This window comes from Equus przewalskii, chromosome X (genome assembly GCF_037783145.1).
Source record: "Equus przewalskii isolate Varuska chromosome X, EquPr2, whole genome shotgun sequence".
Lineage (NCBI taxonomy): Eukaryota > Metazoa > Chordata > Mammalia > Perissodactyla > Equidae > Equus > Equus przewalskii.
In genome coordinates, this window is record NC_091863.1 from 88,285,067 (window position 1) to 88,861,782 (window position 576,716).

The 576,716-nt window shown below is 41.8% G+C and overlaps 3 protein-coding genes and 1 long non-coding RNA gene across 12 annotated transcripts; 2 read left to right on the forward strand and 2 right to left on the reverse strand.

Moving 5' to 3' along the window:
- Positions 1–141,625: 141,625 nt before the first annotated feature.
- On the forward strand, positions 141,626–398,441 carry TMEM164 (transmembrane protein 164). Of its 6 annotated transcripts, none has more exons than XM_070603868.1 (8): positions 141,983–142,144; positions 142,508–143,173; positions 210,424–210,473; positions 237,933–237,999; positions 276,213–276,291; positions 302,205–302,305; positions 387,154–387,248; positions 396,274–398,441. In XM_070603868.1, the coding sequence occupies exons 2-8, from the start codon at positions 142,781–142,783 to the stop codon at positions 396,275–396,277; spliced, it is 789 nt and encodes a 262-aa protein (XP_070459969.1). In that variant the 5' UTR covers positions 141,983–142,144; positions 142,508–142,780; the 3' UTR covers positions 396,278–398,441. The 6 variants fall into 6 exon arrangements, with proteins under 6 accessions (XP_070459970.1, XP_070459968.1, XP_070459967.1 ...); XM_070603865.1 differs by lacking the exon at positions 396,274–398,441 and adding an exon at positions 389,882–390,442; XM_070603867.1 differs by lacking the exons at positions 141,983–142,144; positions 387,154–387,248; positions 396,274–398,441 and adding exons at positions 141,627–141,766; positions 304,006–308,549.
- AMMECR1 (AMMECR nuclear protein 1) lies at positions 324,617–432,136 on the reverse strand. Its single transcript, XM_008532590.2, has 6 exons — positions 431,544–432,136; positions 382,227–382,337; positions 348,830–348,944; positions 333,144–333,234; positions 331,630–331,726; positions 324,617–328,989 (listed from the first exon to the last, which is right to left on the reverse strand). The coding sequence occupies exons 1-6, from the start codon at positions 432,014–432,016 to the stop codon at positions 328,875–328,877; spliced, it is 1,002 nt and encodes a 333-aa protein (XP_008530812.2). The 5' UTR covers positions 432,017–432,136; the 3' UTR covers positions 324,617–328,874.
- Positions 432,137–464,757: 32,621 nt separating this feature from the next.
- On the reverse strand, positions 464,758–541,511 carry LOC139080943 (uncharacterized). Its single transcript, XR_011535833.1, has 3 exons — positions 541,133–541,511; positions 528,231–528,347; positions 464,758–465,039 (listed from the first exon to the last, which is right to left on the reverse strand). It is a non-coding gene; the product is annotated as an uncharacterized lncRNA (long non-coding RNA).
- On the forward strand, positions 479,091–558,257 carry RTL9 (retrotransposon Gag like 9). 4 transcript variants are annotated; one of them, XM_070603864.1, is made up of 4 exons: positions 479,091–479,302; positions 546,871–546,986; positions 552,421–556,596; positions 557,151–558,257. In XM_070603864.1, the coding sequence occupies exons 3-4, from the start codon at positions 552,487–552,489 to the stop codon at positions 557,265–557,267; spliced, it is 4,227 nt and encodes a 1,408-aa protein (XP_070459965.1). In that variant the 5' UTR covers positions 479,091–479,302; positions 546,871–546,986; positions 552,421–552,486; the 3' UTR covers positions 557,268–558,257. The 4 variants fall into 4 exon arrangements, with proteins under 4 accessions (XP_070459965.1, XP_008530809.2, XP_070459964.1 ...); XM_008532587.2 differs by having other exon boundaries at positions 479,124–479,302; positions 546,841–546,986; XM_070603863.1 differs by lacking the exon at positions 479,091–479,302 and adding an exon at positions 509,370–509,439 and having other exon boundaries at positions 546,833–546,986.
- Positions 558,258–576,716: the final 18,459 nt, after the last annotated feature.

Below are 576,716 nucleotides of genomic sequence, written 5' to 3' on the forward strand. Positions count from 1 at the left end.
AAATGAGAAAAGCAAGGGCTCTCAAGTAAAGCAATTGCCCCAAAGTCTCTAGGCTACTAAGACACAGAGCCAGAACTTGAGCCTAGGGGCCTGGCCCTGGAGTCCATATCCTTAACCACAGAGAGAAAGTTTAGTGCTTAAATGTGAGTGAATGTTCTGACCCTAGATCTGAGAGAGTCCTTTGATCAATTCTCTCCTTCCAGGGCAAATATTCTGACATGTAGCTCTCTGGAAAGGGGAGGAAGGAGAGAAGGAAGTAGAATATGAGATGTTGCGCACTGCCTCTTGTCTCTTTCTCTACCTCTTACTCCTAGGCATGTGCTTAGCTTTGGCTGGGATTGGCACAGTCTAGTCTGGCAAAAGTCTTGGAGGCTGGTACTGCAGCTTTCACAAGCTCTTTGAGTGCAAGCCTTAAGCTGCCTGTGTTTCTTTGTGGCTGTATCATGGATTTGTTGCTACTTGCCAACCACCATTCCTTCTCATATAACAGGGTTTCATGGGGCCACTCATACTTTTGGAGGACAGTATACAAACTTTGAGCTTAGGAGGGAGGATTTTTGGTAAGAGACAGCAAAGGAGGAAGTGACTCACAAACGAAATTTTTTAGCTGGTCAGAACATTCTGTCTGATGCATTTGACCACTGATATAGTAAGGAAGGAGTCTATCATCCTTATCTTCAAAAACAAAAGCTGCTTGGGGTAACTATCATGCTTTCCACTGAAACAAATTTCACCATCAGAAACCTTCTGGGATTGACTCCTGGACAAAATTGCAGTCATGTGTGCCCAGAATCTCATCATAGATTTAAGCTATAATGAAGGAACTTTGCTTTACCAGCACAATCCAGGAGCTGTACTAAATATTCAATGACAGGTCAGGTCTCAGAACATAGCCTGTCTACTTGCAAAGAAACAATAACCATTAAACACAGCCTTTCTAGGACAACGTGGATGACTGTCTCATATTCACACAGCTGCAATGTGATAGATTGAAGTGGGAGAACCACAACCTGGGTGGACAGAAAAAATGCTATAAAGATGTGCCAAGTCATGATTTTAAAAGATAAGACTGCAGTTGCCAGGGAAAACTCCAACAGATGGAATACTGGATATGCCATCGTTAGAACTAGGGCTGCTGCTCTTTCTAAGGAAGGGCATTGAGAGGACCGGGGGACGAAGAGCTTCAAGCTGAAACTAGAGACCAAAGGACAACCTTATATATGGAGTGTGGATAATGCTAATGGGTCAATGGGCATAGATCTTCATATATAGCTGTGTAGGGGTATACATGACAGCTCAAGAAACCAAACAGTGACTACCATAAAGAGTATTAATGATTAACATACAGAATAATACAATCAAATTACTTAGAATTAAATTAAAATGCTTACTGACCACCAACTATAGACCTTGCTAGCTTCAACATAAGAAAGCGAAGACAAACGGAAATGTTGCAAATTAGCTATGATTTTCATCTTTTCAGGGAAGGCTTGTGATCACCTTTAAAGAAAAAGGAAGGAAATAATAAGTTCCCATCTGGGAACTAAGAATGTGAAACAAGGTTCTTTTAGAATGAAGGTTTGAAAAAAAAGTAATGTTATTTTTTTATCTATATCCACCTACAATTTTCTGCAAAGAATTTTACAGGGTTATTAAAATAACTATCTGACCAGTTGCCCTACCTCTCTAGTCTTGTGTACCAGAGGTTCTTAACTTGGAGCTTTAGAGGGCCTATGGACCCCTTGAGATTATATGCAGAACTTTGTGTGTTTATGTGTGTATTTGTGAACATGTGCACATTTTTCCATAAAGAAAGATTGTTCTTCTTTTTTAATATTTGCTGGGTAAACTTGACATTAGTTGGTATTTTTTCTTTTAACCATGACATATTTACCATCAGTGTAATTAAGATATACATTTCTGGCCAGAATAGCATGTATGAAAAAAAAACCATAGAAGATGTAGACTTAACAATTTCTGGATCCTGTGGCTCAGGAAGAAGAATTTGTCTCAATATGGTTCCAAATCATATCTGGCTGAGGAAGAAAGAAGATGAACCTACACCTAAAAATCACCTATTATGTGCCAGGCACTACCGTTCATTTCCTGATTCAACAAATATTTATTGAGTGGCTACTATGTTTCCACACATTATTTTCTTTCTTAACTCCCACGCGATAAGTATTATTTTCCATATTTTATGGATGAGGAACTGAAAGTTCAGAGAGGTTAATTGCTCAAGGTCAAACAGGAAATGTTACAGTGGGATTTGAACCTTGGCCTTGACGGACTCAAGGCATGAAATGCTGCCCTTAACCCCATTTTACAAATGAAAACATTAAGGCCTAGAGAGGCAAAATAGTTGACTGGATGTCATAAGTTAACAAGGTAGTGGGAACTACTCAAGGCTGCTTCAGGCTTCTGCTCTCTGGATAAGACCAACTAAGGAACCAGCACCCATGACCTGTATCTGGGGCTCTGCCAAGCACCCTGGCACTGCTCAGGTTCTTTCTCTAGAACAGCCATGCCCCTATGCTCTTGTTTCCAGCAGAATTGATGCTATTAGATTACAGGCTTCCCTGGGTAAAGTGACAAATGGTTTTTTCAACCTGCCAGCTGCCTTACAGAATCACCCAAGGCAGACTTTCATAACAGGGCAAACTAAAAGAGTCAGCTGTTGGTCACACTATTGTTTGACTTCACATTTTGGCCTACTACCAGGTTGTGATGGAGGAGTCTGGCTTTTGGCTAGCCTTTCCTGATTTGTAATTGATCAGTCTCTCCCCTTTAGCTGCCCCGTGGAAACTGTAGACAGTATTTGATACCTATTTCTTAAATTAGGGCTACTTTTAGTCCAAGTCACTGTTCTTCACGCCAGATCTGTTAAAGGATATAGGCTTTGATGATCAAAGCTCCCGTGAGTGTCATTAGAACCCAGGAGTGCTCATGCAGAGGAAGTAGAGGAGAATGCTTCGGGCCCTCCCTGAGAATATAGGAGTTTTATAATGCTTCATTGATCAGACAGAGCTGTTAGCCCCAACTTACAGAGGCTAATGGTGAAAGTCTCGACGCAGCAATCACCTCCTCTTAGGATCACAGTTATATGCCCACACTCATACCCACACTTCTACTGTACTCATGGCAATGGTGGGGTTGTAAGTAAGAGACTCTTCTGTCTCCTACATATGACAGCAGTCCTGATTTTCCCAGTGCTAGTTCTTGCTTGTGTAGTCCCCTGGAGTCTCCTGCCTCAGCTCTCCAAACAAGATTCCAGGGGAATGCAGAAAAGAATTCTTACTTTTCCACGCCTTAATATGAAATGAAAATGGTGGGGTCATTGAGTGAGACCTACAGGTAGATTGCCCAGGACCATGTACCTCCAAAAGAACAACCTTGGGCCGTAAGAGGATTGTAGATCCCAAAGCAAATAACCAAAAAGGCAGGAGTTAGACATTTCCTGGGCTGAGGACATCATTGGCACCCTTTGGAATGTTGACCAGTTACAAATCATTACCATTAAGATAAGAATACCTTGTTTACTGTACCATATCCTTTTTGCCTCTAAGATTTCTCAGAAACACTGCTACATTTACGAAACTGCTGGGTATACTTCCTTGGAAGCCTGAACAATCTAAGTACAACCTTGCTAAACGACAATCTTGAAAAATCCAGGGTCGTCTTGATATCAAACCTCTTAATCTCAAATTTGTGTGCTTGATGTGCAGTAATCCAAACACTGAGACATCAGTGCTTGGAGATAGAGAAAGCTTTCTTTGAAATGGCCAAGATGAGAAGGTGGGAGCATGGGTTCTCTCAACTCTGTCTCAACAAGAGAAGAAAGCAGGGGGTTTTATAGAGCTAAGGGGTGTGGCAGGAGGAGAATGGGAGAAACAAAGGGGTAATCCATGCTTCTTTCACTCCTGATAAGCCCCTGGGCAATCTGACTTCTGGGTGTGGACAGCAGCTGTGGGCTGGTTATCTGGTGATCCTTGAAGGTATTCCCTTTCTTCTGTAAAACAAGCTCATAAATCCTTGTGACTCTTGACTTACCCCTCAGTTAACTAAGAAACAGCAAATTGACAAGATCAACTTCTTTTAATAACAAGGTGAAAAGGTAATCTTATTGAATACTTATAATAACCCCCAGGTAGTGGCTTAAATCTATTTCTAGAAACCTGTTCCACCAGAAGTTTTCACTCTGGGTGTGGTCAGCACTCTTGGTTTTCTTTTCTTTTCTTTTTTTTTTAAAGATTTTATTTTTTTCCTTTTTCTCCCCAAAGGCCCCCGGTACATAGTTGTATATTCTTAGTTGTGGGTCCTTCCAGTTGTGGCATGTGGGACGCTGCCTCAGCGTGGCTTGATGAGCAGTGCCATGTCCACACCCAGGATTTGAACCAACGAAACGCTGGGCCGCCTGCAGCAGAGCATGCGAACTTAACCACTCGGCCACGGGGCCAGCCCCTCTTGGTTTTCCAATAACAAACTCGATCCCCTCTATCCCAGCCCCTGTGTCTATGATCATTGCCCAGACTAGCTGGTTGACAAACCAATATGCACATCATTTGATCAGGCCCTTGCTTTTAAAATTAGGTGTTAGAACAACTTTACAGAAAAATGGAACTCAAGTCTCTCAATTTTGAGAGGAGAAAGCCAACCAGTCTTTCAACTTCTACTTCTCCAGAGTTGTGTTCACTGCAGAGATGGGGGGTGGTGGAGGCAGAGAGATTTAAACATGATTTCTTAGATGCTCTGAAGATTTGTTCAGCATCTCTGAGATCTAAACTTAGTGATAACTTGAGTGTTGCATTTCATCCTGGTGGCCACCTCAAGATTCCAGTGGCTGGTAAACAGGGTCAAGTTCCATAATCTTGACTCCATTCTTCAAGTCAACAGGCACTCATTGTGTGTCTTCTGGGTACAAGGCACGTTGTCTGCTGAATATAGATCTGCAAACATATTTGTTCTCACTTTTTTGGGGATAGGATCTCTTCCTCTACTTGCTGTTTCTCACAACCAAGCCAGAATAGATAAACAGGATGATTTCTACTATGTGCAGGGAAAATCTATCTGAACTTTCTACTCAGCACGTGGCTTAGCATTTCATGGAACTTATCCAGATCTCATGGAAGAGGTGGTACTGGGTCTGATTCATAGAGGAAATTTTAGCTGAATTGTACAGTAAGTGAAACAAGTATTTTATGTCTGAAAAGCCAGGATTTTCCAAACCCAGATATATGAGAGTATTTTTATGTATGGGCTCTGATAACACTATCATTCACCCATTAGATTCAAGGACACTGAATTTTTGCCTCAGATAATTGCACATCTGAACACTAGGTGTATGTGGTAATTCTTAATTATGAATCCAACATTGATATATAATTGCCAAAGACTCTGGGGACATTTCACTAGAAAATATGAACCTTAAATTTGCAATTTACATCATTTATTCAGTTGGCAGGCAGAAATTAGAGTTGAAAGTGAAGAGTTCAGGAATTCTGAGTACACCAGAGACGACAAGTATCTTTCAAGTAGAAGAACCTAGTGGGATAGGAAGGTACCCACCTTACCTCATCCTACTATTTTGCTCAGACAAAGACCTCTTTGGAAAGCCAGGGAAAAGGTCAAATGACTTCTGGGCAAAGTTCCTTTAGAAATTCATTCTTTGGCCATGCTCCTTGCTTTTGCAAGATCATTGTGCAATCCCATGATTTAGGAGAGGCAGCTGTTGGAGAAATGTCATGGGGCATCGCTTGAGTGTGTATGTGTGAGAGTCCCACTTGGTATATGCGGCCCAAGTTCCAGGAAGGAAAGATTCCTTTACTCAATGGAATTCTATTAACATGTAAGCCTAGACCTCAGGTTCAGCGGGCAAAGTAAGTCATAAAGCAGCGTGGACTAGATGTTACCATAGCCCTCCCCTGTACTACCACTTTTGTTCCCACTTTTTTTAGGTAATTCCTTGGTATAAGGAGTGGGGAGCAGACAGAAAGAGATGTCCTTGAAAGGTGTGCTCTATGTGTTTATATGGAGCACCTCACTTTCCCCTCTTACTTTCTCTGCTTTCACTAACCTTCATCCTCACGTCTAAGCTTAACCCAGACAATCATTTGGGGAATAAAACCATGAGTCACTTTGAAAAGCATTCCTTCAGGGGATCCTTAATGCAGTCTGCAGCTCGAACCAGTTAGTTTGTTATCCTCAGCACTATGGCTGACTTTGAAAACTTTGCTAGGTCTTCTGACTCATATCTTTCACAGCAGCTTTTGAGCAGATAATACTCATGGCCCAAGGCACAGAAGCTCAGGTCCACGGGGCTGTCTTGGCAGAAAAGAAGTCAAAGGATTGTTCATGTTCATTATCCATCAGGGTCCAGGAACCAGTCTCCTCTTTGTCCAAAATAACTAGCGTCTGTGCCAGAATAATTCTTCATTTACATGCCGCCCCCAGTGAACTATGGATCCACATACTCCTCCTCATACGGAAGTATGTTTATCCAAATTGAATGTGGCAAATAAACATGGAGAGGAGGCTTGAAGGCCAAAGAAGGTGAGGGGTTCTCATGACGGGGTCTCATGGAGCAAAAGTAGGGGGGGCTCAAAGGAAGGGGAGGCTGCCGTATCTAAGCAGTCAACCTCAATTCAGCTACTAACTATAATGTATTCATGAGCACATTGATCTTTTTTTACCTCCTGCTGGTGAAGCCTCCAGTTTATTTGCCCTCCACCCGCTCCACCCTCACCCCACTCCACCCCATCCCCATCCCACCAACCACCTGGTCTCTGCTGCTGGGTGGGAACTCCCAGAGTGCAGGGGTCAGGGCAATCACCCCATTAGCCATACCCTTGGGACAGTTTGGGTCACTGCCCTTTCAAAAAGGCATACCTAACAGAAGGGGAGGGATTGGAGGACTGTAGAAAGAGATTAAGAGCACAGGAGGGGGAGGGGCTGCCATATGGCAGAAAGGAGGCATGATTAAAAAGATTAGCTGCCATTCCATCAGAAAGGCTGGGGTTGGGGAGATGCATTAGAAAGCTATAAAATCACAAAGAGCCTTGTGGAGCGAATAATGAGTGCCAAAAGAGAAAAGGGGAAGAATCCCCCTTAACTTTATGAGGTGAGTTTAAGCCAAATTAAGGGAAGTCTGATTTTACACAGTGGGGAGGAAATTTAGAGCATCCATTACCATGAGAAATGGTACTAGCTGGCAATATAAGTCACATCCCCCAAAAGGCATAGAAAGATTCACTATTAACAAACCCACAATGGATTATTAGAGGAAAGGGAGTGATATCCAAGAGGCTAACCTCAGGCCTCCCTCAACCTATCGTTGGAGCCTCTGTGAAAGATAAGACTCGTGAGCTGAAGAAGGGAGCTGGCCCAGCCTTTTCCATTCTTAGGTTCTTGTGCAATGTAGTGAAGATCTGTTTGCATTCCCAACACCTTTGGTTTCTAGATCTTCCACCTGGAGAGGAATCAACCTACTGAAAATTATATTTTCTAGATGTCATCTAAAGATTTTCCAAATCAAATTTCTATAACCTACTATGTTATAAATGACTTTGAATTTAGAGCCTAAAGATCAGTTATACAAACCTCTAGCCCAGGTCGTAACAGTAATTAGTCTGGGCCCAAGCGAAATCAGGCTCAAAGACCTAAGAATCTGAATAAAAGTGGAAACCCACAACACGTTCACTTTTACTAAAGTGAAGGGAAGGATTGGGGCAGTTACCTGACTCTTTGGAAAAGCTCCACAGGCAAATATGAGCAAGATGAGCTGCTCTCCTCAGGAAATTATCACTGCTTCAGGTCACCGGGTGGTAAGTAGCAAATGGAAAGACAAAAGGAGGGACTTATTCTCACCTTGTCACTGTCTCTGCCTCTGTGTGTGTGTGTGTGTGTGTCTCTCTCTCTCTCTCTCTCACACACACACACACACACACACACACACACACAATGCCTAGCACCTGGGAATGGCGAGAGCAGATATTCAGTGAGGAACTACTTATCTTCTGGTGTGTGAATTCTACCTTGTCACAGGTAATCCCAGAAATATGTTAGCCAGTCAACCAAATGGTATTCAAACCTCAGAATGTCCCCACACAACTGCATGATGTTTACGATGCCCTTTTAGGGTCGACTGCACTATAACAACTTTTAGATGTAACAGAATTTGGATACTTTCCTGGGGCTGTTTTTACACTGGCTAGGACATTTTTTAGTCACTTGAAGTAGCTGCCAAAGGAGAAATTAAAAATGGATGGATAGTTTTGGTTGATTTTAAGGAACTGGCAAGGAGCCTGTTGAAAGCGCAACTTCACTTTGCTCTTCAGATGTATTGCCAAAGGCAATGCCATTACCTTTGCTGGGGGGCAAAACCAGTTAGTTTCGGTCAAGCAAGCTGTTAGGAGCAATGCCTGAACACTGTAGCTGAGAAATAGAATTTTTACTAAGAATTCCAGGAAGCCAAGAGGTTTCTGGGTAATGTATAAATTACAGAAGAAAAATCTACGCTTTTCAGACCAAATATTTCCTCCCCAGTGATGTAATAAGGCCAATAGGGCATGGGGCCTTTTGTCTCTTCAAGTTGCTTTAAATTGTCCATTTAAAGACCTAATATTGTATCAGAAATTCCCTTTCCGAAGCCCCCAAGAAATGAGTAGGAGAAGGGAAACTCTGTTCTTGGATCAAAGCTATTAAGGAGCTGCCTCTTTACGACCTAGGTACTTTCTCTCTCCAGGAGGGGGTCCTTGCTCTTCACAAATGCCCCCTGGCACTTCTTCTCCTTCTTTTTTTTGCTGAGGAAGATTGGCCCTGAGTGAACATCTGTTGCCAATCTTCCTCTTTTTGCTGGAGGAAGATTCACCCTGAGCTAACATCTGTGCCAATCTTTCTCTATCTTGTATGTGAGTTGCCGTCACAGCATGGCTGCCGATGAGTGGTGTAGATCTGTGCCTGGGAACCAAACTCGGGCTGCCAAAGTGGAGCACACTGAATTTAACCACCAGGACATGGTGCCAGCCCCCCCACCAGGACTTCTTGAAGTCAGCTTTCTTCCCAGCACCTTGCATTACCAGGAGCTCAATGTGCACCAGAAAATGCATTTCTGTTAACTTCATGTCTTTGTGTCTGTTCCTGACATCATCTTTATTCTCATCAGTAACATGGATCCTTAAATGAAAAAATCATTGTTATAGAGCCAGCCTTGATGGCCTAAAAGTTAAAGTTCGGCGTGCTCTGCTTCAGTGGCCCAGGTTCGGTTCCCAGATGTGGAGCCGCACCACTGTCAGTGGACATGCTGTGGTGGTGGCTCGCACAGAAGAACTGGAAGGACTTACAACTAGAGTGTACATCTACATACTGGGGCTTTGGGGAGGAAAAAAAAGAGAGAGAGGAAGATTGGAAACAGATGTAAGCTCAGGGAGAAGCTTTCCTAGCAAAAAAAAACAAAAACAAAAAACATTGATATACATGTTAGTTGTACAAAAATAACCACACACAAAAGCATAAAGAAGAAAATTCTAAGTAGCTGTACATTCACTGCTCTCAGATTACCACCATGTACCATGCAGTGGTTTTAATTTTTCCAAAATTCCCAACTATGCCCTTTCACACTTCCTTCCTCCATGGGGTGGGAGCACCCTAGTGCCATCTCAATCTGATCCATGATATTGTAGTAACTTCTGGCCATTAAAACAGGCCCATTCTGGTTCTTAAGGCTTAGCTCCCTTTGTTTTGCAACTTTAATCTCCTATTTGGTTGACAGCTCTCCTCTTCCTCACGCCGTCCCTCTGCTCCTCGCCCTGCCTTCTTTGTGGTGGTGCTTAACCTTCTGATGTTGGGGTCAGAAGAAGAAAGGAAGAAATCAGTTCACTACTGTGGAGGCTACCACTTACTACCTCTCCGCAGCAAGCCTGAGTCCAGCTGCTGCTGAGGAGCTCAGTGCTGAGCAGCTCCACCAGGCACTCATGTCCCCTGCATCTCCCAGCTTGTGGCCTCCTTCTGCATTCCTCTAATGCATATGCCTTTTGGCTCTAGCGAGTGTGTGTGTGTGTGTGTGTGTGTTTGTGTATGTGTGTGTTTTGGGGGGAGCTGGAAAACATGTAGCTCCCAATCTCCTCCAAGGCTTTGGCTCCCATACCTCTTAGGAACCAGAAATTCAAGGAGAAAGTATTTACTTCTCTTCACCTGGCAGTCCCTTGGATTCTAAAGTTCTCAACCCCTTTCCAGTGGCACTAAGCCTGGTCTTCAAAGCTGGACTGGTGGCTAAGCAAATGTCTAACCACTGTGATTCTCTGAGGCCTCCCTTCTGTGGTGTGCTGGAGCCAGCTCATCACAAACTCATAAAATGGATTGTTAAATTTTCAGGAAATGTGTTAGCCAGTTAATATCAAATTGATAGCTTGAAATTGGCCATGGTGGGAGTGTTTACACTACAAAGATACCTCCAGTGGGTTGTTAAACCTTGATCAGTATATCATTGCCTCCTTTCCACCAAAGGGAGGGGACGTAGGAATGGGGATCATCTCTCATCATCACTGCAGTTCCCAAAAGGCACCCTCTATTTTCCCTTCAATCCAGCTTTAGGTGGGTGGCTGGAGTGGAGGTGAAAATAGGGCCCGTTCAGCTGAAATGGGACCTCTGTTAAGTAGCCCTGTGGAAGGTAGCTGGCCTCAACAACTAGGACTATTAGATTGTTTTTAATGGCTACCTACCATTTCATTGTATCAATACCCCATGATTTTTAAAATTAATGTCATTTTAGACATTTAGGTTATTTTGCACTATGATAAACAATGGTGTAAAGAACATACTTCTATACAAATCTTTGTGTTTGATGAAGTAAGCCCTCAATAAATGGTGGCTATTATTACTAGGATGATGATGATGATTTGTTTTCTCCCCAAAGCCCCAGTACATAGTTGTATATCCTAGTTGCAAGTCCTTCTAGTTCTTTGTGGGCTGTTGCCACAGCATGACTTGATGAGCGGTGTGTAGGTCCGCACCCAGAATCTGAAGCAGCGAACCCCGGGCTGCTGAAGTGGAGCATGTGAGCTTAACCACTATGCTGCCAGGCCAGCCCCAAGGATGATGATGAATTTTAGGTGGGGTCACCAGGCTCAGCTGGTAAGGAGAACACTAAACAGCACCCCCTTCCTCTTTCTCATCAACACCCTTAATGCTGGCAGTCAGGCTTATATCCCTCAGGCAGAAAATTGGAAGATTCCTCTCTGGGGAATTTGATCGCCGTAAGTGTAAAGGTCCACAGATACTGACATGTGTAGGGTTTGTCAATGAATTGCTCTGGTCCACCTCAGGACATAAGGCCCACGAGTCAATAATTGCCCAAACACAGCTGTTCACTTGCCTCACTGCTATACGCAAATGAATGGTTAAGGATAATCAAATGTTGGAGAAAAATTTTCAACAGAAAAAAAGAGACCAAAACAAACATTGAACCAAGAAACTGGGAAGAAATTGAAACAATGCAGGGAACAGATGAAGCCACAAAACAAACCCTATAATTAATATTCTCAGAGAAATGCATGGATGCATTGTAGACATGAAACATCCACTGATGCTGGAAACGAAACGAAAAAGGAACACTCTGAGAACAAGAACGAGCTCTTGAAAATTCAAACTATTAGAGTAAAATTGTTTTTAATTCAGTAGATAGAAGCTACATTTAAATAAATCTCCTGGGGCCGGCCCAGTGGCTCAGCGGTTAAGTGGACACATTCCGCTTTGGCTGCCCGGGGTTCGCCGGTTCGGATCCCGGGTGCGGACATGGCACCGCTTGGCACGCCATGCTGTGGTAGGCGTCCCACATATAAAGTAGAGGAAGATGGGCACGGATGTTAGCTCAGGGCCAGTCTTCCTCAGCAAAAAGAGGAGGATTGGCAGTAGATGTTAGCTCAGGGCTAATCTTCCTCAAAAAAATAAAAAAATAAAATAAAGTCTGCAAATAAATCTCCCAGCATGCAGAACAAAATGGCAAAGAGGTGGGAAATAGAGACAAGATAGGAGAATGAGAGAGCCATTATCCATTAGGAGCTCCCAGAGAGAGAACAGAAAAAATGGAGGAGGAGAAATAATTAAAGACAGAATAAAAGAATTCTTTTCCCCAACTGAAGGAAATGAATTACCAGATTTGAGGGCCAATTATGTATCCAGTACAATGACTGTAAGACACATGGCAAGGCACATTGTCATGAAATTTAAGCATACCAGGGATAGGGTTTCAAAAAATTTACCTCCCATCAACCCTTTCTCAGGAAGCCACTGGGATATGTGCTCCATCAAGACAAGGGAGCAGTCAGGGGAAGACAGGGGATCCAAGAAACAGCGTCCTACACAGGAGACTGATGAAGAAAATTCCCAGGACAAAGGTGAAAGGAAAGCCCAGGAAGACAACTGTGCTGCAGGCTAGAGACAGGTAGATGGAGGGTTCTGGAAGGATACGTCCAGGAAAAAGATGGAACCATCAGATTACCTGATGTGTTGACCATATTGAGAAGTTTCAGAGTCCTTTTGGTAAGTTTGGGGTTGGATCAGTAGTGACAAACACATAAAAACTATCCTAGTGAAAAAGGACATCATTATTAACTACAAGAAAAACAGGAGAGACACGTATATGCAAGGACGGGGAAGGGTTGCAAGGGAGTTAAATCATTATATTCCATACAGGAAGTGAATAGAGAATGCTTAAAATGGAAAAATCAAGAAATAGCACTATAAACTGTAATTCAGGAATTTAGAGTTAAATACCAAAATAAACCCAAAAACTAACCAAGAAAAATGAGAGTGGTTGCCTCCTAGAGAGGGGCACAGGGACTGGGAAGTGTGGAGGTTGCTCTGTCTTCAGTGTAGGACTCCTGTACTATCTGTTCAACTATGTGCATTTGTTGCTTTGATAATAACAGTAACTGCTGAGAAGGTATTTTGTGAGGTTTAAATAATATAATGCAGGTAAAGCTCTGAGCGCACCACTTGGAGTATATATATATGTTACTATTGAAAGTCTCTGTTATATAAAAGGTACTAAAATTTTTTAAAGTGCAAAGTTGTTATAACAGTAGCTACAGAAAGCTATAATCAGGAAGGTCCATCGCCTGTATATCGTGGTCAAAGTCATGTGATTCTTGGTCTTTCAGCCGTTTGGGATTATTAAGGTTACTTCCCATATTCTATTCTCATACAAAACTGAGAGCTTGCTTTACTATCACTTCTGTTATTTTCCTTCCTTGTAAATTCATTTCCTCCAAGGTTGGGAGCCAAGAAAGATATCTATGGTTTTGTTCCTCTGTTATTTAGCCTTGGAAGTGAAATGTGCTACTGCAAAATAAATGATGTGGCTTTGTTTTGTAGATGTTTTGCACATGATACCCTGATTCCTTAAAGGAGATGTCTCAGACTGGGGGGAGTTTTCTCCAGCATTGCAAAGGTGCTGGTGCTTCCATCCCCAGGGCTGAAGACACTGGCTCTCCCTGATAGCCGAGCCATCAAATCTCTGGACTGTCAGGTTAAGTGAGTGGAATCTGGATGAAGAGCTTGAGTACCCTATGATCTCCACATCTGGAAGTGTAACTGGGGAAGTTTTTTTTCCATGAGACTCCTCCCTATCTGGGGGTTTTTAGCTTTGTATTATTTGTTGTTTAATTGTTTGGCTTTTTCTTCTTCCCATTTAATTGCATACTGGTACCACAGTTTGAGACAGTCTGATTTTGATGAAAGGTCTAGTCACACATAGACAGGATAACCTGCCTTATACCACAACCTAATAGAAAGTTTATAGAATAAAGACAGCATATAGATGCTTTGTGGTATCTGATAAGAGCCCTGACTTGGGAATCAAATGGTCCTGAGTTTGAGTCTCAGTTCTACAACTTACTGTCCCCTTAAGCAAGTTACTTAACCTCTCTATGCCTCAGTTTTCTCAAACTGGTAAAAGGGGATAATAATAACATCCACTCTCTAAGATTCGCGTGAGGACTAGTTGAGCTACAGCATGTAAATTGCTTCACATAGTCCCTGATGCATACTGAGCACTGAGAAAATGCTAAGCAGTTGTCTGTATTCATCTTGCCTCCTTGGGAAGTGCAGCAATTCCTTTCTGTTTCAGATATGGGAATGGAAAGGTACTGATCAAGCCTAAAGTCTCTTTACGTATCATCTGAACAGGAAAAATACAAAAGCTAAAGGAAGCCCAAAATTACCAAAAATACTTTTTATTTCTTCAACCTGGTGAAAGAAAAGCTGCTTTCTTAAATTTATCTGATTTCTCACTGCACCGCTGGTGCCCACTAGTGGCAAAATGCGTGAAATTGCCTCGTTTCTCTCAGTGCATTTTTAAACTAACAAGGCAATATGTGAGCTCTAAATTCGAAATGGGAGATCATTCTTGAAACTGTAGTTGTGCTGCTTTTTAAACCGTGACTCAGATAAAAGTGCCCCATATTTCAGGTGTGTTTCTCCTGTAAAACTCTTGTCTGTGAGCGCACTTTAGATTGGGATTCTCTCAGTAGACAGAGCTGAAAATACAGGATGAACTAACGAAGAACTGACAAGGCACCAGTACTTAAACCTAAAAGAACGCCATGCCACATCAATAGGAACCACACGAGGACTGTGCAACTCGCACTGCAGATCGGCCCCAGCAGCTCAGGGATGCCTTTGATGCAGAAAATAACATTTCCCAGCCTGCACTGGGGACTTCTTGGAAAAGCCACTGGAAGTTGTATTAATTATTCCGCAAATTATTTTTATATTTTATTTTAAAACCAAATCACTTAGATTGGCTCTTTCTAACTGAATGCTTGAGAGAGACTTCAAAGAGGTCACGACAGCTACATTTTAATTCGAAGACAATCACGAAAACTTCTAATTTGGATCACCATGCAACATCCAGTCTGAGGAAAAAAGAAAAGGGCATTTCTGATTCCAGAGGCTTAAGTAATTTCTTGTGTAAAAGTTGTATTAAATGTTTAGTCAAAAAGAATGACCTCCGTGTGGTTTCATGTATTTCTCTGTTTCTTCCTCCTAATCTTTTCCTTCCTTGTGCCTTTTACTCTATCTGTTGCCACTCCTTTCCCTATACCGCCCTCAAATCAACTCAGCTTTATTTCACAAGGTTGGGTTTGGAAGTCAGATTCCAAGTTTCCTGAGACACCACCCCCACACAATCAGTTAATTAACATCGCCATTACATAGTATATTTCAGAAAATGTGACTCAATAACCATAGTTGCCGTGGTTTCAGAGCTTCTAGGAAGGGAGTCGCCTTTCTTGGCTCAGCTCTGAAATATGCTCCCAAGCGTGTCCAATTTTGCTTTCGCTTTGTTGGACAATGCAGCCTACGCCATACTTGCTACAGCTGTCACATTGCCTAAGACCTCGATCATCTTGTCTACATTTCTGCGTGTTTGGCAAGTGAATATAAGAACCTACTGTACCCAGTAAATAGTGTCCTGTACCCATCACGTACTGAGCACAGAATGTACTGGAGTGTTTTAATGGGGCACAGTGTTTTAGCTGTGGGGATCATCTAAGAAAACTTCCAGTCAATGAGCTGAGTAACTTCTGTTAATGCAGTTTTGGGAACTGGTTTTGCAATTTCAAATATGAGCCTCCCAAACCCCTACCAAAACGTGCTGCTACTCTGTCTGCCATGGATCTTGATGATAGCAAACACAACTAAGAAAGGAAACACCAACCAAGAAACAGGTCCTAGATCTCCCAAAACACAACTGAAGAAAGCTAGAGGATACAAAGGTATAAAACTTGTCCGTTATAAAGTCTAAGCTTACTTATAAAGATAACATCTTGAACAGAAATTATGTCTTCTGAGCCTTTGGTATCTTATCCCATAGCCAGAAAAGTGCTTGCAACCAACTCAAGTGAGCACGGACAGATGGACTTGATTGGCTCTCTCTCAGTTTCAGGAAAATTGGCAGTTACTGAAATGGTTGTGGAATTCAGGGACCAGGTTCAGCTCATCAGGCAGCAGGTTCCCCACTTTAGGGAAGTGCAGAGGTCAGCTCACTTTCCTATGACGTCAGCAGCATTTTAACAGCTGTTTACAACAAGAGCAAGATCCTGAAAGGCTTTCTGAACCCTCAAAGAAAGAATCAGCCATGCTCAGTAGAATTTTAATGTTAAATATGTTTGATTGCCTTTCTATTCTTTTTAAATTGGTAATTGTCATACAGGACACAAGCTGTTCCAAGCTTACAAATAAAGCCTGTTCCAAAAATATCTTAGTAAATAGTTATTTTGAACTCAGATCCCATTTTCCCAAGAATAAGTGATAACTAGGTTCCAAGTCCAGCCCACAAAAGCTAATTTAACCTTTAATGGTGGTGAAATGCTGAATCTTGGCCAAAGAAAACAGCAGAAAGTGGTTGTAGCAAAACCAATAATTAAATGAAGCAGAAGGAAAATCGAATAATTATTTTTCTCTGTTTTTCTCAAATGATATTGCTCGAAGAACAGCAAGTCTAATTATAGGAGGATGGGGGAAAAGGTGGAGACTTTTTGACATTTTAAATGGGGAGTCCTCTGGGCTTGCTGAGGGGCTATAGCACTTGCCGACCCTGGTGCCTTATTATGTTTTACTGTTAACCTTCCTCAGATATTTTTGAGTTAGGTTCATGTTATTCAAGAGTTAACCCGACTCCTTGTTAGAGCAGCTAAATGAGATGACATCGGTGAAATCCTCTTGCCTCTTGTACAGTGCCAAGCCCAGAGCTGGGGCAGGCAGCTTGTGATTAACGAACCCTGGGCAACTCTGAGCTATGGCAGCAGATATTAAGTCTGGATTTAGGTAGCATTTCCCAAGAGGTGGTTCACAAACCCCAGGGTTTTACATCATTAAAGGCAGTAATGGCATCTTTTTTCAATTTCTATTTACAAAGTCAATATTTAAAATTATTTAAAAGCACTCATTTTAAAAGAAAACAGTTTGATAAACTCCAGGACATAGCTAGTGAGCCCACGTGGCAGCTTGTGGATCTTGGACAATGACACTCAAACACATCGCTCACCTCGTTTATCACTTCACTACTGACCTCTTGGTTTGATGATTGTACAGTTTTAAGTTGTTTTTGTTTAAAGTCAAGTATTGTTCCATTTATGCCTACAGTGGATTATTGCCTAATAGACAAGAAGCATAAGAGAAGATTGCTGTTGAAATATAAGTGACTAAGGATGATAAGAATGGTAGCAATTTTGAAAATTGTCTTTTATGGGCTGAATTACGTTACCCCCAAATTCCTATGTTGAAGTCCTAACTCAAAGTACTTCAGAATATGACTGTGTTTGCAGAAGGGTCCTTTCAAGAAGTAACTATGTTAAAGTGAGGCCATTAGGGTTGGCCCTAACCCAGTACGACTAGTGTCCTTAGAAAAAGATGAGATTTGGACACAGCAGGAAGACCACGGGAAGACGCAGGTGGAAGATGGCCATTTACAAACCAAGGAGACAGGACTCAGAAGACAACCTGGCCGAGACATTGATCTTAGGCTTCCAGCCTCCAGAACTATGAGACGATAAATTTCTGTTGTTTAAACTACCCAGTCTGCGGTACTTTGTTATGGCAGCCCTGGCTGACTAAGACACTGTCTGAAGCTGCTCTTTACCAGACTCTTAAGTAACAACATCTGAGCAAAATAACCATACAGTGTACGCTAAGCTCTCTCTCTTGCTTCAAAAATCAATGGCAGGACCAGCCCAGTGGCACAGCAGTTAAGTGCCCACGTTCCGCTTCGGCAGCCTGGGGTTGACTGGTTCGGATCCTGGGTGTGGACATGGCACCACTTGGCATGCCATATTGTGGTAGGCGTCCCACATAGAAATAGAGGAAGACGGGCACGGATGTTAGCTCAGGGCCAGTCTTCCTCAGCAAAAAGAGGAGGATTGGCAGCAGTTAGCTCAGGGCTAATCTTCCTCAAAAAAAAGAAAATCAATGGCAAAACTGGAAGTCTAGTGATAATTGTATACAATTTGGCTCTACATTTATTGGGGGGAAAAAGAATAAATACATTTGCTCTGTTGTTTGTGTAGAAGATGTGGAGAAATGACAGTATTATTTTCCAATGTCATCACTTAGAAACAAAATACTGAAATTACGTAAATAAGTGAATTTATTTTTATAGTACAAAATATAAGAATTTCAAACATCGTGACATGAAAGCAGTTTTTGTCTATTTTTAATGTCATCACACGTAGTTAAATTGCTTTTGACATTTTAATATACATTCAGTCCCCAGACAAAACATACTGGAATGTCGTGTTTAGATGCATTTGTCAATAAATCATGTTTTGTTTTGCATACTTTAAACAGCATGCATCACTCAAATAAGATCAATCAATTTTTTCCTATAATTTGAATAATATTAAATGTTGCATTAAAATGTACTTTAAAGTGTGATTTCTGTGATAGGAAGCCTCTGTGGGCTAGACCTAGTGACTTGCTTCTAAGTAACACAATATGGCAAAAGTGGTGGGATTTTTCTTCCAAGATTGGGTTACAAAAAGAGGATGACTTTTGCCTTGCTTACTCTTGCTGCATTTCTCACTCTCATTCTCTTTCTCTCTCCCTTGATCACTCTGAAGGAAGCCAGCTGCCATGTTGTGAGCTATGAGTTGCCTTATGGAGAAGTCCACACAGCAAGGAACTGACGTCTGGCCAACAGCCAAAAAGGAACTGAATCCTTCTAACAATCCCATGAGTGAATTTCGAAGCAGACCCTGCCCCTGTTGAGCCTTCAAGTGAGGCCATAGGCCCTGGCCCAGGCCTGGATTGCAGCCTTGGGAGAGACCCTGAGCCAGAAGCAACCAACCAAGCTCCGCCCGGATTCCTAACCCACAGACACCGTGAGATCATAAATGTTGTTTTAATTTCGGGGTAATTTGTCCTGAAGCAATAAATAACCAATACAATCTTCACTAATAAAAGGATCTAAAATATACATGTTTTTTGCTAAGAATCAGTTTTTGTTATATATCATCAAGAGAAAGAGAAAATATTTCAACAGTTTCTCAAAAGGATTTAGGAGATTATATATTAACATAAAAGAGATACAGTGCCTTCCTTTTCTGGAGAACCTTTGGGTTGTACTAGTCAGGAATGATTACAAAGGGAACGGTCATTTCCCCTAGGCCAGGGTTACCTGGAGGTGCTGGTTAAAAGTGCAGATTCCTGATGCCTACTGGCAAGTACTGGATAAAAAGATCTAGATCACCAGATCAGAAGATCTACCGGGCTAGGCCTAGAAATCTGCATTTTAACAATTCCCACCCCACCAAGTGAATCCAGTCTTCACTGAAATGTGAGAATTATTGTTGTTCAGATAGGCCTGGCTTCTCAAGCCTGGCCGTGCATCAGACTCATCTTGGGAGTTTATGCAACCCTGTGTTCTACTCCAGACACTTTGGATCTGAGTCTCTGAAGATGCATCAAGGAATCTGTATCATTAAGCCTGCTTAGTTAGTGCTGAAGCAATGTCCTAAGGACCAGCCTGGCTTGGCCAGCAAATGTCAACAAATCATCCTTGGCTTGTGCCACCCACCTGTCTTGTCCTAATACACTCACTTGAAAACAGTGCTTATACTAAGTATTCCAGATCTTATCTGTCCTTAGCAGAACCCACCCACAGCTCAGGTCACATGCACTAAGGGAGAGAACAGAAGCCTGGCCTTTGGGAAAAAGCCCTTGGGCTACAAGTGACAAAATTCAATGATGGTAGAGTAGGAGTAAAGAACATAAATGAATATTCCACACATCCCACCACAGTTCTGGAGAGATCCACAACTCAGGTCTCATGGAACATGGGAGAAAACAAGGACTCTGTGACAAACAGTATCTGGAAATCAATGTTCTCAAAGGTGGCCTGATGATGCCTGGGTACCAGGCCATTTGGCCTTTTTAGTAATTGGCCCCTGGCCTCTTCTTTCTCTATTATATCCCAGTGAACAGGCCGATGAGATCTGTGATAGCAACAAAACAAGCACCATTTCTGGAATCTTGCTACAGTCAAGTCCTACGTTGCAGACTTAACATGCATCAACTCAGTCAATACTCACAATAACCCTGTAAGCCAAGTACATCTATAGTCTCCATTTTATACACGAGAAAACTAAGAGAGAGGTTGAGTATCTTGCCCCCGTATCACAAAGCTAGAAGGTGGCAGAATTTGGATTCACAAGTACGTCTATCTGCCTCCAGAGGCTGGGACCTTAAGCACCAGCTTTTTTTTATTTACATGATGGGAGATTTGTCACCTTTGGCTAAGGCCTTCATGACTGAGGCTAACAACAGCTACAGCTGGGGGTGTTTCTTTTATGCTAGTTTCAGGGCTTCCCCAGGGTAGGTGTCAAGTTGACCTCAGCTGCCTCCCAGGCCCCCTGCAAGCCCCAAAGGTCGTTTAGAATGGCTCATTCTCCTAGATCCCGCATCCTGGTCTGGTTATGGGGACAGGATGAAGGGCCCCAGAGTAGCCTCTAAACTCTCCCTGGGAGTCTCAAAGTTCCCCATCCCTGGATCTGCTCCCTGGGATACTGGCATTCTTGAGACTCCAGGCCATTCTCCAGGGACTAATAGTCTTGTGTTCCCCACCTTAGTTAATAGTTTGTTCCAGGAACAAGCTGAGACTCATAATTAGCTATGACAGCAACTTGGGGGCCATGGCTGGCCATTGCACAGTGGGGATAAAAGGCAGGGGAGAAGTTTACCCCACAGTGTCAGTGGGCAGGTAACTCATCCCCTCTCAGAGAGAGAAACCAACTCTGGTGCTTCTCTCCAGGGCAGGATCAGAAATAACTCCACTGGGCTTGGGGAACCTGACTTCGCTTGCTCTCTGTTGGTCAGGGCCATGCAGCTGGGCACCCTGGCTGCAAGAATCCTTCCCTGCTAGCCAACCCTCAAAGGCCCATTGGAAAATGGCTTTTGTGGACCAGGAGATCCAAGAGCCTATAGGAGAAGATTTTGGGAGTTCTGAGACCCTCATACTTGGGGAGAACAGTGTTTGCAATAGCTCATTTCCTAGGCTCTGGAAGCAAGGGTGCATTGAAGATGACTTTAGCAAGGACTAGAGGAGAGGCCCCTCAGACTTATGGGACCCAACAGGTAGATTTCCCCTGACCTGAGGGTTTTCTGAGACAGCACCTACCCATAGCCACCCTCTTCCTGGATTCAGAAAAAGGAACAGAATTAGGTCTCATGGGTCTGGGAGACTAGCTGAATATACATAAAAGCCCGTGCAAGGCAAGGGGTTCTTAAGTCTTGGAGTTAACTGGGGTCTGTCCTACCTCCCTGAGGAAATTCTCAGTGATTGTCTTTAGGACCCCAGGGACATCACAAAAAAAATTATTGAGAGACCAAGGGCATCCTGGATAGAGTATTCTGAAAATAAGATTAGGTCAAAGGTCATAGGACAGGGTCAAGCATCAGGGGCTAAGGCCAAGTTGGAGTTTCCTGGGGGCTCCCTGCAAGCTTTTGGGGACCTGAGAGGATATAGCTCACTTCCTGATGGTTGCCTTCAGCATCAGGGAAGGCTAACTTTTAGCATATTGGAGCCTGGGAGCTAATCTTACTGGCAGCTCCTGGGTTCCTTCACATCCGTCGCTCTCGACGCCCAGTTATGCACTGCCTAAAGTGAGACGGGCCTCAGGGACAGCATTTCGGAGGGAAGGGTCTGGGAAGAACTGAGTGTGGAAACTTGGGGGATATTTGGGACATTGGGGGGTGAGCAGCTACTGTTTCTAGTGGTGGTGCTTCCAGAATTTCTGGGTTGTCCTCAGATGACATATGGGGAGAGGGCCCCAGGTATGTGTACTGCTCCTAAAAGGAAGAAAGGAGGGAAGAGGCCTTGAGGTAGCTAGACCCTAGGCTAAACCCTAAGTAACCCTGCCCAGTGTTAGTTCACAGTCTAGGAATTGTTTTAGAGCAAAATACAGCAGACACTGCAGTGACCAGGAATGTGTGCATGCGTGTGCGCATGTGTGTGTACGTAGGTACATTCCTAGTTTCTATGTCCCCAACTCAGGTGATGGTAACTAGGACAAATCTCAGTTAAAGCAGCACCTTGGATTGGGGGTAAGAACCATTTCCTACCATTTTGGATACGTGTTACCTGCATTCGCCGTTTGACTAACCTCTTGCACCTAACTTGTTGCTATAGATTTACGGGATTATGGGATTTGGTTATGGGACCTGCTGGGTCTAATTAAAGTTTTAGGACTCCTAGGAGACCAGCTGTGGTTCGCACAGACTGGATCTTTACAAATGCTCTTGCTGAGTGTACTCCAAGCTCCGTGGCACTGAAGACTCAGTTGCTTGCATTGAATGCTCCAGAGGTCACTGCATAGCTTTGGTATTTGTCCTTTCTGTCCCAGATCCTCAGTCATAAATGTATTGAATTTCATTAGAAGACACTCCCTCGCTAAAGAACTCAAAAGCTGAAGTGATTGTCCTTCCCTGGCTTGTGGCCCCCGTGTGACATGAGTTCTGCACACAGAGCACCTCCCTTTGCTGACTGGAGTGCAGCCTTGGAAAGGGGGCACTGGTCCTGAGGGGAAGGGACAAGGTTTCTGCGAGGGGCCAGAAGAAAGGAGGAGTAAATGGGAGAAGAGACACTCAATCAGGTCCCACGGGATCACCTAATACCACTCGGACCCTGGTGGCTTCTCAGCCCTCATCTCTCACCCTGCTTCCTGCTGGACATGTCCACCTAGAAGTCCCATCGGCATCCCAAACCCAACACGTCCAAGCCAAACTTGTTACCTGTCTCCACTTATTCCCCTGACAACTAATAGTCTTGTGTTCCTGATCTCAGTTAACAGTATCACCTCCCTGGAATGTCAGGATCATTGTCACCTTTTCCCTCTCCTTGACCCTCCATGACACCCAGCGCTGTGGTTTGTTTGTTGTTTTCTTCAATATCCATCTCAAGTCGCCTTGTCCAGGAAGATTTTTCTGATGAGTTTCACCCAACTCTGCTCCTTTCTTTTGCTTGCCCTCCCCTGAGCAATCCTGTGGTTGTAATTTCTGCAAGAGTACCACTGCAGTGATTCTGTCTACAAGAAACCTAGGGAAATAGGCTCTTCCAAAATCCCCCTCCCATGCAAATGGTGAGTCTTTAGGAGAGGAATTCCATCTCTAGTTCTATTTCTTTCACCAACATTGCTCTTTCCGGTTTGTAAACATTTCCTCCAAATTAGGAGTATGCTCTAACTCACTGACTCATGACTTGAGATCACAGATGAAAGCATATCTTTAGCCTCTACACTGCTCCTAAACCCCAGAAGTGTTTAGGCTCTGAAAATAAGAGTTACTCAACAGTGTCTTAGAGGGAAATCTGTTCTTCTCACTCTTCTAATTAACTAACACGTGTATTGAGTAAGGAACTGGGTTAAGCATGGTGGCAGCATATAAAAAGAATAAGCCACAGTTCCTGATGTTCAAGTTCGTGAGTCTTCTTCACCAGGAGCGACTGTAGCATAGTTCAACAAATGGGAGTTCAGTGGGCATTCTTTCAGAGGGCAGTATACAGCGAGGTGGCTAAAAGCGTGGGCTCAGGCATGAAATAGACCTGGATCAAATCTTGTCTCTATGGCTTATGGACCATGTAACATTAGCCATGTCACTTATCCTCTCCAAGCCTCAGTTTGCTCATCTGTATAATGGGGATAATAATAGTTCCTATTTCATAGGGTCGTGTGAGGATTACGTGAGTCAATTCTTGGCAGAGTCAGTGCTTTATGAATGCTGGTGATTATTATTATTTTCCTCTTATTCTCTTCCACATATAAGAGCCATGTCTTTCCCCTATTGTGCTAAGATGTAGGGAATTCTGCAGGAAGCCAGGCCTGGGGAAGCTAGGAGCTCATCGGCCAAGAGAGGCAATAGTGACCAAGAGGACCAGAATGGCAGATTCAGCCAAAGCATCCTACATCCTTACAAACATCAAACATTAAGAAGCCTAGTAGAGTTGGAGAGGTTGTGGAGAAAAAGGAACCCTCACACACTGTTGGTGGGAATGCAAACTGGTGCAGCCACTATGAAAAACAGTATGGAGATTTCTCAAAAAGTTAAAAATAGAAATATCTTATGACCCAGCCGTCCCACTACTGGGTATCTATCCTAAGAACCTGAAATCAGCAATCCCAAGAGTCCCACGCACCCCTATGTTCATCGCAGCATTATTTACAATAGCCAAGACGTGGAACCAACCTAAATGCCCAGAAACTGATGATTGGATAAAGAAGATATGGTATATATACACAATGGAATACTACTCAGCCATAAAAAAGGACAAAATTGTTCCATTCGTATCAACATGGATGGACCTCGAGGGTATTATGTTAAGCGAAATAAGCCAGACAGAGATAGACGAGCTCTATATGACTCCACTCATAGGTGGAAGTTAACATATAGACAAGGAGAACTGATGGGTGGTTACCAGGGGAAAGGGGGGGTGGGGGGAGGGCACAAAGAGGGAAGTGGTGTACCCACAACATGACTAACAATAATGTACAACTGAACTTTCACAAGGTTGTAATCTATCATAATCTTAATAAAAAAAAGAAGCCTACTAGAATAGTTGCAGGGCATGACGGCAAGGAAAGAATGTGTGACTGAACTAGCTTGCTGGCCTGCTTTCACCTGCCCCCGCCTTCCCACCAAACTCCACCCCGGACTTTGGCAAGGCCCAATCTCAAGTAAGCCTGGCCCAGAGGCAGCAGGGGTAACAGTAACTTTTAGCCAGGGAGAGTACAGACAGGGCCAAGAAACCAGTGTATTTCTCTCCGGCAAAGACGGTTTCCGGATGTGCCTGCGACAGGATACACGATTTGCTGACCACAAATTCTGCAAGTTTACATTGTAAGGGTTGCTTTTTCAAACTTGCAACATTTTGAATAAACCTGAGTGGGAGATTGAGTCACAAGTTTACTTTGTAATCAATAATCTCATGGACACATTTTGTCCTTTCATTGCTCAATTTCTATCCCTGAGTCAATAACAACCCCTCCTTTCGGTCCTGTGGTGACTTTCAATCAACTTTGAGGTTTAGCATTCTTCATTCCAACTGGATCACACGGCCAAAGTGGATGCTGTCATTCAGTAAGTGGAAAGCAGCTGTTTTCAGGCACTGGCCTGGCCAGGATGGAAAGTAGTGCTGCTGTCTGGTAAAAGAAAGCTATGCCTCCATGGCATGTAAAAAGCGTCAGTACTTTTGACTCACAGTCTCCAAATAAAATATCATGCAAAACCCATATTTTACTCACGTAATAGTTGTCTTCATATATTGTTCATAAGGCTAATTTGATTGCTGAAAATAAGCACAGTTAAAATACATGTAACTCTTATGCTAACTAACTTTACTCCCCTGGCCCCTCATGCATTTTCAACGTTCTGCCTCTTCTTCCGTTGAAACAAATGAGCTCTTATCTTTTTAAATTTAGCATTTTATTATCTGAAAATGTCAAACATATACAAAAGTTAGACAGATTAGTATTATAAACTATATGTATAAACTATAAACTATACTATAAACTAAACTATAAACCTATGTACTCATTGCCCAGTTTTAACAATCATCAATGTTTTGCTATTCTTGTTTCATCTAGCCAACCCTCTCCCTAAATTAAAAAAAAAATTTTTTTGGAGAAAAGCAAAATTTTAAAGTAAATATCAGACATTATGTTATTTCACTAATAAATAAGTCAGTACGTATCTCTAAGAGATTAAGTGTTTTTTTTAAAGCATAATCATAATTCCAGTTATAAGATAAATAAATCCTGGAGATGTAATGTACAGCATGGTGACTATAGTTACTAATACTGTACCGTATATTTGAAAGTTGCTAAGAGAGTAGATCTTAAAAGTTCTCATCACAAGAAACAAATTGTAACTATGTGTAATGATGGATGTGTTAACTAAACTTATTGTGGTAATCATTTCGCTATATATACATATATCAAATCATTATGTTGTACACTTTAAACCACTTTAAATTGATATGATGTTTTTTTGAAGAAGAAGATTAGCCCTGAGCTAACTACAGCCAGTCCTCCTCTTTTTGCTGAGGAAGACTGGCCCTGAGCTAACATCCGTGCCCATCTTCCTCTACTTTATATGTGGGACACTGACCACAGCACGGCATGCCAAGTGGTGCCATGTCTGCACCCGGGATCCAAACCGGCAAACCCTGGGCCACCGAGAAGTGGAACTTGGGCACTTAACCTCTGTGCCACCAGGCCGGCCCCATGACTCAATGTTATGTTTTTGAGAAAGATTAGCCCTGAGCTAACATCTGCTGCCAATCCTCCTCTTTTGGCTGACGGAGACTGGCCCTGAGCTAACATCCGTGCCCATCTTCCTCTATTTTATATGTGGGAAGCCTACCACAGCATGGCTTTTTGCCATGCGATGCCATGTCCACACCCAGGATCTGAACTGATGCACCCCTGGCTGCCGAAGTAGAATATGTGAACTTAACCGCTGTGCCACCAGCCGGCCCCTAAATTGATACAATGTTATATGTCGATTACAACTCACTAAGACTGGAAAAAAGCATAATCACAGTACCACACTGAATAAAATTAACAGTAATTGTTCAATGTCAGTTAATACTTAGTCCAATTTCACTTTTCCTTTGTTGAAAAAGCTCTGCTCCTGAAAAGATGTTTGAAATGAGGGCTTGAAGGTTCTGAGATGGGACATGACTTGCCCAAGGTCTTAGAGCCAGTTAATGAAAGAGTTGTGATTAGAATCCAGGTCTCTTGATCCACTGTCCAGTGCTCTTTTTGCCTTCTAAGTGGTTCTCTCTGCTTTCTATTTTCCGCTTACCACCTCTGATTGTCTTTCCTAACTTTCTTCCCTTTCCGTCTGAGAATAGTTGCCATTTTGTATTTTAGGGTGAAAAAAGCAACAATAAGAAATAGGATCACAATGTTAGAAATCATGGTTATTCTACATGTTTCAACTGAAGATTTGGCAGCAAATCAATGCCAGAGCTGAATACTAACTGGCTTAGATGACATTGGCAAACTCCTGTTCACATATCAAAGCCAGTGACATTCCAATGTTTCTGTCCGTACATGTTTGCTCTTCTTCTGAGTGCACTGCTTCAGCATTTGGATACTTGGGAACTTTGCTGATACTTGCCCAGGATTCTAGCCCTTCTTGAATCAGTGACACACCCCGTTGCATGCAAACAAAAGGGACGTTGTAGGGAGCAGACCAAATGCACTACAGACGTGCATAGAGGATTAACAAGTAAAGCTCTTAATAGCAGCTGCCTATTAGGGATTGCTGGAGGCCAGGCAGGTGGACCCCAAAGGTCAAGGGAATGGTCCAGGGAAAGCAGGGCTGAACATGCCCTGCAGGAATTCTGTGTAAAGATCAGTAGAGCTAGAGTCCTGGCCCTGTGTAGGGGAGTCTGTGAGATTATAAGTGGGCAGAGTGTGACATGCCAGATGTGTTTGGCAGAGGAATATGAATTTTTATGCTAACTCTAAATAAACAAATCAACAAAGTGCAAAGCCAACCCATGATCAAATAGTTAGAAATGTAAAATAAAGTCCTATTAAACCTTGGGTTTCTGTATCTTTTCTTTGGACAGACATCTCCATGAGATGTTTGCAAGATTTCAGCTTTTTGCCTCATTGTGGTATTTAACCTAAAAGAAATGCAGCTGCTACGTTGGCCTGAAACCAACTTGGGCCAACTGCTTAGAAAGCAGATCTACCAGGACACCACCCCTTAAGCCAGGCTGTTGGTGGGCTCCAGTCAGCCTGGGTGATGACAAGTGAGATTTGGGCAACACTTATGTTCTTAGATTTTTGGTAGCAGCTGAAAATCATTGACTGTAGGTGAGGAAGAAGAAGGCAGGCTGACTTCCTAACTGGTTAGAATGTAAAAATTAGACAGTAATGGGGCAGGCCCAGTGGCACAGCAGTTAACTGCACACGTTCTGCTTCTCGGCAGCCCGGGGTTTGCTGGTTTGGATCCCGGGTATGGACATGGCGCCACTTGGCAAAAGCCATGCTGTGGTAGGCATCCCACATATAAAGTAGCGGAAGATGGGCACGGATGTTAGCTCAGGGCCAGTCTTCCTCAGCAGAAAGAGGAGGATAGGCAGTAGATTTTATCTCAGGGCTAATCTTCCTCAAAAAAAAAAAAAATTAGACAGTAACAAACCAAAGGTATGTTCAAATAACCTTGCTGTCCTATAATTCTAAAGCCAAGCTGTTTCTCAGACCAGTCATTTCCCACCAGTGAAGTACTGTGTAATTTAGTCCAGTCTGATTATGCTACAAAATCAGGGAGAAACAGAGACTTAAACATCTGCCATTTACCCAAAATGGTTGTTAGTCTAGCTCCTATTGAAGGCTAGAACTCAAGCTTTTTGATTCCTCATTCTTTTTACTACATAATGAGTAACCTCTCTCTGCCTTCGTTTCCTCATCTGTTAAATGAGATAATGATAGTTCTTTCTTCATAGAATTTTTTGTGAGGTTTCAATGAGTTAAAACATATAAGTTCTCAGTAAACATAATTATTTATTCACTCATTTATCCATCCTCTTACAAATATTTGTTTACTACCTACCATGTATGTACACAGGAAGGAGGCCGTATGGGGTAATACACAAAGTTAAGACAGGCTCCTTCCTTCAGAAAACTTACAATCTTATGGGGAAGGCAAGACAACTTCATGAATCTCTGACGGAGTCTGTGTTAAACGAGTAAAACAATACAGGCTGTGAGAAGTCAGGAGAAGACATAAATTCTAGCTAACTTTTCCTCTTCTTTAAGATACCTCAGGTTTCACCTCCTCCAGGAAGACTTCTTTCCTTGATGTCTCTCTTCATCTCACCCCTAAACTCTGCTACATGTTTCTCCTCTGTTCTTCCATAATATCCTAGGCACAATACTCTCATTCATGCTCCATGCCGCTGTAAATAGTCTATTTCTCTGTCTCCCCCACTAGACTGTGAGTGTTTTAAGAACCAAAGCCACAGTCTAGGGGCCGGCCCCATGGCCAAGTGGTTAAGTTCGCGAGCTCCACTTCGGTGGCCCAGGGTTTCGCCAGTCTGAATCTTGGGCGCGGACATGGCACCGCTCATCAAGCCATGCTGAGGCGGTGTCCGACATGCCACAACGAGAAGGACCCACAACTAAAAATACACAACTGTGTACTGGGGGGCTTTGGGGAGAAAAAGGAAAAATTAAAAACAGATCTTTTTAAAAAGAAAAGCAGAACCATGGTCTATTCATCTCCATATCCTGAGGACATTGCACAACATCTGGAACACAGCAGGTGGTCAACTGTGTTGAATGAATAGGAATTTGCTGTAATGAACAAAGTTTACTGCAAAGAGGGCCATAAAACGTGGGTTCTGATCCTAGCTCTTCTACTAACCCAAGCTCTCTGGACTTTAGTTTCCTCATCTGAGATACACAAGAGTTGAACCAAATGACCTGCAAGTGTGCTTCTAGCCCCACCATTCTGTACCTATTTCTTCTTTTCATGTCATGGAACATCTAGGGGCTGAGCTATGATTGCACATCTCTTCCCTACATTGAATGCAGGTTAAAAATTGCAGTGAAAACACTGTAGGATCTCAGGGACTTTTAGTTTTCTTTCCAAAATTCCTGGGTTGAAAAGTAATCTTTCTAGATCATGTTAACAGGAAGAGGAGATACTAGAACAATAAACACGTGTACGGTTGCTTGTGGTGTGTATTTCTTTTTGGCTATGTGAAAACATATGACTATTCGTAACAATAACAACAAAGACAATGTGTATCTCAATATGACGTTATCTTCCTTCCTCTTTCTAGGAAGGCCTGTCTTAGTGCCTTTCCTCTCCGGGAAGCTTCAGCTCAGTAGTTACCATGTTTCACTTTTTGCGAAAGAATTAACTAAGTATACGAAAGTCATTCTGACCCAGGAAAACCACAAACTTACCTTTGTTTATCCCTCTGCTTTCTGCGACTTTCGTTTTCATCCCTAATCCAGCCTCTCTGGCTCAGCTGCTCACATGCTTCAATGCCCTGGAGTTCTCATTCCTGACCTTTTCACCCTTGGCCCCATGCACTACCTTTCATCCATTGAATATATTTACCCATTCATCAGCATTCATTAAACATCTACTTTCTATCAGGGCCAAGGAATGGATCTCAGAAAGCTTCACAGAGAAGACATTTGAGCTGGGTCTTGAAGGAGAATAGGAATTTGCTGGGGATGGGGTGGGGGTGGGGGTGAATAAAGAAGCATTATCGTGGGCAAACAACATGTACAAAGACAATGGCACACAAAACAACATATGTAGGGGCTCTGTAAGTAATTCAGGATACCTAGGGCATGTGGAAAGGGTTGGAGGTGATGTTGGAAAAGTGAACAGAGGACAAATAACGAAGGGTCTTGTATGCTGTACTAAGGGTTTAGGTTTTATCCAACAGATTATAGGGAGCCATTGAAAACTTTTTAGGTAGGAGATTCGAAATGAGATTTACATTTAGAAAAATCACCGTGGCAGTAGAATTAATTAACAATTAATTAATTCCTTGGAGAGGAAGACAACTAATAGGAGGAGGACTTGTCAAAACGCTATGCAATATTCTAGGTGAAAGAGAGAGGCCTGAGCCAAAGCCACGGCAATGGAAGTGAATAAAAATGGACAGCCGGGCACGTGAGTTGGGGCATTTATTTAGGAGGTAGGCAAGAAGACCTTGTAACTGATGAAATGAAAGAGATGAGGGAGATGGTTCTGACTCAGTTGATTGGCCGGGTGGCAGTGCTGTTTATTAGAACTGGGGACACAGGAGAAATCAGGCTTGAGGGAAAAGCAACAAGACACATTTTGGACATCTTGGGTGCAAAAGGGATTCTTCCAAGTTCTGTTAGACAAACAGCACCTGAAAGAAAGGTGAACAACTTCCAAGTAGCTTAATGAGAAATTGCATGATTTCGTATGACTAATAAAACTGAAGATCAAGTTAATACGGATTACCTGATTTTTCAGTGAAAAGTCTATTGCATTTAGAAATCTTCATTCATTTTAAAAGGAATTTTAGAAACCAAAGCTTTTATAAAACTGGAATGCATATAAGAAAAGAAACACATTATCATGACCCTATTAAGCTTCTCCTGTATAGCTTTTTAGCTGTGTTGCATGAAACAAGTCGGCCAGCCCTTTGCTCTTCATTATAAAGCCTTTTTTCCAGAGACTTAGAGCCAGCTCAATTAGCTATGCTGATGGAAAGAAGAATAGCACAAGTAATTGAAAACCGCAGACAATTCAAAGCTCCATGGGCAGCTCCTAGGAAAAATGTGGCCTCCTGCAGTGCTTTGGAGCCCTGAGTTGACCTCACTGGCAGATACAAGTGGTCTGGCGGTGACCTTCATGGAAAGTTTATGTTCTAGAAAGTCTAAGTTTATAAGTAGGAGGTAAGAGAAAACAGTGGGAGGAAGTAATAACATAATAACAATGAAGCATGAAATTAAGATAAAAAGACTGTTCATTGTTATTATCAAACAGCTATTGATGAGAGTTGTATTATTTGAGAGAGCAAAGGGTGAAAACTGAAATATAACAGTGAGTGACTAAGAAAACAAAGACAGAGCTACACACTGCTTTTTCGAGTTACAACTAGATAGAGTCATATGTTTTCATGTAGCTCAAAGGGTCTCTAGACCTGTAAATTGAGGTTTTCTTCTTTGAAAAATGCGGTACTCTGAAAAATGCCTGGACTTCCGATCTTTAGACAAAATTAAAACACATTTGGAAATAATCACATGTTTCCAAATTGGAAATCTTTCTAAGAAGAGCAGTGTTAGTCCGCTATATCTTTGTCTGGGGAAGGACAGAGAAGTCGTGTGATAAACTGACTTGACTCTGATAATCAGTCATTTGCATAAAACAAATGGTACAAGTGTTGGGGAGAAGGGGAGAGGGAGGGTTATCTGTGGAGTTTTTTTCTCTTGGGTCTTAGTAGGAAAATTAGATCAAGATTTATATGCAAAAGGTTTTCCTAACTTACTTCAATTTGCCTGCATATGCCCCTATTTGAGAAGAGAAACTTAAAAAAAAATCAAGATGCAAAACTGAATAGGTATGAACTCCAAGATGATAACTCATTAACGTTTCATAAGAAGTCAGAGTTGCCTGTGCAACATTTTCATATGCATGCTAATACCTTCTCCACACAACTTTGCATTTCAGAGAAGTTAAAGATGTCTTTTTGGAAGTCCTGTTTGAAATTACTGGTTGAATATTTTTAAGCCTTGAACAAGCAAGTTTGGGGTACAGCCTTGGGTGCACAGTAGGGGCCTGGCAGGGGGAGTAGGGGCTGTTTTCTAGAGATTCCTTCAAGGTGATTGATTCTCCCAAGTCTAATCATCTCTTCAAAAGTTTCAAGTAGATAGTCCCAAAGAACAGAAGAAAAGCAATCACAGGTATAAATGTAGACAAATATGTCACAACCATTTCTTTTCTAATGTATTCCTAGTGATTACAATAAGACATAAAGCTGTGTGGAGCAAAACAAACCAACTGAAGAAGGATAAACTTAGATATGAAGTTTAAAACGATGCAAAAGAGCACTATACATTGTTTATGGATGCGTGCGCATGTAGCAAAAGTGCAAAAACCTGCATGGGTCTGAGAATCTCTACATTCAGGACTTCTGCCGAGTAGGGGGTTGAGGTTAAGAGAATATACAGAAGCTACACTTGTATCTGTTAGTTTTTTTGTAAATGTGGTTGACATGTAACATGTACCCCCCTCCCCCAAAAAACGAGCACAAAATAAAAGGGAACAGCTCAATAAATGTTCGCAAAGTGCACCTGTGTAACCAGTGCTGTATCTGTAGTTTGGATTCTTAAGCTAGGTGGTAGGTATGCGAGCGTTGGTTATATTTTCTATACTCTTTATATGCCTGAAATATTTAATTTAAAGGGTTGTTTTTACCCCCAAAGGGCCCCAAGTGGTTAGACTACTAATCCTTTAAATTGTCTTCCAGTAGTAAAAGTTTATGAAAATCCAATCAAAAATAGGATCTTAGGGCATAGCTGAAAACCATGATTGCTACAAGTTACGTCATTTGTCACTTTAATGTATAGTACAGTCATGGGCTGCATAATGACGTTTCAGTCAAGAACGAATGGCATACACAGCAGCGGTCCCATAAAATTAGTACCATATAGCCCAGGTGTGTAGGTGTGCAGTAGGCTATACTGTGTAGGTTTGTATAAGTAGTGTAGGGGAGGAAGAAATTTTCCTCTACCCCTCTGGGTTCTTCTGGCTGGTCTACAAATTATATTGATATGAGACAGATTACCAGGAGAAAAACAAATAAAAGTTTAATAACATGAATCTATGGGATAAAACCCAAGAAACCCGAGTAACGTGCCAAGATGGCTGAAGCCCTCACCTTAAACAGCACCTTCAACTAAAGACAAAAGTGGATGTCAGGGGTGGGGAGGGTCAGGGACTTTAAAGGGAACGAAGGCAATTCACAGGTAGGTGAAAAGGAGCAAAAATTTGGAAAACAAGTGTTTCTTTGGCCAAACAGAGAAGAACATAGAGGAGGACCCAACAAACAGGCTTTTCTAGGTTCCCCCCCTGCCTATCACCTAGTTCATGTTATGCTAAGGTGATAGCTTCCCAAGACAGGTTTTCTTATCTGAATCCTTTTAGGCAGTTAAGGAGGAAGTAACAAGAAAAACTTTCTGAGTGTTTTGCTTCTTGAAAATAAGCAGTGTAAAATCATCTTCATGTTAAAGAGACACATTTTGAGGTGGCAAATTTTTTCCCTTTCAGTACATTTTATGATGTTTACACAGTAACAAAATTGCCTAATGGGGCATTTCTCAGAATGTATCCCTGTCGTTAAGCAAAGCATGACTGTATACTACCAAAATGTAAAGAATTGTAGTGACTTAGATCCAATGGAAGGGAATTTAATGTATACAGGGGCGATCCCGCCTTTTTGGTTCCAGAGCCACCTCCCATCTCAACCCTGAATATCTGCATAGTTGATAGGGGGTTCTGTTGCCTGTTTCTAGAGAATACCCCATCTCCTCCACTGACCAAAGGACAATCAGACTGGGAAAAGGAACTTGGGCTCAAGACTGTTTTAGCTTGGGTGCTACCCACGCTGCCCTCTGCTGGTGGAAGACTTAACTTGTAGGTGACCAGTTGCGGCGTTCTTTTCCTGCTATCCATCTAGGCCATCCCCAATTTATAAACATGGTGTGCATGTTGAAATATGTTGTTTACAGCTTGCCTGCATTTTCCCGTAAACAGAAGCACTGTTTCACATAGCGGTTGAGCCCCTAGTGTCATCCTCCCAAATCCATAAAGTAATCAAAACCTACCCATGTTTCGACGGAAAGTGCTTTCAACTAGGATCAAGTGTTCACCAAATGTCTCCTGTGTGCAAGGCACTGCAGGGCTACCAATGTGATTCAGACAGAGTCCTTGCCTCTAAGAAAGTTATTTATCTTGTCAGGGGAGATAAAATATTAATTTGAGTGACTGTAAGAGGCAGACTATTTGAAGCGCTACTTGGAGGGTTACACACGAAGGATAGTGAAAATCAAAAAGGAAGATACCACGTCTGGGGAGCAGAAGCCAGGGAAGGCTTTAAGAAAGCAGTGGAATGTGAGACGAACGATAGCAGTAAACTGGTAGGGTGTTTCAAGGAGATGGAACAACATAAGCAAAGGCATGGAAATAAGAAAACATGAGATGTGGCCTAGAAATGGCGAATCATCCCTCCTGTTGAGCCAGAGTGTTAGGGGAGTATCCAGATACACAACTTGAAGATCGCACGCGATCTTGACAGCAGGAACAGGAATAACCTCCTTCTCCTACCCTCTGTTTGGAGCTGGACAATGACCCCTCTAGTTCAGGTGAGGCAGGGTGAGGGGGTGAAGATGGGGAGACTAGCAGGTTGAAGGCTGTGAGTTGCTGGGGAAAGAACTCTGGGATATGCAATAAGCTTGTGCATTTGGAGGAGAAGCTCTAGGTGAGGACCGGAAAATGAGCAAGAGGTAGGGAACAGACCCCAGGGTTGCCCCACTTTCTCCCCTTCTGCCTGCCTTCCCCTTTCTCCTCTCTCTCACCTCTGGCCAGCCCAAGAGACTGACACTGAAACAGCGAGAGGGTGAGGTGGGGAAACTTCAGTGGTGGCAGGACTGGCAGAGTAGGATACGGTTCTCTTTCCTTTCTTTCTCTCCCTTGACACTGCCATCTACTGCTGAGAGGGGTTGGGGTGGTCCTGGTGGTGGTGGGGAGTGGTGGGGAGTTGAGACTAGTTGTAGAAGGCAGTGGTTAAAAGGGATTTTCACTTGGTTCTTCTTCACCTTTTGGAAGTCGGTCTTTGTCACTGCTGGCCCTGCCAGGCCCCAGGTCCTAGGCCTGCCATGAGGGAGAAATGGAGAAGGAGGTGGGCATCCTCCAGTAATGCAGCTGGGGTGGCAGTTCGTAGGTAGCAGGCCTATGTGGTTAGTCACACATACATCAAAGAGGCTTCCCACCTCTTTCTTCTATGTAAGCGTAGAGGAAGATTTATTGCTACAGTTGGAACGTTCCCTGTATAGGATGACAGAGCAACCTACCATCACCAGAGAGGCGAAGGAGGCATAAGTTTCAAACTCAATTTGATAACAGTAATGATAGTAATAAAAAGGCTAGCATTTGTGGAGGGAATGCTATGTGGCAGGCACTGAACATTCCTTATCTCATTTAATCCTCACAGTACAAGCAGTACGGATGCCAGCCCTGAGGTCAAGCCAATCTGAGTTTGAAATCTTAGCCCTGTCACTTAGTAGCTCAAGCACAGAGTAAGAACTCAATAAATATGCAATAAACATTAATCAATTAACCAATCAATTGATATTAATATTAATTAATACCACAATGTATGTGTGCACACATACACACTCCTATGAAGTAGGTACCATTATTATCTTCATCTGATAAATAAGAAAGTTGAACTCCCTAAGGAATTTGTACACAGCTACTAAGAGGTAGAACCTGAATTCAAAATCAGTTGTCAGGACAGAGTTTCTGTTTGGGCTGATAAAAAAGTTCTGGAAATGGATAGTAGTGATGGTTGCACAGCATTGTGAATATGCTTAATGCTGCTGAATTGGACACTTGCAAATGGTTAAAATGGTAAATTTTATGTTGTGTATATTTGACCACGCATACCCAAACCAAAAAAGAAACACCCAGTCATCAGAAGCTGGGGTCTTAACCACTGTGTTATATACACTGCCTCCCAATGAACATCGAGTGCCTATTGTTCATAAGACTCTTCAGGGGAGGAGGGAGGGCAAAAGGGGTGATTAGGCTCACATGTGAGGGGATGCACTATAATTAGTTTTCGGGTGGTGAACATGATGTAATCTACACAGAATTCGAAATATATTATGATGTATATCCAAAAATAAACAGATAAATGGAGGAGAAACAAAAACAAAAACAAAACAAAACACATTAACAAAGTCTAAAAAAAAAAAAGACTCTTCAATGTTATAACTAGATTTGCATTCAAAATATATCTGGTCAAACTGAAAGCCCAGAAATAAAACCACACATCTATGGACAGCTGATCTTCAACAAAGGAGCTGAGAACATACAATGGAGAAAAGAGAGTCTCTTCAACAAATGGTGTCGGGAAAACTGGACAGCCACATGTAAAAGAATGAAAACTGACTATTCTTTTATGCCATTCACAAAACCAAACTCAAAATGGATCAAAGACTTAAAGGTAAGACCTGAAAACATAAGACTTCTGGAAGAAAATATAGGCAGTACATTCTTTGACATCAGTCTTAAAAGGATCTTTTCGGACACCGTGTCATCTCAGACAAGGGAAACAATAAAAAGAAGAAACAAATGGGGCTTCATCAGACTAAAGAGCTTCTTCAAGGCAAGGGAAAACAGGATTGAAACAAAAACGCAACCCACCAAACTGGGAAAAGATATTTGCAAATCATATATCTGAGAAAGGGTTCATCTCCATAATATATAAAGAACTCACACAACTCAACAACAAAAAATCAAACAACCTGATCAAAAAATGGGCAGGGGATATGAACAGACATTTCTCCAAAGAAGATATATGGGTGGCCAATAGTCATGTGAAAAGATGCTTATCATCACTGACCATCAGGGAAATGCAAATGAAAACTACACTAAGATATCACCTTACACCCATTAGAATGACTAAAGTAATGAAGACAAAAAAATAACAAATGTTGGAGAGGTTGTGGAGAAAAAGGAACCCTCATACACTGCTGGTGGGAATGCAAACTGGTGCAGCCACTATGGAAAACAGTATGGAGTTTTCTCAAAAAATTAAAAATACAAATACCGTATGTCCCAGCTATCCCACTCTTGGGTATCTATCCAAAGAACTTGAAATCAGCAATTCAAAGACACCCATGCACCCCTATGTTCATTTCAGCATTATTCACAATAGCCAAGACATGGAAGCAACCTAAAACCTATGGAAGCCCATCAACTGATGATTGGATAAAGAAGATATGGTATTATATGTATACAATGGAATACTACTCAGCCATAAAAAAGGATAAAATCGTCCCATTCACAACAACATGGATGGACCTCGAGGGTATTATGCTAAGTGAAATAAGCCAGATAGAGAAAGATAATCTCTGTGTGACTCCAATCATATGTGGAAGATAAACAAACACGTGGACAAAGAGATTAGTGGTTATCAGGGGAAAGGGGGGATGGGTGGTGGGCACAAAGGGTGAAGTGATGCACCTATAATATGACTGACAAATAATATTGTACAATTGAAATTTCATAAGGTTGTAAACTATCATAACCTCAATAGAAAATAAAAATAATATATATAAAAAAGACCTCTGGCCAAATATCACATCTGCTTCTTACTTGTGTTATCAGTGAGTGACTAAGACTTGTCTGGGTTTTCTTGGTCAGAAAGGGGAACCACGTTTTATGCAAGGCCCTCTCCAAGCGTTCCCATCACGTGCAGACACACAGATCCTGATTATGTTGCTGACTGATCTTGGGGAGAGGGGACCCAGGCAGTTTTGAGCCTCTGACAGGGAGGGCAATTAAGGTTTGAGCCAGTTTACCCATTGCTGGTTACTCCTTTTACCAAAGTGAAATGAGGCAGCTACTGGGTTGGAACTTCTAAAGGGAAGTGAGACAGCTAAGGGCAGGGGAACTTGAGGAGGGCCTCCTTGGAAAGAGGAAGGAAGATGAGCTCATATTGAGATAAACCATATTGGGGGGATTAAAACTAGACAAAGCCAGTGTTTTTACGTACCACAGAAAAGAAATGCACACCACAAGCAATCCTGGTACCTACTTTTCCTACAGAAGTGATCACTCTTTTACACAAGTTTCTTTGGAAAGAAAGCCAAAATCCCCACCACCCTCTTTGGTCCTTCTGTGGTTCTTTGCCATACTCAGTGGAGAGATACTCAATAATAGCTGAGTCCCAGGTACAGCATGACACTGTAAGAGAAGATGACACCTGAGGAAATTCACCCTCCTTCCCATTTTCCAGACCACCACCCCCATCCTCTCAATTTCCCTAAAGCTGTCACTAGGTGTGTCCCAGAATGGAGCAGTATAACCAGCGGATGCTGCCCTCTGTTGGAAAGCCAGCCTTGTCAGAGGCTGCACAGCCAGACTTGATTGCTAAAAGCCCTTTTGCGTGTTAATGGTTTGAAGCTCATAACACACGTTCACAATTCATGGTGCCAGGCTGCCCCCCGAAGTGCATTTATCCTGAAAGGAGGATGTGCAGAATACTTTGCCAGGGCACAAGGCAAAACAAGTCCACTACTCCCTCTACACAGGATAGAGTGTCCATATAGCCTAGAGGAGAAGTACAGAGTGCCTCACTGTTATTTTCTCCATCCTGGCCCTGTTAACTAGGCTCAGTCTGTCCAGAGTACAGGCACAGGACAACCCAGCTGGGGGCATTGGATGCCTGTGTTCTTGATTACACTCCTTCAGCTCCACTTCAGCAGTCTTATTTCTGTGCACCTTGGTTCTCTAAGCCCCAATTGACTCAGCACATACGCTCAGAATGCTCCCCTCTGTCTCTTGCTTCTGTGCCCCATTTTAGCCACGTCCCTCCATCTAGATCTCAGCCAGCTCTCTTAAATTCTGTTATTTTCCCCACAGCCTGATGCTCTTACCTTCTGCCATCCCTTTGGACTGAATTGACCTGTTTCCTAGGGCAGGGGATACCAGATACATATTACCCAGTCAGATGCAGTTCTTTTTTTTTTTTTCTTAAGGATTTTATTTTTCCTTTTTCTCCCAAAGCCCCCCAGTACATAGTTGTGTAGTTTTAGTTGGGGGTCCTTCTAATTGTGGCATGTAGGACACCATCTCAGCATGGCTTGATGAGCCGTGCCATGTCCACGCCCAGGGTCTGAACCGGCGAAACCCTGGGCCGCAGAAGCAGGGCGAGTGAACTTAACCACTCTGCCATAGGGCTGGCCCATCAGATGCAGCTCTTATCCTCTGGTCTGTGCTTCAGTGCCAGGCAAGGAGGCTTGGGAACTATTCTCACGATCATCTTGACCTGTCCCTTCACCACCTTTAGTACTGCCACCTGACAGATTAACAAGGGAACCCACTAGACTCAGATTGCTCAGGTATAATTATGACTGGAAACACAGGGTTCTAAGGGTCCTAAAGGAACACTGCATAAATCATACTCCCTGTTTGCCAGCTGGCAGCAAGACAATACAGAGGCACCATTTTGGCAAGCAAGAATATATTAAAATTATGCTGGAATGATGTGGTCTAGGCTAGAATTTTTCAGATTTCCAAACTGCTTTAAGAAATATCCCATGGCTCTACCTGCCAACATATAATCAAGTCTGCATGAAACTGGGTTTGTTTTGCCTCCTTAAGCAGTAGCTGCCACAGGTGGGGTGAAATGAACCGGCAGCACAATTCTTCAAAGTCTCAAAGGGATCAATGTGCAATGAATTTCCCAGACCAGCTGAGCCCAGGAGCCTCTGGGAGCTTACAGATTTTACCTGAACGTGAAGGCTGCCCCACATGTCCTGGGCGTATCAGATCCTCCCATGCGGAGCTCAAAAGAAGGCAGAATTTATGTAATTGGCTGCCCCCTGGTGTCTTCAGAGCAGCAACGACAGCAGGCAGGACAGCTAAGCTTTTACTAGCTACGGCACCAGGGCGGCAGGGTTTGTGCCCGACATTAAGGTGCCAGGCTAAGATAATGTGGGACTGAAATTCAGCCCGTCCTCTCCTCACCGAGCCTTGTGCCCTGCACAGGGCTGCTTCCACCAAGAGGTGGACTTCTTTTTCTAATTCATCTGCCCAAAGGGGCCATCTTTTTCGAATCCTCATTTAGAAATCTCCATGGTGCTTGAGATTTCTGGTTGCTAAAGGCATCATATAGGCTACTTACAATAAGCCACACAGTCAGCATGTACTAAACCTATGGGAGCACAATGTCTATTTCTGAAAATTCACTTGTCTTATAAGAATAGCTCAGGGTCGGGGGGGGGGGGAAGGTGTGGAAGGTGCAAAGAGGAACAGAAAATGTCTAGGTCTTGTCCTATACCTTGGGTACCCTCAGGAGCCTTGAGAAGTCTCATGTCCCAAATCTTAGTTCAGCATCTCTGCTGTACATCTGACTGGAGCCCACTTTTGCATGAGTGGACACCACCAGTGGATGCCCCTGTTATGGTGCCAGCGTCCCTGAACCTAAAATCCTAATTGGCAACAATTGGCTAGAGCCAAACAGGGGCAAATTCTTTGATATGGGTCACAGGCTCACCAGTTAATTAAGGCTGTTTCACTATTTTACCTGCCTTGCTCCTAGAGACAGTTGAGTTAGTAACTCCTGTGACATAGATCAGGAAGGGCAGAGAAGGTAAAAGTGGCACCTAGGCCAAAGCACACACACAGTCATGTGTGGCAGAGACTGCCCATCAAAATCCATTTGCCTCTTCCTCTACAACAATAGTTGTAGGCCCAGGGTTCACTGGTTTGGATCCCGGGTGCGGACATGGCACCGCTTGGCACACCATGCTGTGGTAGGTGTCCCACATATAAAGTAGAGGAAGATGGGCATGGATGTTAGCTCAGGGCTAGTATTCCTCAATGAAAAGAAGAGGATTGGCAGCAGTTAGCTCAGGGCTAATCTTCCTCAAAAAAAAAAAAAAAAAAAAGAGGAAAGCTATTTGCCTGGTGCCCAGTTGTGGCATTCCAGCCTCCAAAAGGCCTGCTTGCCTATACCCCAGTTTCAACCCAGCCAGAACCTACACCCTCAAAACCAAAGCCTAATCTATGGCATCCTTCCCAAGGAGGATCCAGGCCTCATAACTTCCCCCTTTATATCTATCTCCAGGAAGTGGTGCTAGTCAAAGCCCATTTCCCAGTGTGGAAATGAGAGCCATTAGTGATCAACTCGCACTTTGAGGTCCAGGAGCACAGTTCTTAGGAGCCCAACACCCCCAGTCTTTAGATCACAGCATCCAAGAGAAGCCAAGGCAGACCCTAAAATTTAGCTTATGCCAGAAGAAGACCACTTTCTTCAAGCAGCTACATTTTTCCTATCCCATACTCAGGAGGCAGCCCAAGCCACTGAGAAGACACTGTCATTGAAAAGCTAGAATAACAGAGACAGTAGAATTGGGCCCTTTCTGGAAAATCCTCTGGCCCGAGGACTTCATAGTCATCCATCCAGCTATGAGCTTCTGTCAGCCCTACCTCCAAAATATATCCTGAATGCACCCACTTCTCTCCATCTTCACTCGCTTCCAATCCAAACTACCAGAATTTCTTGCTACAATGGTAGCAATACAGAAATGCTGGTTTACCACAATGGTCCCCCTGCTCCCACCCTTGCCCCTCCACACAGCAGCCAGAAGGATTCGTTAAAATATAAATCAGTTCATGTGACTCCCCTCCAAGGGCTTCCACTAAGTGCTCATCCACTAAGCTCCAACAATGCTGGCCTTCTTTCAAATTGAATTTTTTTACTGAGATAATTGCAGAATTACCTGCAGTTGTAAAAATAATACAGAGTTTTGCAAAACTATGATATCACAACCAGGATATTGACATTGATACAATCCACTAATACTGTTCAGATTTCCTTAGTTTTACTTGTGTTCACTTGTGTGTGTGTGTGTCTGTGTTTAGTTACCCGTGTAGGTTTATCTATCCACCACCACAGTCAAGACACTGAACAGCGACGTCATCACAAGGAACTGTTGTATTGTTCCTTTAATAACCACACTCACTTCCTTCTCCTGCCCACTTCCTTAACCCTGGGCAGGAACTAATCTGTTCTCCATTTCTATAATTTTGTCATTTTGAGAGCATTATGTGGATGGCATCATACAGTATGTTACTTTTAGAATTGTTTTTTTCATTCAGGATAATTTTCTGGAGATTCATTCATGCTGTTGCTTGTATCCGTAATTTGTTCCTTTTTATTGCTGAGTTGTATTCCATGGTATGGATGTTCCTCAGGTTAAACATTCACCCGTTGAAGGGCATTTGTGTTGTTTACAAACATTCATGTCCAGGTCCTGTGTAAATGTAAATTTTCATTTGTTTCAGATAAATGCTCAAGAGTGCCATTGTTAGGTCACCTTGTAAGAACATGTTTAATTTTTTCAAGAAATTGCCAAATTGTTTTCTAGAGTGATTGTGCCATTTTATTTTCCCACCAGCAATGTCGGAGTGATCCAGTTTCTCCACATCCTTGCCAACATTTGGTGTTGTCACTATTTTTTAGTTTAGCCATTCTGATAGGTATGTAGTGATATCTCATTGTGGTTGTGATTTGCATTTCCTTGATGGTTAATGATGCAGAATATCTTTCCATATGCTTATTTATCATCTGTATATTCTTTTCAGTGAACTGTCTGTACTTGTTTTTGCCCATTTTCTAACTGGATTTATTTAATGTTGAGTTTTGAGAGCTCTCTCTGTTTCCTAGATATGAGTCCTTTGTCAGATATCAGTTGACAAATATTTTCTCCTAATCTGTAGCTTGTCTTTTTGTTCTCTCCCTTGAGCTTTCACAGAGCAAAAGTTTTTTAAAACTTTGATAAGATCCAAATTATCCATTTTTCCTTTTATGAATTGTGCTTTGGGGACTAAGTCTAAGACTCGTTCCCTTGCCCTCAATCCCAGAGATTGTCTTCTATGATTTTTTCTAAGAGTTTTGTAGTTTTACATTTTACATTTAAGTCTATGATTCATCTTGAGTTAATTTTTGCATACGCTGTAAGATTTAGGTTGAGGATGGTTTTGGGTTTTTTTGTTTTTCTGCTGTAGGATTTCCAATTGCTCCAGTACCATTTGTTGAAGACATTATTCTTCCTCCATTGAACTGCATCTGTACCTTTGTCAAAATCAATCGGACATATTTGTGTGAGCCTGTTTCTAGATTCCCTATTCTGTTTTATTGATCTGTATTCTGATCCAGTGGTCTATGTATCTAGCCCTCCACCAATATCACACTGTTGTTAATTACTATAACAATATAGTAAGCCTTAATATCAGGTAGTGTGAATCCTCCCACATTGTTCTTCTTTGTCAAGATTGTTTTAGCTATTTTGGCACCTGTGCCTTTCCATATAAATTTTAGAATAAGTGTCTATGTCTACAAAAAACTTTTCTGGGATTTTGATAGGACTTCATTAAACCTAAACATCAATTTGGGGAGAATGTACTATGTTGAGTCTGTCAATTCATGAACATGGTATGTCTCCCCATTTATTTAGGTCTTCTTTGATTTCTCTCATCATTGTAATTTTCAGCATACAGATCTTGTACATATTTTGTTAAGTATATACCTAAGTATTTCATTTTCTTTAGGGTCATTGTAAATGCTATTGTGTTTTTAATTCCAGTTTCTTTATGTTCATTGTTAGTATATCCAAACACTATTGATTTTTGCACATTGATCTTGTATCCCACAACCTTTCTGAATTTGTTTTTAGTCCTAGATGTTTTTTGTTTTTTGTAGATTCCTTATTTTCTACATAGCAAAGCATGTCATGAAAAGAGAAATAAAACCAATTCTTTTCCAACATGTATGCCTTTTAATGTCTGTTTCTTACCTTATTGCAGTGGCTAGAACTACAGTACCATCTTGAATAAGAGTGGTGAGAGACAACATGCTCTCCTTGTTCCTGATCTTAGGAGGAAAGCATTCTGTCTTTCACCATTAAGTATAGTATTAGCTTTATGTTTTTATCTCTGTAGAGAGATAAAGAGGTAGATGCTTTTTATCATGTTGAGCTAATTTCTCTCTATTCCTAACTTCCTCAGAGTTTCTTTTTTTTATTATGAATGGGTGTTGGATTTTATCAATTGTTATTGCTACAGCAATTGATGTGATCACATAATTATTCTTCTTTAGCCTGTCTATACGATGAATTACATCGATTGGTTTTTGAATGGTAAACCCCTCCCCCTTGAATATTTGGAATAAATCTCACTTGGTCATGGTGTGTAATTCTTTTTATACATTCTTGGATTTGGCTTTCTAATATTTTTTAAAGGATATCTATGTCTAGATTCATGAGAGATTTTGGTTTGTAGTTTTCTTTTTTTGTACCGTCTTTGTAGGGTTTTTGTATCAGGGTAATACTGGCTTCATAAAATGAGTTGAGAAGTGATCCCTGCTTTTTTATTTTCTGGAAGAGATTGTATAAATTTAGTGTTAATTCTTCCTTAAATGTTTGGTAGAATTCTCCAGTAGTACTATCCGGGCCTGAAAAATCTTTTCAGGAGCTTTTTAATCATAAATTAAATTTCTTTAATGGTTATAGGGCTATTGAGATTCTCTATTTCATCTTGGTTAAGTTTCAATAGTTTGTGAGTTTTAAAGAATGAGTCCATTTCTTCTAAACTGTCAAATTTATGAAAATATAGTTGTTCAAAGTATCCACTTATCTTTTTTTTTATTGAGTTAATGATAGATTACAATCTTGTGAAATTTCAGTTGTACATTAATGTTTGTCATTCATGCTGTAGGTGCACCACTTCACCCTTTGTGCCCACCCCCCACCCCACCTTTCCCCTGGTAGCCACTAATCTGTTCTCTTTGTCCAAATTTTTAAATTCCTCATACGAGTGGAGTCATACAGAGATTGTCCTTCTCTAACTGGCTTATTTCACTTAACATAATTCCCTCAAGGTCCATCCATGTTATTGAAAATGGAATGATTTTGTTCTGTTTTGCACTTGAGTAGTATTCCATTGTATATATATAACACATCTTCTTTATCCATTCATCTGTTGATGGGCACTTAGGTTGCTTCCATGTCTTGGCTATTGTAAATAATGCTGCAATGAACGTTGGGGTGCATAGGACTTTTGGAATTGCTGACTTCAAGCTCTTTGGATAGATACCCAGTAGTGGAATGGCTGGATCATATGGTAGTTCTATTTTTAATTTTTTGAGGAATCTCCATACTGTTTTCCATAGTGGCTGCACCACTGTGCATTCCCACCAGCAGTGTATGAGGGTTCCTTTTTCTCTATAACCTCTCCAACATTTGTTACTATTAGATTTAGATATTTTTGTCATTCTAATGGGTGCAAGGTGATATCTTAGTGTAGTTTTGATTTGCATTTCCCTGATGATCAGCGATGATGAGCATCTTTTCATGTGCCTATTGGCCATCCGTATATCTTCTTTGGAGAAATGTCTGTTCATGTCTCCAGCCCATTTTTTGATTGGGTTGTTTGATTTTTTTGTTGTTGAGTTGTGTGAGTTCTTTATATATTATGGATATTAAGCCTTTGTCAGATATATGACTTGCAAATATTTTTTCCCAGTTAGTGGGGTTTTTTTTGTTTCAATCCTGTTTTCATTTGCCTTGAAGAAGCTCTTTAGTCTCATGAAGTCCCATTTGTTTATTCTTTCTATTGTTTCCCGTCTCTGAGAAGACGTAGTGTCCGAAAAGATCCTTTTAATACTGATGTCAAAGAGTGTACTGTCTACGTTTCCTTCTAGAAGCCTTATGGTTTCAGGTCTCACCTTTAGGTCTTTGATCCATTTTGAGTTTATTTTGGTGAATGGTGAGAAAGATGGTCAATTTTCATTCTTTTACATATGGCTTTCCAGTTATCCCAGCACTATTTGTTGAAAAGACTTTCTTTTCTCCATCATATGCTCTCAGCTCCTTTGTCGAAGATAAGCTGTCCATAGATGTGTGGTTTTATTTCTGAGCTTTCGATTCTGTCCCATTGATCTGTGCACCTGTTTTTGTACTAGTACCATGCTGTTTTGATAACTGTAGCTTTGTAGTAAGTTTTGAAGTCAGGGATTGTGATGCCTCCCGTTTTGTTCTTTTTTCTCAGGATTGCTTTAGCAATTCACGGTCTTTTGTTGCCCCATATGTATTTTAGGATTCTTTGTTCTAATTCTGTAAAGAATGTCATTGGGATTCTGATTGGGATGGCGTTGAATCTGTAGATTGCTTTAGGTAGAATGGACATTTTAACTATGTTTATTCTTCCAATCCATGTACATGGAATGTCTTTCCATCTCTTTTGTCATCGTCCAACTCTCTCAGAAAGGCCTTGTAATTTTCATTATATAGGTCCTTCACTTCATTAGTTAAATTTACCCTGAGGTATTTTATTCTTTTTGTTGTGATTGTGAATGGTATTGTGTTCTTGAGTTCTTTTTCTGTTAGTTCATTATTAGAATATAGAAATGCTACTGATTTATGCAAATTGATTTTATACCCTGCAACTTTGCTGTAGTCGTTGATTACTTCTAAGAGTTTTCCAATGGATTCTTTGGGGTTTTCTATATATAAGAGGAATCTCCATACTGAGCATGTCGTGTGCAAACAGCGAGAGTTTCACTTCTTCCCTCCCTATTTGGATTCCTTTTATTCCTTTTTCTTGCCTGATTGCTCTGGCCAGGACTTCCAGTACTATGTTAAATAAGAGTGGTGATAGAGGGCATCCTTGTCTCATTCCTGTTTTCAGGGGGATGGTGCTCAGTTTTTGCCCATTGAGTATGATGTTGGCTGTGGGTTTGTCATACATGGCCTTTATTATGTTGAGGTAGTTCCCTTCTATGCCCATTTTGTTCAGAGTTTTTATCATAAATGGCTGTTGGATCTTGTCAAATGTTTTCTCTGCATCTATTGAGATGATCATGTGGTTTTTATTTCTCAGTTTGTTGATGTGGTGTATCATGTTGATTGATTTGCGGATGTTGAACCATCCCTGTGTCCCTGGTATGGATCCCACTTGATCATGATGTATGATCCTTTTGATGAATTGCTGAATTCTGGTTGCCAAAATTTTGTTTAGAATTTTTGCATCTATGTTCATCAGTGATATTGGCCTGTAGTTCTCTTTTTTCGTGGTGTCCTTGTCAGGTTTTGGTATCAGCGTGATGTTGGCCTCATAGAATGTGTTAGGAAGTGTTCCATCTTCCCTAATTTTTTGGAATAGCTTGAAAAGGATAGGTATTAAATCCTCTCTGAAAGTTTGGTAGAATTCCCCAAGAAAACCATCTGGTCCTGGGGTTTTATTCTTTGGGATGTTTTTGATTGCTGTTTCAATCTCTTTCCTTGTGATTGGTCTGTTCAAATTGTCTGCTTCTTCTTGAGTGAGCTTTGGGAGATTGTAGGAGTCCAGGAATTTATCCATTTCCTCTAGGTTATCCATTCTGTTGGCATATAGTTTTTTGTAGTATTCTCTTATAATCTGTTGAATTTCTGCAGAGTCTGTTGTTATTTCTCCTCTTTAATTTCTGATTTTGTTTATTTGAGCTTTCTCCCTTTTTTTCTTTGTAAGTCTGGCTAGGGGTTTGTCAATTTTATTTATCTTCTCAAAGAACCAGCTCTTTGTTTCATTGATCCTTTCTACTGCCTTTTTCGTTTCAGTAGTATTTATTTCTGCTCTGATTTTTATTATTTCTCTCCTGCTGCTGACTTTGGGCTTTATTTGTTCTTCTTTCTCTAGTTCAGTTAGGTGTAGTTTAAGATTGCTTATTTGGGATTTTTCTTGTTTGTTAAGATGTGCCTGTATTGTGATGAATTTTCCTCTTAATACAGCTTTTGCTGTATCCCATATGAGTTGGTATGGCATGTTATCATTTTCATTTGTTTCCAGGTATTTTTTGATTTTTTCTTTAATTTCTTCAATGATCCATTGCTTGTTCAGTAGTGTATTGTTTAGTCTCCACATCTTTGTGCCTTTCTCAGCTTTTTTCTTGTAATTAATTTCCAACCTTATAGCATTATGATCAGAGAAGATGCTTGTTATTATTTCAATTTTTTTAAATTTGTAGAGGCTTGCCTTTTTTCCCAACATATGGTCTCTCCTTGAGAATGTTCCATGTGCACTTGAGAAGAATGTGTAATCTGCTGTTTTAGGATGAAGTGATCTATATATGTCTAGTATGTCCAATTGTTTTAGTTTTGTATTTAGCTCCACTATTTCCTTGTTGATTTTCTGTCTGGATGATCTGTCCATTGATGTGAGTGGGGTGTTGAGGTCCCCTGCTATTATTGTGTTGTTTTTAACATCTTCCTTTAGGTCTGTTAATAGTTGCTTTATGAATCTTGGTGCTCCTGTGTTGGGTGCATAGATATTTATAAGTGTTATTTCTTCTTGATGAAGTGTCCCTTTGATCATTATATATTGTCCCTCTGTGTCTCTCTTTACCTGTCTTATTTTGAAATCCGCTTTGTCTGATATAAGAATTGCAACACCTGCTTTTTTCCTTGCTATTAGCTTGAAGTATTGTCCTCCACCTCTTCACTCTGAGCCTGTGTTTGTCCTTGGGACTGAGGTGTGTTTCCTGGAGGCAACAAATTGTTGGATCTTGTTCTTTAATCCATTTTGCCACTCTGTGTCTTTTTATTGGAGAGTTCAGTCCGTTTACATTGAGAGTGATTATTGATGTATGTGGACTTAATGCTGTCAATCTGTTGCTCATTATCTGGCTTTCCTGCTTTTCTCTTCCTGTGTGCTTTAGCCTACCCATTTGATACTGCAATTTCTTATGATGGCTTTCTTAGATTTTTCCTTATTTATGCTTTGTGGCTCTGTTCTGTTTTTTAGTTTAGTGACTACCCTGAAGTTTGTATTTAGAATCTCGTGTATAATATAGCCTATTCTCTGGTGGTCTCTTACTTACTTGGCCCAGACTGATTTAGTCCCTTTGCTCTTCCCCTCCTAAATTATTATTTTCATTTCTTATTCCAACTCGAGTTATGAGTTTGTAGTTAGAGTGATAAGATCGTCTTTGCTTTGGTAGTTTCCTTAGCTTTATCCTAATGCTATAGTTGAATATTTGCTATCCTATTCTGGTTCTATTTATCTGTCTCCCTACTCTGTGGTTTGTGATCCCTTTCTCCCTTTTTCCTTTTTTCAGGTATGAGAGCCTTCTTGAGGATTTCTTGTAGTGGAGGACTTTTGGTTACAAATTCCCTTAACTTTTGTTTGTCTGGAAAAGATTTAATTTCTCCCTCATATCAGAAGGATATTCTTGCTGGATAGAGTATTCTTGATGAAGAGTTTTATCTTTTAAAGTTTCAAATATGTCACTCCATTCTCTCCTAGCTTGTAAGGTTTCTGTAGAGAAATCCGCTGAAAGTCTGATAGGAATTCCGTTGTAGGTTATTTTCTTCTGTCTTGCTGCCCTGAGTATTCTTTCTTTGTCTTTCATTTTTGCCATTTGTACTACTATATGCCTTGCAGTAGGTCTTTTTACATTGACAAATCTAGGAGATCTGAAAGCTTTCTCCACACACATTTCTCCCTCAATCCCTAGACTTGGGAGGTTCTCTTCTATAATTTCATTAAGCATACTTTCTGCTCCATTTTCCTTTTCCACATTCTCAGGAATTCCTATGATCCTTAAATTCTTTCTCCTCATTGAATCTGCTGTTTCTCTAATACTTTCCTCATTCCTTTTAATCCTTAGTCTCTTTCTTCCTCTGTCTGGAGCCATTCAGCCTGTCTATCTTCGATTATGCTAATTTGCTCTTCTATGGAGTCTACCCAGGCATTCAGGGAATCCGTATTCTGTTTTATCTGGTCCATTGTGTTTTTCATCTCTAGTAATTCTGTTTGATTCTTCTTTATAATTTCAACCTCTTTTGTGAAGTAACTCCAGAACTCGTTGGCTTGTTTTTCTATCTTTGTCTCTGAATATGGCTGTCTGAACTCATTTTCACTTAGTTTACCTATTTCCAAGTCCTCAGGACTTAATTCTGTGTTTTTATTGTTTTCCTTCTGGTCTGGGGCTTTTATAAATTGCTGGATGGTAGGGGAGTGGTTTTTTCACATGGTGGTAGAATTCGGTTGCAGTTACAGCCTGTCACCACTAGATGGGGTCGAGAACCACACGCTCTGAGCTCTCCGCCTTTGGGCAAGATGGCGGTGCCCAGCGCGGTTTGCCGGGGAGAGGGGCGGTTTTTCTCGCTCACCGATCTGGATTTGGATCAGTTCTGTTCTCTGGTCTCCCGGGGCCCTGGGTTTATGGGGTCCCTGCACATGGAAGCTTTCCCCCGTGAGTGGGTTTCCACTGTACCGGTGGCGGGAGTCCTAGACGATCCCCCGGTTGTGCAGCCCCTTCCCCGCTCCTTCCCACACCTGCGGCAGTGATCCCAGACACTAGGGGAGGGAGCAAAGTTCTCTCCTACCGCTTTCCAGCTCCTCCGAGGCCGGCAGCAGCGTCTCCGTCCTCCGTCTTTTGATGCTATAGGTCTCTGAGTCCTGGCATTAGGTTTATTAGCTGAAATTCCGGGGTTTTTTTTCCAGTCCTTTGTTGTAGTTTGGAGGGGAGAGTGTCCCGGGTCAGCTCACCCCACCATTTTGCTCTGCCTACCTCCCAAGTATCCACTTATCTTTTTAATGACTGTAGAATCTGTAGTGATAGCCCCTATTTCATTGTTAATATTAGTGATTTGTGTATTTCTTTTCATTTTTGTCAATCTTGCTAAAGTTTTATCAATTTTATTAATTTTTTCCAAAAGAATTTGGTTTTTGTTTCATCAATTTTCTCTGTTGTTTTCCAATTTTAAATTTAATTGATTATTGCTCTTATCTTTATTATTTTCTTCCTTATGCTTGTTTTAGGTTTATTTTTCTCTCCTTTTTGGAAGTTTCTTGATTTTGGAGCTTAGGTTGTTGATTTGAGAATTTTTCTTACATATAATGTAAACAATTTCATGCTGTAACTTTCCCTATCAGCACTGTTCTACCCATAATCCACGTATTTTGATATATTGTATTTTTGTTCTTATTCAGTTCTGTATATTTGTTTGTTTTCTCTGAGACTTCCTCTTTGACCCATGGATTATTTAGAAGTGTGTTTTTTAAATTTTCCTGTTGTTGATTTATATTTTGATTCCATTATTGTCAGAGAATACACTATGTATGATTTGAATTATTTTAAATTTTTTGAGGTTTAGTTTTATGGCCCAGGATATGGTCTATCTTGTTGAATGTTCCATGGGTACTTGAAAAAAATGTGTATTCTGCTATTGTTGGATGGCGTGTTCTATATACATCAATTAGATACTGTTAGTTGATTTTGTTGTTCAGCTTTTCCAGATTCTTGATGATTTCTGTCTAGTAGATCTATCAGTTTCAGAGAGAGAGTGTTGAGGTCCTCAACTATAAATATGGACTTGTCTATTTCTCCTTTCAGCTCCACCAGCTTTTGCTTTGTGTGTATTGAGACTCTGTTGTTTTGTTTGTATACATCATTATTGTTATGTTTGCCTGGCAGATTGATCCTTTTATTTTGATGTAATGTCCATCATTGTCTCTAGTACTTTTCTTTGCTCAGACGTCTACTTTATCTGATATTAATCTGGCAACTCCTATTTTTTTTTACTAATGTCTATAGGGTATATCTTTTTTCCATTTTTTTTTACTTTCAACCTATCAATATTGTTGAATTTGAAGTGAGTTTCTTGTAATCAGCATATAGGTGTGCTATATTTTTTTATCCACTCTACAAATCTCTATCTTTTAGTTAGTCTATTTAGACGATTTTCATTTAAAGTAATAACAGATATGTTAGTGCTTAAGCCTTCCATTTTATTATTTGTTTTCTATCTGTTTCCTTTGGTTCTTCTTACTCTTCTTGCCTTCCTGAGGTTTGCTTGAATATTTTTAGGAGTCCATCTTGATTTTTTTTAAAGATTGGCACCTGAGCTAACAACTGTTGCCAATCTTTTTTTTCATTTTCTCCCCAAAACCCCCAGTACATAGTTGTATATTTTAGTGTGGGTCCTTCTAGTTGTGGCATGTGGGATGTTGCCTCAGTGTGGCCTGAGGAGTGGTGCCATGTCTGAGCCCAGGATCTGAACCAGCGAAACTCCAGGCTGCTGAGGTGGAGTGCACAAACTTAACCACTTGGCCATGGTGCCAGCCACCATCTTGATTTATTTATAGTGTTTTTGAGTATATCTCTTTGTTTAGTTTTCATAGTAGTTTTTCTGTATATTAGAATATAGATATGTGATTAATAATGTCAATCTACTGGTATGCTGTCCATTAGTACCAACACTTTACTACTGCAAGTGAAGTGTGGAAATTGCATTTCTATTTAGGCTCCTTCACCTTCCCTTCTTTTAATTATCACTGTCCTCAGTATTAGATGGTGTTACAATTTTTGTTTTAACCGTCAAATATGATTTATAAAACTAATGAGGAAAATTAAAATCTGATATATACAGCCATATTTTTGCTCTAGCTGTTGTTTCTTCTTCCTTCCTAATGCTCCAAGATCCCTTCTTTTTTTATTGAGTTCATAATAGTTTACAACATAGTGAGATTTCAGTTATACATTATTACTTGTCAGTCACCATATAAGTGCCCCCCTTCACCCCCTGTGTCCATCCCCCAGCCCCCTTCCCCTGGTAACCACTGAACTGTTCTTTTTGTCCATGCATATGTTTATCTTCCACATATGAGTGAAATCATCTGGTGTTTGTCTTTCTCCATCTGGCTTATTTTGCTTAACATAATACCCACCAGGTCTATCTATGTTGTTGCGAATGGGACAGTTTTGTCTTTTTTATGGCTGAGTAGTATTCTATTGTGTATATATACCACATCTTATTTATCTAATCATTGGTCGATGGGCACTTGGGTTGCTTCCACATCTTGGCTATTGCGAATAATGCTGCAACGAACATAGGGGTGAAAAGGTCACTTTGAATTGTTGATTTTAAGTCCTTTGGATAGATACCCAGTGGTGGGATAACTGGGTCATATGATATTTTTATTTTCGGTTTTTTGAGAAATCTCCATACTGTTTTCCACAGTGGCTGTGCTAGTTTGCATTCCCACCAACAGTGTATGAAGTTTCCCTTTTCTCCACGACCTCTCCAACATTTGTTGTTTTTTGTCTTAGTGATTATAGCCATTTTAACAGGTGTAGGGTGATATCTTAGTATAGTTTTGATTTGCATTTCCCTGGTGATTAGTGATGTTGAACATCTTTCAAGATCCCTTCTTTTACAATTTTCTTTCTATTTAAAGAACTTCCTTTAGCCTAATATTTAAGAGTAGGTCTGCTAGTGAAAATTCTTTTGGTTATCCTTCATCTGAAATTACTTTCATTTCTCCTTCATTCCTGAAGGATATTTTTGCCAGATATAGAATTTGCAGTTGACAGGTTTTTTTCTTCCAGCACTTGAAAAATGTTGTATCACTTGATTTCTGCCTTCCTGGTTTTAGATAAGAAATCTGATATAATTTGAATTGGTATTCTCCTATAGGTAATGCACGTTTTTCCTGTGGCTGCTTTCAAGATTTCTTCTTTTTCTTTAGTTTCAAAAGTTTTGGGGCTGGCCCTGTGGCCGAGTGGTTGAGTTCGCATGCTCTGCTTTGGTGGCCCAGAGTTTCGCCAGTTCAAATCCTGGGCATAGACATGGCACCGCTCATCAGGCCATGCTGGGGTGGCATCCCACATGCCACAACTAGAAGTACCCACAACTAAAAATACACACGACTATGTACCAGGGTGCTTTGGGGAGAAAAAGAAAAAATAAAATCTTAAAAAAAATTTTAATTGTGATGTGTCTTAACATGGATTTCTTTGGGTTTACCCTGTTTGGGCTTTGCTCAGTTTCTTGAATCTGTAGGTTTGTGTCCTTTGCCAAATGTGGGAAGTGTTCAGCTATTATTTTTTCACTCTTTCAGGTCTACTCTCTTTCTCCTCTCCTTCTGGGACTCCAATGATACAAATGTTGGATTCTTTTGTTATTGTCCCACAGTTCCTGAGAATTTGCTTATTTTTTTCAGTCTGTGTTCTCTCTGTTATTCAGAATGGGTAACTTCTACTGATCTGTCCTCAGGGTCACTGATTCTATCCTCTGTCATTGTCCCACTACTAGTGAGTCCATCCAGTGAATATTTCATTTCTGCAATGTATTTTTCAGTTCTATAATTTCCATGTGACTCTTCTTGTAGCTTCTATTTTTTGCCACAATTTTCTATTTTTTCTTTTGTTTCAGGAGAATTTGTATTATTGAAGCATCTTTCTGATGGTTACTTTAAAATCATTGTCAGATAATTCCAACATCTGATTAAACTCAATGTTGTTGTCAGTTGATTCTAATTTAAGTTATGATTTTTTTGGTTCTTGGTATGATGGTTGGTTTTCAATTGCATCTTGAACATGTTGTCTGTTATGTTAGGAGGCTTTGGGTCCTACATAAATCTTTCGATTTGTCAGGCAGTTAACAGTTAAACCCTGTTTAGGTTTAGCACACAGGTCCTAGCCTACTTTTGTAGACTGTGATTTCAATGGTAATTTAATTTTCAGAGTCTATGAAGTCAGCATCAGAGAGGTCCAACTGAGGTAGTGAGGTATCCATATCATGAGCAGAGCAGCAACAAGGAATCTAGGAATGTCCAAACAGGCAAATCCAAGAAAAGAGGGTAATTGGAGAGTCAGGGAAGGACTGGAAAAACTAAAAACAGGCTTCCAGTCTTTGGAATTGAGACAGAGGGCAGGGTAGGTAACAAGGCAGCGAGCCGGGTATCAAGTCTGGGCTTCAATGCGTACTTATCTTAGGAACAAAGCCCAAGTACCAGAGACAAGGTGAAAAGTTAACTTCTAAGCAGCTATATGAAGCTCCTTATCTAATGCCCTTTGTCTGACAGCACTACTGGTCTGGGGCAGAAGCTACCAGTAGGTAGGAAGTGTGAGAAGAGGAAGACTCTATGCAAGAAGGACCATAGTGTCATGGTTAAGAGGATGTGCTCTAGAGTCAGAAAGCCCTGGGTTTCAGGGCTGGCTCCATGTCTCACATGCTGTGTGGTCTTCAGCAAATTGCTGAGACTCTCTGAGCCTCCATTTCTACAAAGAAGAAAATAACAATAACACCTATCTATAGGCCTAGGTTAAGGATTGAATGAGTTCCTCCACAGAAAGAATTGAGCCCAGTGCCCAGCACATGGTAAGTGCTCAGTAAATGTGAGCTAAATTTCTTATCCCTTGCCTGACACTGACCTTGAATAGTGCTAGCACCTGCTCAGCAGCTCCATAATTAGTGACAGTGAAAACAGGAGATTTCATGGTTGTTTAGAAGTTATAAAATTTCATTCTAGGGAAAGTGCTCATTAATATTCTCACCACCATTTCTTACAGACTGCACCAGAGGCTGAGATTTATCTAATGTGAACAATTTAAAATAATAATTTCTGCAAGCATACATATAGCCAGCTTTCAATTAGCCACTCAAATGGAGAAGATCAGAGTCACGGGTAATCGAAAACTGCTGGATCCCAAGTTATCTCTGTTTGGCTTGGAAATGGACTGGATGACCTTCTTTTGCAGCACATTTGCCTTTTGGATTCTTTTCTGCTTTGGCTAATAACAAAATGAATTTACATTCTCCAAGCACACTGGCTGGCAGCAAGTGAAAGTGCACATAAATATTCTTGGGGAAAGGGGGAAGCTAAGATCATGATATCAAATTTGTTGCAGTGAAGAGAGGATTTACTACACATTTTTGTCAGTAGTTTTCAAAGTTTAGAGGAGATAAAACTCACATGGGGAATTTATTTAAAATGCACATTCACAGCGCCAACCCCTGAAATTTTGACTCGGTAGCTCGGGAGTGGGGCTCAGAACTGTGCTTTTCTTTTTTTACTTACTATGGTAAAAAAAATACATAGAATTAAGTTTACCGTCTTAACCATTTTAAGTATACAGTTCAGTGGTGTCAACTATATTCATATTATTGTGCTAGAGATCTTGAGAAGTTTTCATCTTGCAAAACTGAAACTCTATACGCACTAAATATTAATTCCCTCTTCTCTCTTTCCCCAGCCCTTGGCAATCACCTTTCTATTTACTATTTCTATGATTTTGACTACTTTAGATACTTCATATGAGTGGAATGATAACAACGTTTGTCCTTTTGTGACTGGCTTATTTGACTTAGTATAATATCCTCGAGTTTCATCCATGTTGTAGATGTGGCAGGATTTCCTTCCTTTTCAAGGGAGAATAATATTCCATTGTATGTATAGACCACATTTTCTTTATCCATCCACTTGTTTAAACTTCTAAAATCTTGAAAGTTTGTTGCCAAAATGGTCTAAGGAAATATCAAGATTTTGGGTAACTCCAGATTTCCCTTGTTGAATGACTTGGGGCCAGGGGTGGAGTCTGGCAGCCCATAAGCTGCTGTGACTGAGTAGCCTGTCTGAGTAAGAGAAGCACAGTTTAATGATGTAGCATTTCATGCTGCACTGGTCTGGGTTCAAATCCTGTCTCTGCCACTTGCTGGCTAAGTGATCTCAGGTAAGTTCTAAGTTCTTTGCCTCTGTGCTTCAGCCTCCTCATCTGTAACGTGGGGATAATGATAATATCTGCCTTGTAAGATTGTTCAAGCGTGGTAAAATCTAAGTTAATAGCTTTTAGCAACCACTCCAACACAGCCTAATTATTACTCTCCTTCAAGGTTGTTTGGATGGTGGATCATTTGCTCAGGATCAATCCTCTGAAGAGCCTAAGGGAGCTAGACTGATCAACTGGACCTTGCCCAGGACTGAGAGGTTTCCCGGGATGCATGACTTTGAGTGCTAAAACCAAGACAGTCCCACACAAATTGGGATGGTTGGTCACTCTAAAGGATGACTTCTTTGAGGTTCTTCAAGTACTTATTTACATACATTATTTTTACTGGTAAACAGCAGCTATAGGCCTTGGAGGACTTACTAATTCAACAAGAAATAATTGCTGAAATTCTACTTATCTATTGCTACTCCAGCTAAAATTTCTAACTTGGCCGACTTGGAGAGAAGTGCATGGGAGGGAGTACATTTCTAGGTTCCCTGGAATTCTCTATATCTGGGATGTGCCCAGCTAGCTATACTGTATATATTTATTTTCTTTTTCTTCTTTTTCTTTTCCCCAAAGCCCCCCAGTACATAGTTGCATATTCTAGTTGTAGGTCCCTCTGGTTGTGCTATGTGGGACGCCACCTCATCATGGCTTGGTGAGCAGTGCCACGTCCGTGCCCAGGATCTGAACCGGTGAAACCCTGGGCTGCTGAAGCAGAGCATACAAACTTAACCACTCTGTCAGAGGGCCGTCCTCACTTTGTTTTTTTAAGGTATGCTTTTTGGTGAGGAAGATTGGCCCTGAGCTAACATCTGCTGACAATCATCGTCTTTTTTTTTTTTCTCCACCAAACCCCAGGACACAGTTGTATATCCTACTTGTAAGTCCTTCTAGTTCTTCTATGTGGGATGTACCACAGCATGGTTTGGTGAGTGGTGTGTAGGTCTGTGGCCAGGATCCTAAGCGGCGAACCCCAGCCCGCTGAAGCAAAGTGTGCAAACTTCAGCATTACACCACCGGGCTGGCCCCTGTATATATTTCTTGATTTGGTGATATATTTCTTTCATAAAAATGCAAGTATATATTAACAGGCCTGGAGTAATCTTAAGACGCTATTTTGTGGCTCAATAAATGTTAGCTGGATGAACAAATGACTACCAATAAAAATGTCTTGACTTGAGTGTTTTAGAAACTTGATTTATGAAATTGGGAGATATGATTTGAAAGTTGTCTCCTTCTCAGACAGCAATTTCCTTCCTTGCACAGCACTAATTCTCTTTTAATGTGGCTTCCCAGAATGAAGGTATGATACAAGGCAGTCACTTACATTGCCTTGGTAGAAAGGCCTTTGGGATGCCTTTAAGGAGCATTTGTGGAGTTGCTGAATTTGGCTATCAAGTCATCCGAGAAGTGTATACATAAACATAAACGTATACATATACACATATATATATATATATAAACATATACATATACATTCATGTTACATCCTTCAACAACACCAAGCTAAAGTCACACATCACACCCAGCTATGTTCCAGGTGGGACTTGACCTTTGCTGTACATGCATTTTCATAGGATAGTGCTTTGGACCTGTCAGGGTGGTTGAGGGTCAAACTGGCTTTTCTTTTAAAGATCTTCTGTATTTTCTCAGACCAGAAGGATTGTCATCCTCCATTCACCACTAGATGGCACATCACTCAAAAAAAATCCTTCATTCAAAACAGATGTATTGAACCAATTTCCCACAATCACTTGAATACTGCCGTCATGAATTTTAGCCATAACATAGCATACTACTATCTAATGTTTTTAATATTTTTCTTTAAATTGGCTTAATTTTTAATATAAGTATGCCTAGTTTAGAAGTAAACTGGAAGATAAGGGGGAAAAAGAGACATATATACAGATGACAAACGCAATGGCCCCAGAGAGAAAGAGCTGCTCCAAATACTAAAGAGAAGGAATAATGGGTCTGGAGCTGGTGATACAGGACTCAAGGAACCAGGATGAATAGACAGCAGAAAGATGGAAGGTGCACGTGAGAAAGAAAGGATCTCAACACCGAGAGGGAAAAGCTGGGCAAGAGATAGGAGAGGAAGGCATAGAATCTGGGGGATGGGGAAGATCCGAGACGAATATACAAATGTTGGCATTAGAAGTTTGTGTAGGATGAGGCCGCCACTGAGTTAGGCAAGCCAGAGGCTGAAAGAAATGCGGAGTCTAAGGAAGAGGTGTAGGTGTGGGGGCTTAGGGGCCTGAGGAGGATAATGAGGTATGCCAGACACTCTTGGCTGCCTACCTAGTTTCCATCCTCCCTCCCTTTGGGGAACATTGGCAAACACTGTTCAGTAACCAAGCCCCAAATTGGGGCCCAATAGATCACATATTTACAATGGTTTACCTACCAACCTTGTGACCATGTGTGTTTTGGAATTCAGAATTGTTTGGATTTTATAAATGTAATACAAATATGTACCACACATTGGATAACAGACCCAATGTGGTCTGGGGCAACACCTCATGATCAAACATATTAATATTTCTAGGGGCCAGCCCAGTGGCACAGTGGTTAAGTTCGCACGTTCTGCTTCTCGGCGGCCCGGGGTTTGCCGTTCGGATCCTGGGTGCAGACATGGCACCACTTGGCAAGCCATGCTGTGGTAGGCATCCCACATACAAAGTAGAGGAAGATGGGCATGATGTTAGCTCAGGGCCAGGATTCCTTAGCAAAAAGAGGAGGACTGGCAGTAGTTAGCTCAGGGCTAATCTGCCTCAAAAAAAAAAAGAAAACATTAATATTTCTGCAGCAAAACGTATGATTTGTCACACTTTGTGGGACAGGTGCACCCCATGAAATAGCCTCAGGTCAGTTCAGGATAGGTTTTGTCACCAAAAGAATTTTGATGCGAAACTTAAAAAGAAACAGCCTCTTGACTTTCAGAGTCTTTGGGGCTGTGCATACTGCTTATGTCTTAATTTTGAAGCTGGGTCATGGACACAAGGGTGTCTGTCATAGTACCATTTATACCTTTTTGTATGTCTGCAATATTTTTAAGACCTTTGAATTAAATAGGCTCCTGTCTGTTCTGAGAGGGCGTGTGACACAGTACTAAGTTCATAGCAGGCTTGCTAAATTCTTGTTGAATTGAATCAACTTGATCTAGTCCTCCCAGACTGTTTGTTATTCCTGCCTTAGAAAAAGCAACAGATGCTCTGCTGGCTAGGGAGGTTAGTCTGGTTATGAATATAAATAAGAGTTAAGCCAAGACAAGGGCTGACCCTAGGAAAAATTCATTCTTTCTCTTATTCATTAATTCAGCAAATATTTATTGAGGATTACTATAAACTTAGCATCGTGCTAGAACCTGAGAAGTCGTGAGACGCACCACGTAAACAAAATTTCATCTCTACCATTGAGAAATTCAAGGTCTGGTGGAGGGGATGAGTTGCTCATACCTTCCTGTGATTTAATGGGCCTAATGCCACAGGAGAGGAACTGAGAGCAATGAAATCTCCCAGCAGATGTGCCCTCTGCCTGGCATATGGACACCTGTGTGTGCCTGGAGATGTTAACAGAGCAGCTGGGATTACTGCAGTCTGCGCACTGCTACCATCTAAAATGGCAATCTGCTCTCACTGCTCCCTAACCTAGAGGGGCTTGAGTTTTCTTGTAATTAGATTTCTGTGGTACCCAGAGCTTCCTCTGTACCCAAGAATGAGGGCAATGGAAGACCATGGTTAGGGGACTTCCGGCGCTTAATGAGTATCATCTTAGATGGTCCCCTGGGGCAAGTTATCATGGTCTCCTGCAGAATATTCTAAAACATCCCCTGACCTGACAGCCCCTCCTCTAGACAGGTCTTCCCTAATAATCCACTCAAGAAAATGTCCTCATAACTCTACAGTCCTCAGAGAAGAGTTTTCCTGGAGCCCAGAGGCAGCAGAAGTTCTCCAATGACTGAGGAATTTCGTTTACCTCTTCCTTGATCCTGGCCTAACTCAGCTCGGCCTGGGCCTACACTGTGATGTGGGCCACTAGATTTTTATCTGGAGATAATAAAGTTGACTTATGTATAGTACTTAAAATAGTACTTGGCACATAGTAAGCGCTGTTGCCATGTCCCTACTTCATAGGGTTGGTGTCAGGATTAAATGAGATTATCCTTGTAAAGTGCTTAGTACTCAATAAATCTTGGCTCCTATTATTTATTATTATCATCCTGGTCCAGAAGTACCCCAGTGCCCGTGAATTCCACCCCTGAGTCTAGTTCTCTAAGAAGCTGACGCCCGTGAGTTCAAACCTTCTGCTTGGGAAGAGGAGTTGGTACTCAACACCAAGGTCTATAAATGCCGTGGTGGGACACTCATAGCCTAGAGAAGGAGGCTGAGACAGGGACCCCTCCCCAAATTCCAGTGACATGACTCTCATGAAGATCACCAATGACCTCTTTCTTGGTAAATTCAGCTCTTAACTTCCATGACCTTTTTCTTTTAGCAGGCAGCATTGGCATTATTTTTTTTTTTTTTTGAGGAATATTAGCCCTGAGCTAACTGCTGCCAATCCTCCTCTTTTTGCTGAGGAAGGCTGGCCCTGAGCTAACATCCATGCCCATCTTCCTCTACTTTATATGTGGGATGCCTACCACAGCATAGCTTGCGAAGCAGTGCCATGTCCACACCTGGGATCCGAACCGGCGAACTCCGGGCTGCCGAAGCGGAATGTGTGCACTTAACCACTGTGCTACCGGGTCAGCCCGGCATTGGCATTATTGAGTCTTCCTTCTCTCTTTCGTGAGACATTGTATTGATTTATAAGACACCACATCCTCCAGGTTTTCTTCTTTCTCTCTGGCCACTCTTTCTACCTCTCCTTTGCAGGCACTTCTGCCTCCATCCTTCTCTTCACTGCTGGTGACCATCAGGGTTCTTTCCTAGGCAGCCTTCTCGTCTCACCAGACATATTGTCTCTTGGGTAATCTTATCCACACCCATGGCTTCAGTGACCCATATGCTGATGACTCCTAAATCTCTAGGCCAGACCTCTCTTCTGAGCTCCACACCCATAGATCCAGCTGCCACCTGGACCTTCCTGCATGGATGTCTTATAAGCATCTCAAACTCTACAAGGTCCTAATTCACCTCACCTCCACAAACAAAAGACCTTGCTCCTCCTCCTGTGTTCCCTATCTCCTTCTCCATCATTACCTACATCTAACTGATATGTAGATAGCTCTCCTTCTAGAGTATACCTTGCATGAATCCATTTCTCTCTGTTTCTGTCATGATCACCCTAATCCAGGCTACTGTCATCTCACACTAGTAACGTCTTTCTAATGGGCCTCCTTCCCTCCTGCTTTTCTCCTCTCTAGTCCACTCTCCACACTAAAGCTGGAAGGAGGGTTTGGAAACAGCAGAAATGATTAGGTCACTCAATTGCTTAAAATCTTTCAACAACTCCTCATGGTTTTTAGGTAATAATAATTGTAGCTTGTATTTATTTGGTACTTAATATGTGTCAGGCAATCCCCTGAGATACATATTGCCAACATCCAACGAAGAACTGAGGCCTAGCAACGACTATGTGAGTGAGCTTGAAACTGGATTATCCAGCCCCAGTCAAACCTTGAGACGACCGGCCCAGCCAACAGCTTGATCTCAATCTGAGCCCAAACTACCTAGATAAATCACTGCCAGATTCCTGGTCCTTAGAAACTATGTGAAATAATAAATGTTTGTTGTCTTAAGTCGCCAAATGTGGGGGAAATTTGTTACACAGTCAGATAACAAATATAGCACTCTAGTGTGTTACCTAAACTTTATCTGTTCATTCAACCAACAGATAACTATTTAATGAGTGCCAAATATGAAAAATATGAGTACCAAATTTGAAAACTACATCTCTGGCCACTCTCCCTTACCTTTTCTGTCCCATAACAGTGATAAGGAGCTATCCCTCAATCCCAAAGGTGACATGAGTTTCTATGTTTCTGTGCTTTTTGCTGCCTCTTTCTGAGCCTGGCTGCCTCCCAGTCTCGCTCGAAGTTGGGTTCCTGTATTCTTCCAATGTCAGTGACATGCTGCCTCTTTTGCTCCATTAACCCTTTGTACACACCTCTCTCCTGGCGTTTACCTCACCATAGTGTAATAGACCTTTTCCTTGTCCAACCAAACTGAACCTTGAGGGAGGAACTATGTCTCACTCATCTACGTATCCCAGTGCCTGCTTCAGGGTTTGCAGAATGAAGGAACAATGGGTGAATGAGTGTAAGCTCGAAGGAGGGCAGGGATCACTGTCTTCTTTGTTCACTGACGTATTCCAAACACCTAGCACAGTGCCTGCTACATAGTAAGTGCTCAAAAACTATCTGTTGAATGTTGCAGAAGGTATAATGGAGAAACAAATAAATGAATACAAAGCAAACAGCCCTTAAACGTATGAAAAGGTGCTCAACCACACTTATAATAAGTGTAAATTAAAACTACACTTACATACTATTTCCCTCTTAGACGATTTGCCAAAATCCAAAAGTCTGACAACACTCTGTTGTAAAGCAGGCAGAAACGAGCACTCCCATCCTTTGCTGTTGGGCATGCAAAAAGGTACGACCCTCATAGAGGGCGATTGGACAACATCTCGCAACAGTTTAAAAACATTTACCCTTCTGGGGATTTCTCTTACAGGTAGACTTTCACACTTATGAAACAACTCCTGTACAGGGTTATTCATGCCCACGTTGTGTACAACAGTGAAAGGTTGGAAACAATCCAAATGGTCATCTACAGGGAACTGGACAAATAAACTGTGGTACATCCTTACAATGTAGTATCATGCAGTTGTTAAAAAAGATGACTGAGGAAGCTATCTCTGTACCGATACTGAAGTAGCTCTATGATATACACTACAGTGAAGAAAGCAAAGTACAGAAAAGCATATATATATTATCCTATCTTCACAGAAGAAAGAAGGAAAATATGAAAAAGACATCCACCTATATTTGCACAAATATTAAAGGGTTATACGGGAAGTTAATAAACATGGCTACCTATTAGAGGCACGAGGACTGGACAAAGAGTGGGGTAAATTAAGACAGGGTGGGAGGAAGACTTCTTTATGTATCTCTTTGAAGTAGTTTTGAATTTTGAATCATGTGAATGTGGTGCTACCTATTTGAAAACATTAAGCTACAAGAAAAACAGCCCTGCTTTTAGCTAGTTACATACTTGAAAAAAGCAAACTCATTCCCTGAAATATATTAATGTGCTTCTCCCAAGCACATGTGCATTCAAATATGGAACTGAACCTGAAGCCAAAGAAATCAAACATAGACGGTGAAATTTCAAGCACATTCCTATTCCAACTTTACACAGGCCTGGCGTTTCCCAAGCACAGCCTCGGCCCCCATCCCCTGTTCACCCCCTGCCCACACATTCAGCAAGCAGCCCAGGAGGTAGGCTCCTACAAGCCAGGGCTAATAATACCAGGCCCCTCGTTGTCCCAGTATCTGCAAATGCTGTCTCTGGGTAGTGCAAACAAGTTTCTCTTGCTAATGGAGAATCAAGGCTTTCTGAAGAAATAGATGTGGAATAGAAACGTAGAAAAGTGCCATTGGCCTTCCAGAAACAGAAAAAAAAGAGAGGAAAAGAAAAGCTGTAGTCAGCCATTGATATCAAAGCCTCAGCAGTTTATTTGGTGCAAATCCCATGATCATGAATGTCTCAGAGCTGTAATTCTGTCTGATTACCCTGTGCTGTCAGCACGGTGGAAAAACCCAGAAGATTAATGTTTTGTGTGGCAATAAGGTGGCGGGCCTGCAACTCTGAGCTTATCGCCCATGAATCAGGAGCTGGGCCGAGAGGCTTCAAGAGACAGCGACACTTTATAATGATTTTTTGTGTGTGTTTGGAAAGATACCTGTCAAGCCCAGATTCATTAGTTTCTGCTGAGGTTAGCTTCTTCGGTAGTCAGGCCAAATCTCCCCGCACACAGTGCCCCTTCTTCAGTCTGTCTTACGGCATCGGGGTATCTGGGAGAAAGTGGTATGTGTATGTGAAGGGCAGGGAACAAGGCTGATTTGGGTATGAGCTCTGGTTTCTAACCTCTGTTGAAAGGCAGATGCCTCAGGAACTGTTGCAAAGCTGTTTCAAAGGGGAGTCAACTTCAATAGTTGCTTATAGTTCTTTCCCAGGTAACGGAAGGAAAGGGTGGCCCAATGAAAACAAGAATGACTGTTAAGTTGGTCTATCTCTTGACCTAAAGCATTAAAGTTACAGCACCTAGAATTTAAGTACAAACTTTGGAAATCTGCCCATTTAAATAGCAGTACTATCCAAAATGTGAATGTAGAGCTATGCTACATATAAGCTGTGTGATTTTGGAAAAGTTACTTAACCTCTCTGAGACTCAATCTCTCTATAAGATGAGGATAATAATACTCTCTAACAAGGTTGTCATGAGGATGAAATAAGATAAAGATATGCAGAGTGAGTGCCTGCATTATTAAATAGCGATCATTATTGCAGTTACCTAGGTTTCAGAAATTAACCCCACCACTTACTAAACATGTGACTTTGGGTAAATTACCCAACTTCTCTAAACTTCAGTTTTCACATCCATAAAAGAGAGATAATAATCTTCACCACCCTGTGAGGTAGGTGCCATTAAGCGCAGGTTAAGAACTTAGCAGAGTGCCTAGTATAGTAGTCATTCAAGAAATGAGAGCTAGTAGGAGTAGTAATAGGTGGAAGAGGAGGAGGAGGAAAGAAATGTGCATAAAAACTACAGGAAGAGAGATTTGGTTCAGGCAAAAGAACTTAGTGACTCAATATTTTTCAAAGTAAAAAACCATCTCACTCCTCTTCCCGTCCCCACCACACACACACACACATGCGCATGTGCACACACTTAAAAAATATGACTCTGGGGATGTGATGTACAGCAGGGTGACCATAGTTAAAAATACTGTATTGCATATGTGAAAGTTGCTAGGAGAGTAGATCTTAAAAGTCCTTATCACAAGAAAAAAATTTGTCACTATGTATGGGGCCAGGTGTTGACTGGATGACTTGTGGTGGTCATTTCGTAATATATACAAATATCAAATCATTACGTTGTATACTTGAGATTAACACAGTGTTCTGTGTCAATTGTACCTCAATAAAAAAAGAATCTATGACTCCAAACTCCTTAGCATTGTATTCAAAGCCTTTTAAGTCTCTGTCACCTTCATATTTTTCCAGTGTCATTGTCTTCACATTCCATACCTCTATGTTGCAGCTCAGACAGGAAGTCCCATAGTTCTCATGCCCTGAACTGCAACACTATTTGTACTATTATTATATGATTATTTATATTATTTATTTAGCATTTGCTGAATATGCTAAGCATCTTACATCTGTTATTCCTACTAGACTGTAAGCTCCATGAGGAGCAAGGCCACCATCTCTGTCTATTCACCACTCTATCCCTAGTATTAATCTCATCTTACAGAAAGAAACCAAGGCGTAACTACATTGTATAAAGTCATAAACCTCGGTTTGTCTGACTCCACAGGCTCTGCTGGGAGCCACTCTGTTGCCCAGCTTATCTTCACCAATGTGTATCATCCATTTTCATGCCTTCCTTCTTCTATTTGTGCTGCCTGGAATGTCCTTTTCTCCCCATCTGATAAACTCATCCTTTAAGACTCACTTCAAGATCCACTGTGTTGAGCGAGCCCTGATGGCCTAGCGGTTAAAGTCTGGCACTCTCACCGCTTTGATGGCCCGGGTTCGGTGCCCGGCCAGGGAGCCATACCACCTATCTGTCAGTTTCCATGCTGTGGTGGCGGCTCACACAGAAGACCTAAAAGGACCTACAACTAGGATATACAACCATGCACTGGGGCTGTGGGGAGGGAAAAAAAAGAGGAAAACTGGCAACAGATGTTAGCTCAGGGTGAATCCCTGCAACAAAAATTCATTGTCTCTTATAATTAATCTACTTTTTTATTTTTTTGAGGAAGACTAGCCCTGAGCTAACATCTACTGCCAATCCTCCTCTTTTTGCTGAGGAAGACTGGCCCTGAGCTAACATCCGTGCCCATCTTCCTCCACTTTACACGTGGGACACCTACCACAGCATGGCGTGCCAAGCAGTGCCATGTCCACGCTGGGGATCCGAACTGGCGAACACTAGGCCGTCGAAGTGGAACGTGCGAACTTAACCATGGCGCCACCGGGCTGGCCCCTAATCTACTTTTTATATTATACTTTATCCTGAAAAGTATTTGACACGGCTTTCAAAATGCATAAAATGGGAAAAAGACAAATAAATGATGAAATCATAGTACAAAGAAAATCAGAATTAGAAAAAGAAACAAAAATACAGTGAGGCAAGAGTCAACCAAAAAAAATGCCTGCGAAAAGATCCTTCTGTTCTTAGAGAGGTAGGCCATAAATTTATTTCTAAGATGGCTGGCAGCCAAGGCAAAGATAGAAACCTGATGAGTTACAGGATTTATATTGTCCATAGGTTAAACAAATACCCCCCACCTGCCACCATTTTTAAAAGAAGCTCAGTTTTTTGTGGGATTTGAGAGAAATACCTTCAGAGGGTTCTCAGAAAAGAAGATACTGTAAGATGTAGTGGGCAGTATTCTCCACAAGTCCTACGATGAATTTGATGGTGAACTGCTTCTTTTAATATCCCTCATTGCAAAACAATGGCTTCCTCGGAGAAATCTTTTCTACCACCCTCTGGAATAAGGCCCTTCTGTGTTCCCATAACATCTTGTTCTTCCTTCAGTCAGGTTACATTATAATTATTTGTATATCTATATTCCTTATCAGATTGAGAGCTTTTTGAGAAGAGGTACCACGTTTTGGTTATCCCTGTAAGTGTGCCTCAGTTTCCTTAACTGTAAAATGGAACTAATAATGGTACTTATCTCCTGGAGCTGTTAGGATGAGTAAATGAGTTGATGCACGCAAAATGCTTGGAACAGTGCCGGGCGCATGGTAAGCACGCAGTAAGTCTTAGCTACTGTTTTATCCTCAGCAAGGACACTGCCTGGCACCAGGCATTCAATCAATAGGTGTTGGACTCGTGCATCAGTGGATCAATGTGTGAGCCTAGGCTGGAAGCTTGTGGATCCTCTTTGCTTAGAGAGCTCTCAAACTGTGGAAGAAAATCATTAGTCTTAATTTGTTTACCCTCCTTAGGTCTTTACTCAAAGGTCACTTTTCAGTGAAGCTTTACCCTGACCCCACTATCTAAAACTACAACTCACCTCAAAACATTTCCTGGATCCCTTCCTGGCTTTATTTTTTGCCTTAGCTCTTCACACTATCCTAACATACTATAGGTTTGATTATTTATCACATTGATTCCTGCCCTTCCGCATTAGAATGTAAGCTCTATAAAGCCAGGGATGTTGTTTGTAGACAAGAACCTGGCATATAGTAGATGATCAATAAATATTGATTGAAAGCATAATTGTATAGAAACAAGGCAGGGTAGGGACTAGAATGAGGCAAGGGAAGTGCCTAGGGCACAACACTTAAGACGGCATTCACTCTCAGGACCGTGTGCCATGCCTGCCTGTACATGACCTTTAGCGTCAGTGCCACTTTACATTTTGCAGCCTAGGCACCCTAGTCATAGCCCTGAAGCAGAGACAGGACCAGATAACCTAGTTAGTTTCCAGCTAGTCCTAGGCAGTGGGGTGCTGGTAAACATTTATCAGTCAGCTCTTGGGGAGCGACAGCCCTGATTTGTAATGTTTGCCAATTTCTGTGTTGTAAATATTCCCACCATGGCCAATTTCCAGCTATCAACAAGAGGCATCTAAACACAGAGTAAGGAAACATGCTCAAACAGTTCTTGTGAGCTGGGGCAAGTTGACTCCAGCACACCACTGGCCAGGATTCTTGAACTTTTACTAAATGCAACCAGGGCCAGTGTGAAGGATGGCAAAGAGAAATTAAGAACAATGGGTGGGTCAGCATTACCCATCTCAACCACTAAAAAATAGTTCAGAAGCGCAGATCCTGAATGGAGGACTAGTGGTATCACTTTCAAATTATGAGGAATGAGAGGAGGGCATCTAGTGTTTTCTGAGGACTCTGAGCCAGTCCCTCTGCCAAGCACATAATCCCACAAAGTAGGTACAGTAGTCCCCCTTTATCTGCGAGGGATACGTTCCAAGACCACCCAGGGGATACCTGAAACCTTGGATGGTACTGAACCCTGTATGTACTATTTTTTTTCCCACACATACATACCTATGATAAAGTTTAATTTACAAATTAGGCACAGTAAGAGATTAACAACAACTAATAATAAAATACAATTATAACAATATACTGCAATAAAAGTTATGTGAATGTGGTCTCTCTCTCTCAGAATATCTTATTGTTCTGTACTCACCGTTCTTCTTGGGATGATGTGAGATGACACAGTGCCTATGTGATGAGATGAAATGAGGTGAATGACGTGGACGTTGTGACGTAGCATTATTTTTGGACCATGGTTGACAGTGGGTAACTGGAACTCCTGGGACCACTGTTCTACTATCACCCCCATTTTACAGATGAGGCAACTGAAGCATAAAGATGGTAAGTAACTTGCCTAAGGTCACACATGCAGCAAGTGGCAGAGTCAGGATTCAAAGGGAAGCTCGTTAGATTCCAAGGCCCATGTTTTCTCTCTTACAGAGCATAGTATGGTGCCACAGTCTCACAATATGGTGACATCTCCTAAGGTCTGTATTGAGAAGCTTCGGTAGGTCCAGGCATGTGTCACAGATTGTATTCCAGTGAATTCCCTTCTCCCTGTCTGCCAAGCTTCCACTAGCTCCAGAGGCCAGGGGGTGCAGCTGTCTTGTTTTCTATATTCAGTGACTAGCACAGTGCCTGGTGCATAGAAGGCATTCAATAAATAATGCTCTAAAGATGAAAGGAATGCAAAGAAGAAAAGAAGGGGGCAAAGAATAAACATTTGCCCCATGGATACTGTTTGTGCTTATGGATCACTTGAGAAGACTTTAGATGAGAACTTTGCATAGACAGCCCCAAGCAAATTCCCCTTTCCAACTTCTACTAATTAGATGAAATTAAAGCCAGGAGGGGATTCCTTCTTATCTGTTCTGCCAGAGAGTCACAAGAATATGGACTTTGGGGATGGATTCCAGGATTATCTTCAGTGCAGATTTGCTTTCCTAACCGTTGTGTGCATGGCTCGGTACTCTGTGCCCACTCCAGTGTGGGTGAATGGCAGGCAGCATTCAGGGGCATCCTAAGTGTCAGAGGAAACAGGCACAGGCTTCAAAATTCACATGACTAATCCCTTGAGTTGGCAATCCTTCTATGGGTAACTGAATAGTGACTAAATTTAGTTACAGGCGAAATTTCAGGACTCTTCCACCTAGGAGCCTTACTTGAACACCTTTCGTGAGATTTTTAAAAGAGATACAGAAGTTACCTCTAGGATGGGGGCTCCCTGGGCTCCTAATCATGAACATATAGTCAGTGCCAGGCCAACGTCTGCCCCAGCTTAAATATTCTGGACCGATTCAATGCCTGGAGTAGTATATTCTGATGGCCTCCAGCAGAGGTGACCCGCAGGCTGAAGGCATCCCAAAGATGTGTTTTGAGATGAGCTCAGCATTCTCAATATTTGAGAATTATTTTTTGGTAACTAGAATATATTAAAAAGCAATGTGATTTTCCCTTTAAAAACATCAGCTCTTTTGGTTTCTCTTGAAAATTTGGAAAGTCCGCCAACTCTCCGACTCATGCAGTCAGACATGCAGCAACAGTGGGCTGGAGCTGAGTAGCAGCGGCGCTGTTTAAACAGAGCATGCACTCTGTCCGTAATTCGCCTCTGTCCCACCACTTCCTCTTATCTGCTGGGCACTGAGGCAGGCTGTCAGCTGCAGCTTATTATCTCCCTTTGCACTGCTGTTTCATAATTTGGATGTGTTTCTCCTCTCCAGTTTGCCACGGAGACTAGCCCACCACACCCACTAGATTTATTTCTGTTGCCACCTGGCTCCTGTAGTCACTCAGTCTGTGTCTGAGTCTCAGACTCCCACTCTAAGGGCACAAGTCTGGTCTTAGACATAGGCAAGGTTTGTAGCTGCCAGCACTGATTGGTGGGACAAGTTGCCAACAGAAAGCCCCTATGCCTCAAAAATAGCTCCCCAGAGGCCTGCTTATCTGAAATTCATGTTATCAGTCACTTCTTAGGTTAAAGAGCTTAGTCTTCCCCTTTCGAAATGAAAACGTATTACTTGAGAGGGGCAACACCGTTGTGCTGTTATGCTAGTTTCCAGGAACATGAAGGGGAGAGGGTCTGCATCAGAAGGACCTGGGAAGGGATTTAGGATTGCTAACACTGGCTCAGGTTACTCAGCTAGGCTGTAGCCACAGAGAGAGGGGGAGAGAATGAGACATAGAACAAGTAAGCTGTGCAGAGGGGAGGGAATGAAGAGGTGCTCAGGGCCCGAGGGCACACCCAGGCCTGGCAGCGGGAGGCTCGTGTGGGTAGGAGAGGGATGGAAGGCGTCGCTCCAAAGGAGGAGAGAGATGTACAGAAAACCATCCGCCTTTTGTGGCCAGTGAACCCTTCAGAGAAAGAATGAATTCATTCTTTGGAAAAGATCGCTTGGTTGGGTGTAACTCACAGGTGGTGTGAAGGCCGGAACTCTATAAACAGATCTTCTCGCAGTTACCAGAGGCTATTTTTGATCCTTGCAACATCATACGCCGGGCAGACAGTGCCCCTGTTGGAAAGCACAGAGAGTCAAGCGACAGAGCAATTGGTAGCTCCCTGGAGAGAGGGCTCTTTTGTTTTTGTTGTTTCTTCTGCTCCCAGCACTGCCCCTTCACCATTCTCAGCCTGCAAGCCTGGCATTTATTACCTACAACCCCTCCCCAGCACCCTGGGGCCTTAGCAGTCTGTGTAAACCCAGGTTCGTGAAGCTTCTCCAGCAGCCAGGCAGCTGCCCAAACTAGCCCGTCTCCCACCCCCTCCCCTGCTTCTCCAGACACCAGCTGGATTCCAGGACTCTCCTGCTTCCTTCGCCTCACACCCCTCGCAGCCCTTCCTCACAGGCAGCTCTTTCTTGCTTCTCTGATCTGGGTTTGCTCACGGGAGCTTCAATTAGAATGGGCTCAGCTCTCCAGGGAAATGGCAGTTTTAACCCAGGCAGGACACCCTACCTGGAAAGTGGCGAGGCAGTGGAGAAAATGAGGAGAGTGGTTGCAGGTGGCAGGAGGGGACGGGAAAGGCAGGGGAAGGACTTTGCCTACCCTGATATTTGACTCCAGCTCTCTCCCTCTCACTGACTTCCAGCTCAGGGCACATCCCCTGTGCCTCTCCAAGAGCCCCCCAACCCCTACTTGCACACCACTGTTCAGAGGCCCAGCTCTTTCCCCCAAGTTGCCTCCTACTACCTGGGCACAGGCTGCATCACGCTGATTTACAGATTAGTCAGACGAACACTGAACACCCACCTCCCCTCAGCCTTGGCAGCTTGCATTTCCATGAGAGTGACAAGAAGCACGGAAATACTTATTATCTACTTTATTTTATATTGAAGCCAATCCTCCCAGGGCCCACACGACTCCCCTCCAGCAGTGGTAGGTACTTGGAGAGGCCACAGGAAGCTTTCAGGCCACTGGGAGTGCTTGGGAAGTGGTAATTTACTAAAGTTGGCCCTTGATTCCTCAGGTGAATTATCCACTTTGCAGATTATCTGCCAACAATGCCTTTCTCTAAACTGGCTTCCCCTGCCTCACAGTCGGTTTCTGAGCTGTCTTCTCCCCCTGCTGTCATGACAGCCTGTGGATGTGTGCTTAAGGAATGCAAACTTGAACATCTGCCTACGCAAAATGGAAATACGGAAGAAAATTGGCTGGGGGCTGCACAGTCCTCTAGTTCTTTCCTATACTGGCCAGAAATAATTTGGGGCCTTCGATTAAATCACAAGATTCTGAGTGCATACTATGTGCAAAGGCCCTAGGTTGATAGCTGGGGAGGAAGTACTTTTATTTGTCCTGCTTGGTTTCTTTTTGTTCCTTGGGGATCCCAGGGATAGAAGAGAGTAAATGTGAACGAAACAGATGCACCCATAATGCAAATTACAAATCGTCATCATCATCACAAAGATAGCTAACACTTAGATAGGATTTATCATGTGCCAGGCACAGTTCAAAGGGCTTTACATGCATGAACTCACTTAATTATCACAACTCTGATTTGAGATATTATTAACCCTGCTTTAGAGGCAAGGAAACTGAAGTACAGAAAGATTCAGTGACTTGCCTAAGGTCCCGCAGCAGGTACTCAGGCAGCCTTTATCCAGGGTTCACGGACTTGACACGACGCTAAACTGCCTCTCACTACGTACATTCATTTGTTGAAGTGTTCCATTGTGACAAATCGAAATGGCAAGCAACAGGATATATTGGAGTATATGAGGGAGACATTCGGTGTAAATCTAATTCAGCCTGACTTTGTTTTTCCAAAAGGGCCTGACATGGCCATCCAGCATGCATGGTATATCTGCTTTAAACATTTGCTATGGCAAGAACAAACGCCCTTAAGATGAAGGTGCAACTTCCCCCCACATTGGCATTTCCTTAAGGATAAGCATATTTCCCTAGGCTAGGAACTGATTGCTGTGCTCACATGTGACCACCCTACTCGAGACAACAGACCTGCCACCCTGCTGTGTCCACTGAGACAGCAGACCTACTACTTGCTGTGTCCATCAATCGCTGTGTCGACAGAGCAGTCTCGTGACTGTCGTAAGAGGGACATTTCAATCATATATGAAACATCCTCTTTGAGAGTATGTAACCACTCTGTACACCCCACTTCTTTGGTGCCCTTCCTTCCTTCGGGAAGAAAGGCCCCAGGCCATGGTTCTCACATTTTAGCTTAGAATAAAGTCACTCAAATTTTCATTTATAGATTGGTTATGGATTATTTTCGTCGGCAATTGTTACAGAACTACTCTCATACTTAATGGCTTAAAACAATAACCATTTTCCTTGTCACGGTTCTGTGGGTCAGGAATCCCAACACAGTATGAACAGCTTGTCTCTGCTCTATAGTATCTGAGCCTTAGCCGGGATGACTCAAACAGCTGGTCTGCTCAGGATGGCTTCAATGGGTTCCTATGTCTGGGGCCTCAGTTCTCACTGTCTACTGGGTGCCTGGCTTCTCCTCCACATGGCCTTTCCATGTGGCTAGCTTGGGCTTCCTCACAGCATGGTGGTCTCAGGGTAGTCAGGCTTCTCACACTGTAGCTGGCTGCCCCTGAGAAAATGCAGATGCTTTCAGGCCTCTGGAAAACTAGATCTGGAACTGGGTACACCATCACTTCTACCACATCCACTAAACAAAGTAAGACATGAGACCAGACCAGCTTCAAGAGGAGAAAAAACAGACTCTCCTCTTTGATGAATGGAGTGGCATGCAGGTACACGGAAATAATTAATTAATAGTGTCCATCTTTGGAGACTGCCACACGGTTTATATATAGAATATACACACCATTCATATTATGTTACAGAGATACGCTAATATATTACCTCATATGTTTGTATACACACACACAAATTGATGAAAAAAGCCAAAAATTACAGGTATTTTGCTAATACTCTGTAACCATTGATCCCACTTCAAGAAGTTTTCTGAGTGTTGGAATCCATTCCCAGGCCTGGATCCAATTAAGTGTTTCAGTGCCCCTTCCAGTAGCTCAGCCAGGTCTCCCAGACCCTAATAACTTAGAAGACCATGATTCTAGGGCTGACCCTGGGTCCTACTTGCATGGAATTGCTTCTTTCTTGTGAGACAGAAACCAGGGAAGCACCTCAAGCAGGGCTTTATCCCAGGGCAGGAACCCACTGGGACTCACACAGGGAAAATCAAGCAGCCTGGCAGACCCCATTCCCTCAAGTGAAACTTTCGCCATTGAAGATTGCTGGGGTGTAGCGTCAAGGGAGGGGAGTGGACAAAAGGAACTCAGGAAACCTGAATTTGTAATCCTGGTTCTGCTTCTCAGCATGTGAATGTGGGGCGGGGGTAGGGGGTGAGGGGGGGAGGGGGGTCCAGATAAGAAGGAGGCAGCCTAAAGGTATGGCAGGCATTTATTCAGGAGTTGTCATGTCACTCACTGCCTATAAACCCTAAATGGCCAAGAATAAAGTGATGCTTTATTTCCTCTCCCTCAGAGGTGCTTTTGTTATCTCCTCCTTCTTCCTTTTCAAAAGTGGCAGGGTCTTTGCCATAAAGTGCCACACTCCACTGCCATGCCCAACCTCTTCCCATTCTTAGCCTCGCCAACAACTTGTTCCTACTACTGATAGCTCATTCATTCATTTCGTGTTTATTGAGGGCTACTGTGTGCCTGGCACTGTTCCAGGCACTCAAGATACAGCAGTGAACAAATCAGACCAAAATACCTGTCCTCAGCAAGCCTACATTCTATTCAAAGGAAACAGATAATAAACTAAATAGGCAAAATACACAGCATGTTAGGTGACAAGTGCTGTTGGAGAAAAAGAAAAGAAGAAAAGAAGGTAGAGGTGCTGGGATGGTTGGGGGGTTACAATTTTAAATAGTGTGCACAGGGAAGGTCTCTCTGAGAAAGTGTCATCTGAGCAAAGACCCTAAAAAGGTGAGGGAGGGAGTTATGTTGAGAATAGACTCTAGAAGGAAAAAGACAGAAGCAAGGAGAACAGTTAGGAGGTATGGTAGATTGGACTATTGTTCTTAATTTTTCACTCTGTTCCTGTCATTGCATTGTATATGCATCTGCTTGCCATGTGACTTTGCAGTACTTCCTTCTAGAGCAGGCAAAATATATTGCAGCACCCCGTTGCTGCTGAACATAGCCACATGACTTGCTATGTCTAGTGGAATGTCAGTGGACATGATGCTAGCAGAGATTTTAAATGTTCCTGCCTGATTTAGCTTGGCCTCTTGTGCACCTGCCATCTGCTGTGAGAAGAACATGCCCCAGCTGGCTGCTGGTCCCAGAATGAAGAGCTACCCAGAAAGGATGTGAACTTGACTCTAGCCTGAAGCTGAGCCATTCCCACTGACCCAGAGACCCATGAGCAAGGAAAATAAATGCTGTGAGCAATTAACATTTGGGGGTTGTTTGGCAATATCATATAGCAATAGCTGACAGTTAGAGGAGGTCATGCAATAATCCAGCCAAGAGATGATGATGTTTTAGACCAAGGTGATAGCAGTGGAGATGATAGAACACGATCACATTCTGTGTATATTTTGAAGGCAGAATTGACAGGATTTGCTAACCAGTTGGATGTGGGGTATGAGAGAGAGACAGAGACAGAGGGAACATTCAAAGACAACTCCAAACAATTTGTCTTGAGCAACTGGAAAGAGAGAGTTACCATTTAATTAAATGGAAAAGGTTGAAAAGGTGGAGCAGGTTTCAGGGGGAGGGAATATCAGAAGTTCAGCTTTGGGCATGATGAGTCGGGCATTATTAGATTAGATGCCTCATAGTTCAGCGTTTCTCCCATGGTTCAGACTGTTCTGGGTTCTAGACTTTGAAAGAGTAGTGATAGCTCCACCTCCCTGAATTGTTTGGAAAGCTCCGAAGCCCCTATCCCAGCCTGACCTATCGTTCCATTTCCCCACCTAGCGGCAGTTTTGAAATTTCTGTGTTTAAAGAAAGCAATCTGTTTGAAAGGGGGATAGGGGACTTTTCTTAAAGCTGCTTTTGCATAAAAAGCACATGATTTTCACTTGGATTGTGTGCTACAAAGCAATGAAAAGAGCAATTTTTTCTAGAGATGTTTTTGTTTACGCATTACGTAAGATTGAGAAAATATCAATTTTCTATATCACATAATATGAACCAGGAGGAAGTTCTTTTGGCCAGTATCACAATACACATTAGAACGAAGCTTCCCAACAGCCAAGGGCCGCAGGGCGCCATTTATAGGATGATCTGCTTTGTTCCAGGGAGTGTGCCAGGTCTCGAGAATGTGGTGGTGCAGCATGTTGTATTGCTGTTTAAATTTTTTGTCCCCTATGCCTGAGGGTGTTTTATGCATCCCCATCCCCACTTAAATTCAGGAGTGACCATGCAACCTGCTTTGGCCAATGAAATGTGAGTGGAAGTGACTATGCCACTTCCAAGCAGATGCTTTCAGAGCCGTAGAATGATAACATTATGGTCTGTCTTCTCCCTGCCATGAGAACACCAATGTCTCAGATAGGGGCTACTCTGTGAACCTGGGTCCCAGAGTGAAGACACATGGAGCACAGCCATAACCAACCCACAGCCAACATGCAAGGTGAGCAAGAAATAGATCTTTGTTTTGGAGAGTCGTTTGTTACTGCAGCATAGCTTAGCCTAAACTGACTACTGCAAGTTGTAAATGAGACTGATGTGGTCATTGATCTCATGGACCTTACAGTTCAGTGAAGGAAGCAATAAATAAGTAAGGAAAATTAGAGAGAGAGAGAGAAAAAGTTATTGCAAGACATAGTATGTAGTAAAAGTAATTAATAGTGTGTGTGTGGCGTGTACCTACTTTATAGGTGGTCAGGTAAGGTAGGTTGCTAACCCTTGATCCACAGAGTGAAAAGCCAACCCTTCCTCTCTCCTTCTCTCTTCTCCATTTTCTCCCTTTTCCTCTTCTCTTTTCATTCCCTGCCATCAAGTCTCATCTATCTCACCTTCTCCCTTTCTCTCCATGATATTGTCTCCAGATTCTATCCTTTTCTTTCAACTCTCCACATTTGTATACATAGGCATATAGGCACAAATGTGTACATTCACATGCACTTACATACATGTACACACACACACAGTGGCCATGCTTTTGAGACTGAACTTGATAATCATAACCCTGGGAACCCTGCTTATCCTACCAGAACTGCTGCACTGCTTTAATTACAGCCATTATTCACAACACCTCGCACATTTTCTATCTTGTTGACAGTATTTGGGAAGCAGCAGCTGCTCCCTTACTTTCACATTGATTGCTACTGTTTTGCCTTGCAAAGGAATATTAAATATCGCAGTTAAACACAAATCTTCTTTAAGACGGTTTCTGCTCCCAGCCATTCAGATCCCGTCTCTGTCATTCGGCTGAGCTCTGCAGAGCACTCTCAGATAGGCTCCTCTGCTCGAGTTATTTCAAAATGTCTGGCTTTGACTTGATTACAGCCTCCTTCAAATCTCTTGACATTTCTGCGGCCTCTGCTGCTGCCTTCCTCTCCTATTTCCTCCCATCTGTCTCCAGACGACCCACCTCTCCCAGACCAACTCTCTGTGACCTTATTCATGAATTCCTTGTGGTTTTTCAGGACTCTGGGAAAATTGCTGCCCTGCACCCTAGCTCACTGCTCCTGTCATGACACGATTAGAAGTGCATTCCTTCACCTTAAGGCTTCCAGGCAAAGTGGTTTATACATTTTGTTTAAAGATCATAGACCTGTTAACTATCTGATCAGATCTATGACTGCTCTCCTTAGAAAAATGCACATATCCACAACATTCTGCATATGACTTCAGAGGATTCTTTTTTTTTCTTTTGAGGAAGTTCAGCCCTGAGCTAACTGCTGCCAATCCTCCTCTTTTTGCTGAGGAAGACTGGCCCTGAGCTAACATCCATGCCCATCTTCCTCTACTTTATACGTGGGTCGCCTACCACAGCATGGTGTGCTGAGTGGTGCCATGTCCGCACTCGGGATCTGAACTGATGAACCCCAGGCTGCCGAAGCAGAACGTGTGAACTTAACCGCTGCACCACCAGCTGGCCCCTGATTTCAGAGGATTCTTGAATTTCCTAAAGGCGATTCGTGCACAACTTCTCTAGGGATACAAGAGTCCAACGTGAGGTTAGCTGATGAGAGCACCAGTCTCCCTGGGAAGGGCCAGCATCCGTCAGTAGGAATGATTATAACGGATTCATTCCAGAGGCTTTAATAAAGAGGGTAACACAAGGATGCAGGCAATGTAGGTGACTTGAAAGGGTTGCCTAACTTCAATTCTTCCTTTCCTCCACTCTCTGCTTTCTACAGTCTGACCCAAGCTCAGGTTCTTTCTTCTCTACAGTTTTCTCTCAGAGAGCCTGATGCCCAAGGTCATCTCCCCATAGCATGCAGAATGGACCACGAGGCCTGAGATTTCCCGCATGTTTTGAAGTTCCAGGCCAGTTGTCAAGGCTGGACCAAGCACCCGCACTTTCCCTGAACCCATTCTGCTCATTTCTGAGATTTGTAGGAAGCATGTGCTTTCAACCCAAGGTTAGCCTGATGGTGTGGCAAGGATGGCAGTGGACACTGGCCTCTAGAGTTTAACCTCTGAGTATTTATTTACAGTTTTGGACTTATCCTGACCAATGTTGGAAAGCTGCTGATTTTTGTCCATGACTGGTGAGCTCTGACAAATGGAAAAAAGTAATGCAGATGGAAAACGGTGTGCTTCCTGCCCTAAAGGGTATTCTATAGCATCCCTTGATTTTCATAAATAAACAGGCAGATCTGGGATAAAAGGGTGGATATACAGAATTGCAGCTGAGGGGCTGGCCCGGTGGGGTAGTGGTTAAGTTCACACGCTCTGCTTTGGCCACCGGGTGCTTACCAGTTGGGATCCCGGGCATAGACCTACACACCACTCATCAATCCATGCTGTGGTGCATCCCACATAGAACTAGGAGGATTTACAACTAGGATATACAACTATGTACTGGGGCTTTGGGGAGAAGAAGAAAAAGAGGAAGATTGGCAACAGATGTTAGCTCAGGGCCAATCTTCCTCACCAAAAAAGCATTAAAAAAAAGAATTGCAGCTGAGAGACTGAACTGAATGAAAAAGAAAGGAGGAGTACTTTTATGGGACCTCACAAATGTAATTGAGGTGTTGGGGAGTGTGAATATTGAGGCTGATTGGCTGAGAACCGGAGGCTGTGGTGAAAAGGGCAGGGCATTTGGAGGGTTCCTAGCCTGTTATTAGCTCCGCAACCTTAGGCAAGTCACTTTTCCAGCCCGAGAGTCAGTTTCCTGGATGTCATACTCTGGTAGACCCATGACCCCTTCATCTCTAACTGCGTCATGCATATGCTTCCTGAAACTTCTCGCCCAATCAAACAAGTGGGGTGGCTGCCTGGTTCCTGATCTCTCTTCTCTTCAGGAGACATCATGGTGAAGTGGTTAAGGGCACAGGATCAGGGAGCAGACTGTCTGGCTTTCCCAGCACTAGCTGTGTGACTTCAGGCAAATCCCTTATGACAAATAAAAATGGCAAGCAATAGGATATATTGTAGTATATGAGGAAGCCATTTGATATAAACCTAATTCGGCCTGACTTTGTTTTTTCCAAAAGGGCCTGACTGTGGCTATTGAGCATGCGTTGTATATCTGCTTAGACATTTCCTATGGCCAGAACAAAGGCCCTTGAGATAAAGGTGCAACTTCCCCCCACATTAGCATTTCCTTAAGGATAAGCATTTTTCCTTAGGCTAGGAACTGATTGCTGCACTCACCTTTGACCACCCAGCTCACCTGTGACCACTCAGCTGGAGACAACAGACTGCCACCCTGCTGTGTTCGCTGAGACAGAAGACCTACCTGCTGTGTCAATCTCTGTGCTGACAGAGCAGTCTCGTGACTATTGTAAAAGGGACATTTCAATCCTATGTGAAACATCCTCTCTGGGGGTATATAACCAGTCTGTGCACCCCACTTCTTTGGTGCCCTTCCTTCGGGAAGAAAGGCCCCAGGTTATAATCCTCAGATTTAAGCTCAGAATAAACTCACCCATATTTTCATTTATAGATTGGTTATGGATTATTTTCGTCGACACTTATAATCTCTGTGAGCCTCAGTTTCCTCATCTGTAATAGGGGAATGCGAATAACTCCTCGGTAGGTTGTTGTGAGGCTTAAATGACAATATACATTAAATACTTCCGTCAGCCCCTGGCACATGGTAAGCACTCAATATGTGCTAGTCACGATTATTATTCCCTGAGAATGACCCCTTTTTAAAAAATTATTTTTTGAGGTCATAATGGTTTGTAACGTTGTGTAATTTCAGGTGTATAATATTATTTATCAATTTCTGTATAGACTGCATCATGCTTACCACCAATAATCTAATTTTTATCCATCACCATACATATGTGCCCCTTTATCCCTTATGCCCACTCCTCAACCCCCTTCCCCTCTGGTAACCACTAATCTGTTCTCCTTGTCCATGTGTTTGTGTATCTTCCACATATGAGTGAAATCAGGCAGTGTTTGTCTCCCTCTGCCTGGCTTATTTTACTTAATGTCATACCCTCAAGGTCCATCCTTATTGTTGCAAATGGGACCATTTTGTCTTTTTTTATGGCTGAGTAGTGGGAATGGCCCATTTTATACATAAAGGCAGAACCGCTCCTCCTCACAGCCATGCCTATGCTAAGTCACTCTGCCCTCCAGTCATAGTTGAATAAATCTGAGATAGATCCTTGGCTCGGATTGGGCTGATGAAATTCTCTTTCCAGGAAACAGGAGCTTTGAATGGACCAAGGCAGAGAGGATAAGCTGTTGGAGTTGTCACTTTAATGGCAACATGTTGGAGCAGAGATTGAAGACATGTTTTCTTTGGCCCTTATACTGTTATTCTTTTTTTAATGTGGATTAGTAGCCAATATTTAAAAACCAGGGAATGTCATATAACAACCCACAATTCTGGCTTTACTGGATCTGGCAGCGCTGGGCCAAATTCCTATATGATAAGAACCGGGTAGAGAGAAGCAGGAACTGCCCCAGGTCACTAAGGCCTACTTCAAGCCAGTTGGACTCCCAGGGTTTGTGATGCTCACTCCTCGAGGGCATGCTACTGAGGTGCCCTGGTTTCTGCTATTCCCAGGCCTTGATTGTTTCACTCCGCTTTTATTTCTGTGAGATACCCCAGTATCCCACAAAACATTCCCCTCAACACTTTGTACTCCCCTGAGCTACCTAGAGTGTCTGTTACAGCCAAAAGATACAGAGGCTATCAGAATGGCTGTACTCCCACTGCAGAGCCTCCAGTGAGCTCTCAATGTGACTGGTTCCAAAGAGCCGGCGAATTCCATGAAGTTGTCTTCAGACATTCACATTTAGTTCTCTGGTTGTTAAGGGTTGTAATCATAAATTTCTCTACCTGGAGTTTTTATCCATTAATATCTAAGAGAACATGTGTTCTGACCTGATTTTCACAGACAGATCTAAATTCAAACACTTGCTTCTATTCTTCCCGAAATTGCAGTTGTGTTTTTCAGGTCACATGTCTTAATCCGGGGGTTGAAAAATATACTTACCATCTACTTCAAAACCTAATAAATATTTTTTCATCATTTGAAGTAGCTCCGAAACATTAGGAGAGGGCATAATGAAACTACTTGAAATCAATTTTAAAATCTTTTAAAGCTCTGTTTAAAAGTGGTTTTCAATAGAAATCTTCTTGGACATGCATAATATTGTGTTCTTTCTGCCTGGAATGCACTACTGCCCTTCTCCACATGCAAACATTCTGCTCAGGCTTCAAGGCTCATCCCAAAGGCTACCTTTTAGGTAAAATTTCCCCAACCCACCTAGGGAGATTATTCACTTCCACCAGGGTACCCCCACAGCCCTTTGTATACCCGTTGATTACAGCCCTTGTCACACAATATTACGAATATTGGCTTACTTGTCTGTCTCTCGCACACAAAAGTGGGAGCTCTTGTCTGTGAGCTCCTTGAGGATAAAATTCATGCCTTAGTCGTCTTTGTATCCCCAGCACCTAGCTCATAGTAGATGCATCCCCAATGCTTGTCATATGGATGTTTTTTGTTGAATAAATTGAAGTTAGACCAGAAAAAATTCCTGAGAACGATGTTTCCATAGGATTTACATGGAGGCAAGGAAATGGATTACAAATACTGTATGGCATATATCTCCCACCCACCTAGGTGGGATATTTGGTGTCATGCAGACATGAAAAACAAATGGCATACATTGCAAAAAACTGGATTTTTTTGCACTGTGCAGATAGATTAAGAAAAAAGGATTAACTATTAGGAAGAGATGGAAAAAGTGTTGATGTATCAAAAATAACTATATTTCCAAAGTATAGAGTTTTATGAAAAATGTTAAAATTTTAAAAAATATTTTTTATAGGGGCCGGCCCCGTGGCCGAGTGGTTAAGTTTGCACACTCTGCTGCAGGCAGCCCAGTGTTTCGTCAGTTCGAATCCTGGGTGCGGACATGGCACCGCTCATCGAGCCATGCTGAGGCAGCATCCCACATGCCACAACTAGGAGGGCCCACAACTAAGAATATACAACTATGTACCGGGGGGCTTTGGGGAGAAAAAGGAAAAAAATAAAATCTTAAAAATATATATATTTTTTATATAAAAGTACATGTGCCTTCAATTGAGGGTGACTGATTAAGAAAGTTATAGGTTGCTAAAGCATATGAAAATAAAGTATGGATCAGAAATGGAGGCAGGCTCGTGGTAGAACATAAAAGTTTTAGAAATAACTTCAGAATGGGAAAACTTAGCCCAGAGGAAGAATGAAGACATGGATAGTCCGAAAGACCCAGAGTGGAATCCTCTTTCCTGGAGGCTAGAAAGTCAAAACTAAGCCATAAATAGCTCTATGAACTGAAGCCAACTGAATAAACCAGTTGAGTCTCTGCGAGAGGCATCTATGAGCAGCTAGAGACTTTATAAATGACTTTCCTTGGAGCCCAGGATAACTAGAGAAACTGAACACACCAAGATAAAAGAATGTGATAAGTCAGAAGGTGAATCTAGAGTTAAATTAAGCTGTTCTATACAACAGATAAGGGAGTGATAAAACCTTACATCTGATCATTTATTTGGCCAGGTTGTAGTCCTAAATATGATGCCAAAACTCTGTGATTGCAGAACCAGTGGGCTGGCGATCTCTAAAGACATATATTTTCATAAGTTGGTATGTGTGGTGGAGATTTTTGGGTGGAGGAGGCAGGGGCCTGAGGAGAGAAGAAAAGAATGGAAGGAATATTATTGTATGAGTTATCTATTGCTGCATAACAAATTAGCATAAACTTAACAGCTGAAAGCAACACACATTTACTATCTCACGGTATCTGAGAGTCAGGAATGTGGGTATGGCCTAACTGGGTCCTTTGTTTCAGGATCTCTCACAAGGCTGCAAAGTATCAGCCAGGCCTGGGTCTCATTGGGATGTTTGACTGGGAAAGGGTCCCCTTCCAAGTTCACATGGTTGTTGGCTTGATTCAGTTCTTCAAGGATTGTTGGATTGAGAGCTTCAGTTCCCTTCTGGCTGTGGAATAGAGACTTCTCTCAGTTCTTTGCCGTGTGGGTCTCTCCAACAGGTTGCTTGCTTTATCAAAGGACGCAAGCTGTGAAGTCAATAGAAAGAATCATTCAGCAAGACAGAGTTAAAAATCTAATGTAACATAATTACAGAAGTGACTTCCCACCACCTCTCTCATATTCTATTGGTTAGAAGCAAGTTACTAAGCCAGCCCACACCCAAGGGGAGAGGATTACAGAAGGATGTACCAGGAGATGGGGATTATTAAGGGCCATCTTAGAGTCTGTCCACCACAATTACTAGATCTGTGCTCTAGTGGTTCCGAAGAGATTGATTTTGAGTCCAGTTAGATCCAGGTGCTGGAAAAGCCATGTACTTTTTGTGATTCTGGGCATAAGGTGTGCTGCTTCATGGCTTAGGTGACAAAGTGAGTAGTCACAGAGTTGGAGAAAGACTAACCCTCCCCCTGCCTACCACTCTGCTAGACAACAGTGCCTTTCAGGATGGCCACCAGCAGAAGACAGCTGTGCATGATCCAGAGTGTTCTCATGGGGCCAGAAGCAATGACAAGAGGCCTCGATAAGAAACCTATAGTGAAAGGACATGAGAGGACACGTTTCTAAGACTACAGTGAAATGTCAATGGAGACTCACAAAAGTAACTGGGGGAGTCTTTGAGGGAAGGCTGAGTTCCTCTTTATGCATGTGTCTCTGAGAGCCTGTATATGTCTTTTGCACATTAAGTGCTCATGTGATCTCTTGATGAAGCCTCTAGTCCTATCTAAAACCAAATTCATTATCTTTTCTCTCAAATGAGCTCTTTGTCTAACTTCCCTATTTCTGACAATGGTCATTCAGGCTCAAAACCTTGGAATAACCCTCAACTCATTTGTGCTTTCCCAGAGTCACTGCTGCCAACCTACTGATAGTTCAGGCTGTCAATTTCATCTGTTACATCAGTTATCTTCTGTATCAGTTGTAATATAGGTTCAGCTGCAAGTGACAGAACACCCAAAATGACAGTGGCTTACAGAAGGTAGATGTTTATTTCTTGTGAATGTTAACATATGAAGTCCAGGGCCAGCAAAGGCTCTACAATCATTGGGATCCAGAGTTATTCCACCCTTTTGCTTGGCACTTCCCCACGCACAGTTTCTGTGCGTGGGCCAATGTCACATCATCATTCAAAAATGGTTGCTCCAGCTCCAGCCATCATATCTGCATTCCTGCCAGAAGAAAGAAAGAAAGACAGAAGTATCCTCCTTTGAAGGGTACTTCCTGAAAGTTGTATCCACCACCAAAACATAGCTTATAGCCCATTGGCCAGAACTTAGTCACATAACCACTCATAGCTCCAAGGGAAGATAGAAATACAAAATTTATTCTGGCAGCCATATTCCCAGTTAAAAGTTATGGGCTCTGTAATAAAGAAGAAAGAAAAGAGATACTGGGGGACAAGTATCAGTCTCTGTCTTAGACTATCAAACTGAAATTGTTCCAAACTTTCTCAACTCTAATTTAATTCTAAATTTAGAGATAGAAGAAGGACTTTAGAGATCATGTGTCACAACGTACATTTTACAGAAGAGGAAACTGTGATCCAAAGATGAGGTAACTTGCCCGTAGCAAGTTAATAGCAAACTTGAGATTAGAACCTGACAAATTCATCTTCGTAAAATCTCTTACAATTGTTGGGAGGAGCAAAGTATGGTTGAAAACCAGAGACCTGAGAGGTAAGAAGACTGAACTTGTCTCAGCCACGCCATTGGCAAGTTGTCTAATTCTCTCTTCGTCTTCATTACATTCTCTGTAATTACATATCTGTTACCCAGCAGCTCTTCCAGTATTACAGTTCTAGATGATTCTATGATCTTTTTTGTCATCCCACTACCACCTTTTTTTAATGGTGGTCTGTTGCCTGCTGAATTGAGGTATCTGAGACCCTCTACGATCAATCCCCAACCTACCTTTTCAGATATGTCCCCCATCCCCTCTGTGCACCACGTACTTATTATTCCCTGAATGCACCCCACACTTCCCCTTTGCCCCTTTGCTTACGCTATTCCCTTTGTTTGTAAAAAGACTGCCTCACCAGCCCCTTTCTTTGGCTATTAAAAATCTTCCCTATGTGTCAAGACCCATTTTTAGATAAATGCATAACACATGCATACATACAAACATGATTTGATACACTTATACATTGTGAAATGATACCACAATAAAGTTATCCACCACATCCATTACCTCACATAATCACCATTTCTGTGTGTGTGGTGAGAACATTTAAGATCTACTCTCTTAGCAACTTTCAAGTGTATAATATGGTATTGTTAAATATAACCACCATGTTGTACATTAGGTCCTCAGAACTTATTCATCTTATAACTGGAAGTTTGTACCCTTTGACCAACATGTCCCCATTTCCCCCACCCCCTAGCCCCTGGGAACCACCATTCTACCATCTGTTTCTGTGAGCTTGGCTTTTTTTTTTTAGGTTCCACATATAAATGAGAGCATACAGTATTTGTGTATTTCTGTTTGACTTATTTCATTTAGCATAATGACCTCAACTTCCAAGTTCCATCCATGTTGTCACAAAAGGCAAGATTTCCTTGTTTTTTTATGGCTGAATAATATTCCATTATATCTATATATCTATATACTATATCTCACATTTTCTTTATCCATTCATTCATCAATGGACACTTAGACTGGTTCCATGTCTTGGCTATTGTAAACAATGTTGCAGTGAACATGGGATTGCAGATATCTCTTGAGATAGTGATTCCATTTCCTTCAAATATGCATCCAGAAGTGGGATTGCTGGATCATGTGGTAGCTCTTTTATAAATTTTTTACGGAACCTCCATACTGTTTTCCATGCTGCCTGTATTAATTTACATTCCCAACAGCAGTGTACTAGTGTTCCCTTCTCTCTACATCCTCGCCAGCAATTGTTTTATCTCTTATTTTCTTGATGATAGCCATTCTAACAGGTGTGAGGTCATATCTCATTGTAGTTTTGATTTGCATTTCCCTGATGATTAGGGATGTTGAGCGTCTTTGATAAGTCTCTTAAATATCTACTAGTCTCTAGGCGTGACTTCTTTCTCTTCTTTTATTTTTTTGTAATTTATTTGTTGAACAATATGAGTAGTTTCTCCTGTAGAGTTTCCCACAGTTTGGATTAATGCCACCCTCTTGTGCCTTTCCTGGTTTCCTCAATGGGATATTATCTCTTCCTTCTAGGAACTCTTTTCCCCACAACAATTTCTTGCCCCTTAATGGTGTTGATTTAGCCTATTTTGTTTTTAAAGTATGAGTGTGTACTTGCTCTCCTGAATGAAGGAATAACACGTTACCTTTTCACCTCTGTGTGACATTCCAGCCCAACCCCAAGAGCCTAGACTTGTTTTTTGCAGACTAGGGACACTGTAATTTTTGTCAGACTGTTGAATTGATGTTTCGATGTCAGGGTGGCAGTTGAGCTATGGGCTTGCCCGACAGAGTGGGGAGGCTTGCTGTTTGGAAAGAAAGCCTTGCCCAGGAGGAAGAACGAGAAGGGTTATAAGTCTAGGCCCTGGAGTCAGACATACCAGGTGTTTGAGGCAAAATTTCACCATTTGCTGACTGGATGGTTTTGGGCAAATCATTAGGCTTCTCCATATTAGTCCTGGTTCTTAGTTGCAAGTAACAGAAACTGATTCCAGTTGATTTAAGAAAAGAATGAATTTTTTATAGTTTGCAGAATAATTGAGAGGAATGGAGAATAAGCTTCGAGGCAAAGAAGCCAAAAACAATATCCAGAACCACACCATGGACCTGTCCTGGTGAGGAAATCTCTGCCACCACTATCAACAACAACAACAACTTCAAGAACTAGGTGCCACAGCTTGCACGATTGGAGTTCCTGGTGATTCCCACCTTCAGGCAGAAGGCTGGAAGCAGTGCTGTTGATATCTGGAGACTGTTTAGAGACTGCATTTGGCCTCTTGGTGTTCTGACAATTTCATCTCATTGTGATCTAATGAATCAGAGTATAGTCAATTCCAGAATAGAGAATTTGGCAGGTCCTAGAATGAACGCCAAAGTCTTGATTCTACCATTTATCTCCCTACCAGAAGGAAGGCAAAAAAGAGCTCCAAGGGGTCGGCACTGTGGGTGAGTGGTTAAGTTCACGTGCTTCACTTCAGTGGTCCAGGGTTTCACTGGTTTGGATCCTGGGCACAGACATGGCGCCGCTCATCAGGCCACATTGAGGCAGCATCCCACATGCCACAATTAGAAGGACCCACAACTAAAATATATACAACTATGTACTGGGGGGGGATGTGGGGAGAAAAAGCAGAAAAGAAAAAAGAGCTCCATCCTCGAGCCAGCCCTGATGGTGGTTAAAGTTCAGCTTGCTCTGCTTTAGAGGCCCAGGTTCAGTTCCCAGGCGCCAACCACACCACCCTCTTTCAGTAGCCATGCTGTAACAGCGGGTCACATAGAAGAACTAGAAGAACTTACAACTAGAATATACAACTATGTACTGGGGCTTTGGAGAGGAAAAAAAAAGAGCTCCATCTTCCCCCATGGCGCTTCGGGAACTATTTTTAAGGTTCAAGACGTTCAGAAAACAACTTCTCAGTGTTGGATGCAGAGCCAGCACTGCCTACATCAAGGTTTTTATTCCTGTGATATAACTCTTCCCCATTTGGACGCCATTCTCTCCAAAGCTAATCTGATACCCTAATTTGATCTAGAGGTTAACGATTCATAAAGCATTGTTGTATAGTGTCTCCTCCCCCATTCTAATAAGAGTTATCAATTCATTAATTCATTCTTTCCTTCACTCATCGAACATTTATTGAACTTCCATTACACTCTAGGCACTGTGCTAGACATTGCAGACACAAGAGTGAAGTATAAAGACGTGGCACCTGTACTAATGGAGCTTACGGTCTGGTGAAGACAGACAAGCAAACACACAATTATAAAGAGGTGTATAGTGATTTTAAAATATGTTCACAAATCCTTATGTACTCTTCCTTTCAAGAGATGGAACTTAATTACCCTCCCCTTGAGTGTGGGTTGTTGGTCTTAGTGACTCACTTCTAACAAATAGAATGTGACAGAAGTAATGATGTGTGACTTCTGAGACTTGGTCATAGAGGCATTATAGTTTCTTTCCTTCCTCCTTTCTTGGATCACTTGCCCTGGGGGATGTCACTGCTATATTGTGATGATGCTCAAGAAGTCCTACATAAAGGTCTATAGTAAGGAACTGAGGCCTCCTGACAAAAACCATGTGAGTAAGCCCCCTTCTAAGCAGATCCTCCAGCCCCAGTCCAGCTTTCAGGTAACTACAATTGCAGTGAACATCTTGTCTACAACCTCATGTGAGATCCTAAGTCAGAATCACCTAGCTAAGCCCCTCCTGACCCACAGAAACTGTGAAATAATAAATGTTTGTTGTTTCAAGTCGCTAAGTTTCAGAGTAATTTGTTACAAAGCAATAGATAACTAATACAAGGTGTATAAATGCTATGAAAGAAGAACTACAGGGTGCTATGAAAACATCTAGTAGAGGATCTTAATCTAGTTTGGAGAGTCAAATATATTCTTACTGAAGGGTCAGTTAAGCTGTGACTTGAACAGAAAGGAGGAATTAGCCAGGATGTAGGGGTTGATGGAAAAGGAAAAGTATTCTGGGCACAGAGAAACTTATTGTGAAGGCAGAGAGAAGAAAGTAAGCATGATGTTTGAATTTAGTGGGAGTTAAGGAGATCAGTTAGAAGACACTTGCAGCCATTCAAATGTAAGAGGGTCGTGACCTGAAATAGGAGAGTGGCTGTAGAAGTGGTAAGAAGTAAATTGCTTTGAAAGTCGTTTGGGAGGTAGAATCAATAGATCTTGTCTACCCAGAGATTTGTTGGAAAGAAGTTGTAGAAACTCTCTTCTGATACCAATTTTCTCCTTGAAGATGAGATGAGGCCAACTGTTCAGGTGAGGGTGGAAGAAGTAGGGAGCTCAGTGCTCTGAAGGATACAGAGAAGATTTAAAATAGCTGGAGTTGTGAGTGGGAGAATGCTGAAAAGGGAAACATATTAGGACTGACAGACAGCATTGAGGACCCAGTTGAATTTGGAGACTACAGATTTACGGAAAAACCAATGCACACAATTGTTTGATTTTCTCTATGTTCAGCAGCCCAGGTGCAAGAGTGGGGAAGAACGTTACTTGAATTCACTCCAGGTTGGAGGTTTTGCCTGGGCAGCTCATACAGAAAGCAGAATAAGGCTTGTGTAAAGTTGGGAGTGTTCCACAATGGTATGTAAGCTGAGCAGAGAAAGAAATAAGGACAGGGAGGAGGCTGATAGATTGAGATGTGATATACACTGCAATGTGCAACCCAGATCACCTTTCAGTGAAAGACTTGTTGCCTCAGTTGCTGGGAACACTGTCACAAGCTGCCTTCAGCTGTGCTGCCAGGCCCTTCAGAGATTGCTTCACAGCTGCAGAATGCTAGCTGCCTTACTCAAAGGCACACCCCTTCCCCAGTGGCCCAAATCCAGTGACTGATTGAGACAGAGGAATAAAGGCCTGGCCATCTTGGCCCAACTCAGAATAACACTTAAGGGATTCCTCATGGGATTGATCAAGGTGGTCAGCGGGCCTGCACTGCGTCCCAACTTCTGCCCAATTCTGCTTCCTTCTCCTCTTTTATATAGGTAATAATCCCAAGGACACTTCTTTTCTTTTTTCTTTCTTAAAGACTTTATTTTCCTTTTTCTCCCCAAAGTCCCCCAGTACATAGTTGTATATTTTAGTTGTGGGTCCTCTGGGTGTGCTGTGTGGGATGCTGCAGCGTCAGCATGGCCCGATGAATGGTGCCATGTCTGTACCCAGGATGCGAACTGGCGAAACCCTGGGCCGTCAAAGTGGACGTGTGTGAACTTAACCACTCGGCCACCGGGCCAGACCCCAAGGACACTTCTTAATAAACATTCTGCACACTAAACTCCCTCTGAGAGTTTACTTCCTGAGGAAGCCAACCTGTGACATGGTGTCTGTGGACTGAGTCCCAGTGAGGATGAAGAACTAGTATACTGGGGGTAACTGAGTGAATTGGAGAGGTAGAAGGGTGTGGTCACAGGATGGGATGTCTTAATTTATGATGTCAGAGGTGGAACAATTCTGGATGATGATAAGGGCAAGAATGTGGCCAAGAGAGTGGACGGCTAAAGTGGGATGAAAGGCAGGGTCATTGAGGAGGTCACATGGACGTTGAGGTCACCAAGAATTCACTAATTCAACAGGTATTTATTGAGAATCTACTGTATTAGCTATTTATTTCTGTGCAACAAATTATCTTAAATTCTAGAGGCTTCAAATAATGAGCATTTATTATCTCTCAGGGTCTGTGGGTTAGGAATCTGAGCACGGCTTAGTTAGCTGCCTCTATCTCAGTGTCTTTCACAAGGCTGCAATCAAGGTGTTGGCCAGGGCTACATCTCAAGGCTTGACTAAGGGAGGATCCCCTTCCAATTCCCTTCTAAGCTCACTCACAGGGCTGCTGGCAGGCCTCAGAGCCTCTCTGACTGTTGACCAGTGGTATCAGTTCCTTGCTACATGGACTTTTCCAAAGAGCAGCTCACAACATAGCAGCTGGCTTCCCTCAGAGTGAGTGAGCAAAAGAGTGAGAGAGGGCATTCAAGATGGAAGCCAAAGTCTTTTGTAATCTAATCTCTGAAGTGACATCGTCATCTCTGCCGCATTCTATTTGCTAGAAGGGAGTAAGAGTTCAGTGCACAGTCAAGGAGAGGGGATTACACAAGGGCGTGAATAAGAGGAGGAGGGGATCAGGGGAGCCATCTTAGAGGCTGCCTACCACAGCTACTATGTGCAGGGAGCTAGTCTAGGTGCTAGAGACACAGCCATGACCAAGCGTTTTTTCTTAACACATTCAAATTGGGGAGACACACAAAAACGAGTAAACAGATCATTTAAGAATATGATATGTGCTATGAAAATAATAAAATAGGATAATGTGAAAGAAAGTGACTGGGTGGGGTGGAGTTATTTTATATAGAGTGGGCGAAGAATGCCCTTCTGAAGCAACATTTCAGCTGTGAATTGGAAGCATGAGAAGTAGTCATCCACACAAAAATTTGGAAGAAAAATTTCCCAGGCAGAAGGAAGAGCAAATGTAAGGAAGCTTAGGGAATGAGCTTGGTGAGTTGGCTAGTGCAGAGTGAGAGAAGCCAAGAACCCTAGAAAAGAGATCAGAGTAGGTGGAAGCCAGATAAATACACAGAGAGAAATACGGACTTTGTCATAAGAGCAATGGGTAGCCATTGGAGGATTTTAAGCAGATGAGAGACATGACCCAATTTATGTTTTAAAAATATCACTTTGTCTGCTGTAGGGAGAATGTAGACTGAGTTTTCGAAGTGCTGAGTGGAGATCCAGAAAGATGACAGGATTGGGATGGAGAGGAAGACAGAAAGGCAGGTGCCTACATGCTCGTTAAATAATGGGGACCTTGGAAGATGACGTAATGCACAAGGGGAAAACATGGCATTGCTGGCTAGAAGGATCTTCAAAGGAGTAGAGGTTTTGACATGAAGATGGAGGAGTAGTGGTCTGGAAGCAGTGCTGGAGAGCAAGGAGGACATCTATCCCAGCCCCTGGCTTGGACATGGTAGGTTGTGAGGGAATGAGCTGCCTCCCCTAGAGAGGCCTGCTTAGGAAGTAGGTCTCAGTTCAGGCCTCAGGAATAAGAACATTTGGCGAGGAGATCGATGCCTGAACCAGGTGGAGGAGTCCTTTTGTTATCTGGCATTACTGATCCATAGCAAAGATCATTCAGGATCCTTCTCTGATTTAGAGTACTCTCATCTCATTTCAGGCAGACAGAGACACTATAAATTCTGAGAATTCTGAGGTGAGTGTTAGCAAGATAGGCTGCTTTTTGAAATTGATTTGGGCTTTAGGCTTCAATCTTTGAAATTCCAATTAGTTTATTAGCCAACCACCCTTCGGAAATCTTCAACTGCTCTTCATCCTTCAACCTACTGCTTCGCTCTACATGACTCAGCTAGGAAAGCGCCACGGCCAGTTGCTCTGCTATTAAGCAGGCTTTGGTTCACCTGAGCTTCCTCTCCCTGCTGAGCAGCAGCGGGCTGTCCACCTCAATTTCCAAGCCCATGTTTATAGTATAGAGGGCTTAGATAAACTGTATCTATAAAGAGAATCACTGAATAGTTCTCAGGCTGGACTATCCTGTTTTTTCATCTCCCAAGCAAACCTGGCCTCCCAGTGTGCTCCCTGATACAGTCTGATCTGGGAATAAAACAAAATCAGTGTGTTAGCCTCATTTCTTGGAGACTCACATGTTAGGCCCATGTGATGGCCCCCAGTGTCTGGTACTCCCCTGAAATCACTGATTTCCCTTGGAGAAGACTCCCATGGGAACTGAAGGATCCCACCAGTTAACACAGGAAGGAACCCTCTAGCAGGGGTTAATTCAGACCTAGTGGGCCCCACATTTCAGTGTGTATCAGAGCCATCTGGGGAACTTGTCCAGGCAGGGGGGCCCAGAGATCCTGTTCAGTAGGTCTGGAGTGAAGCATAGGTCCTGGGCTTTCTAACAAGCTCCCCGAGTGACCCAGATGCTCAGGTTTGGGAAGTAGTACCCTAAGGAGCTCATGGATGGGCTTCAGGAACCTCACGGACCCCCAACACTCTATGCACATTGTGTGTTTGGTGCTTTTGTCCAAATACACATTTTGTCTCATATGTATTTTATGAGAAGAAATAGTTAGCAGACATTGGACAACAAAAGAGGCCAGTGGGTCCCCTGGGGAGGCTGCCTATAGGAGGGAAAAGTGCCACCAATACAAAGGAATGGTCCTATGGCCCCCGGAAAGCCAGAGCTGAGGTCTTGACAACCAAGTGACTGTTTCCCTTTAGCACACTCTTCTGTGAGAAAAATCAAATGCTAGTCCAGTCAGTGGTATAAACGGCCTATTCCAGCAAGACTCAGACCTCTACTAAAGCCTGCTCTGCGCATGAAGCACTTTACCCTTGAACAGCACTTTGTCCTCTTGGAGTGAGGATGTGCTTTGTTTGCACTTTAATGAAAGAAGAGAGCAAGAAAGAGTTAGGGGAGGAGAGAGGGAGAAGGAGGGAGAAATATTGAAAAGGTCATTTTTGATCTACACACCAAAAAAGATAAAGCTAGCTCCACTTGTGACTCTCCCTCTCCTTCACACACACACACACACACACACACACACACACACACACACACACACGCACAGCGGGATGCTGTTATGATTGACTGACCACATGGTATAATGAGAGACCTCAGTGCAGAAGCCTCATTTTCCCCATCAGTCACCCCACCTTTTAGCTTCATTTGAGACTTGAATCCTGAGGTTTGTCCTCTTTTGAATTTTCCTATCAGAATTTAAACACTCTACTTGGGGACTGAGACAAACTAGGGGGTCTTCACCCAGATCCATAGATTCCCCTAGGTTGTGGGATGCTTTATTATGGATCAGAATTACCAGACTGTTTTTTTTTTTTTAAGATTTTATTTTTTTCCTTTTTCTCCCCAAAGCCCCCCAGTACATAGTTGTATATTCTTCATTGTGGGTCCTTCTAGTTGTGGCATGTGGGACGCCGCCTCAGCATGGTTTGATGAGCAGTGCCATGTCCGCGCCCAGGATTTGAACTAACCAAACACTGTGCCGCCTGCAGCAGAGCACGAGAACTTAACCACTCGGCCATGGGCCAGCCCCTACCAGAATGTTTTTAAATGCAGATTCCATGGCCCCATCTATTTGCAAAGAGTCTGGTTCCCTCACTCTAGGTAGGGGCTCAGGAGTCTGCATTTTAAACAAGGTTCCCAAGAGATTCTGATACAGGTTCTCCTTGGGCCACATGTCCAAAAACTACTCTTCAGAAGGGTTGTAAACTCCTTGAAAGTAAATGTAAAGTTATAGATATGTTATATGTGAATATACTTCTGGGCATTGGGTACAGAGCTTTAATCAGATTCTAAAAGATTCTTTGACTTGAAAAAGGCAGATAATCACTAACCAGGTAATACCTTAGCAAGGAGTAGCAAAAATAAGATCCAGAATACAAAAGGCGAGACAAGAAGGAAAGAAACTTCCCTAGGCTGTACATAGAAGAAGGAAAACATCCTCAATAAAGTCACTTCAATACTTGCTCTGAGAAATGGGAGAAATTATAGGAAATATCATGACTAAAATGAAGGCTCTTTTTAAAAAAATTATTTTATTGAGGTTGTATTAGTTTATAACATTGTGTAATTTCAGATTACATTATTATATATCAGTTTCTGCATAGACTCCATTGTGCTCACCTGGGAAAAATACCTGCGACTGACATGACAAAGAGCTAATATCCTTTCTATATAAAGAGCTGCTGAAAATTAATAAAGAAAAGACCACTAAGCCAATAGAAAAACGGACAACAGATGTGAACAGTTCACAGAAAAGGAAAAACAAATGTCTCTTAAACATATGAAAAGATGCTCAACATTGATCATAATAAGAGAAATGCAATTTAATATTGCAGTGAGATCTTGTTTTTCATCTATCAGATTGAGGAATAAGAAAAAGTTTGATAACTCACTGTGCTGTGGGTGTGTAGATTGGAACATCTCTGTGGAGGGCAATTTGGCAATATGTATAAAAGTTACAAATGCTCACACTGTTTGATGCAGTCAGTCTACTTTTAGGAATTTACCATACAGATATATTCCCACATGTGTAAAGATTATTTATTAGCAAAAGATTATGGAAAACCTAAATATCTTGTCAAGAGGAAACTGGATAAATAATTGATGGTGTTCCATACAAAAGAACAGTATGCAGCTATAAAGTGGCTAGTCATTCTATGTGCTTATGGAAAGTGTCTCCAAGATGTATGGTTCTACAAAAAAGCAAGATGATGAACGATGTGTACGACATGCTGCCATTTGTGATAAGAGTATGTGCATATTTCCTTGTGTTTACATGGGCTCTCTCCTGCACAATACATAAGGAACTGTTAACAATGATTAGACAAGACAGGGTTTTGGAAGAAAACTTACTTTTTTATTTATATCGGTTTGCATCCTTTGGATGATGTATATTTATTTCCTATTAAAAATAGATAAAAAGCTTAAAAATTGAAACTAAAGCAAGCAAACAGGCTCTGGTTGCAGTGCGAAGGGTGGGTTAGCAGAATGAGAGACTGGAGTGGAGATTCTCCTCCAAGAAACATGGTCGCCAAGGAGAGAGGCTAGGCCACACAACTGCAGCCTCTGGCTCCAACCATGCCCGCCGTAAAGGCCAAAAATAGTTGATGGATGAATGGATGGGACACATCATATTTCTCAGGTGTGTTGGGGCGTGTAAATAAGATTGAGAACCACTGGACCACAGTTCCTCAACGTCCTCTCTACATCTTCAAATCTACTTCATCCTTCAAGGCCTGGTTCGCAGGCTAACTCCTCCATAGAGACTTGCATGGTCTCCCTCCGAGGCCCCAACCCCATCTCCTATGGGTTAAAGCTCATTTCTTTCCTCTGGGCTTTCACAGCATTTTCCTTATTATATTCTTATAGGATTGTATTTCAATCTGCTTTATGGTTTAGATACTAATTTGCATATCAATCTCTTCCAGTAGATTACGAAAACCTTAGTGGCTAGGACTCTCTCTTCCCCACCTCTGTCTGCACCCCTTAGTGCTAGCACCATGAATAGAGATGACCCACAGTAAAGGCAACACAGCCCTCCTTACAGGACACCCTGGGCAGGAGTGTGCTCTAGATTGTACCACAGGATTATAGCCACAAAAATAGGCCTTAACTGGGCCACCTTCCCAATGAGTCACTTGATTTACTCAGATGTTTGAAGGAATGTCTCTCACCAGCCAGCCAGGCACTAGCAGATAGGACTCAGCAAATAGCCTGCATTTCTTAGATATCCTTCCCAGTTTCGCCCGGCCTGGAGCAGAGCTGGTGCCTGTCTACTTCTCCTCCTTCCTCCCATGCCCATAGCAGGCTTCATTAACCAAGTGAACTCACTTTCCCATTCACCCCAGTTGTGGCCTCAAAATCCTTCTCAAAAGACAGCAGCTACCTACCAATCAGCTGGGATTGCCACACAAAGCAAAACCCATTTGCCATTCTAGCTCTTGACTATTCATACCTTATGGGGCAACGCCCTCTGCCAGCACATTACGGAAGCCCTCCCAAGGACATTGAGACTCAGACATATTTTAGGCCTGTAAGAGTTGTGATCAAGCCACTTGCAAACTTTGGACACTGATGGGAAAGTCCACTGGCCCTAGCAATGCTTATTTAAAACAAAATTATTTTATTTATTTATTTTTTGATGAGGAAGATTGGCCCTGAGCTAACATTTGTTGCCAATATTCCTCTTTTTGCTTGAGGATGATGGACCCTGAGCTAACATTTGTGCCAATCTTCCTCTACTTTGTATATGGGACACCGCCACAGCATGGCTTGATGAGCAGTTTGTAGGTCCACACCTGGGATCCGAGCCTGTGAACCCCAGTCAGCCAAAGCTGAGCACTTGAACTTAACCACTACGCCACCAGGCTGGCCCCCCTGGCAATGCTAAGCCTGACTGGTGAGCAAGCTTGCTCTGCTGCTACCCTGGAAGCAGACAGACCTCAGTTAACTAGAATCCAATTCTCAGCAACCTCAAATCACTGGAAACCTCCCTATCTTCCTCCTTTCTCCTACCTTCCTCCTCAATCAAAAAACGTACTCTACTTTTAGGAAGTAGAGGAAAAAGATAAGGAAGCAAACTCCTATCAGGATTTCTGTTTTAAAACAGCACTGTCAGAGTATGTCTGGAGGTCAGGCCACACTGGATCTAAGCCCCTGCATCCTTCTCTAGCGTGGCTTCTGCTCCCACTGGAACCAGTGGTGTTCACAGTTGTGACCTGTGAACCTGTAAGACACTCATCAGAGACTCAAACAATGGTCACACATTCATGATCTCCAGCAAACTACAGCCTGAGGGCCAAATCCAGCTCACTACTGTTTTTATAAATACAATTTTATCAGATCATATCTTTGCTAATTCATTTACATATCATCTATGGCTGCCTTCATGCCACAATGGCGGAATTTTATAGCTGCGACAGAGACCATATGGCTCATAAAGCCTAAAATATTTACTGTCTGGTCATTTACAGGAAGAGTTCACAGATCCCTGGCTTAGACCACTCTTGGAGCTGGTCCTAAGGGAAGCCAATACTGGCTGGGAAAAAGGAGTAGGTGAGTGGGAAAGCAGACTTAAATGCTCTTCATAGGCCTAGCCACCTTCCTACGGAACACAGAGCCAGAGAACTGGGTACTTCTGGGAGTGGGGATAGCGGTTAAAGTCAACGTGAGAAAGGATATGTTTGAAATGGTGTTTTTACGTACATGTCACAGAAGGTGTGTGATCTACAAGAGTGTTGGTACATTTCAGGCTGAATTGGAAGAGCTGCCCCCTCCCTTCTAACCCACAGGCACCTTCAACTGTCTAGTCCCAGGGAGGGCTTGAGGTTTGGTGTAGGGACAGCGTGGGATGCGACAGACAGGGAGAATTTCTTTAGACACTCCTCTCTTCTCTTTCGTCTCTCTCTGACCTCCTCTCTCTCTTTCCCTCAGTTAATTTAGGCAGTAACCTTGGAAGCCAGTTATTATGAAAACACCAATTCAGGGATGGTTTCTGGACCATAGATAAAAGGCTTAGCTAATAGAGACACAGACTATTAATTTGTTAGTTTTCTCTTTCTTTTCAATTGCTTTGACTGAGTGATAGCTGATTTTTCCAGATCACCAAATTGTAAACTTCCTTAAAAGAGGCCTTAAAAGAGGAATGGACTGAGGGCTGAAGACAAAGTGGTAATTTACACTCTGACTACATGAGACAACTGGGTTATATTCACACCAGGTCCATCCAGTCAGCTTGTGGGCTTTGTGAAGTTCCATTAATACGCAGACTGGAGTATGCTGTGGCCCTCAGCTGATAAGAGCTGAGTGGTCAGGCTGAATGAGAAGCTTTGGCAATGGTTTGCTCTGGTTTCTCAGGAAAACAGCTCTAACATTAAACAAAGAAGGCTGCTTGGAGGAAGTGATAGTGTGAAGGACCTTTAAGGGAAATGTCTGATGATCTGGTTCTCACCAAGCAGAAAAAGATACCAGAAGGAGGGAATGGCCTGGTCTAGAGCTTAGAAGAAAACTTGGGAAATAGAAATGGGAAGGCCTCAGATGTTGTTCTCAGTCAGGAAGGATACCAGAAATGAAACAGAACCTAGGGCCAGCTCTCTGGCTCTTGCCCACATTATGTTAGCCAGTAAATGTCCCAAAGTCTGCTCCCTCACTTAGGATGTTCTTGCTCTTTCCACTTCTCTGCCTGTCAAAACTGGCTCTCATAAATGGAACTGAGGTGTAGTAATTATAACTGAAGTGTGAAGGGTTGGGAAGGCTGAATGTATTATCTTTTCCAGGCAGATTTGTATTTTGATAAAACCAGTACTTCTTTCATAACGGGAATGCTGGTAGGAAGGGAGCTATCCAAAAGAGTTCTGGGGAGCAAAGAAGTTTACTCCATCCCCTGAAGTCATACCAACATTGCTGGAGCTCTCTCTGCTTCTGATTCATCACCCACACAATGGGAAGAATTGCATTGTTTGCTTCCCAATGTTGTTCTGAAGATTAAATAAGATAATTAATGCATATAAACTTAGCACAGTGCTTGGCACATAATAAGAATCCAACAAACGTTAGGACTTTATCTTGATGACACTGCCAACTCATCGTGCCAGCCCTGAGAAAAACAGATATTGTTCCCCTGGGTGCTTCCAGCCCTGGAATTACTGTATGTAGGTTGCACCTCCAATCATGCAATAAGCTAGAGAAGGTACGGAGAGGGAGCCTCCAATTCTCTTGGAGGCAAGGGCTGCAGCATAAGGGAATCCTAAACAGATTGCCTCTTTTCAATGGGAAAAGGTAAAGAAGATGCCATCAAAATGCATAATTCAAAAACATCCTGAAAGTGTGTGTGGGGAGACAGTATGGTATATTAGTTAAGGACTCGGGATTCTGGAGTTTGATAGACCAGCTTTTGAATCCTAGCTCTGCCACTTATTTGTTTTATGACCCTTATGATGTCACTGTAAAAATAAACAAAGACCAACCAAGTGAGAACAAACAAAGGCTATTTATTCTGAGCTTGCTGTAGCAAAGAGTCAGTCGCCGTCACTCAGGCTTAGGCAGATACTCAAAGGCAGGCAGAGGAGTGGGAAAGTTTTAAAGTGGAAAAAGGGATGGCTCAGTCTCCCCTGATTGGAAGCTGTTGGCCTGGGGAAGCTGTAGGCGGGCTAACTAGAAGCAGGGTATACTGTGGGATTGGCTAGAGGTGTATATTTGGCTTTCTCTGGTTGGTCCTAAGTTGGAAGTCAGGACAAACACTAGGGAAGCTGTCAGGTACTAATCAAGTACTGGGTCGATTGCTACAGGAAGTATAATTTGCCTTCCTGGATTGTTACTAGAGACAGCAGTCTGATTTCTTCCAGCCCTGAATTGTAGCAGGCCGCCTCCCTGGCCTGGTTATTGTAGATAAGAGGTTGGTTTCCTGGGCATTTGCTGCAAGTCGTGGGTCAAAGTTCTATTTTTATATATGGTTTGGACACTGTCCCTTTGTATATTCAGTCTCTCATCACTTAACTTCTCTGAGCCTCAATTTGAATGGATTATTAAGACTTTGATTTTGAAGATTAAATGAGATTTGTACGTAAACTATTTAGCATAGAATCTGGAACATAAGTGCTCAATACAAGTTAACCATTGTTTGGCTTGTTAACTATATCCTGAAATAAGAGAATTTATTGGAGTGGTAGTCCTCAGAGTATGAAGGAGGCAATGTTAGCAGGAAGAAAAGGAAAATCTAGTGCCCTGCAAAAAGTATGGAACACATAATCCACAACAAGAGCAAGAGCTAACATATATTAATGCTTTTCATGAGCCAGACTATTCCAAATAGATTAAGTGTATTGGCTCATTTAATCCTCATAACCACCCTACGAGGTGGATGCTACCAACATTGTCATCTTCATCCCACAGACAGAGGAGACTTTGGCACAGAGAGGTTAAGTAACTTGCCCAAGGTTATACAGCTAGTATGTGGAGCCAGGCAGTCTGTCAATAGTCTGTGCTCTTAACAATTCTGCTCTTCTCACCAGAGATTATACATGCTGAAATTAAAAACAACTCAAGAAAAGATTAGATTACAGACCTCAGCTATTTCTCCATGGACTAAATGAAGGGTAAGATGGGGATATTTAGGCTGTTTAGGACATCCTTAGTCTTTGAGGGTGATGTCAATTGAGGCCATCTCACACATGCCCCTCCCCATGCCCGCATTTACCTGTTTAAGTGTGACGTTATCCTCAATTGGAAGCCACTTCCTCAGACAAGTCTTTGCTGATCTTCAAGAGTATGTTAGACCCATCCCAACCCCAACTCCAACCCCCATACTTGCTCTAATTGATAAGGTATGAAATTATTTATTTAACTTCTGTCTCCCATACTAGGCGGGACGATTTAGTGGGTCAGTTTTGCATACCATTGCATCCCCATTCCGTAACACAGAGGTCAGCAACCTATGGCTTGTGGGCCAAATCTAGCCCAAATTCTGTTTTTGTAAATAAATTTATGTTGGCACACAGTCACACCAATTCATTTACATATTGTCCATGACTGTTCTCACGCTACAATGGCAGAGTTGAGTAGCTGCGACAGAGACCATATGGCCTGCAAAGCCTAAAAAATATTTACATTGTGGCCCTCTGTAGTAAAAGTTTGCCAACCCCTGGCTAGCTCATAGATACTCAACAGGTATTTGTTTAATGAATGAATATACTTATTATTCATTTATTTAACAAACATTTACAGAGTACTCACTATACTCAGACACTGTTGCAAGTGCGTTACAAATATTATCTCATTTATTCTTCACAACAACCCAATAAGATAGGTGGTATAATTATTCTCATTTTACGGAGGAAGAAACTGGGAAACAGAGAGGTTCAGTATCTTGCAGAAGGTTACACAGGTTGTGCTAACAGGGCTGATATGCAAAACTCAGGCATTCAGTCTCCAGAGTCCGTTCTCTCCGTGCCATGTAAACAGATCGTGGGTGGGACCCAGTTTTTCTGGTGTTCCGATGAGAGAATTGCTGAATGGTTTTGAGAAGGGGAAGGATGTGGTCAAAAGCAGCAAAAGGAGATAAAATGGTCTAAGTCCACGTACCCCCTAGGACTGGCTGATGACAAGGAGATGCTAAAAAATAAAAATTAGCAAAGCATGTTAGGCTCTCACCATAGCTATCAGAACCAAGCAAGTCCCCTCCCAAAAATGAGCCAGCGTTATTGTCTCCCTACGTGGGAGTGGTTAACACCACTGATTAAAGCTTCCAGTTCACTCTGAGGCTGGACCAGTTTGTTTTGCTCTGTTATGTGGCCAAATACTCCACCTCTCCTCCACCATAGCTAACCGTCTTCAAATGCACCCTGCTGTGGAACAAGGCAATAACAAGGGGTTGGTTTGGTGCAAATTCGTCCCCACTCCTGAAAAAATGAAAAGTGCATGAACTATGGTTGTCATAGTAAACGTTTCCTCTTCTTGTCTCCACACTGCCTTGGCTGTATCCCGGCTGCTAGTAGAGGGGGTCAGCAAATACCATCAAATTCAGTTATAACTCCAGAATGCAATCCTCGGCCACCAATGAGCCATTACTGCTGGCTTGGCTCCTCTGTGCTGTGCTGGAGGAAGTCAGCTTGTTGACAAGTCTTGGGAGACCTTGTTGCACATCACTGCGGGTGGGGAGTCAGCAGAAGTAGCTAGTTGTGAAAGAAAAGTCTGAGAGAGAGACCAAGAGAGTCTGTTCTTCTCTTCCTGGTAGGACAAACAGGATGCCAGAATACTATACTCGTCCTGGAGGCCTGGGCTGGGAGCCTGGGTTGAGCTTGGGGTTAGACCTGCCTGGGGGCTTCAGAGCTTGAAGCCAAAGGTGATCTGAAAGCCAGTGATCAAGGCAGAAGCTGAAAATTAAAACCAGGCAGACAGTCCAACTGAAGTGTCAATCCCAGAGGGCAGACCAAAGGGAGAGAATCTGGACTCTTCAATGCTCGTGAGAAAACCAGGCACAGCTGACCAGAGCAAGAGGGAAGCAGACAGTGAGTCAAAGGCAGAGCCTATGGGGATTCCCTGAGCTCTTGAGACGAGAGTTGCAGAAACTTTTTATTGGGTGGCTGGGTCTTGAGTAGGGATGACCCTCCTACCACCACCAAAGAAAGACAATAAAATGAAGTGATTAGGAGCACAGATTCTAGCATCAGACTGCCAGAATTTAAATCCCAACTGTGCTGTTTCTTAGCCGTGTGGCCCGTGGCTGGTCACTTAACCTACATAAGCTTCGGTTTCCATATCTGTAAAATGGAGATAAAAACACTGCAGCACCTACTTTGCAGAGTTGGAAAAATAGGTAAGATAACACGGCAAGTGCTTAGCACACATAAGCAATAAGTATTGCTTATTTTATTTCTGAAAGGGCATCAAATTGGCTCAGACAAAGGATAAAGGTAAGCCAGTTCCGGGCAAAACCTGCATATTGCCCACACACTGACTCAAAATCCACAAGCAGCTCCACTTAATAGGAGGAGGTGGTTGCACCACTGCTGCTGCTCCTGTGGCTGGCTCTGCAAAGGCACTGCTCTGCAGGCCAGCTGGCAGCAGAAGTGCAAGGCAAGTGAAATCACTCTTTGATCTCATCTTTCAGAGAGGGTTTTCTCTTTCCCAACAACCCTTATTCCTCCCAATGAGCAGGTCCTGCTAGCCTGACCCTGTGAGAAAGAAAAGCCACACAAATGTAGGTGCTGGAGACTGAATGTTTTCCACTGTCGAGACATATCAGGATTTCTCACAGAAGGCTTGGTCACATCACTGGAAGATGTAGGAAGGTAGAAAGTGAGGTATCGATTTGGAAGCCTTATAATTTCAGAGCGATGTGGGGCTGCTTGGTAGAGAAATTGTTAAGGAGAAGGCCCTACCTTACACTACAGACATCTTTGCCACCCCTCCTATTTTGCAAAGTGTTTAGGCCAGGTTTTTTCTAAGTATATTTTACTCGCCCTTACATCAGAATCTACTAGCGGAACTAGCTGAAAATGCAGATTCTGGACCCCTGGAGTTCTGACTCATTAAGTTCAGCATTTTTAACTAGCTCCCAAAAGAATTCTGTCTTTCTATTTTATTACGTAATTTTTGGAGAGATGATACATTTACTTGGTGCATAACTTGAAAAATATATAAATGAATAAACTGAAAGTCTTTCTTCATGCCTGTCCTCGGCTGTCCGGTTCCCACCTTATTCCAGCCTGATCTGCCGTGCAAACCTAGGTAAGCACTGCTACTCATTTCTTATGAATCCCTTCAGTTTCTTTATCAGATATGTTACCAGATATCAAACAATGGTAGATATATATTTTTCACTCCCCCTCCAAATGTTAGCACACTTTACACACTGTTCTGCATCTTTAACGTAACTTAAACATCTTGCCGTGTCTGTCATATAGAACTTCCTTACTAGTTTTCACAGCTGTATAGTATTCCATTATTTGGAGTTACCAGACCTTATTTCACCAGTCACTTTTTGATGGCCACATGGGTTGTTTCCAATCCTCTGCTAATTAATACAATCAAGGAATGTAATCAATTACCTTGTACCTGCATCATTTTCCAGATGTAGGATAAATTTCCAAAACTGGAGTTTCTTCTCTGGCTGATTTTGACACACACTGGAACTTAGGAACCACAAGCTTAGGGGTTGCTGATGTGGTAGGACTAATTTACATTTGATTAAGCCTTTATATTAAGATTCATAGAATGGCAGAGCTGGAGGGACACTTAGAGGTCTTCTTCTTCATTTTACGGATGAGGAGATCGATTCTCAGATGGGGAAGGAAATTGCTCAAGGTTACACAGCATATTGGCAGCAAAGCTGAGACTGGGACCCAGGTCTCCTTACTCCTAGGCCAGTGCTCTGCTGCCTGTGTATCATCAGTGAACAAATGTGGGGTGCAGCGTCATATGGTCTCCGGCTGGAGCAGACAGGGCACGCACTGGAAAGATAATGCAAGGTAGCCTGTGTGAAATACCAGATCTCTGCAGTCATGGAATGTAGACTTTCAGAGAATGTCAGAATTAAACAGGCAAACTGTTTACAAACTATTGTGAGTCACTGACCCCTTTCCAGCAAATGGAGAAAGGCCAATGGCTCCCTATGCATGTAATTTAATCCAAATTCTGGAAAAAGTAAAACCTTTAGGTTTCTGTGCAGCTTCTTTAATGGGCTTGCTGGAGAAGGGAAGGTGTAGCTTGTGACTTGTTACTGAAGACCAAACCACTAAGGGAGATGATTTGGGGTTGGTAAACCTCAACGGAGATGCAGCTCTTATTCTGTAGATCCATTTCACAATGTAGAGAAAGCCTCCTCGAACAAACCAAAGTCTTCAAAGAACAAGTGACCTCTCAAATTCCCCCTACCTCAGAATCTCTTCCCCAACATTAGCGATTTCTTTTTTCAGTTACGGCCTCTAGGAGACGCTTGCTATCTCTGTCACCTTTTATTCATCATGAAGGTGACTGGGGTGGTACTAAAGCAAACCTCATTAATCTCAAAGCTTTACAGACCCTTTTGTAGCAACTTCACCCTTGTTCTCACCACCTTAGCCAAATAAAAGGGAAGTGTGTGTGGGTGTGTGTGTGTGTGTTTTGAATCAAGTTAATCATTTTATGGAGTCTTGTGCAAAGAGGCGGGGCAGTTTGGCTGTTGTCCTTACGTCTGATCTCAGTGTAGAAGGAGCAACTATCCTAGTTGAAGAGTTCGGATGGTCATCAAGGGAGCCTGGGATTTTGAACTGTAGGGGCTGTGTGCGCCAGCCAGAGATGATGTGTTCTTTAGCCCATTATCAGCCACTCTACAGTTCTAATTTTGATGAGAACAAGACTATTGTTAAATGGAGTGCTCCTCACTTAACAGCTTAATCAACCATAGCTGTAACAGCCTCCCTTTTGTGTGGTCAGCAATCACTTTTGTCTCCTGCAATGGGGGAGTAGGAGAGAGAGCCTTTAGAAAGTAGCAGGTAGAAGTAGCCGAAAAAATTAAGTTGTACACTGTTTCCTTTAACTCTGAAACATATATGGCCTAATGGAACCCCGAGAGTCCAGAGCTGTGAGCCATTCACCCTCCATTTCCAAGCAAGAGGGTGAATTAGGATCTTGTCAGTCTTACAGTGTTTAGCCAAGAACTGCTTGATTGTTGAAATCATCTACCAGCTTTTCCCCAGGTCCTATATATACATTCTAGGACCCTACGCCACTCTTTCTGAAAGAACAGTCCTTGGAACGCATCTACCAGAATCATTCGGAAAGCTCGTTAAAAAGTGCTTCAACTCAGACTACTGAGTCAGAATCTCTAGCAGTTGAACCCAGTCATCTGAATTTTCCTCATGATTACTGGGTAAATTTGTTATACCATAACAGACACGAACTGCTGCCTGTACTATGAGAAGCCTTTGTTTGGGGGTTCCTATGCCTTCCGTTCAAGTAGGTTTCAGTGTTGTCAACACATATAAACACCATGATAATGGTACAGCATATGAACTGAGCACTTACTATATGCCAGTCACTGTGCTAAGTGCTTTGGACATTACCATTGCCTATTTCATCCTTGCAATTACCAAGTGAGGCCGGGGGTATTGTCTGTATCTCATAGATAAGAAAATCGAGGCTTGGAGAAGGGAAGGAAAAACAGCTTTATTAAAGTGGCAGAGTCAGGATTCGAACCTAGGTCTATCCATCTCCAAAGGCCATGATCTGAGCCATTACTACACCCTGCCTCCAACAATCATTCTAAAGCTGGTCCTAATCTTACTTAGTACTTCTTAAGGGACACCAAAAAATGGCAAGATGAGGAGTTGTCACTGTTATGGAGGAATGCAGCATATCTGTGACATCTTTTGTCACCAGATCTTTTTTTCAAATCTTCTTTCTCTGTCCTCATAGTCCATCTTTGCCACTCACTCCTGCTTGCTGAAGGTAAATATGACTCCTCCGCCTACCTGACCTTTCAGGGTACTGGACACTGATATTTGTTTGGGTTGATGCTCTGTTACACAAGTGAGTTAATTCAAAGCATGCTTTCCATATAATAGATGCTTGATGTACACTCTGAATGCTTGTACAACTGCCGACCTTGGAGACTCAGTGTTTGCTTCAGCCAAGTACTCCCCACTATGACAAGGTCAGAACTGGGTATTTTGTTGTGCACTTACGTTGATTCCCAGAAAAAAAACCCACAATTAAAAAAACTCATTATTAAACAAATTGTGTGTCACTATTTTACAGTTCAACTTACTGCTTCATAATATGGTTGGTTTTTAAAAACATCAGCCACCACAGTCCACCAGTATGCTGGCCTTCAAGGGGCTGCCACAGACCTGCTTTTAGAAACTGGCCTATCTGGAAACAAGGACAAGTTGAGTTCATTATTTTTAGAAAGGGCACTTATTGTTGGCCTCTAATAATGCCAAGTACAAAAATAAAGAGGATAGCCTCCCTGGTTGGTAACAGATGGCAACCCCAGTTAAATGGATAGTATTTGACAAGTCCTTTCTGCTTCTCTGTGTCTCATCTGAAATAGAAGGACCTTGGATGAGATGACAGATAAAGACCTTTCTGTCTCTAAACATTTAGAGCAAAACACCCAAAGTAGCCAACCTTCCAGAACAATCTTCCCACTAGTATTCCTATGAGTTAGTTACATGCTCAACTGTCCTAATAAAAGACCCCAAAATATTGTGGTTGAGACAAGATAGAAATTTATTTTTCATTCTCTTAATTGTCTAATAGGTGGTCCAGGGCTAGTGTGGAGGTCTGAAGATGTTAAGGGCACAGGCTCCTTCTATCTTGTAGCTTCCCCACGCTGTTAACATTCCAACTCACGGGCAGTGGAAAGCATGCTTCTTTCTTTTAAAGGCACAACTCAGAAGTTGCACGTATGACTTCCAGTTGAGACCTATTAGCTAAGAAACCAGTCACTAGGCCACAACTAGCTGCAAGGGCTGTTGGAAAACGCAATTTTTACCTAGGCTATCGTATCACGTAGGAAAACGTGAGAATAGATATTGTGGGGAGTCAACAAGCAGTCTCTGCCAGAGGACTATGTTATGAATGAACAATTTTTTTTATCTCCTTTTCCCTAAAGACTCCTTGGTTCACTGGATTGTTCCAAACTGGCTGTAACCAAACAAGAAGGTTCTTGATGAACTAGGTAGGACAGAGTCCCATGGTCTGCTGTGAAATGAGCCTGGGGCCAACCTCAAGTGGACTGTGGCTCCCAGAGGGGTAGAATATCTCCTCTCCAAGCTGCTATCATCTGTGAAGTCTGATCGAGTTGCTGGAGGGGTCACTGAGATCTTTGAATGGATTTCATCCTTCAGCTGAGTTCAAACCAGAGGCATCGTTTCTAGGGTATTGGTAAGAACTGGTTGCTGTTTTCCTTCTGGGTCCATTTATTCGTATCAACATACATGTTGTTTATCGGTATTGGGTATTATAAAGAGCATGGGTTTTGGTATCAGATCAGTGTGGCTTTGAGGAAATATTAACCATTCTGAGCTTTAGTTTCTTCACTTGTTAAAATGCAGTAAAATCATCTAATTCAAGGGATCATTGTAAGGATTATGTGAGTCAGGAATTATGAAATCACCCAGAACATTGCACATATTAGGCATTCAATAAATATTCTTTATATTAACACCAGTAACAGTATGAAATATTCCTATGTTTCGTTAAGTATGTGCCAGGCACTGTGCTAGTTTCTACATAAATAGCTGGTTCACGTGTACATTGTTAGTATCTGGGAGTCATAGAAAGCTCCTTTACAACTAGTTGCTTAATTAGGGCTTTGAGACTGAATGTGGATTATCGCTGTCACTTAACAGAAGAAACTTGCTGTGTGTCTAGCAAAGGGCTTTAATGGGGGGAGGGTACCAGGAGAGAGTAAACCAATGTCCCTAATTTGATGATAGTTTCCATTTCTTTCTTCCTTCAAAAAAATTCAATTAACTGAGTTTCCCTGCTTTTTTGACACTTCACCTGTCAGCCCTGTCAGAGAATATCTGGTATCTCAGAACTGTAAGTCTTAAAAGTCCTTAACATTCTTCCTCTCTGAAACATGCTACCTTTGAGATTGGTAGTAGTTCAAATACCAGCCAGCCATATACTGCCTGTGTGACCTTGGATAAGCCCCTTCTATCTCCTGAGCCTCACTTTCCTCATTTGTGAAATGAGTATATTAACAACACCCACTTCATAGGTCTGTTATAAGGACTGAATGAGATAATGCATGCAAACTCCTTAACAGGTGCTTGGCAAATGGTAATCAATAAATGTTAACTATTTTCATTCACGCATTAATGATTCACCCAATAAGTGTTTGTAAAGTGCTAGCAATGAGCTAGGTGCTGTGCCTTCCAAAACCTTCCAATCTCACTGGGAAGCCAAGACAAGATATACTCTATGAAATGTTAAATATAAAGCTGAATGTGATCTATGAAAAACAAAACAAGGCAAAGTCAAGGGAGGAAGAGATCACTGTGGGCCAGAGCAGTGTTTTGTAAACTTTCCTGGCTTGAGTCTCACTTCTGTCAAATGCTAGAGCCTTTTGTTGGATCACAATTTGAAAATCAGTGGCCTAGAGTGAATAAGACTTGGTTAAATAGAGGGGTAGGGACAGGTAGGAATGGAAGAAGGCTGGGACAGGTTGCGGCAGCCTTGAAATGGTCAGACAGAGAATTTGTTCTTGCTTGCTTTAGCTCAGAGCTTCCTAAACAGTGTACCAAGATTACATAAAAGCCCCCAGGCCAGTCATCTGGGCCTGCAAGCAGCCTGTTTGTGTGTTTCTCACGGGGTGCTATACAAATGTCTCCATTTTCTATGCCTGGCGTTCATTGCAAAGGTATGCACTTCTCTAGATTTCACAGCCCTCTTGCTGTTGGGTGGGGATTTGGAAGCATGTCCCACTGTCAGAGGGAAGAATAAAGAAACCTAGATTAGGAAACGGAGATTTTCTTCATGCCTGAGTCACACTGCGGAAGACCCAAATCCAGGGTCCCTCTGCCATCTTTCCGACTACCCAACTATGGCAAACAGCCACTACCACTCACTCCACTCTCTGTAAACCCAACCTTGTTTCTATTGACAACAGAAAGGAAAAACAGACGCAAAGCCCACCCACCCAAGCTAGCCCTATGCGAAAAGTCGTTGAAGATGGATCATAGTCTGGGCATCTGGAGCAAACTAGCAGGCTCTATTTATTGTAAAAAAAAAAAAATGTTGAATACATTTTCCTCTTCCCTAACCCTAAGTAAAGCTACCCTAGGGTTTCATGTCAGTGGTTTTGTATTTTATTAAACAAAATAAGCAATTGGTTCCTGCTTGACTGAGGTTTGATGGGCTTTCCAGAATTTTCTCTCCATAACTCTCCCCTTTCTTCCCTGTATTATCAGAGTTCTTGATTGTAAGCAGCAGAAACCAACTATAGCTAACTTAATCAAACAAAATAAAACATAAAATAAATTTTTGGAAAGGATGTTTGGGGAGGGGCTCCCAAAATCAAGGGGAGGTTGAACGGCAAGGCTCAGAAGATGACATGAACCAAAGGGATCCCAAAAGCCACCAGGAAACATGCACCTTTCCTCCTACAGGAACAGTCTTGCCAGGACACTGTTGGTGAGGCTGGGCATTGTCAAAACTACAGTGACTATATAATAATCATCCCCGGCTCTTGGTCAGTTGCTCCAGATTCTTCATCCAGAAGAGGGCGAGAGGACCTCTCTCCTCCACCTTCTGTAGTTGAGTCAGAGTACTGTGTCCCACCAATATCTCACATCTCAGATCTCCCTTCATGTAGGAAGAGGATGAATGGTGGACAGCAAACAAGTAAACCAACAAGCAAAGCAGTGTTCTTTAGAGCCTCCCACACAGTGTTTTTCAAACTGCAGGTGATAACACATTATTGAGTTGTGAGATTAATTTTGAGAGTGTCCAATTAGCTTTTTGCTTTAGTTTTCCACAGCTTCATTGAGGTATAATTAACATAATTGCACATATTTAAAGTATTAAAAAAGTATAAAGTTTGGTAAGCTTTGACATGTGTATATACCTATGAAAGTATCAACTCAATCAAAATAATGAATACACCAACGAACCCCCCAAAATTTCTTCAAGCCTTTTGGCAATCCCTTGCTCCTGCCTCACCCTGCTCTCTATCCTGCCTATGTCCTCAGGCAAACACTGGTCCAATTTCTGTCAACTATAAACTAATTTGTACTTGCCAGAATTCTATGTAAATGGAATCATATAGTATATACCTTTTTTGTGTATAAGTTCTTTCACTCAGCATAATTGTTTTGAGCTTCATCCTTGTTGCCTGTATCAATAGTTCATTCCCTTTGGTTGATGAATTGTATTCCATTGAATGGCTATAGCACAATTAGCTTTTCCATTCACCTTTAATGGACATTTGGGTTGGGTTTGTGTCAAACTTGACTAGATTATAGTCCTTAATGACTTTTGTTTTTATTTTTGCTGAGGAAGATCCACCCCGAGCTAACATCTGTGCCAATCTTCCTCTATTTTTTATGGGGTCACTGCCACAGCATGGCCTCTGATGAGTGGTGTAGGTCCACACCCGGAAACTGAACCTGGGTCATTGAAGTGGAGCATGCCAAACTTAATCACTAGGCCACAGGTTGGCCCTATAGTCCTTGATTACTGAATTAAACACAAATATAGGTATTGCTGCAAAGGTATTTTGTAGATGTGATTAATGTTCACAGTTGACTTTAGGTAAAGGAGATTATCCTAGATAATCTGGGTGGGCCTGATTTAATCAGTTAAAAGGCCTTAAGAGCAGAATTGCTATTTCCTTGAGGAAGAATAAATTCTGCCTGTGGAATGCAGCTTCAACCTTTGACATAAACCGTGATGTTATTGTATACCCTCTTTACCAAATTGAGGAAGTTCCCTTCCATTGCTAGTTTGCTGTGAGTCTTTGTCAGAAATGGATGTTGGATCTTATCAAATTGTTTTCCTGCATCTATTGAGTTGTTGTTAGTGCTGTTGAGTTGATTCTGACTTCTAGTGAGCCTGTGTACAGCACAGCAGAACTCTGCCTGGTCTCTTTGCACCGTCCTGTCAACCTCCGGCAGTATATCAGACAATGCTTTGTTGTTACTCATAGGGTTTCCATGGCCATTTTTTTTGGAAGTGAGTGATCAGGTCCTTCATCCTGGTCGGTCTTACTCTGGAAGCTCCACTGAAACCTGTCCACCATGGGTGACCCTGCTGGTATTTGAAATACTGGTGACATAGCTTTTAGCATCACAGCAGCACATCGCCACCACAGTACAACAAATGACAGATGTGTGGTGTGCTTCCCTGAGTGGGAAACGAATCTGCATTGCTGTGTTGAGAGCACCAAATCTTAAACACTAGACCACCAGGGCTGGCCTATTGAGATAATCATATGAGTTTTCATTTGGTAATATGGTGAATTACACTGACTGGTTTCCAAATATTAAACAAATCCTACATTTCTGAGATAAACTTTAGCTGGTCATAATGTGTTATCCTTTTTTCATATTATTGAATTCAATTTGCAAAAATTTGTTTTAGAATTTTTGCATCTAGGTTCAGGAGGGCTATTGGTCTATAGCTTTCTTTTCTTGGACCAACCTTGGTAATACTGTTCTCACAGAGTAAGTTTAGAAGATTTCCCTCCTCTTCAATTTCCTGGAAGGGTTTGGTAGGATTTATACTATTTCTTCCTTAAAACTTTGGTAGAATTCACCGGTGAAGCAATATGGGCCTGGAGTTGCCTTGTGGGAGTGGTTTTAACTACAAATTCAATTTCTTTAATAGATACGGTGCTATTAAGGTTATCTATTTCTTCTTGAGTGACTTTTCATAGATTGTATCTTTTAAGGAATTTGTGTTTTTCATTTAAGGTGTTGACTTTTTAGAAATAAAGTTATTCATAATATTCTCTTACTTTCCTTTTTTCTTTTAAAGATTTTATTTTTTTTCCTTTTTCTCCCCAAAGCCCCCCAGTACATAGTTGTATATTCTTCGTTGTGGGTCCTTCTAGTTGTGGCATGTGGGATGCTGCCTCAGTGTGGTTTGATGGGCACTGCCATGTCTGCGCCCAGGATTCGAACCAACGAAACACTGGGCCGCGTGCAGCAGAGTGCGCAAACTTGACCTCTCGGCCCCGGGGCCAGCCTCTCTTATTTTCCTTTTAATATCTATATTGATGTCAACTCTCTCATTAATTGGTAATTTGTCTCTTTAATTGGCAATTAATTGGCAATTTGGTGTTATATAAGGATCCAACTTCATTCTTTTGCATGTGGATATCCAATTTTCCTAGCAGTCATTTGTTGAAAAGACTGTTCTTTCCCCATCGAATACTCTTGGCACTAATCATTTGACCATTTATGCAAGTGTTCATTTCTGATCTCTCTCTATTCTATTCAGTGGGTCTATATGACTATCTTTATGCCGGTACCACACTGGGTTTTTTTGGTTTTTTTTTTTTGCCTTGTGATTATGAACTAGAAATTGCTCTAAGCTTGAGGGATACTTTGAAATAATTGCTGAACCGCTTTCTAGTATCCTGACATTTTATATTTTTCAGTACTACACTGTTTTGATGACTATAGCTCCATAGTAAGTTTTCAAATCAGGAAGTGTGAGTCTTCTAGGTTTGTTCCTTTTCAAGATCGTTTTGGCTATTCAGGTCCCTTGAGATTCCATATGACTTTCAGGATGGGTTTTTTTCATTTCTGCCAAAAGGCTTTGGGATTTTGATAGGGATTCCATTAAATCTCTAGATCACTCTGAGTAGTATTGACATCTTAACAATATTAAGTTTTCTAACAGTGTTAGGAAAACTGGATAACCACAGGTAAAAGAATGAAACTGGCTCCCTATCTTACACCATTCACAAAAATTAACTCAAAATGGATTAAACACTTAAATGTAAGACCTGAAATTATAAAAGTGCTAGAAGAAAACATAGAGAAAAAGCTCCCTGACATTGGTTTTGGCAATGATTTTTTGGCTATGACATCAAAAGCACAGGAAAAAAGGCAAAAACAAGTGGGAATACATCAAACTAAAAGTTTCTGTACTGCAAAGGAAACTACCAACAAAATGAAAAGGCAACCTATGGAATGGGAGAAAATATTTGCAAACCGTATGTCTGATAAGGGGTTAATATCTAAAATATATGAATAAATCATACAACTCAATGGCAAAACCCCCAAATAATCTGATTAAAAAATGGGCAAAGGATGTGCATAGACATTTTTCTGAAGAAGATATACAAATGAGTAAAAGGTACATGAAGAGATGTTCAACGTCACTAATCATGAGGCAAATGCAAATCAAAACCACAATGAGATATCACCTCCCACATGTTAGAACAGCTATCACAAAAAAGATAAGAGATAACAAATGTTGGCGAGGATGTGGAGGAAAGGGAACACTTGTATACTGCTGGGGGGGGAATGTGAATTGGTATGGCCATTATGGAAAACAGTATGGAAGTTCCCAAAAAATTTAAAAGTAGAACTACCATATGATCCAGCCATCTCATTTCTTGATATGTATCCAAAAAAAAAAAAATGAAATCAATATCTTGAAGAGATATCTGCACTCCCATGGTCATTGCAGCATTATTTACAATAGCCAAGACACAGAAATAGCCTAAGTGTCCATTGACAAATGAATGGATAAAGAAAATGTCATATGTATATGCAAAATGGAATATTATTCAGCCATAAAAAGAAGGCAATCCTGCCATTTGCCACAACATGGATGAACCCAGAGGGCATTGTGTTAAGTAAAATGAGCCAGACAGAGAAAGACAAATACTATATGGTATTACTTACATGTGGAATCTAAAAAAAATAGTCAAACTCGTAGAAACAGAGAGTAGAATGGTGGTTACCAGGGGGAGGGGAAGGGGGAAATGGGGAGATACTGGTCAACAGGTACAAACTTTAAGTTATAAAATGAATAAGTTTTGAGGATCAAATGTACAGCATGGTGACTACAGTTGATACTGTATCGTATACTTGAAATTTGCTAAGAGAGTAGCTCTCTTATGCATTCTTACCAAAGGGAAAAGTAAGGTATCTATATGAGGTGATGGATGCGTTAATTAACTTGATTTTGGTAATCATTTCACAATGTGTACATATATCAAATCATCACGTTGTACACTTTAAATATATACAATTTTGTTGTCAATTATACCTCAATAAAACTGGGGGAGGGAAGAGTTGACACCTAGAAATTGGATCCATTAAATCTCAGTGCCAACTCTTGATCGATCCCTAATAAATATTCCTGGAATGAAGGAAGAGATCCCCAGTAGTAGCTGAAAATTCCAATGTATATTTGGTGACTTGATGGAGTTTCCTCCAGATGAGACCAGAAGGACTATCTGAAAAGTTGCCAGCTATTGAATATAAGAATTGAAAATGGGAGGTATTTGCTGTTAACGGTCTTAACAAATTCTAGCAACGGTCTGGTTTTAACTGTATCTGCAAATGATACAAAAAGTATCTTTCACCTTGAGAATTCTCTGATTGTACATTGTTGCTTCAAGTGCTGGAACTTGGAATCCTTTTGTTTACACAATGCTGAGATACTCCTTACAAAATGTGCTTTTACTTCCATGACTTCGTGAAAGAGAGAACTTCAAGAAAAGAGAATTGCTGTCTAGTGGGCAACAAGGAGAAAGTTTTCAGATTTTGAGGGGAAATGTGCAAATGAGAGAAGAAAATGAGAAAAAGTCTTTTTTTTTGAAGATTAGCCCTGAGCTAACACCTGCTGTCAATCCTCTTTTTGCTGAGGAAGACTGGCCCTGAGCTAACATCCATGCCCATCTCCCTCTACTTTTTTATATGTGGGACGCCTTGCTAAGCGGTGTGTAGGTCCACACCTGTGATCCGAACCAGTGAACCCCGGGCTGCCAAAGCAGAATGTGCTAACTTAACTGCTACACCACTGGGCTGGCCCCCAAAAAAGTCATTTCAGATACAGAAAAAACAAGACATTCAAAATGTTCAGTGAACAGTTAATATGGTAGTTAACTATTCCCAATTTATTTCAAATAATTATCTGAAGGAAAAAAATTGTCTTCTAATCAATGAACACAGGATGTGTTTCCATTTATTTATGCTTTCTTTAATTTGTTTCAGCAATGTTATGTGGGGTTTTTTGTTTGCTTTTTTATTGAGGTATAATCAACATACAACATTATATTAGTTTCAGGTTTACAACATAATGATTCAACATTTGTATACACTGTGAAATGATCACCATAATAAGTCTAGTTACCATCCATCACCATACATAGTTACAAATTTTTTTCTTGTGATGAGACTCAATGTTTTGTTTTGAAAGATATTTTCACTCGGTGCAGAAATCGAAGTCGACAATTCTTTTCAACACTTTAAAGATATTGCTCCACTGTCCTCTCATTTGCGTTGTTCCTCGCGAAAAATTTGCTGTCTTCTTTATTTTTTTGTTTTTCGATACAGAACATGTTGTTCTTCCTCTGGCTGTGTTGAAAATTTTCTCTTTATCACTGGCTTTGAGCAATTTGATTATGATGTGCCTTGGCGTAGTTATCTTTGTATTTCTTCTGATTAAGGTTAGTTGAGCTTTTTGTATCTGTAGGTTTATAGTTTTAATCAAATTTGAAAAATTTGAGAATATTGTTTTTTCAAATATCTTTTCTTTCTCCCCACTTCTCTTTTTCCTTCAGGTATCTAATTACACATATTTTAGGCCACTTGAAGTAGTCCTATAGCTTATTGATGCTCTGTCATTTTTTAAAATTCTCTATTCTCTTTGTGTTTCATTTTGATTAGTTTCTATTGCTGTAATAGTTTACTTCTAAAATGGCTCCCAATAATCCCCACCTCCTGTTTTTATGTTCCTGTGTAGTCACCTCCCCTTGAGTGTGGGCTGGAACTAATGGCTTGCTTTTAATGAATAGAATAAGGCAAAAGTGGTGGGTTGTCTTTTCTAAGATTAGGTTATAAGACTGTGACTTCTGTCTTGCTCTCACTCTCTCTTTCTGGCTCTTCTTGCTTGCTTACTGTGATGAAGCATGCTGCCATGTTGTGAGCTACCCTACGGACAGACTCATGTGGCAGGAAATGAAGACAGCTTCTGACCAATAGCCATTGATGATCTGAGGCTGTCAGTCCAACAGCCCCTGAGGAACTATGTCCTGCTAACAGCCACATGAGTGAGCTTGGAAGCAGATCCTTCCCCAGTCAAGCCTTGAGATGACCGCAGCCTGTGAGAGATCTTGAAAGAGAGGACTCAGCTACGGTGTATCTGGATGTCCCACGTACAGAAACTATGAAATTGACCAAAGTTGAGGGGAAAAAAATGCTTTGCTGTGGGCTGTCGAAAAATTCAAGCATCACTTGGGTGGAGGCAGCCCCTTGTTTATAGAGCCTGTATTAGGTGCCAGTGGCACTACATGTATTATCTCTTTTAGTTCTCGACTACCCCCATTGTACAGATGAATATAATGAGTCATGCTGCTAGTGTGCGGCATAACCGAGATTCATACTCAAGTGTATCTAGCTACAAAGGGTACTGGCCCCTGTAGAAACAACATAGCAGTTGGAATCTTTGCCACTGGAATAAGGCAGAAGTGTGCTGAGACACAAAGTCCAACCTAGCATAAATACAAGTTTTGTTTTATATTGAATTGCCAAAAAAGAGATATCCGAATGGACACCACAATAGTGGATAGAGAGGGTCCAACATAATATCTACATAGACGGGGAATAAAACTGTGTGGGCTCATTGACTCAAAACAAAACCTGAGGTGACACACCCCCATCCAAGAAAACAGCTGAAAAGCCTGAACTGATCACTGTCTGGGGCCCTGGCTTATTATATGAACCTGATCACTTTAGAGAGGCAGGTAAACCAGTTCTAAGTCCATAAGCAAGACCTGAACAGATTGATTATTGATTGGATATCAAATCTGTACTATATCTAATATTACCACAGGAAAGAATTCTCAGGTAGATACTATAACCTGGCTTGAATGATAACCACAGGGGGTCAGAAGATGGCAAGTGCAGATCAACCAGGCAAGGAAGAAGGGAGCTGAGAAAGAGAGGGAGGGAAACATACACACACATGCACACACACATGCACACACGCACACACAGAAGCACTCAAGGTGAATCCACAACCAACATTCTAAAATCCAAATATTAAATAAAGACAACTAAGAAATAAACAATAGAAGATGTGTTACTCTAGAAGAAATCTGAGTGCAACAGATAATGCTATTAAACAAGCACATTGAGTCCTCAAAGAGATAAAGTACAGCATCCATACAAATAAGAAAATTTGAAACTCTATTCAACACATATGGATTAATAAGTGGAAATGTTAAATCATAGTAAATAAAAATATACGTAGTTATTTAAATAACTCAGTAGACACTATAATATTTAAGACAGTCACAGCTAAATAGAGAATTAAAGAACTAAAATAGAGAATATCACCCAGAATGCAGTATCAAAAAAAAAAAAAGGAATAAAACCATGAAAGAGCCAACAAAAGACATGAGAGTTATGTTGACAGGCTCTTACATATGTCTTAATGAAGTTTCAGAACAACAAAATAAAGGAGGTAATAGGAAAGCCCTTTCTTAGAGGAAAAATTAAGATTTTCCAGAAATACAATTATAAGAGTACGCTGATTAAAGGTACACACTATGTGCTGAGAGGGTTAAAAAAACAAACCAAAAAAAAATGAATGGCTTCCCAGCACTGTCAGGAGAAATGGTCTAAATGTGTAATTGTATGACCTTTTGTTAAGACCTTGGAAAGATCAAAGAAGTCAGGGTATTATTCAGTAACACCAAGGGCTCACTAAAGCAATTAAGTGTCTGCTTCACAGATTTTCTAATTGAACAATAGGGGCTCCAAGAAACTTAAGGGCATTGTCTCTCAGCTGGCTCAGCAGCGTTCCAAGGTAGAGAAGGGATTATCTTACAGAGATTTTTAATTATGTTTTTTGTCTAATGTAGTAAACTCTAATGAGATTCACAGAAGTCCTGCAAAGTTTTTGAGAAAACTCTATCAGCAGAAACACTGTTGGCTTCGACCAAAGAAAAAGAGACAGTACAAAATAAGGAGACAGGCCACAATTCCACCGGCAGTAAGTAGACTGAGAAAACTACTCATCTGCAAACATGTGCTACCTTTCCCGAAAAAGGAAGGAAGACTCAGAGGGTGAAACCAAGAGCCCAGAGGGTGCAGACAAGTGCCATGCAGAATTATTCTCAAGCCTCAAAACTTGTCACTTCCAACATTTGCCTGGTAGATTTCAGAATTACTATGGGCCGGTGACTCCTTTGTGCATTCCATTTCCTCCCATTTTGAACAGGGAAGTCTATAGCAGTTATCCCATGCCTGTTCCACCATTGTCTGTTGGGTGTTTATGTGGGAGTTAGGGGGAAGATAACTTGTCTCTTTGGTTTTACTGATCTTCATATTGAGAGGAACTGGTAATTATATATAAGGAAATAAATCTGAGGAACTTCAAGCACCCTGGATCTCATTTAGATAAAAAGATTTTGGGCTGAGTTGATGTTGTAATGAGATGAGATTTTAAGGAACCCGAAGAGCGGGTTAGTATACTTGGCCTGTGGAAGGGACATCAATGACTGAGGGCCAGAGGGCAGATGGTTCTAGACAGCTTCTGACTATAATCTCCACCTCCTGGTATTCATACTCTTCTGTAATCGCTTCCCTTTGAGTGTGGGTTGGATCTAGTGACTGGCCTCCAACAAACGGAATTCAGAAAAAGTGAAGGGATGTCACTTCTAATGTTAATTTATAAACATTGTAATGTCCACCTTGTTTGTACTCTTTCTGACTTGTTTGCTTGCTTGCTTGTTCTGATGATACAACCTGACATGCTGTGAGCTTTCACATGGAGAGGTTTACACGGCAAGAAACTGAGGGTGGCTTCTGGTCAACAGCTAGCAAGGAACTGAGGCCCTCAGCCCAACAGTCTGTGAGGAACTGAATTCTGACAACAACCAGTGAGTGAACTCAAAAGTGGATCCTGCCCCACTTGAACCTTGAGAGGACCAAGGCCCCAGCCAATACCTTGTTCACAGTCTTATGAGAGACCCTAAACTGGATGACTCAGGAAAATTGTATCTGAATTTCTGAGCCACAGAAACAGAGATAATAAATGCACACTGTTTTAAGCAGCTAAGTTTTGTGGTAATTTGTTACATAGCAATAGAAAACTAAAACAATTGGCATGTCTTCAAATTCACTATTTTTTTCTTCTGCAGTATCTAATTTGCTATTAATCCCATTCAGGGTATTTTTACAGTTCCTCATTTATTTCCTTATATCAGTACAGACTCATAGTTTTCTATTTAATTCAATGTGTTACAATCAGTTACTCTCCTTGTCTCTTTTAATGCATAAAATTTCCCACTTTTGCTGATGGGAGACCCTTCAAGCTGGCTTATATATCTTTTAACATGCCTCTATTATTTTTTGAGTACTTGCTTGCTTTTTAAAAGCACAATAACATTTTCCAGTCTTATCTTGTACTTTTCCTGCCACAGCTTTGGAATCAGCCATTTCTTGAAGGAGTCCCATTTCTTTTATTGGAGAATAGTGTTTAGAAGCCAAGATCTGTACGTGCATGTATACATATACATAAACATACACAAACGTATATACACACACATACACACTTACCTCTATATTTATTTCTATACCTAGTCATGCATATACTTACACCACGTGTGGTAAGCTGAATAATGACCCCAGACCCTGTGAATACATTCCTTTACATTGTAGAAGGAAATCTGCAGATGTGATTAAGTTAAACATCTTGAGATGAGGATATTTCCTGGATTATCTGGGTTGGCCCGATATAACCACAAGTATCCTTACAAGAGGAAGGCAGAGGGAGATTTGACGACAGAAAAAGGAGATGTGACGATGGAACCAGAGGTTAGGGTAATGCACTTTAAAGATAGAGGAAGGAGACCGTAATTGAAGGAAAGTAGATGACCTCTAGAAGCTGAAAAAAACAAGGAAACAGTTTATCCCCTGATGCCTCCAGAAGGAGTGTAGCCCTGCTGACACCTTGATTTTAGATTTCTGAGCTCCAGAACTCTAAGAGAATAAATCTGTGTTGTTTTAAGCCACTAAATTTGTGGTAATTTGTTACAGCAAGAAGTAACAAGTTCATATCAGTACCTCCAAGTCCAATCTCGTGCCACAAGGTTCATTCTGGCTCTGTCCTTTTCCTTGTTTGTAACTCCCTTCTCTGACAGTGAGAAATCTGACCCCCTTCATCCTTAATCTTCCTGTATGTAACCAAACTCCCATCTCCGCTATCACTGTTTCTCCCTGCACAAATTCCCTTCTCACCCTACATGTAACAGTGTGAATTAATCTCACAAACATTACAGTAAGCAAAAGAAGTCAGATACAAAGGAAGATAAACTTCTTGATTCCATTTAAATGGAGGTTGAGAATAGGCCATAATAATCAATGGTAGTACAAGTCAGAACAATGTTCCTCCTGACGTGGGGGTGTAAACTGGGAAGGGGCATGAGGAATGATGGAAGTGATCCATGTCTTAATCCACGTAGTGATTACATGGGTATATACAGACATAAAATTTCTTTGAGCTGTTCTCTTGTGATTAGGACATTTGATATGCTTTAATGTAGTATATGTCAGACATCATAAAAATATTTTTAAAAGTGTAACCACAATGTTTGCTTTCAGAAGCATTTTCTGATCTTAGAGGGTAGCTGTATTTTATTCCAAAGAGTCTTCATGAAGATTTTACAACATTCAAAACTCCAATAATGCAAGAATAATTCTGAAAAAGTCCAGTAGCAATCTCTGTTTACCAGTTAGAGTCACAATCATGTGGCAATGGTTAAGTACAGTTTAAAACGCCCTCTTTAAAACGCCATCATCTTTAAAATTATGTCATCCTTGACAAATTTTAATTTGGGGATTGAATTACATAAAATTGTGCCCACAAGGTGAGACTTTACGAATATTTTTCTATTTTGAAATCGCAACTTTGTATAACTCAATTTTTTAAATGAATAAAGGATTTTAAGGAACACTTCTCCAAAAAGGATACACCAGTGTCAAATAAGAACGTGAGAAGATGCTCAACATGACTAATCGTTAGGCAAATGAAAATCAAAACCACAATGAGATACCACTTCACATGCACTAGTATGGCTATAATTAAGAAGTTAGGGGCCAACCCCCGTAGGCGAGTGGTTAAGTTCGCACACTCCGCTTTGGTGGACCAGCGTTTTGCTGGTTCAGATCCTGTGGGCAGACATGGCACTACTCATCAGGCCACGTTGAGGTGGCATCCCATATTCCACAACTAGAAGGACCCACAACTAAAATATACAACTATGTACTGGGGAGGGTTTGGGGAAAAAAAGAAGAAAGAAAAAAGAAGAAGACTGGCAACAGTTGTTAGCTCAGGTGTCAATCTTAAAAAAAAAAGTTAAAAAGACAGATAATAACAAGTGTTGATGAGGATGTGGAGGTGTTGAAAGCTTCATACATTGCTGGTGGGAGTGTGCAGCCACTTTGGAAAGCAGTTGGCAGTTACTAAAAAAGTTAAATACAGTACAGAGTTACCATATGGCTCAACATGTCCACTCCTAGGTATATACCCAAGAGAACTGAAAATATATGTTCACACAAAAACTTGTGCATGAATGTTCATAGTAGTATTATTCAAAATAGCCCCAAATTGGAAATAACCCAAATGTACATCAATTTATGAATGGATAAACAAAATACAGTATACCCAGACAATGGAATATTATTTGGCTGTAAAAAGGAATGACGTACTAACACATGTTACAACGTGGGTGAATCTTGAAAAAGGTTGTTAAATGAAAGAAGCCAGACATAAAATATTATAAATTGCATGGTGCCATTCATATGAAATGTCCTGAATAGCCAAAGCCATAGACACTCCTGTGTATTTTTCTTTTGTCAAGAAAAAAATACGTTTGAAATTTTCCGTCAGCATATACAGATATACTTCATACTTTTCAACTGTGACATGGCAATCCATCATATAGTTCTGTGGTAATTTATATAGTCAATTCTCTATTAATAAAAACGTTGCTTCTCTTTATGTGTGAGTATATATTTGTGAGGGCCACTACAAATATAAAGAGGTTATTGACCAGTCTGAACACAGGGGGTTGAACAGGAAATGTTTTCTTCTCCAATTAATGTTTTAGATTAGCTCAAATCTCTGTCTCTTCCCTTCCCTTAAATCATGTCATGTGGGCAGCATCCCTGGTTTTCTAGCCAATTTTTTTATCACATCATGTTCATCCAGTCTTGTCCTATTTGATGTCTTCAATCTCAGGGTGCTTCCCCATGCCCCTCAGCTCAGGCAAGTCCTGTAGCCAGAGGGACTTGAGCTCTGTCCGTTCATCAGTCCTTCTCGCCCAAGACTTCTGATTACTCTAGAATGGGAACAGTGTGATGTTGTGATTAGAGGAAAGGGGTATGGTTACCTAGTGCAACTGCGGCAGATTTGGCCTCTTCTGTCCTCTGTCTGATAGGCATCCAAGTGCCTCTCACAGGCTCTTAAGTGTGTCATCCCTCATAGGTGTGATATTCTCCAGCTGGCTTTGTTCTGTTCCTACTCTTGGCTCCTGACCCTGATGGTTTTTTTCCCCCAATTATTATCATTATTATTTTTGGTTTTGAAGAATAGAATGGGAAATATTAGGGTAACTGCAGTATGTCAAAGTATTACTTCATGTAAATTTTGTGTAAGTTATGTACATGTGTGTATATGTATGCATTGCAGTGTAAAATCTATTTGTGATCTACAAAGTTAGGAAGCTACTCCTCTGAAAGTCAATGTGTGGAGGGAAGAGCATTGAGCCCAGGAGACCTGGTTTCTGTTCTTAGCCCTGCTATGAGCTTGCTGGTGACCTGCAGCGACTCTCTACTTCTCTTTGGACCTCATGCTCCTTTTCCAGCAAATGAAGAGGTTGGACTCTCATGTCCTCTCCAGCTCTTCCTTGTTGCAACAACAGGAACAACTAACACCTATGGAGCACTAACAATGTGCCAGGCGCTGTTCTAAGCACTTAATGTGCATCAAGTAATTTCATTCTTACCACAGTTCTGTGATGCAGCTGATTTTATTATCATCCCTGTTTACAGATGAGGAGATGAGGGCTAGAGAAGTTAACTGGCAGAGCTGGAATTTGGACTTGTGCCTGTCTGGCTCCAGAAGCCATGCTCATGTCCATACTGCTCCCGGTGTACAGCTCTGAGTCAGTAGGGCTACCCTGCTTTTTGGGCTCATTTTGAAGGAGAGATGTCGGACTCTCTTGGCCACTCTGCTCAGTGAGTTTCCAGGAACCTGGGGCTTAGTCACCTTCTTTTCAAAGGTCACTTGGAGCACACAGACTGGTGTGACATTTACAGTGTTAGGTTCTGGCTTCCTCAGGTTCCTCCTGCATTTCCTCTTATCTTATCAAGCGCATAGTTTTATAAACACCAGATTCCCTTTGTCCTCTTTTGTCATTCTCTTCCATCAATTCACTCGCAATAGATCTCTTTGCTATCTCTGCCTTCCCAATATTAGTTTAATATTCTTTGTATCCAACTGCTTTCTAGCCTGACAAATAAGAGAGAAATCAGAGTTTTTTTTTCAGTATCCCTGGCCAGTAATCGATATTAAATTTCCCCATTTTGGACCATGTCATTTAAAACAAAGCCCAATACACGTTCTGCCTCTTGGTGAATTCCTCATAGGAGCAGCATGTGATCTGCTTGGTTCCCTGTACCTAAAGCCCTCCTCTCTCCATGGTTCCTCCTTGGAGACTCTTGACCCCCAATATACAGGCCCAGTGAGTTCTGCCCCATCTGTGGGACCAATCCTGCCCTCTAGCAATTTAAAGATCTCTAATTCAATGCTAGGTTCAAGACAAGTCCTGCCATGATACGTGGTGATGACTTCAACCTTCATTCTGAGTCTAAGCCCCTATCTTCTATCTCTGCTCTGATTCTGGCCTTTTATTCCTGAGCTTCTGTTTGGGCCTTGACGATCCTCTGTAACTGGGAGTCTGCTTTGTTCTTTCCAGTCCTTTTCCTCCCCCTCCCCAGGCACTGGAATTCTCCAATGGCTGTGGCCTTGCAACCTTCCCTGATGCTCCCTGCCCAGCTGCATCTCTGAGTTCTCAGTGCCCTGTTTAACACACCTGTCAGGAAATCCTAAGCCTTGGTACCTTGAAGTTTGCTCCATCTGCTGTAATTAACCCTCTGTCTAGGCTGTGTTATATGAAAGGACAGGAGCCAAGTAGGCATTCCTATTTCCTTGACAGTGTGTTTTACACTAGGACCTTGTTCAATGTGTGGTCCCTGAACCAGCAGTACCAGCAGCACCTGGGAACTTTTTATTTTTTATTTTTTAAAAAATTATTTTGTTGGGGGCTGGCCCCGTGGCCGAGTGGTTAAGTTCGCGCGCTCCGCTGCAGGCGGCCCAGTGTTTCGTTGGTTCGAATCCTGGGCGCGGACATGGCACTGCTCATCAGACCACGCTGAGGCAGCGTCCCACATACCACAGCTAGAAGAACCCACAACAAAGAGTGTACAACTATGTACCGGGGGGCTTTGGGGAGAAAAAGGAAATAATAAAAATCTTTAAAAAAAAAATTATTTTGTTGAGGTCATAATGGTTTATAATATTGTGAAATTTCAGGTGTACATTATTATTTATCAGTTTCTGCATAGACTGCATCGTGCTCACCACCAATAGTCTAATTTTTATCCATCACCATACATATGTACCCCTTTACCCCTTTTGCTCATCCCCCAACCACCTTCTCTGATATCCACTAATTTGTTCTCTTTGTCCATGTATTTGTTTATCTTCCACATATGAGCAAAATCATGCAGTGTTTGTCTTTCTCTGCCTGGCTTACTTCAATTAACGTATTACCTTCAAGGTCCATCCATGTTGTTGCAAATGGGAAGATTTTGTCTTCTTTATGGCTGTGTAGTATTCCATTGTATATATATTGCCACATCTTCTTATTCATTCATCAGTCAATGGGCACCTGGGTTACTTCCACATCTTGACTATTGTGAATAATGCTGCAATGAACATAGAGGCACATAAGTCTCTTTGAATTGTTGATTTCAAGTTCTTTGGATAAATACCTAGTAGTGGGATAGCTGGGTTGTATGGTATTTCTATTTTTAATTTTTTGAGAAATCTCCATACTGTTTTTTATAGTGGCTACATCAGTTTGCATTCCCACTAGCAGTGTATGAGGGTTCCCTTTTCTCCACATCTTCTCTGGGAGCTTTTTAGAAATGCAGAAAATTAGGCCCCGCCCAAGACCTACTGGATGGGACTCTGCATTTTTTAAAAGATTTTTCTTAATTTTTCTTTTTTCTTCCAAAAGCCCCCTGGTACATAGTTGCGTATTTTCAGTTGTGGGTCCTTCTAGTTGTTGCATGTGGGATGCCGCCTCAGCATGGCCTGAGTAGCGGTGCCATGTCTACACCCAGGATCTGAACCGGCGAAACCCTGGGCCACCGAAGCAGAGTATGTGAACTTAACCACTCGGCCATGGGGCAGGCCCCAGGAATCTGCATTTTTAAAAGATCTGTTCTAGGGGTATCAGCTGATCCACTACCAATGGATCAAGTCAATGAAGCAACATTTAAATGTCTTTTGCTCATAGGAGCACTGACTCCACTGGAGTTTAAGCTCCACGAAGGGCAGGAAATTCATGCATCTTGTTCACTGTTGTATTTCCAGTGCCTAGAACTGTGCTTGGCAGATGGTAAGTGCTCAATAAATATCTGTTGAAGGAATGAGCAAATTAAAGGATGAAAGGATGAATTTTACCAACTAGGTGGCCTTGGAAAAGTTACTTAAATTCTCTGAGCCTCATCTTTTCCTTCATCTGTAAAGTAAAAATTCATATCCCTACTTCCAAGCATGAGGATCAGAAATAAAAAGCAGGTACAGAGCTGTCAATGTTTATTCTGATACAAAGGCTACTCTTTACTGAGATATGTATCCGTTTTATTTGGGGTGTCTTTTCAACTACTTTGCCGAAGCATTACTGAGGGCTTGTTTTATATGACACTATCTGTTTGGAAGAGTCTTGTTAGAGAGATTCATTCATCCATTTGCTCATTCATTTAGCAAATATCAATCAAGTACTATGTGCCCAGACACTATTCTGAGTGCTGGTGAGTAGAGTGGTGAATAAAACAAAGTCTTTGTTTCCAAGAAGTTTACACTGGGGGGAGACAGACATTAATCAACTAAAATTACAATATAGGAGATTGTGATATTTCGCAAGGGAAACAAAGAAGTGAGTAAGGACTCTCTCAGGAGGTAGCATTTGAGCAGAGACCTGCAGAAAGTGAAGGAGTGATCCATGTGGCTATCCAGGGAGAGAGTTTTCCAGGCAGAGGTATAGCCAGCGCAATGGCCCAAAAGTGGGAACATGTGTGGCATGTTTAAGGAACAGCAAAGAGACTAGTGTGAGTGGAGCGGAATGGGAAAATAGTAAGAATGTTAAGGAGGCCTAAATCATTAGCACTTTGCAGGTCATTATGTTGGCTTTGGCTCTTATGCTCAGTGAGATTGGGAGGCATGGGAGAATATTCAGTGAGGAACGACATGATCTAAATTAAATTTTAAGTAAGTCACTCCAGCTGCTGGGTTGAGTGAGAATAGACTTTAAGAGATTAGGGGAAGAAACAAGGAGACCAGCTGGGAGGCTGTTGCAGTAGTCAGGTGAGAGACGATGGCAGCCAGGATCAGGGTGGTAGTGATTGAGGTGGGAAGATCTGGTCTGATTCTGATGCTATTTTGAAGAAAAGTCTGATATGTTTTGCAGATTTCTTGAGTATGGGATGTGGGAGAATAAGGAGGAGTCAAGGTTGACTTCAAGGTTTTTGACTTCAGCAGTTGGAACGATGGAGCTGCCATCAACAGAGATGGGCAAGATTGGAGGAGAACCAGGTTTGTGGAGGGGCAATCAGGAATTCTGTTTGAATGTGTTACATTTAAGATGCCTATTAGATCTCCAAGAGGGAATGTTGACAGTTGGATAGATGCATCTTGAGTTGAGAGAAGTTTGAACCTCAGATACAAATTTGGAAATCTTCAATGTATCTATGGCTATGAAAGCCAAGAGACTGGATGAGATGTCCTAGGGGAAGAGTATAGAGAAGAGAAATAATCCAAGGTGTGAATTCTGGGGCACTCCAATGGCTAGAGGTTGGGAATGAGAGGAAAAATCAACAAAGGGCACTGAGTAGGAGCAGCCAGTGAGGTGGCTGGTGATAGAATGGTGTCCTGGAAGCCATGGGGAGAAAGTGTTTGAAGGAGGATGGAGGGTTCAACTGTTTAGAATGGTGATGAAATGTCAAACAAGATGAGGACTGAGACCTGACCATTTGATTTGACAACATGGAGGTTCATTTGTGAGCTTGAGAGAAGCTGTTTTGACGGAGTGATAGAGACAAAAGCCTGATTGATTGGGGATGATTCAAGAGAGAAGTGGAGAGGAATTAGAAACAGTGAATATAGACAGCTCTTGCAAGGAATTTTGTTGTATTGGGGAGAAGAGAAATGAGACAGAAGCTGGAGGGGAATGTGGGGTGAATGAAGGACTTTATTTTTAAAATTGTAGATACTGCATCATGTAGAGAGGAAGAAATTATTGATGCAAGAGAGTGAGAATTCCTGGGGCCATGTTCTTAAGCAGGTGAGAGGAGAGGAGATTAAGGGCACAAGTGGAGCTAGTAAGTGAAGGAGCCAGGATTTGAACCAGCTCTCCCTTACTTCAAAGCCTCTTACTCTCAAACACCATGCTACAGTGCTACCGAGACAATACCCATTAGGCATCTCCAGGCACTTGGTATTATGCTTTCCATCACCTACTCAGGCAACTGTCTTACTTAGGATTCAGGCCACCATTTTTACTTGCCTTTGATTAGGGGAAGGAATAAATCTATGAAACTTGACTTAAGCTTATCTTCTGATTCCCTAAAAGCCCTCCCTTCAGCCTTCTGATTTCGTTTGTCACTATATGAAAAAAAATGGGACTCCATAAGAGAGGCCAGTGACTGCTTGTTCTTATTTATAAGACTGTCCTAATGAGTAGAGAATACTAGTTATCTCCCTTCCATTTTTCCTTTCTCATCCTCTACAGACCTCTAATGTTGCTCTCACTGCTTGTTATAGCAATTCAAGAAGCTATAGTCATTTTCGCAGGTGTTTTTACACCTGCCCAAAGGAATAGGCAAGAATCTTGGCAGATGGGAGTGAGAAGGAGGGTGGAAAGCAGGGAAATGTCAGAGCCACCCTGTTGCAACTGTGCTTCTCTGTAGGGTTGGAGAACAGCCAAGGAAGTCCCCTTAGCACAGGCAAGTCATTTTGCCCACCTTCCCTCCTCTAGTCACAAGGCAGCTGGGTATAGATGTGTTACTCTGTGAGCCATTCAGTGTCGCTGGGATGTCTCGCCCCAGAGATGTGAGCCAACCCAGAGTAGGAGGGGCCGATGACGAGACACTGACGGAAACACCTGCCAAGTTTCCCAGTCAGGTGGCACTATTCAAACACTTTTAGGCTGTGTTTGAAAGTAAGCACAATTTTCTGGGCCGGGGAAAAGGAGAAATGGAAGGAGACAGGGTAAGGAAGAGAAAGAAGCTAAAAACAAGAGGGAAGGAGGGTGAAAGGCGTTTGGAGGGTTGTCAGAAGGAACAGGAAGTGAAAACCCAGCCTGGTCCTACTTATTTGGCCCCTTTAGTCATGTGTACTGGCTACAACAAAATAGAATTTCTGCCCTCCCCCCCTCGCCAGCTTGCACAAACACACACTTCAGTATGACACTTACGACTTTGAATGTTTACACGCGAGCAAGAAGAAAAGCCAGAAGTCATTTTTTTTGCTCTAAGTCTAAGTTATTCCTCTTGTCCTCTTCCTAGGTGTACAGGGCCTTCGACCAATATAGCTTCTAAGAACCACCTTGGCCAGCGTCCATAAAAATGCCATATATTAGAGAGCTCGGGTAGTGCAATTGGAGCACAGTATTATGGTTATTTATTTCTTAATCTAATCCTCTGCCTTTAGATGCTGGAAATGAGAATTAGTCAGAGTTTAATCTCTCCAGGGATGTTTTCTTTCCAGGCAAGCCTTGTCTGTCTCCTATAGAAAACAGGATGAAATCCAATCTTTTCATGATGTGATGGGAAAGGGAAAAAGAGAGAGAGAGAGAGAGAGAGAGGCTGACAGGGCTTGGAGAGGCCCAGAGGACGCAAATGGCCCTAGAAGGCTGATAAATCCTTTTTTCTAGAATCACCATTTTGGGGAGATCCCTTCTGGTTATAGTTGACATGACCATCCCAACCAGATGATGCGTTTGCATTAAAACAAGCTTCAGTTGTTGCAGTGGACCCAACTGAAGGGGAAAAAATGACATTGAGGGCAAAAAAGAGAATAAGCAACACCATGAGAAATCTTTCACTTTTCTCTCTGTATTTTTTGTCTCGTTTTTCTTCTTTCCTTCTGTTACCTTAAAACGACTGAATAGTAATAAGGGCATGATTTCTGCACCCAGAATCAAATTTCCTTTGACCTTTGAGGGAAACAGAACTTTTTGGATCCAATGATCCACTGAACTCTTTCTCTTAGAAACTCCATATTAAATCCTATATATAAAGATCTTCTTCTATTTGTTTTTTAAAAATTAAACTCCTAAAGGGGCACATTTGTGCTGTGACAGATGGCAACTAGACATTGAATGGTGAACGTGATGTAATATGTACAGAAGTCAAAATATAATGATGTACACCTGAAATTTATATAATGTTCTATATGAATGTTACCTCAAAAAAATTTTAAAAATTAAAAGATTAAACTCTTTATTTTGAAATAATTATAGATTCATGTGCAGTTGTAAGAAATCATACAGTGAGATCCTGTGTGCCCTTTACTCAGTTATTTACTTTTTAAAAAAAATAACTTTATTGAGGTATGATTGCCATACAAAAAGCTGTACATATTTAATGTATACAACTTGATGAATTTGGAGATAAGTATACACTCGTGAAATCATCACCACAATCAATGCCATAAACACATCCATCAACTCCAAAAGTTTCCTTTTACCTTCTTTATTTTTTGTGATAAGAACATTTAACATAAGATCTACCTTTTTAGCAAAATTTTAAGTATACAATACAGTATTGTTAACTGTAGGCATCATGTTGTACTATATTTGCTTTTAAAAGTCCAATTAGATTTTACTTTAGTGAACCCCTTCACTCTTCACCTGCATGGGTAAGTTCAGGTAACATTATGCCATACAACCTCTGAAGAACCAGGAAACGCTGTGTCCGAGATGGCCCACTCCAAAGGAGAAAATAGAAAGCTTCCATCTGAGTCTCACGTGGTCACTGCATCTTACTATTCACCTGCCTTGATGACAAATTGTACCTTTCTCTATATATAGTTCCTGCAAACTGTTCTAAGCCAGAGTAGAGGAAATAGCAAATGTGGAAAGGGATGGAATCTATAACTGTGCTGTGGACTAACAGTATCTCATGAACTATGTGGATCACTTGCATGCCACACGGCGTATCCCTCACAGGTGGGAGGAGGGCATCTGGAGATGAAATCTGGATGAAAGAACAGATGGAAGGTTGAGGAAGAGATGAGATGGAGGAAGGCAGCAGGAAGTGGCCCTGAACTTAAGGCTGTGCCACAAAGGGCAGTGCCAAGTCGGGGAGGCTCTGGGAAGAGGCTGGGGAGTATGGAGATAAACTAAGAATCTGAGTCTAAAATGTTCATTTTTGGAATCCCATGTGTATATATGTGATTAGCCTGCTAGGGGTCAACCCAAGGGCAAAATGGGGACTCTTATCTCTTATTCCTCTGTTCTTATTGTCTCTGTTTCCTTAGAAACAAATCTATCACTATCCGGAGAACCCTATCTAAGAGGGAACTGCTCTGAAGATATTCAATCCCCAAGGGTTTTGAAAGCAGATGCCAGCTATTCCAAATGAGTCCTTGAAAGAGCTAAATCACTTTCTGATTTGAAGCAGCAAGTAAAAAAGTCTACACATCTTTAATGGTAGGAAGTATAACCAAGTGCTCAAATGATTAAAATATTGTGATCAGGAGGCTGAGGTACTGGGCTCACACTCTGTCTGGCTCGTTTGCTTCTCGACTCCCCAATTCCAGATGGTAGAGACTGTGCTCCTGCCCACAGATTAGTCCTCCAGACCTAGTCAGTGATTTTGCAAGAACATGCCGCAGGTCATGTGAAACGCTGGGCAAGAGGCAGCGTGGTGTAGGGGTTAGCTGCTCCGGCTCTGCATTTAGATAGATCTGGCTTGGAAACTTACCCTTCCTCCTCTTATTACCAGTGGGTCTATAAGCAAATTACTTATTCTCTCTCTCTCTAAGCCTCCGTTTCCCGCCCCAGGGTCGAGATAATTTAGCACATAACTACTCAATAAATGATAGCTGTTATTATTTTTATTGTCGTTAATAACATTATTCTCAGGTGTAGATTGAGATCTAAGTGTAAATTTGGAAGTTGATTACTACTGCTATGCTTCCACTCAAGAATTCTCAGAAGAGATACAAATTCACCTGGCCCTGTACACTCTTTAACCCATTCCAGGAGGGGGTATTATTATCAATATCTCTTAGTAACCTCAAGTCAAATGAAATCTATCTCCTTTCCTCGATCTGACTCCACTGCAAGAACAATGAATCAAAGCTCTTGGCCTCCCCACAAGGGGCCCCGGATAGCTTTATCTACACTATAACAGGGATGAGATAGTACTCTGACTGCTTATCTTACAGAGTACCAGGTTAGGGTGGGGACGGGCCTGGAGCTGGAATGGATGCAGGAACAGCTCTCAGAATCCTCCAGGGGTTCCCGAGCTAGCTTTCCAAAACTGCTTTCAGCATATTGATTTCTGACAGCGTTGCACTTCAGGAAAAGAGCAACCACAAATGCCAGCTTGCCCACATCTCAAAATCAATCGCACATGTACCAGATGCTTGGTTTTCTTTCTTCTTCCTCCCCTGCAGGAAAGTGTATGGTTTCTAATAACACTCCTGCTATGTTGTGGATGGACAGGATGTCAGTTCCACCTGAGGCTGTAGAAGTGAAAGGGTATTCTACAGAAAATTGGCCCACTTGACCCATTTGGGGTAGATTTGATTTCTGCCTTAGGATTAAAACACAAATATCTGGAACTGAAAAGAGGGAAAATCCATAAAGCAAACAGTTATTGAGTGACTTATTTGCCAGACAGAGCGCTAGCTACTTTCCATATATATTACCTCGTTGATCCTCACAACCACCCCACAAGGTGGATACTGTGAATAACATATCACATATGAAGAAAACGGCTCTGAGAGGTTAAGTCACTTGCCTGGGGTTGCAAAAGCTCAACATTGGCAAGGAATTGAACCTACGTCTCCCTGACTTCAGGTCCAATTTGTTCATTTACTTTGTTATTGAAATATTGATTCATGAAATAAAGTCGATACTTGCTTTTATGTTAGTTTCAGCATCAGGGTCTTAAAATGTTTCTTGCAATATTCAACTTCCGCAAAAATGAGGGATGTGCATTTACACATTCTAGTGCTCGAAATACATGTTGTCTGTGAAATTTTAGCTATAAAATACCTGTTTGTACATATTACCTAGCACATGGTGGCCCACCATACATGTTTACTAAAAAAACAACAATAATAAAGGATGTGAGGAAATACAACAAGTAGAAATGAGCCTCTCTCAGGAAGATGCTGGGTCTTCCATCCTCCATGTACCTGTGAAGAGCTTAGCCTAGAATGAACCAGCTTATGTCTCTCTTCAATGGAGCGATTCCTTTGTTACTGTATTACAGTATGGATAGAAAAGAAACAAATGAGCCAGATATCCAAGATTCCAAACTGCAGCCTGAATTTGTAAGGCCAGTTCTTTCCAACATTCCCAATTATTTTCAAGGAATATTAAAGCTGGAAGAGAATTTAGAGGTGAGTGACTGAAATCTTTCTGATCCCAAATGAGAAAGCTGAGGCCCAAAGAAAGGGAGTGGCTAGCCCAAGCCAGTCAAATCCAACCCAGGTGGATTGGTTCTGCCCGTCTCCTCCTGTACTTTTAATGATATTATGACACTGTTGCCCAGCCAGGCTTGCCCAGGGCTGTGTCAAGGGCAGAGTGAGCAGCCCAAGTCCTGAAGAGTTCCCTGCTTTGCCTAGTATGCCACAGCAAGGTTTCAGTTTTGTCTGAGCCTGCGATATTTACCCACAGACCTTTCTTGGAACCCTTGGAAAAAAGACAACCACCTGACCACTTCATGATTTAAGTGCCCAAATAATGCCAAACTGAATTTCTGATGACAGAGTAAGTGGTAGCTTAGGACTACAAACCAAGAAAACATTTCCCCGCTGATAGCTGATTAATGCAATTAAAGTAAGGCTTACATTTAGAAGCTTGAGGAGGAATTTGTTAGTCTTGAACTTTTCTTCAACTTGGCTTGGGCTTTCTAGATTACAAATAAAAGGTTTAATAAGGTCAGTTTCTGTTCAAAGTTAGTTTACCCCAAACCAAAGACTCTTTTGTGGTGCTGTCACTGAAGTTTTTCTTTCTTTCCTTAGTATGTACCTGATATGTGTGGCTTCCCTGGTGAAAGCATGATTTTCCCATTATTTAAGATTTAATGAGAGTAATCATCTTTTGAATTTATATATCAGCAAGATTGCAAAGAGCCTCATGTGTATAACTTTATTTGCCCTGGGTATATTCTCGTGAAGCAGGGAGAGGTTGGACCTCTCTGCCAAATATAAGGAAAGCAAGAGATAAAGTCAGCTGGATGGCAAGCCAAGGACCTGAAGCTAGAACCTGTTTGTTTTTTTTCTCTGAACATAGTTTTTCATAACTAGTGGGTCAGGTTACTTATTAAGTGATACAGTGGGGAGCAAGTGAAAATCGCTTCTAGAGGGATCAAGTAGGTTAGAAGTCAGGGAGGCAAACAACAAAGCAAACAATCAAACAAAAAATCCACTAGATACTAGGGAACTGTGTGGAAAAGTTAGCTTGATGTCTGGAGAGTGCAGGAGACTTACAAATAAAGTTCAAAGGTCAAAGTTCAAGGTTACAGAAGAAAACCCTTAAAATAAAGCCAGGAAATAGAACACAAGGACTGTGATTCTCTGCCTCTCACAGCTCTGATTAACGAACTCTGCACATTGTGAGAGCTCAAGTTATTGTCGCCTCATGCTGGAGACCCTGAATGGAGAGAGCAAAGCTGTGTCTATGTGACTAAACCCATTCAAAATGGTTGTATGTTTTCTACTATGGGAAGAAGAGCTAGGACATAGCAATGGACTTAGAAAATCTAGAAATTGGACTTGCCTACAAAATAAAGAAAGAGGCTGGCATTAGCTCAGGGTGGAAGGATGAGGGAAGGAGAGGGAGAGTAGTTGTGTCCACTTTGTGTTATGGCATTCTAGACTCAGCTTTGATGGGGAGTATAGGGGAATATGAGGACTTTATTGACCTTGCCTAAAGCAGTGTTGCACCAGAAATGCCCTCCTCCCCTCCCACCAAGAATTAATCATGCTTGGGACCTTTCTGAAACTGGGAGGACCAGAAGTCTTCCTGGGGCTCCGAGAGTCCAGAGGCCAAGTTCATTGCGGCACACAACTTTCTCTGATTCCAGGAAGCTGTCTTCTCCCGCTTTCCAGATTGTATGAGGTTCATGTATTCCAAATGTCTTGCACAACTCAACAGAAATACAACATGGGGGCCCCATTGTTAATATCAGCTGTTGGAACATGGGTGGAACTATAGTGACGGGGTGGAGAAGGGCTTCCCGGTCACAGCAGTTCCAAGATCTGCAATTAAAGCCCTGAGCCCTGATGGGTCCCCGGTCTCATTAGTTTAGCATCTCCTACACTCTCTGTATTCATTTCCTGATATAGGAAGTGCTCTGATGAGCCTTGCGGACAGAAGGGTGAGCAAAATAAGCCAGACACAATAGAGTACATGCTGCATGATTCCACTTATGTGGCATTCAAGAATAGGTAAAACCAACCTATGGTGATAGAAATCAGAACAATGGTTGCCTCTGGGAGTGGGGAGTGTTGGAGTAGGGGGTGTCCCAAAAATCTGGGTAGTGATTACAGGGCTGTATGCAAATTCATGGAGCTGTAGTTAAGACTAAAAATGCATCTTAGCGTATGTAAGTTAACCCTCAATAAAAAAAACCGGACATTCAAAGAGCAGCGATCTCTTCATGGACAGCCGGCTCACCTATCAAGAGCCTCTGCCTGTGCTTCCCTAAGTGACATGACCTACTGATAGGCAATATTGTGTATAGGTTCATGTCACTGGCTTTAGAGTTAACAGATCTAGGATGAAGTCCCAGCTTTGATACTTACAGGCAGCACGACTTGAGCCTCTATTTTCTTATCTGTAAAATGAGGATCACAACAATAGTACCCACCTCTCAGGGTTGTTTGTCATGAGGTTTAAATGAGATACTATATGCAAGACCACTGAGCCACTTAATGGTGGTTGACCAGCCTTAGTTAAATTTTCTTTCTGTAGTGACCAGACCCATAGTAGTTCTCAATCTTGGTTTAAAAAAAAATGCTTATACGAAGGCCCTACTTCTGGAGCTTCTGATTGTGTTGGTCTGGACTGGGCCCCAAGAATCAGTGTTTTTAAATAGCTCCCAGTTGCTTCTAAAGTGTAGCCAGAGCTGACAACCACTGGGCTAGATTCACTCACAACTCCAGTCAAACACCACTTCTTCCTCCATGAAGATGTTCCTGGAAATTCCAGCTCCAGATGTTTTCTTTCTTTTCTGAACTTTAAAAAAAATTGTGGTATAACTGATATATGCAAAAGTGCAAAACTCTAAAGTGTGCAGCTCTATGAATGTTTCCATATGTGGGCACCCATGTAATACCACCCCGATCAACACAGAGCATTGTCAGCACTCCAGAAGGCTTCCTCCTCCTTGCCTGTCAGTACCAGCCAACGGTAACTGCTGTGGAGGAGGAAAAATGATTTTCCCTTTACCCTTCCAGGTTCTTGGCTGAGACCCCCCTGTAATGAAAAATCAACAGGAGAAAAACAGAAGTTTAACAGCATGTATACCTCCTGTATACACGGGAGAGGCCCAGGAAAACTGAGTAACTCCCGGAAATGGCCCAAGCCACCATCTTAAATATCATCTCCAGTTAAAGACAAAAGAAGATGTTGGGAGTGGGGGCAGTTATGGGAGGTTTCCAGAAAAAGCACAGTAAACAAGCACAGTACAGTTGTTAAGCAGAAGATCTAAGTCCATGCCTTCTCCACTGATAAGACTTTCTAGAGATTTAGTCATCCTTCTCTTCCCGGTAGGTACAGGGAGGGAGACACCCTTAAGAAATAGAGATTTTCCCTTAGAAATGTAAATGACTCTTGCAGAAAGGTAATTTCTACTCAGTTTTCAGAGCTTCTCCTATGTCTGTTGCTTTTTAAAAAATAATCGGCCTAAAATAATCCTTATGCCAAAGAGGCATATTTTGGGGGGCACATTCTGTTCCCCTTCACTGCCATGCTGACCTTTCTCCCCATAGATGAGTCTACCTGGTGTTGAAATACCCCTGAATTCTTCTTGCCCTCCTTGCCTGTGCAGCTCACTTGATACATGCAAGATTTGCTCTAGTGCCAACAGCTCTTCCCTGCTTGGCTTGTATTTGTACCTCCCTCATGTATTGTTATCTAACCTTCCTTGTTTGTAAGTCGTGTCTCCCTTGCTGGATTTTGATCTCCTTGTAGGCAGAGATTGCCCACATGTCTAGCATACTCCTATGCACATAATAGAGGCTCAGTAAATATTTGTGGAATGAATGCTGGTGTTGAAGGAGGGCGGAAAAAGAAGGAGTAAGCAGATAGATGAAGACACAAGGCTTCTCTCTTCATTCTCCTCCACATGCACCCGCATGCAGTTTATTTTTACTGATAACACTTCATATAATATTGGGATTGTGCATTATTTTTTGCTTGTGGGGTGATCACGTATGCATTGGACTTTCAGGTGAGATTGTGGGTAGAGGGACAGGAGTGGATTCAAAGAACACAAAAGTGCAAGAGGAGAAAAGGTCAGGTGGCCACGTCAAAGAGAAAGAGCTTGCTCTGGCACACGCTGTTGAACCCCTAGTTCTAGTCCTCACTCTGCCCACTAACTTGTGTGACGGTAGGTAAGTCACTTCACCTTTCTGAGTCTCAGTTTGTCCACGGTAACAGAGGTGATAATTTCTGACTCTTTGCACACCACAGGAGGTCAGCTGAGCTCACAGCTGGGAAGGCACTTTGGACAAAAGAATGTAGAGTATTGTCTCAACAGGCAGAGAAGCGGCACCTTTCACCAAACCGGGTAGATTAGCTTCCTGCTTTAAGATTCAAACATGACTTGATGAAAAGGCTGAGTCCCTAGAATCATAGAATATTAAAGCCAGCAGGTATCTTAGAAACCATTCTAGTCCAACCCCCTCATTTACCTGAATACACTGAAGCACAGAGAGAGGATTTTCCCCAAGGTCTCACTGAATGAAGTCTGGATTCTAGGCTCCCTTTTAACTGTGTGCTGTGAGGCTTTACTTAAAAAGCAAAGTTCATTTGCTCTCATTACTGTTTGGAGACAGGAAGCCTCTGGCCTGCGTCCCAGCAAGGAAACCATCAGGACATTTGTCTGAAGCTTTCTGAGTTTCTAAAATTCGACATGCCATTTCAGCTCAATTATTGCTTGCCTTTTACCTATGGGGACAACAATCTCCTAGTGTTTATTTAGTGCCTACCATGTTTACCACTCTGCCAGGTGCTGTGGGGGGTTTAGAAAAGATTAAGACCCATCACCTGCTGTCAAAGATCCGAATGTGGGAGACAGGACTAACAATGAGAGAACAATGGAAGGCAGCATGTGATTCAGAAGAAAATGAGTAGTGCAGGCAACAACTGCTATAGAAGTTCAGGGGCGGGAGAGAGCCCTGGGAGCTGGGGGTGGGGTTGGGGAGAGTGCAATTTCACGTGGGCTTTGAAGGATGGGTAGAATTGTTCACGCTGATGTGGAGGAGGGCCCTGAATTTGAGTGTTTGCACATGTGCAAGCATGCATGCACAGATGCAGAACTGGGTAACAAGAATGGGTAGCATTTATTGAGCATTTTCTATGCACCAGATACTATATTGTTCTACATAATTCAACTCATTTAAATGTGCATAATCCTAGGAATCAGATAATAGATAATCGATAGCCCTTCAATTAATAGTTGGAAATTGAGGCACAGACAGTTTGAGTAAGTTGCCCAAGGTGACACAGCAAGTAAAAGGCATAAATGGAATTAGAATTCAGGTCCTAAAAACACTTGGCTATGCTGTCTATGAAAAAGAGGAATTTGTGGCTCAGGTGAGGAAGCTGGCCTGGTTACAGTCATTAAAGACGGTCATTTTGCCAACAAATGGACCCTCTAGGCCAAAGTCCCAACTGAAGTTCAGCATGGAAACTGGAGGGATTAATGAAGCCATTTACTGAGCGCTATAACCTCATCCTGACTTCCTTGAAGATAGCAACTTGAGGTCTCCGGATGCTGCCTGTCATTACCAGGAACTCCACAGCTTTCTCTTTAATGTTCCCTGCTTATGTTGCAGAGGATTTAACAAAACACCTAAGGAGAATGAACGAGTGAGCCTCTGAATCAATTCTTGTTTGTTGTTGTTCTTTATTAATTAGCACTTAAAGAGCGTCAGGCCTATGGTAGATGCTGTACAAAGCTTGCAATTAGACAAGGCTATCTGGCTCTGAGGCTATATTTGTCAGGAAAACCAGACTTGGAAAGGATGGGAGGACAATGGCCTGATAATACAGTAGATTGTATTTTATGTTTTGAGCCTGGCTTGTAGCCAACACCCGAAAGTCTTTCCTAGGCAAGGTGCCTGTGTTTTTCTGGATATTCTCCTAATTCACTGTGAGTCTTCAACAAACATGAAACCAACATGAAGTAGATTTGGAGAACGTCCTTTTCTTGTTTCCTTGTCCCAAGAAAAGCAAATCACAGTCTATGGGTAGAAAGAAGCAGGGAAGAGGGGACCCTGTTTCAATCAGTCGCCTTTATCCAATTCTCGGGCACCTCCACACCCACTTTGTCCTGGCTGGCCTTTCAGTGGCAGGGCTCTTGGCCATGTGCAGCTCGGGAGGCAGCTGCTCCCCTGCCCAGAGTGAGGAGGGCGAGAGGTCAAGGGAAGCTGCTTTTCCTCCAGCTAGTCCGCGACGGATCGAAGGCGTGGCAGGAGAAGGGAGGGAGGGAGTGGCCGGGGTGAGTTTGAGGCCCGGGGTAAAGAGAGAAAGATACCAGAGCAAAGCAGGAACGGGAAGAACTGGGAAAAGGGAAATAGCCTCTGTCTAAGGCACTGAAGTGGGGAGTGGGACTGTAGCTAGAAATGTGAGAGAACATGCCTTCCTGGTCCTGCATGAGTCCACCGTTTCAGGGCAGAAAGGAGGAAACGCGAAGAGGAGGTCATTCCCAGCAAGCACCCCAAAGCAAAGCTTGCGCGGCTGCTCATCACTAGACAGGCTTATTCATTCCCACAGAACTTAGCGAGGGCCGCCTAAGCGCCTACTATGTGCCCGGTGTACAAAGAAACGCCCTAGAGAACCGGGTCAATCAAAAAGGCTTCACAGAGGAGGTGAATTCTGTATACGGTTGAGAAGGAAGGTGGATGTGCACGCGTGCAGGCTCGGAGTGCAGAATACGAGGCAGGCCAGAGAGGAGGGGAAGGAGGCGGAGATTGAGCCTCGAGGAGGGGGAGGGAGGAGGGAGAAGGGAGGGAGAGCCTTGGGGAGGGAGGGTGGGAGGTGTGAATGGTGGAAGGGGTGGGGGAAGTGAGGGAGGCTGAAGAGGGAAGGAGGCGAGGCGGGGTGGCCGTGGCCCAAGGGCGTCGGGGGGCGAGAGGCTGAGCCGGACGGGAGGAGGGAGTTGGCGACGGCGAGGGGGAGGAGAGAGGGAGGGGAAGAAGGAGGAAGCAAGCGCGGCGGCTGCAGGGGGAGGAAGACGGGGAGGAGGAGCCGTGCGCCGTGGCGGCTGCTGCGGCCGCCAGGGGAGCCGGGCGCGGGGCGCGGGGCGCGCGGGAGCCGAGCGGCCGCCCTAGCCGGGGCCGCGGGCCGCGCTGCCGGTGAGTGGAGCCCCGAGGGGCGCGGCGGCCCGTCCCCGGGGCCGGGCGGGAGGCGCGGGAAGATGCGGCGCCGGGGCGGAGGGAGGGCGCGGGCTGTAGCCCAGCCCCTGGCTGGCCCGGCCTCCCGCCCTCTCTCCCTCCCTCCCTCCCGGCTTCCTCCCTCCCCTGCCTGCGCGAGAGGGGCCGGTCCCGGGCGGGCCGCGGGCTGGGGGAGGTGCTGCCCGGAGGGCGGGCGTCTGGGGCCCGGGGGTGGAGCTGGGGGCTCGGGGGTGTACCTGGGGGCGGGAGGCTGGACCGGGACGGCTCTAAATTGGCTGGAGGGGCCCGTCGGTAGCGAAGTTCCTAGCTGGGGGCAAAGACGGCCACGCGGTTGCAGGAGTAAGAGATCCCCTGTGGCGAGTGCGCGAGACGCGGAGTCCGGCGTCCCGGTCATCCCCGTCGCCCCCCCCCCACCCCCCCGCACCTCCCCTCCCGCCTGCCCGGCCCCGCTAGGTCGTCTCCTGGCCTCTGCGTGTCCCCTCGCTCTCACCCTGGTTGCCCCCGGTTCGCTCCCGCGGCACTGCCGGGTCCGATCGGCCCTCGCCCTGACCCTCCCGGCCTCCGGCTTCCCCTGACCCCTGCTTGCTTCGCTCCTGCCCCTGTTCCCCTTTTCTTCCCTCGCTAGTTACCCCTCCCCGCTTCGTAATTCCCGATGCAATTGCCTCTTTGAGACCTTTTTTTTTTTCCTCTCCTTCCTTTTAGATTGGCCAACGGCTCGTTTCAACCCTGCCTCGTTGGTGGCCACTGGAGAAGCGCGGGGGGCTCCCCAGACAGCCGTGGGGACAAGTTAGAGCCAGCATTTTACCCCGGGCCTCGCGTGTAGCTTCCCCTGCCCTGCTCTAGGTGCCCCGGTGTCTGGAGGGGAGTGCGGGGGTGTGCCCTCGTACATGTCCCACCACCCGGGCAACCCTCTGGGGTCGTGTTCCATCTCGCTCTTGCTTCCTGCACGGTGGTCGAGGGGAACCACTTTGCATCATGTCCCGGTATAGCTACCAAAGTCTCCTGGACTGGCTCTATGGGGGCGTGGACCCCAGCTTTGCAGGCAATGGGGGCCCCGACTGTGCTGCCTTCCTTTCTTGGCAGCAGCGGCTGCTGGAAAGTGTGGTGGTCCTGACCCTGGCTCTGTTGGAGATCCTGGTGGCCCTGCGGCACATCCTGAGGCAGACGAAGGAGGACGGTAGGGGTGGCCGCCGTGGCTGCCAGCCAGAGCAGGTGACCCAGCGGCCAGAGGAAGGCAAGGAGAGCCTGAGCAAGAATCTGCTCTTAGTAGCCCTGTGCCTGACCTTCGGGGTGGAGGTGGGCTTTAAGTTCGCCACCAAGACCGTCATCTACCTGCTCAACCCCTGTCACCTGGTCACCATGATGCATGTGAGTGTGTTGACTTTTTCCTGGGCAGCCTCAGTGATAAGAGTCATTTGTGTGCTCAGGACACTTGGCAGTGTACAGCACCTTATCCCTGCGGGAAGTGGGAGCCTGAAAAATGATTTTGCAACGAATGGCTGTTTTTGTGTGGATTTCAGATTTGGCTTTCTTTCACCTTTGCACAATGTGTCAGCCCCACAGTGGAGTTGAGGAACACAGTACCGGAGCCCTAGGAACGACTGACACTCAGGCCGCCTGTTCCTCCCCTCCTAGCCCGGCCCCGCCTGGCCTTTCACAAGCAGGAAGTCCAACCCAGCCAGGTGCCCTTTCTGAATCACATCTGGGGACCATGGCCCAGCCCCCATGCCCCTGCTGCAGTTAATTTCCCAGAGGCCTGGTGACACTCTTTCTTGGAGATGGTCACTTAAAGTTCCTTGTCTCCTCTCCACCGTGGTACTTTGGGGAAATACTTTTATGGGTTTCTCTTAATGACTCTTTCCTTTGGGAGGTCTTGCTCTTAGGGTGAGCTCCGCCTTGGAGTGCTGGGGCGGTGGGGCAGCACCAAGCTCCCACTAAGTGCGCTCTGAGACAGGCCCCAGGCTGACTCATGAACTCTGGGCTGGTGATTTCTATCCGTGGTGAGAGGGTATTTATTTTTTGCAAGCCTCTCCATCTTACCACTCTTATTCTGTCTTCTGTGGTCATGGTCCAGGGGTGCTCAGAGAGCTAATTTCTTTATCTCCCATTAGTGGTGCTAAGAAAAACAAATAGCATTGAAAAGGAAAGTTGCCAGATACATAAAAATAATCTGGGTGAGGACCAAGAGTGAGATTGTCTTTCTGTACTCAGCCTGTGTGGAGAGATGTTCTAAAACTACAAATCATGGAGGAGGAGGAAGAGGAGAAAGGGAAAATCTTTTTTAGATTTCAGGCTGTGGAAAACCTGGTGTGTTTTATTCAGGGACGGTTTTGAAACCTATCATTAGCATCTTTATTTCTTTTATATTTGTAGAAGGTTATTCTCAGGAGACTTGTGACAACCCTGTGTGGGGCAGAAGGTTGAGATTATTATCTCCGTTTGATAGCCCGGGTGGGACCCAGGGAAGGGAGCTTGCTTGCTTGCAGCCAAAAGATGAATTAGCATCTGGGTTGGAAAACTAACCTGTCCTCTTTGAGGTTGCAGGCTGTCAGTGGAATGGCAGGGCAGTCTGTGGGGAGGCCGCGGCTGATCCGCATGGCACGCCTACTTGTGGCTTGGGTGCTTTCTAGCTCTATGTTCTAGGAACTGCTTTGATTGCAGGTTCCTGGCCTCAGTTTCCCAATCTGTAAAATTTGGTGAATGCCCTCAAGCCCCTTCCCATCTTGCAGATGTGGCAAAGAGGTGTGGATAGCTTTGGAATAATGAGGCTGTTCTTGACTGAGTGGTTGTAAGCATCTAGCAGGGCTGGAGTGGGCAGCATTTTTTTAAGAAAGGGCTTCTTGGGAAGTGATGCCATTCACAGAAAGCCCAGGGCTTTCCCAGCTAGACCTTCTGTGTAAATTTGAGCGTCTTTCATTTTTATGAATGGGCTTTTTTTTAAAGAGAGGAAACAACGCATTCAGCCGCCACGGTGCGAGGCTCTTGGGACAGGAGTGCTTTTTTTGGATGGCAGGTGGCGAGGGTCAGAGGGTGCCTCTTCTACAAAGAGGTGTTGAGGCCTCGGGCAACCACATATCTAGAAGGTCAACAAAGGACTAAATTCATCTTGACTGGGGCTGCTGCTCGTGTGATGATGTCAAACCTGGCAGCACCGTGGTTTTTAGTGGAAAGGCTTTTAGAGGCTTTTAGAAGACTCTGGAGACTTAGTTCTGGCTTTAAGTAGTTGTGTGACTTTGGCAAAAGTATTCTTCCTGGGCCTCAGTTTGCCCATCTGCAAAATGAGGCAGAGTTGCACTCCTAGCTCTTGACAGTCTATGTCCTGCGATTCTTTTCTCCATAAGCAGTGGCTGTGGCTGCAACAGAGCTGTTCTGTGAGTGCTTTTGGCCTCCTTTTGCGGAAAAATGGAGCTAGTTTCTTCTTGGCCGAGGTCAGGTAGCCTTGTTCATCTTTTCATCCTTGGTTGTATTTTGCTCCCTTTGTCTCCCCGGTAAAATAAACCTGAACAGGCCACCCTTGGGGACATGTGTAGATGATGATGGCATTTGGGGCTGGCTGCTGCAGAGAGATGGACGTTTGCGGGACTATGGGCTGATTCCTGTCACCTGGGCTTTTCTTTTGTCCAGCGGTTAGCTGTAACTTTGAAGCTATAGGGCGGGGGCGGAGAACGGAGTCATGCTGAGGAATTCTTGAGCCCGCCCAGGATTATGCTCCCTTGCCCTTTACTCCTAAGTCACTGCTTTGTGTCGTTTAAATAGTGACCTCTGGCTTACCAGGGTAGCCTTTGATGAATCCAACATCCTATACCCTACTTGCGGTTCTTCCTGGGCAGCAGGAATGTATGGATTTTTAAAGTTGGTGTGAGTCCTTCAAAAAACTTTAACAACAGATGATTAGAAACAATTTTCTGACTTGGTTGCAACAAAGACTAATGACAGTTAAGTATGGTTAATAATACCTTATGTTTATCTAGCACTTTACTGTTTATAAGGCACTTTCACATGCGTTATCTTATTTCTGGTTGTGATAGATTAGCGTGGCTCTGGAGAAAGAGATGTTGAAATATTTCCCATGACTGTATATCCCAAAGGGGAGACGTTGAGTACAAAGAAATGCTTTGGCAAGTGAATTAGCTGAACTAAGCTATATTATGGCAGTAAATTCTATGGAGTTCAGAGGTCCTGATAAGGAAGGGAAGATGTTAGCTGAAATGAAAGGGATAGCTTAGCAGAAACATTTCTGATATGTGTCTCTGAACAGAATGACTCAATTTTGGCTTCATAGAAAAACCCTGTTCCTCAGAGTCAGTGTCAATTTGTCTGTAACAAGGACAGTATTGCTCTAGGCCAGGAAATAGAAGAGTTGGAGGGAACTTGGTTCATCTCCCCATCTCCCGTTTTTCAGTCTATAAAATGTTTATTTCCAAGGCTTTGAAACATAGACCCTTATGATAGCCGTGCTGCCTTTGGGTGACTGCCAACTTTAGATGCATAAGGAAGGGCAGTTCTTGTGTCTGAGTTCTGTGCTTGATTAATATTCCTGCTGTCGGGTTTCTCTTTGGTCTCATCTGATTTCTCAAGGGCCCTGGGACTGTGGACTGATGGAAGCTTGTATGAGTGAAGCAGCATCTCCTCACATCATAGCTTAAGCCGGAGATGCTTGAGGGTTCTCAGGATTGGCAAGTACCAAGATTAACCCACCATCGTTAAACCCCTTGCTGAATATCAGTGGTGTTTACCAATTATACCAATAAGTATTTCTTCAAGCATGGCTAGTCCCCTTGAGCAAATTATTTTGGCAGGTATAGGTGACAGGCAATGAATTTACTGAATGCTTATGCTGTTTACCGAAAATCACCCAGCAGCAAGTTAGTGGCAGAGGTGGCTTTAAAACGAGCTGCTGCAGTGGGAATCTAGGCTTTAGCAGGAAGAGATTCTCATAGCTATATTTAAGTCCTAAAATCTACAGTTTCTCAGCAGAATGGTTAGAATTCCAGAGAATTTGACTGTATCTGTAAAGACTGGTGGTCTTAAATTAGTGGTCCTTTATCTCTCTAACGTCCAGTTATATTGTCTCTGTCTGAGGAACTCAACAAAAAGATCCCATTTTGGATGTCTTGTCCAACTGTTCAATTCCTGTTGGTTCTGTATGTGTCTGTCAACATCTCCTGGCTGGGCGCTGAACTCAGTGCGGCACAACATATGATGTTTAACCCTGGATGTCTGTGCGCCCAAGGCAGGCTGCATCCAGGCTGGCCGTTTGGCAAATAATAATTGATGCTATTGACCTTGGAGCCCCAATTCACTGGTTTTTAGCCAGTAATACTGAGTGAGCCCCATCCTTTTTTAAAGTTGCGATTGCTATTTGATTTTCTTTCTTCTTTGCAATACTGTATTAGAAGTCCGATTTCTACCAGATATGGCTTTCCTGCTTTTTGGTTCACTGTTTTTCTTACTTCCTCCTTCCTGAAAGTGTAGAATGGCACATATTCAAAACAGTTCTGAGCTTTTTGTGGCACCTTTTGGGACTAACTGAATATACACTGGTGTGTTCCATTGGCTCTGTGATGGATTTGTTTTAGAGAAAACCTGATGGATTGGAGAACTAGGGTTTTGGTACCCTCCCACCCCCACCGCCACACACACACTTGATTTCAGACCAGCCACATCTCCTCACCCCCATCTGTTGTCTGGAGCACTAATAATTGCTCCTGCTTGGAATTGACTTGGGTGGGTAATGGGTACAATGAGGGATCCAGCCATCTGCTGACAGCTTATCAGATGAACTGTGTCCTGTGTCATCAGTCCAGGGGGACACAAGGGGATGACGTTTATATGGGCCTCAGCAGTGAGGCATGACATTCCTTTTTAGTTTGTTTTATTCCCCCCCCCCAAGGAAATTTGCAGAGAATTTTTCCATCTTTCATTGTTACAGTCTTTTGGGGGCGTCCATTATAAAGAGAAGTGGTGTGGATTAAACAACCCACAGACAGCCCTGGGATTTAAAATTATGATGCTAGTTTTGCTCATGGCTTGCTGCAGGAACCTGAGCAAATTATTTAACCTTCTCCTGTCTCTGTCTACTCCAGGAAACGTACCAGATGGAAACAAAACATTTTAATCCTCTGAATAACTATGTGGTCACTTAAACAGAGAAGCTGGGCAAAGCTGTTCATAGCTGGCAGATGACCAATATATTTTTACCTCAGACTCAGAAACTGACAAACCTCAACTCCTTTTCACCTTTCTTGGTAGCTGTTAGAATCCATTCGTCATCATTTCTGTTGCTTTTCTCTGGATCCTTGCCCCTGCCTGTGTGCCTTTCTAATGCACAGCCTATAAAACTGGACGCTGTGACTCTTACCAGAGTCCAGCCCACACCCAGCGGAGAGGAAAGATTTACTTCTCAGCCTTTTCTTGCCATGCACCTGCTTATAGAACCCAGCATAGGGCTTGCTTTTAAGTAACAGTATGTTGCTGGCTCCTATTCAAGGGGCGACCCACAGGGTCCCTGGATTTTTGTCCCTTTGCCATAGATGTGCTGTCTTTGTGGGATTTGTCATGTGTTCCTCCCTTCTGTAGGTACTCCTCTTTGAAGATTCTCCTCTGTGAAACTTTCCAGATGACCCTGACCTGACTCCAGTTATTCCAGTCATTCTTGTTAGACCTTTTGTCCTCCTTTCCCAACCCTCTGAACACTCCTCAGACTATATGGTTCTTTGTGTGTGTGTGTGTGTGTGTGTGTGAGAGAGAGAGAGAGGAAGATTGGACCTGAGCTAACATCTGTGCCAATCTTCCTCTATTTTATGTGAGATGCTGCCACAGCATGGCTTGATGAGCAGTGCTAGGTCCACACAGGGGATCCGAACCAGCGAACCCCAGGCCACCCAAGTGGAGCGCATGAACTTAACCACTATGCCACCAGGCTGGCCCCACTATATGGCTCTTTAACATAAACTTTTGTACACATGCAGGTAATTTTGTAAGTGTTTGCTGGGTTGCTTGTTTTTGCATTTTGTTTAGTCTCCACCATTATCGTGAACACTTTTTTTTATGGAACAGAATAGTGTTTTTTTCTTTGTCATTCCCTGCAGAGTTTAATACAATACTGTACATGCACATTAATTGTTTAATGTGTACCTGGATAATGCTGACTGACTGACAGAGCTGAAATTTTTCTGCACTTTTTTCTTTTCCCTCTGGTGGCCCTGTCTGCATTCTCTTGAGGTCTCAAGGGCACAGTTCCTATGCCTCTTGTGCCCGTTAGGAGAATCTCCTGTCTGTTTTTTGAAATAGCCAGAGGAGAGAGGTGGTTTCAGCGCCAGCTCACACATCTTTTAGTTGAATTTCCATCACAAAGAGCTGGTTATTAGAACTGCAGCCCGCTCTCTGCCCAAAGTATCTGCTCGCTTTCATCCCAAGGAGGAAATGATGCTGTTGGATCTTGGTCTTAATCCCTTGGTAGACATGTGGACATGTACTTTCGTCTTTTCCTTCTTTAATATCCTATACATTTAAGAAAGTGTTATTAGGCTAGTGACTCACTTTCCACCTCTTTCTCCCCATCCGTATTTTTCAGTGGGTAGCTCATTGTCATCGTGCCTCATTGAAATACTCTCTGCAGGAAGAGCCAGGGTTCTCAGCTTATCCTGGTCTTTTGTATCTTTTTTTTTTTTTTACTTTATTTTCCCCCCAGCTTTATTGAGGTATATTTGACAAAGAAAATTGTAGATATTAAAGGGTACAACATGATGATTTGATAAATGTATACATTGTGAAAGGATTTTCCCAGTTGAGTTAATTAACACCTCCATGGTCTTTCATCTTTTGTTAAATTGAGAATATCTAGTCTTAGGTGCTTGTTTTCTGCCAGTAACTGGCTGAGTGGACATGAAGAGACTGGGTGTGAAGAGCAGTGATTCTTGAACTTTCTTTGTGAAAGATTCCCTTGGAAGCTTGTTATAATGCAAATGCCTGGCTCTCTACAAGGAGAGTCTGAGAAGGTGTAGGGCGAGGATGGGAATCTCTATTTATTACGAACTCTGGAATGTTGTGAGCCTTGGACCCCACTTTGAGAGATATTATCTGGTGGCTAAAGTATTAGATGGGAAGCTGGTTCAAATGCTCATCCTGACTGGCATGAATCTGGGTGGTCTGTGGGCAGGGCATTTAGTCTTCTGGCAGCACCTCGTGTTTCTGTAGGTGTTAAATAATGTGGCTGAAATTAGAGGTTGAGAGCCCTAAATTATTGTGAGGTGAATATTTAAGGTAGCTTTAGAGTTCCAGTGGCTTGTTTGGTAACTGGGAGTTCTGTCAATGGAGTATTTCAGCCAGGCCCCCTTCATCACCTTCCAGTCCTTCTACGTCCCTTCCCTTCCTTCCAGTCTCTAAGATTTTTGGTAACAAACAAGAGGAAATATTGACACATGGTTATTGCCCCCTAACTCTCTGTTTGCAGGACTCTTGTTTTAAATGCTCATGGGAATTTATCCATTCTTCCATTCATTCAGCAAACATTTATCAAATGCTTATTGTGTGTCAAACATTTTGCCAGGCGCTGGAGATTCTGAGACAAATAAGAAACATTCTTTGCCCTCATGTTGCTCACAGTTTAGATGAGACAGGCAAGAAAAGAGATCAACTAAATTACAATATACCGTTACAGTAACAGATTTGAACAAAGCACAGAGGACAGAGTGTCTTTTTTTTTTTCCTAGTGCTGCCCTCATGTTGCACACAGTTTAGATGAGACAGGCAATAAAAAGAGATCAACTAAATTACAATATAACATTACAGTAACAGATTTGAACAAAGCATAGAGGATAAAGTCTTTTTTTTTTCCTAGTGCAATTAAGGAAAGCTTCCTAGAGGAGGCAACATTTGAGCTGGCTCATGAAGGAGACACATTAGCGCCATGAGAGCACGGACCCTTGTTTGTCCTGTTTTCTGTTCTAGTGCCTCTTACAGGGCCTGGCTCATAGCAGGTGCTCAATAAACATGTATAACTGAATGACTAGGAGTTCGTTGGGTGTTGCAGGAAGGAAGGAAATATTAGGCATAGGAAACGATTTGTGAAAGGGCACACAGTTGCTTCCTCTTTCGCAGGAAAGCGGTTCAACTGTAACCTTGAGTTATTTGCATATTGCTATCTGGAAGATTTCTTCATATTTCTCCCCTTGCAAACCAACTAAAACTCTAGGAATGCTCTGTCATTTCTGGGCTGTTGATAAGACAACTGCAGTTGCTCACCAATCCTTGATAGGTGGCTTGTGAGATAGAGAATTGTGTTCTCTGTGCTGTCCCAAGGAGGGCCCACCCTGTCAAGGACAGACACACAGACCATTGATGAGAGTGAGCAGACATTAAATACAGGAAATGAGATAGCAGGCATCCCGCTATGACCACGAGAGGACTTTTAGTGGCTCATAGGATGGTTGCTGCCCTCACTAAGGTCCACAGCAGAACTGATGCAATGTGACCCTCTGCTTCTTTTTCCTGTTCCTTCTTCCCTGCTTCCAAGTCTCTCCACTGACCCAGCTATCCGAGCTTGCCTCCTTCTCAAATTCTCCAAGCTCCAGAACAATCCCGTCTGCAATTCAAAATGCCCATTTCAGCAGAGCAGGTGATATCCATAATGGAAGTAGGAAGAACTACTGTTCCATTTAAGAGGTTCATACTGAAGTGTGAATGGCTCATAGACTCATCTGGGCATGGGGGAGGGGATGAGTTTTATTTTATTTATTTTTTAATTTTTTTAAAGATTGGCACCTGAGCTGACATCTTTTGCCAATCTTCTTTTTGTTCCCTTCTCCCCAAAGCCCCCCAGTACATAGTTGTATATTCTAGTTGTAAGTGCTTCTGGTTGTGGCATGTGGGACGCCGCCTCCGCATGGCCTGATGAGCGGTGCTATGTCGGTGCCCAGGATCTGAACCAGTGAAAACCTGGGCCACCAAAGTGGAGCGTGAGAACTTAACCAATCAGCCACGGGGCCGCCCCTGGAGAATGAGTTTTTTTTTTTTTTAAAGATTTTTTATTTTTTCCTTTTTCTCCCCAAAGCCCCCTGGTACATAGTTGTGTATTCTTCGTTGTGGGTTCTTCTAGTTGTGGCATGTGGGACGCTGCCTCAGCGTGGTCCGATGAGCAGTGCCATGTCCGCGCCCAGGATTCGAACTAACGAAACACTGGGCCGCCTGCAGCGGAGCGCACGAACCTAAGCACTCGGCCACGGGGCCAGCCCCCCTGGAGAATGAGTTTTAAAAAGGGCCTTGTTATCCCAACTTGATCTCTAATTGGTGGGTGTGTCACAATGTTGTTGAGCAGGTGGCCTTTCCCATGTTCCTTGCCCAATTTTGGGCCTCTTTTCCACCTCCCCCACACGCCCAACCACAGAACTGGAGTTATCAGTGTCTTGCTTCCCTACTGGCTGACCCCCAGTGTAAGGCTCCCTCCAAGGTGCGTGGATACAGCAGTTCAATCCAAATGCCTGGGGATGAGTCCTCCTCTTCTTGGCACCAGCCCTCTCTGTTTACTCAGCTCTTTTCCAGGGAAAGAGCTACCAGCTCAACAGGGCATGGCTTGCACATCTGTCTGTGCGTGGTGTGTTTAGGAACTTGGACTTGTTGCCAGCCTGTGGTCCTGAAGGGGAGGGTAGGGGGATCCCTTGGTTGGCTCTGGTTTCTTTCTGCCTGAGGAAATGCCAGAGGGAGGAAGGGTAGGATGAGTCTTGTCCTGGGCTGGGTGGTTCTAAGGGAAGGGAATGGATGGCAGGAGCCAGGAGGTTAGAGACGATCGGCCTGTTGGCAGAAACAATCCAAGCTCTGCCCTGTGGGCAGGTGTTTCGGTGGGTAAAAGAGGGAGAAGCGAGATTATCTGGAGGAGAATGGAAGCATGAGCCCATTCTAATTGCATCCCGGTGCCTTCAATCTCCCTGTCTTCATCACACGTCAGCGATGGTATAAACTCAGGGTGTATTTTGCCTGTGAATTGAATCATCTGTGCCAATCGACCAGCTGTGTTTGCAGAAAGACTCTGACTGACTGTGCTCTGGCTGTTGCTAGCAAAGAGACATTTCATTCAGGTGCTGATTAAATAAGGCGCAGAGCCAGATTGCACATTAAGGTCCTTAACTATGGCTCTGGGAGCTCTGGGTAAACACTGTTAGATGCTCTGGACAGAGCGTGAGCAGAAGCTGCTGGATGTGAGGTGTTTTCTTCAGAAATCAAGTTGAGGGAACGGGAGTGAGGATACACTTGTAGAAAGAGTCGATCTTCTTTGCATAGATTAGTCAGATTGGAGTTGTTGGCATATACAGTACACGGAAGGGCCAGACAGGCTTCCTCACTGGCTTTTCCTTGCTAAATTCTCGCTGAGACACTGTAGGTTTGGATTGGGACACAGCAGGGAGCCTGATGAAGTAGGGCAGTTGAAATGCCTCCTTTTCCTAACGCAAGTTCAGCTTAATAGGTTAAGCTTTTGGATCATGTTTCCTGGGTTTGTATTTAAGCACCATCACCTCGTGACCTTAGCTATGTTACTTAACTGTTCTGAACCTCAGTTTCACTGACCTCGAAGATGGGAATCCTACTACTAGCTGCCTAATAGAGTTGTGGTGAAGATTAAATGAAATTATTTATTTTTAAGATTTTATTTTTCCTTTTTCTCCTAAAGCCCCCCGGTACATAGTTGTATATTTTAGTTGTGGGTCCTTCTAGATGTGGCATGTGGGACGCTGCCTCAGCATGGCCTGATGAGCGGTGCCATGTTTGCGCCCAGGATCTGAACCAGTGAAACCCCGGGCAGTTGAAGCAGAGTGTGCGAACTCAACCACTCGGCCACAGGGCCGGCCCCTAAACGAAATAATTTAAATCAAGCATTTAGCAGAAATTCTGGCTCATTGTGAGCACTGAATAAATGTTAGCAGTTTTTCCACAGTGGTGTTATTCCTGCTATATATCAAGGCAGCCGGGGCATACTGGGTAGGAGCACAGATTCTCGGATGGTAAAGGTCTGCGTTCAAATCCTCCCACTAGCTGTGTAGCCCTAGGCAGGTTACTTAACCTCTCTGAGCCTAGGTTTCCACATTTGTAAAACAATAACAATCATACCTACCCTGCACAGCTGTTGTGAGGATTAAATGAGAAAATGAGAAGTGACTGAGAAATGAGAAATGAGAAAAGACTAATGAAGCACTTAAGGTAGTACTGGCACATAGTAACCATTCAATAAATTTTAGCTGTGATGATGGTGATGCACTGACCATCATCATTATCATCATGGCGGCTGCTGCTGCAAGCTTGGGTGCCTACGTTGGGACAGGATGATAGGAATTAGATATAGGATGATAGCTTTAAGTATCTCACCCAAGAAAAGCTTCCCTGGCCTCTTTGTTTCATGCAGTGGGCAAAAAGATTGGTTCAGCGAAGTTGGCACCCATGTCATGTCTGTGGGGTAGGGTTCCCTGGCTGTTTGAGGCCTAAGGACAGCTTTGGGTAATTTGAAAGTTACCTCAAATCACCCAGTTCTTTCTGAAGAATTTGGAGGATTGGCTGTCCGTGGTAGGAAGCTTGGCTTTTAGGGACCTCTCACCTTCATTATCACTGCTCTTCATCAGTGGGCTGGCTCCAGGGTGCAAGCTATCTTGAGATTGGTAGCCTAGGAAACCAGTGAGCGCAGGACAGAAGTATGAAAGGAATGGTTTGGGGCTGGGCAGAGACAGGTGCGAGCGTTTAGTCTTCACTTTTCGCCACTAATTTCTTTTGAGTGAGGGGAGTGCAACTTTCTCAAGTGCCGCCCGTTATCAGGGTTAGATAATTATTGGAGGAGAAAGGGTAGCTCCCGGAGCTCCTAGGAGAAAGAGGTTTAAAGTAGACGAGTATCTTTGCTAAAGGAGCAGCACAGTGTGGTGGAAAATATGCCGCTTAGGGGAGTCGATTTTCATCGTGCCTTGCCTTACACATCAGCAATTGGGTAGAAAAAAAAATAGACACTTCTTCCTATATCTCTGGGATATGGGAAACCTCTCTCTTTTTCAAGACCCAGCTACACTCTCTTTTGGGGTTGACCTCCTCTGGGGCCTGAGCTGCCAGTCACTAGAGGAAGGCCTCCTTTAAGTGCAGCCTTCCAGGGACCAGGCCTGGGTCATGTGACTTCACAGCCTCGGGGTGGGGTTGCCCCCCCCACCAAGGCCATTGGAAAGCTTCCATGCATATTCCCAAGCATTGTTTGGAAGTCAGCAGTACCTTAGTCTTAGAGTTGAGAAATGAGAAGGCTAAGGTCATGTTTTCTGTAATAATAATCCCAGTTCCCTGGGACGTGCTGGCTTGGAGGGCATTTCTAAAACAAACAGCAACACTTAGAAATTAGCTGTGGAAGGTCACTCTTTCCAAGTCCTAGGGGGAGATTGTAACAAAGGGGCCTCTTCATATCACCACCTGTTCCTTGTCAATTTGCATTTGTTAAGAGTTTCCTTTTTTAAGTTCCAGGCACTTGAGTGTGCACGTGCCTGTCCAGCCCTTGATTCTCTCTGCAGGAATGGTGCTGAGGGTCATGTGCGTGAGGGCCTTGTTCCCTTCAGCACTTTTGCCCTTAGCTCCTGGGGCTGCCCTGCTGCTGGCTGCTGCTTCATGTGGGCATTTCTCCCTCCCCCCCCCCCCCCCCCCCCGAGCTCCCAGTCCTTGGAGGAATCTCAGGGCACCTGGAGGAAAAGAGCTGGTTTTACCTTTGATTTCTATTCCACCGCACAGCAGCTCCCTGGACCTTCCAGTTCAGCTCTCCTCAGAATAGCCCTGCAGCCAGCCCCAAGCCAAGGTCAGGTTTCCCTGCTTGTTTGTGGGCTTTCTGGCCAGTGAGCGAAGAGAATGGGTTGCCCCTCAGCCCTGTGGATGTCCTCCCAGGGGCTCTCAGGGGAGTGCTGTCTTGGACCTAGGAGGTAGGGGTGACCTTTAGGCTAAGGCTGCGTTAGATTTCTGGAATCAGAGGAATGTGAAGCCCGCCGCGTCACGGTGCCTCCTGACTGGCCGTGTTTGGCCATACCTCACAGCCGGTGCCGTGTTTGCTCAGATGGACACACGTGGAAACCAGGCTAGGATCATCTTCCCAAATCTCTGACTCCCTGCTTTGGGTCTGTTCTGAAAAACAATTTGCAAAGTACACTGTGGTCCGCACCAGTTGTTTTTTCATCCCCCTTTCCAAGGTCAGTTTGCAGTGAACTCAGGATTAATCCTGGCTCCTCCCACTTACATTTTCTCTTTATTTTCCTTTGGGGCTGGGTTCTCGCTTTCCAGTCATAACTATCCATCTACATTAAGGACAGTTGGTGCCACTGCTCATTTAGGGTCCCCCTCAGACCTTTTAAACACTGTAAACCTGGAACAAAGCTAGATATGCAAAAAATTGTCAAATTTAGGAGGAAGAGTTCACTATAATTTTTGATTATATGTGTACACTTGCTGAAAAATTAGGAGTAATAATTATACTTGTAACATTTTTGATCATGTTAATTATGCTCCAGGCACTGTGCTAAGTATACTGCCTGTATATTACCTAATTTGCAGCCTTCCACAAAGGTCATTTTTGTTTTATCTAATTCTTCTTTCCCTCGGTTCTAGTCGATTTTCCCTTTGGCAGACTATAGATACTGAAGAAAGTTTTCTAGCCGTACTTTCTCAGGTTTTTGAAATGCAGAATGATGTCAAGTCAGAGCTGAAAAAAACCCTCGGAGGTCCTCTAGTTCGCCACCTCCGTTGTGTTTTCAGATGGGCAAACAGACCCGGAAAGGTGAAGTGACTTGCCCAAAGTCACACAGCGAAATAGAAGCAGAGCCTGGTCTCCTGACTCCCAGTTCACTGTCTTTCTATACTACCGCACATGACCTCCTCCAGCCCTAACCATTCCAGCATAAAGCAGCTGGACTTTTATTCTTGCCCACTAGTAGAGAAACAAAAATCTTGAGTGTTTTGAGCATCGTTGTCTGTCGCAGCCTTGACAGTGAGGATCTCATGGCTGCAGGCCACCTCTCTACCTGACTGCTCTTTCAATGTGTTTTTCTCTCTGTTTCTTCTCTTCCACAGAGAAGCCTGGCCCCAGTGCCACCCTTGCTTGCTTCTTGGCCTGGGTAGGGGGTCCAGGGAGATGTGTGCTCACCAAATCTGTGTGTAGAGCCAGTGTGATCTGCCGCCAGCTCTTGGTGGTTTGGAAATGGGACCCATTCAGCTGGGGATCTGAGGTCATCACTTCTTTCCTCCAAGTGGAGACCTGCATCTGATCCTAGGGAAGCGTTGTATGAGGCTCCACAGCAAGAGACCCCTAACAGAACCCAGAGCATTTGTGTAGCAGAGGTGACAAAGGTCAAAGAGGCGAAAGGTCAAAATCTGCCAGCCCAGTGGGAGAGGTCCATTCATCTTGGTAAACAATGTGGAGTGGTAGAAAGAGCGCAGGATTAAGCATTAGCCAGACCTGGGTGTTGGTTGTAGGTTTCATCACTCACTGGTTGACAGAGCCTGGTAGTGTTAGCTAGTCACGTAGCCTCTCTGTGCCTGATCTTCTGTAATAAGACATAATAGAGCGGTAGTTAAGAGCGCAGGCTCTGGAGTCAGACTGGCCAGATTCAAATCCCAGCTCTGCTGCTTTCTAGCTGTGTGGCCTTGGGCAAATTAATTGACATCCCCAGGCTTGTTTTCCTACCTGTAAATTGGGGATAATAGTATCTACTTTCTGGCATTCTTGTGAGGATTAAATGCGTGGCTACATGTCAAGTATTTATTTTATTTTATTTTATTTTTTTTGATGAAGATTAGCCCTGAGCTAACATCTGCTGCCAATCTTCCTCTTTTTGCTTAGGAAGACTGGCCCTGAGCTACCATCCATACCCATCTTCCTCTGCTTTATTTATTTGTTTATTTTGAGGAGGATTAGCCCTGAGCTAACTACTGCCAGTCCTCCTCTTTTTTGCTTGGGAAGCCTGGCCCTGAGCTAACATCCGTGCCCATCTTCCTCTACTTTATACATGGGACACCTGCCACAGCATGGCTTGCCAAGTGGTGCCATGTCTGCACCTGGGATCCAAACCGGCGAAACCCGGACAGCTGAAGCGGAATGTGCGCACTTAACCACTGTGCCACCGGGCCGGCCCCATGTCAAATATTTAGAATATTGTCTGGTGCATAGCAAGTGCTTAATAAATATGAGTTATGGCTGTTAACATTTGTATGATAGGGATGATCTTTACCCATACCTCATAGGGTAAGCAGGAGAGAAATCAGGTATGTGAACATGGCTTGTAAACGGAAAACGCTATCTAAGTTGGACTATTCATCTGTTGAGGACCTTTTTTTTTTGGTGAGGAAGATAGTCCCTGAGCTAACATTTGTGCCAAGCTTCGTCTATTTTCTATGTGGGACACTGCCACAGCATGGCTTGATGAGTGGTGTCTATGTCCAGGCCTGGGATCTGAACCCATGAACCCTGGGCTGCCAAAGCAGAGTGCTCAAACTTAATCACTACGCCACCGGGCCGGTGCCTAATCATCTTTTGAGAGCACTAACATTCAAAGGTTTATTTGCCCATTGTTTCTAGGATCAGATATTAATGGATATTTCTTTGGTGATCTGGCAATAGGAAGAACAGTAGGTTTATATGTAGGGTTACATAAATGCTGGGGCTGTCAGGCAATGCATGTCCCGCGTTTTTCCTCCCAGTGTACTCAAGGGTACTTGAAAGCCATGAATCCCGAGTAAAGTGGTTGGGGGATCTGGAATGAAAAGCAGGCATTATGATGCTCTTCCCTCAATGCTCCTATCTTAGTTAATGTCACTGCAGTCTATCGAAGTGACCCAGGTTAAATCCCTTGAAATCTTGACACATTTCTGTTCCCCCCTCTTGCTCCCTTCCATCATCATAATCTCTGAGTCATTTTGATTCTGTCTTTCATTATCTCTTCCATCTGCTTTTTTATTCCTCTGCTGTAATTCATCTGGTTGTTTATCCTCTTCCTCCTCCACTTCTTCCTCCTCCTCATTATCATTATACGGCTTATTAGGGCAGCCTCCTGACTGATATTCCCTTCTCTAGTTATCTTCTTGCTTTGTCCATCCTTTACACTGCTGCAAGAATGATACAAGTAAAACACATGTTTGGTCATGCCATTCCCTTGCTTAAAAACCTTCAGTAACTCCCTATTGCCTTACACCTTATGCATATACCTTATGGTGCCCTGGGCCAGCTTTGCTAATCAATCATAGGCATGCCATCCCAACAAGTCTGCCTCTCGGTTCACAATCCCTTTTAGCATAGCATTTTAGGCAGCTACTATCAATCTGTTGGAGTTGGTACATAGACTAGGGCAGGCAAATACATAAACCCTTTAGACAAAACCTGAAGCTCTTATAAGATTCAGGATCTTCTCTGATCTTGGTCTTAACCTTTCTTTCCAGCCTTGTCCTCTAGCACATTCTTCCACATGTACACCATGCACTTCCTTGCTTCTCTTGAGTTTATAATTTGTTCATGCTGTACCTTCAGTCAGAAATATTCCTTTTTTTTCCTCTTCCTGTTGAGTTGCTAGTCCTCATTCAAGGCTCAGCCCAAACACTCCCTCTCGTGAAGCTTTCTTCAACCTTCATGCCAGATTTAGCCACTCTTGTCTATTTTAGCATGTCATTCCGCCTTGTATTAATTGTTTGTCTATCTTCCCCACTCCTTCGATTGTATGTTCCCTGAATGCAAGGTCTGTGTGTTTATTAGTGTTCTGTTCCCCACAGCATCCAGTGCATACTAGACTCCTCATTTTGAAAAAAAAATTGTCTAGTCCCGTCCCTTTGTTTTTCAGATGAAGAAACTGAGGCTTGTAGGAAAAGGTCATGAGTTCATTTTTGGATTTGTTGAGTTTCAGATGTTTGAGACATCGAGGCTGGAATGTCCATCAGGCAGTTGAGATGCAGGTTACGGCTAGAAATATAGATTTAGGAGGCATTTGTTTAGAGAAGATAAAGGAGGAGAAGACGAGACTATTATGCAAGCTAGGGAAGAGAAAGAAGAAATTATTCTGTAGAGTGCCTAGTTTTGAGGGTAGAAAAAAACTCAGTGAAGCAATCATCCAGGAAGTGCAAGGAGACCCAAGAGAGGAAGAAGCGTCAGGAAGCAGGAGCAGGTCCTCCATGTCATGTGATGCAAAGAGGTTGAGACTAAGGAGGACTTGAGAAAAGGCAATTGGAATTGGTGAGTACAGGCTGGTCCCGTGGCCAGCCCTCCACCCGCTTCGGAATAGTTGCCCTTGAAATGTTCCTGTGTGCAGAGTTGTGTGCAAGGACATTTATGGCGTCTGTTTTGATAAACAGAGAATGTTGGGCAGCAGCCCACCGGGAGCAGAATGGTGAATCTGGCCGGTGGAATACTGTGCAGCATTTAAGAGAGGCTAATCTCTGTGTTCAATTTGAAAGGTGTTCACAATATATTGTTAAAATTTAAAAAGCAAGTTGCAGAACAATATGTATGATAGAAACCTATTTTTCTAAGAAAACAAACTCTTTTATATGTGCATGTTTAGGAGCACATTGTAAATGTCTAGAAGAAGTATATCAAATAGTGGTTATTCCTGAGTGATTAGGGGAAGGGGGCACTCTCACTTTTTACTTAACACATTTCTGTATTGTTTGAATTTTGTGTAAGTACACATTTCTTTAATAATTAAGAAAAAATACTGTTTAAATGAAAGAAAGGAGATGATTGGCAGCCTGAGAGAACAGTTTCAGTAGAAGAGAGTCAGTGGGTGAAGGAAGCCAACTCACGAGAGAAGATTTGGCAACTGAGACGACGTCATGTGTTTGGGATGCTGTGCCTGTGTGGCTGGTGGAGGTGAGGCAGGGGGCTTGGAGAGACTACTGCGGGAATGAGGCAGCTGCCCCATGGCCAAGAGGTTCTGTTGAAAGGGGAGGGATAAGTAGAGGAATAGTGACGTGGACAAGAGGCAAGCAGAGGCAGATTAAGAAGGAATTAAAAAAGCAAACCAGTGTGTGTGTGTTTGTGTGTGTGTGTAGGGGGGTGGGAGAGAGGGTGGAAGGGGAGAGACTGGCTGAGTGCTGAGCTACAGAGGCAGTGGAGAGCACTCATAGATCTCCACTGTAAACATCAGTGTAGGCAGGGAGTAGGGCAGATAAGAAGGGACAAATTAATAGTCAATTTTGACAACAACAAACAAACAGAGAGACATACAGAACAGACTGGTGGTTACCAGAGGGGAAGCAGGGAGGGGAGAAGGCCAAACAGGCAAAAGGGCACATATGTATGGTGACGGATGGCAATTAGACTTTGGGTGGTGAACACAATGTGGTCTATACAGAAATCAAAATGTAATGACATACACCTGAAATTTATATAATGTTATAAACCAATGTGACCTCAATAATAAATAAATTAAAAAATAATATCAATTTTTTTCTTTGAGGAAGATCAGCCCTGAGCTAACTACTGCCAGTCCTCCTCTTTTTGCTGAGGAAGACTGGCCCTGAGCTAACATCCATGCCCATCTTCCTCTACTTTATACATGGGTCGCCTACCACAGCATGGCTTTTGCCAAGTGGTAGCATGTCCGCACCTGGGATCCGAACTGGTGAACCCCAGGCTGCCGAGAAGTGGAACGTGCGAACTTAACCTCTGCGCCACCAGGCTGGCCCCAATACATATCAATTTTAAGGGTAGAGAAGCTTCTCAAAAAGGCTGAGGTCTCAGGCCAGTTAAGCATCCAATAAATAGAATGGTTGGGGCATAGCTAATGGCCTTCTCTAACTGAGGGTTAAGAAAGCCCCTTTTCGTTGAAGTTTTAGTTGCCAAAAATGTTTTGGCAGTGGCAGAGTTATCTTAATGGCTCAGAGAATAGTCTGATGAGTGACCAAAATGAAATTTCTATGGCTCTTGCAGGCCTCCCAGTTATTTGCTGGATTTGTCACTTAAGTTTGGGAGTAGAAGTGCAGATGGAGAAGGTGGAGGCCAGGAGTCTCCAACCCTGGCTGCATCTTACAGTCGCTAAGGAAGCGTTTAAAAAAATACCAATGCCTGATCAAGTGGGCTTTATTCCAGGGATGCAGGGATGGTTCAACATCCATAAATTAATCAATGTGATACACCTCATTAACAAAATGAATAAAAATCACATGATAATCTCAATAGATGCAGAGAAAGCATTTGACAAAATACAGCATCCATTTATGATAAAAACTCTAAATAAAATCGGTATAGAAGAAAAATACCTCAATAAAGCTCATATATGACAAACCCACAGCTAATATCATTCTCAACAGAGAAAAACTGAAAGCTATCCCTCTAAGAATGTGAACCAGACAAGGATGCCCACTTTCACGACTCTTATTTAACATAGTATTGGAAGTCCTAGCAAGAGCAATCAGGCAAGAAAAAGAAATAAAAGGGATCCAAATTGGAAAAGAAGAAGTGAAACTGTCACTCTTTGCAGACAACATGATTTTATATATAGAAAACCGTAAAGAATCCACTAAAAACTTTTAGAAATAATAAATCAATACAGTCAAGTCGCAGAATTCAAAATCAACGTATCAAAATCAGTGGCGTTTCTATACACCAAGAATGAAGTAGAAGAAAGAGAAATTAAGAATACAATCCCATTTACAATTGAAACAAAATCATAAAATGCCTAGGAATAAACTTCACCAAAGAGGTGAAAGATCTGTTCACCGAAAACTATAAAACATTGTTGAAAGAAATTGAAGAAGACACAAAGAAATGGAAAGATATTCCATGCTCTTGGATTGGAAGAATTCACATTGTTAAAATGCCCATACTTCCTAAAGCAATCTATAGATTCAACGCAATCCTGATCAAAGTTCCAACAACATTTTTCACAGAAATAGAACAAAGAATCCTAAAATTTATATGGAACAAGAAAAGACCCCGAATAACCAAAGGAATCCTGAGGAAAAAGAACAAAGCTGGAGGTATCATACTCCCTGATTTCAAAATATACTACAAAGCCATAGTAACCAAAACAGCATGGTACTTGCACAAAAATAGACACACAGATCAATGGAACAGAATCGAGAGCCCAGAAATAAACCCACACATTTATGGACAGCTAATTTTCGACAAGGGAGCCAAGAGCACACAATGGAGAAAGGAGAGTCTCTTCAATAAATGGTGTTGGGAAGACTGGGCAGCCACGAGCAAAAGAATGAAAGTAGACCATTATCTTACACCATGCACAGAAATCAACTCACAATGGATTAAAGATTTGAATGTAAGACCCGAAACCATGAAACTTCTAGAAGAAAACATAGGCAGCATGCGCTTTGACATTGGTCTGAGCAGCATATCTTCAAGTACCATGTCTGACTGGGCAAGGGAAACAAAAGAAAAAATGAACAAGTGGGACTACATCAAACTAAAAAGTTTCTGCACAGCAAAGGAAACCATCAACAAAACGAAAAGACAACCTCACAATTGGGAGAAGATATTTGCAAACCACTTGTCAGATAAGGGGTTAATATCCAAAATATACAAAGAACTCGTATGTCTCAACAACAAAAAAAACAGCAATCCAATTAAAAAATAGGCAAAAGATCTGAACAGTGATTTCTCTAAAGAAGATATACAGATGGCCAACAGGCATGTGAAAACATGTTCAACATCATTAGCTATCAGGGAAATGCAAATCAAAACTACAATGAGGTATCACCTCACTCCGGTCAGAATGGCTATAATTAACAAGACAGGAAACAACAGGTGTTGGAGAGGATGTGGGGAGAAAGGAACTGTCATACACTGCTGGTGGGAGTGCAAACTGGTGCAGCCACTTTGGAAAACAGTATGGATTTTCCTCAAAAGGTTAAGAATAGAACTACCATACAATCCAGCTATTCCACTGCTGGGTATTTATCCAAAGAACATGAAAACATGAATGTGTAAAGATGCACGCACCCCTATGTTCATCACAGCATCATTCACAATAGCCAAGACTTGGAAGCAACCTAGGTGCCCATCAAAGGACGAATGGATACAGAAGATGTGGTATATATACACAATGGAATATGACTCAGCCATAAGAAATGATGAAATCTGGCCATTTGTGACAGCAGGGATGGACCTTGAGGGCTTTATGCAAAGTGAAATAAGTCAGAGGGAGAAAGTCAAATACCTATGATCTCACTCATAAGTAGGAGATAAAAACAACGACAAACACATAGCGACAAACACACATATAGCGTCAGAGATTGGATTGGTGGTTACCATGGGGGAAGGGGGGAAGGGAGGCGGAAGGGTGAAAGGGGAGATTAGGCACACATGTGTGGTGATGGCTTGTAATTAGTCTTTGGGTGGTGAACATGATGTAATCTCCACAGAATTCAAAATATATTACGATGTACATCTGAAAAAAAAAAAAACCCCAAAAAACAATGCCTGTTCCCTCTACCCCATTCTTATATAATTTTCTGGGCTGGGGCCTTGACATTAGCATTTTTAAGACTTCCTGAAGTGATTCTAATGTGTAGCCAGAATTAGGAATCCAAGTGTAGAAGACTGGATGAAATGTGTTCTGAAGCCTGAACTGGCCCTTAGAAGCTTGTGTGTTTGTGTGTGTGTAACAATATCTCAGTACATAGATTCCCTCGTCTGTATTCCCAAAGCCCTTGGGTGGGTAATCACTGGTAAAGTGCTCATCCCATTGCATGTTAGTTAGTTGCTAGCCTATTAGGAGAGATCTAAGATTTAAGATGTAAGAGTCAGGAGTTCCTTAATAATAGTAGCTGCATTTATGAGACCTCGCACTGGGCTGGGTTCACTGACTCACCCTGACTCGTACAGCTTGTAGGACGGGTGCCAGCACTAAGCCCAGGTCTGCCCCCTTTCCAGGACAGAGCAGAGCGCTGGCACCTAGGTGTTCAATCATTGTCATGTGAAGTGACAAGGAGCTCTGTTTTCTTGTGCAATGCCTCTCTTTATTAAAAGCCTAGGACTGGTAAAATCTGACATATTCAGGAACGTAGTGGGAGAGAGGTTCGAGGAGAACTGCCTGGCACGTGAGAAGTTTATGATATGCTGGGCGCTGTGCAGTGACTCTGTATCCCTTGACATGTATTATGCGATTACTCTGGGTCTAGCATCATACTAGGGACTGTGAAATCCACAAGAAATATCAGATATGGTTTCTGCTCCCCGGTGAGCTTATTATCAAGGCTCATTTGTAGTCTAATTACTGCATTTTTAGGTGGCAAGTTATGTGCAGAACTTAAACAGGAAAATGCTAGTGGTCAGAGGGCCTTTTGAGTTCCTGAAGTTCAGGCCCTTCATCTTGCAGCCAGCGACTGAAGCCCAAAGCAGGAAGCTACTTGCCCAAGGTCACAGCACTTGGGAATCGCAGAGCCAGGCTGGCATGCCAGGCCACCTCCCTTTGAGGTCCTTTTACACTGTTCTGTCACTCAGATGAAGGACAGGTGAACCTAATGGCCCATGTTAAAACTTTACCCAGAGTTCCATTTGTTGTTTCTGCTTCTGGGCTTCCTTATGGTTGAGGAGTGGGGTTTGATAACACTTTGTCTGGCGAGGGCCAGCACTGGTTATGGCAGGAATTATAGCTCAAGCCCAAGAGACCTGCAGATGGCCCATTTACCCTTGACTGAAACAGCCATTGACTCTGGGCCCTCACTTTTCTACTCTAAGGGGCGTTCCCAACCTTTGTGTGTTTATGACTTCTGCCTCAGTTGCTCCTTTTTTTTTTAACCTTTTGTGAAACTTACCTTAGAGGCAGGAGGTGCCTGTTTTTGTGTGCGGGCCTGAGAATTAGTGCAGTGGGGCAGGTGCCTAGTGGTGCTAGCCAGCATCGGGCTGGGTCTTTTTGCCCCGTTCCCTGTCAGTTCCCAAGTCCGAAATTCAGTTCCAAGTCTGGGGCTTTCTCTGAAGAGTCTGGAGTAATTGGCGGTAGAGATACTTCTCTTCCCAGAGCTCTTTCCCCACACAGACATCATTAGGGACCTGACAGCTCTGCCTTCTGGTGTGCTAGGTTATGGTAATAGTCGCAACTAATATTTAACGAACACTTAACCATGTACCAGGCACCCTGTGGGATTGATGCTATTATTGGCATTCCCATTTTACAGATGAGTATACTAGGATTCAGAGAGGTTAAGTAGCATGCCCGAGGCCACACAGCTGGAAGGTGGCCAAGCTGGTGTGGACATCTAAGTCTGGCTGACTCCAAAGCCAGTGTCATTAACTACTAGGCTAATAGAGTTTATCATTTAAAAAGATTACCAATTACATTTTTTGTATTGATGAAGAACAATCTGCCAATTTTCTGCAAGCCTATTTAAAGAACTAGTCAGAAGAAAAGAGTCTTGCATACAGGTCTGTTCTACTATGGGGTGGACTGTATCAGGAGACCTGCCAGTCGCCAGCACTGCGGGGTCAGCTAAGTCATTTCCCTTCTCTGGGATTCTCTTTCTGCATCTGTAAATGAGAGGGTTGGACCTGATGATATCTAAGCTAAGCTCGCTTCTAGTTTTGACATTTGGTGATACTTTGGTTTATTTCTCGCTTCCTGGCAGAATGGAAAAGTCAGAAGTGGATAAGGCACAAAATGCATCAGAAATGCACAAGTGGGGAAAATCTAACAGTGCTCCCAGGAGCTTTCTGGATGGGCCAGTTAACCTCAAATGGCTTAACTATGCTTGGACAGTTACACATTGTCTCAGTTTTCCCTCAGGAATTTATAAAGAAATGGAGTTTCTTTTCAATTAGCTCCTCACCCACATCAGAAAGTACTAGCTTTCTTTTATTTTTTTTCAAGGTTTTATTTTTCCTTTTTCTCCCAAAGCCCTCCCAGTACATAGTTGTGTATTTTTATTTGTGGGTCCTTCTAGTTGTGGCATGTGGAACGCCGCCTCAGCATGGCCTGATGAGCAGCATCATGTTTGCGTCCTGGAGTCGAACCGGCGAAATCCTGGGCTGCCAAAGCAGAGCACGCGAACTTAACCACTGGACCATAGGGCCGGCCCCTAGCTTTCTTTTTTTAATTATTTATTTTTATTGAAGTATAGTTAACATACAGTGTTATGTTAGTTTCGGGTGTACAACATAGTGATTCAACATTTACATACATTATGAAATGATCATGATAACCATTTAATAACCATCTGTTACCATATAAAGTTATTATAATATTATTAACTCTATTCCTTATGCTGTATATTACATCCCATGACTTATTTATTTTATAATTAGAATTTTATACCTCCTAATCCCCTTCACCTGTTTCACCCAACTCCCCACCCCCCAAGTACTAGCTTTCTTAAAGTGGCTGTTATTTAATTTCAGGCCTTGTAATCTCTAAAAGTATTTTTTTTCCCTTTTTCTCCCAAACGCCCCCCCCCCCCGGTACATAGTTCTGTATTTTTAGTTGTGGGTCCTTCTAGTTGTGGCATGTGGGACGCTGCCTCAGCATGGCTTGATGAGCGATGCCATGTCTGTGCCCAGGATCCGAACTGGCAAAACCCTGGGCTGCCATAGCGGAGCACGTGAACTTAACCACTCGGCCACAGGGCCAGACCCTCTAAAAGTATTTTTAAAGATCAAATAAAGACTGAAAGGTAACAGGGCACTTCAATGTGGGGTGCTTATATTTTATTGGTCTATGTTAGATTTACTAGAATTTGTGTTCTACTTTGCAAGAAGGCTTTGGGAGATAGTGGTTTCTAGAAGAGAAGCAATCGAAACAGCAGGTTGTGCATGTAACTTTTATCTCCCTTCAGAGTTTCAAAGCAGAGATACAGAACTAGGTCTAGTATAATTTACCTTTCATTTATCTGTTTTGTCATAAAAAATCATCTTGTATCAAGAACACTTAAGGTTAATCATCTATAAGACCTATGTGATGCTGTAGTTAGAACGGTAGCTTTGATCTTAAAAATATTTTTATGTTACTCTTGGAGTGTGTGGGTGTGTGTCTTGAACCTGGAAGCCCTTATTTTGGATGGTTTGTGTATCAGCGCGCATCAGGCAGGGCTCTGAAAGGCTGCCCCGAAAGCCAGGCTTTTCTCTCCTCTTCTGCCTGTTCAGATTAGGTACTCCCATTAGGAGGGACAAAATCATTTACCTGGGGACAGAAGGGGAAGCCCTGACAGGTGGGCTATGACGGCAGTGGTGCTTGGCACATAGTGCTGTGCAAATGTTAGCCTTCTGCTCGTTGGTCCCAGGTTAAAACCCTTGGGATACTCATCACCTGTGGGCAGTCGAGTCTGTTAGCCTGGCAGCGTTGCCATATGGAAGGAGTTAAAAGCCCCGGGGCATCAAAACCAAGCTGCATGCACATCCTATTCTTCACCTGGGGCTGGGTAAGCCGATAGGAGTACATTTTCTGGCTGTGAATATCCTGGTTTTCAGAAAAAGAGTGGGTGAAATGAGGCCACACAGCGGCAGTATTTCTGTGGGTATTTTTTAAAAATACTGCTCAGTCATGCCATGAAATGGCACCAGCATTTCATCTGGCTACATCACAAACACTAACTTGGATACCCTGCTGGTTTGCTGATTTTCAGTCTTCTGTTCGCATAATGATTATTTGCATTCCCATTCTAATTTTGGCCTCTGGTCTCAGAAGGAGAATTGAAATCCATAGCTTCATACGCGTAGTACCCACTTCCCTCTGTTTCAGGAAGTAGCTTCTTTTAGTACTTCTTTTCTGGCTTGGTGTAGGCTTTGGAGTCAGAGAGATCTGGGTTTGAAGCTACTTTCCATCGCTCATGAGCTGTGTGCCTTCAAGCAAGTTACCTAATCACGACCACCCTTGTTCCCATTTGTAAAAGGGGGCTTAAGAATTTTTTTTAAATTCTTCTCCCCAAAGCCCCCCAGTACATAGTTGTATATTCTAATTGTGAATGCCTCTGGGCGTGCCATGTGGGATGCCTCCTTAGCATGGCCTGATGAGCGGTGCCGTGTCCGCACCCGGGATCCGAACCGGTGAAACCCTGGGCTGCCAAAGTGCGCAAACTTAACCACTTGGCCACCGGGCCAGCCCCTTAAGAATTCTATCTACCCCATCAGGGTATGGAGAGAATTAAATGAGTTAATATTTGTGAAGCCCCAAGAGAAGTGCATGGTACATAGTAGGTGTTCAAAAAATAATAGTTACTGTCTTCCTCCTTCCCCCCAAGAAATGGAGCCAGTAACAACCACTTCTCTTCTCATGCCTCAGGAAGCTCTCCTGGCATTAGTCTGCCCTAAGGAGCTGAGGTGTGCCTTTTCTTTTGATGATGAAGAGTAGCCATCAGGAACTGTGGATTTCATTCTCATGGGGAGCTTGAAGTTGTTGATTTTTGCTGCCAGTTAAAGGGTTGGTAAGATTGGGGTGTAAATCTCCAGAGAAAGGGTGTGTGCTTCCACTAATTGCTCTGTAAACAGCGGGGTGTATGGGTAATGAGCTGCTTGTTGGGTGTGGGAGCTCAGTGCCCAGCCGAAGGGAAAACATGGCTGAGTTTCATTGGCTCCTGTGACAGGTGGCTCCCTGACTTTTTACCCTTGAGATGTCTTAGAGTCCAACAGTTAGAACCTTGGAACTCCGGGCAATAGGCCTATTAGCTACTTCTTCATAGTAATAATAACAGCTTGCATTTTTTTTAGCTCTTACTTTGCACCAGGCACTGTTCTATGTGCTTTATGCATATTAATTTACGTAATCCTCAGAAGAATTCTAAAAGGTAGGGCACAAAACAACTGAACAGCTTGCCCAAAGTCACACAGCTAGTGGTGGAGCTAGGTTTGGAAACCAGGCAGTCTGACACCAGAGTCCAGGGGCGTCACCAACTAGCCTGTACAGTCTCTAGTCATTTATTTTTTCTTTTTTAACTTAACAAGTTGTAATTGTTAGTTGCTGGTGTCTAGACATGCATCTGATTTTTGTTCATAATTTTTGTATTCAGCAACCTTGCTAAATACTTTTACATTAATTATAATTTATCTGAGGATTCTTTGGTTCTCTATGTTGGTAATCATAATCTGCAAATAATGAGACCTTTGTCTCTTCTTTTATAGCTGTTGTATTTTTTATATCTTTTTCTTGTACTGTTCTGGTTAAGACCTCTAGTATAATGTTTAATAGAAGTGGCAAGAGCGAGGACCCTTATCTTGTTCCCTGTCTTCAAGGATATGCTTTCAGGGTTTCACCATTAAGTACAATGTTTGCTGTAGGTTTTTTTATTGATACCCGTTATCAGATTATAGAAGTTCCCTTCTGTTTGAAGTTTGCTGAGTTGTTTTTTTAAAATCAGGAATGGATGATTCATTTTATCAAAGGCTTTTTCTTCATCTATTGAGGTGATTGTATTGCTTTTGTTATTTAATTTTTCAATGTGGCAAATTACATTGATTTTCTAATATTAAACCAACTTTGCATTACTGGAATCAAATCTCCTTGGTCATGATGCATTATCTTTCTTGTTGCTGGGTATGGTTTGCTGGTATTTGATTTGGTGTTGTTACTACTGTGTTCGTGAAGGAATCTGGCTCTAGTTTTCCTTTTTTTATACTGTCCCTGTCAGCTTTTGGTAATAAGTTTATGCTAGCTTCATAAAAAGGGTTGGGTAGTGCTTCCTCTTTTTCTGAACTCTGCGGTAGTTTCCATGAGATTGGAGTTATTTGTTTCTTGCATGCTTGCTTGCTGGTAGAACTATCTAGGCTTTAGTGTCTTCTTTCTGGGAAGATTTTGAACTACTACTGATTCAGTTTCTTTCATGATGATAGGAATTTTCAAGTATTCTATTTCTTCTTTAATCAGTGTTGGTAGTTTATGTTTTGCTAGGAATGTGACCATTTTGTCTAAATTTTTAAATTTATTGGTTTAAAATTGTTAGTAGCCTCAACACAAGAAACTGCAGAAAACACTACATAACTATGAAAACCAATTTAAAAAGATATATGCACCCCCATGTTCATTACAGCATTATTTACAATAGCCAAGATATGGAAAAAACCTAAGTGTCCATCGATGGATGAATGGATAAAGAAATTGTGATATATATATACATACACATACACACACTATGGAATATTATTCTATCATAAAAAAGAATAAAATCTTGCTATTTGTGGCAACATGGATGGACCCCAAGGGTATTTATGCTAAGTGAAATAAATCAGACAGAAAGACAAATACCGTATGATCTCTCCTGTATGTGGAATTTAAAAAAAACAATTAAGCTCATAGATACAGAGAAGAGATTGGTGGTTGCTAGAGGCAGGGGTGGGTGAGGAGGAGGAGAGGGGAGTGGGAATGTGGTGGGAGGTGGGAGAAATGAGTGAACTGTTTTTTTTTTTTTACTTCAAATGACTTATTTTAAGTACCAAAAAAAAGAAGCTGCAAATTTTAAACAGCCATCTTCCTTTTCATTTATAATATTATTTTAAAAAAATCAATCTCACTTGAAGTTTTTGTTTTATTTATCTTTTATAGGAAGCAATTTGGGCTTTGTTAATCCTCTCTATAGTATGTTAGTATTTTATTTTGTTAAATTCTGCTAATTTTTAAAATTTGTATCTTTCATATTTTGAGTTTTATCGCTTATTCTTTTTCTAACAAGTTGTATGCTTAGCTCATTTATTTTCAGGCTTTCTTTGACTTTAAACATTCTAAGCTAGAAATTTTGTGCTACCTCCTGCTTTAGCTAGATCCCACAAATTTTGATATGTAGTATTTTATTATGTTGTTCAGTTCTAAGCATTTTGTAATTTCCATTGTGATTTCTTAACCCATGGTCTGTTTAGAAGGATTAAAAGAATTTTTTGAACATTTTTTTTAGTTACCCTTTTGTTGTTGATTTCTAGCTTAATAACAGTGTGATCAGTGTGGTTTCTTTGAAATTTGTTGGGACTTGCTTTGTGGCCCAGCATGAGGCCAATGTCCACTAGATGAACCTTGTTAATTTTGCTGCTCTTACAGCCTTACCCAATTTTTTGTCTGCTTACTCTATCAATTGTTGGGCAAACTGTTAAAATTTAGCACCACAAAGCTGGATTTATCTATTTCTTCTTTTAGTACTGTCAACTTTTACTTTATATATTTTGAAGCTATGTTATTAGGTGTGGTAAGTTACTTTTTTACTTTTCTTTGTTACATTCATTGATCAAATGTTCAGCATAGGGGTTCCTATTGTAACTTAGCCTGTAGATAGATGAATAAGGGTGACTTGGTGAAAGCAAATCATCCCTCTAGGTTGGGTGGGTAAATTGGATTTTGAGCTCCAGGGAAGAAACACATTTAAAATCAGAATTGCACCTTCCCAGTTATAGAATTAAATTCTTAAAGCAATTTGACTTTGCCAAACAAAATTAACACCCTCATATCCTCAAGTGCCAGAGGCTTTTGTTATCATTAAAAAGGTTTTGAAAGCGAATATTCCTTTTGGGTTGGGTGAGAGGTTCACAAGGAGAGTTTTAATTCTCTTGGGCTTTATAAACATTACTCTTGGTTGGTCAGACAGGTTTCAGACCCTTAGGCATTCTTCTTCCTATTACCTAGCATTTTCTGTGGGACCTGGCCCAAATCTCATTACCTCTCTGCCTTTCAGATTCAATGGCTGTAATTATGTGGGTAGTACTCGTTTCACTTGTACCTGACAGGGGCGAGGTGTGCCGAAATTGAGATAATAGTTGCAAAGGGGTTCTAAATAATTCATCAGCTCCTCCACTCGCTGCAGAAAGAAAATAAAGTCTGTGGGAGACAAGTGCTCACAAGTATCCAGCAACAGAAATGATGGCAACGACTACACCTTTTATTAGATTTTCAAATAGATCAGACTACATGAAGCTGGAAGTCATACAGAGAGACAAATTACATTTGGTCGCATTTGGGTGGGAATCGAACTTTTCAGCTCCAGCTCGTGAGCCTAGTGGTACTGTGAAATCTCATTTTCAGGCTCTGTTAGGGCAGCCCCTGATTCTGATTGTATTTCCTAAATAAGCAATTGGAGCTAGTCCTCTTCACTAGAGAGTTTCAAAGAAGGGGTAAAGTGAGGCAGCTAGGACCCCTTGTTTTCAGCTGGCCTTTTCTTTAAATGCAATAATACTCCTTCTTTGTTTTTTAAAATAAGCTTTTATTTTTTGCTTATAGAAGTAACATATCATAAATTTAAAATTCTTACAAACACAGGAATGTAGAAAGAAAGGTGAAAGTTCCTGAGAATCCATCTCCCTCTCCCCATTTTCTTCTTTTTAAAGATCTGCGCTAATGTCAAAAGAATCTCCTTCCCACCCTCTGGTTGTTTCCTTCAAATTTGCTTTTCTCACAAAAGTGTAGTGCCAAAGAAATTCCAACCGAATGGGAGAGCCCTAGATTTTACAGACAATGGAAGCATGAAATACAGGTCAGGGCTTGAAGGAACTGGATTTGGAAACACCAATTATTCATCCATATTTAAAAATGGATAAATTACAAGGCAAGGAAGAAGATTTGAGGTACTCACACCCTGATCCAGCTGGGTTTATGTATATTGAGGGGATGGGTGGATAAGAGGCACAATCCAAATTAGATCATTTCTGTGAAGCTGCTTTGTAAACTGTAACATGCCCTACAAATGTGAGATTAGCATTAAGATTGGTGCTGACTCTGGGGTGGTCATGTGTGTTTGTCTAAACAGCTAATATCTGTCAGTGGGTCATTGCCCAAGGAACTCTCAAAAGGATATGCTGTGCTTCTGTTGTTACTTCTATTTGCAATTCCAAAGGTTTACTTGATTGCCCTCGGTAGCTTAATATATACTACATCAAAAGAGTAGAAAAACAGAACTCAACCTTAGAGAAGAAAGAGCAGAACAAGTGAAACTTACTAGTGATGTACACAGTTAAATAATCCACCTGATGTGGGGAATTAAAGAAGCATATAAGCATAACCTAGTACTGCCTCAAACACAATAAAGTGGGTGACAGCACTCTGTAAACTGTAAAGCTTGGTAACAATGCAAAGGATTGTTGTCGTCATGACTAGTGAGACTGGCTGTCACCCAGTGACTTAGCTTCCAGGCAGTTCCAGAGGTGTCCTATAAGCCCCTTTCCTATACAGGTGCTGGAAAGTGCCACAGAAATGCAGTCTCCTGATAGCTGTAAAAGCCAGGCACCTAAATTTAATAAGACGTTTGTCAAGAAGATGGAAGATAATGACCAATTTTTGGTAGACAGATAGGTGCCTGCCGAAACAAAGCCTGTATTGAACTATTTTGTAGTGGGAAGAAGCTATGACAACAAATTACTTATATTTGATTTAGAAGAAGGACAGCAGTACAGCTTAATGGTTCAGAAAGCTCACGAGAACAATTGTTGGCACCAGGTATATGTTAACATATAAAATGTTAAGGATGATCTGTTAAATAATTGAGCACCGCAGTGCATTCTGTCTTCTCTCTCTTGAACCAATACAATATAAATAAATTTTTAAAACACAGCCAGCAGAGTTACATGCAAATTGCTCTGTTTTATAAGGTACCCCAAATGAAATTCACAGCTTTAATTTGCTGAAATCCAAAAACAGTCATGTGTTTAAAAGAAAAAAAAAACCCAGAGACCTATTGACTGTGTTTTTATTCCTTCCAGACCTGAAATTGTGGTTGTTGGGAGTCGCTCATTCTGTAGATGATTAATCTTCTTTGTGATTGGCAGCGTGCTTATTTGAAAGGAAACTACTCTTCTGACTGTTTCCATCCTTTCACTGTGTTCATGCCTGAGACAATGAGTAAACAATAAACAGTAGTTTGTATGAACTGGTTCTTTGCAGTGCATCTGGGGAAGCAGGCCTGAGGCACGTGGTGGAGGCATAGAGAATCTGGAGAAAGCCTGTGAATATAGAGCCTTTCTCTGAGACAGCTCTTTCTTCTTTCTGAAGATAAAACCAAACAGATGGCTCGTATTCCTTGGAGATAGGTTTTAGGGTCTTCTTGACCATGTTCTAAGGGTGGGTAGATCTAGGGGTTCCTTGAGGGCTCTTGAGACAGAAGTTTCAAATACTTCCATTCTCTCCTTTGTACCTTTCCCTGCCCCTCCTTTCTCTTAACCCAATGTTATCTCCCTGTGTTCTTTGAGAACAGGAAAGTAAAGTAGGAGACAGGAAAAAGCTTGGAAAATGAAGGACTGACTTCAAGAAGACAGGAATACCACGCTAAACTTTCAAACTACCTCTCCAGGCAAAAGTCACACATTTGCATGTGGCCCCCTCCTTTCTTTGGAGGGAAAAATTTGATTGGTCATTCCTACAGGGAGGAGGCCATTTCATAGGGTTTATTCAGAGGGGGAAGTTTGAAAACCATAATAAGTCAAATCTCAAGTTAATCTTCCCCTTTTAATGAGGAGTGGCCCAGAATCATAGCTGTTAATGAATCACAGACTTTGCCTGGCATACAGTTTAAATTCCATCCTCTTAAATGATCTGGTGTTCTGTTTTTTGCTGGGGGGCATTGTGTCACATCATGTCCTCATGTCCCAGTCTCCTCAGAAATTTCTAGTGCTCCCAATTATTCACAAAATAAAATCTGAGGTTGTTAGCCTGTTCCTTGTGGCCCTTCACAGTGTGGAAATAGACCTTTTAGAAAAAGATTGCACAAGTAACATATTCGTTATAGAAAATTTGGAAAATATAAGGGTTGGCAAACGTTTTTTTGTAAAGGGCCAGATTGTCTCTGTCACTACTACTTAATTCTGCTCTTGTAGCATAAAATGAGCCACGGACAATGACCATATGTAAGCGAGGGTGTGTATTTGTGTTCCGATAAAACTTTATATACAAATCAGTCAGTGGGTCAGACTTGGTTTGTGGGCCATAGTTTGCTTTGAGCCCTGGTATAGACAATAAAAATCTTCCATAGTCCTGCTACCAAATGTTAATAATTTTGCTTATTTTCCTCCTTCTATTCATATTGTTTTACATGGTTGTGGCTATATATTCTATGCTACTAATTTTGTACTCTGATTTTTTTCACCTAACATTCTCATAAACATTTTCCATGTCATCTGAAACTTGTCAGAAGCATAATTGTTAATGGCTGTCTAATACTCCATCCTATAACTAAATTATTATTTACCTAATCATTTCCAATTGTTTTCTCGATTATAAATAACATGGCAAAAATACTGCTTTGTGCATAAATCTTTGTATTTCAGATTATCTTGTAGGCCATTTGCCTTGAAGTGAAATTATTGGCTCGGGGGTATGAATGTTTTTAAGGAGCTTGATATTGGCTTTCCAAAAGAGTAGTACCCATTTACATTCCCACCAGCAGTGTTACATACCCACCTCTTCCTTGCCAACAGATACTGTCACTAAAGCAAAATATTTTTAAAAATGGCAACTAAGTTAATATGTAATTCTTTGATTATTAGGGTGGTTGGAAAAAAATTTCAAATGATTGCTGATTAGCTGTCATAGTTCTTCTTTGCCTCACTCATCCGTAAATGTACCCTGGGCCTTAATTTGCTCCCCCTTTTTGCTCATACAGTTTTCCCCTTTCATCCTCTGCGCTCCTTGTGTCAAAATTCTATTCCTCCTCTAGGGCCTGATCCAGGTTTGAATTCGTCTCCATGGTCATGCAGTCCTGCCTTGTGCCTCCCACTCGTCTCATCTCTCTGCCCCATAGTGCCTCTCTTAGCCTTCCTCTCTTTCGACCTACTGTAGTTTTCTGTGTATGAGCTTTCTTCCCAGGGCAGGCACTGGGTCATGTTATCTGTATCGGCTCCAGATTCACATAGCAGAGGGCTTAGCATACAGTGGCCTGACTACTCTATTCATGCTTTGTTGAAAGGTTCCTGAGGTCTGCTGCATGTAACTTTAAAAAAAAAGCTGCGACATTACAGTTATCTGTGATATTCCCAGAACTGGTTGGGATCACTGATAGGAATGCTTTTCTGGTTACTTAAGATGGGCTATATCCCTAAGTCCTGTGTATTCCTTTTTCTGAAATCTGGATCCTCCAATTTTCCAAGTGATAATGCACAACAATTGTAGCACGCCTTAGGCTGCTCGTCTCTTGCATGGATAGTATGGTGCTATACTGCACCGTCCAGTAGAAGTTTCTGTGGTGATGGAAATGTTTGATAATTGTACTCTGCTGTACAGTAGCCGCTAGGCACATGTGGCTACTGCGCACTTGATAGGTAGTTACTGATGCGGGGTCGGTGAGCCGAGGAGTCGAAAGAAAGATTTCTTGGACTCTCAAGATCTGGCAGTAGTGCTCTTTTATTTAGAGAATAGTGTGGAATAGCATGGGGACAGGACCCATGGGCAGTCAGGCTGCTGCGTGGGGACAGGGCCCATGGGCAGGAGGAGCCACTGCTGCTGCCCTGAGTTGAGGGTTAGTGCTAATTTTGTAAGGCATGGGTATGTGAGTCATCTCTTTACAAGACAAAGGAAAGAACATGAAAAAAAGTTAAAATGCTATCAGTGCAGGTGGGGTCTGGTCACTGGGTGATCCCATGACTTTTAGACAAGAATCAAATTGGATTAAGTAAAGGTCAGAAGCCACCACCCTAAATCAGTTACATGAGATTGCCAGACAGCAACCAACTCAAGTTCTTGCCTTCCCCATTAAGAGTTTCTAGGGACAAGGTCATCTCTCTTCTTCTTCCTGGTACAGAGAGGGAGGCACCTTTTACAGATAGAGATTTACCTTACAAATGTAAATGTGTCCCAACAAGGGCAAGTTCCATTCCTCAGAGCCTCCTTCCCTGTCCCAGTTTATCAAAAGCAATCAGCCCCAAACAATCCCGATGCCAAAGAGACATATCCTGGGGTGGCCAATTTCAGGTCCCTACAAGGTCATCCCTCCTTCCTTCACAAATGCAAGTATCTCTCAAAGAGCAAGCAAATTCCAGTCCTCGGAGCCTGCTTCTCATCTGCAGTTTTAAAATTAACCAGCGTAAAATCCTCATCAGTTACTGCAACTGAGGAACTGATTTTTCTCATTTTCTTTAATTTTAAATACTCTAAATGGAAATAGCTACATGTAGTGGTGGCTACCATATTGGACAGTGCAGGATCATATGCAATATTTAAAAGTACAGTCCCTTTGTTATGGCAAAGAGAAGCTCAGTATTTAAAGTAATCTACAGTTACATTGATGTTGTGGCTGCCTGGAATTTTGGAGAGGCAGCCCAGATCCTGGGAAGACCATGGAGAGAGAGGAAGCTGTGAATTTGCTTCAAAATGGAAACTGCCCCCAGTGGGAGATGTGTGTTGGGAGAAGAGGAGATAGTGCCGGGTTGGTAGGGTGGAGGCAGTGCGTGGCAAGCTGTATGTAATACCAAGAGGAGATGCTTGGACTCATGATACGGTCAATAATAAGGAAATATTAAAAATTCATGAGGAGGAGTGACTGATGAGAGTGGAGTTGCAAGGTCACCTCTGCCAGGGGCGTGCATGCAAGCTGCTGGGAGAGGATGTGAGTTATTGGCCCCTCCTTTATTGGATAGGGCTGGGCAGTAGTGATTCACCAACTCCATCAAAACCCAGCCACATCAGAAAACACAAATGATTTATTTTCACATTAGCTTCCTGTTATTGTGTGCCTTCCTGTGGCTTAGATACACGCCAGCATCAAGCGCCAAGGGCTTGTAGTTGGGAGGTGGGAGAGAATGGCCGCCGTTTGAGGGGAGACAGGCTGGTCACCGCTGCTTAGCCACAGTCAGAATTGCCCTCTGTGGCCTTGGGGCCTTGAAAGATGTGTCTTGCATGGCTCTCTGATCCTTGAGAAACAACCTGGGAAGTCACCCATTCTGTTCCCACTTGCCTGCTCCTTTAAGGGCCAGTCGCAAATTTCTACTTTTTTGTTAGAATATTTTTAATGTCATTTTTTTTTTTGAGGAAGATTAGCTATCTGCCACCAATCCTCCTCTTTTTGCTGAGGAAGACTGGCCCTGAGCTAACATCGTGCCCATCTTCCTCTATTTTATATGTGGGACACCTGCCACAGCATGGCTTGCCAAGTAGTGCGTAGGTCCACACCTGGGATCCGAACCAGTGAACCCTGGGCCACCAAAGTGGAGCGTGCAAACTTAACTGCTGCACCACTGGGTTGGCCCCTCATTGTTTTTTTTTTTAGACTTTCAAGTAAGTCAAACATTTATATTTCTTCCTTTTGTCTGCACCTTACTGCCCCTACCCTGTCCCTTTTTACATTGCTTATGTTTCCATAACTCTCTTGCAACTTTAGCAGATGGGCTTGATAATTGTCTTTGTTCTAAAGATCTGCCTCTGGACTCATTTCTAGGAAAAACGAAAGTGCTATCAAAGAGACTCTCCCTCTGCTCACACTCCCCAACATGCCCAGCTAAGGCAGCCACTCCCGTTCTCTACCCCACCTGGACTCCTAACCTCCAGGCCCAGCTTGCCTCAGGGAGACAGCCTAGCTCAGAAACAACCTCCCTTTTGGGAAAACATGTTCTAGTTAAGTCCTGACTGGAAGTCTTCAGAAACCACTGAGCCGGGTGGGGCCTTGGGAGACAGCTGATGGTTAAATCTCCATGTGTCAGCAGGCCTTGCAATTGAGAATAGAGTGCATCTGGGCTGGCCTGGTGGCGTAGCGGTTAAGTTCCAAAGTTCTGCTTCTCGGTGGCCTGGGGTTTGCCGGTTCGGATCCCAGGTGTGGACATGGCTCCACTTGGCATGCCATGCTGTGGTAGGCGACCCACATATAAAGTAGAGGAAGATGGGCATGGATGTTAGCTCAGAGCCAGGCTTCCTCAGCAAAAAAAGAGGAGGACTGGCAGTAGTTAGCTCAGGGCTAATCTTCCTCAAAAAAAAAAAAAGAGAGAATAGAGTGCCTCTTCTTCCACTCACAATTGAGGGGCCAGTTGTTGGGAGAAAAGGTGGCCCTGTGTGAGCCTCACCTCACCTCCTGCAGTTGAGATACAGCTGGAATAACTGGGAGAAGCACTTCTCTCCCAGCGTAGTGAAGCAGCTTCCTCACTGTGGCCCGGTTCAAGGAAAGAGAAAAGTGCTTGCCTCCAGTCACCGTGGGTGGGAAGGAGAAAATTAAAAAAAAAAAAGCTGCCTTGAGCTGTACACTTAAGATTTTTGCAAAAATCAATGTCTTTGATGTTTTCTATCCTGATCATGGATGTGGTATGGTTTAAGGGTTAAGAGCATGGGTTCTTGCAACACACACTATTCACTGAGAATGTACTATCTGCCACTAATTCTGCTGGATACTAGAACCGGACACTAGTAGATTAAAATTTTGGTTCTGCCAGTTGTTAGCTATTTGAGCTTGGGTGAGTTTCTTTGAACTTCAGTTTACCTGTCTGTGAAATTGGGGTAATAATGCCTACCTTGCATGGTTGTTGTAAGGAATAGGCACTGTGTGTACAGTACAGTTCCTGGGACCTAGTAAGGTCTCAATAAAAGGTCGTTGTTACTATTATTAAGGCAGTCCATTTATGTTTATAATAACCTCAAGTTTCAGCCTATTGATCCAATGTCCTTTTTCCCCATCCCTCAGCATGCTTGCTTTTGCCTTCCTGAAGCCACATAGCCTCAGAGTAAGAGACAGTGCGTGTGACGGATTTAATAAGAAAGATTTTCTTGATGGAAAGAGGGTTCCTAGGTATCAGATGACTGAGGAACGCTCTAGCGCTGCCTTTGCTGAGGAAGCCTAAGGTAATTGCCACTTCTCTGAGAGGTTTCTGCCCTGTCTGCAGGCCGGAGGTGGGGTGGGGGCAGATACTGATGACAGTGCTTCCTCCTGGCCTTTTCACGAGTAAGTTCCTGGGAAAATGGCCTCTCCGCTCTGCAGGTGAGTGGGTGGGTGGCTAGGGGATATTGTTTTTGAGTCAGGGAAATTGCATTCCATACTCAGGGGTCATGGTGGGGAGACCTGTTGAGATGCTCTCTTGGCCTGGCTTTAAGGAAAGCTTTCCAGGTGATCTCTTAATCTTCAGAAATAACACTGGAAATCAGTAATACTATCACCCTCCGTAGAAAACTGACTAGCTTTCACTTAGAAGAGTTGTGTTCTGGGGATTCAGTGAGTCTAGATTTTGATTTTCTGTACTAACCGGGCCAGAGTTTCTGAGAGGGACGCGTGTGGTGTGTGGATGAGGGGTCACGGGTGGCTCAGAGGGGAGGGATGGGTAGCACCAACATTGAAATCCCTGGGCAAGGCTGAGGGAGTTTCTGAGTCTGCTGTCCTAACAAGTGACTCTTGCAAACAAGAACAGGGCTGGATCATTGCAACCAGCTCGGACATATATTCATAGATATCAAAATTAAATGTTAAGAGGACCCCCCGGGAGAGCTACCCATGTTCTCTCCTTCAAATTTACTCATCTCTGTTGCTATTTCTTTTGTAAGAATGAGAAGAGATATATTCTTGAAAATCACTTGTGATACAAATCTATACGTTAAATCCTACTTTAAGTGCAGAAGGGCACGTTGCAAAAGTGAGGAATTCCATGGAGAGCCTCTTAGAAAAAATCCTGTGGTAGTGTGAATTCTAGCCTTCAAGTTTCTTGGTTGTTAAAACTTGATTTTAAGGTATTAGATTTGCTTCAAGCAGTTTACCTGTTTTACAGGATACAACCTCCTTTGAGTGAAACGACTGGATATGGTGCTTTATAAAATACTCAGGGAAATGGAACCAGTGTCGTGGTCTCCCTTGATCTAGGCCCCCAGAGACTAAGACCTCAGTGCTGTAGCAGCAACTCTGTTAGTTTGGTTAGTAGGCGGGTTCCCAGCAGCTTTTCCCTACTTTATTTGAAGAAGTTGTGTACAGTCACTTTTGATGATGACAATACAGGGTAATAAGATTTTAAAAAAAAGAAGAAGAGCTGGATGAACTCCTTGCTTGCTTCCCTCTGCTGGCCTTTGCCTTCTCTTGCTGGCTGAACCGCCTTCCTCCTACGCTCACCCACCCTCTGAGGTTACCTATTGCTTGGGCTCAGGTCCTGAGGCTTCGCAGCAACTCATCCCATTGCCTCTGAGGCTGGAGGACACACCCGAAACTGATATTTGGCTCCTAACTTTCAGCTTGATTTAAAGAGATGCCACTGCTAAGTGCCATTGGTTTTCCTGGATCCATATTATGAAGTTTGACTCTGACCCTTTGGGTAAAACACCCAGGCGAGCAACAGATTAAGTGGGAAATCTTTCCGTGAAACAGATCCATTTAATAGTATTATCTTGTAAATAAGCAACAAATATGAACAGCTCCCATCTCCTCACCCTTGCTAGCCATACAGCCAAAATGGGAAAGGAGATCATTTTTTGTTTCTTCGGTTTTGATTTTACTTCATGTGAATTCTCAGATCAGACACACCCCTGTTTGTATAGAAGTCCTAAAACATATTTGTTGTAATTGACCAATTTGGTTGTCCACAGTTCTTAGCCTCTATTTGGGTGGGTATCACCGATCTCCAATAGTTAGAGGTAGGTGAGGGCGATAGGTTTCCTCCCCATGATAAGTATATTACAGTGAAAGCAATTCAAACCAAATTCAGCCACAAACATTTAGTAATTAGGCACAAAACAGTCATAAAGCCTGATCTGTATGTCCAGAGATATTCCATCCCTTATTCTTTCCAACCGCTATCTTGTGTGAAAGGTTCACTGGAGGTAGACGTGGCAATATTCTAGTGGTAGGATTCAGCTTACCTTCTAATGAAAGGACACACCTGAATCTTCTGTTAAGTGTCTGAACATAAGATTTGTTGGGATTCCTGAGCCAAAGGTGCCCTTCCAAAGGGATGAGGGATGTTGGGCCAACCAGAGTCTTACATCCAATTCATGCGAAGGTGAGAGTGCCTGAATAATATTTCTAACTGATCCACCTATCTTGAACACCAAGAAGTTCCCCAATGAAATAGCATTTCTTTCTTCCTTTCTTTTTTTTTTTTTGCAGGGGAAGATTCGCCCTATGCTAACATCTGTGCCAATCTTCCTCCTTTTTGCTATCCCCTCAAAGCCCCAGTAGATAGTTTTGTATAGTTGTAAGTTCTTTTAGTTCTTGCCACTGCCACAGTATGGCTTCTGAAAGACAAGTGGTGTGGTTCTGTGCCTAGGAACTGAACCTGGGCCACCAAAGCAGAGCATGCTATACTAACTGCTAGGCTATCAGGGCTGGCTCTGAAATATCATGTTTAGTATTCATTGTTCTAATTAACAAACCATCTGAAGGATTTCATAGCTAAAGCATTTGAGTGTGGCTTTTTTTTCCATTTAAAAAAATTAATGTATATTTTACATACAGTAAAATTCACCCTTTTTAGGATACAGTTCCGTGACTGTATATTGCATATATACATTTTGACAAATGTATATACCGTAATCAAGAGAGAGAATGCTTCCATCACCACCAAAATTTCCCCATGATTTGCTTGTGGGTTTTTTTTTTTTGGTGAGGAAGATTGGCCCTGAGCTAACATCTGTGCCAGTCTTTCTCTATTTTGTATGTGGGATGCCTCCACAGTATGGCTGATGAGTGGAGTAGGTACACACATGGGATCTGAACCCTTGAACCCAGCTGCTGATGCGGGTCACGTGGAACCTGCACCACTCAGCCATGGGTCTGGCCTTGTGGGGTTTTTTTAAAGGAAAAAAGCAAACAGCTTTATTGAGATATAATTCATATACCATACAATTAACCCATTTAAAGTGTACAATTCAATGGTTTTTGGTATATTACATTATTCTTTTTTAAAATTTTGGTAAAATATATATAACAAAATTTGCCATTTTAACCATTTTAAGTGTACAATTTAGTGGCACTAATTCACAGTGTTCTGCAACCATCATCACTATTTGCAAGAGTTTTTCATCACCCCAAATAGAAACTCTGTATCCGTTAAGCATTAAGCAATAACTCCCCATTTCCTCCTCCCCTAGCCCCTGGGAACCACTGTTCTACTTTCTGTCTCTATGAATGTACCCCTTGGAAGTGAACTCATAAAATATTTGTCCTTTTATGTCTGGCTTATTTCACTTAGCACAATGTTTTCAAGGTTCACCCATGTTCTAGCACGTATCTGTACTTCATTCCTTTTTTAAAAAAGATTTTATTTATTTTTTTCTTCTTCTCCCCAAAGCCCCCCAGTACATAGTTGTATATTCTAGTTGTGGGTCCTTCTAGTTGTGGCATGTGGGATGCCGCCTCAGCATGGCTTGATGAGTGGTGCTAGGTGTGTGCCCAGGATCTGAACTGGCGAAACCCTGGGCCGCCGAAGCGGAGCGTGGGAACTTAACCACTTGGCCACCAGGCCCGCCCCAGTACTTCATTCCTTTTTAAGGCTGAATGATATTCCATTGTACGTATATACCACATTTTGTTTATCCATTCATCCATTGATAGACAATTGGGTGGCTTCTACTTTTTAGATATTGTGAATAACGCTGCTGTGAACATTGATGTACAAATATCTGAGTCTCTGTTTTTAATTCTTTTGGGTATATACCCAAGAGTGAATTGCTGGGTCAGATAGTAATTCTATGTTTAGCTTTTTGAAGAACTGCAGAATTGTTCCACAACGCCTGAGCCATTTTATCTTCCCACCAGTAATGGACGAGGGTTTCAATATCTCCACATCCTCTCCAGCACTTATTTCCATTTTTAAAATTACGGCCATCCTGGTAGGTGTCAAGTGGTATCTCATTGTGGTTTTGTTTTGCATTTCTTTGATGACTAAGGTTGAGCATCTTTTTATGTGCTCATTGGCTATTTGTATATCTTCTTTGGAGAAATGTCTGTTCAAGTCCTTTGCCCATTTTTTAAACTAAAAATGTTTGTCTTTTTGTTGTTGAGTTCTTGATTGTGGGCTTTGATTAGCGATTCCAATTGCTAACTAATCACCCCTGAAGTATGTATTCTCAATTGGAATTCCTCAAATGTTAACAGTGGTGTGCTGGTAAATGTTTAAAGTACTGATTTATATCATTTGCCAATTTCCATGGTCCATTTCAAGCAGCCAGTCTGTCCTCACTAAAGTAACAAAGGAGTCGGGAAGGGACACGCACAATCAACTCTTGCTAGCTAGTGCTATTGGGCTTCTAGCACACCACTGCATGTTAACTAACTGCCCTACAGTATAGAATAAAACTAACATACACACAAATGTATCACAGTGTCTATGCTGAAAGCATTTTAAATTAAATTGCAGACATTATAAATAAAAGTAAGTGGAAATTATTTTCAATTCTAACACTTTGGCACCCCCATTAAAAGTAAGAATAGCTACCACTTTTCGAGCACATCATATGCTAGACATGTTCCAAGGGTTTAATACATAAGATCAGTCAACATAGGAGGAACCTTAGCACAAGTTAGTGGTAGGCTGAGACTCGAACCAGGACTCCAGAGCCCCTGCGTTTGACCTCTGTGCCGCACTGCCTTCTGTCCTACCTGCAGGATTTACTTACTGAGTACTGACTACCATGAACAGTGAACGATTTTCTTCTAACCCCAGAGACGCTTCTTTGTTACTTTCTACTCTCCGGCCTCTCTAAAACCTATTCAAATTGGAAGTGAAAACTAAAGTTTTGTTGGAACCACTTATTGATGAACTGGTGGGGGTTAAAAATATCCTTTTCTTGGGACCGGCATGGTGGCGCAGTGGTTTAGTGACCACGTTCTGCTTTGGCAGCCTGGGGTTCACCGGTTCAGATCCCGGGTGTGGATGTGGCACTGTTTGGCACGCCATGCTGTGGTAGGCGTCCCACATATAAAGTAGAGGAAGATGTGCACGGATGTGAGCTCAGGGCCAGGCTTCCTCAGCAAAAAGAGGAGGATTGGCAGCAGTTAGCTCATGGCTAATCTTCCTCAAAAAAAAAAATCCTTTTCTTGACTGCAAAAAATATTTTGTAAGAAAAATTTAAGCAATTGAGGAATGGCAAAAATAGAAAGTGAAAATCCTCCATAATCCCATCTACTGGGGATAATCATTATTAACAGCTAGCATTTGTTCCTTTTCTTTACACATTCTTTTTTTACAAAAATGGGATGATTCCTTATACTCTGAAACTTTTTTCACTTGAAAATATATTTGGATCCCAATGCATATAGCACTACTTCATTCCTTTTAACAGCGACATAATAGCCCTCATGTGAAAGAAGTGTAAGGGATTTTTAAGGGCTATTTTGAAGAAGGGATGATAGATGGCACATGGGACCAAAAGGTTGATAACCACTGTTGGGTGCCAAAAACAGATCACCATTTTGTCTTCTCCCCCCTCCAGAGCTACCATAACTTACTTACCTGGAATAAGATGAAAAGCAATCAATATTGTTAAGAGTTACAGGAAAACAGTTAAATTAAGCTACTCAGGGATGATTGCGAGATAAGACTGCATATCGTATTCTTTCACTTGTCTTTAGAGTTTGCAGCTCTGGTCTTTGAAACCCTGTTTGGAATCCCTTCAACTCTAGTAGGCACTGCTCTGAGTTTGAGAAACATTGTTTTCAAGGCAATGCGACCTTTTAATTCCTCTTCATCTGTTACTCATTTTGCGAGATGTCTACCACCAGGTTTTCTTGTTCTGATGTGTGGGTTCTCAGTGTTGCTTTGTTTTCTCCTCTGTCCAGGCGCTTGTCACCAGCAAAGCTCCTATTGACTTTATCAGGTGTGGCATTTACTATTGTTGCAACTGGAAATTGATAGGAGAAAAGAAGGTTATCTAGGGGAAGGTTTAGCCAAGAAGTAGTAGAAGTGTCTGACAGCCATTATTAGGTGGCTGTCAAAATAGCATGCTTCCCTCCCTGGCATGTACCACTCTAGGGAATGAAATAATCCAAGAATGATAAGCTCTCAATTGCCATCTGTCGGTTTGTGACGCTGCTTGCCTTGTTCTAGTTAGCATTGAACACTGACCTCACATTGCGCTCGCAGAAACCTAGAGGAAGATAAGATGATCATAGGGTGTAAAGCAAACTGACTGAAGGCCTGCTGAGAGATGGGCTAAAGGTCAGTGGTGTCAATTTATCAGGAATTGTCTATCTCCTGCTCTCTTCTCCTTGCCTCTCTACCTCAGGGACTTGGCAGCATGGTCTTTTTTTCCCTGTGACACAACATATTTGCATTCTTTTACTGGTTTAAAGAAGTTAGTTTAGTAGACGTAGAGGGCCAAGACGTTTGGGTTGGGGTCAGATGCTGTCTTTTTTTCTTTTTTTTTTTTGAGGAAGATTAGCCCTGAGCTAACTACTGCCAGTCCTCCTCTTTTTTGCTGAGGAAGCCTGGCCCTGAGCTAACATCGTGCCTGTCTTCCTCTACTTTATACGTGAGACACCTACCACAGCATGGCGTGCCAAGCGGTGCCATGTCTGCACCCGGGATCCGAGCCAGCGAACCCCGGGCCGCCGAAAAGCGGAACATGCGAACTTGACCGCTGGCCAACGGGCCGGCCACTTTTTTTCTTAATTAAGAAGGTAAGAATATGAGTGTTGGAAGCTTGTGAGGGGACATGTCATTATCTTTCAAGTTACATGCTAAGCATCAGGCTTGTACATGTATATACCTTCTGGTCCATATCCCTTTCACAGATGTGCCAGCTGTGCTGGGGGCAGCAGCCATGAACTGTGCTAAGGACCCTGCTTCCCTGGCTAGGGTTGATTGGACTAAGAGTGGCCACCTGTCCCCCAAACAGCCCATCCATCACCTGGTGAACAACATGGGCTTGACAAGATGAGCTGGGCCATTCATCTTCCTCTCCTAGGAAATTAGAATTAGGAAGCTGAGAGAGTAAATAAGGCAGTTTGCAGCAGGGTTAAGAGCCAAAAGATGATGGGGAGGGGAGCAATCATGTCAGGCCACGTCCAAGATGGTGTTATGGGTAGATAGAAACCATGAGTAAACAGAGGAAGTCAGTAAGAGAGGAGTGGAGGTGCCCTGAGAGACAGAGCGGCTCTTCCACACAACCCCCTTGAACCCAGAACCATCCTCTAGTTCTCCCAAGGCTGAGATATGTCCTGCACTAGGACTCTGATGGGACACCTGCTTCCATACCATAAACCTCCCTTTTCCTGAGCCAGCTTAAGTAGGACTGTTTTCTTGCAATAAAAATTGTCAGACTACTACTTGTCTTTTTTTTTTTTTTTGAGAATAGTGAAAAAAGAAAGATGTGTTGGTGAGGATGTAGATAAATTAGAGTCCTTATATAATGTTGATGGGGATGCAAAATGGTGCAGCTGGCAAGGAAAACATTACGGGGATTCCTCAAAACATTAAAAATAGAACTAACATATGATCCAGCTATCCCACTTCTGGGTATTTATTCAAAATAATTGAAATCAGGATCTCAAAGAGATGTTAGCACCCCAATGTTCATTGCAACACTATTCACAATAGCCAAGATGTACAAACAACCTAAATGTCCATCGATGGATGAATGGATAAAGAAAATGTATATACATACAATGGAACATTATTCAGCCTTAAAAAAGGAGGATATCCTGTCATATGTGATGACATGGATGAACCTTGAGGATATTATGCTAAGTGGAATAAGCCAGTCACAGATGGACAAATACTGCATGATTCCACTTATATGAGGTATTTAAATAGTCAAACTTGTAGAATCAGAGAGTAGAATGGTGGTTACTAGGGGCTGGGAGGGAGGAATTACCAGGGGCTAGGAAATTGCTATTCAGTGGGCATAAAATTTCAATTATACAAGATGAACATGTTCTAGAGATCTGCTGTACAACATTGTGCCTGTAGTTAACAATACGGTATTGTACACTTAGAAAATTTGTTAAGAGGGTAGATCTCATGTTAACTGTTCTTACCACAATAAAATAAAATGCATTGTCAGACCAGATCTGGGCCCCTACCTTTACAACTGTAGACTTTTGGACTGAATCGACAACAGTTGCTTAACATTTATGGTTAACATTTAGTGCTGAAGATTGTTCTGGGTATTATGGGGAACAGTGGAAAAACACAGACACCTGATTATTTCTCTCAAGTTCAGTGCTGACGTTATGGGCTTTAAATCTGTGTTCCTGGCAAACAGTGAGAATGAAAAGAGGCAGGGATCCTGAATGTTCATTTATCGCCTCACAAGTTTCATCCAACAGGGGGCCTTCTTTATCCTATTTAACCCCTCAGTAGAATATTTGCCTTTCGTTTATTCCTCTTTCCAGTCAACTCTTGATTTTTCATGTAATAGAGGAAAGCATTAATGTGAATAATAGAAGGTGGCCCTACCTTGGCCTCTCTTCCTTGCCACAGCAGCACTGAGTTCCAGAAATGGAAACCAACTAGCAGAAGAGGTAAGGAGGCTGAAAGAAATTGGGGCAGGGCCAAACAAATGAACATTATTTCTCCTTCCACTTTTATACCTTCCTTCTAAATGGTCCCTGTTGAATTTCTTTTCTGGTGCCAGTAGGAGATTGCTGAAAAGGCAGTGCCATCTGCTTGATTGAAGTAAAAATATGGGAGTTTAAAAAACTAAAATACAGTTGGAGGCAAGTTGACTAGGATGCTGTGTTTTTCTCTCCCATCTATTTTACCCCGTCAGTGTTCCACATCGGAACCACACAGCTTTCTGATTGGCAACCATTATTCTCAGTTCAGGATTTTGGATTCAGCTAACTAAAATATCTACAGTGGGGTTTTTCAAAGTTTGGTTGTTGAGCTCGTTGCATCCGAGTCACATTAGGTGCTTGCTAAAAATGCTGGTTGCTGGGCCCTACCCCAGACCTCTTGAATCTAGATATGGGGGAGGGAAATTGACCTGGGGATGTAAATTTTAACCCACTCCTCTCCAGGTGATATGTATGCACACTCAACTCTGTAAAATGACCTGATGGGATTTGGAGGGTGTTTCTGGGAAATTTTCCCGACACTTCCATTTCCCTCACAATGAGTAGACCAAATGAGTGAGTGGGGAAAGTGGGGCATTCCAGGTGTCAGAGGGTGTTTATCGGAATGCAAACAGGTAAGGATCCTCTGTTGAAAGGAAAGTGAAGAAAAATGGAGATACCACCATGCAAAATTAGATGGCACTTAGCATTCAAATATCTGTAGAATTACTGCCTGGGTAATTGAGAGTTGATTGGGTCAGGACACAGGAAGATTGTAAGTTACAGTCTTGGTTTGCATCCATGTTTCCTTCTAAAGAGACCACCCTCTTCACCACTCCTGCGTTGTCTTTATTTAGAGTGAAAATAGCAAGTCATCTCCAACATATTTGGGGTTTTGTGGTAGTTTAAATATATAAATAGGCACTACATGATACCACTCAATGGTTGTACCTAAATATAACCCTACTAATCAAAATGAGGATATTGTGTTTATTTTAAGATGGTGGTTATAGTGTTCAGTCTTTTTTTTCAAACACTGGCTCTATGGAGTAAAGCAGGGCCTTGTATTAATTTCTTTCCAGGCGTTCCCCAACATCGGTGGAATGGGTTTTGTTTCATAAGTTTCTTTGGAAGTCTGTTTAGAACTCAGATTCTATTTTCCCATGGACACAATATTCTTGGGGGTCAGGTTCCCAGACCAGCTGGCAAAAGCTTGTTTAATCTAAAGTAGAATGGAAGTATGTACAGTCCCCCACCCCCTAGCCCCTAACTAGGATTCCAAATAGTGTTTTTAGGCGAAAAACACCAGGGTTTCAGACCTGTGATCCTAGGCACACATCCCAGCTTCGCTCTTTGAGCAGAATCATAGGGATTTATTGTTGGAGGGAACAATTTAAACTCCTTCACATGGCTTCCTAGGCCTTATGTGATGTGGGTTCTGCTCCCCTCTCCAGCATGATTTCTTGCCATGTTTCCCCTGTCACTATATTATCAAGGCAAAAGGAGCTACTTTGAATTCTTTGTAACCTCTAGGCCATTAAACCTTTACCCATGCTCTTCCCTCTGTCTGGAAGCTCCTCCCCCTGCCTACCGACCAATTGGTGGCTCTGTTATAGGCTCTCAAAACTCTGATCGCAGTTTTTATTATAGTGTAATTTGTGTCTTATGTCATTTCTCTTCCCTCTTGCGAGCCTGAATACTCCACAAAAGTAAAGACCATGTCTGTTTTACTCAGCTGTGCTATCCCCAGCACTTAGCTTTTGGTGGGTAGTAGTTTCTTAATAACTATATGGCAAGTGAATGAATGTTCTAGTCCAGGCATTCTCAGCCATTTTGTAGCTGCTATGCCCATGATGGATGGTCTTTGTATACTTAACAGACTAAGCTGAGGGGTGGATCAATAAGAAGATAATATTTGGGTTATGCAGAATTCCCAACTGCTGTGTCTGTAACTCACCTTTGCTCCCTGACTCAAGAAAGCATATCAGAATGCAAGTGAGAGAGTGAATCATCAGAGGGATAATGTACAAATGAATATATGTGCAAATAATTTGCAAACTTCAGTACTTTAACTATTATTCATAATAAATCACTTGCCTCACCTCTCTCACCTGATGAGACATACCCGTGGGCTGCTAAACCATGCAGAGAAGCACCAATCTGGTCCAACTCTCTTTTACAGATGTGGGCTCTGACATTTAGAGAGGGCAAGTGTCAGGAAGGAAAAATGTCTCCTCTACCCTGATAGGTTCTTCTGGCTGGTCTAATAATCAAATTGACATGAGACAGATTAACAGGAGAAAATCAAACAAAAGTTTAATAAAATGTATACCTCCTGTATGTAGGGGAGAGACCCAGAAAAACTGAGTAACTAGCCAAAATGGCCAAGGCCACCACCTTAAATACCATCTTCAGTGAAAGACAAAAGAAAATGTTGAGTGTGGAGGAGTCAGTTATGGGACGTATCCAGGAGAAGCACAGTAAACAAGGGTATGGTTGTCATGCAGAAGATTTAAGTAGTTGCTTTCTCTATGGGTAAGAGTTTCTAGAGGTTGAGTCGTCTTTCTCTTCCTGGTACAGTGAGGGAGACCCCCCTACAAATGTAAGTCTTTTACAAAGGTAGCTTCAACTTGATTTTCAGAGCTTCTCCCATGTCTGCTGTTTCTTACAAATAACCAGCCTAAAATAATCCGTGTGCTACAGAGACATATTTTCGGGTGACAAATTCTACTCCCCTTCACAAGCTTTTTGCCTGGGTCCCTACTTTAGTTAGCAGCTGTTCTGGGATCAGAGCCTAGGCTTCTGACTCCCAGGCTATTGTGGTTTCTTCCAGAGGTATACATTCTATAAATAGTCTGCATGCGGTGAAACATCTTGTCTTTCTGTGGATATTTGGGACAGTCTCAAATCACTTGACCAGGGTCACTAGTGGTAATCTATTGGGGGAAACAGGAGGGTGAAGTAATGCAGAAAGTGCATTCTGTAATTTAGGTTTGCTTCATTAGTGCTGGGCCTGGAGGAGAGCTAAGGGAGTACAGCTTACCCTAGGCACTGCGTACAGAATTGAGACATAACAGATAGCTTTTCGTTATTCTAGGATTCCACATGTGTAGAGAGTGTAGAACATGACTGAATGCTCAGTGGGTATTTCTTGATTATGCGATTTGCTGAAATCACTCTGCTGGTGTGGTGGTAATATCATTTAGAAGTTTTTATACCATCAAGCATTTAATTGGTAAGCATGTGGTTTGATAAATGTTGTTGTTAGTTTTATGTAGTTCCTATAGAGCTAGGAGGAGCCTTAAGGCCTTTTGGTTTGGGGCCTTGCCCCAGCTATTAAAAATTACATAGTACCTTAAATACCTGTTGCTTGATGTTATTTGCACTTCTCGTTATGACTCCTGTGGGTTTCTTCTGCTCAGAATAGAATCTGCCATAGGACTGAATTGAAGGACCCAGCCTAATGGGGTCACTTAAGTAATGTTCAAAGGCATTTAGGAGAAAGGCCACTGGAGAGGAAGGTTAACCAGTGCTTTTCCGGATGTAAGCCTGTGACCCAGGATTAGATTCTTGTGGAAGGTATGTGACTGGCTTGAGAGGACGGCATAGCTCATTTCTCCACTTCTAGTAGGACCTACTCCAGGAGTCCCACATCAGGCTGGTTATTTCTCCCTGTGATGAAGAAAATATCCAGCAGGTGGCTAATTAAAAACAGCATAAGCCCAAAAGCCAACCTCAAAGGCTTGTGAGAGCCAAGCATCCTTCCATTGGGCCACCCAAAGTCCTCAGAGATTGGTGGGCCAATATCATAATGAATAATAAAGGAAAGCTATTCATCGCGTCCCTTGAAGAAAAGGTAATGTATACCTTTGTATTCCCTCAAACTACCAGTAGTTTGCTCCATGGCAGTTTTGCTCTTTAATGTCACTCTGAATAAACTCACATCTGCCTGGACTGACAGAAATGGAATGAGCCTAGAAGAGCTATTCTTGAAGTCATGTATTTCCTTCACCCTTGTCACTACCAAACTACCCACGTCTGGGCCATTTGCATCTGCCTCAATTTCTCCTCATAACATGGGGCAAAAAACGTTTTGGTTCTAGGTACAATGCAAAGCTTCCTGGAGTGAACCAAATGTGGAAAGTGCTGTAATTTGAGGCAGTTTTCAGAACAGAGTCCCTTCTGATAAAGAAAGGCCCTTTTCTTTTCTTTCTTTCATTTTTTTTCATGTATGCCTCATCACATTTTGTCCAATTTCAGCTCATCACAGGCTGAATTTTTCTTTTGATGTCTGCTTTCCAGAATAGCCCCTGCCTGAAAAAGAGAACAAAAGGCCAACTTCGTGGCTTTCAATTTGCAGCGTCCCCAGCCCTTTCATCCATCTCAGTGCTTCTCTGGCTGGGAACAAAACCTGAGCTCCAGGGTCAGAGCACATACGGAGGAAGAGCACTTTTTAAAAGTCCAAGCACATGTGGGTTTCACGTTCATTGTCATTCTGCTTTATGATAGGATCAGGTGTAGGTGGGGAAGCGAGAGGGCTTGGAGGAAAAGAAAATGCTTTGTAACCTCTACAAAAGCAGACATTCCCATGTTTTTTAGAAGTTTAAGAAGAAAGCATGTTTTTAAGTATTGGATTTGCTAATTCAGGGTTGCTGTCTGTCTTGAGGGCATCTGTGTCGGGGTACCCAGTTTGGATGATGGAGCAGGAGTTCTAAGGGCTGGCATTCAGGTGCTCTCACACACCAGGCCTTTGTTCCCTAGTTTCCTGTCCATTTCTCAGTGCCTGCTTTTAGACTCCTCTCCTTTTCCTCTTCTGCTTCCTTTGTTTCAAATCACAGAAGACCTATCTCTTTGTGCTCCCAGCTTGTTGTCTTGGTTACAGGCTTCTTCAGCTTGCCTTTTTTTGAGGGGAATATAGTGCTTAAAGAAGAGTTTTAAGAATAGTACCTAAGGGCTCTTTCTCTATGGATAGTGGGGTAGTCAGGAGTGGGTAGCACTGTGGGCTCTACATTGAAATCACCTGGAACTCTCTGAAATACTACTGCCCAGGCCCCAGCCCCGACCAGCTGAGTCAGGGTCTTGAGGAGTGGGCCCCAGGAATTGCTATTTTATTATAAATAAACTGCGTAGGTGATTCTAATGTGCATTCAGTAGTAAGAATCATTGAGTTTTAGTAGCAAATCCAAACAGCTTCATTCTGGGCTGTTTGAGACAGGTGAGGAAAGTATGATCAACTTTTCTGTACCTTAGTTTTTCCTGCCTAGGAGATGGGACCAGTAACGTTTGATGAGTTAAAGAGGCCCACTGTGACTGACCCGTCATTGCTGTCACATACAGAAGAGAGGCACCGTCCCTTCAGAAAAATATCTAGTTATCTAGCTGGCTTGGTGTCTAGGCTGTACTAGTGGCTTGAGGCAGTCTCAGGGATTAAAATAAATCTTTCCAGTTGCTTGAAGGAAGGAGCTTATCTGTGGGGAGGGACAGCAGTTTCACTTTCTTTAGTACAGTTTGGACAGAACTTTATGGGTTTTTGAACTTGACCCAACTTCTAGCCAACTCCCTTCTCATACGCCAGGTGGTTAGCAGAGTTAGGCACTATATTTTTATTCCTTGTGAAATTGCCTTTTTAGTGTGTTTTTCTAACATAAAAGCAACACATGATCCAAACCTGAAACATCATGAGAATATGACACATAGCAAATAAAAGTCCCCTAGAAGTTGATTTCCCAGAGATAACCACTGTAAGCATGTTAGCTCTTCAGATTTTATGTTTGATTCGTTGTTATTTAAAAAAACCAAACAATTTGAAAGGAATAGAATAGCATGTGTGATTCCCTCTGGCATCTGACCCCTAATCTACTCTTCCTTCTCCCTGGAAACAAACCACCATTACCAGTTTCTTGGAAATCTTGAGAGGCACTATATGCATAAAGAAGGCTTAAGTATTTTAAAGTGACTTTTGATTAGATAACCAAGTCTATCCCTATACCATGGAGACATCTGTTTCATTTATTCATTCAGCAAATATCTGATAAACATCTTGTATGTTCCAGGTACTGCATTAGTTTCTGGATCTAGCATAAGGACCAGCACACAGCCACTGTCCTCTGGAGCTTACAGTCTAGCAGGGAAGATTGACATTTAAAAAAACACAGCTATTGTAAAATTAGAAATGGTGATGAGTGTTGTGAGGAAAAGAACAGAGTTTACATGCGTCACTTCCAAAATAGTGGATGAGTCCCCTTCCTCAATTTTCTGATACAGAGGTGTGGGTAAGGAGATTGGAAGCAGACTAACCCTCAGCCTTTATTCTTGACGGCAGTTTTCATCTTCTTTCCCACCAGAATTTTCATCTGACAAAATGGCCTGCTGAGAGTTAGGGTAATCTGCCAGCCAGCAGGACAGGCTGATTCAGGCACTAGGTGATAGGTACTTTTTTCACATTCTCATTTTATAGCTTAGCAGCACTGCAAGTGATAGGTATTCTTATTTCCCATTTTTAAAGACAAGAAAACAGAGGCTTAAAGAAATTAAAAAAAAAACCCCTCTCTTCTTTAAAAATACTCGTGATCCCCTCCTGTGTCTGCCCCCAAATCTTTGACCATAGTCACATAGCTCCTCGGCGGCAGAGTTCTGAAAACATGTGCTGGCCCACATGGCTGTGACCCTGACACAGTTGGTCCCCTTCCTGCAGAGAACTGGATACCGTCCATCCCTCCACGGGTTGACCTAGGCTCTGTTCCTTCAGAGTTGTCTGGAAGATTTTTAAGACAACCAGGTCATCCTGTTCTAAATATTTTTCTGGGATTGAGATCAAGGCAGCAGCGTGATCCTCTCTTAAATGGGTCAGAGGAGGAGGACTCCTGTGGCTCCCTGAAAGGTCAAGCCTCTCTGTGCTCATTGCTCCTTTTCCCTTCTCTTCCAGCTTGTGTCCTGGGCTGGAGTCTGGCCAGGGAGCAGGGTCACACTTGCACATGTTTCCTTGGAAACTTTTATGTGTCTGACACTGTGTTAGACACTTTGGGGAGTGGAGGCAGAGGAAGCTCTTCAAAAGACAAATTATCGTATGAGGGAGACAAAAGGGAGTATTGGCTACAAACACGATCTTTGGAATCAGACAGTTCTGGATTCAAGGCGATTCTTTGACTTATTAGTTTTGTGATCTGAGACAAGTTACTTAAGCTTTTGGTAGCTCATAGTTTTCTTATGTGTAAATGGAGGTGGGGTGGGGTTAGGAATAGCGCTTATCTCATGGGATTGTTAGGAATACATGAAACAATACATGTAAGGCGCATAGTAAGCACACAATAAAGAATAGTTCTTGCCATTATTATTATTATTAACGACAGTGGGAGGCTAACCGAGCAATAAGTGTATAGTACCAGTTAAGTACAAATGGAGTTCAGAAAAAGGAATGATCAATTTGAATGCGTTATCCGGGAAATCTCTGGAGAAGATGGAAGTGGAATGAAATATGCCGGGTAGAGCAAATATGAAAGTGGGAGGCTGAACTGAACTGGAAGGGAACAAAAGAAGGAACAAACCTATTATCTAGCATATTTGGACTCTGCTACCAGCTCACCTGTCTTCACAGCCAATGTCTCCAGTCCTTTTGGAGAGGATTGCTTGCACTTTAGAGCTGGTAGTCAGAGGGAGGCTGCAACTTGGTTTGTGGATTCAGAACCTGATTTTTATCAACTTACTCAGGGATGTTGGTTTCACACTCCCCAACCTTACAAAAAAGAGTTCTTGACAAACCACAAGGTGGATGAATGATGAGAGAGAGACCTGTATAGAGACAAAACACTGTGTCAGCCAGGCCATACCCTTACTGATAGTAAGGTTACCCTTTTGATAGTAAGGTTCCTGAAGCCAAAGCAAACAGAGGCTTGTCTGATAACCTAAAATTGGAACCTAACGGAGTTGAAGGGTCTCATGAAAGAGACCATGTAGATACTGTTAAAAAGACGAAATTCAGCCAAGTAGATTTGAAGATCTAATTGGCTTTATTAAGTGATTCATGATTTGGGCAGCGTCTCCTCTAGTAAGTGGAGCGATACTCTGAGGGGTTGTGAAAAGTGGAAGGTTTTTATAGGAAGGAGGGTGGGACGAGGGCGTTAGTAACAACAGCAAAGAGAGGATTATTTCAGGCCGAGTCATCTTATATTAGGGGGAAGGAAATGGCAGGGGTTCTGTGTGCAGATTACCTCACCACTGCAACTCAGGAAGTTTCATGTTGACTTGTATAAAGGTCATGTTCCTGGGAGGGGCTAAAAGTGTAATTAAGTCTTGGTTTGCTGTAGTAGAGGCCATTTGGGGCCTGTTCTTTCTTTTCTTTTTTTTTTTTTTTAACAGTACATCACATCTTTGTATTCACCAGGATGTGTATCCTTTTCTTTCACTACTGCTGGAGCAACATCAGTGACAATTTCTCTCTTGGATGTTCTTGTTTTCTAATCCCATGCAAACACTGTTTGTGTGCTATGACCATGTTATTCTTCTGAGTTTCTTGTTAATCTTCTTGATAAGATTTGGAAATAGCAAATATAGTTAACAGCAAAATAGTTACAATGATTCTCTCACTGAGTGCTCTTTTTGGGTTTGTTCCCAAATTCTAGTGATGTTTCCAAGCAGGGCTGCCACGAATGGCTATGCACTGCACAACCCTAGGAGAGGGTGCCATTCACATAGACTATAATTGAATGGCGCCACTAGGGTTGTGCAGTGCACAACCTACACAACTGTACTCGGCAGCCCTGGCATAATGTAATGTCAATGCTTTCTTTGTCGAGGACAGGGTTTGGGGAGAGGTAGAGAGTAGCAGTTTGGAATCATTCTCAGGGACTTAATAAGGGGGCTGAAGCAGTGAACAGCTTCTATGACTAGGAAAGGAAGAAAGAAGTGCAGTTGTGGCCTTGGGAGCATTATTCTCTGGCAGTGGCAGCCATTGTATGGGAGAACTACTTACCCTCATTCTTTCAGTAAATAATTTTGTGAGGGCTTACTATGTAAGGGTTGAAGAACATGGAAAGATTTGCATAGGAGGGAGCATTTGAACTGGGCCTTATGAGAGGAGCAGGATATAAACACGTAAAGATAAGTTGTGCGGAGAGAGTTCTAGGGGAAAGGAACAGCAAAAGGGGAGACAAAGATGGGAAACTGCATGGGGTATGTGGGAAGGGTGAATAATTCATTTTGGTTTGATAGAAAGGCATGTGAAAAAGAGCAGTGAGCGATAATGCTGGGTGGGGGTCAAATGATAATGGAGAAGGGAGGGACTTGAGTGCCAAATTAAGGAGTTAGGACTTTATTCAACAAGCAATAAGGAGCGATCTGAAGTTTGTTTTTTTTTTGGAAATAGTTTATTGAGGTAAAATTCACTTCCTGTGCAATTCGCCCATTTAAAGTGTTCAATCAGTGGTTTTAGTATAGCCACAGGTATGTGCAGCTACCACCACAGTCAGTTTAGAACATTTTCATCACCTCAAAAAGAAACTCGAAACCATTTAGCTGTCACTCCCCTGCCTGTCCTTCCCCTACCTCCCTTGCTCTAAGCAGCCACTAACCTGATTTCTGTCTCTATGCATTTGCCTCTGTTGGACATTTCACAAAATGGAGTCATATAATATATGGCATTTTTGACTGGCTTCTTTCACTTAGTATAACATTTTTAAGGTTCATCCATTTTGTAGCATGTATCCGTACTTCGTTCCTTTGTATAGCCAAGTAATATTCCATTGTATGGATATGCCATGTTTGTTTATCCAGTTGTCCATTGATGAGTATTTGGGGTATTTCCACCTTCTGACTATAAATGATGCTGCTGTGAACATCCAGGTATAAGTTTTTCTGTGGACATGTCTCCTGTGGATATATCCACAGGAGTGGAATGGCTGCGTCGTATGATAACTGTGTGTTTAACCTTTTGAGGACCTGCCAGACTCTCTTCTAATGTTGCAGCACCATTTTACATCCCTACCAATAGTGTGTGAGGTTTCCAGTTTCTCCACATCATCATGAACATTTGTGATTGTCTTATTGATTTTCGCCTGGCATTTGGGTGTGAAGTGGTAGTTCATGGTGGATTTGATTTACATTTATTTCCCTAATGACTAATGATGTTGAATACCTTTTCATGTGCATATTGGCCATTTGTATGTCTTCTTTGGAGAAATGTCTATTCAGATCCCTAGCCCACTTTTTTATTCTTTTTTTTTTTTTTTTGTGAGGAAGATTGGCCCTGAGCTAACATCTGTTGCCAATCTTCCTTTTTTTGCTTGAGGAAGATTGTTGCTGAGCTAACTATCTGTGCCAATCTTCCTGTTCTATGTGGGGTGCTGCCACAGTGTGGCTTGACACTTGGTGCTATGTCGGTGCCTGGGATCCAAACCTGCGAACCCCAGGCAACCAAAGCAGAGTGTGTGAACATAACCACTACACCACCAGGCCAGCCCTCTTAGCCCACTTTTTAACTGGGTATTTATCTTTTTATTTTTGAGCTTTAAGAGCTGTTTATGTATTCTGGATACTAGACCCTTATCAGAGATAGGATTTGCAAACATTTTCTCCCCTTCTTTAGGTTGTCCTTTTACTTTCTTGATAGTGTCCTTTGAAGCACAGAAGCTTTTGATTTTGGTCAAGTCCAGTTTACCTATTTTTTCTTTTGTTTTTTCTTTTGTTGCCCGTGCTTTTGTTGTCACATCTAAGAATCCATTGCCAAATCTGGGGTCATGAAGATTTACCACTTGGTTTACTTTTGTGAGTTTTATAGTTTTTGGTTTTACATTTAGGTCTTTGAGTGATTTTGAGTTAATTTTTATATATGGTTGTGAGCTAGGGTTACAGACTTCATTCTTATGCACGTGGAAATCCGGTTGTCCCTACATGATTTGCTGAAGAGACTCCTCCTTTCCCGTGAATGGTCATGGCATCTTTGTTGAAAATCACTTTTGAGGGTTTATTTTTGGGCTTCAGTTCTCTTCCATTAGTCTATATATCTATCCTTATGCCAGTAGCACACTGTCTTTATTACTCTTGCTTTGTAGTAAGTTTTGAAATCAGGTGGCGTGAGTCCTCCTACTTGTTCTTCTTTTCAAGATTCGTTTGGCTATTTGGAGTCCCTTGCAGTTCCATAAGAATTTTAGAATGAGCTCGTCAGTTTCTACAAAGAAGTCAGCCGAGATTCTGATAGGGATTGTCTTGAATCTGTCATCTGAAATTTTTAAGGAAGACTGTAACATGATCAGGGCTCTATTTTAAGAATAGGAATGTGACAATACTGTAGGGACTAGAGTGAGGAAGGGGAGAGACTGGAGAACTGCAGATAAGTTAGGAAACTATTCTAGTCCTTTAAGGAAAGGATAGGGACTGAGGTGGGAAAAAGATAATGAGGATGGATTCGAGATATACTGCAAAGGTTAAAAGTGTCAGGATGATAGGACTTGGGGACTGACTGCATGTAGGGGCTGAGAAAGAGGGGAGGCAGCAAACATAGCTCTGAGGTCTGAAGATAGGCTACGTGATTGGATAACAGTACTTTTTTTAGCTTTATATTTTAAAATGATTTTCGACTTACAGAAAGTTGTGAAGATACTACAGAGAATTCGCGTATACCCTTCACTCAACTTCCTCTAATGTTAACATCTTGCATAATCATGGTAAAATTATTAAAACTGAGAAATTAGCATTGGTGCTATGAACTAAACTATAGGCTTTATTCCAATTTCACCAGGTTTTCCAGAAATGTCCTTTTTCTGTTCCAGGATCCCACATTGCTTTTAGTTGTCGTGTCTTCTTGGTCTCCAATTCATGACAATTCCTCAGTCTTTTATTACCTTGACAATTTTAAAGAGGATTGGTCAGTTACTTTCTAGAATGTCCCTAATTTGGACCTATCTGATGTTTTTTCATGATTAGATTTGGGCAATTTCATGATTAGATTTGAGCAACTGGGCACAAATACCACAGAAGTGATGTTGTATCCTTCTTGGTGCATCGTATCAGAAGGTACGTGATGATATGATATGACTTATTACTGGTGATATTAACCTTGATCGGTCAGTTAAGGTGGTATCTGGCAGATCTCTCTGCTGTTAAGTTACTCTTTTCCCTTTGTAATTAACAATTATCTTGCTTGCAAAATGATAATACTAATTACTAATCATAGCATCTATCAGTGATTTTTGACTGCAACAGTTATTGCTGCAGTGTTTGTCTAATGGTGATTTTCTGTTTCTCTCATTCCTTCTACCTTTATCAGTTGGAATTCTGCTGTATGGAAGGGCTGTCTCTTCTCTCCTATCTTTTGAGGGCGCAGGTAGAGAGAGAAGAGGTTAGGGAAAGACAGTGACAAATTCAGATTTAGGCATGTTGGTCTGAGGTACCTGTGTGACATCCAGATGGAAATATCCAGAAAGCATTTGGCATCTGCATAGAAATAACAGTTGACGTTAAGATATTGGAGGCAAGTACTTTATTCTTTCCATTTTAGAAATGTGGAAACTGAGGTTCCGAGTGAAAACCTGAGGCATCGTGGGAAATAAAACGGGCAAGGCATCCAGGGGCCACATTGTTGAGGGCCTTGATTACCCTGCAAATGACCTTGGACTTTATAAAATGTCTCACCAATGCAAATTTAGGATTTGTAAGTAGGGAAAGATTGATAATCAGATCCTAGCTCTCAATCTCCTATAGCACTGTGTAACAACAGAGAGGCATTTAATATCCCAAGTAAATAAAATCTAAGCACCTGTGTTCTATAGGCTGTTGCAAAAAAAGGAGAAGTGTTGTCTGGAGTTATTGGAGAAGGCTTTGTGGAGGAAATGGAGCTTGCCACGGGCTTAGATAGAATTTGCGGTGAGAGGAGAAGAGAAAGGGCATCCTAGAAGGATGATGCTATCAATAGCTCATACTTATTTTATTCCTCACAGTGTGCGAGGCACTGAACCAAGCACTTCAAGCATTTCATCCTCACATCTACCCAATAAGATAGTACTATTGTAATCCCTGTCTATAGATGAGGAAACTGAGCCTAGATTGGTTAAGTATTCTTCTTGTAGGTAGCTGGAAAAGGGAAGTCAAATAATATATCAGAATCTTATTATGCAAGCGTGGAATTAGAACAAGTGAAGTTAGATGAATTGAAAGTTTCATATGAGCTGTTGCTGATGTAGCTCACAGTAGGAATGGATTTTCTATTAAGATCAGAATAATTATAGCTACTATGTATTGAGTGTTAGCTATGTGCTAGGCATTGTGCCAAGCGCTTTGCTTGCTTTATCTCATTTGATCCTCTTCAAAACCTTGTGAATTACATAGGTACTATTTTTATCCCTATTTTAGAGATGAAAATGCCTTCAATCTCTTGCTCAAGGTCACAGTGCTGGTGAGTGGCAGGACCGGCATGTGGACCCAAGTCTGTCTTGACTCTAAAGCCCACACTCTTAACCACTTAGTGATGCTTCCATCCTCTTAATAGGGATCAGTTTGCTAATGGGACAAGAAAACTTGATTTTTATGAGCTAAGGTTTTCTGGCTCCTAGGTAGTGCTTGGGTGTGGATTCTGCCAAATATGCCTTTGTGACGCTCTTTGTTCTATACCTCAATGGTTGACCAAACCCATGGTTTTTTTAGGTATAATTCAAGCACGTTGAAATCTGGTCTTTCAAGTCTGGGAACAGTTTGGCTTTAGGATGACCTTACAACTTTATTAATGTGTTATATGTTGATTTTAAAGCCTAACTCTTAGTAGGTACTCTTATTTCCATTTTGCCTCAATTCTTGAGGGAAGGCTCTTTGTAAACTCCTTATACTGACAAACTGTTGTAATTTCTCAGAAAGAGGCAAACAGAAGGAATTAATGGGAGGATAGAGGATGGCCATTAAACTGAAGGGTTCCTGGAGAAAATGATGCTTTGTTTTGTATTTGAAAGGTAAATAAGAATTAGCCAGAAGAGGAAAGGTGAGAAGACCATTCTGGAAGAGTGAATAGGATTAGCAATGATACAATTTCTAGATAGTGGAGATTTAAATTTTTAAAAATAAAATTATGAAAATATTAGGAAAACAATAGATGACTCTTTTGTAAAAGACTTTCAAAGCATGACATCAGAGACAGAAGCCATAAAGGAAATGACAAGTACGTCTGATTACGTAAAGATAAAAAAAAAGCTTCTGTACATCAAAAACTACCATAGGCAGAGCTACAACAATGACAACCTGGGAAAAACATTTGCAATGAATGTCAAATAGTCAGTATTAAATGTTGTTAAAACATAAATAGCTCTTACAACTCAATAAGAAAAAGAACATACCAGTGGAAAAATAGGCAAAGGCCACAGATGGTCACATCCCAAAAGAAGAAATATAGCCAAAAAACATGTTAGAAAATAGTTCAGCATCTTTGGTCATCGGAGACAAGCAAGTTAAAGCAATAAGTTGTGCTATTTGTGTTGTAGGGGAGGAAAAATAATTTCCCTCTACCCTTCTAGGTTCTTTGCTGAGACAAAAGAAAATTAAAAGATTAACAGGAGAAAAACAGAAGTTTGATAACATGTATACCTCCTATATACACGGGAAATACCCAGGAAAACTGAGTAACTCCCCAAAATGGCCCAAGTCACCACCTTAAATATCATCTCCAGCCAAAGACAAAAGAAGATGTAGGGGGCAATGATGGGAGGTTTCCAGGAAAAGCACAGTAAACAAGGGTATGGTGGTTATGCAGAAGATCTAAGTCCATGCCTTCTCCAATGATAAGAGTTTCTAGAGATTGAGTCATCCTCCTCTTCCTGGTGCAGGCAGAGAGGGGGACACCCTTACAAACGGAAATTTCCCTTATAAATGTCAATATCTTTTACAAAAGGATAACTTCTACTCAGTTTTCAGAGCTTCTCCTGTGTCTGCTAGTTTTTAAAACATAACCAGCTCAAAATAATTCCTATGCCAAAGAGACATTTTTAGGGGGGAGCAAAGTCTGCTTTCCTGCAGTGTTTTGTCTTTTGAAAAATGATAATGACCTGTTGGCTAGGTTGTAGCAGACCATATGTAACATTCTCATTTGTTGTTGGCAGGAGAATAAATTCAAAGAAATTTCCTGGAAGGCAATTTAGAATGATAGATTAAAAGCCTTAAAATGTTTATTCCTTTTAAAGACCTAGAAATTCTCCTTCTACAAACATAGACTGAGGAAATAGCAAAGGATCTGAAAACTTAGATATAACTTACATGGGCAACAGGAGGAGATGGGTTGAGTAAATTGTTGCACATCCGTATAATTGAATAAAATGAAGCTATTAGAAAATGAGGGTGTGGAAGCATGTTTATGACATGGAGTTTGTTGGGGATATAGTTTGCATTAATGCATGAGGCCACTATGCTGGAGAGAGATGGGGTCTGGAGTAGAGAAAGCCTTGCCTGCCATGCTAAGGAGTTTGAGTTTTTTCTGTAGTTACTGACGAGCCATTGAAGGATTTTAAATGGCCGATCAGAGCTGCATTTTTTCCCTCTTGTATCAGTGTGCTTGGAGGCCTGAGACCAGTAAAGAGATTATTGCAGTGGTCCAGGGAGAGACGATGAGTGCCCCAAAGTGTGGACAGTAGTGAATAGAGCCCCGGCTAGACTTTGGGCAGCCCAAAGAATGGATTTTTCCTGTGGTGGGTAATGGTTATAAGTACTTGTCCATAGGAATCCCCAAATAGCTGTGTGCTGTCATAGGAGGGGAAGCCAGGAGAACTGGAGCAAGAGGGCTGGGCCTGGGAAGATCTTGTGTCAGGCCAAACACCTCTCTCCTGTCCTTCTCGCACTCTTGTTTCCCTTTCATTTAGTTTTCCCATCCCCCTTCACTGCTTAATGTGGCTAGCCCTTCATTTAGGGTGGTCTGTTGTGACTGGCCCTCCTTCCCAATTACATTTCCCATAATACTAGCACTTCTTCCTGTGAACAAAAATTAAATTCTTTAGGCATTATGAAAATGGGAGTTTATTGACTTGAATGTTGAGGCGGAGCAGAAGTTGATGGGAGGCTGGACAATGATGCCAGTGAACTTGGGGCTGATATGACTGTGGAAAAGGAAAAGGAAGTGGGACAAGTGTGGCTGAGCTGTTGAGTAGGGAAGTTGGGAGCCTGGAATCAGAGCGGTTCAGCAGTAGAGGATGAACCGGTACAGCTGCTGGTGCCTAGACTAGGTGCTTAGCAAAGAGCTGAATTTACAAGTTTCTGGACAGGAGAACCTTTGAGTAGTACAGTGAACTTTTCTGAGGAAGCTGAGAGAGTGTGGTTTAGAATGGAACCTGTGGGTTTTTCCGAGAAAAAAACAGCCAAAAAAAGACCTCAGTTTTGTAAGGGTTCATGAATTGCAAGCACCCAGCTGACCTGGGAATGAGGCAGTTGGAGCTAAGACAAGCCTGTCTTTAGGGAATGCTGGACTCTGAAACCCATCTGTGTAAATATAATTTGCTGCCCAACTGTTACCGAATCAGGTTCATTTTGCCTGTATGAAGAGCCAATCACCAAGACTACAAGTTTGCAGCAGAGAAATGGTTTATTTACAAGGCAACCAATCAAGGAGATGGGAGAACAAATCTCAAATCCGCCTCCCCCACAAATGGAATTAGAGACGTTTATAGGATAAAGGGGCGGGGTGATCTGAAGTGTAGGAATAGATGATGGGAGATAAGGAGGAGTGAGGTAATTGATGACCTGCACAAGTGTAGTCAAGCTTCATGGCTCCTCATAGGACACATGTTCACAAAATGGTGGCATTACCATGATCTGAGGGTGGAGTTTTCAGCTCCTTGACATCAAAGGGTCACCTATCAGTCATCCCTGCAGGCCCAGTTGATGAGTTGGTGGTGTCAACTGGCCTGAAGTCCATTCTCAGTTCCTGAAAAACTTAAGCACCCCACCGGTTACCATGGTGACCCAAGCATCAGAGATGTTATCTATAGGGTGGGCCTTAATAATGCATTATCTAACTACCTTTTCAAACAGCCAACTAACTGTGGATAGGTAAAGCAAGTTGGCCCCCTGTTGGTTTCACAGTTAGGTTTGTGTTTTGAGATGTCTCACCTCGTAGAGAGTAGATCTTGTGAGCTGTGAGGTGGCACAGGTGTGGAGCCATTGGGCTGACTGCCTGTGTGCCATGGGGTCAAGGGGCAGGGCTAGAGTCTAAAGAAGAGAAACACTCGTGAGGCCTGGACTATGTCAGGTGTGAGATGGAAAGTGTTCTGATCTGGAAGTTAGGGGACCTGGGTTTTTGTTAGAAAGCTTGTCAGAGCCTTTTCCCTGGGTGTCTTCCTCTGTAAAATGGGATTTAATAACAAAGCCCTGCTTACCTCCCAGGTGATGGAAAAATGGAAGTGCTTTGTGGCATTTCTCTGTATGCTCCCTGCCCATGCCCTTTTCTTCAGGTGCTGAGCTGGGCAGATTTCAGCATGAATACAAAGTGCCAGGTTGGTGCCGAGATATGCTCAGATGCATTCTCATCTTCCTACCGTCCTTGTTTGCACTTGCAAGAGTCCTCTCTTCCCACTCTATTTGCAGCTAAAGGGATGGTTTAGCTTTCTGTCTGCTAGTCCAAAACACATGCTACCAAAATTTGGAGGCGATTGGCAGCTAACCAAGGGAGAAGAGCAGAGATATTCAGGCCAGGGCTGGGGGCCTTCGGACCTCTGAATTAAAATGCCATTTTCACGTGGCTTCTTTGGTTAATGCTGATTATGGATGTGGCTCCAGCATGGCAGAGCAGGGAGGTTCAACGTAATATCTTTGAAGTTGCTAAAGGAGGCCATGAGTTTACTGGAAATGGAATATGATGAATTTGGGGTCCTTTTTCAAATCTGCTGATTTGATATGTCTACATGTATCTGATTCAAAGATTGCTTGAAAAAGATACTTTTTATCCTGGTGATGGAAATAGACAGGCAATCAGATGAGAAAGGTCAAAGCGCTAGTTGGAATGACGTGGCCACATGAAAGTAACTGTTGGAAAACTTATTTACAATCAAGTCTAAATTAGCTGCCTCAAAAGGAGTTAGATCTATAATTGAATGGAGGATAATCCGAGAACTTACTGGGTTGGAACTGGAGACTTGCTTCCTTTAGGAGGTTTCTGGGCTTCTGGCATAGAGCTGTCATGGATCAGAACCAGTCAAATGGAGCTTTTATAAGGAAATCTGCCCTCAAGAATCTGCTCATCTCCTCTTGTCTGTGCGTCTAGAAAAGCACGAGTTAACTATGGGGCCCAGTGGCGCATTTTTACCTCTCTGTTTAGCATGTTGGAAGTATCTTGGGTATTCCAGAAGGTCAGGAAGGCTGCTGGCATGGCTCTGCGGGGACCCTAGAAGTATTGAGGACCTCCCCAAAGTGGTTGGGAGCCCCTGCCCACTCTGTGTACTGTAGCTTCTGAGGGTAGCCTTTGATGGGACTGATGCTGGGTAACTATGCACAGCCTCCAACTTGATCTCTTGCCTAAGGTGAGTAACTTCACTGCTGGGTCGGGGTAAAGAATACCAGCTTTGTTTCTTTCTTTCTTGGACTGCTCCTGAGGGCTGGGATGGGGAATTGGAGATAGGTCAATGAATGTTTAGATGATTGAAATTCCAAGTCACCAATCTTTATCCTAAGCCATTAAGGTCAGATGTATTTCAGAAGTCAGAATATTTTTATTTTAGAAATGCAATACGGTGCGTGTAGAGTATTTAACATATATCCCCAGTGGGATCTGGGACAGCACCCCATAATCAATACACTATTTTTATGGAAAATGTATGAATATTCACCATAAGTGGAATAAATAAAGTCTGTAAATAGCCACAGCTCAGTTCAAATCATGTTTTGCTACCAAATTAGCTTTGAAAAAAGCAGACTTTCAGTTTTTAGAGCTTTTTGAATTTGGTGATTGCTGATAAAGGGTTGTAGACCTGTAATTGTCATTGGATTTTCACTTTTAATCAAATTGGTCCACAGAGGGTAAAGGCACAACCTCAGAGGGGTTCTCTGATGAGGTATTGTGCAGGGGATGGACTCTTGGCTGTATTCCTTTCAAGACCCTTTCTCTTTTTCATTCTTCCTTCGCTTCATCTTGGCAGGGATTCAAGCAGGTTCAAGATATGTCTTTCCTTATAGAAGTTTTTCTTATAGTACCCTTTCCTTCTAAATGTAGACTCTGATGGAACTGAAGAAACAAATGCTTAAGAATGTACACATAGAGAAGCCAAACAAGTCCATAATGCTGATAATCTATATTAATAAGTGCCTATAACAAGATAGGGACACATATCAATGATTTTGTAAATCGTACCATTAAATCACTGTAGGTGAAGGAACTTCACAAACACGACTTTCATTCCTTTGTCAATCCTCAGTCCTGCTGAGTGTTTTTGATCCTGTAGTAGTTCAGGCCAAGGTCAAACATTTAGCATGTCTGGCTGCCAAGAGTGGTTGAATCTCCTGGGGTGTTAGTTAAGCATGCAGATTCCTGGAGTCCCAGACTTCTGGAATCATCATTCCTAATGGAGGAACCCAGGAATTTGCATATTTAACAAGCGCTCTTCAGGGGTTTCTTTGTTCCTCTTGAGAACCAGTGCTTTGAAGGTCAAACTGCCACAGTGGAGGTTTTAGAAGGCTCTAACCCAGGCCTAGGTAAAACCAAGTAGGATGGAACTGATTTGTCTCTTAGAAGGACAAGGTTCTCTTCATTTGCTTTGACCTGGGAGGAAAATAGAAGAGTAAAACCACATAGTCGTGCTTAGAAACAAACCAATCAAATGTGGAGGGGGGCGGAGAATTTTCCCTCTACCCTTCTATGTCCTTGACTGAGACTGCCCTGCAACAAAAGACAGATTAACAGGAGAAAAACAAACAGAAGTTTAATAACATGTATACCTCCTGTATACACAGGGGAGACCCAGGAAAACTGAGTAGCTCCCCCAGTTGGCCCAAGCCACTACCTTAAATACCATCTCCAGTTAAAGACAAAAGATGACGTGGGAGGGTGCAGTTATGGGAGGCTATCAGGAAAAGCACAGTAACCGAGGGTATGATTGTTATGCAGATGTAGGTCGTTGCCTTCTCCATTGATAAGAGTTTCTAGAGATTCAGTCACCCTTCTCTTGCTGGTACAGTACAGAGAGGGAGATACCCGTACAAATAGAGATTTTCCCTTATAAGTGTAAATGTCTCCTGCAAAAGGGTAACTTATACTCAGTTTTTACATCTTTTCCTGTGTCTGCTGATTCTTAAAAATAATCCTTATACCAAGCCAGCCCTGATGGCCTAGTGGTTAAAGTTTGACCTTCTCACCACTTCGGTGGCCTGGATCTGGTTCCCAGTTGCAGAACCACACCACCCGTACCCTTCTGTCAGTAGCCATGCTGTGGTGGCGGCTCACGTAGAACTAGAAGGACCTACAACTAGAATATATAACTATGCACTTGGGTTTTGGGGAGGAAAAAAACAAAAAGGAAGATTGGCAATAGGTGTTATCTCAGGGCTAATCTTTCCCAGAAAAAAAAAAAGAAAACACAACCCTAAAGTTGTTCTAGGAACACTCAGTGGAGATGTGTTATATTTAAAAAAGAAAATAATCCTTATGCCAAAGAGACATATCTTGGCATGGCAAATTCTGCTCCCCTTCAAAATCGAAGAGAAGTTTGGAGCCTGGGTTGGCAATATTGGTAGGGTTGCCAGATAAAATATAAGATGCCCAGTTAAATTTAAATTTCAAGTAAACGATGAATAATGTTTCAGTGTAAGTATGTTTCATGCAATATTTAGGATATACTTATACTAAAACATTATTCATTGTTTATCTGAAATTCAAATTTAATTGGGCATTTGTATTTTTATTTACTAAATCTGGCAGTGCTTGGATATTGATTAATCCCCCTTCCCCCATGGGAAGCACATCAGATGGTATTGTGTACTTGTCCTATGCTCAGAATCTATTTCTATTTGTCCTGGGTTAAAAGCTTCTGAGACTGGCTACCTGTGTCATATTGAACTTGAAGAGCTGAAAAATTGAGTCTTGTTCTAGAGGTTTAGAGGAAGTGTTCTAGAGGCCAAAAGGGCCTAAGAAAAGCTCTCCCCTTCTCCTACCCTCAAACACTCCCTCACTCTCCATCTCTCTTCCTCTCCCCCCTTACTATGACACGCACACACACAAACACGTAGATGCATGTGCAAACACAAACATGTTTAGAAAACCACCTGCTTGCCTTTTAAATTTTTATATTACATTTTTTGTGTGAGTTTGGTTATTAATTATTATTATGATTATTATGAAAGTAACATTGTCTCACTGCATCCAGCATTTCTCTTCATAACCAGACTTAATTCTTTTTCAATTGCAGATCTTTCTCCTGGCCTGCCCTCCATGTCCGGGAGCCATCGTCGTCTTCAAGTAAGGGAAAATTGTTTTTTGCTCTGTTGCCATTGCTATTCAGACTGTTTTGTCTGTTTGATAACAAAGGATGATGAGCACATTGTTGTGAGTGCCTTGGACCTGCACCACTTTGTCTCTGGGCTTCCTGAGGGACAAAAGTCTATGAGGGCACAGGGAAACATGGAAGTGTTATATGTGGAGTAATTTTTGTCAAGCCCTGACAATCCTTTTTAGCGATTCCTTGTGGTGGTGGGTTATGCATGAGGCATGCTCCCTTAGAAGGTTGCTGCCCTCCTAACGTTTCTCTTGAGAGCAACCTGGGGTCAGACAGCTTCCCTCCTTGCCAAAATCTCTGCATTGTGGTCCTGCTGCTCTTCCCTTGGAAGGGCTTTATTCTTGTGTTTTGATTTTGTTTTTCTTTTTCTGAAAGCGCAAATTAAAGTGAGGAGAAAAACATATCACCTTGTTACAAGTCCTGACTTTCTTAAAAATAACAAGCATCAAATCCATTAAAGTGTATTACAGGCAAATCATGTTTATCTGAAGGCAAGTTTGCTTGAATGAAATTCTCAAGAGTCCCAGAACCCTCATTTTAACCGTGAGTTGTGACCATCTCACTTATGAAGCCTTTTATTAGAGTTGCCCATGAGAAGCTAAATCGACCAAATTAATTTCATCTCTTTTCCCCTTCCCTGACCTCCATTTTGGAGCTGTTCCTGAGCAGTCAAATGGCTGCAAGCCAGAGGGAGGGGACAGGAAGTAAAGAGCCCAGCAGATCCTTGGATAATTGAGAGTGGTTTAAATGGCTTTCTGATTTACTTAAGTCATTAAAGTGTTAGGTAGGGGGAAAATATACCCCATTTGCTGCTTCAAATAGCTCCTTAGAATAGCCACTTAGTGTCTTGCCTTAGGTGAGTAGCTTTCTGCTAGCTGAGGGGGAATGGATCTTGATTTTGTACATCTGATACTTGCACAGCCCCTAAGCAGAAGGGGCATTTAACCCTGTTTCCCTCCTTTGGTTTCCCAAAATGAGCTCAATTTTTCAGTGTAATGTTTTTAAAATAACATTTATTGGTTTTATTTTATTATTATAAAAGGAACAATTCTCATTATGGAAAATGCAGAGACACATAAAGGAGAAAACAAACATCACTCCGAATCCTACCACCAAGAGATAATTTTGGTTATTGCCTTTCTTTTTGTAGTAAGCAGACATCGTAAGATAAGTTTTTTTACTGTATCTTTTCTAAATTTAATTTAATTTGTATATACATTTATACACATAAAATACATGAATATGATTGCTGGATTTATGTTTTTATTATAGTGGACCGTTTTTTTCCCTTTGTTTTGTTTGACCCCTACCCCTACCTTTCTCACCATCCCTGTATATCACCAAACCGGTATGAACCCTTCCATATTTTTCTCCATACTCATAGGGACACACCTACACAAATGGGTTTTGGAATATTTGGGTGTTTTTATTCACTGTTTGTTTTACAAAAATAGAATCCTGTATATGTTTTAATACATCGTGCTTTTTTCACTCAATATCTCATGGGAATCTATCAAAGTCTGTTAGTATAGCTCTTATTCTTTTACCAGGCTGCAAAATATTTCATAGATTCATAATAGTTTATTTAGCTATTCCCCTATTACGAACAATTACATGTATTCTTTCCAGATTTCTGCCACTATAATCAATCCTGAAATAAACATCATTGTGCGTATGCCCTTATTTAATAATATTTTATATATATATGCACATACAACTGTTTATATATAAATATATATATTTATGTTAAATACTTCCATATTGATTTACAAAAACAGGCAGTTATAATTCACTTTGCCCTTTTTTATGTAACATGTGAGATTACTCTTTTCTTCATATCCCTGCTGGCATAAGGCGTTATGGTTCTTTCATAATTTTGACAACTTAATGGATGTATCTCCTTGGCTAGTAATGAATTTCTGTATTATCTCGTATTTTTCTTTTCCAATTAAATTTGCTCGTTGAATTGTCTGTTCATATTATCTACCCATTTCCTGTGAATTTTTTATATTTTTCTTAATTTTTAAGACCTCTTTGTTTATTTCGGGTATTGGCTTTCTATCATCATTATAAATATCTTTTCCCAAGTCTGTATGTATTGACTTTGCTGCTGGTATATTTTTCCACGTAATTTTCAAAATTTTTTCATAATGTTTTGTTATATAGCTTCTAGATTCTCAGTCTTGGTTAAGACTATTTTCTTAAAGATGGATAATTAGTTGTACTGGTATAATATATTTAATAATCTGTACTTTTCCCTGTGAACTGAACTACCATCTTTGTCACCTATTAAAATTTTTATATATTAGGATCCATTTATGGATTCTCTTTTCTGCTTCTTCTATTTGTCTGTGCACCCAAATTGTGTTGATTTGATTGCGTTAGCTTAAAAATACATATTGTTTTGGTTATTCTTTGGCATTTTTTCTTATGTACAAATTTTAAGATCACTTTCATTCAATTTTCCCCACCAACCCTATTGGGATTCTAATTAAAATTGCATTAAGTTTCTATTTCAATCTTGTGAGAATTGATTTTTAAAATATTATGTAGCTTTTTTTAATCTAAGAAATGATATTTCTTTCCATCTGTTCAGATCTTGTTTTACACCTTTCTTGATACATTTGTTCCTAAAGAATTAATAGCTTTTTTGTCCATTATGAGTGGAATATTGTCCTCTTTTCTATTCCTAAATACTTATTGCTAGAAAAGGAAAATGTTATTGATTTTAAAAATATTTCTTATATCTAGCTATCCTGCCAAACTCTCTTGTTAGTTCTGGTAAATTTTGTTTTAATTTTACCCCTTTTTTGAATGGTTATACCAGTTATTTCATTTTCTTCTATTTTTACTTTTGCTAGAAACTCAAAGACAGAGTTCCATAAAAATGGTGCTGGTGGGCCACTCTGTCTAAAACCAGTTTTAAATAGAAATGTTTTTTGTGTCTCTCCATATTTGCTGTTGCTGTTTGTTAAATAGTCTATTATATTTAAATAGTTTCTGCATTTACTTAGAGAAATTTTAAAAGGGAATGGTTGCTGTATTTTATCACATGCTTTATCAGTGTCTGTTGATCATGTATTTTTTTCCATTTAATTTTTTATATAGTGAATTATGTCAATAGATTTTCTAATTTTGAACCACTCTTAAGTTACTGAAATAAGCCCTGCTGATCATAGTGTATTATTATTTTATTACATTGCTGGATTCTATTTGTCAATCTTTTATTTAGAATCTTGCCTCAGTATTCATGAGTGAGATTGGAGCCGTTCTTTTGGATTTTTTTGGTCAGGTTTAAGGGTTGAAATTATGGTGGCTATGTAAAATGAGCTCTAGAAGTTTCCTTTTTTTCCTCTGGCCTGGAATACTCTAATTACCCTTAGAATTACCCTTAGAAATTAGATAAAGCTCAATTGTGAAGCTTGTCTGGTCTTGGTGCCTTTTTCAGTTGGTAGACCCTTAATCACCTTTCATAATTAATATGATAATTAATCTATTTGAATCTTTTTGAGTCAATTTTGGTCGTTTGTATTTTGCTGGGAAATTATCCATTTCTTCTAAGTTTTCGGATTTGTTGCCATGAATTTAGTTGAGCATGTAGTATCCTCTTATTTTATAATTTTAAAAACTGTCTTCTCGTCTGTAGGCATGTCTTCTTTCTTGAGCTCAATCTTGTCTGTTGTTGTGTTCTGCCCCATATTTTATATTTTGGTCAGGTTAGTAAGCATGTTACCTATTTTTGATTGCTTTATAGAACCTGGTTGTGCATATATTTATCCTTTTTTACATTATTATATATATATTATATATATGTTACTTAATTTTCAGCTTCTCTATTGATTTCCTCTTCTTGTTGTTTTTCTAATGTCTCAAGATGTGCATTTATTCTTTTACTTTTTCTCTTCTTTTTGTTTAAGATTTTTATCTTTTCCTTTTTCTCCCAAAGCCCTCCGGTATATAGTTGTGTGTATTTTCAGTTGTGGGTCTTTCTAGTTGTGGCATGTGGGATGCTGCCTCAGCATGGCTTGATGAGCGGTGCCATGTCCATGCCCAGGATCCGAATCAGCAAAACCCTGGGCTGCCGAAGCGGAGTGTGTGAACTTAACCACTCGGTCACGGGGCCAGCCCCAAACTTTTTGTCTTATTTAATCATAGTTTTCTATTCTGCTTTGTTCACTTAATGATATCATAAGTTTTTCTCCATTTAGTTATAAACTCATTGTCCACATCATTTTTAAATTAAACTTTATATTTTGAAATAATTATATAATATATAATATTTCATATCATATTGCATCATATCATAATATAGATGCAGTTGTAAGAAAAATATGGAGAGATCCTGTATACTCTTTACCTAGTTTCCTCCAGGGGTAACCTCTTGCAAAACTGTAGTGCAATATCACAATCAGGGTATTGACATTGATACAGTCAAGATACAAAATAGTTCCATTAGCACGAGGGTCCTGTTGCCCTTTTATAGCCATACCCACTACCCTCCCACTTGTACCTTATCGCTGACCCATGGCTACTAATCTGTAATCCATGTTTATAAGTTTGTCATTTCAAGAATGTTATATAAATGGAATCATACAGCAATCACCTTTGGGGTTGGCGTTTTTTTTTTTTACCTTAGCATAACTCCTTGGAGATTTATCCAAGTTTTTACCTTGCACATCATTTTTCATGGGTACGTATTATTCCACTGTGTGGAAATACCATGTACAATGTGATGTTAAAAATCACTATTTTAGAAAGTAGACATCTCTTAAAATAACAACTCCACATTGCATTAGTATAGCTCATTACTGTTTTCAAAGTATATTGTCTTAAATGATCTCGTTGAATCCTTCCAATAATGCTGTGAGATAGGAAATACATTATCCACACTACCAATAAAGCAGTTGGGGCCAAGGGATATTAAATAACTTGGCTAAGATTACATAGTGGCAGGGTCTGGATTCCCATTCTTCCTTTTCCTGCTCATGCTCATAAATCAGGTTTGCTATGTGCCTAGGCATGGTGGGAAACACTTAACATGGATTATCTCATTGAATGCTTCCAACAAGCCTATGTGGGAGGTACAACTAGTATCCCCAGTTAGGTCAAGAAAACAGAGGTTCAGAAAGGTTAAGTGACTTAAGTGGCCTGTAAGTGGTACAGGGGGGATTTGATCCACTATCTCTCTGACTCCAGAGCCAGTGCTCCTAATCACTACCTTATGTTGCTTAAGTGAATATTTTCTGCTATCCTATTGTTATTTAAGGGGTTAAAACCATGAAAGCATCCCATTTAAAATCCCATAAATCTGAGTGTAGACAGATGGTCACTATTGTGGTCTTTAAGCCACTGTGTTCTGTGGGTTCATTGACTAGCACTGTATACTCATCTCCTGTTTTTTCTAATAGCCCTTTGCTGTGCCAGCAACACGTGAGTTTGTTTGCTTCCCAGCTAAGCAGAGGCTGGCATGTGCTTCGTGGAGGCATGCCCAGTCACTGCAGGAAAGGGGTATGGTGTGCCCGCTAGGCTGCATGTCTTATGCTGGGCAAGGGCTGGCAATTCTCTTTGTGATGGGGAAGGGGCAGGGTTCTCCACAGGGTTCCCTTGGTGCACTTGACAAGAGGGTTTGCCGGTCTTCTGGCTGGGTCCCAGTGTGCTTCATTTATATGCCCCTCAGTTGACATGGGCCTTGCTAATACTGCTCTAGAAATGCTGCCTCAGTGGAATGCATGCATCTGTACCGTGGGTCTAAGATTGAAAGGGGTTTCTACATGGCCCACCACCACAGTGACCTTGGGCATGGTACTCTTTTGATCTTTAACATCTCCAACTCTTGGAACTGCAGCCTGGCAGCCTTTGGCTTCTGAAGGCCTCTTATCCTGTTCTTGGCTCCTCATCTCTGTGGATGCTCATATAGTGGCACCAGAATTACTTGTTGTGTTGTGTCTGTTCATACTGTGCTGTTCTGTGTCTCTTTGAATCTGAGCCATTTTCTTTTTACTCATTTGGCTGTTTTGAGTGGTTCTTTCCTGAAGAGCTATCTACCAGTACCTTCAGTGTCCAAGGCACAGAATTCTTTCTCTCACTCAGGTTAGGGTAAAACCAATATATCCTTAGGGACCATCCTGTGCTTATTATCCTACTACTAACTTTGAAAAAAACTACCTGTCTCAATTACCTTTAGGGAGCATACCCAGTTCCGTAATATGAACCAACCTGCCTCACAGGTTCCTAATAAATAAGGTGCCCTTTGAAAATCTAAGGGAGAGTAAAGAGGGCCATTTTGCAATGTAGCCAGGTACTCCCCAGTTGCCCCCACGTCTCGCTGGTGGCTTCTTTTTTTCTTTCTCCTTGCTCTTTTCCTGAGTTTTTTTTTCCCTTCAAATTTCATTGTAGAAAATTCTAAATATGTATGTATTATGCTTATTACTCATTATATATTTTAATTTGTGAATTGTCACTTCATGTTCTCTTCCCAGTTTTTATACAGGTTTTTTTTTCTTCTTGTTGATCTGTATGATGTGTCCATATATAAAGAGTATTAATTCTTGATCACCTTTGCAGTAAATATTTTCCCTAGATTGCCTTTTAACTCGTTGATGATGCTTTTGATGTATATTTTAAGTTTTTATTGGTCAAATTGATTGGTTTTAGACCAATTTGGTTTAGATTGCCTTTAGACCATGGTAATTTCTTCCAGTGCTTTTATGCTTGCTACTGTCAAGAAGGGGAAAAATTCTTCCCCTGCCTTCCCTCCTTGGTTCTTTTGGCTGGTGGAATAATTAAAATGGCATAAGACGGAGTCACAGAAGAAAATCAAATTTAATTATGTACACATGGGAAATCCACATTAATATAAGAGATTTCAAAAACAGTCAGGCAAAATGAGGTATATATATGTTATTCTAGACTAAGGAGAAGGGGCTGAGTGTCTGAGATTTCAAAGGGAAGAATGAATTCACAAGAATGAGATATCTGGTGAACAAATGTTTGCCATGCCTTGCAGAGACAATGGGACATGGAGAGGACTTTGATCAAACAGGTCTTGCTGGGTTCCTCCCTATCTACCACATCTAGTTCATGCTCTACCATAGTTATCTATGGTGATAGCTCCTTCCTTGAACAGGTCATCTATCTAAATTCTTGTAGGCAATTATGGGAGAAGGTCAAAGTTTCTCCCTGAGTCTTTTGTTTCTTAAAAATAATCAGCCTAGGATACCAATACCGATCAAGCCAAGGAGACACATTTTGGGGTGGCAAATATCGCTGTGCTATGAAGAATTTTCCCATTCTAAGATCAGATAAAAAAATCTAGTTTTTCAATCATTTTTTAAATATTTAGCTGTCAGTTCATCTAGAATTCATTTTGTGAATGGTATGAGGTAAGGTTAGAACTTATATTTTCCCCCAAATTGTGGTTTATTTGAGCACCCTTTGTTGAATATCTATTTCCCTATGATTATTGTTGTTATATTTTTATCATACATAAATTCTTATGTATGGTAGGGTTTATTTTGGGGGCTTGTTGTACTATTCCATTGATGTCTCTGTTGAGTTCTCCACCAGTTTTGTACTCTTCTATTAGCAACAGCCAACAGGTCAGATTTCTCTTTGCTATTCTCCCCAGCCTCTTAATTTACCCATACCTTTTTCTTAGCTAGTCTGAACCATTTCTTTCCTTCTGAATGAACTTAGAATGTTTTTGTCATATTTCCCCTCAAATCCTACTAGTTTTGATTGGAATTACTTTAAACCTAAAATTTCATTAATGTCATTACAATATTGAGTCTCCCCATCCAGGAAAAGACATGGTAAATTTCTTAATTTATTCAAGTTTTCTTTTATGTTCTTTAGGGGTGTGTGTGTGTGTGTGTGTGTGTGTGTGTGTGTGTGTGTATCCCACATATTTCTCACTAAAGTCATTCCTGGACAGTTTGTCATTTATGATATCATTTTATTACATTTTCAAACTGGTTATTATTTGTACATTGGAAAGATTTGATTTCATATGTTTACTTTATATTTGGCCACCGTGCTTAACTCTTCTAATAGTTTTCACTTGCTTCCCTTGGATTATTTTGGAAATTAATGGTGTAAACTCCCATATGATAACTTTATCTTATTTTAAAGAGCAAAACTTTTTTCCCCTGCTTTGAGCCTGATTGTATTGGCTAGAACTTCCAGGACAATGTTAAATAATAGTGGTACCAGCAGGAATTCTTGCTTTGGTGCTGATTTTAGTGGAAATATTTCTAGTGTTTCACTATTAACTCTGATGTTGGTTGTTGGTTTCGATTAGATGTCCTTTATAATGATAAGGAATTATTCTTAAATTAGTAAGTCTTTTTTTAAAAATCAGGAACAGTTATTGAATTTAGCTGATGCTTTTTGAGAATCGGTTGAGAAGTTCATTCGGGTTTTCTCCTTTGACCTCCCCATTTAGTATGTTATATTAGTAGTGTTCCTCCTAACCACCTTTGTTGGATTTCTGAAGTCAGCTTTCCTTTTCCTCTGCGTGCTTGCAAGAGATTCAGATTTGGCTTCTGTACTGTGAATTTGATCAATTTTGCTCTTGCCATCTCCAATGTGGAATTTAATTCTGCTGCTACAATATGAATTTCTGTGTAATTCTTACTTGCTTTGCTGAGCTCTCTTTTCACGCCACTGTTGTCTTTCCTTCTCAATATGTTTCGTTTTGATGGCTTTCCATACCTGTTTCATAGAGTCCATATTTTCTCACATTCTGTTGAGGATGCAGTTTTGTAAAATATTTCTTCGGGTTCAGACACCAAATTCAGACTTTTGTGCTTCTTCCAAGTCTTCAGAATGATATGCATTTCCCTTCTGCTGCCAGAAGTTTTCATATTAACCATACTGGTTTTGGGGTATAATTTTACATATTCAAAGGAGGATTTATTTATGATTTGTCAAACAACCGCATATGTAGATTGCCTTTGACTATTCTCATGTTCTCTTTGGTATTGGTTAGAACCCCTTCTCAGCTCCACTCTTGGCGGTCAGATTGATGCACATAGCTTCTAGCCCATTTCCCAGTGTCTAGCAGCTTCATCTAGTGGGTTCTGCTGGACCCATGTGGAATTGCTTACCCCTACTACTAGGTTCTCTGATACTCTGAACAAATAAAGTATGTGAAAAACTACAACCTCCCACATGCATTGCTACCTGAGTTTTGCTTGTGAAGATTTGCACTCCTAGGGCACAGTGTGCCAGCACCAATGTCATCAATGCTGCCTTTTTGATTTTTTGAGAGTAGGAGTCTCCAAATGGATGTAGATCAGATTTGGGAGTTGTTGATTTCCTTTGCAAGCAGTCGCCCTGTAGTAGAGGCATGGTTGTCCAGTTTGCTGGTTACTAGATGAACTGTCGATTTCTAAGCCATGAGGCTGATAATGGCAGAAGGACTTGGTGTCTCCTTACCTTGTTTCAGGTTTCTGGGGGCTGCCGCATGAATTGGCCACAGATTGTTTTTTCTCATTTCAACATTAGCCTTATTGTTAATAGAGTTTTCTCCCAGATTCTGGTAATAGGATGACCATCAGTCTAAGTTTTCAGTGATTTGGGGAGTTTTATCTTTTTCTGTACCTCTGCAGGTATTTTAGTGGAAAGCTGGGAGATGTTGTGTGAGTGGCTGTTAGCCAAGTGCTATTTTAAACTAGAAATCTAGTGTGTCTTTTGGTTTAGAGCAGAGGTCAGCAATCTTTTTCTGTAAAGGGCCAAACAGTAAATATTTTGGATGTTGTAGGCCATATGATCTCTGTTTTAACTACATAACTATTGTTGTAGCGTGAATGCAGCCTAGATAATATGTAAACGAATGAGTTTGGCTATGTTTAATAAAACTTTATTTACAAAAGCAGAAGGACCTGATGAAAAAGTTCTAGAGCTGAATGATGGTGATGGTTGTACAACAATGTGCATGTACTTAATGCCGCTGATACTTAAAAATGGTTAAGATGGTAAATTTTTATGTTATATATATTTTACCAAGTCAAAAAAAACCACCCCAAATATAACAGGAGGACTATATTTTGCTGACCCTGAGTTTAGAACAATTAAACCTAGCCCTGAAAGAAAGATGAGGGAAGGGGAGAGAAGGGAGGGAAGGAGGAGGACATTACACGTGTACAACAGGATAGTGACCTTGTTACTAACTTTGAAGGCAGTGGGATAGATTTCTCCAGTACTTAAAAGGAATACCTTAGTAGGGGCGAGGTTCTGGAAAGCTGCAGTTTGTCCTGGTGACATCATTGTGGTCTTTAGGGATAGAGATATACAGAGTTCATAGCCACACTTTTTGGCATAAGGATCAGAGCAGGGATTTTCTATTTCTCCTGAGGCTTGGGAAACATCTGCAGCTGTCAGAAGTGTTCATATCAGATGCAACTTAAAAGGCAGTCAGTCCTTTCTTCTTGGTCACTGGTGATGCTTCCTGTAGATGATCTGGTCTCTTCCCACGTCTAGAAAATCCCAGCTTTTTAGTTATTAACCATAACAGACTCACTATACAAAAGAGCAGCCACTAGTGTGTCAGCTGTTTCTGTACCTCCTTGCCAAGATTCTTATGCCATCAGGACTCACTTGTCAGCTGGAGACCTGAGCCCTTTGCTTCTGGAAATAATGCTGCTCTCAGGACCCCAAGCCACATTTCTCTCAGTAGTATGGAGAGGATACTCCTACTTACCAGCTCCAGCCTTGGCAGCCCTCAGCTTGACCAAGACCTAGAAAGAGCTTGAAGTCTGACCATAGCCTCCCATCTGCTCAGGGGAGCAGGTGTCTGGTGTGTTTACTGCTGTTCTTGGAGCAGAGGTACTATGTCAGGGTCCATCTATATTATCCCCCCCATTGAAAGCCGAAGCTGGAGGAAAGCTAAGCTCTCTTTATCACAGCTGATAGGTAGGGCTGGGGCTGAAGATGCCACCATTCATGTGAACTGCAGGCCTGTGTCTGGGGGCAGCCTTGGGCAGCCCGGGGTGGTTCGAAATTTCCTGTTTCTGTTGGGTCTGCTAGCTAGGCTGAAGGAGGGAGGGTGTCCTCACCATGTTGTGGCAAGCATGGCCTCCTCCTTCCCAGCCCCCCTGGATCCCACAGAGGGTTCTGAGTGCAATCAACATCCTAGTTTTCAGTTTGCTCTTTGGCATCCTGGATGCTCTTTGTAGAAGAGGGTAAAATTCTTGGTTTCACAAGGAACTGGGAGCCTCTTAGAGAAGCCGGTCTTTTGGGACTCTCCTCTCTCTGAACTGGGGTATTTTGAAGGAATAAATGAAGGAAAAGGGAATGGCTGTTAAGATTTCCCTGGCTTTGAGTTGTGATCAGACAGTTTGGCTGCCTGTGAACACCCACTGCTTAACGTGCCTGGTTATCCAAGTGTGTGCTACAAGGGCGGGGGACTCGTGGAGTGAGTCACTAAGCATTGCAGTTTATATGGCAGAGCACTGTTCCCCCACCCCACCCTCGTAAGAAAAGTGCATAGCAGAGAGCTGGCGCACATCCTCTGCCTCAGGAAGTGTACAGTACACCACCCCCCATGCTGAAACCCTTAAATCTGCTCATTTTCATGTTACACATGGAGAGGAGTGGATCTCTGATGTAAGTGGGATTATTTGGTCATGAGTATCTGCTGACTCAGTCTGGAGAGGCTTTTGAAGGAGATGAGATGAAATTTCATCTGTGCTGCAGAGAGCAGGGGGTGCATTGCTGGATGGAGAGAGGACTGTAGGCCACGTGTGAACCAAGGTAGGCGAGAGAAGCATGGGGGTGGGTGAGGGGAATTAGGACAGCCTGACATATGATATTGGCATTGCAAGATTGATGCCCCATTGGCCTTTGGGCCACATGATATTATGAGAGTTCTGTAGCCCTGTGACCCTCTCTTTTTCTAGTTCCCATTTATTGTACTCTCAAATTTTTAAACAACAGGACTTTTCCCAGGGAGACGTGTATCTCTAGGACTGTCCTGAGTTCACAAGATGGGCTCAGGTTGAACCTGTTGTGTTGTAATGTGTCGGAATGGTTTTACCATCTCAGCACCCCCTTCTCAGTGCTCAACTGATCAGCTGCTCTGGAACCCAAAAATGAGCAGCCTTTTGGCACCTTCACCTTGGATGTACCTGCTTTTTGGCTTAGGTTTGGACTCATTACTGAAAAAGGCGATTGGGGGACTGACTCTGAACTGAGCAGCTTTATTAAGACAGTTCTTGGCAAGGGAGAGAAAGCCCTACACGTGAATGCTGCAGATTTAAAAGGGAAAGAGACTAGGAAACTAGAAGATTCATAATGAGTAAGCAGCAATTCAGGGAGACCCACTCCCTTTGTTATGCGGAATGCTGGTCTGGTGTCTGCTTTCCTAGAGCCATCTAACTGGCAGGTTGCTGGCTTTCACATACTTCCTTAATGCCTAGAAGAGGGAAGGAGCCTTCAGGCTGTTCACAGGACTCCTCCCCTTCCACACACAATAGAAGCGCCTTCCTCCCCACGTGTACATATTCAATTTTGTTCTCTCCTGGGAGCTTTGGCTTCTACAGTCTTGGTCCACATATTCTGATTCAGTGTTTTCATTTCCCCAAATCCTCTCCTGGAAGTCTCTCTGAAGGTTTCTAGAGGAGAGACTGCTGTTATTTTTTTTTCTTCTCTCAGGCTGCTCTGCTTTAAACTCTTGTTTGGATGCATGTCATGTCTGGGTAAAAGAAATGCTGGAGATTCAGATAACTTTTCCCATCTAGGGAAGCATGGAAAGCAGTACTCAGCAGAGAAATGGGGACTGACCATTTTGGGCCTCTTTTTTACTTTCTCAGCCCACCCAGTCATTACGGGAAGCCAAGTGAGGAATCTACTATGTTGTATGTTGGGCAAAAGCAATTCCAGAAAATAAATAAATAAAAAGCAGTGTAGCATAATAAATAAGGTTTGGGCAAGATATATACAGTGGGTAATGAAGAAGTAGAAATGTTTCATTCTCATTATAAAAGTAATCCATGGTCACTGTAAGGAAAACATCAAACATTACAGAAAGCAATAAAGAAGAAAATAAGAATAACTGATAATTCCTCTGTTAATATGATAGTATACAGTCACGTGTTTCTTGACGGTGGGCATGCGTTCTGAGAAATACCCTGTTAGGTCATTTTGTCGTTGTGTGAACATCAGAGTGTACTTACACAAACCTAGATGATACAGCCTACCATGCACCTAGGCTAAATGGTACTAATCTTAGGAGACTGTCATTGTATATGCGGTCTTTCGTTGACAGAAACATCATTATGTGGTGCATCACTGAAATTTCCTCCCAGTCTTCTGTGAGTAAATACCCATTTTTAAAAGTAAAATTGGGATTATTCTATGTATGCTACTTTATAATATATTAAAAATTAATATACCCTGGTCATTTCCCCATGTCATTAAGTATTCTTCTAAGCATGATTTCTAATGACTGCATAGTATTTCATTATTTGGATGAACATAATATGATGTATTTAAACAGTGCCCTCTTATTTGACCATCTCATCTTATCACTTTACTATCCATGCATTTACGTCACTGTTAGAATTAGGGTCCCAGGGAATGAAAATTGCTTTCATTCAGATAAGTAGAATTTCAGGATGAAAACTGCTTTCAGATAAGTAGCTCCTGTTATTAGTTGAGCACCTTCCAGATGAGGGCTTTGGCCAACTTCCTGAAAATCTAAGGAAAAAAAGTTCTGGTGCCTCTGCAGTTGTGTGGCCCCATTTGGTCCGGAACAAGGAAGTGGGAAACCACCAGTTGCAACCAGGGAATTATCTTTGTGCCTATACACAAAGCCAGCCAAGCTTTCCTGTTATACTTATTTGTTTTTCTTTGTTTTTTATTTTCCAACTTTTATTCTGAGAATTTTCAAACAGATGTAAATGTGAATAGGGCGGTAGACTGAACGCTTGTATTACCTCCACTTAGATTCAGCAGTTTTTGTCATGCTTTCTTAAAAGTGGGTTAAAAAAATGTAAGATCCTGACTGCATTCCCTGCTCTGTGACAGGCTTGTGCTCCAGGGCCTCACACAGTGGGCAAAAAAAGTACACTTTTAGTGCCAGCCCCAGTGGCCCAGTAGTTAAGTTTGGCACCCTCTGCTTTGGCGACCCAGGTTTCGTTCCCAAGTGGTGACCTACACCACTTGTCAGAGGACATGCTGTGGTGGCAGCTCACATACAAAAAGAAGATTGGCAATAGATGTTAGCTCAGGGTGAATCTTCCTCACCAAAAAAGGGGAAGATTGGCACAGATGTTAGCTTAGAGCAAATCTTCCTCAAAAAAAAAAATTGTACACTTTCAACCAAGGGCTATGGAAACAGAAGATGTATCAGAGGGGAAGGGCCCTGGGCTCTGGGATGGTGGAAATAGATCAATTGTTTTCATAATACAAATCATAGACAGTAAATCTCCATGTAGTTGCTGGCTGAAGTGGAAAGACTAGATCCAGATGTCCATTGACGTAACAGTGTATAAATAACTTTTTCTTTTTAAAGATTGGCACCTGAGCTAACATCTATTGCCAATCATTTTCTTTTTCTTTTTCTTCTTCTTCTCCCCAAGGCCCCGCTCCCAGTACATAGTTGTATATTCTAGTTGTAGGTCCTTCTGGCTGTGCTGTGTGGGATGCCGCCTCAGATGGCTTGATGAGTGGTGCTAGGTCCATGCCCAGGATCCGAACTGGCAAAACCCTGGGCCGCTGAAGCAGAGTGTTTGAACTTAACCACTTGGCCACAGGGCCAGCCCCAAATAACTTCTGATATATTTATACAATTGAATAATATACAACAGTGAAAAACAGATGAAATAGAGTTATAGTTATCAACATTGATAATTAGAAGAAGCCATGTTGAGTGAAAAATGTAATTTGCAGAAGGGTATATATATGTATATATATAGTATATCGTTTAATGGGATAAACATGAAACAACAATGTGTAAGGTTTGTGGATACATACAAATGTAATAAATGTATAAAAACATTAACAGGAAGGACTCCCACTACTTCAGAAGAAAGGTTCCCTCTGGTTAGGGAGTGGAGGAGCTGAATGGTATTCAGGAAGGGTATGCAGGGCTTCAACTGAATCAGTAATGTTCACAGTTGTTAAACCAGGATGGTGGGCACAGAGGTTCTCATATTATTTTTGTACTTTTATATATATTTGAAAACTTTAATGTACAAAAATGTGAAAAAGCATTGTTTAAAAGGTTTAGACTCTTGGATCCCTTGTTTGCTAGGCGTAAAAGCTGAGGCTGGGGGAATTCAGTGTTTTGCTTCTCATATATTTTTGAATTTTATTCAATTACCATACGGTAAAATTAACTTTTTTTGGTGTACAGTTCTAAGCGATTTTTTCCATTTTTTTATTATGGTAAAATACACATAACTTGAAATGTAACGTCTTAACCATTTTTAAGTATACAGTTCAGCGGTATTAAGTACATTCACATTGTTGTGCAGCCATCGCCACTATCTCTCTCCAGAATTCTTTTCATCTTGTAAAAACTGAAACTCAGTACCCAGTAAACAATAACTCCCATTCACTCCTCCTCCCAGCCCCTGGCAACCATCATTCTACTTTCTGTCCCTATGATTTTGGCTACTTTAGGTAGGTTCCTCATATAAATGGAATCATATAGTATTTGTCTTTTTGTGACTGACTTATTTCACTTAGCATAATGTCCTCAAGGTTCATCAGTTGTTGTACCAGGTGTCAGAATTTCTTTTTTAAGGAAGAATAATATTCCATTGTATGTATATAACACATTGTTTATCCATTCATCTGTTGATGGACACTTGGGTTGCATCCACATTTTAGCTATTGGGAATAAGGCTTCTATGAACATGGGTGTACAAACATCCCTTAGAGACCCTACTTTCAGTTTTTGGGGGCATATACCCAGAAGTGGAATTCCTGGATCATATGGTAATTCTGTTTTTAATTTTTTGAAGACCTGCTGTAATGTTTTCCACAGCAACTGTATCATTTTACATTCCCAGCAACAGTGTGCAAGAGTTCTAATTTCTCCATATCTTTGCCAACATTTGTTATTTTGTTTTTTTCTTGATAGTAGTCATTCTAATGATGTGAGATAGTATCTCATTGTGATTTTGATTTGCATTTCATTTTCTCATTTCCCTTGTGATTTCTTCTTTGATCCATTGGTTGTTTTAAGAGTGTCAATTAATTTTCACAACGTTGTGAATTTTCCCATTTTACTGCAGTTATTGATTTTCTAACTTTATCCTGTTGTCGCTAGATATTTTGTATGACATCTGTCTTGTTAAATCTATTCAGACTTAATTTGTCACCTAACATATGATCTATCCTGGAAAATGTCCCATGTACACTTGAGAAGAATGTGAATTCTCTCGTTGGATAGAGTGTTCTGTGTATGTCTGTTAGATCTAGACCTTCTTTGTCTCTAGTAAATTTTTTTTATTTATTGTTTATTTTGTCTGATATTAGTATAGCCTCCCCTGCGCACTTTTGATTATCATTTGCATGGAATGTCTTTTTCCATCCTTTTACTTTCAACCTTTTTTGTGTATTTGGATCTAATGTGAGTTTCTTGTAGACAACATATAATTGGATCACAGTTTTTTTTAATCCATTCTGCCAATTTCTGTCTTTCAATTGGAGAGTTTAATCCATTTACATTTAACGTATAATTACTGATAAGGAGGGCCTTCTGTCATTTTGCTACTTGTTTTCTATACACTTTATAAGTTTTTTCTCTAATTTCTTTCATTAGCTGTATTCTTTTGTGTTTAGTTGAGTTTTTGGTAGTGTTACAATATAATTTTCTTATCATTTCCTTTTGTGTATATTCTATAACTATTTTCTTTGTGCTTATCATGGGGATTACATTTAACATCCTAAAGTTATAATGTTTTACTTTGAATTTACATTAGCTTAATTTTAATAATATGCAAAATCTTTGTTCCTTTACAGTTTCATCCCCACCCCTTTCAGTTATTGATGTCACAAAATTATGTCTTTATACATGGTGTTCCCCACAACTTAAAGTAATCATTTTTAAATGCATTAGTCTCTTAAGTTATGTAGAAAGCAAAATGTGGAGTTACAAACCAGTTATAATAATACTAGCTTTTAGACTGATGTGTGTGTTTTTAAATGTGTTAATCTCTTAAATCATGTAGAAAGCAAAAAGTAGAGTTACAAACTGTTGTTATAATGATGCTAGCTCTTGTAATTGCCCACGTATTTACCTTTACTGGATGTTTATTTCTTCATACAGCTTCAAGTTACTGTCTAGTAGGTTTTCATTTTACCCTGCAGGACACACTTTAGCATTTTTTGCAGGGCAGGTCTAGTTGTAACAAACTCCCTCAGTTTTTGTTTTTCTGGAAATGTGTTAATTTCTCTTTCAATTTTGAAGGACAGTTTTGCTGGATATAGGCTTCTTGGTTGACAGGTTTTTTTTTTCTTTAAGCACTTTCAATGTATCAGCCCACTACCTTCTGGCTACAAATGTTTCTGATGAGAAATCTGCTGATAATCTTATTGAGCATCCTTTGTATGTGATGAGTCACTTCTCTCTTGCTGTTTTCAAGATTCTTTGTCTTTCAACAATTTGATTACAATGTGTTGCAGTGTGGATCTCTGAGTTCATCCTACTTGGAATTCGTTAAGTTTCTTGGATGGGTATAGTCATGTCTTTGATCAAATTTGGGAAGGTTTTTTTTTTTCGGATAATCTCTCTGCCCCTTTCCCTCTCTTTCCTCCTTTTGGGACTCCTATAATGCATATGTTGGTCCTCTTGATGGTGTTGCATAAGTCCCTTAGGCTCTGTTCACTTTTCTTCAATCTTTTTTTCTTTTTGTCCCTCTGACTTGATAATTTCAATTGTTTTATCTTCAAGTTCCCTGATTCTTTCTGCTGCCTGCTCATATCTGCCTTTCAGTTCCTCTAGTGAATTTTTCATTTGTGTTAATTTACTTTTCAGCTCTGGAGTTTCTTTTCCATTTTACTTTTTTTAGGTTTTCTGTCTTTTTATTGATAGTTCCATTTTGTTCATTTTCTTGACTTTCTCCATGTCTTCCTTTAGTTCTTTGAACATCTCTAAGTCTGTGTTTTAAAGTCTTTGTCTAGTAGATCTGCCATCTGGTCGTTCTTTGGGACATTTTCTTTTGGTTTATTTTTTTCCTTTTTAATAGCCATACTTTGCTAGTTCTTTGTATGCCTTGTGATTTTTTTGGTGAGAACTGAATCTTTGAATTTAATCATGTGATAACTCTGAAAGTCAGATTCTCCCCATTTCCCAGGATTTGCTGTTTTTTTGTTTTGTTTTGTTTTTGGTTATTATAGGCTGTCTCAAAGATGAGGATTAGCCTGAGGAGTAAATTTAAGGACTTCTTGGGTCTTTTCTCAGCCTATGCCTTTCCTTCGGCATGTGGAGTGATTTTCTCATTTCCCCTGTATATGTAGGTGCTTTTGAGTGTCCTAGTCTTTAACGTTTGGCTCCTCAAAGGGGAAAAAGGAAAATGAAGGGAGGCAAAAGTGCAGGTCCTTTAAATTCCTTAGAAGTCACATCAACTGGAGAGGGAGGGGCTTTTAACAATGGGGTGCGTGTGCGACAATGGCTGGTTGTCTCTGTCTGTACCTTCTGTTATCAGAAGCATCAATCAGAGCACAGATCCCCAATTTTTGGAGGACAGGATCTTACTGCCCACCCTGGCCTCCACAAGCTGTGTGTAAACTGCTCCAGGATCATGAGCACAGCTGCCTGCTACTTGACTGGGAGGTGAGAGATGGATAGCTGCTGCAGAGCTAAGAGCTGGAGTGGACTGAAATTAACCATGAGTTACTGTCTAAGCCTTCCCTTGGAAGTTGCAAGCTTCCAGTAGACTCCAGGGTTCCAAAAGTGTTACATCAGACAGATTTGCTCATGTAATTGTTGTCTTGGTGGGGAGACAGATTCCTGGTGCTTCTACTCTGACATCTCAGAATTCTCTCTTCCATGAGTTTTAACGCATGTATAGATTACTGTAACTATCACCAAAATCAGGGTATAGAGGAGTTCTGTCACTTCTAAAAATTACTTATGCTGTCACTTTAGAGTGATAGCCTCTCACATCCCTAAACCTTGGCAACTACTGATTAGTTCTCCTTCACTATAGTTTAGTTGTTTGGGAATGTCATATAAATAGAAACCTATAGTATATAACCTTTTGAGACTGGCTTTGTTTACTCAGCATAATGCCTTTGAGATTCATCCAAGTTTTTGCATGTATCAATCCTTCATTCCTTTTTATTGCTGAGTGGTTTTCCATGGTATGTATGAACCATAGTTTGTTTATCCATTCACCCACTGAGGGGCATCTGGGCTGATCCAGACTTTGGCTGCTATGAATAGAGTTGCTGTGAACATCTGTCTAAGGGTTTTTGTGTAAACCTAAGTTTTCATCTCAATAGGGTAAATTTCCAGGAGCAGAATTACTGGGCATACAATAAGAGTATTTTTAACTTCTAAAACTTTTCATAAACTTTAGAAGAAACCACCAAATTGTTTCCCAAATTGTTTTTACATTTCCACCAGTAGTGTATTATGAGAGTTCCAGTTTCTCCACAGTCTCTCCAACATTTGCTGTTCTTAGTATTTTTACTTTATCAATTCTAATAGGTGAAGAGTTATATCTTATTGTGATTTTAGATTGCATTTCCCTGATGGTGTGGATCATTTTTCCATATGCTTATTTGCCATCCATGTATCTTTTTTTGGTGAAGTGTTTGTTCAAGTTTTCTAACCTATTTTTTAATTGGGTTGGTTGTTTTCTTATTGTCGACTGTGAGTAGTCTTTGTATATTCTGGATAAAAACTCTTTGGTGGATATGTGATTTGAAAATATTTTATTTCATTCTGTAGCTTGTCTTTTTATTTTCTTCAAAGTGTCTTTCACAGAGTGAAATTTTAAAATTTTAAGTTCAGTTTATCATATTTTTTTGTTTAATATATTGAGTTTTTGTTGTCATGTTTAAGCAGTATTTACCTAAATAAAGGTCAAATTTTCTCCTATGTTTCCTTCTAAAAGATTTATAATTTTACATTTTTTATTTAGATTTATGACTTAGCTTTTATGTAAGTTGTGAGATTTAGGTTAAGTACATTATTTCATATATGATGTCCAGTTACTCTAACACTATTTGTTGAAAGGGCTGTGGTTTCTCCACTGACTTGCTTTTGCATTACTGTGAAAAATTAAACGATTATACCAATGTGAGTGTATTTCTGCACTATTCTGTTTCATTAATTGATGTGTCTTTTTTTGGCCAGTATTGCATTGTTTTCATTACTATAACTTTATAGTAAGCCCTAAAATCTGGTAATGTGATTCCTTCATCTTTCTTCTTCTTTTTCCACATAATTTTAGCTCCTACTTTCTTTTCCCTTCCATGTACATTTTAATAAATTTTTTTTTTTGAGGAAGATTAGCCCTGAGCTAACTACTGCCAGTCTTCCTCTTTTTCCTGAAGAAGCCTGGCCCTGAGCTAACATCCGTGCCCATCTTCCTCTACTTTATATGTGGGATGCCTACCACAGCATGGTGTGCCAAGTGGTGCCATGTCCAAACCCAGGATCTGAACCAGCAAACCCTGGGCCACCGAGAAGCGGAATGTGCTAACTTAACTGCTACGCCACTGGGCCAGCCCCCCAGATACATTTTAGAGTCGGTTTACCTGTCTCTACAAAATATCCTGCTAGGATCTGATCAGAATTACATTGACTCTATAGATTGTTTTGGTGAGAATTGACATCTTTCTTATGTTGAGGCTTTCAATCTTTGAATGTCATTTATCTGTCTATTTATTTAGATTTTCTCTGATTTCTTTTATCAACATTTTGCAGTTTGCAGTATACAGAGTCTGTAAATATTTTGTTAGATTTATACCTAAGTATTTGAGTTTTAGAGGGAGATATTATAAGTAGTATTTTTTAAAAATTTGTTTTCTGGGCTGACCCCATGGCTGAGTGGTTAAGTTTGCATGCTCCACTTTGGCAGCCCAGGGTTTCGCTGGTTCGGATCCTGGGTGCAGACGTGGCACAGCTTATCAAGCTGTGCTGAGGCAGCTTCCCACATAGCACAAGAAGGACCTTACAACTAGAATATACAGCTATGTACTGAGGGAACTTTGGGGAGAAGAAGATTGACAACAGATGGTAGCTCAGGTGCCAATCTAAAAAAAATTGTTTTCCAATTTTATGCTGCTATTATGTAGAAATGTTATTGATGTCTGCATGTTGATCTTGCAATCCTGCAACCTTGCTAAAATCACGTATTAGTTCTAGGAGCTTTTTTGTAGATTCCTTGGGATGTTCTACACATATAATCATCTTCTTTGCAAATAGCAGTTTTATTACTTTCTTTTCAATATCTATTATTTTTGTTGCCTTACTACACTGGCTAAGACTGCCAGTATGATGTTGAATTGGAGTGCTGAGAGTGGGCACCCTTTTCTTGTTCCTGATGTTAGTGCAAGGAGCATTCAGTCTTTCACCATTAAGTACAATGTTGGGCATAATATTTTTTAGATGTCCTTTATCAGATTGAGGAATTTCCCTACTAGTTCTAGTTTGTTGATATTTTTTTTATCATGAATAGATGTTGAATTTTGATAAATGCCTTTTCTGTACCAGTTAATATGATCATGCACTTTTTATTCTTTACACTGTTAGTTTGGTGGAATTCATTAATTGAATTTCAGATATTGAATCAACCTTTTATTACCACGACAAACTCCACTTGGTCATAGATTATTATTATTTTTATACTCCTGAATTTGATTTGATAACGTTTTATTGAAGATTTTTGTGTCTGTGTTTGTGAGGGATATAGTTTTAGTTTTGGTTTTCTTTCTTCTTTTTTTTTTTCTTTATTTGTCTAGTTTTGCAATCTGGGTAGTAATAGCCTCATAAAATGAGTTGAGAAATGTTTCCTTCTGTTCTATTTTCTGGACAAGATTATATAAATATTTGGTAGAATTGGTCACTGAAACCATCTGAGTCTGGAGATTTCTTAGAAGATTTTTAACTACAAATTCAAATTCTTTTAATAATTTATTTATTTATTTATTTACTTATTTTGAGGTAGATTAGCCCTGAGTTAACATCCGCTGGGAATCCTCCTCTTTTTGCTGAGGAAGACTGGCCCTGAGCTAACATCTGTGCCCATCTTCCTCTACTTTATATGCAGGATGCTTACCGCAACATGGCTTGATAAGCGGTGCATAGGTCCACGCCTGAGATCTGAAACGGGAAACCCTCGGCCACCAAAGGGGAGTGTAGAAACTTAACTGCTATGCCACTGGGCCAGCCCCAATGTCTTTTTTATTGAGATATAATTGACATATAACAGTATATTAGCTTCAGGTGTACAATATGATGATTTGATCTTTGTATCTATTGCGAAATGATCACCACAATAAGTCTAGTTAACATCCACCATCACACATAGTTACAAATTTGTTTTCTTGTGATGAGAATTTTTATGATCTGCTCTCTTAGCAACTTTCAAATATACAATACAGTATAATTAAATATAGTCACAATGCTGTACAGTATATCCTCCTGACTTATTTATTTTATAACTGGAAGTCTGTACCTTTTAACCATGTTCACCCATTTTGCCCATCCCCTCTGTCTCTGGCAACCACCAATCTGTTCTCTGTATCTGTGAGTTCGGATTTTTTTGTTTGCTTGTCTTTGCTTTTTAGATTCCACGTATAAGTGAGATCATACAGTTCTTGCCTTTTTCTGACTGATTTCACTTGACATAATGCCCTCGAGGTCTAGCCGTGTTGTCACAAATGGCAAAATTTCCTTCTTTCTTATGGCTGCATAATATTCCATTGTGTATATATTCAAATTTTTTAATAGGACTGTTTAGTTTTTCTATTTCATCCTGTTTGAGTTTTGGTAATTTGTCATTTTAGAGTAAATTCTTCATTTTATCTAACTTGTTAAATTTATCTGCATAGAAATGTTTGTATCTCCTTATTTTATCCTTTTAATTCCTGGGGGTCTATAGTGATATCCCTTCCTTCCTTCCTGATTTTGGTAATTTTTGTCATCTCTCTTTCTATCCATGTCATTCTACCTAGAGCTTTATCAATTGCATTGATTTTTCTCAAAGACAGGCTTTTGTTTTCATTGATTTTTCTCTATTGTTTTTGTTTTTAATTTCATTGATTTCTTGTCTTTATTATTTCATTCCTTCTGCTTGCTTTGGGTTTATTTTGCTCCTTTTTGTCTATATTCTTAAGATGGAAGCTTAGCTTAATGATTGGAGCCCATTCTTTTTTTCTAATATAAGAATTTCATGTTTTAAGCATCTCTCACATTTCTTTTTAAAGATTTTATTTCTTTTTTCCTTTTTCTCCCCAAAGTCCCCTGGTACATAGTTGTGTATTTTTAGTTGTGGGTCCTTCTAGTTGTGGCATGTGAGATGCCACCTCAGTATGGCCTGATGAGCAGTGCAATGTCTGCGCCCAGGATCCGAACCTTTGGTATATTTATTTTTATTTTTGTCCAGTTCAAAATATTTTATAATTTCCTTTGAGAATTCTTCTTTTGTGATTTTTTCTTTCCAGCCACTCATAGAACTTGTCATTTGTTCCATATCTTTTGGTTCTTGGTTGTTATCAAGTACTAAATTGAAATATAAGCCATCTTGTGAAGGTTTTTAATACCTTCATTTGTTGTTATGAATAATAATGTGATATTCATTTACATTACTTTGTTAAGGATAATAATAGTTACTATGTATTGTCTTACTGTGTCCTAGGCACTATGTTGATCACTTTACATGGTCTTATCTCATTAGATTCTCTCAACAACACTTTCAGCTAGGTACTGTTATTAGCCCTGTTTTACAATTGAGGACACTGACGCGTATTTTAAGTGATTTTTCCAGAGTCACTCAGCCAGTAAGTGATATAAAGCTGGAATTTGAATGGAGGTTTGATTCCAAACCCCATCTTCTTAACCATTATACTGCATTTTCTTTAGTTATTTAATTTCTTGCCTTTCTAGTAACATTGTTAGCTTCTGGAAGGCAGATTCTATGTCTTATTTATACTGATCTCCTTTTCCCTATATCACCTGGAACAATGTTAGACACACAGTAAGGGATTGATTAGTTTGTGGAACCAAATTTAATGAATTAACTGAACAGGAAGAGAATCAAACCCATGACACTTGCCATGTTGCGCCAGGTTCTTACCAACTAAGATAACTTAACACAGTATCCTATAGAAAAACAACAAAGCTGACAAAAATGTTTGTGACAATGATAATGGCCAGGAGTTTGAGTCAGCAAGAAGGAGATTTGTAAGTATGACTAACTGGAGATGAATCCATCTCCAAGCTCTAGTTTTTGATTCTGGCCTTTAATCTGTCCTATTGCTTTCTATGGATCTCTTTCTCATACTTTGAATTTTTGAAACAGTTCAACTCTCTCACATGATTTCCCTTTTTTTTTCTTTTCCCCTTCCTCCTTTTTTAATCTTGAGGCTTTAGGTGAGCTCTTCACTATTTATTTAGGAAACATGTATATGAGTCTTACTATAAGGAAACATGTATATGAGTCTTACTATATACATGTACTTTTCTAAGCACTTTATAAATACTGACATTATAACAATCCTATGAGTTGGTACGATTATTGTTCCCATTGTACAGATGAGGGAACTCTCACAGGACTTTCTAATTGCCCATTACCCGTTTCCCATACCTAGCAGAAATCTGGGTGGCCCACTGGAGGTGGGCGTAAAGTAGAAACAAAAGCCTCTGCCTCTGATGTTGTCAGTTGCTTACCTCTTCAGCTCTGCTCCGGGTTTGTAGAGGGCAGTGCAGCTGTGTGAGCAAGTCACTTAATCACTTAGTGCTTTGGTTTTCTCAGCTATGAAATTGAAGAAAATGATACTGAATTATAATAAAAACTGTGAGGATTAAATGAGATGCTGCTTTTGACTACTTCACCCAGTGATTGGCACATAGAAATGCTCAACATACGTTAGATTTTTTCGTAATTATTGATATACAAGATCTTTTTATATGTTAAGCATAATTCACCCTTTTGCGTATATATATCTTGTGCAACTGGATTTTGAGGACCCATAACAAGACTTGTCTTTGTCTAGGAATTTATGAGTAACAAGGCTTGTCTTTATCTAGGAATTTATTAGTAACAAGGCTTGTCTTTATCTAGGAATTTATTAGTCATTTGAATCTTGATGTTGGTTTTATCTTCTTTATTTTTGGCCTTCCATGGTCCCTTGGGATCAGTCCCATCATCCTCAAGACTTAACTTTTGGTGCCCAGATATCTAATTGGCCTTGTGTAAATGCCAACATTCTTCTAAGGCCAATGGCAAAGCATAGCACCAGGGTCCAGCTTTTCCTGGATTATCATGTGATTTTTCCTCTCCTAGAGTGAGTGTTTATGCTGTGACTGTCACATAGGAGGGTCCAGGGGCAGAGTTAGGCCAGACTCTATTTCACCCCAAGCCTGGAATGGCTGTTAATGACCCCTGCTCTAGGCGCTGAGGCTTGAGCCGGAGTTTTCAGCAGTCAGTTTCTCAGAAGACAGAGTTGTCCTCTTGAATGACTCTGTTATAAAAGCCAGCCCAAGGAGGATGGAGTGACATTGCATTGGTCTGCGTCCTCCCATTTATGGAATGAGCCAAGCCCTGTTAAACTGTAGGATTGCGATGGCCTGGCACAGTGGCCTAAGAGCATTCTCCCCTTTGTCATCCCCTGAAAGCATATTAAGCCTCTGGCAGGGGATAAAGGAGGCGGTAGAGAGACTCCTGAAACCAAAAGGAAGGAAAAAGAGCATCTGTGACTCTCCAGTTAAGGTCATATTTTTGAGGGAGGGACTCTCTGATAGAAAGCAGCGAGGGGGATAATAAGAGTTTGTGGTCCAGAGTCAGATAAACCTGGGTTTGAATCTTGGCTCTGTTCTCCTGTGTGTGGCGTTGACCAGGTCACTTTGCTTCTCTGACCTTGGTTTCCTCATTAACAAAATGGGAAAAATAATTGTACCTATCTCATAAGATGCTGTAAAAATGAAGCAGGAGAGTTTATGTAAAGCAGTTAATTAGATACTTGACTAGAATATATGAAGTGCACATCATTGCCATCATCATGGCATTGGTAACAAGGAGCAGCAGTAAGAAACAGATTGGGGAGAATGAAAAACAGCCTTGGGGCTTCTGTGCTGTTCCCTTGGGTCTTCTCGTAGTGTCGCTTAGTCTTAGGCACACATCTGTGAGCTCCAAGAGAAGAGCTAAAGGTCTAGGGGGTCTGTGAGGTATAGACTGCTTTCCTATTCAGAGCACAGGGGAAATTCTGGTTTCCCGGAGCTGCTGGGTGAGTGAGTGTGTAAGAGAGAGAGTAAGAGAGTTTATGAGTGAGCAAGCTAGTGTCTTGAGGTCTACGAGGCCCATTGACTCTACAGTGGTTTTTGACTCAGCAGAGGTCACACATGACCCATCAAATCAGCTTTTCTTCAAGAGGAACAGACTGTCATTCTTTGCTTCTCCCTTAGTAGTTAAGGACCACTTGCCTTGAGTGATGAAGGAAGCTGCTTAAGTCAGTCCCCAGGGCCCTCACAAGGAGAGTTTGTTCCTGACTTGGTGGTTCTTGACTCATCAAGGGTTTCTAGTATGTGTTTTAACAAGTTTGGTATTGGGAAACAGTGTCACCACCCCATGCTGCAGACCGGTGTTTTTCTTCTTCTTTTTTTTGGTTTTGCTTTTAAGTCACAGAGCCCAGTATATAAAATAGATCAAAGAAAGCCTGGAAGGCTGCCACTTCTGCCCTCCCCACCCCTGCAGCAGCGCCTGAAGACGTTTCTAAGAAAGTTGGCAAACAGTTTGCGAAATACTGCAGCTGGCTCACTGGTTGTACTGGCTGTTTTATGCTCAGGTCTCTCTGTGGGGAAAAGGATTGGACGTGGCTGTGTAAATAAGCAGCCGTGCTGTGAAAAGTAGGTCTTACTGTAATAACAGAGCACTTGGCCGTCCAGTTCCCTTTTTCTAATGCCACCTGAGCTGCAGCATTTGAAGCAGTTGATCGGGACTGACTGAAAGTTTAGGGAGCACAGAACTCATTGTGTAATCAAGTGTTGTAACCAAAGTGTGTTTGGGAAGCGTTCGGGGGTTCTGAGGCTGTGGTGGTGCTCTTCAGAACATTGCACTTGATGCAAAATATGCTGCTTTTAATTTATTACACGTGTGTGCCAACTCCCGCACCATTTTACACAGAGAGCCACCTGTTTACATGCTTGCCCATATGGCATGGCATAACCTGACACATTTTTGTCTGCCTTTGCAGCAGAGGCTGTGTGTGACCTGGACTTTCTCTCTCTTCCTCTCCAGGCTACAGATGCACATGTTGAATGGAGCTCTTCTGGCCCTGCTGTTTCCTGTGGTAAATACCCGGCTGGTAAGTTCTCTCTTCTAGGAACGTACCAACAACATACAAAATTGCATTTGCTCACTCTTTCATTATCCAGTGCTTGTCCTCATCCTTAGCTCCTGTGCCCATGTGAGTTTTAAAATATCTTTATGTTTCACGTTGAGGTTTGATGCAGTCCTGTTTGGATACAGTGGAGCGTGATAGGGGTGGGAGTATTTTTTGAAACTCTGGGGCTGCGGTAAGAGTTTAGGCCAGAACCAGGACAGAACGAAAAAGCCATAGATGCTCTCGGAGAGGTTTCGTGGAGAGAACGGAGGCTGGGGGCCCCACCCATTAGACAGAGGCTTCCAGGTGTTCTCAGGGCCTCTAGTGTGGACTCAACCACATTGGCCCCAAATAATCTTCCCAAAGACTGTCTGCCTTGATAAGGGGCTCCTTGGACAAGAATCAGATTCCTCCCCATTCACCCAAACCCACAGAGTACTCTGGGCCACACACACACCCTGAGGCTAGCACTTAGAATCCCACTGTGGCAGGGGGCCGGGTGATAAACCAGCAGAGAGAGAAGCAGGAGCTTTGGGGCTGGGGTGGCAGTCCCTGTCCTCAGACTCCCACATGTGTGACTGTGGAGGAATTAGCTGGCCACATTAGAAAGCTCGGGAAAGAAATCATCTGTAATATCCTTCTTATTGCTTTCTATTTTCACGACTTAACTTTGCTTCATGCATTAAGATCATAGTTTAAATATCAAAATGATAATCTTTATAGTTCACAAGGTTTTTTCACATAACAGTTGTGTGAGGTAGATAGGGCGAGTATTATGGCCTCTCCTTACAGAGGAAGAAACTGACGTTCAGGGAGTCACACAAATTCTAGGGCAGAGTTAGGAGCAGTGCCCAAGCCTCCAGACCCTACACCCACCGCTACACTTCACTGTCTCTGAGGATTCAGCCACTCCCTTGCCACAAATATTCATATATACCCTTATGATCATTATACTTTTCTAGGTGCATATTGTATACCGATGGAAATTAAAAGAGAAGCAATCATCTAAAGCAGTGATTTTGAACCCTCACTATGCTCCAGGCTCACTTAGGGATACTTAAAAAAAACTGATGAAAAACAAACAAACGAACACGGATGCCCTGGCCCCACCCTTGAAGCGTCTGAGTTATTGATCTGTGCCGCAGGCTGGGCATAGTGTTTTAAAAAGTCCCTTCTAACATGGAGCTGCAGTTGAGAACCACTGATTTTGTGCAGTGGTTCTGAAACAATGTCCATAGCAGTCACCTGAAGCAATGGCTAAAATATGAGGCTTGCCAGACCCCACCCCTGGAAGGTCTGATTGAGAGGGTCTGCAGTGATGCCAGGGAAGGAACATTCGTAACAAGCCCCCACGTGATGCCGATTGCAGGGGTCCTCAGACCACCCTTGGAGAATCAGTGTCTTAGGCGCTTATAATTCAAAGTTACTCCAAGCATGTAACTCAAGTGCGGTCCAAGGACCAGCATCACGTGGGTGCTGCTTGTTAGAAATGTGACATTTCAGGCTCCACCTCAGACCTACTGCATCTGATGCTGCAGTTTTTATTTGTTTTGCTTTTTTTTTTTTTTTTTGCTGAGGAAGATTCACTCTGAGCTAATATCTGTCCTGATCTTCCTCTATATTGTATGTGAGTCACCATGACAGCACGGCCCCCATGAATGGTGTAGGTCCATGCCTGGGAACCAGACTTGAGCCGCCAAAGCGGAGAGTGCCAAACTTGACCACCAGGCCATGGGGCTGGCCCCCTGGACACCGAATTTTAACAGGATACCCAGGTGGCTCATAATGCCTAGCCCCTTTTTTCCAAAGAACCCAAAGCACCTTATAGATAGACCATTCGAGCTCTTGAAAATGGAAATGCCAGGGTTGGGGGAGGGCAGGCAGTATGGTCTCTGGCCTAACAGGCCAGGCACATTCAGTTCAGTGTTCCCCTGTGAGCTGGGATCAGCAGGCACAGGCTGCTGACATGGGTACTACACTCTTCCTTGTACATCCCCCACAATCTATGACTCGCATGACTTCACCTAGTGAACTATAGAATCAGAACTCCTGCCTTGGTCTCAGAGCCCTGGGGGATAATACCAAAGAATAGTGCAAATCAAACAAATTACAAACATATTCCTTCCTGGCTCAGGGATGTGGAACCGTGCTAGAGCAGAAGTTACTTCCTGCCTGTGGAGGTAACCTGCTGAGGCAGAGAAGTGGATCTAACGCTGTCTTATCCCTCTGTCTGGTCACACTGTTACTGTTTCCTCAGGAGCTAGAGAGATCAGGCAGATGGAAAACTGATCTCTCCATTTTTATCTCCAATAAACTAGGAGGTAAGGCACTGTTACTATTCCCAAGATCAAGGTGTCGGCAGGGTTGAGTTCCTCTGAAGCCTCTCTCCTTGGCTTGCAGATGCCTGCAGCTCTTTCAGATTCCAGGAAGGGGTGGCACACCAGAAAATTTCCCCTTGGGCTTATAGAATCAGCGATCCTGAATTTGAGTGCTTCTAGCCCACAACACTGGCCAGTCTCTGCTATCAACTGAGGTGGATATGGTTCCTCTACACAGGTCACCTTCAGCTCTTCCTAGTGAGACCTTTCCCCCAAGGAAAGCCAAATAATCTCCTTGGAGAAGCACTGAGCATAAACAGACAGCTTTATTCCCATTGTGCAAGCTTGAAAACAGAGGCCCATTCACATACCTGAAGTCAGTTAGAAAGCCAGTGGTTAAGTTACTATTCAATCAGTATTGTGTTACACCAAGGGTCTATATCTTCACTAGGCCTGCTGATGTTTCTTTAACATCAACAACGGCAGTAATAGCAGCTGGCACTTCTTAAGTGCTTATACTGTGTGCCTGGCACTGTTCTAAATTCTTTACATGGACTAATTTATTTAATCCTCACAATAAACTTAGGAGGCAAGGTAGTGTTATTATCCTCAAGATCAAGATGCCAGCAGGGTGGTTGTTCTCTGAGGCCTCTCTCCTTGGCTTGTAGATGGCTGCCCTCTTGCTGCCTCTTCACACGGTTGTCCGTCTGTGCACGCACACCCCTGGTGTCTCTGTGTGTCCAAATTTCCTCTTCTTGTAAGGACACCAGTCAGATTGGATTAGAGCCCACCCTAATGGCCTCATGTTAACTTCATTACCTCTTTGAAGGCCCTAACTCCATATACAGTCACATTCTGAGGTACTGGGGGTTAGGGCTGCAACATACAAATTTGTTGGGGGGGGGGCGACACAAAATTCAGCTCATAACAGCTATACTACTCTATGCAGACACAATGTTTCTCTCTCTCTCTTTGCCCCCTTTCTCTTTCTTTTTCTTTCCTTCCTTCCTTCTTTCCTCCTCTTTCTTCCTCTCTCTTGAGACAGATTTGCTATTATATTTGTTATATTAACACGTAATACTTTTCAAATAAATGTCAAGCTTTATAGCCAACCAGCTTATCAAGAATGTTCAAGTAACTTTCCTTAACATTGACACTTCTTTGATGAGCTCTCTCTTAACTAGCAGTTCCGTTCACTCTGGTGAATAATCTTGGCGCTCTTTTTCTAAAATGAGGCTGTGATTCCATTTGCATGTGTCTTGACGGTTGGTTTTGGTCGGGTTATTTTAAGTGGTTGGGACCCCTCCTGGGCTACTTCTGGCCTTCAGAACTTTTTGCTTTGCAACCCCTTAGTTGATCTCGATTGACTTGACATAAGACACAGGAAGATAGGCAACTCTTTCTTAAGCCTAATGATCCAATTAGGCAGGAAGCCAGCTTTTGACTTCTTTTCCCCTTCCTTCTTAGCCCTTTATCTTTTTATTTTCCTCCCCCTTTTTTGCTCATTAGCAATAATGAGGAAGCAAGGAAAATAAAATGAACTAATTAGTGTGTATTCAAGTAATATAGACATATGTACACTCACACATGTAACGACAGAGAGAGAGGGAGTTGGAGGAAGTTGCCATAGTAAATTCAAGGATTTGGGGTCATCAGTGAATTTCCACATGTGGTGCTCTGTCCTGTGACTCACTGGCACCAGGATTCAAAGACCAGCCAGAGAATGCGCAAGTCCCAGTTCCTCCTGGTTCTCCAGCTTAGAAGCTGACACCTTAGAAGAAGGGACGTATATTCCAATGGCCCATATTACAAGTAAGTGCTCTTTGCTGCCAGGATTCTGGGGAAAGTCTCTTTCTGGCTTCAGATGAAATGTCTTAAGGGTGATTTCTCTTTTGCTTCTTGGAAGGAAGGAGGGGAAGTGCATCATGGCACTATTGATTATTAGACTAGCAAGTTGCTGAAAGCTTGTCTGGTCTAATGTTATCTTTGAGAGGGGGAATTTAGGATAAATGACTTGCTTAAGAAGCCAAGGTGGGTACCCCTAGAACCCAAGTTTCCTGACTCAGACTTCAGAGCTCTCTTCCTATCGTATGGCTGAAATTCAGGGCGGGTTTGAATGCTAGTGAGTCAAGATGCTGGCAATGCTTCTTAGCGTCCCTTCATCTGAAGTTGAGTCCTAGACTTCTTTGAGAAGCTGAAGATGACTATAGTGCCTCTTCTCAGGTAAATGCACAAACACAATTTTGCATAGAATTTCTGGAGGGACACAGACTGCCACCTCCTTCCCCTCCCTCCACAAGTCCATCCATGGACCCCATGTGAAGATAGCCCCGCCGAAGCTGTCGGTAGTCCGTGGCTTAGAGAGTAGATATACTGCCTAGTTCTCCAGCTCCTTGTTATAGCCAGTGACTTTTTGGCCTGAGGGTGATGTCTGGTTCCTTATCTATGCCTATGAATTTGCAAGGAATATCATCCATTCCAGGCTAACCCACCTTCTGGAAAGTGAAAGCCAAGAGGTGGATGCCCATAGAACCTGGTTACGTATTAGCTTTTCAGTTACAGCTCTTACCTTGCAAAGCTGATGATCTGGCACTCAGAATGAGGCAGTGGGCCCAAGCTGATCCCCAGCCCTGTTCCTTTTGCCTCTAAGGCCCGTGAGAGCTTCTTCTGAATGTGGAGTGTTCTGAGCAAGGGAGGTTGGAAAGGGAAAAGAAACTTAAGACACTGTATCAGCCCCCTTCCCAGACCGAGCACTCTAGCTTGGCCTATATTTATGTTTGCAGCCGTCTGTCTGCTACTAGAATAATAAGAAGAATGATTAACGCTTCTTTTTATCAAGCCCTTTTCTTCTGTAAGGCCCGAAACCTCAAGTATATTATTATCTCATTTATCAAAATTGCTCATTCTTATGTGTCCGTGTTGATCTATCATTTTAGTTCCTTTTTTTCTCCTTTACCACCCCTCTCCTTTTGCCCAGTCCTTTTTCTCTGTTAACTGGTTCTTTTAAATGTTCTTAACTCTCAGCCTGAATGCAAGAGGTTAGTAATGATGTTTTCATTACTAGGGCGGCAGCCCATCATTCTCAATCATTATCTCAATGTTCTAGGAATGCAGCTTTGCCGCTGGCACACCTTGTACCCGTGTGTGCTACTTGGAAAACTTTGCTGTCACCCATGCAAATACGCTTAAGAATCTCACTCTTTGCTAATTGGCATATTGAGATGTGCTAATCGACCTAGAAAAGTTATTTCTGTGACTGGAAAATTGAGCTATTTAAAAAAGTTATAGTTTGGATTTGGGGCCTGGACTAGGGACAGAATGTCCCTTTGCTTTCCTGAGAGTACTTAAAATATAAAAAGTTGGCTTCAGAAGAGGCCTTAGCTTTATGAAGAATTGATTTGAGCAAAATTGTGCCTCAACCTACAAAGGCCAATATGTTTCTGATCAGATGAATGCAAAGGGTGTGAGGACATGGAGCGTGTTGAGAAGAGTCTGTGGTTCCTGGTCCAAGCCAAATTAGAGAGACTATGCTAGAATATGTCTAATTACTACCTTTATTTTAAGATTGATCTTTGAGAGTCTTACGTCCTCCATGGATCCAGCCTAGTCACACTAGTCAATCCACAGATTTTTATTGAGCACTTTTCTATGTCAAGTGTTGTGCTGTATGCTGCAGGGGATGCAGAAGCAGCCAGGGTACATTCCTGGCCCTCAAGAAACTTGCAGTTTAGTTAGAAAAATAAGGGATAAATGCCTGAAAAGTTATGACGGTATTCAACTCAAAATCATGAAAAAGGAAAATCACAAGGAAATTCAGGCATAATTACTAAATTGTGATTGTTCTGAGTTCCAAGAGATGGGAAGAGGATTATTATTAGAATTTATTGAGCACCTACTGTGTGCCAGGTAATTTACATATGTTATTATTTAATTCTCGCAAGAACCCTCTTTTACATATAAGGAAACTGTGGTTCAGAGAGATGAAATGGCTTGCTCAGAGTTACACGTTTGTAAGTGCTAAAGCTGAACCTGTGCACTTTGCACTCTAACACACTGCCTCCTGGAGAGATCATTAAGTGCTCCAGAAAGCTTCACAGAGAAATAAAGCCTGAACTGAGCCTTGAAGACTAATTAGAATATGCATGCAAATTGCAGAGGACCGAGGCAGTTCAACTAAGAGAATGCCCTGGCCAGCGTCATGGAGGTAGGACACAGTAAGCTCCTCACTGAGATTCTGAAGAGCAGGATGGAGAGTCGTGAATTCAGTTGTATATATAGACATTGCCACTTATGTGCAAATCACCACAAGACATCCTGGGTCACTGCTTCTGTCACATCTCTTAGCCCTTATAGTGTTTAGATTTTGTGTGTATTTCTTATCTTTTTTGGTTCTCCTGATAAGAATTCCTTACTGGTGCATGGGACTTTGCAAAGGAAAGCTTTCACAGATAGCTCATCCTAGCGTAGTTAAGAGTATGGACTTGGAGATCAGGTTCTCTGGCTTCATATCCTGGCTGTACCACTCTGTGTGTGTGTGTGTGTGTGTGTGAGAGAGAGAGAGAGAACCAGCGGGGTGGGGGGGTAGTAGGGAGGGAGAGGGAGAGAACTTCTCTAAGTTACTTAACTTTTGTGGATTAAATTAGTTAATGTGTATAAAGCGTGTAGCACAGCACCTGGCAAATAGGAAGCCCTCAGTCAGCGTTAACTGTTAATTATTAGTCTTTGATCCTCACACAAACCCTCTGACATGGGTATCGGTTAGCGTCTCCATTTGAAAGTTAAATAACTTGCACAGAGACACACAGAAATTGGCAGAACTGTTGTGAGAACTTGGTCTTTCTGATGCTAAAGCTCATGGTCGTCCTTCCTCCTCTTTTCTAATTTTTTTTTTACAAAAATAGTACATATTCACTAAAAAGCCATTCAGGAGTAAAAGGAGAAAGCTAATCATCTTACCCCACCAACTTTCAGTCCTATTCCTCAAGGGAATAGGACTCAAGTCAATTGTGTTAAAGGTTTGTGTGTCTTTCCACATTTTTCTTTTGTTCATAAATGCAGATAAGGATCTTCATATTTCTAGGTGTTGATTTGTTTGGGTTTAGGCTTCCTACACAATTGGCATTACACTGTAAACATTACTCCAGTGTATTTTCCTTTAACCTGACAGTAGATAATCAGTAACCTCTTCAGTTATGGATGAATCTCATTCTTTCTAATAGCTGCTTAGCACTCCATAGTTTGGTTGGACTGTGCATTCACCCTGTCCCCAGGTTCCCAGCACTGCAGCATAACTATACCCTATGGGCAAGAATAGTTATCTTTGTGGCCTCTGTCCCCTGCGGGGCCTCGTACCCAGCCCACGGTAGGTATCCACAGATAGAATAAATGGATTAGTCAGCCAGCCTGAACCTCTGTATTCCTCAGAGCAATTCCAGGGGAACTCTCTTACACATGTCCTGAGATCTTGGCTGTGAAGACAGAGGGATGATAGATGATATTTTTCCCAGGTGAATTATTTGTTAAACCACTTGAAATAATGATATTTTCCTGATTACAGCAAAAGACATATTTACTGGTGAAAATTTCTGAAATACAGAAAAGTATAAATAAAAAATAAAAATCACCACCATTGCAATGGTGCTTATTTTTCAATAAATTAAAAACAGCAACAGAAAGCATGAGGCTTTTGTGCCTTTGTGTTTACAAATGTATAAATGTTTTCTTTACAAAAGTAGTATATGTTGATAATAAGAAAAAAAGTAGAAAATACAGAAAAACACCAAAATAAAACAGAAATCATTGAGCAGCAACAACTGTTAACATCGTTCGCAGCATATTCTTGGTCTTTTTGTGTCTGCGTAGAAGTTAAGAGTTAGTACAGTGTAGTGGTCAAAAGTGCTAACCCTGGAGCCAGCCTCTCTATGGTTTTGTGGCTGCCTCATCTGCCTTTATAGCCATGTGACCTTGGATAAGTGACCTAACTTCTGCCACCCCATTTTCTTATCTGTAAAATGGTGCTCAGGTGAATGGAGATCATGTAGGGTAAGCACTTAGCCCAGCGCTTGGCTATAGTAAGTGCTGTTTCAGTGTCGCATGTTGTTACTACTATTCCTAATATTATCTGAGAAATTGAGGAGGTTCCTGTCAGCATGTGCTTTTTGATGTTAGTCTCCGGCGCTTTGGCCCCAGCTCCCTGAGCTGCTGGGTGATGGTGGAGTGAAGGGGGCTTTGTTTCTGCATTAGCCTTCCTGAGTGAGATTAAAATTCCTCGGGAGGCTTTCTTTTCCACACTGACTAACCTTGCCTTTGTTTTTTCCATTGGTTTCTGAGACAGCCTGTTTGATGAGTGAACTGGCTCGCCTTCGCTCCTCCCTCTTGACAGGTGAATTAGGTTCACTTCTGGTTTTTCTTCCTATTTGAATAAAATGTCCAGACCTTTGGGTTTGTCAGTGAGGTCCAAGCCCCTCAGCCCATGGAGGGAGTGGCAGCAGTCAGGGAGAGTGCCAGAAAGTAGGCTTTTTGCCTCCAGAACTTGCTAGTTCTTTGCCTTGGTTCTGTTTTCCTAAAACAAGCTTAGAAGAAACAGCCTCCAGCACTTGGAAGCAAGTGCTATTTCCCTCTCTCCAGTCCATGGACCAGTGGTTCTTAACCCTGGCTGCACATTAGAATCACCAGGGCCGATTTCAAAACATACCCATTTTCAGAAAGCACCGAGGCAATTCTGATGTGCAGCCGGGGCAGCTCTGCTGTGTGCCCTGTTCCCTCCTGTGTACCCTCCCTGCCACTGACTGGGACTTGGGGCTTTGAACAAGTTGATGTCACCTCATCGAGCATCAATTTCCTCGTTTCTCCAATGGAGTTAGTAGTGTCTGCTCTCTCTACCTCACAGGTTATGAAGAAAAGATAACAGAACGAAAGAAAAACGAGAGATAGCAAAGGGCTTTGAAAGTTTAAAAGCACTACGCAAATGAGTACTTGCTTTTTTCTCCAACCCTTCAGTCATCTTTTTTTTGAGGGGGGTTTAATTGAGAGAGAATTTTCATACCATAAATCTATCTTTTTAAAGTGTACAATTCAGGGTGTTTTTTAGTGTATTTACAGAGTTGTACAACTATCACCACTATTTAATTTTAGGATATTTTCATCATTCCCAAAAGAAGCATTGTACCCATCAGTGGTGCCTCTCTATTTTCCCCTCTCCAAGCCCTGGAAACCACTAATCTACTTTCTGTCTCTATGGATTTGCTTATTCTGGACATTTCATGTAAATGGAATCATACAATGTGTGGCCTTTTCTGACTGACTGCGTTCAATTAGCATAAAGTTTTAAAGTTCATCCATGTTGGACCATGTATTAGTGCTTCATTTCTTTTCATGGCTGAATAATATTCCTTTATATGATATACCACATTTTGTTTATCTATTCATCCATTGATGGACATTTGGTTGTTTCTACCTTTTGTCTGTTGTGAATAGTGCTGCTGTGGACGTTAGTATAAAAGTATCTGTTTGAATGTCAGCTTTGGGCTAGATACCTAGAAGTGGAATTGCTAGATCATGTGGTAACTCCATGTTTAACTTTTTTTTTTTTTTTAAAGATTTTATTTTTTCCTTTTTCTCCCCAAAGCCCCCCGGTACATAGTTGTGTATTCTTCGTTGTGGGTTCTTCTAGTTGTGGCATGTGGGACGCTGCCTCAGCGTGGTCTGATGAGCAGTGCCATGTCCGCGCCCAGGATTCGAACACTGGGCTGCCTGCAGCGGAGCGCACAAACTTAACCACTCGGCCACGGGGCCAGCCCCACCATGTTTAACTTTTTGAGGAACTGCCAGGCTGCTCTCCAAAGCAGTTGTACTGTTTTATATTCCCACTGGCAATGTATGAGGGTTCCAGTTTCTCTGCATCCTCGTCAACATTTTTTATTGTCTGACTTTTTTTTTACTGTAACCATCCTAATGGGTGTGGAGTGGTATTTCATGGTGCTTTTGATTTGCATTTCCTTGATGATGAATGATGTTGAACACCATTTCATGTACTTGTTGGCCATTTGTATGTCTTTGGGGAAATGTCTTTTCAAGTCCTTTCCTATTTTTTATTGGGTTATTTGTTTTTTATTTTTCAGTTGTGAGAGTTCTTATGTATTCTGCATACCAGACTCTTATCAGATGTATAATTTGAAATATTTTTTCCCATTCTGTGGGTTGTTTTTGCATTTTATTGATGGTGTCCTTTGAAACACAAAATCTTCAAACTTAAATCTACTCTCTCTAATTTTTCTTTGGCTACTTCTGCTTTTAGTGTCCTATCTAAGAAACTATTGCCTAATCCAAGATGACAAAATTTTATAACTATGTTTTCTTCTAATAGTTTCATGGTGTTAGCTTTTACTTTTAGGTCTGTGATCCATTTTGAGTTAATTTTTATATACGCAGTCATGTGTTGCTTAACGATGGGGATATTCTAGGAAATGCATCATTAGGTTATTTCCTTGTTGTGTGAACATCATAGAGTGTACTTACACAAACCTAGATGGTATAGCCTACTACACACCTAGGCTAGATGGTACTAATCTTATGGGACCACTATCGTATATGCAGTCCATCAGTGACTGAAACCAAATGTCATTATGTGACACATGACTGTAGGGTGAGGAAGCAGGCTAAATTCATTCTTTTGCGTATGGATATCCAGTTGTCCCAGCACCATTTGTTGAAAAGGCTCTTTCCTTTTGAAATGTCTTGAAACCCTTGTCAAAACTCAATCAAAAATAAAACTGAGGGTTTGAGACCAGCCTGGTGGCATAGTGGTTAACTTTTCATGCTTTGTTTCGGTGGCCTGGGGTTCATGGGTTCGGATCCCGGGCATGGACCTAGCAGCACTCGTCAAGCCACGCTATGGCAGCTTCCCACATAAAATAGAGGAAGATTGGCACAAATATTAGCTCAGTGATAATCTTCCTCAAGCAAAAAGAGGAAGATTGGCAGCAGTTGTTGGCTCAGGGCCAATCTTCCTCACAAAAAATTTAAAAAACATAATAAAAGTAAGGGTTTATTTTTGGATCCTCAAATCTATTCCATTGATGTATATGTCTATCCTTATGCCAGCACCACACTTTCTTGATTACTGCAGCTTTGTAGAAAGTTTTGAAACTGGGAAGTCTGAGTCTTCCATATTTGTTCTTCTTTTTCAAGATTGTTTTGGCCGTTCTGGTACCCTTGCATTTCCACATGAATTTCATGATCATCTTATGAATTTCTGCAAAGCAGCCAGCTGGGATTTTTATGGGGGTTGCATTGAATGTAGACCAATTTGAGGAATATTGCCGTCTTAACAATATTAAGTCTTCTAATCCATGAACACAGGATGTCTATTTATTAAGGTCTTCTTTAATTTTTTTCAATGATGTTTTATAGTTTTTGGAGTATAGGTTTTGTACTTGTTGCATTTATTCCTATATATTTTAATTCTTTTTGACGGTATTGCAAATAGAATGGTTAATTTGATTTTCTGATTGTTCTTTGCTACACTGTAGAAATAGTTCCTCTTTCTGTATTGATCTTATATCCTGCAACCTTTCAGAACTAATTTATTACTGCTAAGATTTTGTGTGTGTGTGTTTTTAAAGATTTTATACAGACAAGATCATGTCTTCTATGAATAGAGATAGTTTTACTAATCCTTTCTAGTCTGGATGCCTTGTATTTCTTTTCCTTATACAATGGCTCTGGCTAGAACCTCCAGTACAGTGTTGAATAGAAGGGGTGAGAGTGGGCACCCTTGTCTTGTTCCTCATCTTAGGGGGAGAGCATCAGTCTTTTATCATTAAGTATGTTAGCTGTGGGTTTTTTGCAGATGCCCTTATCAGGTTGAGGAGGTTCCTTCAGTGACCTTTAATGAATGTCTATTGTTGGGAACTGAGGGTAGTAGGATGTTTCTTGAAGTGGAGGTACTTAGTCATTCAGAGTTTGGAATTGCTTAGGGTGAGAAAATGCCACTTCTTCCCAAGGAAGGCATTGTGAGGTTTTAGGGGTTCCAAGTTCTCTACATTCAAATTAAAACATAGAATCTTAAGCATATTTAAAAGAACAGTCAAAGTTAATAGAGTGTCTGTTAAAATACAATGATATTGCATTGCCATGAGGGAAGCAGAGGGAAATAAAATGATACTTCAGAGCTGACATACAGTAGGAGCTCAATAAATGCTTATGGGATAGCTAGTATGCTTAGTGTAGGTGATTAGTCAGTTCTGACTGCCATAACAAAATACCCTAGACTGAGTGGCTTAAACAACAGAAATTTATTTCCCACCGTTTTGGAGGGTTGGAAGTCTGAGATCAGGGTGCCAGCGTGGTTGGGTTCTGGTGAGGACTCTCTTCCTGGCTTGCATAGGGCTGGCTTCTTGCTGTGTCCTCACAGGCCAGGGACAGAGCCCTCAAGCTCTCTGGCATCTCTTCTTATAAGGACACTAATCCCATTATGAGGGTCCTGCCCTCATGACCTCATCTAAACTTAATCTCCCAAAGGTGCTACCTCCAAGTACCATCACCTTGGGGGTTAGAACTTCAACATAGGAATTTTGGGGGCACAACAACATGCAGTCCATAAGAGTAGGTTAGAATACTAGACACACCAGTATGGCATGGCCGAATTTGAAATTTTAGGGTTCATAACAGCAAAGGTAGGGAATGGCAGGCACAATCAGACATTCATGATAATAGCTGCTGTGTATTGTGAGAGCCTCTGTATGGAGGAGAGCCCAGAACTGTGCTAGACTCATTGCTTCCCTCATCTCAGTTAATCCTCGCAACAGCCCTGAAATGTAGGTGATTGCATTTATATAGAGGAGTAAACTGAGATGCAAAGAGTTGTTAAGCAATCCACCCAAAGGTACGCAGCTAGTGGGTTGAGAAGTTGCAAATTAGAACCCAGGTTTCTGTTTCCAAAGCTCATTCTCTTCCCACTGCACCACCCCAGCTTCCTCACTGTACCCTGGGTCTTTGCAACTCAGAACGTGGTCCCCAGGCCAGCAGAATTGGCCTCCCCTGGGTACTAGTTAGAAATTCAGACTCTTGGGCCTCATCCCATATCTACAGAATGAGAATCTGCATTTTAACAAGATCTTCTGGGGATTAGTGTGCACATGAACGTTTGAGAAGGGCTGGAAAGCAAGATTGAGAGAAAGCAAAAGGACCAACATATAGTGTACAAAGGAACAAAGGCAACTCAGTACTACTCAGCTTTTATTCCTCTTCTGTTCTTTCCTTAAAGAGACTTATCTTTGAACAGTGGTAAAGATGGACATCTTCCTAGTCAGGCATTCAGCTATTGTAAATGAGGCCTAAATTATAGGGCTTGACGGAAGTTCAGATATTTTGCACTTTATTTTATGTAAGTTATACCTCAATAAAAAAGAAAGTTACTAAAAGAAGTTAGGAAGTGAAATCCACTGCAGGTGAATTTTAAAACTCGTAGAGCATAAATAGATGAGTACCCAAAGCAGAAGTTGAATATTTATTTTGAGTTTTGAAAAGGATTAAAAGTTAAATGCTAGGAGTTCTAGATGCATGATATACCCATGCACAATGGCATCTAGCCAAGTCGAGGAACACTGTATGAAGCAGTTGGTCTTTGGCCACATGGAACAGGACCAGGAGCCAGCACAGGCCTCCAAAAATACATTATTGTGAAACCATACACATTTTGTTTGGATAAGATTACTCAAATGTTAATTAGGGAAAGCCAGAGTGTATCTGGATTTTGGTAAGTCATTTCACTGAGTGGCTCATGACAAGATATAGAACTGTGCACTTGAGAGTGGACAGTGCAGTTATCTGGCTTAATGGTTTGTTGAACTAATTTAAGGAGTTGATGGCAACTTAGATGAAGGCACAGGTGACTGAAGTGTCAGATTTGCATGTGTTCCAAAGCTGGAAAGCAAAGCTATATTGGGTGACAGTTTCAATATTCCAAAAGGTCCTGAATGATAGCATCTAAGGAACAGAAAGGAAATTTCATAGAAGTAAAGGTACAGTCCAAATACTTGACTTAAAAAATCAACTAGACCTTAGAAGTTGAGAGCTGCAGAGGTCCTTAGAAATTTATCTAGTCCAACTGTGTCATTTCACAGATGTTAAAGCCCAGAAAGGGGGAATGACAAGGTTGTATGGCCAGTAAGTGGCAACTCTAAAATCAACGCTTAGGTCTCCTGACTCCCAGACCAGTGCTCTTTCCACCGCCCTGGTTGCATAAGTACTGAATGGGATGCTCTATGTGTGTGTGTGTGGGGGGGTGGTGGGGGGGTTGGGCAGGGAGGCAAGGGGGAGGTGTTTTCCCACAGCAAACAATTCTGTGACACCAACTGGGTGTTCTACACTTTAACTCATTCCGATACTATCTACCTGAAGGTAGCATCAGATCCCACAGGTTAAGGGCTTAGTCCTATAAGACTGCCCCCACTTCAAATGCCAAGTCCACGTTGTTACCTGTGCTTCTGACTGAGTGGCTATGAATTGGTGGTTCCCGCCACCCCCTCCTTGGGTTTGATGAACTTGCTAGAGCAGCTCACTGAAGTCAGAGAAACATTTACTTATGTTTACCAGTTTATTAGAAAGGATATTTTAAACGATACAGATGAGCAGCCAGATGAAGAGGTGTACAGGGCAGAGTCCGGAAGTGTCCCATGTGCAAGAGCTTCTGTTCCCATGCAGCGAAGGCGTGCCACCCTCCTGGCCTGTGGATATGTTCACCAACCCAGAAGCTCATCAATTGTTCTTGTTCAAGAGTTTCTGTAGAGCTCGATTGGTGGCCACCCTTTCCCAGAGGCAGGTGGGCATGGCTAAAAATTCCCACCCTCTAATCACTTCCTGGTGACCAGCCCCATCCTGAGGCTATCTAGGGGCTCCACCCTAAGTCTCTCATGAGCAGAAACTCAAGTGTGCTCAAAAGTGGCTCCTTTTGAGTAACAGAAGACACTCATCACTCAGGACATTTCAAGGGTCTTAGGAACTTTGTGCCTGGAATGGGGACAAAGACCAAATATATGTCTTATTTATCCTAGATTCCTTGGGTAGCAGCTGTTCTTAGGAAGAAACTTCAGGGTTTAGTTAAGCTCCTTAACTTCACTCAGTTTCCTCATCTGTAAAACAGGAATAATAATATTACCTACATCATAGGTATTGTGAGGATTCAATGAAATAATTCTTTGTTAGGTGGCCACTGAAAAGATGCACGCGGTCTTCAGTCACATAAACAGAAGGGAGAAATAGGCAAAGCCCTCAGGATGCTCTCTTCTGACCTCAACAGCTGTCCTCCCAACCTCCCCTTATGTTCCACACACCTTGGAACCTGTAGTGAGGTGACTTGAGACTTTAAGACAAACTGAGGGTTTAGAAGTCCAAGGGGACGGTGATGCCTTCTGGGTCCCTGTATTTTATATATCTGTAATTTTATATTATAGAAAATTGAAAATATATACAAAAGTAGAAAAAAATACCTGAATGTATCCATCTCTCAGTTCAACCATTATCACTCATAGCCAGTCTCTTTCTTTAATCGGTATGCCTCACTTCACCTCAAACTGCTCCCTCCCCCAAGCACTTATCCCTGAAGGATTTTGAAGGAAATCTCGTGTAATTTTAACTGCAAATATTTCATTATGAATATCTAAAATGTGAGGACTCTTGTAATATATATGTAATCATAATGCCATTATCATACCTACAATAATTAACAATAATTCCTTAATATTCTCCAATACCCGGTCAGCAGAGCACAGGCTTCTAATCCAGCCAGTTTGCGCTTCCAGTCTTGTTTCTGTATCATCAATAGTCGTTCTCTGAGCCTGTTCATATTATAAAATGAGGGTGATCATAATTTCTAAATCTTCAGTAAGGTGATGCATGTAAAGTGTTACCACAATGCCTGATACATAGTAGTAAGTACTCAATAAAGGTCAGCTCAGATGCTTATTTATTAATAATATTTAATAATATTTATAATCAATATGTTAATTTACAATCAATAATTTATTAAATTATTTAAAAATTTATTTTAATTAAAGCCAATAATTTATAATTAATGTATTAATATTTATGACTAATATAATAACATTAATAATGCCTTTAAGAATAGTTTTGACTTAGAATCAAGAGGCATATTTGGAGCCCAGAAAAATGATTTTTTGGGGGGGGAAGCAAAAATAAAAATGAAACAACTTTCAAAGTGTCTCGAAAAGCTACAAGAGAACACTGGTATAAATTGGGAAGTGGAGCTGGAAATGATAGGGTCCTTATAGCTTCCCTCCACTGTATATAGTTTATTCTCCCCGCAATTCCTGTTCATTGTGGTAGAAGCATGTGCATATTAAATAGCTCCCCTCCTCAGCCAGAAGAGAGAGGAGAGCTAGCTGGGATGGGGGTTGCCAGTGCTGGAACTGATTCAGGGAAGCGAGGGGTACCCACTGCAAGCAAAAGGGGGATGGGCTCCTCAGAGCCCTTGCTCAAGAAATGAAGCCCCAGGTTCCCTGGGTGGTCATGAGCTTAAAGCTCCACCTTGTTGGGGACTGGTCTGAGCACCCCTCCATCTGGGCATCAGGTCTCGGGCATGAGGCTGGCTCATCCTATTGTGTTGTTCTTAGAATCATTTCTCTTCCTCTGGGACAGCCTTGCTCTCTGCTGCCTGTTCCAGGCATCAGCTGAAAGCTTTTTAATAAAAATGGAACCCAAAGGAGGGGTGATAAGGTATCTGATTTTAACCTGAAGTGAGAGAACACCAGATGTTTCATTCTGTCTGAAGGTTTGAGGGAGGAAAAGCAATTAGCAGCTGCTACTGATTTAGCAACAGACACCTGCTAAATGAAAATCTGTAAAACCAGCCAGGCTTAGCACCAGAAGTGCATATGCCACTTCTCAGGCATTTCTGGGAATTGTGAATTATGTTGGCCCAAAATAGGAGGGGGGTTCGGTGGGGAGGGGGGTCTCTAAAGAAGCTAAACATGTCCGTGTAGACCAGGAGTGTGTTTTTCTAAGGTGACGGTAACTTAGAAATGGCTATTTGGTGGGTGAATGGAGAGGAAGAGAAGAGAATGAATCTTCCAGAAGCTGCCTGTGTACTCCCTGCGTATGGCCTGATCCACAGGCTACCCTCTGGGGGCCATCCCATAGGGGCGGAGGAAGGGTGGGGGGAAATTCTGCTTCCCTTCCCTTCTCATCCAGAGCACACCTCTCTCCTCCAGCAAGTCCCCTCCAATGAGTCTGAAAGCAGGGAGGAATCCTCAGCACTGGGCTCACGGCGGCTCCTGCCTTGTGATGGTTCCAGACTGTTGGCTCTAGGAACCGTCTGGACATCTTTTTTTTTTTAATTGCCTTTTCTCCCCAAATCCCCCCAGTACATAGTTGTATATTTTAGTTGTGGGTCCTTCTAGTTGTGGCATGTGTGATGCCACCTCAACATGGCCTGACGAGCGGTACCATGTCCGCACCCAGGATCCAAACCGGCGAAACCCTGGACCGCTGAAGCAGAGCGTGCGAACTTAACCACTCAGCCATGGGGCCGGCCCCAGGGACATCTTCTGCTGAGCTTGTGCTTTGCTTTAGCTGGGAAGGAGGCTTATCCATGGCTTTCTCCTTTCCAGAATTCTTTTCCAAGTATATATTAGCTATTGCTCTCCACCTCCGTTCGCCTGAGGCACAAACTGAAAGACAAACAATGGAAACAGGAATTCATGAAGAGGGCTTTAGGGGTGCGTGCGTGTGTGTGTGTGTGTGTGTGTGTGTGTGTGTATTTGTTGGAGGTGTGGGAGGACACAAGTTTCTATTTGGAGTGGGTGTTCAAGATAGGACTGATTAGAAAGAAGGCCAATTTGTAGGTGATCTAGATGGTGTTGAAAGAATTGGGGCACTCCCATTTGTGCCTCATACCGCATTCACTGTATGTAACTGCTGTTTCTCAGTCTCCAAACTAGGCCAGAGGTCAGCTGCAACTTGGGCCAAAGGGATGGGCCCTGTTCTGTTTCTCGTCTTGAGCAAAGGGATGGCAGCTTTCCCTGTGAAGCAGAGGTCAGGGGGTGCTGTCGGCAGATGCATGGCCAGAGCTGTCCTGAGAAAATACTGCCTTGAACTTTATTCCTGGCAAGGTGTTTCAGTGTGGACTGAACTCCTACCTCCAAAGGTGGAAGCAAGAGAAGATTCTTTTTCCTTTAACTGAGTAGGCCCTTAAGGGAGAGCGGTCATTCCAGATAAGTTTGCATTTCACTTCCTCTGCCCTGCGGTGCGAGCCAGGAGGGAAAAAGGAACAGTGAGTCAAGGATAGAGGGAGAGCTAGGATCCGCACCCTCCAGCCAGAGTTGGGGGTAATTTCACCTTCTCTGGGCAAGGGAGACACTGCATTCCCATCAGTTAGTTCCAATAGGTGGAATAACCATCGAACAAATATGTATCCTGTGACTACAGGCTGTCCTAGAGAGAGATCCAAGGACGCTGTCTATGATGGAGTGCGCCAGGTGCACTCATGGTTCTCATTAAAGCAGCCAGGCCTTCCTGGGCTGAGCCCAATGAGCGCAAGTCACCCATCGATCCACTAGAGGTGGGTTTCTAATACATTACATTCTTAATAATTCAAACTAGCTTGTGTGCCAAAATTCAAATGACGTCTCAGCAACAGACTTACTCATTTTCCTTTAGAATCTAGGACCTATAGGCCTCAACTAATTGGAGGGATAATTTTGGTCCCTGGTGGCCAAAGGGAGGATGTTTCATCCCAAGGTGGCATTTGCTTGACTTAATCCAGTCCTTACAGAGGAGCATGTGTCTTTCCAGGGACCCTGTTAATGAGGGGGTTTGGGTAGGGCTCGAGGCTCCACTCGTCCTAAACTCCAGCACACACAGCGAGAGCCTGCTTCTCAGCGCAAATGTGACTGCTGGGGGTCACTTGGACTGCTGCCTTTTGGTGCAGGTTATAAACTCCAGGTTGCAGTATTTATCTTGTCTTCTTTTCCTTCTGGCTTTTGTGGGGCATCGATTGGATAGTTTCTTCTTTTATTTTCTTTCTACTGGTTTAGATGTTATACACACTATTTCAGTTATCGGGTTTTTTTAATGGTTACCCTACCAATGTTAACAAAAATACTTATTTACTTTTCTCTCAAATGATACAAGGACCGTATAACATTTTTTTGGTAATAGCTTTATTGAGATAAAATTCCCTGAAAAGTGTACAATCCATTGTTTTCTAGTATGTTCACAGAGTTGTGTAACCATCACCACAATCAATTTTAGACCATTTTCACTAACCCCACAAGAAACCTGTATTCTTTAGCTATCATCCCGTGACCCCACTGCGGCCGCCCACAGCTCTAAGCAATGAGTGATAGATTGGCCTGTTCTGGACATTTCAAACAAATGGAATCATACAATATTTGTTCTTTTGTGTCTGGTTCTGCTTAACATAATGTTTTGAAGATTCATCCATGTTGTAGCATCTATTAGTACTTCATTCTTTTTTATTGCCTAATAATATTCAATTGTATGTAAATATTCATATTTATTTATACATTCATTAGTTGATAGACGTTGGGTTGTTTCCACTTTTTGGCTATTATGAATAATGCTGCTATGAAAATTCATATACAACTTTTTGTACTAACATGTTTTCTTTCATTTATTGAGGTCATAAAAGTTTATAACATTGTGAAATTTCTGTTGTACATTAGTACTTTTCAGTCATCATATAAATGTGCCCCTTCACCCCTTGTGCCCATCCCCCAACCCCCTCCCACTCCGGTAACCACTAATCTGTCCTCTTTTCTGTGTGTTAGTTTATCTTCCACATATGACTGAAATCACGTGGTGTTTGTCTTTCTCTGCTTGTTTCGCTTAACATAATACCCTCAAGGTCCATCCATGTTGTTGCAAAAGGGATGATTTTGTCTTTTTTTATGGCTGAGTAGCATTCCATTGTGTATATATATACCACATCTTCTTTATATAATCATCAGTCGATGGGCACTTGGGTTGCTTCCATGTCTTGGCTATTGTGAATAATGCTGCAATGAACACAGGGGTGAAAAAGTCTCTTTGAATTCTTGGTTTCAAGTCCTTTGGTTAATTACCTAGTAGTGAGGTAGCTGGGTCATATGGTATTTCTATTTTTAGTTTTTTGAGAAATCTCCATACTGTTTTCCATAGTGGCTGCACCAGTTTGCATTCCCATCAGCAGTGTGTGAGGGCTCCCTTTTCTGCACATCCTTTCCAACATTTGCTATTTTTTGTCTTGGTGATTATAGCCATTCTAACGGGTGTAAGGTGATATCTTAGTGTAGTTTTGATTTGCATTTCCCATTTTCTTTTGAGGAATATTAGCCCTGAGCTAACATCCATGCCCATCTTCCTCTACTTTATATGTGGGACGACTACCACAGCATGGCTTGCCAAGCGGTGCCATGTCTGCACCTGGGATCCGAACCAGCAAACCCTGGGCTGCCGAAGCAGAATGTGCGAACTTAACTGCCGTGCCACCGGGCCAACCCCTGAATTTCCCTTTTGATTAGTGATGTTGAACATCTTTTCCTGTGCCCATTGGCCATTTGTATATCTTCTTTGGAAAAATGTCTGTTCATATCCTCTGCCCATTTTTTGATGAGGTTGTTTGTTTTTTTGTTGTTGAGTTGTGTGAGTTCTTTATATATTTTGGAGATTAAGAGTAGCATGTTGTTGGGGCCAGCCACGGGGCCGACTGGTTAAGTTCAAGTGCTCTGCTTCAGCAGCCCAGGGTTTTGCAGGTTCGGATCCTGGGTGTGGACATGGTGCCACTCGTCAGGCCATGCAGAGGTGATGTCCCACAACTAGAAGGACGCACAACTAAGAATATACACAACTATGTACTGGGGGGCTTTGGAGAGAAGAAGGAAAAGTTTTAAAAATATTAAAGAAAAAAAAAGTAGCATGTTGTTTAGTCTCCACATGTTTGTCACTTTCCTAGCTTTTTTCTTGTAGTTGATTTCTAGTTTAATAGCATTATGGTCAGAAAATATGCTTGATATGATTTCAGTCTTAAATTTAATGAGGCTTGTCTTGTTTTCCAACATATGGTCTGTCCTTGAGAATGTTCCATATGCACTTGAGAAGAGTGTATTGACATGTTTTTTATCTTTTGGATATATCCCTAGGATTGTATATGCTGTGAGATGGGGTTACAACTTCATTCTTTTGCATGTGGTCTTTATCATATTTTAACTCTATTCATCATCCTCAATTTAGGTGCTTATGTTGTCATGTATTTTAATTCTGTACTGTTTTAGCTTTTCTTTTAAAAATAACACAAGACATTATTATTTTATATAATAAATGTTCATTTAGTTTTACCTACATATTTACCACTTCCTTTGCTCTCTATGTTTTATTGCATCTCAGACCTTATTGAAGTCTGACGTTACTTTACCTTTGCTGGAAATCTTTTCTTTGGAATTCCGTTTAGAAATGATCTGCCGATAGCAACTCTCTTGGTTTTTCTTTGTCTAAAAGTGTTTGCATTTCTCCTTCATTCTTGAAAGATATCGTATTTTTACTGGATATAAAATTCTAGGTTCATATTTATTTTTCTCCCAGCACAATGAAGATATAATTTTACTGTATTCTGTCTTCTAGTGTTGCTTTGAAAAGTCACTGGCCAGTCTTAATTTTAACCCTTTGGAAAGTAATCTCTCTTCTTTTTCTGGACTCTTTTAAGATCTTCTCTTTGTCTTCAGTGTTCTGCAGTTTTAGTAAGATATGTTTCATTGTTGATTTGTTTTTGCTTGTTCTGTTTGAGAGTCTTTGAGCTGCTTGAATTTGCTGATAGATGTTTTTCATCAGGTTTCTGAACATTCACAGCTATTATATTTTCAAATATAGCCTCTGTCCCATTCTCTTTTCTTCTTTCGGGACTACATTTAGAGTTATGTTAGTCCATCTTACTCTATCTTCCACATCTCTTAATCTTTCTTTCACATTTTCCACTTCTTTGTCTTACTATGCTGTATCTTGGATAATTTCTTCAGCTCTATGTTCCAGTTACTTACTTATATTTTTAGTTGTGCCTAATCAGCAACTAAACCTATCAATTGAAACTATCAATGGTACTTTTAATTTCAATTTATTATATTTTTCATTTTTTTAAACATAGTCTATAACAAATGATTATATTCTGAGACCCTTAAAGCTCTCTTTTTGCTGGTTCTTGGCTTATTTCTCTGTTTAGGTTTTGTTTTAAATATTATTGTTGTCCTCATTTTACTTGAATGTTGCTTATTGTCCTTGAGATTTTATTTGTAGGAATTCTTTCAGTCCTGGATTCCTCTGGAAAGGATTTGTCTTCATTCTTCCCAGGCACTTGAGGGCTACAAGTCTGAAATCATGCTAAATAAAATTCTCAACCTAATGTTTTTGGATTACCCAAGTAGTGTTAGTTTAGGCTGCAAACCCACGTGAGGGCTGGCTTGTGGTTCCAAGTTTTGGTGGAGATTACTAGTTCTCTCCCCTGCTATCCCAACTCAGTGTTAAGATTTCAGACTGAATTTTCTTTACCATTCTAGGAGTAGAGTAATTTGTATTTCTAGTACACATTTACACTGAAATGTAGCTTTTATGGGTTCTAGCTTTATGAAGGTTATCTCTCATTAGACTCTTTAGGAAATCTTGGCCTTTTTCTCCCATTCCTGGTACCCCTCTAGGCTGTGAAAAATCAAAGCTCAAATTCACCTGGCTTGGCAAATCTCCTTTTGGTAAAAACTAGATGATGTAATGTCCCACTTATTTCTCCAGATTCCTACCTTCAGTCAGTCTTTGGCCAGAAAATTCCCTGCAGACATCATAGCTCATAGATTTTTTTTTAAAAACAACTTAAAAATATTTTATCCAGGACTTTTGGGCTGTTTTAAGTGGGCAATCTCTTTAAGTATTAACCCTGGTTATTACCAGGAATGGAAGTCTGGGTCTTGTTTTCCAACCCTTTTATGGCTGTATCCTTACTTTTGGGGGCTGTCAGAAGGACATTTGAATACTGTTCATTGGTTTGGCCATCTATCTGTTTTCAGTGCTGTCTTAAAATATCCCTAAGTTGACAAATACCTATGATGTCTCTGTCTACTGTTGTGCTAATTTCTATGAGGTATCAGAAAGCCCATTTAACCCATCATGTAGCTAACAAAACATTAATATTAGTGGTCATGAGCCCTCAGAACATTGATTTAAATCATCTTTTGATTTCTTAGCCCTTCTAAACCCTAGAAATCAGCATTTCGAATGAGCTGGGTATAAGACTGTAAATTGCATCAAGGCAGGGACCATTTGTATCTTGTTCATAATAGTTGGCACATAATAGATGCTCAATAAATATTTCTTGACTGAATGAATGTGTTGGTGTCTGGGGTATCATGGAGGTAGATTCCAGTATTGATCTATTCCCAGGGCAGTATAATTAAAACATTCTAGATCTGGACTCACAGGGTGGGGTGGATGAGAGAGGATAATATTTCAATAGTGGGGGGGTCAAATCTTCATGGATCTGAGTCATTTGTAAATCAAGTTTCAAAGTCAAGGCCTCCCTCTGTAATGTAAAGGGCTTCAACACACATCAAGGGTAGTGTAGTTCAGCAGATAAGAATGTGGACTCCAGTCAGACTGCCTGGCTTACATCCAGGTTTTGTAAGTAACCTTGAGCTAGTTACTTAAATTCTCTATATCTCACTTCCCTTATCAGTAAAAGGGAGATTATAGAACTTATTTTATGGAGTTGTTATAAGAACCAGTTAATACATATCAATACTTAGGACAATGCCTGGCAGAGAAGTGCTATGTACTAGCAATTATTAATTATTATTGCTGTTATTGTTATCTTTATTGTTGTTTTGAACACTAGTCACATCATTATCCTTATCAGTACATTTTCTTGGGAACTGCCAGTCGTTTCTGAGAAAATATTCTGAGTTCCACACCTACCCCTTAGACTTTTGGAGCCTGCTCTACTGTGGTATTTTTCCAAGTATAAGTTAAGCACTCCTGCATCCAGATTACCTTAGGGAGCTTTATTAAAACACAGAATGCTGGGCCTCATCCCATGGGTCCAAAGAAGATTCTCTCAAAATCTGTCATGAAAATAAAGATTCTGTACATTCTGTGTGTTAAATTAGCCAAGAGCTGCTGCAAGTCCAAGTGTATCATCCTCCAGTGCTGACAGAAAACCTGGGTGTAGGCTTGGAGCCTGGGAAGAGATGGAGAACGGCAAAGTTAAACAGAAGAGAAGTAGAAAGAGAAGTGAGCAGCGTCTGCTCATGTCAGGAGGTGGTCAAGTACCATCTCTGGTGGCATCAAGGGGTCATGTGCCTTTTGCCTTATCTTGATCTAGGGATTCATGAACCTGGCTCCAGCTTGTAGCAGAGGTGGTGGGCCTTGTTAGGGGAAGGTGTTGGAGACAGCAGGGTAGGGAGGCCGGCCTTACAAATGGCTGCCTGGCCTCCTGGGTGCCTTCAAGCAAGGGCCTTCAAGGAGTAGAAGATTAACCAGACTCCCAGCTTGATTGGCAAGGGTTGGTGAGCTGAGTACTGAGTGCCCTTGAACTGCTTTGACTAGGCTGAGAGCCACATCTCAGATGCTTTTGTCCCTTTGTTTGATCTAGTGCTAGTGTGGAGTTGGCCTTATTTCAAGCCATCTGATGCTCAAGTCCTTTGAAGGCCCTAAAATATAGATGGATGGTACCGTAGACTGCCTGGGCTGAAGAGGGACTTGGGAGTTCGGTCCCTTTCCTCTCGTACCTCCCACTATACATGGCTTACGTTTTCTGGGTGGAATATGTAACCCAAGACGGGAGAATGACGCCTTAGTCCTGTCAGTGGTGCTCAAGGCCTTCATGGAGCCCCTTGTCACTCCACCTAAGCAGGAAGGCCAGCCCTGGGCAAGTCATTCTGTAGGCCAAGTTTGGCCTCCTCACACAAGCTGATTATCTTTTGCCTTGCAGCTGTCCTGGTTCCTTTTAGGCCTTTTGAGCCATCTCTGTCATTAGCCTTTCCCCTGAGATCTGTGGAAAGAGCCATGCAAATGTTTACTTTCCCTCCTTGAGTAAAAAGTCAAATAATGTGTTTAGGGCTGGAAATGTAAATCCTGAAGACCTTCTTGTGTATACTCAAAGCGTCTATCCTTTTTTCCACATGAAATTCAGGCTTTGGCTCAGTCTGAAGAAGTGGTGAATCTGCATCTAGTGACTTCAGAGCCCCGTGGGTTCACTTTGATGGCTAGCGCCTATATCATGGTAGCTGGATAGGGTAAGGCTTTCAGGTTTCATAGTAGATCCTATTTCTTTTCCATCAGGGAAGCAGCCTGGATTATAGAACAGACAACAGTGGTTAAGATTATGCATTCTCCTGCCAGGTTTTCTGGGTTCACATCTTTACTCAGCCATTTAATAAGCCTTGAGTCCTTGGGCAGGTTGGTTAGTTGAACTCTCACCCCTTTTCCTTTTTAAACAGACCTTGGGTGCACACAGTTGGGCTAATCATATGTATAATCCCCAATTCATAACAAACTCCACCATTAGTCCATGCATTACCTGCTTTAATTTTATTCATGAGTGCATTTATTTATACATTGGTAATATCATAGATAACTATGGACCCAACCCAAGAACTGGCCATGTTGATAATAACTCAGAGATGTAAGCCTATGTGCTTCTCCCGTCCTGTACCCTACCTCCCTACCAATCTGACAGAACCACTAACCTGAATTTTCGTTATTATTCCTTTGCTCTTTTTAAAAATAGTTTTATCTCTCTCTCATATGCACAGAGATATATATTCCTAGATAAGATATTTAATTCTAGTTGCTTTTTGACCCTTATAAAAAGGGCATTATGTTGTATGTAGAATTCTGGGATTTGCTTAGTTTATTCAACATTATATACTAAGATTCATCCCTATTATTGAGTATACCTATAGTTATATTTTCACTGTAGTATAACATTCCGTCATATAAATATACCACAATGTCTATCTCTATTCTCCTTGCGATGGAAATTTGGTTGTTTCCAGCATTTTGGGATTATGGAAAACCTCTCTGTTTTCAATTTCCTCATCTTAAAGTTGGGGAATAGCAATAGAAGCTACCTCACAAGTGTGTTAGGAAGATGAAAGGCATTAATAGTTGTAAAGTGCTTAGTACAGCACCTGGCTCATATTATATCGTTGGTCAGTGTATTCATTTGCTCAGGCTGTCATGACAGATACCACACACTGGGTGCTTTAAACAATAGAAACTTACTTCCTCACAGTTTTAGAGCCTAGAAGTCTAAGTGCAAGGTGTCAACAGTGTTAGTTTCTTCTGAGAGCCTTTCTCTTTGACTTGTAGATGGCTTTCTTCTTCTGGTGTCTTTGCATGGTCTTTCCTCTGTGTCTCTCTGTGTGCTAATCTCCGCTTCTTATAAGGACACCAGTCATATTAGATTAGGGCCCACCCGTAGGACCTCATTTTATCTTTAGCTCCTCTTTAAAGGCCCTATCTTCAAATACAGTCACATTCTGAGCTACTGGGCATTAGACTTCAACATATGAATGGAGGGGGCATAATTCAGCCCATAAGAGTCAAAAAGTATAAGCCTTTATGATCATTATTATCTTCCTCCTCCTCCTCATTACAGCTCAGGATGATGCAATAGACTTAGTTATGACATATCCCCTGGGAACACTCAAATGTTAGCTCCAATTATGATTATGATTATTAGGTGGTCTGAACACCAGAGCTTTCTTTCCTGCCTTTTCAGAAATGACTTTTGATACCAGCAACAGTACTAAAGAATGGCATATTGTGGTTTCCCAGGATGACAGGCAGCAGCTCCTAAGTCTGTTAGAGGTGAGAGGAGAGGAGCTAGGAGGTTTCATTTTCATCGTGATTAAAGGAAACAGTGAGGCCTTGCAGCATATCCAGTGGCTGATTGACCCCAAATTATTACTCAGTGAAGTTCTGTGGGCTTGCCTGGCTGAAGCAGGCAGGTCTGGGCTGCTATTTCTTTCACACCAGGAAATACACTTGCACAAATAGTTGTGCCACCAGAGCAAACAGCATCTTTCATGGGCACAAAATAGTTTGTTTGACATTAGGGAGCTGGCTGGGGGCAGCCACCTGACAACCACAACTCTGTTCTCCTGCTCTGTCAAGGGCTCTGAGCACCAAGGAAGAAGTCAGGAGTAGCCCTCTTAGGGTTTGGACTCCAAGAGGAAGGACCAGTCTCCCTCTAACCGCAGTCACTCACCACTCTCTCTCTCTCCACATCAAACCATGAGAATGAGATGGAATACCATGCGCCTGGTGGGGCTGTGGGCATCAGTCCTAACTGGGGGTGGGAGTGGGGTCACAAAGGAAGATACAATGAGGACAAATGATTTGGGAGTCTATAGACCCCCATTTACAAGTTATTTTCTTTACATGCTGAGATACTCTGAGAGCAGCTTTTGAAAGACTAGAAAAGAAATCACAGTAATCATCCTTAATAGCCTAAAACATCCTCTTGGTTAAGGATTCCTGCAATAGAGAGATATGAAGAATATAACATGAGAGTTCTCCCCTGACTCCGCAGAGACAATTACTGCTAATAGTTGGCTACGTTCTTTTTTGACCTTTTCTTCGACTATTAAAAACTTTTAGCTACGTGATTAATAAGGGAAGACATTCATTTGCTGTAAAAATGCAGCTATATGAGTATCTAGGATCCAATGTCAAGGCTCACCTTCGCTGTCTCAGCCTGTCCTTGCCAACCCTGTTCTCCTGCCCAGTTTGATAAATATCATCCCGGTCCTTTTTTTCTACACTTACATACATCTGAAAGTACAAATACTAACTTGTCCTTTTCCTCCAAAAAGGATCATACTTTGTATACTATAGATTTGCTCAGTTTCACCGACAAATGGTTACACCTCCTTTTTTTAAATAAGAGGTTGCATAGTTAGTCTTCCAGAATATTTTTTGATGACTTGCCTACTAATGGACGTTTAGGTTGCTTTTTTGCTATTACAAATAATGCTGCACTGAACATCTTTATGTGTATATCTTTGTGCTGTGTGCAAGTGTCTGTGTTAGATAAGTTCCTAGAGTAAAATTAGTGAGTCAAAGTGAATGGATATTTAAACATTTTCATAAATATTGAGAAATTGTTCTCCAAAATGAATGCAACTTGTTTTTTCTTTCAGTTAATGTATCCTAGGATTTTGCCATATTAGTTCATACACATTTACCTCAGTTAAATTTATTTAAATTTTTTAAATTTCCCAACTTTTTATTATAAAAATTTTCAAGCTTACTGAAGAGTTGAAATAATAGTGTAGTGGATGACTGTTTACCCTCCAGCTAGGTCAACAATTAGCCTTTTCCATATTCACTTTCTACCTCTATCTCTCTATCTGTGTAAGTTTGCTGAGTCATTTCAAAGAAAGTTGCAGACATCTTGACATTTCACTTCTCAATCCTTCAGCCTGCAGCTCCTAAGAAGAAGGACATTCTCTTGTACAACCACGATACCATCATCACACTTAAGAAGATTACCAACAATTCTATAATATCGTGTACTTTATGTAATAATCAGTTTATGTTCAAATTTCCCCAATTGTCCCAAGAATGTTTTTTTTTAATTTTTTAAACAATGAGGGTCCAATTAAGTTTCAAGCTTGGTTTTGATTGTTCCATCTCTTCAGTTTTTACTTATTTTTTAAAATCTAGGAACAGTTCCCCTACCTTCTTTATTCACAACATTGAAGTTTTGATGAGCCTGGGCCAGTTGTGTTGTAGAAGGGTCCACATTCTGGCTTTGTCAGAGTGTTTCTTTAGGGCACCTTGTTGTTTTTAATGGCAGCATGGTCTTCTGTTCTGTGAAGGTGCTGTGGTTTGTTTTAGCTCGTGGGCATCTCTTTTGTGGCTCCTCTAACAAGTGGTATTTAGTTCCAAGGAGATTGTGGGACCAGTAGGCCACAGTAAAAGTCTGTGGTCAGTTAGTGAAGATAAAGTGTTCCAAAGCCAAACTTGGCTGGCAGGAGCATTACCGAAGGCAGAAGTAACAGTGGGTTACATCCCTTCCCCTCTAAGGAAGGTGGAGTATTGTTTTTGTCTTTTCAGGCTGCTATAACAAAATGCCATAGACTAGGTGGCTTATAAACAACAGGAATATATTTCTCACAGTTCTGGAGGCTAGGAGTTCAAGGTCAGGGTGCCGGCATGGTCAAGTGAGGGCCCTCTTCTGGGTCACAGACTTCTTGTATCCTCACATGGCAGAAGGGGCTAGGGAGCTCTCTGGGGCCTCTTGTATAAGGGCGCTGTTCCCATTCATGAGGGTTCCACCCTCAGGACCTAAGCACCTCCCGAAGGCCGCACCTCCTAATATCATCATATCCACGTTAGAATTTAACATATGAATTTGGTGGGGGCCACAAACATTCAGACCATAGCAATTATCTTTTCCAATTCCTTCATTTCTTTTGAGAGGCTGCAGTCTGGGGCTGAGCTGAGACCAGAGTCCTTTCTTTGTAACCACCTATCCTCACTTGGTATCTCATCATTAGCCATAGACTCTTTTGGTAATGCCAAGCCTCCAGCCATGTAGTAGGAGCTCCTAAGTTGGGAGCTCTCTCGATTTCCAGCATGCCCCTATGTTGTACAGTTATTCTCACTTCAGCTTGTCCTTCCCTCCTCATTTCCTGGAGCCCAGCTAACCCTTCTCTCTGTGCTCTGGGTCCCATCGCCTCCTGCCTGCTTCAAGACCTCTCACTGTCCAGTGCCTCCTGCCCCTCTTGATTCTTCAGCCTCTCCCTCTCCACTGACTCCTTCCCTCAGCCCTTAAATATGTTCAGTCTCTCCCATTCTTTACAGTTATTTCTCCCCATTCATCCCCGCCTTGAGTTATGGCTGCCATCTCTCTCCACCCATTCAGTCTTCTTGAAAGAGTGCTGAGGACCAGGGATCTGCAAAGTGGGGTCCATAAGATGGTCCAATGGGGGTGCTCAAAGAAAATATTAGCATTTTTATGCATTTTAGGATTTCATCCTTTTACATTTCCGTGCTTGTGTTTTATAATGTGCACTTATATGTCTTTTTTTATTTTATTGAGGTCACATTGGTTTATAACATTGTGTAAATTTCAAGTGTACATCATTATATTTCGACTTCTGTATAGACTGCATTGTGTTGACCACCAAAAGTCTGGTTTCTGTCTGTCACCGTACACATATGCCCCTTTACCTCTTTCACCGTCTCCCTACCACTTTCCTCTCTGGTAACCAGAGTGTGTTTGTTTATTTTTCATTTTCCACGTATGAGTGAAATCATACAGTATTTGTCTTTCTCCGTCTGACTGACTTCGTTTAGCATAGTACCCTCAGGGTCCATTCATGTTGTCACAAATTACACAATTTCATCATTTTATGGCTGAGTAATATTCCATTGTATATATCACATCTTCTTTATCTATTCATCTGTTGATGGTCACTTGGGTTGCTTCCAAGTCTTGGCTATTGTGAATAGTATGCAATGAACAGTGGCCAAGCCCCATGGCCAAGGGTGTTCTCACGCTCTGCTTTGGTGGCCCAGGGTTTCACCAGTTCGGATCTTGGGCGCAGACCTAGCACCACTCATCAAGCCATGCTGAGGCAGCGTCCCACATAGCAGAACTAGAAGGACCTGCAACTAGAGTGTATAACTATGTACTAGGGGGCTTTGGGGAGAAGAAAAAAAAAGGAGGAAGATTGGCAACAAATGTTAGCTCAGGGCCAATCTTTTTTTGAAAAAAATTGCAATGAGCATAGGGGTGCATATGTCTTTTTGAATTAGTGTTTTCATGTTCTTTGGCTAAATACCCAGAAGTGGAATAGCTGGATCATATAGTATTTCTATTTTTATTTTTGTTTTTAGAAATCTCCTATCTATGTCTATTTTATAATGTACAGTTAAGCATGTGTGTCATTTTCCTGACTTTCAACTCTTCTCATCCTCTCCAGTCTCCTTGAGATCCAGACCTACATTCCCACTGACTTATGAGCATCTCTGCCAGGCCATCACACTGGTTTCAAAACTCAGCATGGCCCCAGCTTCTTTTCTTGTACCCCACCTCCTCCAACCTGCTCCCTTGACTGTAGGCCCCAACTTAGGGTGAAGCCCTGACATCCCACCAGCCACTTAGGTTTTCAGCCTGGGGATCATCTTTGACTTCTTTCCTCCTCTTCCTCTGCGTACCCCTTATCCAATCAATTACTTAGTCCTGGTGAATCAACTCCCTTACCTTCTCTCAAATCTGTCCATCCTCTCTTCTCTCACTGCCTCTGCCTTAAGCTTCATTTAGACATTGCTATTGCCAGTTCCTAACTGGTCTTTCTGCCTCCATTAGCATTCCCTGCATACAGCCTCCAGCAGGAGCTCTACACAACCGTGCATCATACAGGACTCTCCCTTGCTTTAAAAGAAAAATCGAACCTTATCCATTGCTTGATCTACAGGGCTTTCCATGGTCTTTTGCTGCACTCTTGTTATCCCTTTATCTGCTAGCCTCCTCAGCTAGACTTTGAACTCATATAGGGCACGGACTGTGTCTTCATAATTATTGTAAACCCAGAGCCAGGCACATTACCTATCACCTACTAGTGTCTCAATAATTTTTTTTTATTGACTGGATGAGAGTAAGACTAGGACTGTCATGGGTGAGAAGAGGAGAGCAGTGTTGACATTCCTTTGAGAAATAAAGAAGTCTCCAGGGAGAAACTATATGCCAACAATGGGCCAAGAGCTCTACCTGCATTGTTTCACCTAATTTCACCACAACTTGATAAATACTATTATCATTCCCATTTTACAGATGAGCCAACTGAAGCTCAGTAAGATTAAGTGATTTGCCCAAAGGTGCATGGCAAATAAATGATGGAGCCAGAATTTCAATCTTTGCAGCCTGACTCTAGGATGGAGATATTCATTTGGGAATGATCAGTATATAGATGGTACTTAGAACCACGAACTTGGATAAAATTATCTAGTGAGTGAAAGTAGATAGAGAAGAGGGCCAAAGACTTAGTTCTGGGCCCCTCCAACATTTAGAAGTGAGGGACATAAGGAAGATCCAGCAAAGGAGGTTGAGAATGGGAGGCATTGAGGTAGGGGCAGGGCAGAGAGCCATATTGTAGAAGCCCAGTGCAGAAAGTGTTTTAAGGATGAGGGAATGGTTAACTGCATTAACTGCTGCTGATAGGTCAAGTAATATGAGGCCTGAAAATTGACCAGGACCAGCAGGTATAGTTGTACAGGTTGTTAACTGCACAGGGAATGACCGTACCCCAAATCTCCCTGACACCCTGGCATGTGGATGAGTCCGGGCTGAAGAATGGGTGGCTATTTAAAATTCATACAAAGATGCCATATGGGCTAGCTTCCATGGTCATTGCCCATTGGAATTAGGAACATGGAGGTCATTGATAACCTCAATAAAAGCAATTTAGGGGGAGTGGTAGGTGTGAAAATTTGATTGGAGTGATTGGAAGAATGATTCCGAGGAGAGGAAATGATGGCACCAAGAAGCGACAAATCTTCTGAGGAGTTTTGCTATAAAGGGAAGCAGAGATATGGGGGTGATAGCCAGAGGGTGAAGTGGGGTCAAGAATTTTACTCTTTAGATGAAAGGTATTGTAGCTTATTTGTTTTCTGATGAGAATGATCCATCGCAAAAATGGACGGTTGCTGGTGTGATGTACTTGAGTAGGCAAGAAAGGATAGGATGTCGTGCACAAATTGGGGACCAGCCTTAGCTGGCAGCACGGGTGGTTCCTGCAGAGCAGCAGAAGAAAAGGCAGCTGTGGGGATGGGTGCAGGGAGCAGGGCGATGAGGAGGTGGGAGCTGGTGGATGTTCTTTTCCAATTGCTCCTTTTTTCCCCAATGAAATAAGAAGCCGGATCACCAGCTGAGAGGGAGGATGGAAGAACGTTTAAGGACAGTGGGAGAAGTTGTGAAATTGTTGTCTAGGATAGAGGAGAGTGAATGGACTTGGGTTTGTAGTCAGATTATAGAGTCACATTAAGGCCTGCTCATTAGGGACCTAAATTTAGGCTCATTAAGGGCATAAAACTTGCAATCATGAATTTAAAGGGTTAACAGCATAGCTTTATATTGTTCTTCAGCCCTGCCTACTTGCATGGTTTAAGGATGTGAAAGCAGAGAGTTGGATTTAACTGAGAATGTGGTTGGTTCTGTGAGGCAAGTAGGAAAAAAGGAGAGAGAGTGTCAGGAGAGTTCAGGACGTATGGAAGGGAGTGATGGATAAGTATAGAAGTGAGGACATCAGGGTGGTGAGGGACAGTAAAAAGGTGGTAGGATCAATTGGCTGTAGGTCCCAGTGAAGTTGGAAAATTGTGAGAGTTGGGATTTGAGGGGGAGTGGGTTGGATAGATGATAGGAGGTGGTGGTTGGAGAGTGGGGTGCGTGACAAGAGTTTGTGTAAAGGTCGCAGGTATTGGTAATGACAGCTACGGTCATGGGAATATAGGACTGACCTAAGACGGAGATGAGATCTTGAGGGGAATGGAGGTCAAGACTTTGAGTGACTGGGCTATTGCTAAATATTGAAAACACAGGAAATTTGACAAAGGAGCATTGGAAAGAAGTGACAAGAAGGCAGGAGGGAAAGTCTTCAAGGACTGAAGGGGGATACACGTGGAGCGGGTCCATAGATGACTGCCACAAGAAGAGTCCACGGACGTGAGATTCAGATCTGAGAAGTGGTCAGGAAGGAGGCAGAGAGAATGGTCTGGAATAGAAAGCAATTTAGAGCAGCAGTGAGGGGCAGACAGAACCCCTCCTGGCCCAGTGGTACAAGGCGACATGGGAGGAAAACCAGCCACCTCTTGAGAGGGCGGTTGGGATAGCAGTGTCCTCAGAGGCGTACCAGATTTTCATTAAAGACAGAAGGTAAAGGGACTACTCAGAGGAGAGTTTGAGGATATAGGGGATTTTGCTAATGATAGTGAGTGAGTTCAGAGGATTGAATGGAAGGATTTGAAGAAATGGGGAGTGGTGAGAGATGGGGAGCTATAGAGGGATTAGAGTTCAGATATTGGGCAGTGACCTGGGAGTCTTGGGCTTCTTAGGATGGCTGAAGTAGCCAAAGATGTAGGGCGCAATGGGACTGGAGGTCTCCATGGCAGGGCATGGTGGTGTGGCTGTCGGGGTGGCAAGCTGGGAGGAAGGAAGCTGGGATCTTGCCAGGGTCAGAGTCCATATACCTAATGTTTCTGGCATTCTGACTCCAGAGACCTGCAGAATTTTACTACTCTGCTCTTTTGATTCTAAAAAAGATGTTGACTTCGATGTGAGAAGGGAGTTAATGACCTGTGTAGCTTGACGTTTTTATTGCTTTTGACTTCCAATTGCAGTGATGTAAGACTTTTTGTCTAAAGCCTCGGGAATCCTCCAGCAGAAAGGGAACCAGGATATGTACATTAGAGTTCCAGATGTGAGTTCTGTCAGGTAGAAATGAATTAGCCAAGTGGAACATCTTCTGGGGGAAGTATGCCATTTTACAGATAGTGTTTGTAAAATGGGGAAAGGAGGGTGAGGGAGGTTTCATGAGAACACTCCTGGAACTTGGCACAGATTCGGTGCTCAGTAAAGAAAACCACCTTTTTTCTTCTCCATTGCTGAATGCCCTTTACTCTCATCCCTGCCCTGCCGCTTCTTCTTTGGATGTTATTTAATGTCTCCATGCCTCAGTTTCCTTATTTGTCAAATGGGGGTGGTCATAGTCCCTGCTTCATGGGAAACTTGTAATAATTAAATGAGATAACACATATAAAAGTATTTAACACAGTGCATGGTGCATAAGTACTTAATAAAGACTATGTTTCGTGAAATAACCAGTGGTAGGTTCTTGCTCCCATTCAGCTCCCTCCTCCCTGCCACCTGCGTGCATTTTCTGATGTTGCTCCTCCTTCCTGTCCTCTCTCTCTTTTCCCACACTCCCTCCCTTGCCTGTATCCTCTTTCTCCTCCCTGGTCCTGCAGTCAGTTGTGCCTCCACCTGCTGTAATGCTCTCTGTGGCCTTCCAAGGTAGGGAACTCTTGGAGTAGGGGGTGAGGCAGCCTTCAGAAGAGGGACACTACTGGTGGGGGCAGTCTCCCAGCCACCCCAACTGAGGTCTGTGCCCGAGGTGTCTGCAGAGCCGTGGTGGGCTCATGACCAGACCCTCAGAAGCTTGGAGGCCTGTACTGCAGATCAAACTTGGCCACTGTGTGGTGTGGGTCCTGGGGCCACAGCCCGCAGGTTGTGAAGGGGAGATCAAGTGAACAGGGAGAGGCTGGGCCCCATGTGGAGGGACAGTAAGGACAAGTGTTAGCCCTGGTGCTGCTAATGTGCCACTCTTACCACTCCCATAACAGTTCCTCTCCACTGCACATCTCCTGGGTGTCAGGCTTTTTTTTGTTGGGGGTGGGGCAGGGGGAGATGGTTGGGGGCGGGGTAGCAGAGTGTACCAGCTAAGACTATAAACTCTGGAGCAGGACTGCCTGGGTTTGAATCCTGGCTCTGACACCGAATGAGTTGTGTGCTCTTGAGGACGTTATCTAACTTATCTGTGCCTCCATTTCTCATCTCTCAAATGGAGACAATTGGAACAGTACAGCTGTTCACGAGGATTAGGTGAATTAATAGTTAACAAGTGCTGCTTAACAGTTCCTGGCACACAAGCAGTACTATACAAATGTTTGTTATATTGAAATTTAAAAAAAATTTAAAACAATGTTATAACAGCATAATTAGTTTAATTTTACTGCCAAAAACTAGGGTGGAGAGGTTAAGGGACTTGCCCAAGGCCACAGGGCTATTAGTGGCAGAATCGAATCTGGAACAGAAATTTGACAGACTCCAAAGTCCTTGCTTGCAGCTGCGGTGCTAAACTGCCTCCCTGGACGTGCGGGTGGGGAGGGCTTTCCAGGAGGGCTGGAAGGGAGGAGAAGCCAGTGGGCACTGTGAGTCCAGTTGCTGGAGTTGGAGAGGTCAGTGGAGGAGATACTGCTTGAGGACCTGGCTGGGACCAGCGGCTGCGGCCCTTGGCCCACTTCTTTGCTCCCTGCTGTGGGAGAGCAGCCTGGGTTCCCAGGCCCATGAGGGGAGAGGTTAAGTCCCTCAGGTACCTGAAGATTCAGATTACAGCCATAGAGCTGAGCCTTCCTGGGGCCTTTTCCTTCTCCTTGCTTGCCGTCCAGGTGACCACAGTCAAGTCAGTTAACCTTTTGGCACCTCAGTTTCCTCCTCTGTCAAATGAGGGTAGTGATACTTACCTGCCCATCTCATGGGGTTTTTGAAAGGATTGAGTAGATCATAGGTGTGAAAACATTAGAGGAAGCATGAAGCAGTACCCACATTGAAGATGGTAGGGTGATCCCAGACCACATTACTGTGGTCTCCAGTGTGGGCCTCTCAGGCCCCCAAATCTACCTCTTGCTGAGAATGCCCATTGTCAAGCCCCATGACCTTTCTCAGCTATTCCAACATGTTCTACAGAGATGCTTGGAACCTCATCTCTTTTTCTGGGATTTTTACATTTTTCCTCTGTAAGCATAAAATAATCATAGAGCATCATCTGGATCCGTGGGAAGTTTTCTTTCTGTATGGGATTTTATTTTCAAGAGCCAGAGCCAGTGTCTCTGTCCAGGGTCCACAGTCGTCCCTGCTCCCATTCTGGGAGCCCTGCCATCTTTTGGTTTCAGCCCTTGGCTCACGGCTGGCTTGGACTCCTGGGCCTGGGGAGCCCATAACTGCCTCCTCTCATTAGCACACAGTCTTGGTTCACGCTTGCCATGTCGGAAACAGGGAGGCAGCTGACCCTTCCCCTGGGTGTCCTCGTCTCTCTGGGCTTCCCTGGGGGTGTCTGTGTGTGTGTGTGTCTGTGTGTGTGTGTTGAGGGCTGTGTAAGCCCCAGAGGCCAGGCCTCTTGCCAGCTGCTGCATTTCTTTTCCCCTGGAACGGAGTTAGCTACCCAGCCGTTTCCAGTCTCCGCCTGCTGCCAAGCTCTCCAGTGTGGTCCCCTTGCCAGGTTGAAACCACACTCTGCTTTGGTAATCCAGAGCTTCCATTTTAAGAGAGGTGGGAAACAGGAGTGAATGAGTGGGTGTGTTGGAGGGAGGGGTGTGGGGACAGACTTTCTTTTTGGCAAGCAATGCCAGAATTGGCCCAGCTGTTTGGTCTTCACCCAAAAGTAGGGCTAACTCTGGACTGATCCCAAATATCCAGTGGGGAAACTCTTTATTCTTGGATCTACATCATACCAGACCTAGCAGTTAATTTTTTTTTCATCTGGAAAATGGGAATAATAAATCCTACCCCATATGTTCTTCATGTCAAATGAGAAATAAACTTTTAAATAGTCCACCACCTACTCACCAGGAGCAGGAAGTGATAAGGTTATGTTTCTTTAAGTATATTCTGCAGAATACTAAGTTATTTTTTAAAACGGCACTGGCTAAATAAGCTTGGGAAACACTGGATAAACAATGTTAAGCAGGGTTCTTACTTGTAGAGACTACCCGGGTCCTTAATATCCCACTAACATACACGGTGAACCTCCAAGGGGATACGTTGTATGCAACATTTCTTAGATTTTTCACCAAACTTTCTTAGTGGAGCAGTTTTCAAGCACCATCTCTGCAAAGTACACTTTGGATGATGCCAGTCTAGGTCATAAGTATATTCATTTCATTCTTTTTTCTCTAATTGTGAAGGGAGTTGAAGGGGTGAAATGCATGGGGTTGCTACGACGTAGGCCCTAAAAAGCAAGGGCGTCCAACTTCAGAATCTACTGAAATGAGTGCTTCCTGCTCTGAAAGCCCTCTCTCCCTCTGTCCTTACAGCTCCCCTTTGAATTGGAGATTTACTACATTCAGCATGTTATGCTCTACGTGGTGCCCATCTACCTGCTGTGGAAAGGAGGTAAGGCCAGCAGACCACACCCCTGCGTCACCCCTACAACTTGCCGCTCCCTTCTGTTTTGGGGAGTCACAGCCTCTTGGGTGCTTACTACGATCTTGAGCTGCTGCCTGGCTGGGTTTCTGCAGGATGCTCTATGCCAGACACGAGGCAGTGGGAAAATGGGCATGGATGAGGCCTGCAAAGAGTCTGGGGGCTTTTTAGAACCATCTTTTCTGTGGGTAAGCTTGGTGCTGCTGACGGCCTGTCCTAGGGCCCAGGCCTTGGGCTCTTTGTCCGTGGTGGCATTGGGTTTACCTGGAGCCCCCCTGTCACTCGCTTGTGCTTGTACCCTCCCCCTGCCTCAGTGTGCAGTATAGGGTGGAAGGAGAGGAGGAAGCACTCAGCCCTCCTGAGAGGGGCCTCATGCTCTTGCTCATTATGTCCATCATTTCAGAACCAAAGAAGGTATTGAAAGGGGCAAGAAGTCTGGGAACTGTGAGACTGTGGGATTGAAGGACGAAGTAGCTTGATTTTACCTCCATGTAAAATCAACCATTGAGACCCTTCATTTGGTCAGAGGGAGAGACCGCCAACCTGGTAGAGACAGCCTAGAAAGGAAACTGATCTATTCATGACCTCACAGAGACCCTTAAATGACCCCCTCCCTCTATTGTGTGATAGACAAAAGGGAAGGGGAGTTCCTATCTCTTCTAGAAGAGTTGTTAGAGCCCTCCTTCTGTGTTCCTACCTTCCTGAAAGGCCCTGTACCTGGAAGACATCCTCTTCTCTTAGCTGCCAGCCTCTCTATCTTGGTTCCTGGGACTTTTCTGGGAGACTAACACTCCCTACCTTACCACAGGCAGCACAGGTTTCACCTCTATCCCATTAAAAATGACATGATGAGGCCACACGGGCCCTTGAGCCCACTGGAAGATGGTTTGGAAGTTGTGCCTCCTCTAAGTTGGATTTTCCAGCAAATCTTAAGGCTTCTGGCATGAGAGAGCCTCAAGGACTGGTCAACCCCAGGACATACTGGAGGATGGGCACGGTTGCTCTCCATGGTGTCTTCTACCAGTCAAGACATTTGCCCCCTCTCCCTGGTTTCTATCAATTAGGACTCTTAGGACTTGTCTAAATATTCTTTGAGACTGTTTTTACCCTGTGCAGCCACTGGGGTCTCACAATGTCAAAGGGTAGTTCTTTTTAATTTGGTCTAAATGTACTCTTTTCTCCGCTGAGCTTTAAGGGAAATCTGAAGTTCCAATATCCAGGAGACCTGTGCCATTTCTAAGGTCTGTCCCCTGTGGCACAGGAAACAGCTTCCCAATAATATTCAGCTCTCTGAGATACTCTCATTCTAAAGGGAACCAGGCAGGAAGCTGTCCCAGGGCTCCAGAGCTCCACCATTCATTGTTCCTGATTTCTGAGGTGTGTGATGCAAGTTCTGGCCAAATGCATGTGGCTGTTAGTTAAACTTATTTGTGCTCTGAGGTGCCTATAAAAATCCGTCAGGTAGCTGGGCTAGCCTGGTCTGACATGGGAAATACCAAGTAGCCATCCTCCACCCCTGGAAAAAAAAAACACAATCTGGGAAGCCACACCCTCTAGAAGAGGCTGATTCCGCCGTGGCCTTCTATTGAATCTATTGCTGCACTGTTTGGGGGAACTGAGCTGAGCAAGTAGGGATTCCAAGTCTTAATTCCAATGTATTTGTTACCGTTAGTGATGCTTTCCCCTCTACTCTGGTGCCTAGCCTTGAGAAGAAGGTGTAATAATAGTGACAGTAATAATAACCACAGTAAATATCAACATCTACTTTCTATTGAGTGTCTCCTGTGTGCGAGATACTGTGCTAGACACACTTTGTGTGTTTTCTCATCACAACTAGCCTGGTGAAAAATCCTCCCTCTCCAGAGGAGAAAAATCAAGGTTCAGAAATGTTAGGTACACATTTCTAACACAGCCCGGATTCAACATCCAGCCTAGATTCCCTCCCAAACCAGCACGTTTTTCCACACACCACGTTGTCCTAAAAGACAGATGTCTGTCTCGCCACCATGACAGGCTGGGAGTCTCTCCCCCAACAAGCTCTCCCTCCCCCGAGCCGTGCACTCAACTCGTCTTTGTTGAGCGCCTGCTGTGTGCTGAACCTTGCGCTAGGGAATCAGAGCCGAGCCAGACAGGCACAGTCCTTCCGCAGGGAGTCCCGTCCGTGGGGCTAGTCGACAATTGTCATACAGCGTGATCAGTGCGATGGAGGGTGCTGTGGTTGCCTGGTATCATGTCCAAAGCCCCGCTCTCCTTCCCTTCTTCACCATTTCTGGGCTCTTTTATGGACTTGGCTTTCTTTCCAGCTCTTTGCTACCATCTGCTGTTCACTTCGGGGAAATTATGAGCTTTTAGAGGAAAATCTCAATTTCCTAAGTCTGAATTCACTTTCTGTCTGAGCCTTGGACCTGGGCCTCGCAGAGGGGGAATGGACCGGGAGTGAGCAGTGAAAAGATTCTTCCTTATAAACCAAAAAAGCTGAGGGTTTGAGCTTCTCTTCCCTGGAAGTCTCTTGTAATTTTCCAGAGATAACTGGCTCAGGAGTTTTTATGCAAGGCAAGACAGATCTCCCATAGATAACCTTCAGTGCCAAGGAACCCTATTTTCCTGAAAGGCAAGGTCCTGCTTCTTCCTGTGGTTAGGGGGTGGTTGGATGGTGCTTAATGGGAATCCCATTCTTCCCTTGTTGCTGCTGTCTTTTGGCACCACCATAGTAAACTTGACCTCCCTTGTCCACGCTACTCGTCTTCTTCCGGCCTGCCTCTTTATTTCTCTGTTTCCTTTCCTCCAAACTCTTTGCCTTTGGCTTTCTAGAACTGTATTTTTATACCCCCACCCCCACCCCACACTGAGCTCTTCACAGAACACAAAGTCTTCCTATCTCTTGCCTGAAGCTTCCTCTGATGGAGGCTGCTCTTTCTACCCCGCTCCCCACTGTCTCTTCCAGACCAAAAGCTCATCTCTACCTTCTGTGAAAATGCTTTCTCTTTTACCATTCTCTCGACCTTTTTTTGCATCACTGCCACCACCACCACCACCTAACCTCTTGGTCACTTGCCCCTGATTCCTAGATGCCTTTGGCTGCGGCTCTCAACATTTTCATTACAATTCTAGCCAGCATCCCGAGAGACTTCCAGTGAGGATTGCTCATCCCACCCCAGCTTCTCAAGGTTTGGGCTTCTTAATTGCAGTGATTTCTGCCTGTGCCCCCCCGGCCTGCTTCAGCCACCTGGACTTTGCCTTCCCCCTTCCCCTAAAACTGCTCTATCTGACATCGTGATCCTCTGTGTCCCTTTCTTTGACCCAAATATCCACTCCTTTCAGCCTCTTCTTTTTTCCAGTCAGCTTGTACCACCATGACCAATTACTGGAACTTTCCTTTTACCGGCTCCTGGAAGTGCCTCACTCCCTTGTCCCTTCCACTGGGATTAGTGTCCAATCCCGGTGCCCAGTGTTGGCCTCTTGGAGAAAATCTCTCCAGCTATTCAGATTTGGGCCACTAAAATATCATGGTCTCTGCTGTAGTTGCTCAATTATTTTCTGTCTTTGATCAGCTCCTCTACACACTGCGCTGAGAAGTCACACGCTAGACCTGTACCACCCTCCTCAAACTGCCTGTCCTCCCCATTGCCAATAGATGTTCCCCCAACAAACAACTGAGAAGATAGAGCTTTCCAGGTAGGAATTCCCTCAGTTACTCCTCTCCACTCTAAAACCATCCTTACCCGCCCCCGTCATTCCTTTCCTTTCCCTCCCCTCTTGGAGGAAGTGGCATTCCTTCTGAACATGGCCAGTCACACCCTGGTGTGGTTACCTCCTATCCCTACCTGAGGCCATTAGGTAGTTACTTGTTTACCTGGATTTTCAACCCTTTCAGCTTTTTAGCCAATAAGGATGCTGAAGTCTTCCCATTCTGAAAAACTTTCTCTCAACCCCACACATCTCTCTTTCATCTTCCCTTCACAGCTAAGCATCATAAAAGAATAGTCCACACAATGTTGCCTAAACTTTAGTTCTTCGGGCATGCCATTTTTTGCCTTGTCCATGTAAGCACCTGTATTATTATATATGTGATATATATCCTTAAATCTATTGATTTTTTCGAAAATGTATTTGTTTGTAAGAGAAACTCTATACTATCCATGAAATCCTGGATTCACTGCCCCGCTTTGGCCTTTATTCTAAGAGCTGTAGAAGCCCACTGAAAGATTTTAAGAAGGGCATGCCATCAACTTGTTTTTCCTATTGATTCTTTTCTTATATAATTCTTTTATATGATTCAACATCTAAGATACAAAAGGCCATTCTGTGAGAAATCACCTTCTCCCCCTTCCCCCCCCCCATCTACCCAGTCTCCCCTGTAACCCCACAGGTAATCACTATTTTTGTTTTTTGCATATCCTCCCAGAGTTTCCTTTTGCATATATAAGTAAATTTTAAAAATGTTTTATTGTCATCCTTAAGACACACATCCCCAAATGGCATAAGACACAGCTGTTTTGTTGTTGTTGTTGTTGCTGTTTTGCTTAGCAGTATTTCTGAGAGAGCTTTCCGGGTAAGCCCACAGGAAGCTTCCTTATTCTTTTTCACAGCAGCGTGTGTTCCATTGCGTGGATGATAAAATACAGCATAACAAAAACGGCAACCCTTTCCATAGCACTCTGACGTGCCAGGCATTGTTTCAAGCTCTTCACACACATATTAACTCATTTAATCCTCTTAGGTAGGTGCTCCTGTTCCCTCCCTTTTACAGATGAAGAAACTGCCTCTCAGATAATTAGTGGCAGACCCAGGATTTGAACCCAGTGCTATGGCTCCGAGGTTCTGCTGTTACACATAACACAAGGCTCTGACACTATACCACGATTTCCTATTGATAGACATTGAGGTTGTTTCAGATCTTCTGCTTATGTAAATAACCGTGCACTGAGAGTACCCTCTGCCATTTCTCATGTGTGCAGGTATATCTATAGGATAAATCTCCCTAAGTGGAATGACTGAATCGACGAGTATATGCATTTGTAATTTTGATGGATATTTCCCAATCCGTAAAAGTGATACCAACTTATTTATTTACTTATTTTGAGGAAGATTAGCCCTGAGCTAACATCTGCCGCCAATCCCCCTCTTTTTGCTGAGGAAGACTGGCCCTGAGCTAACATCGTGCCCATCTTCCTCCACTTTACATGTGGGATGCCTACCACAGCATGGTGTGCCAAGCGGTGCCATGTCCGCACCCGGGATCCGAACTGGTGAACCCCGGGCCGCTGAGAAGTGGAACGTGTGAAATTTAGCTGCTGCACCACCGGGCCAGCCCCAAGTGATACCAATTTAAATGCTCACTAGCAATGTGTAAGAGGGCCTGTTTCCACACAGCTTCACCAAAAGAGTATATTTCCAAACTTTTCAAGTTTTGCTCATCTGATGGGTAAAAATAATGGTGTATCAATTCAGTTTTAGTTTGAATTTCTTTTACTTTGAGTGCAGCTGAGCATCTTTTTATCTGTTTAAATTGGCATGTGATCTCCTCATAATTGAACTTTGTGTTCCTCTCATGTGCTCATTTTTCTCTTGTGTTCTTGGTCTTTTTACAAAATTGAATCCTAGGAGCTCTTTATATATAAATATTAGGAGTTAGCTCTTTGTGATATGAGCCTCAGATATTGTCCCCAGTTTTGTCATTTGTCTTTTAACTTTGCTTACGATTTATTTTTGCCCTGTGGGCTGTTTACATTTCTATGTGACTTAATTTATCTCTCTTTTATTGTGTGGCTTCTGAACTTTGGGTCATGGTTAGAAAGTCCTTCCCCACTCCAAGGTTATAAAAAAAAACATGTCCCAGGGCTGGCCCGATGGCATAATGGTTGTTTGGTGCACTCCACTTCTGTAGCCCAGATTTGCAGGCTCAGATTCCAGGCACGGACCTACACCACTCATCAGCCATGCTGTGGTCGCGACCCACATATAAAAAGTGGAGGAAGACTGGCACACATGTTAGCTCAGGGCTCATCTTCCTCCAGCAAAGAAAAAAAAAATCCCTTATTGTTTTCTACTTTGTTAATAGTTCCATTTCTTTTTGACCTTTAAAGCTTTTATCCACTTGGAATTTATCCTGATGTACAATGTGAGATAAGGATCCGACTTTATTTCCAGATGGTGTCTCATTTGTCCTAACAGTAGTCTGGCATGATCAGATCAGCTCATGGAAAAGGTCACGCTGGCTGCTGTGTAGAGAGATTACCATGTTCTGTTTTTACCTCCTAAATCTCTCTCAAGTCCATCCCCTTCCTACTGTCTCTAGGGCCACCACCTTGTGCTGAGCGTTACTCATCCCTTGTCAGTTGGCTCGTGTGATCTCCCAGCCTCCGGCCTCCCCAGCCCATCCCTAACAGCCCGTCTGTAGCTTCCAAAGCTATTTCTAAAGCCCAGATAGGATCATAGCACTTCCTTGTTTGGAAACTTTCAGTGTTTCCCCCTTGTCCCCCAAACACAGGGCATGCTCCTGGCATGAAAGGCCCTGCATGACCTGGCCCTGCCCTTTCCCCAGCTTCATCTCTTTATGCTCCTTCCTTCCTTGTAGTTTGTACTCTGATGATACCCACATCTTTCAGGTCCCCTGAGTTTACTGTGCAACTTTCATGCCTTTGTGCCCTTGAAAATGCAGTGACTTCTGCCAGGAATGCCCATCTCTAGTGTGTTGGCTTGGAAAGTATTCATTCTTCAAAACTCACCTCAGCAGTCACCTTCTCCAGGCAGCCCGCTGTAACGATTTTGTTGCTGTCCTTTTCACGCTGCAGTGTAGGTGTCTGTTGACATGCCCGTTTCCCTAAGGACAGGAATTTTTCTTTTGTTTTTGATATTTGGCGGCTGAACGAATGAGTGACTATATAACCACACACTGTAGGCCCTGGGTAAGTGTTTTACATGCACGATCTTGATCTCATTTAATCCTTACAAAATCTACTTATGGGGCCCATGACCTTGTATGAGAAAAGAAAATCACATCTTCATTTGCATGAACTCCAACTGAAATATGGCATTTCCTTCAGTTCTAAATCGTAGACAACAAACTGCCCAAGGAGTCCATGACCCCCCAAAGGTTAGGAGCCCCTGCACTAGAGTTTAAACTGGCATTTGAAACCAGGCAGGCAGACATCACCACCACACCATGCTGCTTCTCCATGTAGTCACTGGATTGGGACAGACTGTGGGTTCGAATCCTGGTTACAGCACTTGGGCTAGTGCCTTAACCTCTCTGCGTCTGTTTTCTCATTTGTAAAACGAGGATAGGAATAGTACCTACCTGACAGGGTGCCTTGAGGGCTCAATGAGCTTGTATATGTAAAGCATAGAGAACAGTGCCTGGCACATGGTAAGTGCTGTATACTGTTTTTCTATTATTATTTTTTTTTTTTATTATTAACCACATTATACTGCCTCTCATTAGTTACACACCTGTCTTCTAACAGGCTGTGGCCTCTTGAGGTCAGGCTTGTGTCTTGCTCAATTCTTAAGCCACAGAGCCTTGCACATCCTGAGTGCATGTTTGTCGGTGGATTTAACATTGCTGGCATCCCGCCTTTTAGATGCTCGTTTCTCCTTTGGGCTCCATGACACCCGTCTCTCCTAGTTCTCCTCCTTCTCTGGCTGTTTCTCCTCAGGCTCCTTTGCTCTGCCTGCCCCAGAGAACCTGATGTTCCTCATCTATAGATCTAACTGCAGGCTCCAGAACCACCACAGGTACTTCAAAGGAAACATGTCTACAGTCAGACTCCTCAATTCCATACTCCTTCTTCCAACCTGCTCCTCTTCCTCTATTTCCTGTCTTAGTGGCTCCACTATCCATCCAGTGCCAAAGCCAAAAACTTAGGCAACTTCCTGGATCCCTTCCTCTGCCTCTCCCCCTATACCTATCAGTTCAGAAGTTCTGATGATCCACATTCTCAAAATGCTTGCAAAGTTGGCCCTTCTTCTCTATCCCCACCATCCCTGCCCTAGTCCAGGCTCTCAGCCTCTATTGCCAGGATTAGTTTGTTTTCTCTCTCATCTCCTTGTCCCTTGATTGCTCTCTACCTCCTGCCCAGTCTAATCCTCCATCCAGACTCCAGAATAACCTTTCTAAGGAAGGAGCAAATCTGATCAGATTTTGTGCCACTGCCTAAAAATCCTGTCCAAGATAAAGACCAAACTCCTTTACATGGCATTCAAGACTGTTTGCAAGCTGATCCTAGCCTGTCTCTTTGACCTCATTTCCCATCACTTAGACTTCAACTCCCATTATTTTACCTTCTACGTGAACAAATCTATTGACAGAATTGTCCCACCGGTCCCCATCCCCAACCCCATATCCATGCTCACACCAGCGTCTCTACCTGGAACATGGCAAATTCCACGTCTTCCTTTACAAGTTAGCTCAAGGGTACTCCTTCCTCTCTGGAGCTGTGTCTGACTTCCCTAGGCCACCTAAGGCACATTTTCCTGAATGTTCTTATGCTTTTTATTTGCCTTGAGCGTTTCAACTGCTGTCGCTAATTGTTTACCTGAGTTTCACCACTAGGTGGCAGTAGTCTTGTCTTTTCATCTTTTCAGGAGGTGAGGCTATACAATTGAGATCATTTTTTATTTTAATTTAAATTAATAAGAAATAATTACATTGATAGTGTTTATTATAATTAAGATGCTATGGGAGTAAGGGAGAGGGCAAAGTCTATGAGGCCCCAGGATTTGGGCCTGGCTGTCTGGGGAGGAGGTGGGCACAGAAGGGAGGAGCATGTTTTAGGGAAGAAGATGATTTCACTTGAATTTGAGGCACTTCTAGGCTGTCCAGACTGAGGTGTCCAGGAGGCAATTGGGTAGAATATTCTGGAGCTGTTCAGGGAAGTCTAAGGCAGTAGAAATTTTCATTAAAGTAGTAGTGATTAAGAGTGCTACATTGTTTCAGAGAGTTCCAGGAAAGTAAGGCCTTTGAAGAAGTGGGGATGGGAAGGAAGGAGAAGTTAAGGGCGTTAAGCAAGGAGGGGTTAAGGGCCTTGCAGAGCTGGGGGATGGATTTCTCTCCCTTCTTTCCTCTCCTCCTGTTACCCCTCCTCCCCTTTCCTCTCTGCCCAAGGCCGGGCATGTCCAGGTGCGAAGATGAAGGCAAGTAGTGATAGGGGAGCATTGAAGCCACTGGGGAAAAAGGGGTCTGGATGAATTACAAGTGATGACAACTGCCTAGAATGAAAGGGCTTTATGGTGGATCGAGAAGGGTAATGACAAGAGGAGTAAGTGCTGCGGGAAATGGGAGAAGGAGGTAAGTCTGGAATCTCAGTGCTGTCCGATAGAATTCTCTGTGACGATGGAGATATGCTGTTTCTGCTCTGTCCAGTGTGGTAGCCACAAGCTCCATGTGGCTCCTGAGCAGATGAAGTGTGACTAGTGTGACTGAGGCATTAGGCTGAGGAATTTCTCATTTGATTTAAATTTAATGGACTTGATTGAAATGGAAATATCTGCATGTCTTTAGTAGCTACTATATTGGACAGGGTAGCTCTGGAAGGTTGGTGATTAGCTCTGAGGGGGCCCTCCTGAAACAGATTTCCTTGTATTTTCCTGGCACTGGTCTGTGTGGTTACCCATTTTCTCCTCAGTCGGGGAGCAGAACATCTGGCTTGAGGGATCCATCCAAGGTTGGCGCTTTGTAAGTAGGGTCAATGGTGTTGACGATCCAGAAAGCGAGGCACGTTGGAGGTTCAGGACAGAGTTTTGGTAATCCTGCCAACCACTTTCCTCTTTCTGGGTCTCTGGCCAAGGGCAGGTCACCCAAGGAACGATAGTGGAATGGGAAACAGAGTGCCACTTTCTGATTGGCCGAGCAGGTGCCCAGTACGTGCAACGCAGGCAGAACTCCTCTGGCAGCTAGGCTGGAGCTTGCAGCTTTGGCCTCGAGGCCCAAGTGAGCTTCCTGCTCTGTGCTCTGAGAATCTAAGGTGGCCAGATCTGTAGAGCGGGTCCAAGCTTATTTCCTACCCCATCAAAGGCACTGAGAAGCTACAGGAGAGAGGAGGATGTGAGCAGGCCTGACTGTCCAAAGAGACAGGTTTCTCTGAGATGTGCATGATGAAAAGTGTGTGCTGCCCATTACAAAGCTAGACTACCTGGTTTCAAGTCCTGGTTCTGTCACTTACTAGCTGTGTGGCCTTGGTCAAGTTCCTTAACTTCTCTGTGTTTCAATTTCCTCACCTGTAAAATAAGAATAATAAGATTTCCCCGAAGGGTTGTAATAAGCATTGAATGTTAATGTATGTAAAGTGCTTACAAGAGTGCCTGTCCCTTAGTTCCCACTATTTAATTTTGCTATGATTAGTCTGTTTTCTGCTTGCTAATGTACCACGACTCTGCCTGCTAACCTAATAAAATGTGGTCCGAGCAGTTTCTTGGGTTCTCACCTTTAGCAATCCACCCTTTGAGGATGAGCTAGTGAGAGGGTAGGTAGAAGTGTGGGGTGAGAGGGAAGAAGAGGGCGCTCTGCCCACCAGGGAGTTGAGGGTGCTAGTGCAAGAGTTTAAGTGTTTGCTCATGGGGTCCCAGCTGGTATGGAAGGAAGTGAGGCTGGGAGAGAGCTTCAGAACAAGGAGGAAATCCATGGGGACAGGTAAGGGGCATCAAGGGATCAGAGGTCATAAGGAGGTCTCTGGGCACGTGCACGGTAGGAATGAGGATATGAAAGCTGAACCTCTGGAAGCTTGTGGTCATAGGTGGGGCAGTTGGGAGTGTTGACCAAAGCGGGTTGTGGGTGGTGAAGTGGACTAGAGGTTTGTGGAGTTGAGGAGGTTCAAGAGGCCACGAGATTAGGGTGTTGGCAGTGGCGCCTGCACGGATGTTGAAATCACCCAGAACAGAGGAAGACTGTAAGCCGAGTGAGACTGATCTGGGATGAATCGGATAGTGACCTGGAGGACAACAGGTCACAGTCACGAGGAACAGAAGCTGAAGCTTGAAAGAAGGAGAAAAGCGAAGAGAAAACATGTAGAAGCAATGACGAGGGGGCTAGAGGAATCTTCAGCTCCCCTTCTCCCCAGGAAGGCTTGCTGTGAGAATCGAAGGCTCGGAACAAATGGCCTCTACTCAGAGCAGCCAGGGGAGAAGGAGTGGCTCCAGGGGAGAGCCAGGCCTCCTTACAGTGAGGAGGTGCAAGGGCCCTTCTGTGCAGAGGTGGCAGGGATAGAAAGATTTGTTGATGAGGGGGCCAGGTCTCCAGAGGTTCTGGGGGTTCCAGCAGGATGGTTTGGGGGGAAATCAGCCTCGGGACAGGTGGAGGAGAGTGCACCTGTGCAGCTTTAGGACCTGTAGGGCTAGTGATGCAATTCCTGCTCCAGGACCCCCCCTTTCTTCATCCCTGGGGGGGTTTTGGTTGGTTGGGTGTGATTGTTTTATTTAGGCAGGGGTTCTTAACCTGGGGTCGAAAATAGGAATTAAGGGGTCCATTAACTTGGATGGGAAAAAATATCCCATCTTTCTTTTCACTAACCTGTAGCAGAAATGTGGCACATGAATGCAGGCAACGAGCACCAGTGATACTGGCCATACCTGGGACTGTGTTGTCAGTAGCAATCACAGATGGCTTCCTATCACCTTACAGTAGTTGCAGACACCTCAGAATACTGTTTGTGCTCATCACTGCTTTGAAATTATGGTAGTTGTTAGACTTGCTGCTAGGTCTTATTGTTAAACACATTAGTAAAGAAACACATAAGTACTATATTATAAATCTGTTTAAATATTTTGATAACTGTTTTGTTTTGTTTTGGTGAGGAAGATTGGTCCTGAGCTAATACCTGTTACCAATCTTCCTCTTTTTTTTTTCACTTGAGGAGGATTGTTGCTGAGCTAACATCTGTGCCAGTCTTCCCCTAGTTTGTATGTGGGGCACCGCCATAGCATGGCTTGATGAACAATATGTAGGACTGCGCCGGGGATCCAAACCCGTGAACCCCGGGCTGCCCAAGCAGAGCACGTGAGCTTAACGACTGCACCACTAGGCCAGTCCTGATAACTCTGTTTTAATACCATTGGCTTCGTTTGTAACCCTTTGCCTTTTATTTTATGCATTTAAAACATTGGTCCGAGAAGAGGTGTGTCGGTATCCACCTGCTGTCAGAGGGGTCCCCTCCTGGCACAAGGAAGGTTAAGAAGTCCTGCCTACAGGCTGCTTGGAAACCCCTTTCAGTTTCACTAGAGGGAGCTCTTGTTTCAGAATTGGGAAGCAGTGGACTGTCAGGCTAGACACGGGGAAGAAGGGTCTTTGAAGCACAGGCAATTCAGATGTCCTTTGGGGACATTTTCGGAAACTGGGATGTAAGAGCCCAAACGTTGTTTGCTCCAGGCAAGCCACTTCTCTCTTGAGGGGCTTTAAGGCGCTCTCCTGGAAGATGAGGGTTGGCATACAGCCCCTGTGCTGCTTTCTAGGACAGTTAAAGCAAGAGCACTTTGGCCAGCAATGGCTTGAAAGTGGCCCCGAGGTAGTACTGACCTCAGTTCCAGGTTGTGCTGCCTGTGTCCTCCCCGCCATTAGCCCATTGCCCCTCCTGCCTAGCTAGGATTGTGTCAGGATGCTGGGGAAGTTCCCTTTCACTGGCTTCTCAGTTCTAACTTTGCTGGTCAGGCGAGGGGCAGGGGAAAGGATAAGGGACAGAAGGCACCCAGGGGGTTAGTGGATGAGGAAAGAGCTGGAGAATTTGAAAAATTGGCCAACAGCTGAGCCTTGTGCAAGAGGGTGGGTAGGTGAGTTTCTGAAGACCATGGGATTTCCCCTGCTGAGGAGGAAGTAATTGGGGCTCAGGAATGCTTTGTAGGAGCACAGGATTAAGTCAAGTATTTTCCACCTTAATTTTATCAGCTTCCATGAGACGCTGCTCCTTGCGCCTGGCCAGACTGTGCCCCTCCACTGGTAGCTTTCCTCAGGCCTCTAGGTACATCTTCCACCTCCAGGAATTCCCCTAAGTCAGTATGTTTCTCCTGTGTGGTTGGATGACCTAGTATCAGAATCATGTGAGGTGCTCGTTACCAAAATGGAAATTTCAGGACCCACTCAGATTGCTTGGGTTCAAGTCTCTGGGAGCAGGGCCCAAGAATCTGCATTTTCTGCGAGTTCTCTAGGACAGGGGTTCTCAAAGTGTGGTCCCTGGACTAGCAGCAGCAGCCTAACCAGCAAACCCATTAGAAATGTAGAAATGCAAATTCTCTGTTTCCTGATTCCAGGCATGCCGCGCCCCCCCCCCCCCCCCCCGCCGCCCATCCCCCCTCCCCCCGCCCCCGCCACACCCTCGCCCTGCCAGGCCTGTGGGGCCTAGCAAGCTGCCTTTTAACAAGCTCTCCAGGGCATTCGGATGCTCTCTCAAGTTTAAGAGTCACCCCCTAGGGGATTCTGTTACAGACTGAAGGGGAAGCCTCATTGCCTCAAATCATCTCAGACTTGGCTCCCCCTTGCTGAAAGCTCACCAGAGACCCAGCAAAGTACTAACTGCATAACTTGTGTGAGGCACAATGGTGTGTTACGTTTAAATAGCACCTTTTTCTACAGTGTCTCCGTGTTCCTTTAGCTCTTTTATTCCTACAGGGCTCCTGCAAGGTGGGGAGGGCCTGGGATTTCCCTGCAAGAGGGACACTGATGTGTCGAGGGGTTATGATCCACACAGATGGTCACACAGCAACTTGGTAAGAGTAGAACCTGAGACCTGGGTCTCGGGGCTCCAGTGCTTATTCTGCTAGGCCTGGTCCACCTGCTGGATTCTTTGCCAACTCAGGATCCTCACTCTGTGCTGATGGCAGAGGGCTGGATCTCTGATGCTCATGGATGAAGGTGGGTCTTTAAATTGCCTTGACTACAGGCTGAGTGGCGCAGTCAGCTCCTACTAGGCGCTTTGAGGGTGAAGCCTGGCCTGAGTGGGCTTTCCAGCCCCTCAGGGTAGCAGGTCAACAAGATGGACCTTCCACATGAACACCCAAGCATACACATCCTCTACTTCCTTGTGTACTAAACAGAATTTGGTCAAATGCCTGGATGAAGGGAAACCTGACTTGAGAGTGCACTCAATAGCTGAGAATGGGGAATCATGTATCCATGACTATCTTGAGATTGTGCCACCCAGAGATGTATCTTCTGGGCGACTAAGGCTTGCAAAAGCTAGAAATACAGGTATCTGATTTAGAGGGCACCAAAGATGGGATGGCATTGTTGCTGGGAACTAAGCTTGTCATTCTCTTCCCTCTCTCCAGACCTGTATCTTCTCTGATGTTCCCCATCACATTGAGTGGTACCACCATCCGTTCATTCATTACCACGGCCATAAATCTAATCATTGGCCCTCCACTCTTCCTTCCTCCCCACATCCAGGCAAAGACCAAATCTTGTCCATTCGACCTCCTGATCATTCTTGAATTCATTCCCACTACTCCTACTTTAGTGCGTATTGGATCATCCCTGACTTCTTCTATTGCAACAGCCTCCTCACTGGGCTCTCTCTCTTCAGTCGCGCCCTATTTTAATCAGCAGCCAGACCGTGAGCTCTGTGCCTTGCTATTCAAAGTGTGGTCTGAGGGCTGGCAGCACCTGGGAGCTAGTTAGAATTGCAGACTCTCAGGCCCCCTACCCCAGACCTACTGCATCAGAACCTACCTCTTCACAAGGTCTCGAGGTGATTTGTAAAGTCCAGAGTATCTAATGGAGCAAACAGAATTCTTCCCAAACTGGCCCTCATCTCCTCTTTATCCCTCTCTCCCACATGATAGTCCAGTGATACTGAACTGTATAAAGTTCTTAAACATACTAGGCTGCTCGCTTCATTCTTTCAGCAAATATTTATTAAACCCTGCTTTGTGTCAGGCATGTTTGGGGGATAAAGCAGTGAGCAAAACAGATACATATGCTTGCTTTCACAGTGCTTACATTCTTGTGGGAGGAGACAGTAAAGAAATAAGTAAAATATGTAGTAAGTCACATGATGTTAGGTGCCGTAGAGGAAAAGATAAAGCAAAGTAACGGGCATAGGGCTGCTGATTGGGTGGAGAGGGTTGCAATTTTAAATGAGGTGGTCTCATTTAAAGGGAAGGCCTCACTGAGAATGTGACATTTGAGTGAAGGCTTGCAGGCGAGGGGTTGAGCCATTGGATATCTGGGGGAAGAATATGCCAAGCAGAGGAAATAACAAGTGTAAAGTCCCTGAGACAGGAGTGTTTCTAGAATGTTCCAGCAATAACAAGTAAGACAGTGTGTCTAGAGCTGTGTGAAAGACGGGAAAAGTAGTAGGAGGTGAGATCAGCGAGGTGATATAGGTGAGGGGGCAGATCATATATAGGGCCTTATAGCCCGTTGTAAGGACTTGACATTTTATTCCTAGGGAGATGGGCAGCCATTTGGAGGGTTTTGAGCAGAGGACTGACATGGTCTGAATTAATTTTTCAGGGGATCACCCAGTTGCCATGCTGAAATTAGACTGTAGGGGGACAAGGATAGAAGTAGGAAGACCTAACTTATGTTTGTAATAATCTAGGAAGGAGGTGATACTAGCTTGGGCTAGGGTACTAACAGTAGAGGCAGAGAAAAGTCACTGGATTCTGGATACATACTGAAGTTCAGCCAGCAGGATTTGCTGACGGACCAGATGAGGAGTGTGAGAGGAGGAGAGGAGTCACTCCAGAGTTTTTGACGTGAGTAACTTAGATGGATGACCATTTATTGAGATAAGGAAGACTAGAAGAAGGGATTTTTTTCTTGTTTATTGCTCTTTTTGGGGAGCTGGGGAGAGGAAGTGCTCTTTCAGTTACCTATTGTTGTGTACTAAACATCCCCAAAACTTAGTGGCTTAAAACAGTGACTTATTATTTTTCACAATTGTGTGGGTTGACTGGATCATTCTTTGTTATGGACTGAATGTTGTGTCCCTCCCCAAATTCAAGTCCTAACCCCCAATGTGATGGTGTTTGAAGGTGGGACCTTTGGGAGGTAATTAGGGTTGGATGAGGTCATGAAGGTGGGGCCCTCATGTTGGGGTTGGTGCCCTTATAAGAAGGGACCAGAGAGCTCCATAGCCGCTTCCACTGTGTGAAGACACACCAAAACAGATGGCTGTCTAGGAACCAGAAAGTGGGCTTTCACCAGACACTGAATCTGCCAGTGCCTTGGCCTTGGACTTCCTGGCCTCCAGATCTGTGAGGAAACAAATTTCTGTTGTTTAAGTTACCCAGTCTATATTATTTTGTCATAGCAGCCCAAACAGACTAAGCCATCTTTCCCTTGGTCCTCTCTATCTGCATAGCCTTTCATGGCATGGGAGTCTCAGGGCAGCATTCCAAAAGGGCAAGCCCCACTGCACAAGTGCTTATCAAGCCTCTGATTGCATCTTTTCTGATGATGTCCCATTGGCCAAAGCAAGTTATATGGCTGAGCCAGGTGGGCCACATGACCAAATCAGTGTGGGAGAAGAATACATAAGGGTGTGGATATTGGGAGCCCGTACTGTAACCATGTACCATAGGAGCCAAGTTCAGAAGTCAGGTTTAAGAGCGAGATGCCCACTTAGCTAGCCAAGTGCAGATATTGAGTAGGCTGTGAGCTATGTGAACCTGGAGTTCAAGGCAGAGGTCCACACTGAGATATAAATGTTGGAGTCATCAGCATGTAGATCATATTAAAGCCATGAGATTGGTTGAAATCACCTAGGGAATGAAAATAGACAGAGAAGAGAAAAACTCTTGAGTTCTGCAGCCTGAATCCTCTCCATTGTTTAGAGATCAGGGAGGTGAGGAGGCAGCAGTAGAGGAGACTGAGAAGAAGCAGGCTGTGAGGCAGGAGGAGAACTAAGAGGGCAGGATCCCTGAAACCAAGTGAAGAATGTTTGAAGTACGTAAGATGAGGCCTGAGAATTGACCATTGGGTCTTAGCAATGATAAGGTTATTCGTGACCTTGGTGGGAGCTGTTGTGGTGGAGTAGGGGGTGGGGAGGCAGGAGCAGAAGCCTGACTAGAGCGGGTTAAGAGAGAATGGGAAGAGGAGAATTGCAGACAGGGAGTATAAGCAAGTGCTCTCCAATTCAAATATGTTAGCTACATAAGTAATTTCAAATGTTTTAGTGGTCACACTAAAAAAATGTAAAAGAAACAGGTGAAATTAATTTTAATAATATATCTTATATCTTATTTAACCCAACATATCCACAATATTATCAAGTGCTCAACAGTCACACGAACCAGGAGCTACCATATTGGACAGTACAGATGCACACAATTCTTTCAAGGAGTTTTGCTGTAAAGGGGAGCCAGAGGAATGAGATGGTTGTGTGGGGAGGTGAGGTCAAGTGTTTATTTGTTTTAGAATGGGAGCTCTTCCAGTATGTTTAGTTTATATGCTAATGGAAATACTCCAGTAGAGAAGGAGAAATTGGTGGTTTTTTTTTTTAAAGATTGGCACCTGAGCTAACAACTATTGCCAATCTTCTTTTTTTTTTTCCTGTTCTTTTTCTCCCCAAATCCCCCCAGTACATAGTTGTGTATTTCAGTTGTGGGTCCTTCTAGTTGTGGCATGTGGGACGCTGCCTCAACATGGCCTAATAAGCAGTGCCATGTCCGTGCCCAGGATCCGAACCCTGGGCCGCCGAAGCAGAGCGTGCAAACTTAACTACTCGGCTACCGGGCCGGCCCCGAGAAGAAGAAATTGTTGACATAAGAGAAAAAGGAAACAGTTGCAGGAGTGAGACTGAGTAGGTGAGAGGGGCCGGCTCTGGATACAATTGGGAGGGCTGCCCTTGGCTAGGATCCTAGGCAGTTCATCCGTGGTAACGGGGGTGAAGGCAGAGCATATTGTATGACTGGTGCAGATGGGTGGTTAGATGTGATCATGAGAGCTTCTGGGAGTTTTTTGTCTGATTGTTTTTTTCTCAGTGAAGTAGGAATCAAGGTCATCATCTGAGGGTGAGGATGGGAAAGAAGTACTAAAGATCTGAGAAGAGAGGAGACAATATTAAGTTGTAGCCTGAGAGAAGTGAATGGACTGGGAAGGTATAATACGATTGCCTGGCAGCATGAACGATGCACCTGAGGTTTGTGATCATGAATTTGAAGTGAGAACAGTCAGCACTGTTGCTTTTCTCCAGCCACGTTCAATGGCGTATGTACAAGCAAGGAGGGGGAGGAGATTGGGATTTAACCAGGGCTGGGCTTTTTCAAGATGAGTGTGATAAAGAGAGGCACAGTGGAGTCAAAGGTGTATGCCAGGGAGAATTAGAATGATGGGTCATGGAATGTAAGGTCATGAAGGACAGCAAAATGATGGTAGGACCAATGAATCAGAGATTGTGGTGGCGTCAAAGAAATGTTGAGGTCAGGGTTAGAGGGAGTAAACTGGAAAGATAGAAGTGGTGGTTGAAGAGGGAATGCTTGACTTATGGAGAGGCTGTGGATATTCGTAATTAAAAGGTCTCAGGCATGAGAATGAGTGGCAGAGGTGTGATGGAAGACAAGGTCATTGAGGAGAGGTAAAGGAACTGCGAGGTCAGGATACTACAAAGTTCATCTAGGCATATGTTGAAATTATCAAGAAATATGTTAGGAATGGTTTTGGAGAGAGTGGTACTGAGCCAAGTACTAATATCCTCAAGGAATATTGAGGGCCATGACCCATCTGTCTGTAGACAACTGTAAAAGGGAAAGGTAGTGTGTGGTACACTATGGTGGTTGTGAGGTTTTAGAGAGAAAGGAGGGCCAGTGGTCTGGAAACAGCAATGCAAAGAAAGAAGGTACATACTCTACCTACTTGGGCCAAAGGAGAAAAATCAGTGACTCCTTTAGAGGACTAGAGATGAAGCAGGCTCCTCGAGGGAAGAGGTAGGTCGGGTAAGAGCAAAAGGAAGAAGGAGACATTCAGAGAAGTGATTGAAATATTGGGAATTTAGCTAATGATTTCTCTGTGACTTTGCATATCCTGTTCCCTTTTCCTGGAATTCTCTTCCTTATTTTGTGCCCCTGAAAAACTTTTCTTCATCTTTCATCACCCAGGTCCTGCATCACTACTTTCCTGAGATTGCTATAGCAAAGATCACCAGTGACCAGCATGTTGTCAAACCCAGGAGAAGTGTTTGTCTTTACCTCTGTCGAGAAGTGTGTTCCCAGTGGAATTTGCTGTGATGATGGGAATGTTCTAGCTCTGCACTGTCCTATATTGTAGCCACTAGCCACGTGTGGTTATTGAACACTTGAAATGTGGCTGGTATGACTGAGGAACCAAATTTCTAATTTTATTTAATTTTAATTTGTTTAACTGTAAATTGCCACATGTGGCTAGTGGCACCTTTAATCTTGTCTTCAATCCTGTCTTCTTATGGATCCTCTTTCTTCTGGCAACTACATACAGTCATGAGTCACTTAACGATGGGGATACATTCTGAGAAATGTATCACTGGGTGATTTAGTCATTGTGTGAACATCACAATGTGTGTTTACACAAACCCAGATGGTGTAGCCTACTACATACCTAGGCTATATGGTACTGATCTTATGGGACCACTGTCGTGTATATGGTCTGGCATTGGCCATAACATTGTTATATGGCGCATGACTATATTGCTGTTTCCCAGGCTCTGTCCTTGGTCCTTTAATCTCGTTCTGTGGGCTCTTCCTTGTTGATCTTATCCATACCCCAAGCTCTGTCTCTCCAGGCCATCTCCCTCTCCTGAGCTCTAGACTTGGACATCCACAGCCTACTGGAGATGTCTGCTTAGATATCCTATAGGCATTCAGCGTCAGCCTGCTCCAACCTGAATTCTTCTCTCCCCTAAATCAGCTCCTCTCGCTTACTGAAGTCATAGACCTGGGACTCACCCTAGTGTCTCTTTCATGTCTGACAAATTGCCAAGTCATCTATATCTCTGCAGCAGTGTCTGAACCGGTCTTCGGTCTTGTCCCCCCCAGTCCATTTTTCACACTGTTGCCAGAGCATCTAGCCAGCTGAAACCTAAATCTGACCTTGCACTCCCCTGTTTAAAATCTCTCAACGGCTTCTCATTGTGTATAGGATAAAGGTGATGTTCCCTGGGCCGGCCCGGTGGCGCAGCGGTTAAGTTCGCACGTTCTGCTTCTCGGCGGCCCGGGGTTCGCTGGTTCGGATCCCGGGTGCGGACATGGCACTGCTTGGCAGCCATGCTGTGGTAGGCGTCCCACGTATAAACTAGAGGAAGATGGGCACGGATGTGAGCTCAGAGCCAGGCTTCCTCAGCAAAAAGAGGAGGACTGGCAGTAGTTAGCTGAGGGCTAATCTTCCTCCAAAAAAAAAAAAAAAAAAAGTGATGTTCCCTGGCATGGCAAACAAGGCTCTTCATGACCTGACCCCACTTGCATGTCTCTCCAGCTTCATCTCCTGACATGTGTCCCCTCCCACTTTGTGCTCCAGTAACACAGACCTGCTTGTGATTGCATGCAAACTGCATGCTGTTTCATGCCTCCACACCTTATCTCAGGCTGTACCCACTGCCTGGAATGTTCTTTCCTTCCTTCAAGCTCCTTCCCCAACTCACCTCAGCTGTCATCTTCTCCAACTACCCTTCCTCAGTGTCCCATAACTTACTGTGCTTACCCTATTGCACCATCTCATCGTTCACTTGTAAGCTGCAGGGGAGTGCTCAAGGGCAGGGGCTCTCTGCCTTCTTAGCCCCACTGCCTAGCATGGGGCGTGGTGCCCAGGGTACACTCAGTTGATGACGAATGAATGGGTAACATATAGAAGTGAATGAGTTGAAGGGAGCAGGAAGAAGATTGGCAAATGGGGTGCCACCTGCCCAGTCTCATCTCCTTGGTGCAAGTCCTTTCTGGGTGGGATCATAGGATGAGAGAAAGGGCCCTGGGGAGGCCTCTGGGAATCGGTCTTTGCTGCTGATGCTGCAGTTGACTTCTTCCCTCGCACTCATAAAGCTTCCTTCTGGCAGAAATCGATCTCAGAAAAAGCTATTACCTTGGTTTCCCCCTACCTTTAGAACTGAAATGCTTCTACCCTCCTGGGATGGAAGATGCTGCAGAAAATATCACATTTTTCCTTAAAGTTGAAAGAAAGTTTTATGCGTTTAATTTTTCTGAAAGTGCTTAAGTTTCTATTTTCCTTTAGAAGAAAACTGGTTTTTCACTGGGATTATCCCAAGGGCCACATCCAGGTGAGAAAAAAGAATGATGTGTGTTTGCATACAATTTGCAAATACCTATGTAGACTGGATCATCTATTCTCAGGGTACTTGTTAAAAATTTTTCAAAGACACTGAAATTTTGATCATCTTTGCAATGAAAAGAACCAACAACAGTGAAGAGGCAGTGGAAACCAGAGTCACAGTCCCCCTTCATAGAGGAGATCACCTCCTTACAAAATTCCCTGTCTTCTTCCAGTCTTTTCTGAGATTTTGGATGGCTGTGATGCCATGATAAAAATAGCGGCTTCCATTTGTGTGCCAGGCTGGCTGCTGTATTTACTTTTTACTCCACTCAGCAGCCCCGAGAGGTAGATGTTACCTCCAGCCTACATCCAGAAAAACGGGCTTAGAGGGGCAGCACAATTTGTCCAAGGTCACCCCTGGAGGCAGTGGCAGAGGCAGGACTCAAACTCAGGCCTGTCTGACCCCAAGGCATGTAGTTTAAACCACTGAGCTGTCTTTTCCATCATCCACGTGGGGCTGGCGTTCTGTCTTCTACACTTGCCATTACTAGCCAGGGACTTTTCACACAGATGCATAGTTTGGTTGTCATGTGAATGGCAGTGGACTCTTACACAATATTGAGGTAGCAGAGTTTACTTAACTTTCTCCCCATTTGGTTTGTTTCCAGTTTCTCAATATTATAGGTAGCACAGGTGTAAATATCTTTGTGCAAATAAGGGCGGTTTGTTGGGGGTTTTTTTGGTATTCCATGGTAGTCCTTAAAGTAATATTATTGAGCCAAAGGGTTATAGTTTTACGATTCTCCAGAAAGTCTGTGCTGGTCATTCTCCCATACAGTGGTTATTTTTTGAGTGCCTACGGTTACCAGGTGCTGGAGGTGAAGAGGTGATTCTGAGATGGCCCCTCCCTCAGAGAATGAACAATCTGGTGTGGGGCAGATGATGCAACGCAGAATGAATGGTGCTAAAGTGGGGTTTGGGCAAGAGGCAGTGAGAGCCCTGAGAAACAGGACCCCTGGTGGTGTCTTGGTGTTCCTTTGCCTCCATAGCATAGGTCCGGACGGGGTCAAGGCTTTTAGGGCAGGGTAGGGAAGGAGTTTGAGGAGAGGAGGGCTGCCCAGTGGTTGAGGCCTTGTCCCAGCATTCCCCCAGGTCTGTGGCTGGGATGCATCCCGGCCAATGACACTTCCCCTCCCATCATCCCTTTCCTGCCACCACCCCCAGCCTACAGGGCCTGTCACTACTGCCCAGCTGCACTAGGGGGAGCCAAGCAGAGGATGGAGGGAAGGGACACCTGCGGAAAATGGCTCACGGCTTGAAGAGTGGCACGAGTGCCAGCCTCAGCAGCTGTCAGTCTCCAGGTCCCCTCTTCTTCCCCTTTAGATCCCCAGCAGCCAGGGATGACAACGTGCTGCCCGGTTCCCACTCATTCAGCAGAAAGGAAAGCGCACAATGTATAAGCGCATAGCTCAATGCCTCTTCACAAACCAAGTACCGTGCCAGATGCTAGGAACACGGAAACAAGTCCCACCAGGCCCTCGACCCCGAGGCACTCTCGTCTGGACAGGTAGACAGACAAGGAAAGAGACAGTACAACTTGGTGTGATGTAGGTCTGGACAAGTGGCAACAGGGGCATTGGGCAATGAGTCCCCTGGCAGTGTCTGAGAGCTCAGTGCTCTGCTATTATGACTTTCCTATGGTGCTGCCCATCTCCCAGCCTCAGTTTCTCCCTTTACAAAATGGAGGGATGAGTTCAGTGCCCTCAAAGGGCCTTCTCACTCAGACGTGCTGTGAGCCTCCCTCTTGTTCAGAGAGCAAGTCTGAGCGTCTCCCGGAGAAGACCCACTTGGCTTCAGTCACCCCATCTTGTTCCTCTTCTCCCCTCCACACTGTCCACCGCCAGGCCCCCAGTGGTGTTCCTTGGTCCTCTGCCTCTGGCCTTCTTCTTCTTCTCAGTCTCCGTATATTCCTGTGACTTCGGTTACCGTTGTGTGTTGATGACACCTACATCTGGATGTTCAGCCCCATCCTTTCCACTGACTTTGCGACTCATATAATAATAAAGACAATCATCATTTGTTAAATCCCAAATATGGCACCACAGTCATGACTTAAATCATTTCATCTCATCTATCCAACAAACTTGTGAAGTAAGCAGCGACACCCTATTTTATAGATGAGTGAAACTGAGTTCAGGAGACACTGACGCTTCCCCAAGGCCCTGAAGTTGATAAGTGACAAGAGCCAGGATTTGAAAACCTGCGTCTCTGGGGTTCCAGTCCCCACATGCTCACCCTCACACTGTATTTCCCAGAGTGCATCCAGCCGTCTAAGAGACATTTCCACTTGGGTATTCCACAGGCACCTCAATTTCAACATGTCTAAAATGGCCTCACAATTTCCCTACCTTCTGCCCCAATCTGTCTTTTCCTCTTCTCCATCGTAGTAAATGGCACCATCAACCCAATGATGCCCAAGCTAGAACCCGGGAAGCTTCTTAGATCCTTTGTTACCCTTCCTCCCCAACATCCGGTCTTCCATCATGTCCTGGTGAATTTTTCCTCCAGGTTTCTCCCGCCCCACTGCTGTTCTCTTCAAAAGCCATCCATCCTCTTCCCTCTTCAGGTCCTGCGGCAGTCTCCTTATCAGTCTCCCTGCCTCAGCTCTCTCTGCTCCGGTCCATCCCCTGCATGCTGGCCAGGGTGATCTTTCTCAAGAACATGTCTGATCACATCGTTTTCCTGCTTCAAACCTTCTCCTGCTTTCTGTGGCTCCAAAGCAGATCTTAAAGCTGGCCACCCATGGGCTGAAACCCATCCAAGAAGACATGTTTTGTTTGGTCCATTGACTATTCTTAAAACATTTCGAATTATTTGCCAACATTTAAAAATCAGGAAATTTCACATGAAAGTTCATATTTCTGTCTTCTCTTGCAAAAGTGAAAAAACTGGCAACTCTTGGCCCATGTCCCTGCAAGGCAGTGATTGGATGGGGTAGTCACCCTCTTTAGAAGGGCATGGGGTCTTTCCAGTTGGCCAGTCTCCCGCATCCCTAATTTCCCTTAGTCTCTGGCCACGCCCCTGCTCCCAGTTACCTCCCTGAGACTTAAGGCATTTGGGCTCATGACCTTGCAGCACAGAATGAAGCCCAAAGCCCTCAGCTTGACCACTAAAGTCCTATGTGGCCCAGCTTAGAGCAGACCAGCCTTGCCAACCTCTGAGTCTTAGTCTTGCTCACTACCCATCACACTCTTCCCTGTGGCCCCAACTCTTACCTATAGTTCTCTGAATTGCCTTGCTCTCACCCATATCTGCCTTCATGCAGGCTGCTTCTCTGGAATGCCTAGGCCCCCCCTTAAGTCCCATATTTCCTTCAGGACTCTGCTCTGTGCCCCCTCCACCAAGAAGCAGTCTTTGTTCCCACACCTTACGCGCCAAGCTGAGTTCTGTCTTCCCTAATATGTAGCACAGACCTTGATCATCGCATCCATTATACTGGATTCTAATTGTTGACTGGCTTGTCTGCCTCTCCCACCAGACTGAGTCCGAGCCTGCAGGGAGCCTGTCTTCTTTATCTTCCTATCCCTAAAGCTTTGCACTGGGCTTGGAATATAATAGGTGCCTAATAACTGGTGAATGAATGGATGAATCAGTGAAAGACTGACTTGGGGAAAATACTACTCCAGGATGTAATGTGGGCATCTACTTGCTTGGGGTGGAGGGTTCCAAGTTCCTTTCATTCTAGAGCACCCCCCTTCAAGTCCACATTCAGAGTGACACCGACAACATCATATAAGCCTACTCTGCAATCTCTGAATACGTCCAAGCCTACTGGGATGGTAGTTCCTAGTGACGTGGAGGGATAATATATCCTTCTTGCTGTTTCCGGGAGAGGGGGTTGTCTAACAGTTGGGAAATGGCACAGCTATTGGATATAGCACATTCTTTAGTTATTTGAATAATGATGTGGCAATGATAGCACCTAACGCGCATTGAACACTTCCGTTGTACCAGGTCCTGTACTAAGAGCTCTCAATTTATTATTTCCTTTACTCCTCACAACAACTCTAAGAAGTAGGTAGGACTATTATCCCCATTTTACAGACAAAGAAACTGAGATTGATGGAGTTTAAACAACTTTTCCAGGGTCACAAAGCCAGTAGGTGGTAGAATCCAGATTTGAAACCAAATCTATGTGACATCAAAGTTAACATTCTCAAGCACCATACCATGCTTCCTCAATGACATTTCTCTTTAGAAACATGAGGGAATGATTAAAATAAATGTGGAAATGAAGGATATGCAATTATATATACAGGAAGATCCCAATTAGTAGTTAAAAAAGAAAGAAAAGAAACTTGTAAGGCATAGAGAAAATAACCAAGGAGACACACCCATGTGTTAGCTGTGGTTGTATTCGGGTAGTAAAGTGCTGGGGATGTTTTTCTTCTTTTCCTCCATCTTGTTTCTACTCTTTACCATTTTCTAAACTTCCTTTAATAAGCATGTATTACTTCTATAATAAAAAGTTCCCCTCTTTGTAATGGCCCCAGCATCACGTGGCAGGACAGAGTTTGGGAGGGGGCTGATTGAAGTACCCAGGGAAAGGGGGTCATCAGGCAGGCAGCAGCTGTGGCCTTGCCACCTGTAGCCTCATGGGGCACAGGAGGAGAAGTGGATCACCAACCCTGCTGTCTCACTGTCTCCCCTTTTCCTCCAGGTGCTTACACCCCGGAGCCCCTCAGCAGTTTCCAGTGGGCCCTTCTCTCAACTGGCCTTATGTTCTTTTATCACTTCAGCATCTTGCAGATCCTGGGCCTGGTAAGTTTGGTTCTATCCCCTTCTATCCCTTCTGTTTGGAGTTCTCCATAAATCTTGATAATCCTGGTTGGCGCAGGTATATCGTTTTGTTTTGAAAATACAAGATGCCAAAGGCCAGGACATCAGATTGTTGTGTCTGGGTTGCTGATTTATGATCCACAGCCTTGGCCTCTTCAAAGGGCTTTTTGAATCCTTCAGTAATGACTGTTTCTTTCATACCTGGGGAGGCAAGGATGCCCTTCACTCCTGGCCACTTGGGTTGGAAACAGTGAGCTGCAACTGGAAAGTGGTTCGCTACGGACCCCATGAGGAGGCAGGACCCTATCCCTGGCCCCAGGCCTGGGGGAGGCTTCTGACCTTGGGTCCCTTCTGGGCCTACTCCCAGGTTCTGGGCTGTGTGGCCAGTGGGAGTGTGGTGTTGGGGGACCCTCGTGGCATTGTTTGGGTGTCCAGAGCTCCCTGGAGCGTGGATGGTGGCTGCACTCGGTAGTTGAGCTAACCAGGGCCCGGGATTGCTGAGTCCATGGATGTCTGTTGGTGGCAAAGTGAGTAGGAAGAGCTTGGGGCGGGGGCTGGAGGTCAAGAGACCCAAGTTCAAGTCCTGGCTCTGCCACTGCTCTGGGTGAGTCACCTCCCCCTCAGGGGCAGAGAGCTCCCAGCCCCTCTGTGACATGGTACAAAAGCCCCAACCTCCCTGAGAGGTGGTGAGGACTTGTTTTTAATGTGAATGGGCTTGAAGGGCTTTGGAAGGCAGGTGCCGTGGCTGTCCTCAGGGCAGGAGTGGCATGTCTGGTTTTGTGTGCAAGCGGCATTAATGTAGCATTAGCCATGTGGAGCCTCGCGGGACCTAGCAGGACTAGGGCATGTAACCGATGTCACCAATGCCTTTGGAGAAGCAGTTACTTTCTCTTTCCCACCCTGGTGTATTGCTCTGCTCTGGTTTGCCTGGGGGGTAGTTTGAGCTCCTTGCCAAGGTGTGAATGCTTCCTGCGCTCTAGGGAGGAAGCAGGGTGACCTTCATACCCTTACTCTCACTGCTCTCCACTGGGACTCCTTGATTCCAGAGGAGTCAGTGTCCTCATGTCACCGTGCATACCATGCTCAGTCCCACCTCTGGGCCTGGTTTAGGCCAAGCCTCCTACAAGGAAGGCTCTGCTCACTCCATTCCTCACCATGACCCCCATCCATCTTTTATGAGTTCATTCAGGTGCCACATCCCTCATGAAATCTCTGAGGACTCAGCCCCTACACTCCTCACATTTCATGGTGGGGAAAATCCAATGAGCACTGTCTCGTTTGAAGTCAGACGTGCTAGACTGATCACCCCAACTTGATTGGTTGCCAGTTACGTGGATGCAGGGACCATAACATTGACTGCTCTTTTATCCCATAACACCTCTCTGAGGACTAGGCACAAAGTAGAGGCTTAGGAATGACAACAGGCTCTGGGCCTAACCAGAAGGCAAGACTGAGCCAAACCAAACAGCTTTTCCACTGGACGGCCTCCGCCATCACCTCCACAGGGCTCTAGCCTTGACCCACTCAGCAAACCTAGGGGAGAGAAATCCCGTTATGAACAGGTGGGGATTTGTCAATCCCTCCTTGTCTAGTCCCCCATTAGGTAGAGATGGCTGAACTGGCAGAAGCCAGAGAAAGCCTAAGGATGGCGAACGCTCACTCTGCCTCCCTTGTCCCTGCAGGTCACCGAAGTGAATTTGAACAACATGCTGTGTCCGGCCATCTCAGACCCATTCTACGGCCCCTGGTATCGCATCTGGGCCTCGGGACACCAGACTCTCATGACCATGACCCACGGGAAGCTGGTTATCCTGTTCTCATACATGGCTGGGCCCTTGTGTAAATATCTGCTGGATTTGCTCCGGCTTCCAGCCAAGAAAATAGACTGAAGGTGCTTGTGTTTTTGTTTTTTGTTTTTTTTCTCCCTGAGGAAACAAGTCCTGACTTGACTTGGAGAACACCCAGTTCTTGATGAAATCATGGGAGAGGGCAATAGGATGTTTGGTGTATTTCTTTTTTCCTCTTCTCTGTCCCTTTCTTCCACCACTCTTCCTTCCCCAGCTCTTCCCCCCAGGATGTCTCCTGGAGCCTGGGGTGTCGTGCTGAGGACTGGATTCTTCCTCCTCCCCTTTGGCTCTTTCTCCCTGCTCCTAGTGGCCTTACTTGGGGAGATGGTAGTCAGTAGCTTCCACTCTGCTTGTTGGTGCTTTAACAACAGCTGGTTGAAGAGAGAGGGAACAACAAGCAGTAGTTCTTTTGGCATCGAAGTGATGAGATTGGGTTGAGTTTCATTTCTCCACTGCCAGGGACCTCCAGGCTTATTGCTGGGTCCCCTTTTGTCTCCAGCACGGCCCCCACTGTAAGGGGACTGAGGCCTTGTTTCTATACCAGCCGCAAGCCTAGAGCCAAGGGATTTCCCAGCTCATGGCCAAAATAGAACTGGCCAGATTCTTCCCACTGGTGTCCCATGACTCAAAGCAAGCAGCCAACCAGCCACTCCCTCCAGGATGCTGCCTGCGGTGGGAGGTGGGGGCGCTCCCCAGCCCAAGGGCTAGATTCCATTGAGGGGATGGAGAGCTGTTGCAGTGGCAATTCCAAAGTGAACAAGGTTACAATGCCCACGACTAATACTAGGTAGGACCTTGGGTAAATCCTGCCTATGAGAGCTGGGAACTGACCCATATCCCACTCAGAAGTGAGCACAGGAATTAATCAACAGAAGTGGTAACTTGAGAAAACTGTGATTTGAATCATATGCTCCATTTGAGTTTAATGTTGATAGTAGATGCCATTTTAATCCTGAGTGCCCCTTAAATGTTCTCTCTCTCTCTTTTTAAAGGCAGCTTCAGGGAAGGATGAGCTGGAGTTGGGCTCTTTGCTTTTTGTTTATTTGTTTGCTCACTTGTTTATGGATATTTGAGTTTGGAGAATGCTTGCATCAGGACGTGTCTCTGGAGGGGCTCCTGTCAATCCATTTTGTGGTTTTACAGGATATGTCAGCATCCTGGGTTTGGGAATATACAAATCCTTCCAGTGTTGTTTTTCCGGGGCCACATGTCGTTAGTGCAGCCAGACTCAGTGCTGAATTGTTTAGCGTGGGGGGCGTCACAGGCTCCCTGCCCTGCCCATCCCCGACGCCCATGTGTAGGTTGAAAGGGAGGTAGCAAGGAATCAGGTCCCCATGGGTGGAGGTTCAGGTGCTTTGAAAGGAAGGCCTTTTGTTGAAAGACTTGAGCTCAGTCATGCATGGACCTCAAGAAGGGAGGCAGTGGCTGAGCATTTGCTGACCCCTTGTTGCCTCTTACGAAAAACAGATTTGCTTAAGAAAAGAAAAGATGGTTGTGACTTCCTGTGATGGGCCTCCCCTCTCCCACTCTAGGCAACCCAGTTGCCCTGGGCCAGTTCCAGTATTTTGGGTGTTACTGTATTAGACCTAGATTGAGCTTCAGTGCCTCAGTGGTCACAGTTTTAGCAAACGGACATACAGGAAGCAGCAGAATGCAGGAGAGTCTCTCTGAGCAAGATTAGGCCCAGGGAAGCCACCATGGAAGCCCATTTGCAGAGGCCTGTTAGCATTGAGGTGATGAATCCCCAGGGTGTGGGGAAGTGAGTGGGAGAACATTGTGCGCTCTTCCTCCTCATGAGCTCCTCGTGATGTGTAACCTTCATTTTCTGCCCTCTCTGAGGGCTTGGCCAAGTTTTTCTTAGTGCTTCTCAACCTGGGATTGCCTGCCAGAAGAGGCACCTCTTGAGTGGCTGGATTCGCCCCGCCCATCATCACACTGCTGTGTGTGGGAATGACTGATGAGGAAATATGCAAGGCCTCAATGCCTCTTGGCCTCTTTACAAAAGGAAAGGTTGGAAGGAGGGCATGGGAGGAGCCCCTGGGGGCCTGTCCTGTCCCCTATCAGAATATGGAGTCTCTGGAGGCAGATGATCTGTACCTGAGCTGGGAGTCAGCGGCGTGGGTGGGGCAGATGCTCAGCTTTGGAATGCCACAGTGACATAGTGACTCTGCACGCTCTCTCTTCCTCCCTGTGTCTGTGGCATGGCCGTTGCCAGTCAGCCTGAGTTTTCTTCACACTGGCATGCCTCTAAAAGCTTGCCTTTGCCCTGGCAACGGCTCAGCATCCCATTCTGGCTGACACTTTCTGCTGCTTGGAAGGAAAGAAGAAAGTGAAAGCCATGTGCCTGGCCCGGCCAGGCCAAAGACAGATACACCTGTCAGGGGAAGGGGGAAGTGAGGGGGGTTGCAGGGCTTCTGGGGGCAGACTGGCTCAGAAACATGCAGGTGGAAGGAACAGAGATTGAGCCCTGTCTCTGGGCTCCACGGGGGCTCATGGCCTGTATTTGAGGCATTGGGGAGCAGCAGGCATCTGAAGTGGTCTGTACCTCACTCGTACCTTGGGCCAAGCCCATGTGGGGAGGTGACCTGGACAGACCCACGGCAGCCTGCCTTGGAGGGTGACCCCTGTACCAGCAGGCCCGGGCTTCCCAGCTCCTCCCCAGGGGTTTTCTGTCAGTGCCACGGAGGTTCCCCAACCACCTTGGCCAAGTTTCCGTATGCCACTTGCCAGTGTGTGGGAGCTCAGTGTCTGTCTGAGAGAGTGTTTGTAGAAGTGGACACTTGCTTTTAAAACAGCCCCAGGAAGGGAAAGGAGTGCTGCCTCAAGCCCCCGGGTAGCCTTAGCCAAGGATCTGGGCCAATGAGAATAGTTGGTTCAGCTGGTTAACTTGTAGAGAGATGGTCATGCTTGCTGGCAGTCTCCCCCCGCCCCCGGCTAGTATTTGGTTCTGTACACCAAAGATGATCTGGCCCATCTTCTTCCCGGAGGCCCAGTGACATGTTCCTCCATCAGCTTGCGAGACAGCCTCGGACTCGGTCTCCCCCAGACAACATTCTCTCTTCCTCCTTGGATTTGTTAGTCTTCACAGAAGCTGCCTGCAGGGTGGTCGGGATAAGTGGGGTGCTCGGCGCACTTTACCGTCCTGTACCTCAAGTCTAGCTAGCAGGTCATCCCTTTTGCTGCAGCCTCTGTCAGGGTTTTGTCATTTGTGCTCGTTGATAATTCAGTGTTTTGTGGAGCAGGGGCAGCCCCGCACAGACAGCGGCTTGTCAGCAGATCTCCGTGCCCTGGTGTTGGGCCCGCGTGGCACCCCGGGAGTGAACTGGGCGCCTTGGGGTGGCAGAAGGCCCTTCCTCCCCCTCCCTCGGCCAGAAAGACTTCTCTGGATTTGTAGACGTTGAGCCAGTGTCATCTGTCCTCTTCAGAGACTGAAAGGGAGGTGGGGGAGGAGAAAAGAAGGGCCATGCGGGACACTGCAGGACAAGACGCTGGTGCTGGTTTGGATGAATCAGGAGCAGGCATAAGGGAGGGTGTTCCGCAGTCTTTCGCACACTCCTGGGCAGTCCCCAGACTGGGAAGGGGTGTCCCCGTTGCACACCCCGCCCCGCCATCTCGGAGGTGGGCAGAGTCCGTGAGAGGGAGTGCGCGTTCCTCTTCTGTACATAGAGTGAGCCAGTCCGTGCTCAGGAAAACCCAGTCGCTTGTTGTTGCTCTTGTCTGCGACATTTTTGTACACTGGTTTGCTCCTCGTGGCACAAAACAAATGAAACAAAAGTCCTTTCAAGCAAAGCTGTTGTTTGGGAAACTTGCTTCCTTTCGGTGTCAGTTTTATATAATATTTTAAAGAATTCTTCATTTATAGTGGTGTTATTGTGGTGGAGAGAATAAGATAGTCCGAGCTGTAATTATTTCTGTCAGGAAATCGACAAATGCCTCTGTCCCTCTTTCCCCCCACCCCACGTCCTTCCTCATTCCCAAGATGGGATTGCTATGCACTGGGCAGACCCTCCCTGACCCTCCCCCCGACCCCCCACGGTGGCTCCCTTTAGAACCAGTCTTTGTCATCCCCCTAAACAGCAGCAGGGGGAGCGTTTCTGCCAAGCTGGTTCTTGGGAGCTCTGTGCCCTCACCAGTTTGCTCCCTTCTTGGAGCATTTTGTAATGTGTTTTCTCTGTTTTGTAAAACCTTTTGATTGTACCGAAATGATTTCCGCAGTTCCCTTTGGAAATAAACTGTCATTAATTTGTGTACTTAGCATTCTGAATTTTAGTCTTAGGTGTTTCTGTTGTTGGAGATCCCTGAATGAAAAGAAACCCTCACCATGGGACTTACTGTTAAAATGTTTTCTTCATTTACTGTTATTAAAAGATTTATGAGAATCCAGGAGTCTTGGCCTTGCTTCCCAGAACCTTCTCAGAAGATGCTCTGCTTTGAAAAGTAGACAAAAGGGGCCATTGGTCCTCCACACCGTGGAGGGTCCCCAAGGGGCACTTGCTCTCTGCACAGCTTTGCCCTGGGAGCCGTGCGGCTGGACACATGGCCTTGAATTCCCACGCTGCCTGCTTCCACCAGGACGGCCAGGGACAGAGAAGGCAACTTTGAAACCAGATGTGTTCAGGCGCACTCATCCCAGGTTTCCTGAGGGTTGGCTCTGTGCCAGCACTGTTCAGCATAGGCCTGTGCCCAGCACGGGTCAGACTGTCTCACAGGGAGGAGTGAACAAGATAACCCTGCCCTTTGGGACCAGTTGGACCTGCCTGTCCAAGGCTCCATGTCGAGCAGCCGTGGTGACCATCATTAGCTCGGCCTGCCTTTACACCAGAGGTCCTACTTGTGTTTTGCTGGTGCTGCTGCTTCTGGAAGGGACACAGCTAGCCAAAGTGGCTCCTAGTGCAGGTGCGTCACCTCATTGGCCAGTAGTTGGGCCCCCAGGCTATAAATGAGGCTGGGCCCTGGCAAGTCATTTGTTCTCTTGCCACCCCAGGTTCTGCATCTGCAAAACAATGACTACAGCCGTGTGCCAGGGGCGGTGCTAAATCTCTCCAGGCACATCAGCTCCCGGAATCCTCCCCAAAAGCATGGAGGGCTCACTGGCGATGCTGTCCCCGTCTGACAGGCAGAAAGTAAGAAAACTGAGGCTCAGAGTAAACGAATGGGGGAGCTGGGGGTGAAGCCCGTTTTGTTAGACTCCAAAGCCCATGTGCTTTACACTCTACCCCAGACTCCACTGCTGGTCTGGGGTGCTGGGATCATGGGGCAGACTTTACCCAGCGCCCCCAGCCGAGGGAAAAGGGAGGAGAGCCTGCCAGTGATGCAGAAGGCAAGAAAGAGGGAGGTGAGACCCCAACTGCGCAAAGCAGAGGAGTCAAGCCTGTCTTTTCTTCTGCTGCTGGTGAGCCTCAGAGCAGAGCTGAAAGCATAGGGGTAAAGGAGGCGGGGGCGCAAGGGACCAGGCGAGAGCTGGCCCAGAGGGAAGGATGGAAAGAGGCTGCTGGGGGGAAGGGAAGGAAGTTGGTCCCGTGGCCTTTCTGTGTGTCTCCCTCTTCAGGAAGAGCTCAACACCAATGACCTAGGCCATGGCGTCCTGTCCCCTGGGCTAGTACGTCTTCCCCTGCTGGCTCCAGTCTGTACCCCCTACTGAAGGCAACAATCTTTCAAATGCAAATCTGACTGCATCACTCCCTGGGTCCTGAAACATCTTTAGCTTCATCTCCTCTCCCCTATGCCCCCCAAGAACCATACACAGGGAGAGACCCTTTGCTCCAGCCGGAACATACTCTACTTTTTCATGCTATGCCGTTTCCCGCTTCTTTGTCTTTTTCTTGGCACTGTTTTCTCAGCTCCCCATTGTCTCTTGTCATCTCTGGCCTCAGCTCGGGTGAGCCCCAGTCTGCATTAGGTACCTCTCCACTTGGTTCCTACAGCACCTAGAGCTCACTCCTGGCTGCCACTTGCCCCGTACTATGTAACGCATTATGGCTCTCTCTCCCTCTGTAGATGTTGAGCTCCTTGAGGACAGGGTGGGGTCTGATCCATCCTCCAGCCCCTGGCGCAGGACTTGTTTCATCGAAGGTGCTAAGAACAGTGATCTTAGCCTGGAATGCTACAAAATGGTGGGAGGCATCATTGTTACCAGAGGGACAAACCTTGGCCACAAAAGCCAGCACCCATCCTGTGAGTTCTGGGTGGGGCTGTGTGCCTTTGTTTGCCCAGGCACCCCGAGCACCACCCTGTGGGCGTCCTTGCTGAGGGGCCCATCCTGCTTCTCTGCAGGACTCTCTGTAGTTGGGATCCTGGATGAGGAGGCGGTGTTGTGAGGGAAGAGACCTGAGACCCACAGCATCTGTTCCACCCGACCCTGCCCCAGACCTCTGAGCAGGGGGTGGACAGGGTGTCCAACTGCTTTTCCATGTCCTTGGTAGCTATTCATCCCCAACAGGGTCACCCCTCCATTTCCCAGGGCACATAGTCAGTTGGTGTTTGCATGGCAAAAGCCCTACCAGCCTATGGAATGTGTCACCCACCCCTCTGAAGGGTAGGGAGCAGCTTGGGATGGTTACAACCTGATCCCCCAGTGAGTTTTCCCCTTGTCCTTGTTTGCCAAGGCCAGTGGAGGAACAGAGATACACAGATGTCAGTGTGACAAATGCAATGGCTTATTCAAAGGACGCGTGGTTTGCTAACCTTGGCAACAGGCAAGGCCGGCCTAGCCCAAAGTCAAGGACTCTCTGTTACTGCCTGTACCCGCCCCTCTCCGTCAGCATTTACACAGCATCTAGATTGCACATCTGGGATGTCTGAGCTGCTTGGCAAAGAGGTTTAAGTGCCTCCCAGGGAGGCAGTAGGGAAGGCTGCTCCTGTTGCTAATGGATGACCCACAGGGCTTGCCCTCTGCAGCTGGCTTCCTAACTTCAGTGCAGCTCCTCCTGCCTCTCAGCCAGCGGGTAGCCTTGGGGCCTCACAATGAGGTAGGTCTTAGCAAGAAGGGTGGCTGCTTCCTTGACGAAGCTCTGATACGGGACAGGGCCAATAGCACGAGCTACGTAGGTATTCTCCTCTCCAACCAGCCATCCCCAGCTGCACCACTGCTCTGGCCACCAATTCTCCCTGGTCCCTTCTGCCTCTCTCCTCTCCATCTAGGGGCCTGCAGAGGGGCTGCCTGCTTTTGCTGTCCCTTCAGCTGCTCCTTCCCTAGTCCCCAGGAACCCCACACCCTATGCTATTTTAACACATTTTTAAAAAGACCCTGGGGCCTCCAGTAATCCGCCCCCTGAGAATGGAGGGCCCTTCCTGTGCACTCCAGGAAATACCCTCAGATTTCCAGAATGTTGGAGCTGACAAGGTACCACTAACACAGGGGCTCATAAATTTTCCTGCATATTAGAATCACCTGGAGAGCTTTAAAAAACAAATCCTCGATGCCCAGGCCTCACCCGAGCTCACACTTCAAAGCAAACTTTTGTTTTGTTTTGTTTTTACTTTAAGTTTCCAGGTTGTGTGTCATCTCTGACCTGACCATCTGGACTAGTGCCTTTTTTAAATGAAAATTTTTTCTTTTTTCTTTTTTTTTTTTGGTGAGGAAGATTCGCCCTGACCTAACATCTGTGCCAGTCATCCTCTATTTTGTATGTGGGATGCCTCCACAGTGTGGCTGATAAGTGGAGTAGGTCTGCACCCAGGATTGGAACCCATGAACCCAGGCCACTGAAGCAGAGTGCATGGAACTTTAACCACTCGGCCACAGGGCTAGCCCCCTAAATGAAATTTTTAAGACATACCCAAAGGTATGAAGAATAATGTCTAAATCCAGCTTAAGAAAAAGAACATTACTGTTCTTTTTCTTCTACTGAAGCCCCCTTACTCCAGAGGTTTGGAAATTATTCCTCAAAGCTTCAGGGAGTCTTAGGGACTCCTCAGGGGCCACCTCAGGATGAGGGATGAGTCGGGGCAGAGTGGGTGGGGTTCTGGCCTTTCCCTTTGCTTCACCCAGAACAACTCCAATTTTATTCTGTTTTGTACATCGAGGTTCTGTAAATACTTTCATCGGGAAAAGGTTTAAAAGCCACTTATTTATCTCCTCACTAGTTCAGCCTTCACCCTTTCCTAGATAGTGGCTGTCCTGTCATAGTGGAGAAAGCGTTATGGCAGGACTCCACAGATGGGCCCTGCAGTCCCAGTTCTCTGTCCCCTTTGAGGTCCCAGATGCCCTTGGCAAAGTCAGACCTCGCTGTGAACTCCAGGGCAGCTGCGAGACATCCAGTGAGATAAATGGGTGTGAGAGGGCTTTGTAAACGATAACATCCTGTCCAGTGTAAGGGGTCCTATTTCCAGACAGTGCGGTTGCTATGTGTGTTCCCAGAGCACAGAGGTTAGTTGGCATTTTGACTACGCTCACTCATGTGCCTGTGTGGTGGGGTCTGTGGGGTATATAGGAGATGTGATACCTCAGTTTTAAGGAATTTTTCTGTATTTCATTGACTCTAAGAGATTTTTTTTTTACATTTTAACATCTCTAAATTTGGGATGCATCTTACAATCAATAGAATGACATAGTTTAATCAGCAACTTATTTTTATTTTTCGGCGATACATAAAATAGTGGACATCTTACAATCTGAGGCGTCTTAGAGTTGCTGAAATGCCATAATTGTTACCTTTGATTCCTCTTCCCCTTCCCCATGAGAGTCACCCTCCTGGTGGAGAAAACCCCTTTGGAAAAACTAATAAACAAACCTTTAGTATACAGCCTCATTCTAACACTCCATCCTCTCTCTCTTCCTTGCCAGCATCCACTTACACCAGGCAAGCTTTCTGCTTCCTGACCACAGGGGGGCCTACTTTGTTGAGCTGTCTCCTGAGACAGATGGTTTGTGAGACATGAGAGGAAGGAAGCAGAGTGTACCTGCATAAGAAATTCCACCATGCCAACTGACAGGGAAGAAGAGAGGGAAGGAAGAAGCCAGAAAGAGTGGTGGGGAGGGAGCCAGACAAGCCAGGCCAGCCATCCCCAAAAGCTCTGGTTTCTTTATTTCCCAACCACAGCCTGGCCACACAGCTCACCCTGCTTCCCTAGGGAACTCCCAGGGCTAGCCATTGCCAGAGGTGAGCTGGGAGGAGGGCGGGAGGAAGGAGCCCAGCCTGTCCTAAACTCCCTGAGTTGATGTGAGTGGCTCTCTGGCCCACACAGAGGAAGACAGTGGTTTTCTCACCTCCTCCAACAAGCAGGAAAAAGGATTAGGCAGTGGGCCTTTCAAGGAAAAGCAGCACCTTGACCTAGGGGAGCCTAAGCCATGGACATTTCCCCGCAGTTGGAAACTGCCGCTGACCTTCCCTCAGTCCTGGCAGCCACTCTAATTAAGCGTGGCCCTTGTAGCCTTTATGCCAAGTACTTCCAGAAGGGGAAGGAGTGTCTGCAGTGAGATCCAGGGATACTTGGGCACAGGAAGCAGTTTTTGGACATTCTCTCCCCCACCCCCATCAGAGAGCTTAGCAAGACATGATCAGCCTGGATTACAGCTGCCCTCATGTAACTGGGTTAAAGTGTTGGCCTACTTAGGTCCCTCCTGCAGTGGCCTCCTTCAAAGCTGATGAGGCCGATTAGGGGGCTATTTCTGAGCCCTAGTTGTGTACCCAGAAGCCTAGGGGCAGACCTCCTGTGACAAGGAAGACAATAACCAAGGCTGGACAGCCAAGGGCAGAGTCTGCTGACCTTGAGATCAGTGCTGTCAGACCCCATGTGCCCTTGTAAGAGAAGGAGTCAAATAACAGCAAGTCTAAGTCTCTGGATTTTTGAACGTCAAAAATCCAACGAACCAATCAGTTTTCAGGGAAAGACCTTGTCCTATGTTTTGGCCATCTCCAGCCCTACAGAGAGATGGTAGATGGTCAAAATGAAGTCTTTAATGGCAGTCACTAGCCTACACTCTGTATGTTCTGCACATTTGAGAGAGATTGTTATTTAACCTCTCTGAGCTTCAGTTTGCTCGTCTATAAAATGGCAGTAATAGTAGTACCTACTTCATAGAGCTGGTGTGAAGATTGAATAGATAAGGCACTTGGCACAGTGCCTGGCACATTGTAAGCACTGCTTCCACAAATGTTAGATGCTGCCACTACTACCATTACCACCACCACTGCCACCACCATTGTCACCATCATCCTCATCCTCATCAAGACAGCAGAGTGAATGATAAAAAGCTGGAGCCTGACAAACTTGGTTTGAATCCTGGCTTTGCCACTTTGTAGCTAAGTGGCCTTTGATAACTGACAACCTCGTTGAACTTGTTTCTTATTCTTTAAAATGGGAAATTCATAAAGCTGTTGAAAAGTGTATAATATGGTCCTTAGCTCACATAAGCACTCAGTAAGTGTTAGCTTTTATAATTATTAAAAAGAGATGATGAAGATCAGTGGTTGCCAAGGGCTAGAAGGGAGGGAAGGATGAATAGGCGAAGCACAGAGGATTTTTAGGGCAGTGAAACTCTCTGTATGATACAATAATGGAGGATACATTTTATTATACATTTGTCAAAACCTTTAGAATGTACAACATCAAGAGTGAATCCTAATGTAAACCGTGGACTTTGGGTGATGATGATGTATCAGTGTAGGTTCATTAATTGTAACAAATGTACCACTCTGCTGCAGGATGGGAAGGGAGGCTGTGTAGGGAGGTGAGCAGGGGAGGCAGCGAGTATATGGAAACTCTCTGTACTTTCTGCTCAACTTTGTTGTGAACCTAAAACTGCTTTAAAATTACAGTCTATTTAAAAGGAAAAGAAAAAGGTGATCAAACTAGATTGTTATCAACTTAGGATATTATCTATAATCCCCATGGTAACCAGTAAGAAAATAAAGCAAGATACAGAAAATGAAATGAAGAGGGAATCAAAGTGGCACACTACAAAAAAAAATTCATCAAACACAAAAGAAGGCAGATTTGGAAGAACTTAGGAACAGAAAAGATATGACATATAGAAAACAAATAGAACAATGACAGACAAAAATTCTCCATTATCCATAATTACTTTAAATGTAAATGGGTTAAACTCACCAATTAAAATGTAGATATTTGAAAAATGGATTTTAAAAAGACATGATTTATCTATAGGCTGCTTACAAGAGATTCAGTTTAGACCCAAAGACACAAATAGGTTGAAAGTGAAAGGATGGAAAATGATATTCAATGCAAATAGTAACTGAAAGAGAGCTGGGGTGGCTATATAATACCAAGCAAAATAGATTTTGAGTGAAGAATTGTTACAAGAGACAAAGAAGGGCATTTTTATTGTTAAAAGGATCAATTCATCAAGAAGATATAACAATTATGAACATAGACACACCAGACAACAGAGCCCCAAAAGATATGAAGGAAACATTGACAGAAGTGAAGGGAGAAATAGACAGTTTTACAATAATAGGTGGAGACTTCTATCTCCCACTTTAAATAATGGATAGAACACTTAAGACAATAGATTAATAAGGAATAGAAGACTTGAACAACAGTATAAAACAACTAGACCTAAAAGACATGTACAGAATACTCTACCCAATAAGAGCAGAACACACATTCTTCTCACATGTACATGGAACATTCTCCAGGATAGACCATAAAACAATTGTCAGTAAATAATTTAAGAAGATTGAAATCATACAAAGTATATTCTCTGACCAAACAGAATGAAGATAGAAATCTGTAAGAGAAGGAAAACTGACAGAATTGCAAATACGTGAAAAGTAAACAACACACTCTTAAACAACCAATGAGTTAAGGAAGAAATCACTAGGGACATTAGAAGATGTTTTGAGGGCAGTGAAAATGAAAATACAATATACCAAAACTTAGTGGGATACAGTGAGCAGTGTTCAGAGTTGAATTTATAGGTGTAAACACCTACATTAAAAAGGAAGCTCTGATATCAATACCCTAATTTTACACCTTGAAGAACTAGAAAAAGAAGAGCAAACAAAACCTAAAGACAATAGAAGGAAGGAAAAAAATGATTAGAACAGAGATAAATGAAATACAGAATAGGAAAAAAATAGAATCAATGAAACCAATTGTTGGTTCATTAAAAAGATCGACAAAATTGACAAATCTTTAGCTAGATTCGTTAAGAAAAAAAGAGGAAGACACAAATGACTAAAATTGGAAATGAAAGCAGGGATGTTACCACCAACCTTACAAAAATTAAAGGGATTATAAATACTATATGCAGTTGTATGCCAACAAATTAGATAGTCTTAATGAAATGGACAAGTTCCTAGAAACATACAAATTACCAAAACTCACTCAAGAAGAAATAGAAAATCTAAACAGACCTATAACAAGTGAAGAGATTGAATCATTAAAGAAAAACTTCCCAACTAAGAAAAATTCAGGCTTCACTGGCGAATTCTACCAAATATTAAAAATTTAACCCTAATCCTATTCCAAGTCTTCCAAAAAATACATTCTATACAGGCCATTCATTTTATACAAATATACATTCTGTAAGGGCAGCATTACCCTGATACCAAAGCCAGACGAAGAAGATACCACAAGAAAAGAAAACCACCAACCAGTATCCCTTTTGAACAGAGACAGGAAAATTCTCAACAAAATACCAGCAAACTGAATCCAACAGCACATTCAACGTATTATACACCATGACGAAGTGGAATTTATCCCAGGAATGCAAAGTTGGTTCAACATAAGAAAATCAACCAATGCAGTATACCACCTTAACTGAACAAAAGGGAAAAAAATGATCATTTCAATAGATACAGAAAAAGCATTTGACAAAAATCAACACCCTTTCCTGATAAAAACACTTAGCAAGCTAGGAATAGAAGGCAAGTTCCTTCACACTATAAAGGGCATTTATGAAAAACCCACACAACTAGCATCATACTCAATGATGAAAGACTGAAAGTTTTCCCCATGAGATCGGAAATAAGACAAGGATGCCTACTTTCACCTCTGCTATTGAACATTGGAAGTCCTAGCCACAGCAATTAGGCAAGGGAAAGAATAAAAGGCATCCAAATTGGAAAGGAAAAACTGTAAAACTATATTTGCAGTTGATATGATTATATATATAATTATATTATATATAAATTATATACTTATATATAATTTATATAAATTATATATATGTGTGTGTGTATATATATATATATAAAATCCCATAGACTACTACACACATACACAAACTACTACAGCTAATAAATAAATTCAGCAAAGTTGCAGGGTATAAGATCACCACACAAAAATCAGTTGTGTTTCTATATGCCAGTAAGGAACAATCTGAAAAGGAAGTTAAGAAAACAATTCCATTTACAATAGCATCCAAAAGAGATACCCAGGAATACATTTAACCAAGAAGAGAAAAGACTTGTACACTGAAAACTATAAAATATTTCTGAAAGAAATTAAAGACGACAAATAAATGGAAAGACATCTCCTGTTCATGAATTGCAAGACTTATTGTTAATGACAGCAATAGTCCTTAAAGAGACCTACAGATTCAATGCAATCCCTACCAAAATTCCAATGGCTTTCTTTGCAGAAATGGAAAAAACAATCCTTAAATTCATAAGGAATCTCAAAGATCCTTGAATAACCCAAACAATATTGAAAAAGAAAAACAAAGTAGGAGGACTCACACTTCTCATTTTCAAAACTTATTACAAAGTAAGAGTCTCAAAACAATGTGATACTGGCATAAGGATAGACATATAGACCAATGGAATAGAATTGAGGGTCCAGAAATGAACCCAAACCTCTGTGGTCAATCGATTTTCGACCAGGGTGCCAAGACCATTCAATGGACAAAAGAATAATCTCTTCAAGAAACATTATTGGGACAACTGGATAACCACATGCAAAGGAATGAAATTAGACCCCTACCTCACACCATGTACCAAAATTAACTCAAAATAGGTCAACAACTAAATATAAGGGCTAAAACTATTAGAAGAAAACATATGGTAAGTCTTCATGACCTAGGATTTGGCAACGGATTTCTAGATTTGACACCAAAAGCATTAGCAACAAAAGGAAAAATAGATAAATTGGGCTTCATAAATATTAAATTTTGTTCATCAGATATTATCAAGAATGTGAAAAAGACAAACTAAAGAATGGGAGAAAATATTTTCAAATCATATATCTGATAAAGGTTTAATATACTGAATATATGAAGAACTCTTACAACTCAACAATAAAAACACAAACAACCTGATTAAAAACTAGACAAGGTGCTGGCCCCGTGGCCGAGTGGTTAAGTTCACACACTGCACTTCACGGGCCCAGGATTTTGCCGGTTTGGATCCTGGGCGTGGACATGGCACTGCTCGTCAGGTCATGCTGAGGTGGCATCCCACGTGGCACAACCAGAGGCACTCACAACTAGAATATACGACTATGTACTGGGGGGCTTTGGGGAGAAGATGAAGAAGAAGAAGAAAAAAGATTGGCAACAGGTGTTAGCTCAGGTGCCAATCTTATAAAAACCCCAAAAACATAAAGTAAATAATTTAAAAGAAACAAAAACTGGGCAAAGGCTTACATAGACATTGCTCCAAAGAAGATACACAAATGACCAATAAGCACATGAAAAGGTGTTCAACGTCATTAAGGAAATGCAAATCAAAAACACAATGAGATACTACTTCATACCCACTAGGATGGCTATGGTCAAAAAGACAGATAATAACAAGTATTGGTGAGGATGTGGAGAAATTGGAACCTTCACACATTACTGGTGGGAATGTAAAGGGTGCAGCCATTGTGGAAAACAGTTTGATGGTTCCTCAAAAAGTTAAATATACGGGTCGTCCCCGTGGCAGAGTGGTTAAGTTCGCGCGCTACACTCTGGTGGCCCAGGGTTTCACTGGTTCAGATCCCGGGCATGGACCTAGCACTGCTCATCAGGCCATGTTGAGGTGGCGTCCCACATAGCAGAGCCAGAAGGACCTACAACTAGAGTACACAACTATGTACTGGGGGGCTTTGGGCAGAAGAAGAAAAAGGAAAAAAAAAAAAGATTGGCAACAGATGTTAGCTGAGGTGCCAATCTTTAAAAACATAAAAGTTAAATATAGAATTACCATATGACCCAGCAATACCATGCCTAAGTATATACCCAAGAGAAATGAAAACATATGTGCACACACAAACTTAGACACAAATGTTTATAGTGGCATTATTCATAAAAGCAAAACAGCCCAAATGTCCGTCAATGGATGAATGGATGAACAAATTGTGGCATATACATACAATGAAATATTATGCAACCATAAAAAGGAATGAAGTACTGAAACATGCTACCACTTGGATGAACCTTGAACACAGTATGCTAAGTAAAAGAAGCCATTGACAAAAGGTCACACATTCTATGACTCCATTTATACGATATATCCAGAACAGGCAAATTCAGAGGGACAGAAGGAAGATTAGAGGTTACTTATGGGATGGCCAAGGGGCAATGGGGAGTGACCTCTTAAAGGAAATGGGGTGTTTCTATGGAGTGATGAAAAAGTTTTAAAACTAGAGAGAGCCAGTGGTTGCACAACATTGTGAATCCACTAAATACCACTGAATTGTGTGCGTTAAAGTGGTTAATTGTATGTTATGTGACTCTCACCTCAATAAAAGAAAATGTCAAAAAAAAGGAGGTGAAAAGAAAGTTTTGTTTTTTTTTAATTCTCAGGTGCCCTGTGCACCCTGCTTGCAGGACTCACAGCGTAACCTTCCTGAGAGCAGAGGATGTTGCCTGCACTTTCCCAGCCTGAGGCTGACAATTAGCAATTTCTATTTGACCTTTTCCAAGGCCACAGATTCTTCTGGAGTGGTACAAACCAAAACGGGAGAGGAAGGGGCCGATTAGGCCCATCTACCCCACAGAAGCAATCCCATCCTATTTGAACTAGATTAACCCCGTGTTCCCCTTTTAAATCCCATCATTCATGAGTACCATGAACCACATATGCTGGGCAAGATAAACAAGAACCAAGTCACCAAAGTAGCATGGCTTCACGTACAGAGGTCACCATGGACACCCACCACTGTCTCTGACCACAATTCTGGGAAAGGGGCCATTGCCAAGACTTATGCCAGCGGGGTGGCAATGTCTCCATGCAGAGTTCCTGGAATTCATTTGAATGTTTGAAGTAGAGAAAGTTTAGGGAAATGTTTGCATTACTCACACTAGCACTGTCCTTCAAAAAAGATGGGGGTTTTCCACTCTTTCCAGTCCAAGACACCCTTTCCACTCTGCCAGGATATGTGGGACTGGGGAATATGGTTTCCCCATGCAGGTGTCTAGCCAACCCCTATCTTCTATGCTGATAGACACAAATCCACTTGTATATGTTGACGCATGGTAACCTTGAATCCTTCCAGAATACTGTTTAGATGGAAATATTAGTTGATGAAAAGTGACTATAGCAACTCCCAGTTTCAAATCTGCCTGGTATTCAGGCAATGGCTGCAGCTCTCAGCGGCTTCCTGTCAGTTAAAATGTGATTTAAACATTCTATTGTGTACCAGTTGTGTTTCCTGTTTCATAATATCCAAATTTAATACTGTCTTCCTGCTGTTTCTACGTAGCAGGTGATTCAGAAGGTTACTCTGATTTCCCTCTCTGGGTGGGTTTCCCCTACTATCCTCTCTCTCCTCCTGTCCCATGAATGAATTTTTTCCCTATGGGGTAATTTTTCAACCAGTAGACATACTATAAACTTTCTGCTGCTCCTTAGGCCTCAAGGCAGCCTCTTAGAGCAAACGGCCTAGTCTCTATCTGTGCTTCTCTCTCCCTCCTGGTCATGGGAAGGGCCTGATGCCTTTCAGAGGGCAGCTTCCCAGTAAGAAACAAAACCTTCAGCCACCAAATGCCGTTCTGTATGTACATAAACCTATTTCTTACACAATCATGTAATTTCTCTCCCAACCCCCCTGCCCATTCCTGTTAGGGAGCAAGACAGCCACATTGTGGGGACAGAAACAATCTCTTCCTCCACTCAAGAAATCCTGATTGTGCCCAGTGTGGGGTGTTTTCTGCTGCTGACACGTTGGAGGGCCAAAGAAATGCCATTTTCCAACAAAGGCAGCTACAACTCTGCTCTAATGTCACTCTGAGGTGGCAGCCATTTAGGGAAACTCTATAAAGCCAGCCCTATGGTGCCCGGGCCCCAGTCGGAATGACTTTTCCCAATTAGAATAAACGTACGCTCCTCGCAACTCTTAGCTCAGAGTGGACTGCTAATTTCTCTCCTAAAATTATACTATCATTATGCTGAAACCAAGCACAGTGCCATGCCTCGGGGAGGACAGGCACTCAGTAACTATTGATGGATCACGTTGAGCCTGACATTTGGGAGGAAAAGGCCAAAATGGAAAAGGAGATGAAATGATGGCTTGCCAAAGGTTCTCAAAATAACTGGGCACGTTGGGGCTTCAGCAGTGGTTTTCAGATTGTTCTGTGGGACCTGGTGTTCTGTTGAAACTGATCCAAGTTGCCATAAACACCTGATTCAAAAAATGTGTATTTAAATGTATAATATTTAAAAACTGTAATAAAACCGCAAAAACACCTAATGTGTTACATTCACAGTGGCAATCGAAGACCACCAGTGGGTTAGCAGGCGCCATCAGGTTGACTCATTTCTGTTCAAACCTCAGGAGTGATGCTTTGCCTGCCAGAACTTTTTTGTTGTCACTGCAGTATAATTGACATACAGTATTACATTAGTTTCAGGTGTACAACATAGTGATTCGACATTTGTATACCCTACGAAATGGTCCCCACATTGTCTAGTTACTGTCCGTCACCTTACAAAGTTTACTCAGTATTATTGACTACGTTTCCCATGCTGTACGTTACATCCCCATGACTTCCTTTATGACTAGAAGTTGGAATTCTCAATCCCCTTCACCCATTTCACCTCCTGCAACTCCCCTCCCCTCCCTGCCTGAACTTCTTGCAGGCTTTGTCAGGCCTGGTTCAGAAGGTTGTGACTGCGCTGGGACTTGACAGTTTAGGCCTATACCTTCCCACTCTCATAAAACTATACACGTAAGATACCACCTCTTCTCTGTGCAGATCAGCACCTTCTTGCTGTTGTATAGCCAAAACAATACAGAAATAAATGGGGTGCTGAGACTGTAACAGCAACTGTCATCTATCACCCCAATTACAACATTTATAGTCATCAAAACAGCCTCATCGTTCTCATTAACTCTGTAACTGGTAAACATTTGTACTTTATAACAATGAAATACTGCTTTTAATCTCCCATTTTTAACATGATGAGATGCCAGCTAAGATTTTGATTAAAAAGCAGATTCTTCCACCATGGAGGGAGACTAAAGGCTGAACAAATGACCAGCCCCTCATGACTTGGCTGTGTCCTTTTAGAACGAGCGCATGAGCTCAAGGACGCCAGGGCAGTGGGTGAGCACAGAGGCACGTAATGCAGCCACTGCCCAGCTGTGTGCTCCAGACTCAGTGCATCCTACAGCTAACCTCTGTCCAACTAATGTGCTCATCTGTCTTGATGGAATCTGCAAGTGCAGGTCAGTGTTTGTTTATATAAAGTGCACACCCTCCACCAGCCCTCTGGGTCGGTCCATTTAAACAATTTCAGATACACAGTCAATACACTCTGGACATAATATATTAAGGGCCATTTTTAAACGCAGTTGTAACCAAGTTCTTGGGATGAGGAGGTCTACTGGTTTCAGAGCATTGCTTAGGACCTAAGGCAATTTCCTCCGATTCTTGAACAGTTTCTTTCCATAGGCTTGGGGTTTGGAACAGGCGATTGTACCATAGGCTACAAGAACAAGGAAGGCCTTTGAATGTAGGAGCCAAAGCAGTATACCCAGGGCGTGCCTCAGTTGCAGCCTCTCATTCAGCTATTCCTCTTGCAGGTGAAAAGCCTGAGCAAACAGATGGGGAGCCATCAGAGCTTAGCCCAAACCCGCACTTGTCTCAGCTCATGCTGTCCGAGCCGCAGCAAGTGGGAGAAGCCCTTCTCTGAATGGGCAGTCACCGGCTCTCCTGGCCGGCAGTTCTGAATCCAGGTGTGATGGCCCCGCAGCAGACTTCCCCCCCGCTCACAGTGCCAGGACTCCTTGGATATGATAGTATTTTCCATCAACAGGGAGGAAGTGCCTCCTTCCACACAGCTGTGCTTGCCCTCTGAAGCAGTGGCGCTATTTAAAAGGTGCCCAGTGGGGCGTGAAATCTAGAGGAAATGCTGAAACTCTGGGAAGAATTTAGGTAGGTGGAGTGTGATTACTGAAGTTGAAATCTGTCCAAACCATTGAGTTAACCACTAATGCCATAAAAAAGAATGCTGTGGGCTCGTTAAAGTACTTCATTCTACCTGAACTATTAATATTGTCTAATTCATTAAAAAATCCCATGTACCATTAAACATGAATGATGAAACTGGATAAACCCTGAGCAGATGGCCGCCTTAATGGAGCACTATTCAAAACCACACTAGTCCTCTAGGATCTGAGATGGCTGTTTTTAGCCACTGTGATTGATATAAGCACATGTCATCAAATTCACATGGGTAGTGGGGCTTTGGGGCAATGCACCAGAAATCTGTCCTGCATATATTCACTAGCAATCAATCCTGAAATACGATGATGAAACTGAGACAGCAAACGATTTAGAAAGAGCCAGAGGTATTTCAACAATGCCCTTGGTAGCCTTGCCATAGGAAAGAGAATAAGGCAACAGCTGATAGAGGCAGCGCACCAAGAGGTTCCTTTCTTGATGCAGGCTCTTATCTGGTCCTGCCCTTATGCAGACATTTTCCCCAAACGCACACTGGGCATAGGGTTCACCTCATATCACTTTGGAACTGGACAAGTAACTGGTATCAGTTCAAGTGTGTGGTATGCCTAGTATGTGTATGAGTGTATACAAGCTCTGAGTGGCCACATCAGGGGCATTTTCAGATTCTGTTCTGTACTGAGAAAATGGCAAAGCCTTGATGGCAGAAGAAAGGCTTCTCATGGCATCAGGTGGTTTCGCTGGAGACCACTGCTACCGTTGCCTGCCAGCTCACAAAGGGGAAATGCCCAATAACATACGGATTTGGAAGAGATCTGGAGTGGGCTTGAGCATAGCTAAGCTGCCACCGGGATTCAGGTCTGATGCTTGTCTCAGATCCGTGGGCCAGGGCAGACTGTCCACTAAAGGCTAGACTCTCTCACCGAGCCGGGATTGAGGGCCAGGCAAAAAGATGACACGGGCAAGTCGCATGGTAGGGGGCAGCTGCAGACGGGCGTGGTTGCCCAAGTGCTACTTTGGAAAGAAATCACTATCAGTTCCCAAGGATATTATTTCAAAGTCTTCAACTGTTAGCGTTTTAGTAAGAAGTACCCACGATACCAAGATCCTCTGAGGAGGCAGGTTAAAGAAGGAAACAACAAATGGTAACTAAGTTTTAACATTTTATTGGGTAAATGATTTTTAAAGGTAATAACAATAGTGTCAAAACTACTACAATATCTTTCCACAGCCATACCTTACAGACCCACATAAACCTTCTCATTTTTCTTTTTGCTCATTTTTAATATTTTAAAGCCATACATGTCATATAAAATGCCCATTTCCAATAGTTTCTTCAAACTATTAAGCAATTAAATGTAGAAGGAAGGAGGATCTAGTTATACTTGAAGGGGTTTCAGGAAATTTGTGATGTCTTACTGTAATCAAAAAACAAGTCACTAAGAAAGAAGGAAAAGAAGAGCTACTCCAGGTAGCTTTTGCTCATTACAAGTCTCACCATTGCATCACCAAGAACTCATTATGCTGGTGACCGATTCAAAGTAATTTCGGGGAACATATAAAACACTAAAATAACTTAGAAACTAGATCCAAATATTTCAAAAGTAATCAACTTTGATATACAAAAACAGTCAGAGGTGGTTACAAAAGTTTGTTTTCTCAGTGCGTCTATGTACCAGCGCAGTTACTGGGTCCAGAGCAAAATAAAAGGTTTATTTTCTTCTGAAACAGTAATAAAAAACAAGAAAAACATATCTTTGTATATAAAGGATCAATGCTGGTCTGAAGAATAATGTAATCAGAAACCCTTAAATTGAGAGGCACACAACGGGTTTCCACTTTTAAAAAATAAAAGGAAAGTCACCAGTTTATTTAAATGGAGGAGGTACTCACACCCCTCAAATAAACTTAATTCAATTTAACATCACTAGCAAAAATCACTTAGAAACTGTACAAAAATAAAAAAGTTAACACATTTAATCCTGCAAGGTTTTTGTAAGGACTGGAAGGCAGGCTTTTGGAGCAGCATTTGGGCATGGCTGGGGGCTTCTTTGGTTTGATCTAACACACATAAGAGATGGAACCTATTCCAGATGACAGTTTCAAATTTCCTGCACATTTGAAGACATGAAAAGAGGTCCGTATACAAACTTCCGGTGTGCTGGGCATTGGGACTGGATGCGCTGGACTGCAAATCTGCTAACCGCTTTGAGTGGGGTGGGGTAAAGAGCAAGCCTTGCACTTCCTCCAGCAATGACACCGACCTCTCGGGTGGGGGAGACTGGAGCGGGCAGTAGCACATTCTCGTGCAGTCAGAAGGCCACTTAATGGGGGGGTAGGGAATTGTTCTTTTAGAATCTGGTACCTGGCTGACCTTGGTCAAGAACAAGAAAACCCTTCCAGAAATGGAAGCCTTTTGCTACATACCAAAGTAAAATACATACTATTTTCCAAGAGGAAAAATACCCAGTTGCATTTGAAAGCGGAAAACATAAATGGGACTAATTAACATTACAAAGGGGGGCTATGTAAACTTTGTTCTACTCAAATGAAGTTCAAGTATTACTTCTGAGCTGTTTCAAGATCACTGAACTCATACAATATTCTGGTGATAAGAGTGCAATTCACATTTGTGTTTCTGAACAAATAAACCACAACTGGCGAGAACACAACCTGTGCAATTAGAATCTTCGTCTGAGTTAAAAACACATGCTACATATTTCAACATGTTCAAGGTTAAGTCAAACCACATATTTAACAACGTTGTAATATACGACGAAGGTGAAAGGGTCTAGCGTTTGTTTGAAGCACACCATTACAGTTTGTATAACACCCTTGACACTACAAAGTCTTTTAGTCAACAGCTACTTAGAGACAAAATGCACTGTGCATTAATTTGAATACAAAAGGAGACAAAACTATCCTTTTCCCCCAAGCCATGGTGGGAAATATTGCTGACCTCGTCCTCTGAAGCCTGCAGGATGGTTATTTCTTCAGTATAACATTATTACACTGGTAAGAAAATCTGTATAACATCTGCATATATCAAGAATTTTAAAAAATCTGATATGATTTTAGAGTCCGCATGACCAGTCACGTGACCTGCTCAAGATTGATTAGCACCGTTAAATACATAAACACACACATATGTATGTATGTATGTACGTATGTATGGGTATATGGATACACACACATATGTGTATGTAATAGATCTTTTCTTTAAAAAAATCTTCTAACCGTGAGCTCACCCAGGATGAGGAGCCTGTTGAACTGATGAGATGATGGATAAGATAGATCAATATTGGTCTATTTTGTCTCTCTTCAGTTTGCTTACTTTTTTTTTTTTTGCAGCAGACAATATCATTCAGCTTGTGCTCAGTTTCCCTATAAGGGCAAGAGAAAGTTTCCACCAGGTAGCCACTTAAGTTTTTATACTGAAAGACTAATCTGCTCCAAAATGCTCCCAAGTAGAAACGAAAGGACTCAAAATCCCTTTCTAAAGCCCAAAAGCTAGCTTTCTCTGCCTAATCTCTAGCTTCAATGGAACTGGCTACTGAGATTGCATTTCAGGCTAACAATTGGCTTCTTAGTTAAGGCATCACAACTGAAAATGGTTATTTCAACAACGGATGCTGTGGATGAAGGAACACCAACAGACTTTGAAGGACTTTCATGGAAAACGAAAGCAGTTAGCTGTGCCACAATGGCGGCAGAAGGGATCAGTCAGTTACCTCACAAACTACAAAAGCATTTTTGGATTCTGAACTAGCAGTCTGTCACTTGTCATAGCAACCATAGGTATAAGCTATGCCATTTTGATATTCAGTGACATCTCATAGTTTTAGACTATATATCCTGCACCACTCTTATATTCATCAATTGATATGTTGGTTTCCTGTTTGAAAAAAAATATTTATACACACACACACGCACACACACATTTACTACCATAAAATGAAGGTGATCTTTCTCCAGAACCATCTGTCATTTTTCCTGGGGATATACATATGGACCTCCTATTGACATCAGGAAGTTCTCTTTGTATGCATCATGAGAAGACTGGCCCTGCAAATGAGCGGGGCTCTCACTATATCATATCTAAACGCCAACTCCATTTCTTCAGGTGTAACATAACATCTTATCAACATAGTAAGTGTGTTTCTATCCAAAGTATGTAGTGCAGAGAGATATTCAAGCTATTTTATAGTATCTCTAAAACTCCAGTATTGTCCCCATGACAAACATCTGAAATCATGGCATATATGAACTTTTGTTTCACTAGATTATCTTTACCATTTCTTTAAATGGTAGCTAAAATTGTCTCTGGCCAATCATGACTTACTGAGACCTAAAGCTAACAAATTTAAATTAATATATAATAGACAGATGTCTCTTTTTGGTTATTTGCTCAAAATAAATTTTTTCAGCTTATAAAAATACTTATGAGTAAGGAATTTGTCTTATCTGTTGTTTTGCATATAGAAACAATAAAATTTTACAAGTATATTACTTTAAATTGCCTTTTTTCTAACTCTTCTTAATTCCACTTAATTATATTCTTCTCAAAGGCACTAAATTCTGTACCTGCTCTCTTCCTGATACTTGCTGCTCTTCACAATGACTTCTGCAACATATCTGAAAGGTAGCTTGTACTTTCTTAAAACAGTGTTTCAGTTTGCAAGTGGGTTCTACAAAGTGATGAGGCAGTCTAGTCTCTCCTGTGATAACCAGCACAATAGGTGTAAATGATTTCTCATTCTCTGTGACAAGCCCTATTATGGAGCTTCGAATGTTCCATACTAGAACTAAAGTCCATATATTTTAACCATGGGAAAAACACATACTTAAGGAGCGAAGACTCACATACTAAGCTCTCATAGCAAAATGAATTTTAGACAAATTCAAGAATACTATACAAATACCTGAATTTGATATGAATTACTCCCAAACTTACCTATCAAAAATTATCTATCTTACTGAGGAAAACTAAAGAAAAACCTAAACAAAATCCTTAAAAACTGAACAATTTCTTCCATCCACAGCCGAAAGAAGGAAGGAAGGAAGAGAGGAAAGAAAGAAGGCAAGAAGGACAGAAAGACACAAACCTGACTGAGATGGCAAAGCAAAATTCTGTGTCATATTGTAAGGAAAGAAAACCTCAAAAGTTCTATATGCTGCAAAAAAAAAAAATCAATGACCTAAAATAATAAAACAGGATCTTCTTAATAAATGCCATTTTCCTACCCGTTACCATGATGATCTTAATTGACGATGTCGAAAGCCTCACCATGGCAACGGAAACTATCATCATAAAATGGTACAGTAAAAGAGATAGCTAGACCAAGAAGGGGTAGGGTCTCCTGGGAAGAGGTCTGCAGAGAGGCCCAGTGACTGGTTGTGCGGCTCAGTGTCAGGAATAATGGTTGTATGGCGGAAGGGGATGCCCAATGCCATTTTGGAAATGATGATGCTGGCGATGAGCAAGGTATTCAGCATAGCTCAAGGTCATCTTTTCACTACGGTACCTGGAAAAAAGTCAGGGAAGAGACAAAATTAACATCAAGTAACATGTGACGTGCCAATGTCAGAGCTAGACAGGACCATAGAGATAATTTTATAGATCAGGAAACAGAGGCCCAAGGAGAAGCCGTGCCTTGCCTAATGTCACACAGCAAATAAGTAGCAAAGCTGACATCAGAACCCAGGAATCCAGAGTCTGAGTCCAGTGTTCTTTCGACTCTACTACTCCTTGTTCAAATTGTTCTAGAAATTTTATTGCCCCCTCAGCCCTGGTTTCCAACAGGAAGGAACAGGGGAAAGCCAACCTATTACATCATGTATGCATCTCATTCACTTGACTATCTTTTCTTCCGGGATCTTCCATCACTCCCTCTTTTACCATTCCTTTCCCTCTGTCCACCCTTCTACTCAGGTCTTGCCATTAAGTGAAAACAGTAACAACAAAAAACTTCTTAATCCTGGTATCCCAGACCCTCTTCTCCATCTTTAGCCTTCTTTTCATTGCCACACTTCTCAGAAGAGTAATGTGTACTTTCTACCTTCCACCCCTCATCTCATACCACTCCTCAGCCCAGTGCTCCCTGGCTCCTACTTCCACTCTTCTGGACACTGCTCTTTCAGAAGGCCCTTCTTGTTATGCTTGACCTCTCCATTATCACACTGCTCACAACTCCCCTTTTGAAGCTCTCTTGTGCTATGGGTTCTACAATTCCACACTCCCTTGGTTCTCCCCTGCCTCTCAGACTGCTCCTTCTCTCTCTGACTACACATCTGTCCCTGCCTTGTAGGATTTTCCTGTTTCCACCTTTGGTTCTTTTGACCCTAGGCTGTGTCCCTGCTCAGTGAACCCTACCCTCATAGCTTCAACTGTGTTCTCTTTACAGATGATCTCAAATCACCATCTCTGGCCATGAGCTCTACACACGTACATTTTCAGTGACCTACTGAACACTTCTATACAGATCCATCCCCGGAGGCAATTCATACCCAGAATCAGTGCACAAACATGACTCTCCTCCTGTGGTCCCTCCCTTGGTTAAGAGGATCGTCTTGGTCCATTCTATCTAGATTAAAGTCTTGACTTGTTCCTCTTCCTTACTTCTGAATGATGACTAACTCCTTTCATTTCTTCCACAATATTTTCTTACCTGTCCCCTTCTTTCTTCCCACCACACTGCCACAGCTCTTGTTAAGGCTCCCATGTCACCTCTTCTGGATTGCTGCCACAGATTCTTAGATAATAGCAATATCTCCTAACTCATTTTCCTGTTTCCAATTCCAATCTTACACTTGCCCAAATCCATTTGTTTGCAAACTTTCAATGGTTACCAATTGCCTATAGAATAAGGCCTAAACTTCTTAGTCTTGAACTCAAGACCCTCCATGATGTGACTCAACCTAGCTTCTGGGCTGTAAAATTTTCCTCTAATGACCATCGTCTTCCTTTTTTTTTTTTTTTGAGGAAGATTAGCCCTGAACTAACACCTGCAGCCAATCGTCCTCTTTTTGCTGAGTAAGACTGGCCCTGAGCAAACATCCATGCCCATCTTCCTCTACTTTGAATGTGGGACACCTGCCACAACACGATTTGAGAAATAGTGTGTAGGTCTGCACCCGGGATCCAAACTGGCAAACCCCAGACTGCCGAAGCGGAACATGCAAACTTAACCACTGTGCCACCAGGCCAGCCCCATGACCATCTTCTCTCTGTACACTGAAAGACCAGCCAAGTCAGACTACTGAACATTCCTCAGAACGTGGTCAGGACTTCACCACCTACATGCCTTGACTCACAAAGTTCTGTTTAAGTTAATCCCTTTCCTCCCCAACTCTCCACCTGTCAAATATTCTGCCTGTTCTTTAAGCCCAGCCTCAAATCTACCTTTTTGAAATTTTCTGTTATCCTCCAGCCCCTCCTGGAATTCCTTTTTCCTTACTTTATGATCTCATATGATCCATCACATTCTGCTTTATGTTAATCATTATTTTTGTACATGCTGAACTCATGGAAAGCAGAGATGGAGGCATTTTCAAATTTGTGACTCCTCAGAGCTGAGAATGGGCCATTTTTAGACTACAGGCATTCATGTGATTTTATGGAATTGAAATAAATGGAAACAGCAACCCATTTTCCTAAAATGTTTGTTATTTTCCTTTTTAAATAAGTATCCCTATTATCCCATGCAGAAATTTATTTAGCATTTGTGAATCTAGCTCAATTGTGTTTTTCAGCAAGCTTTCATGGTAGACTTCTATCACTGCCAAAATCCTAAGGTTAAATTCAAATTTGAGGACTGCTTGTCAGAATCCTGGGGTTCTGCTAAGCAATGTTAAAAGCTAGCCAATAGCTAATTCAGGTAACTTTCTTCAATAACGTAGTCTAAAGGCTCAGAGAGCTTGCTCATACAAAGCCCAAATAATCACACAGAGCTAAAGATGGGAAGGACGGGCCCATACATCACACAGGCTTTACTGCCAAGCAGAGCTCCATTGTATCCACCCTCAGTATGGCCCTGCCATTCATTTCCACTCTGTTTCAGGAAAGAGAAGCGAGTACAGTTAGAGAGACCAAAGACGTGAAAGGGTTATCAGCATACACATCAAACTGTACTGGTTAGCCTGGCACCAGAAAATGCCTTCTGTACCTGGTCAGTTTTATGGTTTTCCTGAATTCATTAGTAATTGGAGCTTTGTATCCTCCTTTCCTCAGTAAGGAGTCTATGGTCTGAATATGGTCCCATCCTGTGGAGAGTAGACCAGATAAAATATCAGTCAAGGCCATGCGACAAGCACCTTTGGTTAAATACAAAATGACTTTGTAGAGGTCAGCTATCACTGTCACCAAATGCCATCAACTCCTTTGGTCCTAAAAACAATCACACAGAAGAGCTAAGATGTCCTCCTGTACAGAAGCAGGTACGCCACCGCACACCTTAAACTCTAGCTATCCATGATGGCTAACAACATTGGCTTCTTTATGGCAACCACATTTGAAGGCAAGGAGTCTAAGAGGCTGGCAGTAACTGCTCAGTTATGTCTTGGTAACAAACTACAAACATTGTACTCTAACAGTGACATCTTTAAAAGGGAGGGAAAAGCCGAAATGTCATTTTGCAAACTCAGTAGTATTTCCGACTCCCACACTAAGTCATGGTAACAACTGCTCCTCATGGGGTCTTCTGCAGTCCATCCAGTGCATTGTATGCAGCACTCAAGGGTGTTTCTCTGGTCCTGACAGGGGATGGTAAACTATCATCCAAGGCCCTCTCTCTCATATGTACACTGTAAGAAGTCAGTGGAACTACAGGATGGAGACATTTTCAAAAGCAACCCAAATAAATCTTCACATAGCTGCCTGAAAGACTAACTTTCTTGTTTGGGGGTTTAATGATATTAAATTTTGCTGTTATGTAATTTACATTTTTACAAAACAAACACGAAAAAACCAAATTGCATACGCTTTCTGATGAGAAGACAAGCTAATAATATAAAGAAGAAATATTCATTTTAACTAACAGGAAACTATAATTTACTAGTGGCTAGAAAGGACAGGATACTACAGAGTGGAAAATTATTGTGTGTTACAGTGGTGGTTCATAAAGGTTTGTGCTATATCTGCAAAACAGAAACACGTTTGTTGATTAGGAAGTGCAGACCAAGCAGAGAAAACACTGATACTTCGTGTATTTATTTTCTATGCTCCTAATCTTAATGGGAAACCTACAATCTTAATAGTAGCAGAATGAGTAATGGCAACCACCTAAGAATGAAACACTTGATACTGACAATGAACTGTGTGGCTGACTGTCAAACCAAAGGCTTGTTTATGCCACAAGGCTAGAGCACAATGGAATATGGTAAAATGGCACTTCAAATTCACAGCAAACCATTGCCCAGAATTAAACCCAACTTTTACAAATCTTTGCTTTTTTTAAGTATAATTTTCTGTGCTTTTGCTGTCAAACTTTTCTGCAAAGATTCAACTTCTGTGTGAGTAATTCACCGATTTCATACAGACATTGCAGTGGCAGTGATGGAAGAGTCATTTCTTACAATTTGACATTGATCGATTATCAGACATAACTGCAAGGTCAGATATTGCATTGTATATTTGTCTAAAGTTTTCACCAGATCATATGAAATAAAGTACAACAATGACCTTGCTCCTTTGCAACCTCCGGTAGGTAGGTGGCGGTGCGTTTTGATCCTTTTTCATTGATGAATTCTATTCTAATGCCATGTACACCCACCTGAAAGAAATTGGCAGTTTTATTAGTACAGTCTTCTTCATAGAAACAGAAAGAAAAACTTATCATTTAACTTTCAAGAGAATGCAGTTCTTCCTTTCCCCTTGTTTTTGGACGGGTATATCAGTTTTCTCTTTCCAAAGCATTGACTTTGGGTTCGAAGGCCATTATGATGGCCATGGAGGCTGGAAACATTGATTTGCATGTGTCCAACGTGCGCCTGGCTATGCTATTCTGTTTCGAACCAGAACAACCACTCTGGGGCTGTGTGTAGAATGACAGTCGATGGCAAGAATCTTGTCCCCACTCCCAAATTGTGGCTCATGAAAATAAGGAACTAGACCAAGGGAACTAACTTCAAAGAGACAGCAAACAACCATGCTGTTTTTCAGGTACCATCACCACTTCAGATTAAGTTCTGAAATTTCTGGGGCTATTGACTCCCTTCTCAAATTGTCTAGCCTCTTTAAAACTTTGAATTATATGTACATAAGCAAACATGGATAAGACTGAAAAAACCAACAACAACTAGATCCTACATCATCACCCATTACAGATAGCATTTCTAAAAAAATGTATTATGTCTTAAAGTGGACCAGTGGCAAACCCTCACTGTCTATCTTCATCCTTGCCTTCATACACTACTGCTAAATTTAAGAGCAATAAAGATTTCAAATCACTTCGGGCAGGGCATTTTTGCACAGTTTCTTATACAATAACCAAGAGACAACTTTTTTTATGTGAAAAAGACAAACTTTTGTTGATGCCCTAAAAACGGTAGTCTTCTATGTAAGTGTGGGCAATTTCTTGCTAATGTTTAACAAAGTAATATACATTTTCTTTGATTAACTTCCAATCAAAAGGAATCTGCCCTTTCCCCTCATATCTCACATAGAATAGTGTATAGAGCTAACGATCCCAAAAAGTTCTTAACTTCTTTGTAAATATTAATATAAATAAAATTTCAAAAGGACAACAAATCCATTCTGTTCTCCCAGATCTATGGCTGCTTTAGATCAATGACTCCCAAGTGGAATGTAAGGTCATCCAAGGCACTGGAGGGCAGATGTCAGGCCAGGTAAACATTTCCACTCGGGAAAGAGGCTTCTTTTCAGAGCAAGTGAGCGAAGTCATAGACCTTTACTCTTTCCATTGGCATGGACGCAAAGGTCTAGAAGAGGAAAAGGGGTCCATGAAAACTTCTTTTGCCCTTAGCCTGAAATTTTCCAAGTTTTCAGGGAATAAAAAGTCCTCTGGAAATTCTATTTCATTCTTTCCCCAGGTCTTTACACATCCATCCATTAGAGTCTGTCAGATCTTCTGAGCACGTTTTTTATTAAAGCCTATCTCTGTGGCTGTTTCTTCTATCTATTTAATATCAGTATTCTTATGAGTCTCCTTCTGCTGAAAATGCAATTAGGGCAGCTGTTTAAAAACGAACAGGCTAAGGCCTCCCATAGCCTGTGGGAAATGACTGTGGACAGCGGAGAAGAAATATGAGTGCTTAGCTATCAGGCCTTTCCAGGATAAAGGACATCTACTAATCTCCCCAGTGCCTGACACAGTACTGAGACAATGACAAATCTGTGACAGTTTCTGTGTACTGACTTTCTGATCAGTGACTTTGAAATTTCTTCCTTCAACAATATCAGATCCTTCATAATTTGTTTTTAAAAACATACAGTATAAATAATTTATGCTCCCATCATTCACTGAAGTGAATTTTGCATCTTCAACTCAATTTATCAAAAATGTGTCATGTTAAAATTGAAAAGAATTTTGGTGTTTATTGAGGTGTCTAATCAAAATCGTCAGAGGAGGAATGTTTGCCTCTCTGTGAGATGAGAGTGTTAGACTTCATCAGGCTGTTTAGCTGGCGCAGGGTGGGGATGGGGGCTGCACAGCTTATCCAAATTTCAGGAGGTTTTATGCTTCAGCAAGTGGAGTTTGGGGAAAGAACAGCTCCTCAGGTGATTTTTATTCTAGATTAACAAGATAACCTCTAATAACCAGTCTAGCGCCAACAAACTATGTTATGTATTGGGAAAAAAAGTGATTTAGGCAAATTGGAGGTGATTTAGACACATAAATCCTTTTTTCCATAAGAGTACGTTTTGTGTTCTTCAACAAAACTTTCAGAGATTTTAAAGCTTAGTAATTTAGCAATTAAAAGAGATTAAGACCAATTGTATGGTATGTGAATAATATCTCAATAAAGCTTTTATATAAAGAGAAATATATATATATGTTAAGATGAAACTAAATAGACACGTTGACCAAAATAAAAATTATTCATGAATAAAATTGATTTACTTTTGTGTTTTGAGAAGGCCACACCATGAAATTTGATATGAAAAAAATCAAAATTATCCCATTTTGAATTAATACCACATTTACAATTCTTAATTCTTTTTCGTGTTCCTACGATTCTGAACAATTGAAAGCTCCTGTAAATTGAACAGTAAGTATGGTGATTTTAAAGTGAATTCTTTGTGAGAAATAACTTATTTGATAAGTGAAAAATATACTCCACAGAGATATAAAGCCAAAACCAGAGTGACTCATTTTATCAACTAGTGGAATCAGGAGAATGGTAATAATGTTCTGAGCAGAATCAAAGCATAATAGATTTTGCCACCTGTTGAGCAACAGCATTTTCCTTACTTCCAGAACCACAGACGCCACCAAATAGTCATGTGTGCAATCAAAACAGTAGAATGGAAAACGGCCTGCTGTGGAGAATGACCAAATCTGGCCAACCTGTGGAAATCACTGGCTTTGCAAATTAAGTCATCTCCACTGAAATGAATGCCAAAACGAATTCTCTTTCGTTTGAGGGAGGCATCTGTGATAGCTGCAACTCCCAAATGTAACCCTTACGTATAATAATCAAATCCTCCCTTAGAAAGATTGAAGAATCATTCAGCCCAGCAGCATCCCAAGAGACAAAGGCTATAGGTGCAATTATCGGCTAGCTAAGAGATCAGCTAACCAGGGAATTGGAACTCCCTGAAGCAAACTTGCTCTCAAACTCTATGGCAGTAACTCCATTTCTAAGGACGGACAAGGAGGTAGTGTATGGAAAGCTATGGCACCACACATAACCCTAACTACCACTGCCTGAAGTGCAGCCAGGTGGGCAAAAACTAGAGACCTGAAATCTAGCCTTATGGGAGTCTGCAGGTCATTCTCAAAATTATTAAAAAGTCTGAGGAAAAAAATGCTTTCAAGGTCCATCAGTTGTGATAATATCCTTTTAATCAAGACTGTACTTTTGCTAAGCAAAGCTATAAATCAACTCGAACAGTAGTAAATTAAATGTAGGACTTATAGATAAGAGGATATGGAATTAAACAGAGCTGTATCTGTGTGTGCTGAGAGAATATTAAGACCAGTTCAGTAGATCCCTATTTCATGCTAAAAAGAAAGCCATATTTATTCTGAATCATTTCATAGCAAGTGCTTTTTATTAATACTATTATACAATCTTTTGTTTTTAACATCGCCCAGAATGATTAAATATCAAGATTAATGTTAGGACCCTAAAATATATCTTGATTATTCTGGAGTTGATTATTCAGTTTGGAGATTATGCATCCCCAATTCCACCCGGCCTCGGCTCCATCCTCTTTCCTTTCTTGTCCATTTCTCTATTTGTTCACTCCTCTATCAGAGAGCATGTGGCCACAGAGAGAAGAGATACACACAAATTAATCAATTTTGCTACATAATAAAAGGTTTGGTAGGAGAATAGATTATAAATAATGGCTAAAATGAAGCTTCTAGACTGTCTGCAGATTTCATTTATCCTTGTTATCTGGTCCCTTGTTAGAAACGTGGCTTCATTTAAAACTATTATCCTCTAATACAGTGACTCTCAACACAGGAGCATTAAAAAAAGTGCCCTCTCCCACCCCATTATAATACATGGTCCATATTATGCTCCTCACAATTGCATAGTCAAAGTTTAATATACCCTAGTCTGTCTATAAGGCAAGTATAATTATAAGTCCTATAATCCACTAGCAGTACTACAAAAGGGCCTCACTTTTACTTGTGAGCCTAATCAGTAAGCCAACAATCTGGAGATACTGAAACATCAAAAAAAGTCATCTGGCTAAAAGCATCCATGAGGATAAAATGTGCTCTGGCTAAATTGAGTAGGCTCCACGCAAGCCTTGGACCATTTGGGTCCACAATTATCTCCACAGTCCTGACCCTCAAAGCTAAATTTGCCCCAATCACATCCTGGCCAATAAAACCAATTTACTTCCTCAGGTTCATCCTGTTTTAGCAAATGCTGCAGTTTGTCCCACTTTTCCCCATTTTCAGAACCAAATGTTGGGTTTCCCTGTAATAGTATGGCCATAGCTCACTCCACTGATTTTCAGTGGGTTCACATTGAATAAAATAAAAAATATCAGGAGGTCAAAGAATCAAAAGTCGTTTGACATGTCTTTGTTGATGATATCATTTGGCAAAATATGCTTTGCAATTAACAAAGCAGCCAATCACTGGTCATTCACATAAGACTGACCTGCCAAGCTCAACATGCCAGTTGCATTGAATTGAATGAAAGGACGCCGTTCTTAATGAGAAGAGCTCAGGATGTTTGGCACACCTCCTAACCTTTAGAGCCTGGCATCGTAGAAGACACACATGCTCTCTCACAAAACAGCCTGTGGTACCAAGGACATAAACAAACACTGCATTGGATAGTCCATGGGTCTGACCAAGTCTGGCATTTTATATATGCTGTGGCGGAAAAAACCATATATGGTATTTCTCCTAAAATCACAAAAAAAGAATGCAGCACGTTCTCCTCTTTCATTCATAGTCCCACAGTACCTTCTGCCCCACCTCCAGCTCAGCCTTGTGAAGACAGTGACTCTTCCTTTTCCCGGTGAAAGTAAATTCAACATAAAAGAAGAAGATACTCCCAACTTGGGTCTACTCCAAGTTTATCCTCCTGAATAATTCTTATTTTGGCAAGAAAAATTGAGATTTTAAACATAAAGGCTCATGAGAATTTGTAGAGAGCCTAATGAATCACTTCCATCAATCCTGATACTACCAATAAAATAACGTAGACTACAGATTGTCCAGATCTGCCCACTGAATCCTCCAGGTTGTGATTCTGCATCACTTCAATACACCCACCAATCTCAGAAGTCAGTCTGAAGTTTTGAAGGTGCCCATCTAAATAACAATTAACCCTTAACAATTGTTAACAACTAATACTTCAGAATCTGGCCAAATAATAAATTTTAAAAACCTCATTGCTGCAATTCAGGTCTATTTTTACTCAGTAATTTTTACTTTTGTAACCCTTAAAATTGTAAACATGCATTATTTTTTTCTGTTTATAAAAACAGTACAAGCATACTACAAAAAAAAAAGATCCCCTTAGAAAAGTATAAAGGAGAAAATAAAGATGACCAGTAATCCTAGTACTACCTAGCGACAACTTTTGCCTTAGCGACTTAAAAAAAATAATCTTCTCTTGATCAGCATGGGAGTTTTGACTTGCTCCATTTCCAACCTGGGCCGGTTCACCCCTCCTTAGGCAACCTGGTGGTCCCCTGCTCCCGGGAGGTCAGCATATTGATGCCGAAATTAGTGCGGACACCCGATCGGCACAGCGCACAGCTAAACTTAACCACAGAGGTGAATGATCAGTACACTGAAAACTATAAAACACTGTTGAAAGGAATCAAAGAAGACACAAAGAAATGGAAACATATTACGTGCTCTTAGATTGGGAGAATTAACATAGTTAAAATGTCCATACTTCCTAAAGCAATCTATAGATTCAATGCAATCCCCATCAAAGTTCCAACAACATTTTTCACAGAAAAAGAACAAAGAATCCTAAAATTTATACGGAACAACAAAAAACCCCGAACAGCCAAAGGAATTCTGAGGAAAAAGAACAAAGCTGGAGGTATCACACTCCCTGATTTCAAAATATACTACAAAGCTATAGTAACCAAAACAGCATGGTACTGGCACAAAAACAGACACACAGATCAATGGAACAGAATTGAGAGCCCAGAAATAAACCCACATATCTATGGACAGCTAATTTTTGACAAAGGAGTCAAGAACATACAATGGAAAAAGGAAAGTCTCTCCAGTAAATGGTGTTGGAAAAACTGGACAGCCATATGGAAAAGAATGAAAGTAGACCATTATCTTACGCCATGCACAAAAATCAACTCAAAATGGATTAAAGACTTGAATGTAAGACCTGAACCATTAAACCTCGAGAAGAAAACAAAGGCAGTACACTCTTCAACATGGGTCTTAGCAGCATATTTTCAAGTACCATGTCTGACTGAGCAAGGGAAACAATAGAAAAAATAAACAAATGGGACTACAGCAAACTAAAAAGCTTCTGCACAGCAAAGGAAACCATCAACAAGATGAAAAGACAACCTAACAACTGGGAGAAGATATTTGCAAACCATATATCTGATAAGTGGTTAATATCCAAAATAGACAAATATCTCATACATCTCAACAACAAAAAAAACCTAACAACCCAATTAAAAAATGGGCAAAAGATCTGAACAGTCATTTATCCAAAGAAGATATACAAATGGCTAACAGGCACATGAAAAGATGTTCAACATCATTAACTATCAGGGAAATGCAAATCAAAACTACAATGAGATATCACCTCACTCCTGTCAGAATGGCTACAATTAATAAGACAGGAAACAATAAGTATCAGAGAAGATGTAGAGAGAAGGGAACCCTCATACACTGCTGCTTGGAGTGCAAACTGGTGTAGCCACTATGGAAAACAGCATGGAGATTCGTCAAAAAATTAAGAATAGATCTACCATATGATCCAGCTATTCCACTGCTGGGTATTTATCCAAAGAACATGAAAACACAAATGCATAAAGATACATGCACCCCTATGTTCATCGCAGCATTATTCACAATAGTCAAGACTTGGAAGCAACCTAGGTGCCCATCAAGGGACGAATGGATAAAGAAGATGTGGTATACATACACAATGGAATATTACTCAGCCATAAGAAATGATGAAATCCAGCCATTTGTCACAATATGGATGGACCTTGAGGGCATTATGCTAAGTGAAATAAGTCAGAGGGAGAAAGTCAAATACCATATGATCTCACTCATAAGTAGAAGATAAAAACAACGACAAACAAACGCATAGAAACAGAGATTGGAGTGGTGGTTACCAGAGGGGAAGGGGGAGGGGAGGAGGGCTAAAGGGGTGATTAAGCACATGTGTGCAGTGATGAATCACAATTAGTCTTTGGGTGATGAATATGATGTAATCTACACAGAAATCGAAATATATAACGATGTACAGCTGAAATTTATATAATGTTATAAACCAATCTTACTTCAATAAAAAAGAAAAAAAGAAACTGAGCAAGTAAAAAAACAAAAAATATTTTCATGATATTAAAAAGAAATAATAATAATAATCTTCTCCTGAACCAACTGATGTGCCACCAAGGACTACATATATTGTTAGGCTGTTTTTATCCATTATCTGACCAGTTCCTGGAGCTGTCCTTGCTTTCAAATCCCCTTTAAGTGAGAAGATTTTAGAAGCAGAAGAAATCCTAGAAAAATAAACCAAAAAGGATAATTGATTGCAAAGCCATCACTTGGACATGAGTAACTTTCTAATATATTCTACTATAAAAACTCCACTTCATCATCTACCTCAGCTGAGGTTATTTTTCTTTTTCTGTTATTTTGTGAAAAAACCCACAAAGGTCTCCTTGACCAAAATGCATGTGTGTTGCTCGTCTCTAAAATCCCCGCAAATTAGTCACCTTTAGCTTAGAAATGAATTCAGTCTCCATGGACCAATTCTTGGCTTTGGCAGAGCTTACCAAAGGAGCAATTAGTGCCAATTTTGATTCCTGCAGGAGTCTTAGACATCTTGTCTATCAGGAACACAAGCCTGCCAATTTATTTCACAAAGGCTGCTGAACAACAATCTGATAACATTTATTTTAACTAACAGCAGACGCACAGCTCTAAAATACCTGAACTAGCTAATAACCAACCCCATGAAGTTTTAAAGAATTAGTTAAGATTTTAAATAAAGCATGGCTAATGAAGAGGTGCTTTGAAAAGCTATGAAGCCAAACATGTTTATATATCATTTGCAATGAAAGAAACTGTTCTTACTCTAAGGTTTTGCAGAGAACAAGTGACAGCTCAGAGTGCAATTAAGGAAAAAACCCCAATTCTCTGTAATGATTAATTATAATGGGCATTCCTTAAAAATTGAACATCCTGAAGCTTTCCAAAGAAAGTTCGGCAACACAGGTGACCTTTAGATAAAAAGCCTGCTTTTCATCAAAAGTTAGAAAAATGCATTCCTACCATTTTTTTAAAGGGAATGAAGAAGGGAGTGAATTTACAGACAAGGAAACTAAAGTCATAAAATTTTCTTAACATCTAGAGAGGTGAATTCGTTTGCTTTCCTAAGGGTGGGGGGAAACACCTATTGGCAAATGTACCCAATATGAAATAATGTTGTTTGCCTGATAAGAAACTAAGAAAAATCTTATACAGGTTAGAACTGTACATTGAGTATCTGACTTAATATGGTATCTCTTGGTCTACAAAAGAGATTTGTTCCTAAAAAGTTATATATGGGTTGAATTTATATAAATGAATTAATCTTAAAGTCATGAGAAAGACAATAAGGAAACCATAGAGTGAGCCCTTCTGCAAAGAAAAATATCTGTTCATAAAGTGAATAATCACTCTCTAATGTATTTGCTTAATTTAGATTTACAAATATAATACTGACGTAAAATAGGGGATGACACAGTAATAAAACAGGCATTTACAGTTTAGAATATTTTTTTTCTTAAAGAGAATTCTTTTGTGAGAAAGAAATCTAGAATGTATAATTTTAAAAACTGGACTCTTTTTTAGTTTTGTTGCCTAGATTTAAGTTGGCAATGGCCATTTTAAAAGTTAGGGACCTCTTATGATTTCTAAATGGCTAGTGGTGACTCATTCTCTGGAAGTAAAATGAAACAGAGGCCATTTAGAGAAGGGAAGTCACAGCATTACACTCCGTCAGCATCCAGAGAGACTTGAGGTATTGTCTAGTCCGACCTTTCCAGCTTCCTGGTGAGGAAAGGGAGATCCAGAAAGGCCACTAAACTGGGTAGTGGCAGTCAGGAAGAGGACTCAAGTCTTCTCATTCTCAAAATTCAGTACTCATTTTTATCAGATGCTGGGGATACACACAGGCAAAATGTACAGGAAACAGTAGACTAGAGAGGAACTACTAGGGCAAGGGTTGTAAGAGCCTGTGGATTTGGAGGAAGCAGCGGGAAAACTTCCCCCCACCAAACACCACACTGGGAGGAAAGCAGGAAGTAACTAGAGGAGGCCTGCAAATGGACCACACAGCCCATTTCAGTAAGAACACTGATAGCTAATGGAAATTTTTATGCATTAAATCACCTTCTAGAAGTTACTTTACTTTGTACCAGCTTGCTTCCTCACTAGGCTTCTGATACACTGAATTGTTGATTCACAGCAAATTCTTTCTAGATAGCCAGGAAGCATGAAGCATTCCTTTCCCAATGTTCCACAGCACTTGAAAAAACATTAAAAGTAGAGCATCAGGACAAAGACTAAATTATCATAATGACAGTGACATCTTATACAAAAACCTCAAGGTCCCTGAGAAAATACTGTGAAAGCATTTTCCTAGACATATAAAGCATACATACATACATATATATATATATATATATATATATATTTTTTTTTAAAGGTGGGAATTAAGTTAGAAGAGAAGCAAAACATGGTATATATCATACTTGGGGAAACATCACTAAGGGGGGGTGGACAGGACATATACAACTAGAAGACATTTCACTTGGTGACTTTGTGAGTCATGCTAACCATCTGTGTATGAATGGGAACTCTGTTTTCAGTGGTACATTAAGAGGAGTTATAAAAACGTAAACCTAAGGGGCAGGGGGGGTGATAAAGGAGAACATGAACTTCTAAAATACATGAGAGATAATGATGGTAGCCAATTTATTCATCTCATCTGTTTACTCTCATAAACGTTGTTACAAAGCGCACTATTATTAACTGCAACCAAACCCATCAGAAATGGAGCTGTGATCACTCAAGAGGTGTGTTTTGGAGGTTGCTTTTAAAGTGAAGTGCAGCTCTCTGAGTACCAGGAGTTCAACAAGCTCACGTACAATGACAGATGTTTTGGTACTTTAGGGACAGAATGAGACTAGGGGCTTGGTGTCTAGCTCTATAGCCCAGGGACAGATTTTTGGCATCACACAAGAATGTCGCTGGCCAACCCCACCCAGCATGGGTTGATTCCATGTAAGTGTTGAGTGCTATAAAGGAACAGTCTGTCTTCACACCACAATGTATTGCCCAAGTGACAGCTGTATATACAGGTGAGATATCAGTGATCCAGGGAGCTAGATAGAGCAAAAAGTGCCTTATGGTTTGTGAAAATGTCATTAATCTATTGAAATATGATTTAATGGTCTACTTTAGAATACAGAAAATATTTCTTCCTCATGGCTTCAGAATGATCTTGTCTCTCAAGCACAGAAATAAAAGATGTCTGACTATAATTTAGAAAATATTTTGACTTCTGTCAGCAAATTGCTACATGAGCTCCTGCAAGATCACTGGTATTATACTTGCTATACAAGTTCTTCTACAAACAAAAAGCTTATTCATTTATATCACTCTGAAAATGAGCAGCTACAACATGACACACCTAGAATCACCCACCGAGTCAAACTCCAGCTACTGTAATGTCATTGGTTTTCTATCTTTTAGCTCTTTAAAAGGAAACATGGCTCTCAAATAATGTAACTATACCAGTTCTAGGCTATATATCGTTTTAAAGGACCCCAACATGCTGCATGAGCTTTTCTTTCTTTCTAAAACACTATCTGTCAATCATCCTGTCATTCAGAATTAAGAGAATGTCGTCAATTGAAGAACACAGAACAATGGTAATAAGTTTTTGTGTTCAAACACAAGGCGGATCACTTCGGATTTCTCCCTGGGGGAGCAATTTTCCTCATTTAACAACCATTTTAGCCTTGCAGGTAGATATTTCAATTTATCAGGTAATGAATTTTTTTCCCCAAATCATTCACTCTTCATCCTTCTCATACCTACCAGGGCAATAAGTAAATCATGATGTGGGCAATAATTGGCAATTCTCAGAAGGGTGGGACCATTGTTTCAATTTGTCTTTATAGCTTTTTGTGGATGGTTTTGTTGTTTTTTGTGACTACCCAGCCTCCTTGAGAGGCTACCTATAGACACTCATTTTAAATGTTATAATTACTATTTGGAGGAAATATGACATACGGAAGCATTACTGATTATTCTGTCAATTCAACATTGACTTGAAATTAATTATATCCACTTGTGAAACCATTTATCAAACATTCCTCACATTATCAAACAGAAGCATTCTAACGTCGAAAACAAAGTCTGATGTAAATTGTACTTTCCTACTAACTTCCATTATAAAATTAGAGACATGTTACCAAAAGAGAGTTCCCAAATAGGCTGAGTTAAAAACCTTGGATGAAGAAGAGAGTAAGATAGTAGCCAGCCCTGTGGCAGTTCACTTGTTTCCTGATCATTTGAAAATTAGGTAGCTATTACCACCTGTCACATCCCTCATCCTCATGACCACAGGGATGTCTCTCTTGTTACCAAAGTTACCTACCTCTACGCTTTGGGACTTCTAGACTTTGCCCTCTCCCTGCTTTGATCTGGGCATTTTCATCCCTTTAATCAGGAATTTTACTGCAGTAACACGCTTCACCAGTGGGGGGGGTCAACTCTCAAACTGTACTTCCAACAGAAAAGCCCTATGTTAGAGGCTTCTGCTTATATAACACATACTCATTACCAATCTTTGACTTAAAAATTCTCTATTGAAATTCTGTAATCATCTCCTGTTTTCCCCTTCAGCATAAACATATATAGCACTTTGCATTTCAGGTTAAAATTGGATACTTATGGTGAATAGGCTACTTCATTACTGGAAGAAAAATTGTACCTATTTGACAGTGTGAAATTTCTCAAAATGAAACATATACTTTCATAATATAGACTGACTCCTCATAAAGGAAATTTGAGATACAATTAATTAACTTATATACAAAGATAAGCCATAAACAAAGACTTCCTCATAATCCTCTTTTTAATAGTGACTGTATATTCAATATGATCTCAGTTACATAAATAAAATGCAGATTTATTGATACAAAGACACAGAAAAAAACTGGAAGAAATATACCAAAATGTTAACAGTGGTTATCTCAGAATGGTGTAATTACGAATGGCTTGCATTTCTTTATATTTTTTAAATTTTTAAAGTTTTCCTCATCAGTAAATTAGAATTACTATGCTATTGTGGACAATAGGTTTAAATATATATGTATGCATATGCATATATGCCTTTTTTATTGTGATAAAATACACATAACATAAAATTTACCATTTTAACCATATTAAAGTGTACAATTCAGTGGCATCAAGTACATTCACAGTGTTGTACAACCAGCATTAATCCAGTTCCAGAACCTTTTCATCACCCCAAAATGGAGACCCTGCACCCATTAAGCAGTCACTTCCCATTTACCCCCTGCTCCCAACCCCTGGCAACCACTAATATACTGTCTCTCTCACTATGGATTTGCCTATTCTGGACAGTTCATATAAATAGAATCATGCACCATGTGGCCTTTTATGTCTGGCTTCTTTCACTTAGCATCATGTTTTCAAGGTTCATTCATGTCACAGCCTGAATCAGTACTTCATTTCTTTTTATGGCTGAATAATATTCAATTGTATGTATATGCCACATTTTGTTTATCCATTCATCTGCTGATAGACATTTGGGTTGTTTCCACCTTTTGGCTACTGTGAATAGTGGTGCTATGAACATTCGTGCACAAGTTTTTGTTTCAACATCTATTTTCATTTCTTTTGGGTATATACCTAGGAGTGGGATTGTACTGACATATACTTTTTACAAAATATCTTTAATTCTACTTTGGCATTCTGTGTTTAAAGTAGCAATGCTTTTTCAGAATTATTAAGGATAACCTTTATAACATCATTCCCACAATAATACCATTCCATTTTCAATCACTGACTATGGTACATTTTTTTAAAGCCCAAATCACATTCTTGTACTTAAAAATGTAATTTTCATCCTTATTCTTTGGGAACAAATTTCTCTTATGCTAAATACTTTAAACTATGATGAGCTAACTGAAAAGGACAGTCTTTTCCTCTTAGCACAGCCATTCTAGCAGTACCTAGTTCACTTTCAAATGCTTATATTTTAAAAGTACAAAAACATATGTGTGTATTTTTTGTTGCTACTTTAACAGAGAAGCATCACTAAATAGACACCAGTATTTAACCCTTAAGGAATGTTTTAAATAAACAATATCAAATAGAAGCAATACAGAATCGTCTAGAAATTCAAACTGGCAGATGGTGACCAGAGAGGATAAATATGCCCTGAAAGAGTACACAGTACCAATTCTTAAGTGATTTACCTCCCACTCTCCCAACAGAAAATTGATACATCTCATGAACACAAAAGCCCAATAACATCAAGGTTAGTTTTAGCTGTAGACTGTGCTTGAAGAGGGCTAAAGAAGATGATGGTGTACTCTCTGCTTACCCATACCTATTTAATAACTTAGATTCTCACACTTTTCCTTCCCCCGAAACACATGTACACACGTTTATGCAATACACATTCATGTACATGCCACACATGCACGTGCACACACATGGACACCAAGACTGTACTTCCAACTGAGTGGCTGCAAGTAAGGAAGGGTAGAAGTGTTTCTGTAGCTCAGGCGTCCCCTAGATCTCAGGTGTTTCCCTGTTATCACTCCCACCTCACCACTACACACACAGCATGCTGCAACTCAGAAAGCAGAAAGAAAATTCTAGCTAAAGAAGAGGAAGCAGTAGCTTTAAAACAGTGAAAGAACCACCCAAACCGTAATATTTGTTAATAAGCAAGGGGTACGATTTGGGATTACTTAAAAATAAAGTACTGGGGACTATATCCATAATACTGGTTAACTTCTCCTTAAGAAAAATTCAAATAAGAACAATAAACTTATAGAAAACAATCAATTAGGAAAGTTCAATTCTATAAAAGGTTTTACACATTTAAACTTTACTAGGATCAACACTAGCAATAAATTTTATGTTTTCCTTTACAAAAAACCTTAAGATGTTTTCATATTCTGATAATGCTCCATAAAAACCCTACCACAAAACCCAGAAGGAACTCTTTCATCCAACTCTCTGAAGAATTTTAAATATAGCTCTGGCCTAACAACAATAATTTATATCATAGAGGTTTTTTTCAAATGAAGATTAAGAACTTTATGAATGTCTTATTTTATATGTGGAAAAGCTGAATGGCAGTGGAGTAAGTTGTCCAAAGTCTCACAAGGAATCACGGCAAAGCCAAAAATAAAATTCAAGTCTAATTAGCTATCAAGACAGTGATCTGTTCACAAGGCAAAATATCTCAGTAATTACAGGGGACAGTCATTCTAAAAAGGCAGTACAACTAAAACAGGCTATATCACAATGATACAGTCATGTATTTATGAGAGTGTGTAAGAGAGTGCTATGTGTATCACTGAATTCCCATTGTTTCATTCTTATAGCACTTATTTCTTCATGCTCTGTGTATACTTCTTTTCTCTATTAGACTATGTGAAGCTTTATGGTGGGGACCAAATCTTAGCACTTTTGTACACTGCAAACTGACTTGAATACAGTAGGCATTCAGTAATGTGGGCGTGGTTGTGTGTAAAATTTCATAGATATGCACTCAACTATCTCCTCCCAACCACCAAAAAAAATCACAGTGAGAACATCTGAACTTCCTTAAAAACCCAATCCAGCATACCAAAGAATGAAAATATGATCGATATAGGCTACTCTGGTAATGGCAATGCAGAGATACCCGTGATATAACCTTGATGTCATTTGTTAGTGTAAGTGCATAAATTAAGGTAGTCAAGATGAATTAGCATGATTTAACTCTAGTTAACCCACACCCTGTCATTATCCACAAACTGATTTCCCCAACTGGTGTATTGCCCTAGCTCTTTTGTTTCTTGTTTCTGAGATGTATCCTCTGACCATGTAACTGCTTGGTGGCAGGTTACAGCAGAGTGCATCGGAATGCAAATAGAAGAAATAAATCCCAATCAGTCCTTCTTACTACTTATTAACAGACTTTATGAGGTGCTGTGGTGAAGTCATAAGATAAAAATGAAGAGCACATTCAGCTTGGGGATTAAAACAACACATGGCACTTTGCCTTTTAAAAACCGTCCTTCACTCATCTCTCATTGATCAGCTGTGAGGTTCATTTATCCATGTTACTCTTCACCGCCATTACAATAGAGAATGGGCTGAAAGAGTTTATTTCTGGGCCTAATTTTTAACAATTACTCATGAGTTACCTTCATTTTTCTTTAAAAATTTTCTATAGTCTTACCTCCCAGTCCAAATAATCACAGACATCTTCAAAGTTAGTGAGCAGAGACACTGAGCAGAACAGCCGTGGCAGCTCATCCCTTGTCATTGGGGGAAAACGGCTATCTTTAAGGGCACTGTTGAAAACAAAGCAAAGATTAAAGCAATCACTAGATATGAGAGTTCCTAACTTCAAATGCCAACAATCAATTGAAAAAGGTAAGAGATAAAAAAGAAATCAGGTGCCAAAGGTGCCGAAAATCTTCAAAGTATGCAAAGGCCCCAAAGATTTTAGAAGTTGCCGTTTTTTTTCATTCAATACATTGTGTTTACTAGCCAATCCTGTGATCAACTCAGCTGTAAAGAGTGAATGATCAACAACATTTCCTGTGCAGTCGTTTCCTAGTCTACTTCCCGGTTACTTGCAGAATCTGAGAACGTTTTATTTCACTTTTGAGAAGAATAAAAACCAGATTAGTGGAAACTTGTGGGAAGACTTCTGGATCTAGTGCTGGTGGAAAAAAAATATATATATATATATATTATGTTGTAAAAAAAACTTCATACTAGGTTGGCAAGTTGCCATAGAACAGCAGAGTTAAAAAAAAAAAGATCAAAATTTCATTTTCTTCAAGCAAAAGAAATCAAAGAAAATGAAAATAATCATGCAAATTACTAAAAATACAAGGATTTCAGGACCCCTATAAAGAAAAATTCAAGATATGACTCAAAAATTGTGAACCTACAGGAAATAGGGCTAATCTAGGAAATAAAAGTATGATTAGGAGACCATTAATCACATCAGTGGATTTCTGAGTACCTCAACTCTGATTGGGTCCTGCAATCAAGGGTAGTATACCACAGTGCCAAACTCTAGACAAACCCCACTGTAAAGGACAAAAATGCTGAAAGACCATAATTCTTCCTGCCACAGTACAATAGACCGAAGATACACAGACACAGATACGCACACACACACAGAGGCACTGTGTGTTCCCTGTACTTTTAAAAGAAACCACTTCCTGGTCAAGAAAAACAAACACACCTCTGATCGTACAGTATATTAACGGAACTGCTGGCATTTGCGCCATCGATCTTCAAACGTCCTGTATAGCATCCAGGCTTAGAAAATGCTTTCACAGATTAATCCTTAGAGGTTACAAACTTAGAGCCTACAAACTGCTTGGGTCATAAAAAAGTTCCATGGCCTTTGGAAATAATTTAATTCCTTTTTCAGTGACTTCCTCATTGCTGGATTTTCCTTTTATTTCGTTTTTCCATCCCTTCCTTTGTATTCTGAAACTCACCCACTGTATTGTACAAATATACCTCATGTGAGTATTTTCAGTGTATTTTGGTTCTTGTTCTATCCTGCTATACAAAGGAAAATGCTTATAGAAAGATATAGAGATGTTCTATATAAAGTATAAACGTTTTTTCCCTTTCAAGGAACCATGATTAACCAAGAAAGTCAGGAAATCTGTGATAATTCACACTCTGAGAACAGCATTTCAGTATTTTATAATTTAACAGCATAAATTTCCTATGGTTTGGCTTCTTTTATTTTCCTACTGGCAAATAAAGTTTTAAAAAATATTTTCAAGTTCTCATTCAAAGCCAAAGAAAGACATACATATGTGTGTGTGCAGACCTCCCCGACACACACACACACACACACACACACACACAGAGGAAGTTCTAAACAGAAGAGTCCCATGCATAAAAACCAAAAGGCCAAACACACTTTCAGTTTTCCTGTTAAAAAGACAGGGGCCGGCCCAGTGGTGTAGCAGTTAAGTTTGCGTGCTCCGCTTCAGCGGCCCTGGGTTCACTGGTTTGGATCCTGGGTGAGGACAAGGCACCGCTTATCAAGCCATGCTGTGGCAGGCGTCCCACATATAAAGTAGAGGAAGCTGGGCACAGATGTTAGCTCAGGGCCAATCTTCGTCAGCAAAAAGAGGAGGATTGGTGGCGGATATTAGCTTAGCACTAATCTTCCTCAAAAAAAGAAAAAAAGGCAAAGACAGAGAGAAAAAAGGCCTTATACATTAGAAAAATGTAAAATGTAATTTTTTAGGGTTATAGATTTTTTTATTGTAGTACAATATACATAACATGAAATTTACCTCTTTAACCATTTTTAAGTGTACAGTTATGTGAGATTAAAGTACATTCACATTGCTGTGCAACAGCTGCCACCATCCATCTCCAGCACTTTTTTCATCTTGCCCAAATGAAACAGGGTACCCATTAAACGTTAACTCCCCATTCCTTCCTCCTCCCAACCCCTGGCAAAAATGTAATTTAAATACATTTTTATAATTCCAAGTAATCACAGTAACATAGTTGCTAATGTTTCTGATATATAACAGCTTTATTGAGATATAATTCACATACCATAAAATTCACCCTTTTAATGTATACAATTCAATGGGTTTTAGTATATTCAGAGTAGTACAACCATTACCACTATCTAATTTTAAAACATTGCATCACACCAAAAAGAAACTCCAGACTTATTAGCAGTCAGTCCCCATTCTCCCTTTCCCACAGCTCCTGGCAAGCACTAATCTACTTCCTGTCTCTATGGACTCGCCTATCGTGGACATTTCAGATAAGTGGAATCATACCATATGTGGCCGCTTGTGTCCAGCTTCTTTCACTTAGCATAATATCTTTGCGGTTTCATCCACATTGTAACACGGATCAGTAGTTCATATCTTATTTATTTATTTTTATTTGATACATTTGACATGTTACATTTTGTAAAAGTACTTCATCCTTTTAATTGCCTAATAATATTCAATTGCATGAATATATCACATTTTGCTATCCATTTATCCATCGATGGACATTTGGGTTGTTTCCACTTCTCGGCTACTATGAATAATGCTTCTATGAACATTCATGAATGAGTTTTTGTGTGGACATATTTTTTAATTTCTCTTGGGCAGATAACTAGGAGTGGAATTCCTGGGTCATATGGTAATTCTACATTTAACTCTTTGAGGAACCAATAAACTGTTTCCCATAGCAGCTGTACCATTCTACATCCCCACCAGCAATGCACGAGGGTTCAAATTTCCCCACATCCTCGCCAACACTTGTTATTGTCTGCCTTTTTAATTATAGTGCTAGGCCTCTCTTTAATGAAGTGTTGTTTGTATCTGGCTCTAGTTTTTACATTAACACAATGCACATGCTGAAGCTGCCATACAGTTAATTTCTCAAGACTTTGAGGCAAGATCATTTTGTTAATTTACTTCCTAGCAAACCACTGAAAGGTAAATTTTAGCTCAGTGCAATTCAAACTATTTCAAATCAATGAAACTTTCAAGTACATAAAATGTAACTGAGGATCAGGCTAGGAAGCTTTCCTCGTGATACAGACCCATGTTGCACAATCATTCTGGGCTTAAAAAAAGAGAATGTTAGAACAACGAGTAAGTGGGAGAATGCTAGCATGGTTAATAAGAGAAACTGATAATCATGCCTTGCCATACTGAGACTCAAACGTATGAACTTCAAAACTCTGAAACAGTGAAGGTACATTTGTCATGATGGAAACAGTCTGATTTTACAGAAACACTCATTCAAATGACTTTTAATTCTTGCATTTTTCATCAATTCTAAGTAACTTTTTATTAAATTCATGAGCATAGAAAAGTTCCACAAGGTAGGAAGCTCTCAATATCTCTAAATGCAAATTCCTAGGGAAAAGAACTAGCAATGAAAGCCTAGCAAGGATTTAAGGGATTATAAAAAAGATAAAAAATGCAGCCGGAGACTGACCTCAGAGCTGCGAGGCTGGTGTGGACAGCTGTTAAACAAGCAGATTCAGCTTCCCTCAGCCCCACTCTCTTTAGTATACAGAATATGCAATGTGGAAGCTGAGCCTTTAGAGAAGATATGCAGTCCAGAGCTGGGTGGTGACTTACTTGAGGTGACCCAGCTAGTTAGTGACACAGGTGGGGATACAACTCAGATTGTCTGACTCAAGTCCAAAATTCTTTCTAGTAACCACACTTTAGTTGCCACCTTTGAATGGATTATTTTTTTAATTTTAAAATTAAACGCTTGCCTTGCCTGGCAATTCTGATCTCATACCTGTAGTGCCTCTGCCTAAAGAAGATAAATAATAATTTAATAGCATTCATTAGTAGCCAAAGAGTAAGCAGAGCTAGACTTCCTGTCTACTGGAAGTCTGCAGGAGCGAAAAGGATTTTAAAATATTAATATTGTCCATGGAAAGCATTTTATACCAAACTAGTGTCTGCCAATTTAAATTCTAGGCAGTCTAAGGAACTGACAAACAAGGAGATCTTGTAGTAAATTCATATGAGGTTCTTATTGCTACAATAGGAAGCCATTTTCTAATGTTTAAATGTTGCAAGGAAAAAAATCCCCCACTTATGTACAAAACCAGCCGGCTGCTCCATCACCCATATGATGGATGGGAAAGGTTTAAACAACAGTTTAATTCACATATCAAATTCAAATATATTCGATTCAAATTGGCACCTTCTCAAGAATACATTTCACCTAATTGAGAAGCAGCATTAACATCTGTCAAAGTTAATATCTAATGTTAAATAGCACTTTAATGAAAATGAACATTAAAAGGAATTAAGAGTTTAGCTATCAAAGAATCAAAGGGTTTGTGACAGTGCCTAGAAACTATGAGGGAAAAAAACAGCTGAAAAGAGAGAAAACCTTAGATGTTACAAGGCTCATCATGAACAATATAGCATGCGACAGAAATGATTTGAGTGAATCTAGGTAGCTAGCTAGCCCTTCACTCACTCCTTCATTCATTCTTCCGCTGTCCAAAACACTGATGACCTCAATCAGTTAACCAGCGGAAAGTTACCAAACTGAGAAGGGCTTCATATTACAGGCAATCATTTTTCACAACAAGGAAGTAATTAAAACCAAAATTAAAAATCCCTCTTTGGATAGGTGAAGAAAAGCAAATCAAGCATACATTAGTCTAAAATAAAAAAACAGTTTTTTCATGAGGGGTTTCAATCATCTGGAAATTGTGCCATTCTTCATCAGAGTTTCTGGAACAGAATGCACATGTGGCATGTCTGAACTCCAGAAACTTAGAATACTAGAATCCTAAACCAAAATCTGAAAAACTAGCCATAACCTCTCTTTCACATTAAGTAGCAATTTTAGCTTCCCATTATTAAAAAAATAACAGACATAAAATGGAATGCAAAAAAGTGACTATTCATCAAACCTAATGGTAGAGAGGAGTGACAAAGGACATGCTTACGGGGAAGGAAGGAGGAAAGGAACCTTATTTTGGTGAGGGCTGTGACCCAAAAGGAAATTTTCAATGGTAAGACATACATAAAGTGTTACTTAACTGGGAGATGTTTTTTCCCTTTACAGTAATAAATACAACCTACTTGCCGCTCAATGAATATTAACATTAAAATGTATTTTAAAGTGTGATATGATGGGTAATTAACAGGGCATGGAGGAAACAACTCAGGGATGGAACAAAAGGAAGAGGAGGTAGAAAGGAAGAAAAGAAAAAGAATAAGGGAATATATTCAAAGAAATAAAGACGGAGAGGAAGAGAAAAAAGAAGCAGGAAAAGGAAGTGGGAGGCAAAGAAAGAGAAAAAACAATAGGGACACACACAAAGGGACAAAGAGAGAAAGCAAGGAAAGAAGAGTGGAAGGGTAAGAGGGCAAAGGAGATAAAGTGCGATAGGTCCTGTAGGTTTTCATATAGATTATTTGGCTCCTATCCTATAGGATTCACTTAGGCTTTAGAGTGTTATCACCTACTGCCCTCTGATTAGCTTAAAGCTCTTGAATTGCTCTAATCTGAAATTCTTAAAAGCCTCTACTTTCTGAGATAGCCATAGCTGCCCACCAGGAGGGAAAAATATTCTCCGGGCTGCATGCTGTGATGACCAGAGCAATAATGTCAAGAAACTGCCTCCTAGCCACAAGTTCCTCACCTCTAAATTAGGAGACTAGGTTGTGAATTTGATTTAGAGGAGGAGAACTAAAACTGGAAAATACAAGATACCTAAAGAAACAGATGGCTAAATGTTCAGTGTATATGGCAGGTATTCCTCATTTCCTTCCATATAATGTCCTCATAATGCTCTCCCCGCAGTTTCTGGATTTACTCTATCCTGTTTTCAGAAGTGAACTACTAGGGGCCGGCCCCGTGGCCGAGTGGTTAAGTTCGCGAGCTTTGCCGCTGCGGTCCAGGGTTTCGCTGGTTCAGATCCTGGGCGCGGACATGGCACCGCTCGTCAGGCCGTTGAGGCGGTGTCCCATATGCCACAACTAGAAGGACCTGCAACTAAGATATACAACTATGTACCGGCGGGATTTGGGGAGATGAAGCAGGAAAAAAAAAAAGAAAGAAATGAACTACTAGAAACAGTTTTTTGTTTAAACTATTTTTCTGATGAAAATCTCTTAAAATATATCCTACCAGGGTATAATGAACATAATTTAATTTTCTCTTCAGAATTCAGGTTCATCTTTAAGACTCCATATGACAGTGGGTCATTCATTACTATACAGTGTTAGAACAGGGCTCTCAATGTTCTTGGCAAGAAAAAAATCTGTGGGTCTGGAAAAGAGATTACAGTATGACCACCACCAATTTCCATCTTGGGAAATTTGAAAACGTGAAATTGTCTCTACTTTCAACAGAATCTAATGCAAAAATAACCTGACATAGACTTTCCAAGTGTTCAGGGATCTCATCTTTATGTTCTCTAACTTAGGGTACTATGAAACCGAACTACTTCTCAAATCGAATTAAATGTAAATTTTATTGCCTTTTTCTTAGAATTTAGAAACCTCTACAACCCTGAACAAGTATTATTTCCCCAGGGCCATCAAAAGCATGTCTCTAAGGTATGATGACAGTTCCCTGTGACTTAGTGCCAATATGTACAGCTCCTAAAAATGCAAATATTGGAGTTATCATTAATACATGGGCACTAGTTCACAGTCCTACAAAACAGAGCATGGTAGAATGGTCAAGAGCTTGGTTTCTGAGGTCAGACATACCTGCATTTGGATCCTGGCTCCAATGCATACTAGCTGTGTGACATCTGAGCAAGTTTCTTAAATTGTGTCAGCCTCCATTTCCTCATCTATAAAATGAGGACAATAATAGTATTGTACCTACCTCACAGAGTTACTGTGACAAGTAAATAAAATAATAATATCTGCATAAGTACCTCACAAATACTAGGTGCTTGTTAAGTAGTGGCCATCAAAGAACTCTGAATGATCATCAGCATATTTGTTAGTTTATGCCCCAGGGCTGCCCTCATATCACAGCTCTGGTGAAAGGGAGGGAGACCCAGGACTAAGATTGACCCTTCGATTTTCATATGGGAGGATCTAAACAAGTTATCTTCTCTAGGAATTAAATGTGGCCATCTCAATGGATAATGGCTACCTTTCCAGGTTCTGGTGTTTTTGAGAAGCCTTCGTCTCATTTTCTTTCATTTTCAAAATATTTATTAAGCACCTGCTATAAGTCTTTTATTATGTGAAGAGCCATGGAGGATATAAGAATAGTAGATTACAAAATAATACATGGATATGTGTAAAAGACTTATTAAAATCACATACAAGAGGAATGGTTAGACAAGGTTAGCTTCTTTCCTGGAAGGACGTTTACACTCTCTGCTACTGGTTTACTGGTTCCAAGTAACCCAGAATGCCAGATAAATTTACAAAAATCAAATGTACACATATTTTTTTTCTAGTAACAGATCTACTACATCAAACAAGGTGCTTCTTCGTCAAGAATTTCCATTATCCTGCAGGCATGCATTCTTGTGTTCAATTTGTCTTCAATGGATTTAGATATATTATTCTCTATCCTACTGGTTATGCTACAGCAAAATCCTTAGGAAACAAAACATTCTCTAAGCGGCAAACACAGAATGAGAGATGAGAGGCTCTGTGCTTTCCTCATCTAAACCAGTGGTCTCTAAACTGTTTTGATTGAGCATTCTTATCAGTTTAAAGAAGTTGGAGCACACATCCCCAATATGTATATTTATAAAGTATATACATGTACTACTATCACTAGCTAATATATCCAAAGAATAATATATACTCAGAGTGAGTTTTGTTGCTAAAGACAGTGGGTATAAATACATATTTCAAATAATGTTCTTGATAATTTCCTTCTTATCTTGAGGCTGATTAGATTATCTTCATGTTTACTTTATGACATGGCCAACAAAGTTACAAGGTAACTTGTAGGAGAAGTGTCAGCTGGCTCCACCATTTTCTTGTCCTTGCCTTGTGCTTGTATTATTGCTATTATCATCAATCCATTGTTCCTCTGCTATTATCATCAATCCATTGTTCCTCTGCAGGAATCTTCTTAAGCCAATTGTCCATCCTGAATGAGTGAGTTTATTTAGCTTTAGCTAACCTACGCACAGTGGTCAAATGGCTTAAGATTCTTGCAAAGAAACCACAGGTTGAAGATAATACTAAGCACCATGAATCTATTTAACCAGGCAGACATAAAGCGAAATACACTGCAGTACGCCAAAAGTGAATGAAAGAAGGAGTGTGCCACTATCAACTCCCATCAAATCGTGGTTCTCACGCTTTCCTTAGGATTCCTTATTTAGAGTATGTGACAGTGACCCTCTGACATACACCAAATGACAGCCTCAGAGTCAATCCATAGATTAAACATTAGTTGAGTTTAAATACTTTCTTATATTTTAGATAAAGCGATCATAGGGGGAATTTCTAATCTTTTCTTCTTACCCCACAATGGATCATCTGGGTGCATCCCCTCTTTGGAGACTGCTAATCTAAAGCTCCTAATCAAGTTCTAAAGACTGGTTCTAATACACTTAGACATGACACTATGAGCAAAAGGTGCTTTGAATACAAAGCAGCAAATATCTGTCGAGCACCTACTGTAAACCAGGTGCTATACATGCATTATCTTGTTGAGTCCTCAAAACAACCTCATTTTGTAGATGAGGGAACTCAGACTCAGTGAGTTCAGTGAGATTAAGCAACTTGCCAAATGTCATCAAAACAGGTAAGAGTTGACATTTGAACTCAGGGCTGCCTACCTCTAGAGCCCATTCTCTTTTCACAGTACCACTTCTAGAATGCTAGCAAATTAACTTCTAGAATTCTAGCAAATTAACATAAATGTATACACATTTAACCAGTTTTAAGGAATTTTTGTCCAATTAATGCTTCTTTTCCTGGGGTTTAACTGAATGCTTTAGGTTACAAGTGTGAGGAGGTTCCGAAACTAAGACAAATGGTACTCTTTTAGTGAAGTGTTAGCTTGTTTTTGTTCTCCTCTTCTTTCTCCATTTTGATCTTGGTGATTCAGAGCTGCTGCCATTGAAAAACATCTGTTTTATCTAAATTTAATAAGCCTTATTAGTGGGACACTAAGCCTTCCCTTATTCTGAAGCCTTTCCACAATTTGAAATTTAATCTGCTGGAAGTCATAATAGCGTTACCAAAGTACTAGTTTTGGACATATCTAGGCTGGCGGGCCTGTTTCTGATTTTTAACTTTGCTTTTCCAACCTGAATGAATAAGCTCTCTCATACTCACTGCAAGAGTCATGCAATTTTTTCCTTCCTTCTTTCCATGGTAATCAAATCTATAAATTGAACTCAGTAAACTGCAAAACATATGTTGTCACTCTAACTTATGTGCCACGTTAGGGTGGTTCAGCTTACCCACTGTTTTACTGTCCTTTCTAAAACTACTGCCAGCCCTTGATGGTACAGGTCTGCTGAGAGCTAGCAGGCTGGTTCTTATTGTGTGGCCTGTTGATGATGTTATCGGATATCAATGACAGGGGACTACACGTAACAAAAGAAAAGAGTTGTCAGTCTTAAAGATGAGGTACAAAGTAAACTTATCAACTCCGTCACACTGAGGAAGTAAGAGAGGAGGAATCCAGCCCTTTCCATTGCCTCACTGAGATGTTTTTCATCTTTATTTTTCTTCTTTTCTTCCCTTCCCCCACCTTCTGGATGTTTTCCTCTTTTCTTTCCTCTTTCTACTCTAGTAACGTAAGAAAGGAAGGATGGTAAAATGTCATAAGAAGGAGATGAAAGAAGAGAAGGGGGGTAGGAGGAGAGAGAAGAACGCTAAGACAAAGGCATACAGGTGCCGCCTCCACCGGCGGAGTGTAACAAGCCAGTGCGCAAGGCAGCCATGCATTCTCATACTCTGCTGTTGGGTCAAGACGACCCATTCCCTTCTGTACTGGTTTTAATTTTCTATTTCAGCCTTTGGGGAGTAGATGGGTGATAGTGACAGATAAAGGTACATGATCCACTGCCTGTTTCCTTCTAGAGTTTTTCAGGTAACCTTGAAAAGCAGAAGGGGGGTTGGGAAGAAAAGTCAAGTGCCTCACTCCCCACAGCAGCCTAGCTGCTTCACCAGAAAATGGTTATCGAACGAGTTCCTTGATTTGTGGACTTTCCAATGGCATACTTTTCTACAATGAAGCATAACTACATGTCTGTTTTTAAAGCCTCTGTAACTTGCCTGACATTCATTTAAATGGAACTATTTTAATTTTATCATGATGTAATATCTTGGGGGGAAGTTTGCTTTAAATCATTCATATCATCTTCATTTTATATGATTCTTCAAAGAGTTTCCAAAGGGTCTTCACATCTTTTATCTTGGCTGATGCTCAAAACAGCCCCATGAAGTAGACAAAGCTAATGCTACATTATATTAGAAACCATAATAGGTGTCCTCCAACAACAAGGCCCCCTACAGTCACAAAGTTACGAAATGTCAGAGCTACAAGCACTTAGAGATCATCTAGTCCATACCCTTCATTTGACATTTGGGAGAACTAGAGCAGAAAGTCACGTGTCCAAAGTCACACGGCTACCTATATGCTGCATCTCCTGACTTCCCTTGTCCCTCTATCCACTGATCTTTCCATTATTCTTTCATATAGTTGTTGACCGACTCTGTCCTAATCCAATAATACTCCAGAACGGATGTTCAAGGAGCAAAGAAGAAAATGATGCCAAAGGCATGAGGGAATAGCTAGAACAATAAAGCAGTGAGCTTCCCAGCATAACTCAACACTGTCAGGCACCTGGCACTTGTCAGCATGCTGAAGCCACGCAGAATCTAGAAACTGAGCAGATAAGGGTACAGGAGCAGTGGAGCACCAACAGTGAGGAGGGCGAATGTGGTCTTTACTACTGTCCCCCTCTGCACTGCTAACCCACTCCCTCTTCCTCTCACTCTATCCTTACACACTCCTCATAGGTCTCGCTCTCTCCTCATTGCTCTTTTTGCCTTGCAGTCCAATCCGTTCTATCCCATCATTTCTCCCTAGCTGCTGAGCTACATCGAAGGATCATTCAGCAGAAAAGTTATACATTTTAAAAAGAGGGTATTTAACTCCCTTTTATCAAGCTCTAACAACTAGAGAATCTGTCCCTGTTGTAAATGCCACTGTATGTTCTGGTCGTGTGTGTATAAATATGTCAAACTATAAGCTGGACAGGGCAAGATAACCTCAATGCCCATTTTCAAGTAAACACAATGCCATGCGCAAATTCAGCATGGGAGAAATATGGGGTTCGAGATGTACTGCTAAAGCTCTCAGACTCTCATCCAACCTACCTTCCAGTCTCTTAACTTGGAACAGATTTTACTTTGTTCCTTTCAACAAATATGTTTAAAGTGAGCCAGATCAAACAGAAAAGGATATGTTAACTCTTCATCTCTTATTTGGTTTATATCTTGATAAACCTAATTTTCAAAGGCAAAGAAAAATTTCACTTGTATAGTTTTCCATTCTATTGCCATCAAAAATTACTTAATTCTCACATTGAAAAGTCTTACTTTGATTTTGTTTCCACAAGACAACCACACAGGGTAATAAAATATGTTGGAAAAGCTTCACAATATGCTACTGAAATAATGACAATTGCTGAATCCGTACTACAGTACATATTAGAAAAACCACAATAGATACTAAAAGGAAACAGCATCATTTGGGGATGGAAAAAATGCAATGGATAAAAGCCACGCAATTTAAATTACAGTCATGTTACAGTAACTCTGTCCCCCACAGTGGCAAAACTTGCCATGAATAAGTGGCAGTCCTAATAATTACTGATGGAAGAGAACATCTACGAATGTGAATTAATTAATTCAGCAAATATTCACTGAGTGCCTGCAGTGTGCCAAGCACAAGTATACATCCAGGGGCATAGTATGTTCCATTGCAGTCCTGTGGAACACCTGGCTTCGTAGAAGTTTCACTACACTACCATAACATGATTGGCATTTATATGAACAACTTAGAGCACCTAATGATAAGTACAAATCTCATAAACTAAGTCACATTTTAGAGATGGAAAAGCAATAAAAGAGGAAGGCAACTAAACTCACAAGGCCTTACTACTTTAAACTTTGTAGATGCTAGCATTTTTGTAGAAAATCTACCAGGCTAAGAAAAACCCTATAGAAACCCATATTAAAAACTAAATTGTTGACTATCCCCATGTATGTGTTATACGTATAACCTCATTAGACCATAAGCTCCATGAGTATAGTGACCGTGCTCATTTTTGCCCATCACTGTATACCCAGTGCCTAGAATTCAGTAGCTGGTGAGTAAATATTTGATGAGTGAAAGAAAGAATACAGGAAGGGAGTCTCATAATTAATAAACATTTATTGGCAATATAATAAACATTAAATGGCCCTACTGTTTATTAAACAGTAAACGTTCTCCTATACTGTAAATATCCTTTTATTCACCAACTTAAAAGCCGTCCACTGAAGTGTGTTTTCCCCTGTTTAATCTGTACTAAATGCTGTTCATTTGGGAGGTAGTAACTGGTCTTCTAGCCTTTAGCTAGATTACTGTGCATTCACAGTGCTGAAGCACAGTTTGCCAACATTTTTCTCTCTAAAACTCATAGACTGCTATAAATAGATAATAATCTACTTCCACGACAGAGTTACAGACTTGCTTTGATCTCACAGGCCCTTTCCCTGAGGAAAACACAGATGCTTTGCATCCTGAAGGACCTCAATAGCCTCTTATGTTTGTGGGGTGATTATTACTACTATTCTGTTATAGTTTGAAACATATAGGGACTCATATTACTAGTCTATTTTTATGCCTTTAACACCTTCTTATAAAGGAACATCTTATGAACTGGCTGAATCACAAGTCAGAAAGGGCAGGCATAGAAAAAAGAAGTGCAAGAAAAGTCTCTCTAAATGAACATGGGATAAAGGAAATCAGACATCAGTTCACAAATGAAAAATCCTTTAAAAAAATCCTCTGCCCACTCTTCCGGTTCTCTGTGGGATTTCAGGTGAGTAACAGTCTAAGGGAGGAAGGGGACTTGTTGAAAATCAACCCTCTGACGCAATGAGAATGATCTAGTGCGAGAAGGGCTGACTCTGGGGGAGACGAATGGACCTCTGGTGCGCCTCTGGTGGGGCTGTCAGAATGTTTGCCAACTGAGAGGTTCTCACAACTTACCAGGCTGATAGGGGTTAAAGTATTAGCATGCACCAGCACATTCTCTCAATCACATTATACTTTAAAATTCCCAGGTCTGGTCTGCCTTTTACAAGGACTAATATTGGTTTAGAATGCTGCCCAGAGCCTGCTCCACAAATCTGAGAGACCAGGTTATAGCACCCCATTTTCCTTTGCCACTGCCATGTCCTTTCCCACCCTCATGTAACTAAAAGCCACTTCTTAGACTTTGGTAAACAACATTAAGGAAACTGAGAGAATAATTTCTGTGGACTTAACTTTCTTGGAAATAATTATCAGTGATGGAAAACAAACTCTTCATAACAGAACAAAACGTGATTAATTTGAGCTCCACTAATTCAAAATTTGTGCTAATTCAAACAGACCTAGGCTGACTAGAAAAGAAGGGTCTGCTACGCTAAGCAAATCAACTTTGCAATTAAGGTTATAAGAGAAGTACAGGACTTGCTGAAAAAGGAAACTATTTTCAGGACTTCAGAATTAAACATCTAAATGTGCACTGTAACATCATAATCACAAATCTTTTGTGTATATGAAAAAGCAGGTCTCTGGAAGACTTCTACTTAATAACACTCTCTTAGCCCATTTTGAGTTATCTGTGTCACAAAAACAAGCAGAACTATTCATTTTTTTTTAAAGATTTTATTTTTCCTTTTTCTCTCAAAGCCCCCCGGTACATAGTTGTGTATTTTCAGTTGTAGGTCCTTCTAGTTGTGGCATGTGGGACGCCGCCTCAGCATGGCTTGATGAGTGGTGCCATGTCAGCACCCAGGATTCAAACCAGCGAAACCCTGGGCCGTAGAAGCAAAGCGCGCGAACTTAACCATTCGGCCACAGGGCCGGCCCCAACAAAACTATTTTTAAATAAATATTTCATTCATTCTTTATTGGTCATATTGGACTTCCCACAATTATTTTGAATTTGGGAGCTTTTACTTCCACTTTGGTGTCGCTAGCTTCTCGCCTAGTCACGGTCACACTGAAAGACCTCTGAGTACAAGTCTTACGGTAGGTCCCTAACAACTGAATCAGAAATATAGCCCAAGATTCCTGAGGTCAATCACTTACTATCTGACCTAAACAAGTTACAAACTTTTAATACCTTGGGTTATATCTAGCTGTAAAATAGAAGGAGAGGGGAAAAAAAACTTATATCCCTGAGGTTTTAGACCTACAATCCAGAACAAACAAAATAAAAGGCAAAGCCACAAAGCCCCTGGGAAACCTATAAGTTAAGTACTAAACATTCAGTCATTATGAAACAAACATCAAATGGAAGCCCAACAAAGTAGCATCACCGTCCAGAGGAAGCATTCCTGGAGGTTGTTACGCCTCACACCTCCATACTGGGCTCTCACTTCACTAGCACAGGGCAGTGTTCCAGCTCCCCGCATCCATTCCCTCTGTGAGCATGGCTCACTGCCTTATAGGCCCAGTTACCTCATCCCAAGGATAGGTCTAACATTCTAATTATATTGTAAGCTCCTGGATTCGTGTAGGTTTCCCTTAAGCACAAGATACACAGAATTAGCACATCATGGATGGATAATCCACTAATTTTGCTTGGTTTCAAGTGGTAAGACTCCCTCCTTTCATATATAGAATTGGAAATCAGAGCTATAAGATGAAAAAAAAAGACTCCAAGATTTCTAGTTTCTATAGAAACCTTGGAAATACCAGAACCACCAAATGTGTTTGCTTAAGAAAATTTGGGACACTAAAACTGTAGGTATCCCACAAGAATACTGAATAAAATAATCATGGGTCACTGTTCCAACAAAAATGAAATGCTAGCCAGTAAATTCTATAGGGAAAAAAGTTCTTCAAAATGGTCTTGGGCAAGAAAGTCTATACTCTCTTTTAAAACATAAGTCTCTTTATCTACTGGGTTGGTCATCTCTGTCACCTCTGTATCATCAGTGTTAATCGAGAGGGACAAGAGTGTCCACAGTCTAAAAGTCACCTACAACTGGACACCATAAGCTTGTGACTCTCTTTACATGAGAATTTTACTTTTTAAATTATGCCTGACTGGGGCAAATATTTAAGGTAGTCTGCAAACAGAGGACACAAAAGAACTGCTGTCCAGAGTGAGGCAACTTTCAGTTGTTCCAATTTGGGAGGGTTTTTCTATGGAAGATCATAAAAGGCATAATCTATACCTGGATAAAACTAAGCATTGACTATTAATTTTCTAAATATTAAGAAATAAATGTCATAATAGAAATTGGACACTTGTCTAAAGTTGTGTCACTACCCAATGCTAGACTATTACATTAGCACTAAAATAAATGTTTGCAATTATTTATTTGAAAATGGATTGTTGACAATGTGTACAACCACAACCACCCTGTCATTTTCACTAAATTTCAGGGCTTCTCTTCCTTTCAGGAAATACAAATTGACATCTGTACCTAAGGAACCATCTAAACCATCTTGTGGTACCAGCTGTTCATTTTCATTGCACTATATGTACATTGCTCAAAACTTAGTGAGCCTGGCTGATACCTGGAAATGCTATTTTCTCTGTTAATGGAAATTACTACAATAGGGACTGGATTCTTTAACTTCAGGAAACAGGCCCCACAGACAGTTTTGAGAGTCTAGGCAAGTCAAGAAAGCCAAAGTGTCACAGGGCACTCCCACACACATTTCAGAGGACCCCTTGGCTAGAATTACACCAGTCTAAGAGTTTGCGTTAGGACATCATTCAGCTACAATATAAAAACAACTCTTCTAAATTGGAATCATATTCACAAAACATCTGGAAAGTTCCCCAAAGGAGAAAAGATTACCAAAAAGTATTGCTAAATCGATGGAAGAGAAGATGCTGACTTTTATCATAATACAAAATTCAGTCAGTTTCCATTGTCCTAGACAAATCAACAGATGTGTTGTTTACCTTTAAGGAAGCCTGGAATCTATTTTAACTCAGCCTCGAAACCCAGACATTCTTAGGTAATAAGTACAGATATTTAAATTCCATAACAACCGCCCAGTGTTTACAAACATTTATTTCTTTATAGATTTCTCATCCACAAAATGTATATTTGGTTAGAAAGAGGAATTTTGAGGGTTTAACTGTACTTTAACAAATATTACAACACCAATGCTTCTTCAAGCAAGTGGTAGCCTATAAAACTCATCTTTTATTTTCTAAGCTTTGCTTTGTGGCACGGGCTAAAAGAAAATAATGATATCAAGGGTCTTGTTCCTCTATTTTCTTTATTATACTTTTACATAAAATAATATATTAAATAAGAATACTATCTAATATAATTTATTAAATAGTATACTCCACCCTATCATATCCTGAAAGGACACAATTTTCAATAAATTCTTAATTAAAAAACAAAACCTTCAATGCTCAAATTCAGAAAAAAGATGACCTAAGATTAAAGTCAAAATTACTTTGACATTAAAAATAACTCCTTTTCAAGCAACGTGTTCAACGTGTAGCTCTGCCTGTGTTGCCTATCCCTTCTCATTGTGTCGTCTCCCTAGAATGTAAGAAGGAGCCTTTGGAGCCATCATCGACTCTCTTCCCTTCGCCTTACTGCCCATGCACAGCCTCATCTTGTATAACTACCATGTCTCTGCTACATGTCTCTTTATATCCTTCCTGCTACTAATCTAATTCAGGCCTGTAGCATCTCTCATTTGGAATACTTAAAATTAGCCTCCTAACTTTTCTGTCTCTCATCTCTATCCTTTCCATTCCATCCTATACATAAGCAGCCAGAGTCATCCCTGATGACTTTATCACTCTGCTGAAAATCTTTCCATGGCAATTCAATGCCTTTAGAAAAAATCCAGCCCCAGTGCATCATTTTATCTCCCATGTCCTCGCCTAGAGTTCAAGCTACACAGGGTTACTTACAACTCTGCCCCAAACAACATACGCTGTTCTGTCTCCTTGCACTTGGCTCAAGAAGTTTTTTGGACACATAATGCATACCTTCTCCACATCCTCACTCTTGAATGTTGAAACTGAGTCTTAAATGTCCACAGAGGTTCAGTTTAAATGTCAGTTCTTCTGTAAAACCTTCCTCAGTCTATCCAACCAGAGCTAATCTCTCTCACTTCTAGTAGTGTTATTTATACATCCAACATCGAACGTAGAACTTGATACATTTTTCCTTAAGGTTTTTTGTGCATATGTTGATCTCTCTTACAAGTCTACAAGCTCCTTGAGGGTAGATATCATGTACTGTTCATCTTTGTAGCTCCACAGTACCCAGTAAAGCACCTTACTCAGAGTTAAGTGCTCAGTAAATGTGGAACTGAACTGAATAAACCTTCTTTCAGCCTGATGTAACTGAGAAGCAAGACTGTCAGGATTTATATAAATTCTATCTTTAACTACAGCTGTGTTGTTATAATTGCTGCTTATTTAGAGAAAATACTGAATGCATCTTTCAATCAAGCTTTGAAGCTATAGTAACTGTTCTAAGTTTGAATTACCTTATTAAGAAAATAAGTAGAACAGCAAGAACACTGATATATGTAGCAAAATAATGCCAATGAAGAAAGACCTTTTACAGTAGATTCAGCTGTACAAGTTCAACCAATAAACCACAAAGGCAGTCTTTTTTTCCTTTACCCAGAATATAAAAAGGGCAATATTAAGCATATTAATGAAAACTAGCTAGGAGACACTGGGCAGAGCCTTAGTTCTTAATCAGTAACTGCTCCGTGCTGCAGCTGGATTTGGATCTTCTCCCACTGAAGAGCTGAGGAGATCTGATCCCACTTCATTTCCAAGTCTGACAAAATCACAACTTGGAAGTGGACTGACTACTGGCAATTGTTAAGCACAGTAAATCCCTTCTCCTTCTGTAACCCCCTCAAATGTCCTGTATTCACAACTTTTTTATACCAGATGTTTTACTGGAATTAACACATTCCTGTCAAATGCATATCAAAAAGACTTTTTTCCCACTGCAACGGAGCTTTAGTATATTGAGCATTCTATTTAATCCCCAAACTGTTTATTCATTACACAATCATTGCGTGGTATTTATTGCAGGGGGAATGACAATGAAAGTCGGGCTTAGAACAGGTGGCATCCACTCTGGGGCAAATATTCCTACAGTTGATAATTGCAGACAGGAGCCCTTAGACGTTGCATCTCTCAAAAGGACTCTTTTGAACTTGCTAAATATAATGATCAAAATGTTATGCCAATCCCTAGCCCAAATCTTCTTCCTTGGGAAAAGGAGGTGAAATACTGTTTTGTTTGTTGAATTCAAGTTTTATTTCTATGTCAACATAGTTTCTCTATGTGGTTTCATCCATTAACAGAATCAAGCATAATTAACTAGATATTAATAAACGGTACAATGTAAAGTCATGACCTGCGATTGCTCACCTGAAACTTTGGTCACCCCAAAGTGTACAGCCATCACAGAAAGACCATTTCTGACAAACCATTACCCACTCACCCAACCTTTTTAAGACTAGGAACTACAAGTAAAACTTCACAGAAATGGCCATCTCTCTCTTATGAGGATTAAAAAAATAACATGGACAATAGTGCCACTGTGAATAAAATGTCCTTGATGAAACAATTCTAATAAGCAGTCTTGTGGCACACAAAATTCTTGTAAGTTGCAATTGTGTGCTACAGGTAATATCTAGTACGCTAAATATCACCCTCAATTCTTTTCTACAGGCTATTTCTGTTTTTCATTCATCTCATTTGTAGAATTAGTACATATAGGTTTTTCCATGGAAGCACATTTTAACTTTTATTTCAATTGTTTCGTTTTTATAATAGTAAAACTTAACGGTTGCAATGAGAATATCATAAATATTTTCTCTACCTAAAGCCTCCCCTAAGAATTGTGTTCCTGTCTTTTATTAAATGACAACTTATGCAATTATAAAGCAAACAATGAGTAAAAAATTTCTTGATCTAAAATTATAAATAGAAAACAAAGTACAGAAGTGTTTCACCTTAGGTTATGTCTAGGTTCCTAAAAATGAAAGTACATGGCTTTTGCAAAATAATTTTATTTTCCTATGATTTGCATTTTCACAGACGCTTTCATCTTCATTTCTCACTTCCCTTGCATTGGCTGTGGCTTCTAACATTTTCTTTAATTATCTTAGCCACCTAGTAAACAAATTTCAGTATACGAAGGGAACTGACTCTCTTATTCAAACATTTATTTTGATCTATGCCTAATCCCCCACAGCTACTTAAGGGATGCAAAGACGCGAAAAATTTAGCCCAGGCCCTCAAGAGACTGCCAATCTAAGTAGGGAAGACAATCAGGTAAGAAACCAAGCACACTGCAAGGCAAGATAAAGCAAGTGCTGCACCAGAGGCCCCAGCAGCATGTAACGAGCACACAAAATAAGAAGCAGTAACTGGGGGGTTTGGGAAAAACCCTGGGTGAATCCTTTGGGAAACAGAAGAAGAAATCTGCAACATGAAACTGTGGAGCCACGAGCATTTACTAATTTATTTGCTTTGAAATTTTAAAACTTTCTTTCTGGAAGGTTTTCTTAGGCTTGAACTGAAAATGAGATACACCTTAGACGAGAGACAGAACAGCAGCAATCAATTCTGACATTCGACTATTTGGCAGAATTTCTGCTCTACCAGGCCCCATCACCCTTTCCTCCTACCTCTTTGGCCCACAGAAGCCTACAAATGACACTTAACAGCACTGCTTTGCTTCCCTGAGATCCCAAAGACCAAAAATGTTACTAATTTCTAGGCTAGCATCTCCAGCTATTTGCTGGTTTCTCTTCCACTGCATCATTAATTTGCCACATTGCCATGATGAGTCTCTGGCATGTGGGACTTGAATATGTGAAGTGACTACTTCTTATGCTGGCAAAATTCTTTGAAATCCTATTAAGAGTCATGTGACATGGACAATGAACCAACCAACACCACTATTACTTTTATAGTAATTAACAGGCAGTATATGAATAAAAATTTTGAAAGGTATTTTCCCAACAAATTTTAAAATACCTATCCTGCAAACAGACTTCCAATGATATATTATTTGTTTCAGATAAAAAAAGTTTTTAAATGGTTCAGGGGCAAAAATAGAAGATATTCACAATGCTTATGGTTCTAAAGTTTTCATTACCATTTACCTCAAAATTTAAAAAGATAAATAATGCACCCATAAAAGACTTGTATTCAATAAAAAGTATTTAAAAAATCTTCCCTGTCTTTCAAATACTCAGATCCCCAAATCCCAGCTGCAGTAAGAAAGAGACACAATCTGGATAATTTTATTTTTTTAAACCCTAGGATTGTAAGAACTCTAAAACGGACAGAGTCCATGACCAAATACATACAATTCTTTGCTGAAATTCCTTTTTTATTTCTATGAGAAAAATGTCAGTCATGGATATATTTGTCCTCCATTTATACAGCTGTTTCTTATTTTACAAGTTGCCCCAAGGAACTTCAAATCGTAAAACTGAAAACTAAGGCAATAAATTTGGTCTAAATTACCTAGAAATTTGGAATTTGTTTCCTTAATTATAATTTCTAAGGAACAGACTGGCTTCTTATACCTGAAATGATGTCTCCCTTTAACCAGCTGCAGAGAAGAGCAGAGCCAGGGCTCTCGTCTACCGTCCCTTATGGGGAAGCCTTCCCAAGCCCCTCTAAAGTCCTGGTAGATTTCAGTGGGGCATGTCCAGCTAGAAACCTGAAGGCTGAACTAGAATGCCCACTACTAGTAACTCACTGACGTTAAAAGCAAGTATCGCACAGAAAGAAATCAAAGCTTGGGGAGTGTGTATCCCTGAGAAAATGATCAATTCTGATGGGACTATGGGAGTTCAGAACACCACACTGGACTGAGAGGACAGCTGTGAAGAAAAACGGCACATGAGGGAGACAGTGTACTGCAGGATTCTAAAGGGAAAGAGAACCCAGGGGAAGTTGAGTAAGACTGTAATTAACAGACTGGGGGTGTGACACAGATTCTGGAATACTGAGTTAACAAACTGAGTCCCAGATGAAGAGAAAAGTTATTCAATGTGTGTTTTTCCTGTGAGCTGAGACTAGGGGATGTTAGTTGAATTAGTAGAACAAATAGCCATAAGAAGCTTTCAAGGGAGAAGAGAGTGATGTAAGTGGAGGGGAGAAGTATAGCCTAGTGGTTGAGAACAGACTTTGGAGTCAGACATAATCAGGCTCAAATTCAGGTGCTGTCATGTATTAGCTGTCATTCAGCAAGTTACTTAACCTCTCTAATAAGCCCTGGTTTTCCCTAACTGTAATATAAGTGAAATACCTTCAAGTTCACACAGATGTTGAAAAGATTAAATGAGGTAACTTACATAAAATAGTTAGGACAAGTCTAGTGCACACAAAGAATAAAAGTTATTATTGTGATTAGGAAATATAACTAGTCATATGTTGGACGCATGTTTGAGGAAAAGCGAAATCTAAGATAAGAATAAACTTCATGTATATGTGTGTGTATATATATATATTTTCAATTATTTTATTGAAATCATAAAGGTTTATAACATTGTATAATTTCGGGTATACATTATTATTTATCAATTCCTGTATAGACTGCATTGTGCTCACCACCAGTAGTCTAATTTTTATCTGTCACTATACAATATGTGTGTGTGTGTATATATATTTTTATTTTATTTTATTTATTTATTTATTTATTTTAAGGAAGATTAGCCCTGACCTAACTGCTGCCAATCCTCCTCTTTTCGCTGAGGAAGACTGACCCTGAGCTAACATCCGTGCCCATCTTTCTCTGCTTTATATGTAGGACATCTACCACAGCATGGCTTGCCAAGCGGTGCCATGTCCGCGCCTGGGATCCGAACCGGCAAACCCCATGCCACCCAACCCGAAAGTGCGCACTGAACCCCTGCGCCACCGGGCCAGTCCCTATATGTATATTTTTTTTTAATTTAATTTTTTTGCTTTGGGTTTTGCTTTGGGTTTCTTGAATACTGATATGCTGTTACTCCTGAAGTGGTGGTTGAACAGCTCTAAGGGTAGTCTTTATTTTATGGAAATATCCCAAAACTTGATATAAGGCAGATAACTTGAGAGTAAGCCTTTACATTACAAAATGACTATTTTATTATAGCTGAAACTATACTTAACATAAAACTAAATAAATAAATTTACATCTGTTTATGGATCCTTTCTATTGTGGAAATTGTAGTGGCAGTCCCAGGCAATGTCAGAAGACCTGCGTTCTAACCCTAGTTCCTAGTTGTGTGATCAATCGTTGGGGGTACTAAAAGTTCTGGTAACAGTTCGATCTCAGAATCTATGAACTGTGGCCCAGCCACCTCCAGCAGTCTAATGTAGGCAGTGAGAGAAGCTGTGGGAGCAGCAGCTTCAAAGTTTCAATAAGGGGCCAGTGAAAATGATTATGGGTAGGTGGACGGGAGTTGGTTGCCAAGCTGTGTATCTTACCACTCCTAAACTTCTAAAGACTCAGACATTACTCAGAGGGTAAGTTTAACCACTGCTGGTTAATGTGGCTTTCTATACAGAATAAAGTGCAAAATATAGGCAATCTTTGACTTCTGGCACTCCAACTAGTGCTATGTGGTAACTGGAGTTGTGGCAGTGGGTTTAGAGGTGTTTGAAAATGAAATGACTACTTAACTGGTAGTGAGTCCTAAGTCAATGTAAATACTCCGGTGGAGGCTAGATGCGCATTGCTTGGGAGATTTTCAGAGAGAGAAAAGTCTCTAATAGGGGTTTAACTAGATGACTTCTAAGGGTGCCTTCCAGCTCTCTGCTTCCATGGTGAGCACCAATTTACACTGGGCTTCTTCAATCACTTACAGAACTTATAACAAGAGATCACCCTTATGTTAACCTGTTTTCTGAGGTGTACTGGATAAGGATCCCTGCCCCCTGGCTCAGTCTAAATCCAACTGGCCTTAAACTACTCCTCTCACTACCAATCAGCATCGGCAATTCCTACTGGCTCAAGTACACTGGCACCAAGAAAGAGTGACAAACCTAAGCTAACAGAAGCAAACAGAAAGAGAAGAGAGTAGAAATGGTTATCAGGATCAAGTAAAGTTGATACAAAGTGATCAGACTTGTTTCTGGTTATTTGCTTTGATGTGGCTTGGTAAACTACTGCTGAGGACGAGTTCAAAAGGGAGAAACAAGCATCTAAAGTTAATCATTACAATCCCGTGTGTTACGTGTTAATAGAGGCCTGAACAAAGTGCTGTGAGAACACAGAGACTGACCAGTTTTGCTGGGGAGTGTCAAGGAAATTTCATAGAGGAAGTAATGAGCAAGCTGAGTCTTGAAGGACGAGTAGGAGTTGACTGGGTGGAAATGGAGAGAGGTGTGGTTGGCAGGGAAAAGATGTTCAAAGCCAGAGAGACAGGAAAGACTCTATTCGGGAAGTGGTGAATAATTGTGCATGGCTGGAGTGTGAGGTTAGGGCCTTGTATGCCGTGCTTCTTAAGAAGGATGAAAGCATGGTGGCATCATAGGACATTAACTTTACTCTGAGTGAAATATAAGTTTTGGAATGACTTTGGTTTTATTCTAGGCAAGATGGATAGACATAGGGGGTGCTTCTTGTCTCAAGTATAAGGATTAACAAATAAATGAGGAGACTTTGGTCATGCCAATGGGTGTTTTTGTGCCCATTTTGGCTACTGGGGTACGAGTGCTGCTCTGAGCAATACTAAAAGCTGTGAAGAGGAAGATGCAACAACCTGGCAGGGCACACACGCTTAGACTATAAACACACACCTTACTGAGCTGACACATGAGGCACAGAAGCATCCCAATACACTATAGATGATAACTTTAAAATGCAGCTTTTAAAAAAAGTGTACTTTTAAAAACAGCAATTACATTTTGTAACATGTATTTGCAAGCTTGTGGATTTAACATACGCATCCTTTCACCACTGAAGTACTTAAGAGTTGCTTCATCTAAAATCCACTGTTATCTGAGATGACTCTCATCCTTAGCTGCTACCCTTTATTAAAGGTAGAAACTGAGGAAAGGGGAACTAATAAACAATTTCTCCAGACTGCTCTGAGGCCAAGAATCCAACCAGTAATCTCCTGTTTTGTCCACAACATTTTTAGGCCCGTTGAAACCCAACCTGTGTTCTCAGTTCAACTGCCACTCCAAAGAGCTTTATTCCCAATGTCACACTGGGTCTCTTCAGAGGGCTTCTGAAAAGAAATTAACATTTTTTAATATTCTCATTTTTGTTTTACATTCAAAGCAATTTAGATTAGAATTATTAGCTATTCATGAGATGACTAAGTTTTGGGTTCTTCAAAGTTGCAGGTCATATGCTAAGACAATGCTGATGCATTTGGTGTGGTACTAAATCATTCACATGCTCTTGCCTGAGCCCCCTTGTAATCACCTGCCCGGAGTCTAGGGTGCAGTCTGTGATCCGGACCAAAACAAAGTGAACTGGCCCAAATGGGGGTTGAACCCATGACCTCACTAGCAGTATAAGTCTGACCAGCAGTGTATGGTTATTTACTGCTCTTCATATGCAACACAGCTCCACTCATTTCAAAGGCTTAGCAGACTTCTCTAGACCTAGGTAAGCAAATCAATCCCCCTTAGCTAGAGGGCAACAGAAGGTCCTCTTAGCAGAATGGCTTAGGTTTAAAGCAGCCTTGAAGAATTTAAAATAGATTCTCTTTCCTCCCATCCTCAGTGAAGTAGCAACAGTTGGAACCTTTTAAATCAGCTTTGTGGACTATATAGTGCAGTCCTGAAAGGAGCCAGGTACAGCAACAGGAAGTAGAGTTGTGGGCAATCCTTTTAATTAAAGCTTCTGAAGAATTTATTTTATGGGTTTTTCTAATCTTCTCTTTCACCACTAGGAAGGACACAAAAGTTGGCATTCCAATGTATAAATTAAAAAATGAGGGTTAAAAATGGGGACAATAACAGGCTAACCTAATTTGAATGACGAAGCCTATAGTTTCTACATGTTTATTTACAGGATAATTTTGTGAGCTGAAGCAAAATTGTAAAATTAATAAAAGTGAGTTTTCTGAACATGTGACCAATTGCAAATCTATACTTTATGAATCTAATGTATTTTCTTCACTTTATAATTTTAAACATACTGGAAAATGCACATTTGTATTAACAATAATTAGAGCTTCATTCTCAACAGACTATGTTAAATACTGTTTTCCATGTTTAAAAATTCTTAGCACCTATGAAATTCTTATTCCAAAAGAACTTTAAGTTATCATTTGTCCACGTATTAATGTCTTTTGTTAACAAGAAGTTGCTGAGATAATGTAGCTCTTTAGGACAAGACTTCTATACTGAATGTTTGCTGTTTTTTTTAAAAAAGTGAGAGAGAATGTAAAAAAGAATCCGGAAGCTGTTTCTAAAACAAATATATGTATAACACAAGATAAAATGCTAACAATAAGTATTCAGCCTTCCAAGAACATCAAATTGTTATCAATAAGGCAAAGGAAATTTTTCCAAGGGCTACTACTTTGAATATCCGTATTTGAGGCAAGGTTTCAGGGAACGGCAAAGATCACAGAGGAGGGCGTTGTTCCTTTTGCTTTTTGAAGGAAATCTTTTAAAAAGTATTTTCCCATGCTCATAAAATCATAACTAAAAGTTTAATATTAAATTGCTGGACAAAAACTTCAACATTCAATTATTTTGAAGTACTCAAATTACCAGCAACATTGTCCCCTAGAAGTGGTAACAGCTATTATTTGCATGATATTCTAGACAGGAATAATTGCCTTGAGCATACATTGGTGGAACCATCTTATTCTTCCAGAACACTAAGATACAAACCTGTTCTCTTGTTCGTTCAGGTCCTAATGACTCAAATACTTTAGACATTTACAAGTAGGCTGAACATTTATTTTGCAAATGTTCAGACAAAAGTAAAAATATTCTTAAATGCCTACAGTATAATTTTAGACTACATCTAATATAATACTGATTTCATACAACGTTTGTGTTCAGTCTTTCATCTGAAAAAGTGAAGACTATCTCAAGCCATGATGCTCAGGAAAGGAGGTAGATATCAGTTTACTGTAGTGAAACAAAATATGAATTCATTCTAATGGGACAAGAGAAAAGTGGAATCTAAACTATTAACTTTTCATTTTCTCCATTTGCTAAGCATCAGGGCTTACAATCCATGTGGCTCTGGCTGCTCTTTGGTGAACTGTGCGTATGTGCATGCACACAGACTTTTGTAAGTGTGCTCTATTTCTTAGGTTTTTCTTTTTTCCCATAGCAAGTTCATTTTCCCCTTCAAAATACATGTTAGTAATCTCTCAAAATACCCAATACCTTCTATGTGGTCACTGTGATAATAACAATTTATACATTTCCCTGCGATTTGGAATTTTTTTGTCCAGGTAGGATAAAAACACCAAAAAGTGGTATAACATGTTTTTCTTTTACTTAAAGTAAACAAGGGATGGACAAAATGAAATAATTTCATAAACTGCTTTAAATATATTTATGTTTTTATTACTGATGTAGGGTATCTGTGGTATCTGTTCACCAGTATCATTCCTCTGTCCCTTTGGCAAAAATCACTTTCGACCTAGGACTATAATTATTTTTTATAACTTCTTATCTCTTCTACTATTTTACAAACTCTTAAGGCAAAATTTAGATCAGATTTGCAGGATGAACTGTTTAAACATGATTAAAGGGGGAGATAGCAGCCTCCTAGAAGCAAAAGGGTAATGTTTTTAGACAGATGCAGGAATAGAGTCGATTTCTTGTAGTTTGTCCTCTCCTAATGAAACGCAAGAACCAAGAGCTCTGACACCACAAAAGCCCGTTTTCGGCTTCTCTCCCACCTTCACCTTTTTACAGATGGCCTTTTCTGCTTTTCTACCCAAAGGCATTGTGCCTGTGGCTCTTAATCAAAGCAGCACAGGGATTCCAACCGGAGACTCTGAAGATCTGAAAGATGTGATAAGGAATTAGAATCTGATATAGTCACTGCACTTAATTTCTGTGGCAGTAAGTGCTATATGAATTCAGATAACTCTCTATCACTCAGGAGCCATGACCCACACTGAGAACGGTTCTTGCGCTTTAGTTTCTCTTTCCACATTCTGCTGGCCATTTTTGGGCCACATCTCTGCACATTAGCACAACCACGGGCTAATGAAGGAGTGCATTAAACTTGGAGCTAAAATAAAGATTCCAGATCTCCACAGATTATATTTAGCTGTCCTAGCCTATGGATAATTCTGAGTAAGGGGCATATAACAATGTAGGTTCCAAACTATATCCTAAATTAAACGCTTATAAAATTTGACAAACACTTAATTTCCCATTTGGTAACTTATACACTGAAACTAACAAATTAAGTATAAGTTTTAGGACTCAGGCCATCCTGCCTTTTGTAAAAAAGCGACAAAATGTAGATCATAAACTAAGTTAATTAATTTTGCAGAGAGTTTTTGATATATCTAATTTATTTCTCCAAAAAGCATATTTTAGGCAGAAGTCTTGCCACACACACTTACTAAAAATACTCTGGCCTTAACATCTCCAGAATGAGCTTCCATGACAATAGTGTACAGTCAGAAGTGACTCATGTACAGCTTTTCTTTTCATAAGAAAAATCAGTCTGGGTGATGCTACCATGAGGACTAATACTCAACAAGGAGTGGGGGAGGGGTCTTGTTTAAACTAATTATTCACAATGAGCCAAGTCAAGTTACCTAAAATAATCAAGAATAGGAATGATCACAAAATAGTCCACCCTGAGGGGAAAAAATACAATAACACTGCTTACAACGGTTTTAAACTCACACTGCTTTAGAAAAATGCCAGATTACACCACCAAAATATAAAAGCAAATTTGCTTTACAATGAATCTACTCACTCAGAAGTACCTAATCTAGCCAGGACCTTTGAAAGTAATAAAGTAGGTCTGTTAGCTATTTCCAATATCTCAAAAATCCTAATAGTAAGTGAACACTTGTAACATGCAAACAATCTCTGTCTCATCCTCTCTCTCTCTCACACACACACACCCCCACCCCCCCCCCACACTCACACAAAACAAAACAATACACATCACTTTTTATGTGGTCTCCCTGTTCCCTAGAAAGGAACAAACCTCTATTGCTAATTTCTCAGAATTAAGCAGGGCAACAAAGTAGCATAGTTCAGAATCAATCTCCAGATACTGCCCACACATGCATAATTATTTCATTGCCAAGAGGTCTAAATACAACAAAGTAAACAAGAAGAAAAGACTGTCTTTTAAGTGTGATGATACACTACATTCCTGTTTTACGAAATAAGAACACATCTATTAATCACATATATTCTAGAAAAACTACTACCAACTTGAATTTACATAAAGAAATAGACTTACATTTTGCTGGACAATTTATTAGCCAAAATTTTAAGGAATCTTCTTTGATTAAGATGTTTGTGCTTACCTATATTTGTCATTATTGTTTTCTCTATAAAAGTATATAAAGTACTAAAAGAAAGAAAATAAATTTGTCTCTGCTTTCCAATACATAAAAGCCATAAATGCAAGTAGCTTGGTAAACACTAGAAATTATTCTTCTTCAATGGGGACAAAGAATGTTCCTACTTTGAAGTTTCGACCACAAATGAATACAGTAACTTGTGAAATTTAATTTGTCACCATGAATAAACTATCAATAATTCTGAGCTCTCCATCTTGCTTCTTATTTGCTATAGTCTTTCCTGCTTTTACCCAGAGTCTCCAAGGACGAGGAAAGAATAGTCTATTTAATAGTTCCATGTTGTAATTCTCACAGTTTTCCTGCTATCTGCACAGAAATTATACATTTTTACAATTGGAAGAAAATCCTCAGCCTATTTATAAGTTTTTATTTCAGTCTAAAATCAAAATTTCAATTAGGAGAACATATCACGTGACTGTGGCAAGTATTTTAATTTTAAAACAGAATGCTTATAAATAAAAACTTAATCCAGGATAGGCATTTAAAAAGTACCTGGTCATTTTTTAGATTTAGGTTTTAGAGATTAAGAGACCACAAACAAACTAGATCACTGCGTTCTATAAAACCATTAGTTTTTTAAAAAGAAAAAAGGGCACTCAAACAGATACTTGTACACCCATTTCACAGTGGCATTATTTGCAATAGTCAAAAGGTGGAAGTCACTCAAGTGTCCACAGATGGATGAGTGGATAAACAAAATGTGGTAGATACATACAATGGAATATTATTCAGCCTTAAAAGGGAAGGAAATTCTGACACATGCTACTCGTGGATGAACCTTGAAGACTTTATGCTAAGTGAAATAAGCCAGTCACAAAAAGATAAATACTGTATGATTCCACTTATCTGAGGTACCTAGAAGAGTCATAGTCACAGAGACAGAAAGTAGAATGATGGTTGCCAGAGACTGGGGAGGGAAGCATAGGGAGTTAGTGTTTAGTGAGTGCAGAGTTTCAGTTAGGGAAGTTGAAAAAGTTCCAAAGATGAATGGCGGGGATGGCTGAACATCAATGTGAATGAACTTAAGGCTAGAGAACTGTACATTTAAAATTGGTTACACTGGTAAATTGCATGTTATGTATATTTTACAATAAAAAAAGGATATATAGCTGAGTAACATTCTGAAAACTAAACAATAGTCTATCTAATCACAAACAAAGACAGTGAAGAACCAGATATTCTAATTTTTTTAAAAAGACACCTTGCCTGGTGAGTCTTTAATTTCACTGTTTATTTTTTATTTTACTTTCTCATTCCCCTTTATCCTCAACCCTCAAGTTAATTTGATTCCATTTGTAAATTTTGTGATTTATGGGTTTTTAAGATTGGAAGACCAGACTCCAAGAATCACCAATTGTTATGTTAAGGAAAACTGTATTCTTCTTGAAGTCTAGTCCATTATTTACATGTAGCCAAAGAATACAATTTCATATCACACAGTAGCATATTTTTGTAATAAGCGTTATTCTTTTCTACATTATTCCAAGCCAATTTTCTTCTGACTAGTCTATATAACCCTGAGCTATATACTTTTTATAATCTCATCTACAGATTTTCCAGAATTTAAAATAATGTTCCAAAATTTCAATCTTAACTCCTAACTAGGATTTTTCAAGAATTATTGATCCATGATTTGTACAATTTATAGTAACCTGCTTTCAAGTTCATTATTTTCATGACAAAGCTGCAAAACATAAATTCTCAGTAAAGCTTATTTTGTCTTATTCTAAATATAGCAGTTAAGAGCTTGGACTTTACAGTCAGATGGCCTGTGTTTGAATCCTGGTACTACTACTTACTAGATGTGTGAGTGGGTAAATTATTTAAATTCTGTAAATCTCAGTTTCCTCATTTTTAAAATGTGGATATTAATACCAAAGAGTTGTTGTGAGGCCCATGCATATAAAGCTCCTCTGCAGTGTCTCTCATGTACTAAGCTCTTCATAAGCTGTAGTTATTAATAACAACAACAACATATAGAAATGATAAGTGCCCTAGCAGACTGAAAGATATGATATTGCAACTTTTTACAGTTTTGACTCTAAAATGAACTGAGAAGAAAGAGCAACTGTATATTTTAAGACTTGTTTTCTTTTGTTCATTCTTTCCAAATAACTTCATTCTTACTATCATATTGAGCAAAACAAATTAAGCCAAACAAAAATGAGAAGACCATGTATGTATATATGTATATACATACACAAACATACACATCTCTCTAATGTGCTCTATACAATTTCAAGAAGTCGGATAGAAACATAAGAAAAAAGTTAAAAAGTAAATAGGAAGAGCCATAGACTGCAATGAGAGTAACCAGGTATACAAATGTAGGCAAATTTCCAAGTTCAACTATTTGAATGATTCATTGAGAATCACATTATTGTCAGAAAAACATACTGTAATTCTTCTGGTAATTATCCTAGGAGACAGATCCACAAGACCAGACAAGTTGGATATTTTCATCCCTTCTTATCAATGTAGGCAAAAGAATTTCATATTTTCTTTAAATAAAACCAAATTGCTACTAGTTACTACTACTAAGGATTTCTAAAGTATATAATATTTGAAACTGGGATTTCTGGCACAATTTCATTAGAAAGTACAAAGGGTGTCTATACTATCAACTCAGACTTCCCAACTCTAAAGAAAAATGGAAATTTTCTAACAGACTTGTGTTTCCGAAAATGTGTTCCTTGGAACCCGAATGGCATAAGACACCGGGGAGGGAGGATAAAAAGGCTTTTCTGCAGTCAAACAAGTTTAAGGCTGGGAAAATCTGCATTCTGTCTCTCTCATAGAGATTCACAACACCATTAACATAAAAGGTTCTGCAAAGTCCTACAGTGAGTGGAGCTATTTAAATTTGTTAAACACTGTTCTCAAAATTTCTGTGGCCACAGAATCCTTTCTTCAAGCATTACCAAGAAACAAGTGGTCCTCATAACAACGTATTTTAGAAAATGTATAATAAATTGCCTTTGATTAGCTGTTAAAAGAGTAATTTCATATGCACCTGTCCCAAAGAGGTAGTCGCTGGCAGAATTTGCTGAAGTCCCAAAATGAGCCCATGGTATTTCATGTTAGGAAAAAAAAATCTAATATGCCTACACTAGCATTTACATTATCTTTAGCAAGTTGAAGTTATTTCCAGAATATGTGTTTTGACCCCTTTACCTCATGTATGTTATTTAATGGAGTCCAAACACCCAATTTCTAATACCTGTGACAATCTAAGAATGAATATGACCCTCCAAGCCCTTGCTTTTCTTTCTGGGCTTCACTGTAAGCTAAGAAAACCCTGTAGCTGTGAGCTACACCTTCAAATATAAGAATACTAAACTTGGGTACCAGCATTTTATTAACTGATGCTATGAGCTGCATTTATGCAATTCTACAGTAAAATAATGAATGTTCCACAATGTTAATCCTGAAGAAAAGAAGTGATTATTACTTCATGCCCCTAACATCCCTATTAAATATATAGAACAAAATACTTTAATCACTACTTTATCTATTGGAGGTTAAACAACTTGCCCCAAGTACCAATAGTCAGCAGGGACCAATTTCTCGTTGGACAGACACTGTGCATATTAAACTATAGAAACTGTATTAGATAATCACCCTGAAATGTGAACAAAAACAGGAAATTCCTTTATTAACAGCTTATTATTTAAGGAATTTTCTTCTTTTGAAATAATTTTGGAAAACAATTTGCTAGGAATTTAAACGTGAACCAAAAAATCAGATGGCATGCTAGATAGCTTTTTTGATTCAGAAATTAAGAACAAAGCCTTAACAACTGTAATGAGGCATTCATTACTTTATCCTTGTGTTAGATGAAACAAAATAAGAAAGCTACAATTAATTCTGAGTAAAGTGTGAACGTGAATGATTATCACTTTCTTTGTAGGTTCTCCCTTCAATTTCAAAAGTACATAGAAGTGTAACAAAATGTGTAAGAAGAAATAGACATTAACAATTTTTAAAAAGCCTAACAGAGAAGTCTCAATGACTTATTATGGAGATAATACATTTTGGTAACTCATGGACATTTGGTCATTGATTTTCAAGTTATACAAAATAAGTTGGCCACTGAAAGAAAAAAAAAACCACTTCAAAATATCTATGGCAGAATACATGTAATCACAGTATTTCATATTATGATAATATGTATCAATAACATTTTACCAGAGATAAGGCAATTGGTTGAAGAGAAGAAAAAATCTGACATGAAAGGAGTCAAGAATGTTGACAATTTAGTAAAGAAAAAGGAGTTAAAGTATCAGGTTCAAGTTTCATAAGTTTTTTTTTTTTTTAATGTAGAAGCAGAGGTAACAAAAATTGGTCTTCACCTGGTAAGTGTGTACTCCCTGAGTCCTGAATGCAAATTCATGGCAGAAAAAGTACCTATGCATCCACGCAATCTTTTGTCTCGACCAATCTTCCATGTTACAAACAGTGGGCTGTTGGAAGATAAAAATAGGGTAAATCAATCAGTTCAACTCAAGCAAGTATTTATTGAGTATTTACTATATGCAAAGTTAGGTGCCTGAGCTATAAAGACCAAATGACAGGCTCTCAAGTGGCTGAGTCTAGCCCAATAGGACTGTATTTAGCAAGAGCTATAGCTACATTGTATTGAGTGTATCCTATATGTTAGGAAGCACAATAAATGTTTAAAACAAATTATCCGTGTTGATCCTCATTAACAACTCTAGGAGGTTGATACTAACATTCTGTTTTACAGATCAGGCAGTCCCACAGTTAACACATAATGAAGTAGGAACTCAAATCTGGGCAATCTTGACTACAGAGCCTTAACCATCATGGCTGACTGCCTGATTCCTCATTTAAACCTCAAGTTACTGATTGATTGGTAAGTTTAGCTTAGAAAATCAGCAGGAAAAATCAACCATTTCAATAAATACTTACTGAACATATCAGGGCAAAGTACTGTGAAAGGTGTTACAAGAGATACAAAGTTGCCTAAAACATAGTTGTTGCTCTCTAGGAGCCAGAACAGGAGGCAGGCATGTTCAAAGCTAACACAAGAAAAAAGGAAGTAAGTGCTATAAACCACATTCAAAATGCCATAAATAAAGCTACTGGGATAGAAGAAAATTCATTGAGTTTGGTCTTCTTCAGTTTGGCATAGAAAAATGAGTAGGGTTCAGAGAGGTGAAGGGCAACAGCAAATATTAACAAAGCAATACTCTGAAACCAGAAAATTTATTTTAATTATTAGATAAAATTGTTGCTAATAAATATAATCTCTCAAGCATCAAATATCAAAGTATCAATTATAATAAAATGGCATCAAGAAGGTAATGTAGTTTTAAATGAAGTTTAATGCAGTAGATGTTTGGGTTCTATAGCAAACCACTGACAGCCTCGATTAATGGTTAAGTCTAAAAACAATTATTTTCTAAATAGAAGCAATTTATATGTCAGTTTTTATTAAATAAATTAATTTACTCATTTTAGGACACTATGTAAAAAGATTACTACCCCACAGTTAGGGATAGTTTGTGTTAACATAAACATTCACAGTATTATTGGTATAATACATTTCTGCTCTCTAAAAATTTAAATTTTAGGGGGACGTATCATATTTCACATATTTCTTGTAGAATGCTGTTGAGCTAGAGAACACATTCTTTATAAAGTACTCTCTAGTCAGTCATCAGCAATTGGGTGAAAAGACATCCTGTTCAAGTACTTCAATCACCCACCTCAAACATTTAAATTATGCTGAGTCTGACAGGCAGCCACAATGGCAGACAGGTTCCCAAATAACTAACATATACAAACCAGGGAGGAGCAGTACTAAGAAATACCTTCTTCCAAGAGGCAAATGCCCAGAGACATTGAAGAAGATGACTAAAGTATAAGGCCAAGTTATTGCTGACGTTAGTATTTACGTGCTGGATGACCTACGCTAAAGGTACTAAAATAAAAAGCAAAATTCCAGGTTTTCTGCTTTCTACATCATATGTACTAAACATCTTCTAACTCGAGACAAGATTCTAATGCTCCACTTGAAAATTTTCTCTAATTGCTCTTGACTAGTAGTTGATTAGGAAGACAAGAATTAGATGGGATTATTTTCTCACCAATTCTTCTTTTACTCATACAAATACTAAAAGTCACATATTATCTTTAAAAGCGAATTTCACCTCTTCATTTTTCCCTTTCTGACGTGGTAGAGTCAACATCAGCAAGCATTATATGGACAGTAAGACATCAATCCTCTCCCATAACAACGGCTATATAAAATATCTCTACGTAAGACAAGCCCCTTGACAGATTCAAAACATAGTGAATCATACTGTAATATAATAACATGTCTTTAAAATACCATGATGGCTTCTCAATAACACAGTAAGTTTTATATTCTCTTCCTCAGTGACTTGAGTGAGATACCTAAAAGTGTGAGTGAATTCATTTCCTATCAAAAACACTAGAAATGAAAGGCATTTAAAAGTACTTTACCTTCAGTTCTCTCATTTATCCCTCTAAAATATATATGCATATCATTCTTACTATAATCCTATCTACTCAAACATTCAAAATTTGTAGGGTAAATAGAAAAAGAATACCAATTAAACACTATATTATGAAATATGTTGGAGGGCATTCAAACACATAGTGGAGGAAAATTCTATATAGTTTCTTATTATGCCATACTATCACTGATGATGGGGATGATTACTTCAGGGGGTAAGGTGCTAGAAGATAAGCTGCCTTTTACCAAGCAGGCTGGGAGAGAAGGCACTCTATAATAAGCAAGGGCATGGAGATGTAAAAGTGCACACCAGTTTTAGGGAACAGGAAGGAGTCTGACAGTCTTCATAACTTGCTATGGTCTCTTCCAGACTTAACATTTTATGAATTTTAGGCACTGTTGAATATGTGTTCTCAAGAACCCTCATAAGAGGCAGAGCAGATGCAGAATCTTCTGCACTTTCCCTGTTCCTTACCTGCCCCGGGTAACATCCACTTTGGGGGTTGGTATTGCGGGGAAGTATCTGTGTCAAAGATGGGAGGGATTGCTACTTGACAACCCCACTGTGTTTAGGACAGATGCCTGAAGATGGAAGAAATCAGACTTTTAGTAGACAGAATAAAACTATTCCTTCAAAATCTGGGACTCTAATTTCTCATTTACAAATGTTCATCCAATGTCTGTTATAAGGAACACATACATGGAACTTAAAAAAATACCCAAATAACTAAAAGCAACATTTCATGAGGAAAAGAACTGGGGAAGTTAAGCATTTTAAAGTAGACTAAAACAGAATAAACATCACTGAGTACAAGAGATTGTATCTCGTGTCTGATAATTACTTTGCACAGGGCAATGACTATTGGAACATTCAATACATATTATCTAAAAATAGCGACAATTTTTTTTTCTTTTCCCAACACACAGAGGGAAGAAATAGGCAATTTCATTCTTAAATGTGTTATTAAAACATGTATGAGTTCCCAAAAGGACATAAGACATCAGCAAATTCAGAGACAGGTCAAAGCAGAAAAAGGGATTTGAGCCTGTTGAGAGGAGGTGCTCAATGACAAGAAAATAAGGAAAACAGTTCACAGTAAGACAAAGATTGAACATTTTTGGAAAATACTTTTACCATACAGTTTAAGGCCACCTACATACATTGAAAACAACTCTACAAACTAGAAAGGGGCTCAAAACGAAATTAAATATTAATGGAAATGTTTATCTGAGGGTAACCAGACATAGGTTTTTAAGGAATTTTCCTCCTTCTGAACATTTTGTACCACTATGTTCTGAGAAACCTTTGGAAGAAAGTTAACTCTCTCCACTTTTCCAAGCCTGTAGACAGGAACAGGAAGTAATCACCTAATCTAGGTGAATCCTCCCAGCCAACTGGCAGCCAATACCATCAAGTCAATAGTAGTTCTCAGGGAAATGTAGTTGCATGTAATCAGCAAAAGTACAGAAAAGCAGTGTAAATCTGAAGAGGAGACTCCCCATCCCAAGTTGTCTAAGCTTCTCTTTTAAGACTATCCTACTGATGCAGACCAGATTAGAAATATGTTTGTGGGAGGGGGTACAACGATGAAAAATGTATATTTACTTAACAATACTTTACCATAAATCCTATCTCCCCTGTCATACCAAGGCAAAAACAGTGGTTAAAGAAAAGCCTCAGACATTTGCAAGTCCCCATTTAGGCAATTTGCTCTTCTTTAGAATGAAATTCTTTAGAATGAGATTTTTAGGTGGTAACGTTAACAATATAATATCAGTCCCCATCAATATAATACTAATTACTATAAGAGTAATTCCACAAGCTTATTTACACTGTAGGTAGATACAGGAAAAGAGAGTAAGCCCTCTGGCTTGGTTCTTTTCTTCTGCCATCAAATAATGATGGCTTCTTAACTGTACTCAGGTTCCTCAGCAAATTGACTCAAACATCCAACTGTATTACTCATAACATCCAACTCAATACCATAATTCCCAGGATCTAGAAGCTCAGAGAAAAACAGAAATGGTGGAGTCTTCCTTCCACCACTAAGTTAAAATCTTTCATGTCCTATTTCTACACAAAGAAGCTATATATCTCATTCTCAAATTATATAAACTGAAGATTCAATTTGTGAAAATGTACTCAATATGGTTAAATCCTGTATTAGTCTGCTTGAGCTGCCATAACAAAATACCACAGAATAGGCAGCTTAAACAATAGAAATTTATTTTCTCACAGTTCTGGAGGCTGGAAAGATCAAGGTTCCAGTAGGGTTCTGTTTCTAGCGAGAGCTCTCTTCCTGGCTTGTAGATGCCTGCTTTATCCTCACATGGCCTTTCCTCTAAGCTTTCAGAATGAGAGAGAGACAGCGAGTGTGCAAAAGAGCTCTCTAGTATCTCTTCTTATAAAGACACTAATCCTATTGGATCAGGGCTCCATCCTTGTGACCTTATTTAACCTTTTATCTCGTTACAGGTCCTACCTCCAAATACAGTCATATTGGAGGTTGGGGGGGGGGGTCAACATATGAATTTTGTGGGAGCACAAATTCCCAAAAAAAGACTTTACCACATAGTTCAAAGTTTATATAATAAGGTATCTAAGGTTATTAGCAGAAAGAGATTTTAAGAGATTACCTATTTCCTCTTCATTCTACAGGTGAAAAACCAAAAGTGATCCAGACAGACTAAGTGCAGAGTCACCAAACTGGTTATTGTTAGAACCTAACTAGTCCTCCATATTTTCTTACTACCAATTTAATTTTTTCCCCCAGTATAGGAAAAAGAAAATTGTGAGTAACAAAGTGAGATGTCTTCTAAAATACCAGAGAATAAGAAAATCCCAAGAATACTACACAGTACCACACAGGTGAGCATAAGCACAAATCTCCTTCTCCTCCTCTTCCTCCGCCTCCTCCTCTTCCTCCTCCAAGGAGGGGAGAGAATTAGCTGAGAAGATACCAGAACAAACTGGAAATGCTGGATCAGCCTAGAAACACTAGACCAAATTTACAAGCTTCTATACTACTCCCATTTAGAATCCCATAGCAAAACCTACCAGTTTATCTTTGACGGCTTCCCAACACCCTTTTTTAAAAAAATTATTTTATTGAGGTCATATTGGTTTACAACACTGTGTAATTTCAGGTGTACATTATTATGTATCAGTTTCTGTATAGACTGCATCGTGTTCACCACCAATAGTCTAGTTTTTATCTGTCACCATAAATATGTGCCCCTTTACCCCTTTCCCCTCTGGTAACCATCAATCTGTTCTCTTTATCTATGTGTTTGTTTCTCTCCCACATATGAGTGAAATCATACAGTATCTGTCTTTCTCTGTCCGACTTATTTTGCTTAGCCTAATACTTCAAGCTCCACCCACATTGTCTCAAATGGCATGACTTTGTCTTTTTTATGGCTGAGTAGTAGTTCATTTGTGTGTGTGTGTGTGTGTGTGTGTATGTACACCACATCTTCTTTATCCACTCATCCAACACACTTTCTGATTCCCTCTCAACCTTCTTGCTTCATTTTTCCTGTTGTATAGCCAGTCTTCATCAAACTCAGGTGTTCTATCTAATATCTACTAATTTCCACCATATCAAAATTTCCATTTACCATTGGTTAACAATTATTTAGCTAAGTATTGATCTGAAAGTTTAAGTAATTCATATTACATAATGAGGCTTTTTAATGAATGAATCATTAATGAATGAATGAGGCTTCCAGATAATTTGAAATTCAAATTGATAGGAAGCCCTGAAAGGAGAGGAATAGGAGGGGGTAAATAGAATGGGGGGTGGGGAGAAGGTAAGGTTTTCAATGCATTTCTCATCCACACCAATCCTTTACTGCAGATAAGGAAAACACATTAAATCACCATTATAGCCTTATACCACACTCCTCTCTCCAACCTCTGTAAGAAGCCTGCATCCCATGGGGCTCAGGAAAATAAAGAGACGCTGCTTAAACAGACAGCAAGGGTTAGTATAGAAGACCACAAATGTCTGAAAGTGGGAATCAGGAATTACCAATCTTTCAGTACTCTGCCTGGTGTTCCTAGAAATTTTATCCTAGCAGGATAAAATTCTTCTTTCTCCCATTTTTATAATGTTAATTTAACTGGCAAATGCTAGAGGAAGAGAGGCAGTCTAAAATCTTACAGATGATTGGGAAGGTTAAAAGTGTGTGTCTTGTAAATCAAGGGTAATCACCACTGACATACAACCAGCCAAATCACAAGCATACTTTAAAGGATTAGCTTGATTCTGCCAGTTTTTGAACTGAAAGGACTATTTCTTCCTTTTAGCAAGACCAAATCAACAATTTTCAGTAAACCTTTTAAAAACTTCAGTCTCAGATTTGATACAGTGTGATAGTCTGTTACTATTTTGTTTTTTAGAGCTTCAAATTAGATGAGGAAGACTATCTGCATTGGGAAAAAGATTCTATATTTGCACATATTTTCTTAGTTTATACTGCAGTGGGTCTTAAATTTAATATCTGGTAGCATTTTAAGGATGAAATACTTATGTGTTTTCTTCTGGTAACAGAAACAAACCACAAATCTTTATTATCTGAAAATCTAACTCATAAAATAAATTTTAAATGACAAATTGCTATAGATTTCCAAAATGAAATTTCTATTTGGAATTCCTATTCTAAAACCATTTGTTCAAAGAGCTTTAAGGTTTGAGACTCGGTCTTTACTATGAAAAGAATTACTTTAATATAAAACAGGCCAGGAAAAAAAGGGTGACCTTCTCCTGAAGTGTTAAGATTTCTAAACTCAATATAAGCAAAACTAAGAGAACTAGGAGAAGTAGATCAGGGATTTTAGAATGAATATTGATTGATAGTCAACCCATTTTTTATGCCATTAAAAATTTTTATGGAACTGTATTTCAGTACTTCCATTTGACTATTTGTATGCTGGACAGTCAGGGAATCAACTACGGGATTTTTTGTTTGTTTTGTTTTGGGTTTTGTACCTATATCTTACCTTCCCAGCTAATGACCTGTCTTCTACCACCTTGTCTTATCCTCAGAACCCATTAAATCACCAAAAATAGAGTAGTTAGGAAATAAATATGCTGATTGATTTAAACCCTAATATACAAAAAAGGCTGGAAAGTTATCCAGCTTCTGCATTCTAGATTTTTATCGTTTCCCATTCCAAGGAGATCTGATGTAACATGCCACCTTAATAAGTAAGAGCGGCAATAAAACTGTGATATACTTCTTTTTCACGTGTTTTGTGGGTTTAGAAAGGTAACAGTTTTGATTTGAAGGTGCTTGTATTGGATTACTTGATCCTTTGGGAGAAAGGAGCTGGATAGACTCAGCTTTGTAGCACGAATTCGGCAAGCCCTTCTCATTTTAAGGGGAAGAAGAAAGGCAGGATCTAGAGACAAAGTACTCAACTGAGACCATATTTTGTATCAGGGCTGCTTATGTTGGCTTTGCCTTTTTTCCTCCCCCTCCTCTTTTACCTTTCAGAACAACAGTTCAACCTCTCAAGAACCTCTACTATGAAATACCCAAGAGGTGGAGGGGTTTGTTGCATGGAATTGACATCTTCACCTCCAAAGTGCTTCTTTTAAAAATCGACTTTATTAAAGTATAACTTATATACAATAAAAGCACCCATTTTAAGTGTAAAAGCCAAAAAATTTTGACAAATGTATACATACATGTAACCTAAACCACAATCAAGGTACAGAACATTTCCATCACCCCAAAGAGTTCCCTCGTGCCTCTTTGCAATCAATCTCCTCCCTACACTCCCAGACCCTAGCAAACACTAGCCTACTTTCGGCCACTACAGTTTTGCCTTCTAGAATTTCATGGAAATGGAATCATCCAATATGTCGTCTTTTGTGTCTAGCTTCTTTCACTTAGAATAATGCTTTTAATATTCATTCATGCTGTTTGGTCTTTTTTCTTGTTGAGTACTATTCTATTGAATAGATATCCCACAATTTGTTTATCTACTCACCCACCGATAAACATTTGGGTTGCTTCCCATTTGGGGCTATTATAAATAAAGCTGCTACGATAATATTTGCATTTAAGTTTTTGTGTGAACATAAGTTTTCATTCCTTTTAGGTAACTACCTACAAAGAGAATTGCTGAGCTATGAGTAGGTGTATGTTTAACTTTATAAGAAATTGCCAAACTATTTTCCAATTGGCTGTACCAATTTCCAGAGGCTGTACTAACTACATTCCTACCAGCATTGTATGAGCATGCCAGCTGCTCCAAATCCTAACCAACATCTGGTATTGTCTTTCTTTTTAATTCAAGTTAATGGATAGGGGTATCTTATTGAAGTTTCAATTTGCAGCACTCTGATAACTAAGAATATTGAGCAACTCTTCAAGTGCTTAATATTCATTCACATATCTTCTTTCGGGAAGTACTTGTTCAACTTGTTTATTCATTTTTAAATTGGATCGTTTCTTTTTATTGAGTTGTAGGCTTTTAAAAAATATATTCTGGATACCAATCTTTATTACATATATGCATTGCAAATATTTTCCTAGTCTGTCATTTGTCTTTTTATTTTCTCTATGGTATCTTTTGAAAAGTACACATTTTTTATTTTGATGAAGTTTAATTTTATGAATTTTCCTTTTCTGGTTCATGTTTTTGTGTCCAATAGAAGGTCCAAAGGTCTTTATCCAAAGGAGATCATGAAGATTTTCTCCTCTTGTCTTCCAGAAGATTTATAATTTTAGCTTTACATTTAGGTTTATGATCGATTATGAATTACTTTTCGTATATACTACGAGGTAAAGGTTGAGGTTCATGTTTTTTGGTTAATATTTGGTGATGGGTTTTTGTGTGTATGTACTTGAGGAATATTGGTCTGTGGATTTCTTGTAATATCTTTGTCAGTTTTTGGTATCACAGTGAAGTCAGCCTCAGAATGATTTGAGAAGAATTCTATCCTCCTCCATTTTCTACAAGTTTGGTTTATTTGTTCCTTAAGTATTTGACAGAATTCACTGTTGAAGTCATTGGAGTTTATATTTTAATTATGGGATGACTTTAAACTACAAATTTAATTTCTTTAATAAATATAAGGCTATTTAGATTTTCTAGTTCTTTTTGAGTCAGTTTTGGTAATTTGTTTCTTTCAGGGAATTCTATTTCATCTAAGTTGTAGAATTTATTAGCATAAAGTTATTCACAACATTCCCTTTTTTCCTTTTCATCTCTGTAGGATCTGTAATGATGCCCACTCTTTCCTTCATGATATTGATAATTTGTGTTAATTTGTATCTTTTCTCTCTTTTTTATCTTCATTAGTATAGCTATAGGTTTAAAATTTTATTGATCTTTTCAAAGAGCTGGCTATTGGTTTCATTGATTTTTCTCTATTGCTAATTTTCTATTTTACTGATTTCTACTCTTCTAATATTTGATTCCTGTTACTTACTTGAAGCTGAATTTGTCCTTCATTTTCTTGCTTCTTAAGGTGGAATCTCTGATTGTTGATTTTAGATTTTCCATATTTCACAGCTATAAATTTCCCTCTAAGCACTGTGTTAGTTGCATCCCACAAATTCTAATGTTGTGTTTTACATTTAGTTCAAAATATTTTCTAATTTCCCCTATAATTTCTTCTTTGACTCATGATTTATTTAGAGATATACTGTGTACTTTCCTAATATTTGTGAATTTTCCAGATTTTGTTATTGATTTCTTATTTAATTCCATTTTGGTCAGAGAACATACTTGGTATTATTTCAATTCTTCTGAATGTATTCAGGCTTGGTTTCTGGCCCAGAATGTGGTCTATCTTAGCCAACGTACCATGTGAATTTGAAAAGAAAATGTATTCTGGTACAGTCAGGTCCAGTGTTTTATAAATGTCAATTAGCTACAGTTAGTTGGTAGTGTTGGTTAGGTTTTCTAACTCCTCACTCATTTTTCCTGTCTACTTGTTCTATCAGTTATAGAGTTAAGAGTGTTGAAATATCCAACTCTAATTGTGGTTTTGTCTATTTATCCTTTCAGTTGTATCTGATTTTTCTTCAAGTATTTTGAGGCTCTGTTAGGAGTAGACACCTTTTAAGATTGTTGTCTTCTTGATGAATTGACCACTTTATCATTAAGAAATGTCCTCCTTTATCTCTGGTAATTCTGCTTGTCCTGAAGTCTAATCTGTCTCATATTAATAGTCACTCCAGCTTTCTTATGACTAGTGTTTGCATGATGTATCTTTTTTCCATATTTTTATTTTTAACCTATCTGTATCTTTATTCTTAAAGTGGGTTTCTTATAGACAGTACATATTTGGGTCTTGCGTTTTTATGCAGCCTTTTTTTTTTTTTTGATTGGCCCTGGGCTAACATCTGCTGCCAATCCTCCTGCTTTTCCTGAGGAAGATTGGCCTTGAGGTAACACCAGTGCCAATCTTCCTCTGTTTGATATGTGGGATCCTTGCCACAGCATGGCTTGATAAGCAGTGCTAGGTCCTCATCCAGGATCTGAACCGGTGAACCTTGGGCTGCTGAAGCAGAGCACATGAACTTAACTGCTACGCCACCAGCCCAGTCCCTTTATGCAACTTTTTAATTGGAATATCTAGACTACTTACATTTAATGTAACTTTGATATGATTATGTTCAGGTCTACCATCTTTATACCCGATATTTGTTTTCTGTATTTCCCACCTGTTCTCTGCTCATCTTTGTCTGTCTTCTTTTGGATTAAGTGAATATATTTTAGTATTCCTTTTTATCACCATTATTAGGTTATTAGTTGTGCCTTTTTTGGTGGTTTTTCCAGTTTGTATATGATGCATCTTTAACTTACTGAAATCTACCTTCAAGTGATATTACATCACTATACATACAAGATAAGGACCTTAGCAGGATACTTCCATTTCACTCCTTCCATCCCTCGGGGCTATTGTCATACCTTTTACATCTACATACCTTATAAATTCCATGATAGATTAATTTTGCTTTAAACAATGACTTAACTTTTAAAGAAATTTTAAAATGAGGAGAAAGTCTTTTCTATTTACCCTACACTTACTGCACTTATCTGGCACCCTTCATTACTTTGTAGACATCCAAGTTTCTATCTGGTACCATTTTCCCTCAGCCTGAAGAATGTCCTTTAGTATTTCTTATAGTTCAGGTCTGCTGGTGACAATTCTTTCAGTTTTTGTTTGAGAAAAATATATTTCATATTCATTTATTTTTGTTTGAATATTTTAAAGATATTTTCCATTGAAGATAGGATTTGAGGTTGACAATACTTTTTTCTTTCAGTACTTTAAAGATGTCATTGCATTGTCTTCTTGTTTGCATTGTTTCTGAAGAGACTTATATGATTTCTTGTCTTTGTTCTTCTGTATGTAATGTGTCTTCTTTTCCTCTAGCTTCTTTTCAAATCCTCCTTCTACCACTGGTTTTCAGCAATTTGATTATGATAGCCTTAGTGTGGTTTTCTTTGTGGTTATCCCACTTAGGGTTTGCTGAGCTTCTTGAATCTATTGGTTTACAGTTTTCATCATAATTAGAAATTTTTAGCCATTATTTCTTCAACTATTTTTTTCTGCTTATTCTTCTCTCTGCTTTCCTTCTGGGGCTTCAATTACATGTATGTTAGTCGGCTTGGTATTGCCCCCACAGTTCACTAAGGTGCTCTTTCTTTTGTTCAGCTTTTTCCATTCTCTGTTTCACATTGGATAATTTCTATTATGTCTTCAAATTCATTGATCTTTTCTTCTAATCTGCTATTAATCTCATCCAGTGAATTTTTCATTTCATATACTATACTTGTTAGCTCCAGAAGTTCTGTTTGGTTCTTTATATGTCTTCAATTTCTTTCCTCATTATATTGATGTTTTTCTTTCAATTGTTCAACATAGTTTCATAACTGCTTTAAAGTCCTTGTCTGCTAATTCTATAACCATCATTTTGGGTTCCGTTTCTAATGACTGACTTCCTCCTGATCATGGGTCACATTTTAGTGCTTCTTGGAATGTCTAGTAATGTTTTGGATGTTAGATATTATAATCATTATATTCTTGAGCATTTTGATTTTACTGTCTTCCTTCAAAGAGTGTTAAAGTCTGTTTTGTCATGCATCTAAAATTTTGGTAGATAAATTATTTTTCAAGGCTTGGTTTTAAGTTTTGTTAGTTTGGGTTCAGAGTACCCTTTACTGTAGGGCTACATTAGCCCTACTACTAAGGTGTGATCTTCTGGGGTCTCTACTGAATGACCTGGGTGTGCAACAAGGTCTCTCAACTCTTGCTGTAGGAACTCAAATGTCTCCAATTCCTGTATGAGCTCTGGTAAATTTTCAGCTTACCCCTCCTGAGGAATTGTTTTTCCCCAGCCCCATGGTGTTTCTCTCAACACATGCATAGATTCACATTCAGCCACAGATAAAGGGGACATTTATGCAGATTTCTAGAGCTCTTTCTCTGAGTAGCTGACCCCCCCCCCCCCCCGCGCCCCCTGCCCCTCACTCCAGTACTCTGCACTACAAATTCCTTTCTCCTAGGCCTCCCTGAGTTCCCATCTCTGTCTCATCAATTCAACAAAACTTCAGGCTCTGCTTGGGTTCCCTCTCACAATGCTATGGTCCAGAAACTGACTGTACACAAAAAGCCAGGGTGACTATAGGGCTCACTTTGTTCCCTTTTCCTCAGTGACCACAGTTATGTGCTACCTGTTGCCTGTTGTGTGAAAACAGTTGTTCCACATATTTTGTCCAGTTCCTAGTTGTTTGCAGGATATGTGAGGCAAAAGGGAACAAGTCTTATATGAGTTACTCCGTCATGGACCAAAGTGGAAGTCCCAAAGCATTTTAACACTGAATCACTTGAAGAGTCAAACTCTGTGGTAGGTTTCACATATTAAATGTGGAAAAAGCCTACCACAAATAGTAGAAGACTACAGCAAGCAGAAAAATGGTTCAGGAAGCAGAAAGCAAAAGGGACAGATCTCTTCAGCTTTGACAGGTGGTGAGCCCTTAGAAGACTATAAAGTGACTCAACCAATTTCAGGGGTAACACACTGCTCAGAACAAAAGGTTAGAGATGTCACTCTTAAAAAATATCAAATCAAGAGCTCTAAAATCCAAAGTAATGAAATACAAAAATCAAAGCAGTCAGGTAAAAACTGAACTTGACAAAAGTGTCAGTTACCAGTCACACTGATATTTCCTTCTTTAAGCCCATGCCAAAAATAGCTCTCTCCTCTTATTCTCCTTCCAGACTTAAAAAATAAAAAGTAAATGCAATCTGAACAATCTTATTTACAGCACCGAAAAAACCCTGAGGAAGTTATTAATAATCATGGATGATGTCTGATGTATGTGTGTTTTGTTATTGCTATTTTTAAAGGGCTATTTTTTCAGCAATGACGATTCAAACAATCTTATGGCACAGCTATTTACCTCACTACGTACCAGACAACACTGAGTTTCTCATAGTCTTAATAGTACAAATCTTGTAATCACAACGTCATATCTATAGAAGGGCAGTCACCTAAGGACAGGAACTCCACATTAAGAAAACGAGATATGCAAAGTTCTCTTATCATGGAACAAATAGAAAAATATAATGTGATATGTGCCTTAAATTAGCATATAAAATTATTTTTTAAATTTCCCATTAACACATCAGGCAACACCAGGATAGTTAAATGTTCAGAAAGTAAATTGAGCCAGCTTCTAATCTGCGAGGCACAGAAAAACCTAAGTTTCCACAGAAAATTAGGATAGCAGTAAGCAAGCCAGTGCAGAGCCTATAAAAAAAAGCAAAATCCAGGAATGACACTGGCTGAGAAACTGAGGTAATAAGGTAATGAAATGAGAAGAATAATTGTTTACTTTCTTATTTTACACTTCTCTTTAGGTAGTCCTATATAACTGCCTACTTCAAAGGCTGTAACTTTGTAAACAAATGAAACAGAAGCTAAACAAAAGGACCAAACTCCCTGGGAAGATAAACAACACAGCAGACCTACCAACAAGCACAAGTACAACAACTTCCTCTGTATATTTAAATACTCTGGTTTAAAAAGTCTCCAGTTGAACTGCTAAGTACATGGCAGACTAAAAACTAGCCAAAGGTGGCGTCTAGGGTCTGGAAATGATGGTGACCTACTCAGCTTCATCACATCAATACGACAAGAAAGCAAGATTTGCCACCTGAGCTATTGAACATGCTCATCTCTGAAGGCTAATTTTTCCCTAGAGTCTACCTAGTCCTCTTCTTTAAAATCACCAAGAACAATACTCCAAACATGTGCTTTTTGGACAAATACCACAGATAAAAAATGTTTTATTTTAAACTAGGGCTGTCTCTCTACTTCCAGATCTGAAATGCACATATGGAACCACATACTCAATCCAGGGTTCTATACGGCTGTAGAAGCAAAAACCAGGGGAAATGTAATTTCCCACTGGGCCTACGTCTCCCTCACTTCTTGGCATTAAACACTAATCGAATTTCCATTTAAAGATGCAGATGTCTGGATTATACGTGTCTCAGTTGAATACTGCAAGATTGATGAAAAATCTTTTTATTTGAAAAGAGTCTTTCAGTGACCAGCTTCATGCCTTCAAACTTAGCCAGCATCTTTGCTCATTCTGCCAATGTAAACATACCACAAAAGTATCTTTTCTTCAAAGAAATGAAACTGAGCAGTGGCAAAATTAATGTAATTAGCTATAATGAACAGCTAATCAATTAAAATAAAATTGTTTTCTATAGGAACATATTCCTCATTTTGTATTGTAAGACAAAAAAAAATGCCAGATGATTGTTTTTACATATAATAAAATAGTTCTCATATGGACTACAAAATTACATAATATATGTAAGCATCTAGCCCAATGCATGATTCACTAAAAGATAGCTCTCTTTTCACCCCAAATATGTCTGAGAAGATCAGTTTGAATTAGAGATGTCGGGATTATAGTTTAAAATGAAATAAATGTAGTTTTATTACTCTGGGGTACACTCACACTTACGTGCCCATCCCCCTCCTTCTCTACTAAAGTGGTACTTTAATTAACAATAAATGAAAATAACTGGTAATGACTGCATCAATTATTTGTATGTAAATGGAAGTTCTTTTATACCTAGAACAAAACCAACCTTTATTCCATCCAGCCCGAATGATCATCAATTCCACATATGGAAGAGGAAAATATGATTGGAAAACAAATCAATAAGGTTTTTGTTGCTGAAAATCTGGGAACTTTGAAAAAAAGTTCAAAGCAGAAAAGGAAAATTCTACCTGAGAATAAGACAAAAATCCTAATTTTTAAATTACAACTGTACAAAAGAATAAGACAGACAAAAAGTAGCATTTTGCAAATGATCATGACAATCTGTATATGTTTCTGTGTATGTGTATATATATATCTAAGTATATATGCGCTACTAAAAATAACTTTTACTGAACATTTATTATGTGCCAGGACTTTTTCAAGTGTTTACATGTTATAACTCTTTTAAATCTCTATCACAACCCCGTGAGGTAAATACTATTATTATCCTCCATTTTACAGGGACGGAAACTGAGGATTAGAGAGAGCAATTAACTTGTTAGTGGTCACATAGCTACTAGGCGGTAGGGCCAGGATTTGGACTCAAGCATTGTGGCTCCAGGGCCAACTCTCTTTAACCACATACTAAGAATGTGTGTGTGTTGTTTGATACTAAACCAGCTGGAAAATAGTATTCCAATGTGGAACTGAATCATTGGCTTTAAAGAAGAACACCTGGAAATTAGAGCTAGCATAAATAAAACTGTTGACAGTGACTGTGTATATCATAAAAATTAAAATAAACAAGATTAAAAACAAAACACTAGAAAGAAGAAATGCTCTAATGATGAATATCTTGAAAAAATTATTTCATAATAATATAAATGGACTGGGTATTACTAAAAAGTATTTCATTGAAAGAAAGGATCAAAACATTTATACAAAATTTTTATTCACTATAAATGTAATACATGTTCACATAAACAAATTGGGGGGAAATACAGAAAAATAAAAAGAAAATAAAAATCACACAATCTTGCAACCCAAAGAAAATGAAAATTTACAAGATCTCCTGACGGTCTTTTTCTACGGAAATATTTTCATGTAGTTAAGATGGTACTGTAAGCTTTTGTATAGTTTGTTTTCCAGCTAAATTGCATAAACATTTTCTTAAATGGTTAAGATTTTCAAGAATATTTTAATGGCTCCATATTTCATCATATGGGTGGAATAATTTAGGTAATCATTTCCTTCTTGTTAAAACTGTGGGGAACGTCTCTGTGCATTAAAGTTTATCCATATCTCAGATTTGTTTTCTAAGGATAGATTTTTTGAAACATAATTACCAGATCAAAGCGTACAAACATTTCTTAAAGCTCTTGATGCATTTTACCAAATTGCTTTCCAGAAAGAAAGTGCCACTAAAAACAAAAACAAAAAAAATTGACTTGAGCTAAAACTTCAAGAATATTTATTTACAACCAGCATTTATGAATCATTTTAATTGGTGGCAGCTGCTTTAAATGTTCTCATTGTTAAACCAGTAAAACACCACAATGGAAACAGACTGTCTTAATTTAAGGTCAAACGGCAGTTATAGTTTAAAAATTAAACTCAAGTATATTTGCCTCATGGTAAGAATGGCTTCTTTCCAACTTGCAGACTCCCTGTTCTTCAAAACTTTTAAAACACTTATGCCAAAAAACTTATTCTACGGTTTTATGCCATAAAACTAGAAGCATCTGAGAAGCCTGCTTTTTTATACTGTTTTGTTAAATGTAGTAGAGTTGAATATTTAAAAATCCATCTATTTTCAATGTTCTTCATGTAACACACTATATGTTAAGACATTACATTTAAAGAATAAAAGATAAACACAACTCTAAAAGTATTTGTTGTGGGATTGTCTCTCCAAAAATGTTTTATCCCTAACAGCCTTCCTCTAAAGTCTGTCTTTAAGTGCTGGGCCATGTCCTTACAGTCCAACTCTATCGGGGTTGCTCACAACCATACAAAAAAGCAAGGTCTTAGTCCAAAGAGTGGAAAGTAGGAACTGCTAAGGGCTCTCAGAGATAACGGTCCTTTCCTGAGTTCATCTTCCTAATAACTCTTTTAGAGAGTCTACCAGAGGTCACTGATAACTACTGCAATTTAGTAACTTTATGGTTTGAGCAAAAATTTAAAAGTGCTTTATTCTTCTTTACTGCACACATCAGCACATACCACTCCCTGTGTGTTTACTGTCTAGCCACTATATCGTAAGCTCCAAGAGGATGGTTAGTCTTTTGCATGGCTGTATGGCTAGCCCCTGACACACAGTAAGGGCTAAATATATGTTTGTTGGCTGAATGACATAATTTAATCTAAAAGATATAGTGAGAATCATACTAAAAGAAAGTTTTGTTGTGGGTCTCGGCCCAAGAAATACTGGTTTTGAATGTGTAGTGGACATCTAACTGTGGCACACAGAATTTATATCAAAGGCATAAACCACTCTCCCAGGCCCTTAGGTAGAGTCTAAAACTTTCACAGTTTAGAGAGATCTCTGAAGGAGATAAATGTCTCAGGGATAAAATCAGGGGGAAACCTAAGAGCAGCTTTGTTCTTAGAATTCTGGTGAGTGGGTAAATCATATACCAGAACCTCAGAGTTCAAACCAATGTGGTATAGTAGGATAAAAGTGCTGGAATAGGGTGGGAAGGACAGAAATAGGGATGGAGCATCCAAAGACACAGGCCCAAGGCTCAACTCCACTATCCATTAGTCAGAAGACCGTGAAGGAGTCATCCAATTCCCCACATCTTCAGACATGTAAATGTAAGATGTGGACAAGTGCACTGTCTGCTTGATGGACTGCTACAGGGACCCAAGGACACTAGCCATTTAAAAGGTCATGGAAACTGCCAAGTGTTATAATGCCATGTCAATAAAGGTATAATTACTAAAGCTGTCATCATTTTTGGCCAATGAGACTTCTACTAAGTAGCCCCTCAATCACTGTTAATTTTCTTCCTTGGATACCTGGGAGAAGTAAGGATAATTGAGTATCATAAATTAGTTTTATAATTTGTTATAGTAAGCATTATAAGTTCTCAGATGGTTGTTGAATGGATTCCGTGTCTGGGGAAATGGAAGATTCTGGTCTTGATGGGTACACCATGAGAGATTGTGCCTTACTCAAGCAAGTGGGTCAAGACTTTAAAAATATTAAGGAGGAAAGTGAGAGTTAACATTCAATGAGAGCATACTATGAGACAAACGCGATTAGATGCTTTCACATGCATTTTACTCTTCACAACAACCCTATTAAAAAAAGGGGCATTATTATCCCCATTTACAGATGAGAAAACTGAGGCTGAGGGGTTGGTTTACTGTAGCCTAAGACACTACTAGTATGGGGCAGACCTGATGTTATCAACCAGGGCTGACTCCAAAGCCACACAAAAGTTTTATCATCTCCAGATATGAATAAGCTTGCACACAATTTCTTTTTTTGTTATTTCAGTCATTATCGTGGTTGATATATGGGTTAACAAAAAATTCTAGTCCACTCTATACCATCAGGAACCAGATTAATAGTAAGAAAAATCTGAACCACAGAACAAAGGCGATTCTTAGTCTGGGTAAAGCAGTTAAATCTGGCCCCTAGGGGCAAAGTGGGTAGAAGAGACATTCACAGATCTGAACCACAGAGCAAAGGTGATTCTTAGTCTGGGTAAAGTAGTTAAATCTGGCCCCTAGGGGCAAAGTAGGTACAAGAGACATTCACAGCCCATTAAGCATACACTGAATGACTGCTTAAAAGATTTCTTAAGTAAACTCAGGATATCCTTGGCAACTAGAAAAGTCAATTTCCAGTATTCCCCATCTGATAAACATCCTCAGGTTCAGGGGTTTACAGGGAGGTGACTAAGGAAGTCTGTTATCCCAAAAAAATATACCTAGGCCAAAAGAAATACTCTATCCGAAAGTTCCCAGACAAAGACCTGGTAAGAGTCTCTTCTCCTCTATAGGAACAGAACACCAGAAGAAATGTTTAATCAAAACAGTAAAACTGGACATCAAGGAAATGGTTCCAGAGGCAGGAGGGCTCCAAGCAAAAGCTAGTTAAATCATGGCAGGGCAGATTCAGAGCAAAAAGAGTAAGTTGTCAAGTTTCAGAGCTAAAAATCTGGGGGCAAGAGATAAGGACAACTGACAGCAGAGCCATCTTCAAATGCCTGAATTTTTCCAGGTTTGGTCAACGCAACTAGAAACAAGGTTTGGTTTTACGTTGCTCTGATAGACTTCTAGAAAGCAGAGAGCGTCCTCTCAGACTGCAAGAATCTGGGAATCTTCTCTAAATAAACCCAACATCAGGGTAGCTAGGGAGGATTCCGATACTGCTGCCCCTTTCCGGGCAAATAAAACAGAATCTTAAAATGTCACTGATAAATAGTTATAAGGTGAAGGCTGTGGCCATGAATGGTAGGTTCACAGGCCTAATCCTTGGTAGGTATTCTTCTCAAGCCATCAGATACCAAGGAATGTGACCTAGGTGGAGCCAGAAGACAAAATTAGCCTACCCTTTAAATTCCTCTGACCCTGTATCTATATTGGGTGGGGGGAGGCTGAAGTGGAGAGGAGGGAAATAGTCATAGAGGAAGTATGCAATCAAGCTTGGCCAAGGCCACAGAAAGTGCCAAGGAATGAATTACCCAGAGGTCAGTCTGAAATTCATGGAGTTCTCCCAAGGTAGTCATCACCAGTGACAGCAACAGAGGTTAGGGCTGAGAAAAGCCAATGCTGAAAGCCTTAATGAGCTCTTCACATCCTTTCAGTATTAGAGTAAATATTACCCTCTCAAAGAGACTTTTCCTCAACGTAACTAAAGTAGAGGATAGCAACTCTATTATTCTCTATGTCAATCTCTGTTTAATCATCTCAGATAAAAATTAGTTCAGTCATCTGTTTCCCTTACTAGACTATAAGCTTTATGAGAACAAAGAGACTATGATATGCCCAGTGCTTAGCACAGTGCCTAGAACGCAAATGCTGAATAACAATTTGTGGAATAAAAAATGATTAGTCTATAACAGTGATTCTCAAAGTCTGGTCCCTGGACCAGCACGACTGGGGTCACCTGGGAACTTGTTAGAAATTCAAATTCTCAGGCCCCCCCCCAGACCTACTGAATCAGAAATTCTGAGAGTGTGGCTAGCAATCTGTGGTTTAATAAGCCCTCCAGGTGATTTGCATGCATGCTCCAGTTTGAGGACTACTGGTATATAACAAGGAGGTAAAAAAAAATTCACCCATCAAGAGTACAGAAATATACGTTTCCTGGTGGTGGGAAGTATAAAGGTAAAGATTCTTTTATTTTTTTCATATTAATCTAAGTGTGTTTCTTTTTTAAGATTTTATTTTTCCTTTTTCTCCCCAAAGCCCCCTGGTACACAGTCATATATTTCTAGCTGTGGGTCCTTCCAGTTGTGGCATGTGGGACGCTGCCCCAGCATGGCCCGATGAGAGGTGCCATGTCAGCGCCCAGGACTCGAACTGGCAAAACCCTGGGGCTGCTGAAGCGGAGCGTGTGAACGCAACCACTCGGCCACGGGGCCGGCCCCTAATCTAAGGTTCTTAAAATTTTTTTTACTGAGGTCACATTGGTTTATAACATTATACAAATTTCAAGTGTACACCATTATATTTCAATTTCTGTGTCAAGTACATCATGTTCACCACCCAAAGACTAATTACTGTCACAGTACACATGTGCCCTTTTACTCCTTTTGCCTTCCCTCCTCCACCTTTCCCCTTTCCCCTCTGGTAACCACTAATCTAATCTCTATACCTATGTGTTTGTTGCTGGTAAAGATTCTTTTCTAATATGGGGTTGGAATGCTTCGTCAGGTCATCCACAATTCTGAGTCTGGTATGCACACAACTAATATTTTATCTGGAATGTCACAAGGATTTCCAAACGGAGGTTACGAAGTAGGGATCTTGAACAACTTACCCTCTCTGAGCATGTTTCTTTATCTGTAAGAAGGGAATAACACCAACCTCACAGCTTGTAAGGATTAAATGAGATTTAAAAATTTACCCAAGTTCTAATACGCAGTGAACAATAAATGGCAGTGGTGGTGCTTCTTCTTACTGATCTGTTTTTGAGGCTGTGAGGATGAGTATCTCACAGGAACAGTTTTCAACCTCCAAGAATGCCCTGGGAAGAAAGAAACTGGGCTGTTTTTCAAAAGGGTAATACCCAAATGCTAAGATACAGGTAGCTTGGTGAGAGTGTAAGGATATACCATTTGCTGGACTCCAGAGCAAGGAGATGCCAAAGAACAGAGATAAGTTAACTCATGAAGGGTTCAAGCAAGGGGAGGAAATAAGATGGGAATACAAGTAGAGATTGCTGGCAGTGGGTGAAAATTGCTGGCAGCGAGAATGGCAGCATTGAAGAGTAAGGCTATGCTGTGATGGACTCTCCAGTTGGCAAGAAGGAAGTCCTTACATGTCTGGTGTCTATATTTTCCAAACCAAAAACTGGCACAGAGTCAGATGAATATGAGTATACTTATGGACACAATGGGACAAATTGAAGTCAGAGCTGTCCTGGGAAATCCAGAATATATGGTTACTGTCTGGAAATGGTCTATTTTTAAAAGAACCCAACACCAGCATGGCTAAAGAACTGCATGGAGTTTCACAATACCCTCATACAGTCTCTGGTTGTGACTCACCCTGAATGATGAAGGCTGTATGGGCACATGACCCCTAGAAAACTTAGAGCATGCATGAAAAGTTACTTAGGGTCATCTTTTCGTTCTTACCATCCCACAAGATCCTTATGGTTTCATAAATTCATTGGCCAAAATCAGGAGACCTTGGTAAAAGATGATCAGGCTTACCTCGAGTATCTTAGATTAGTTACTACTGCATTTTAATACCAGTTCAAGAGTTCTTTTGGACATTTCATTACCTTCACTGGTAAGGAGGGACACAAGGTCCTTCAATACTAAGTCATGTTCATGAGTTAACAGTTTCTTGTGATCCAATGGACAACTACGCAGAATTTTATAACCACTGGTTATAAAACATGGGGCCGGTTAGAAGAGTTAATGACTTTACTGCCAAGTGATTTTGTCAATTATGACACCTGCTATCAAGTCGGTCACAGTTGTGAAGGTAGCAGGTTTAAGAAAGATAAAAGAATGCCGTCTACTGGAATTCAAGAGTAGGATGTCAAAAGAGGAGGATGAAGGATCAACCACCTCTTACTATTGCGTCAGTTTTCCTTCTGGAGACGCTTTTCCCAAACAGAAGTCAAAATGCAGAGACACACTAACTGGTGCAGTAATCTAACGTGACTGAGACAAAGGAGGCGCTGTTGAATCAGAGGATCTCCCACTTCAGGGAAATGGCTATATCTCCAGACCTAGTGGAGTCAGAACTTTCAAATCATTCTGGTTTCCTCTCGAACTCTGGAAAAGAGAGGCTACCTTGTTGTCGTAGTTAGAGAGAACACGTCCAAACATCAGGCCTCAGTCAGAGTGACAGCAATTAGCATAACCTGATCTAATTTCATTCTGGAGCAGTTCACACCTTCTTAGGTAACCAAGAGCTCCCTGGTTTCCTGGGTATCATCATTCTGGGGAAGAAATTGGTCTGTATATTGCTGCTCAGAATTCCTCACCTCAACCATTTCCTGTACTTCAAGCTTCCAAGATACCAGTCTGCATGGCACTGTGTAGTAAGCGTTAGAGCTGGGAATACTATGCCCTTGGAGGACTCAGTCTGTTATCCGGAGACAAGTCAAAACTAGGTATTCAGGGAATATATTTATCTGTATTAAGAGAGACTACAAAGAAAGCTAAGAGGTTTTCCTTGTCCCATTCTTTCTCAACAGAGAGAATGGGCTAGAGAGTGTGGAGGGCCATCCCACAAGGATAAACAGAGATGAGAAGCCAGACTGCAGTTGATAGGGTCAATTTAGTACAATAAACCTTTACGAAGCACCTTCTCTACTATGTGATATGCCTTGAGGAACAAAAATAAAAAAGGTCTTCCCTACTGTTCAGGAGCTTATGGTCTAGTCAGTGAAGGAGAGAAACACATGAATAGAACTTAATATAAAGCAGAAAATGATAAGAAAATAGCTATGAATGAGAAATGATTGGCGCACAGAGGAAGGCCACTTAATGTGGGAGTTCAGGGAAGCAAGAAAGAAGAGGAACACGACTTGGGAAAGTACTTTAGCTCAAGACCTGTGGCTTGGAGCCACCAGATAGTATAAATTGAAAGTAGAGTAAAAAGAAGGCGAAAGGCTAGAAAGCTCCTGGACAAAGAGTTGAAGGAGTACCATGGCTTTTGGACTTTTTTTAGTGACAAAGGCTTTGACAGGGTAGAGAGTTCTCTGTCAGCACACCCACCCACCCACCCACATATATACCCTTACAGAAGATTTGATTTGGTGGAGAAACAAGGAAGAAAAGCAGGTGTGTAAAACACCCAACAGAGTGCACAGCAGATAATAAGGTGTCAACAAATGTTATTTCTCTTGATTTCTCTCCACAAGCTCTACCAGAATTTCAGGAGTCAGGCTGTGCTCTCTCAGGAGCTGAGAAAAAACGGGAGATCTCTCAAGTATACCTGGAGTCAAAAATATAGACCTTACTCCTCAGAGCTTCAGCAGTGAACAGCTGACAGAGTTCTCCAAAATCCACTGGGTAATGGCACACCCCTTCTCTTTGGATGAACAGTGTGAGCCTAACATGAACCTCTACATCACCACCCACAACATTGTTCAGTAAAATGCCAAACTATACCATTTCTATCCCGTACTATTATTTGTACCGATTCTTGCCTCTCAAACCTAACTTCACAGCTAATCCTATGAAGACCAGAGTCCCCTCTGGGCTAAAGCATTCCAATGTTCCCTTCAACAATGACTCTGTTTTAAATGTGACCAATCTCTCACTCTGACTCAAGCATATAATTTCCCAATAGGTCAGAAATCAAGTCAAAACGAATGAACAGATGCTTGAATTTCAAGTCTTTCCGCTCTTCCCTCTCCTGATTCAAGATTTCGCAAATATCCTCATTTCCTGATGGTTCCCTGAACAAAACTACTCAATCAGCTCTGCTTATAATCCTCACTGATTGGAATGTCTACTCCTCTCCCCCAACATTAAATTCTAAATCCTTATGATTTGAAACATAGTTTAAAATCTTCCAGCGCCAGCCCTGTGGCTGAGTGGTTAAGGTCACGTGCTCTGCTTCGGTGGACCAGGGTTTCACAGGTTAGGATCCTGGGCGCGGACATGGCACTGCTCATCAGGCCATGCTGAGGCAGCATCCCACATGCCACAACTAGAAGGACTCACAACTAAAATATACACCTATGTACTGGGGGGCTTTGGGGAGAAGAGAAAAATAAAATAAAATCTTCCATGAATCCTTCCCCAACGAATAAGTTCATTAACTTCAACATGACTAATATGCCTCCCCATTTTCACGTCTAATAATCATGAATACTCAACTCCCCACTATCCACATGTGGCCATTTCCTCTCTTTCGGTTACTGGCTTGGAGTATGGCCACTCCAGTGAAGGCACTGAAGCAAGGTAAGGAATGCACACAGACAGCTCACAGAATGAGGGGAAAAGTCAAGAAAAGGAGGCAAGGAAATTACTATTTTGCACTATTTGCATCAGGGTCTCTTACAGAAGCAGGGATAATGAGAGGCGATTACATATTTACGTAAAATTTAATTACATCAATTTATGTTAAAAAACATATCTCGTAGCCACAGAAATAGCCACCCGCTAAGTAGAAAAGATGGTTTACTTGCATATGTCCCAGTGGAAGAGCAAGTTGGTAAGTTATTCTATTCATACTGGAAGTTTACAGACCAAGATTAATATGAAATGTATGTGTACATAAACACACATAATTACAAGGTAAATGTGTCCATTCTATTCATTCCTGTAAGAAAGCTTGCCAAACCAAACTATTCTTTAAACTCCTATTAGTCCACAGTAAACTGTCAATACGTAGATGACACTGAAGTGGTAGTTGACAGTGACCTTCAATACCAGCTGAATGAAAAGCTATCCAGCCAAGTTCAGGAGAAAATTAATCTTTAATCATAAAAACACTCAAGAAAAGGATCTTGCATGTTACAGCATTCTTATAATTGTACTAGAAGATATACTGTAATTTACTTAGTATAGCCAAGAATTTATAGAACCATGATTCAGAGTTGCACACAATCTGATTTTAGCACTAAAGCTGAAAAATAAAACCTAATGGAATCAATCCAACTTGCTTTATTTCCTGGAATACAGGTAAAAACCCATTATAGTTAACATCAGGATAAGAGAGCCTCTATACAACAAGGCTCTATCTCACAAAAAACCCACAATAGTTGTTGATTTGATTACGAAAAAGTTATTTACAGCAAATAATCAAGGAAAACAAATGTTTTCTTCTATCCTCTTCCAGGAACAGTCACTGTCTATAATGAAAAAATATTTATGTGCTGCTGGCAAAGCAACTTTCACTTGATAATTCACTGTGAACATAAGATCTGAAGAGACTTTCCCCCACAGTTTTATTCAGCACAACTTCCCCAACCCTTACCTTCTTAAATTTTATACACAAGCAAACATAATCATCTAATGTGGGTGTCAAGTCCATTCAGTGCTTATGCCATGGGCTTAATCTTCAGAATCAAGCTATTTTGCAACTACTATTATCTATTTTACTTGTCACTTCTTTAAGATTTATGCCAATTAGGTTGTATGGTTAGTCGGCTAATTTTATTTAGTTACATTGCTAATATAAAGTTTATACAATAGAAGATGCATTAAAAAAGGTTTCCATTCTTATTTGTGTGCGATATAAGTTTTAATGAAATATTTAATGCAATTACAATTTCATAAAACATTTCTAGTGCTTAACAGTAAGGAAAAGGCCAGCGGTAAAAAATGGACAATTTTCATCCTAAATCAATGGCGTATAAAGTTAAGACCCGATGAAATTAGGTATTTTTAGGGCACAAGATTTATGCAACTTCTAAGAATGGTACTTATTGAACACAAGCATATAATACATATAGAATACTTTAGGTTCTCCATGAATAGAGCTTTAAAATGCTTTCTTTTATCTGTAACAGTATACATTTCTTTATACACATTATGAATTCTTAAAACACCCTTAGAAGGATTATTCTTATTCCCATTTTTAAGTATTCAGTGGAACTAAAACCCAATAACCTGCTTACAATTTCACAAGGAGTTCAGCTACTCTGTTTTCTGCCTTTCAATACTATAATGCTTTTAATGTTTTGAATTTCAGTACCCCATTATTAGTTGGTTGACTTCATGACACACTCTTTTTCTCTCCTACAATTGTGGTATGTGTGGGTATTTTAATTCAAAATAATTTTGGCTTAAAAATTTTACAAGGCCTTTTGAAGTGTCGAGGGGCAGACTAAAAAATGCACTGCTCCCAAATTTTAAACAAAAATTTACTCAACACATATATAAAACAATATTCTATCTAGGTAGGTAGTGGAGTGAGGAGGGGAAGGGAAGGAAGATACACAGATGAAGACATGTGCTCTTTGGTATCAAAAGAGCTTACCATCCAATGTGGGAGATAGACATGTGCACAAATGATAGAAAATATTCGATGGCTGAGGTATTGGGGAGGGGTGACAAGGGTTAAAGGTAGGGGTCAAGGGTGGAAGGATGTGCCAAGCTATCGATTTTAAATTATACTCCATTATCCTACATATGTATTCTAACTTATGTGCAAAGAGATATACATGTAGAGGTGCTAAATACAGTTATCCAGATTGTATTCTGCTTTCCAAGCCATGTACCTATGGTGCTGCATCCACCCAGAGGGCACTTTTTTCTAGTTCACACAAAGGCAAAGTACGTGCTAGCAGTGGCCCTGAATACATGTCTCCTGTCTTTCCCTATACCATCAATGCTACAATCTAAGTGTCCATCAATAAATGACTAGTTAAATAAACTACAGTACATCCATACAGTGGAATAACTTGCAGGCACTAAACAGAAACAGGCACCAGAGTCTAGTTAATTATATCGTGGCAGTTTCTTATTATTGATAATACCCTATAGTTAGGTAAGATATTACACCAGTGGGGGAAGCTGCATGATAGGTACATGGGATCTCTCTGTACTATTTTTGTAACATTTTGTGAGTCTATAATTATTTCAAAATAAAAAAGTTAAAATTAAAAACAGAAGAACTAGGCATTTCTAGGCATGCTGATGTGGAAGTATCTCCAAGACTGACTCTAAACTGCAAAAAAAAAAAAAAGGTATAGAAAAGGATGAATAGTATGCTATTCTGTGCAAAAGGGTAAGTATATGTACATAAATGCTAGTATACGCATAGACTACCTCTGTAAAATACAGAAGAAATTAGTGGTAGCCTCTGGAGAGGGGAACTGGGTGGCTGGGAGACCGGGGTGGGAGGGAAATCTACATCCCCTTGTCCTCTTGTGATGTTGGAATTTCATACCATGTGCACGTACTACCTCTTCAAAAAAAATTCATTCCAGGAGCACAGTGTTCCTGCCAGAAGGTTTTAAAGTATCCCTTCCATCTGGTGTATTCCCCTTCACCCAGTTTAGAAGACCCAGGGATTATGGGGTGGGACTTAGAGATAGGTTCTTCCACTGGTTCAGCATTCTTGGTTCTCCTGCTAGACTGTGAGCTAGTTACTCAAGGTCAAGAGATCACAGCATTAGCTGTACCTTAGCTGTCTGGCATATTTAGGGATACTGATTTTCTTGAATTAATCTGACCTCTTATCCTGACCCATCCTTTTGACCTATTCTTAAAACCCCAGACCTAGAAGGATTCTTCACCGTTGATTCTGTCCCTGGAATGATGTTTAAAAAACTAACTTCTTATTAGTATAAGTCACAACCAGGTCAACAACTGTCTATCCATAGACATCAATGCTCAAGAAGATGCAGGCTTATTCTAGTGAAGGCAAGATTTTTTGTGGGAATATGGGTGATTTATAAATTTCCTTATTTTAATATCTGTATGTCTGTGAACCAGATGACTCTTCAGTCATCTTAAGTAAAATCTGCCGCCTGTGTTCATCATTCCCTAACTTGTATAGGTTTTATTTGTCCCTCTATAAGGCACCTACTTATTTGTATTACAGTTATCTCAGTGCATAACTTAGCTCTCTTACTAGAGTATAGACTTCTTAAGGGCAGGAAAGCCTTATCTATCTCATTATTCCCACAGTAACTAATATCTAGGTCAATCGTCTTTGAGGAGAGTTCATTTAATTAACATTTCATAATTTAAAAATTAACTTTAAAAATAGAATTTAACTTATAACTGAACTAATTTGCTTAAAATAGTACAGTGGGTTTGTTGTGAGGGCAAACAAAAGACTTTAACAAGTATATTACAGAAAGGAATTATACTATCATAACTAACAAGCCTTATCCCTTGAGGATGTTGCTCGACTTTAAGCAGGTTGAAACCAGCACCTTCTTTATCTATATACAGAACTGCATCCTTTCTCCCCTCCCCAACCTTATACCGCTTGCTTCTAAGCTGAAACATTACTACAAAATTGCTAAGCTACTCTCTCTTTAAACTTGGTAAACAAATGCTAAATAAGGAGACAAAGATCCCTAGGGGGAGAGAGAAGAAGATGGCAGTCCCTTCTGAGAGCACCAGTTCAATAGCTTCCTACTTACAAGGAATCCTGCTTTGTCTGCTGGACATCCCTGATCCTGACAGCCAGCCCCCCAGAAGCAGTGCAGTTCTTGTTTCGTGCTATACTTGCAGCCGGTTCAAGATCCATTCAAAACTGTTCAGAGCTTTTAATCATTTTGTCTGCCACATGACTTCTTCCTCAAATAAACAAAACTGAAAGCAAGTCAAAATTAGAGCTGATTTTCTCCCCACAGGAACAATTCACCAATATTATAAGTTATAATGGAATTTATTATCTAGAACTTTGTTAGTCTATTCTGCACTTCATTAGGTGAGTTAGGTTATGGAAATTCCAAAAGGTTAGTTTATACTACAACTCTACTAAAATTCTCTATTATTTGTAAAGTAAGCATTAATATAAAAGGCAATCTTTTTTCATCATATTACAACCTTTCACACTTGTCCTTAAAAGTAAGCCTTGATAGGGGCAGGAACCACATCTTCTCTCTCTCTCTGAATCTCCCAGTGCCTTGAGCACAAACTCTTAAGAAATATTTATTTGAATTAACTTTTTCAAGGATTAATTTAATCTGCGCACTGACAGATAACTCACTTCTAAAATTCATAAATTTCCATAAAAGTGATTCAACATTTTTTTACTGATATGTCACTTATTTCAGAAAAAAAATTTCTGCTGTCTTGTAAGAAACTCTACCTGAGCTAAAAACAACTTTCTGGACAATAGATAGACACATTTTGTGACAGATACTGCACATCAGACTGAAAGTCTCTTGCAATTAGTCCTTGAAGAGAAGCAAGCAAGCTCAGAGAGATATTTTTAACTGTCTTCAGTTCCTTGAGAGGTGTCATAAAATTCTTAAACATATTAATTTTAACATCAAAGTAAATATATGCCATTAAGCACTTTTAGGAGAGAGGAGGGATACATTATAAAACCAATGCTTGAGTATTCCTGCTCTCACAATGTTAGAAATCATACAAAGAAGAAACTGGCAAGGCTTAAATTCTCTTTGGTATAGTCTTCTCATCTTAAAAACCAGAAGAAGAACAAATTCTTAATTCATGAGAATGTTCTGAGAATTGGTGATTATGAAGGGTATTTTTTTAGTATTTTATTAAAGTTTATCTAGAAAGAGCCCAAAATATTCTACGTAGGCAATATACTTGTACCTGTTTACAGCATATGAAAGGAACTTTCAAATAAAACTTAACTTTGAAAATAATCTATAATCTCATTTCCAGAATCTAACCTGCATGCCAAAGCACTGAGATTTCTAATGCTAACTACCAATTCTTTACTCTAGTTTGAGTCATTTTCTTAATGGCTGCCCCGGGAATTATGATTAACATCTTACCTTAAAAGAATCTTTCAGATTAATACCAACCAATGTCAATGGTACACAAAATCTCTATTCCACTATAGTTCTGTTCCCACCCCTCCTCCTTTAACCTATTGTCATTCTAATTACTTCTTTATATGTGATAAGCCCATCAATAGCTTTATAATTATTGCTTTATGCTGCTGTCTTTTAAATCAGATAGGATAAGAAAAGAGTTATAAAGATACCTTTACATTGTCTTTTATATTTACCTACACAGTTACCTTTACCAGTGCTCTTTATTTCCTCATGTACATTCAAGTTACTATTTAGTGTCCTTTCATTTCAGCCTGAATGATTTCCTTTACTGTTTCTTGTAGAGCAGATTTGTAGCAACACATTCTCTCAGTTTTTGTTCATCTGGGAGTGTCCTAATTTCTCCTTCATTCATGAAGGATAGTTTTGCTAGATATAAGATTCTTGGCTGACAATCCATTTCTTTCAGCACTTTGAATATTTCATCCTACTGCCCTTCTGGCCTCCATGGTTTCTTATAAGAAATCAGCTGTTAATCTTACTGAGGATTCTCTTGTCTATGATAAGTCCCTTCTCTCTTGCTGCTTTCAAAATTCTCTTAGTATTTGTCTTCCAAAAATTTGTCTTTTAACAAAAGTCTTTCAACAAAAAAAGACTATCATGTATCTAGGTTTGGATCCTTCTGAGTTTTTCCTACTTTGAGTTCACTGAGCTTCTTGGACGGTGGAGAGCTTCTTGAATGTTGCAGATTAATATTTTCATCAAATTTGGGAAGTTTTCAGCAATTAGCCCTTCAAATATTATTTCTGATCCCCCTCTTCTCCTTCTGGGATTCCTATTACATGCATGTTTGTACACTTGATGGTGTCCCACAGGTCTCTAAAGCTCTGCTCATTTTTCTTCATTCCTGTTTTCTTTTTGTTCCTAAGATAGTATACTCTCAATTAATCTATCTTCAAGTTTGCTGACTCAATTCTGCCAGCTCGTATCTGCTGATGAACTACTTTAGTAAATTTTTCATTTCCGTTACTTAAATTTTCAACTCCAGATTTTCCATTTAGTTATTTTTAAAATAATTTCTATCTCTTTACTGATATTCTTTATTTGGTGAGACATTCACATATTTTCCTTTAATTCTTTATACATGATTTCCTTTGAATATAATAGTTCATTTAAAGTTTTGTCTTTGTCAACATCTGGGCTTCCTCAGGGACAGTTTCTATTGAGTGTTTATTTCCCTCTATATGTGCCATACTGTCCTACTTCTTTGCTTACATTTTAATTTTTTGTTGAAAACTGGACATTTTAGATATAAGGTAGCAAGTTTGGAAGTCAGATCCCTCCCCAAGTTTTGTTGTATTTTGTTTGTTTAGTGACTTTCCTAGACTAATTCTGTAAAGTCTGTATTCCCTGTTGTGTATGGCCTCTTGAAGACTCTGCTCAGTTAGCTTAGGAGTCAGCTAATGATTGGACAGAGATTTTCCAAAATGTCTTGAACCAATGGATGTTTTACCCTTTGCCAAGGGACCCTGTATGTGTACTGAGGCATGCTTTCAATGCTAGAGCAGTTTAAAACTCTGCCTTAGCCTTCATTTCCTGTTTCTGCAAGTTCTCAAGGTCAGCTAGAGGTGAGCAAATAGGACCTCCTCAGGTCTTTTCTGGGCATGTACACAGCCCTGCACATATGTATGGCCTTCTAGAGACACCCAGGAATAGCTTAGAGCTTTTTAAAGCCCCCCATCTCAACCCCAGATCCTCCTTTTAAGATTTTTGGCCAGCCTCTTATTTGCCCTTCCTGGTATCACTACCTCAGGCAGATGCAATGTTCAATAATTGCCCCTGATTGTTTTCAGCAAATGCCCTAAGGATAAAACTTTTCCATTGAGCTAGGATGAGTCAGGTCAAATAAAGACAAGCTTTGTGAACAGGGCCTTTCCAGGGAGCTGCCAGCCAGGTCAAATAGTGACAATTCTCTGGGGATAAGGATATTTAGAGAACTTGACCTGGTTCTCATAGCTACTGTAGTTGCAAAGTTGCTGGTTTCCTTATGGAACTGGGGAAGGGGAAACAGGATTAGGGCAAGTTAAAGCACAATAAAGCTCACTGTTCTTACCAAAAATCAGCTGTTTTTATTGAATAAATGCTCCTCAGGTTGTTTGAAGCCTTTGGTTAATTTCCAGAACTCCGAAAAAGTTGGTTTTGAAAATTTTTGCCAGTGTTCACGTTGCTTTTACCAAGGAGTAGATTTTCTGAGGTCCTCACTCCAATATTCCAGAAATCCCCTCTTTACTTGAGATTGAAAATTATTCTGGAACTGGTGTTTTCTAAAAAGACTGTAACCTTCAGCTCTTATAATGTCCCAGCAAAATATGTGGGATCCCTAGTGATATCTGCACACAAATTACTAGGTTAAAGTATTCATGAACATCTATAAAATTAGAAGACAGAAAATACGATCAGCCTAGATTAACATTCCATTTTACCTTTGGTGACTACAAGGAAACAAATGTGTTTTTTGATAACAGATGCAAAAAAAAAGCATTTATTGTTATCAACACTTGGCTGCATTTTAAGTATTTTAAAAATATATCTCCTTTTTAAAGATTCACATATTTTAATTTTAAATAAAAGAATATGAGAGACAATGACTTATCTGAGTCACGGTGGGACTGAAGGCATAGCATCTAGTTCAATGCCTAGAGTCATAACAGATGAAAAGTTGTCAAGAAAAGGTCTCAATGTATTTCTTAGATGAAATGAGGAAGATGGTGGTTATAAGCTCTAAGTCTTGACTTTTATAAATAATCACTTAAAAAACTCATTTTAATAGAACATTTACTATTTTATCACACAATTGATTATTCATTATAATATTGCCAAACCAAATTACAAGTTACGAAAAAATCTGACAATTGTAGCATTATCCTAATACTAAACTAGGAGACGTCAAACATATAAGTGGTTCTTCATTTGAAGAGTTTTGGAGGTCCTGAATGAGTTTAGTTGCAGGTATGATATGAAAACAATCTGCTTATACCTTTGTGTGTGTATGTTAGAGAGAGACAGAGGTGGGGGAGGGAGGCATGGGGGTGAGACAGTGAGAACACATAATGCTTTTCATATAACTGCCCTGCCCCTCTTAAAGTAGCATCTAGAATTGTACATGAGACTCCCGGTTTGGGGGTCACGCTGCAGGGCAGAGAGTCATGTTATAGGAAGAAAAATGTTGGGAATCACTGACTTAATGTTTAAAACACTATAAGAGTGATTACAAAGTCACTAAGATGTTTTCTGAGAAAACCAATTTAAATTGAGCAGATCCTTAATATAGAGGAAATCACTTATAAAAATCAACAATAGTAGCCTCAGTGATATTTATGATGCTATCATTCATTCAGAGGTTCACTGTTCTATTCCGTATGTATTTAAAAAAAATTGGCATGAGCATACAATAAGGGTTTACAACATGGTAAATTTTCACTACTATGTCTCTTTAGAATTCATGGACTTAAAATCTGCAATTTCAGGAATTTATGAGCAACCACTAAAGTCTTTGATTAAATAATTTTTCATTTTGCTAAGACATTAATTTGATAAATTTGAATCTTGTGTACTTTAAGCCTAATGCGTATGAATGAGTTGTTAACTTAGTAAGTCCATCCTTTCATCTGACTATGCGTGATGTTTTCTTTGCATTGTAAACTATGCAATAACTCAAGAAGGGATAAAAAAAATTTTTTGAAAAAAAATGGCCCCCCAAATACAGCAACTTTCTACTGCTGGTGCTTCATATAAGGAAATGGTTTAAGAGTCGTAAAGCAGTGTTGGTTCTTAGCCAGAAGATATTAATTTTGGATAAGTTACAGACTAATGTGTTGAATTCAGCTTTGACTCAGATCTATGACATAAACAAGTCTGCCATAAAACATTTTATGAGGGAAATTACATGCTAAAATATTATCTGTGCTTTCAGGATAATTTATAATCCCTTGGGTCAGGCTTCTTCAAATCTGTTTTTCTTCATCTAAATTATATTAATGTGAGAACAGACACATCAACAATTTCCATAAAAACAAATAGCAGTATTCCTCTTGTTCACCAAATGTATGATATTCAGTGTGTTTGCTGACACCCTAAAATCCATTCTTAGGCAATAGATTAAAAACTCCTGACTGTAGAAATATTAGCAAAGAAAGAAGCATTTATCTAAACATATGGGAACCTAGTTTGAAACAAAACAGCAGGAAAAGAATAAGTAAATAGCACCAAATAGCCTTCCAAACACTCCGATCGCCTACAGGAGTGGAATCATGAGGGAAAGATAAGCAGGTGACCAAAGCCCATGCCATACCTCTTTGAGAACCATAAACACATGTTCTTACCCTCCTGCGTGCAGCTACATATAGCCAGGTCAGTCCCCAAAGAACAAACGGTAGCAAACAAATCCACCAAGATTTTATGGTGTCAGTTATACACACAGAGAAAAAGATACCCAGTTCCAGGTAAGGCACAGGAAGGAGCACAATGGAACACCTCACTTATTCCCTGCTTTAAAACCTCCCTAGAAAAACTTTGAGGAACTGGCTCGGTGGCGCAGCGGTTAAGTTCGCAAGTTCTGCTTCTAGGCAGCCCAGGGGTTTGCCGGTTTGGATCCCGGTGCGGACATGGCACCGCTTGGCATGCCATGCTGTGGTAGGCGTCCCACATATAAAGTAGAGGAAGATGGGCATGGATGTTAGCTCAGGGTCAGTCTTCCTCAGCAAAAAGAGGAGGATTGGCAGCAGTTAGCTCAGGGCTAAACTTCCTCAAAAAAACAAAAAAGATTAAAAAAAAAAAAGAAAAACTTTGAGAAATCTTTGAGATCTGGCACTGCCCTGAATTCAAAATCAGGCCAGTTAAACCATGTTTACACACTCCTTTAGATATTCAAATCCATTGTCTGAAAAAAGATGGAAGTCAAAAATTTACAGCCTCTCTGCCTCAACACCCTGCCACCTCCCCAAATTGGAAAACTAACAGGGCCAGTAAATAACTTTCTAGATAATGTAAAGTGGTAAAAATAGCTAGAATTTAAGCGGAAAAAATTCTATAATGCAGTTGCTACCAAAACTTCAGCTATTCAAGACTGATGATCTCAAAAACGGCAAAGCTCCAGAGAGAAATTACTGAGGAAGGGGGAGAGAAGGATCTTCCTAGATTTTTACTTCAATTTTGGGGTGGGAGAGATTGGAAGTCAAAAATGTTCAAAGAAATATAACAATTCTGGGAACAGGAAAGCACCAGTGGCCCTGATGAGCTGGTGCAAATTATTTAAGTTAGTAAAGGGTTAATGAATGGTTATTATGGGACGGTGAATAATTGTAACTTTTCATGAAAGTGAAAGAAAGCTTCAAGACTAAAACGCTCCTTTTCTGTAAAAACTGACCTGAATTTCTCTAGACTGAACTGAAATAAACAGCAAAGGTTTTAAGAGCAGCCCAGTGGAGACAGGAACCAGGACCCTTTGGACCCATACTCATTTTTTCACTTGAAAATGGCCTTTGCTTGTCCTCTTGCCACAGCCAAAACGGAAAATCACTGACTTCTTTTCCTCGATCGTGCTCTGCACTATGGAGGGCACTGCCTATTTACCATGCCTATTGTTCGAAGCTTGTGAAAAATGAAATTGGCATCTAAACGGTTCAACCTTGTGTAAACAAAATTACCTCTCCTCCCCCTGATGAGGGTATTCACCTTTGTTAATAAAGATTTTAAGCATATTGAGAGTGACCAGGGACCAATGTGTGGTCTGTCTAAAAAGTGGTGGATTATGTGGCCTTCGACTCTATTATGTGGCAGGGGTTATGATCACCTACAAAAGTCAAAATCCATCTCTGCTTCAAAAACTTTGATTCAAAAATATTTCTCCATCACTATTTTCTTTTAACATCTCGTATTTCTTCACCTCAATGTAATAACATATAATTCAAAATACGGATTATTCATAATTAAAGGCTATGACATGAGGGAGAGCTCATTTACTTACAAACTGACTGCAACTACACGGAGAACACTGTTCATGCACATTGTGCTAGTGTTGTTTTTTACTTCCTGAGTATGCCAGCACAACGTTCATGCTTATGTGACTAGAACCTGTCAGAGATCACTCTCATAGTTAGGAAATAATTGCTTTATATTCTTAAACATATTCTGGAGAGTAAAAGAAGAGAGTTTCTAAAATAAAAGAAAATTTTACGGCGATCACTGAAAAAGAAATTTGGGGTTCTAAACTTATGTCTTAATATAATTAAAGACAAATCATCAACAAAAGACAGAACTTTGCTGTTTTTTTCTTCAAAAGGTAATTATTGTTCAACATAAAATAAAAATACTTTGTTCTGTTGTAATTTAGGAAACTTTTTAGAATTTTGTTTCTAAATGATACGATAAAACCTTTAAAGAGTTTGGTTATAAAGTTGTAGCATTCTTGAATAGGGCATGTTAAGAACCCTAAGGAACACACTCATTAGACTAATCTATGTTTAAGCTAATTTAATAAGTGACATCATTCAATAATTAATACACAATCCTCCTATAATTATTGTAATTCCTAGTACCTACCTTATGTGTGTTACATTTGCAACATTCAAGTAAAATGTCTTCATTAACTTAGGGAGAAAAAAGTGGCTTAAAGCCATTTAATTTTATCTATAATAATTAGGGTACTTTATTTTTTTAATTACATAATCTTTGCAGCTACTCAATTTTACCCACTTCATGTTTGAGCATCGAAGTTCAGAAGGAAAAGAAAAACACCGAACATAGAAGGCACTCAGGCAAAGGGTGATGTAACCAGTGTTAATCTAACTGACTTATGCTGAACGTCTATTGATGAATGAAAGCACTTTGTCTACACAGCAGACTCCCACTTGTGTTATTTCCCAGTCTCTTGTCCAGGCTTCATGACATTCATGACACTAAAGGAGCTGCTGAGGCATAATTAACTGGACAAAAGAGAAACTTTACCAAGAAAGAGGCAATTCACAGGCCATTAATAGTTTAAAACTGTCAACTGGCAGACCTTCATTTCCCAATGCCTGAATTACAAGTCTCCTGACGGGTCCCCTTTCTTGCTAGGATTTCCCCCACTTCAATCTACCTTTGATTGGTACCCATTGACTACTGTACAATGCTCATTCTGACCTCTGTGTCTTTAAGTTGTTTTCCTGTCTAGAATGCTTTATCCATCTACGAAAGGTCTACCCAACCTGAATCCTACTTTGTCCATGATGCCCCCCAGTATAACTCCCGCCCACATTAGTCTTTGTCCAAACTTCTACAGACCTCATTGTCTCTATTACTGATTCAGCCACTAAATCATACACAGCTTCATTATTTGTTTCATGAATCTTGTCTCCTCAATATGACTGCAAGCTTTTTAAGGGCAGGAAACGTGTCTTATGCCTATTTTATAGACCTCTCACCCACATCCAAAAAGGAGCCCAGTAAAGTGTTCTACCCACAACAGCTACTATATCACTTATTGAACTGAAATATACTAAACATAATATGAAGAGCAGTAGCAGCTTAGAACAAGAGATACGTTTCTGATGTAAAACACATTGTCTTAAGATAATGCTGGAAAATGAATCTTGAAGCTTGAACAAATACTCATTTTAAAATGTCTATAAGCAAAGGGATAATCATAGTGGAAATTCTACTTTCTTCTTTAGAATTGCAAAGCCATCTCTAAATGGAAGAAGTTGGAACCTGCTCCAAAATCCAAATTAATGCATTACAATTTCGTGATAATACATAAAAAAGGCCAGCACCTCTGCTAATCATAAAGAACCTCATACTAGTTGTGTACACAAGAGGACAAATAAACAACTTTCAACACCCATGACTTGACCATGTCTATTATTTTACAGATGAAATTACCACATTTAGCTGTGAGTTTTTCATTCAAAACAAGTGTGTACACTATAGGACACAATTCCAAGAAGTGCTTAACTAAAGTGGTTTATATATACATGTGTGAACTTAAAGGTCTTACTTATAATCATATCCCATTAGGCCAGGTGTCTTCCAGTTTTCCATCTCTCAAGAAAACACATTTCCTCAGAAACATCAGGTTCAACTGTCAATACTAATGTTTTCTTTGAATGCCTTGGTTCTTCAACCTTTAAAAGTAGGTGAATGGGACAAAGTTCCTACCTGTCAAAGACGTTTCCTTATATTATTATTTGCAAATTCATTAGAAAGCCCTAAAGAACAGAGAACAACCACCTAAAAGAAATGCTAGAAAATGAAGTTCTTTTCAAATACAGGTAGTTGGTATTAAGTATACTAATAAAGCAATGATAAATTCCAGGTCAAATACTATCTGAAATGCTACTAGTTTGAAACAATTTTTAAAAACGGTTATTTCTGACTCTAATGCCTTTAGTCTACTTTATTCATAATTTTCAATAAATTTAGAAAAGTAAATACCTCAAAGCCTAAATTAGGCTCTCTTGTAAATAGGCTTTGTGCATCTCTATTACATATTCATAAGATTAATTTTTAAAATATTCCCCAAATTCCCAGGAAAAATTGGTTGCTTTAGGTAGAACCACCACCATGTACCTTTACAAAAATAATCTAAACACAGTGCTTATAATTAACAGCACTGTACACTTAAAAAAATTTGTTAAGAGGCTAGATCTCAGGTGTTTTTTACCACAACAAAAATTAATTAATTAATTTGCTAAAAGTACCATACACCTATATGATTAAAGAAAAACCGAGTAACCGAAAGTGGCTGATACTCCAGTTATCCATGAGAATATAATTTGCAAGCTAGACTGACCATAGTAGGTCCTGTTCAGAGACACTGGAGACAAGGTAGAGAAGAGGTAAGTATGCTCAACAAAATGCCCTCCTATGATTGTATTCTGCGGTCAGAAATTATAGCTGGGTCTATCCTTTAATATTGTCTGCTCCATAATCTTTGTTATGGAGAATAACTGTGAGCAAGCTCTATAAAAGAAACTTCATACATCTAAGTAGAGGCTATTAATACCGAAATACACAGGCCCAAAAGAAGGACACATCTAAATACCTGAGGATTTATAACTATTACTCACAGACAAGTCAAGAAAAAAGAGAAAGGATAATGACCAGAGAGTGGCTACACTTATCTGTTTGGGGTATATTTAAGCTACTTGTCCCAGAGCTCCCCAACTTACCTAGAGGCCTCATTCTGAAGACACCACATGAATGGTTTTCAACGTGGTCTCTTGGAAGTGCTCAGGGGACCCATAGGCAAGTCCTCTTACATTATTAAACTTCACGCTGTACATCTGTTTCTGATAGGAATATTTTTTTTCATCAAGAGTGCCATGACCATTGGTTCTAAAGAGGGGACACATCTAGGTTTGTATAATGTAAAATACGCCTCTTGGAGAAGTCCTACTCCAGACCAAGCACTCAATCTCCTTTTTCTGCCCTGAATTCAGGCTTCACCTCACTCAAGCACAATCTCATTTTTCTCCCTCCCTGACTCCCATGTGTCCTCTATTCCTGCCTCCGGCCCTGTGCGACTCTCTTTCTCCACAGCGCCAATGCTTTCAATGTGGAAGAGTGGATTTCTGCAAAACAACTTGCCAAACGGCAATGGTTAGAGGAGCCTGTGGAGTAAAATACACCACAATCCACATATCACCTCATTAGCGTCAGAGAAATAGAAGCAGTATCATTCCCATTTGTTCTTGTGAGGGTTTTTTGAACTGATGAGCGTGGGATAGATGGATCCATGAACAGAACAAAAAAATCTAACCACTGACTGCCCGGCACCTACTCCTAACGTCAAACAGCTATTCCACAAAATCAAGTACCTTGCCAAGCTAGTGGCAAGTTTTCTGTTTGTAATGCAAAAGAAGTATGGTGAGTTTTTGTTTGTTTGTTTCAATCATGGAGAACTCCATGAAATGTATTGAGAGCAATACTAACACAGAAAAAAGGCCAGAAGACTTCATGAAATTCTTCTTTAGTGAATAAATCATCAACGCCATCTTCCACTTATCATATAAAAAAAGGATATATAAAAAGCACCCATCATCTAAACACTTACCTCACCGTTGTTCAAAATCAGGATACAAAAGGTTTTTGTCTTACTACAATGAGGTATGTCCTGAGGTCCAAGTTTTACCAGCTATATAACTTATTTGCACCCCAAACCACCTATATCTAATCGTTGGTTGCTAGGCTACATAAACAATAATAATGTCACAGAGAAGAAGCACACTAATGTGACTAGCACATGAGCATTTCTTTGAGGCAGACACAGTGCTGTGGGACCTCTAGGCTGACAGTACCAACCGATTTTTCATATATTCCATTCTATGAGAATGACTCAAAAATCCACTAATGCCTGAAGCAAAGCAGAGAATCTGGTATTACCACCTTGCAGCAATCCAAGATCTCAATATAAGATATGTTACTAGAATTGTGTGTCATATGCTTACAGAAAGTATATGGAATGGCAAGGCGAGCTATATAGGCTGTTAAGTCAATCTCTCTACTTTCCATTACTATAGAGCTGGTCAGCATCTTCTGGCAGGATATTGCATAATACAGTCAACTGTGCTCTCCCAGCATTGCATGTGGCTTTGGGTCACAGTGTGGATTATCTGTAAAATGAAACAGATAGGGAAAAGGCAAGAATCATCAAGACTATCACAGACCTTATTTTAAAAACTAGTATTAGTAGGCCTGGACTCAAGCAGAACTTTTCACATTTGCCCATCCACTGAAGAACACAAAGATCATAAAGCAATATAACTGATCTTGGCCATTGATAACATCCATCCCTCACTGTTGAGCAAAGCTGAAAAAACAGCTTCAGCTTGATTCTTTACTTTCTAAGCTTAAAGACACTGGACCTAGAATCTAGTACCAGACAGTACTTCCAGTTCTTCAGAAATTTCCTTTAATCCAAGGTCTGAAACTACAAGTTCCTGAGATGGTACTCCATGAGGCCCTATTTTGCTGAATGCTCTGCTCTGAATTACACATAAGGAAATATAAGAATTGCTGACTGCTCTACAAATTGATAAGCCCAAAGACTGAGAAAACATATAAACCTACATTAGGGAAACCCAACATTCTGTCAGGTATTTTTACTAGCAACACAGAGCTGAAAATTCTCACTGATCTCTACCCATCTGAGCAGTTCAAAGTCACAATTGGGGCTTGGGGGAGGCTGGAGAGATCGCACGAGACCAACCAAATCGTCACAATAGCTCTGTTGCTGCTTTGTGGTTCTGCTAATTAAAAAAGAAATGACATTTGCTAACTGTCAGTACTTGAAATACACATATTAAGAAATCTGATTTCACCTGACCAACTACAGCCATGCGTTGCTTAATGATAGGGATATGTTCTGAAAAATGTGTCATTAGGTGATTTAGTCATTGTGTGAACATCATCGAGTGTAATTACACAAACCTAGACGGTATAGCCTACTACACACCTAGGCTATATGGTACTAATCTTATGAGACCACTGTCATATACGTGGTCCCTCATTGACGGAAACGTTGTTATGCAGCCCACGACTGCCTTTGTTTCTTCCCATCGCCCATGCTTTTTAGTGGCACCACCATCCTCTTGGTTCTTCAGGCTTATAAACTCTGAATTATGTTCAAAGCCTCTTTCCCTTTCACTTCCCACAGCAATGGGAATTTGGAAGATTTTTTTTCACCAATGCCTCTTTACCCCATATAATCACCTAATTTCAGGTCCTCATCCAAAAGCTATCTCAGCTATCTTTATACTTGATCCAAATTCTATAAACCAATGTCTTCCCCTTTTTCTCATATTAGACAGATTTGGGAATAGGTGAAGAGGGGAAGGGGGAGGTTCTTACATTTGCGATCAAATTTCATAGCTATTCCAACAGAGCTGTTGAACAAACTTTTCCTGAGCACAAGAATAGCTAGGCACAGAGCCAAGAAAAGAAGAGACAATGATGAAAGCCAAAAAGCAGGTGAGCTGCAATCTTTCTACTCCTACACAAAGCCTGGCCCCAGAGTATGAGTCCCTGCATATGCTAACTTCTTCCACTTCTTGATTTTGCAGTGTTCCTATGTTCACAAACTCTGCCCCTGGGGCAGCTTTCCAACTTTTCCAATGCCAGTTTTTCTACTGCCCTCATAACCTTAAAGCCTCGCTGGTCTCCTCTACCTTGAGATGCTTGATGCTTCTCCTTCCAATTCATCTTACATTCCAGAGGACTCTCCTGCAAGTACTGTTGTCTTCTTAATACAAGAAACTATACTCAGATACAATATCTCTTATCCAGCCTTCCCAGAGGGTTCCCAAGACCAAAGTCTACTTTTAATTTCCTTGAAGCATTATGATCTTAGAGACCAGAGCAAGAGGAGTGGTATGGAGAATGCTGAGAGTGCAAGTTGCTGACTAAAGACAGCTGCCGGGAATCCCCAAGTACTGTGGCAAGGGGTGTGGTGGTGGCAGCAACCGGTTGGAGAACAACCAAGTAAGACTTCAAGATCTACTGGTCATACACACTCTTCACCAATAACCACTGTACCTTTGCCATTTAAAAACTTGCCTCAAAAGTTATCCTCTCCCAAAAGCCCTCTTCCTGACCAATCCTTTATTCCATGTGATTACCATGCTTATGTACAATATTTTTCATGTATCTAATTCATCTACAATCATGTATAGATTGCTTTGTAAGCATTTTAAGCAACTTTGTTATTTGCATCACATCTTTAACAAGACTGTAAGCTCTGTGAGGATAGAACTATTTCTTCTCTTTCTCTGGTTTCCAACCATAGAACTCAGCATAATGTATAAGCTAAAAAAAAAATAAGTTTCTTCCCCAGTGACATATAATTTCCACTCAGCTATTCAACACTAACATCTTTAAAGTTGAGCAAGTCTGAAAGTATGATACATTAAGAGCTGTATAAAATACACCCACACTTGACAGAAAAGATGCCACTTATAGTTGGACCAAACGTAAAATACGCTCCACCCAACCAACTATACTATTACACCATACTTCTTCCTTTGTGCTCTTTTCTTTGTACTACATAAGCTTGTGGCTCGTTCTTGCTCTTAGTAACACTAACTCCAGAAGCTCAACTCTAAATAAGTTTACTGTTGGGAATCTACTCTTCCTACCTACACAACCACTGGCTTCTCACACTGTCTCCAGTGTCCTGTGAGCAACTGCCCAATTACTGATTGTGGAAAGACAGCTTACACATTGAGGGTCCATTCTTGGCAGCTCCTGGCTTTTACTGCTGGTCCTCACTTACTTAGCTTAATTGATTCAGAACAGTATCAAAAAGAGACATTATTACACAAGTTCGAAAAAAAGGGACTATTTAAGAAAATTTAAATGTAAAAGCCCTGGTCATTGTGCTGCTTTAAAACAGGCAAGCATGTGTGACATCGAGAGAACAGAATAAAGCCTATTGAAATAGGGAACTCTGACTAATCTCATTGCACAAGTTGTAGTGTTTCACACATATATGATGCTCAAAAAAGTAAAATGATCTATACGTGGGAAGCACAAGTGACTTCAAAATTATAATCCATTGCAGTACTGGGTTATAGCGTTTTCATACAAATACAATTTCAAAGAGTTTACAGTTTTTTAAAGACAATAATGTGAATGTTAGTATGTTTCTGAGAAACACATTTAGAACAGACCAACTCGTGCATGGGCTAACAGAGCATTTTTCACTTTCTCAGTAGTGGTCTTTCTTCCCACTGGACTGAGATCCCAGCAGAGATTCATTCTTGGTTGCCACCCACTAACTGGGACCTGAACGCAGCACAAACACAATTCATAAGCAAGAAAAATTATGAGCTAGATTATCACTCTCTTTGGCCATATGGGGGAGAGGATAAAATAAGCATCGAGTTTTTCTTTTTAACTAAATATACCTTGCCCTACATACACCTTTATGCATGGATATAAAAATAATTTTGTAATTTGTATTTCTACATCCTTCCATTTCAGTTACTGACAGTTTTTACAGCATAAATGACAACTGGGGGCGTGCCTGCTTTCTTTTCTATCGGTAAGATAAGACACCAGATTGCCTTCCAATGGAAAGCAACATTGTTGAAAAACAACCCATAAACAACCCAACAATTTTTCGGACAATTTTTTTAAGAAAAGCTATACATCATGACCGTTATGCTAGCATGGATAAGGAAATCTGTAAAGGCCTAGTAGCATCATCTGCAATAGACAGATACACCTTCCGGCTATTCAGGTCAGTGTTCATCAAAAAAGACATAATAGAGATATAACAGCTTGCGTTTAAAATGCTGATTTAATATCCCTTTGACCTCAACTGCATTATCAAATCAGCTTTTCTACTAATGTATGATAGCGTTGTTACTGTTCTGCTGAAACAAAGTGCCTACCTCACCTCCTGAAAACAACCCAATCCCTTCAAGCAAGCTGAAAAACAGTAATTTGACTACTGTGGCAAGAAAGAGTTAACTGCTAAAACACCTGATGGAGTCCCTCAAAGTCTGCACGTCCAGGAGTGGATTTTTTAAAAATACATTTTATTCACTGCAATGGAAAACCACACGTATTGATGTTTAATAGTAAACGATCTCTTATGTGCTGTGGTCTATACAAAATGTAGTACTACATTAACTTCAAAGGTGGTAAGAAGGTTAAAATAAAAAGTTCACGGGACGTGACATGCAACACAGCATTAAAGATATAAGAGTGAACAATCCCAGTGCCTTAGCAGGATCCTTTTATATTTCTTAGTTAATGAGGGAAATTCTTAAAATGCAATCCAGCTAGCGTAAGGGTAAGTAAAAGCTTTTAAAATCTTATCACAACATGTTATTTATTGAACTAATCATCAAAGCTTTTTTGTGAGAACAGAAGGGGCTTTACTTATTAAAATCAATACAACTCACTTTAAGATATCTTATTTGTGCTGTTTTCAACTCCTAAAATGTGCCCCCCACATTTAACAATTTATGAAAAAAGACCTCAAATCATACCACAGGTTTCCAAGAGTCATCTCCTCTCGCCCCACCTCGGACTGAAACCATCCCAAGAACCTCGGACTCTTCTTATGATCTTGGCAGCATTCAATCTCCCTGGTGCTAAGTTAGAAAGAATGTGATAAAGGATAGTGACATGGAAGCAGGAAGTTTTACACTGGAACCTGGCAGTGAAAACTGCCATTCCCTTCCAGTCGCTCAAGTACTTTATTCAGGACCTCACTACTCTAACTCAGTGGGTCTCAACGTGTGGTCCTGGGAACTGTAGCAGTATTAGCATCACCAGGGAACTTGTTAGAAATGCAAATTCAAGGCCCCACCCCAGACTGACTGAATCAGAAACTCTGGGAATGGGGCCCAGCAATTTGTGTTTTAACAAGCACTACAGGAGATTATGATGTACTCTAAAGTTTGAGAACCACTCCTCCTCAAACTTTAATGTATGGAAGAATTACCTGGGGAGCTTGTTAAAATGCAGATTCTAACTCAGCAGGTCTGAGGTGGGGCCTGAGAGCCGATGTTTTGAAAAAGTTCCCAGGTGATGTCTTCCGCAGACCACACTGTGAGTGTTTCCCAAATCAGTTGTTTACCAAAATTACCCAAGTTGCTCATAAAATTCAGGTTCCTAGGCACCACCCCAGACGAAATTAACCCAAATCTCAGGAGAAAGGCCTCGTTGAATATAACCAGTGGTTCTCTGCCTCAGCTGCACATTAAAATCACCTGGGGAGCTTTTAATAATCCTGATGCCCAGGCCCCATCCAAGACCAATTAAATCAGAATCTCTGGGGTTGGGACCCAGGCATCCATTTTTCATAATTCCCCAGTGATTCGAATGTGCAGCCAAGGTGGAGAACGACTGCTTTGGAGTCGAACTGGCTCAACACCTGGCGCAATGGATCCTTTTATAGTAGCAAATGGTTTCCTATAACATGCCTATCCTGGTTCCCACCTACAAATCCAAGAGCTCTGACTTTGAATAGTAAAATGCACCTAAAGTCATGTTTTTATCATGTCTTGAATCTTTTTTCTGTGGGCAAATGTGCCTTTACAACCAAGACCAAGGATTTAGTAATGCATTCCTAACTTTTAACACAAATGTTACCTGCCTTCCATTAAACAAGTTTCCACTGTCCTCCCAAGCTCTTGCTCCTGCTACCTCTCCGTGGTCAGGTCCGTCCTCCAACAAATAGCAACAGGGAAGAATTTGTATTCATCCAGCCTGTTCTTATGCTGACCCCTCCCCCCAAAACCTGAAACACACAGATCACCGGAAATTTCTAATCACCTTTCAGAACGCAAGGGTAACTGATGAAGCTAGAACTTCTAAACCTATAAAAGGCAGGTTTCACCAGTTACAGACATTTTGACAGAAATGGCCTGCGAAGGGATGAAGAGAGTGTGCACATGAGAATCTGAAACTGTCAAAAGCACATCTTCTGGTGGACAGAGACAGGACCTGAAACACCACTGCTCACGACACCATACTAATAACTCTGAGGGGGGAAAAGCACTATGTCTATTTATGTCTTATGGCCCCCAGCACAAAGCCACACTAATAACTACACAATGCTATTAAATATGTAAGTCAGAAAGAAAACGTGTGGTGGGTACTAAGGCACTGTCGAATGATCATAGTTATTTCACTCCCATAATCAAACACTGCTTTTAAGAAAATTTCCTGAATTTTCCACAGTACATCTCAAAAATGACTTTAAGATAAATGAAAATAAGATGCTGTCCTCTTTCCACTTAACTGAACTTTCATTCTCCCCCTGGTCATGTTCAGCGTCTCTTCTAAATTAGTTGTTTTGTAGAATACATAACACATTCAAGGCCTGCTAAATGATAATAGTAATATTTACACCGTTTCAACATACCCACAGTGGTCAAAAGTGTGTCTTATTTTATCCGTTTAGTTCCACTGAAAAAAAATCTAGTGGATGGGGTATCAGGAGAGAAATAATACCTAAATATGTGTGTAAAGTAGCCACCGTTAAATGACATTTTCAAAAGCATTTTTTGTATGAACTGGTCAAGCTCACTTTCCTTTTAAAATTCTTGTTATAGTCATTCAGTTAGCCCAAACTCACTTTAAAATGTGTGAAAATAGCACCTCCTGAAAGTGTGTTCTCATATGCTTTGGAGCAATGGAGTGTGAAGAGTAAAACAGCCTTTGCCAAACTCACGTAACTAAACAGGAGTGAATTTTTGCAGTCCCATGACTTTGCAGAGCCAACCTATGTATCATCCCAAGACTGGCTTTAATACATCAGAGACATCCAAGAGAAGCCAGAAAAGTCACAAATAAGTGACTCAAGCTAATAAATATTTCATAGGTTTTTCACATGGCAGTCTTTTCAAAATGAATTTTACGTCTTAAACAAAAAACCAACTGGCTAAGTAAAGTTGTGGGTTTAGGATTTAAGCTCCTAGAATTAAAACTATGAAACTTATAAAGATATTTATTTGACCAAGCGTCAGTCTGGATGCTCTTTCATGCATTTCTTATGAACCAATGCTCCAAGATGAACCAAGTCTGAAAGAAAATGCACAGACCACAGAGGTGTGGCAAAAATACAAAATTAAATACACTTAAAGCATCAAAGCCAAAGAAAACAAACAATGCAGATTTACAATTTCCACGACACTTTATTGCAATTTCCACTTCACATATTAATTTAATATTTTTAGTCTAGGCAGAAGTGTTAATACTTATCCAGTAGTAGTCTAATCCCCTAATCTCACAAAATGAAAAGAAGAAGTTTAAAAAGAACATCGATTCAGGTATTTATGATATGGGGACAAGGGGCTCTTGTCTTAGCTAGAAAAAGAGTTGATGCTTTTCAGTGTAAGTTTCACTGAAATTTTGCTCTATTATTTTCCTTGTTGACGCTAAGTACTCATAATAAAAACAATCGCCCTCTTTGTCATTCTGCCCTTCCTTGGGCTTTACATTCTGTCTAGCATTTAACTCAAAAAGTCAGTTTACACTCAGTTTACACATTAAAAAATAAAACATATGCCCCATCTCCCACACACCCAAATGGACAGGGATTAGAATTAACCTGGCTTTCAGCCGTAACGGTGCTATTTTAAACAATTTCAACCACACACTTAAAGGGTAAAATAACTAAAAGTACAAAACCAAAGGAAACCATAAAAATTCCTACACACTTACTGTTGGGATTAACTACTTCTCAAATCATCAAGCCTAACATAGATTTCTTAAAAGTGAAGTCGACACAAAAGCGAATGCACGCTTAATGTACAAACTGACAGTGGCTCTATGGGGACAGCTCTCTTTTGAATGAGCTATTACCCAGACGGTGGAATGAAAAAAAAAAGGTCTCACTTCAAATGTGAGAGAGCCGGCGGTGCGCTTCACTAGAAACACATTTTAATGGGTGTGTTCGGATAAAAATAGGTAGTAAGGAAAAACGTGTTTTTAAAAAAACCTCCTCCCTCCCCAGGACACAAGGAAACCCAAAGGAAAAGATGGGTAACCTCACAAGCTCCGGAGCTAAGTTCTATCACTAGCAGAACAGAAGTTGGAGAGTTGCTATTTTTCGCCCTGCAATGGGATAGTAACTCTCCGTGGGCAAGGTACGTGGGGCGGGAAGACTGGCGGGGCTTTCACATGGGGTAATGGAAACCAAAGTGAGGAGAGATCAACACCTTGAGTAATCCGGAGCTCCAGAACCGGGGCGCTGGGGACTCAGGGTGGCGAAGGAGAGAAGGAAAGGGTCACAACTCCTCGAAGTTATCGCAAAGAGAAAGTGAACACCTCTGGGGGCCAGTGCGACATCTCTTGCAGCAGCACCCTGCTCCGAGCGTGGGGTGGCCGCCCCGGAGGGCAGAAAGCGCGGGGCGCCCTGACTGAGCTCGCGCGGCTCCGGGGACCGCGGCAGCCGCCGGCGGGCAGGCGGACTCGTACTTTGCCTCAACTCTGAGCCCCATCCCGAGCGCAAGGGAGAGGGCGGCGGAGGGCACGGTACTCACTAGGGCTCGTTGGTGAACCGGGGGGTCCGGGGCTGCTGGTATCCGTACAGGTGACAGTAGAGCACATCGAAGCAAAAGCAGCACATCTCCGCTGACACCACCATCTTCCGGGAGCCGGGCGAGGAGGACGAGGCGGCGGACGACGAGGAGGGCAAGGAAGAGGTGGCGGCGGCCGGGGTGGAAAGTAGGGTCCCCACTCCGCAGCTCGGAGGTGGCGACAGGGAAATCCCCCCGCCGCCGCCGCCGCAGCCCTGAGGGGGAGAGAGGGTACAGCCGCTGCCGCTACCTCCTCCGGTTAGACCTCCCAGCCCGTTGAGCCGCGTACCGGCGCCTCCTAGTCCCAGCTCCCCGGCTCGGCACTGGCTCTCTCCGCTGCAGTGGGAGGAGGAGGAGGCGCCACCACCGCCACCCGAGCCAGAGGGGGGCGAACTGGACAGTTTCTGCTTCTTCACCCCGCAGCAACCCGCCGCCATCTTGTAACAGTCTCCCCCACGCAGCGCTTCCGACCCATAAGTGAGGCGAGCTGGCGGCGGGGGCGAGCACGCTGCGGCCCCGGCCGCCGGGGGCGCGCCAGGGGCTCCTGGGGCGCGCGCGCGCCGCTCCCCGGCCCGGCGGCCCGGCCACGCGGCTGCCCCACGCGCGCCCCCGTCTCGGCGCGCGCCCCGGGCTTTCGCGACTGGGCACCTCGTGCCTGTCCCGCCGGACTCGCGCCTCCTCCGAGCCGCAGCCTCCAGCCCTGCGGCCGGCAGAGGATGAAAGACGGGAAGCCCCGTGGAAAGGAAGGAGAAGGAAGCGAGAACGAGAAAGCAGAGTGGGAGCAAAGAGAGGAGGTGGGCACAGCCGGGGAGGAAGGAGGGGAACTAGTGGCGGGGAGTGGGGGAGAAAAGAAGAAAGTCCGAAGTAGTGTTCAAGTCCCAAAGCACAGCTCGATGACCGGCGCTGCACATAGTGTTAGTGACACTTGAGCCGAGTTATGTGGAACCTGAGCCACCGGCCTCAAATACGTTGGTTTCGGAACTGCCAGAGTGTGCGCAAGCAGGTGCTCGGAGCTCCACACCTGAGCCCGCGCCTATAAAGCGTGTACAAAGCAGTCGGCGAAATGGCCACACTGCGGTGGCTTTAATACGAGTCTAAGCATGCACCAGGGGTTTTCCGAGATTATGGTAAAAGAGAAGATTCTTTCCTTATGGACAGATATTCAAGCCCAATTGAATCTGTATATCCTCTACTTGTTCTCCAACTTTCCCTCCCAGCCCCATGAAAAAGTTTAAAGGCAAAAAGTAAAGTGCTAATCAACACCTCGCTGGTTCAGAGACGTTAATTTTCCTCTGGAACTTTCGGCGATGGGTTATAGGGGTTTTTGTGTTTGTTTTGGCTTGGGAACAAAGCAATTATTCATATATCCGTAGTCAGCACAGATCTTACAGGTAAATAGGGCAGGTAGTGTACTTAGTCACAAGCTGAAAGATTTTGTTCAGGTATATAATTAGATAGTTGTTAGTATTCATTAAAAAAAATTCTCAAAGAATGCTTGGATGGATGAGGAGGCGGATGATTGAGTCAGTCCCATTCTGGGCACCTAAGACAATAACCAAACGTGAAAATTCACAGAAATGAACCTGATAGAAAAAGAAAGTGTAAGTTATTTCTGTTGTCTATACCATGCCAAAACATCTAGAGGAAGTCAGGTATCTTCATATTTGGAGACATCAGAAGATTGATTTTTTTTCACCTTTGAGCTAAATGTGTGGGATCTTATAAATAGTTGAGGGCTGGTCATTCCACTCAGGAAAACAAAAACGTCTATTCATTCAATAAATATTGAGCCTCTGTGCCATACTATATGCACAACACCGTATTTATGTTGAAATCCAGGAAGTATGCTTCCCGCTCTCAAGGAGTTTGTGAATTAAGTCAGATCTATGTACATAACCAGATAAATACCTATTATTTATCGAGCACTTTTTGGGTGCCGGGTACCATGTCTCATCTTACCCCATAACCCTTGGAAATAATATATTATCTCCTTTGATCTTCATAGTAACCCCCTGAGGTTGCTCATTTACAGATGAGGAAATTGAACCTCAGAAGTAACTAGCTCAACATCACACACCTAGAAAGTGACAGAGCCAGGATTTGAACGCAGGCATGTCTGATTCCATTGTGCTATACTGCCTCTCACTACCAATATGTGATAGCAAGGTTAGTGATGTATAAAAGATGGTGACATTAAATCACAGTAGGTGGAACGGAGGTTAAACAAAAATAAGAACTTAGTTTTTATGGAAAGATTGAGAAACACTAAAACGTTACCAAGGAAAGATAAAGAATCTCCTTAAAAACATTTTGTGAAATAGATCAAGTGTCTAAAATAGTTAGATGCAACTCAAAGACAAAAGAGATTGGTTAAGCGGTTTGTGATATGTGATCTCACCCTCTCAAACCTCATCATTACTATTAGAACTATCCTCCTGTTTGAGGCAAATAATTCATTGTCAACCACTAGTGGAGTAAAACAAAATGCATTCATTTTTTTTTTTTGGCTATGTTACAGAAGAGAAAGCAGATTGGTTTAAAAAGGAATGCTCCATGACAACTAGTACACTGTTAGAGTGCTTTGTTTTGTTTTATACGTTATTCTTAATTATCAGAGTCTACCTTTTAATTTGTTTGAAATTGGGTCAAATACAGTCGGACAGTAGGTACCGACTTACTCACCATTCCACTAAGATGTGAACACTTCTAGAGTAGAAAACCGGGGCCATTTAATGACATCACACAACAGTTTAGCAGAGGAAGCGAAGTAGGATACCATGGATGGCTGCTTCTGCTGGGGGAATTTAGGAAGGCAGAATGTAATCTCCCGATTTAGAATTTGGCCAGTAGACAAGAGTCTAACGCCCCTACTCTTGTGAAAATAGCAAGGAATCTTTAATAAGCACCAGTAGTCATGTCCTCAGTTCTGCATTTCATCTAAAAGACAAAGCACTATCATGGCTATCGTACCAGGCTAAGGGACTGATGCAATGGGAAACCCTAAGACAAGGACATCCCAGCTGAACTACAAAAATAGCTCCCCCAAAGGATTTTAAATTCCAGTTCCAAACCTCACAAGCATAAAGGAAATAGGCAAACCCAAACACGATGATTGAGAAAATACATTATTACCTGATCACTACGAGTTACTATTTGAAGTACGTTGTTGTATTGGCTGGCTAAAAGGGGGAAAAACACTTTAACCTTTTTCTCCGTGTTAACTTCTCCTGAGGCTGGCTCGCCTCCCATCTTGAGCCTCAAGATGCTTTGCAAATCCCCTGGCAAGTAGTAGTTGTGGTGGTAATGCCTCTTTTTAGCCTTTGAGGAAATGCCTCTCCTGGCCTTGTTTTCTTGCAAAGTCACCAGCATAGAAAGAAACATATTTCATTCAAACGTGAATGAAATCTATGGATCAAATTCTGTGAAAAAAAATTTTTTTTTAACATCTACACAAAGTGCACAGTGGATGGGAAAACTGACCTTGCCTAGGATTCTCTTGACTTGGAGTGTAAAGGTCAAAGTATGATAGAGCACATGTGTTTCTACCCACTGCTGATACTGGACTGTAGTGATAATTCCCTCCAGAGGAAACGGTAAGATGCCTTCTGCTTTTTGTAACTGACTATCAAGCAGGGAGCTAAAGATTTCATGTTTCTTTAAAAACACAAAAGTAAATAGGCCATAGTCTCCTCGTCAACAAAGCACATTCAAACCATAAGCATTTCTGCTTTTGCATCTGCCTCCAAATTGCTGTTAACTAACTCTTGTCAAGTGATTTGTTATAAGCTTTTGAAAAGCTACTTGAACAAAGGTTAGGCACATTCTTTACCATGTGGTAAAACTGGAAATTGAATTAAATCCACTAGTTAACTGATTATTTTATCATTACCTCAGTTTATTCCCATGTTCACAGTATAGTTATTTTTCATTTCAGAAAAAAAGAATAATTATAATTTGATAAGGTAGTGAGCATTTGTTAATGTTGCAAAATTACTTAGTTTTCTGGGGGTGTGGGTAAGATGAGGAACGTTCACATAGTTCAATGAAAAAAAACTTCCATTTATGCCCAAACAAGTGTTATTTTTATCCTCTGTCATCAAACTTTCTCAACTGTCATCCCTGAACAACTGTGGAATGTAATATTATTAGCCACCACTTTGATCTAACCTTGTACACATATAACACATGGTGGTGATGAGTTCCCTTTTATATTTGAATGAATATGTGAATAAATACTGAAATCCTTAACCTACTTTTCAATTCAAATTGATAAATCAGCTTTTGTTTTCCTGATTACAAAACAGATACTTGCCTCCTGAATCCTTTCTTGATCTGATGAACACGTTAATGAGCCAGAGTACCATGATTTCCTTTGGACGATTTTCTAGTTGTTTCGTTTATATCTTCTATTGTCAACTGGAGTGCAAAAGAATTGAGTGTTGTTTTGCTACTTATTTCCTTGAGACAAAGTTATGCAAACTCCTTAATGAGATTTAGATATGCTAATACCTATACTGAACGTGAAAGAATTAACAAAGATAACTAGTTGTGGATTGGAAAGGAAAGCTTTTTAGGGAGGAGAAATCAAAAAGACTATTATTTGAGGGGCTGGCTCCATGGCCGAGTGGTTAAGTTTGCGCGCTCCGCTGCAGGCGGCCCAGTATTTCGTTGGTTCGAATCCTGGGCGCGGACATGGCACTGCTCATCAAACCACGCTGAGGCAGCGTCCCACATGCCACAACTAGAAGGACCCACAACGAAGAATATTTAATTATGTACCGGGGGCTTTGGGGAGAAAAAGGAGAAAAAAAATCTTAAAAAGACTATTATTTGGGGCAGTTAGAGGAATCTTGAGCAACCAAATCATGAAGGTGTCTATCATAGTTTAGACAATCTTTACTTCTATTTCTCTTTTCTCTCTTCCTTAAAGACTTCGTCTGTTATCCTCTGTGTATATAATGGAGTATGAAAATGTATGTACTATAACTGCACCCACCTCCAAATTTAATTATAAACACACAGTTGGTTTTCTATAACTAACATCATCATGTTCTGGAGCACCTATTCCAGTTGCCTAATGGCACAGGTTGGGCAGGGTGAAGATTAACGTTGTCAATTTAAATATAAAAATGTGTTCTGAATGAAAAGTCCCTTTTGTGCAAATATTCTATTTAAAATTCAAACTCATGGCAGTGAGGAGGGGAAATCTGAGCCCTGTAACCTCTGCTGGATCCTGGCTGAAGTCGAGCTCATTTTGCCTCACTCTATCCACTGCTTAAATGTCAATAATTTACAGCTTATTCTGTCAGCATGGACAATTCACAATGATTATATCAGATAGTTCAGCCGTCTCTCCTTACTTACTGTCCAGAATTCACACCTCATCTCCTAGGGGGCTGCTAACCCTCTAAACTTCAGCCACATCCTCCATCCAGCCTCTGACTTTGAGGCTGTTCGCTCTATGCTACAGCAAGTGCCTGGGGGGTATGGGGCCTTTTAATTCTCAGCTGCCTTCTGCATCCTCCACGGGACCCCATAAGGAATTCTGGATTTCTTCCATGCCACTTGACAGGCCTCTCTCTAAAACCCTCATGCTGCCATTTCTACGGTAGATGCCTCTGGGTGGCATATGGCTTTTCTAAGGAGCTTGAAATTTTCCATGCTACACCCTGCTCTATGATTCCCCCAGACATCTCTGATTGTTTCTTTCTTCTTTTTATTGTGATAATTCACAAAGCATACAATCCACCCATTTAAATTTTACAATTGAATGGTTTTTAGTGTATTCATGGAGTTGTGCAACAACCATCAACGTAATCAATTTTGGAATACCTTTATCACCCCCAAAAGAAACTCCACACCCATTATCAGTCACTCTCCACTCTCTCCCACTCCCCCAGCCCCTGGAAACTAATAATCTACTTTCTATTTCTACAGATTTGCCTATTCTGGACATTTCATATAAATGGAATCATACAATATTTGTCCTTTTGTGATTGCCCTATTTCACTCAGCATAATGCTTTCAAGTTTCCTCCATGTCGTAGCATCTATCAGTATGTCATTCTTTTTCTTGTTTTTTCTTGAGGAAGATCAGCCCTGAGCTAACTACTGCCAGTCCTCCTCATTTTTGCTGAGGAAACCTGGCCCTGAGCTAACATCCATGCCCATCTTCCTCTACTTTCTATGTGGGACTCCTACCACAGCATGGCATGCCAAGCGGTGCCATGTCCGCACCCGGGATCTGAACCGGCGAACCCCTGGCCGCCGAGAAGCAGAACGTGCGAACTTAACCGCTGCGCCACCGGGCCAGCCCCTCATTCTTTTTTTATGGATGAATAATATTCCATTAGCCAGCCCTGGTAGTCTAGTGGTTAAGATTTGGTGCTCTCACCACTACAGCCCGAGTTCACTTCCTAGTCAAGGAACCATACCACCTGTCTGTCGGTTGTCATACCCCAGTGGCTGTTTGTTGCTGTGATGCTGAAAGCTATGCCACCAGTATTTCAAATACCAGCAGGGTCACCCAGGGTGGACAGGTTTCAGTGGAGCTTCCAGACTAAGACAGACTAGGAAGAAGGATGTGGCCACTCATTTCTGAAAAAATGGCCGTGAAAACCCTATGAATAACAGCAGAGCATTGTCTGACATAGCGCTGGAAGGGGAGAGGATGGTGAAAAAAAAATCGAACAGGGTTCCGCTCTGCTGTACACAGAGTTGCTACAAGTTGGAATCCACTAGCAACAACAATATTCCATTAAATGGATATACTGCATTTTGTTTATCCATTCATTAACTGATTGACATTTCAGTTGTTTCTTTTTACATCATCATGAATAATGCTGCAATGAACATTCCTGTACAAGTTTTTGTGTGGATGTATGTTTTCATTTCTCTTGTGTATATACCTAGTGGTCAGATAGTTGGGTTATATGGTAACTCCATGTTTAACCTTTTGAGAAACTGGCAGACTGTTTTCCAAACTGGCTGCACCATTTTCAGATCCCAGCTGCAGTGAATGAGAGTTCCACTTTGTCCACATCCTTGCCAACACTTGCTTTTATTTTTTTAAAAAAATTATTATTGTAGCCATCCTAGTGGGTATGAAGTGGTATCTCATCACAGTTTTGATTTGCATTTCTCTAAGGACTAACAATGTTGAACATCTTTTCGTGTGTTTATTGACCAATTGTATATCTTTTTTGGAGAAATGTTTATTCAAATCCTTTGCTCATTTTTAAATTGAGTTATTTCTCTTCTTATTATTCAGTCATAAGAATTCCTTATATATTCCGGATACAAATCCCTTATCAGGCCTATCATTCTCAAATATTTTCTTTCATTCTGTGGATGTCTTTTCACTTTCTTAATGGAGTCTTTTGAAGCAAAAACACGTTGAATTTTGGTGTAGTCCAATTTCTCATTTTTTTCTTTTGTAGCTTATACTTTTGATATTATATCTAAGAAACCATTGCCAAATACAAGGTCAGGAAGATTTTCACCTATGTTCTCTTTTAAGAATTCCATAATTTTAGCTCTTATATTTCAGTCTTTGATCCATTTTGAGTTAATTTTTGTATACAGTGTGAGGAAGGAGTCCAAATGCATTTTTTTGCATGTGGATAATCAGTCGTCCCAGGAGCATTTGTTGAAAAGACTCCTCTGTCCCTGTTGACCTGCTCTGTTGAAGGTTTTAGCACCCTTGTCAAAAATCAATCAATAATAAATGTAAGGGTTTCCTTATGGACCCTTGATTCTATTCCATTGATCTATATGTCTATCCTTGTGCCACACCACACTGTCTTGATTACTGTAACTTTGTAATAAGTTTTGAAACTGGGAAGTGTGATTCCTCTAAATTTGTTCTTCTTTTTCAAGATTGTTTTGCCCATTCTGGGATCCTTGTAGTTCCATATTAATTTTAGGATTATCTTGTCAGTTTCTGAGGAGCAGCCAACTGGAATTTTGATAAGGATTGCATTGAAGGTAGATAAATTTGAGGTATATTGACATCTTAACAATATTAAGTCTTCCAATCTATAGACATAGGATTTCCTTCCATTTATTAAGGTCTTCTTTACTTTCTTTCAACAATGTTTTGTAGTTTTCAGAGTATAATTTTGCTCTTCTTTCGTTAAATTTATTCCTAAGTATTTTATTCTTTTTAATGTTACCGTAGAAGGAATAGTTTCATTAGTTTCAGTTTTGGATTGTTCATTGTATAGAAACACAACTGATTTTTGTATATTGATCTTGTATCCAACAACCTAGCTGAACTCGTTTATTAATTCTAATAGTTTTTTTAAATTGGATTCCTTAGTATTTTCTATATACAAGATCATGTCATCTGCAAATAGCTATTTTGACTTTTTCCTTTTCAATCTGGCTATCTTTTTCTTGCTTAAGTGCTTTGGCTAAAACCTCCAGTACAATATTGCAAAGAATTGGTGAGAGCCGACCTCCCTGTCTTGTTCTCCATCTTAGGAGGAAAGCTTTCAGTCTTTCATCATTAAGTATGATGTTAGCTGGGAGGTTTTCATAGATGCTCTTCATTAGGTTGAGGAAGCTCTCTTCTATATCTCATTTGTTGAGCGTTTTTTATCATGAAAGGTTAGATTTTGTCAAATGCTTTTTCTGTGTCTAATGAAAGGATCATGTTATATTTGTAGTTCATGCTGTTGATATAGTTTATTATATTAATTGATTTTTGGATGTTAAAAAAACCTTCCAATCTTTGGGTGAATCCCATTTGGTCATAGTGTGTAATCCTTTTTTATATGTTGCTGGGTCAATTTGCTAGTATTTTGTTGAGGATTTTTGCATCTATATTCGTAAAAAATATTGTTCTGAGTTGTATTGTGATGTCTTTGTCTGGTTTTGATATCAGAATAATACAGGCCTCATAGAATGGGTTGGGAGGTTTTCTTCCTCTTCTATTTTTTGGGGTGAGTTTGAGAAGAATTGTTGTTAATTTTCTTTGAAAGTGTCATGTTCACCAGTGAAGCTATCTGGTCCTGGACTTTTTTTGTTGTTGGGAGTTTTTTATTACTGACTCAATCTCGTCACTTGTTGTAGCTCTAGTAAGATTTTCAATTTCTTTTTGAGTCAGTTTTGGTAGTTTGTGTGTTTCTAGGAATTTGTCCATTTCATCTAGGTTATCTACTTGTTGGCATACATTGTTTATAGTATTCTTTTGTAATCCTTTTTATGTCTATAAAGAATATAGTAATGTCCCCTCTTTCATTTCTGATTTTAATAATTTGAGACTTCTCTATTTTTTTTTCTTGGTAAGTCTAACTAAAGGCTTGTTGATTTTGCTATTCTACTCAAAGAACCAATTTTTGTTAATTTTCTGTATCATTTTCTAATCTTCATTTCATTGATCTCTGTTCTAATCTTTGCTATTTCCTTCCCTATGTTTGCCTTGGGTTTAATTTGCTCTTCTGTTCTAGTTTCCTAAAGTGGAAGGTTAAGTTATTGATTTGAGATATTTCTTGTTTTTTAATGAAGGTCTTACAGGTATAAATTTCCTTCTAAGCACACATAACACTGCAACACATAAGACTTGGTATGGTGTGGTTTTGCTTTCACTCATCTCAAAATATTTTCTAATTTCCCTTGTGATTTTTTTCTTTGACCCATTGGTTATTTAGGGGTGTGGTGTTTAATTTTCACATATTTGTGAATTTCCAAAATCTCTTTCTGTTATTTATTTCTAATTTCATTTCTTTGTCATAGAGAATATATTTTGTTTGATTTCAATTATTTTAAATGTTTTGAGGCTTGTTTTTTGGCCTAGCATATAGTCTATCCTAATGAATGCTCCACATGCACTTGAGAAGATTACATATTCTGCTGTTATTGGGTGGAATGCTCTATAAATGTATGTTAGGTTTAGTTGGTGTACAGTATTGTTCAAGTCTTCTATTTACTTATTGATGTGCAAGAGCAGATCATGCATAGCCATAACAAAGAATTTGCCTTTTATTCAAAGAGCCAAATGGGAACCACTGAAGGGTTTAATAAGATCAGTTTTGCTGCTTTGTGGAGAATATACTAGAGGAGAACAAGAGGAGGTAAGGAGACCAGTCAGGAAACTTCCATAATCCAGGACAGGCCCGGACCTAGGTGGTAGCAGTTAAGATGAAATGAAGGGAGATATTCTACATAAATTTTGGAGATAGAGTCAATAAGACTTACTGATAGATATGTCATTGAGGTGAGGTCAAGGAACGAATTAAGGATGATGCCTAGATTTCTGGTTTAAGTAACTGAATAAGTGGTGGTGACATACTTAGATGAAGAAGATATGGGCAGGAGCTGGTTGAGGGGATGTCAGGAGTTCTTGACATAGTAAGTTTAAGGTATCTGTTAGATATCCAAACGGAAATGTCAAGTAGATAGTTAAATATGCATGTCATGAGCTCAGATGAGAGTCTTGACTAGAGAAATAAATTCGGGAGTTATCAGCATATAGATAGTATTGGAAGCCATTGTCTGGATGAGATGGCATAGAGAAGGAATATTTTAAAAAAAGAGAAGAAGACCCATGATTGAGTCCTAATATAGCACAATATTAGGAGACATCTGCAAAGGAGACTAAACAAGAGCAGCCAGTGAGGTGGGGGAAAACCAATAGTATCTTGTCACAATATCCAAGGAAGAAAACGTTTTAAGATGGAGGGAATGGTTAACTAAGTCAAATGCTGTAGGGAGTTCAAGTAAGATGAGGATAGAGAAGTGTCTATTGGATTTGGCAATATGGAGGTTGCTTGTTGCGATAAAAGGAGTAGTTTCATTGGAGGAGAGGGGTCAGAAGCCAGACAAGAGCAGGTTGAAAAGTAAATAGGGAGGTGAGGAAATGCAGATAGTGTATATGGACAACTGTGTTGAAACATTTAGCTCCAAAAAGGAGCAGAGAAATGAGGCGGTAGCTAGAGAGGAATGTTGGGTCAAAGAAGTGCTTTTCTTTAATTGTAGATAGTTTCAAGAGCTATTATAAGTAGTTGTTGTTATTATTATCATTATTAGTATCATTTCTTTGATGGTCATCATTACAAAGTCTTCAGTGAAGTACACTGACAAGCAATTCATAGAAAGATGAATTAGTCAAGAAATACTTCTATCCTGAAAAGCACAAACACTGAGATCTCAAAGCATCAATTATTATTCTTTCTAATCTCATCAATAGGAAGATAGATAAGACAGCATCAGCCAGGGAAGAGGGAGGACTGAGCTGGATAGAAATGATGAGCACAGGGAGAAGACAGGCGATAAAATGCGTGGGCTTTGGTGGTAATTGAAGAGTGATGGGGTGAGAGAACTGGACAGCTGAGAGGCAAAGAGGAAGGATATTCATTTTATAATCAGCCTTGGGGTTCCAGTGAAAATTTAGATGTCACGATGTTTTTACTGCTTCAGCACACTTTTGCTCTCCAGAATCACAACAGGGCCTAGTGATTACTTTGGGTTAGCTTGGCTGGGGCTGTAGTAAACATCTACTCTCAGGCCTTTAGCACAGCACCTGTTCATTCATTGTACAACTTCAGGCAAGTTACAGAACCTCACTGTCTTCATCTCTTAAATTGCATATCAGTACACACCTCATAAAATTGTCATAAGGATTAAATAAAAGAGTGTGTGTAAGGGCTCACCCTCCCTGGTAGTCTAGTTGTTAAGATTCAGCACTCTTACCAATGTGCTCTAGGTTCGTTTCTTGGTCAGGGGACCACACCACCCACCTGTCAGTTGTCAAACTGTGGCAGCTATGTGTTGCTGTGATGCTTAAAGCTATGCTACCAGTATTTCAAATAACAGCAGGGTCACCCATGGTAGACAGGTTTCAGCAGAGCCTCCAGACTAAGACTAGCTAGAAGGATCTAACCACTCACTTCCGAAAAAATTGGCCATGAACACCCTATGAATAGTGGCGGAGCATTGTCTGATATATCACTGGAAGGTGAGGATGACACAAAAAGACCAGGCAGGGTTCCGCTCTGCTGTACACAGGGTCGCTAGGAGTTGGAATTGACTTGACAACACTAACAACAACAAAGTGCTTAGCATAGTGCCTGTATTAGAGTAGACAAGCATTTGAGCATCCATTGTGTGCCAGGCCCCATAATAGGGATGTAGAGATGAGTTAGGTGGTTTCCTATCCTGTGAGGTCTTACAAACCAGTATTGAGTAAGGATAGACTTATAAACAGATAATTAAGAGTACTCCACCTCATTTCAGCAACTCACTTATGTGGTCACACATAAAATATTTTCTTCAATTAAAACTCTTTCACATATAGAATATTTCACTTTAAAATTCTATGTGAATCAAAAACTCCTATGTATTCACCTCCCACTCCCTTACTCCCATTAAATTGCTTTGTGATCTCATGTCTTTGTGACCTCATGTTCCTAGACCCATCCCTATTCTCCAATCTTCCTGACATCCCCTCCTTTCCCCACCTCCACTTCACTCCCTTCTCTGCTCAGCTTGATCCCCATTACCAATCATTTTGACCGCACTTTTACTAGTTTTCTCAATTCTCTCATATTTATTACCCTCAACCATATCTGCTCTGCCAACCTCTAATCCTCGATCAACTTCACTATACGTTTCCTTTCATTTGATTGTCTTTGGGCTTATTTTGTTGTTCTGTTTCTACCTCCTTAGTATGGATGCCTAGCTCTTTCATTTTTAGTCTTTCTTTCTTTTCAAATAAAAGCATTTCAGGGTATAGTTTTCCCTCTAAGTATTGCTTTAGTTGCATCCCACAAGTTTTCATAGGTAGTATTTTCATTTTAGTTCAGTTCAAAATATTTTATAATTTCCAATATGGTTTCTTCTTTGCCCCATTATTTATTTAAAAGTATGTTTTCAAATTTTCAAGCATATATAGCTTTTCTAGTTATCATTTTGTTGTTGATTTCTGGCTTAATAGAATTGTGATCATAGAATATCATTTATATTATTTTAATCCTTTGCTTTATGACCCAGTATATGGTCAATTTTGGTGAACAATCTCTGTGGGCTTGAAAAGAATAGGTATTCTACAATCATTGGGTTCAGTGTTCTATACACTATTAGATCAATTTTGCTAATTCTGTTATTCAAATCTTCTATATACTTAGTGATTTTTTTTTTTGGTCTATTTGTTCTATCATTACTGAGACAGGTGCTATAAAATCTCTCATTATAATTATGAACTTGTCTATTTCTCTTTGTAATTGGGTTGATTTTTGCTTTATTTATTTTAAGGCCATTATTAGGTTCATGTAAATTTAATTTTTTTACATCTGCCCATTGGACTGTATTTTTATAGAAAAGAAATGACCTTTATATCTTTAGTAGTGCTTTTTGCCTCAAAATCTATTTTGTCTGATACTAATATAGCAGTACTAGCTTTCTATTGGTTAGTATTTGTGTGAAGTGGCTTTTACTGTCAATCTTTCTGTATCTTTATGTTTTAAATGTAACTATTATAAACGGCATATGGTTAGATTTTTTAAATTTAGTCTGACAATCTTTTAAACAAGCATTGAGTCCATTTATATTTAAACATAATTACTTATATTTCTGGATTTAAATATACATTATTTGAACTTCCTATTTATCTTAAGTATGGCGCCTCATTTCATTGCATGCTTAGTGATTTTTAATTAAGATCTCCTCATGTCTTTGTAAAGTTATTTGTGGGGATATTTTGAGGTTTAGGATGACGGTGGCTTCCTGCAGAGAGTATTTACATTCTGCTAGGTGCCTGGCGGCACTACCAGTCTGGGTCTACTTTAAACTAAATTCAGAGCTTGGGGTATTTTGGAGCATCTGGGCGATGTGAATTTAGGCTGCAAATCTTTATCAGATGAGACTGTGTTTACAACTTCTCAGGGCAGGTGCCTTCCTCCCCCTTCCAATCAGTACCAAGGCTGCTTTCCTCAGAGTCCCCTTAAGTATGTATATGTGTGTGTGCAGGGGGTTATTTCTGGCTCACCTGTACACTGATGGTTTACCTCCTTGTCATTCCAATTTTATCTAGAGAGGAAACTTATTAGACTCCCCACCTTGGATAGACTCTTGGCTTTGTCTTTTCACTTTGCTTATGGATCCTTCTCTGAAGCTTAAATTAAGTTGAGTGAATGTTCCCGAAAAAGTAACTTCATCTCTCTGCCTTCACTTAGATCTGGGCCTATAATTCCCTACTACCTTTTCAGCTCTTTGGAACACTTAATAAGATGTCTGGTGCATTTTTCGAGCATTTTTAGTTGTTTTCTGTGGGAGAGTCAGTTTGCATACGTAGCCCACCATATTACCAGAACCTCACCATATGTTTCTCCACCCCTGCTCTGAGGCTGCAAAACTGCTAGGGAAATCACAAAGTTGAACTGATTGGCTCCATAACAAATTTATAATTTCCAACCTTATCTTGGCCTTCTCTCTATTGTTTTACAACTCTTTTATACATCTTTATTCGGTTCCATTTCTCATTTCCCACAACAGCTGTTTCAACACATTACTACACTCCTTCAACCCTCCCACCCTATCTCCTTCATCCTTTACTCATTTCAGAAAGTCAGGTTTCCCACTTCGCTACAAAACAATGATTTTCAGCTGGGAATTCCCTCAACTCTCCATTCTACTTCTAAGTGTTCTCTCTATTCTCCCATCCTTTCTTGCTTCCTTGTTCTCTCTCAGAAGAAAGGGTGCGCTTTCCTTCCTCCTTTTTAGGTCCTATAGTCTAGAATAGTGCTACTCAGGGTATGGTGGTGTATCCCTTCCAATCCTAAAACTGTTCGATACTGAACCACAACAACATAAGCACTGAAACTGAGAGTAAGAATTTAGGAGATTTTATAGCAATTTGGTAAAGTAATTGTATTTTCATCGACTCTAATGATGAAAAACTGGGGCTTGTATTTTGAATGTCTTTGTTTTTCACTGTATTTTTTCTAGTAATTCATTTTTGTTATATTTTAAAGAAGTACCAGTCTGTGACAGATTGGAAATTTAAAAAGCTGATCCTTTGTCACAGAGTTTGAGAAGTACTGAACTGGCAATCATCGTCACTCACCTTGTCTGAGACTCAACTCCCTGCCTGAGCCCTCTCTTCTCTCAGAGCTCCACTCTCACTCTGCGATAGGCATTCTCCCACATTAAACAATCTTTTAACTTTGCCTACTGTGCTGCCATTTTATTTCTCACTTTCTGTTTACTGCCAGCCCTCTTGGCAGTACAAGCCTCATATACAGTTTCCCTCTTCCTTATCTCCTCTTAAGCCTTCAAACCACAGTAGTCTGGCTTATGCTGTCACTACTGCTCTAACAAAAGCCAGTAGTGATGTCCAAATTGCCCAATTCATAGTGGCCTTTCCAGTTCTTGTCCTTTCTGACCTCTACTCTGCATTTGTTACACATGGCCACTCCTTCCTTCTAGGACCACTCTTCTCCTGTGTCTTCCATGACATCTTTCTCTTCTAGCTCTCATCTGATTGCTACTTCTCTCAGTTTCTTTTGGGATCTTCTTTTACTCCAGCTACCTCATGCCCCTATCCTCAGCCTTTTATCTTGCTCCAAATTTATTGCCATCGGTCTAATCAACACCTGTATTCTGATCACTCCCAAATCTCTAACTCCAACCCCGACTTCTCTAAGCAAGCTACAGACTGATTTTTCAATTGGCTTACCAGCTAGACTCACCTGGATATCCCAAAGACACCTGAAATTCAACATCTCTAAAACAGAATTCATTATACACAACCTTGGCCCTCTTGAGTATTCCCTATTTCAGTTAATGTTGTCTCCATCTGCCTGATTACCCAGGCCTGGGAGTAATCTTTAACTCTCACTTATCCCTCACTTTTTACACTTAGTCCATCAATATTACCTCAAATATATTTTCACTTCCATTGCTTTATGTCATCAACTCTTACCAAGAGCCACTTGATTATTATGTCTCTCTCTCTCCAGTCTCTTCCTCCTCCAGACCATCCTTGACACCACTGTTAGAAGGAGCATTCAAAAAATGCTATTCTGATCTTGTCACTTCCCTATTTGAACCTTTGGTTGGTTTCTCATTGCCTTTACAAAGAATCTGAAACTCTTTAGCATTGCATATAGGAACATTTTCAATCACATCCCAGACTAGCTCTCTAGTCTTGTCTTTCACCATTACCCCCCACACACTTTGTACGCTAGTCAAATTATTAAAGATCCTTGAGCATGCTATGTCCTTTCATTTCCTGATATTTATTTTAGGGAATTTTATCCCATTCTTTTCCCATGCTGTTACTTTTTTCTGGAATTTTCCACCTCACTTCTTTTCTAGTAAACTCCAACTCATCCTTTACATCCTAAATTAAATATTGCCTCCTCTATTAGGACAGTCTGATGTTGTTGGTCTAGTCTCTTTCTCCACCTAGTTTCTACTTCTTAAGGACGAGGACAGTGTCATCCATCTTTATATCCCTCACCCCATGACTAGCATATAGTGTATCTTGAGTGAATGCCAGGAGAAAAGAAAGAAAAGAAGAAACTTTCTGTAAAGGGCATAATCTTTAGAAAAGAAATATCCTAGCTCCTTGGATAGTAGGATCTGAAAGTTACCATCAACAGATTGTCAAAGAGCACATTGTGGATTCATTTCCTTACATACCAAAGACAAATACCGTATATTTTTCTCCTTACATATGTCATACAATACATAGTACAGTAGTAGGAGCATTGTGTGTTCAATAAATACGCACAGAATTGAAATCAATGGCAAAAATGTAGATCCATGGTTACTGCTAACTTACAAATAACATGCCTAAAACAAAAAAACTACCAATAAGAATTGTAACAAAGTTTCTGCCATGCTTAGTTATTGAGATACCAATTTTCTTATAATTTGTTTTTGCTGCTGTAGGTATTTTTCCCTCCCACAAATCAAAACATAGCCAAGCCTTTCTGTTCCCTTGTCTTGGGAGCTTTTGTGTTGCATGTCAAAAGCAGAAGTTGACAGGCACCTAGAAGGTCACCTGAATCTAGAGCTTTTCATTTCAAAAGTCTAGACTCATTGAGGGAAACTCTGTTGGCCTGTTCCAGAGAGTTAAGAGGTGAATACGTTTGAGTAGAGGTGGCAGAAACTGTCTGACGTAGAAATTCTAGAAGTCTAAGACTAGAGAGGAGATGGGAGTAATGGCAGATCTCTTGAGCTGCAAGGACTACCCTTCCTCCCTTTTAATGCCCCAAAGAAGAGGCACGATCTCAAAGGAGAATGGTTGCATAGTACACTTCAGAGAGGTTGGACACCAGGCCATGAGGCTGCCAACCTCAGCAAAGACACCCCCCACCAATGTCCAAGGGTGGCACAGAAGCAGCTGGCACATCTACCTACAAGAGGCCGTGTGCATTTGCATGATAAACATATCAGTATAGACAACAGGCAGAGGGCCTGCCCTGAAAGTTCTGGTCTGTGTATGATTTGCTGGGGCTGTCAACAACCCTGGCAGAGGGAGGGGCTCTAAAACCCATGGGATTGAATTTTTAGCTAGCTGGAAAAGTGGAAGGCTCAGAGAAGATTTCATTTGTTGTAGGGATATAAAGAAATGTGACATTTTTGCACCCTGGTGGTGTGAACCAAATTTCACTGCTTCAATGCTAATCTGGTGTTCTTGGTAACTTACCTGTCCACTTTGTATCATAAATTTACGCTTTTATAAAATGAAGATAATACCTTCCCTCCTCTACCTTACAAGGTTTTTATGAGACCAAAATGAAATAAGGTGAGAAACATTGCTTTGAAAAGGCACTAGACAAATGAATATATTTCAGTAAGATGCAGAATCGTTGTAAAAATAAAATATATTTTATAGCTTTTAGTTCTATATTGAACCTAAAGGATATATCTTGATAAAACTGATAGCACAAATATATTTACTTTCCTAATCTGAGTTGCCTATATTGAGATATCGTTTTAATATTTTCACTGCAAATGCACTGGCTGTTTTCCTCAGCTTTTCTTTAATTGCTTTGTGTTTAATCATTTTCACATTAAAGAAGTCCAAGTATATACTGTTTTCCTCTTGAACTATATCTTCAATAATTTGATCTTTACTGAGAGTCAGTGTTTTCCTAGAGTGTAATGAACTGTAGCAACTACTTCATTACATATATCCACTGGTGCCTCACGTTCTGGTCCACACGGGCAGATCTTGAGACATTTCTACATATCTCACTGCCAGCTCCTCAGGAAAACCCTATACCTGAGACTGCCTGGATTGCCAGAACCTTCAACAGCTAGATTTCCTAAGTAAAGGGAGGCCATATGTAATATAAGAGGCACCATTGCACACTCATGGTTAAGGACAGTGACTGTGGAGGTTCATTGCATTGCACAACTCCAGGGGGCACTCTGCCTAGCTTTGAAGCCACTCTACCACATAATCACTACATGACGTTGGGTGAATCATTTAATCTCGGTGAGCCTTGACTTCTTCCTCTATAAAATAGAAGTAATAATAGTACCTTCTTCAGGAGGTTCTTGGAAAGATTCTATCATATAATGCATGTAAAGCACAGTGCCTGACACATAATGCATATTCAATACATGGATGGTAGCTGTTATAAATATAAGAGGGTCAGGATGGATTATTCTAGGACCACCTTGAGAGCAGAGATCTGGTTTTGCTAGAAAGGTAAAGGATCACTAGGAAACACCATCTGAGATAAAGAACTATATAAAGATGTGTGCCTGATCCTGACTGGACCCTCTAGAAGGCTGGAACTTTGTCCTGCTTATTGCTGTTTCCCAGCATAGAATAGTGCTTGACGTACAGTAGTCACTCAGTAAACATGAGTTACCTGAATGGAACTGGGGCTTACTAATGGCATAGGCCCCAGAGCTCAATAGTAGCCAGTCCACAAGGGACAGCTTAGCACAATGCCCTGAACACAGTAAGTACTCAAGAAGGAATGAGTGGTGTAAGTACCTCGGACAGTTTTACACCTTCCTTAGGTCATTGCCCACTTTAACTTGCTGGATAAGTTACATCACCCAAAGTTCAGCTTTCTTTATGTTGCCTGTTTCATCAGCTCCACAACTCTATCCTAACTTTAGAATCCCTAGTTCATCATGTGCATTCATTTGACAAATACTCCTTGAGCCTGTACCACATGCCAGGCATTATGCTAAACGCCAGGGACCTCCCGGAGCTTATGATTTAGTAGGGAGACTGGCAGTATACAAGTCAACAGACAAGATGATTTCAAATAGTGATAAGTACTAAGAGAAAAATAAGACAGGGTAACATTATAGGAGGTTACTTCAGATTGGGTGGTCAAAGAACGCTTCTCTAAGGATGTGACACCTGAGCTGGAGGTTGAAGATCAGTAGTTGTGGAAATAGAAGCAGCTTGTTCTCTTGAAAGTGTACAGTTTCTTCTGAAAAGCTGTGAAAAATCTCACAGAAAATGAAGGACAGGTAAGCAGAGACTGGAGCCTGCAAGAGAGGAAAATGAGCAAGGATTGGCATAGTGCCATCCTGCTCAAACCCATCTCAACCTTTTTGAACTACTTTTAGAGGTTGAATGTTTCATAGAATGTCAAGGTTAGAAGGTCACTTAAGATGATCCAGATCAGCGATTTCCTATAAGACATTATGTCTCCCTGGTGGTACACTAGATAATTTTAGGTATTCACAGATAAACATTACTTATTTATTTGTTTATATTTTTAAGATTTTATTTTTCCTTTTTCTCCCAAAGTCCCCCGGTACATAGTTGTGTATTTTTAGTTGTGGGTCCTTCCAGTTGTGGCATGTGGGATGCTGCCTCGGCACGGCCTGTTGAGTGGTGCCCTGTCCGCGCCCGGGATTCAAAGTGGCAAAACCCTGGGCTGCCCAAGTGGAGTGTGTGAACTTAACCACTGGGCCACGGGGCCTAAACATGATTTATTTTGATGTGCATTTAAAAATGCATCTAACATCCAACCTATGATTTCATGATTATTATTGCTTAAGATGAGATTAAAGTAGGTACAGCCATGGCAGTTCACTTTCCAGAGACCAACTTTACTGGCCAAGAATGGATCCTGGGTTGGCTTATGGGGATGAGGCTAAAGTGAGGAAGGCTGCCACCACCAGGGAATGAGAGAGAGCATGTCTGAACACCCTACCTGTAATTTATGTTGTCCTTGGATATGGCAAAAATTGTGCAGGTCATACACAGATGGAAGTATTGATTTGGCTCCTACCTTTGAATCCCTTCTGCAAAGAAATTATTTAGAGCCTGAACATCTAAGAGAATGGAAGTGTCCCTTGGTGGTTAAGAGAAAGGCCTTCAGAGTTAGAACTGCATTTGATTCCCAGCTCTGCCACTTGATTGCTATATGATCTTGGGCAAATAGTCTAAACCTTGCTATGCCTTATTTTCCTCATCTACAGAGATGGGGGTTCTAGGACCTACCTCTTCAGGTTGTTGAAAGAATTAAATGAGATGATGTATAAAAGAAGTACTTTTCCCAGTGCCTGGCACATAGTAAGTGCTCAAAATACATGATAGCTATAATTATGCAAGTTTTCTGAGGCAGTCCTGATTTCAAATATTCTGTTTCATTTTCAGACTATATGTTCCCATTTGAAATTCCAAAATGTGATCATGTGCATTTCTCTTCAGCGTTTGAAGGAGGCTTTGTTTTTTCAGGCATCAAGACATAAAACTACCGACACTCCCTACTCTTGATTCGCAACCCTCAGTCCTAGTCAGAGACATTTTAAGATCCAAAGCAGACTGTGCCCAGGAAGAATTGGGGGTGGGGTGAGGAGGGTGGAGAAGAGGCGTGATCTTGAACCCAGAAGTACTAAGTCAATAAAGTTTTTAGTTTTCCACAGAAGTACACACAATGAGTCAACAAACTGGAAGCCAGAGTGGGGGAGTCTTTTCACCAGGTGTGACCCTTCATTTCCAGTTCTATTTGAAGGTTTTGCTTTAATTAACACAAAGGTGAAGTTCAGATTGTAGATGACCTGACATTGCTCAGGATCAGTCATTTTTCTAAATTATCCAAACTTCATTATAATTATACATATGAAATGCACTATAATAAAACTGCATCGTAATTACATAGCTGTCAACATCACTATTAAACCTGCAGGCTACGGCTGCCCTCTGACACTCATTATAATCAGGTTTCACCTGTTTACAAATAGCGAGGTGAAGAAACCCACCAAACAGGTTTTGCTCTAGAATCTATATGCCCACCAAGATCAGCTAAAACTTATGGAAAATTGACTTTTAATATTTGAACCAATATGAATGTACCCAAACCATACCTTCCTTGTTCAACTCCTGGGTCCTGCATACCATTGTGAAAACTGGATTAGATCCATCAATTCCTCCACAGCTTTCTGAGACGGAGACGATTAAGCAATGGGCCAGCCAGGCAACAGACTGGGATGCCAATTTAAGAGGGGTGTTAAAAAAATCTCTGGGATAAATCATAAATATGGTGCCGACTATCTTGGGTTTCTGCCAGTGCTTCCCAAAGTAATTGGTGAGATGGAAATTGGCCACCTCTCTCACTAAGGAGGCTGGGGCCCTTGAGTGAAAAATCAAAAGCAAAAATAGGCCAGTCTTCACTGTTGCCAACCACGTTATTTTCGTGAGGAGCACGTGCATGTTAAAGGATGTGCCACCAACTGTGAGATTAACAAACTGGGAGTTGCTTAAAGTGAGCAACTCTCCACGATAGGCTGAGATTCTGAAACAAAATAGTATATGCCATAGTGCTGTTTATGAGGAATGAGAGGTTTATTTCATTTAAATTTTAAATCCTCTAATACACCTCTCTGAATGTTGCTTGGTTTGGGAAATTGCAAAAGTAAACTAAAGACAAAACAAGATCTACAGAAAAATAGGTAATGGTTTGTTAGCAAGAAAACCAAAAAGAACCAAGGAGGAAATTCTAAAATCTTTTAAATGTGATTTTATAATTATTTCCCTGTAAATTATCTCTATCATATTCAGTTTTGAGTGACAAATCAAAATAAACTAAAGAAATAAAAATTAGAAACCAGTATGTTAAAATGCCAATTTAGGATTTTTGCTATAGTTGAAGGCAGTGAAACATAGTGGTTAAGCTCATAGGCACAGCTGTCAACCTGCCTGAGCTTAAATCCTGGCTCCATTCCTTACTAACTGTGTGACTTTGGCTAAGTCACTTAACCTCTTTGGGCCTCACATATTAAATGAAGATGATGATGATGATGATGATGCCATCCTCCTAGGATTAAATGAGCTAGTGCACGTAAAGTGGTTAGCACAGTGCCTGACCTGGGATAAGTGCTCAATAAATGGTAGCTGTTATTGTGATGAGTATATGTGGTCAAGTCTTTATTTTGAATATAATAAAAAAGGTATACACTTTTATTAACAGAAACTCAGTCTCTCCCTACTCTCATTACATAAATATTGAGCAAATATTTTTAAAATATTGACTTGAACAGACGCCAGAACATAAGCCTGCCTGGAGCATTCACATGTCTTGGCCAGTCTTGCTGAGGAGGGCAGTTGTGTCACAATCAAAAAAACACTAGATTTAGAGCTGGAAACTTTGGCTTCAAGTTCCATCTCTGCCACTTAATAGCTACTAGTGTGATCACGAACAAATCACATAACCTCTCTGAGTTACAGTTTCTTCATATTAAAATGGGGATATCTATATAATAGATCAGTGGTGAGGATTGGAAGAAAGACTGTATGTAAAACCAAGTGGCACCTATTAAGCACTTAGCAAATGTTTATTGACTCTCAGTCACAGAAATAAAAGAATTATATGGAAATTTTCATATTTATCTATCATTAATGATGGTGGCTTAAGTTGCTGAGCGCACTGGTATTGCTGCAAATCAGCTTTTGCCATTTCTGGTGAAAAGGTCAGTATTACTGTCAAATCCACAACTCTCCAGGGCCTAATTGCGTATGCCTGCTAAGATTTTTTAAAGCAGGGTGATAGAGTGTGCCTTAGATGCCAGCAAAGTCCTATCTAAATATGTGTAGTACCAAAAAAGTGCTGAAATATTTCAAAGAGGCTACTGTTAATACCAATCAAGAATGATGAGGAAGTTGATGGTGGCAACTATAGTAACATCTTTTGGTTTTGTTATGTTTTGTGTTGTTTTAAATCACTGGCAAGATGATAGTCTGATTTTTTCTCTCTTGACTGCTGAACAGCATTGCTTGTTGGACACTCCAGAAATCTGTTTGGCTGTGGCATAACCTGGTTTAGTGTACATAAAATTAGATTTGATGCAGAAACAGGAGAAGTGAACAGCATCAAAATGATTCCAGGATACTCATAGACCTTATAAAAACATTCGACAACATCAGCTGACTTCAACTCTGATAGTTACTGAGCAAATTTGGCTGTCTCTAGAAGCTCATACTCAAAGATAATAATGTCAGATAGATTGCATGGTAATATGTAAAGAGCCCTTACAAATCAATAATAAAAAGACCAATAGAAAAGTGGACACAGGACATGAGATTATTCAAAAAAGAGCTACAAATGCTCATATGGTCAATAAACATATGAAAAAATAAGAAATGGTAAACTATAGTAAGAGGAAATTTTTCACTTATATGATATTGCTAAAAATACTTTCTAGTATGCTATTAGAAGGGCTCAGGAAAACAGGCTCTCCTATACATGGCTGATGCAAACAGTCTACCAGGCAACGTGTACATCAGTACCTGACATATAGTACGCTCCAAATAAATATTTCTTCCATGAACGAATGATTTTGTTGCTGGCATTGGAACATATTTTCAGACATTCAGGAAATTCCTAAGTACAAAAATTATCCAAAACTTAGAGACAGAATTCATGGATTAGTATTATGTGAGTGCCCACTTTTGAAACACATAGAAAATCCGTGCGTTTGACTATAACTGTTTTGATGACGTGCCTTGGTACAGTTTCTGAATTCATAAAAACGACTGCTGAATCCATATAATGTATCAGCCTTACCATCATTGGCTCCCAATATTGTGAGCGTTTATAACACACTGCTATTGTTAGCGTGATTTTATGCCATCTCCCCCTTTTCCTGAAAGTGCTGTATGGCATATAATTTTTTAAAATTAAAGTGCCTCATATTTAATTTTGTTTTGAGAAGTTTTCAAAAGGCTCATGATGATCCTCAGGATAATTGGAGACACCCTAGAGGGTGGCAGATTCAGGGCTGGAAATCAATGCTTTGCAGCCATCCATATGATACTCTTCAATAGCTTTTCACTAGTTCTGTAATGTACTCTTCTCACAATGTGAACAAATCTTTTCTGTCAATAAGGAAAGCATAATTTTGTTAATGATAGCTAAGCACCTTATTATCTGTATTTGTCAGACTTAGACATATTGCCGTCTTTTGGAGAAAAACAGCTGTTTCCAGATGACATTAAGACAGGCATTACCACTGTCAAAGCTTTCTCACAAAGTATCTTACAATAGTTCTGTGTGCTGTCAGAGCTGCTTGTATCAAAAATTCTGTGGGAGTTAGGGCCCTGTACTTTCTAATTACTAACTGCTTTGATTGCAACCTCCTGCTCAGATATTACAGTGAGTGACATTTCCATGATTCGATCTATACACATTTTCTTCTCTTATAACCACATTGCTTCAGTGTTATGACACTTTTGAACTTTGTGAATACTTGCCCAGAATTCTGACACCTCCATCAGTAGCACATAGACAGTTTGGGGCTGTTGGAAATTGACACAATGTATTTCGCCTATTCTGAAAGCATTAATTTTAATTTATTCTTCATGGTTTTATTTATGTAAATGCGATCATTTTGAATACATGGCTATTGCTTTTTGGCATTTCTAAATTATTCAAGCTAGTTTCTCATCCAAAAGAGTAATTATATAGTAACTTCTCAGTACAAAAGATTAATTATTATAGTTACTTCAGTGTTTTATCCACCAGATCAAAAGTTACTATTGTGTTTAGTAAGCTTCCCAAGGTCTTTGTTGAACTTACTGATTTTCCACTCTGGTCTTCTTTTTCATTTAGTCTCTCAAAATTAGAACCCGCTAGGAAAAAAAAAAAAAAAACTCGAAAGCTGGTAATAATTTGAGTGACTCGCTTTTCCTTCTAACCTATCTAAAGAAATGGAAAGATATTTCATGCTCATGGATTGGAAGAATAAACATAGTTAAAAAGTCCATATTTCCTAAAGCAATCTACAGATTCAATGCAATCCCAGTCAGAATCCTGGTGACATTTTTCATGGAAATTGAACAAAGAACCCTAAAATTTATATGGAACAACAAAAGACCCTGAATAGCCAAAGCAATCCTGAGAAAAAAGGAGAAAGCTAGAGGTATTACACTCCTTGAATTCAAATTATACTACAAAGCTGTAGTAATCAAAACAACATAGGACTGGCAGAAAAATAGACACACAGATCAGTGTAACAGAATCTAGATCCCAGAAATAAAACCACACATCTATGGATAGCTAATCTTCAACAAAGAAGCCAAGAACATAAAAGGAGAAAGGAAAGTCTCTTCAATAAATGGTGTTGGGTAAACCGGACAGCAACATGCAAAAAAATGAAAGTAGATCATTAAAGTAGATCATTATCCTATACCATACACAAAAATTAACCCAAAATGGATTAGAGACTTGAATGTAAGACCTGAAACCATAAAACTCCTAGAATAAAACATAGGCAGTATGCTCTTTGACATAGGTCTTAGCAGTATCTTTTCAAATACCATGTCTCCTCGGGCAAGGAAAACAAAAGAAAAAATAAACAAAGGAGGCAACCTCAAACTAAAAGGCTTCTGCATGGCAAAGGAAACCATCAACAAAACAAAAAGACAATCCACCAACTGGGAGAAAATATTTGCAAATCATGTATCTGACAAGGGGTTAATTTCCAAAGTATGTAAAGAACTCATACAACTCAACAACAAAAAAACAAATAACCCTATCAAAAAACGGGCAGAGGAGCTGAACAAACACTTTTCCAAAGAAGATATACAGATGGCCAGCAGGTACATGAAAAGCTGTTGAACATCACTAATTATTAGGGAAGTGCAAATCAAAACTAGAGTGAGATATCACTTCACACCCGTCAGAATGGCTATTATTAAAAAGACAAGAAATAATAAGTGTTGGAGTGGATGTGGAGAAAAGGAAACCCTCATATACTGCTGGTGGGAATGCAAACTCATGCAGCCACTATGGAAACCAGTATGAAGATTTCTCAAAAAATTAATAATATAAATATCATATGATCCAGCTATTCCACTTCTGAGTATTTATCCAAAGAGCATAAAAACACTAATTCAAAAAGATATGTGTAGCCATATGGTCATCACAGCCTTATTCACAGTAGCCCAGACTTGGAAGCAACCCAAGCGCCCATCAATGGATGAATGGATAAAGAAGATGTTTTGTATATGTGTATATATATATATATATATATATATATATACATATATATATGTTTATGTACAGTGGAATACTACTCAGCCACAAAAAACACGAAATCATGCCATTTGGGACAACATGGATGGACCTTGAGGGTATTATGCTAAATGAAATGTCAGACAGAGAAAAACAAATACGATATGATTTCATTCATATGTGGAAGATAAACAAACCCATAGATCAGGAAAATAGATTAGCGGTTACCAGAGGAAAAGTGGGCAGGAGGAGGGCAAAAGGGGTAAAGGGGCACATATGTGTGGTGATGGATGGAAATTAGACTTTGGGTGGTGAACACGATGCAGTCTATACAGAAGCTAAAAAATAATGATATACACCTGAAATTTATACAATGTTACAAACCAATGTGACCTCAATAAAATAGTAATAATAATAATAATAAAGAAATTCCTTTCTGCCCGAACACTTAGCTTTCCATTCTGTCCCTACAGCTGAGAATTCAACAAAACACTCATGATCCACGCAAACTATGAATTTGCCTTAAAATGCACATTTACATGCTACATTGTTAAATACAGGCTTTGAGAAAGAAGTATACTGTAATTGGACACTCCTGATGCTATCCTGAGAGCAATGATTGAAGATTCTTTAAAGTACACAAGTGACACATACATCCTATGGATTACCCAATAGCCATTAAGAAAAATGAGGTAGATCTTTATGTACTCAAATGGAAAGATGTCAAAGACATACTGTTGCATAAAATTAGAAAGTCACAGAATAATATATATAGTAAGGTATAATTTATGTAGAAATACATGTGTGTCTGTATATGTTCTCATGTATATATTCATGTGTATGGATATACATAGAAGAAAGTCTGGATGGATATGCACCAAACTGTTGTTATTGTTATTTCTGGGAAGAGAAGTAAAATGGGTGGAAAAATAGATGCAAAAACAGATTTTTACTTTTCACACACACTTTTTGTAAAATTTGAATTTTTTTACAAGTTTATGTTAATTTTGTGATTTTAGAAACAATTTTTTTTAGTAAACCAAAGTTGCCTATGAAATTTGCTTTTACCATCCCCAGGCCTGAACTATTAAATGAGCGGGAGAAGTTCAGTGATAAGACCTCACTGGCCTTAAAATAAGAAAATATAAATAAAGCAACAATAACAGTAGTTTCCACTTGTTCAATGACTATTTTATGCTAGGTATTTCACAGGAATTGCCTAATTTACTCCTTCTAATAACCCTGTAAGGTAGCTTCTGTAAGATAGCTAAACCAAAAGGCTTAGAGAGATGAAATAATTTGTCAGAGGGCACATAGCTGGTAAAAGCAGTTGAGCAGGGATTTCAACTTGGATTTATCTGGCTCTTAAACCCATGTTGCTGCTTCTAGACACCATAGCCTAATTGCAAGTACATAAATAGAGTTTACTATAGTGCTGGGAACTGTTCTAAGTATTTTCTACGTAATAACTCATTTATTCCTCACAACAACCCTACAAGGTAGGTATTATTATCATCATCATCATTATTATTTCCATCATTCCCAGTTTTCAAATGAGGAAACTGAGACACATACAGATTACATAATTTGCCAAAGGTGTAAGTGGCAGAACAAGTATTTGAACCCAGGCAGTCTTATCATATATGCCACTGCTTCTCTAGGTATCATGTATAAGTCCTCTCTGCTCTCTCCCCATTCCCATTCCCCCATCAGGGAGAGTAAGGCAAAGATGAGATGTACTGGCAGATCCCAGACTTCATCAAACAATATAAAGCTATGGCTCAACAAAAGCCTGCTATCTTATGTTTTACAAATTAATTGTTAAGTATCTGTACAACTCTCAGTAGGCTATATTTCAAAAGACTTTCCTCTGAAATGAAATGATCCCAGTTTGAAACCCAGAATAAGGTATAGGTCTGTCCCTTAAGGCAAGTTCCCCATCTTTGGAGAATATGAAACCGAAGAATCATGACGTACTAGAAGAGAGAAAATACAACTGTGCCTGAGATTTCCATCATTGGTGATGGTCTTCCCGTTTCAAATAAATTTCACCTTATTCCTCAACCTGATAAAGAGCATCTACAAAAACACCACAGCTAACATCATACGTAATGATGAAAGACTGAAAGCTTTCCCTCTAAGGTCAGGAACAAGACAAAGCTGTCCACTCTCACCACTTTTATTCAACATTGTAATAGAAGTTCTTGCTGGGCAATTAGGCAAGAAAAAGAAATAAAAGCTCTCCAGGTTGAAAAGGAAGAAGTAAAACTCTCTCTATTTTCAGGTGGCTTGATCTTGTATGTATAAAACCCTAAAGAATTTATAATAACTACCAGAGCTAATAAAGGAGTTCAGCAAAGCTGCGGAACCAATATACAAAAATCAGCTGTGTTTCGTTACACTAGCAATGAAACAACTAAAAATGAAATTAAGAAAACAATTCCATTGATTCCACTAGCATCAAAAAGAATAAAATGGTTAGAAATAAATTAAATCCAAGAAAGTACATGACTTGTACACTGACAACTAAAAAATATATTGTTGAAAGAAATAAGAGAAAACATAAGTAAATGGAAAGAAATCCCATATTCATGACTCAGGAGACAATATTGTTAAGATAGCAACACTACCCTAACTGATCTATAGATTCAAAGTAATCCCGATCAAAATCCCAGCTGGCTTCTTTGCAGAAATTGACATGATGATCCTAAAATTCATATGGAAATGCAAGGGACCCAGAATAGTCAAAACAACCCTGAAAAAGAATACAGTTGGAGGACATACACTTCCCAATTTCAAAACTTACTACAAAGCTGCAGCAATCAGTTTGGTACTGGCATAAGGATAGACATATACATGAATGGAATAGAACTGAGAGTCCAGAAATAAACCCTTGCATTTATGTTTGATTGATTTTCAACAAATGTGCCAAGACATTTCAATGAAGAAGGAAGAGTATTTTCAACAAATGGTGCTCAGATAATTGGATATCCACATACAAGAGAATGAATTTGGACCCCAACCTCACACTATATACAAAAATTAACTCAAAATAGGTAAAAGACCCACATATAAGAGCTAATCTATAGAACTCTTAGAAGGAAACATAGATGTAAATCTTCATGAGCTTGGATCAGGCAATATTTCTTAAATATGACACCAAAAGCACAAACAACCAAAGAAAATAATTGGTAAGTTGACTATATCAAGGTTAAAAACTTTTGTGAATCAAAGGAAATGAAAAGACAACCCATGGAATGGGATAGGAGAAAATGTTTGCAAACCATATGTCCGATAAAGGACTTGTACCCAGAATGTATAAAGAACTCTTACAACTCCATAATAAAAAGACAAAGAACCCAATTAAAAAGTGGGCAGGGCAAAAGATTTCATGCACATTTCCATAAAGAAGATATACAAATATCCAAAAGGCACATAAAAAGATGCCGAACATCATTTGCCATTAGGGAAATGCAAATCAAAATCACAATGACATACCACTTCACACTAGGATGGCCATAATAAAAAAGACAGATGATAACATGTATTGCCAAGGATGTGGAGAAATTCGCCCTCTCATACACTGCTGGTGGGATATAAAATGGTGCAGCTGCTGTAGAAAATAATTTGGCATTTCCTCAAAAAGTTCAACATAGAATTACCATATGACCTAGCAATTTCACTCCTAGGTATGTACTCAAGAGAAATGAAAACTTATGTCCACACAAGAACTTGTATGTTCATGACAGTATTACTCATAATAGCCAAAAAGTGGAAACAACCCCAATGTCCACCAACTCATGAAAGGATAAACAAAATGTGGCATATCCACACAATGGAATATCATATGGCCATGAAAAGGAGTAGATGACCGATGACATGTGACAATATGGATGAACCTTGAAAATATTATACTAAATGAAAGAAGCCAGTCAAAAAGGATCACTTGTTATATGAGTCTATTTTTAAGAAATGTCCAGAATAGACAAATTCACAAAGGCAGAAAGTAGATTGGTGGTGTCCTTCAGCTGGGGGGCTGGGGGGTTTGTGGGTTAATAGAGAGTAACTATTAATGGGTATGGAGTTTCTTTTTGGAGTGATGATCATGTTCTAAAATCGACTGTGGTAATGGTTGTACATGTCTGTGAAAGTACTAACAGCTATTGAATTGTACACTTTAAATGGGGGAATTATATGTCAACGAAATTATTATAAAAAAATTCCACTTGAATTACTCGTGCAGCTGCTAAGTGTGATTAGAAGCAATGGCACAATCAATAAACAGCTCCCCTAGACCTTCAGATAGCTGTCACATAAACTAATTCACCCAACAATTACTTATTGAGCGCCCATTATCTTAGGCACTGGGAATCCAACAGAGAAGACGGGAAAGAAACTGCCACCATGAAGCTTACATTCTAAGTAGAAATAATGAGAAAATATCATAACAGTCATTAAACACCTACCACGTGCCGACAATTTAAAAATTTTGTAGTTGTATTGTCTCATTTAATCTTCTCATGAACCCTCTGACATAGGCGCTATCATTATCCTTATTTTGCACACAAAAAAACTGAAGCTCAGAGAAGTGAAGTAACTTGCTCGAGGCCACATAGTTAGCAAGAGATCAGAAGGAAATCAGAATCAGCTTTAACTGATTTTTGAGTCAATATGCCTAATTATATTATAAATTTTACATCCTTGAAGTGAAATATTGAAAGCAATAGCTCCATGAATTTAGTATTTCTTCTTGAAGCGTTATTTTTCAAGTCTTTATTTCTTTTCTTTTTTAAAAAAAGATTTTAGTTTTCCTTTTTCTCCCCAAAGCCCCCCATTACATAGTTGTATATTTTTAGCTGTAGGTCCTTCTAGTTGTGGCATGTGGGTGGCTGACTCAGCATGGCCTGACGAGCAGTGCCATGTCCGCGCCCGGGATCCAAACTGGTGAAACCCTGGGCTGCCAAAGCGGAAGGCAAGAACTTAACCACTTTGCCACGGGGCCAGTCCTGAAAAGTCTTTATTTCTTTGGCTATAATTCATTAGTAAGAATTTTGCTACTAGAAAAATGAGAACTGAGTATTTACACATTAGTATAGATCACATGTGTATATGAAATTTGACATTCTATTTATTTGTGAAAGATTTATGTGAAAATTTATTTAAAGTTTTTGAGATACTACATGGGAAATATCTAAGCTTTTGATGGACCTCCAAAGTAATGTAGGAGTACCTAACATACATATATATGTTACATACATTATATATATATTTATGTACAATTTATGTATATATTGCAATATGTAATTGTATTTTTATATGTAATTGTAATATGTAAACATGTAATATACATACTTATGTATATTTATGTATAAATACAATATAATATGTATTTGTATATATGTATATGTGATATACATTTGTATACTATATATTCATAATATGTAATATATATATTTGTATTATATATATCAATAGTTGCCGTAAAATATATTAGATGGTGAACCTAAAACTGCTCTAAAATATAAAGGCTACTTTTTAAAAAATGACAATATTTCAAACTACAATCATAATTTGTAAAATTGTTGATATATATGTCAGGAAGTAAAAGTAACAACTTCATAAAGTATTATTTTTTATACTTTACTTTTGTTGTACACTTTTATTTTGAGAATTATTTGTTTTTATTTTATTTGACTAAAGCCTTTGAGAAACTGATTCCTTGATTTGAAATGCAAGCACGCTCATTAATGATCATAATCAAGGCCAAACAGTTTTTGCCAGCAAACAATTAGCTTTGGGAACAGATGTGTAAACAAAAAATAATTAAATTATTTGCTAATCATTCTTTCTTGCTTTAGACATTAAACAGTATTTGATCTTTAGGCATGACATGTTTTTAATCCAGTGAGTAAATATAGTTGCATTTTTGAAGCATGGGACAAATCTTGTGTTCTCACTGAGCACAGTTCTCCGGTTGGTGTGTCAAGGGTGATGCTTGTGTAACTGTAGGAGGGAAATCCCCTGTGGTTAATGCATGGAGGAGAAAACACTATGCTTTCCCCCAGCCGGTGCAGGGTAAGTTTCTACATACCCACTTTGTGTGAGAGGCAGAGTGGTTATAACTACCTTTCTTGGATTTCTTCTCAAAGGGAGGCCCTGACTTCTTTCCCCAAACTCACCTTCCAGTCCCTCTCTCAGAGCGGAAGTGCTTACCAGACTCACTTGGATAATTTTTGCAAAACATACTTGGCTGGCCACCTGTCTCCACACTGGAGATTTGTTTCAATAGGAGAATTATTTCTAAGGCAAATGCAAGTATGAGTATTTTGAAAAAAAATTATTTGCCATTTTACAAGAAGAATATATTTAATGAAATTAAAAATAAAAATTGGTGATTTTGATGTCCACCCTAGGCTGAGAGCACCCGTCTTTGAGGCATTGTCAGACATATTAAAATCTGTGGCATACTTAGAGTTGCTAGTTCTTTTTCCATAATTCTTTTGTACTGGGCATAAAGCTCAAATGGACTATAAAATGTAGAGAGAGTGTTCTCAACCTATTGGCTCTAAGAATTTTTTTTTCACCTTTTTAGTTTGAAAGGGACAAATTAGGACAACAGAGCAATAGTGGATGGGAGCTATAGTGCTATTAAATTACATTCTAGAGCTGGGAAAATTGAGAACCATAATCCTAGGAATTATTATTGATAAGAGCTAACACTTTTTGAATGCTTACCACGTGCGAGGCCCTGTACTGAATACTTCGTGCCCATTTTCTCATTTGATCCTGACAACCACCTGTGAGGCCTCATTTGACAGATGAGCAAACTGAGGCTCATAGAGATTGATTTGTTCAAGGTCATCCAGTTGGTCATTTGCAGAATCCAGATTTAAACTCACTTTTGCTTGATTGCAAAGCAATCTTCTTCCACTGTATATATATATCACATCTTCTTTATCCAATCATCCATCAATGGGCACTTGGGTTGCTTCCACGTCTTGGCTATCGTGAATAATGCTGCAAGGAACATAGAGGTGCATAAGTCTCTTTGAATTGTTAATTTCCAGTTCTTTGGGTAAATAACCAGTAGTGAGATAGCTGGGTAATATGGTAGTTCTATTTTTAATTTTTTGGGAAATCTCCATACTGTTTTCCACAGTGGCTGCACCAGTTTGCATTTCCACCAGCAGTGGATGAGGGTTCCCTTTTCTCCACAACCTCTCCAACATTTGTTGTTTTTTGTCTTGGTGATTATAGCCATTCTACTGGGTGTAAGATGGTATCTAAGTGTAGTTTTGATTTGCCTTTCCCTGATGATTAGTGATGTTGAGCATCTTTTCATGTGCCTATTGGCATCTGCATGTCTTCTTTGGAAAAATGTCTGTTCATATCTTCTGCCCACTTTTTGACTAAGTTGTTTGTTTTTTTGTAGTTCATTTGTGTGAGCTCTTTATATATTATGGAGATTAACCCCTTATCAGATATATGATTTACAAATATTTTCTTCCAGTTGGTGGGTGGTTTTTTCATTCTTATCTTGGTTTCCTTTGCCTTCCAGAAGCTCTTTAGTCTGATGAAGTCTCACTTGTTTTTTTTTTCTTTTGTTTCCCTTGTCTGAGTACACATGGTATTCAAAAAGATCCTTCTACATATATTTTTTTGATCGTTGGTCTCCTTCGGCTAGAATAAGGGCCAGCAAACTTGTTCTGTAAAGGGCCGGATAGTAAATATTTTATGCTTTGTGGGCCAGATAATTTCTGACACAACTACCCATCTCTGTTGTTGTTTTGCAAAAGCAGTCATAGATGATACATAAAAAAATGAGAACGGCTGGGTTCCAATAAAACTATTTACCAAAACAGGTGACAGGCCAGATTTTGCCAGGGACCCATAGTGTGCCGATTCCTACTAGAATGCAAGTTCCAAGAGGGCAAGGGTTTTTGCTTACTGCTATATTTACAACACCCAGAACAGTGCCTGGCACGTAGTAGGTACTCGATATATTTTTGTTGGATGAATGAGTCAATGGGAGACCAGAAAACTAGGAAATCAGGATAACTGTAATATAGCCACTCATGTGCAGAATCTTGAGCAAGTGCTGATTCTCGCTAGTTTGCAGCATATCAATTCTCCTTCCTCCCTTCCCCTGTCATCCCTACACTGCTACCTAAAGCATGTTATATGAAGTAAAACTTGCTTTGATTGCCTGTGCAACTCTCCTATGTGTGAAACTTCATCTGATTTCCTTTAATGTTGTCATTTGTCTATGCAATCCTCCTGGCTCAGGCTCTCTCTAATAACAATAATAACTCAAATACTCTGCACTAGAACCAGAATGCTGAAAGTATTTTTAATTTAAAATAACTGCTGGCAATAGCTTCTATTGACAACTCTACACTTTTCAACACTTCATCATATTTTGAAGCACTCTCTGAAGTTGAGCAACTGTTACTCTTATGATATGAAACGTTGTTTTCCTTCCATGCAGTCAATGTGAGTGGTTTGTTCTGATAAACTTTAGCTTTCGAGTACTCCCAACGATAGGAATCATGTGGTAAGAGATATGGTAAATGAAGTATTCACCAATTCTTACTGGCTGTTCTCTCATCCTTCTCTGGATCTCTTACAGGCACTAAAGATTTCCTGGAGCTATATATAAATATGTGTATAATATATAATGTCAAGTAGTATTCAAAGTATAAAGAAAAATAAAACCAGGAAGGCAGATAGGGAATGGGGAGGAGGATCTTACAACTTTAAACATGGCGGTCAGAGAAGATCTCACCAAACTTCCTATTGAAAACATACATTCCTTCATTCATTATTTCGTATAGTCCTTTATACATTGCTAACATTTACTAAACATTCACTATGGATGTGGTACTATGCTGAGGGCTTTATATATATTAATTCATTTAATTATTATAAAATACTATAATGTAGATGCTATTATCATCATCATTTTGCAGATGAAGGAATTGAGTTACCAAAAGCTGGTGTAATTTGCTTAAGGCCCCACAGCTAGCAGAAAGGAGAGCTAGGGTCTGAACCCAGGTCTGCCTCTCTCCAGGGCCAAGATTTATTCGTTGTTTTCCACCACCTCAACAAATCTTTACCATATGCCATGCAGTATTCTGGGCATTACCTACAAAGATGAATAGGGCATAGTCTCCTTGGCCTCCTAGAGGTAGCACTGGTTGTGGCTGTGTGGGTGGGAGTCGAGGCTGTCAGACACAGAAACTACAGAATTCTGTTTACAAACAAGTTGGTGAGAAAGTAGACATAGCACTATGAATTCACAGGGTTCTGAAAAATGGAGACAGAAGGCCATGAACTTAAAGGGCATAGGACCCCCAACTCTAAAGTTAAGGTCAAGCAATAAGATAGAAAAATGCCACTCTCAGGTACTTAAGCTGACAAGAAAATCATCCACTGTAGAAATGGGATGGGCTGCCCACAAAAAAAAGGGAAAAAAAAGCCTTTACTGATAGGATAAGGGACCTCCCTCTATGTGATTAAGAAGCAATGCTCTAAAATGTCACCAGTGGAAAACACTACTGTAGTCTTGGAAATGCTAAGGTTGGGATAGTCCATCAAAACTAAGAAGGGTTTCACGACATCATGACACGTGCAAGCAAGTTATTTGACCATTATAGAAACAACAACAACAACAATTAGAAAGAGAAGTTGTTCTTCTCACCCCGTGCCCTGACCTGCTGATACATTTATTGTCCTTCGATAGGGGAATAGGTGGTTGCATCAGGCTGCATGAACTACATGACTCCATTTTCTCAGACCATCCCACACCCTCTACCACCTCTTCACTCACCAGCAGCAACAGCCACTGTACACCAAGCCCCTACTCTGAACCAAGTGCTTTACATAAATTGTCTACTTAATCCTCACAGTAGCACTCTGATCTCATCAGGGCCTGTTATTAGCCCTATTTTCAGATGAGGGAACTGAGGCTCAAAGAGGTTATGTGACTTCTCCAAGTCCATAAAACTAAATGAGTGGTATTAGTTTCCTGTGGCTGCTGTAACAAATTACCACAAACTCAGCGCTTAAAACAACAGAAATTTATTCTCTCACAGTTCTGGAGGCCAGAAGTCTGAAATCAAGGTGTCAGCAGGGCCTTTGTTCCTCTAAAGGCTCTAGGGGAGTTCCCGTTCCTTGCTTCTTCCTAGCTTCTGGTGGCTAAGGATGTTTGGCTTGTATGTTTGGCTCGCATTACTCCAATCCAACCTAATTCTAACCTAGATCTACCTGACTCCAAAACCCCGGTTCTTTTCACTAAACCAGTCTGCCTCCACCAAACAGTCTTCTGCCTTTATTTGGTTTCCTAAAGAGATTTCCTACTGGGAAGAGAATGCACTGATTGACGTAAGTGTACTTTGTAGTTAATTATCAAGATGAATTAATAAATTGACATTTCGTTTTCTAAACCATGCCTTATGAGTTTGGATTGTGTGAAATTTGTTCCCCAGAGCCTAATGACTCCCTGGTTAAAAATGACAAAATTGAGTTTTGGAACCTGCAAAACTGAGGATGGGATCTTGGCTAAGGACCAAGATCCCTTCAGGGAATAGGCATTCCATAGCCTACAAGCCATGCCCATTTCTTTACTATATAAGTGACCAAAATATAGTGAATGCTACAAACTTCTGGGTGTACAGAATTTCTAATCACTTGAGAGCTTACAGGAGGAATTTTGATTCCACTTCAATGTTATGTCCCAGAAAGATTGCTCATAGTGCCTACTGTTTTCTCCTGAGCCTCAACCTCCATCATCAAGTCACAGGGAAAGAGATGTCTCTAAGAGTTCATTATCACATTAAGATGAGGTTCTGTAGAAAAACAGGGATCCAGAAACAGTAGGGATTCCCGTGTTTCTAAATTGGTCTCTTTGCAGGGAAACTGCCCCAGCTAACTAGTTGACACTGACCTGCTCATACCTTGATTAAGAAGAGACTATCCTTAGGGAAGTTTTTCTCAGATTTTAGGCAGTCTGTGGGCCGCCGATATTGGTAGACCACCCAGGGAGCTTGTTAAAAATGCCAATTTCCTGGCCGTTATACCAGGCGTACTGAATTAGTATTTCTGAAGATGGGGTCTAGGAACCCACATTTTAAAACAAGTAGTTGGAGTAATTCTGATACACATTCAGGTTTGAGAACCACTGTGTTCAGGTGAAATCAGGCTTCCACAACATTGAAACACAGATTAATTTCCAAGTGTTCATTTGCAATTCCAGCCGATAACCAATTACAATATTGCATTCTTGCAGCATGATCTGTAGCCTGTAGTTCATGTGACAATATCATTTTATATGGCTTGATTTAAATCAAAGCAGTTATGGCAAGAAAATTTCTTAATCCCTGTCTCCTGAGACAATTTACGTAATATATTTTGAGAAGAATGCAATAACCTCTCCCTAATATCTTAAATTGATCTCCAATGTCTCTTTTGGCTCAAACATCCTGATTCTATGAATGTTCCTAGGGCTTCAAATCTGTGGCAAACACATTGCTTGTTACAATCTCAGCCCATTTCTCTTCTTCCAGGCAACAAGTTTCTGAAGAAGACTGGTTACTAGTGATTTTCCTGGATGTTTTTTAATAACATATGCCTTCTCACCGTCTTATTGTGAAGAGTGAGTGAGAAAATGTATGTGAAATGCCAAGCATAGTGTCTGATGCAAGGAAGTAGTTAATAAACATTCATGCTACTTCCAGTGCATTGGCCCAATAATATCTCTTGAATTATTGAAGATATAACATCGGAGAGCTGCAGCTGAATGAAAACTAGGAAAACAGCTGTACTGACAATATTAGGTTTATTTGGCTTTAGGGGAACTGAATAGAACCCAAGTCTCTAAGGGCCAGCTCAGCTGTAGCGCTGTGAGACGGCCTGGGGATGGCGTGGGTTCCTGTCATGCAGACTGCCTGGGAGAACGGCCACAGTGTGGGTTTTGCCTAAAACTCAGCTTCCCATCCCCAACATGCTTCCTAAGTTACTATTTCTCAAAGTGTGTTCCATGGCGTATTAATCCCTGGGGATGAATGATGAGAGTACTACATAAGAAAGAGCCCCATGAACAAGCCAGCTTGTGAACCACTGGATCAGTCAAATTGGTTTCCCAATGGCAGGAATATTTGGAGTCCTTAATATGTTAACAGGCAATGTGAACCTCGAAGAGAGGGATGGGGTACACAGGGTTTTTCTAAGTTTCTGTGACTTCATACACAGGAATGGTAGTGAAGGGCTAGTGGTTCTGAGGAACACAATTGTAAGAACACTGCTACAAAGTCACTGGTGCCCTCTACCTGCTAACAGGAATGGACACTTTTTAACCATTATGTGACAAAATTAACAAGAGAACAATTATGTGCTGAGCGGTAGAGTAGTGTCCCACAGCCCCTAGCATCTTCATTTTCTTCTTTGCACAGCTTAGATTCTATGTCTGTTGTTATATTCACCCTTTTGTGTACATCCTAGCCTCCCTTGCCTCTTTCTGCCTCCATATTTGAGGGACAGACACCTAATCTTGGTTAAATCCAACTCTGTCTATTCCAGACCTGCCCCAGCAGCTGAATGAGATTGGATAAAAAATTAGAACCGTGCTGACTAGTCTCACTTTAGAGTCATGACCACCAACCTCAACGGGGCCCTTAGTACTACCTTCCAATATCACTACATTTGCTTTGTCCAGTCATTCTTGAACTCTCCTGGGTGGCTGTTTTATACCTTCCCTCTCCTCAAACGCCCAACACCCCTTGCTCCATCCTCCTTCTCAGCTGCTGACCTTGCTTCCTGTTTCACTGAGAAAATAGAAGCAGTCAGAAGAGAAAAACTACGGACTCCCATCACCATATCTACAAACCTACTTGTATCTGTATTCACATACCCTGCCTTCCCTCTTGTCACTACGAATGAACTGTCTGTAATTCCCCTGAAGGCTAACTCCTCTGCTTGTGTACTAGATCCTGTCCCTTTTGGCCTAATCAAGGTCATCGCTTTAGTCATTTCCCCCTCCCTCTGTGACATCAGCAATTTTTCTCTCACCAAACCAATATCTATAACGTTAAAAAAAAAAAAACTGTCCTTGAGCTCAGTTACAGCCCCATTTCTCTCATTCTCCTCAGAGCAAAAATTCTAGAAAGAGTTGCCTTTGCTTCTTAACTCTAAGTCTTCTCCTCCCATTCTCTCTTGAACCCTCTCCAATCAGGCTTTTGCCCCTATCACTCCACCAAAATGATTCATGTCAAGGTCAACAATATCTCTTCAGAGTTAAATTTAATGATCATTTTTCTGTTCTCATTTTATTTGACCCAACAGCAGCATTTGACACAGTTGATCACTCCCACCTTGAAATAATACTTGTTTCACTTGACTTCTGGCACACCACACATTCTTCATTCTCTTCCTACTTCGCTGGCTACTCTTTCTTAGTATCTTTTACTGGGTTTTCCTCATCTTTCTGACCATTAGGCTGTCTAATTGGCATGTGAATTCGAAATTCTCCAAAAGGAAAGCCATTTTTTTTTCTTATACCTGCTTCTCTCACAGTCTTCTTTATCCACTTTTCCAGATGTTTGGCCAAACTTGGAGTCTTCTTTGACTTCGTGTTTTTTCTCATACCCCACATCAAATCTATCAGCAATACCGTGAGCCAAATCTTTCAAAATATATTTAAAATCTGACAACTTCTCACCATTTCCACTGCTACTACCTTAGTCCAAGCCAGAATCGTTTCTTACTTGCATCATTGAAAAATCCATTAAACATATAAGTCAGATCATGTCAGGCTTCTGCTCAAAACCCTCCAATGGCTTTTTATATTATTAACAGTAAAAGCCAAAGTCTTTAGAATGACCTGTAAGATTCTACATGAGCTGACTTTTTCCCCTTTCCCTCTCTGACCTCAGTTCCTACCACTCTCCCCCTTGATTACTCAGCTCCAGCCATATGGCCTCCTCGCTGTGTCTCAGACTCGCCAAGATAACTCCCAGTGGGCCTTTGCTGTTCCCTCTAACTCAAATGTTCTTTCCCCATAAAGCCACAGACTTACTCACTTGCTTGCCTCACATCTCTGTGCAAGTGACACCTTACCAGTGCTATTTCCTTGACCACCTTATTTAAAAATTGCCCCTCTGCATGCTTTTGTATCACTTTACCCTGCTTTATTTTTCTCCTTAGCACTTATCATTTTCTGAGGTATTCATATTTCCCTGTTTGTTTATTGTCTATCTCCACAAATAGACTGTAAGCTTCAGGAATGCAGGGGTGTTATTTTGTCACTCCTATATCTCCAGTACCTAACTCAGTGCCTGGCACATAATAGATACTCAATAAATATCTGTCAAATAAATAAAGAATGATTATAAGTGAAATGGCAGTTCTGAGACTCCTGGCATCTTCAGGTGGGGACAGATCACCCTCATCATCTAAAGCAGCCCCCCTTCCAAGTGCAGGACTCCTTGATACCACATTTCTGGTGGTGGATTTAGTGTTTACACGAGGACTTCCAGGAAGCTCCATAGAGTCTGAAGCAAAATGCTCCATAATTGGAGGTATTGAATTCCTAGAAAGATCCTTGTCAGGGGTCCTTTTTCGATATGTAATATTTTTTGAATAAGTATTAGATATACATGATACAAAATGCCAAATGATCAAAGGGTAAACAGTGGAGAGTATATTTCACCACCTTCCACGGCTACCACCCTATTCTAAGCCACCTTCGTTTTCTTTTACTAGAATTATCGCACAAATCCTTGAGAAACACATGTTACTCCTCTGCTAAAACTAGCCCAAGGCATCTCATCTTCCTCAAAGTAAAAGCTAAAGTTTCCCTCTGCCCCAGCCACCAAGTTCCCCTCCTTTAAGCAATCACTTTTATCAGTTTAGTGTGTATTTTTCTAGAAGTTGCCTATACATCATACATACATATCTCTGTGTGTATAATCTTTTTCTTTTTAAAAACTATGCACACTATTTTGCACCTTTCTTTTTTTCTCACTTATGTCTACATCATTCTTTTCAATGGCTGCATACCTATCCATTGGATGGCTGCTATATTCTCCAGGGATTCTTAGCTTGGTGACCATGTGTGGGCTTTACTGGGTCTATGAAGCTCCTGAAATTGCATGTGGATATTTGTGTGCATGTGGTACAGGTATATCTTTCAGCAGAGAAGGCCCATACCTTTTATCAGATTCAAGGGATCTGAGAGTCAAAATGGGTAAGAATTGCCATCCCGAGTCTAAATCCACCTTCCTGAAATATATGCCCTTTGGTCCTAATCGTGCTATTTGGAGCAGCTCGGTCGGAGCCTGGTGCGTAGAGGACATGCAACAAATATTTGTCAAGTGAATGAAGGGACAACGCGAATGAATCTACTCCCTCTTCTCTGTGTTAGCTTTTGGCTGGCTTGAAGAAAGCCATCATGTCCTTCTTAGTCATTTCTTTTCCAAGGCTTAATGGCTTAGTTCCTTTAACTCTTAATTTGACATGCTTTCCAAACCCCTATGCTTTGCGCTCCCCTGGACAAGCTCTAATATGAATTTTTCCTAAAATGTTTTCAGGGGCAAATAGATAATAAAAAAGGTGAGGTAGACAATGATCAGTGGTGGGACCTGTGAAGTCCACATAGTTATCTAACGATATTCACATTCAGACTCAAGACAAATGACTTTCTTTTGCAGGCCAATTTTGTCCCTTGGGCTATCAGTTTGCAAATCTAAAAATTTGGTACTCATACAGTTTGTCAATACTCTTTTCACATTTTCCACTCTCTATCACCCCACCCTTGTTTTCCCCATAAACTCTACAATTTAGTCACACTAAACTATTCTCTGCTTCTCAAGTGCCCTTTATGATTTCTTACTCTTATTCCTTTACCCGTATGACTCTCTCTTCATAAAATGTCTATTTGGAATATTCTCTGTTTGCCCCTCCAGATCTACATTTTTTTTCTTTTTTGAGGAAGATTAGCCCTGAGCTAACATCTGCTGTCAATCCTCCTCTTTTACTGAGGAAGACTGGCCCTGAGCTAACGTCCGTGCCCATCTTTCTCTACTTTATGTGTGGGGCGCCTACCACAGCATGGCTTGCCAAGCGGTGCCATGTCTGCACCTGGGATCCGAACCGGCAAACCCTGGGCCACCGAAGCAGAATGTGCGAACTTAACTGCTGCGTCACCAGGCTGGCCCCCTACATTTTTTTAATAGACTTTATTTTTAGAGCAGTCTTGGGTTCACAGTAAAATTAAGAGAAACATAGAGATCCCGTGTACCCTCTGCAGATCTACTTTTCATTCTCCTCCATTCTCTTTCTGCAGCCCCAGAGGCCGACCTTTACGGACTATTAACTGTATGAACTGGCTTCCTTGTCCTCTGGATTCTTGTTGGATATGGCCAATGGGAGGCACTAGCAAGGGACTGGAGATTGGAAGCAGATTAACATCTGGATATTTATTCTCCTGGCTCCCTCTCTGTGGAGTATCAGCAGTTTGGTTGAGTCTTTCTAGAAGCATCTACCACAGGCCATGGACTTCTTTGGCAGCTATCTTCTATAGCTATAGCTACTCTCTGGGTTCTGGTAACTGCTCCCTCCTCTTGGCTCTTCAGGCCTGAAGATGGTAAAGACTCCTGGGGTACGTCACCATCCTTTGTTGGTTTCTCTTAATGCTGTTCACTTTGATGTAAGCAGTCCCTTCATTAAACTCCCCTCACTTTCCCTGTTTCAGTGTGCCATTGGTTTCCTACTGGACCCTTGACTGCTACTATGCCCTCCCCTCTCTTGTCCACTTGGTCACCTCCACACTGTTCAGGCCCCAGCTCCTCTGTGAGGCTTCCCTTAGTGTCCTTCCCTCTGAGAAAATTAGCTATTCCCCCACTTCCTTGAGGACATTTCTTACAGAATTCTGTGCTTATGTATGCATCTCTTTCCCATTAGATCTTGAGCTTCTTATGGTGGGGAATGAAGCTTATTCATCATTACTGTCTCAGCTCCTGACCAAGTAGATGCTTGGTAAATGCTGGTTATGCTTTCCTTTGGAGGGCTGAAATCAGAGAGGTAGTATCTGTTTTTCCTTTTATTTCCAATTATTTGATTTTTAAAAGAAATGCTTGCACCTTATTAAAAGATCATAACTAAAGGAAGAAGAATGAAGTACAAATATAAGTCTGTCCCTCACATCCATGCTCGAAGTACCCATGGTAATAGTTTGTGGTGTGCATCCTTCCAGTACCTTCTCTATGCACCAAAATACATAAGTTCATATAGACAAACATATTTCTCTGCTCCTTGTTTTTTTCACTTAACAATACAACACAGCTATATCCTGTGTCAGCCTATATAGTTATACAGACCTGCTTCATTATTTTTTTATGGTTACATTGTATTCTGTTTGAAAAATGTACCATAATTTATTTGACAAATCCTCTATTATTGAAGAGTTATGTTATCTAATATTGTTCACTATTATCAACAATGCAACTCAAAACACAGAGACACTTTGGATAAAATGTATCCACAAAAGTATTTAACCGAGCTCAAAGAGCAAGAAAGGAAAACCTCCAGATTTCAGAAACAAAAATGGAACTCGAAATCACGGCAATGAGCATGACTTGAAATCTCACAACTCACAGAGATGGTGGGACCAGGTCTGTACCCTAGGAGCTTACACTTCGAATTCTTTGAAGGGCTTGGAATTGAGTTAGAATTGTGCTTCCTGAGCAAAACAAGGAGCAAAAGAGATCTTCTTCATCTATGAATGGAAACGGGGTTTCCCAAATAGCCAGGGGCACCATAATAACAAATCTTATTTAGTACTTACACTGTGACAAGCACTGTTCTGCATGTTTTGCATGTATTGATTCACTTAATCCTTATAAAAATCCCAGGAGGTAGGCACTATTATAACCCTCATTTTACAAATAAGGAATATAATGCTGAAGTAACTTGCTTAAGGTCACACTGCTAGGAAGCGGCAGATATAAGATTCAGAGCCAGGCATCCTGGCTCTAGGGTCCATGCTCTTAACTATTATGCTATACTGTGTTTCTACAAACAAGATATAGAAATAAACTCATCCATAATAAGTCTAAAAATCTAAACCTGAGCTACACACTGTTATGAGACCCAAATTCACGGTACCCACATAGTTCAGAAACCCTGAGCTGAGAATTTAACATAAAAACTGATCAAGAGCTTGGAACGCCATAGAACTCTGGTAGAAGCAAACGAAAAACTGCCCATAGGGTCACCTCTACAACTCAGAGTCAAATTCCCTCAGAATATAGCTCCTACAGAAGATAAGTGCACATGAATAATTATAAAGCACAGGAAGAAATCCACTACAATAAGACTTAGTCAGTATGTACAAGAAATGGGAGATGGCCCGGCCTGGTGGTGCAGTGGTTAAGTGTGCACATTCCGCTTTAGCAGTCCGGGGTTCACCAGTTTGGATCCCGGGTGTGGACATGGCACTGCTTGGCAAGCCATGCTGTGGCAGGCGTCCCACATATAAAGTAGAGGAAGATGAACATGGATGTTAGCTCAGGGCCAGTCTTCCTCAACAAAAAAAAGCGGAGGATTGGCAGCAGATGTTAGCTGAGGGCTAATCTTCCTCAAAAAAAAAAAAAAAAGAAATGGGAGACTTTGGTTCCAAGGAACTACAGATAATACGGTAATCTGAACAGACTTTAAAATATCGTATATTTATACAAATGGCCAATAGGCACATGAAAAGATGCTCAACATCACTAATCATCAGGGAAATGCAAATCAAAACCACAACGAGATATCACCTCACATCTATCAGAATGGCTATTTTCAGAAAGACAACAAATAACAAGTGTTGGTGAGGATGTGGAGAAAAAGGAACCCTCATGCACTGTTGGTGGGAAAGTAAATTGGTACAGCCACTATGAAAAACAGTATGGAGGGTCCTCAAAAAACTAAAAATAAAACTACCATACAATCCAGCAATTCCACCTCTAGGTGGAATTGAAGACAACAAAAACACTAATTCAAAAAGATATATGCACTCCTATGTTCATCACAGCATTATTTACAATAGCCAAGATATGAAAACAACCTAAGTGTCCATTGAGAGATGAATGGATAAAGATGTGATACATATTTATACAATGGAATATTACTCGGCCGTTAAAAAGAATGAAGTCCTGCCATTTGTGACAACATGAATGGAACTAGAGGGTATTATGCCAAGTGAAATGTCACACAGAGAAAGACAAATACTGCATGATTTCACTTATATGTGGAATCTAAAAAACAAAACAAACAAACAAAACAGAAACAGGGGCCGGCCCGGTGGTGCAGCAGTTGAGTGCTCACGTTCCACTTTGGAGGCCCAGGGTTCACCTGTTCGGATCCCAGGTGCGGACATGGCACTGCTTGGCAAAAGCCATGCTGTGGCAGGCGTCCCACATATGAAGTAGAGGAAGATGAGCACGGATGTTAGCTCAGGGCCAGTCTTCCTCAGCAAAAAGAGAAGGATTGGCAGCAGTTAGCTCAGGGCTAATCGTCCTCAAAAAAAAAAAAAAAGACTGACAGATACAGAGGACAAACATATATATATATATACATATATATATATATGTATATATATATACACATAAAAGAAAAATTCTAGAAATGAAGATTATAGAAAATATGGATGAGCATTGGAAGACTTTAGTTCTAGTCACTTTGAAATGTTAAAAAGTCAACTGACAGGTTAAACTACACTTAAGGCACAAGTGAAGGGAGAATTAGTGAAATAAATAAAGCTGAGATAGTCACAGAATATAGCAAAACATTATAAAAATGCTAAATATGAAAGGAAAATTAGAAGATATGGGTGATAGAATAAGAAGCTCCACACACATCTAATAGAAATTCCAGAAGGAAAAAATAGGAAGAGGTAATGTTCAAAGAGAAATGGCTGACAATTTTCCAGAAATGATAAGACATGAGTCCTCAGGTCAAAATCCGGTACCTAATGCTAATCAGAATAAATGAAGACAAATTGGTAAGTTTTAGATGCATCATGGTGGAACTTCAGGACATCAAGGATAAAGAGAAAATCTTAAAACTTACTAGACACCTACAATGCTGCAAAGTGTTTCTGTAGGATAGATTCTTAAAAGTGGAATTTCTAAGACAAAGGATATACACTTTGCAAAGAAATGAATGTGTTTTAAATGAATGAATGAGTGATTGAATTAATGAGCCCAGTAGAGGCATTATTTCTCTCAGTCTAGGCATGATATTTCAGTCTAGCCTGAGGTTGCATCCCGCAGCTATTTATTTATATATTTGCAACTGCACCACCACTATTGATTCGTATTGAGCATGAGGCCAATTAAAATCTCCAGGACTTTTTCAAATGAAGGACTATCAAATGAGATCCTCTCTAGTGTGTACTTGGGCAATTAATTTTTTAAATGCAGATGTAGGACTATTCAGTTATTGGTGAGATCATTGAGACCTGGAGCCAATAAAGAAAGTTTCCTAAAGGAAGTAGGACTTAGGCTGAGTAGGATTTGTTTTGGATGGAGGGGACGAAGGAGAGCTTCTAGGTTTGTGGGATGGGGATAACAAGAGTGATGAGGTGCATGGATAGGCCATAGGCTAGGAAATGAGCTTGGAGTGCATGTGTTAAAGGTGAGGGAGTAAAGAGATAAGGTTCAAAGGTAGGGTGGGACCACAATATGGAGGGCCTACAAAGCCAGGTAGAGTGTTTGGACTTGATATTATACATGGGCAATTGGGAGGCACTTCAGCCTTTTAAAAAGGAAATTATATGTTATCTAACAGCCAGCCAAAAAAAGGTTAAGCTGCCCCAGGAAAGAGCAGGGAGACTGAGTGAAGCAATGCAAGCCCCTAGTCCTCCTGCTTTCGGGTTGGTGGTTGTTAGTGGCATGGAGTTGATTCCAACTTCTAGAGACCCTGTAGAGCTGGAACCCTGCCCAGTTTTTTGCACCATCGTCTCACATTCCAGTGCTGTATCAGACAACATTCCACTGCTATTCATAGGGTTTTCATGGCCAGTTTTTTTCAGAAGCGGGTGGCCAGGTCCTTCTTCCTAGTCTGTCTTAGTCTGGAAGCTCTGCTGAATCTGTCCACCATGAGTGACCCTGCTGGTGTTTGAAATACCAGTGGCATAGCTTTCAGCATCACAGCAACACACAGCCGCCGCAGTACGACAGCTGATGGATGGACAGATGGGTGCTGTGGTTCCCTGACCTGGAAATGAGCATAGACCTTGAAGGTGAGAGTACCGAATCTTAACCGCTAGATCACCAGGGCTAGTTGTTTCTGGGTTACTGACAGGTTATCCAGACACATCAAGCTCAACAAACAGCTCAGGGACACTCGGGTGACTTGATGTTGAACCACCAGACTAGTGGGAACTGTGTGTGATGAAATTGCAATGGCAAGACTGAAAGTGGTGCTTGGAAAGAATAATAGCAAACTCAAGGTGCTTTAGAGATGAGAAGGAGGCACAAGTAAGGAAGGCAATGGATGCAGGGGAACAAGAGACAGAACGGGAGAGTGGAATATACATTGTAATGAGCATTAGACAACCTTAGTTCTAGTCCCGGATCTACCTCCTACTAAACGTGTGACCTTGTGCAGATTAAACACCAAGGCCAGTTTTCTCATCTGCAAATATACTAGAATATAAGTTCTAGAGGGTTGTAACTAGGTATGCTTTGTTTACCATGGTATCCCCAGCCACTAATACAGAGCCTAGCATAGAGTCTCACTAAATAGTGGCTGAATAGATGAATGAAGGCATGAATGAATGAATGAACTACTGCCTGCCGCTCTACGTCATGGAGTTATTGTGAGATGCAAATGAGATCAGGGGTGGGAAATTTTTACACAAAACTAAAACACTAAGCAATCCTATGGTAAAATACTACAGCTACTACTGAGAAGTATATTTTTTGTTAAATTAGAAGGCTAGCTGTATTACTTTAAAGATTTAATGATAAGTGGGCTAATGATATCAAATTTTCTTAGCATGGAAAGTAAGAAGAATAGTGAAAATATAAGACACTTCAAGTGATTTGCCCAATTTAGGCAAGGAACACATCAGGATGTGTGTTCTGTACCATGTTCTGTTCTTTACACTCAATGTGCTTGTGCTAGAAGTAATAATGGCATTAATTATAGTTAACATTCATTGACTACATACAATGTGTTATGGCCGGCCTATCTGTCCTTAGAAAAAAAGCCTTACAAAGAAAGTAATACTATTCCCATTTTAGAGATGAGGTTAAATAACTTGCTTACAGCCATGGTAAGGAGGTTGCAGAGCTAGAAATTTTAAATCTGTTGTCTCTGAAGCCAGTAGAAAGAAGCTGTGGAGAACAGATTTCTTCCCACCATAAGGATGCCCTTGATAAGAGACAGAGCAGTCCAAAGATGGAATGGGCTGCCTCCTGAGCTAATGAGTTTCTTTTCACTGGAAGCAGGATCACTACATAATTCGCAGGGCCCAGTGCAAAATGAAATACCCCTATGCCCATGAAGCCAGGCTTGATGGGAAGTTTTCAAGCAGAAGTTAGCCTGCCTCTAGACAGGGATGTTAGAGAGAGGAGTCGACATGAGCTGAAGCACTGGACCAAATGACCTGAATCTGAGATTCTATCAGCCCAAAGGGTTCAGGGGAGCTTCCTCAGGTGGCTGACACGGCACCTCAGAGGCCTTTAGATGAGGGAGAGTTCTATAAGGTGACACAGAGAGATCCACGGTGCTATGATCATCTGGGGCACCAAAAACATGTCCTGCCCTGTGAGGCAGCACAAGCACTCAGGAGAAAACAAAAAAGACTCTTTTAGTGGTGGTGAGGCATAATAGAAACAGCCAGACAAATGTGGATTCAAATCCTGGCTCTGCCACTTACTGGCTAGCCGTGTGCCTTTGAACAAGTTATTTAAATCTCGGAGACTGCTATTTCACCCACAATATGCTCATGGTGCCTGCTGGCAGGGTTGTGGTGAGGTTTCAGTGAGAGGATTCGAGTCAAGTGCATCTGGCACTTGGTAAGCCCTCAATAAATGTTAGCCACTGTTTTCTCCTATTGTTGGGGGGCGGGGGTATGGTCATTTGCCTCTCCTTCAGTACTTCACAGCCCAGTAGACAAGTCTGCCAGATCCGCCTAGGGACACAGAAACCCCTTCCCACTCTAGATTTCCTAATCACAGCACAATGCTGGTGGTGGGCCATGGGTAAAGGTGGAGCAGAGCCACTAGCAGGTAGTCATAATAATAAACCTTCAAGAAGAACGGGACTCACAAGGTTTTCCCCTAGCCCTGAAGACCCTCCCTCACAGAAGAGGACTGTTTAAATCCAATCTTGGAATCTTGCCAGGAGAATGTTTTACCTACACTGACTCTTCACAGGATCAGAACTGAGAATAAAATTCACTCCTGCCCAGCAAAGCTATATGCATTAGCCACTTGGCATAACAAGAACCTTAACACCTCTCTGTTTGTCTGTGAGGCACCTGTCCCACCTCTTCATAATGCTGTGAAACGACCTGCATAGCAGAGCACAGATGCTCACAGTTTTCCAGGAACTTCATTATCTCTTACGCAGTACAGAAAGAACGGTCTGAGAACTAAGGGAACATTGCAGTAAATCCTTGAATAGCTTGGCTTCTTTCTTTTTTTTTTTATGAAGAAAACAAAAAAACAACAACACCCAAACCAAACCATTAATTAACTGGGCAAAAGGCTGGAACTATTATGTCCTAATCCTGCCCCTCACCCCCACCCTGTCCACGTGCCATGCGCTTACAGCATTTTCTTACTTGGGATGGATGGAACATTTCTTTTCCTTTTGTTTGAAAAAATACTTGTCATTTGGCCTTGGGCTCATCTCATAACTTCTCTTTCCCCTAGATTGCATAAGCCGTAGAACTGAACAATCTTGATTTGTACAGGGAGTCTGGATTTTAATACCTACCCTCATGTCCAATACCTCTCCACTTTTGTCCTTTTCTCCAGGACCCTGATTTCCTTATGGACATTTGCTTCGAAATCTTACATACTTATTCTGCCCAGTTTCTTTGGCTACACTGTGGCACAGCTTTGGAGCCATAAATGTGAAATATTTCCATCATGACCTATCTTCGGGAGTGGGGAGGTCCTTAACATTGGAGACAGAAACAGAGTAGGTCATGGAAGTTCATTGAATAATTACATATTTAATAGATGTCCATATTCTTTCACATCTTTCCCTTTTCCTCCATCTCCTGGACCACTACCCTAGCTCGATTCTTAGTCCCCTGTCTCCAGGACTGATAATATAGCCTACTAACCAGTCACTCTATGTCCAGTCTCTCCCTTTCCAAATTATCCTAAATATAGCTGCTAGTCATCTCCCTGAACCTTAGCCCTTGGCTAAAGACCCTTATTGGTTCCCCCTTACCTAGTGAGTAATTGGTAAACTCCTCATCCTGGCATTCAAGCTCTCCACAGTTATGCACTCACTGATCTTCCTTTCCAGCCCTTTCTCTCATCACTCTTCTTGACAAAGCTTTGTCTTCAGCCAAACTTGACCACTCCTTGTTTCCAGAGCACACCCTATGCTCTCCTGCTTCAGTGTCTCTTCCACCTGGAATCAACTCCCCTCCACAAGGTTCTCTGCTCACCATCCTATTAATTCTTTAGTGCCCAGGTCAAATGCCACCTACTTCATGAAGCCTTTCCAGGACCCTTCAGCTGGATGCGAGCTTTCTTTTCTGTGAACTTCCACAGCATGTAGCATTTCTTTTAAGACATTCATCATCCAGTGTCTATTATGGTCATATGTGTAATAATAATAATTACTTACATTCCTTGAGTGCTTACTACGTGCCAGAGACTGTGCTAAAGGCTTCTCAGGCATTATGTATATCACAAGTTCTTAAAGTTTTTGGCCTCAGGATCTTTAAACACTTAAAAATTATTGGGGACCCCAAAGAGTGTTTGTTTATTTGGCTTATATCTGTCAATGTTTACCTTATTAGAAATTAAAACTGAGAAACTTAAAAAATTCATCAATTTATTAAAATAGCAATATTAAACCCATTACATATGTTAATAAAAGTAACATTTTTAATGAGAAATAACTATATTTTCCAAAACCAAAAAAAAATGTGGTGAGAAGAATAGCATTGTTTTCCATTTGCAAATCTTTTTAATATCTGGATTAATAGAAAATAGCTGGATCTCCTCTCTGCTTCTGCTTTCAATCTGTTGCAATATCATACAGCCTCTAGGAAACTCCACTATACACATACTTGTGAGAGTATCAAAGTATAAGAAGCCAAATAGGCCTTAGTATTTTTATGAAAATAGTTTTGCTCTCACAGATCTCCAGGGGTGCCTGATCCACACTTTGAGAACTGTTGGTCAACATTAAAGAGCTAACATGTATGAAGTGCTTAGAATAGTGCCTGGCACATAATAAGCGGTATCTAAATGTTTGCTATTATTATCTTCCTCACTCCTCACAATCCTCCCCCCACACGAGGAAGGTACTATTATCCTCATTTTACAGGTGGAAAAACTAAGGCAAAGAGAAGTTACGTAACTTGCCCAAGGTTATGCAGGCAGTAACAGGCAGAGGCAGAGCTAGGATTTGAAGCCACCTGGTCTCTCCCCAGCACCTGGGCTCTTAAGTGCTCTGCTGGACTGCCTCTCCACCGACTCAGTGAGGGAGGTAAGGGCAAATGTTATGTCTTGTCATCTGTATAGCCCCAGGTTCTGACTTGCACCCACTGAACTTTGAGTAATCCTGGCATTTATGAACGGCTGTTAGGCAGCAGTCTCTAAAAGTTAAATCTTAATGGTGATGAAATTGACCCTAAGGGTCTGTGGAAGGTCAAAAAGTTAAAGAGGAGAAATCCATGAACTTTGGAATGAGACAGACGTGTGGCTTCAAATGTGAGTTCTCCCACTGCCTAGTTCTGCCATGATGTAAAGCTGTGTCATCTTGGTCTGGTTTTTCATCTGTTTGAACCTTAGTCTCCTCTTCCATAAAATGGTGATAATACTCTTTGTCCTTGGTTGTTGCTGTATGGATTCAATGTGATAATGTATGTCAAGCACCTGATATATAAGAGACGCTCAGTAGCAGTTAGTTTGCTTTATTCTTTTTTGACCTCATTAGTATGTAAACTCCTGTGGGGAAGGGATTTTTGTCTGTTTTGGTCACTGCTATATCACCAGAACCCACAACAGAGCCTGGCAAAGAATAGGTGCTCAATAAATGAGTGAATGATCCTGTATGAGCTAGCACAGCACAGAACACATTCCAGGTGGTTCAATATTATGTTGAATTTATTGAATTGAATAGTCATACTGATTAGAGCAATTATAGTTCCCCCAGGCAATTCCATTTTCATTAATAACTGCTTATGAAGACCCCATGGTGGGTATGACTATGTCCACAACTGCCAATCCAATGTGCCCTGGGAGCTACCCAGTTCCCTTCTGTGAATTGTTCTCTAGGAAGACACATTGAGTGGTCCTGAGAGACACTGAAATGGCAGCACTGTTGACTCTGCCAATTTGGAGGAACGTGGACCTCTCCTAACAGCAAGCACACCTTTTTCTTCATGTTCCCTGCTCTCTCTGGCTCTCTGTTACCATCATTGTGCTCACCACTCAGATGATGTTTTGAGGTTCCCTGGTTTTCTCTCAACAACAGGCTTGCTCTTTCATGATAGTCTGTATCATGCCACCCCCGTCCCCTTTTCACTGTACCTTTGAATTGTTCTCTAGTGTTCCATTCTTGATTGCTTTCTATTTCCATGATAGCTTTTAGGGAGAGCCTTTACATGGCCTACTTTCTTAGTAAATGGTTTGGTGAGATTCTGATTTTCATCTGATATTAATTCTCCATGAGGGACAAAAAAAAAGGGATCTGCTTTCAACTGTTCTTTTAGTGTTCTTTTAAATTGTAAGTCGCTGAAGTCTTCTGTCAGCCTGCTGCCTTCATTTCAAGCGACTCTTCACTTTCCCTCAGTGACAAGCTGTGACTTCAGAACTAGAGAACATTGCAACCAATCATGGCTTTCTGCACAGTCCTCTTTTTCTCCTCTGGGTCCACTCTGGGCCTTCCTTAGAGTGACTCACCTTCCCTGGCACCTGACTTTACCTATTGTGAAAACAAGTCTTGTTTACTCAACTCCCTCTGAAATGTAGTTGCTGAAGTAAATATCCACCCCCTCAACACACTCTCTCTCTCACACACAACATACGCTTTCTCACACACACATGTGCCTGCGCATGTTCACATACGTGCATACACAAACATACTCTTGAGGGATGAAGAAAGTAGTGGTAAATGGGGGAAGCAAAAGCATTATTTTTCATTTAGATAGATTTCCCAATACTGATCAATTAAAATTCAGGGATTTCTAACTTGAAATTCATCAATGGCCTCTGAGTGGTCTGTGAACCCCCTGAAATTTATCCATTCAATAGTTTATTGAGCGTGTACTGTGTGAGGGACACTGTGGTAGATATAGCTATATATGTTGTATAATTTATTCCTCACTACAACTCTGAGAATAGATTATTATAATCTGCATTTACAGATGAGGAACCTGAGTCTCTGTGAGGGGATATGACTTGCCCAAGATCACTCAGTCAGTAAGTAGTAAATCTGAGTTTGAAAGCCAGGTCTGATTCCTTACCATCATCAGGTCTTCTAGGCACTAAGGAGCAGTTGGCACTTTGACAGATGGGAATGGGGCAGGGTGAGAATGCTAATAATATGAGTGAAGGTACAAACATGGGAAAGTGTGGCAACATGTAAGAGAGTGGCAGGATTTAAGGAGGCAAAATTATGTTGGGAACATGACACACAAGGTTTAGAAATTCGAACTTCTTTCCATCAACCTGAGGAAACAATGAAAGATGTTGGAATAGGACAACGACATAATCAGAGATGTGCTTTAGGAAGATTAATCTGATTCAGATCCGTATCCATGGCTCCCCTGTGCTGTTGATAGTATGAAAAAAATTCTTTGCTAAGAATTCTTTATTCACTCCAAGCCTATGCTTTGGTCAGAATTCTCTCTTTGCCTTTAAATACTGTAGTGAAAATTCAGAAGGCCATGTGGAAAAAACAGAGGGGAAGAAACAAACTACACACAAACACAAGATAATTATGTACAGGTCTAGGAAGAGAAAGCACAGTGGGTCACGACGAACTTTATCAAACAGAGTGCGAGTAAGCAATGTCCCAATTGTAAAGGAAAGAAACAGCAACCAAAGCACCACCATCAGTAACAAGAAACAAAGGCTGCCAGGATCTGGGAGACATGGAGGAGGGGTACAGAAATGGCACTTTCAGACTTTTCTGATTCCTTTTCTTAAAAGAGCAGAAGAGAAACTACAAAGGAGGCAGGGGAGAACCGTAGAGTTGAGCACTAGACTAAATCGGGAAAAATAGAAAGGAAATAAGAAGGAAAGGTACTACCCATAGCTGGTTTTGGTCTATCAACCCAGTCAGACAAGCAAGGCAAGCTCCCCAGCATTAGAAGGCTACACTGAAAGTAGACAAGTGTAAATAAACCTCCCACTGGTAATTAGTTTGTCAAATTAGTTGGCTATCTCCTAGAGCCCTCTCTCCTTCTCCCCCTCCTATATATTGAATCCGTTACCTAGTTCCTATGAATTTACCGCAGAAGGCTGTCCTAAATCAAGGCCCTTCTCCCAACTCCCACTGACAAGGCTGCTCTTAATTAAATTCCATGTCCTCTCTCACGGGACCAGGCTTCCTGCTTCTAGTTAGTTTCGTCCTTCCTGTAGTTCAGGCCTCAATCTGCCCCAACACTGAGCCTCCTAATATTTCCCTGCTTATAAACCTTCTTTGGTGGTCTATTGCCTAGAAAATACAGTAGAACTTCCTTAGTTTTGCACAATGAAGTGGCAAAGGAAACAAAGGCGTCTCCCAGACCCAGGAATGAAGGGACAACTAAGGAGCTGTATCTGGGACGAGGAACTTTTGAAACACTCCAATTAGTAGCGTCTTCCTCCTGATCTCAGAACCATCCCTCTTCCTACTGTGTGTTTATACGGGGGGTGAGTGGGCTTTGAGTAACTTATACTTGTGCTCAACCTAATGGTAGATTGGAGAAGGGAATCTGTCTCTCTCTCAATTGAATGTATGAGGCTCTTCCTTCCAGAAGTCTTCCCCATTGCAATCTTCCTTCCCACCATGGCCTATATCCTTTCCAAAGAGTACACTTTTCAAACCCTCTTACCCCCAAGAATTCTCATCCTTACTTAGCAAAACTCATTCCCCCAGCTTGGAGAAAGGAAGAGGAGCCTTTTAAAAATCAGACATATGTCATAAAGAGGGAGAATCTCATAGCAGACATCATATTTGAGTTCATTTTCACTAATTCTTCTACTGTACATGAGGCCCGTCACTCTCTGATTACCCAGCCTATTTCTTCAATCTCATCTTCCATTATCACCGCTTCTCCCCACCTCTTCACAATCCCGACATACCCTAGACACCAGTCATGCGGAACTTTTCAACATTCCTCAGATACATTAGTCCTTTGCAGATGTTGGTGCACATGATGTTCCCTCTGCATAGAACATCCATACTCCTCTTAGCTTGCCAGTAAACTCCTACCCTCCTTTAAGACCCTGCACAACCATTGCACCCTCTGGGAAACTTTTCCTGACTGCCCCAGATAAAATTAACGGCCTTCTCCTTTGGGCTCTCATGGCATTTTTTCATATCCTTATGATAGTTCCATACTGATCATGGAAACACAATGTAAGAACTAGAAGGATAGGCTTTGGAGGCATACTGACTCTGCTACTTGTAAGCTATATGATCATGGGCCAATGACTTCACCTCCTTTTGTCTCAGTTTCCTCACCTATAAAGTAGAATAAATGAGATAATACTTGTAATACTGCCTTTGGAATAGAGCCTGTCAAACTGTAAATATTAATGAATAGTAGACATAGTTATCTCTTCTAATGTTGTATTGTTACTATATATATCGCATACTTGTGCATATAACTGCATTATTATATTATGATTGTATTATTATTATAGCATTATTTAACTTTGACTATATTTATATTTTGTCTTACCAGCTGGTTTATAAGTCTTTTGAGGACAGGACACTTGTATTGCCTTCTCTCCTATAGTGCCTTGTATAAGCGTGGGCTCATTAAATATTTGTTGGAGGCAGTATATTGTAAAAAAAGCACTGGAGTCTAAGAGATTTGGGTTGGAATCTTGACTCTGTTCTTAGTTGTTGTATGATCTCAATCTCCTTGAGCCTCAGTTTCTTCATCTGTAAAATGGGGATGATAATAATAGTACTTACCCCACAGGGATATTTTAAGGATTAAATAAGCCAGTACATGAAGGATATACCACATGGTAAACATTCACTAAATGGTTATTATTATCAACTTTGTATCCCCTTGCATTTAGCCTAATAAATACTTGCACTTGAATGAATGAACCTAGCTATCTTCCGAAACTTCGAGATCTAGGGGATACAGGCAGACAGGATAACTTCATGTACTCCTTGGAACCAAGAGGAAAATATGAGTCATCTCCATTGTACTTCATGGGTCACTGAACAGGGGCCCCATCCTCCGGAAAGCAACAGGCATGGCCAGCTGAATCACTGTAAAATCCTTTCTGTAAGGATAACTCCAACACTCCTCGCTCCCTACAGCTCATCGGACACAGTCCCTCACACACTAGGTACAAGGTGCATACTCCTCCCGTGATGGGCAGGAGAAAGAGTTGCAAAATTACCACAGAGTGAGAGTGTCTATAAATCCATTCCTCTTACTTCTTCTGTAGGCTATTCTGTTTTATTTGCTAGTTAACTTTCTCTACACTCACTTCCAGTGTAGCCCAAGTCTGTGCAGACTCTCTCCCTCAGAGCTCCAGCAGAATAATGGAGAAATGCCAAGCGTTCACTATTTTGGTCCAATATAGCACTGTGTTAAAGAACATAACACTCTAAACCCAGATGGCCTGGATTAGAATCCTACCTCCAATACTTACTGTGAGACCTCAGGCTAATCATTTAATGTTTGTGTAACTCGATTTTCCCATCTCTCAAATGGGGACAATAAAAGTACCTTTCTTCTAGGGGTTTTGTGAGGGTTAAATGAGTTAATACATTTAGAAGAGTGTCTGTCATACAGTAGGTGCTACATAAATATTAGTGATTATTATTATTATTTTAAAAACTTTATTGAGCCATAATTCACATACTAGAAAACCATAAATTCACCCATTGAAAGCGTATAGTTCAGTGGTTTTAAATATAGTCACAGAGCTGTGCACTCATGTCCACAATCTAATTTTGTAACATTTTCATCACCCCAAAAAGGAACTCTGTAGCCATTAGCAGCCATTCCCATCCCTGCTTCCCTTTTTCAGCCCCAGGTAACCACTAATCTACTTTCTGTAGATTTGCTTCTTCTGGATGTTTTATAAAAATGGCCTCATACAATATGTGGTCTTTTGTGACTAGCTTTTCTCACTTAGCATGTTTTTAGGGTTCATCCATGTCGTAGCACATATCAGCACTGTATTTCTTTTTAAGACTGAATAATATTCCATTGTATGGATATACTACATTTTGTTGATTCATTCATCAATTGATGGACATTTGGGTTATTTTCCACCTTTTGGTTATTATGAATAATGCTGCTATGAAATTCATTTACAATTTTTTGTGTGAAGATATGTTTTCAATTCTCTTGGGTATATACCTAGAAGTAGAATTGCTGGGTCTTATGGCAACTCTATAATAAGTAGTTTGAGGAAATGCCAAACTGTTTTCTGCAGCAGTTGCACCATTTCACATTTCTGTCAGTGGTGGGAATGAGAGTTCCAACGTCTCCACATCTTCAACACTTGTTATTATCTGTCTTTTTTATTATAGCCATCCTAAAGGGTGTGAAATGGTATCTCACTGTGATTTGATTTGCAGTTCCCTGATGGCTAATGATGTTGAGCATCATTTCATGTGCTTATTGGTCATTCTTATATCTTCTTTGGAGAAATGTCTATTGAAACCTTTTGCTCATTTTAACATTAGCTTGTCTTCTTCTTATTGAGCTGTAATAATTCTTTAAATATTCTGGGTACAAGTCCTTTATCAGATATATGTTTACAAATATTTTCTCTCATTCTATGTGTTATCTTTTCACTTTATTGAAGCTATTGTTATTTAGCAGAAATTTATCAGTTCGCATAGGATAAAGAACATACGATAAAGAGACTGTATTGGAGAGGAGGAAATTTAAAAACCAGCTGAGAGAAACCGTTAGGTACACTACCCTTCTCTACTACTCTCCTTTGAAATTAAATCCAAAATATATTAATATTCCACTCTGTGCCAGGCACTGTAAGGAATAAGATCTGGCCTCTATCCTCCAAGAGCTTACTAACTTAGAGGGAAGAGAAGATGCAAACATGTGGAAACTTAAATAATTATAACATGCTTAGATAGCAGTTCAAGACCACAATAGAAAAGATGCCACAATGCACCGTGTGATTAATTGCCAAATGAATTGCATGGAAAATTGCTATGGGAAGTCAAAGGAGGGAGAGAGCACCAGGGGTTGGGGTGGTCAGGGAAAGCTTTAAGGAGGAATGATCTAAGGGGTTTGTAATTCACTGCAGCCATGCCTGTGCAATATTAAACAAAGATGTGGAGAGAAAAAAATATTGACTCTGTTTGAAGGGAGGCATCTTAACAATTAGACTGATACCACCATTTCATTTCAACCTCAGCAAAAGTCCCCACAGTTTCACCTTCCCTATGAAGACCTAAATGACCTGTCTAGTCCTGAGGTTACCAATTAGCAATATGATAAGCCACATGTGGCTCACAGACATGTTTTGTTTGGCCCAATTAAAAAATTTAGAATTACCTGCCAAAAAAATTGTAATGGGTAAATTGCACATAAAATGTGTATTTCTGTTTCTCTAGAAAAATCAGAAGACCTGACAATTCTGGGGTGGGGCAAGTACTGTCTAGGTCCATGGCTGATTTCACCCCTGCTTGCACCTGCAGACTTTTCAATTTGAGACCGCCTAGAGTCATGGATCTTCAACTGAAAGCTATGTCAAGAGTGCATCTGTTTCCGTTCCCTGCCTTTGGGCATGTACGGTATGATTACCCTTAATTTACAGAATATCAATTAAAACCCAGAGAAGTTGTGACTTGCCCAAGGTCACAGAGCTATTAAGTGGAAGAAGGAGAACTACAACCACATTTCCTGCCTCTTAAGTCAATATTCTTTCAATGATATATCTTTCTAGTCTAGATGCATATTAGTTAGTAACATTCTTCTGGCACTTTTTGGTCTCTGCTTTGGTTTGTTGGGCAGCTTTTGATATGATAGCTGTCTCTCTCAAACTACATTGTAATATTCCAGAGTGCAAGCGGCCCACATTGTGTTCTCCTATGAAAGCCCAGAACACGGAGCACAGTGCTTTGCATTTAATAGGCACTCAGTAGGTATTTGTTGGCTTATTGATCAACATGATTGTGAAGAACTCACTGTGTAACTTTCCTTCAAAACTTGCGTGTGTTAAAATGTATTTACTATTCAGAGACTAATACGTCTGGTGTCTTTGAGAAGTTTTAGCTTTGCAATGACTTGGCGGGGCAAGCTGCTTAGCATGGATAGGCTGGCTTAAGGATAATCTTTACATATTTCATACAAAGCTTTTCATTGTAAACTGAATATATCAAAGGAGAGAATGAATTATTTGTTTGCCAAAGGAATTACCTTTTGATCTGGGAGAGACGCAAGGAAGGGACTATTATGTAGGCACGTGTTCCTGGGATGTACCTTACTTTATCTCAGCTATTTTCTGAGTGATAAGAGGAAAGAAGAAATAATAGCAGATGTCAGCAAAGTGGTTTAAAGCCCTGCCTTAGAAGATGAGTGGTTTTCAAACCTAAGGGTGTATCAGAATCCCCTGGAGGGCTTGTTAAGACACAGCTTGCTGGGCCCCACCCCCAGAGTTTCTGATTCAGTCAGTCTGAAGTGAGTGGGTCCCAAGAATTTGCATTTCTGACAAGCTCCCAGGTTATGCTGATACCACTGATCCAGGGACCACAGTTTAAGAACAATTGCCTTAGATTAACAAGGTACTTTTCTTAAGAGAGTAACTAATTAGAGATCTGAGCAACAGTCAGCAACTGGGAGAAAAAAAGACCATGGGGAAAGCATGTGACATATGCAGTGGGGAGAGCGTGAACTGGCCAGGAAGCTAGAAGGGCTGGATTCCAGTGCTAGTGGTATTTTCTTAAGCAGTGTCCAAAGCATAGTAATCCACAGTTTAATCCACATGTTCCTGATTTATTTTACTAGTATTTCCCAAATTACATGCTATGGAACCCTACAAGATGTTAATAGGCATTCAATGGGATAAAAAAGGATCCATAGTCAAATAAGGTTGGAAAAATTTGAGGTAAATAAAATTGAACAGGGTTCTTTACTGCAAGTCTTCTTAGAGCCTTTAAAATGCTAAAATGCACTGCAAATCTCCAAGGGGAGATAGAACATGCAGCATTTCTCGGAGTTAGTTGACTCAGGATCCTGTATTAACGACTGGCTAGTTTTTTGTAGCATATGTCTTGAAAAATATTCATTGGTTTACTTCCAAGTGCCAAAGCATTTTATCAGCGAGTGAGGGTGCTTGTAACAATGGAAATGGCACTGGACTAGGAGTCAAAAGGTCTGGGATTTTTGTCCTGCTTCTGTCACTTTGTTCTGCCACAAATTGACATGCTCCCACAAAGAAGGGTGTGACTGAAATTTATCATTCTCTTGCAAATGGTGGCAGCCAGTAGCTCCAGCCAAAATATACACACATTTTTTTTTAATCTGGAATTCACCATGTCCTCAGGAGTATTCAATCTTCAAAGCCAGAAGGTGAGAAGCTCTATGCTGAGAGTATGATAGGAAGGAAGGAAGAAAGGAAGAAAGGAAGGAAGGAGGGAAGGAAGGAACGGAGGAAGGAAGGGAGGAAGGAAGAGACAGGTCATTGCAGACCATGATTCCAACTGGAAAGAACAGGTTAAGAAGCATAGACACACCCTGTGTTTACTTGATTCCCGGCTCTCAGAGAAAGTTTTGTTCCACCAAGAACACTGAGTCAGCTTATTTGTTTACCACAGAGCATTGGAAGTGTGTCTGTCCCCAATTAATCAATAGTTGTTTTTTTCACTTGAACGAAATACAAATTTGACCCCATGGAGAAACATTGCTACATTGATATATAGATAAAATACATGCCCACATTAAACAATCATTTGAAAAGAAACTGATAGGATTTAATATTCAATTAATACTTGCTGAATTTCTACAAGGTACATTAACATACGCAACATGGGGTCCTTGTAGATCCATGTGAAACCTTTTTTAAAGAAAGACAAGGGTCAATTCAGGTTAAAAAATAAAATGTTTACAAGCTTTCTGTCTCTTTTTAAGTTTCGAAGTGAAAATAATATTTAGTTGCATGGAAAAATATATATTCTAATAACTCTGATTATCTATTTCATCGCATAGAAGAATAACAATGAGAACATCAGCAGTGCTTTTAACTAAAATGTTTGAGAAGTAACAACATGGAAGGAGCTTTTTAAATCTTTTCTCTCAAATCAGATATCCTGTATATCTCGGAGCTAGGCAAACTGAACATGCCAAAGGGTCTGCTGTAGACTCCAAAAGCACAGGGCTAAATAGAAATTGCATGTTCTGTCATACAACCCAATAAAGGTGGCTCTGTTGAGTTCTTGGATCATGCCTAGCTTCTGGGGGGTTGAGCTGCATTCACTAAATTGTCTGGTCCCTCTAGCCAAGCAGCTGATTAATGCAGTCAAACCACCTTATCAATCAATTCAAGAAGGTGAAATTGGTTTTTCATCTAGATTTTGACCATAAGGGCTTTCAAGAAAGAAGTTTCCTGAGTCTCCCTTATAAACTCTTTCTGCATATGCCTCTCTTTCCCATGACTGCAGACTTATTTACTCTGGAGCCTCAGTGGTGAACAGCAGCTGGTTGCCACTCTCCTATCCACTTTTTGTCACCCAGAACATGATTTTTCAGAATAGTCTCAACTTCAAAAGGAGACGGGTTCACTCTGGAGTGGGAAGTGGAGAGAATCACTGTGAAGCTTTCTCCTTGCCTATTTTTTTCTACAATTTTAAGTTACTTTCTACTGATCTGCAGTTTTCAGATGTGTGCTGAAAGCTCTGCCTTTCTGTGCTGATTTTTCAGTGTTTCTACCGAGCTTGTCTGGATTTGCTCTTATAGAATGAAATCCCCTTTTTTGGTTTTCCACACAGTCACACTGAGGTTATGAATGTCCACTAACTCAATTCAGAGCTACAACTGAATAGTGTATTAAGAGTACATGTGACTGCCACATGGGCCCTGGACTGCTGAATTCATGGGCAAGTCATTGTTTCCCCAACTATCATGCTCAGGGGCATCACATCAGTCTACGGTGAACATGGATTAATGGATTAATAAGAGCATGATAATAAATAAACAGTGTTCTGATAAGTGGTGTAATATTATTTCTCTTTGCCTTTCAATGGTTTATTTTTATAGTAGCCACAATTTTCTACATCATGGTTGCTGCCTCCCGGTACTGCTTTAATGTAAAAAATTTGCAAATTCATTTGCTTGGACTACAACTCCATGGTAGTGGCAGAACGATTTTAGGAATGTTTTCTGCCACAATTTTCCCTTTGTCCGACCCGTTCCATTTTTAACTTCTAGCTGCTTCCATATATTCCCTCATAAATGAGGCATCCAAGTTGTTTGGGGAGAAGCCATCCATATACACAAAGCCATAACATGTAGATGAGAAGGAAACACTGTCAACTCTCTCATGCCAAACACCCAGATGTTGGCAAGAAGTACATGGACCAAACAGCCTAGTCATTGAACAATTCACCATCTCCTTTTTGATTCATCCAGATCTTTTGGCATTATGTAAACATGGCCAGTTTTTACCCATGATTTTGTCAAAGACTGAAAAAAATACGAAAAATATTATGCTTCTCCTCTGATGAACAATAATCAATGAACTCTCTGTTCAGAAGAGCAAACAGATAATGTTTCACTTAGACCAATAATACTGAATTAAGATAAAATTCCCATGGAAGTATTTTTTACATTCTCCTGAATCACAGGTGAGCTTATAATCCATGTATGTAGGAAAGAATGATAAATGAATTCATATTGATTAGACATTTAAAATAACATGTTTAAAAATATATGACATCACATTAAATATTAGGCAATTATTCATCTAACAGCTTCGAATGTAAGTGGAAGGAAATGGGGTCCAAAGCCCTAAATGTAGTGAAAGATTTAAGTGTTCAACTTTCCACAAATTTTTAGTCTGTTTGATCAGAAATTTATAGTCAGATCATTGTGCCTGGAGCATATAGAAGGTACCTGTGAGTTACAGCAAATTGACTCAATTGATACACCAAACTATTGATCGCTTCAGCCCTCAGAGGGGCTGGGAAAGGCCTGGGGCAGCAAGGGCCCTTGGGCCTTAAAAATAAACTCTTCTATGTATTCCATGAAATGAAAAAGACTGGGAAGCACTGAGGAGGCATCACTCAAAAGGTTTGATGAGATGTGTGTGTGAGTGTGAGTGTGTGAGCTGGGGGAGGAGGTTGTGGGTGGAATAGGAAGTGTAAGGCTAGAGACACGTGTAACACTTGCGAGGGCCCGGGCCTTGGCCTTTCCTCTGAACCTTCTTTACCGGGGCATGTGTTTGCAGGAAACTTCCTTCCTGGATTCAGACCACATGTGCACTATTTGCATTTGCCCTTCTATTTCTGGGCCTGCCTCAGACCAAAGACCACATCTCCCGTGAAACAGGGAGGCAGTAGAGAACTTAAGAGCTCTGGCTATGAAGTCCACTACCTGGGTTCAAACACTGGTGCCACCACTAATTAGCTGGGTCATCTTGGGTCAGTTGACTTCCCTGAGCCTCACTTTCCTCACCTATAAAAGGGGCTAATAACAGTACTTACCTCATAGTTGTTGTGAGGAATAAATCAACTAAGACATGTAAACTGCATATGCCAGTGCCTGGCATAGAGCAGGCACCCATTCAAGGTTGGCTATTATGATTATCGACCAATTACTATGTATCACGTGCTTTATCTTCATCCTTGATCCCCACAACAACCATATGAGGCAGATACTACCATTCCTTATTTCCATTTTACAGGTGAGGAGCCTGAAGCTCAGTAAGATGAGTTCCCCTGCCCAAGGCCACACCGCTAGGAAGAGCAGAAACCAGGCTTCAAGCCCCTCCTTCCTTTACTCCCAAGCCTGTACCCTTTCCACTCATGTCCCTCCACTCATGCTTCTAAAGTTTCCTCTGCCTCATTAAAAGCAATGGCCAGGTCAAGAACCCCCAACACCTCTGCAATTTCCAGGTATAGCGCAAATTATAATAGATTTTGAAGTGAGCAAAAGGAGTTACTGGATATCCTCTCAGTGTAATTCTGGAGGCTCTGGGGATTGTATAGGTCCGGTGTCTGGTGGAATACAATTGATTATTGCTGTGACTATTGACCAGTTTCTCCTGTTTTACATTCATATGGAAATTCATCTTAGCATCCCTTAACTGACTAAATGTGCTCTCTTTTGAGTTCTCTTTGGCACCAGTTGTGATATCTTACTGGTTTCCCCATTAATGACTTAAATGAAACCTTCAACATGTGTTTATTTAAAACAAACATATGACCATGGCGAAGTCACACTGCTCTTGCTAAGGGGATTCTTCCAGGAATCATCCCTCTTCTCTCCTCCCCGTCCCCCTTGCCTACCCTGGGCTGAGAGCTGCTTGCCACAAAGCTACACTCAGAGACAGCAGGGAGCCAAGGGCAAGAATGCTAGTTGGGAGGATGAGGAGGCCTGGAGCCCCTTGCCAGCTCTCTGGCATGCCTTGGACCATGGTGGATGATCCACCTAACCTCTCTGAGCTTCTGTCCCTTCACCTGGAAAATGGAATCTGCAGACTGTACCACAAGGCTTCTTCTGTGACATTTGACTTGGCCTTCGGGAAGAGCAGGCCAGCCCTCTGTATGTCCAGTTGGCAGAGCAGCTGGGGGCTGTGTGATTGATTGATTCAGTTGGTGCGGGCCCATTGCCCACTGTCGCGGGCCCATTGCCCACTGTCGCAGGCTCATACTCCCAGATCCTGAGGGAGTGGCTGGGCCTTCTGGATCTAGAACAGTGCAGGGCCAAAGAACCTGCTCAATTCAAGAGCAACTTCTAGATAACTGTTGGAAACTAGGCAAAACATTTGGCTTCGAAGACAAGGAATGTGTGTGTTGCTTCAGGGGGACTTTGTTGTAGTGAGCCTGAAACCTTTGGTGTGGGCTCAGAACTGGGTTTCCTTCTTGCGTCGCTTCTAAAATGCTAGGGTGCCCCCAGGCCAGGGGATCTCCATCTCATCTGGGCTCTCTGTGTTCTCCCTAGCCTAGTGAGGAGGTGCATGGGGTCTTTTGCCTAAGGGCCCACGTTAAAGAGGAGCCCTGCATGCTGGATCATCAAGCTGTGGCTCAGAGAGACCTCAACTCCTGTCTCCTCCCTTCACAGAGAAGAGGATGGACTCTTCCCCTCTCCCTCAGCAATAGCAGTGCCCAGGGCTTACCACGTACCTGGCACTGTGTGAGCACTTTGCATGCATTTCCTCATTAACTCTCACACAACTCTGTGAGGGAGGCACCATTTTGTCACGATTTTACAGAAGAGGAAATGGAAGCTCAGAGCAAGGAGGTGACTTGCTCAAGGTCACACTGATAGTTAAGTTGGTGGAGCCAGGATTCAAATGCAGGTCTAACTTTTGAGACAGCCTCATTTCGCACCTGATTTCAATTGCACAATCCCGGGCAGGTTGGAGGAAGAGAGACAGATGAGGGAGGGAGAGGGCAATTTGTTTGTGACTCCAGAGTGTTCCATGGAGACCTTGGAATCTCCTGGCAGTGAGAACTGGGTGGGCCTATAGGAGTTGTTCAGGGCACTGGAAGTACAGCCCACACCATATTGCAGTGGTCCTCCCTGTGGAGGGCTTCCTACGTGCCTAGCCCCTGGCTATAGCAGCAGAGGCTGCAAAAAGAGAGCTCAGTATCCTGAGAGTATTAGGTTAGGGTGGCTCCTGCCTCCAGGGATCATGGGAGAATTCATCAGAGAGCACTCTGGCCTTTCTAGCAGAAATTGCTTTAGAAAAAGAATAGACGGATTAGAAAGAGCATAAACAGATGAAGCGGACATTTGTCATTTTATTCTGGCCACCTGATAGCTAAATGCCTTTCCTACATTTCAGAATCCTGACCTGGTCTGTTTTGTGCTCCCTCCATCCACCACCGTGGACTCAAAATACAGGGCCTGGCATCCAGCATTACTCATACATAGTTGTTGCCTGAACGAATGTGGTTGAACCCAAGTCTGACTCTAAAATGTATGCTTTAAAAAATTTATTATGAAGATTTTGAACACACACAAAAGTAGAATACAATAATAAACCCCATGTACCCATTATCCAGATTCAATAGCTACCAAGATTTTTCATGTTGGCTTTATTTATCTCCCTTTCTTTTTCTCTTTTATGCTTTGACTTAATGTTTTGAAGGAAATCCCAAGCAATCTATCAGTTATACCTCTACATGCTTCATTATGCATCTCAAAAAATCAGAGATATTTTCATATACAATGACAGTATTGCCATTGTCATTGATAACCAAACTAACAATAATTTCTTTAAAACCATGCTCTCGAGCACTACAAGGTAGTTCCTCCATTCTGCTTTCTTTCTCAGCCACCAGCAGCAAGCATTTCTCACCCTCTGCTCTTGTATCTCTTCTGAGCTAGAATTACAGTTTGATGTGTATTGGGTACTCACAATGTGTCCTTTTAGGTAAGCACGGGACCAGACTGCCCTCTCCCTGTTTTACAAGGTCACACAGTCAATTAGTGGCTGATAAATGAGACTGCGGCACTGTGGCTGGGTCTACACAGCCCCAAACACAATTTTCAAGGAAATTAAGTGAAGTGACTCCTGTCCTGGGGACAATCCCACGTGGTTTCTGTTGCTGTTCAAATCCTTGCCACTCAGCCTCAAGCAAATCCTTTCCCTGGGACAGTTCGATCACTGCCCATTGGGACAGCCTGATTAATCGGATCAGTGGGACTCCTGGGTTTGTTCTCCTCCATCTGATTGGAGTGCAGCCGCCACCTACAGGCAGGCAAGCCAAACCCTGGAGCTTTTCTCTTTTTCTTTCCATGTTCCTGGAGCTGACTGGAGGTTGGGCTGGGAGGAGGGCTAATCTCTCCTCTCTTTCCTGGCTGTGATTTGCTCTCTTCCAAAGCAGAAGACTCCCAAAGTACTCATGGGCTGGGACCCAGCAAATACAAGAAGCCACAAAACTACCTCTGCTGCTTTTCTGTTCTTGCTCTCTTCTAGTTTCAGAGACTTCTTAGGTGTCCGGACTCTCCTGAGCTTGACCTCCATTTCTAATTCCCCAGACCTCTTCCACTCTCCTAATCTCCCACTGATTTTCCAGATGAGTCTCTTAGAGCCTTGCATGCCAAAATGAAAACTGGCTAGTGGAAAGGAGGAACCCTTGCTATTGGCTAGTGGAGGATTGATCAGTCTGGTCCAACTGGGACAACAGAAACCACAGAGTATTTAAGGGAGATAGAATTCAGTGTGGGGAACTGGTTACACAGCTGATGAGAGAGCTTTGATGCCAAGTGGAGGACAATGAGGCAACCCAGAGATTAGCCACAGCAGGGAGCTCCTAGGGGCTGGGTCACTTGGTGGAAACTGCAGCCACAGTAAACCTGGTCAGCAGTGTTGGAGCCACAAGAGAAACACAATCACTGCTGGAGACAACCCACAAAGCAGAGAGGGAGGGAGAGAAATAGCCTAGATTCTCTCTTCCTCCTGCTTTCCAATGTTCTACCAGTGCCTTCCATTGGCCAATCCCACTAGAGCCTTGGAAAGAGCCTGAAGAGTCAACTCGTCCCCCTTCCTTCTCCTCACCCCATCCTGCTAGAGCAGAGAAGGGAAAAGGGAGGGATGGATTTGGAGGAAAGTAGGCCTGGGACCAGCATGGACCTAATGGCTGAATATATACCCCTCCTCTTGCCTTTCCCCAGAGAACTTATCTGGATATACTGGAGTCTATCTGGAAACAGTGCTTTCACCCAAAGCCGACAAGAAAAAGTTTTAAGCGTGAGGGTGAAAATGGGCATGAACCTGCTTCCTTGACTCTCTACCTGCAGGCCTTATCCAGATTCCACCCAGTTCTCCTATTTTGCCTCCCCCTGTGGACCCCCCTGCCCTCTCACACACATATGCACAGAGTCCAACAAAGATATGCAGGGCATTTTGCTTTCTGGCAATGTGTGACACATTTAGTGGTTCCCAGGACTGTGTAAACCCAACCTTCTTGCCTGCAGGGCTTCGGCTTGGCAGCAAGGCTCTGAATTGCAATGCTATCAGGCAGGTGAGCTGCCGGCATCACAGTCCAGAAAGCATACCTATTGATTCCTCAGGGGTTCGGCAAGTTTGAATGTGTAGGTGAAGGGAAATGCCTGGGAGGGAAAAAAGAAAGCACCAAACTACGTGCTTTCTCACATTTTATCTCATTTAATCTTCACAGTCCCTCAAGTTTGTGCCCTTCTGCCCATTTTTTAAAAATAAACTTTTTTATTTTGGAATAATTTTAGATTTATGGAACAGTTGCAAAGACAGTACAGGGTTCCTACACACTCACTCAGTTTTCCCTAATGTTACCGGTTTATATTATCATCTTAGGTCCATTTTTACAAATGAGGAAACGGGCTCAGAGATGTTAAGTGACTTGCCCAAGGTCACAAAGCTAGGACACAGCAGAAGAAATAGACATAAATCTGGGTTGGTCCTATCGCATTACACCAGTAGGTTGAATTATGTGTTTCCCTCTTGTTAGGTGAGAAGTCACTCTGTGAACCTGGAATCCTTCACTTCACCTCAAAGTTGGCCTGCAAATATTATCAGAGAACATTCTTCCACAAAGCCATAGAATGTACCAAAACATACATCTGAGGCTATTTAATTCAGGAAAGGCAAATAAGCTTCATTTCATTTGCCAACTTTAATTGAGCAGTAGAGGCTATTTGAGACCCGGTGTTGAGAATGATGCTCAGTTGATGTGTTTGCTCATCAGGAAAGAGTGCTGTGATTGGTTATTGACGCCTGTCATAGACGTTGAAAAGGAGACTGGTGGAACCCATGTGACACATTAGCCATCCGTCAGCAAATCTACTCATTTTCCAAAGTATCTGAGGTCCAGAAAGGAGACAATGTCTTTGCCTCATTAGTGGTACAACTAAGAAACAGAACCCAGGCTCCTGACTCATGGTCTCGTGTTCTTGCTGTTTTATAATGGACTCACAGTAACAATAATAATAACAACTATCACTTAATGAGTGTCTGCTCACTGCCAGGCACTGGGCTAAGCATGTTCCGCTTCCCATACCTTACCTTTAATCCCCACAACCACCCTGCAAGGTAGGTATTTTTATCCCCAACTTACCCAGACTTGGTGAAGTTAAAAAGGCCCGCAGCAAGCAAGTGGTAAAGCTGGAATTTAAACAGAGGCTTAGTCGGCTCCAAAGCCTAAACCCTGGGTTCTCACTTCCTACACACGCAATGTTGAATTTGCCCTCACAGCCCAAAAGCAGGTGGAGATGACCTTGGTCCCAATGATTCGGTTAGGACTAAATGTGGTGGAAAAAAAAGATCATTTTTGCTCTTACCAATTTTCTAAAAACGATTTATTTACAGGACCTTACCTAGCTGGAACTGATTTCTTTGGGCTGTTTCATGTTAGATGCGTTAAAAATTGACATGTTAGGAGAGCTGACGTGAAAGGTGACCTGGTTCACTTACAAATAAATGATTAATATAACCTCATTGTGTAGCTAGTCTGCATTACTGATTCTCTCACTTGGGAGGCTCAGAAACACAACAGGTCAGACAGTAAAATCCATGCTGGCATAAGACTATAGTGTGGGATGACCATGGATGAGTCAGGGAGAATCAGAAGATAATTAACTAAGAGGGAGTTCTATGGAGGCCAAAGATAATTAAAAAACATTCCTTCTCTAACCCAAGAATATCTGTCATTATTAGCAAAGTCCATGAATAGGATAAGGGGAAGAGGTGAGTTAATTAGAATTATTAAATAAAACATTTTAAAGAAACTGACAGGGATCAAATTTCAAAGGGAAAACACTCAATTCGACTGACTTCATTACATCAATTCAACATTGATTAGGGACATATTATGTGTGTGGCTGTGGCCTGCATGCTCAGGGGAGCTATAAAGATACTAGAGTCTTCCTCCCTCATAGTCTACTGAATAGGTACCCAAGTTTTGGCAGGATAGCAAAGAATCTCTTATATACAGACACGCGTGCAATTGACAAAATTGCTTCTGTAAAATAGTATTACGTGCCACTGTACACATATCTTGTATGCCAGATGTTACTGTTACTGTCAAACTAAATGTTTAAACGGCATGGAAATGTCAGATATAGCATAAGCATTCATTATCTACCTATATTTACTTCAGTTGCCAAAACTACTCTAAATATGAGGAATCCTTTCGTTAGAGGCCCCAGTGTGGCCTTACTTATTATTTATGACCACTGGGTCTTTCCTAACTGTTTGATGCCCACGATACACTGGTTATTATAAATTTTGAATATCATGTCTCTCTGCTCAGAGATGTCACTTAGTCATGCCCTCTCCCTTCTGACTCCTCCTCCAGTTTACTCTCACCGATCCTTGCTTTTCCAGCTCCACCTAAACCTGCCATGTTGTGTTCCTTAATGTACGCTACTCCCTTTGCCTGGAATATGCTTGCTTCCTTATCTGCCTAATGATTGCTGGTTTTCCTTCAAGTTCCATCGCAAATATCTTCTCTGTGAAGCTTTCTCAATGCCCTCAGGCGCCCCGCTAGCGCTCCTAGATCTGCGTCTATTATGACGCATTCCATCATGTGGCCATAGTGTGTCGGACCTGTGCCCACTAGAATGTGAGCTCCTTGAGAACAAGGATTGGTTTATTCATGTCTGACTCACTAGGGCATAAAGGAGGGATTCAGGGCTTATGTGTTGAAGGAAGCAGTGAATGTCTTCGGCCTCACTTATCTTCAGAGGCTATTTCCGGGGCTTTAAGATTCAGTCTCCCTTTACTGCCAAGAGGTGGTGAGAGCCGGGCAGATGGACTTGGTATTTAATGAGTTTCTACTAAGTGCCAGGCATCATGCAGAACATTTTACAGGATCTCATGTCTGAAGTAGGTGTTTCTATGTCTATCTGTATTTTACAGATGAGGAAACGGAAATTCAGAACAGTGACCTGCCCAAAGTCATGTAGCTAGCAGGTTGCAAAGCCAAGATTTGACCCTAGGCTGTTGGATTCCAATGGCTTCTCCCCTTCTTTGTGTGTATGGAGGGCGGGACCAGCTCTGGGTAAAACTATGAAGTCAAGTTTGTCTTCTCTTTGGTGTCTTCAGATTCCCTGTGTATCTCAGGGACTCAGTGCCACAGTGCCATTCACACCTGCAGCCTCTGCTATGGCTCCTACAGGAAGCGCATTTTGCTGAGAGCTTCAACCTTCCCAACTCCTCTAAGACTTTGAAACAGGGCAGGATTTTCCCCCAACTTGTGGGCTGTACTAACCTTTTCCAGAGCGCATATTTACATTTTAACGGTGCCCTCCCTAAAAGCAATCTTTAACCCAGAAGCAGGTGGTCCCTGTGGAAGCTGTGTGGGTACTTCTGTGTTGTGGTGAGGGGAACGGGTTGTCTGGGGGCCTCTTGCAACATACACCAACATGGGAGGCTCCTCCTACAACCAAAAGGTGCTTGGCCCCTCCCTCATATGGAATCAGACCAACAAGTGTTTGAATCCAGCTCCATCATTCATTGACTGTGTGACTTGCTACAAATTACCTAACCTCAGTGAGCCTCCGTTTCCTCCCCTGTACATGGATCTAATAACAGTTCTCACCTCCTGGGGCTGTTGTGAGGATGGCATGAGACAACACAGCTACAGCGACCATACCAAATATGCGCTCAAAAGGTGTTACCTGTTTCCTTAAATCTGTTTTTACTAATCCTCTAGCTCACCTCCACTGCCATCCAGATTTCTCTTCCCCCACTGTGTCTTCCCTTGCTTCTCTTTCCTTCTTCTCACCAACATGGCTCTTTTGTCAAAATCTTCCCCTCCTTCCTCAACCCCTTCCCTCCAGCACCCTCAAGCTTTGACAACCCTACATTTCAGACTTTCCAGGTCAGTCCCAGTTCCAGATATTCCCTCCTGATGTCTGACTGCACCACCTGACTCGAATTCAGAGAATAGAGTCCATTCCTCTGAAGAGTGTTGCCACAGTCCACCTTACATAAGGAAGATGAGAGCTGACTGGGTGGCCCCACATCATAATCTGATGGGTTCTGAAAAGGCTCCCCAGGCCCTCTGATATTTCCTTTTTGCCTATGAGTGATGCCACAAACTCTACTGTCAGTGCATGATTTCTTTGAGTCCAATTGCAAAGGATGGTCTGGCATGTGTGCGTGGATAAGGAAGGCTTATTATTTATATCTGAGTGCGAATTCCTTTATCAGAGCCTTTCCTGTAGGGAGAGGAGAGGAAGGGTTATAGGAAGCAGACTCCCCAGGGAAGAGGAAGGCAAGCAGAGGCAGGGCGTGGGGGTTTGGGAAATCAGCGGACTGAAGGCTGTGTCCCCGGCTCAGTTTTGCCTAGGGTGGGCCCTGTGTGTTGCAACAGATATGCGCTTTGGAATGACCAAGGTTGGGAAGCCAGGCCTCAGAGGGAGTGGTTGTAGGCTGAGCTCATCCTGAAATGATGTGGGCTTGGATTCCCGGAGGGCAGAGAGGAGGACCAGGGCAGAGGATATGGTTTTGTGGGAGTCTAAATATGAAAAGAGGGCCTTAGTTTCTCTGAACTTTAGGTGTAGGTGGTGGTTGTGGGTAGGTGGTAGCAGAAAATGGCCCCTGAAGGGGGGCGTCTCCTTTTTCTGACCGGAAACAGAATGAGAATGAACTCAAGGACTGCCCCCTTTTTTTTCAGGAAGCAAACAACTTCTGAGGGTGTGGAAGGGTTCACTGGGTGTTCCCCCTCAAGGGAGGTTAGCCCCTAAGTGAAGCTGTTTGGCTGGCAGAGGGTAGTTGGGTGTTTCCCAATCCAGATAACCAGGTGCTCAGGTGCCCCTCCCTGTAGGCTTTCCAGCTGTCTTTATCTCTTGCCAAGCTGAGCTCTGCCATCCACTGGAGTAGGTGTGAGAGAGGAAGCAGAGTAGCAGTCTCTCCCGGCCCCTGCTCTTCACAGAACACAGGTTAAAAAGAAAGGCCATGGGATGGCCGGTGGCCCAGGGGTTAAGTGCGCATGTTCAGCTCCCGCCGCCCAGGGTTCACCGGTTTGGATCCCAGGTGCAGACATGGCACCGCTGGGCAAGCCACGATGTGGTAGGCATCCCACATATAAAGTAGAGGAAGATGGGCACAGATGCTAGCTCAGGGCCAATCTTCCTCAGCAAAAAGAGGAGGATTGGCAGCAGATGTTAGCTCAGGGCTAATCTTCCTCAAAAAAAAAAAAAAGGAAGGCCAGAGGCCCCACGCTCATTCTACCACACTTTGCAAACCCCACATGAGGATGCTTATTCTGAAAATTTGTGGGCGTGCTCATAGGGACTTCGGGCCAGATATTTGAAACCATAGCAATAACATTTGACTATTTGGTTAATTCCTTTGAGATACATTGCCAGGGGCTACTTTATATACAGGTTCTAAAAGTGAGGCTTGACCTGAGGAGGAATGAGGAGGTTCCCCATGCTTTACACACACACACACAGAGCCATCTTCCCCACATTTGTCTATGGTATTGAGGCAGCAGAGTTGGGACACCTTAGAACATTAGAAATACATGCTCTGGCTGTGGCCACAAGTCCGCTGTCATTCCCAAGTCCTACTGCTGGACCAGACTCCCCTTTGCCAGATCCGCTGTCCCATATCTATCGTTCTAAAACCCAAAAAGCTCTGAAAACTGAGAGTGTTTTGTAAGTTTGTGGCAAATTCATTTGGCAGAAAAACTTGAACTGGCATAAGGCTATTTAGTCTTGATTTATCACACCCTGTGTGAATATTCCTGTTTTTCTCTAGAAATATCAACGTACTTCATTATTGGTGCTGCCTCAGACCCCACCAGAGGTGACATATAATATTATGCTATATGCGCCCTATTGCCCTTTTAAAATCCAAGCCATCCCAAATTCCTTCTATTATAGCATGCCTCCCACTGTCTGGTAATGATCTATTTGGTGTATCTCCCTCATTAGGCTGTGACCTCCTCCAGTGCCTCGCACACAGTCCAACATGTGGTTGGGGCTCTACCAATGTTTTAGGGGTGAAGAATGAATGGCCTTTAGTGTTTAAGGAGACTTGTTGTCATAAAGTTCTTTCTTACATCTAACCTAAAGTGCCTCGTGCTGCCATTCATTTATTCTGTGCCATCAACAGCGAGGAAGAACAGCTGGTCAGCCTTCATTTGTTTCCTCTGGGGGCTAAATCGTCCTTATAATCCTAATACCTTTAACCTTTTCCCCTAGATCCTCTTTTCCAATCCCTTAATCGTCTTCATTGCTGTCTTCTGAAGCCTTTACAGGTTCTTTCATCTGAAATTGTGGCCTAGTGCTCAGGATCGGGCTGCAAAGAGCTCAGCTATTACACATAATAGGCCTCTCGTTTCTATGGTGAACTTTTCCAATCGCTTTCATTTGGTTGGACTAAGAAACTTTGCCTTTTAAAATACACTTACAGGGCAAACTCGGGGGGCCATGAATGACTTTCTCCCGAGTGGGCTGCTTGGTAAAAAGAAGGAAAAACAGCACTGTCTGACCATAGCAAACTGCAATTACGGAAAGTTGAAAGCAACAGGTAACACATGTAATAGGAACCTGCATGCAAAAAGCACTGTTGATAATTACAGTGACCTCAGCCTGTCATTTTTACCTCGGGAGAACCAGCCTTGTTTGTGCGCATCATGTGCCTCTTCTCTAACAAGGTTGCTAAAGGCCATTTCTGACCACTCACTTCCCATTAAATGCAGCGAGTGAGCCTGACTCGGTCTGGTTTATTGCAAAACCACTGGATTAAGTTAAACTCCTCACTAATTAAGCCTGTTAGATTTCCTGTAACTCACGATTTTTCTTGGCATAAGTAAAAACATTTGACTTAGAGGCAAAATGTATTGTATTAATAACCAGGAAACAAGAAAATACACATGGTAGCATTTTCGGGAGCAAATTCTGTCATCCACATTCTGTTGGAATCGCCATCATGATTTTTCCTAATAACCCAAAGCGTTTCCTTTTGGGGTGGAAACTATACATACTGCGATGGAGACTCACAGACAAATTTTAGCCAGTGAAATTAGAAAAATCTATTCAGGTGTGCCTGTTGCTTCTCCCAAGCATGAGTCAGAGCCTTTTGTGGGGTTTTGTGTACACGTATTTTCCAAGAGGCGCTGTTGGGTTTTTACATACAGTTCACTCTTTTTTAAAAGGTCACATTAGCATTTTCCTATCCTTTCTAGTGTTGTTGTACCTCAGGGAAGGAGATGTAGGATGCCAAATTGCAAAGGGAGGTTGAGAATGGAATATTGAAATTGGATGACCAAGAGCTCCCAGAGAGGGGCCTCAATGGCAGAAGGGAGCCCCTTCTGGGCAAGTAGGTGGCAGCATGAACGCCAGATCAACCTGGGGGAGGAGTGGCTGGCGCAGGACTGCTGCAGCACTTTCTTCACCTCACCGTTTGACCAGGCCTGGCCGGCTCTTCCCCGAGAATACTAGCGCTCCCATTGCTAATGGGAGACGGTGGAATGTTCTTTCGAAATTTCTAGATGTCTTTGGCCAATGCTAGCAATAGTCTTTTTCTCTCTTTTAATGATTATAGTAAGCTACCTTTTTAGGGAACATTAACTGTGTGGTTGGTTCTGTGCTAAGTGCTTTACATAATGTATCTCTTTTAATTCTCACAACAATTCTTCCAAGAAGGTACTGTTATTACCTTCAATTTCCACAAGGGGGAAACTGGCTCAGAGAGGTTAGGCAACCTGGGCAAGGTCACACAGCTAGTAAAGTGGCAGAGCCAGAACTCAGACCCAGATCTGCCTGACACCAAACCTGGTTCAGAACCACTCTGTGTAAGTCCTTGTAAAGTCAAACAGCCACCTTAATCAGCTTGACTGTATTTTTTCTTTTACCAAATGGCAGAAATCTTGTCTGCTTGATTTTGTGAGACTATAATTACAGCAACTAAAAGGACGTTAGCCTACTCAGAAAGCCCCAGCTGAAGGGCTTTCTAATGCTTTGTCTATGGATTTGTTCTTCTCCCCACGCTACTTCCACTCCCGGATTGGGTAGCAAGTTCTTCAAGGGAACGTTCTAGACTGATTATTACATTCCTTTGCTTTCTATAGCCCTCACAGTGCCACACACATAGTAGGTGCCCTATACATATTGACTGCTCGATAAACCTTTGCTTGTTCCCTTCACTGCTTTCTGGATTGCTCAAGACCCTTTCTTAATGCTAAGTAAACAAGCTAGAACCTTCAAAATGTCTGTTGCCTTAATCTAGCTGCATGCACCAAGATGACTTTTTAATACCATCCCTGCCCAGGAGCTCAATGCTCTCTTTGGCACCTGCATGATTGATTGTGTTTTCCCCTTTTCCTCCAAAAGCTCTGACATCCTGCAGACACGGCTTGAGGTGATTAACCATGCGGCCAACTTCACCAGACATCTTTTCAGACCATTCTTGACTTTCCTAAGAAAGTGGGTGCTGTATTTAAGTACAGTTCCTAGTTAATCCTGCTCCCCAATCCTGCTCTGCTCAATGACTCCGTCTCAGATTTTCTTTGTGCAATGAGACAGGACAGAAAAAATGAAAATACATTCTTTTTGGCTGGGTGAAGAGAGTTGAAGATTTTACGAGCTTGGTCTTTCTCAGAAGATGGAACTTCAACCCAGGATGCAGACCCATACTGGTCAGCCTCACAAGAATGTCTAACTTGTTCTAAAAGATAAAATGGAAACATGTAGGACGGGACAAATGAAGTCAGCAGGAGCCAGTTTTCAGCGCACACCATGTGATCCCAGAATAGCAACAGTAACTATCATTTTCTGGGTGATTACTATTGCCGGACACTCTGCTAAGCATCTTATAGGCACTCATTTTGTTTCATCCCTAGAAGAACACTATGGAGGTAGGTACTATTATTATCACTATTTTCTGGATGAGCAAATTGCAGCTCAGAGAGTCTAAGTGAAACTCCTAAAGTCCCTCAGCAGTATGAGGTAGACCCTGGACTTCAACCCGGGTCTGTCTGATTCCAGAGCACATACTCTCGGCCACAGGGCCCTTCAGGGAACTGGGCAGGCTTCTCAAATGATTTGAGGATATCGCTCTGACGCTGACAAGAAAGCTGTCTAAAGGTTGGTAGAAGCAAGCCCCGAGGGTGGCTGACTGTCTTTGGCTACATATTTGCAGAAGAGAATTCTTTCCTCTTTCAATATCCTAAGGGAATCTATCTGCCGGCAGCAAAAGGCCACAGGGATCTGGTGAGACTCAAGTTCCAACCTGGTTGTACTTGGACCTGTTCTACTGCTTATCAACAGCTAGGGTGCAGGGATGGAGGAGGGGGTGGGGGGCTGGGGTGCGGAGTGGAAGGACTGGTTATCTCCACGTAGCGGCACCCTAGCGATGGGGTAGGAGCCCCAGCTGCAGGAGCTAAGTTCAGTGGGAGCACTTAAAGGCAACAACATGTTGCAATCTAGACCAGCAGCTGGCTTTGGTGGGAACGGCAGTCTTACCCAGCCTAGCTGAACTGATCAAGCGGAGGCGGAGCACTGGTATCAAGGAGGAGAGTCCATTCTTTGGGGGCAGGCATGAAGGGGATGGGAGCTTGGGGAGAACCAGACAAAGCCCCAGCCCTATGGGAACTGAAGGCTAGACCAGCGGCTTGCAACTGAGGCAATACTGCCCCCTAGGGGACTTTTGGAAAATTTGTGAGGTTATTTAGTGGACTGGAAATACGGATGCTGGGTGTCCTGCCGTGCCCAGGACAGTCCACCAAAACAAAGAATAGTCCAGCACCCGCATGATTTTTGAATGTTCTATTGGATTTCCATGGAGGTGAAAACCTAATTTATAATGATCCGATCTTATACTATAAATATTTTACATGTATGCTCAAAGGGTTTTTTCCCCCCACAGACCCCACAGTTTTAATGAAACTATTGTGTAAAGAGATGGACGATTGATTTTTTTTCAGAGCCTTACCTAGAGTCCTTCACCATTTCAGAAAATAATGTTGACAATTGTGATGTTGCTTTGGGAATTGGAGTCATCAAGTAAAAAGAGGAAGATTGGCAACAGATCGTAGCTCAGGGCCAATCTTCCTCACCGAAAAAAGAGAGAGAGAGAGAGAGAGAGAGATGCTGATTCTGATAAGGTTGAAAACTACTGTGCTAGCCTGTTGGCTTTCTGAGGGCCAGGACCATGTCTGTTTTGCTGCCATTTGGCCTAATTAACCCAGTGCCAGGTCAGAGTAGGTGCTTAGTAAATAGCAGGCGAGTGAATAATGAATAATGAAGTGGACTCAAGCACAGAGCTGGATTGTCAGGGATCTAGGTCAGCAGAGTTGGGGGATAAAACTAGCAGGTTGTGGGGGCTCTTGATCACCAAGCGAGGGCAGGATGGCAGCTATGAGAAGAGGGCTCTAGTTCAGAGCTTTCCCCAAAGCTCTAGGGTCCTGATGTCAAAGTCCAGTGCTTCTCACAGGCCTCTTGTTTCAAGTTATGTTTGGGCCCGGGGACTGAGGTCAGATGGCCCCAGTGGCCGAGAGAGACGTGTTCACACCCTCACTTGCTGGTATCAACCTCAGGAGCCATAAGACCTCACCAACTAACAGGAAGGCTGTTTCCTAGCATGGCTGTACCTCTTTGCATTGTGTTGCAGAGATGACCCCAGAGAAAACGAGGCTCAGGTGAGGTCCCTACAATATGTCAACGCCCTCTGTGTCCTCAGTGGGTCTCAGACTGCCTTGGCCTTCAGACAGATCCAGCCCCCCATTTTTCCGTTGTTGTTGCTGCTGTTTTTCTCTCCCCTGACCCCCTTCTGCATCAACAATGTGTGTGCCCCTTCCTTCTGGGTCCTCTCCTCAAAGGTGACTGCTTAATATCTGACAAACAAGTGGTGAAAGCCTTCAGGGCTCCTGAGGAGAGAATGCGCTCCGCCTTTGCAGAGGGGGATGAAGGGAAGCACCTCTCTTAGAGAGAGAACACTGAAGTGCCGAGGGAGGGATGGAACCACTTAATGTCAGCGGTGGAAGCGGCCCTGAGGTCACCTGGCTCACTGGATCCCAAACCTGGCTGCACAATGGAGTCACTGGCAATTTTCTTGAAATACAGATACAGTGGCTCTGACCATTTAGGCAGTCTGATTCAGTAAGTCTGAATGGGGCCTGGAATCTGCATATTAATAAGCACCACTGGCGATCTTGAGGAGGAGCCTGGGTAGGGATCCGCTTAGATAGACCTTCTCAATTTACTGGGAGCCAGCCGAGTCCCAGAGAGGCAGAGTGACTTGCCTCGGGTCACACAGTGACTCATGGCAGAGCTGGCGGTAGAACTCTGGTCTCTTTCCACTGTGTGGGTGGTGACAATATCTGACATCAACGTGACCGGTTGGAGGGGTCCTTGAAATGGGCAGAAGGCCCTTGAATCTCACTGCAGAGGCTGGCCGCCCACTCCGCCTGGAGGTGGGAGGCAGACGGGTGCTAAAAGGTTGTTTTGCCTTATTACAAGCAGTAAATTTACAGCAGGGTTTAGGAGAGAAGCAACAAAATACCCACCAAGGTTAGTAGGACAATAACAACTCACCAATTTGTTCGGCTATGTCTATCCACGGAAAGGCAAGTGAAATAATGGAGGCAATTATCCACCTATTTTGTTCGAACACTTTGACCGCAAATCTCCTGGTAACTGAGGGAAAATATGAGCTATAAAAAAATAGTCAACCCAAGTAGCCTGAATAACTCCAACTCCCGCTTCTCTTTTCTTTTTCCCTGAAGACACCTTCCTGCATGCCTGTCTCCTGGGGCTTGAGAAAATGTCCACAGCCCCAGGAAATGTAGAGGGAGAAGGGAAAAGCTGTAGAGGAAACACCAAATGCAATAGATTAGGCCCAGCTGCATTGGAGGTGGGGTAAACAGTTGCCTTTTCCAGAAAACCTTTTGGCCTCGAGGCCGGTTCTAGCCGGGGCCTCAGAGCAAGCCCCAGAAGTCTCCAAACCGCCAGTTTATCACTTTGGCATAACTCGAGGCAGCCCCCTTGGAAGGCTCCCGGGACGGCAGCTGCTCCGTCAGCGACTGAACGAAAACAACGCCAGATTTCTTTATTTAGAATAGACACTTCCTATTTTGGTTCCTAAATGACAAATCTGTCTGCCCTCTGCCTCCAGTTCTCTGCAGCCCAAGCTGCCTCAATGCGAGGTGTCTCAGCAGAGACCAGCAGGTGTTCGCCTATTTATAAGGAACAGAGCTACCATGGGTCGCTGCACTCCCATCTCTCAGCAAGAGGTCAGGGGGCTTATTAGAAAGGGAAGATGCCTTGGCCGCAGACAGTGAATCTTGGCGAGGGTCAGGGAGGGGGGTCAAGTGCACCAGCGGATGGAGCCATGGCGAGCTCAGTTGTGTATTGCTGCCATGGAAATCAGCAACCCCTGGAACCTTAAATTTCTGCCCGGTTCTGCCACCACTAATTTGCTACGTGACCCTGAGCTGAGGCTCTTCCTTTCTGTGGGCTTCGCTTCACCCTCTCTGGGGAAAAGGACGCCCCATTCAATACATGGTGCCATTTCCTGTGACAGCTGGCCTGCCATCCGAAAAAATAAAGCTGGATCTCTATCTCACTCCTTATTCCAAAATATATTTCAGCTTAGCCAAAGACTTAGATTTTAAAGAGAGAAACCACTGAAAGATTGGAAGAAAGTACAGGAGAATATGTTTTAAATATTGAGGTAGGAAGTCTTTGCAAAGCAAGAAAAAACCCTAGGAGCTTTAAAGAAAAAGAATGACAGATTGGACTGTGCAACAATTGAGCAACTTCGGGATGGCGAGAGATGTCTCAGGCAAAGTTGAAAGACAGAGGACTAAGATCAGCCATTACGTCATTTAGTTATTTGCTTATTATCTCTTTCTTCTACTCAAATGTCAGCCACTGTATTCGCCACTGTATTCCCAGTGCGAGGACAGCGGCTGGCACACAGTAGGTGCTCAGAAAATACTTGTTGAAGGAATGAATGAGTGAGCTTTTGTAGGTCAGCGGAAACACGTTGAACAATCCACTAGCAAAATGGCTAAAGAATAGGGAACAGGCAGGTCAGAGAGGAGACACAAAAGGCATACACCATAGAAAAGGTTCCCAACCGCAGTAAAAATTAGGTAGTAACAATGTAAATTCAAACAGCATTGAAATGATTGAAGTGTCATCTTTTACCTCTCAGATTGGCCAAAAATGAAAAGGTTGCTAAAACCCAGCGTTTGTGGGCATATGGTGAAACACGCATGTGTATTCACTCTCAGTGCATGTCTAAATTAGCCCAACTTCCGGAGAGCAACTCGAAACATCATTTGACCCAGCAAGTCTTCTTTTAGGAGTTTATCCTTTTGAAATGCTCCATGTATAAGAATATCCATTTAAACGTCTTTTGTAAATAGCAAAAAATTGGAAATGACCTAAATGACCTCAGTGGAGGACTGGTTGAATAATTTATAGTACATCCAAGTAATGACAGACTAAGCTTCACTATGTAATGATCAAGAATTTGGGCTCTGTGGTCAGACTGCCTAGGTTTGACTTCCTCCTCTAGCCCTTGTGAGCTGTGTGACTTTGCCGAAGTTTCTAAACCTCTCTGTGCCTCCATTCTCTCATCTGTAAAATGGGAAAAATAATACCTCTTTCATAAAGTTGTGAAGAGTAAAGGAGATAAATGACTTCCTCCTCTAGCCCTCATGAGATGTGTGACTTTGCCCAAGTTTCTAAACCTCTCTGTGGCTCCATTTTCTCATCTATAAAATGGGAAAACTAATACCTCCTTCATAAAGTCGTGAAGAGTAATGGAGATAATCCACGTGAAATACTTAGTACACAGAGCACAGCATTCAATAATTGCTACTCAGTCCTATGTCTACTGCATACTGTAATGATGACAATGACGATGAGGCCACAAATAAGGACAAGCTAGATCTTTATATACTGATATGCAATGATGTCTCCAATATAGTATTGCGACAAAAGCAAGTTGCAGAAGAATTAGTACAGTGGGCTCTGGTTTTTTTAAATGATATTATATGTTTTACATAGGAGAAATATCTAGAAGGATAGACAGACTGTCAACAGTGGTTACCTCGGGGGAACATGATAGGGGAGGCGGATTTTCACTTCAATAATGATTAGAATTGTTTGAAACAAGCATGCGTTACTTTTATAATAAACAAAAGATGTAAAGGAAAAAAGCTCCATTTGGAAGCCTGAGGACAGTTAATCCCCGCAGGCCTCACATCCCCCAGTCCTTGGCGACAGCCCAGACTGAGCCTGCCTGCCAGTCATCTGTCCTCTCCCATACCATCCCCATTCTGCTCTGTGCTCCCATTCCCCACCCCCACCCCCGACTCAGTCGTCTCCCTACTACTGCCCTCTCCCACTCCTTTCCGTACCCTCTGGAAACCCCACCCCACGGGAGCCAATTCGCCCCACACTCTGAGTAAACTTCACAGAACACTGTTTACCTCGGCGCCTGCAGCGCTGAAACCTGAGTCTCCACGGAGGCGCTCACGGCTTTGCCCGCAGTGCCCTCTAGTGGGCACTGCTCACACTCCCACACCACAGGCGCCCTAGGGCTGGGAGGTGGGGTCTATGCTCTGGCTTCCCCTGTTTGCTGCCAGACCGTTACTCCTCCGCCTGCGGCCAAGAACTCCTCCTTCTTATGCCATCTGCCTACAGCACCCTCTTCTCTCCTCTCCTCATCGACTCTTCTTTTTAACCACCCCCTCCTGGTCAAACCACCTCCCTCACCCATTCAACGAAGAGTTCGGCATCTGGCTCACTGTCTTCTTCTCCACCCCAAGTCCTGACATCATTCTGGGTGAGTTCGACATCCGTGATCCATGTGCAGGACACACCCCCATCCTAGCCATGCCATGCTTCATCATCGGTCAGAACCGCTCCATCTCAGAACCCTCCACCATCCACATCCTGCCCGCTGGCCTCAGAGCTCATCCTTTTACCTCAGGAGGATCTCCAGGCTCTTGAGCCCATTTCGTCCTCCCACTCCGTCAGCCCCTCTCACCTTACTTCCTTCCCCATCCATCCTGGAAAATGATGATGATGATAAAAATAACAATGAATATATATGTGCTAGGCACATCCCAAGCATCTTACCACATCATTTCAAAAATGTCATGTAATTCTCACAGTAACTTTATCCGACAGGTATGTTTCTCTTTTTTTAATGAGGTGACTGGGGCTCAGAGAGGTTGAGTGACTTACTCAAAGTCCCACAGCTAGGACAGGACAGCTAAGAGATTTGAAGCCAGGTCTGTTTGTCTTACTCCTGGAACTTAGACTTCAGGATCTTGCCTATATCCTCAACTCCCTTGCCCTATATCTTTCTGACACAAACACTAGGCAAAAACCCAAGCCTGGATAAATTTAACTGACAGCCTGCTCCTCTGTGCTTACACCCAGATGGAGGAGCACTGCTGGAGAAAATCCCATCACTTTGTTGATTAGTCCCACTCGAAAGTCATAGTTTCCAACCTCAGCTGGGCCCTCGACTCGGCTAAACAATCCTTCTAAGTAACTGTCCTGACAACGGCACTTTCAAACTTTCTCCACTGCCCTCTGGAGTCAGACTGTCTGGGTTAGAATCCTGCCTCGGCCACTTCCATGCTCCATACCGTGCCAGCCTTTAAGGAAGGGTGAGGTGGAAGAAGAGGGAATGAGGGGAAGGGGCACCAACATCCTTGAGTGTCTTCTGGGTACCAGCCACTACGCCAGGCGCTTCGCGTGCAGTAGCTCATCTGCTCCTCCCAGCAGCGCCACAAGGGAGATGTTATTGTTACTTTTGCTTTACAGAAGAGGAGACTAAGGCACAGAGAGGTTAAGTCACCTACTATGGTGACACAGCGTGTAAGTGGGGAAGCCATCTCGTTCCTTTACACCCTCCTTATCTTGGTCAATGACTGTGACAGCCTGCTAAATGGTCCCCCCGTTACCTATCTCATGTTCTCCCGTCTACCCTCCATTCTGTTGCTGGGGCAATCTTCCTAAAATGTACAGTTGACTGCACTACTACTTTGCTTAAAATCCTTCTGAAGCTCCCCCACAGCCTTCAGAATGAAACCGAAACCTTTGATCTTAATGATTTGCCACCCCCCTCCTTTGTCTCTGCGTCCACTGCCATCTGCTTATGATCCAGCCATTCTGAACTATTTTCGGCTACTTGATGACACTTTGCTTTCCTCTGACTTCATGCCTTTGTATATGTTCTGCCTGGCCCCCCTCGTCCCGCGCACCCCTTTCCCGCCCACCTTTAATGCTTCTTTTCTGAGGTTTCACAGCATTTATGCATTGATCACAATGTGCTATAATTTCCTGCTGACTTGTCTGTTTCCCCCACTAAACTGGGAGCTACTTGAGGGCGGGAACTATGACTTAGTCATCTTCATCTCCATACTCCTCAGGGCAGAGCACCAGAGCCTGGTGATATCCATGTTTGTTGAATGAATGACTGAATGAATGAATGGAGTGAATGAGGGAAGAAAAAGCTCTCACTTGGAAAGTTTAGTGACATGAGCTGTATGGTATCTGGTTCTTGGCTGAAGCTGCTGCAGTTTTTCCCTATGACTACAGTGCTGTAAAAATATGTCTGCACGTGGATAAAGACTGGAAGAGAACTTTCCACACAAAATTAAGAGTTGTGTTAGAGTGGTGAGTTGATGGATGCTTTTTTTTCCTGTTTTCAAAATGTTCTGTAGTGCAGCTTTCCGAGTGTTTTGGCAATGAGGCAGACATTGTGGAAATGGAATCTGGGGCTCCCATGGAGGAATCGACGACCAATGTGTGTTGATGCCCAGTGTACCCTGCTGGGTTCTGGGTGCTGTGGGGAGGGGGTGGGTAGAGGCGACTCATTCTGACTCAGGTTCACATGGCCAGGAGTCTTGCCAATTCGGTTGGATTTGCTGGAATAAAATGAGAACTTTCAAGAATTTTCCAAGCTCCTGGGTTGAGGTAGTTTTTCTCCCAAAGCTGGGCAGCAGACAAAGATGGCTTTTGTTTGCAGGAAAATACTCCTGCCTTCGAGTTTGTCCTGCACAGTGACTTCTGCAGCTCTGGGGCTCAGCTTTGCTGAGTGGAGAAACTGATGCCCATGCTTGAGTGGTTTAGAAATGACCAAAAATGTTTCCCTTTTCTGCCTCTCGAATAAAATGTTTGGGAATTTCATTGGCAACACGATGAAATTGTTCCTTTACTGTGGCAGGATTTCCAAAACTACAGATCATGTAGTAACTTAACCAGAAGAGGCAAACAATGGGAGGCAGCATCCTCCAAGATTCAGACGAGGAGCACCCTGTCTTTGGTGGGGGCTTGCTCCCTCTGCCATGGCAGGCACTGGGAGCTGTCTCATTGAAAACTCGCAAGAGCCTTCGGCGCTGGGACTGTTAGCATCCCCACGTGAGAGATGGTCAAACTGTGCTTCAGAGAGATTCAGCTCTGAAATCATGAGACTGGGCTTACAAGCAGAGTTCAACAGGGTCCACAGGCATGCTCTAACCACTTGACTATCCTGACTCTAGGCTAGTCTGCTACAAAGGGACAGAGATATGTATTTATTTTTATTTAACAAACAGTCCGTATAGTGTTTACCGTGCACCAGGCACACGGTAAGTGCTCTACCAACATCAGCTCACTTAATTCTTATAGACAACCGTGTGAGGAGGTCCTGTTATTGGCATCTTGGGACAGATGAGAAAACAGAGGCACACGGAGGTTAAGTCACTTGCCCAGGGTCAGGCAGGCTAGTATGTGACACAGCCAGAGTTCTGGTGTCTGGCTCTTCACCTCGCCCCTGTGCTGGACAGCGTACTGCACCCTGTGCTCTGTCTACACAGCTCTGGCTCAGAAACACGGAAGACACTGGCCTCTTTTTGTAGTTTTAAAACAGATTTGTACTTTTCGGACTATTTTTCCCCAGTAAAGCCTTCTGTTCTGCTCCCGGGAGTCCGGGGAGGGGGTGATAAATACATGCCTCTGGCCCTCCCAAGCAAGACGAACCTTGAAGCAGGGTAGGCAAGTGGTTAGAGCTTCCCTGTGGCGCCAGCTGATCTCTGCCTTGAAGCCCAGTCCCACGGTTTCGGAGCTGAACTTCTCTGAAGCTCAGTGTCACCATCGCTGCGAAAGGAGAAGGGAGCTTTGTCCTGCCACCTTCGTTGACTTCCATTTGTTGGTGTTGGGGGAGAGGCGGGTGTCCGCAGCAGCTGGGCGCTGGATGGGTGCAGGGATCAAACCCGCCTCTTTTCATTCAGAGACTTCAGGACAGCGACCTTCAAAGGCAGTTGGCTCGAGTCCCCAGGAGCAGACAGTGCTCTTCCCTCCCTGCCTCCCTGCCGCATCCCCCAGAGCCCGGTGAGACAATGGCGGCGGCTGAGCTCCGAGGGAGGGGGAGCCGGAGGGGCAGCAGGCCCAACCCACCAGCTTGAAAGCTTCATTTGACAGGGGAGGAGGCACATCTGGTTTGGGTTTTCAATTCAGTTCAACAATGATTTATTGTGGGCCTGCCAGCTGCAGAGGTTCTGGGCTGGGCTAGGAAGGGAGAGATTCAAAGATAGTCAAATATTGTGTGCGTCCGGACAGGAGTTTCATAGGTCGGAGCGGTGTGTAGACCTGAATGGGCGATTTTGATGTGAGGAGCCTGTGCTCAGTGGCTTACCTTGCGTACCTTATGTCTTTGAACCTTCCAAACAGAGTTGATGGAGGTGGGGAAACTATTATTACTTCATTTCACACAGGAGGAACCTGGGCCTCAGAGGGGAAGTGACTGGTCCAAGGTCCCACGGTTAGGGAGTGACGGAGGCAAGCCTGGAACCTAGATGTGTCTTGTTCCAAAGCCCACACTCTTAACCATTTCTTCACCCTGCTTCCCGAGACGATGAAGATGACGATGACCAGTAACACTTCCTGAGCTCCCTCGGCCAAGTCTTGTGCTGAGTGGGCTGCAGAGACGATTTTATTGGCAACTTCTAATATCCCATGGAGGCAGGTTGTTATCCCCTTTTCCAGAAGGGAAAACTGAGGTTGCCTCGGGAAGTGACAGAGTTGGGATTTACACCTAGGTAATTTTAGCTCACCAGCCTATAGCATAAAAGAAGTAGACACAAGGTGCTAGGAGGGCTCAGGGACAAGGCAATGACGTGTGCCCGGGAAGGCTTCCTGGCACAGATGGCGTTTGGATTGGACCTTGAAGGGTGCGTTGGGGTTTTGATGGGTAGAGTTGGGAGAGAGGACCTCCCAGTCAGAAGGGATATTGTGAGCACAGAGATGACTTGCGGGGCATTTTGATGGAGAAGGCTGCAGGTTCAGCCAGTTTGTGGGCAGAGGGTCCTGGGTGTAGGGGAGCGATGGGAAGGAAACTGGACACTCCTGAGGGTTTTCACATTTTTGTCAAGTTGAAGTTCTTGTTTTTCAATTAAGAGTAGGTACTCTACTCAAAAGGCTTTTCAAACGATACTACCACGCCACCCATGAGCAAACGCACATGGGCCTCTCAGTGTGTACATACTACTGTGCTGAGAGCTGCGGGAATACTGAAGAAAGCAACTCAGTTCCTCAAGTGTGTGCGGAGGGCCCCCGTGTGGTTGGGGAGACAAGATACATGCACCGGAAAAAACAGCAGCCAGCCCAGCCAGTTCGCGATCACGGCCAAATGAGTTTTCCCAACTGTCAGATTTCCAGGAACACGAAGATGGGGAGAGTTGGGAGGTGCTGCAGAGGGAGGCTTCACCGGGAGAGTGGGTCTGGGCTTTGAGGAGCATTTTAATAGGCATGGATGAGGAGGAAGGCGGGCAAGCTTAAGACCACGTAGAACTGCTCATGTGGCTGGCACAAAGGGGCCTGCGGAGGCCTCCCTTCCCCAAACCGCTGCTGCCTCCAGCCATGTCTTGACCTCCAGGAGCTTATTAGGGAAGATGGGACTGCATGGGGTCAGAGACAGCTCGTGGGAGCTGGGAAACCAGGCTGGGTACCCGATATTTCTGATCCTCCAATTTTCTACACTTAGCCTCAATTCCTGGCAGCTCCCCCAGCTGCTGAATTGTATGTGTATGTGTGAGTGGTATTTTAAATTAAGCAGTGAGTGCTTTCAGCTCATCATAAACATGCTAAAAAGCTTCAGCCACGGCCTGAGCCCACCGCTCCCCCCCTTACACTCAGGCGGCAGCTGGGGCCACTCGACCCCACACTCTAATGCGCATTGCCTATGACTCACCGACAAAAAAGACTGTATGTTTCAGTCTTTCTGGGTAGCTGATTCCTAGTTGTGGTGGGAAATCTCAGTCCGGAGTTGGAAGGCAGAGGGCCTCAGCCCCGCCCTACTGACTGAGACTTCTACAACATATGGAGCGCCTACTATGTGCAAGGCATTGTGGGTAAGTCCATTAATCTCTCTGAGCTTTCCATTTCCTTATCTTCAAAATGCGTATAATAATCCTGCCTGCTTTACCTCCCTGCCAGGGCTGTATGTCTCAGCCACATTGTTCTTTTGATTTCTGGAGCATTCCCAAAGTCTTTTCCTGCCCCAGGGCCTTTGTACATGCTGTTCCTTCTGCCTGGACTCTTTTGACATCGGAGGCTTCTTCTTCACCTTTCAGTCTCAGTTTAAATGTTAGCTCCTGAGATAAGCCTTCTCTGACCACCTATGTTAATTCCTTCCTTCCCCTCCCTAATATTCTTTTTATCGGCAATACTTCCTTAATCACATTCTCCTCTGTGGGTAATTATGTCTGTTTATATTTATCTGTTTATGGTCTGTCTCTCCCACTGGAATGTAAACTCCAAGAAGACAGGGATCTCGTCTTTATCGCTTGGCAAGATGTCCCTTGCATCGAGAGGGGTGCTTGGCACATAGTAGGCTGACATAAACAAAACCATCTGGGACATATTTTTTCCCTGAGGTTCTTGCCAGACATATGGTTGTTGAGGGAAAAATCATGACAGAACTGTGTCATTCCAAATGAAAAAAAAAATCAGGCTAAAGGGAGGAGTTTGTTGAAAGCAGTTTTGTTTTAGAAACCAGTCCTTGGAGTCTCATCACCAGACGCAGAGTCTTACAAAAATTAAACAAAAGGAAGAGAAAGCATAAAAAGCCAGCTTTTAACTGGGTGCTTACTATGTGCCAGGAACTGTTCTAAGTGTTCTACACACATTATCTCATTTAATCCTCATAATAACCCAACGACGTCAATTCTATTATTAGCCCCATTTTACAGATGATGGAATTGAGGATACAAGATGTTAAGTAAAGTGCCCAAGGTCACACAGCTAGTGAAAGATAGAACCAAGAGTTGACCCTAAGGCAGTCTGAGTGTGAGCCTGCGAACTGAATCAGCACTGAGCACGCTGCAGTATAGGAGCTCGTTTACTGTCTGTCCTTCCCACTGGGCTGGGAGCTTCTCAGGGGCTGAGACTGGGTCTTCTGCACTTTTGATTCTCCTGTGCCTAGAATAGAGTGTGTTCCAGAATAAGTACCAATCAATATTTGTTGAGTGAATGAGTGAGGGAGGGAGCGAATCCATGTTCCTTTATTTTTTCAGGCTTCAGCCTTATGGGCTCATGTTTATTTCCCTGGTTTATTTTAAAACATAGCGCTGGGGACGAGGGTGGTCTGATGCAAATGTGCCTCTCACCACGGAATACAAGGAGGTCCAGCTCTGACTGGGAAAGCCGAGGCCGTGTCTCTAGAGCAAGGCACTTCATTCGAAGGGCTTCATTTTGTTGTCATTCTAAAAAGTAGCTGGACCTGTTTAGGACTTAAACAAACTTTCAGTGTTCAAATCTCATCTCAAACCCTTTGCAGAACCAGGCAGGGTGTGGGGGAGTGGGAGGGGGGAGTTATAAATAAACAAATACCCACAGACCGGCTGGTTTTTTAAACAGAATTTGCTTCAATCAGTGCTGCGCCACATTTTCCCAACTGGCCTCCGTCATGAGAACAAGTGGGAACTTTCATGCTGAATGGCTTTATTTTTTTTCCGACCAGATGAATGGCAGGAGTTTTGGCTCGGGAGGCGGGTTTCAAATCCTCGGCGCACAGTTTGCTGCCCTACTGTGCCCCGTCCATCACACACAGAGCCCTGCACAACACACCCAGTCATCACATCTGCTGCTTCAGCCCTCCAAAATAATTGGGTCATTGTTTTATTACACCAGTGAGAGAGCTGCAAGCCTGCTAGGATTATGTCATTGACATTTGCGTGAAAAGGCAATCATGATATGCTGGTCATTTAACACAGCTGGGAATGCAACTGTGTTGTCATTGTTTGAGGTTCTCATCCAACCCCTCTGACTTCGTTTCACAGCCCGATCAGTGTAAATGGATCTCTCTGATGTGTGTTCACCTTTAAAATGTTTTCTAGCCCTTCAAAGGACCAAGCAGGGTCTAAGTCTTTTTATGCGCTTGGACTTTTCTGGTTGTGGGCATGGCGGTCTGACGGCGAGAGCTGCTTGCTTTTCACGCGTGTGTGAGTTGTACACTCTAGTGGCAGGATGCTGTAATACAGTGTCATTTGTTCACTGACTGCTGATCAGAGCCAAGGACAGTTTTGGCTCACGAACAAACGAGGGCTGATGTTGTCTGTGGGGGAAGACTATTGAAACAATTTATGAATCAGAGTTCTGTTTTGACTTCTATTGTGTGTTCGTTTCAGTAGGACCCGCGCTTTGATTGCAGTTGTCAGTACACTTAAGCATGGGTCTCTGCTAATGAAATTCAAGCATATTTGCATTTATCAACAGGTATTAATGATGGCAGAACATCTTAGTTCCAAACAAGGAAATGATTAGCATTGATTATAGTTGTATAAACAGAGATAAATTCATGCGCCAATTTTTCTATTGCAAATCATTGATCCTCTTCTCTCGCTAGCATGCTAGCTGGAGCTTTATGGCATGTTGGCTATTAATTTACTCTTGGAAGGAATCTATTGCAGACACCTGTCCATCCCTCTTCTGGTCCAAGTCCTTGCCAAACCAGCCCTTACTAGCCACCTCGAGGTGTGACAGGCAGAGCTGGCCCAATAAGGGAGTCAGCTGAATCATGGAGTGGTTTAGCTGCAAATCTCGTAATCCCAATCGCCATGACTATAAAGAACTTGGGGTCCTGAATTTTTCTTGGCGACTGATTCCAACTCCTTTGCCTTCTGGGTACTTTGGTATTTGTGCTGTTCCCAGTTCCTGCTTTTGATCTGTCTTTTCCGTATGGCTGCAGTTTTTCCCTTTCTCTAAAAGGGGGCTCTTGCTGGGATCAAATGAGAGAACATACCCAGACCTGGCATAGTGCCTGGCAGAGAGTAAGTGCTCAACACATGGTAGTTGTCCTCTCCTTTTCCCTCTCCGCATTTCTTCCGCTTCCGTTCTCTGCACCTCCAATATTGGCCCTGGACCAGAGCCTATTTCCTCCCCTGACTGGCAAGCCAGATTGCCTGCCCCTCAGACAAGCTGGGCTCCCTTTTCTGGCAGCCTTCTGCTGTCCTTACCTGTCGCCATGTGGCACTTACTGTAACCACAGACGGACTTCTGCCAGCTACTGATATGAACCTATTGAATTCTGACAGGGAAGAATAAGTTTGCAGACAGGAATTTGCATGTCTGGGCCAGATACCAGACCAGGAGGCAAAGCCATATTTACCTGCCCTCCCAAATTGTGAGCAAGTCACCCCTATTCTGGTTAATACCAGGTGTTTCACACCCATGACTGCACTATAACACATCAAACCGTTGCTTACAAGGAACATAGAGTGGTTTTCACATCAGAAATGGAACCTGTGTGTCACTTCTCAAATTTCTTAAAAGCAGCTAGCCCACCTGGGTACTCTTCCCTTGAAAATGACCACCTTGTTGAGGGTCTTGTAGGAACTTTAATTTGGAAGCCCTGGGAGCACTTGTGTGCTCTTTCCAAGGGGGTCTCTGACTGCTTTAATTTGTGGGGAGGGAAAATACTGGAGAAGATAAGAGATCTTCCCCAAACTCACCTACTCTTTGAAAATGCTCTTCAGTTGCCTTGGCGAACAGCCAATCCAAACACTAAAAAGGAGTCAGAGAATGCAGGAATCCTGAGTGCTATTCTCAGTGCATGCCCAAACAAGAATGGGGGGGGGGGCAACAGAAAGAGGAGAAAAGGCAGATTTTGCATCCTAGGCTGGGAGCCGGTCCCATCGCATCATGTCCAGTCTCCCCTCCACTCATAAAGAGGAGAGAGGACATGTGGCAACATCATGATAGCAGACTTCTGAGCCAGGGTCAGCTGCTCAGCCTGAGAGGGTCTCCAGTCTGGCAGGCAAACCCAGGGTCGAGAGCTGAAGGATCTGTCCAGTGAGGTCACTACTGTGATCGGTTCTCAACTGCTTTGACTCAGTTTTTCTGTTTTGGGTTCGTTGGTTATTGGTGCATTTGTTTCTACCCATTTGGGAGGAGGTGACACGTTGACTATTCCATATGTGTTGGACTTGTCCTTTTCAACACTTAATCACAGTCTGAGGGACCCTCGGAGCTGCAGCAACTGTGTGGTTATGTTGTGAAACAGCGACTTGTTTCTGTGCATTCACTGAGAATGGTTTGTTCTGATAACGTTAATTTTCTAGCGTTTCCGGCATTAGGTATTACATGGGAAGAGACAGGTGGTTTAACCAGCTCTTATCCGAGTTCTGTCTTTTTCCTTCAAATCTCATGCAGATGCTAAAGGATGTCTGGAGTTTCTTTCATGCCATTTTATTGATAACACACCTTCATTAATTTATAAAATAGCCCTTTTGGAGTCCTTATTATGTGTGAGGTACTGTGCTATGGTACGCTTTGCATACCGTGTCTTATTTCATCCTCGCCACAAAGCTGTGAGGCAGATACTGTCATTATCTTAATTTTACAAATGAGGGGACTGAGGCTCAGGGAGCGGAATGCGAGATCACACAATCGCTACGTGGGGAGCTGGCATTTTAACCTGGGCTCACCTGATTCAGCTACAATGGACTTCCTCCACGTAGCATATTTGGGGCCCCTCATAGCCCTTAAAAACAAAATTAATCCTGGGGCTGGCCCCGTGGCCGAGTGGTTAAGTTCGCGCGCTCCGCTGCAGGCGGCCCAGTGTTTCGTCGGTTCGAATCCTGGGCGCGGACATGGCACTGCTCGTCAGACCACGCTGAGGCAGCGTCCCACATGCCACAACTAGAGGAACCCACAACGAAGAATACACAACTATGTACCGGGGGTGCTTTGGGGAGAAAAAGGAAAAAATAAAAAAAAATCTTTAAAAAAAAAAAAAAAACAAAATTAACCCTTAGGGAATTTTTCCTACTGCACTTTTTGCTAATAGTTATCAGTACTGCTAGTACTGTTACCATTTATCCGGCACTGCATTTTTCCAGCACTGATAGGTGCTTTATACCCAGTTTCCAACTGTAGAGTTCAAACCCAGGCCTGTGTGAGTCCAATGCATCCGTTCCACTTTTCTGCACCGCTTGTAATGCAACACAGGAGTTGTGGGACATACACAACTCGGATGGGTTATTGACGGCTAGCTCAACTACCAGCACTCACCCAGCGTTTGTTGAGCACATATTAGATGAACAATCTATAGCTCCTGCCCTCGAGCTGCTCGTGAGACATTCCAGGTAGATGGATATGGGAAGCAGAATTTAATGTATTAAATTTACCTCGTGTAAAAAACAGCATGACTGTAATTGGTATATCCGAGTATGTGTAAGTGGGAGACTGTAAAGGCCTTGAAAGGGACAGGCCTAGTTTGGTAGTGAGAATAAGGAGCAAGAAGCCTCTACCACTAACTAGCTACATGTATCGTCCCCTAACCTCTCTGGGCTTCTGTTGCCACATCTGGGACCCCAGAATCATAGTCATAGCCACCATTTATTGAGCACTACTGTGCACCAGGCACCATACTAGATGGTTTCCATTTAGTCTCGACAACTATTATTCTCACTTTCCCTTTTCTAGAACTGAGACTCAGAGACCTTAGGTAATGTGCCCTAGGTCACACAGCTCTTCAGTGGCCAATTGTTTCCATCTCCAAAATCCTCTCCTAGTCACTAAGTTGTATTGCCTCCCTTACCTCCTGCCTGCCCTCCAAGTCAAATGTTCTCTACTATGTGCCTTGAAATTAAAATTAAAATTAAAATTAAAATTAATGACAATCTCGTTCAACTGAGCCAAGAGAGTAAACATTAGAAATGGCAATTAGTAGGTAGAAATCTTGCCAAGAAGAGCTATACAAAAGCACAGAAAGACACCCAAGGGAGGTAACAAGACGGGGGCATGGCGGGGGGTTGCATGCTGATGGTTAATTGGATCCCTGCCAGGCCTTACCTTCCTCCCTCACCTTCCCGCTCCGCAATGTCTCAGGCTTCTCTAGAGAGCACAACCCGCCTAGAGACAGCCTGAGCTGCCACAGGAGGGCACCAGGCCAGGAATGGCAGGCCTAGGGCAGCAGGGCTCTGGGCTGGGAACCATAAATAACCACTTTAATGAAAACCAGCTTTGGCCAAGAGCCTTGTCATTTCTTAAGAGATTTTGTGCCTTTTATATGGACCTGCTTACTTGAGAAAGGCCTAGCCTAGTATATATAACAACGATGATAATAATAACAGTTGCCCTTTAGTGAGCATTCACTATGGGCCAGGCCCTGTGCTAAACACTTACATGCACTAACGCATTTAACCCTCACGCAGCCCTTTGAGCGCACGTGCTATTCTTTCCCTCATTTTATACAGGAGGTGTCAGGCTCAGAGAGGCTAAGTAACTTGCCCAAGTTCATACAGCTGCTTGGAGCTAGAATTTGAAGCCTGAAGCATCTGGTTCCCGGGCCAGAGCTCTTAATTCCTATGTTTAATGAATGTCTGTTGAAGGAATAAACAGATGAATGAATGGACAAATGTATTAATTCATTTCACTTTACTTTAGCAAACATTGATTGAGTGCTCTGTATGTGTCAGCCCCTGTGCTAGGCATTGAGGATTCCAATATTAAACATTTAAACACAGGCACACGCCCTCCATGGCCCCTGCCCCTGAGCTCACAAAAGCACCCTCTAATGTGGCATGATTTCTTCTGGGGAAAAGTAATTTGAGTTTCTTGAACAGCAGTTTTTAATGATGCTATTAAATTTAACCCAAAGCAGGGATTGTGCACCGGTGAGCAAAGAGTTTCAAATGAGAACATGTCTTTGATTAATCATCGATGCAGCCAGAGAATGGTTACTACCAGAAGTGGAGCTGCAACTCCTGTCACATTAGCTCGCTCTTCTTCCATCTATCACGTCTGTATTCTGTCGCACCCTCCTACAGTACAAGAGTTATCCGTGCTCTAATGGACAATTATCCCATCCATCATCCTGCTGGTCCTGCTGATTGCTGGCAGTCTACTTGCCCACGGAGGAGACTTACAAATAGTCACGACCGATGATGTACTGGAAAATTGGTCATTTTTACACATTTTAAATCCATGCAGAATGAATGCCTTTGCAGGCTGCCCTTTAAGTTGCATTTGTTTTCCCGGTTATATAAGAGCAGGGTATGAATTCTTTACCTGCATGTGAAACGTGGCCTCTGTGAATATTTGAAAAACCCTCTAGGCAGCTGCCTTATAAATATTAAAATGACGAACGAATGACATGAACACACCTGGCGTAATGACAGAGGAGCAGGCCCCTTACCTGGGACTCAGGTGGCTGGCTGGTCATCACATCAGGGTGATCACCGTCTTCCTTTTCCTTTCCAGGTGTTTTGAAGAGAATCCCAAGTTGATTAGGGTCAAGCGAGGACTCATGGTGCTGAAAGTAGGGGTTGAGTGGACAGTGAGAGATGTTTTTTTAATTTCCTGGGACTATTGTTATGAGATTTGAGGGTAGGAAATCTCCTTCCCCAACCTCCCACCCCAAGGCTGGTAACAAAGTGAATTTTGGATTACAGTAAACAACACGCCCAGTACAATGGGAGTCACAAGTTGCCCAAGGCAAAAACCCAAGAGTTGTCTCTCCCACACCCTTATTTCTCACCTCTACATTCACCCAGTTACTAAGCTCTGCCAAGTCGACTTCTAAGCATTCTTCAGATTTGATCCATTTTCCCCATTCCTTCTGCCGCTGCATTAGTTCAGGACTCCCTCGTAGTCTTCTGCCTTGACACCTTCAACAGCTTGCTGTTTCCTCACCTCCCTTTTCCTTCCCCTGCGACCATTCTCCTCAAGGTGGTCTGAGTGATTTTTCTAAGACACAAATCAGGTCATTTCATATACCCCCTCCGCTTAAGTGTAACTGGCTTCACAATTGCTGAGACCAGAGGCTCTCAAAGTGTGGTCCTGGGGCCAGAAGCAACAGCATCTCTGAAAATTCAGAGTAGGTACTTATTAGAGACCTACTGACTGAGAAACTCTGGGGGTGCTCCCCTAATTTATGTCTAACATGCCCTCCAGGTGATTCTGGTGAGTGTTCAAATTTGAGAATTCCCACCCAAAAGCCGTGGTTCTCAATCCTGGTTGCACATTAGAATAAACTGGGGGAGATTTAAAAAATTCCAAGACCTCCCCCGCAGTCTAATTAAATCCAAGTCCTGGGGCGTGGGATCTAGTCATCAGTGGGTTTTAAAAGCTCTCCAGGTGATTCCAATGTGCAGTCAAGCCTGAGAACTACTGCTCCATAGGATGAAGTCCCAATTCCTTAGCTTGGCATTTAAGGCCTATCTCTTTGGTCATATCATCCCATGCTCCTTCTATGCTCATTCCATAATTGAATCATAGGGAATCATTTACAATTCTCTGAGACCACTGACAGTTTCTTACCTCTGCAGGTTTGCACACATCTTTCCCACTACCTGGCCTCTCCTCCCTCCCTCTCTTCACCTAGCTAACACCTTCTCATCTACAACACATAGCTCCAAAGACACCTCTAAGGAAGAGCCTTCCCTGACCTCCCGGATCTGGTTTAGATGCCTTTCCTCCATACTCCCACAGCATCTATTTCATAGCACTTTCCACATCATCTGGTTATTCTCTGGTTAGTTGTCTGCTTCCCCTACCAGACTGAGAACAAGGATTCTCAGCCTAAACGACAGTGCCTGGCACGCAGTGGATGTTCCATAATACTACGCATTCTGTTTCCTCTTCTTGGAGTGCCCTTCTGTGCCTTATCCATGGGGCAAATTTCTACTCCCTCTTCAAGAGGCAGCTCAGGTATCACATCTTCTTGGAAATCTTCTCTGAATCCCCTGTCTGGGTTAGGTACCCTTCCTTTGGGCTCCCACAACACCCTAAACTTAATCCCTTCCTAGTCCTTAGCACAAGGGGCTGGCATGGTCTGTTAACTTATCTGCCTCCGTGACTTGAGGGTGGGGGTGGAGTCTTCTGCATCCCTGAATTCCAGCCCCTAACACAAAGCCTGGCACATACCAGATGCTCAGTAAACATCTGCAGAATGGATAACTGAATAAAGTGAAGACCCCTGTGTTCTCCACGTCTTCTGCCACTATTCCGGTCCAGGGCCCCATTGCTTTATCACTCCTGACCAACTCCCATCCCTCCTTTCTTCGATCCATCTGTACCCCCACCCCCATGTGCCTTTCTAAAAGCACAGTCACCATATCACTCTCCTACTCAAACACTTTTACTGATTCCTCATTGTCTGCGGAGCAAATATCAAAGTGGCATTCAAGGTCCTTCCCAAGAGTGTCCCTGCTTTTCCAGCCATACCTCCTCCCATTCTCCTATATAGGACTGGCTACATCATTTGTGGGCTCTGGTGCAAAATGCAAATGTGGAGCCCAATGTTAAAAAATTATTGACTTTGAAGACAGTGACAGCAGTGCATTAAACCACGCATGGGGCCCTCGTGAGTGCCCGGTCCTGTGCAACTACACAGGCCTGCCCCTACATGTATCCAGTGTGCTAGCCAAATGAACTCACTGTTCCCTGAACTGCTTTGTAGGATCATTTTCTCCATGACGTCGGTCAGGCCGTTCCCAGTCTCTCTCTGCCCCTCTCACCAATCCAAAGCTCCTCTTCCCCATAGATCCACCTCTTCCCTGCCCTTCAACGACCTGCTCAAGTCTCACCTCCTACCAGTCCAGACTACCAGGAGCAGTTTCTACCACACAGCCTGATATCAATGATTATTATTATTATTTTTTTAAGATTTTATTTTTTCCTTTTTCTCCCCAAAGCCCCCCGGTACATAGTTGTATATTCTTTGTTGTGGGTCCTTCTAGTTGTGGCACGTGGGACGCTGCCTCAGCGTGGTCTGATGAGCAGTGCCATGTCCGCGCCCAGGATTCGAACTAACGAAACACTGGGCCGCCTGCAGCGGAGCGCGCGAACTTAACCGCTCGGCCACGGGGCCAGCCCCTATCAATGATTATTTTTATATGTGTGTGGTCGTATCTCTCTACTGAATTTTAAGCTAATTGAGGGCAACGATTCTATTGTGTTCATCTTTGTAGTTCTTACAGTCACAGTGCTTTGTACTCATCTCATTCATTGACTGACTTAGGGAAAAAATGCTACAGCCCTGGTATTTGAGTCTGCCAGAAGAAAACTAGACACCAAGAACCTGACTTGAGTCCCTCGTTGTTAGCTGGGTAACATGGATAGAGTCACTTCCTTCTCTGAGCCCTCGCTTTGCCATCTATACAAAGATGATACTTTCTCTGATTATTTTCTGCCAGTATCTTGTTCTTTGCTAATGTTTTCAAAATCTTGTTCTGTTTTTTCATATATATAAAACTTTTTTAGATTTTATATCGCATCACTGTAATATCTGAATCTTTGAGGATCGAATTCTGTTTTTGTTGTTTCTGGCTTCATTGTGCACTTTGTAATTTTGGATTATGCGTTCATGTTCAGTCAGACTTTATCCGTGATAATCTGCTGAAAACAGGATGGAGGGTGCGTTTCTCCAGGGAGGATTTGTGTTTGCTTCTTCCAAGTGTTTCAGGGCACTATTAACCCAGGACTACTGTGAGTGAATTGTTTAGTCCCAAAGGCAGGAGCCGTGTCTTATTTGTCTCTATGACCTGGGCTTAGCTCAGGGACTTGTAGTCGCTCAACATGTACTCGTTGATTGAATGGATGAATGAATAGGCATCTACGAACTCCTTTTGGGAGCACAATAAGAATCCTAACCTCTGATGGGAACAAAGGACAGTAGGTGCATCAGGAACACAGTAATTACTAACATTTATTGAGCACTTATTATGTGCTAGGTATTAACTCCTTTAATTCTCACCATGACTTTGTGAAGTAGGTACTATTATCATCCTCATTTTACAGAGGAGGCACCAGGCTCGGACAAGCTGAGTAACTTGGCAAAGGTCAAACAGCTAGTGAATGGCAGAACTCAGATATGAACCCAGGCACCCTAGAGACACATCTAGCCACCATCCTATATTGGAGAAGAGAGCAATAGTAGTGACAGCAGCAATAGAGTGGGAAATTTCAGTACTGCTAAAGGGACTGCAAGAGCCACACGGGCCACACCAGGCATGGGAAGGTACTTGGCATGGCTTTTTACTGTCAGTTAACCATTGTATGCAGGGCTTTTTCCCCGCCAACTAGAATAGAAGCAGTTTGAAGGCAGGAACCATGGATTATAGCTCTTTGAAATTTTTAATATATATTTGCTGAATGAAGAAATGAATGTTTTGAAATTAAACACACGAGTGCTTTAAATAAATTATTTCACACTTTGTGTGTCAGACTGAAATTGGTGATAAAGCTTTCACCTTGCCTTAAAACCTGAAAATGCCTAGAGGTGGCCATAACACGGTTGGGGATAATCACACCTTGCATTTGTCCTGGTATGTCGTACTCAGGACCCCTGGGGAATAGGAAGGAAGAAGCATGGATTCTGCCTTCACAGGCCCTGAGGCTGTCAGGAACCAAAGGCCACTGTGTCTGTAACCCATTCCTTTGGCTTCGCTCCAAGTCTAGGGGGGCCTGGAGGAAAGGGGGGCTTTATTTGCTTTTATCCTTGCCAAGGCCGGGAAAGAATTTGAGTGTGGACTCTCAGTAAACATTCTGGGTCTTCCCTCCAGGGCTGCTCTGATGGAATGAAATCCCCAGTTTCCACCAATCTTGGTTCAATATTTACCTGGGGGTTTTGCAGTGAGCCTGGGGACAGGGCTCCAGAATGCAGAGGAATGGAGCTGGGGAGTGAGGGGAGGGCTGTGTGTATGTGTGTGCGCGCACGCGTGAGTGTGTGTATATGTGTGTCTACTGGGTGAGGAATGGCAGGCTCGGGGGTACTAGGATTGCAAAGCAATGAGAGTGGGGTTAGGAAGGAGAGCGTTGGAGAAGAAATACTCCCCAGCACACATTGGTTCCTTTTCAAGGACTTCTCTTTGCTGAAACAACTTGCTTGGTTCCAATCTTAGGAGCCGAGATTGGGCAATTAGCCACCAAGTTTCCCAATTTGGCTTTTCTTGGGGGTGACGATTAAGAGGGTGAAGGGAAGGACTTTGGTATTCTGGTGTGAAGAGAGGCCCTGGGATCAGGAGTGTGCCCCAGGGACTGTGCTAAAATGGGTTCATTGCCCCTCTCCTGCTAGGGGCCACACCGCAAGTCGTTCCCTCCCCAACCCCCTGGACAGACCCAGGACTCACTGCTAGAAAAACCCTGGGGAGGCCACTGCTGAAGAATTTAATGTGGGGCATACTGGGATTGAGGAGCATGAGGAACATTCAGGCAGATGGCAAGGGCTGGGCTGGAAAGAGAGACATGGGAGTTAGGAGCATATAGGTGAGGTTGCAACTACCCAAAGGGAGAATATGGAAAGAAAAGCAGAGGAAAGAGCTTACGGAGTTACTATGGTCTGTGAGGTGGGAACAGAGCTTGGGAGTGGTATCGGTTTGAGGAAGGTTCATGTATTCATTCATCCATCCATTCATTCAACATTTATGGAGCTTTATGCCAGACAGAGTTTGAAGAGGAAGTTGGGGATTTAAGAGGGAGAAGGGTTAAGAGGGGATCCCTGGGTGGATTCAGATGAAGGAGAAGGGAGGGGCTGAGTGCCTGGGCTCTCTTGCCAGGAGAGCACATCTGTTAACACAAAGCTGCATCTGTATCCCAGCCAGCTCTATCCAACTTATCCCCTCCTCGCTACCCACCCTCTCAAGATGGGGAGCCACATGGTAGCTTCCTACACCCCTGTACCCAGCCCCCCCACGTTCTTTTTAGGTACTTAACTGTGGCGCCAGCAACACCCCTTCCGAGAGCCCAGGCAATCCCCAGGGGTGGCGGGGGGTGGGCTGGGGGTGGGTTGACGGTTTCAAGAAAAAGAGCTGGAGAAGGAACTGTCTGTCTGTAATTAGCTCCAGCTGCTGTTGTGCGGCAGCGTTGGGGGCCGTCAGGAGTGTGAATGCATACGTATGAACCTGTGTGCGTGGCGCCTCATCGCTATCACTCTATTTCTCACTGTATTGTGTTCTGGCTTCAGCCTCACTGCTCTGCAACCTCTCCTGTCCCTGAGGATCCCGAAGGACAGAGTGTTCCACAGGCAGCACCAGCTTGAATCACTAATACTGCTAAGCAGGAGGATAACAAATACAGGCCCCCATGTGTCCTGGGTACACAAGCTCCTGCTCGCTCCCTCTACCCCCACTTCCTGAATGTTTCCTACTGAGTGGAGCCCCAGAACTTGAAATTAGCAACACCTCACTTCTGCACAGCCTTTTGGCAAAGAACTTTCACAGCTGTCATGCCACGCATCCTTAGACAGCCCTGAGGGGCAGAATTTTACAGGTGAGGACCTTGAGGTCCAGGCAAACAGAGAGATTTACACAGGGTCACCTGGCCAGTCGGTGGCAGAGCTGTGTCCTGGATGCAGGTCCTCGGTCTCCCGGCCTGGGGCCCCATCCCCAGCAGGGCGCTGCCAGAAGGGCTGCTGCCGGGTGGCTCCAGCTGCTGCTCTCTCTGTGCTCATGAGAACCTGTCAGCCATGGCTCCAAGACTTGCCTCAGCAATCACTGAAAACTAGGACTTCTGAAGCCAAGCCCAGCCTAAAAGAGCTTATTGAGGGCCCACCATCATGCTGGTGCTTATGGAGGCCACAAACAGGGCTACAGCATAGCCCTTGCCGTCAAAGAAATGACAACTTGAATAGGGAGACAAAGCTTAGACACCAAGTCCAAAGGCAACTGCAAGAGCTTCGCTCTCTTCCAATAACTGCTCTGTGACCAGGGACAATGACACAGAGACCCCTTCTGCATTCACCTCTCTCCTACCCCAGCCCTTTGTGGGTGATGGGTAGTGAGGGCTAATGATGAAGGACAGAAAGATGGAGGAATAAAGGAAAAACTAGAATTTCCACTAAAAGCCAGACACAGTGTGGAGTATATATATTATACATATGCCATCTATATGATGTTTATAATATATATACACACATACACACACACAACACATACATACACGGTCACTTTCCATTGATTAACTCATCTGTTTAGCTGACTCTCATCCATGTAAAGAGCTTAGGACAGTGTCTGGCACTTAGCACCAAATGGATGCTAACTATTCTTTCTTCTTATCATCACCATCTTCATTATCATTATCTGCACGAATATTATATTCATATCTCATTTAATCCTTCTAATTCCAGGAGGTAGGAACTACTATTTTCATCCCCAATTTACAAATGAGGAAACCAATAGCTTATTGTGTCCAAGCCTGGAGGTTACTGAGAACAAAGGAGAACCCAATATGGTCCCAGGGGACCTCCCCATCTACTGGGAGGGACCCAGGCAGACATAAATACTCATGGTCCAGTGGGTGCTGTAGTTGAGGAACATAACTGAGTCTGGGGGCACTGAAGGTGAATGGCCTGGTACCTGGGGAAGTTAAGGCAGGTTTCACAGCTGAAGGGTGTTGGAGCTGGATCCTGAGGGATGGAAGGTTTTGCCAAGAGGACAGTGGAAGGAGGGGAAGGACATTCCAGGCAGAAGGGACAGTATTTGCATGAAAGTGCGTGTTCTGGAGAGTGGAACAATCGGCAGTGGGATGTGCAATTGGCAGCAGTGGAAGGAGAGTGGAAAAGGAGGTTGGGATCAGCTGATTCAAGACTCTGTTGGCCAAGCTGAGAGTTTTGTACTTTGTTCTGAAGCAATAGGGAGCCATGGGAGGTTTCTGTTAAGGCAGAGGAGCGACAGACTGATAAGACAATTCTTAGGGCATGAGGGTGGGGAAGGACTGGAGGGGACAGAGACTAAAGGCAGGTAGACTGACTGAGAGGCCATCTCAAGGGTTCTGGCAAGAAGTGGCAAGTGCTCTGGATCAGGACTACGGCAGTGAGAGCAGAGAGGAGGCGATCATTCTGGGGACATGTCAACAGGTAGAAACCACAGCGCTGGGTGTCATGGAGGGTCAAGGAGAGGGAAAAGGTGACAATGACCCTGACGTTCCAGCTAGGTGATACTGTTAACTGAGATCAGGAACACAAGACTATTAGTTGGCAGGGGGATAAGTAGAGACAGGTGACAAGTTTGGCTTGGACGTGTTGGGTTTGGGATGCCGATGGGACTTCCAGGTGGACATGTCCAGCAGGAAGCAGGGTGAGAGATGAGGGCTGAGAAGCCACCAGGGTCCGAGTGGTATTAGGTGACCCTGTGGGACCTGACTGAGTGTCTCTTCTCCCATTTACTCCTCCAAGGCAAGGGCTGGGAACAGAGCCAGGTGAGCCCCAGCATGAAAGGGGCGAGGTTGAGGGGGACACCAGCCTGGGTGAGAAGATGGCCTTCTTCTAGCCCCTCCCAGAAACCTTGTCCCTTCCACTCAGGACCAGTGCCCCCTTTCCACGGCTGCACCCCAGTCAGGAAAGGGAGCTGCTCTGTGTGCAGAACTCATGTCACACGGGGGCCACAAACCAAGGAAGGACAATCACTTCAGCTTTTGAGTTCTTTAGCGAGGGAGTGTCTTCTAATGAAATTCAATACATTTATGACTGAGGACCTGGGACAGAAAGGACAAATACCAAAGCTATGCAGTGACCTCTGGAGCATTCAGTGCAAGCAACTGAGTCTTCAGTGCCACGGAGCTGGGAGTACACTCAGCAAGAGCATTTGTAAAGATCCAGTCTGTGCGAACCACAGCCGGTCTCCTAGGAGTCCTAAAACTTTAATTAGACCCAGCAGGTCCCATAACCAAATCCCATAATCCCGTAAATCTATAGCAACAAGTTAGGCATGAGAGCTTTCGTTACACTCTGAATGTAAGAGACCCTAAACTGCCATCTTCTTTCTGACACTCTGAATGACCCTTGGCGAACTCCTCCCCCAGATCTATTTATCCAAGGTGGTCTTTGTCTCTCCTGAAACCCTGAGGATGTCTACTGATTTCTCTGTTAAATCCCTGGGACCACATCAATAACGGTTATGAACACTTTATGCACATGAACTCATTTATTCCTCATGAATATTATAGAGCCTGTTTATATATATAATAATATTTATAGTAACAGAAGTAACAGATAATGTTTGCTGAGTGTTTAATGTAGGCCAGGCATAGTTCTAAACATGCTATATGAAATAACTCATAATTCCACATGAACAACACTATAAGGTAGGTGTTATTACTATCCCCATTTTACAGATGAAGAAACAAATCACAGAAAGATTAAGTTCTCAAGGTCACACAGCTTATAAGAGGCCTGGGCTGACAGTCAAAGCCTACCGGTGTGGCTTCAGCATGCTATTGACCACTGAGGTCTTCTGTAACCCCAGTGAGCTCAGAATGCCTCTAGATATGGACTCTGTTCATTTTGCTCCTCAGACTGGTAGCATCACTGATTTAGGTCTGCAGTCCAGATGTTTAAAATTGCTGAGGGTCTTTGTGAAGCAGCCTGGGAACTGCTGCCTGGATAAGAAAATGTCAGGACTCAGAAGGAATCCGGGAGAGAGTCAGGATGTAAGACTGGGGCTAGTTATAGGAATCAGAGCCTTGTGATTTTCCTTTCCACCTCCTGCCTCTATTCTGCGAGATGGAGCACACTTTTTCTTAAGGTGTGGCCCAAGGAGAGCTTTTTAAACATGTAGATTCCAGAGATGAACCCCAAACCCAGAGACTCTGTATCTATATGGAGATAGTACCTGGAATATGCATTTTAGCAAACTGCCGTACTAAAAGTTTTAAGAACCACTCTTGCTTAGTCTTTGAGAAGATGTAGGTTTGTCTTCTGATTCTAGAGGTACCATAAGCGTGCCCAGGGTTGCTTCCTCCCCCTCCCCCCTGCCAAGAAGAGAATTAGGGAGGGCTAGAATGCAGAGAGCACGCTGAGGGCATGCCTGCACAGACAACAGAGCTCCTTTCTGCCACCACACCCCTTGAAAAAGAGTGAATTCTGTATCCTCAGGAGAGGGCGGGGAGGAAGAAGAGAAAGGAAGCAAAGGAAAGCCTCTTGAAGCCGCAGCACCCTGGGGCCCAGACAAGGGAGTGTCCCGAGGGAGGGAGAGAGGGGGGCTGTTAGAGGAGGAGAGCAACAGTGGGCCAGGAGCCACAGGGTCAGGGAGCCACAGTGGGAGTGGGCATGACTAGGTGTTGACGCCACGGCTGCTGTGAGCTTTACAGCATCCAGAGACACACAGTTTTAGGTGAGACTCCTTTCCTTTTGTTAGTGCTTCGGGAGCTGCACCCTTCTGGACCCCGCCCTCCCAGGAGTGGTTCCATCTCACCACTAGGGAACGGGTAGCGGAGCTCAGTCTGTGGTTGGGGAAAGCCGGTGAAAAGGTTTCATGACTCCATAGCAGTGAATCCGTCTATTTCATCAGCTGGGGATTGGAGTGGATGCAGAACTAGTGAGTGGGAAGGTCTGGGGACACTCTTATCTAGGGAGGCTGGAGGAAAAGGAGAAGAGGGCTACTTTAAATGAAGGAGATGGGGAGCCCCTGAAACCCTGATGGTGTTACACCTGCACTGAGCAGGACCATGTGCAGCTATAACCCATTCTCAAATGATGATGCATACAGCAGAGAGCTGGAAATCTTAATCATTGCTGATTTTTGTTAAGCACTTACTTTGTACTAGGCACCCTGCTGAGCCTTATGTGCGTCATCTCATTTAATCTTCACAACACTATCTGATAGACTCTACTATTATTGTGCCCATTTTACAGATGAGGCTCAGATAGGTTATGTGACTTGTCCAAGGCCACACACAGCTAGCGAGTGGCAGAGCCAGGAGTTAAACCCAGGTAGTCTTCCTCCAAAACCCTGTCCACTGGGCCCTGGAAAAGAGCTGTAAGGTGTGGGGATGCCTCACCCTTGGCCTGTGCTTCTGCATAGACAACCCCTCTTTGCACCTTACAGCTCTTGTGAACAAGATAAATCACTGTGTCTATCATGAATCCTCTCGGGTATGACTTCATTGCTGATGCTGGTCCTAGAGGAAGGAAAGGGTGAGAGCAGGGTCTCAATGTCTAAGCTGCTGTGTACTCCCCTCCTTTAACCTACTCTCTTGGGCTGGAGTAATGCCACGGTTGAGGGGTGACAGAGTACTCGATCTGTTAGATTCTTTGCAGTGAGGCCTCTTAATGTTTTTGAGAGCCCTAGTTCGGTGGCTCAGGTAACAGATTGAGGGTGCCCGTGCAGGGAACTCCATGTCACCTGTCCCACTCTAATAGGTGGGATACTTCCTCCTCCTTGTACCCATTTCATTAACTGGGTCTTTGTTTTATTCCAAATCCTGAGTCTCTGCCTCGGTAAGTTGCCTTGTATTCCATTTTAGCAAGAATGGAACCCTCCCTTCCTACTGATGGAGCTCCTTGGTACTTTTGGCCTTGACCCGGGTCCTGTTTCCAGACTCCTGCTTTGTGGCTCACCTTCATACCTACAATGATCTCATGTTCCTCCTCTCTCCTCTCCCCTCTATCAGAATCTGCTGGCAGGATGGGATGCATCCAGATGAAGCTTAACAGGTCGACCCTCCCAAGAGGTTGACATATTAACTGATGCCAAAGCCCTGAGTCAAAGGAATTATGTACTTAAGAATTTTCAAGCCCTTGGGAGTGGATAGGGAGAGAGATTTGGAAGGGCAAGGGAAAGTTCTTAATACTCCTGGCATGCCACAAGGGAGACACAAAACTCAGGCTACTGCCAAGCCAGAACCTGGATTATTTTGGTTATAATCAGAATCCATCACGTAGGACAATCTCCCTCCCCTCACCCAACACTCAAGGCTTTGACAAAAAAGTCTTTGGACAATGAACTTCTGTGATCCACGCATCGTTTCCTCAGAGCTCTTCAGAAGGAGGAGGGCTGAGAAACTTCATGATTTACCAAAGACCACACGAACAGGGAGTAGTCAAAGCAAAGCCAAACTCCTCCTGAGACTAGTTTCTTTCTGTAGCCTGAGGACTACTCCAGTCTCCACCAGACACAAGGTGGATTTCTTCTTTTGACTTTTCCAGCACTGGCACTAACACTGTTCTCCTCCAAGCCTCCTCGGACCTGGCACTCTTAGTAGAATACAAATACGAAGCCACTTATTTCTGCAATCTGAGAAACTGAAGGTAGCCAGCCTTGGCCTAATGAACATCTTATGCTTTTTCCCTGCTTAAGACATTATTCTTTCTATGGTGCTGTGTGGAAATAGAAGGGCAAGACCTGCTGGCCTTGTCCTGTTTTTATTCATGGCTGAGGAAGTCATTACGAATGCCCAGTTAAACGCTGTTTTTAGTATAGGGGCTGGCAGGTTTTCCAAATGACTTGCTATCGGAGACATTCCTCACCCTGGCCTCCAAGGAAACTCTGTACCCTAAGGGTGATTGGGTCTCAGTGTTGAGGGAGGAGGGTAGGTAGCAGGGCCTGGCTCTGTCGTCCTGGGCTATTTTGAGGGAACTCCAGCAGTCCCCAAAAGCAGGGCAAAATGTCCCCTTTGGAGCAGCCATTGGAGCTGCTTCAGGAACTGATAGGCACCCAGAGACAGTGTCCAGTCTCTCAGGAAAGTGGTAAATAAAAGCATCAGAAAAGCTCCTTTCCTGGGGAGCCTGTAGCTATTTGGGCTTCTGCTCCCATTAAAATAGGAAGGCATCGGAAGGGGCCATCTCCCCGCAGAGCATGGAGCTTCCCCGTTGTGGCAGCATTTCTAACTGCGTTGAGAATCAACCCAAACCACACTGCTCTTCCTTTTTAGCATGGAAGAGTTTCTAGATTCTCATTTATACCCTTCTGCTTACAACATCTTTCACTGTTTCAGCAAATTGCTGCATAAAAGATGAAGAAGCCAGCAGGGGCTATGCCCACAATAGTAGCTGTGGTTGCGTTTAAGAAATTCAAATGCTGAGGGTATGCTTCTCCCATTAAGTCCAACATGAGAAATCAGGTGTGCACAGCACTGATGAACAGAAGACCCCGAAGGACAGGTGGAGTTTCTGGTATGCTGGGGGCTTGGGAAGGAACAAACAGGCGTTTTCATTTTCCAAACTAAGAAGCAGTTTGGGGGTGGGGTGGGGGTGTCAGGAATTCTTCCAACACCATGGTCCTGCCCATACCTGACTCAGATACTGATGACCTTCCCCAGGCCCGGCCCTCCCCTCCCCCTCCCCAAAAGACAGCACGAGCAGCAATGAGCCCTGGTACTTACAGGTGCAGAGGATTTTAGGACAGGAAAATGGAGACCGCAGGCTCCTGAATGCCTGCCGAGTCAGTCGCGTCAGATTAGGAAGTGATGATCGTAAGACTAAGATGTTTGGAAAATCTGATCACCCCCTCCCTTTGTCTTTTCAGTCCGCATCCAAACTCAGACCACCCCCTAGGACATCTCTCCTTCCAGGCTGCCTGGTGCCTCCATGTCCCTTACCGGGAGGGTGCTGGCAGCCACACTGCCTCTTGGAGCCTGTGGCCCGGCCAGGTAGTCAGGCTCCTGGGATTAGGTTGGCAAGAATGTGTGTCCTCCAAACGATCAGCCCAGAGAAAGAGAGAGAGCAAGCAATCCCGAAAACGGGTCCAGGACGGAGAGCTCCAGGTCCTTAGCATGTTCCTGGCGTATTCCGAAAGTGGCATCCACAGCAGAGAAAGTGTCCCAAAATAGCTCAGGCTGCCAATGCCTCGCTGAAACCTGAGAAAGAATTGCTGAATTCAAAGATCTGGGTCGCTGTGGGTGTGTGATCAAAGTGCGGATTTGTTGGTAGGAGGAACTCAAGCCATGAGCTTAGGAGAGACATGAGGTCACCTGGGGCACAGGCTCCCTTCTCTTTTCCAACTTGCTTAAGTTGGTGGTGGTGTCGGAAAGCTCCCCTGTGCTGAGGCAGGAAGCTGGCAAGATCCTAGGGATGGTGTTTTCATTCCCAGGTCTCGGTTGCGCTAACAATATGAAATAGCAGTGCTCTATTTTCTGCATTTCAAACAAGGGAGCGGATACTGTGCAAAGGTTTCTTTAAGATATTGCTTCATAACTGATGAAATTCCCTTTCCAGTAGATTTTTCATTTCTTTTGGCCTTTGGCATAAGTAAATGTCAGCTTCTTAAAAATAAAGAGAGAAGAGCAAACAGTAGGGTCTCGGTGATTTTCTTGGGATTTGAGAAATCTCCCCTCCCTGGCTTCTGACTGCATGGTGTCTACTGCTGCTTATGGTACTGGGGAGGATGAGGTCCACCCAGGCATGGGCTCTCACTTTTGTATTTGCTGAGATCTTGGGACACTCTCCTTTTGTCAGGTATGTTGAAAATTTTAGGATTGTCTGCAGAGAATGGGGGTCAGTATGTAGAAAGCTCAGCATATGTCCTTGTTGGACTGGCCTTGGGGTTTAAGAAGAAAAAGTACAGAATTTGGTTTCTAGTTCCAGCTCAGCTTGTCTTTTGCTGTGTGATTTGGGGCAAGACACTTCCCCTCTCTGGACCTCAGTTTCCTCCTCTGTAAAATGAAGACAATAATCCCCATCCTAATCCTAACCCAATGGTGTTTAGTGAAGATTAATGCAAAGTCACAAGATTGCTACTGAGGGAAAGGCTTGTCACTCTCCGTAAATGGTGGCATTCTTCAGTTCTTTAGGGGACTCTGACTGGTAGCCACTAGAGTCCTGCATCAGCATGCCTCTTGTGAGCCCAACGCATACCACAGTACTATTCCTGCTTATTATTATTTCTGCTTCCAAGATGCAGAACTTTTGGCCAGTTGCTTAGTGCTCAAGAGCTCAGTATTTCCATCTGTCAAGTGGGTATACAAACTAATAATAATATGGGCCACAATCCTTTATCTGAAATCATTGGAGCTAGATATATTTTGAAGTTCAGAATTTTTGGATTTTAGAAAAGCAATATGGTACATATAACATATATTATATAACACCCCTTATGGGATCTGGGGCAGCATCGTGTGATCATACACATTAATATTTTTTTTTTTGAGGAAGATTAGACCTGAGCATTATAACATCTGCTGCCAATCCTCCTCTTTTTTGCTGAGGAAGCCTGGCCCTGGGCTAGCATCCGTGCACATCTTCCTCTGCTTTATATGTGGGATGCCTACCACAGCATGGCATGCCAAGTGGTGCCATGTCGGCACCCAGGATCCGAACCAGCGAACCCCGGGCTGCCGAAGCAGAACATTGAACTTAACCGCTGCACCACCAGGCCAGCCCCCACATTAATATTTCTAAATGGAATAAATGAATAGCTTCATACCAATTCAGGCCCAATTTTGCTACCAGATGAGCTTGCCACAAAATTTCAGTTTTCAGAATCTTTTGGATATCAACAAAGCAGCTAGGGAATTGTGAACAATGAAAGAAGCTAACACTTATTTAGTGCTTGCTGTGTGCGGGGCGTTATTCTAAGTACTTTATATGCCTTAACTTATTCAGTTGGACCAATAAACCCTATGAGGTAGGCATTATTATTATCATTCCCATTTTCCAGATGAAGAAACTGAGGCTCAGAGAGGTTAAATCACTTGCCCAGGTTCCCAAAGACATAAGAGGTAGAGCTGGGATTCTAACCAAGAGAGTTCAGCTTCAGAATCTGTGCTCTTAACAATCTTCTCTACCTACTCCATGGAGTCTATATTTCTAAATTTCTTTTGAGGAAGATTAGCCCTGAGCTAACGGCTGCCAATCCCCCTCTTTTTGCTGAGGAAGACTGGCCCTGAGCTGACATCCGTGCCCATCTTCCTCTACTTTATATGTGGGATGCCTACCGCAGCATGGCTTGCCAAGCGGTGCCATGTTCGCACCCAGGATCTGAACCTGAGAACCCCGGGCCGCCAAAGCGAAACGTGCGCACTTAACTGCTGCGCCACTGGGCCGGCCCCCTCCATGGAGTTTAAATAAGGCTTCAAATGCCTACAGGGGCCAAGCAAGTCACTGTGAAAAAAGAAAGGTGGCCGGTAGGTACTGAAGCAACCTGGCGAGCCAATGCCCCATCTACGGGAAGCAGCTTACTCAGCTCCAGCTCATTGTTGCCATGTCAGAACAAGGATCCAAGTCTTTCTGTTTTTCCCAGAGAGTCCAGAAATCCAGCTTTTTATGTGAAATCTCCTGACTTTTTAATGTTGGCAACTAATTTTTAAAATGTTAAAAACATTGTATGGGTCAAATAAAATCCGTCTGCAGTCTGGATCCAGCCTGTGGCTGCCAGTTTGCAAGCTCTGCAGAGGAAATAGATGCAAAAGTGCTTTGAAAACCTCAAAACGTGTTCTAGAAACAGGCGGTCTCATTTGAGGGTTAAGGTTTTTTTTTTTCCTTGACTGTGGTCTCGTTTTTTGAAAACTGGTGTTCCTGGCCTGATGGAGATGAAAAGTCGGAATTAAATAGAGACTTCAGTGAACTTGAACACTTCATTCCTTTGGCAGGCTGGATAAATGAGAAGCCTAGGTGTACTGGATGGGCTAAGCCTCAGAATTCCTGCCACACCCACGGGCCCCTTCTAAGCAGTTTCCATCACAGACCCTAGCTGAGGGAAGTAGCAGTTTCTTATGAATAGGTGGCTATGTTTGGTACCACGTGACCCTGTTTCTCCCTGGCAATAGCCAATTGAGCCAGGAGAGGGCATCTGGTCCAAGAGTAGTCAGTCTATAGGCTGGCAAGCAGCCTATGAGGGAACCCGGGATGAGAACTCTGCCCAAAAAGCACAGTGGTGACTAAATTTGGACCAATGAGAGTCTCTCGCTTGGGAAGTTTGAATCCCAGCCCTAGAAAGAGTGAGCATGTGGCGACAGGGGCAGAAGCTGAACACTGAGAAGGCAGGCAGCAGGGCCCACGATTAAGCAGGACCAGGAGAGGTTACCAAGCTTCAACTAGGTGCCAGACACTTTACCCATGTTTTCTGTTTAAAATATTCCAAGTGCTTGTGAGGTAGGTACTGTTATTATCCCTCTTTCACAGACGAGGAAACTGAGGTGAAGTAACTCGAAGTGCTGGGGCTGGAACCCGGACTTGTTTGATGTTAAAATCAGGGCGTACAAATCCCTGAGCCAGTGGTTCTTGAATTCTGGGGTGTTTCAGAATCACTTGGGTCAGAACGCAGATATCTCGGCCTCCCTCCAGACCTATTGAATCTGACACTGTGAAAGTGGAGCCCCCTCCCCAAATCTGCACCTGCATTTTAACAGTCCTCCCAGGGGGCGCCTGATGGAGAGGTTCCCCACTACACTTAGAGAAATGCAGTTTGAGAGAGTATGGCATGGACTGTATCACTGCATTGCCTTCACCTTCAGAAACAAGGTCAACGTCAACAGAGGTGGTCAAACGCCAATTTGAACTCTTTTGGAAATGGGGCCAATTCTACAAATAAGAGGACTTCAGCTTGTCCTCTTTTCTGATCCAGGAAGTCTATACACTGACACCAGTTATCTGAGGGGAGATGACGGGATTGAGACGCATGCTCAGCAGTTTATATAGAAGACCTTATCTGCTCTTCAGGGTGCAGAGCTCAGAGCTAGCATATGTTCAGTAAGTATTTTCCACGAGGAGCACAAATTGCAGGAACTTAGTGCATTGGCAGCAAAGAACAGGAGAGAAAATTACCAAATGCAGAGAGATAGACTGTAAACCACAGGATTTTAAAATGTAAACCGACTTCCTAGGCTCATCATAGAGGTTTGTCTCCGCCCCAGAATAGTTGTGTAAGAATTCCATCCGTGCTCTTATTTATACCGTTCATAAAAATATTATACAGGACAGGATCAAGGCTGGCAACCTCCGTCTAGGTCATTATAGAACCCCACTCTGGCAATGGGGTTGAGCCAGTTTTGAATTCATCTGCCTTTAGGAGCTCTCCCTGGGGAGACAAGTAATAGTCTGAAGGTTGCTTGGAGAACTTCAAGTCAGAAACAGGTTTTTGGTACAAATGCTTAATGGCATCAGGCACATATTCCTACAAGAGGGCCATGTAGTCCAAGGGGTGGCACGGGCCAAATGCATTGGCCAAGTCCCGCCTCAGCAGGGCTTGAATTCGCACTTGGCAAGTTTGATTTCTCTCACGCTCCTTTCCTGTGGACACTTTTTTTATCCATGTTAATGTCCTCACTTAGGTTAAAGTCAAACTCTGTTCTTCCCTTTTCTGGCCAGAAAGACTTCCTGTCTTACAGGTATCTGATCGTGTCTGTATTGATATTTTAACTCTAAGTGATTCTCTAAAGCGGGTCCTTGGACAAGTGCCCATCCTCCAGGAAAATTGGAGCAGTCCACAGCACAATGAGAAAGCCGGTGGACTATGTAGTCAATGTTTTGGAAAGCGAAATCTATTTCATTTAAAGGACTGTCCTTTACTCTGAGATTGTTTCCTTCTCTTTTGGTGTTTAAAGAAAGCCCTTTCTTTTTATGAAATGATAATTTGGGGTGGTTTTGTCTGGTTTCTTAATGCTTTTACTTGGAAAAATAAAAATCTGGTAACCACAATGTCAGTCCCCTGTTTTTCCCTTTGCGATAGCTGCCAGTCAGAGAACATGGTCTAATTTGTACAGTTCTGCTAGTAGCTCTAGGTACCTCGTATCACCAATTACGTCCTAAGTGCTTATAAATTACCTGCTTCATAATCCACGGCAGAATCTCTCTGAGGATTGACATCAAGCTTCCAGCTCTGGAGTTTACAGTATACTGGTCTGTAGTTTCCTTCTTTTAGAAAATTGGGACGCTGCCCATTTGCAGTCCTTCGGTATCCCTCCTGTTCTCTCCGATTCCACAGATCCTCCAGGACGGCACCTAATGCAAGGCAGTTCCGTTTGCACTTCTTGTGATGTTCTTTTCCCTATAGAGTTGGACATGCATATACATGTTGTTTGGGGAATTTGCAGCACATCCAATGAAAGCGTAATTCCCAACTAACAGTCAAATCCTTCTCTTTGGAGCTACCCAGAACACACCTACCCTCTCTTCCATATGACAGCCCTTCAGAGACTTGAAGACAGTGTGTGACTCTCCCGTGAGTTAAGAGCACCAGCTGAGTCAGACAGACCCGAGTGACAAGCTCAGCTTCACTCCCTCTCAGCTGGGAGAGCCAAGGTAAGTTGCTTGATTTTATTTTCTCTCTACCCTAGTTCTTTAGCTGATTTATAAAATGGGAGTCAAAACCCCACTTTATTTGTTTATTGTGCAATAAATAATGTAATGTATGTAAAGTGCTTAGCACAGTGCCTGGCAGAATGAGCGCTCAGTAAATGCTGGCTATTTTGTTCCCTCTATTTATAAAGAGTGGGGTGGGCATTTTCAGTGTCAGGGCTGGTGGGGAGCAAGGGAGTGAGAGGGTTTCTCCCCCTGATTGATCAGGGAAGGCAGAGGACCCTAAAGTAGACCAGGTATTTCTCTATCCTGAGGTTGTCTCTTTTCAGTTATCTGGATGCCTGTTTGCTCTGGCTGGGGGAGAGGATATTGTTGAGAATCTAGGGCAAGGTTTATTTTCAAGAACTGGAAAGCTATTTGTTGACATATTGAACCATCTCTTGTTTATTCTTATTTCCCTGAGCGGCTAGCCATGCGCTCCCCTAAACTCAATTACCTTTGGTGCGGCGGCAGGAGCAGGACACCTCCGAGCCAGATTGATCAGTGCAGACTGGGCAGGACGTGAGGGACCTGAGAGATGCTAAGTAGCAATTTCTGGGCTTTCCTTCCTTAGAAGACCTGCCGTCTCTGTGTTTGTAGGGACATTGGCATTAATAAAACAGAAGTTTGTGAGCATGCAACAACTCTCTCAGTAGCCTCCTTAGAAGCAGACTGATGACACATGGTCACAATGGACCAAAACTTAGAATCCCGGAGTGGCCAGTGCCAGAATGGTTTCTAACTGTAGCTCTTTGCACATGCTGGGTTTTGTAAGCAATTGCATGATGTGAACTCTGAATGCCATTGCAGCTAGAAAAAGTTTGGAGGGAGACACACCCAACTGCGCACAGACAGAGGAATGGGACTTGAGGAGATACGGGGGGTGGGGTAAGCTTAGGACTAGCTTTATCTGTATGTAGGATTTCAAGTTTTTATCCTGTGACTATATTCCTAGATTACTTGTGTAATTATTAAATATAAACACAAGTTAGAAAAATAAGAAATCCTTTTTAAAATCAAAACAAAATACAACACCAAAGTAAAAGCAAGCCATCAGAGACATTTTTCAGAGGTCACTACTGACCAAGGATCCGAGTGGTGTGAGCAGTAAGCTTGTTAGGGGAGGGAGGTTGCTTGGTTGAGGGTGTTAGGGATCCTTGGAGATAGCATGTAGGAAGAGGAGTGGAGAGGGTGAGATATAGAACCCTAGGGAAACACATCTTTGAAAAGAAGAAAAATAACTTTTTTTCTTCTAGTACAAATAATATGGGTCCCTTATGGACAAATGAGAAAATACAGATAAGAAAAAAGTAAAAATCCCCTTTAATCTCACCACTCAGATATGGTCACTGTTAACATTCTGGTCTATGTCCCTCTAGGCTTTATTTTTTCTATGCAAAAATATACATCATTATTTTATAAGAATCAGATCATCCTTTTCAATGGCTACTACAGATGTACCATGATTTGTTTAAATCATTAAATGAATTGTGTTCTAACATTGGCATTTAGGTGACTTCCAAATTTTTATTATCATAAACAATAGTGCTTTCTAGCTGTGTGATCTTGGGAAAGCTAGTAAACCTCTCTGTGCCTCTGGTTCCTCATCCCTAAATGAATATGATAATAGCACCTACATCACTGGGTTGTTGGGAGTACCAAATGAGATCATGTGCATAAAATGCTTAGCACAGTGCCTGGCACAGTAAATGTCAGCTTTTATTATTGGGTGTAATAATAATAATTGTTGGTGTTATTGTTGGGTTTCCTGTGAGTATGTTTTGGTTCAGGGGAGAGGAGACAGCAACTGGAATTTTTCTTTTTGAGTGGTATACTATAGTGAGTCTGGAGGCAAACAGAGCTGTGTGCTTTTGGTCATGTCAGTTCACCTCGCTGAAGCTCAGTTTCCTTATTTGTAAACTGGGAGTTAAAAGGACGTAGCTCACAGGGTGGCTGTTAGGATCAAATGAGAGAATGCTTGTAAAGCCCTCAGCACAGTTCTTGGCATATGGGAAGAGTTCAATCAAAGTCAATTGGTACTATTATTATTATTACTATTATTATTGTTCTTATGACTCCAATGATTCAGCCATTAATGGAGGTGGGAGGAGGAAGGTGGCAGTAAGTAGCGCCTTTGGAGTGTTTCTAACCACTTGTCTGATTACAAAGAGAGGAAATGATTTTGGAATCAGACTGACCTGGACTCGAATCTGGGCTTTGCCATTTGCTAGCTCTGTGACCTTGGTCACAACTTCTCCGAGCCCATTTCCCCATGTGTAAGATGAGAAAGAATGGTGTCAATGCCTACCTTGCAGGTGTTGCCATGAGGGCCGAAGGATATAATACAAGTCCAGTGCTTAGTCCGAGTGCCCAGATATTGCCGGCTGCTAACTAGGAGCGTGGGAAGGTTTATAACGACCTGAACGCCTCCCTGCAACCCCCAGACTCGGAGTCCCTATACCTGGGCTACTTGAACTTCACCTGAAGACTTTGCCCTTTCCAGAGCTCAGGGACCAATTCTGCCCGTACTCTGGGCTATAAGGGATATTGATTCCGAAGATTCGAGCACTCTGGTAAACCCTTCTGCTAGTTCTATTCTGACCTTGTGCCCCAGTTCTAGAAAGCAGGCTGAAGCCCTGCTTCTCTGAGCAAGCCCTCACCTGGTATGCTCAGACTGGCGTGCTTTTCTTGCCAGCTGTCTGAACGCCCTGGAGACTCGCTGTCAAATCCTAGCCCTGTGGCAGGGACACTGATTGCCTGATTTCCTTCCGTGTCTCTGACACTGGGGCAAATTGGCTTTTTTATTATCACCATCGCAGGGCTCTACTAAGCCCCCATGGCCCATCCTCCCAAACCTTGGATCCCCAGCGCTTGAACCTCTTTGAACTCTTCTGACACCACTTCACTCAGCCTCCAGCCCCGGGTCCCTTACCTCTAACCCCTGCCTGTGCTTCCATTGTCACACAGGTTGCAGTTCCTGGCTCCCAGGACTCCTGTGTCTGCTTAGCCACAGAGGGTATGTTTTATTTCCTGAGCCAGGACATTTTCAGTCTCATCTCTTTAATTGCATGAATCTCCTGTTTTCTTTGGGACAGCCAGAGGTGGGCATAGTGGGCTGGTGCAACTCTTGGGGGTGAGGAGGAAGAGGGGTGGAGTTGCATAGGCCAAGTGCTAAAGAGGAGCTTCTGGAGGGCTGTCAAGTGAAAGGCGGCCAGAGGCAAATGTCAGAGCCTATATAGAGGCAGGAATCTGGGACCAGAGAAACAGAGCAAGCACTAGCAAGTCAGGAGCAGTGGGGCGGGTGGGCGGGCAGGCAGGCTGGCTGGCTGGCTGGCGGGCAGGAGGGGGGCGTGGCAGGGGATAGCTAAGGGAGATTGCAGAGAACAGCTGCTGGTATTGGGTCTTACTTTAATGAACTGGCTGGGCATGAGGAAGAAGTAAATTGGCCAGACTAAAAGAGCTAGGGGCGCAAAGGACACTCTCGCTTCTCCCTAACTGGCAAGGTAAGATCTTTCTGGGTTTGCCTGGTGGGAAACTGTGGCATGTTCAGGGATTTTTCTGAAGATGCAAGGTGGATGTCTATGACTGCTCTTTAGCCTCATCTTGCCCATTGTGCCAATTATTCAAGTAACCAAGGTGCCAGCAGGAGGCCAGTATTTCTTTTGCTACACCCCGTCTCAGGATTGTCCAGGCTGGGGATGGGGGGGTGTGTCTTGGTGATGTGACTGAGTAAGAGGGAGGGAGGGCAGACAAGGTGGATCATGGTAGCACAGTGGTGAAGAGTAGGGGGCTCTGGAGTTGGATGGACCTAGGAATGTATGTGTCTACAGCCAAATTATGAAGCTTTTCTGGGCCTCAGTTTCCTTGTTTGTAAGATGAAGATAGAGTACTACCAAAATCTCTCAGTGTTCCTGTGGGGACCAAGTGAGATGATGCATGTCAAGTGCCTAGCGGAGTGCTTGCTAGTCAGTGCATGCTCAAGAAATGTTCACTGTTGCTATTTTTGTTGCTAGTATTCTCATTATTATTATGGAAGCACAATACCCTGAGATTGATGACTTTTGTGACGTTGTCCCAAATGAGCAAGTGTTCCATTTTTGGCATAGGCAAGCTGTGGGGATGTGTCAACATTGTGTAATGTGTGTGTTGGTTTCCAAGCCATGTGTCAAGAAGCCCCTTCTGGGGCTGCTTATGGAGGTGGGCTGGAGAGGTGGGGCTCTGGAATTTCCCACCCGCATGTCATCAGAGACATGTACATGCTATAAACTGGGCTTCAATTGAGCCATCGTCTAAGATGTCAGAGAGATAATTGAATGCAGCCTTAAGGATGCCAAAGGCTAGGCAACCCAGAGGAAGGGGTGATAATCAAAGACATACAGTTTTAACCATCACAGTGACCTTATTTTAGCCCAACCTTGGCTAATCTGAGAAAGCTGGTAAAACGAGAATACAGTCATGCGCCACAGAATGATTTTTCGATCAACGACAGACAGCATGTATGACGGTGGTCTCATAAGATCAGTACCATAGAGCCTAGGTGTGTAGTAGGCTATACCATCTATGTTTGTGTAAGTGCACTCTGTGATGTTCACACAACCGGGAAATCGCCTAATGACGCATTTCTCAGAACATATCCCCATTGTTAAGTGACACATGACTGTGACAATACTGTCTATCATGCGGGGTAATGTAAGATTCAAATGGAATGATGCTTGCAAATCCCCGTACATTATACATGGTTTAAATTGTGTACAGTTGCCTAAAGTTATAGTGCCTGAAACACACCGAGCAATAAATGGTAGTAGTAGTGGCTGTTATTATTATTAATAATAATAATGATAATAAACAGGATTTTCAGTTCATTGATCAGATAAATGCCTTCCTATTCCTGAGGAAGATATTCAAGGCCATCAGAGTAGTAAAATGGGGACTAAACCACTGGCAGGACTCAGTGAGCCCTAGGAACTAATGATTATCCTGGGGCAAAGGACTTTCTCATCTAGGCCTGCCAGTACCTTGGCTGGTTTGTGAGTGCTGTAGTGGGATAGGACATAACCCAGGAACCTGCACTGCTCACAGTTTTCCACAAGGTGGTGCTACTGCTTCATTTCATCGAGAACTGCCCAGGCTCCTGGCTGCTGAGGGTGTTGCCATTTATAGCATTTATAAACAGAGCCTGTGCTGTGGGACTGAGTAGGTTGGTCTGAAAAGGATAGAGGCAGAAGGAATATTTTCTTCAGATTCCAATTTGTTGCACAGCTTCTTTAACCTGATAGGCCCCTCTCTGATGCCACATAGCTGCCAACACATAACAAAGGTCTCCATCATGAATCATTTGTCTATTTCCCAGTCATCTTGATCTTGGCTTTTGACTGCTAAACTTGTTTCCTGTTTACAGATTTTTCTTGCCACTTGGGCTTCAGCAGGACCCCTGAGATCATCCTCTCCACACTATCCTCTGGCCATGGCAGATACATCAATACCCTTACATTCACTGCGATTCAACACTATGCCGAAGGAGGAAAATGTCGTCCCCCAAAACAGGGGGACGACCATCTCTGGACCAATGATAGAGTCAAGAGCAGAGGCTCAAATTCTGCAGTCTTGTGTACAGCCTATAGTCTCAACTTCAGCGTCAGACCCTGGAGGGATGTCGACACAGCTGATGACATCCCCAGCCTTTGACACCATGTCCACACCTCTAATGGGAGCATCAAACTCTGGAGCACTGTCCCCACTGCTAATGCCAGCCTCAGACGCTGGGGCACTGTCCCCATTGCTAATGCCAGCTTCAGATTCGGAAGGATTGTCTCCATTGCTAATGCCGACCTCAGACTCTGGGGCATTGTCCCCATTGCTAATGCCAGCCTCAGATTCTGGAACGTTGTCCCCATTGCTGTCCACTTCAGACTATGGATTAATGTCCCCAGGACTGATGACAATCCCTGACTTTGGAACAGTGTCCACAGCACTAATGGCAGGACCAGATTCTGCAGAGATATCACCATTGGCAATGCCGGCTCCATCCTCTGGAGCGATGTCTTCACCTATAATCACTTCATCCTCTGAAGACATGTCCACACCGTTGATGCTAGCCCCAGATCTTGGAGAGATATCCCCACTCCTAATGCCAGATGTAAACCCTGGAGTGATGTCCACACAGCCAGTGCCAGCTCCAGGCTCTGAAGCAATGTCACCATTGCAAATTACCGATGAAGACACTGAAGCAATGTCCAAAGTGCTAATGACTGCACTGGCCTCCGGAGAGATATCTTCACTGCTAATGTCAGGCACAGACTCTGAGGCGATATCCTCACTAATAATGTCAGCCCTGGCTTCTGGAGCAACGTCAACCCAGCCAACAAACACCCAAGACTCTGGAGAAATGTCCACCCAGCTAATGTCAGGCCCAGACTCTAAAGTAGTGTCTTCACCGAGAGTGTCAGCTCCAGGCTCTGGAGCAATGTCCACACTGCTCCTGTCAGTCCCAGATGCTGGAGAAATGTCCACATTGCCAAAGCCAGCCCCAGATGCTGAAGCACCGTCCCCACTGCTAATGTCGGCCCTAACCTCTGGAGTGATGCCCACCCAGCTGATGCCAGCCCATGGCTCTGGGGTGATGCCCCCACAATTAACACAAAATCTAGACTCTCAAATTACATCTACTCCACTGATGAGAACAGCAGCTTCTGTGACAATGTCTACACCACCAGTGAGAGCCTCAGACCCTGGAGCAATGTCCACACCACGAATGAGAACCTCAGGCTCTGGAAATATGTCTACATTGCTAAAGACAGTCCCAGATTCTGGAGCATTGTCCACTCCACTGATGACAGTCACAACCTCTGGAGCAATGTCCATGGAGCAAATGTCAACCACAGCCTCTAGAGTGATGTCCACACAGTTAACAATGGCCAGAACTTCTGGAGCAACATCCACAGGCTTTACCAAAGCCACAGCCAATGGGGCAATGTCCACACTGCGAACAAGAGCCCCAGCTTCTGGAATGAGGTCCACGTCGCTAAGGAGAGCCCCAGCTTCTGGAGCAATGTCCACACAGACAATTACAGCTCCAGCCTCTGAAACAAAATGTATGCTACAACTGACAGCCCCAGCCTCTGGGTCAATGTCCACACTGCAAACAAGAGCCCCTGTCTCTGGAGCAATGTCCATGTCACAAAGGAGAGCCACAGCCTCAGGAGTGATGGCTGTACCACAAATGAAAGCCTCAGCCTCTGGAGCAATATCCACCCCACTGCTGACAGCCAAAGCATCTGGAGCAATGTCCACACCGTTAATGAGAGACACAGCCTCGGGAATGATGTCCGTGCCACGAATGAGAGCTATGGCCTCAGGAGCATTGTCCAAGCCACTAACGACATCCAAAACCTCAGGAGCAACATTCGGGCAGCAAATGACAACCGCAGCTTCTGGAGAGATATCCGCAATGCTAATGGGAGACACAACTTCTGGAGCCATGTCCATGCAGCAGATGACAGACGCTGCCTCTGCAGGGATGTCCACACCACTAATGAGGGCCCCAGCCTCTGGAGACATGTCCATACCACAAATGACAGCCACAGCCTCTGGAACTATGTCCACACCTCTCATGAGAGCTCCAGGCCCTGGAACAATGCCCACAGCAGTAATGAGAGCCACAGTCTCTGGAAAGATGCCCAGTCAGCCAATGAGCACTCAAGATTCTCCAGGTATGTCCAGGGTGCTCATGAGATCTGTGACCTCTGGAGGGATGTTCCCACTGCAGATACAGGCCCTAGCCTCTGAAATGATGTCCACACCAAAAGTGAGAGCCCCAGCCTCTGGGGCAATGTCCACACCACGAATGAGAGCCTCAGACCCTGGAGACATGTCCACACTACTCGCAAGAACTTCATCCTCTGGAGAGATGTCCCCACCACTAACGAGACCCCCAGCTTCTGGAGAGATAGCCACACCTCTGAGAGCCCCAGCTTATGGAGCAATGTCTACTCCACAAATGACAGCCACAGCCTCTGGAATGATGTCCATGCCACAAATGAGGGCTCCAATATCTGGAGTGATGTCCACACCACTAATGAGATCCATGGCCCCTGGAGTGATGTCCATGCCTCAAATGACAGCCACAGCCTCTGGAGGGGTGTCTATGCCACTGATGAGAGCCCCAGCCTCTGGAGCAACGCCCACATCACAAGTGATGCCCACAGCTTCTGGAGAGATGTGCACACTATCACTGCGGGCTCCAGCCTCTGGAGTGATGTCCCCACCACTATTAAGGGCTCCAGTCTCTGGAGGTATGTCCACACCACTAAGGAGATCCTCAGCCTCTGAAGCTGAGTCCACAGAGTTAATGAGAGCTCCAGCCTCTGGAAAGATAGCAACTGCACAAACGACAACTATGGCCTCTGAAGGGATGTCCAAGACATTAATGAGAGCCACAGCCTCTGGAACAATGCCCATGCCATTGATGTCACCCATGGCTTCTGGAGAGACATCCATGCCACTAATGAAAAGCATGGCCTCTGGAACAATGTCCACACTGCAAACAAGAGTCCCGAGTTCTGGATCTACACCCTTGCCGCAAACAATATATGCAACTTCTGGAGGGATGCCCACACCGCCAATGAGAGCCTCAGCTTCTGGAGCAATGTCCACACCACTTTTGAGAGCCTCAGCTTCTGGAATGATGTCCATGCCACTTCTGAGAGCCGCAACCTCTGGAGGGGTGTCCATGCCACTAATGAGGGCCCCAGGCCCGGGGGCCATGTCCACACCACAAATGGCGGTCACAGCTTCTGGAATGATGTCCACTCTAGAAATCAAAGCCACACACTCTGGAGAAAAATCTGCCTCTCACGTCAACATCACAGCCTCTGGTTCAAAGTCCACACCACATGTGACTGCCACAACCCCAGAAACAATGAATCCACCACCAAAGGAAGTCCCATCCTTTGGCATGCTGACCCCAGCACTCTGTTACCTCTTAGAAGAACAGGAAGCAGCCCGGGGTTCATGCCCTGTGGAGGAGGAGGTGGAGATTGACGAGGAGAAGCAAATGAAGGTATTTTTGGACGATTCAGAGAAAATGGCATTTCTGGTGTCTCTTCATCTGGGGGCAGCAGAGCGGTGGTCCATCTTGCAGATGGAGGTAGGAAACCCTCTCTCAGGTGAAAATAAATCTTTCCTGAGCAGAGCGCAGGGCTTATATGACTCCCTATCTGAGATAGACATCCTCAGTGCTGTTCTTTGCCATCCCAAGCAGGGCCAGAAGTCAGTCAGGCAGTATGCCACTGACTTCCTGCTGCTGGCCCGACATTTGTCTTGGTCTGATGCCATTCTGCGGACCAGGTTTCTGGAAGGACTCTCAGAAGCTGTTACCACCAAAATGGGCCGGATCTTCCTGAAGGTGGCCGGCAGCCTAAAGGAGCTGATAGACAGGTCTCTCTACATCGAGTGCCAGCTGGCTGAAGAGAAGGATTCCCCGGGCAGCTCAAGCCAGGTTCTGCTGTCAGCCTGTAAGCGGAATAATGAGGAAGCAATGGAGAATGAACTGAACTCTCATCAGCAGACTGAGGAGGTAATGATCGGGAAATATGGTTAAGGTTTTTGTGCAGAAAAATAAGGAGGTAATGATGGGGAATACACTTGGCTCTTTTGAGTAGACTAAAGAGGCCAAGGGGAGGCATTGAGCTCCTAGACCATAGCCCCCAACCTAGAGTTTCATCAGGGGCGTGGCTGTGCAGTTATTTTGGGTGTATTCACCCCAAATTCACTTTGAGGAGCAATGTCCTGCCCACATTACTGAGGGCCTGGGATGGTTAAAAGTCTGAGTGTTCTGATGTGAGTGGACTCACTGGGCTCAGTCTCAACTCTCCATTTATTCCAAGTCCAATTCTAAGCTAGGGGTTATGTTTTGGGGGCTGGGTCTCACCTACAGCCACATGTGTTGTGGACCCAGGTCACTCAGGAATTTGGCTAGCCTAGTCCTTGGTCACACTTTATATAAGTAAGGTACATTAGCCAAAGTCCTCAATCTATCAAGTTACTGACATTATCCAGGCAGAATTCCCCTTGTCATATTAAGTGTGGCTCTTACCTCTGCTGTTTTTTGTTTCTTTTTCTCACTCCCAGCACCATCATGTTCCCAAACGCTGTTACTACCTGAAAGAGCATGGAGATCCTCAAGAGGGTCTACACGACCACCTTCGACAGAGCACAGGCCATCAGAAGGCCCCCACCGACAAGTAACGCTCCCTGGAGTCTTCTCCTGTGAGATCTGACTCAGCTGCTAACTTGAGGACTGGTTCCTGGACCCATTCCATTCAATTACATTATACACCTTGTGGCCTTCCCTCTCCAAGCACATTTCACCCCATCTCCCACTTGGCTGACTTGACCTTGCCTTTAACCCCACATGCCTGTGACCTGCCCTGACAATCAGAGAGTGGACTTCAAGAGTGTTTGGTGTACAAGGTTCTGAACTCCCACCACCATCAAGGCCAGTCCTAGTTCTTGGTCCAGGGAGAAGTCTAGGCAGGAGAAACCATTTCCTACCTCAAAAACACCTAGAGTGTCTTGCCACATGTCATCAGGCAAACTTGAGGAAGCCCTGGTCCCATTTCACCTGGCAGGGGAGCCTATAAGGAGAGTGATACCCACTCCTATACCACCCTTTTCATCCAGTAGACTTGCCCCTATATGCCCCAACTTGTAGCACCTGAAATGGGTCTCCAGGGCCCTTGCCCTGTTTGTAGTCTCCATCTTGAACCATTTGTTTTGACTCATAATGATGATCATAGTAATAGCTAACATTTATTATGTACTATGTGACAGTTACTGGGCTAAACTCTTGACAAGCACCATCTCACTACATTCTTTCTGTAATCCAACTTGTTCTCGTGTTGTCAACTTCTGACCTCTTGATCTGCTGTCTGTGGTCCTTGTCTTGTCCCTCAGTGTCAAATCTCTAGCTCTGACCTCTGGGTGACCCCTCAGTTGTGAATTGCCCTCACTTCCCTTGGCTATTGTGCTTTGTGGCCAGCACTCTTGATAAAAGTCTTAGTCTTTAAACAGGCATACATAGTTAGAACATACTATGAGCAGTGTTTGCCTTCAGGTGATGGGATTATGGGTGTTTTTGTGTTCTTCTTTCTACTTCTCTGTACTTTTCCAGATTCTCTACAGTAAGCATGTATTACATTTGTAATCATAAAAGTAAATAAAGTCCATTTACGAAAAGAAGAATTAACTGTGACTAACGATTTGATTTATTGAGTCCTTGATTCAATCAATATTTATTATCTAATATGTGCCAGCCACTGTTTTGAGGACAGACAGATAAGAACCCTGATCGAATAAAAATTTCATTCCAACGGAGGGAGGAGACAGACAATCAGCAAGAAAATACGTAAATAAAATAGCTTGAAATCATGGTGAAGGCTCTGAAGACAAGAAACCAGAATAACAGAGAATTGGATACTAATAGGGACAACCTATTTATTCAATAATTGTCCGTGTAATGGGGTTACTCAAAGATCCTGTAGAAACAGTAGGAGTGGGCCAGCCCCTATGGCCTAGTGGTTAAGTTCAGCGTGCTCCACTTCAATGGCCTGGATTCGGTTCCCGGGTGCGGACCTACACCACTCGTCAGTGGTCATGCTGTTGCAGTGGCTCACATACAAAAAGAGGAAGATTGGCAACTGATGTTAGCTCAGGGCCAATCTTCCTCATCAAAAACAAACAAACAAACCAAAAAACAACCAGTAGGAGTGACATGATTGAAAGCATATTTTAGAAAGCTAACGTGGTGACAGTTTTGAGGCAGGATGGGGGCAGGGGTCAGAGAGCAGTTATGAGCCCCCTACTGCAACAGTATGGGTAACTGACTCACCAGAAGACTCAGTCCTGGGCTATGGCAACAGGGATGGAAAGAGAAGGACAGAGACTGAATTCTCTCTGAGAACTCAAGTCCGCTGCTCCATTACCCTAAACACTGGGTCTGATTCCAAGAAGACGAAAATGATTCTCAGAAAAAACAAAGATTGGCAGACAAATTGGCAGCCCTGGGGTAATATAGATAAGAATCCTGTCTGTGGCTGCCTGCAGATGCATCAGTCACCAGTGCTAGTGCCTTGGGAAAAAGAGGGTGCAATAAGTTTAGAAACCCAAATTCCAGGCAGGGAGGGAGCAGGCCTCTAGGGACCCAGCTTTCCCCTCTTCTCCAGCCCTGTTGGCTCACGCCTGGCCCATGTTCAGCCAGGGCTGCTCTTAGCTCGGGAAAGCACTCGACTGTCCTCTCTACTGAAAAAGAAATTGATGATACAGAATCACAATCCATGTCGGGAAAATATATATGGGAAGGAAAACATCTTAAAAAATGAAACTGATTTTCTTACGCAGAACGATAGCAATTCTTTTCTTTTGTTTTCTCCCCTGTTCTTCCCTTTGCTTTTACCTCTCCTCTCCTTTAAGCTAACTACAGTAGAGATAAATGGAAGAGATGAAGCCAGAGCCAGTCTCTGCTCCTCTACCCACCCCAAAGGTTATATTTAGAAATGTTTCAAGAGCCTCTCAGCATCTGCATGGAGCTGGGCTATCACATGCCCAAGTACTTGAGACAATTTCGTCTGCTGTAAAATAGTGTTTCAAGTTTCTCCAGGCCTCACTGGCCCTTGGGTAAAAATAAGGTCCCATAAGCAATTAAAAACTCAGATGGCACTGACCTCTGCCTCCATCTTTGTGTTACAGGATCTCACCCCCTTGAAGGTTTCCATCAGTTATTTGTGGAAGACCCCGGCAGTTTCTGGTATTCCGAGATAATCCTCTCCTCTTGTTGTCCGGTTCCTACCCTGCCTCGTGGGGGTCAGCTACCCACATTACCGCACGAGGGCAGCCCCTCCATCCAGCCCCATCTGCTGGTGGTGCCTGTAGCTGTGGCAACATGGAGGCCCTTGCTGGAGTCGGGTGTGGATTCTTCACATTTGCAAGGGGCCTAGATGGTACAGCCCTCCTTTCCGGCAGCTTTGGCTGAAGCCACTGATGGGATTCGGGAATGGTGCCTCCTCTTCCCATTCTGTGCCACACTTCATCACTTTGTCACCTAGACTTCGAAACAACATTGCTTCTACCCGGTATGTCAGTGAGGTCTGTGTGAGAGGAATGGCTATAGCTTCTTCCTGAAGCAACCTCTCACCTGCCATCCCCGCCCCCATTTCCCTGCTCAGACTCTCGGATTACGCTCCTGAGCCTGGAGAACAGAAGCCATCAAGTCCTCTATGCAACCTTCAGCGCCCATCCCCATATCTCTATTCTTGCCCCCTAAGGGAATTGAAGTCCGCAGATCTCTTCAAAACCACTATCCTCCATGTGAATAGATGCCAGGAACCCTCTCCACACTCCCAGTCCTAGGCCCCAGGTAGAGAGCAAATGTCACCCTGTCCTGTTCCTCTACCCTCTGTCATCCTCTCACCTGCCACCTGGTCTCTGTCTCTGCCCTTCAGGGACAAACAAACAGCATTTAAAAATCTTCTCTTGAAGACCACTTTCTCCCTGAAAGTTTAGGCTCAGGATGCCATTGAATGACCATGGCTCACTTTCGAGACATTTCTGAGGCTCACTTTGGGCTCAGCGGGGATTCCATTATCCCAAACTAGTTTGCTCAGATCAAATATAGAACCTCTTCCCCTGGTTTCTTCCAACAGGCTTGAGACCTTGAGGTCCTCTCAACCTCATTCTCCAGATAAAATACCTTGCCCTACCTCAGAGCTATAGATTTCTTTTTCTAATGGATAATGAATTTCCTTCCTTCTCACCTACTCTGAAAGCTCTCTGCATTTTGATCAGATATGGGGCAAAAGAAGCAGGCTGCTTGATCCCTTGTGACCTAATGGTAGATTCGTAGGAGAATTGTAGGAGGTTGAAATGACCAGTGGAGGAGGAGACCTGACTCTGAGTACCTGTCTCTCCCTCTCATAAGCTGGATAATTCTAGACAGCCCACTTTACTCTCAGGGCCTCAGCTTCCTCTTCTCCAGTATAGTGCTAATCATCACCATCCTGCTAACCTCAGCATTGTGGGATAAATGTTGTTAAAGTGTTTGGAAAAATCAAATGCAAGATGCACAAATGTACGATCTTGTTATTATTTGTAAGCCTATGTGTGGCCCTGAAGAGTTTGGGAAGTAGATCGGACACATTCAGCATCCTGTCTCTTCAGGGGTTCTATTTAAACTGTGGGGGAAGATCTAAAAGTAAATGCTTGGTTGAAGACTAGCAAAAGCCACAGTTTAATATTAGCATCTATGGAGCACTTACCAGGAGCCCAAGCTCTGGATTAAGTGCTTTATCTGGATTATCCCATGTGATCTCCCAAACAACCTTTGAGAGGTGAGTGCTCTCATTAATCCTATTTGACAGACTGAGAATCTGTGGCACAGAGAGGTGAAGGAACTGGCCCAAGGCTACAGAACTAAAATGTAGCAGAGCTGGGATTTGAACGTGTGCAGTCTGGCCCCAGAGCCCTCCCACACAGCCACTCCACTATGTATACATGGCTTGATTATTTAGAGCCAGATGACCGCTGTGAAGACTTACCCTGTTCCCCTGAACAAATTTGCCACCCAATAGTGGTCAACATTTGAAGCTCATAAAATCCAAGGCCCAAACAAAAACAGCCCTGATTTCCCCTTTTCCCATCTTAGATCCAGATGTGAATCCTCCTAAGGGTATTTGGGAAAAGTCTTCAATATTCAGGGAAAAGGAAATCATTGTGGGATGCTGCTGAGCTCAGGAGCTTCTTCCCAGGGGCTAGCTGCAGCCCCAGAGTGGAGCAGCCTCTGTTCTGAGCTCTGACCTGAGAAGGAAGCTATGATTCTCCCCTGGGCATCTTCCCATTGAGAAAAAAATGCATCTTGGGCCCAGGCACCTGTGGAAGGGCATAGGACTCTGAAAGTGGAAAGGATTTTTGAGGTTACAAGAGCTGGCTCTTTTTTCTCAGCACTGATTTTTCCCTCTTTCTCATTTCTCTCTCAAGAAAAGGGAGAAGTGGATAAGGAAGGAAGATGATCAATCATTTAGATACGCCATGCCCTTGCCTTCCAACATTACCCTTGCCTTGGAAGGTGATCCAAGTTCTAACATTGGGGTGAATGCACACATTAAAAAGGCACCAGACACTTTAAGTAACTTGATAGCGATAATCTGGAATGGCTTCTCCCATTACAAACTCAAAGGAATGCTGGATAAAGTGTGGGGGAAAAACTCATAGCTGAGCTGGAAATAAAGAAAGGGAAATCCCTGGGGGCAAAAAAATGAAGAGGGATCTTAACGACAGACCAACAAACTCTTGAGCCCTCCCGGGCAGAAGTGGTGGAGTCAGAAGAGACATAGACTGGCTAACAATGGAATATTTACGCAATGCTTGAGGAGCAAAACTGTGAACCTCTGATCCTATACACTGCTCAGCTATCACTAAAGAATTATTATGAAACGTAGACATTTTCCAACAAAGTCTGAGTCAACTCACCATTCATACAAAAGGTGCTGCCCTTAGAGCTGGTCTTGGCTTGGGAAAGCTGGCAAGATTTAAAAAGAAAAAAAGATCCCACCCTTTGGCAACTTTTACTGAGCATTTCACTGGTCTGAGCACTGATGTGTAAATGGGTATTGAAAAGGCTGATCCATGCTTTCCTACAATATCCTATAGTATCTTTTTAAAAAAACATTTTTTTTGGTTATTGAGATATAATTCACATGCCGTATAACTCACCCATTTAAGGTGTACAATTCAATGTTTTCTAGTATATTCATAAAGTTGTGCAACCATCATCACAATCCAATTTTAGAGCATTCACACCACCCTAAAAGAAACCCCATGCCCGTTAACCAGTCACTCTCTATTCCCCTCTCCCCTCAGCCCCTGGAAGCCACTAATCCACTTTCTGTCTCTACAAATTTACCTGTTCTGGACATTTCGTGTAAATGGAATCACATTATATGTGGCCTTTTGTAGCTGGCTTCTTTCACTTAGCATCATATTTTCAAGGTTCATTCAGGTTGGAAGATGTATCAGTACTTCCTTTTTCTAGTTGAAGAGTGTTCTATGCATATGCTACATTTCGTTTATACATTCATGGTTGATGGACATTTTGGTTGTTTCCAGCTTTTGCCTATTATGAATACTGTTGCTGTAGACATTCTTGTACAAGTTTTTGTGTGAACATTTCCGTTGCATACATACTTAGGAGTAAAATCGCTGGAGAGTATGATAATTTTATGTTTAACTATTTGAGGAACTGCCAAACTATTTTCCGAAGTGGCTGCACCATTTTACATTCCCATCAGCGGTATATGAGGGATCTAAGTTCTCCACATCCCTGCCAACATTTGTTATATTGTTTTCGATTATAGCCATACTAGTGGGTATCGTGCAACGCATTACCATAAATGTTGTTGGAAGCTTCACTTTTGGAGAGTTCTTGGAGAAACTATTGCTCCCCTTGCTCTCCAGCACACCCCCAACTATACTATTGCCCCAAACTTTTTCAGGATTGGGAGAGGGGGTTTAGAAAGGCAAATTCTCATGGGCCCACCCAGACTCATAACAGATTTCTTTCGACTGCTGTCTCCTGCAGTAAAGATTGCCTCAGAACAAAGGTGTATGGGCCTGTATTTTGAGGCTTGCTGGAGATCCAGAAGCCCTAGCTCAAAAGAAATTCCCAGAAAAATGTGGCCTCTTTCTTCTGGATTCTTCGTCCTTCAACCAGGAGCTAAAATAACCTGAACAAATAATCCATTGCTGCGGTCATTCATTGGGCTAAGACACTCTTATTCTAACACCACTCAGAGTTTCTCCATAATCCAATTACCAACACTTAACTTCCCCTACCCTGAGAAGAAAAGGGGGAGAAGGAAGACGAAGATGGGGAAGAGAGAAGGAAGGGGAGAGTGGGGAGAGAGAAAGAGAATAAAACAAGATGAAAATTTGCATTCCAATTCCAACTGTGTCAATGACAACTTGCATGACCTTGGGCAATCACTTGACCATTCTGGGCCTCACTAGCCTCATCCTTGTTCAGTTCTCATTCAGGAACCAGACAAGGTGATAACACCCTTCCTGTTTGGGCGTGCTCTGGATGTAGGGAGGTATCTAAGTGGCTTGGGGAGAGGGCCGCTGGGGTAGAAGCCCAGTCTGAGCCATTGCTAGAGGGCAGTATTGCATCAGCAATTATTCTAATGACGCTGGCTGAGGTGTGGTGGCCTCAGAATTCTTAAATTTAAAAATGAAGTCTTTTCCTCTCCCGTAAGTGGCACTCTTACAAAAGGAAGGGAATTTTTGAAAATCCACAGAGAAACCAGAGAGAGAAGAGTGCGTCTGGCCTCCTGCAAGTTTCATCGGCCATTAACAAATCTCAACAAATTCAAGATTGCAAATGAAAGATTGTACATTTTAATCTCTAGTTAAATCTGTTTGCTTTTGGTCTCATTTGGATACAGTTGCACAAATATCTTTCCCTCTTTGGAAATCCTACCAGCACCATGAGGGAAATGGTCAGATTCATAGGAAATCTCTTCCAGAGGTTTGATTCACAGATTTAGTGACAGAATTTCTTATCAGGACATTTATCATTTTCAGTCTCTTTCTTCCTTGGCTTATATTTATTGCAGCCAAAAAAAATGAATACTTAGGAAATGGATCTGTTATCAAGAAACATCTAGAAGTTCCCCATTAAATCTTTTGATTACTTGCCACATTTCACAGTGGCTAGGTTTCTGCATGTCAAGTGGCATCTCAAGCCACCTGTCTGGGGGAAAACTATATATGGATGCAAAACCGTTCAAGCCAAGTATTTCTAGTTGTATCTCCTTCAGCTATTGCAGGTTCTTCAGTTCTCCATGAGGTCGTGCTCCTCCTCCAACCTCGATATGCACACACACCATTTTCAGAAACATCAGGGGTTGTCCTGTGCGTGATGTGTTCACAAAGATAGTTCTTTCATTGTTCATCAAGGGAAAGAATAAAATGGACACATTGCAACTATAAAGCAGGGGTGGCAGATACATTTCCACTTACATGTTTACTCCAATTATTTGGTAGTGGCTGCTTAAAGTATTGTTGAGAGAGTTTCAGGTCACATTTGGAATGTATACAAAAGAGAGCAAATGAGTGATTAATTAGTAATGTCTGCTAAGAAGAGGGATGTGAGTATACAAATTGAGAAAATTGCTATCCTGAAGGTAAAGGCATGCAAATGAGTTTAATTTATTATTAATAATGATAATAATAAGGAAAATAACATTTTTTGGCAAAGTAGGATATTATTGAAAGGGAACTGGGATAGCTCAGAAAACATCCAGGCTATGGTTGGTCCTGGGTGGGAGGATACGGCTGATCCTCAAGAACCCCTAGAATCAGGAACTTGAATGCCACTAGTATTCTTGGTTTTTCTCCCTGCTCCTCGTCTCTGCATTTCTCTGCACGCTGACTTATTTCATTTCTTTCTAGAGGCTGGTTGTCTCCACACGGACAATCTGGCCTTCTAGAGCTACCCAGTTCAATATGGTAGCCACCCATCACACGTGGCTATTGAGCACTAGAAATGTGGCTAATCCAATTTGATATATGCTGGCTGTTAAGTGTAAAACACACACTGGATTTTGACGACTGAGTATGGAAAAAAAAAGCATATAAAATATCTTATTAATTAAAAAGACATTGATTGCATATTGAAATGATAACATATTAGATGTATTGTGTAAAATAAAATATATTATTAAAATTAATTCTACCTGTTTCCTTTCTTAATGCAGCAATTAGCACATTTAAAATTACGTACTTGGCTCACATTATATTTCTATTGGACAGCTCTGCTCTGTAGCATTACAACTTATAGCTACTCAGGGAGTGATTGATTGAGCTCTCTTGGAGCAAAGCACAAAAAATGAAAGAAAAGGGACTTATTGGTGAAATTGGGCCAAATGCCCACCCCTAAAGCATTCCTGTGTGGCCTGAGGGGGAGGGTCACGTGAGAGCACAGCAGCTCCAGCTGGGACATAAAGTTCAGTGAGCCAGAGAGAGAATTCCCAGAAGCACGGAGAGGGCTGCTGGATCAATAAAGCAGTAGATATTCTCCAATCTGGGGTCACCCTAAATGCTTTTTTTTTTTTAACCCTCAAGTTCCCATAGCCAACTATGTAGCAAGTTCTATTTTTTTTTATTGAGTTAATGATGGGTTACAATCTTGTGAAATTTCAGTTGTACATTAATGTTTGTCAGTCATGTTGTAGGTGCACCACTTCACCCTTTGTGCCCACCCCCCACCCCACCTTTCCCCTGGTATCCACTAAACTGTTCTTAGTCCCTAATTTTAAATTCTTCATATGAGTGGAGTCATACACAGATTATCCTTCTCTCACTGGCTTATTTCACTTAACATAATTCCCTCAAGGTCCATCCATGTTATTGCAAATGGAATGATTTTGTTCTGTTTTGCAGCTGAGTAGTATTCCATTGTATATATGTACCACATCTTCTTTATCCATTCGTCTGTTGATGGGCACGTAGGTTGCTTCCACGTCTTGGCTATTGTAAACAGTGCTGCAATAAACATTGGGATGCATAGGACTTTTGGGATTGCTGCTTCAAGCTCTTTGGATAAATACCCAGTAGTGGGATGGCTGGATCGTATGGTAGTTCTATTTTTAATTTTTTGAGGAATCTCCATACTGTTTTCCATAGTGGCTGCACCAGTTTGCATTCCCACCAGCAGTGTATGAGGGTTCCTTTGTCTCCACAGCCTCTCCAACATTTGTTACTATTAGTTTTAGATGTTTTTGCCAATCTAACGGGTGTAAGGTGATATCTTAGTGTAGTTTTGATTTGCATTTCCCTGATAATCAGCGATGATGAGCGTCTTTTCATGTGCCTGTTGGCCATCCGTATATCTTCTTTGGAGAAATGTCTGTTCATGTCTGCAGCCCATTTTTTGTAGCAAGTTCTATTGATTCTCCCTCCATCCATTAAGGATTTTCTCCATCCTTAATGTATCCATTCTCTTAGTTCAGTCACTGCCATCTCAGCTGGGGCTAGGCAGTCACTGGTAAACGACTTTTAAATAAGCATAATATACAACCAAAAGACTGTTTCTTCCCCCAAGATAGGCATTTGGAAAGGTATATACACTTATTTCTAAATGAAATGGTTTCAGTAACAGCCAGGTTCTGCCACTCATCATACATGTGACCAGGCCCAAGTCGCTTAGCTTCTCCAGGACTCAGTGTGCACATCTCTAAATCGGGACTAGTAAGAACCTACTTACTAGAGTCATTGGTGATACGCGGGGGAAAAATCATTGTGAGAGTCCTCTAATACGCAAAGTATAATTTTAGAGATTGGGCTGAACTGCAAAAAACCCAGCTGTGCAACACCTCCTTTAGAACTACCTTAGTTGCAGAGACACATTCATTGAATACCTTCAATAGCAGTGACTCTGCTTTCTTTCTTTCATTTTTTTGAGGAAGATTAGCCCTGAGCTAACATCTACTGCCAATCCTCCTCTTTTTGCTGAGGAAGACTGACACTGAGCTAACATCCGTGCCCATCTTCCTCTACTTTATATGAGGGACGCCTGCCACAGCATGGCTTGACAAGCGGTGAGTAGGTCCGCACGCAGGATCCGAACTGGCAAACCCCGGGCCACAGAAGCAGAACATGCGAACTTAACAGCTGTGCCATCGGGCTGGCCCCCAGACAGCTATTAAGTCGTAGAGAGGGGATTTAAAGCCAGGTCTGTCTAAATCTACAAACTGTCCTCTAAATTACTATACTTTCTGCCTTTTTATAATAAAATTATTTTCTTCTTTAAAAAAATCAAAACTTAGCTGATTTGTCTCATGACTTCCAATCAGGCATTGCAAGGTCGAAATACCAGGAAAGCTGTGTCCTAGAAATGCCCTTGCTCCGATTTCACTCTTGTACATGTGGTTCATATTCAGGAATTCTGAAATGATGGTAATGATGTTCACAGTTCACTTTTGCTGTTTTGATCCCCATTCTCTCTTTCCGACTAATCCTTTTCGGACATTTCTATGTTACAGCCTGCTACTCTGAATCCACTAATTTTTCCTACCTTTATGAAATTATCCTTTTTTTCACATATGCTCCAACAGGTTCATAAAAAAAGCAAAAATGGTAGTTTATTCAAGAAGCTAGACATTTTAACAACTTGTTAATTGCAAAATTGTTAACTAACTGTTTTAAAGTCTAAAACCAGTTATTTGACCTGCCACCAACTTCTCTCCTGAGAGGTGCTTTGGAACTCTACATTCAACTGCAGATGGAGCCAAAAGAAGTATTTGTAATTTCCGTGTTCTCTGATATAATTCTCCTTCCTTTATTTTACTCACTCCAATTCAAGTACTTCTTTCCCAGAATCTTTTATTAGGAAATTCCCTGGCTGCCTTCAAATAATTGAGATGTATGATCTTTGCTAAGAACCCTTGAATCTATGAGAAATTCCTGGTGATGACTGAAGAAAAAAGTGTAGGCTTTACCTAGGGTGGAGACCCAAGTGTTAGCAAGGTCAAGATTTCAACTCCTGTCATGACCTTGACTCAAGCTTTTATTTTCCCTCTGGAGAGAAGACTGTTGATCTCTTAGCCAATACTTGGGATGGGCCTAAAACATCAAGTTTATATAGCAAGAAGTCTCATTTTGAGTTTAAACTATACCCATGACTGGGAGTCAGATGTATCCTTGCGTGTAAATCTACTTGCTTGAAGGACTGAGAAATTTCCTAGGAGAGAATTCCCCTTAACTGGAGAGGGAGCTAGGCCCGCAGGCTTGGCCCAATTACACAGCCTCAGTGTGGGAGAGGAGCACTGACCTGGGGGACACTGTGGTATCTGTCATTTGGTTGTACCCCTAACTCACCACCCCTTTCACAGAGTATAAATAAAATGGGAGAATCATTCCCTCCATTTTACCAGAGAAATCCACACAGTTTTGGTACCTTGAGGACTCCAAGTAGCTGTCCCAGTAGATATTGAAGCAGTATCTGGCAGAAGTGACAGTGGCCAGCAAATACGGTGGTATCCAGCAAAAGCCTGTTATGGAGGCAACAGAGTTGAATTTCAGAATGGCAAAATGAGTTATCATTGTCACAAAGGAATACCCACATTTTGCTGACTTTGGTCCCTAATCCCTGCAACGTTTTTTCTGAGAGTTCTGAAGCTTATCTCACAAGCACGCACAAAGAAGTACAGTCAGAAAGCATTTGGTATCTGCTATTTTTTCCACTTTAACCCTCTAGTAGGCTTTCTCAGACATGGCCCCAAACCTAGCTCCTGAAATGAGCACAGAATTAGGAACCCTGAGCTGAGACCATTCCCCTGCATCTGGATTAGCATCAGGATCTCTAGACCCCAATTAAAGTGGCCACATTCTCGTGACCCAAAGAGCATCATCATATGAACCCTGTGGGAAAATCAAATTCTTGAGCTAGAAAGATAGATGTGAGATGAAAATCATCCCAGGCAGAAATGGAATTGAAAAGACTTGGAGCTTTAGCTCTTGAGTAGAGCCAAATGGGGATGGCTTAATCCACAAAAATAAATGTTATTAATGTTCAGGAATTTTGTGGTATAGCATTTGGCTTATTGAGCTATTACACCTTCAAGACAGTAGTAAACATCAAGTACTATCTTCACTTCTGACACCAGGAGAAGTAGATCATATATCCCTGAACGCAGTTCTCCTCTGAAGAGGGCCACAAGCTATTAGCCACTATTCTTGCTACAGCTGTTGCCCTTACCTGGCCTTGCTACTGAAGATTCTACCCTATTCTGGACACCCCAGCCTCTAAATTTCTCTCTTTACTCCAACTGTGTCACAGTGAAGGTTTGAGATTGGTAGGACAGTGATGGTCTTTTTTACTGGGGCACAGATAATTCAAGACAGAGAAGTGTGAAAAACTTGAAGAAATGTACGTTTGGAAACATTATCAACCATTCACTCATTGATTGAACATTTATTGAGTGGCAAGTATATATTAGGTTCTGTCCAAAGTGTTTATTGAGTACATATATAGCTAAATGAGCACCTAAGCAGGAATGTGTGGCTGCGTCTCTATACAGATGTTCCAAAGATAAACAAAATTGATTTGGATATTTTCTTTTTGGTCTACATCCTTCTTCTTCCACCTAACCCCTCCCCCTTCCATGCAGAATTATTATAGATGATCCAGGAGAGACCCAATTCTGGTAGGCACATAAATAACTCCCCAGAGATGTTACATCCTACTCCCTGGAAACTGCAAATATGTAAGGTTACATGGCAAAGGAGAATTAAGACTGCAGATGGAATTAAAGTTGCTAATTAGCTGGATTGAGATGAGGAGATTATTATGGATTATCCAGGTGTGCCAATGTAATCACAAGGGTACTTGTAAAAGGAGGAGGGAGGGAGAACCAACCAGGGTGATATAGCATGAGAGACTTTGCCCAATGTTTGTGGCCTTGAAGATGCAGGAGGGGGCCATGAGCCAAGGAATACAGGCAACCTCTAGAAGTTGGAAAAGGTAAGGAAGCAAATTACCCCTAGAGCCTCCAGGAGTAATGCAGTCCTGCTTATCCCTTGATTTTAGCCCAGTGAGACTCATTTCAGACTTCTGATCTTCAGAATTTTAAGATAATAAATTTGTGTTATTTTAAGTCACTAAGTTGGTGGTAATTTGTTACAGCAGCAATAGGAAAACTGATACAGGAAGGAACTGTCTAAATCAGTAGTTCTAAACTTGATTGCACAATACAAATACTCGTAGAGTGTTTAAAATCCTAATGTTCAGGTCACATCTCAGGCCAATCAGAATCCCTGGGAGTGAGATTCAAGCATCAACATTTTTTAAAGTTCTGCAAACGTTCCAATGTAGAGCAAGACTAAGAACAACTGTTCTAAATAAATTTTGTATATCGCTATATTTTTTTTATTGAGGTCATAATAGTTTATAACATTGTGAAATTTCAGTGTACAGTATTATTTGTCACTCACCATATATATGTGCCCCTTTACCCTTATGTCCATCCCCCAACCCCCTTACCCTCTGGTAACCGCTAATCTGTTGTCTTTGTCCATGTATTTGTTTATCTTCCACATATGAGTGAAATCATATGGCGTTTTTCTTTCTCTGTCTGCTTATTTCACTTAACATAATACCTTCCAGACCCATCCATGTTGTTGCAAATGGGACAATCTTGTCTTTTTCATGGCTGAATAGTATTCCATTGTATGTATACACCACATCTCTTCTTTATCCATTCATCAGTCGATGGGCACTTGGGTTGCTTCGACATCTTGGCTATTGTGAATAATGCTGTAAAGAACATAGGGGTGCATAAGTCTCTTTAAATTATTATTGATTTCATGTTCGTTGGATAGATACTTAGTTACAGAATAGCTGGGTCATATGGTATCTCCATTTTTAATTTTTTGAGAAATCTCCATACTGTTTTCCCTAGTGGCTGTGCCAGATTGCATCCTCACCAGCAGTGTATGAGGGTTCCCTTTTCTTCACATCCGCTCCAACATTTGCTGTTTTTTGTCTTGGTAATTATAGCCATTCTAACAGGTGTAAGGTGATATCTTGTAGTTTTGATTTGCATTTCCCTGATGATTAGTGATGTTGAACATCTTTTCACGTACTTGTTGGCCATCTGTATATATTCTGTGGAAAAATGTTCATATCCTCTGTCCATTTTTGATTGGATTGTTTGTTTTTTTGTTGTTGAGTTGTATGAGTTCTTTATATATTTTGGAACTTAACCCCTTGTTGGATATATGATTTGCAAATATTTTCTCTCAGTTGGTGGATTGTTTTTTTTTGTTTTGTTCATGATTTCCTTTGCCTTGCAAAAGCTCTGTAGTCTCATGAAGTCCTGTTTGTTATTTTTTTCTTTTGTTTCCCTTGTCCAAGTAGACATGGTATTAGAAAAGATCCTTTGAAGGCTGATGTCAAAGAGTGTACTGCCTATATTTTCTTCTAAGAGTTTTATGGTTTCACATTTTACCTTCAAGTCGTTGATCTATTTTGAGTTTATTTTTGTGTATGGCAAAAGATAATGGTCTACTTTCTTTCTTTTGCTTGTGAATGTCCAGTTTTCCCAACACCATTTATTCAAGAAACTTTCTTTTCTCTATTGTATGTTCTTAGCTCCTTTGTTGAAGATTAGCCATCCATAGATGTGCGGTTTTATTTCTGGGCTTTAAATTCTGTTCCATTGATCTGTGGGTCTGTTTTTGTACCAGTACCATGCTCTTTGATTACTGTAGCTTTGCAGTATATTTTGAAGTCAGGGATTGTGATATCTCCAGCTTTGTTCTTTTTTCTTGGGATTGCTTTAGCTATTCGGGCTCATTTGTTGCCCCATATGAATTTTAGGATTCTTTGCCCTATTTCTGTGAAGAATGTCATTTGAATCTACAGATTGCTTTAGGTTGTATGGACATTTTAACTATGTTTATTCTTCCAATCCATGTACATGGACTATCTTTCCATTTCTTTATGTCCTCATTGATTTCTTTCAATAACGTCTTATAGTTTTCATTGTATAGGTTTTTCACTTCCTAGGTTAGAGTTAATCCTAGATATTTTATTCTTCTGTTGCAGTTGTAAATGGGATTGTATTCCTGAGCTTTCTTTCTGTTGTTAGTTTATTATTACAGTATAGAAATGCAACTGATTTTGGTAAGTTGATTTTGTACCCTGCAACTTTTCTGTAGCTTTTGATTATTTCTAATAGTTTTCCAATGGATTCTTTAGAGTTTTCTATATATAAACTCATGTCATCTGCAAACAGCAAGAGTTTCAATTCTTCCTTGTCAATTTGGATACCTCTTATTTCTTTTTATTGCCTAATTTCTCTGACCAAAACCTCCAGTACTATGTTGAATAAGAGTGGTGAGAGTGGGCAGCCTTGTCTTGTTCCTATTTTCAGAGGGACGGCTTTCAGTTTTTCCCTGTTGAGTATGATGTTGTCTGTGGGTTTGTCATTTATGGCCTTTATTATGTTGAGGTAGTTTTCTTCTATACACATTTTCTTGAGAGTTTTTTAAATCAGAAATGGATGTTGGGTCTTGTCAAATGCTTTCTCTGCATCTATTGAGATGATCATGTGGTTTTTATTCCTCATTTTGTTAATGTGGTGTATCACATTGATTGATTTGTGAATGTTGAACCATCCCTGCATCCCTGGTATAGATCCCGCTTGATCGTGGTGTATGATCCTTTTAATGTACTGCTGTATTTGGTTTGCCAATATTTTGTTGAGGATTTTAGCATCTATGTTCATCAGCAATCTTGGCGTGTAATTTTCCTTCTTTGTGTTATCCTTGTCTGGCGTTGGGATCAGGGTGATTTTGGCCTTGTAAAATGTGTTAGGAAGTGTTCAGTCATCTTCAATTTTTTGGAATAGTTTGAGAATGATAGGTACTAAATCTTCTTTGAATGTTTGTAGAATTCTCCAGAGAAGCCATCTGGTCCTGGACTTTTATTTTTTGGGAGGTTTTTGATTACTGTTTCAATAGCTTTACTTGTGATTGCTCTATTTAGAGTCTCTGTTTCTTCTTGGTTCAGTTATGGGATGCTGTATGAGCGTAAGAATTTATCCATTTCTTCTAGATTGTCCAATTTGTTGGCATATAGTTTATCATAGTATTCTCTTATAATCCTTTGTATTTCTGTGATATCTGTTGTAACTTCTCCTCTTTCAGTTCTAATTTTATTTATTTGAGACTTTTCTCTTTTTTTCTTTGTGAATCTGGCTAAAGGATTGTCAATTTTGTTTATCTTCTCAAAGAATCAGCTCTTAGTTTCATTGATCCTTTCTACTGTTCTTTTGGTTTCAATTTCATTTATTTCTGCTCTTATTTTTTTATTTCTATCCTTCTGCTGCCTTTGGGCTTTGTCTGTTCTTCTTTCCCTAGTTCTGTTAGGTGTAGTTTAAGCTTTCTTATTTGAGATTTTTCTTGTTTGTTATGGCGGGCCTGAATTGCTATGAATTTCCCTCTTAGAACCACTTTACCAGCATCCCATATAAGTTGGTATGATGTCTTTTCAATTTCATTTGTCTCCAGATATTTGTTGATTTCTCTTTTAATTTCTTCATTGATCCATTGGTTGTTCAGTAGCATATTGTTTAGTCTCCACATGTTTGTCACTTTCCCAGTTGTTTTCTTGTAGTTGGTTTCTGGTTTCATAGAATTACGGTCAGAAAAGATGCATGATATGATTTCAATCTTCTTAAATTTATTGAGGCTTGCCTTGTTTCCCAACATATGGTCTATCTTTGAGAATGTTCCATGGGCACTTGAGAAGAATGTACATTCTGCTGTTTTTGGATGGAGTGTTCTATATATATATATATATCAATAAAGTCCATCTGGTCTAGTTTTTCATTTAAATCTACTACTTCCTGGTTGACTTTCTGTCTGCATGATCTATCCATTGACATGAGTGGAGTGTTGAGGTCTCCTACTATTATTGCGTTGCTGTTAATATCTCCTTTTAGGTCAATTAATAGTTGCTTTATGTACTTTGGTGCTCCTGTGTTAGGTGCATATATATTTGTAAGTGTTATGTCCTCTTGGTGGAGTGCCCCTTTTTTTTTTTTTTTTTTTTATTAATGTTATGATAGATTACAACCTTGTGAGATTTCAGTTGTACATTTTTGTTAGTCATGTTGTGGGTACACCACTTCCCCCTCCGTACCCTCCCCCCACCCCCCCTTTTCCCTGGTAACCACCAATCAGATCTCCTTCTCAATATACTAATTTCCACCTATGAGTGGAGTCATATACAGTTCGTCTTTCTCTGACTGACTTATTTCGCTTAACATAATACCCTCGAGGTCCATCCACATTGTTGTGAATGGGCCAATTTCGTCTTTTTTTATGGCTGAGTAGTATTCCATTGTGTATATATACCACATCTTCTTTATCCAATCATTAGTTTCTGGGCATGTAGGCTGGTTCCACGTCTTGGCTATTGTAAATAATGCTGCAATGAACATAGGGGTGCAACGGACTCTTGAGATATCTGATATCAGGTTCTTAGGATAGATACCCAGTAATGGGATGGCTGGGTCATAGGGTATTTCTATTTTTAACTTTTTGAGAAATCTCCATACTGTTTTCCATAGTGGCTGTACCAGTTTGCATTCCCACCAACAGTGTATGAGGGTTCCTCTTTCTCCACAACCTCTCCAACATTTGTCGTTCTTGGTTTTGGATGTTTTTGCCAATCTAACGGGGGTAAGGTGATATCTTAGTGTAGTTTTGATTTGCATTTCCCTGATGATTAGCGATGATGAACATCTTTTCATGTGTCTATTGGCCATATTCATATCTTCTTTTGAGAAATGTCTGTTCATGTCCTCTGCCCATTTTTTGATCGGGTTGTTTGTTTTTTTGTTGTTAAGTAGTGTGAGTTCTTTGTATAGTATGGAGATTAACCCTTTGTCGGATAAGTGGCTTGTAAATATTTTTTCCCAATTAGTGAGCTGTTTTTTTGTTTCAATCCTGTTTTCCCTTGCCTTGAAGAAGCTCTTTAGTCTGATGAAGTCCCATTTGTTTATTCTTTCTATTGTTTCCCTCAACTGAGGAGTTACAGTGTCCGAAAAGATTCTTTTGAAACTGATGTCAAAGAGTGTACTGCCTATATTCTCTTCCAAAAGACTTATTGTCTCAGGCCTAATCTTTAGGTCTTTGATCCATTTTGAGTTTATTTTGGTGTGTGGTGAAAAAGAATGGTCAATTTTCAATCTTTTGCATGTGGCTGTCCAGTTTTCCCAGCACCATTTGTTGAAGAGACTTTCTTTTCTCCATTGTAGGCCCTCTGCTCCTTTGTCAAAGATTAGCTGTCCATAGATGTGTGGTTTTATCTCTGGGCTTTCAATTCTGTTCCATTGATCTGTGGACCTGTTTTTGTACCAGTACCATGCTGTTTTGATCACTGTAGCTTTGTAGTATGTTTTGAAATCGGGGATTGTGATTCCGCCGGCTTTGTTTTTCTTGCTCAGGATTGCTTTAGCAATTCGCGGTCTTTTGTTGCCCCATATGAATTTTAGGATTGTTTGTTCAATTTCTGTGAAGAATGTTCTTGGGATTCTGATTGGGATAGCATTGAATCTGTATATTGCTTTAGGTAGTATGGACATTTTAACTATGTTTATTCTTCCAATCCATGTGCAAGGGATGTCTTTCCATCTCTTTATGTCATCGCCTATTTCTTTCAAGAGAGTCTTGTAGTTTTCATTGTATAGATCCTTCACTTCCTTGGTTAAGTTTATCCCAAGGTATTTTATTCTTTTCGTTGCGATTGTGAATGGGATAGAGTGCTTGAGTTCTTTTTCTGTTAGTTTATTGTTAGTGTATAGAAATGCTACTGATTTATGCACGTTAATTTTATACCCTGCTACTTTGCTGTAGTTGTTGATTATTTCTAATAGTTTTTCTGTGGATTCTTTGGGGTTTTCTATGTATAAGATCATGTCGTCTGCAAACAACGAGAGTTTTACTTCTTCGTTACCTATTTGGATTCCTTTTATTTCTTTTTCCTGCCGAATTGCTCTGGCCAGCACCTCCAGAACTATGTTGAATAGGAGTGGTGAAAGTGGGCACCCTTGTCTTGTTCCTGTCCTCAGAGGGATG

Bases quoted from the DNA above. Each gene is read 5' to 3' on its own strand.
- TMEM164 (XM_070603865.1), top strand. From the start codon at position 142,781: ATGTCCCGGTATAGCTACCAAAGTCTCCTGGACTGGCTCTATGGGGGC. The intron at 143,174-210,423 runs GTGAGTGTGTTG...TTTCAATTGCAG, and splicing joins ACCTGGTCACCATGATGCAT to ATCTTTCTCCTGGCCTGCCC. The intron at 276,292-302,204 runs GTAAGGCCAGCA...CTTTTCCTCCAG, and splicing joins CTACCTGCTGTGGAAAGGAG to GTGCTTACACCCCGGAGCCC.
- AMMECR1 (XM_008532590.2), bottom strand. From the start codon at position 432,016: ATGGCGGCGGGTTGCTGCGGGGTGAAGAAGCAGAAACTGTCCAGTTCG. The intron at 382,338-431,543 runs GTGAGTACCGTG...ATCTTCCAACAG, and splicing joins CGGTTCACCAACGAGCCCTA to CCCACTGTTTGTAACATGGA. The intron at 333,235-348,829 runs GTAAGACTATAG...AATTTCTTTCAG, and splicing joins GTGATTATTTGGACTGGGAG to GTGGGTGTACATGGCATTAG.
- RTL9 (XM_070603864.1), top strand. From the start codon at position 552,487: ATGGCAGATACATCAATACCCTTACATTCACTGCGATTCAACACTATG. The intron at 556,597-557,150 runs GTAATGATCGGG...TCTCACTCCCAG, and splicing joins CTCATCAGCAGACTGAGGAG to CACCATCATGTTCCCAAACG.